This window comes from Heptranchias perlo, chromosome 22 (genome assembly GCF_035084215.1).
Source record: "Heptranchias perlo isolate sHepPer1 chromosome 22, sHepPer1.hap1, whole genome shotgun sequence".
NCBI classification, from domain to species: Eukaryota; Metazoa; Chordata; class Chondrichthyes; order Hexanchiformes; family Hexanchidae; genus Heptranchias; species Heptranchias perlo.
Genome location: NC_090346.1, coordinates 36,832,827 through 37,409,542, shown reverse-complemented (window position 1 = coordinate 37,409,542; position 576,716 = coordinate 36,832,827). Strand labels below are relative to the sequence as shown.

At 42.0% G+C, this 576,716-nt stretch overlaps 9 protein-coding genes, 2 long non-coding RNA genes and 1 pseudogene across 24 annotated transcripts in view; 5 read left to right on the top strand and 7 right to left on the bottom strand.

Annotated features, from left to right (window-relative positions):
* The first annotated feature begins 6,265 nt into the window (after nucleotides 1–6,265).
* Nucleotides 6,266–42,320, top strand: mfsd1l (major facilitator superfamily domain containing 1-like). 3 transcript variants are annotated; one of them, XM_068003290.1, is made up of 13 exons: nucleotides 6,266–6,361; nucleotides 8,607–8,707; nucleotides 14,436–14,545; nucleotides 16,001–16,056; nucleotides 20,537–20,680; nucleotides 24,807–24,965; nucleotides 27,291–27,406; nucleotides 27,620–27,720; nucleotides 28,411–28,522; nucleotides 33,380–33,517; nucleotides 34,763–34,902; nucleotides 37,235–37,346; nucleotides 38,906–42,320. In XM_068003290.1, the coding sequence occupies exons 1-13, from the start codon at nucleotides 6,340–6,342 to the stop codon at nucleotides 39,020–39,022; spliced, it is 1,428 nt and encodes a 475-aa protein (XP_067859391.1). In that variant the 5' UTR covers nucleotides 6,266–6,339; the 3' UTR covers nucleotides 39,023–42,320. The 3 variants fall into 3 exon arrangements, with proteins under 3 accessions (XP_067859391.1, XP_067859392.1, XP_067859393.1); XM_068003291.1 differs by lacking the exon at nucleotides 24,807–24,965; XM_068003292.1 differs by lacking the exons at nucleotides 37,235–37,346; nucleotides 38,906–42,320 and adding an exon at nucleotides 33,929–33,984 and having other exon boundaries at nucleotides 34,763–34,873.
* Nucleotides 20,980–38,468, bottom strand: LOC137340666 (uncharacterized). Its single transcript, XR_010966850.1, has 3 exons — nucleotides 38,411–38,468; nucleotides 29,739–29,793; nucleotides 20,980–21,694 (listed from the first exon to the last, which is right to left on the bottom strand). It is a non-coding gene; the product is annotated as an uncharacterized lncRNA (long non-coding RNA).
* Nucleotides 42,321–47,119: 4,799 nt separating the features above from the next.
* jpt2 (Jupiter microtubule associated homolog 2) lies at nucleotides 47,120–60,992 on the bottom strand. 2 transcript variants are annotated; one of them, XM_068003288.1, is made up of 5 exons: nucleotides 60,857–60,992; nucleotides 55,039–55,187; nucleotides 49,991–50,133; nucleotides 49,155–49,197; nucleotides 47,120–48,922 (listed from the first exon to the last, which is right to left on the bottom strand). In XM_068003288.1, exons 1-5 carry the CDS (start codon nucleotides 60,904–60,906, stop codon nucleotides 48,744–48,746), a joined length of 564 nt encoding a protein of 187 aa, XP_067859389.1. In that variant the 5' UTR covers nucleotides 60,907–60,992; the 3' UTR covers nucleotides 47,120–48,743. The 2 variants fall into 2 exon arrangements, with proteins under 2 accessions (XP_067859389.1, XP_067859390.1); XM_068003289.1 differs by having other exon boundaries at nucleotides 55,039–55,184.
* Nucleotides 60,993–69,916: 8,924 nt separating this feature from the next.
* Nucleotides 69,917–106,926, bottom strand: tdrd5 (tudor domain containing 5). The gene is made up of 17 exons (XM_068003736.1): nucleotides 106,695–106,926; nucleotides 105,058–105,453; nucleotides 104,471–104,631; nucleotides 98,095–98,178; nucleotides 95,516–95,572; nucleotides 94,368–94,521; nucleotides 93,005–93,129; nucleotides 88,030–88,232; nucleotides 86,814–87,026; nucleotides 86,089–86,155; nucleotides 84,682–84,882; nucleotides 83,986–84,168; nucleotides 80,552–80,722; nucleotides 78,878–79,034; nucleotides 76,859–76,924; nucleotides 71,478–71,738; nucleotides 69,917–70,113 (listed from the first exon to the last, which is right to left on the bottom strand). The coding sequence occupies exons 1-16, from the start codon at nucleotides 106,924–106,926 to the stop codon at nucleotides 71,497–71,499; spliced, it is 2,712 nt and encodes a 903-aa protein (XP_067859837.1). The 3' UTR covers nucleotides 69,917–70,113; nucleotides 71,478–71,496.
* A 5,359-nt stretch (nucleotides 106,927–112,285) lies between these two features.
* Nucleotides 112,286–121,529, bottom strand: nhp2 (NHP2 ribonucleoprotein homolog (yeast)). Its single transcript, XM_068003287.1, has 4 exons — nucleotides 121,256–121,529; nucleotides 115,361–115,430; nucleotides 114,059–114,164; nucleotides 112,286–113,552 (listed from the first exon to the last, which is right to left on the bottom strand). Exons 1-4 carry the CDS (start codon nucleotides 121,416–121,418, stop codon nucleotides 113,427–113,429), a joined length of 465 nt encoding a protein of 154 aa, XP_067859388.1. The 5' UTR covers nucleotides 121,419–121,529; the 3' UTR covers nucleotides 112,286–113,426.
* Nucleotides 121,530–121,609: 80 nt separating this feature from the next.
* LOC137340661 (uncharacterized) lies at nucleotides 121,610–138,290 on the top strand. Of its 4 annotated transcripts, none has more exons than XR_010966848.1 (7): nucleotides 121,611–121,677; nucleotides 126,661–126,764; nucleotides 132,148–132,188; nucleotides 132,427–132,618; nucleotides 134,214–134,377; nucleotides 135,833–136,035; nucleotides 136,398–138,290. It is a non-coding gene; the product is annotated as an uncharacterized lncRNA (long non-coding RNA). The 4 variants fall into 4 exon arrangements; XR_010966847.1 differs by having other exon boundaries at nucleotides 132,148–132,196; XR_010966849.1 differs by lacking the exon at nucleotides 132,148–132,188.
* LOC137340660 (bromodomain-containing protein 8-like) lies at nucleotides 131,876–218,007 on the bottom strand. 3 transcript variants are annotated; one of them, XM_068003286.1, is made up of 29 exons: nucleotides 217,974–218,007; nucleotides 211,486–211,582; nucleotides 210,237–210,306; nucleotides 209,638–209,687; nucleotides 209,417–209,539; nucleotides 207,254–207,334; nucleotides 207,025–207,089; nucleotides 205,069–205,202; nucleotides 201,609–201,839; nucleotides 201,001–201,145; nucleotides 198,692–198,868; nucleotides 192,795–193,069; nucleotides 191,498–191,842; nucleotides 189,044–189,236; nucleotides 188,009–188,055; nucleotides 186,772–186,989; nucleotides 185,974–186,066; nucleotides 182,873–182,941; nucleotides 179,734–179,911; nucleotides 178,278–178,382; nucleotides 174,250–174,294; nucleotides 162,997–163,329; nucleotides 157,561–157,657; nucleotides 156,415–156,461; nucleotides 156,157–156,314; nucleotides 153,553–153,642; nucleotides 142,672–142,740; nucleotides 135,657–135,834; nucleotides 131,876–131,964 (listed from the first exon to the last, which is right to left on the bottom strand). In XM_068003286.1, exons 1-29 carry the CDS (start codon nucleotides 217,993–217,995, stop codon nucleotides 131,911–131,913), a joined length of 3,789 nt encoding a protein of 1,262 aa, XP_067859387.1. In that variant the 5' UTR covers nucleotides 217,996–218,007; the 3' UTR covers nucleotides 131,876–131,910. The 3 variants fall into 3 exon arrangements, with proteins under 3 accessions (XP_067859387.1, XP_067859384.1, XP_067859386.1); XM_068003283.1 differs by lacking the exons at nucleotides 131,876–131,964; nucleotides 135,657–135,834; nucleotides 142,672–142,740; ... (3 more) ...; nucleotides 157,561–157,657; nucleotides 162,997–163,329 and adding exons at nucleotides 168,622–168,863; nucleotides 169,410–169,492; XM_068003285.1 differs by lacking the exons at nucleotides 131,876–131,964; nucleotides 135,657–135,834; nucleotides 142,672–142,740; ... (3 more) ...; nucleotides 157,561–157,657; nucleotides 162,997–163,329 and adding exons at nucleotides 168,622–168,863; nucleotides 169,410–169,492 and having other exon boundaries at nucleotides 205,093–205,202.
* A 5,165-nt stretch (nucleotides 218,008–223,172) lies between these two features.
* Nucleotides 223,173–334,752, top strand: cfap70 (cilia and flagella associated protein 70). The gene is made up of 28 exons (XM_068003735.1): nucleotides 223,173–223,224; nucleotides 226,573–226,691; nucleotides 227,378–227,561; nucleotides 239,738–239,836; nucleotides 239,920–240,002; nucleotides 241,667–241,843; nucleotides 246,143–246,325; nucleotides 259,062–259,156; nucleotides 262,893–262,998; nucleotides 266,064–266,198; nucleotides 266,984–267,115; nucleotides 274,763–274,843; nucleotides 279,698–279,789; nucleotides 282,973–283,033; nucleotides 284,703–284,897; nucleotides 286,653–286,784; nucleotides 296,574–296,699; nucleotides 298,547–298,680; nucleotides 301,409–301,524; nucleotides 303,073–303,216; nucleotides 310,560–310,709; nucleotides 318,441–318,610; nucleotides 319,986–320,138; nucleotides 327,706–327,876; nucleotides 329,708–329,797; nucleotides 331,545–331,646; nucleotides 333,311–333,358; nucleotides 334,483–334,752. The coding sequence occupies exons 1-28, from the start codon at nucleotides 223,194–223,196 to the stop codon at nucleotides 334,561–334,563; spliced, it is 3,390 nt and encodes a 1,129-aa protein (XP_067859836.1). The 5' UTR covers nucleotides 223,173–223,193; the 3' UTR covers nucleotides 334,564–334,752.
* A 3,673-nt stretch (nucleotides 334,753–338,425) lies between these two features.
* Nucleotides 338,426–419,207, top strand: wdr90 (WD repeat domain 90). Of its 3 annotated transcripts, none has more exons than XM_068003281.1 (44): nucleotides 338,437–338,600; nucleotides 340,090–340,225; nucleotides 341,607–341,704; nucleotides 343,063–343,239; nucleotides 345,911–346,049; nucleotides 348,469–348,639; nucleotides 351,874–351,997; nucleotides 354,698–354,768; nucleotides 355,294–355,403; nucleotides 358,034–358,279; nucleotides 359,011–359,073; nucleotides 363,044–363,112; nucleotides 364,855–364,965; nucleotides 368,252–368,397; nucleotides 369,410–369,467; nucleotides 372,831–372,949; nucleotides 373,287–373,448; nucleotides 375,705–375,835; nucleotides 377,360–377,476; nucleotides 378,825–379,060; nucleotides 379,651–379,790; nucleotides 379,958–380,088; nucleotides 380,774–380,904; nucleotides 384,823–384,984; nucleotides 386,445–386,573; nucleotides 388,484–388,611; nucleotides 388,917–388,954; nucleotides 390,492–390,620; nucleotides 394,926–395,105; nucleotides 396,264–396,361; nucleotides 398,137–398,236; nucleotides 399,231–399,352; nucleotides 402,361–402,517; nucleotides 406,495–406,685; nucleotides 407,955–408,123; nucleotides 408,203–408,314; nucleotides 408,578–408,749; nucleotides 409,469–409,591; nucleotides 409,907–410,087; nucleotides 410,285–410,415; nucleotides 410,588–410,731; nucleotides 412,522–412,647; nucleotides 415,171–415,255; nucleotides 418,629–419,207. In XM_068003281.1, exons 2-44 carry the CDS (start codon nucleotides 340,132–340,134, stop codon nucleotides 418,814–418,816), a joined length of 5,709 nt encoding a protein of 1,902 aa, XP_067859382.1. In that variant the 5' UTR covers nucleotides 338,437–338,600; nucleotides 340,090–340,131; the 3' UTR covers nucleotides 418,817–419,207. The 3 variants fall into 3 exon arrangements, with proteins under 3 accessions (XP_067859383.1, XP_067859382.1, XP_067859381.1); XM_068003280.1 differs by having other exon boundaries at nucleotides 388,914–388,954; XM_068003282.1 differs by lacking the exons at nucleotides 409,907–410,087; nucleotides 410,285–410,415; nucleotides 410,588–410,731; ... (1 more) ...; nucleotides 415,171–415,255; nucleotides 418,629–419,207 and having other exon boundaries at nucleotides 338,426–338,600; nucleotides 388,914–388,954; nucleotides 408,578–408,618; nucleotides 409,469–409,549.
* Nucleotides 419,208–425,251: 6,044 nt separating this feature from the next.
* LOC137340545 (melanin-concentrating hormone receptor 1-like) lies at nucleotides 425,252–428,316 on the bottom strand (annotated as a pseudogene).
* A 1,133-nt stretch (nucleotides 428,317–429,449) lies between these two features.
* LOC137340658 (lipid droplet assembly factor 1-like) lies at nucleotides 429,450–446,589 on the bottom strand. Of its 4 annotated transcripts, none has more exons than XM_068003278.1 (6): nucleotides 446,383–446,589; nucleotides 443,843–443,904; nucleotides 439,943–440,097; nucleotides 436,231–436,399; nucleotides 433,085–433,223; nucleotides 429,450–431,779 (listed from the first exon to the last, which is right to left on the bottom strand). In XM_068003278.1, the coding sequence occupies exons 3-6, from the start codon at nucleotides 440,048–440,050 to the stop codon at nucleotides 431,689–431,691; spliced, it is 507 nt and encodes a 168-aa protein (XP_067859379.1). In that variant the 5' UTR covers nucleotides 440,051–440,097; nucleotides 443,843–443,904; nucleotides 446,383–446,589; the 3' UTR covers nucleotides 429,450–431,688. The 4 variants fall into 4 exon arrangements, with proteins under 4 accessions (XP_067859379.1, XP_067859378.1, XP_067859376.1 ...); XM_068003277.1 differs by lacking the exon at nucleotides 446,383–446,589 and adding an exon at nucleotides 446,158–446,353; XM_068003275.1 differs by lacking the exon at nucleotides 443,843–443,904.
* An 8,012-nt stretch (nucleotides 446,590–454,601) lies between these two features.
* The window catches only part of dnah3 (dynein axonemal heavy chain 3), a 170,403-nt gene continuing 48,288 nt past the window's right edge, over nucleotides 454,602–576,716 (top strand). Inside the window, exons 1-42 of the mRNA XM_068003063.1 lie at nucleotides 454,602–454,829; nucleotides 471,482–471,704; nucleotides 473,014–473,074; nucleotides 476,461–476,623; nucleotides 485,401–485,590; nucleotides 486,043–486,238; nucleotides 488,836–488,961; nucleotides 490,085–490,280; nucleotides 490,654–490,833; nucleotides 495,081–495,217; nucleotides 496,163–496,268; nucleotides 498,153–498,331; nucleotides 501,699–501,883; nucleotides 506,795–506,918; nucleotides 509,837–509,990; nucleotides 511,029–511,173; nucleotides 514,495–514,706; nucleotides 515,354–515,445; nucleotides 518,518–518,632; nucleotides 522,662–522,778; nucleotides 523,288–523,467; nucleotides 525,175–525,311; nucleotides 528,515–528,716; nucleotides 530,959–531,051; nucleotides 535,454–535,564; nucleotides 536,954–537,068; nucleotides 541,450–541,648; nucleotides 542,914–543,022; nucleotides 547,855–547,968; nucleotides 551,414–551,590; nucleotides 552,197–552,288; nucleotides 554,226–554,445; nucleotides 554,923–555,057; nucleotides 558,287–558,398; nucleotides 560,601–560,842; nucleotides 564,986–565,086; nucleotides 565,180–565,285; nucleotides 567,575–567,704; nucleotides 571,624–571,860; nucleotides 571,963–572,063; nucleotides 572,783–573,077; nucleotides 574,524–574,703. Of these exons, the coding sequence (XP_067859164.1) occupies nucleotides 454,602–454,829; nucleotides 471,482–471,704; nucleotides 473,014–473,074; nucleotides 476,461–476,623; nucleotides 485,401–485,590; nucleotides 486,043–486,238; nucleotides 488,836–488,961; nucleotides 490,085–490,280; nucleotides 490,654–490,833; nucleotides 495,081–495,217; nucleotides 496,163–496,268; nucleotides 498,153–498,331; nucleotides 501,699–501,883; nucleotides 506,795–506,918; nucleotides 509,837–509,990; nucleotides 511,029–511,173; nucleotides 514,495–514,706; nucleotides 515,354–515,445; nucleotides 518,518–518,632; nucleotides 522,662–522,778; nucleotides 523,288–523,467; nucleotides 525,175–525,311; nucleotides 528,515–528,716; nucleotides 530,959–531,051; nucleotides 535,454–535,564; nucleotides 536,954–537,068; nucleotides 541,450–541,648; nucleotides 542,914–543,022; nucleotides 547,855–547,968; nucleotides 551,414–551,590; nucleotides 552,197–552,288; nucleotides 554,226–554,445; nucleotides 554,923–555,057; nucleotides 558,287–558,398; nucleotides 560,601–560,842; nucleotides 564,986–565,086; nucleotides 565,180–565,285; nucleotides 567,575–567,704; nucleotides 571,624–571,860; nucleotides 571,963–572,063; nucleotides 572,783–573,077; nucleotides 574,524–574,703 (6,517 nt within the window). The remainder of the gene's footprint in view (nucleotides 454,830–471,481; nucleotides 471,705–473,013; nucleotides 473,075–476,460; nucleotides 476,624–485,400; nucleotides 485,591–486,042; nucleotides 486,239–488,835; nucleotides 488,962–490,084; nucleotides 490,281–490,653; nucleotides 490,834–495,080; nucleotides 495,218–496,162; nucleotides 496,269–498,152; nucleotides 498,332–501,698; nucleotides 501,884–506,794; nucleotides 506,919–509,836; nucleotides 509,991–511,028; nucleotides 511,174–514,494; nucleotides 514,707–515,353; nucleotides 515,446–518,517; nucleotides 518,633–522,661; nucleotides 522,779–523,287; nucleotides 523,468–525,174; nucleotides 525,312–528,514; nucleotides 528,717–530,958; nucleotides 531,052–535,453; nucleotides 535,565–536,953; nucleotides 537,069–541,449; nucleotides 541,649–542,913; nucleotides 543,023–547,854; nucleotides 547,969–551,413; nucleotides 551,591–552,196; nucleotides 552,289–554,225; nucleotides 554,446–554,922; nucleotides 555,058–558,286; nucleotides 558,399–560,600; nucleotides 560,843–564,985; nucleotides 565,087–565,179; nucleotides 565,286–567,574; nucleotides 567,705–571,623; nucleotides 571,861–571,962; nucleotides 572,064–572,782; nucleotides 573,078–574,523; nucleotides 574,704–576,716) is intronic.

Below are 576,716 nucleotides of genomic sequence, written 5' to 3'. Positions count from 1 at the left end.
CATGTATGAAATATCAATGAATTTTTAAAAATCCATAAATTGCTATTATTATGCCTAAACATGTTGTCCACAATTTTGCATTTTCTGTACAACATTCAGAAAATTTTCACCATGAAATCATCTCTAATTAACCACATGTACTAGTAATTTTTTGCTTTGTGCTGGAAAACATTTAACAAAGCAATTGATTTGAAAGCTTAACAAACTATTTCCAGTCATTGTATTCCTCCTCTTAATCCATTGAGTTTCTGTCCCAGTTAGTGGAACAAATGCAGCAACAATGGATTCAGGAATGGGTTCCATCAGAAAAAAACACTCTCCACTGACAAAGGATTCTATTGGAGTGACCCATTGTATCAATAACAACAACAATAATTTGCATTTATATAGCACCTTTAATGTAGTAAAATGTCCCAAGGAACTTCACAGGAGTGTTATCAAACAAAATTTGACACCGAGCCACATAAGGAGATATTAAGACAGGTGACCAAAAGCTTGGTCAAAGAGGTAGGTTTTAAGGAGCATCTTAAAGGAGGAGGGAGAGTTGGAGAAACAGAGAGGTTTAGGGTGGGAATTCCAGAGCTTAGGCCTAGGCAGCTGAAGACACGGCCGCCAATGGTGGAGCGATTAAAATCGGGGATGCGCAAGAGGCCAGAATTGGAGGAGCGCAGAGACCTTGGAGGGTTGTAGGGCTGGAGGAAGTTACAGAGATAGGGAGGGGTGAGGCCATGGAGGGATTTGAGAACAAGGATGAGAATTTTAAAATAGAGGCGTAGCCAGACTGGGAGCCAATGTAGGTCAGTGAGCACAGAGGTGATGGGTGAACAGGACTTGGTGCGAGTTAGGATACTGGCAGCAGTTTTGGATGAGCTCAAATCTGCAAATCTATAATTCATTTATTCATTGGATTCATTGCTACTATAAATAGGTATTAAAACATTTCACAAACACATATTGTGATTATATAGTGTCTGTGACACATTCCATCTACAAGTTAGTGAGGTGAATGGATATTACTGAACCCAAAGGTGAGTTATCACAGATTGGAGGTAAGGGCCAGTTCAACCAGATACAGGGTCATAAAGATAAGGAGACAATTGCTGAGGGAAACAAGAAAATAGGGATGTTCGATGGATTCAGGTAGAAAGAAATCCAGAAGAGGAAAGGAAATTGGAGAGTCTACTCTGAAAGTTACAACAATGAACAGATACCAGGTACAACTTTCACCTAAATGGCACCTTCCGTGGAGATAAATATTCCAAGATACTTCACAAAGGGAATAATTGCACATTAAGCAGGAATTGGGAGAAGTGAGTAAAGGGGCGGTTGAAGATATAGGTTTTGAGGAGGGGTGAGATGTGGGAAAGCAGAAGCATTTACAACGACAACGTAAATTCACAGACAGACTTACATTTATATAGTGCCTTTCACGACCTCAGGACGTCCCAAAGCGCTTTACAGCCAATTAAGTCGTTTTTGAAGTGTAGTCACTGATGTAGGAAATGCGGCAATCAATTTGCGCACAGCAAGGTCCCACAAACAGCACTGTGACAACGTTTTTTTAGTGATGTTGGTTCCTATCGTGTTCATTATATACAAAGGGATGTCTCAGAGCACTTTACATTAAAAATAAATGCCTCAACTTAAAATTGTAATGGCAGCAGAGAACCAAAAGGAACATCAAAGATGGTAACAAATACAACATACAGAGATGTTGAGTGAAAGAAAGACTTACTTGCATTTAAATAGTACCTACCACTATGACAAAAGCGGAGTCAATAGGGACAGTTTCTGAATTTTATGTTATACAATTTTGCTAGCCCATCCTATAGTTATTTAAGAATCTTTGGATGAGTCCCATCTGCCACCGAACGTATTCAGCTACCATCTACTAATGTTAAAGTTAAAGTTATAACGTCAATTGGGAGAACCCCCAAGGAAATTCTCAATGTCTATTTTCAGACTTTGTGTATTCACATGTAAACACTACAGTCCTGACCCATTCATACTCAGTAACATTTTCCTGACCAACATCTCTCCTTCAACCAACACTTCCAAAAATAGATTAACCAGTTTTGGGAGGGGAGGAATGGGGGGACGGGGAAAAATGGGGAAATGGAGGGGTGAAATAAGAGAGATGAGAGGGTACGATGGGGGAGAGGGAGATGGGGACAGGACGGTCAGAACAGGGGGAGAAAAGGAACAGAATGGAGGAGGAGAGGGAAAGAAGAGAGAGGAAAGGAGTGTGGGAGAGGAGTGGAGGAATAGGGGAGGAATGGGGGAACGAAGTGAGAGGAGAGCTGGTGTGAAAGAGAAGGGGGTGGGATGGGGGAGAGGAGCAGAGAAACAAGCGGGGGAACGGAGTTAGAAGCAGGGCGGAACAGGGGAGAGGAGAAAGGGAAAAAAGGAGGGGGAGGGGAACAAGGCAGCAGGAGGGTAGAGCAGAGGGGCATAGGCAAGGAGAGGTGGGAGTAGAGGGGGGAAGTGGAGAGGTTGAAGGGGGAAGAGACGTGGAAGGGAAATGAGAAGTGAGGGAGAGGACAGGGGAGATGTTACAGATGCAAAGCAATTTTAAAATGCTGGGTGCTTAAGAGCTGCAATCTGAAAGCATACTCCAATCTGCAAATCTCCCTTACCACAGAACAATTAAACTCTGAGCAGTGTTTACTTAGCATTTAGACTTTGTGATCTTAAAGGGACAGAGTACGTTTTAGGAGAATAACGCACTGTACATGACATAGTACTACACTACTATCATTGAAAATGACCGTACCATCGAATTTTTGAATTTGTGTAAGAATATGGTGTAAGACAAGCATGGTCAAGTATTCCATCTTGCATTTCATTTTAGCAAGAGGGTGGATGCTGGTGGGGTGGAGTTCTGTCTCTGTGAGAAGGACAACTTACAGAACAACCAAGAAATCATCGAAAGAATGCTGAGGCATTAGGATGATGAAAACAACTAAAGTCAGGAGATGGTCCGTACCTGATACAGGAGGTGGTTGGTAAAGACCACATACCTAAGACCCGATAACATTGAAAGGCTACCTAAACAGTAGACATGGCAGAGCCATGCAAGGCTGTGATTGGGTCTACACTCAGATAAAGGGGTCCTATGCATGAAAGGAACAAAGTGTCTATGCAACAGGGATAAGGGATGAGGTAGCCAAGCTATCATGGCATGGCTCATCTCTGGTTGTTTAACACAGCTTGGGAACATAGGAACACGAGTAGGCCATTTACCCCTGCGAGTCTGTTCCACCATTCAGTGAGATCATGGCTGATCTGTGACTTAACTCCATATACCCACCTTAGCCCCCTATCCTTTCATACCTTTAGTTAACAAAAATCTATCAATCTCAGACTTAAAATTAACAACTGAGGTAGCATTAACTGCCATTTGCGGAAGAGTTCCAAACTTCTACCATCCTTTGCATGTAGAAGTGTTTCTTAACTTCACTCCTGAAAGTCCTGGCTCTAATTTTTAGGCTATGTCCCCTAGTCCTAGACTCCCCAACCAATGGAAATAGTTTCTCTCTATCTACCTTATCAATTCCCCTTAATATCTTGAAAACTTCAATCAAATCACCCCTTAATCTTCTAAATTCCAGGGAATACAACCTTAGTTTGTGTAATTTCTCCTCGTAATTTAATGCCTGGAGTTCAGGTATCATTCTAGTAAATCTACGCTACCTTCCCTCCAAGACAATATATCCTTCCTGAGGTGCGGTGCCCAGAACTGAACACAGTACTCCAGATATAGTCTAACCAGGGTTTTATATAGCTGTAGCATAACTTCTACCTCCTTGTATTCTAATCTTCTAGATATAAAGGCCAGCATTCTATTGGCCATTTTGATTATTTTCTGTATATGTCCATGACATTTTAATGATCTTTGTACATGGACCCCTAAATCTCTTTGGACCTCCACTGTTTCGAGCTTTTCACCATTTAGAAAATACTCTGATCTATTCTTTTTAGGTCCAAAGTAGATGACATCACTCTTGCCCACATTGAAATCCATTTGCCACAGTTTCGCCCATTCACTTAATGAGATCATGGCTGATCTGTATCCTTACTCCTTAGCATTATAGTTATAATACAACTGTCTTCAGGTTACATTAAATGGATCCCGGACTCAAGATTGATCAGATCTGACCTCCATAGGCTGCCTGTGGCTATGGACTTCCAACTGTCCTCTCGAGAGTTCTAGCTTTTTGGAGGGACCATGCGCTATTTGGCTGCTTTGTTCTGCACTTAAGCATCGCTGTCTTTATCTCTTAGTTGTTAATAGTCAATTTATTAAAGCTTGTTGTTTATTAACCACTCCTGCCCGAAGCACGCGAAAGTTATTGTTGAAGGATTAACAACTCTTTTGTTGCATCAGTAACGGGAACAATCCACTTACAGTCTGCTATTTTTTGCAAAAACACAACACCCTTAGGACACATTAGAGTACATTATGGAGCACATGCCACTCTTGTAAAGCAACCTATTATTTTCAGTAATAGCAATTTTTGTCAAATAAAGCACTTTGTTTTGGAGTATCATTGCAAAATTAATATTCATTATTTAAATGTTTGCAATAGTCTGATATTGCTTTTCTCATTATCTGATCTTAGCAACTGTGGGAATTATTGCAAAAAGGTAATTAAATGAAAATAACTTATTGAATAAAAAGAGAATATCTTGAACTAATACTTTGAAGAATGCAGTGGCATGTCTCCACTCATTTAAAAAACTGCCAATATGGATGCCTGATGGCATACTGTACCACAGCTGTGTAATGAAGATTGATGAGTGCAGCCCCCTGCCATCCTCATGGAGCCTGAGCAAAAGTGAAGCACATTCAAAAGCAGAGGAAAAATAAATAATCTTCATTCACTTCATAAGCATCGATGAAGCTCTAGAACCTATTCAATCTTTCACTGAAGAATGGCATGTAGAAGGCTGTTATGGGATCAACTATAAAGATAAAAACAAAAAGAATTAATATAGAATTAAATCAGTTTGCAACTCACTGTTTTTCTTTATTCAAATACCATCACAAGTTAGACATTTGTATAATTTATCTCTCTATCTGGCAATGCAAGGTAATAATTATACCCACTGCAAGGTGGAAATATTGTATGGATTATTGAAGCATGAAACCCCTTGAAGTAAAATTGTTTTAGAAACAAATAATCGCTAATAGTACAGAAAGTGTTTTAAAAATAATCTTCGACTACTCTGTCCCTAAACCAACGATAAGGATGTAACTTAACATCCTGTAAACTTGCCACTTATCGTACATGGGTGACACTCAAACCAGCGCTCGCGACCGCAACAATAAAATCACGCGGCCTAGATGAGTCCGTGTTTCATTTATTCACAGGGTGTAGGAGGCTGCAGCTCCTGTTCCAGGGGGCTGCTCCTCAAGTTTTGGCTGCCTTTCAGTCCCACTCTCCTGATCTTTGGCCACCCGGTGAGGAGGGGGGCGGGCAGGTCGGGAGCAGTCCTCATGGGCCTGCTCCTGGGCCTGTCCAAGGTGGTATCCACAGGTCCAGGTTAGACGCGGCCCGTGGGGGCGGTTGCTCTGACTGTCTGCGTCTCTTCCACGGCATTCTCCGTGCCCAGGTGGCCCTGGAGAGGGAGCACACGGTGTCTGCCGGTACGCTTGAGGCTTTCCGCGACCGGTGGGCACCGCAGGGACTGGAGTGCATCCCGGATCGATGTAATAAAATTATTATTTGACACTTACATTGGTTTTATTTGCTGCACATAAAAACACACCCTAAACCCCCCCTTCTTATAAAAGGGGGACCTAAAACACAAAATAAAAGTCCCACTCTCCTGATCTTTAGCCACCCGGTGAGGAGGGGGGGGCGGGCAGGTCGGGGGGATATCCTCATGGGCCTGCTCCTGGGCCTGTCCAAGTTGGCTATCCACAGGTCCGGGTTAGAAACGGCCCGTGGGGGGGCGGTCGCTCCGACTGTCTGCGTCTCTTCCGCGGCATTCTCCGCGCCCAGGTGGCCCTGGAGAGGGAGCACACGATGTCTGCTGGTACGCTCGAGGCTTTCCGCGACCGGTGGGCACCGCAGGGGCTGGATTGCATCCTGGATCCTCATAATAAAATTATTATTTGACACGTATTTTGTTTTTTTTTGATTTGCCGCGCAAAAGAAAGAAACAAAACAAAATCACGTGAGCACAATCAGGTGATGTTATCTGCACAGAGTGTAGCAAGCTGAAAGTCAGCGACACAAGTACGCGTGCGTGTGAGATATTGGAAGGACCCAGCTAGTTGGGGAGTGAAGTCCGTCACCCGAGCTGTGTCTGGGGAGAAGCCGATACTCCAATATGACCCAGCCAGCAGAAAGAGGTAATAATTAAAGGGCAAATGGGATTTTATATGTATTTGTGACGGCTGGAGATTTTGTAGCTTCGAAGTACACAGCACTTTGATCGAAGTTCTTTTTTTAAATAAACCCGGTCGGAGACACAAGGGTTGCCCCAGTTTCATCAGAAAAAGAAGAAATCTTAACAGAATTTTTTTTAGAGGCACGTAAACAATAAACACCCAAAGGAAACTTATTAAATTAAATCACAGTGTTGTCTTCTCTTACTTTTTAATTTGTTGCAGATTTTGAAGATATGGGGGCAGGGTGGGAAGCCGAATGGCCTGTTTCTGTGCTGTAGATTTTATGTAAAAGTATATAAAACGTGCAACAAAGTTGTGTTCATACAATAGTCTTTTCGTGTGTGTGTGCGCGCGCGCGGGTTATGACGATCTCGGGCTCATTGATGTCAGTCGCTCCCTTAAGCAGTCTGAGCACCGACTTTTTGATGGAAGTTGCGACCCATTGACCTATATCTATCTACTTGTGTGGTGGTGGTGGGATCTAGGAGTGTAACAGTGAAACTCCCTTGTTATCTGGAGTGGATTTCTGTGTCTTGCACGCAGGCACTCCTTCAATCTGTCCGAGGTAATACTGGGTAAGGTAAAGTTTGGTTTGAATTGTAAACTGCTTTATTACACAGTGGGTAAAATACACAGAACAGTGAGATTGATTAGTTGTTTGCTACAATTGGTACAACTACAGGAGCGCTAACCCACTCCATTGGGTCATCTAACTCAATTTGAAAGCATAATCTCCCTGTACTTTGTCCTAGTGCCAGAGCAACTGTTCAGTCCCTTTGCAGACTTCTGCTTGACTTATGTATGTAGAATATACAGCACAGAAACAGGCCATTTGGCCCAACTGGTGTATGCTGGTATTTATGCTTCACATGAGCCTCTGCCTTTCCCTCTTCATCTTACTCTATCAGCATAACCTTCTATTCCTTTTTCCCTCATGTGTTTATCTAGCTTTCCCTTAAATGCATCTGTGCTATTCACCTAAACTACTCCTTGTGGTAGTGGGTTCCATATTCTAACCTCATTGCTCTGATTCTTAAAAGCCCCTCTCAGCTTCCATAGAATTAAATAAAAACTAACAACAAGGTGCAAAATGTCCTGAATAACCAGACATGGCTAGCAAATTGTCCATTGTTTTGGTTTGCAACAAGTTCCTTCCTTCCATTGTAAATACCATTTATCTGCCTGCTGATCACCAACTCAGCATGGGACAGTCTTGGGAAGCTAACCTCTTCAGGCAAACTTTTGGTTTTAAAAAAAATACAATTTAACATAGATCATGTCCAAATCCTTTCTGTGATTAAAATGGCCAAAGAATTGCAAATGACAATAACCCTCTACCAATCAACAAAATAGTGCCTTTAATGTAACATATGTCAAACTGCTTAACACTTGGAAGTTAGACCTAAGCATGAGTATGAATAGGTGGAAGATGGTGAGGGAGCTATTGAAGAAGTAGGTTTTTGAATTTGATGAGAAGTCTCTGAAGGTGGAGGGGCTTAGACCAGAATTGGAAGAATGGAGGGACATGGGGCTGGAGGAAGACGAAGAAGTGAAGACGTGGAGGAATTTGAATGTGAGGATCTTGAAATTGCTGCGCATAAGGAATAAGGAGCTGATGGAGATTGGCAAGAATAGGGAAGGTAGGTGAGTAGAATTTTGTACCGGGTAGGATAGTGGTGGTGGTCTGAATGAATTGGAGTCAATGTAGAATGGAGCTTGGGAGGCCAGTTTTGGAAAAGTCAAGTCTGGAGGCGATTGAAAAGCATGGGTGAGGTTTTTGCCAGCAGTGGGGTAAGGTAGGGATGGAGATAGGTGGAAATAAGCAGTCTTGATGGATTTGAAGTGACGTTCAGTGTCAAACAGAACACTGATATTATGCACTGTAGGATTGAGTTTAAAGGCAGCATGGGACTGGGGTTATGACGCAGAGTTTCAGGTAAGGGCCAAAGAGAATGGCTTCAGCTTTGCCACTGTTGAACTTCAGTACATTTTGGCACATCCACAGCTTGATGTCGGTCGCACAGTATTGTAAAATCATTTCTAAAATCTTAAATGCTCTTTACATATCGTGATAAAATTGCTTGCAATTGCTCTACTGCTCAGCAGTGATGTGGTGTTTGATTAGTCTTTACCTTATTTTACTGTATATGAATTGATTCATTGTTTCTCTCTCAGTTCATACTGTTTATTTTTTCCTTCTTTGTAGCCTACTACAGGTTTGTGGTGCTGTTTTTCAACTGTCTACTGACTTTTGGCCCCTATTTCTGCTTTGACATTCCCAGTGTGCTTCAGGAGCAGCTCCAGGGGGTAAGTACAGAATTGCCCAGGGGAAGAAAATGTTGTCTGTTCAGTCCCAAGGTTATGTAAGTAATCTGGCAATATTAGACTCTGACCTTCAGCCCAAGGAACACCAGTCTATTGTACTGTGGCAGTAGTATTCTGGATATATACAGTGTGCTTGGTCAGCATTTCATAGACTTGCTCAATTTAAAAATCTCTACCTTTTTTGAACTTGTTCTTTGTGCAGCAATGAATTCCTCCTCTATTCCCTCCTCAGGTCAAACATCATCATTAGCTGAGCAAGTGGATAGATGATGCGGCTTTTGAGCTAACTGGGATGCATGACAGCCATCTAAGGACAATTTCTGCACTATTTCTCTCCCCACAGCCAGTGGATTGAATATGATCCTCTATTGGCATGGTGCTATGGGTTGATGGTTCTCAATTATCCAAATTAATTCTTCAGTCAGCCAGGAAAGTAGGATCAGTGGATATAAATAGTGAAAAGCAAACAAAACCTTTTGGGGAAGAACTTCTTCATTCAGAGTGATAAGGTAGTAACCTCTGGATTATCATAGAATCATAGAATCATAGAAGTTACAACATGGAAACAGGCCCTTCGGCCCAACATGTCCATGTCGCCCAGTTTATACCACTAAGCTAGTCCCAATTGCCTGCACTTGGCCCATATCCCTCTATACCCATCTTACCCATGTAACTGTCCAAATGCTTTTTAAAAGACAAAATTGTACCCGCCTCTACTACTGCCTCTGGCAGCTCGTTCCAGACACTCACCACCCTTTGAGTGAAAAAATTGCCCCTCTGGACCCTTTTGTATCTCTCCCCTCTCACCTTAAATCTATGCCCCCTCGTTATAGACTCCCCTACCTTTGGGAAAAGATTTTGACTATCGACCTTATCTATGCCCCTCGTTATTTTATAGACTTCTATAAGATCACCCCTTAACCTCCTACTCTCCAGGGAAAAAAGTCCCAGTCTGTCTAACCTCTCCCTGTAAGTCAAACCATCAAGTCCCGGTAGCATCCTAGTAAATCTTTTCTGCACTCTTTCTAGTTTAATAATATCCTTTCTATAATAGGGTGACCAGAACTGTACACAGTACTCCAAGTGTGGCCTCACCAATGCCCTGTACAACTTCAACAAGACATCCCAACTCCTGCATTCAATGTTCTGACCAATGAAACCAAGCATGCCGAATGCCTTCTTCACCACCCTATCCACCTGTGACTCCACTTTCAAGGAGCTATGAACCTGTACTCCTAGATCTCTTTGTTCTATAACTCTCCCCAACGCCCTACCATTAACGGAGTAGGTCCTGGCCCGATTCGATCTCCCAAAATGCATCACCTCACATTTATCTAAATTAAACTCCATCTGCCATTCATCGGCCCACTGGCCCAATTTATCAAGATCCCGTTGCAATCCTAGATAACCTTCTTCACTGTCCACAATGCCACCAATCTTGGTGTCATCTGCAAACTTACTAACCATGCCTCCTAAATTCTCATCCAAATCATTAATATAAATAACAAATAACAGCGGACCCAGCACCGATCCCTGAGGCACACCGCTGGACACAGGCATCCAGTTTGAAAAACAACCCTCTACAACCACCCTCTGTCTTCTGTCGTCAAGCCAATTTTGTATCCAATTGGCTACCTCACCTTGGATCCCATGAGATTTAACCTTATGTAACAACCTACCATGCGGTACCTTGTCAAATGCTTTGCTGAAGTCCATGTAGACCACGTCTACTGCACAGCCCTCATCTTTCTTCTTGGTTACCCCTTCAAAAAACTCAATCAGCCACGCGCTAGTGAGTATAGAAATAGGAGGATAGAGCAGATGAATGCGTGGCTGGAGAGATGGTGCGCGAGTGAGGGCTTTAGATTGCTAGAGCATTGGGACTGTTGTACCTCAACAGAGCTGGGACCAATGTCCTTGCGGGAAGGTTAACTAGTGCTGTGGGGGACGGTTTAAACTAAATTGGCAGGGGGATGGGCACCAGGATGTAGCATTGGAAAAGAGAAACAAGGTGCACAAAGGATTGGGAGAGACAGATAGCACTGGAGTAAGAAATAGTATGGTATTAGGTGGGATCAGACTAAGAGGGAATACAAGAAGGTCTAAGATGGGTTGACAGTGCATGCGTGTAAACGCACAAAGCTTGGTAAATAAGGTTGGTGAGCTGCAGGCGCAAAAGCCACGTGGGAATTTGATGTTGTGGCAATAATGGAGACCTGACTCAAAAAAGGGCAGGACTGGGTACTAAATATTCCTGGAAAGATAGGGAAGGAAAGAAAGGAGGAGGAGGGTGGGGGTGGTGGCAGTATTGATTAAGGAGAATATTGCAGTGCTGGAGAGGATGTTCTGGAGGGGTCAAGCACAGAATCTGTTAGAGTTAAGAAACAATAGAGGTGCCATTACACTACTGGGTGTATTCTATAGGCTACCAACTAGTGGGAAGGATACAGAGGAGCAAATTTGCAGTGAAATTAGAGAAGTGCAAGAGCCATAGAGCAGTGATAATGAGGGACTTCAATTATCCTAATATAGACTGGGATAGTAATAGTGTAAAAGGCAGAGAAGGGGAAGAATTTCTGAAGTGTGTTCAGGAGAACTTTCTTGATCAGTACGTTTCCGGCCCAACGAGGAAGGAGGCATTGCTGGATCTAGTTCTGGGGAATGAGTTGGGTCAAATGGAGCAAGTGTCAGTAGGGGAACATTTAGGGAACAGTGATCATAGTATCATAAAGTTTAGATTAGCTATGGAAAAGGACAAGGAGCACTCTAGAGTAAAAATACTTAATTGGAGTAGGGTCATTTTCGGTGGGTTGAGAACGGATCTGGCCCGGGTAAATTGGAATCAAAGATTGTCAGGCAAAACTGTAAATGAACAATGGGCGGCCTTTAAAGAGGAGATGGGTCGGATACAGTCTAAGTACATTCCAACGAGAGGGAAAGGTAGGGCAACTAAAACCAGAGCTTCCTGGATGACTGAAGAGATAAAGAGTGAAATGAAGCAGAAAAAGGGGGCGTATGACAGATGTCAGGTTAATAATACAAGTGAGAACCAGGCTGAATATAGAAAGTTCAGAGGGGAAGTGAAAAGGAAATAAGAGGGGCAAAGAGAGAGTATGAGAATAGACTGGCAACTAAAATAAAAGGGAACCCAAAAGTCTTCTATAGGCATGTAAATGGGCAGTAAGAGGAGGGGTGGGACCGATTTAGGGATGAAAAAGGAGATCTGTGCATGAAGGCAGAGGGCATGGCTGAGGCACGAAATGAGTACTTTGCATCTGTCTTTACCAAGGAAGAAGATGCTGCCAAAGACACAGGGAAAGAGGAGGTAGTTGAAATACTGGATGGGCTAAAAAATTGATAGAGATACTAGAAAGGCTGGCTGTACATAAAGTAGATAAGTCACCCGGTCCGGATGGGATGCATCCTAGGTTGCTGAGGGAAGAAAAGGTGGAAATTGTGGAGGTACTGCCCATAATCTTCCAATCATCCTTAGATACAGGGGTGGTGCCAGAGGACTGGAGAATTGCAAATGTTACACCCTTGTTCAAAAAATGGTGTAAGGATAAACCCAGCAACTACAGGCCAGTCAGTTCAACCTCAGTGGTGGGGAAACTTTTAGAAATGATAATCTGGTACAAAGTTAACAGTCACTTGGACAACTGTGGATTAATTAAGGAAAGCCAGCACAGATTTATTAAAGGCAAATCTGTTTAACTAACTTGATTGAGTTTTTGATGAGGTAACAGAGAGGGTTGATGAGGGCAGTGCGGTTGATGTGTTGTATATGGACTTCCAAAAGACGTTTGATAAAGTGCCGCATAATAGGCTTGTCAGCAAAGTTGAAGCGCATGGAATAAAGGGGGCAGTGGCAGCATGGATACGAAATTGGCTCAGTGACAGGAAATAGAGAGTAGTGAACGGTTGTTTTTCGGACTGGAGGAAGATATACAGAGGTGTTCCTCGGGTCAGTACTACGACCACTGCTTTTCTTGATATATATTAATGACTTGGACTTGGGTGTACAGGGCACAATTTCAAAATTTGCAAATGGCACAAAACTTGGAAGTGTAGTGAACAGTGAAGAGGATAGTGATAGACTTCAGGAGGACATGGACAGGCTGGTGGAATGGGTGGAGATGTGGCAGATGAAATTTAATGCAGAGAAGTGCAAAGTGATACATTTCGGTAGGAAGAACGAGAGGCAATATAAACTAAAGGGTACAATTCTATAGGGGGCGCAGGAACAGAGACCCCTAGGGGTATATGTGCACAGGTTGTTGAAGGTGGCAGGTTGAGAAAGCAGTTAAAAAAGCATATGGGATCCTGGCCTTTATAAATAGATGTAAGGAATCTTACCACACCAGGTTATAGTCCAACAATTTTATTTTAAAATAACAAGCTTTCGGAGATTATCCCCTTCGTCAGGTGCCTTACCAGCTAGGCATTCAGGGAGCTTTGGATTTCCTACAACTAGATCTCCAAATCTCCTCCGTGACTGGCATGACTCTGCCCCGGTGGTGAAATTCATGACTGCCGTAAACATCTATGTCACTGACTTCTTTCAGGCTGACACCAGTCAGATTAACCAGTGTGCAGTTCACTGCTGCTTACGTCAAGTCAATGATGCATTGTTTACCCCTTCACCTGACGAAGGGGATAATCTCCGAAAGCTTGTGATTTTAAAATAAAATTGTTGGACTATAACCTGGTGTTGTAAGATTCCTTACATTTGTCCACCCCAGTCCATCACTGGCATCTCCACATCATTTATAAATAGAGGCATAGAGTACAAAAGCAAGGAGGTTATGATGAACCTTTATAAAACACTGGTTCGGCCACAACTCGAGTAATGTGTCCAATTCTGGGCACCGCACTTTAGAAAGGATGTGAAGGCCTTAGAGAAGGTGCAGAAAAGATTTACTAGAATGGTTCCAGGGATGAAGGACTTTAGTTATGTGCATAGATTGGAGAAGCTGGGGTTGTACTTGAAGGCAAAAAATTTGCAGGGCTACGGGGAAAGGGTGGGGGAGTGGGACTCTCTTGCAGAGAGCCAGCACGGACTCGACAGGCCGAATGGCCTCCTTTTGTGCTATAACCATTCTATGATTCGATAAATATTAGGAATGACCTACTGGGTAGGATGGTAGACACAAAAGTATTGGGGTTATTCAAGATGCAGTGCATGCTGTTTTTGGAGTTGGGTATGAGCTATTCCCAAATTACTATGCTGCAATGTTGCATCTTATTTGGTTAGAGTGCACTGACTAGAGTTGTAGAAACCAGTCTATACAACTTCATGCACATTTGATGTTGCCCATTAGCCTTTCGTATCAGTGAGTTTCTTACAGGAATGTTATTAATTTTCACTGATTTCAAGTGACTATTAAAACAAAACAGTTATGTAGTAGACAATATCCACTATTTCAAATATCTTTCCCTCTCCCCTCCCTGTAAATTTAATGAGTTATTTTTTTGGATATTTAGAAGATTTTCAAAATTTCAGTTGTTGCTGGGATGGTTGCTGGGAAATTACTATTGATGCGAGGTGAATTAAGCCTGTCCCAATGGGGATTAGATGACTTTTTGGGGAGGATGGTTTGACATCCTGACTAGTTACAATGCCAGCGGTTAAGCAGCTAAGCTATGAAAAAATTGATGTAGTGCCTCCTGTTGTCTCTGCATAACAGTCTTATGGCCTCTGTCTTTCCAGAATCTCACTTGTCCCAATTCTACTGTGACCAATGGGACAACAGATTGTGTGGAGGGACTGGGGATGACCCCACAGCAGTATAACCTTCTCTACGCTATCTATGCATGGACGTGAGTAACCTCTACTAACATACACACTGTAAAACTGTCCTTTATCTTGTAATTTTTCTCTACAGTTCAAGCTGACGCCACTAAGTGGATTCCACTAAAGTAGTCCATTCCCAGCCACTCCTAGTCATAAAATTCAGTAAATGTGTCCAAACTAACTTTTAGTCTTGTCAAGCCAGAAATATGTTTATCAAGCTTATAGTAAATACTGTAGTGAGTTCTGTCCAGCTGAGCTAGTAGACTTAATACAGCAGCCTTGTCTAAGGAATTTCTTGTGACCACAACTTCCTCAGCCTTAAAGCAAATTCCCTTTCTTCTCATTGATCTTCCCTGAAGCATCTATTTGTACTAAGCTAATGAATTTGTGTGGACTATTAACTGGGTGCCCAATGACTTGATATTCCTTTTCTTTCTGATGCTTTATTAAACTTTCTTTACCTTCTTTCTCCCTTCTTCCATCGTCAAGGGATAATGTTCTATGGGCATTTGTTGCCCTTTGGTACTTTGCTCATTCTTCATGTATGAGCCCAGACAGTGAATATTGGTAGGCTGTTCAACCATGTGGGCATCATAGTTGACTCCAATCCGCCCTCACCTAAGCTGCATGTTCTCCCATGCACTTGCAATTTCCAGCGGTGGTTATTAGTTGGCAATTAGGAATGGGAACCTAGGCAGTGTTTTTTTTTCCTTTTCCCCCTAGCTCAAGGACTCTGTTGTCTTTCCCCTAATGTCACCCTCTGTGCAATTAGCGAAGTTAGTGGAGAATAGGAATCGAACCTGGGACTGTTTGGTCTTAATGGCTTAGTTACACATTGTCTTTTCCAACTGAGGCATCCTTTCTGGATTGATAAAGAACATGCTTTGTAAAATTAATGCTGTATGTGACCTTCTGGCTGAGGAAGTTGTGGTCACAAGAAATTCCATAGACAAGGCTGCTGTATTAAGTCTTCCAAGACTCAACTTTCATTGTTGCCATTAGTAGTTTTCATGCTGGTTTTAGGTGATTCTGATTACATACAGTAAGTTTACCTGAGTATCAGAATGGCACCCAATATTCTACTGGAACAGAAACACTAAACTCATTAACTACCATTTGCTTTGGCCTGTTGGACTGAGTAGAAAACAGGGGCTGAGTCTGAAGGCAGAGTCATCTTGGGCTGAGTCTGAAGGCAGTCATCCAACAGGGATTTGACATTGGTCCACCTTAACACCCCAATTGCTGGCCATGGGACCTCATTGGCAGAGACCGTAACGGTTGGCTTCTCTTCTCGGCTGCCCAGGTATAGTGGGATGCCGTAAAGATGGTGGGGATGAAATTGGTCTTCAACAGTCTAACTAAGTGCCAAGGAGAGGAGTGTGAAGGAAAGTTCCATTCCAGCATTAATGCCTTGAAGCGCACAAAATTCTTGGAAATGGTTTTTTGCACTTTATTTCTTATTTGTATTTTCTCTCCTGTAGCAATGCTGTGGTGGTGATACTGGCTGGTTTCCTCATAGACAAGCTGGGAAATGGCGGTGAGTCTGAAGAACAGCATGAACGTGGGAGTATAACCTGGAACACCTCAGCCTGGTAGAAGAGGATATTATGGATCCAAACTGGTGCTTCTCATTGTGAGGCTAATGTGTTCCAGATACGCATTGAATTCTTTATCAACCCCTGCAAATAGAAGATTGTAGCAGACTTTAAAGACAGAATTTCCACTCCCATGCAGTGGCAAACAAAATGAGGGGTCGGGGAAACCTGGGGCAGAATTTTACCTAACCGCTCAGTGTCCAGGGGCTGTAGGAGATTTGTGCTCTCCAGTCTCAACAGAGGCCTTAACTTATCCATTTGTGGCTTTTGAGCCTTGTAAATCTCGTCATTCACCCCAATAGCGCTACCTCATTGCTGGTCTCTCTCACCCAACACTTCCCATTCTTTGTAAAGTTGTGCTGGCTAACTTATTTGTATAACTTTTCTGACCTTGTGTTTTGGTCATTGTTGGGTTACTTGCATTGCATTACTCTGGTTGCCTGTTTTTCTTGCGTTACATTTTAATGTATCCTTTTATTTTTGTTTCTTTTCACCACCTACTATTTAAAGAAGTTTTACTGAGATTGCTAACAGTACGCTTTGCATTATATCGGCATTCCGTTGGGAATTTCTCTTCTCCTTGGAGTTGGAGGATGAGAAGTTCTACAGCCCTTATCAGAAGCCGGCGCGCCTGTGTCAGAAGAGAGCCCAGTAGGCACATACCTACCCAAGGAGTTACATGTATAGACTGCGCCACAGTTACTTGGACATGTCTGGAGGAGCTGTGTGTTTGCCACTTGTGCCTTACCAGCTAGGCATTCAGGGAGCTTTGGATTTCCTACAACTAGATCTCCAAATCTCCTCCGTGACTGGCATGACTCTGCCCCGGTGGTGAAATTCATGACTGCCGTAAACATCTATGTCACTGACTTCTTTCAGGCTGACACCAGTCAGATTAACCAGTGTGCAGTTCAATGCTGCTTGCATCAAGTCAATGATGCATTGTTTACCAGAGCCAAGAACTTTAAGGATGCTGACCATCAAAACAAAAGGACTCTTCACTTTTTCCAGAGTAGCTGGGTTCCAAACGTGCCAGAACTCGTTAATGGAACTCTTGTGTCTATATGGCTCCTTTCACCAATACACTGGCATTTATGAACAGTGTTAGATCAACTGAGTAGATTGATCTAAGTTATATAGGTTCAGATGCTGGAGACTTGTTGGTTTTATTAATATCAACAGAAAGTACAGGCAAGTCTATATACTTACAAGTAGGATCATCAAACTATTAATCGATCCAGGTGACTTTGTAGCATGGAATATCAAAGAATTACTAGAGCACTGAATGGTGGTGGAGAAAATGACACTGTATTGTGTGAAGTGAATGGGGCCTCAGGCTCTGCGTGGTCCAGTTGCTCATCAGCTTTCCATATGGAACTACAGTGGGAAGAAGCATATTTGAAATCTGTACGGCACTTTTTGCAACCCATTTCAGCATGATGAAATGCAATTTACCTGGTACTACATCCAGGGTGCCCCAGTGATCAATTCCTTGAGGGAAAAGACAATGCAAGAATGGCTACTGACCTGCAGTTACAGGTTGCCCCTCTCCACTAGGCTTCAGTTCTTCCAGGTGACTTAATGTTTCAGATTGGGTGGGTCCTCTCCAGCCACCAGCCTCTCACTTCTGTTGTGGGCCTCCTTTTCCCAAAATCATGAAGGGATTGGTGAAGTGCAGATTATTTAATGAGCACTGCCATAGCTATACAATTGGCCACTGTGCTTCCCAAAACAAGAGCACAAGAACATGCAACACGCAATTGGGTATTGGGAGAGTCTATAATGGCCCTTGCTGCCATCAGTGAAAGTTTTTTCTGGGAATGTGAAAGATCTAACGTGCATGAACCATGTGCCAGTGTTAGAGCAAAAGAGCCTGTAACCGACTGAAGCACTGAACTTGCATTCACCTCCTCCCATGCCGCCTTCCCATCACGGCCATTATTTTAATATTTCTAAGAATTCTGTGTTCTTCAAGATGAATGTTAATGCCGGAACGGAACTTTTTTTTCCCCCCCGTACACTTTTGGCACCCAGTGCCAGTGTGTAGCTGTCCCAAATCAGGTGTAATACAGCTTAAATGCAGGGTAACTTTCTGTCCCAGCAAAGTTCCTCCGTTCCAGCATCTACCTCAAAGGAAACTGGTATGTATGTATGTATGCATCCATCCCTCCCTCCCTCCCGGTCTATGCTGGTGTTAATGCTCCACATGAACCTCCTCACACTTTGCTTCAACGTATCCTTCTATTCCGTTCTCTCTCGTGTACTTATCTAGCTTCCCCTGAAATGCATCTGTGCTAATCGCCTCAACCACTCCATGTGATAGCGAGTTCGGCTTTGTCACCACTCTGTGTAAAGAAGTTTCTTCTGAATTATGGCCCCTACTTTTACACTCCCTTCACAGTGGAAACATCTTGTCTATGTCTACCCTATCGAACCTGTTCATAATTTTCAAGACCTCTATTAGGTCACCCATCAGTCTTTTTCCTAGGGAAATGAGTGGATAATTCCTTATGACGTTGACTCCTAGGGATAGGTTTTGACTTTATACGATAGTGTAAAACGGGTGATAGTGAATCAGCTGTCCATTTTATGTGTTTGAAGTCCATGGAAATAAGTCATGAGAGATGTAAAACGGATTGCCGATTCGCTATCACCCGTTTTACACTATCGCACAAAATTAAAATCTACCCTCTAGTGTGTAGTGTCTCCAAACCAGCTGCACTATATTGTTATATCTAAATAAAATGTAATTTTCTCTTAATATTTTGAGGTTTTTGGTATTACTCTTGCTCTGAATCAGTATAAAAACACAGGGTGTAATTTAAACTTTTGGCAAGAGCGTAAAATGGGCAATATCGGATTGGCGGGGCAGTTATACCCCTCTCCCAATTTCCTTTCTATTGACCTCAAGGAGAGGCGTATAATGTCCATTTTACACTATTGCCAAAAGTTAAAATTACCCTCAGAGTCCGGCTCGTTACCTTTCAGTTGAGCCACCTGTCCTACCAGACCCTTTCCCTAGTTTATCCATTAACTCTAAGAAATGCAGATTTTTAAACTGCTACACAAGTATTTGACCGTTTTCTCCCCTCAGAACCTCTCCTGTCCCGAAGGTGTCCTTGCAGGGTCACTGGTCCCTGGACCTTGAATGTTTGAAGATACTGTTCTCCAGGCACAGATCACTCTCTGGTACCTTAGTCAGTGTATTCATGTGTAGCAGGCTATTTAAATCATTGGGAATCGCAGACTAGCACAATCCTTTCTAGCCACCTGATATTTACATATGCAAACTTCGAGTAGAGATCTGGATCGGGATCAGAAGCTGAAGTCCTGGGGAGGTGTTGAGTGGAATCCTTTTATAATTTACATTTAGTGATCTGGTTATCATGGCTAAATGCAAGTTTATCAAATTTGTTGACTAGATTAAAGTGTTGGGGATATTTTTAACTTTTTTATTGCTGGGTGAAAAGCGGCGATAGTGAATCAGCTGCCCAATTTACATCCCGCCCGATTTTTTTTTTCTTTTCCAGTGAATTCAATTGAAAAGAATAAAATGGATGGCCAGTTTGCTATCGCCGGTTTTGCGTCCGTCAATAAAAGTTAACATCGCTCCTCTTGAGTGCAGTGGATGCAGCAAAAGAATTACAGAACAGTTCAGAAAGACTAAAAAATCAAGTAGATAAATGGCAGATGAAGTTCAACTCTGATAAATGCGATGTATTGACTAGTGGTCAATAGGATGTGTATCATAAGTGTACGATGAAGGGAATTGAAAAGCAAAGCGCCTGGGCGATGCGGCAAAGCAGTTTAAAAACAACAAACAGAATGCTGGAATGTATAACTCAAACAGACACAGTCTCCAGAGGTTACGTTGGGGCTGTGCAATTCACTGGCAAGTTTGTGTTAAATTCTAGTCACCACACCACAAAACGTGTAAGCATTGAGGGGGAATGTAGAGAAGAGCAACAAGATTGAGCGGATGAGTAAAAGGGATGAGCCATGAGAAAAGATTAGAGAAGCTTAAACCTCTACAGTCTAGAAAAAAGGAGGTTAAATCGAGATATACACAATATTGACTAGTATAGATAAGAAAAACTAGAATATTATTTCAAATTAAGCCAGGAAATCAAGACCATGGGAGAGAAATTTTAAATTACAAGAAGCCAGTTTAAGAAATGTTTTAGGAAAGGCTTTTTCACTCAGTGATATATGTTTGGAATAATCTCCCAGGTGGGGTGGTGGAAGCAAAAGTATTACAGACATTCAAAATGAAGCTGGTTGCTAAGATTGGAGAGTTAGGCTACAATAGGTATGAACGTCGATGGGCTGAATGGCCTTTTTGTCCTTGATTTTAATCATGATCTAAATGTTTTAAGTTTTTCTCTTGTCAAAACTGTTTCATGTTTATTTTTTCCCCTGTAGTTGGGATCTTCTTGTTCTCTATCCTTGTTGTGCTGGGCTCAGCTACTTTTGCTTTAGGATCTCACTTCAAGGGAACAAGTTACCTACTGCCACTGATGCTTATTGGCCGGCTTCTCTTTGGCTCAAGCAATGGGTCACTCATCAGTAAGTACCATTTTTGACCTGACTGTGTAATAGACTGGGAAATAAATGGGCAGGAGCTTAGTATTGATTTTTTTTATATATAGTCAAAATAGTTCAATGTTCACTCTCCAGGATAATCTTGCATTTTAATTGCTTTTTCTAGCCAATTTTCATCCCTTCTGAAGGATTGAGTGAGTGTGTACATTAGTGTGTGTGAAAATGCGAACTTGGATTTTGAAAAGTTGTGCACAAATATGTAGCATTTAGTAGAGTTGTGACTATAATTGTGGAGTTATTTATTTTTACATCATTGTTCATATAGTAAACTTTAGCATGTCTTGTGCTTGGCAAGCTTAAAAAAAAAATCTAGGCAATATACAGTATCTGTAAAGGTAAAAGACAGGTTAATATTTTGAGTTTAACCCATTGTCAGAGTTACGTGCGAAATACATTAACATTCTTTGCATTGTTTAGTAGCAAGTGGAAAGACTTCATGGTTTTAATGGGTGGAAGGTGCGCTTTTACAAGTTTGAGAGCCCCATACTAGAAACTTGTTGATCAATTGGAAAAGCCCTGATCTTTTTAACAAATTCAAGTATTTAAAAATGTTTCTTTAATAGGATTAAGCATCCTAATCTGGGACTGAGTCCCCCTAATACAGTTTTAAATCTAAATCCTTGGGAAGACTACACTTGATGTGCATGGATTCCAAGGATAATGTTGCTTTGCGGTGATGCAGCCAGTACAACTTCTGTATCTGTGTGGGACATGCTTGGTGCATTTACTTCAGTAGCACTGCTGAAGTCAGCCCCTAGTTCAGTGGGCAGGACTGTTGGGCAAATGAGTTGGCATAGCTGCTTTCAGCACCTCGAGAGGTACCAGCAATGGAAACACTGCTTCTGGTGAAGCTGGCTGCAGGTGGACTCATGACTAGCCCTACAGGGCAAGAAGGAAAAAAAACTTGGTGTTTAAAATCTGGAACACATCTCCCCCTCCGCAGAAAATGCTGGAAATACACAGTGGGTCAGTCACCATCTGTAAAAAGAAAAGATAAGTTAATATTTTGCATGTAATTCTAAAAGCTTTGCCAAAGGTTAAATAACCTGTCTTTTCTCTTTACAGATACTGTGTATTGTCTGGATTTTGTTTGTTGTCTGTTGTGGAGGTTATATAGAAATGGGAATAGGCCATTCAGCCCTTCAATAATGTAATTTCCAGATCACTAGACTATGCGCACTTTTCCCAGATATGGACAGCATAGAAAATAGTAGCAGGAGTAGGCCATTCGACCCTTTGAGCCTGCTCTGCCATTCAATACGATCATGGCTGATCCTCTATAATACCATATTCCCGCTCTCTCCCCGTACCCCTTGATGCCTTTTGTGTCTAGAAATCTATCTACCTCCTTCTTAAATATATTCAGTGACTTGGCCTCCACAGCCTTCTGTGGTAGAGAATTCCACAGGCTCACCACCCTCTGAGTGAAGAAATTTCTCCTCATCTCAGTCCTAAATGTCCTACCCCGTATCCTGAGACTGTGACCCCTCGTTCTGGACCCCCCCCCAGCCAGGGGAAACATCTTCTCTGCATCCAGTCTGTCTAGCCCTATCAGAATTTTATATGTTTTAATGAGATCTCCTCTCATTCTTCTAAACTCGAGTGAATACAGGCCGAGTCGACCCAATCTCTTCTCATATGACAGTCCTGCCATCCCAGGAATCAATCTGGTGAACCTTCGCTGCACTCCCTCTATGGAAAGTATATCCTTTCTTGGGTAAGGAGACCAAAACTGCACACAATACTCCAGGTGTGGTCTCACCAAGGCCCTGTATAACTGCAGTAAGACATCCTTGCTCCTATACTCAAATCCTCTTGCAGTGAAGGCCAACATACCATTTGCCTTCCTAACTGCTTGCTGTACCTCCATGTTTGCTTTCAGTGACTGGTGTACAAGGACACCCAGGTCCCTTTGTACATCAACATTCCCCAATCTATCACCATTTAAATAATACTCTGCCTTTCTGTTTTTCCTTCCGAAGTGGATAACTTCACATTTATCCACATTATACTGCATCTGCCATGTATTTGCCCACTCACTCAACTTGTCTAAATCGCCTTGAAGCATTTTTGCATCTTCCTCACAACTCACGATCCCACCTAGTTTTGTGTTGTCAGCAAACTTGGAAATATTACATTTGGTTCCCTCATCCAAATCATTGATATATATTGTGGAAAACTGGGGCCCAAGCACATCCCACTAGTCACTGCCTACCACTCCGAAAAAGACCCATTTATTCCTACTCTCTGAAAATTGGTTAACAGACAGGAAACAATCGATGCCAGTATATTACCACCAATCCCATGTGCTTTAATTTTGCACACCAACCTCTTATGTGGGACTTTATCAAAGGCCTTCTGAAAATCCAAATAAACCACATCCACTGGTTCTCCCTTATCTATTCTACCAGTTACACCCTCAAAAAACCCCAGTAGGTTTGTCAAACATGATTTCCCTTTCATAAATCCATGTTGACTTGGTCTAATCCCGTTGATATTTTCTAAGTGTCCTGTTCTCACATCCTTTATAATAGACTCAAGCATTTTCCCTACTACTGATGGTAGGCTAACTGGTCTGTAGTTCCCTGTTTTCTCTCTCCCTTTTTTAAATAGTGGGGTTACATTTGCCACCTTCCAATCTGCAGGAACTATTCCATAATCTATAGAATTTTGGAAGATGACAAATAATACATCCACTATTTCCATGGCGCTCTCTTTTAGTAGACTGGGATGCAGATTATCAGGTCCTGGGGATTTATCGGCTTTCAGTCCCATTAATTTCTCCAGCACTTTTTTTTACTAATACTAATTTCCTTTAATTCCTCTTTCTCACTAATCCCTTGGTTCCCTAGCATTTCTGGGAAGTTATTTGTGTCCTCTTCCGTGAAGACAGAACCAAAGTATTTGTTTAATTGCTCTGCCATTTCCCTGCTCCCCATTATAAATTCTCCTGTTTCTGACTGTAAGGGACCTACATTTGTCTTTACTAATCTTTTTCTTTTTACATACTTCCTTGCAAGTTTACTTTCATATCTATTTTTCCCCTCTTAATCAATCTCTTGGTCCTTTTTTGCTGAATTCTAAACTGCTCCCAATCCTCAGGCTTGCTACTTTTTCTGGCAACTTTATATGACTCCTCTTTGGATCTAATACTGTTCTTAATTTATTTTGTTAGCCATGTGTTGGGCCGCTTTTCCTTTTGTGTTTTTGTGCCAGAAAGGAATGTATAATTGTTGCAATTCCTGCATTCGCTCCTTATACCTTAGCCATTGCCTATCCACCGTCATGCCTTTTAATGAATCTTCCCAATCTATCATAGCCAACTCACTCCTCATACCTTCGTAGATTCCTTAGATTTAGAACCCTAGTTTTGGAGGATTAATCTCCCATCTGATTCCTTTCTTACACAGCTATCTGTCTGTATTGGGATTCTTCCTAAAGGACATGCTTTGGGAGATTTAGAACCACACAAGTTACAGCACAGAAGGAGGCCATATTACCCATTCTGTTTGTACCAGCTCTTTGCTAAGGCAATCAAAACTAATCTCCCTGCCCTCCTCTTGCCGCGTGGCTTTGTATTGTTCCCTGCTTCAAATATTTCTCCAATTTTCCCTTCAAAGAATTAATGGTCGCTGCCTCAACCATTCGTTTTGGGGTATGTTTCCAGAGTTGCTGACAATCCTCCAGAACCTCATCCAAGTGACCATTCTTCATGTGTCAGTTGGATATTGAGGGTCAGGACACTATTCAACTAGGGAGTTGGGCAATGGTGGCAGTACAGCTGAGTCTTACCAGTCTGTGCCTGACCATCACATAGGCAGACCTTTATGGCAGGAGTCCTTAAACGGAAACCTTGGCTGATTTGATTTTCTTTGCTTCCCCCCACCCCCCCTCCTCAATGCCTGCAGCTCCTGATGTCAATTGTTATGCCCCATCTCTGCCCAGGCTGAGCAGAGCTAACAAAATACAGACCAAGGATTGAACCTGGAATCTTATTTCTCAGTTCCGCACTGGGTAGTGCATTTGAAGGTTGTGATTTATTTTTTAGAAGGCAGCATCACTCAGATTCTATTTTCCTCCTTCCGCCCAGTTGTTCAGAATCGTATTACTGCTTTCTGGTTCAAAGATAAGGAGCTGTCACTGGCTTTTGGGCTGACGATGGCCGCCTCCCGTCTGGGCAGTGTCCTCAACTTCTTCTTAACTCAGTCCTTTAAGGCAAGTTTTGGGATTCAGTGGACACTTTGGGGAGGTAAGAATTTTTTTTTTGGGGTGGGTGGTAGGCAGAGAGAGAAAGGAATTTTGAAATTTTTGGTGAGAGCAGGGAGAATGAAGAACTATCTTTTCCTGTGTAGGAGGAAGGTCAAATTGATCTTGTGTTGATTAATGGACTATCATGTGAGTAAATGTAAATATTAGACTCTGGTTAGAGATGCTAAGTCAGTGTGATGCATTAATGTCGTAATGCATGAATTGGTTTTATCTAAATTACATTCTTCAGCTAATGTTTGTATCAATTAGTCAGTAACTTAAACAACACTAAAAGGACAGACTCAAATAGATGTCTGCAGTACGGCAATACACTGATTAATTTGATAGTATGATAAATTGATAACTAGTTTGGATATTAGTGCAAGTCCTGTTCTGATGCCTTTTAGAAACAGACTAACCGAATTGAACTGTGCTTCGTAGTGTTGAGGAGCTTAGATGACTTCCTGATCTACAGCAAAACTCAAACTGTTGCAAAACTGACACCTTCTACCCTCCTCCCACAAACAATTCTTCAGCTTGGTATTGGTGATTTTGTCGTGCCGTTCTTGAGCTGTCTACTATGGCGTATGGAAGAACATCCCAGGATTGCTCTTTCCTCTGGTTTTGCCTTGTCCTCTCCTCTCCTGCCTTGGCAACTCTTGCTCAGGGATTTGGTGGCACAAACTCCACTCCCACTCCTTGCATGAGAGTGCCAATGCAATTTTCCAATGTCATAGGTTAATTTCTACTGAATAGCCTTAATAGTTGGTTTTCTCGGATGTACAGCTGCTTACTGACCTTGAATGAAGTGTGCGTTTAGTTTATATGCAGTCTTCAGATGTTATCAGTGTTTTTGGTCTGGCTGTTGTCAATCCCACAGTATAGCACTATTCAAAGAAGAGCAGGGGAGTTTTTTCGGTCTCCTGGCCAACATTTGTCCCTCAACCAACACTGAGAACAGATGAGCTGGTCATTGATTTAATTGGTGTTTGTGGGACCTTGCTGTCCTACATTACAACAGGGACTACATTTTTAAAAGTATTTCATTGACTGTAGAGCGCTTTGGGACATTCTGAGGTTGTGAAGGACACTATTTAAATGCTAGTAAGTAGCAACAACAACAACTTGCATTTATATAGTGCCTTTAACATTGTAAAACGTTCCAAGGTGCTTCACAGGAGCGTTAGCAAACAAAATTTGACACCGAGCCACATGAGATATTAGGACAGGTCACCAACAGCTTGGTCAAAGAGGTAGGTTTTAAGGAGCGTCTTAAATGAGGGCAGAAAGGTTAAGGGAGTGAATTCCAGAGCTTAGCGTTAATTGTATCCATATGATTTATCAGTGTTAATTGGATTCAGGTGGTGTGTATCAATTGGGAACTTTTTTTTGTATCCATTTATAAAAGAGCTTATCTAGGGTGTGGATTGTGTTGATCTGTGAATAAAGTCTTGGAAGCAACTGAAGACCAGGCTCTAGTATTTGATCTTTCACCATCGGATTATCCAATTTATAACACTTAGTGCCTAGACTGCTGAAGGCATGGTTGTTAATGTTGGCGTGATTAAAATCAGGGATGCGTAAGAGGCCAGAATTGGAGGAGCGCGGAGATCTCGGAGGGTTGCAGGGCTGGAGGAGGTTACAGAGATAGGGAGTGGCGAAGCTAATGGAGGGATTTGAGGGAGTGATGGATTTCAACAGCGTTGAAGACTGGAATAAGTGAAACCTAATGCTTAGTTCACCAAGAAACTCACTTGTACTAATTCTGCCTCTAACATTAGAAAGGAGAAAAATGGGTGTCAGGACAGTTATTACCTTTTGCCTTACCCCTTTCCCAATATTTTCATTAATTTAAATCCCTTCGTGGCCGCCTCACTTCTCCCTATCGTAACCTCCTCCAGCCCTACAATCTCTTTCTCTTCGCCCCCTTCCCCCCCCCCCCCTACCCCCGTGAACTTTCCGTTTCTCTAACTCTGGCTTCTCGTGTGTCTCCCTGCCATGGCTTCAGCTACCTTGGTCCCATGCTCTGGAATTCCCTCTCTAAATTCCTCATCTCCTTCTCTTCCTTTAAGACATTCCTTAAAACCCGCCCCCAAGACCAAGCTTTTGGCCACCCTGCTTGTTATCTCCTCCTTTGGCTCAGTGTCCATATTTTGATTATGCCTCTATGAAGGACTTTGGGGCGTTTTCTACAGTAAAGGTGTGATATAATTGCAAGAAGCTGCAGCAGGTCTGACCGCCACTGGTGCGATCATCTGGAGCTTTGTGTCTGTTGCAGTGTAGTTTCTGCTTGTAACGCAATCTTTCCTGTGGTTAATTTTCTCAGGTACGTTGTTGTGTGTTCTTAGCTTTGTGTCAGCCGTCATTGTTAGCATCTTGGATAAAGTTGGCACAAAACAACTCGGGCTGGACGATGTCCTTCAGCAAGAATCCAAGAAAATGGTGCGTAGATTCAGGGCCCTGAGGATTCGCTCTTTTGTAAAATAAGCTGGTATTTGACTCGGAATTAAGTATCTGTTAATAACCAGGTGGAATGCAGTGAAATCCCTCATCGCTGGAAGTAGGGAGTGGTAAGGTTGTTTTATAGTATGCTGCCTGAATGAGCTCTAGCCCCCATCCCCGGCAGTGACCCTGTTGTCCATTCTTTTTTCTCAGCGGTTCCAGGATATTCGTTATCTGTCGCTCCGCTACTGGCTGCTAGTTTTTACCATCATGTTCTTCTATAATGGAATCTTTCCTTTTGTTGCTGATGCTAGGTAAGAAGTGTTCATTCTATTATCCAAAGTGATTGCACCATTCTCCTAGTGATCCCCATTGGTATTTCTGTGGGATGGAACTATTGTGTGTTTTATCCTTTTTCTTCTTATCCTTCCTTCTCTCCTTGCCTCAAAAATGGAATGCTCCATAATGGTACAAGAGTGCAGCCTTTGGCAGATACATTTCTCTAAGAGAAAAAGCTGAAATATGAACATTTTGCCTCCTAGGGAGTGTTTTTAAAATAAATTTTGTCCCTTGTATTTTCCTAACCGCTCCTCTCCTGAAGGTAGCCGTTCCTGCTGGCTTATGGTTCAATGGGTACCAGCAGCCTTCTGGTACCTTGGCCAAGTGTCCGTTCTTCATTTATGAACCTAGCTCGTGAATATTGGCAGAATATTTGACTGGGGTATTGAGTAGAGTGAAAATGGTGCTGGCAGATGGCCTCAAAAGTAGTATCTCAAACAGTCTGATTCTGCTGTTAGTATGTGGGTGGAGCTTTGGTTTGTGTATTGAGATCCTCAGACCGATTTCATTACTTTATTGTTTTGAAACTTGGTTAACTATTTGTTATGGTCCCCAGGACTATTCTTAAAAATATGAAATGTGGAAACCAAATAGTTTGCTGAAATTGTGCCAGTTCTCTTACATCTTGGACCTAAATGTGATACGGACATTTGTTTGTTTTTCAGCAAGTTTATTCAAGATAAATATTCTGGGTACAGTCAGCAGGAAGCCTCCTACATCGCTGGTGCTGTCTACGACAGCTCACTGGTGCTATTTGCTATAGCTGGAATCCTCATTGTGAGTACAGTCTGGTTTGTGCCACCTCGCAGCAGTTTGTGATCACTAGACTCATGATACACCTTTGTACTTTCCTATACTACTATCTCCTGTTATAGATGTAAATGCAGCTGGACAGACCTTGGAGTGAACTTTGATATAAAATGTGGCTTCGGTAAAAGGTGAAAGAAATGAACAATCTTTGACTAGTTTTACATTTCTGAGGATCAAAAGAGAAATCTGAATCACACTTTATCAGTGATGGGATTCCCTCTTCGTGTATTAAAATACAATCGTGGTTATTTATTTGCAGTGTTTAATAAGAATCTTTTAATAAATTGTACTGACAATTTTACGTATTTATTAGTTGCAATTTTATGTGGGATTGCTGGTGAGGGCTTACTGACTTCAAGAATAAATTTCAGCCGAGTTGCAATCTCCTGTTTTAAAATTCCCAATTCTGGCGCATTGTTGCAGGTGTTGAACTAACTTTTGAGATGGTTCCAATCAGAGAATCAGTTTTGTTATGTTGTTTTAATCAGTTAATGTTATTTTGAAAATTAACTTTTTAACCGTGAGGTTTGAATAACTTGCCCTAAACAGAGAGTCTTAAATATTGGCAAATGGGAAAAGATGAAATATATCAAATCAAAATACACTTGGGTGGAGCAGTGATCTGTTGCCCCTGATGATTGTAGACTTGGAATATTAATGACATGAGCTGTTGTCCAATTCTTCTGACTACATACTATTTCAACCCTGAATATCAGCAGATGTGTTCAGCAGTATAACCTTAGCAATTGCCATCTGTAGTTGGAGTCTGTGATTATTGTTTAGAAAATGATATGTGTATATACGTATGTAGGTATATGTGTATATATGATCTCTATTATCATTGCTTGGTAATAAGTACAGGCTGCTTTAAATTCTCGTGGAGTGTTAGTATCTTACTACATCCTCGAATACCATGAGCATCAGCTGTTGGACCTGATCTAATTCATAAATTTGGTTGTGAAACGCAGGGATGATCATAAGAAGCCAATGGGTGCATCCCCTGGATATTGTAAACTCCAGTCCATGAAACTCTTGGTGACTTTACTATTGAGCTGTATTGTTCAGCTTTGACCTTCTGTTCTTTGGCTATTGCTATTGCACAATGAAATCATTGCTATTCAGTATACTGACTGAAATTAAAGAAAATAAATTTTAAAACCATATAAAGCACACAAAAACTCACATGGTTGCATTTTGGCAGTTCTTGGCTTGGCCAACAGATGGAGCTCTCTTCTGCCCTTAAAGTAGAATATTTTGTATCAGTAAAAACATCAGGACTAGTGTTGGGTAGATATACACCTCCTATTGGAAATTTGAGCCTTGATTTTCCATGATTTTAATGCCTTGCTAATCAAATTAAAATGAGTTGTTTAATGCTGGCATTAAACAATCTGCGTTCTCAACCTCCGCCAGCCTCATTCAGAGTTTCTCCAATGAAATATCTTCCCTTAGCATCATCCTCGGTGACTTCAATCTCCATCTCAGCTCCCTGTGTGCGTTCTCCTCTGATTTCACTGTCCTCCCTAACCTCGCCCTCCATTTAAACTCTCGTACCCATATTCACGGCCATCCCTCAACTTTGGCTTCTCGTGGCCTCTCTACTCTCATGGTCTCGATTACAGACGAAGCCATCTCCAACCACTTCCCTCTATATCCTTCCAACCCCATTTCCTTCTGCGTCTGCTCTTGGAACAAACACTTGCCCCAAGTCATTTACAATTGCACTTTCTGCCAACAGCCTAGACTTTGGCTCTCCATTCGCCATGATGCTTCTGCAGCTGTCAAACTGTTCAACTACTCCCTTGCCTCCACCTTTTGATATCCTTGTCCCCTGTAAAACCTTTACCTTTACTCTCTCCATCCAGGTTGTAATCCCCACCCCCCCCCCCCCACAAGTCCAAAGGGCACAAACTTGAATGTATCCAGCGCACATCTGGCTGAACCTTCCCCCAGACTCCTCCCTGCTCTAGTCCTGAACCCATGTTGTTTCTCTCCTATCTCCCCTCATGCCCACTCCAAGCTCATCATGTCCTTGAGACCACCTCCTGCTCTCTCTTAAACTGCTGACCACCCAACTTCCTTCCTGGTCCCCATGCTAGCTGATATTGTAAATGGTTCCCTCTCTTCAGGCACTGTTCCCTCTCTTTAAAAACTATTGTCATCACCCTTTCCTCAAAACCCCACACTCAATCCGTCTGTCCTTACAAACTGTCACCTCATCTCCAACCTCCCTTTCCTCTTCAAAGATCTTAAACATGTTGATGCCTCCCAAATCCATATCTTTCCCACAATTCTATTTGAATCTCCCCAATCAGGTTTCCGTCCCTACCACAGCACTGAAACTGCCTTAATCAAAGTCACAAATAACAACCTCTGTGACCATGGTGCATTTTCCTTCCTCATCATCTCCAACAATGACTTCTCTTCCCGCCCTCCACTGTTACCTCTGGGGTCTCCCAAGGATCCATCCTTGGTCCCCTCATCTACATGCTGCGCCTTGGTGACATCATCTGTAGACATAGGGTCAGCTTCCACATGTATGCTGATGACCCCCAATTCTACCTCCCCACCACCTCCCTTGACCCCTCCACTGTCTTTGTCCTGCCAGACTGCTTGTCTGACATCTAACCTTGGAAGAGCTGCAACGTCCTTCATTTAAACATTGGGGAAACCAAAGCCATCGTATTCAGCCCTTACCATCCAATCCATCCTTCTTCTCCCTCCCTGAACCAGACTCATTGCAACCTTATGAACTGGAGCTAAGCTTCCGACCTCGTATTCTCTCCATCATAAAGACTGCCCACTTTCACCTCCATAACATCGCCTGTCTCGGCCCCTGCTGAAAGCTCAGCCATGCCTTTGTCACTTGCAGACTTGACTATTCTAATACTTTCCTCTCTGAAGTTTACAGAGCATGGAAGCCCAGTTTTTAAAAATTTGTCCATGGGATGTGGGCGTCGCTGGCGAGGCCAACATTTATTGCCCATCCCTAATTGGCCTTGAGAAGGTGGTGGTGAGCCGCCGCCTTGAACTGCTGCAGTCCGTGTGGTGAAGGTTCTCCCACAGTGCTATTAGGTAGGAAGTTCCAGGATTTTGACCCAGCGATGATGAAGGAATGGCGATATATTTCCAAGTCTGGATGGTGTGTGACTTGGAGGGGAACGTGCAGGTGGTGTTCCCATGTGCCTGCTGCCCTTGTCCTTCGAGGTGGTAGAGGTCGCGGGTTTGGGAGTTGCTGTGGAAGAAGCCTTGGCGAGTTGCTGCAGTGCATCCTGTGGATGGTACACACTGCAGCCACAGTGCGCCGGTGGTGAAGAGAGTGAATGATTTAGGGAAGGTCATTGATGAAGCAGCTGAAGATGGTTGGGCCTAGGACACTGCCCTGAGGAACTCCTGCAGCAATGTCCTGGGGCTGAGATGATTGGCCTCCAACAACCACTACCATCTTCCCTTCTGCTAGGTATGACTCCAGCCACTGGAGAGTTTTCCCCCTGATTCCCATTGACTTCAATTTTACTAGGGCTCCTTGGTGCCACACTCGGTCAAATGCTGCCTTGATGTCAAGGGCAGTCACTCTCACCTCATCTCTGGAATTCAGCTCTTTTGTCTGTAATGAGGTCTGGAGCCGAGTGGTCCTGGCGGAACCCAAACTGAGCATCGGTGAGCAGGTTATTGGTGAGTAAGTGCCACTTGATAGCACTGTCGACGACACTTTCCATCACTTTGCTGATGATTGAAAGTGGACTGATGGGGTGGTAATTGGCCGGATTGGATTTGTCCTGCTTTTTGTGGACATACCTGGGCAATTTTCCACATTGTCGGGTAATGCCAGTGTTGCAGCTGCACTGGAACAGTTTGGCTCGAGGCGCGGCTAGTTCTGGAGCACAAGTCTTCAGTACTACAGCCGGGATGTTGTCGGGGCCCATAGTCTTTGCTGTATCCAGTGCACTCACCCGTTTCTTGATATCACGTGGAGTGAATCGAAAACACTGCTACCCATATCCTATCCTACATGAAATTCTACTCCCCTATCATTCCTGTTCTTGCTGACTTACATTGGCTTCTGGTCCTCCAAAGTCTCCAATTTAAGATTCGCATCCTCCTGTTTTAAATCCCTTCATGGCCTTGTTCCTCCCTATCTCTGTAACCTCCTCCAGCCCCACAATCCTCACCAGAACTCACCATTCCTTCGACTCTTGCCTCTTGAACAACCCATACTCCATTTGCCCCACTGTTGATGGCCATACCTTCGGCCATCTAGGCCCCACTCTGGAATTCCCTGCCTAAGCCACTCTGTATCTCCACCTCCTCCTTTTCCTTTAAGAGCCTTCTTAAAACCCAACTTTTGGTCACCCTAATATCTCCTTTCACTCAGCGTCCTTTTATTTTTGTCTGATTATGCCTCTGTGAAGCGTGTTGGGATTTTTTTTTCTCATTTAAAGATCCTGTATAAATGAAAATTGTTAAAATAATGGCAATTTGAAAATGAAGGTGTTGGAATGGCTATGTAGTAGTTAACGTCCTAGTTGGTCATGTGCTTTCAGAAAAAAAGAGGAAATGTAAGCAGAGACCTAAGATGGGAACAATTGTAAAGACTAAAAATTGAAAGGATACAAAGTGTGCTTTCTATAGACCAAGACTAATTTAAATCAATTTTTTTTAAAAAAGTAAATACTGTAAGAAGGAACAAGGAATTAGATCAGGTGCCTTGTCATGCAATCTAACCCAGGGCACTCCCAATAGCTAGCACTCATCTCAGTTACTGCGAAGTTCTCTTTAATTTATGTACGTATCCATTAAATGTTCTATTGATCTTTTTTTCAGGATTATGTGGGTCTCAGAGGAATATTTGCCATGGCATGTGCTGTGCTGACGCTCCCAGTTTTCGCACTGCTGGCGTTCACCTTCGTCTCACCATTGGTTTCCACGATATGGTTGGGAGTCACCTACTCATTTGCTGCTGTAAGGTGTTGATTTTTTTTTTCTTTCTCTGCTGATGAGCAATTGATTTCCTTTCCTCCTGACTTTCTCTCCTTTCCCCGCCCCCCCCCCCCCAATCCTATCCCACCTAAAGCATCCATTTTAATGAAGGAGTTTGTCATCAGGCCCCCCTCTTTTATATTTAAAAAAAACACTTCCAAAGAATTCTGATAGTTTATGCAATGAGTGCTAATGGCATAGAAGGTACTGGCTTCAAGAAATTGCTATTGTGAAGGAGGTATTTTTAGTATAGTGTCATCAACCCAAAAGTGAGCATCGACTGCATGTTAATTTAGCTCCCTTAGAAGGTCAGCATCAATAAAACTTTGAAGGCAGTACCAGTAGTGATTTTAAAGGGATACTGTTGGTGAAACTTGCTTTAATTTCTTGTAGAACTGTCTTGTGGGTACCTGTGCAAATGGTGTCTGGAAATTTTTTAGAAAGCTCTGGTGAGTTACTCGTCTGGTTTTTAAAAATGTGTAAAGCTGGATTGTTTTTCTCATGATATAACTGGGAACAAATAGCTTTGGTTCAATTTAATTTCTTCGCTTGTATAAGATTTGTATATATTAGTGGAAACTCCATGGCATTACACATGTAGTCGTCGGGTGATAATTGGAGCAAGATTTGTCGATGTAATTTGGTGTCCATTTTAAAGACATGTGCTCCTTATTATTTCTATTGTAAATTCCTGCATCCACATATACAATGGAAAGTGCCTATGTAAACTGATCACGCTGCAATTACACCCCCTTGCTAGTGGTGCCACTGCAGCAACTCGGGAGGAGAGTTGTAATTCCATTGTGACAAGTTTACATAGGCAGTTTCTATTATAAATGTGGATGTGGACATGGGAATTTATAATGGAAAAGTTGATGAAGTGCATGCAGAGGTGTGTGTGTGTCTATATAGATAGAAAACCCTAACAAAATAACCGGCAATTGCTGGACTACAAGAGAATAACTCAGAAGCCAGATTTTCTTTCTTTTGTAGTTTTGAAGTCTTGTTCTGGTGAAATGCACTAGTTCTGAGATGAGCTAACTATTATCAGATGATCTGCAGGTTACATCTTGTATGGTTGTTAAATATTTTTTGGGTTAAATGGAGGACTGTGGGAAGAGAGGGAATATTATGCGGGTTCACAGTAATAAAAACCAAGGTATCATTTACTGATTGAGGTACTACATTGTCATTATTTTCAAAGGCAAATTATGCTTATTTCTACAGGCAAGTCTGTGGCCATCAATCCCACTAGTAGTTCCTCAAGCAAATTTTGGAACAGCTATGGGGCTTGCAACCTCGGTGCAGATGATTGGTATTGGTCTTTGCAACTTGATAGTTGGGCAGATCCTTGGAAACAAGTCCAGGTAAGGGGTCTTATTTTGTACTGTCTGCAGTAAAATATAAGATGTATTGTAGCCTGCCATCTGAAATGCGGTGCTTTTACTTTTTACTTGAACTTTTGTCTCTGTTTCCATTATCTGTATCTCTCTTACCACCTGTGCAAGTTTGAAAGTCTGCTCCATACTGATAGAAGCAGTTTACCTATACTGCTTAGTGAAAGTGAAACTGCTCTATAATCAATATAGGACCAATATACTTGATGCGCCTAGTAACAATGCAATATGAAGCATAAATTGAAAACACGATTGTTAAGAGTGATAGAATGCTCAACTGGGTTGATTTAGTATATGACTTTATAAAGGGGAACATATATTGGCAGAAATGACTTAATCCACAATTTGCATCCGTTAAACTAGACTTAAAAATATTAGATATCTCAAATAATAGAGCAGAACCCTGGTTGGATGAGTATTTATGCTTACAGATCTCACAAGGAGACTATCTTAACATGGGACTAGGAGTAGGCCATTCAATTAGATCTTGGCTACACTATCACCAACAGCAAGAGGGTTCTGGACAGAGGCTGTATGCCTCCCCATAGAAGAAAGGAAAATAAATCAGTAGCTGGGTCTCATCTGCCCACACTGACAGAATTTCTAATAGTTGTTTACAGAGTGTTGGCCAGGGGATGCAGAAACTACTGAGTTTATTCCGAACTGCTGACACACAGGCAAAAGCAACTTTTGAACTGAAGTAACCTGAGTTCAGTCGCTGGCCTGAGCTGGCTGGAACCGTTTTGAATTAGCTAAGTTTTGTGAAAGACAAAGGAGATGTGATAAGACACAAGTCCTTATTTAGAAAAGGAGTAATGAGGTAATGCTACCTAAGTCCTTGGGACAGAGCCAATGAGGAGAAGACACAGACTAGGCGAACAAGCCTAAACCAAATGGAGAGAGAGACAGCACAGCTTGAAGAGATAAGATTCGGAATAAGAATGAAGAATCTGGGGCGTGGAGCCAGAGCGAAGACTCCGGAGACCAACCATCGCGGAAGTGGAAGAACCTATGTCAGGGATGTAGAGACCACGTCGAAAGAGAGAACGGAACGTCTGGCCAGCGTCAGCTGTCCTTTTTGGGTTATTAGCCTTTATATTCTGTGACCACTCGGGGAGTGTCAGAGAAGCCTAGTGGGTGTGCGTTTAGATCCTAGTTTGGGTATAAAACTGTATAACCTGGTGCAAACTGCATGTCTATATCTAACCAGACGTATAAGCTATGATCTAACGACGTGAATAAAGCGAATTGAGAGTTAAGAGATAATTGACTCTTCTCCTCTTTGTACTAAGCCAATAACTGTAACCGGTGACCTCCGGTCAACAAGAGCAGCATTTGAAAAAGTGTGAAGTTGGTTGTCTGCACCTTTTTAGCCAGAGAATGGCAGGTGGTTCAAGGAGAAATGTGTAAACTTAATGCTAAATCTGCAGTTTGTACATGAACAGCATTCTTTCCATCTTAAGTGTCCATGAAGTCAGTTGACAAAAGTGTGAAGTGCTCAACATTTGTCACATTGACTTGACCCACTTAAATCCCATTGGAGAAAAATACAGCTCAGCCGTACACAAGATTTCGTGTTGCCAATACATGCACATCCACTGAATGTAAACTCACCATAGGAACCTGTTTTTATTTCCTTGTCAACTTTCTTGGCTCCTTTCTGAAGCATCATTCCATGGGTGGTGTTCACCCTCTGATTCCCCTGTCCGTGTATTATTCTTCCTGTAGGAAACATTTTAATTGTGTCTTTCCAAGATATGTCTGAGTAAATAACCTGAACGAAGGGCAATATTTGGCAGTAGTTATTGGTGTGTGTAATGGTCAGTTGGTGATGCTGTTGGGGGCCTTTTGGAAAAATTACTGTAAACTATTGCTATGAGACTCCATAGTTTGTGTGGCTGAACGGCATATATCTGGGTTAAGATGTGTGAGAGGAGCACCATGGTCTATTTAACCAACTACTGGAGTTGCTTTCTTTAGTAAAATGGTACTAGTGTGGGGCTGCACCATGGGGTGACGAGGGATGATGTCGGGGGGGTGGTAACAGAGTTTGTGCCTCTGAATCCCACATGTTGAGATCTGTTCATGGCCATACTGCTATCAAGGGGAGAAAAATACTTACACATGATGCAGCTAATCATCCTGACTGCTGTTTGGCATCTCCTACACCTGGAGTCTGGGGCCTGGGAGTACATTCCTAATTACCCTCTTGGCCAGAGGAAACCAAAAAGGAAGAGAGAAAATGTTTTTTTTAAGAAACCCCAACAACTTGCTATTAACACATTTGGTGTTTGACATGCAGTGACTTGAAGATCCCAGTGTGGCGCTGGCAGCAGATGATGATCTTCATGCTGGCAAATACCATCAGCTGCATCATCACCTCCATCATTCTCAATATAGTGGACAAACGACAGGTAAGGGTTTCACCAATAAAGTAAAAAAAAAATTGGCTGGAGTGAAAAGTTCACAGGATTATGCATATTATTCTTCGTTAAATGCTGCTTGGGATAGGCTGCTAAATGGAGTCCTTCACTTGGTGTTATTTCATATCCTGGGAGGGGGCTTCTGCTCATACTGTTAATGCATCTGTCCTTGGAACTGGGTGGTGCAGTGATTCAGATGCTGGCCTTTTAACTCTGGGACCTGGGTTCAAATCTAGCCGAGACAGATGGAATGAAAGTCTTCCTTGTCTGCTGGCTATAAAGGTCCTATGTGAAATAAATTTGGGCAGTCTCAATTTAGTTCCTAGTGGGCATGGGCCTAATTCATACCAGTTGGCAGCCTCACTCAGACAAGTGTAAGGATGATTGTGGTAAATGGGGGGAAAAGTGCTACACTGGTGCAGTCAGGCTGGTCTTCTGTGGTTGGGGTTGAAGTGCAGGGGGGCAGAGTGGAGGGAGCTTTACTCTGCATCTGGCTGTCCTGTGTCTGACCTGGAAGCACTGGGTGCATGAAATGGACTCTGTTTCACTCCTACGCATTTTGTTTCTTTCCCTCATATTCTGTCTCTTGCTGTTGCTCATCTTTTCAACCAAGCTTTTAGTCACCTTTCCTAACTCACTCGATATTCATTTTATTTTGTTGCTTGAACTTTTTTTCCCCTCCTTGAAGGTGTTGATTCTCTTGTAGGGAGTACAGTTACCCTCTGGTACTTGCGCAACTGGCAATTATTGAGTGAGTGCTGGCAGACTGTTATCCACACGCGAATTTACAGCAAGGGTTGGACAGCGATAATGAGTAGGAACATTTCTTTTTCCCTTCCCTGGTTCCCTAACTTGGGACACGACGGCCAACTGTAGAACTGCTATCACTGACTCAGATGAGATCAATTAACTTGACGCACATTGTGGATTGAACCTGGCATTATCCTGGTTTGTACAACTTTGCGACAATTGCTTTGTTTCTAAGCCGTTGGAGAAGCCCTTGGTGACTTTTGTTTTTTTTTAAAAAGTAATATTCACATCTACTGGCCACTTACTTGCACAGCATGATGAGATCTCTGTGGTTTGTGAAGACCAACATAAGCACCCATAGATAAGTGTCTTCAAATTCCAGACAAAACTCTAAACACAATACAGAAGAGTGTATTTAATAATAAATGGTACTAATGATACAAGTCAGCAACTAACCAGCACTTCACCTTTTGCCTCTCTCCTCCCCCTCCAAACAGAATCTTCTCTGTTTTCCCTTCGCTATCTGATTTTTCCCTCCGCTTCCCCAGAGACAGGAGGAGCTGCAATTCCACCTTCCCAGAACCCAGCCCCTGACAGGTTTCAGGATCTAGCAGTTTTATTGCATAGTTAGGAGGTTATACCTGTGGCAGTCCTGATCAAAGTTCCCTTTCCTCCTCTCATCCCTCCATTAAGCATGTGTTATCTGTGTTCTCTGATCAATTGGCTAATTTTTTTTTAATAGCAGCAACCATCTTTGTTCCATGAGTTAAAGTGATATTTCATTCTTTTTCTGCTCTCAGGGTAGCACATTGAACAGAACCACTAAGCATTCAAAAGCTGTGAAAGAGGAAAATCAAGAACCATCTGAAACATCCCCTTTGCTAAGGGAGAGGAGTGATCAGAACACGATTAACTGAGTGATAAATGGGAGAACAATTTACCTCTCTTGGGTTAAGAAAGAAAAATAGACTATTCTCCAGGATAATAGCTGAGGTCTTAATTTTTAAATTGAAGTTATGCATCTACCAGTGTGATCTATTGTTGTCAAAAATATCAACATCCTCGATCATCCATGATCTCATTGGACAGCGGAACAGGCTCGAGGGGCTAAATGGCCTACTCCTGTTCCTATGTAATCACATTAAGGCAGTAACGATTTTGTAGTTGAACTAGAGAAATTTTTATTAAATATAATAATATCTGCTGTCCCATATGAGCCTTCAGTAAATACTGTAACCTGTTGGCTCGTGTTTCTTACCTACTGCAATTCCTGCTGTTATTAACTTTTACTGGGAACTGGAAGTGTGGTGGTAAGGGGAGGTTAGCCTTCTACTATTGAGGTACATTGTCGGTATAGGGGAGCAGTTCTGGTTTTCTGCTGCTCTGTACCAAACCTAATCTTTGGGGTGGGTGCTTTACGTTACATAAGATTGCAAAAGGAAACATTTTAATTTTTCATAGGTTTGTCAAATGAAAGAGAAGACCTTTTCTTTTATATAGCACCTTTTATGTCATCAGGACACCAAAAGTGCTAGGCATCCAATTAATTACTCTTCGAAGTATATTCGCTATTATGTAGGTCACAAGATGTGACTGAGCACCTCATGATCAAATTTTTTAAAAAAGAGGTGCGTGCAAGAAACTGCTCACCTAAGGTGAGATAGAGTGGTCCTGTGTAAGCCAGTAGGAAAGAATTGTGTGACTTGAGTGTAAAGAAGTGCATTTGTGTTGTGTATTTATTTTTCATTGTAAGAATGAGTGAACCACATTTCATGAGTTAAACACTATTCTGCTGGGAGCTTGTAGCAGTCCTGTAAACATTTTATGACGATCATTCTGCAAGGCATGTCTTGGCACGACATGTTTGCACTTGATCAGCATGATTGTATGGAGTTTTCAATTGATGATTCATTGGAATCCTCTATATAATTTTGATGTTTTGTTTGGCTGAAAATCATAATCTTCAACTTCTGAACCATCAGTTTACACTTTCACATTCATTCCTGGATCACGCAGTGTTCCAGATTGGCTGTCGGTGCCTGCAGGGATACTAAGTAGCACAGATAAACTAAAGCTGCTGGTGTGGCTTGTGTTTGGAAACAAGGGCTTTAACTGCTCCTGTCATTGAAACAAACTGGAACAGAGCGTTCCCTGCAAATACTGATTACATGGCATTGTTTGTATTGCTAGGCTGAATATTTTCTGCCAAAATCTAAAGCAAAGTTACGGGCAAAAATCAGATGACTGACACAAGTGCTTTCTTAATTTTTTTTAGGAAGCAGAAAGTGACCCCACTGAGGGTTGGAGGATGTCAATTAATATCTAAACTTCACTCTTAACTCCAATGTTAATAATAAATCAATTAAGTGAGGGAATTTCTAATTTCCAGATATAGTAATCATATTGGTAAATGCCTGTACAGGGTAAGATCATTATTTGCCAAATATAGCTTGTTGAAAGTTGCAGTCAGCTAAAAATGACTACTCTGAATACAGCCCCTTAACTCAACAGCTGATGGGTGGGAATAAGTCACATCTATCATCTGAAAAGCTAATTTCTCAAACTGGAAATGGCATTTTGCCACTACAAATGGTGCCAGAACAACCATGTGCAACTGTTAATTAGGTTCTGATTTGAATGGAATATTCTGAATTGCAAAAGTTAAAATGACTAACCTAATTCATGCCAGAACAGTTCCATTGAGACTAATTACTAAAGTCATTTAATGTATCTGGTTAGGCCCCAGGTGGGGTATTGTGTCCAATTCTGGGCACCACACTTTAGGAAGGATGTCTAGGCTTTAGAGAGGGTATAGGACAAATTTACTAGAATGGTACCAGAGATGAGGGACTTCAGTTACGTGGAGAAACTGGGGTTGTTCTTAGAGCAGATTTGATAGTGATGTTCAAAATCATGAAGGCTTTTGATTGATTAAATGAGAAACTTTTCAGGCAGAATGGTCGGTAACCAGAGGACTCAGATTTAAGGTAATTGGTAAAAGAACCAGAAATGACATTACTTTTTTTTAATGTAGGGAGTTATGATCTGGAATGCACTGCCTGAAAGGGTGGTGGAAGCAAATTCAATAGCAACTTTCAAAAGGGAATGGGATAAATACTTGAAGGGGAAAATTTTACAGGGCTATGGGGGAAAAAAGCTCTTCCAAATATCATTCTATGATCTGTAGTCAACTTTGCCTGTTGTAGAAATCTAGTTTGAATATCTAGAATCTGTGCCTCTCGCACTCCAAATAGTAATTTCCAAATACCAATTTCAATGCAAAAGAAAATCGAGTGCAGTGTAAAAGGGGCTGTTAATTTGCTATTTTTGCGCTACTCGTTGTTGATCAGTTTCACCCCCAATGTGTTTTAAGTGAGTCTATGTTGTTTACATAAGTAGTGTAAGAAAGTAAACTTCCCTAGATACAGTCTGGTTCGATTCCATTTCTGTTATCTATCCAGACTACGTATCAGCCCCATATGTGGTCACCCCCCCCCCCCCCCCCCCCCCCCCATCCTTAGGCTGATCTCAGCCCATGTGCACTAATTGTTCCACTCCAGCTTGAGGTTTCTTAAAAAAAAAACTGATGCTAATTCAGAAATCCTCTGGCAAAAAAATACTCTCTGTGGGTGTGAGGTTGTGAATGGCACTAAATAAAAGCTGGTTCTGTATGTATGCGATTTTAAAAAGTGCAATCTAGATGCTTTTAAGATTCAAGCTCATGAAATTTCTGGAAATTTGACAGGTATATAATTAGGATATACAACGTGAGCATAAAAATGTTATTGCTCAATACCTAATGCACTCATGGTCACAGTCACCAAGGCTGGCATTTGTAACTCTGGTTAGGGCCATTTCAGTAGTGGAACCCAGCTTAGAGATTCAGAGAGTTGAGAAAGGTGGACATGGATTTGGGAGGAAACATATTTAAGGATTGGAGAGGCAAGGCTGGTGCTGGAGTAGTAGTTTACAAAGACAAATGGGTTGATAGTGGTAGTTTTGATAGCAGGCAGGGAGGGGGTGCGGGGGAAGAGAAGACCCATTTACAATGTCAGCTAGAGTGGGGGGGTCAAGGAACAAGAGATGGGTCGTGTGGACAATATAAGCTCAGAGAGGGCATTTGGGGAGAAAGTTCAGGGCTAGTGGAGAGTGGGAAGCGAGAAAGAAAATTAAGTAGGATCAAGGATTTGTACCACATTGCCTCGCTACAGCTTTCTATCTTGGAATGGAAACCAAATAACTTGAATATGCACTTTAATAATCATTATGCTGTTTTGCAGCAGTACCTCCCCATAACAGCCAGAAAGGATAATCACCATTTCATCTGCACCTCCATCTTTAGGGCGACCAATCATCCCGCACCCCCCCCGCCCCCCCCCCAAGTTCTCGGTCGACAATGCAGCAGTGCGCTGCATGGATTTTTGCAATCTTTGTGACAGGTCACTGAGCTTCTCACAGTTGTAGTTACTGATATAAACTTCTGCCCACCAGCATTGGTTGGATTTTGCTCCTAGCAGCATTTGCTGCTGAGGGTTATGACAGTCCTCCATTTTTTTCATTCAGTGGTACTTCCCAATAGCATTGGTGTTTCAATTGCAGCAACAACCAAGTGGTAAGGATGGAAATTCCTTTGTGGATTCTGATAGCATTACATTGTACAATTTTTATGGAAGTGTTCACAAGTGGACAACTGGTGTGTGTGTATATATAATACTTGGTTATGTCTATACTAAGTTTCATGTCATCATATCAAGTTGCCTTTATTTTTGCCTGGTACTTCTAGTTCCTTCCTGCCCCTCTCCCCAACCTTGGCAAAGGCTGACAATATGAAACTACAAAGTTACTTTTTAAATAAAGGTGGAAACTATTTTCCTGCATATACAGCCATTTACCTTTAAGTGTACACTGATTAAGTATGGATAGTGCTGCTATCTCAAATTATCTACCACATTCAAATTTTGGTCTTATCCACAACCATCAGTATGATTTTTCAGTATGGCTTTTCCAGGATACAGTGCCAGAACTCTTGCTCCTTGTCAAACAAAAATTGTCCACTATGGTGCTCATCTACAAAATCTTTCAATATTAAGCACTATGCACTTCTGAAGGATCAGTTGGCTTCTCACCAAAGCTAGAGTTGTTCCTAATTTCTATCAAAATGCTGTTGATGGTTCATCTTCCAATTCTTTTTCTATTAATTCAAGGGATTCCACAGGACTGTTTTCTTCTGTTCTTCCATAGTATCAAATGACCTCCAATCATCATCCAACCTCACCCACTACTTTCCTGATGATTCCACTCTACATTCAGATCATATGCCTTCAGTGCACACAACTGCTATTGTTCTTAGTATTACAGCTGAACCAGAACTGCCACAGCTTTCAGTGCTATGCACCTTCAACACTTGATGTAATCACATATAACCAACAGCTACCACCTTTCACTTTTGATCATTCCCATCAATAGTCTTTTATCCATCAACATTTCTTTCAATCTAAAAACCAAACTCAAATTTGCTCCACTGCTAAAACAGACTCCAAAAAGCTTGATGTCCTCTTTCATGCTGAACACTTAATCACCCTCGACTGCAGTTAGACAGGGCCTTGGTGAGACCACATCTGGAGTATTGAGTGCAGTTTTGGTCTCCTTATCTGAGGAAGGATGTCCTGGTCATAGAGGAAGTGCAACAAAGGTTTACCAGCCTGATTCCTGGAATGACAGGACTGACGTATAAGAAGATATTGGGTTGACTAGGCCTATATTCACGAGTTTAGAAGAATGAGAGGTGATCTCATTGAAACATAAAATTCTAACAGGACTAGACAGATTAGATGCAGGGAGGATGTTCCTGATGGCTGGAGAGTCCAGAACCAGTACTCAAATGCTCTTGCAATGAAGGTCAACAAACCATTTGCCTTCCTAACTGCTTGCTGCACCTGAATGCTTGCTTTCAGTGGTGCACAAGGACACCCAGGTCTTGTTGCACCTCCCCTTTTCTCAATCCATCACCATTCAGATAATAATCTGCCTTTCCTGTTTTTAACAACCAAAGTGGATAACCTCACATTTAGCCACATTATACTGCATCTGCCGTGTTCTTGCCCACTCACCCAACTTGTCTAAATCACATTGGTGCCTCTGCATCCTCCTCACAGCTTACATTCCACCCCAGCTTTGTCATCTGCAAACTTGGAAATGTTACATTTAGTTCCCTCATCCAAATCATTGATCTATATTGTGAATAGTTGGGGCCCAAGCACTTTTAGTAAAGTTCCCCAATCTATCAGACAACTCGCACCTCATAATTTCCATTATTTGGATTTAGGACCCTAGTTTCAGATTCAACTATTTCACTCTCCATCTTAATGAGGAATTCTATCAATCATGTTATGGTTGCTCGTCCCTAAGGGACCCCGCACAATAAGATTATTAATTAATCCTTTCTCATTGCACAACAGCCAGTCTAGGATCACCTGTTCTCTAGTTGGTTCCTCAACATATTGGTCTAGAAAACCCACTCCAGGAAATGTACACACTCCAGGAATTTGTCCCCCACAGTATTATTGCTAATTTGGTTTGACCTGTATGTAGATAGAAATCACCCATGATTATAGTTGTACCCTTGCATGCATCTCTAATTTCCTGTTCAATACTCTCCTAGTGTTCGGGGGCCTATAGACAACCCCCACCATTGTTTTATGCCCCACCCCCTCCAGAATGACCTGCAGCCACTGACATCTTTGACCCTAGTACTTTGCATCTGTCTTTACTAAGGAAGAAGATGCTGCCAAAGTTACAGTAAAAGGGGAGGCAGTCAAGGTGGCAGATGGGGTGAAAACAAAGAGGTTCTAGAAAGGCTGGCTATGCTCAAGGTAGTCAGTCACCCAGTCCGGATAGATTGCTGAGGGAAGTAAGGGTGGAAATTGCAGAGGTACTAGCCATAATCTTCCAATCCTCCTGCGATAAAAGTGGTGGTGCCAGAGGACTGGAGAATTGCAAATGTTACACTTGTTCAAAAAAAAGTGTAAGGATAAACCAGCAATTACAGGCCAGTCAGTTTAACTTCTGAGGTGGGGAAGCTTTTAGAAACAATAATCCAGGACAAAATTAGTCACTTGGACAAGTGTGGATTAATAATGGAAAGCTAGCACAGATTTGTTAAAGACAAATAGTGTTTAACAAGTTTTTTTGATGAGCTAATGGAGGGTTGATGAGGGCAATACAGTTGATGTGCTTATGGTCTTTCAAAAAGGTGCTGAATAAGTGCCACATAATAGGATGATCAAAACTGAAGCCCATGGAATAAGAGGGGCAATTAGCTAAGTGACAGGAAACAGTAGTGGTGAATTTTTTTTGGGACTGGAGGAAGGTATACAGTGGTATTCCCTAGGGGTTGATACTAGGACCACTGCTTTTTTTGATCTTTATTAAAAGACTGATATACAGGGCACTATTTCAAAATTTACAGATGATGCAAAACTTGAAAATGTGAACAGTGAGGAGGATAATGAGACTTTAAGAGGCCATAGACAGGCTTGTGGTATAGATGGACACATGGCAGATGAAATTTAATGCTGAGAAGTACAAAGTGATCATTTTAGCAAGGAAGAACAAGGAGAGGCAATATAAACTAAATGGTACAATTCTAAAGGGGGTGCATACGCACATCTTTGAAGGTGGTAGGACAGGTTGAGAAAGCCTTTTTAAAAAAGCATATGGGATCCTGGGCTTTATAAATAGACATGATGTGGAGATGCCGGTGATGGACTGGGGTTGACAATTGTAAACAATTTTACAACACCAAGTTATAGTCCAGCAATTTTATTTTAAATTCACAAGCTTTCGGAGATTTCCTCCTTCCTCAGGCCTGAGGAAGGAGGAAATCTCCGAAAGCTTGTGAATTTAAAATAAAATTGCTGGACTATAACTTGGTGTTGTAAAATTGTTTACAATTTATAAATAGAAGCAGAGAGTACAAAAACAAGGAGGTTATAAAACACTGGTTGGGCCACAACTGGAGTATGTGTCCAATTCTGGGTGCTGCACTTTAGGATGTGAAGGCCTTAGAGGGTGCAGAAATGATTTACTAGAATGGTTCTAGGCATGAGGGACTTCAGTTACATGGATTGATGGAGAAACTGGGGTTGTTCTTCTTAGGAGTAGAGAAGGTTAAGAGGAGATTTGTTGGGTGTTCAAAATCATGATGGGTTTAGATAAGTAAAAAGAAACTGTTCCCATTGGCAGAAGGGTCAAGAACTAGAGGACAAAGATAGATGATTGACAAAAGAGCCAAAAGGAAACACAAGGAAAAACATTTTTTAAAAAGTTATGATCTGGAATGCATTGCCTGAAAGGGTGGTGGATGCAGAGTCAATCATGGCTTTCAAAAAGGAATTGGATAAATATTTGAAGGGAAAAAATTTGCAGGGCCACAGGGAAATGGAACTAATTGGGTTGCTCTTATAAATAGCCAGCACAAGCTTGATGGGTTGAATGGTCACCTTCTGTGCTGTAATGATTTATGCATTAGCTAGCTGATCAGGGTAGTTGTATGTTGTGATGAAATTGGCCTCAGGTAATCCTGGGCTGAGGGAGGGGGTGGGTACATGAAGGAAAATAGGGGAATCCTTCATTTTTACTCCTCACTGCTATTCAGTCATTTCTGATGAAGATATTCATCCTTAGATAGGATTTAGTTTTTAAACCTTTAATTTCACATGGGGATGTTTGTGGGACATTTAGTGCAGCATATCAGTCAGAGGAAATACAGGCTAATTCACACCTGGGCTGAACTCTAGCTCAGACCCTGGAGGTGAAAGCAGTACTACAAAATCTAATTGAGAAGCAGAAAGCAGACCTCTGATCTAGATATGCATTAAACAGATAAGATTAAGTGCATGAGGGATATGGGTCAGAAGCTCATCTTTTCACCTCAAAAAGTTTACAACTTAGTTTGCACCTGCTATTCCCAATTTATACTTACTGATTTACAAACCAGTCAGTCAGACATTAACTAGAAAATACAGAAATTTTTATTGAGGTAAATCTTATTTTTGGCTATTGCCATCCAGTTATCTGCATCCAAACAAGATGGTTGCACAAGAGGTACAGCTTCCTCACTGGTAATAATTGACATACCTGTGTGCATGATCTTCAAGTCCCTTGAACTAAAGTAAAACAATGTGTGTCAGTGAGGATAGAGTTAACTACCCTGGACACTGCTGCAGAAGCTAGAGTCCATGACAGCTAATAGAAATGCACCCTGGGAGCATGAGTAAAATTGAGCATTGGGTACAATTATGCTACCAAATTACATTTCTTTTAACAAAGTTGTACCATCAAAACTGCCAATAATTAACTTATTTCAGAAGAGGATCACATACAGCAATCTCAGTCCAATGTAAAAGTGGTAATTAACCCATTTGTATAGATGAGAATTATAATGCAATGACTATGTCTAGTTATAAATACTTCCAACAAGTTATCAGCAAAATTAAAACTTGCAATGGTCTTGTAGGTTTTAAAGTTTGCATAGAAAAGTCTAAAATGGTTTTAAATCTTCAAATGGAACCCTGATGTAAATATCAATGGGGGAAGATCCTCAGTGCACTATGTCTAGCTATTCAGAAACCAGATTAAAAATAGGTTTTTGATTATAAACATACAAAAAGAAACCTTTACCCAATGTTTCAGGAAAATAAAGTATAACATTTCAAAACAAAAACACCTTTCGGTTTCAAGTTTAAATGTTATCATTTGCCCATTTACAGTTACAATTAACAATGTTCATTATATACTGCACATGCTGACCAAGCTTTATTCAGGGTACAATCAAAATAAGGAGATGAGCTGAAGAGTCTGACAGTTGCCCATAATGTACAGTTACAAATATATTAAGGGTTCTTTGGCATGAGTAACAGCAAATCCTTAGATTTCACAACTGTACATTCATGGTGAACTAACAGCTACATGATTTTCAAGCAACTGATTAAACAAAATTCTGATCAAACTCATCCCATCACCATATATTAAAAAAAAATCCATTACAGCCCCCAAACAGATAGATGCTAGTCCCAGGTCACTTTCCCCAGGGTGCAGAAAAACCCCACATTCAAATGCACAATGCTAAATTGAAATATTATGGATTGTCTAGTCCACAGCAGGAAAACAAGGCAGGCTTTAGGAGAAACAGACAGCTTAAAATGCCTGATGGAGTCAGATATGATCTGCAGCAGAGGACACTAATGTATATAACAATGAAACAGCTGACTTTCAATGCCTAGGTTCTTGCACTTGTCCAAATTGATCTGCCCATTTTGTTTTACAATGCATGTTTCATACCATATTTTACAATTATTTCCACATTTACCAATTGGTATAAAAAAAGTCTGTTTATTTTAAATAGAATACTTCACCAAAACTTTGGGCCAGCAAATCGTTGTTGAAATGAACAGCTGCTTTTTTAAAAAAATGAACTGTCTGTCACAGATGAACTTTCAAAGAACAAAGCAATGTTAAATATTCAGATACTGTTCAGAAAAGGTTCTAGTGACAACTCAGTTTAACAGCATATACAAGTTAACCCACTATTCCAGGCAGACTTTTGGAAGAGAAAACTGGAGTCGAACAGAACAGAGCTCAGAACAATGAAAGAGTGGATCTGCCACCAGGAGGTTGAGTGACCTTGTTATGGGATCGTGGACGTGGACCTAGATGAGGTTCATGATCATCCACTGTAGGTTCCTTTGGCTTTTCTTTCACATGTGCTTGACTTTCTTCTTTTCTCTCTTCACTCTCTTGTTCTCCATGCTCTGCAGCTATACCGTGAGAAAATATAATTAACATTGCAAGCACAACTGGCTAATTGTTTTAATTCCTTCCCAAAAAACTAACATTTACTTCTAATATTTCATCTCTACTTAAAGTGAAGACCTTATGGTTACTTAATGCTCAGATTTCCCTATTATATTTGGACATTAATTTTATGCACATCACATGCCAATTGCACCAAGTAAATTTCCCATAATGATCAGCTGGCTCCAGCCTCACCTTTCAATTCCTCATTTGTATCACCGGAGAATAAGTCTGCATCCTGTTTAAGAAAAATTAAAAATTCATTACCATGCAATGAAACTAAGTTATTAATTCAAATCAAGCTATATGCACAAAGAGTATTAAAGAAATAGCACCTAATACTGCTTTGGGTACACTTTATGCAGACACTTAATTTAATCTGAGCCAAAATCAGTCAGGGGTAGACCTGATCAAATCCCATTTCAAATTCAGGACTAACTACCAGCCCCATTGATTGTGCAGTGACTCAAGGTATTAATTTGCAGATGAAATGGTTCCTAACACTCCAATCTTCACCTTAGACTCACTGCAAAAAAGCAGGGCATCCTATAACAAGATATTTATAATGTAATCTATACTTCAAATACCAATTGCTCATTTTAACACTTATAATGTGCAATGAAGTGTCAAGACTAAGCTATCATGGATGCCATTCAGCTTGCTTGAAGACAACACTGGATGGTCATGGATTCCATTCTATTAGATTGTAGCCACAACTTCAAGTTACAATGTTTATGGGATAGCTATCAATATGGTATTTTTCCTCCACAACCCTCAATCATATCCCAGAAACTACTCTACATTTGTGCCCATGAGATGCACTAAGGTGACCCCTCTTCCTCTGCATAGTACATGAATTAATACAAGAGCTCAGCATGAAATCTCTGCAACAGTTAAAGTTACTGACATGCAACCATGATGCAAAAGTTCAAGCAGGGCAGGATGCCACAAAAGCTAGACAGCCATATAGGGTTAATACTGGTCCTTGTATCAACTCAACATTGAATTTAGGGTATGTTTATGAACTGTACCTTTGGTTTATTTGGATGTGTGCGAACTACAGTTGAAGTAACTGGCTCCCCAAAGATATCACTGTTCTTTCCAACAGCTGGAACAGGATGTGGTTGTGAAGAAAGAGGATCTGATTCGCTGAAAATTCCACTGCTCTTTCCACCTAAAAAGATTTGGCAGGTAGAAAGATGAAGAATCTGCAGTTTAGTTCATTACTAAAGATTCATAAAAGAAAGAGCCCTTCCCACAAAGTATGCTGAATAATGCACAACGGCAATGCAGTGTAATGGTGTATAGGTAGGACAAAGCTTCCTGTCCTTGATTGGGTTTGCAAAAAAAAGCCAGTCCTTAAAAAGTGAAGAATGGCACTCCTCTGCAACATTACAGATGTGGCAGTGAATGGCTGTTTTTCATACTGGAGGGACATGTACAGTGATATCCCCAGGGGTTGTATTAGACCATTTCTCTTTTTGATGTGTATTAATGACCTGGCTGTGGGTATACAGGGCATAATTTCAAAGTTTTGCAGATTAAAAAGATAATTGACAAAAGAGCCAGAGATGAGATTTTTAAAAAAAAAACACAGCAAGTGGTTATGATCTGGACTGCATTGCCTGAAAGGGTGGTGGAAGCAGATTCAACAACTTTCAAAAGGGAACTGGATACATACTTAGAGGAAAAATTTACAGGACAATAGGGAAATGGCAGGAGATTGGGACTAATTGGATAGCTGTCAAAGGGCCAGCACAGGCAGTGGGACAAATGGCCACCTTCTGTGCTGTACCATCCGATTACCTAGAAAGGAGGGGAGGCATGGCATGTGCAAAAGCCAAATAATTCAATGCATCCCAATGCCAAACAGAAATGCTACAACAGTAGCAAATGAATTCCAATATAGGTAAGTGTGAGGTGGTAAGTTTTGGTAGGAAGAATAAGTAGGCCGAATACTCTCTGGAAAATAAGAGTAAATGGGATAGAGGAGCAGAGGGATCTGGGGGTGCAGATACACAAATCACAGTAGCAATGCAGGTTAATAAGGCCATAAAAAAAGCAAACAAAGCATCAGTGTTCATTTCTAGAGGGACAGAATTGAAAAGCAGGGGAGTTATGTTAAACTTGTGTAGAACCTCGATTATACCACACTTGAGTACAGTGAACAGTTCTGGTCTCCAGATTATAAAAAGGATAGAGGGATTCTATCCTTTAGAAAAGGTTCAAAAAAAGATTAGGATGATACCAGAACTGAAGTTATACCTATCAGGAAAGATTGAACAGGCTGAGGCTTTTTAGAAAAAGACAGATAAGTGACTTGATAGAAGTCATTATTATAAAGGGTTTGATAGGATAGATGTAGGGAAGATGTTTCCACTTGCAGGAGAGACCAGAACTAGGGGCCATAAATATAGTCATTACTAAATCCAATAGGGAATTCAGGAGAAACTTCTTTACCCAGAATGGTTAGAATGTGGAACTCACTACCACAGTGAGGAAACTAGCATAGCTGCATTTTAAGGGGAAGCTAGATAAACATATGGGAGAAAGGTATATAAGGATATGTTGATGGGGATAGATGAAGGGTGGGAGGAGGCTCTTGGGGAGCATTAACACCAGCATGGACCTGTTGAACTGAATGGCCTGTTTCTGTTTTGTACATTCTACGAGTCTTGAAAAGTAGAAAGGGGGAATTCAGTTCCTCAAGAGTTAAAGAAACCCTAAGTCTCACCCCTGATATTACTGTATTTGTAAACATGCCAAATCTTCATTTATGAACCACTATGGTACAGAGTAATTGATTCCCCCCCCCCCACAGAGGGAGGCGTAGTAAAGAAGTGGGAAGGGAGGAGAATATTTCTACTTGACACTTAATGATTGGTATCCACAAATTACATCAGTTGATTTCCCCCCCCCCCTTGACAGCACCTTTTCAGCAATGCAGTTCACCATTTTGAAATTTTACTTCTGTCCTCATGCTTGCCAACACCAATTGCCAGCTTCAAGTTTGATCTCATTACAGTCATATCCCCAGAGGTTCCATTACTTCTAAATTGAGAATCCTATCCTAATTTCATGCAAGCAGCAAGTCCAGATCTCCACCCAAAATGTGATCGTGACACTGGAGTAGATTAACAATTGGACAGTTGTCAGGCAGGGCAGATTTGCCCACCTACAAACATGCTATCTTGCCTGATTGTAAATGAAGCTGATGCTCAGTGTGGGCAAGCTCCCAGCTATTCTGGATATAGGATTGAGAGCTCAGAGGAAAGGAGGATTAGCAATCAGCTTTAAGGGCTGATTAAAAAGGAATGGCTGATAAATTCAAAGAGTGCAGCCAATTAAAAAGCTAAGTGGCAGACAAAAGATTAGTAGCCTTTACAAATATTTTTAGCACACATTTCAGCCTTTACAAAGTTGTTTGGCAAATCTCAATGGCTGGCACCAATAAATGCAGTGGCAGGAAGTAGTCTGGTCAACTGTTAATACTCCCAATTTTGTTTCAGGACTAGCAAAGTGGTGGGGTTAGCAAATAGGGTGGCTCCCAATTGCCTCAAGACAGCATTACAGTGTTCCTGGAATGAGGCAGAGGAAGAGAACTGACATTATAACAGACTGTTACTGCCACTGGTAGAACCCAATGGTGCACAACAGCTACAGTGCCCTTGCAAGAGATCTCTCTGCTGACTGCTTGTTGACCTGCAGCCTATGTAACCAGTTCTGTATGGTCATTGCCAGATCAGTGAGCCCATTGTAAGTGTTGATTTAGTGCGGCCTGTCATCCATTGCTGCTCCTCCAAAAAAAATACAAGATTCCCATTGCCTCAGTGTAGTGAGTAAATCAGTGACTGCCAGAACACTTGGCACAAAACCTCCTGACCAACTATATGGAACCAAGAAAAAAAAAGTCAGTGTTTGCATAAATCTGGGACTAAATACACTTTTGCAAACAGCATATTCTATCAACCATGGACACTTATTTTATATTGTCAGGAAAATGATTGGTGCTATACTGAAAATCCAGGAAATTGTGTGGGCATTCAAGAGTAGTAGTCAGTGCCTACTGCAAATTGGTGGGTGCTTTTGGTTGGAAAAGAAAAAATCTGGCATAACTGATCTGTCCATTTACTCTCTCCAAACCCCCTCCCCCCAGCCAAAAAAACAGTACAAAGCAGTCTAAACCAAATTTTTGTTATCACCACACTTGGGATGTCCAGATTATATTGGAGTGGTTGAAGCCACTTGTATTAACTGTACAAACCCTTCTAATCTAGGTGATATGGTACTGTCATCTTTCTTTTCTTGTCAGAGTGCCTTTAGTAGACCCAGATTGTTAACTCAACCCTTGACTGGTTAGTTCAAGATTCAGTCACCCTCCCTTCCCAAAATATGGTTTCAACTTTTCATATTCAGATTATCCTGTACTAACAATCCTTCCTAAACAGCCTACATATTGAATTCACTCCCATCTTCTGGAGTGATTCATGTTTCCACATTCCCTATAACATTTTCTTTCCGCCATATGCAGAATTGTGAGTATGGATTGGGAAGCATTTATTCCTCATGCCTCTGGGATTCAGGCAAAGTTACTAAAAAATTCCTGTTTCCCCTCCAAATTCTGCTTTTCCATAGTTACAATCTAGTACCCTCTTCCATGGAGTTAGAGCCTCAAATCCATCCTCCATGTTGGCTAATCTCATTTCTACCCTGTTTACAAACAATGTGGCTGTAGTCTCATGTTAGTATCAGCACATTTCTCTGCTGGGACTATTATTTGGACAGTGTAACTGCAGGAGTGATGCACTCTAGCTCAACTGCCCTGAACTCAAACAGCTTTATCAGTCTTTCCATACAGAGTTGTGGTCGAGGTTAATTGTAAACTAATTAATGTTGAACTTTATTTTTTCTCTATCATTCTCTTCTGAAGCTGTTGACTGTGTGCAAGGGTATGATGCAATTGCAAGGCACACTCCAGTACCACCTGACTGACCATTAGATGTGTGAATGTGGGTATACTGTTCTATTTGGTGGGGTTAGCAAACCCCTGGCTGATGGCCACACCTTCCTGTAGCGGTCACTGGATAGTGATCAATTTATTCTCCCCCATCCTAACCCAGTAGTACTAAGGCCAGTTGTACTGCCACTAACAGCTGCCCTGGCTGAGCTCCAAATTTCTACTAGCATGTTTGAAAATGTGCTACCTAATTTCACTCCTGAATGGACTAGCTCTAATTTTAAGATTATGTCTCCTTGTTCTTGATTCCCCCAAAAGGAAATAGTTTTTGTTACTACCCTATCTAATTCTTTTAACATTTTAAAAACATATCTGATCACCCTGATCTCCTGTACTCATGGGAATACAAATCAAGTTTATGCAATATTACCTCAATTTAACCCTTTAAGCCCTGGTATCATTCAGGTGAATCTGCAAGCACCCCCTCTAAGGCCTCCTTCCTGAGGTGCAGTGCCCAACACTACTCCAGGTGGGGTCTGACCAAGGCTTTACAGCTGAAGCATAACTTCCTCCCCTTTGTATTCCAGCCCCTGAGATAAATGCCAACATGCCATTAGCCTTTTTGTTTGCTTTTTGTACCAGTCTACCAGCTTTTAATGATTTGTGCACTTGATTCCCAAATCTCTGCTCCTCTACAGTCCTAGTTTCTCACCATTTATAATACTCATTTATCTTTCTGGGTCCAAAATGGATGACCTCATTTGTACACATTGAACTCCCATTTGCCATAGTTTTGCTCACAAATCGGTTTGTCCCTTTGCAACATCCTGCTCCCATCTGCACTACTTACTGTCCCTCCTAACGGTCATCAGCAAACTTGGATATACAACTAGCATGGGTGCACCACATTTGCATTAATATAAATTACCAATAGGACCTCAATCAGCAGTATTGACTCTGGTTTTCCAGTCAGCCACTAAAGACACCTACAAACCATAGCAGGTTTTGACAGTTTATGTGCCATCCTGTAGATATCTACATACATTATAGATCTGTACATCCAATATCACTAGTGATCATTGGTCAGGGCTTGGAAAGATTAGGTTCTTTGGTCTTCCTTACCTGGAGGATTGGATCTCTTTGGCAATAATGAAGTTTCTTCTGGTGGTCCAAAAATGTTGGATGCCATTCTGTGAGGTTTGCTGGACAGCACATCTTCAGGGGCACCAAATATGTTACTGGAACTGCCACCAGGTGGTCTGAGCACTCTACTAATGAGGAATAGGAGAGTCAAGAGATTTAATAACACATTATGCTCCATTTTAGTCAGTTATCCACTTCTTTTCTACCTCCTCCCAGTACTGCAAGATACTATAAAATCCCAGAGAACCTCATTTACTAACTTAAGAGCCTGCAAAAGCTGCAGAAAGTCCTTAGCACTATTTACCAAGTGACAGATGATCAGATATTACAGCCCAATTTAATGTTCTAATAGCTGCTGCATCATGTGCTGCATTTTTATAATAGGAATTTAAAAACAAATTCCTATCAGTATTGAGGAAAAGTACACATCTAGTGTCAATATTAAGTACTCTTGTTATAGCATGTTGAAGAGAACTGAATTTTTATTCTGCATCAAGAGCATCAATCCACTGCATCTAGTATGGTAGTTTCTCCACTCAGTCACCTTTCTGGCAAGAATAAAATTGTCAATTTTGTGTTGCACCTACACCCAGTAGGAAATAGGATTAAGACAGCACAAATTCATTGTACAGAATCTTCCCTGTGTTAACTTTCAGCCCATCAGTCTGGGCTGAATTCAAACAAAGGTTGTTTTTTTTTTAAAAAAAAGTCATTCTTGGGATGTCAGCTTTGCTGTCCAAGCAGGCATTTATTGCCCATCCATCAGGAGGAGGTAGAGAAGGATCATCCACTCAGCATTTCTGGTTGAAGGTGGTAGCAAATGTTTCAGTCACATCATTTGCACTTGTCCTAGGCTCTGCCATTGTTAAAAAATGAGGATGTACATAGAGCCTCCTCCTCCTTAGTTACTTAATTGTCCACAACCACTCAACTGGATGCAGCAGGGCTGCAGAGCTTTGACCTGATCCATTAACTCCATCTATTAGGCATGCATGTGGCAGCTATGTCCTTCAGGACTCAGCCAGAGGTGGCACTACCAAACCACCCAGATTCCACTCGAAGCAGGTTACAATCTGGCATCTTGTTATCCCTTGTTTTACGTCTGACCTAAATGAACTACCTTGACAGCCATATTGCAGTAGATATCCTCAAGTATTTCTACATAGCTGCTGGACTGAAAGCATAATATAATTTGGGGGGGGGGGGGGGGGGTGGGGGAAGGAATAGGGAAAGTGGATTAGAACATAAGAAATGGGAGCAGGAGTAGGCCAATCGGCCCCTCGAGCCTGCTCTGCCATTCAATAAGATCATGGCTGATCTGATCCTAACCTCAAATCTAAATTCATGTCCAATTTCCTGCCCGCTCCCCGTAACCCCTATTAAATCCATGATCATGCTGTCTATCTGTGCTAGCTACTAAAGTGTTTGTTGTCTAACAGTTCCTCATTGTATTGTCCTGACTTCTGCTTGGATGTATAACACTCAAACATTAACCTGTTTCTGTAGTGTGCATCCCGATCACTAGTATGCAACTGATTGACTGACATTGTCAGAAAGCTCAGAATTGGTGGGGTGGTTATACTGAAAAAGGCACTTATGGCATTTCTGCCATATTGCAAGAAACTGATATATAAAACTTGCAGAACCACAAAGCCAGTACCTGACCAATCATTGTTCTAATAGAAAGTGGCCTTGTATGATATTGTCTAGACTGGTGGACTGTAGTGAGCTAATATCAGAGAAACAAATTGTGACATGTTAATACGTGTCCTATTCTCCAAATGAAGCAATGTCTTGCAGCAGTACCTTTTTCTTCCTTGCTCCTCCACTTTCTCAAATAAGTGAAAACCCAGAGTCTGTGTAATGGATTAATTTTTTACCTTTGGGGGTACAGTAGCATAGTGGTTATATAACTGATACTCATCTAAACTGCCCAGCTTATAAATTTAACAAATTGGACCCATACATGGTCTGATATCTAATTGTGATGGCTAAGCTATGCCAGTTCTCTTACTGTTTCCATATGGCTTTGAAGCAGGGACTTTTTTTGCATACTAGTGATCGGGATGCACACTACAGAAACAGGTTAATGTTTGAGTGTTACACATCCAAGCAGAAGTCAGGACAATACAATGAGCAACTGTTAGAAAACAAACACTTTAGTAGCTAGCACAGATAGGCAGCATGATCATGGATTTAATGAGAATATAAAGTTATATAGTTTGTGTGTGAATAAAATCTAAGTAGTAAGCAAGCTCAAGCAGAGGGAACAAAAATGCATTCCACACTACTGCTCAGGGTTGCAAGCACTCTTACTTCCTGTTCACTACCCTTTCAATACTGTCACAGTATAAACCATTGTATTAGTGCTGTAAATGCACTTTTCACTAAGTGATGTCATCCTGAAACAACAGAAGCCCATAGTCCACAGTAAAAACATGATAAAGACTGGCTACTCAAATTTAGTTCTATAATAAAGTTTACCCACACACAAATTAGATACACCCAGTCACCACTTTAAAAAGCATACTTAAATGAATAGATGAATAAATCCAAAATGATAGAGCTGCAACTAATCTCCAGCAAATCTACCCATTAATTCTGGCATTAGCAACTAAGGGCTTTGATAAACAAATCCTTTGAACATTTTAAGTATTCACTCAACAGGCTCACAGGATTGTGTCAGGAACAATCCAAGAGGTCCAGCAAACCAAGTGTTTGCTCACTAGTTGGGAGTCACTATGCAATCCCACCCTTTATGCAAAGGCTCTACAATGAACATGACCACTTAAAGCATTAGTTGTGAATTTCAGTGATGGAGGGATGAAAACATACATAATTTTTCTAGCACCTCAATAGGGCAACAAATATTTAGCAGACATTCCAGCAATGTGCCACACATAGCAATGAAATGATCAGTTACTTTTTTTCTTGGTAGGACTGCTTGAAGAGGAATATTGGGCAGGATAGCAAAAGAACTCTGCTTGGGATCTTTCAACATCCGCTTGGGATCTTTCAACATCCACTTGAACAGATAGGATTTTATGTTTCAGCTGAAGGATAACCCCTGCAACAATGCAGCACTCATTCTTGCACTGGACTGTCAGCCTAGTACTTGCACTCAAGCATGAATCCACAACCTTCAACTCTGGAGAGAAATCAAGCAAAAGAAAAAACAGAACAGGCCACTGCTGGCATCTCCTAATAACTGGCTCATGGGAGAATTGTTAAAGGCCTGGAATTAATATTTCACCCCTACTTCATATGGTGCATGGAGTGCACTAGAAGGGAAAATGTTAAAAATAAGTAACATTTTCATCAAGATCAAACCAGATGGCAAAAAACCTAAAGTAGGTGCATGTTTAGCCTTTTATTAACAGAAAATACACAAGTCAAACCATCCATAAAGAAAAAAGACAGGCTACCAGTTTCAAGTCTGCCTTAGATATTCTGTTGGGTACCAGGGGACCAATCATGTAAGTTACAGGTGCGTTTATTCAGGGGTATGCCTGTATTGCCCAATATCTAGTTATATATTACCATAATGCAGGGAGGCAACAAAAGGAACCCTATATAATCTGAAATGGAGAGAGAGTGTCTTTCATACATGCACTTCTCCAATCATTGACACCAGACTGAGAAACACTTAGCAAAGAGGCCATATGAATTGTTAAACTGTATAATTTCAGATGGCAAGTGAAAGTAGAGCAATAGTCAAAGCAAATTCTACTTTACTCAAAGCTCATTTCTCCTCAAAGAAAAATGGGAAATGTAATAAGGACATGCCCTTCTGTGGGGTTGATTGTTTTGGCATTACATTTCTATTTAGTTACATCCAACTGCAAAAATTGACATCCTGCATTTTAGCACCCAGGTCAACAGCCTCAGTCTCTTGTTTAGAACTTTGACTACCTAACAAGATTCCCCCCTCCCTTTTGTTAATTCTGATCACACAAAACAGAAGGGCAGTTGCTACATGAACAGAATCATCCTTATCACAACTGGTGGCCACCCAAGACAGGATAATGAATTGTTCAATAATGTCCTCAGTTATCCTGGCTTATGGACTGGGGTGAGAACAAACCCTCACTTCATGAGCTGTTGTAAACAATTTTACAACACCAAGTTATAGTCCAGCCATGGGATCTTTTACATTATCTGATCTGACAGACACAGCCTCAGTTTAACCTTTCATCTGAAAAAAGTGGTAGATCCAATAACAAAGCACCCTCGGTACTGCAATTAAGTATCAGCCTCCATTATATACTCAAATCCTGCAGTGGGCTTGAACTCATGACCTGACTCAGGAATGTGCCACCGTTGAGCCAAGACTGACACTTCTCAGGCATAAAAAGACAAGCTTCTTGATGCAAAAGCAGTGAACAGGCACTAGTGTTTTTTTCTGATTTATCTAGATACCTACAATAACAGTATACACCAACAGGAGTCTAGCAGAAAATATCTTGAGGCCTGAGGAAAGTCATCAAGTGGTCAATAATGATGAGAACATGCTTGTTGTCCCCAAAGCCAAGTCCCACATAAGATGGTGCATTTACCCACTGAGGCATTCAAATCAAAGTGGTCTTAGCCACCAGCCCAATCTGAGTTACTCTGTGTTGGTAAATTACAAGGGTATGCTTCAATGCTTCCAGGCTAGTGAGAGCTCTTGAGTGATTCTTGCTGGAAAGTGGCTGGCTAAGATGAAACTAAGCTGCAATGTCCCCATTGGAATTCCGAATTCCTCCCCAAAGGCCAAAATCTTGGCATTCCCATCGCACAGGAAATACCAATTCATGAAGGCCATTCAGCTCACCGAGAACCATGTCAGTCGCCTTGAAGTAAACACAGAACAAGGGCGAAACTGTTCTTGACTTAAAGACTACACACAAAAATGGTAGGCGTGATAAAATGAAACGCATTATATCAGGATTCAGTGCAATACAAAAAAAACTCGCTCCTAATCTTGCAGTCTTTCTCCCACCTGTCAAAGGAACACAATCGCTTACCAAATGCCAACGATTTCAAAAATGAATGTCCAACGATCACATATACAAAGCAACAGAAAAGGCGAAAGCAGATAGCGCGAACCGTGACAAAGCACAAAAAAAGGACCTCGCAACGATACTGCCTTATCATTTGTCACATCTTAGAGAGAGAGACCATGGGAGATGCAATATTGTGTAAAAATATCACAAAAAGATGACGAAGCATCAATTCTACAGACTGAGGAATGACTCATACTGATTCAAAGTGAAACTTAGCCTCGGCTCGTCACACCGAGTGTAGGCTTGGCGATAAGAGCGCAACCTTCACAATGTTAGCTTACTTTAGGGGGGGGGGACGGGGGGGGGGGGACACCGGGCTCCGATAGCAGGTTACTAAGGCACCGTCCACGGCAAGCTTCAGCCGAGGAGAGAAAGGATCAGCCCAGCGCCGAAGCGAAGCCGGATCCCAACGCGCTCAATACTGTGCGCACAACAGGAAGTTCGTTCGGTATCGCACTAGTTAGAAAACTTTTCCAGAAACTTCTCTTCCGACTTCAGACGGCAATTAAATCAGAATACCCAGCGGTAACTATGGGAACAAGGCCTCGGTGCACGATTCCCGGCTGTAAACCCACGGGGACAGTCCCGGCGCCAATCCCCGAGGACAACCCACGGGGGGGGCGAAATGTGGCCTCAGGACACTCGTACCATCCCAACAGGCACCAACTGCGGGGCCGGCCGCTGCCCGCGTCCTGTGTCTAACCGCCGCTGGTCCAGCTACCCACACCGGCCGCCACAGCTACTCCTCTCACCTGGAATTGGGCTTGTCCTCCAGTCCCTGAAACGTACTAGTCGAAGTCATCCCGCTCTGACTCTCTCTCTCTCTCTCTCTCTTCCCTAACAGCCACTGCTCTACTTCTACCAACCGCCTCAAAGAGACAGGCCCGCCACCAATCATCATTTAAAGTGACAGCACAGCCCCTTGTCATTGGCTCATCGACACATCAATCAAAGCTTGTCCCCTTCACTCGGATACCCGCTTTTCGATTGGTTGTGTTCCCAAGATAGGCGGGTCTGGGCTGGGAGCGATCAGCGGGAAGCCCCGCCCATTATGCGAATCCTGCTTTCTGATTCGATGGCGTTCACGTCAATTAATCCAGAACGCTAGCCAATCAGAACATCGGGTCGACACTTTAACGTCATTTAACCCCACCCACCCAGCGGACTGTGCATCCTGATTGGGTAAATTCAAATTCCTGTCTAGTTACTTTGGGAGAACACAACGAACACGAGACATTGATAAGGGAGTAACGTCAAGCAAATCTTAGTGCCTAATTTATACAGGGCTGTCTCGTGCCAAATAATGTAAATATCAACACTACAAAAGCCTCCAGACTCCTTTTCCATCACAGCTATAATTTGATATTAACCTTTTTTTTAAACCGTGGGCCCTTCACAATACAAAAGAACCGCCCGCGTGGTTTTGTAATCCGCGCCAAAATGTACAAGAACTAAGAACCAACCGACCTTTCTTGGAGAACAGGACCAAAGTTCACCAAAGTAAATGTAAAGATTGTAGTACTAGTTTTTGCGTCAGAATGAAACGGATAAATTATCTTACATGAGATGAAATGATAATAGAGGGGATTAGAGGGATGGGGACAGGGTGGGAAGAGATCATTAGAGTGGGAGGAGGGTCGTGTGTAGTTTTAACACCGACATAGACCAATTGGGCTGAATGGTCTGTTTCTGTGTTCTACGTTCTATTTACTTCTATGTTATTAAGAACATGCTGAGTTTTAGCGTTCAGATGGTTTTTTCCTGATACATATGGTAAATTCCCACATTTGTCTTTAGTAATAGTATCCGTTTTTATCATTTAAAAAAAATCACATTGAAGTGATGGCTAAATTGAGGTGGGAATTGAGAGTAACAGAATGAAGTGACGTACAGAGGAAGGAATTTGTTTAAAAAGTACTTTTGTGAAATAACTCTTAGTAGTTATGCTACTTTTACAATGTCAATTTTGCTCAGTAGGTAGCTGCCTCCGTGTTGAGTCAGAAGGTTGTTGATGGTTATGGGTGAGGAAGGCCATTTGGTCATTTACCCAGAAACAAATAACAATTTGGACGCCAAGCTAGAGAAGGAGTTATTAGGATGGGTGACCAAAAGCTTGGTCAAAGAGGTGGGTTTTAAGGAGGGTCTTGAGGGAAGTGAAGGGGTTTAGGAAGGGAATTCCAGATGAGATATGGGCAACTTAAAGCACAGCTGTCAATAGTGAGGCAAAGGGCGGGGGGATGCACAAGAAGCTGGTGTCAGAGGAATGGAGGGTTCAGGAGGTGGGGGGTTGTAGCCCCAGGGGAGGTTACAGAGATGGGCAGTGGTGAGGCCATGCAGGAATATAAACACAAGAATGACCATTTTAAATTTGAGTCGCTGAGGGAACGGGAACCAATGTAGGTCTGCAAATTTGACCAAGTTGCATTGGGTTTCTGAATCCAAATCATTTATGTAAATTAGAAATGGTCGTATTCCCAACACCAAGCCCCGGGGCACCCCACTCAATACTCCCCCCCCCCCTCCCCCCCAACACTGATAAAACCCCTCTTACGAGTACTTATTGGTTCCTGCCCATGAGCCAATATCTTAGCCATTCTCAAGGTTTACCCTGGATCCCTACAACATTTGAGTTTAACTAATAGTCCTTCATAGGGAATTTTGTCAAATACCTTTTGGAATTCCAGGTGTACCATGTCCTATGGTTTTATGCAGTCCACTTGGGTTGTCACTTCCTCAAAGAAATTGAGAAGATTGATCAGGCAGGATCTTCTCCTTCTGAATCCATGCTAACTGTTGTTCACTAGGTTATTATTGTAAAGATAATCAAGTTTTATTACCTTTACAATAATAAAGATTATTATTATAACTGCATTATTTTACATGGAAAGGAAGTAAGACTTATAGGTCTGTAGTTTCCTGTGTCTGTTTTGTCCCCCCAACCCTACTGAATACAGACACCACCTTAGCCTGTTTCCAATCTACTGGTACCTGTCCAGTGACTGTGTAATGATTATTGATGCCTAACAAATCCCCTCCCTAGTCTCTCTCAGCACTTTGGGACAAATACCATCTATCCCCAGGGATTTATTTGTTTTGAGTACCTGTAACTTTGGTTATTTTTGTTTGGGGAGGGCATGTTGTTCATTTCTTCCCTTGTGAATACTTGGAGGAGGTAATCATTCAGGAAATATAATAATAAATGCTCATCCTCAGTCTTGAATCCGTTTGCATCTTTTAGGGTTTTCACATGTCTTCTTAGTGTTGTAGTACTGACATTTTTTTTACTGTTGTTTTGCATTTGCTACTTTGCTTATTTTTTAGGTTTCTCTTTGCCCCTCTGATCATCTTTTTAATGCATTTCGGTATTTTTGTACATTCACCCCAGTGCAGCATTTGTAAAGATTGTTTATCCTTGTTATTTCACTTTTAATTTATTAAATGATTTAGGATCACATTTGTTTAGTTTGAGCTTGATGGTTTTGGGCATGTATTATTCAAGGGTGTTGTACTTTCCCTCTACTGACATGTTGTTGACCAACCTACCCCAATACATTTTCTTGAGTTGTTCCCTCATTTGTTTGAATTTAGCCCTCTTAAAGTTATAGACATGACTCCTGATCCTTGGTACTTCTGACACTCAGATCATATTGAACTTGATCATTCTGTGGTTACTATGACTTCCATTTCTTGTATATTGTCTGAGTAATTAACAAATAGCAGGCCAACATGAGCTTGTCTCATGTGGCTTCCTTGACGCACTGGATCAGGAAGTAATCATGCTGTACATTTAAAACCAATTGGGTTTCCCAGTTTATATTTATTTCATCTGGGATTTGATTTGCTCCCTGCCCTTCTTTCCCCCCTGTGTAGTTTACATTTTTGATTGCTGACTATAATTGAGGATAGAGTGATTAACACCTTGAAAATGTTCAGATCAAAGAAAGCCAGCAGATTATAAAGGGTAGGTCATGCCTGACAAACCTGATTGAATTTTTTGAAGAGGTGACTAAAGTAGTGGTCAGGGGAATGTCGACAGATGTTGTTTATATGGACTTCCAGAAGGCATTCAATAAAGTCCTTCATAAGAGAATGTTAGCTAAAGTTGAAGCTCATGGAACTGAGGGCAAATTATTGACCTGGTTAGGAAATTGGCTGAGCAGTAGGAGTGTAGGGATAATGGGCAAGATGTGACTAGTGGTGTCCCACAGGGATCTGTGTTGGGGCCTCAACTATTCACTGTATTTGTTAACAACTTAGCCGACGGGATAGAGAACCACATATCCAAGTTTGCCGATGACACAAAGATAGGCAGCATTGTAAACAGTGCAGATGGAAGCATAAAATTAGAGAGAGATATTAATAGATTAAGTGAATGGGCAAAACTGTGGCAAATGGATTTCAATGTTAGCAAGTGTGAGGTCATCTACTTTGGACCTAAAAAGGATAGATCATAGTATTTCCTAAATGGTGAAAAGCTCAAAACTTTCTCTCCCCAAAGAGATTTAGGGGTCCATGTACATAGATCATTAAAATGTCATGGACAGGTACAGAAAATAATCAAAAAAGCTAATGGAATGTTGGCCTTTAAATCTAGAGGACTAGAATACAAGGGGGTAGAAGTTATGCTACAGCTGTACAAAGCCCTGGTTAGACCACACCTGGAGTTCTGTGTTCAGTTCTGGGCACCACACCTTAGGAAGGATATATTGGCCTTGGAGGGAGTGCAACCTAGATTTACTAGAATGATACCTGGACTCCAAGGGTTAAATTACAAAGCAAGATAGAAAGAGAGAAACTATTTCCGCTGGGTGGGGAGTCTAGGACTAGAGTACATAGCCTAAAAATTAAAGTCAGGACTTTCAGGAGTTAGGAAACACTTTTACATGCAAAGGGTGATAGAAGTTTGGAACTCTCTTCCCCAAATGGCAATTGATGCTAGTTCAATTGTTAATTTTAAATCTGAGATTGATAAATTTTTGTTAACCAAAGGTATGAAAGGATATGGGGCTAAGGCGGGTATATGGAGTTAGGTCACAGATCAGCTGTGATCTCATTGAATGGCAGAACAGACACAAGGGGCTAAATGGCCTACTCCTGTTCTTATCTTCCTATGCCTAAATGTTCTTTGCAAGTGTCTTTGTGCTTTCTTGGTTGGACAAAGCCAGTCATTCCCATACCAGTCCTCCTTATTCTGAAAGTATTCCCAACTATTTATGAAGGTAGCAGTTTTTTTTCACACCATATTAGCAGCCACTGTTTTTTTGGGAACTGTCCTCCTTTCCCAAACAATAGGTTCAAGCACCACTGCAGAATCTGAGTGTATAATATAATTTTCAATGAAATAGTGAGTGATTGCTGTAGGATCTGATGAGATGTTAAGTCAAAGCAGTTGTATGCCTATTCCAATGATTTGGGTGGATGTTAAAGATCCCATGGCACTGTTTGAACAGCATAGGTTTCTACTGGTCACCATTCCTTTCATCTGCTACCACCACCACCAAGACAGATTGCTGGTTGTGCAATCATGCTGTGCATAAAATGAAGATTGCGTTTGCCTACACCATGCATTCAAAGTAATTTATTGTATATAGTGTTTTGTCTTCCATATTTACAGACTGAAGCAAGATAATTAGGAACAATGGTAACTATGATTAATGTGTTATATCGTAAAGTAGGTCACAGCCATGATCTCCCCTACACTAAGTTACTAAATTCAATTATGGTTCTATGAGATGGTGTCAAATGAGTGGAGCCCTGTGATTCCTAAGAAGGAAAAATTGAAGTCTTATACCACACTGTTAGCACAAACCCAATGATAGGTTTCAGAGGGATACTGGTGGATATTGGCAACTCATTCTCCTTCCCAACCTCTTGGCTAGGTCTGGTGTGAGGAAACAACTTACATTTATATAGTGCCTTTAATGTTGAGTATCCCAAGGTACTTCAGCTGGGGGGTTGGGGCAAAGTTGAATAGAAAAATAAACAGTCTAAGCCTTGGAGGGAGAAATTAGATGGGGTTTTACAGTTTTTCAAGGCAGAGAGAGAAGTGGAGAGGTGGAGTAGTTTAGAGAGGGAGGGCTGAAGCAACTGAAAGCTCTGCTACCAACAGCAAAGCAAGAGGGGGTGTACAAAAGACCAGAGTCAGAGGACCGTTGTAAGGTTGAAGGAAGTTGCAGATTTGGGATAGGGTATGGCTGTGGAAGTATTTGAAGACAAGGATATAAATGTAATGCTTTGGGGGGTAGGGAGCCAGTGTAGGCTAGTGAGGACAGGCTGATGGATGATAGACTTGCTACAGGTGGAAAAATCTTGGACATTAGATGCCAGCAAGGACGATATTGGAGAAATCAAATAACAGATGACAAAAGCGTGGACGAGGTATTTGGTCGCAGGTGGAAATAAGCAGTCTTGGTGATAGATAGCATATGGGACTTGAGGTTCAGCTCTGGATCAAACAAGATACCCAAGGTTTCAAATGGTCTGGTGTAACTGGGGTTGTGGATGCAGTCAATGACAAGGGAGCAGAGTTTATAGTAGGGGCTAAAAACAGTGGCTTCGGCCTTTTCTGTTGGCAGTAGTGGGGGAGGAAATATACCTTAAGTGTTGCACAAAAATAAAGATAATGAAGAACAAAGACGTAGATAATCTTTGCCTAATTGACTAGAATGAGCACCCCACTTATAAGTCTCACACAATGATTTTCTAAAAATTCATTCATGGGATGTGGGCGTTGCTGACAAGGCCAGCATTTATTGCCCATCCCTAATTGGCCTAGAGAAGGTGGTGGTGAGCCACCTTCTTGAACCACTGTAGTCCGTGTGGTGAAGGTACCCCCACAGTGCTGTTAGGTAGGGAGTTGCAGGATTTTGACCCAGCGACGATGAAGGAACGGCAATATATTTCCAAGTCAGGATGGTGTGTGACTTGGAGGGGAACGTGCTGGTGGTGGTGTTCCCATGATAGGTGGTAGAGGTCGCGGGTTTGGGAGATTTACAACAGCGAAGATTTTGATGTCATTATATTTAAAGTATGTACTACTCGCCTCACAAATATGGAAAGACTAAGTTATTGATACAGAATGAAGGTCAAAGGCTGACCAAATTGTCCACGATAAGCATAAAATTAAAGTATCGGAACAATGTTAAAAAAACAGGAACAATCAACAGAATGTTCTCTGTGTAACTAAACAGAAAGCAGAAATCAACATAAGAATAAAAATGATATATTGCTTTGGAGCTTAAGGTCTGTCTCTTTTCTACCTTCTTACTCTAGATTCTTTTTGGCTTCTGTGTTTTGGGTCACTCTCAAAGGTAAGTCCCAACCCCATATAATTTCCAAGTGTCTTCAGCAATCTTGCTACTAAGTAATCTTTCAGTAACATGCCCCAGGATAATGAACAGAAAAACCTTTCCATTAAATATTTTTAGCTACTGGAATTTTTCTCTGCCTTCATAGAATCTCTCCCCTTTGCTAAACAAATATGGCATCACATCTTCATAAATTCATTTTAAGTATAAAACTGTTAAGCAAATTAATTTAACAGAAAACAAGCAAATAAGTTATACATTTACAGTAGAAATCCTTCCACATAACTCAGACAAAAAAAAGGATCGCAACTCCAAATGCAGTCTGCTCCTAAGAATTGCCATATTTTTGCTAAGAAATTGAATTGTCCAATAATTTTATTTAAGCAATTTAAAATGTGAGATTTCGTGCTTAAGAATTAATTCAGATAATCTGAATTAAGAGGAGTACACTATTGAACTAACCTTTTGTAGAAATGCTTTCTCAGTTTAATGTCGAATCTGAAAAACAGCACCTGAGAATATAGCACTCCTTTGGTACAGCGCTGTAGTATCAACCTAAATTATATGAAGTCCCAGAGCCCTTGGTTGGAGTGTGGGGGGAGGGGTGGGTGGAATTGAAGGAGAGACGAGGTTCTAGGCTCCTTTTGGAAAGTGGACGTGAATGGATGTCAGTAAAGGACAAGATTGGGCTCGGCTTGGATATGATGTCTGATAGGATTTAATCACCTGCTGGCATTCACTATCTAGGTTCACATATAAATAATGTCATTTGTTTGAGATACCAGAGTGTTACTGGCACCTGTAGAACTGCACCCTAGCATGGAATGAATACCTTAGGCAGGAGAAAGGGGTAAGGAGAGAAGGGAGTTTTGCAGGAAAAGAAACATACACACAGCAACATCTCTGCAAGACTGAAGATTTATTTGGAATAATTTTGTTTCTGCACACATTTCCCAATTGTCAGCCATCAATTATTTTACAGAACAAATGTAAGAATAATGATAGAATCCTAGTTCTTCATTTATATATAACTGAACCAAAGGACCCTAAAGAATATCATATTCCTGGCCAATTACATCTCCAATAGGTCTTACCACCAGTAACTCAAAACAAAAATGTCTCAAAATCAATAAAAAATGTTGGGGAAATACTTTCAATATAAAGTAACCCTCCAATTTAGTCAACAGAACATTTTTCTTTTCACCTTGGAGGAGCAATTTGATTTTTTTTGATGACTTTTTTGTGTGAATAGTAAGTGATATTAGTACTCCTAGTATCAGCATCAAGAACTTCTAGTTTAGGTACATCAATCACAGTTCAATGCAAAGCAAAGTTCCCTCTTCTCAACAATATGCCTCAGCCTCTACCCTAGAAGAAAACAGTATGTCACAGTGTGTCAATTTTCATTTCCCAAACCAGCCATCTTGTCCTGAGTAGGTATAGATTCAGTGTCAATTGGTGCTGACCTAGGGATATTTTATGTACTGTGGGCCTATTGGAACTGGATTGAGACCAAAGTAATTTCACATAGGAAATCACTGTGAAAGTTAGTTCATGTCTAACCTACTGTACCATAAAGTTCCCCTATAACTTAAGTCTTTAGCTGAACAACTTCCTGGTTACTTTAAATGGGAACCTAAAATAACACTTCAGCCTTAAAAAGGTAGTAACTTAAAAACAATCTTCCTCAGTAACTAGGCAGGGGAAAAGGACTACTTTACATTGTAAACATATGTCCTTCAACTTGTATCATTTAAAAAAACTGCTTTGTGGAACATTTTGTTTACAGTGAATGGGAAGGTAACAAGAGTCAGCACACTGCAATTCAATTCAGCCAGGATAATAGGATGCTTTGTGTAAGGAAATGCACTTAGGTAGCCTTAATCCAGTTGCTAGGTGTTGTATGCCAATAATTGCCAATCTTATTCAGAGGAGCCATAGGAATGGGTGGTATGAAAATGGAAATGCCACGCTGGTAATTAGAGGGTACTTTTGAGTTGAAGCTAGGGTATATTGGTGGGGAGGAGTAGAGGGTTCTTTACTCTACAGCTCATTGTGTTGTATTTGACCTGGGAGTGGTCGATCTGGACAGTGGCTGCCTGAAAGGGGAAAATGTTTCACCTTCATCAGCAAAAACAAAAAAAACTGTAAACATATTACATCAACAGGAGAACTGGATGTGAAGGTTTACTGAGCATGACAAGCAATAGAGCTTTCCACTCCATTGTACATCAATGTAAAGCGAGATTGTTGTTTCAACTCTGTGTGTTAATTCAGCTCTATCACTTAGACATGTTGGTTCTTTCAATAAGGTCAACATTCACCAGTAAAATGTTACTTTCTCAAAAAAAAAATCAAAATCTTAATTCTCTGAAGCCAATCTTCTGGATGGTAACTCACTAAACAACTTTACCAAAATGAGTAAAATACAGAACAAAAATTGAGATTATATCCATCTTATACAATGTTTCCTTTGTTCAAGCATGTAAAATATGAAAACTGATGGCACAGGAAAAAAAAGATTAACCTCAAATTCTATGAAGTATTTTGAAATTTGTGTTTTGCCAGTTTGATGTTCAATCTTTTGAAAACAAGCTTTCGAAACCATTGAGATTTTATAATGCAGGCCGGAGCATCAATAGGTGTCCTTTTAATGAAGTCATGGTGGCCAAGTAGTGTTCCAGCTAATGCAGGCTGTTTTCCTGAAGTTGTAAATAATTTCAAAACATTCAATTAAAATAAAGAATATGGGCTACCTGGGCATGATTAAAAGCAGTAATCTAGTGAAATATTGAATAACGAGTATCTGAAAATTAGAAGGTTAATCTGACAGAAAGCACAGCCATTTATAAACAAGTCATCTGAACCCCTGAACCTTAAAATCATTCCAGGATATTTCAATCCCCACAACTCCCAAGTTTTTCCCCTCTCCTTAAGGGGACATTAATGCAGGGTACACTCCCACCTCACCCACAGGGCTACTTTTCAATGCGTGAATCCAGACAACAAAAGACAGCCAGCAATTTGACAGTGCAGAGAATCATAGCTGAGCCTCATCCAACATCCACATAGGCAGGCAGATTTTCTAGCAGCAGTCATTAGACAGTAATTAGTAACTGGAACTCTGGCTGATCTGCTGTCCATAACCTGGTAATAAGTCTAATTGTAGTGCCCCTAATGGTAACCTGACAGAGATCGACTGACTCAGCATAATAGGAATGGAAACAGATACCTTCCTGGTTTATGTGGCTTAGTTGTATAGTGTACAGTGAAATATCCTTTTTGGCAGCAAGGGTATCATATGTCAAACCATAACTATGAACAGATCCTACTTCAGCTTTTTATTACTTGAGAAGAGAAACAATCTGAACATAGCCTAATGAGATCATCAGTCTTGTCCAGGTATGCATTTAAAGTTACTTTAGAATGGTGATGCACAACCTGTAGCCCTTGGAGAACAGGTAATTTGGCCATCAAAGCCCAGGCAAATCAGTCCCATTTGCACTTACATTTATTTGCTGATTTGGATTTTGTGGACCTGGTGATTTGGAAAAGACTGTTTTTTAGCACTGTTTCCTCACTGGTGAATAAATTCTGAATCAGAACATGAGATCTGTATCAGCAATAAAATAAATGGAAATTAATGGAACATGGACTTAAGTTTCATGTGGCCAAGGACACACACCTATGTAGCCAAAGAAGACAAAAGCTTGAGCACTCCTGCTTCAGAGAACATTATCATTTCCTTGGAGCGCCTTTCACGACCTCAGGACGTTCCAAAGCACTTCACAGTCAATGAAGTACTTTTGAAGTGTAGTCACAGTTTTAATGTAGGATATGTGGCAGCCAATTTGTGCAAGCAGCAATGAAATAAATGACCAGATCATCTGTTTTAGGTGTTGGTTGAGGGATAAATGTTAGCCAGGCCATCACAATGCTGCGGGATCTTTTACATCCAACTGAGGGGGCAGACGGTGCCTCGGTTTAACATCTCATCGATGCTTTGCACTAACAGTATTTCTCTTCTCTTCCCCACCCCATGCAGCAATAGTCTCTTAATGTTTACCTATCTGGAATTGTGAGGTTCACACCTTTTTGTTCATTATCGACAACCATGTTAAGTGATGAAGTGCTCCTGCCATGCGTGCAGAGGGGCCCAGTGCTGCAGATGGAGAGCTCAGTGGTACATGAAATTTACTCTGCCCAGATGCTGCAGCAGATAACACAGGTGAGATCAGGGCAGACTCTTTCTGGACGTTGTTGAACAAAGACACTGTAGTAGCCAGAATGGATTCCTTTTGCAGGGTTTCACAAGTGTAGCGGGAAACTATATAAAAAAAAAGAGTATTTTATTAATTGATACATGATACTATCCAGCAACCAGCACAGAGAAATATGTTGGAACCATCTCCATCCTGTGCTGGGTACATTCTTGTTCACTCTAAATTGTGCTGTGCTCAGTTAAACAGTGGGTAGATTTGTGTAGTTTATCCAAACTTTGACTTCTATCAAACCAGAGTGATTCAATTACCTTGGTCTTCCAGCTTTGATGTTTTAATTTCCAGATTATTTGTTGGCAAGTCTGCATTTTCTTCTAAACTATTTATACTGATGTCATTTTCATTTTCTTGCTTTTTGTTACTTCCTCTTTCTCCACTTTTAGCCACTTCCCCCTTCCTCCATATCTATAAGTGCTATTTTTCTTGGCCAGGAAGGACAGTTTAACACACAAACATCCCCAGAGGGTGGGGAAAATGACACTTTGTTTAAGGGATAGGAGGCACATTTGATTGGCACAAGAAGGGACCTTCCTTGGGTTATTTTTCCCCTTCTCCAAAAAACACTAATCGCAAACTTACCTTCAAAGGAAAGCCCAAGTCAGCATGTCTGCTGAGACTAACGTATCAACTTGCACTTATGTTTGGACAAACAGGAGTTTTTTTCACTCTTATATCCACATTTATTTATTATAACCACTGACTGCAATTTGTAATCATTTAGTTGCCTAAGTAAAAATTGCCAATGACTGGAGCACAGTTCACTGAAAATTGGACTGTAAAGTAGAAAGCCAGCCTCCCTTGTCCTAAAAAGGCATGTTCACTGTGGGTCACAAAACAAATTCATTATTTTTCAGGGTGAGTTGCTCTAGAAAATTTATATATTTTCTCCTCTTCCTATGCCTCCACATAACTTGCATCATCTACAGCTAAGATGGCAGATATATAAAAGGCATTTGCCAATCCCACTCTGAAACCTGATGAGAAGTACACAAAAGTAGTGCTATGGTCCTTTCAGATTTTTCCTCCCTCCCTGTACAGCAGCACTTAACCTGAGCAACTCAACAGAGGAAGTCATAGCAGATCAGCGTTATGAAATCACTGTGCGCGCTGATTGTTTTCTCTTTCCATGAAAATACCAGCGTGGCCGCTATATTTGCAGTGTGTGGATCGGCTACTGCTTTCTTCACTGAGGCGTAGTAAACAGCACCCTTCAATTGAAAGTTATACTTCCTATTTCATGGGTGAGATGATATGTAAGCATGCAAATCAGGGTAATTGCAAGATAATTACGGATGAGGAAGGCCATTTGGCCCATTTTAATCATCCATTCAGAATGACTCCGTTTTCCGAATGCAGCATCTAATTGGTTCTTAAATGAATCCAGGGTTTTTCACCTCCACCACTCTATTCAGGAGTCCATTCCATGTGTTGATCTGTGTGTGTGTGTGTGTGTGTGTGTGTGTGTGTGTGTGTGTGTGTATAAAAACTTCCTGATATCAATCCTACATTTGCCTTTTACTTGTTTGAACCTGTGGCCGTTGTCCTACTTTCAAAATTTAATTTGAAGTAAATTTGCAAATTTACCTTTTCTGTTTACAACCTTATAAGATCACCTCTTAGCTGCCTCCTTTCAAGAATAAAACACGTAAGTTTCTCCAGTCTTTCCTCATAACTCAGATCTGCAAGACTGGAGATTAGCATGTGGCTCTTCTTTGCACTGCCAACAACACCTAAATGTCTCACTTGTGTCTCAGTGAACATAACTGGATTCAGTACTCAAAGTATGGCCTGACCAGAACACTGTACAGTTTGATCGTGACTTCATCTAACTTGTATTGGCTATATAGTTAAAACATTTTATTGGCTTTGTTGATTGCTGCTCTGCCTTGGCTGGCTATGCTGAACATCAAGTCTTTGACTCCTAGGTCTTTTCAACTTAATCCTTAACTATCTGAACAGCATTCGTGGAGTATGTGTGCTTTTTATAAATTTGTTCTTGGGACATGAGCAACAGTGGCAAGGCCTCATTTATTGCCCATTCCTAGTTGCCCTGAAGTGGTAATGGCAGACTTTCTCCTTGAACCATTGCAGTCCTTTTGGTGTTGCCTATTTTTGCTACCTATACACGTATCTTACATCTGTTAAATTTCAGTTTTCATTGTTTTCCCCACTTACATCTGTTTCTTTAAGAGGATTGAACTAAAACTTACATGATCTCCCCTTATTTCAGGTAGAAGACCAACCCTTCAGTTTTTTCAATCAAGCAACATCTTACCAAATGGTTCAGAAGAGCCAATTTATATCCATTTCCTTTAGGAAATAGGGAAGATAAAACCTTCTTGTTACGTGGGTGAAAAATCTACAACAAAGATAAAAAGCTTCTAATAAAACAGTCTCACTGTTAAAGCAGTACCAGCAAGCCAAAAACCTTGAAAATTAGTCATTTAAATAATAAGCAATTTGAAATATAAGTTATGTTTATATAGATTAGTATCCTACAGAAATTTCATACATGTGAAGCACATGTGAGCTAAAACATCAATAATCCACAGCCAGTCTGTACAGGAATGTGCGTAAATTGTGATAGAGTCATAGAGAGTCATAGAGTTATACAGCACGGATAGAGGCCCTTCGGCCCATCGTGTCCGCGCCGGCCATCAAGCCCTGTCTACTCTAATCCCATATTCCAGCATTTGGTCCGTAGCCTTGTATGCTATGGCATTTCAAGTGCTCATCCAAATGCTTCTTGAATGTTGTGAGGGTTCCTGCCTCCACAACCCTTTCAGGCAGTGAGTTCCAGACTCCAACCACCCTCTGGGTGAAAAAGTTCTTTCTCAAATCCCCTCTAAACCTCCCGCCTTTTACCTTGAATCTATGTCCCCTTGTTATAGAAACCTCAACAAAGGGAAAAAGCTCCTTAGTATCCATCCTATCTGTGCCCCTCATAATTTTGTACACCTCAATCATGTCCCCCCTCAGCCTCCTCTGCTCCAAGGAAAACAAACCCAATCTTCCCAGTCTCTCTTCATAGCTGAAGCGCTCCAGCCCTGGTAACATCCTGGTGAATCTCCTCTGCACCCTCTCTAAAGCGATCACATCCTTCCTGTAGTGTGGCGACCAGAACTGCACACAGTACTCCAGCTGTGGCCTAACCAGTGTTTTATACAGCTCCATCATAACCTCCTTGCTCTTATATTCTATGCCTCAGCTAATAAAGGCAAGTATCCCATATGCCTTCTTTACCACCTTATCTACCTGTTCCGCCACCTTCAGGGATCTGTGAACTTGCACACCAAGATCCCTCTGACCCTCTGTCTTGCCTAGGGTCCTCCCATTCATTGTGTATTCCCTTGCCTTGTTAGTCCCTCCAAAGTGCATCACCTCGCACTTTTCCGGGTTAAATTCCATTTGCCACTGTTCCGCCCATCTGACCAACCCATCTATATCGTCCTGCAGACTGAGGCTATCCTCCTCGCTATTTACCACCCTACCAATTTTTGTATCATCAGCGAACTTACTGATCATACCTTTTACATTCATATCCAAGTCATTAATGTAGACCACAAACAGCAAGGGACCCAGCACCGATCCCTGTGGTACCCCACTGGCCACAGGCTTCCAGTCACAAAAACAACCTTCGACCATCACCCTCTGCCTTCTGCCACTAAGCCAGTTTTGTATCCAAAGTGCCACGGCACCCTGGATTCCATGGGCTCGTACCTTCTTGACCAGTCTCCTGTGGGGGACTTTATCGAAGGCCTTACTGAAATCCATGTATACCACATCCACTGCGTTACCCTCATCCACACGCCTAGTCACCCCCTCAAAAAATTCAATCAAATTAGTCAGACATGATCTTCCCTTGACAAAGCCATGTTGACTATCCCTGATTAATCCTTGCTTCTCCAAGTGGAGACTAATTTTGTCCTTCAGAATTTTTTCCAATAATTTTCCTACCACTGATGTTAGGCTCACTGGCCTGTAGTTCCCCGGTTTTTCCCTACTCCCCTTCTTGAATAATGGTACTACATTAGCGGTTCTCCAGTCCTCTGGCACATCCCCTGTGGCCAGAGAGGTTCTGAATATATGTGTCAGAGCCCCCGCAATCTCCTCCTTTGCCTCACACAGTAGCCTGGGATACATTTCGTCCGGGCCTGGGGATTTATCCATTTTTAGGCCTGCTAAAACCGCCAATACCTCCTCCCGCTCGATGTTAATATGTTCGAGTATATCACAGTCCCCCTGCCGTATTTCTATGTCTACATCGTCCTTCTCCATAGTGATATACAAGATAGAATCTACATTTGACCAATGACAACAACAAAGCTAATGCGTCTTTATTTGGCGATGATGTACGTACTACAGGCAACTGTCCTACAGCAATACCTCATAGGGAACACTTATCTGCCTGAACCTGAGCTGGTCAACTGTCTTTCTTAGTAGTTAAGTCCATGTACTGGTGTTTGGTTAAGGTGCATGGATTATTCCAAGTAGTGGCTTTATATTGTGTGACTGTTTCAGCAGTGATTTGCAAGAACAAATGTCATTTTAAAATGGCTCATCCCATGTTTGCAGCTCTAATATGCTGTTGTATCACACAGCAGAAGGATTTGCGTTCATTTTGTGTCAGCTTGGCTCACTTAGTTGTCACTCATCTTTCAGGTGAGATGTTAAACCAAGGTCCTGTCTGCCTGCTCAGGTTTTCCAGCCAGGGAGTGACAGGCAGATGCAAAAGATTCCATGGCACTATTCAAAGAACAGGGAGTTCTGGCTAGCATTCCTTCCTCAAGCACCACCACACAAATTGACTGGTCATTCATCACATTTGTTGCTGCACTTGCCTATGTAACAGTAACTAAACTTCAAAAATAATTTATAGAACATGTCCGGAGGATGTAATAAATATAAATCCACGTTTATTCTTTATTATTTTCCCTCATGTTCCCAGTCGCAGCCTTATCAAGGGAGACAACTCAACAAACAGCATGTCCTCCACACCACTCTCTTGCACCATCAAGTGTCTCATTCAAGACGACTATATGGAAGGGAAAGCAGTCTCAGAAGAGTGGTGTACAAAGAATACCAAAGGAGAATTAGATTGAATCATTCAATCCAAAGCGAAAGCACAGTTAAACAAACAGGTGTGTCCAACATTTCTAATGCTTACCTTTCTTGCTATCTGCTTTTACAGAGGGCTGCACCTTCTCTGACTTGAAAATCTCACCTGAAATATCTATATTCAATAACAAATGAAGTATTAGCTAAGACTATTAAAATAAGGCAGAATCATCATATCCAAATGTTTTGCAACTTAAAAAAACATTCTAATTTGCATACAAGAGCTGTCCACAAGGCAAATCTCCAGTTCTTCCTTCCTTTTAAGGGATATTACCCCATCCTATTTGGACAAAAGGAAAAACTTTTATTGACACAGTAGTGTTTGTCCACCAGTAGATGGGTGTGTACAAACTGGACTGAAATCTCAACCATAATTGAAAGGACCTCCAGTGGACAACAGCAATTGGTGGATAATCGAGTGTCTCGAATTAAATGTGCAACGATGATTGATCTGCCTCAGTCCTCTCTACCAGGACTCGCCAACATTACTCCTGCTGACGCTGTGATAGTTTATCACATCAGTTCATCTGGTGGTATTGCAGCGCATATAAACAGCAGCCTTTGTATTTGATTTTAAGATTGCTGCACTCTTGTCAGCACAACTGTCAAAGTCCACTGATGGGGATCATGGAGACAAGCGCATACTGCTTTTAGCATTCACCTCTGTAGCTGGCAGTATTGTAGTTGGTTTTGATTCAGTAGCTGCAGTCACAGCAGGTGTGAGATGATGGGGTTGGTGGGGGGGCGGAGGAAACTGTAAGCCAGTTCAATTAATTAGCTGTTGCAATGCCAACTGATTTTGCCAGCAGAAGGACGAAGCACAAACAGATTTTTAAAAATGGCAGCCTCAACTCCCACTGGTCATCCAAATATTTTACTAAATAAATCAAAGATGCACATAATTCAGATATCTACTGCACAAGTCAATTGTGCAGTTGTTTTACACAGAATGCCAGTACCACAACTGCATCCTTAAAAAGCAAATCAAAATTTGGTTTGTCCCCTGTACTACAAGCAAAGTAATTCTACAAACTTCTCTAACATAGGCTATATTACATATTTTAAAAAGACTGAAATCAGAACTTGAAGTAATTTGAAAGGTAACAATCATAACTTTCATTTTTAGCTCCAAAGCTAGATCAGGAATACCAAGAGCCTACCAGAGGAGTTTTATTACTTAACAATGGAATATGCAGATTACACAGCTAAATGCAAATCTAGCCCATCTACTCTTGGGACAAGTAGCAGCATCTTAAGTGGAACAGACATAAATTTAAAAAATACTGGCACCATTACTATTTTTAAAAAAAAGAAAATTGACACTATTGTTTTCTCCCTTCTCTCCTAAAAGCACTGGGTGTGCTTCAGTACCCAACCTAAGTGGCCATTCTTCACATGCAAGTCTAGATAGTGAGTGTTTGCAGGGTGTGCGCACGTGGTCATCATGGCCAAGCCCGATCCTGATCTTATCCAACATTTAAGTGCACTTTCCGAGGAGTCAATGCATAGCTGTCAGAAGCAGGATCCAGGGCTGATTTTCCCCCTCTGTAGTTCAATGGCATGAATCGAGCTCTAGCATCACCACTGCAATTCCAGCTAAGATCAGCTAACTCAGCACAGACGAGAAATAGAACATGCACCTTTCTGGTCTGTATGGTTCAGTTCTATACTTACCAGTATCTTTACCAACTATGCCCTTTACAAAAAGAATTAGTAAAAGGTTTTAATTTATCTTGCATGACCTGAATTGATAGGAAGGGGGCAGGAATTTAACTTGGGAGAGTTACAAAGCCCATTGTGAAAGTGCTGAAAGTTCATTAAAACAAATATAATTGCAGAACATCCTACAGTAATGATTTTATCTTGCTGACGTTAATTCCGTTCTCTCCCTCACACTGTTGGGCTCAGTTATCATTCTAAACAGCTCCTCCAAATCATACATTCATTGTTAAAACAAAAATATTTTGAAGAATCTAAAAATAAACACCTCAAATAAAAGGCACCTGCACAGTTCAGAAAATGTTAGCCTTTCCATCCTCCAATTTCAATGGTACACAACTGTACTCACCAGTCTGGACATACACACTTGGAATCTCCGTACTGCATGGCTCTGCAGAATGCTTAGAATCAATTATTGAGATATAGAACTCATCTTGTGACTTTAACTTTTCCTCTGAGCTTTGGAGGTAATCCATAGTGTTTAATGATCCACAGCACAGGTCCTGCTATAATTATATACACAGTAAATGGGAAACTCACAAATATTCTTGTTGAAAGAGTGATTGAATTATTTCCACTAACCTAAAATAGTCAAATGCAATTAAAAGTTTAAGTACACTAATTTAACCAGTGCTCAGACCAGAAATGTTCAGAATTACAGACAGGTGCATCATCCCATTTTATGTGCAGAAATCATTCTTCAATTTAAAGTATAATGCATAAGAAATATCACAGGGTCACCTGAACCTTTGAGAATTTGTAGCTAGAAGGCACATGGCCTTCCCTTTCTCTGTCCTCTAAGGCTGCCTAATCTTAGCATCTTCAATTCATCCAATCAGAAGCATCATCTCAGCAGAACACTAAGTGACTCAATGCCACCCATTTCTCTTACGATATTTATATATGGGAAGTGCAAAGCAAAGCAAAGCTCCTCTCAAACCTTAGAAGTAGTAAAATACAATGATAATCTACTTCTTATTACTGAGTTTCAGATTATATGGTAGACCTTTTGCTTGTTTGCTAGTATAATAAATTGCTCACTTTGTTCAGCATCACTTGGGAGATGGAACATTAGAAATTGATAGATGTTGTGCTGTTCAATTTGGAGGGACAATTTGTTAAAAGTATAACTTCTCTTTGTTATGGTCTCTTTAACTCAGATTTGGTGGGATATTTACAAGGCTGACAGGAAGCTGACAACATTGTCTCCTGTCTGAATTTCTTAAATTACTGACAAAGGTCTCTCAATACAACTGCTTTGCATTGGCACATTGAAGTGTGCTCATTAACCCCTTCGAGAATAATGAGGCCCAAAGCCATAATAAGACTATTGTTGGAGCTTATATCCCTGCTGGCAAATATTGGTTGTTTTTTTGGATTTCGAATAGTTATGATAGCAATTACTAATCGAAATCCAAATAGAGCTTCCTCCACCTTATCTCCAGAGTTTCTTACCAACAAAAGCCAGATTAGCCATCAAATCTGAATGCATATCCAAAGCCTGATTTGTTGCTATAATCCAATAATGAGCATCAGAGGGGTATGGTGGAAACATCCAGTGAGATGCATGACACCTTTCATGCAGTTTGAAGTAGCAGCCGCAACATGGTGAATGGGAGTGGAGTTGGGAGAGCAGCAACTAGCAAAGCGGTGAGAGACCTGGGGACTTCATTCTGGGTAAATAGTGAATGATTATTTCCACTGACACGAACTGTCTTTCACAATTTTTAAGATTTCCAACTCTACATGCATCACTTGTAAAAGCTCTTCACAGCTATGGGATCTGGGGTTTGATTTCCAAGGGTGTGTAATGTATCTTATGGCAAACAGAACTACCACCCACAACCGAAACAGATGGTACTGATACCAGTTATCCCAATAATGGTGCAGCTAGAGATGGTACCAGTTATCCCTACCGGCACACAAAACAGAGCTATTATTAAATATATAGTAATATTGTGCAAAGGTTTGTTACTAGTTACCAAGTTTCTAGTAGTCAATTCTAATAGCTGATAACACAGACCTGCTTTTCCTCCTCCACCACCTCAAGTGCTGGGAGCTCATTATATTCAGTTTCTTCATACACTCCAAGTACAGACATCTTCAAAGATTTAGGATTATCTTCAACTGAAGTAACAGAGCAAAATGGATAAGGTTCCAGATACGGCAAATCTGATGATAGGGATTCAAAATCCTGTAAAAGAATCGGTATCTCTCAACAGGTTGCTGGTGATAGAATCCTACATTGATTGCGATAGGTGGCAGTTCAATGTGCACTAATTCGGGCTTTGGGGTGAATGGCCAGCTTCATAATATAGTGGCACAGTATTAGAATTGGAGGGGAAGAATGGATAAAATAACTCCATATGACCACAATTAGGATGGAGAGGCTGATTAATTAGCACTACATGCATAGTGATTACGATAGGAATTAATTGTTTACCTCTATGTTTAAAGTAAAACAGAGCCAAGGAGGGTGATGCATTGGCTCCATATATTTAGTGATTCGGAAGAATCATCTGTGTTTACTAATACTTCCCATTCCTAAACCATAATCCTTCAAGGGGCGTCATTTATTTTTCTAGCTACATACCTTTATGTCAGTGGTTAGAAAAATAAGTTTTGTATACCAGTTGACTCCTCCTCATTGGAATATTATAGGTCAGGATTGGGAAGTATGATCCTAAAGCAGAAAGCAGTAGCCAAGTTGTTACATTCTTCTGTCATAGTATAAAAGTTACCTATTATACTTGCCCCCTAATGAATCCACCCAGTTCCGAGTCAAAGGCAGGTTGGGGTGTTCTCCACAGCACCACCCGTCTCAGGCTTAGTAATAGTGGACTGTTAACTGTTGCCCAATGGTTCTCCCCACCCTCTAAGCCTTTGAAGTGGCCTTTACCACTCACGATTATTGCTCCTTCCGACTGCAAGTGTGTTCCCAGCTGCAAGCAGGAACTGTTTTAAGTTGCTATGGACTTTTTGCATGTTTACTATAGCATACAGGATAAACACTGAGCTTTAAATGCCAGAGGCTTCCTCAGCAAAATTGTGGGCAAGCCTTTTACTTGTTTAAACTTTTTAGGGATGGTAAGGGAGAAAACTGTAGGCTTACCACTTTCATTCTGCTTCATCCCTAAGATAGTAAAAGCACAGGAAGAGGTTTGAAGGACTTGTATTCAGTTCTCCAGTCTCAGCCACAAATGCAGCTATACCACTACCCCACAACCTCCCTCACTGTTCCCACCTACCAGGATCCACCTCCTAAAACTCCCTCAACCTTTCTCCAATGCTCCCACAACCTGCCACCATCATGCCAGTATTCCTCAAGAACACCCTGCCACCACTTCCAGACACTAAGATCACCTCTCCAGTGGAAAATATCAACATAGATACAATAATGATGCAAAGAGAGCTAGATTTCAATTCAAATGGAACACCTCTGGACGTAACTTCACTCAAACTCAAAACCCTATTTTTGGCCTTAGCAGACAAAGCAAGGTCCTTCTTTTGACCTTCTTGCCCACAATGGATGGGCAGGAGAAGAAACAACCTTAAGAGTGTGACAAGGAGAAAACTTATTCATGAGTACCTATCCAACTGTGTGTTACTGTCTGGATTCATAGCATTAAATTTCTTTCCTGCTTTTTCAGATACTGTAGGCATCATGGAGGTAGAAAGCCAGAGAAATGGGTAAGAGTGCAATGTGATAATCTATTCTATATTAAAAAGTGAGTGGTCCCAGGAATCCAATTGATTACAATGGGACAGCACCTAATGTTACATGACGGCCTCAAATAGCATCCCCAATAATGTCCAGATATGTATTCCGACCAAAAATTGCCATTTATTTTGAGGAAACGGCCGGACAAACACATCCCAAGACATATAAATCTCAGCGATCATAAACTGTGATAACTGAAATGGCAGTGTTTATTCAGCTGCTGTAGGCATGGTCAGATTTATAGAAGCCAGTTTAGGAAGAGTGCTAAAAATCTTAGTACAAAGTAATATTGTAACTGAAATGTGGACAAGAAAAACCAATTGAATAACATACGTTAGTGGCAAAACTTCTGAAGGAGCATTTCTTGAAATGCTGCTACACAGTCATTGAGCACAAGATAGCAATGGACTTGCCAATCAAACATTGCGGCAGCACACAGACTGATGGTCAAGGCAGCAGCTTCCCGAGATTCAGCAGAAAGCAGTAAAACTGAACCGTTAATGGGACAGAACTCCACAAGTCAGGGAGAATGACCTTCACCCAATCCCCCAACTACGGTCTCAGAGTGCCCTCCCTCCCAATAAACGTATTTGGAACAACCACATGTAGGACTAAATGGAGAACGTAACCATCCAGCCGCCTCACCCCAGCTATGGATTAAAGATGGGCCCCAGCACTAAGAATTTCTGGATAAGCCATTAAATTCCAGCCATTGGAACTCAAGACAACCCCATTCACTCTTAAGTAGAAATCATCCCCTCCACCACTGAGCTTTGTTCTGGACAAACCCTTGTCCCACTAAGCATATTCCCCACATCCCTCAGTAGGCAACTTTGTGGCAAACTATCCCCCCCATCCCCTAGTAACTAGAAAATGAACCACCCCCCAGCCCCCCTCATGAGTACAGTTCAGAACTCCCACTCTCCCTTTCTGCACCTCTCCCCCCACCCCGCACAATGTACAAATCTCCACTCGCCCTCCAACCTCGAGCTAAAGCTGGATTCCCCAATCAGCGCTTAGAACAAATTCAGGCCTACTCGACTCCCCCGTGAGCAGTAACTCACCTCTCACTCATTGAAAAGCAAATTGCCCCCACCCAGACAGCTCGTTCCCTTTCCAGCCCTCACCCAAAAGCAAGTCAGCACCATCCCCATCCTGTGCTGAAAGCCAATCCTTTGCAATGTACAGCCCCCACCCCCAAGAAAATTACTCCTCTGTTCTCCTCCCCCCCTAAAGAGGTGGAATTGGGCCCTGACCCAGTGCAGCTCCCTCCTCACACTGAGGAATATAGTACCACCCAACCCTTCCCTATCTCCTCCATTCCGTCTCCCTAGTCTTCCTCTCCTCACCCCGTCTCCTCATCCACCCCACTGTCAAGAAATGGCCCCAGGCCCACATGCTATGCACCTTTTCATTGTTGCTCCCTCACCTCCAACCTCTCCTCCTGCTTCCCCCCACCCCCCACCCATCTATCTAACCCATCTGAAAATCCTCCTCTCTCCATCCAACACTCCCCCCCCCCCCCCCCCCCCCGATTCCCTCCCACTCCCCTCCCCTCTCCCCCCCCCCCCCCCCTTCCTAGTTATCCCACTGCCTTCTAACGTGCTTGAGATGAATAATGGATATAGTTTTGACTCACCGTGCAACGCCACAGGGGATTGATTTGTTATTTTAAAACATAACTAAACATTACCATATTGCCACATTCCACAGCTAAACAATGAAGATTAACTCACCCGTTCACTGTTCCCTCCATGTGCTGGAATGTCTGATTTTTTGTAGTCCTCTTCTGCTATGGAGGATTTAGGTTTCCTGTCAAGTGGGGTTGTTGCAGACTCCTTAATTTTTGATGGCACCTCCTTTACAGAAATTGGTTTTGGTTTCAAATACAGGGCAGCTGGGTTAAACAGCCCAAATCCCTACAGCCAAAACCAGAAAGGAGTTATAACCAAAGCTCAAAAAACTATTTTGCGGGTTACTGGAGCTGGACCAACATACGCCGAAAGCCAGTAACAAGGACTCTCTTGTTCCTTACCAATTTGAGAGTTAATTTATCTCTTTCTTTTTACTCATTTTAACATCAGTATATAAGTCTCTCACTTGGTGTTCCAATGTACACTCTCCTTAATCAAAGTAGCAAGTGGGTTTGTTCTCCCCAGCCATCTGTTTTCCCAACATCAGCCATGCTGAGACAAAGGTACCATGCACAAGCCAGAATGCTCTCACATCCTATGCTATTTTGCGAAACCTCCCAGCATTAGGCTGAAGAGCAGCATTTGGGCAAAGGATCAACAGGTGCCCTGCTCACTATCTTGGACAAAGAATGGCATGTGGGTCAGTGGGATTAAAAGGGCCCTTTAGAACACATGGCGTACTTTTAAGAAACGGAATTACAATTCCAATCTGCCTGCTACAATTGGCACTGACTGTACCTTAGTGGCGTTGTCTGTAAGACAGGGCACAGCATGACCTGCTTTCTTAAGAACATCATTAATGTAAATATCCTTGTCTGTAGAGGTATCACAAAGGAACAAGTGCAGCACATCCTCAATGTATCCACAAATCAGGGCCACCAGTGGTTGTTTCCCACAAAATCTCAGGAACTGATTTTTAGCAGCTGTGCTCCAATCATCCTGCCAAAAGGAAAATTAAATCTGTATTAAGTGTTGCATCTGGAGAGGCACCACACCTCACGGACATCGTGTCTGTAGGACAAAAATTAGTGATTGAACAAATAAGTCCTCATTTTGACCAAATAATATTTGATTGTCTAAACCTGAATCAAAACCAGTTCGAGAAATCAAATTTCTATTTCTGAATACAAATCATCAATTTATGTAGAAAGAACTTTCACTTATATAACACCTTATAAGTTGCAAAGTGATTCACATACAATTACTTTGAAGTACAGTCACTATTGTTATGTTGAAGAGGTAGCCATTTATCCACACATTATGAATTGACTAAACTGTTAAACTACTTTTTTGGTGATAGTGTTGAAGGAGCACTGGGAGCTTGAATTATTGGGTTGGGCTTTGTTGTCCATTTTATATGCAAATGCTTTGACACTTTTGTTTGGCTTATCTCCAAACACAGCAAGTCCCTCCCCTCTTTTTGAGTCCACCATATTCTCTGCTCAAGTTCCAACACCCGATCTTCTCCCCATGATCCATTCAGCTCGCATGCAGTCAGTCACAGCATCGTAAGCACAGTTAGTGAAAGGGAACAGGAGGTAAAGGAGAAAAAGTCAGAGAAAGCAAGAAATGATGCAGAAATAGCAAGCAACAGATAAAAGTAGAAAGGGGGATGAGAAGAGGAAAATATGTGCACACAACCAGAATTGGCAGAAGAGAAGGATAGACAGAAGTGCAAGAGGGCGGCAAGATAGAGCGAGCAGTACAGAAGGTAAGCATAAAGACTGGGGGAAGACAGCAGAAAGAAAGTGGTGGGAAGAGAATTGCACCCTCCTGCCACCTTAGTTTTGCATCTGGACTTTCCAAATTGCTGCAAGTTTTGTAATTTAACTATAAATGATAATACAAAAATCAAAGTATTATGTAGAAAAAAAAGACAATGAATGATTTTAAAACGGGGTCTGAATTATAGCTGCGTGCCCTGGTAGAATTATACCCTGCCCTCTAACCCTGCTTCACCTGAACAGCACATTTTGTTCTTCACTCCTTATGTGGAATACCATGGGAGGTCAACTAGTAATTTTTAAATTGGGAAACTCTGCTTTAAATAAGGCCCACCACAACTGGACCAAAAGTAATTGCAGTGGGTTTTACTTTTAAAACATCTGCAAAATTGATTCAAACCACATTTATCTTCTGCCCTACCTCAATTGGTTGTAGCCACATAAGCTTTGATGGAATTCCTTGGGCAGGTAGCTTTGAATGACAACATCTAAGGAAGACAAAGCAATTTTAGGATTGGAGATAGCAGGGTTCATTTAATCTTTGTAGGTATTTGGTTGGCAAGATCTAGTTTCAAAAAACATTTCAGATCATAAAATACCATCCGTGTTTGTCTGTTCTGTAAGGGTGATTACAATTGACAGGTGCACTTTGTCTATTTGATATAAATTCACCGATAAAACATTATTTCAGTCCATTGTAACTAGAGGATACCACACACTGACCCGAAGTTCAATCAAAACTACACCTACTCGAAGCACATTGACATTTAGCTTTAAGGCCTAAAACTTTCTTCACACAAGGATTTATATTTTTGTTTTGAATTTCATAAATGTTTTCATCGATATTGTTCCTAACAATCATTATTCCCCCAACCCATCGTGTACATTCTATTAGGTCGTTTTTGACTGACAATGGCTTCTTTCAGGATATTCAACATCGAACTCATTCCTAGGCCAATAGCAAAAAATGATTGCTATGGAGTGAGATGACCCATTTGAAATTACATATGCAATGTTCTTCCTAATGAAGGCAAGAATTCTCAAATTACCCAGATGATGAATATAGCCTCAAACAACTGGAAATAAGCAGACCTAAACAGAAGTAGCATAGACTTTTACAACCCATGTAAAAGAAGTTGTTCATACTTAAGGAATCTTAGTCTGGATCTTTCCACAGAAGAAATGTCTCCAAAGTCAACATAGTACACTTCCACTTGTTTTTCATCTAGCACCCGATGGACGATGACACGGTACCACCACACATCACCAGGATTCCGCACACAACACACTTGTCCTGATCGGATAAATGAATCTGGCATCGCATAGCGTTCTGAGACCTCTTCATAGGAATAGCATCGTCTGAAAAGTAAAACAAAATTAACACCTAGTGCAATGCCTGTTCAGAATGACCATTTCTGGAACTGGCTGCCAGTCATACCTATAGCATATGGCTAGGCTTTGTTTGTAAATGCATCTACAAATTTATTTAGATCTACTTACCCAAGGACTGTTTTTAAAAAAAAGGCTCGAGTCTATTCTGCTATGGGTAGAGTACAGTTGAGCTCTCCTCCCAGTTTCCCTGAAGGTAACAATGGAAGCAAGTGCTCGGAAAACTATTGTACGAAATGTAAAGGAGTGTTCCATTAGGTTCACCCACCATCTGGCCCTCTACCACGATGGAGCGGCAGTCCTGTCTTAGGATGGATGACTCGACTTTAAAGCGTATGTTTTTGCAGGTCAGGAATGGCACACTTTTGCTTTGATAAGACAGCCAGGGTCACAAATTCAGAATTGTACTATCATCTCAGTCCATCACCATTCACCTTCTAATTAACTTTCCTCAACAGAGACTAAAAGCACAACGAAAAATCTTAGTCTTGGGTTGGACCCAGTGTCTCCTAGGCTAGGTCACCCAACAGAAACAAACATCATATTAGGTCCAGACAAGAGCTACCAGAAGGCAACTACTTAATGTAGTACTCCACTGCAGCAGCTCTGATGTAGAATATTCAATTGGGGACTCCTGTTGAAAGTGTTCAACAATATCTTTCGATGACACACCCAGGATCAAGATCAAAAATCATCATCTCCCCACATCATATTGCCCTTGTTCGGTACCCAACTAAGCACAATAGTTGACTCTTACATTTTAATTGTGGTTCAGGCGAGGTGTCAGAAAGTCAATGTCAAACCTTTTCATCAAAATGGGAGTTTATTGTATAATTTACTCCCAGTTATTCTGTTTCTATTTTAAATTAAAATCTTATTAAGAACAAGAACATATCTTACATTTAAATGTTTTACTTGTTAGGGGAAAGAGACAAAAAAATGACAATAACAAGTCACTGCTAAAAGCCTGTACCTCATCTCAATCATCAGATCCTCCAGCATCACAGAGGTGCAATCCCCATAGAAACGCACATGAAATTGACTGGGCGAACTCACGCTTTCTACAAACACACAGACAAAGGAGTTTTCCTCCAGCTCTGGTAGCTTGTAGAGATTTCCATCCTGTATAGCATCTGGTGGAATCTCAAATTCTGGTGAATACTGGGTCTCCTTAACCTGTATAAAAGACAACAAATTGTAAAGTAAGGTCCACTATCTTTCATTTCATAAAACTTATTTTTGTACATTATCCCCTACCCACCTCCAATATTCTTCCTCAGTTGGAAGAGTTCAGTTTATAGAAATCTCCACAAATGTCATTAATTTAATTGCTTGGTTTGACCAGAAGGTTCCTTGGTCTGCTTGGATGATGCAAGAAGAAAACCTGTCCAAGTTTGTCTAAAAAGGGGATGACAATCAAGACTGGTAAACGCTTTGAGTGGCCTTTTAGGCAAGGCCTCCAAGACACTAACCTACAGTTACCAGGCTCTCTGATTGGGAGTTTAATACTTCACCCTAGTTACTTGAACCTTTTGGCTGTAGGTCCAGCCTATTTCCTCCATGACTACTGGGATCTGGCTGAGAGATAAACAACATGCATTTATACAGCAACTTTCACGTAGTAAAATGTCCCAAGGTTTACGAACAAAATTTGACACTGAGCCACATAAGGAGACATTAGGCCAGGTGACCAAAACCTTGGTCAAAGAGGTAGGTTTTAAGAAGCAACTTAAAAGGAGAGAGGTGGAGAGGTTTAGGGAGGGAACTCCAGAGCTTAGGGCCTAGGCAGTTGGAGGCAAGGCCGCCAATGGTGGAATGATTAAAATCGGGGATGCGCAAGAGGCAAGAATTGGAGGAGCACAGAGATCTCGGAGGGTTGAAGGGCTGGAGGAGGTTACAGAGATAGGGAAGGGTGAGGCCATGGAGGGATTTGAAAACAAGGATGAGAATTCTAAAGATCGGGGCGTTACTGGACCAGGAGCCAGTGTAGGTCGGTGAGCACAGGGATGATGGGTGAACGGCATTTGTTGCGAATTAGGATACAGGCAGCAGAATTTTGGATGAGCGCAAGTTTATGGAAGGTGGAAGATGAGAGGCCAGCCAAGAGAGCATTGAAATGGTCAAATCTAGAGGTAACAAAAGGTATGGATGAGAGTTTCAGCAGCAGATGAGCTAAGGCAGGGATGGAGACGGGCAATGTTACGGAAGTGGAAGTTGGTGGTCTTGGTGATGGAGCGGATATGTTGTCGGAAGCTCATCTCAAGGTCAAATAGGACGCCAAGGTTGCGAACGGTCTGGTTCAGCCTTAGACAGTGGCCAAGGAGAGAGATGAAGACGGTGGCTAGGGAACGGAGTTTGCAGTGGGGACCAAAGGCAATGGCTTCAATACCCAATATTTAGTTGGAGGAAATTTTTGCTCATCCAGTACTGGATGTTGGACAAGCAGTGTGACAAATGAGAGAGACAGTGGAGGCGTCGAGAGAGGTGGTGGTGAGGTAGAGCATACATGTGGAATCTGAGGTTATATTTTTGGATGATGTCGCCAAGGGGCGGCATGTAGATGAGAAATAGGAGGGGGCCAAGGATAGCTCCTTGGGGGACTCCGGGGTAACGGCATGGGAACGGAAAGAGAAGACATTGCAGGTGATTCTCTGGCTACGAATGGATAGATGAGAATGGAACCAAGCGAGTGCAGTCCCATCCAGCTGGACGACGGAGGAGGCATTGGAGGAGGAGGGTGTGGTCAACAGTGTCAATGGCTGCAGACAGGTAGAGAAGGATGAGGAGGGATAGTTTACCATAGTCACAGTCACATAGGATGTTATTTGTGACTTTGAGAAGAGCCGTTTCAGTACTGTGGCGGGGCGGAAATCTGATTGGAGGGATTCAAACATGGAGTTACGGGAAAGATGGGCACGGGATTTGGGAGGCGACAACACATTCAGGGACTTGAGAAGAAAGGGAGGTTGGAAATGGGGTGATAGTTTGCAAGGACAGAAGGGCTAAGGGTGGGTTTTTTTTTTGAGGGGGGTGACCACAGCAGATTTGATGGGGAGGGGGACAGTACTTGAGGAGAGGGAACTGTTAACAATATCAACCAACATGGGGGCCTGGAAGGGAAGTTGGGTGGTCAGCAGTTTGGTGGGAAAAGGGTCGAGGGAGCAGGATGTGGGTCTCATTGTCAAGATGAGCTCGGAGAGGGCCCAAGGGGAGATAGGGGAGAAACTAGAGAAAGATACAAGATCACGGCAAGAGGAATCCTTAGGGGAGGTTTGGCTTGGTGGGTTAGGGGTAGGGAGGGAAGCGGCAGAGGCAGCAAATTGGACGGTCTCAATCTTAGTGACAAAGAAGTCCATGAGCTTCTCGCACTTCGCATTGCAGGTGGTGCAAGGGCAGGGGAAGAGAGGTTTAAGAATACGGTTTGTTGTGAAGAGAAACCAGGGGTTACCTTTGCATTCCAGGATGATCTTGAAATAGTGACCAATTTTGACAGAGGAGAGCAGGACCCGATAGTGCTTTATGTGATCCAGCCAGATCTGGCGACGATTGGCTAAACCAGTTGTCTGCCATAAACGTTCAAGTCTGCGTCCTTGGACTTAAAGGAGTGGAGATGAGGGTGAGAGAGAGAGAGATTAATGGTTTTAATGGGGACAAGGGCATCAACGGTGGAGGTGAGGGAGTGGTTGAGCAGATCAATAGCTGCAGAAATGTCATGGTAAATGGAGGGCCAAAGGCTAGACAGTTGGGAATTTAAAAGTGCCGTTGTAAATGACATGAGGTAAGAGTTTTTTTCCCCAGGGGCGGACACAGAAGGAAGTGGGGTTGGGAGGGGGAAGTGGGGTTGGGAGGGGGATGGGGGATGTGGGTGGAGAGGGATACAAGGGAGTGGTCAGAGATGGCCTTATCCGTGATTGACACGATGGGAGTAGAGAGGCCACGTCAGATGGCAAGATCGAGGGGGTGACCGTTAACATGGGTTGGGGAGTTTATATGGAGGGAGAGATTAAGGGAGGGTAGGAGGGCAGTGAACTCAGAGGAGAGAGCATGATGAGTTGAGATAGAGGTTGAAATCACCGAGGATGAAACAATGTATCCCTAGAATTATTGGACCATCTGACTAGGAGTCAAATGCCACGATCACTGGAATTACCAAGGGCCCCAAATCTAATTAGTTTGGATTATTGAAAACAGATCCAACAATTTCACAATTATTCATATATTCTGAAATATCCATTGATCCCAGGGCTTATAAAATGAGGCAACAATGGAGTGAATAATATAGCAGAATTGCAGATTATTAAGGTTCAGGTCCCTGGACTGTTGATCAGAAACTGTTAATAACATTCTGAATTACTTCAGAGCTGGGAGACCCCACTGCAACCAAGCAGCTTACAATGAGCGAGGTAAAATTTACACAGCTTTAAGAGTGGCCTCTGTCAGTTGCATACAACACTGCCACCAGAAATCACATTCAAGTTCAGAGTTAGCTGCCGGCCCTCCAAGCCGGAAATGGTTGTGGGCCTGGAATTTCCTACCTATTTGTGCCGAAAGACACGCACATTCAGGGTGCAAATCAAATATGAGCATAATTATAATACGCCCATATCTTGATCTTTTACGATCCCTCCACCCGAACACATCTGCGCTCATAATGGCTCGGCCCCCCAATTTACAGAACCTTGTATGAGAGTTTCCTGCAATTGTGCTTGCGCAGAGGCTCTCTTCAAATTACAACCAGACTTTCAGGCACCCAGAGACACCCAAAGCAGACGCAATCAGCTGCTTCAAGAAGCTCTGAAGCCATTCTTATCCTGTTAATGCAGACAGCCATTTTCCAGAAAAATAGCTTTTTTGCTGGCTCCAGGCCTGCCTGCTATTGTAATGTAGAGGGACAGGAGGCCCTGAGAGTGAAGCACCACCAGCGGAGGCAGCAGCCCAAACACAAGTACCCAGCTCAAAGAATGTATAGGCCTCGACTGACATTCCAGGAGATGTCTGCATCCCATGAGGGAGATCCTGAGCTGCCTCTTGCAGCCTGCCTGTGTACAGGTTGCACCGTGCCTGCTGTTGGAAGGTCTGAGCCCAGGTTGGCAGCAGCAGCCACTTGATCCACACCAGCCACCCTTCTGCCGCAGTCTTCTTCTGCATCCCCAGTCATCAGCCTGATGGCTGGCATCAGATCCCGCATGACCTCAGTAAGAGACTGGAAGCCATGATCCATCACACCCTCCAGTCAGTCACCAAAAGCCTCAAGGGCCGGGATCTGAGCTTCCATCAAGGTGGAATCTCCAACTCCTCTCTCGTGGTCCTCTGCTGGCGGAGTTGCTGGATGTCCCAATGCAGCAGCCACCTATGCAACATGGGTGCTGAGCATTGCAGCAGACTCAGAGACCATACCCGCAAGAAGCTCCATGCTACTGCTAATGGATGCCAGAGTCCTCATGCCTCTTTGATGCTCCACCAGCAGACACTTCTTCAGGCTCCACTAACTCAGCAGTCCGTGGTCACCTTCACACTCCACCTCCTCAAAGTCTCCCCATTCCCTCTTCCTAGCGGCCTTCTCCTGAAAAGCAGTCAACAGTGAGGAGGGAAAGATTTGAGACAATGGAGACTCTCTTCGGAGCAATTTAAATTAATTATTTAAATATCTTTATGACAGGGAGCTGTGTGCTACTTACTTTGCAGTCCCTAGCCTCACTCTGAAGGAAACTCCCCACCCCCCAAAACATTTATAGTCCTCCACCTTAATACCTTGAGGCCCCATTGGTTATGTTCCAATTACATTCAAACCACGCTGACTATTTACGCTCATTTTATGTTCGGACGTACGTTAATGAGATTGGCAAGAGATTTGAGCGTAACTTCAGGCCTTGGAGTGATAATAGTATATGAGGCGTTGAGGAATAACAAGAGATCAAATTTAAATGGGAGAAGATTTTAATCTTTACCGTTTCCACCTTAATTGTTTTAATATTAAGGTTCTTTTCAGGCTTCCTAATGTCTGCAATAATTGCATTTTTCCAGTCTGCAGATGGCAGTGCATTGATTTTGTTGAGTTCTGATTCCTCATGCTCTAGAAAAGGAGAACACAAAAAAATTTGATTGTGGTATTGAAGTATTTGTATTGGAGAAAATTAAAAAGATTTACCAATACTAATCTACTATGGTACATCTTTTATTTTATAATAAAATAATCCACCCCCACCTGGAGTACAGTGTGCGATTCTGGTCGCCATACTGTAGTGCGTACATCCTGGCATTAGAGGACACAGTGAAGGGAAATTAAATTAATACCTTGGATTAGGTACCCGAGATTGAGGAGAGGTTCCAGAAACTAGGAGTGTTTACACTAGAGAAAAGGCAGCTCAGGAGTGATTGACATATTCAAGCTTCAAATAGGGTATAGATAAATTGAACCCTAATTATACAATTGACAATCACAAATTCTACAGGGAGCACTAACAAGCTCAAAAGAAGGAAGGTGAACAGACAGCTTAGATTTAGCCTCACAGAAAGTTGTTACTGTATGAAACAGACTGCCTGAAGAGACAATGGCAGTGGATAGTGTTGGTAAGTTCAGGAGAAAATAAGATAGATATTTGGCAGAAAAAGGGATTAAGGGGGATGAGAGATAGGATACAGTAATTTTAGAACTGTGGGATCAGCCTAATAGACTGCAATGGTCTATTCTGGTCTTGCACATTACCTCCACTCATTTCCATTAGTATGCCTGAACCCCAATTTAAGATTAGCACCCATTATTTCATCAAGGTGAACTTTTCCTTTCCCACACATTTAGAGCTTCTGCATGAGATTCCTAATTTAGTGTTAGTTTGTGCCACAGGCCCAAACCCATTAGGAACTAGATTAAGATTGCCCAGGCTCATTTTATTTTGGAGCCATACAGCTGGTAGAGTGACAATTATCCCTTTATCAACACTGCCACTGTAAGAAGGCACTGAACAAAACGTCAGGCATTTTCCACAAGTATGAGAGGGACAGAGGAAAGGAAATATTATGGCCAGTCACATTGTAATGTTCTCACAAGCCTGTTACCAGCCACTTACAGAGTATACCATCTTGAAGGCCTCAAGGTTATCTTCTAAAAGGTCTGTGTTAAGGGAGATATAGAGAACAATGGGGAAAAGCAAATTTATTTAATTGAAAAAACACACACCAAGACCGTAGGAACCTAAATCATAATGACTGTGACTTCAGGAATCCTCAGGGAATTTATGGGATTTAGTTTCACCTGAAGATGAACATCCTACAACTAAACAGAAAACAAACGGTGCTTGATTAGCCCTTTACTTTGAAGCGACTTGCAGTGTCTGATGTCAAAGACTAGCCAATCCTGATTTACAGAGTCACGTTCCACGTAGAAGATATCACTTATGGCACCAACAAGTTCAGTCACACTATAGAAACCCAGCTCCTTTAATGGAAGTTCCATTCCAAAAATTTTCTGAAATTCAAGAAAAACACATTTTTCAGATTAAGACATTCACCTACTGTTATTTGGAAGTAGTCTGTTCAATGGATGTCTAACAGGACACTGAAACTACACTGAGGATCCCTAAGAAATATTAGATTTGCCACCATAGGTGTCTCTTTCCTCCCCCCTCCAAAAAAAAGGCAAAATTCAATCTATACATACAAGCAGGATTTGCCATTGTCTGCGGATGGGGGAGGAAGGCTAAAACAAAGATTTATTTCAGTTTTAAATTTGGAGATCTGTATCAAACAGTTGGTTCAAGAAAAGGTCAGTTAGAACAGGAGAAAAGTGTAAAAAGCAGTTGACATTGCAGACATGGTGATTTGTGCAATTTCATCCAACATCAGAGACCTTTCTATGCATTGCTTATTCAACGCTGGTAATTCTCATTAAAAGAATTCAGTTGGTTCACACCTATGGGTGTGGTGCCCAGACAAGTTTCAGATTAGAGACTGGCTATCAGAAGAATTTCTTCCCTGCTCCAAAACTGCCAACATAAGCAAATCAATTCTAGTCCACAGTAGGAAATTAAGAGAAAATACTGTAAAATGCAGAGGCCAAATCCTTTGGATAGCATTCAAAAAAAATCATAATATACTTTAAAAATACAATTCAGTATTCAATATTTCTTAACTGAGTGTTAGAATCCATTGCAAAAATGTCAAGGATGGAAAGTTGCTATGAAAACAGATCTAAAGGGCACTTTCCAGAGATCTCAGCAGCTCATTAAAAACATCCGTGTAAAACAGCAGTTCTAATTTGTTAGGAATGTCGTCACAATTTAGCAAATATACTTCAGTAAATTGTAGAGAATGTTTGTCATAAACAGCCATCCTTTCAACCAATTTTCATTTTAAAAATTCTGTTTACATGCTACATTAATAGGCTAACCCATCCTAATCGTTTTATCTCTATTGTACACGTGTGCACGTTTTGTTCACACATTTTTGACTCCTGGAGTTACCTTGAATTCCATAGGGAGTTTGGATGCCAGTAATCCATCAGGTCTTTGTGCTACTGTCTAAATTAGAGACAGAATAGATCCATCAGAAACCACATGCAGGACTGAACTAACAACATTTTTTTAAGCTTTCTATTCCCTAGGTCATGGCTAAACTAAGAAAATAAACTAATCTGAAGTCAGTTAAGCTTGTAGCTAAAGGTCTCCATTTAATAAGAATGGCATAGCATTCAAAACTTCATATCAATTATAAATCAATTTTTAAAAATCTGCTAAGGGAAGAGAAGGGTTTCAAAACCAGAAAATGGCACAGAGGAGAAGAGACCAGGAAACATTTGAACTGTATCAGAAACTACACTAAATCTTTCACTATAATAAATTTTCTACCCCCCCCCCCAAAATGGGTGCTGCATATTATATACAGGAACCAAAATTTATTGAATTACTTGAAGTGCAACATATGAATTAAACTGTAACAAGCAATGGCAAAGATAGTGGATATATAAAAAAAATTAACTTTTTTTTTTAAGAAACTCTAAAATTTATAACCATCAGATTCAAAGAGTAGGCAAGTTGAAACTAAGTCAAGCCCACTGTCCACGTAGCAACCATCATTTTGCACCTGGTCAAATCATCTTCACTTCCATCCATCCAGCAATTCCTGAAGCCATTCACAATCATCTGTGGACCCTGCACACACATCTACTTCATGGTTTCTTCCAGCAGTGAAAATGAGTGAGCCAGTCATCCAATTATTTTACTTTAGAAGGAGAGTATCTTTCATCGGTTTGCTCACCGCTGTGTTCAGCGGTTCTAACACACAGCGTCATTCCTGGGAGTACTTTTCTTGTAGCTATTTCTTAACAGAAGTTATTCAGTAGCATATGAATAAATCCAGGGCAAATCATAGGAAAAGACCATTTAAATCCAGCTGGGTATTCTGAACAGTTCAAAATTAGCATACACAATCCACGATTTTTATTCCTCAATTAATTTGCTTACCAAATGTTTGTCCAACTCTCTTACAATTACTAATGTTCTCAGCCTCAATCACTTCCCTGGGCAGTCCATTCCAAACATTCATCATCCTCTGTGAAATAGCTTTCTGATCTGTCCATCCACCTTTCCTCTCGTGCCTCCTCGCTGTGATTCTTGGTACCATGGTAAACAGTTTATCAGGGTTCAACTTGTTAATAACCCTTTAGGATCTTTAATACCTCAGCCTTTTCTTCTCTGGGGCAAGTAAACTCAGCTTTTGTAGTCTCACTCTATAACTCAGGTGTCTGATGCCAGGTATCAGCTGTTTAGTCCTTTGCTGCAGCTTTTCCAGTACCATGATATCCTTCCTGTAATATGCAGAAATGCACACAGCACTCCAGATGGTACCATACTAAGACCCACTATAGGCTCAGTATCGCAGCCTGTGATTTGTGTTCTAGTCCAACGCCATATACAACCCAATGTTCAGTAAGTGGAAATGGTATGTTCTTGGGGCATGTCAAATAAGAGCATACTCTGATCAGATTTTCTAATACAGGACATTTTGAAAGTGTATTTTTTGCACTCCTCCAATATAAATATTTCAATGAGTTAGTTTCCTTTCCAAGTCAACGGGAAGTTTCTATCCAACGCTTGTGTGTCAGCTAATAGGCCACCCTGCTGTAGTTATCTGTCCTTCCTCCCCCCCAAAACCTTGGATGTATTAAATGAGATGCCTTTCTATTTATGCAGAAATATAGCTTTAATTCAGAGCTTGGTCATGGGGATCCCAACTTCGTCTTGCCGTTTCTCTCTGACCCATATCAGCAAGCTTCCCTTCAAATCAAGAAAAGCTGCTCAAGCATAACTTTCCCCACAGAATGCACTGGGGGACTTTTAGCCCCCATCTTGCTCAAGAAACATTGGTGGCATCTTGAAAAACAAAAAGAGGAAAGTGAGCCAAAAACCTCTAGTGAAAACAAAATATTAGTTACAGGAACCAGAATGTCATTGACTGCAGCACCAAGTGGGTCAAGGGAGACAGAAACCAGATGGTACAGTGGCAAAACAGACAAGACCCATCTCTTCAATAATCAAAGTTTTATTTTTTTTTTACAAGAGATGCTCTAGAATACTTCTATCCAAGCTTTCCTCACCTCCCTGAAGAGGAGCAAAAAATGACAGCCAGCCTATTGCATCTGTTCCATGGGCAGTCTCTGAAACTATGTTGGAGCTGCAAGCTTAATATTTTTATTTTGTTCCATAGGGTTTTATATTTGACTGCATTTTTAATATAAAAGTAACTGTGAATGAGTCCCCACTTAAAAAACTTACCAGACAAAACACAAATGTGGTGTTTTCATGTCTTTTGCTGCACTTTGCTTCTAACAGTACAAATGGAAAACACAAAGGAAGATGTTTCTCTGTAGCTTTAATTTTTTTTTTTAAGATCAAGCATTCCCAGTCACGGCCATTTAAAAAATATTTACGATTCAAACTGACTACCACATGGTTTAACATAAATTAATACACTCCTCCTTGCTCCCCATCCGCCGCCCCCCCTCCAAAAAAAGTTAGTGAAACAATGTTCAATTTCTACTTACAAACCGAATTTTCTCCTTCACTTTTGAATCAATGGTTCCTCCGACCCCTTTATCTACAAGTACTGTCCTCAGGTCTTCTACAAGCTTGAACAAAAAGGCAAGGGTTGACAAAATGTTATCTCAAAGTATCAATTCAAGAATAGAGGTGAAGCCATTGAATGAAACTGCTATTAGTTTCTAGCCTATTCACTTGCCTCTTCCCAGTTATACAAAGACACCAAATCAGCACATTCATGACAGGCAGCCCAATACTTTCCCATTTTAGTCATTTATGGTTGGCAACTGGTCAGCCTACTTTCAGCAGAAGCAATTAAACCTTTCACTTGCCATCACCCGTTTAGTTAGATTACATAGCCCTGGTAAATTCTTTTAACGCAGCTTTCTCTTCATTTCCCAAGAAACTGGCCATTATTCAATTGTGAGGGGGGGGGGGGGGGGGAATTAGAGACAAGGTCGCCTGCAATTCTTTAACATGCTCCCTAAAAACATATTTTTTCACTGTAGCAGATTTTTTAAGAGCCTCATCTGGAGGTCTGATGGGATAGCTGAACTCCAGTGTTATGTTGAGCAACATTTCTGTTCAGTTGCCCACGCTCTCAGATAGCAACAGCAGACTGTTAGAACCATAGAAAAGATAAAGCACAGAAGGGGGCCATTCGGCCCATCGTGTCCACGCCAGCTCGAAGAACAACCAGGTGCCCATTCTAATCCCACCTTCCAGCACCCGGTCCGTAGCCCTGCAGCTTACAGCACTTTAGCTGCAGGTCCAAGTACTTTTTAAAAAAGAGTTGAGGGTCCCTGCCTCTACCACCAATTCGGGAAGCGAATTCCATACACCCACCACCCTCTGGGTAAAAAGGTTTTTCCTTATGTCCCCTCTAATCCTTCCACCAATCAGCTTAAATCTATGTCCTCTAGTTCTTGAACTCTCCGCTAGGGGAAACAGGTACTTCCTATCTAGGCCCCTCATAATTTTGTACACCTCAATCAAGTCTCCCCTCAGCCTCCTCTGCTCCAAGGAAAACAACCCCAGCCTATCCAATCTCTCCTCGTAGCTGCAATTTTCAAGCCCTGGCAACATTCTTCTAAATCTTCTCTGCAGTCTCTCCAGAGCAATTACATCCTTCCTATAGTGTGGTGACCAGAACTGTGCACAATACTCCAGCTGTGGCCTTACCAGCGTTTTATACAGTTCCATCATTACATCTCTGCTTTTGTATTCTATACCTCGGCTAATAATGGAGAGCATTCCGTATGCCTTCTTCACAACCTTATTTACCTGTACTGCCACCTTCAGAGACCTGTGCACATGCACTCCGAGGTCTCTCACTTCCTCTACCCCTCTCAATCTATTCCCGTTAAGTGCATTATCTTACATTTCTCCGGATTGAACTCCACTTGCCACTTTTCCGCCCACTCCACCAACCCATTGATATCTTCTTGGAGTCTACAGCTATCCTCTTCACTATCAACTACACGGCCAATTTTTGTGTCGTCTGCACATTTGCCAATCATGCCCCCTACATTCAAGTCGAAATCATTAATATATACCACAAACAGCAAGGGACCCAACACCGAGCCCTGTGGCATATCACTGGAAACGGATTTCCATTCGCAAAGACATCCGTCGGCTTTTACCCTTTGTTTCCTGTTACTGAGCCAATTTTGGATCCAATTCGCCACATTTCCCTGTATCCCATGGGCTTTTACCCTTCTGACCAGTCTGCCATGTGGGACCTTGTCAAATGCCTTACTAAAATCCATGTAGACAACATCCACTGCACTACCCTCATCAATCCTCCTTGTCACTTCCTCAAAGAATTCAATCAGATTTGTAAGGCATGACCTTCCCTGAACAAATCCATGCTGACTATCCCGGATTAAACCATGCCTTCCAAGTGACAGTTTATCCTATCTCTCAGTATTGATTCTAATAGTTTGCCCACCACAGAGGTAAGACTGACCGGCCTATAATTGTTCGGCTTTTCCCTCGTACCCTTTTTAAACAATGGTACTATGTTTGCAGTCTTCCAGTCCTCCGGTACCTCCCCTGTATCGAGTGAGGATTAGAAAATGATCCTCAGAGCATCCACTATTTCCTCCCTGGCTTCCTTCAATAGCCTAGGAAGCAATCCATCCAGCCGTGGTGACTTATCAACTTTCAAGGATTCCAGTCTCTCTCGTACTTCCTCTCTCATTATGTTTACCGTATCCAATATTTCACACCTCTCCTCTTTAACTACTACGTCCGGATCATCCCTTTCCTTTGTGAATACAGAGACAAAATATTCATTTAAAACCCTACCCACATCCTCTGCTTCTACACACAAGTTACCCTCATCATCCCTGATGGGTCCCACCTTTTCCTTAGCTATCCTCTTGTTCTTAATGTTGAAGTAACTTTGCAAATTATTATTCAATGTACCTGAAATGCAGCTATCTTCATCTGAATAATGTAGGTAAATACTTACAGGCCAGTTATACTACCACTGCTCAATTGATACAAAGCAGTTTTGGGAGAGCATCAACATATATATTAAAAATGCTGACTGGGTCACAACATTCCATCTCAAAATACATTTAAAACTCCTATGTCACGCTTTATCAATGTGAAAAACCATTTTAAAAGTGTCAATATTTACCTGTAGAACCGGTTATGCCCATGAGTCGTGCTGTGATAGTTTAACATTTAAAATTGCCTGTCAGGTAACATTAGCCGAAAGAACAGAAGTTCCCACTATGCAGTCTTGATGTGAGTTAGCATGAAGTCTCCCACCATCCCCACCAGATGTTCTTCCAGGAATGTGTTTTCCTCACGTTACAATGAGGCTGGATTTAAGACAGCTTTTAAGTTAAAAGTGAATAGATTCTAGGTAAGTGGTATATGAAGAGAAAGCTTGAATAGCCAGTTAAGCCATCCCTTAGACTTGAATTATATGCTCACTGCAGCTGAACTGAGTAACACACTTCAATCTCCCCTACTGTCCTTGCAGACATGCAGCCCCAGGTCTATTATCTCTGGCAATGTGCACGACAGGGTAGTGTGGCATAGCTACTAGTGCCGTATCCGAAACCTTAAGTGCATGAGCATGCTGACAACAGCTGGATCCCATTAATCATTACGTAATTCCATCTGCTTGCAGACCTTCCTGTCTCGGCCCTTGGAATTGGCTGGATTTAGTCCTCATCTGCTGAGTTTTAAGGTTTGAGAATGACCAAAGAGAGACGGTATTGGCAGGTTTCACGTCCGCGAGTGGTTGAAGAGAGGAGACTTGAGTGGAGTAATACAAGAGGCCCATAAGCGAATGCAAGAGAATTTCTGTGGCCCAAATGGGAGAATTTGCTGTCTTTGGCGTGGCCCCTTCTCTCTCCTGCTGAGAAAGTTGCCTGGCTCCCCCCACTGAGATTGTTCCCTGTCCCCGTCCCCCTACTTTCGCCTGTTGCCTTCCACTCAGATTTCCAATCACTTCCCCATTTGCCCCTTTCCTCCACTCCTTGCCCTGTTCCCATTCTTGCCTCCTCTGGCACTCAGTCAGTATGCACTGCAAGGCGATCCCCACCCCATTCTCTGCTGAAAGAGGTCATGCCCCTCCCCCACTAAGAGACTGTTACGAACCACCAGATCCCACCCCTCTGCTGAGGAAGTTAGCCTCCTCCCTGCTGAATGTGTCTCTCTCTATCATATCCCTCCCGATCTCGCTCTTTGTGCCCACAATTCTGTCTATCTTCCTGCTGCCTACCCCAGTCTCAATCTGTCTACACTGAGAATGAAAGAAACAAGAGAAAAAAGACAGAGAATCAGCAAAACAAAGACAGACAGGTAAGACCAGCACAAGAAATCAAACAGTGATAAATTAAAATCCTTGAGTTGGTCATGTGCCCGATACATTTAAATCAATGGGTAATGCTGGAACAGTAATATCTGTTATTCTTACTTGCTCCACAGATGACGCTATAGCCTTTTAATCTGGTGCAACAAACGTAACTAAAAAAAGACAGAAAATGCTGGAAATACTTACCAGGTCAGTCAGCATCTGCAAAGTGAAAAGACAGAATATGATGCTTCAGGTGTGTATCCTCAGTCAGAAAGGTACACACCCAAAATGGAATGCTGTGTATTTCTAGCATTTTCTTTTTTGTAAAATTTAGATTTGCAGTATCTATTTTCTTTTTATAGTTTACAAACTCATTTACTCAGAATGTGAGGTTCACTATATAAGTTTGCTTGCAACCGTGCACACTTCCAGTTAGCACACTTATTTACTTCCCATCTCATAATTTTAAATCATAGGAATAGGGCTAAGCCATTCAGCCCTTCAACCATGTTCCACTATTCAATTAGATCATGGCTAATCTGTACCACCATTTACCTGCCTTTGCTCCATATCCCTTAATGCTTTTACCTAACAAAAATCTATCGATCTATGTATTAGAAATGTCAATTACCTAGCATCCACAGCCCTTTTTGGGGGGAGGGGGGGGGAAATGTGTCAGAGTTTTAGATTTCAGCTCCCCTTTGTGTGAAAAAGCAGTTTCTGATTTCACTCCTAAGTGGCCTAGTTTTAATTTTATTATGCGGTGCAAGTCACCCAGGTTTGTCCATTTTAATTTTAATTTTTTTTAAATCCATTTCTTTTAATCTTTTTAATCCTGTATAACATACATAACAGCAACTACACTTTCAAAAGTAATTAATTGGCTGGAAACGCTTTGGGATATTCTGAGTCATGAAAAGCATTATAAAAAAAATCACGTTCTTTATATCTTTAAGTCTCTTGCTGCTGTCTCATGCCCTGCAGCGCACCCATCCGGTGCCCTACTGTGCCCTGTAGCCTCTTTTGATCTTCCTCCACTGCTCCTACGCTACTCCACAGCCTGTTGTCTCCAGGACCTCTGCCTGCTGTGCCACACGTGCTCTCTCTCGTGGCCTTTCTTCTGCCTGGCTCTGCTAGCCCACTTTCTCAGTCACCCTTCTCGCACTGCTCCTATCCTGCTCTCATGCATTCTCTGCTGGCCTTCACCTAATGTTGCTGCAGCTCTGCTCTCCCGCCACACTGTCTCCACACCCTCTGCCTCTTCCGGTACCCCGCCTCCTCCACTGGCCACTATTTCTACCTGACCGCTACTTTGCCATCCCACACTCTTCTGATCCTCTACCACTCTTGATGCTTCCTCCCAGCCTTTGCTTCTACACCCCTGCTGCTTCTGTCTGTCTTTTTGCCATCTTGGGCCCTGCCTCCCTCCCCTCCAGTGCCGTTCATGCTGCCGAAATCAGCTACACCCCATATACTGAAATGTTCCCCATCTGCCCCTCTATCTTTTCCCTGGCCCTGCAAGGGCCATACTGACCATTTGAATTTTACTTCCCCTGTCACATCCTCTACCTTTCAGCCTAACTCCTGCTGGCATCCTGGTCATTTCATTACATTTACACCCTTTCGGGTCTGCCCATCCCAAGACAAGAAAGATCCAATGATGGGATAAGAGATTGGTGAGGGGAAACAGCACAGAGAAAAATCAGTGGCAGAGTGGGACATTTGGTTTCAAAGACAGAAAATTGTGAGATCTGAGACACAGGGAACAGATAGATAAACCAAGACATGCAACAAAGATCAAAAGGAGACAAAAAAAAGCATAAAACATCAGTGACGAGAGAAAATACTGCAAAGAAAACCAAACATTACAAAGAAAGCTATATCACAGAGATGCCAGAGAGAGGGGCAATGATAGATAGCAAAGATGTCCCAGAGAGATCACCAGAAAGACAAACGGGGAGAACAAATTACAGTGAGAGACACAGACACCAAGATCATGACAAAGAAACAGCAATCGTGGACACAAATATAAACCAATCATCATGGAGGGAAAAACATTGTGCAAACCACCTTCTCCAGGGCAATAAATGCTGGCCTTGCCAGCGACGCCCACATCCCATGAACAAATAAAAAAAACTTCATGGAACAGAAAGAAACATCAGGGGAGGGAGCGACGAAGAGGGACATGAGTGAGAGAGAGAGAGACACACAAACATATTCTTTATGATCTTTAAAACAAAAATGTTGCCTTCACAAAATTGTGTTACACAACTCATTTATTTTAGTCCATCTTATTCTGCTCCTCATTGGTTTTTTTTGCACCATTTCCAGGTTATAAGGATAGGCAAACATCCTACTGGCAATGATAGTATGAAGTTCATAATGGCAATCTGGGGAAAACACCCAATCTCTGTTCTGCAACTTCTCTAGTGGCACAACTAGATGGATAAGTAACTAACCACGAGGAACTGCTTCCCTCTGTGGGACAGCACATTGAAGCTCAACACACAAAAATATAAATGATAATATCCAATATTCTTATAGACCAAATAGATGCAGACCTTTTTCAAACCTCTATCAAAGTACTCTGGGTCTGGTACATTTCCTGGTCTCAAAGGTGGCGAAATCCGTTTTTCTGTGGGCACTTTGGTGGGGCTCGATAGCACTGTTATCACCTTTGACTGGACTTGATTGTTCTGAATGGACTGGTTGGGCTGTTTACCTAAATCAATATAAAATATAATTAGATGGTGAAATTTGCATCAACATCTGGAAGAGTTAACTACTGCTCTTCAGCTCTGAATGCATCAGTGTAGGTGTCCATCCTCTTGCCAAGTGGTAGACAATTTCTACAATTGTTGAGGTTACTTAGTGATTCTTTGACAGGAAGTTTGATTTCAACAAGCTGAACCAAGAGAAAAGGCCTGGTTTCCAAGTAGCATTCCAGACAATCCACTATTTATTAATGCTTTGGCAGGTCAGCTAAGAAGCAGCGTTAACATCTATGAACTCCATCATTTATCCTCCAGAATGTATGAACATTTGAAAGGGAGGACTAACAAATTGGCAAAAATTAAGAATTCTTTAAAGCTTTAAAGAAAGCAAAATAAATCAAATTAAAAAGAAATGTACTGTATTAAAAACCCACCTTGCTTAAGCAGACTTTCTCTATTTCTGTTTCTCAGCAATAGCAGGGAACCCCGGCGTGTCTGTTGGATTTCAAGATCATCTGCAGCTGCTCTGAGAACTTCTTGTAAGGAGTAAAAGCCGTACCTTGTGTACTGAAATGGTCGTCCGTACTTTTTCACAAATGACTTGTCAAAATCAGACAGCAGGACACCGCCAGGGAAGGATGCCACCAGTTCTCTAAGTTCACATTTCACTAATGCGGGTAGAATTGGGGTGGTGTTGCACCGCCTGGGCAGGAATGCCTGCTTCTGCGTGAGTTCAAACCTAGTTTTTCTCAAGTTACGTTTAGTCTTAGAGGAGACCTTTGCTTTTGCCACCAGCTCTTCAATTCCTTTTGTGGTTTCATTCCCAACCCCTGGAAAAAAATTATTCAAAAAACAGATTAACCAAAAGTGTAATAGCTATCATTATTTTAATTTATTTATCCTCTATGCAAACATGAGAACGATCCAAAAACAGAAAATCTCACACGACCGATGTAAGATCACTTCTACCCAACATATTACCTTTCCACACCATGTGCAACAATATAATGCCATCTATAAATTTTGTTTCATCTGATGGTGGCAAGTTATGCTAAAATCACCAAGTTAATAAACCTATCAAAAAAGACTCATTGTGATGGTGCCCCATGGTTACTCTATAAAAATGTTAAGCTATTTTCAGTTATAAGCATTTGGCTCTTTAGCATACATACAAACAAATGAAAAGGGTGACAAAAAACAATCACGCCCATCCAAATAACGGTGCAACCACATACACTGTTCACCCAGCCTCTTAATGCTACCTCCTGCAAGAGGTTAAAAAGGAAAAAGAGAAAATCAGCAGCCAACTCAGGAATATTTCTGGGAAATTCCTGTCCAACATCCCAGGGCAATCTCCAGGGGATTGTGGTAGCCCATGTTCATCATAATCACAATTAATTAGCATCACACTCCCTGTAACTGGAAATGTCCTCTTCTCAGAAACTTAAGATCCCATTTAAAGGACTATAGCAACTTCTTACCACGTCCTGGCAGGGCGATGACTCTGCAAAAAGAAATACTTCCTGGCATCAAACCTAACCTAATCTTAAAATCATGACTGCTAGTCCTCCTATCCTTATCCATTTTAATTAGCCTATCTAACTTGTTTGAATCCAGTTTCATCAGCAGTTTGAAAACTTCAATCTTTGAAATTTTCTTTAAACATATAAATGAAGTGGTAAGAGAGAACATGTGCTGAGGAAACATGGGGCATAGTGGTTGATAATCAACATACTGTGGCACATATAGTGTAATGTGGGTGTACCCTTGCAATTTCTCACTTGGTGAATTTCCAATTTCAACAGGAAATTCAGGGGAAATTGTCACAAACAGTCCAGATGCCTCTCCCACAGAGAAGGAAGGACCACAACATGAGACACCCAGCTATACAGCAGTATTGATAAAGGGATTGGAGCAAGTCTCCAGTCTTGCTTTTCAGTCAGAGATGACACTTAACATTAAATGACTCTGTAGGTTTGAGAGGGTAGAGAAAGAAAAAAACTTTCTAAATCAATTAGTGCTAAAAAAAATCAGTTATTTTTTGTGTATTAAACAGAAGATTCCTGCTTACCTTTCAGAAGGATGCTGCCATCTCCACATGTGTGAATTTTGATAGTATCTGGTATGTTGGAGGCAAGCTCCAGAACAGACCTATAGCCTAAAGCATACAGAGGCAGCCGCTTTCCCATCAAGCTGTAGTAATCCCTTTCTAACTCCACAGGCGTCAGACAATTTTTGGCAGATATCAGCAGAGACCGCAGCTCCTTCTTTAGAACCTCCAGCAACTCCTCCTGATCTGACATTCTAGCACACTACAATAATCATTAAAAAAAATAAAAATGTACACAGTACAGGCTCACTTCACTTTAGTAAATCAGCTATTTAGGAGAAATTAGAAATGTCACGGTTAAGAACTGGAATCTGATCAGTCCACTGAGTTTTTAAAAAGGGTTTTAAGTTTTATTTGTCCAGCTAACGAATCACCTGTGATGAGTTGGAGGAAGTGATGTCTTTAAAAGCAGGAATATGAACATTGAAGATAATCTACTTTTATTTTTCTATATCTAGCAAAAAGAATCAACAAGAATGCCAGTATATACCATTGCTACAGTGGTAACTAGACTAATAAGAAACAATTGTAAGAACTGCATGGGTGTCTATAAAAATCTAAACATGTTGGTTGCTAGCAGAATTGAGCTTATGATTTTTGGGGGCTCCCCTAACCTACCTGGCCCATCCAAACTGCCACTGATTTTTTTTTGGGGGGAGGGAGGGGGTTTAAAGATTTGGATATACTTATTTACCTAGAATACAATTACATGTACAAAATATATTAGCATAGATGTAATTTCAATAGAGGTATTAAAGGCTTTTACAGTCACTAAATCAGTATAAAGGCTAGTGTACATCTGCCTATTAGAACAAAATGTTAACTTCACAATCAAAATAAGATGGGATGACAGATATAACAGCAATAAGTCATAATGGTTCATTGTGTATGAGGTTACATGATCTATAAACTAGTAAAAAGTGTTATAAAAAATGTTTTTGTAAGGAAATTTTAAAAATTAGTTGGGGTTACTGTTCATTTTTATAGGAGAGGTTATTTTTGGGCATTAATATTAAAAATCCATGCTTGTGGTCAAGATCAACTATGAGGGACAGAACATTACTCCTTCAACATCTAAAGTGATATGACATCCAAATGGAGATCTGCTGCTTTTTCAGCGTATATCTTTGACATTTGGTTTCTTTTGCAGCCTTTCCACCCCCACTTCAGACGGCCTGTTAATCTCACCTCCCAGCTCCGCCTTGAGCTAGTGGTATTGCCGCTCTCTCTCCAAGCAAGAGGTCCATCAGCAGTGAATATATCCTAGTCTACTTAGTGTTACTGTCGCTGGTCAATAATTAGAGTTTCTGGTGCTTATTTTAGCTACTTTTCATTTTAAGTAATCTCAAGTTTATCTATACTTCCAACTCTCTTTCATTTAATGAAAAATTAAAATCACAATTAAAAAAGGGAAATGCAGAAAAGGAAATGTCAGGATCAACCTCTTGTCCCCTTAACTGTGAGATTGTGCATCAGCTTAAATTCAAAATCTGATTGCCCGGCCAATTATTACCTGCACTTAGTGGCAACTCAGCCAAAGATGAGAGTGTATATCTCCATTTCTTTACTTTTCCCTTGTATTTTTTTTAAATCACTGAATGCTTTTCCTCTCTTCAGTAGTGCTATATTGATTACGGCCAAAACCCGGAAACTTTGTCCATACTCTGTAGTGGTTATAGAATCGTCGTCTTAGTGTTGAGGACACTGTAAGCCCGACACTCTTAATGACATTCCCCAACTCACTCCACGGGAAAGCAATAAGGGAGCAGGAGTGGCACTCATTTAAATCGGGGAGGGGCGAGACAGATCCAACGCAGATACTTGAGGTGAATAAGAGTATTTGCAAAAGGGAAAACAAAAAGTTTTTAGAACGTGACAGCATCAGGCTACAGCAAAACTCAGACAGAACATCTAGCCGCTTTGGGAATCTCCAATCCCTTCTTGTGTTCCAGTTTTACACTGTAAAAAAAAAGTGCAAATAATTCCGCACCAGCTCTTTTCACCACCACCCCCCAATACTTTTGTACGTTTTATGCTAATTAATGTAAAACACACAAAAACAAAGAGCTACCAATTTTACTTCGGCCCATTTAACGAAATACTCGAAAATTCGTTCTTCGAGCAGAGAAATGGCGATGGGCATGATCCACCCGCCTCAAGGATCCCAACACCCCACTCCCAGGCCTGCTCGAGTTAACATTACTGGTTAGGCCCCAACACGCACACAGCCCCTGATTTTTTTTTTGTTTATTTTATTAATTGTCGCCTGTGACGAGGGGAAAAATTCACTCACTCACCGTTTGGGACACGCACCGGCACCAAAGAAACGAACAGCACTGTTGTGATATTTCAAAGGCCGCCCTCGTCGACGGTCATGGTATTTATCAGATTTGTTGTGTTTTACTGGGATTGGTTTATTCGCCGTCTCCTCACACCCGCTCCCGCCGAACTTCCCGCTCCTTTTCTCCTCCGGCCGCACGTGAAGCCTCTCGCACCGCGTCACACAGCTAAACACTTCCGCCTGCGCATCAAGTCCGCGTTCCGCTGCCAAACCACACCCCAGAAAGTAGCTGTGGCGCAATGAAGAACACACGTAGGACTGGTTCAGACTATGTCTGCACCAATATTATTCAAAACTCCAGCAAACCTCGGTAGTTTAAAACCATATCTAATTTTTAATTAGTACCAATAAAGGCTAGGATACTTTACACTTTAAAAATAATGGTAGACATGATAAAGGAGGGAATTTTTGAGGGGGAAATTCCTCTTTTAAGTAATGGGTTTCCATGCCCGGGTCTGCCATTATTGACCATAATGGCAGCCAAGCAACAGCTCAACATTCTCAACTGATGCTGCTTGAAGGTGCAGGACAGCTTAAAATTATGATTTTCCTTCACACCCTACAGTGTCAGAGCTAAAGTGGAAGGATGGGTAGGGATGCAGGGGTTTGAAGTCCAGATTTGAATGATTTAGCACAGCACAGGCACAACAAGAACATCCTCCAATGCTGTGATGCCGTTTGCATAAGGCTCAAAATAGCAACATGATCGGGAATTTAAAAGTTGTGACTAAATTATTCGCAGTCAGTTTTTCCCGTGTGCTGACGCACAAAATTGTTTGACCTCTCATTAATTGTGGGGGAGGGGGGTTGTCTTGACCCCCTCACTGGCTCCGCGACTTGCCATCTCTCTATTTCAATCTACTCAATCACGGACAAGACCATCTATGATCATTTTCTTGTATCCCTCACCACTCATGCCCCCCTTCTAATCCCACTTCCTTCTGCATCTGGCCCTGCAAAAATCTCTCCCCCAAGTCACTTACAATGACACTTTGAACTCCCAACTGACTACCCCTTTTCCCTCCATTCACCACGATACTTCTGGAGCTACCGATCTGCTCACTTCCACCTTTGATGCCCTTGTCCCCAGTAAGACCTTTACTCTCTCCTACCCTGTTCGTTCCCCTTGCTTTGATCCTATCTTCACTCCCTCAAGGCCAAGGAATGTTTATGCTGCACAACTGGTTGAGCCATTCATCGCCACATCTGGATGGACCACATCAGGCACTATCAGGCCTTGCTTTTCTCTGCCAAAAGTGCTCAATACTCCAGGATCATCCTGCAATGCAAAGAAAACCCCAGGCTTCTCTTCACTACCAACAGTTTCCTTAAACCCCTCTTCCATGCTCCCTCCGACAAGTGCAAGGAGTTCATGGACGTCTTTGTCACAAAGATTGTGACTATCCATTCAGCTACCTCTGCCGCATTACTCTTCCCCTTGCCCACCAAGCTAAGCTTCCCCTCAGCCCTAGCCCTGAACTCTCAGCTTCCTCCATTATCTCTCCTCAAGCCCGTTCCAAGCTCATCATCTCCATTACAGCCACCTCCTACTCTCTAAACTTCCTTTCCTAGCCCCCATGCTAGCTGATATAGTAAATGGTTCCCTCTCCTCAGGTAGTCCCCCTCCCTTCTCAAAAAAATCACCCTTAACCTGTCTGTGCTTGCAAACTACCATCCCATCTCCAACCTCCCTTTCCTCTCCAAAGTCCTTGAACATATTTGTTGCCTCCCAAAACGGTGCCCAGCTTTCCCGCAATTCCATGCTTGAATCTCTCCAATCAAGTTTCCACCCCTGCCACAGCAATGAAACAGCCCTAATCAAAGTCACAAATGGCATTCTCTGTGACTATCCCTCATCCTTCTCAACCTGTCTGCAGTCTGACATGATTGACCACACCATCCTCCTCCAACACCTCACCTCCATTGTCCAGCTGAGTGGAACTGCCCTTGCTTGGTTCCACTCTTACCTATCCAGTCGTAACCAAAGAATCTCCTGCAATGACTTCTCTTCCCGCCCCCATACCGTTATTTCTGGAGTCCCTCCGGATCTATCTTTCACCCTGTCTACTTCTCATATACATGCTGTCCCTCGGCGACATAATCCAAAGACACATCAGGTTCCACATGTACGCTGACAACACCCAGCTCTTCCTCACCACCACCTCTTGACCTCTCGACTGCCTCTGTTGTCATGCTGCTTGTCCGACATCCAGTCCTGGATGAGCTGAAATTCCCTCCAATAAACACCGGGAAGACCGAAACCAATGTTTTTGGCCCCGCCACAAACTCCGTTCCCTAGCCACCGATTCCTCCACCTCCCTAATCACAGCTGCAGGCTGAACCAGATTGTTTGTAACCTTGGTGTGCTATTTGACCGAGCTGAACTTCCGACCCCATATCCTCCCCATCACAAAGACCGCCTACTTCCATCTCTGCAATATCACCTATCTCCCCCTGCCTCAGCCCATCTGCTGCTGAAATCCTCACTCATGCTTCTGTTACCTCCAGACTAAACTGTTTCAATGCGCCCCAGGCTAGCCGCTCATTCTTCAAAAATGTGAGCTCATTCAAAACTCTGCTCTCCATATCTTATCCTGCACCAAGTCCTGCTTGCACAACACCCCTGTCCTCGCATGTTAGCTCCCAATCTGCCTGCCTAAAAATTTTAAATTCGCACCCACGTGTTTAACTATCTTTATAGCCTCACCCTACCTACCACTAACCACCTCCGTCCCTATAAATCAACAAACTCTGTTCCTCTGACTTTGGCCTCTTGTGCATCCCTGCGCGCTCTCTCTCTCTCCCCTCCACCCCACCGCCGATTGGCAGCTGCCTGGGCCCAACACTCTGGAGTTCTCTACCTAAACCCTTCAGTCTCTCGAGTTCTGTCTCTAAGACCCTCTTATGTATACCTCTGACCAAGCTTTAAATCTTTCTTCTTAATATCTCCTTTGGTTCAGTGTCCTTTTTGAAAAAAATGCCTGTGAAAAGCTTTGGGATGTTTCTATGTTACACGTGCTTTATAAATGTAAGTTGTTGCTGTAACACTCCCCACACATATCACCAAGCACAAAAAGTTTATCTGAAATCATTCTATGGAATAAAAGGTACTCCTTACAGAAATGTAGTTTATCCCCTAAATGAAAGAGACAAATTGGGCCATTTGTTGACACACACAAATATTGTCTGGAAAAGAGAATAAATATTAAAATTTTCTGTTATATTTCTTTATAGAAATTTATTTTCTTTTATTAAAGACTTTTGCAAATTTTATACAAAAGATAAAGAATATGCAACGGCTTCAGTAATATGGTAAATATCGCCACAAGTGAGGTTCTTCAGCTAACTTGTACAAGAGAAACTTCCAAGTGGATTTTATATAACCTGACAAATGGAACATTTCAACTGAAAATATTTGATTCTTGCTATGCACAAGGCCATGACATTTTATAATACCTGCAGTAGTTTTAAAGTGAGCATTTTGATCGTAATGGTTTTTTTTGTTATTTCACAAAAGTCACTTAAAATCTCCTTTGTGATAAACCATTGAGAAACAGTGGGCGGGGGTCCTAGGCCATTTGTTGAACTCCAATGCAATTTTCAAGTACCAAAGAGCGGAGCACGCGCTGTGCTTTCTCCACTCAGTGGTACTGGGTATAGAGTAGCCTCACAATTGATCCTTAAAGGCACCACTGCAGGCTGCTCTGAGAACAGCAACAAAAAAAAAGCAGTGCCACTGGGTTGGGGGGAAGGAGAAGCCTGAATCCTCCCACCTGCTGCTGGTTGTTCAGAGGATTGCACACTCCCCCCCCCCGCTTAATGGAATACTTCTGGCTTGGCTCTCCAGAGGAGCCGCCAGATTTCCTGGCCCCCCTCCCCTGGGTTGGTGAGCTGCAGATTAACCTCGTTTAGCACTGGCGGCTCATCAAAATTACTAGAGGAGACCATATCGTTAAAATGGTTTGTGGCTCCTGCTGGTGCCAACAGGCGGGTGGCACAATCACTTCACCCACCCAACCCAAAAATCGGCTCCAGGATTTTTAGTTTCACTGACATTGTCCTAAGCTAAGCAAACAAGGTTAGGAACTCAAAAAAAAAACAGGCACCAATTTCTTTGCTGCAATTTACAATTTAAGTCAGAAGAATTCAAAAACCAGGACAAACCAATTAATATCTGTACATTTTTCAAATATAAAAAACTTAAGCATTGAAAATAACTAATCCTGCAACTGGCACTAGTGGAAGAAACTAAACATTTCACAAATATAATTCTTCCAATGCATCATATTGTGACAACACATTCAACGTCCATTGCGGATGGTTAAGACGACAGGAGTTTGTCGAAATCTTATTTATATTGGAAGGGGTAGCGATCGCACCTCATCTAAGCACTCAGTGTAGCCTTGCATATACTCTTCATGAGGTTTGATCATTATCACACACGTTGGCCGTTTGGATCCTGCAGCAGCTCCCAGATCCTTCACAAAAAAAAATACAAATATTACCATTTAAACTCTTCATATGTTTGTGCACAAACATAACAGCAAATCAGCGACTACACTATCTGATAATCAGAATACCCCAATATGTGCACCGACTGTAGACTGAAAAAATATATAATTCGTGATTTCCAAAAATATTTTGTCAACTCAATGTATCCTTTAATAGTTTTTAATTTAGTAAAATTCTTAAGCATATTTTGTTTAACCAATGTACTTGTGTCCACTGGAAGTGAGTAGAAAACTGCCACACTAATTTCTCTTATAACACTGAGCAGCTCCATCCAATCTATTTTTTTTGTTTCAGATTTGCAGCATTTGCATTTTTTCCCATTTTTTATTAGCTTCATCCCACCTGTCTGGGCTGGAATTGGTTTTCCAACCCCATTCACCAAAGTTATCTGGAAAATTTTGTCTATGGTATCTTGTAGAAACAGGTATCAGGATTTTCTTTTTTTAAAAAACAAAACCAACTAAAGCCATACCATTTTGGAAGGAATGTAGGCATAGGGAAGGCTATTATCTTCACACAAGATTGGCAGGTGGCTGTAAACATCAATTGGCAGAGTATCACCAGCCAATACGACTATCCTGCAACCAGAGAAATACAACATTAGCACAATACCAAACTATAAAGAATCTGAATGAGATCTCACAATTTTCTGCTTTTTTCTTTCCGCTCCATAACTATATTTTTTGTCTTGCTACAATCCATCAAGTTATCAGTGGATTTTTGAGTCATGCACTTTATAAAATCAATTCTTAGCTACTGCCAGCTGCAGTGTGCATCATATGCATCACCAATGCAACATATGCAAGAGGATTTTGCTTAGTTTGCTAGGAATCAGCAAGACAGACAAGGACACAGAGGTGCAGAGGTAGTAGAAACGACAAGGGAAGACGCATTAAAAAATTCTTGTTCTGGTGGATATCCAGATGTGGCACAAAGTAAGGTGCTGTGGGTGGAGGAACTGGTAAGGAAGATGGTAGGATACAGTAGGAGAATTCAGGGCCAAAGATAACATACTGATCAAATATGGAAAATGGGGGTCTGATCCAGTAATTACCAGGAATTGTGTGTCCAAGAGCAGTGTAAATTTACAAACAGTATTCTACAAATGGAAGTCGGTTGTAAAAGTTTTATCACCTTCATAATGGATATGATGGAGTGAAACATTTAAATCTGTGAACAGAGTGTCACCTACTTACTCATGATTCCTTTTCCCCATGCAGCTCCCAGGTCTAAATGACAGGTCGATGTCTGAGACAACTAACAAGCCATGCAAGCATCACCCCAATTGAACTCCTGCACATTCCCTCCCTGTGGGGAGTGGGTGATCGTCACTTGCCAAAACAACACGGCTAAAGCAAGCAACTCAACCTGCGGAGGATTGTGGGCACAAATCCACAAGTGATATTTTGTAGGTCTGCACGCTAGGGTTCCAACAGACTGCATTTACTTTTTAATAATGTATATTTTTCCTGGGTTCCTTTGTCAAGTAGCAAGTTCAAAGGCGCCTAAAGTATTTTAACAGTTAACGAGATTAAATGTGGTCTCGAGTAACACCATTTACATCTACACAATAGGAAGTCAATTGCTAGGCAAGTACGTGTCTCGACTTGTCTTTGGTTGGGTGGCTGTTCAACCCTATCAGTCTTCACTGTTTCTCATTCCCTCATTCATGTCTCAACAATAAAACAAACTGTTTCCAAGAATTACAATTAAATATTATTGCTAATAACTGTGTTGTATCGGAGAACATACAAAGATTCAATTTCACACTCACCCTTTCTCCCCCTTGTTGATGAATTTCTGAACTTCCTTCACTCCTCGACGTATCTGCTTCAGTTTTGCAGCTGCAGATGAAAATGGAAATTAATGGAAATAGATGTGGTTAAAGATTCTGAAGTGTCCAAGCAATGTACAACAATCCTATTCTCTCCCACATTTACCTTTGCTTTGGAGCAAAGCTTCACGTACAAATCATTACCTCAGTGAGATCAGAAGCTGCTTTTTATTAAACTTAAGTACAAATAATGAACAGTTGTGACTTTTCAGAATGAACTTCACAACATCTGTGAGTTCTTCAAAGCAATGTAAAGAAACCCCTCCCAGCACCACAAATGGTAATTGTTTGTTTCTGTATAGCCAAATGGGAGAGATTACTAATCAGACTAACTATACTAAATCAATCTCAATAGTTTGGTATACCTTCCTTCATTTTAATTAGTTGTAACGAGAGGTATCTCATGCTAGTCCCGATGTAGTCTGGAACACATTTATGATCTTTATTACTAAAATGGAGTGGTGTTTAACCAAGCCTTATATCAATCCCTGAATTACTCCCCCTGTTTAATCTAGCTCACCCTGCACCACTCTCCATTAGTGTCTGGATTGGGAATACGGAGACCCATTTTCTGCGCGTTCATACTTAGATCTGTTTCAAATCGGACTATTTGCATTGGCCAGCTTCGATGTCGACATGATGTGATGGGCACAAAACTGGATCCACTTCACAAAACGGATAAAAAGGTGGGATTCCACTGCTGCCGTAATTAGGAGTGCAGCCAAATATTAGGAGTACCCACATTTGCCACTTGATGCACTTTGTAACACAGAAGAGCTGCATGTCAACTTTGGTGCGGTTGTGCTGATTACTTAAGTTGTATGTCAGAAGGATCAGCTGTGGCGAACTGAAAGAATTAGCTTATTGAACTCACTTTAGCAGATCTTCCTGGAGTACGACAACTGATCTCAAATCCCAAACCAAATCCATTGTTGTTAACTGTCTTATTAAAGAAGGCATCAGCATTTGTTGTGAGCAATAGGTTTACAACGTAACTCTGGTTTGATCTGGGATTTAAGATTTTGGAAGTGATTGGCTCCTAGTCCCACAATGTCTCCAATTTTAAATTCTCATGTTTAAATCCCTTCATGGCCGTGCCCCTCCCTATCTTTGTAACTTCCTCCAGCCGTACATCCCACCTCACATACTCTATGTTCCTCTGACTCTGGCCTCATGAATCCATTCCATCCCATCGGCGCCGTGCCTTCAGCTGCCTAGGCTCCAAGACCTGGAATTACCTTTGTAACTCCCCCTACCTCCACCACCAAGCTTTTGGTCATCCCAGTTAATGTCTCCTTCTTTGACATTTTTCCCCCTTGTGCCTCTGAAGTGCCCTGCGATGATTTTTCAACGTTAAAAGCGCTATATAAATGCACGTATTGTCATCGTCATCCACTAGATCCAGGTCCAATATAACTAGAGTGGCAGGGGGATGGGAACCTGAGCCGGGAGTCAGAAGGGAATAAAGTTGAGAGCAGCAAGAGAGGGGAAGACCCAGGGGAAATCTACAATACAAATAGCACAAACAGTTGTTCAAGAACAAGTGAAAAGGAAAAGCGTAGAGCAGCGGAAAGAAAGTGTACTTTAGGCACGACAGATAAAATAAAAACTAGAAGGCGTAAGGCGATTAACCCAGCATCAAAGCTGTGGCAGGGGGTTGGGAACCTGAGCAGGGAGACAGAGGAAAGCGTGTCAGGAAGGGACAGAAGGTATGGAGTAAAAGGTAAAGTGTTAAAAAAGGAAAAAGCAGGAACTAAGTGTCACAAAACATATTTGAAAGTTCTTTATCTGAATGCACGTAGCATTCATAACAAAATGGACGAGTTAACGGCACAAATAACTATGTATGGGTATGATCTTGTGGCCATTACAGAAACATGGCTGCAGGGTGACAACGACTGGGAATTAAATATGCCAGGGTATTTAACAATCAGGAAGGACAGGCAGGAAGGAAGGGGAGGTGGGGTGGCTATGTTAATAAAGGAAGGAATCACTGTAATACAGAGAAATGATATTGGGACAAAGGATCAGGATAATGAAACAGGAATAATAAGGGGAAAAAAACACTAGTGGGCGTAGTATATAGGCCTCCGAATAGTTGCAACTCTGCTGGAAGAAGTATTAATCAGGAAATAGTCAGGGCATGTAATAAGGGAACAGCTATAATTATGGGGGATTTTAACTATCATATTAACTGGACAAATCAAATTGGGCAGGGCAGCCTTGAGGAAGAGTTTATTGAGTGTATTAGGGATGGATTTCTTGAGCAGTATGTAACTGATCCTACAAGGGGGCAAACAACCTTGGACCTGGTCCTGTGTAATGAGCCAGGATTAATTAATAATGTCCTAGTTAAGGATCCCCTTGGGATGAGTGACCATAACATGGTTAAATTCCATATCCAATTAGAGGGCGAGAAGGTTGGTTCTCAAAAAAGCATACTGAGCTTGAATAAAGGAGACTATGATGGTATGAGAGCGGAATTGATTAAAGTGGACTGGGAAAATAGATTAAAGGGTAAGACGGTACATGAGCAGTGGTGTTCATTGAAGGAGTTATTTTACAACTTTCAAAAAATATATATTCCACTGAGGGAAAAAGGGTGTAAAAGAAATGACAGCCATCCGTGGCTAAGTAAAGAAATTAAGGATAGTATCCGACTAAAAACAAGGACATATAAGGTAGCCAAACTTAGTGGGAGGATAGAAGATTGGGAAGTCTTCAAAAGACAGCAAAAAGTAACTAAAGGATTGATTAAGAAAGGGAAGATAGATTATGAAAATAAATTAGCAAAAAATATAAAAACAGATAACAAGAGTTTCTATAGTTATATAAAAAGAAAAAGGGTGGCTAAGGCAAACGTAGGTCCCCTAGAGGATGAGACCGGGAAATTAATGGTGGGAAACATGGAGATGGCAAAAATGCTGAACAAATATTTTGTTTCAGTCTTTACGGTAGAGGACACTAAGAATATCCCAACACTGGACAAACAGGGGGCTCTGGGGGTGGGAGGAGCTAAATACGATTAAAATCACTAAGGAATTGGTACTCAGTAAATTAATGGGACGCAAGGCGGATAAATCCCCTGGACCTGATGGCTTACATCCTAGGGTCTTGAGGGAAGTGGCAGTAGGGATTGTGGATGCTTTGGTAATAATTTTCCAAAATTCTCTGGACTCAGCAAAGGTCCCGGCAGATTGGAAAACTGCTAATGTAACACCCTTATTTAAAAAGGGTAGTAGGCAGAAGGCTGGAAATTATAGACCAGTTAGCCTAACATCTGTGGTGGGTAAAATTTTGGAGTCTATTATTAAGGAGACAGTAGCAGAACATTTGGATAAACATAATTTAATAGGACAAAGTCAACATGGCTTTATGAAGGGGAAGTCATGTCTGACAAATTTGCTTGAGTTCTTTGAGGACATAACGTACAGGGTGGATAAAGGGGAACCAGTGGATGTAGTGTATTTAGACTTCCAGAAGGCATTCGACAAGGCGCCACATAAAAGATTATTGCTCAAGATAAAGAATCACTGGATTGGGGGTAATATTCTGGCATGGGTGGAGGATTGGTTATCTAACAGGAAGCAGAGAGTTGGGATAAATGGTTCATTCTCGGACTGGCAACCAGTAGCCAGTGGTGTTCCGCAGGGGTCGGTGCTGGGTCTCCAACTCTTTACAATCTATATTAATGATTTGGAGGAGGGGACCGAGTGTAACATATCAAAGTTTGCAGATGATACAAAGATGGGAGGGAAAGTGGAGAGTGAGGAGGACATAAAAAACCTACAAGGGGATATAGACAGGCTGGGCGAGTGGGCAGAGATTTGGCAGATGCAATACAATATTGGAAAACGTGAGGTTATGCACTTTGGCAGGAGAAATCAGAGAGCAAGTTATTATCTTAATGACGAGAAACTGGAAAGTACTGCAGTACAAAGGGATCTGGGGGTCCTAGTGCAAGAAAATCAAAAAGTTAGTATGCAGGTGCAGCAGGTGATCAAGAAGGCCAATGGAATGTTGGCTTTTATTGCTAGGGGGATAGAATATAAAAACAGGGAGGTATTGCTGCAGTTATATAAGGTATTGGTGAGACCGCACCTGGAATACTGCATACAGTTTTGGTGTCCATACTTAAGAAAAGACATACTTGCTCTCGAGGCAGTACAAAGAAGGTTCACTCGGTTAATCCCGGGGATGAGGGGGTGGACATATGAGGAGAGGTTGAGTAGATTGGGACTCTACTCATTGGAGTTCAGAAGAATGAGAGGCGATCTTATTGAAACATATAAGATTGTGAAGGGGCTTGATCGGGTGGATGCGGTAAGGATGTTCCCAAGGATGGGTGAAACTAGAACGAGGGGGCATAATCTTAGAATAAGGGGCTGCTCTTTCAAAACTGAGATGAGGAGAAACTTCTTCACTCAGAGGGTAGTAGGTCTGTGGAATTTGCTGCCCCAGGAAGCTGTGGAAGCTACATCATTAAATAAATTTAAAACAGAAATAGACAGTTTCCTAGAAGTAAAGGGAATTAGGGGTTACGGGGAGCGGGCAGGAAATTGGACATGCATTTAGATTTGAGGTTAGGATCAGATCAGCCATGATCTTATTGAGTGGCGGAGCAGACTCGAGGGGCCGATTGGCCTACTCCTGCTCCTATTTTTTATGTTCTTATAACAGGACTACATTCTATTGAAGTTGTTTAAATCCAGTTAAACCTTTTCGCAAAGGATTTGCATGCTTTTCAGATTGCAAAATTGCAACATATGAATTGGGGAGGAATGGTGCCCCCCCCCTCGACCCTAACTCTCCAAATTTTAAGTTATGTGACAATATTGCCGTAGGCAGCAAGAACAGAGGCCCCAACCCAACGCCAAAGCTAAATAGCTTCCAAAGACACTTTCTTGGTTATGGTCACAGGCTAATCAATCAACCCAACCATAATGACCAGCGATGCTGGTCTATATGGAGCTTCCTTGAAATTGGGGCTCACCAAGTTACAGAAGCTATTCCATAATAATGACAAAGCTCTAGTAAGTGGCGTCCCCGAATAGAAGCACTTGAGGCCGACCTGCCACTGTCCATGACTGAATCAGAAACTCACCACATGGTACACCAGACACAAACCAGCAATGTACCAAATGGTTACTCAGTTGAGACAAACCGGCTCTGCAATGGATTACCCCCAAACATCAACTCTCTCACCCCACTGCCCATTACCCCCAAACATCAACTCTCTCACCCCACTGCCCTTCATCCCCCCCCAATCACCTCACTCATCCCCCCCCCCCAATCACCTCACTCATCCCCCCCCCCCAATCACCTCACTCATCCCCCCCCCCAATCACCTCACTCATCCCCCCCCCCAATCACCTCACTCATCCCCCCCCCCAATCACCTCACTCATCCCCCCCCCCAATCACCTCACTCATCCCCCCCCCAATCACCTCACTCATCCCCCCCCCAATCACCTCACTCACCCCCCCCCAATCACCTCACTCACCCCCCCCCAATCACCTCACTCATCCCCCCCCCCAATCACCTCACTCATTCCCCCCCCCAATCACCTCACTCATTCCCCCCCCCAATCACCTCACTCATTCCCCCCCCCCATTAACCTCACTCATCCCCCCCAATCACCTCACTCATCCCCCACCAATCACCTCACTCATTCCCCCCCCAAAATCACCTCACTCATTCCCCCCCCAAAATCACCTCACTCATCCCCCCCACCCTCATTCTTTCTCCCACAACTCACCCTCCCCGCCAATCCTCACCCTTTCCCCCAAATCTCTCTCCCCCAATCCTCACCCATCCCCCCGCCAAATCCTTTACCTTTCTTGACGCATTTGTACAGCTTTTTGCTCAGTTTCCTCGAGGCCAGCGGCTGCGCAATCGCGTTCACACTGGCCACCAACTCCTCGTAGGTTTTCTCAGATGGGGCCTCCGACTCCTCTTTCTCGTCTCTCTTCTCCTTCTTTACCTTCGGTGACTTCATTCCGGTTGGTTGGTTCTCTCTCTCTCTCACTCACTCTAATTACTGCCGCTCCGCCGGCACCAACTTCAGCCGCCGCATGCCAATCGCGGAAAGGGGCGGGAGCATCCGGGCTACCCCACGTCAATCAGAGAAAAGGCCGCGCACTTCCGGGAAATGACGTTGGGACAACAAGCGGACTGGACCAGGCATATGCGTCAATCAAACGAAGTGGCGGGGAGAGCGCACCATGGCAACGCGTTCGGGAGCGACAGTTGAGACGGTAAGGAACCGTAGCATCGAAGAGATTACATTTTTAATCACTTGTAAACAATTTTACAACACCAAGTTATAGTCCAGCAATTTTATTTTAAATTCACAAGCTTTCGGAGATTTTCTCCTTCCTCAGGCAAATGTTTCAAGAGCTCCTTGAAGCCTACGCATTTATACATATTGAACAATACATGGTGTTTACAGACTGCCCCTGCAACTGCCCGTTGCCAAGGCAATCACCGTGTTCAGACAGAGAGGTGTCACCTGCAGAACCCCCGAATACACATTCAACAAAAAAACAAACAGGGAAAAAAAAGAGAAAAAAAACACAGAGAGGCAGAAACATCCGGAAGGCAGAGAGAGCCAGCAAATGACCCATTATATTAAAAACAGATAACATTTGTTCGCTGGTGGGGTAACGTGTAGCGTGACATGAACCCAAGATCCCGGTTGAGGCCGTCCTCATGGGTGCGGAACTTGGCTATCAATTTCTGCTCGACGATTTTGCGTTGTCGTGTGTCTCGAAGGCCGCCTTGGAGTACGCTTACCCGAAGGTCGGTGGATGAATGTCCATGACTGCTGAAGTGTTCCCCGACTGGGAGGGAACCCTCCTGTTTGGCGATTGTTGCGCGGTGTCCGTTCATCCGTTGTCGCAGCGTCTGCATGGTCTCGCCAATGTACCATGCTCTGGGGCATCCTTTCCTGCAACGTATGAGGTAGACAACGTTGGCCGAGTCACAGGAGTATGAACCATGCACCTGGTGGGTGGTGTCATCTCGTGTGATGGTGGTATCTGTGTCGATGATCTGGCATGTCTTGCAGAGGTTACCGTGGCAGGGTTGTGTGGCGTCGTGGACGCTGTTCTCTTGAAAGCTAGGTAGTTTGCTGCGAACGATGGTCTGTTTGAGGTTGGGTGGCTGTTTAAAGGCGAGTAGTGGAGGTGTGGGGATGGCCATAGCGAGGTGTTTGTCCTCATTGATGACATGTTGAAGGCTGCGGAGAACATGGCGTAGTTTCTCCGCTCCGGGGAAGTACTGGACGACAAAGGGTACTCTGTTGGTTGCGTCCCGTGTTAGTCTCCTGAGGAGGTCTATGCGATTTTTTGCTGTGGCCCGTCGGAACTGTCGATCGATGAGTCGAGCGTCATATCCCGTTCTTACTAGGGCGTCTTTCAGCGTCTGTAGGTGTCCATCGCGTTCCTCCTCGTCTGAGCAGACCCTGTGTATTCGCAGGGCCTGTCCATAGGGGATGGCCTCTTTGACGTGGTTAGGGTGGAAGCTGGAAAAGTGGAGCATCGTGAGGTTGTCCGTGGGCTTGCGGTAGAGTGAGGTGCTGAGGTGCCCGTCTTTGATGGAGATTCGTGTGTCCAAGAAAGAAACTGATTCTGAGGAGTAGTCCATGGTGAGCTTGATGGTGGGATGGAACTTGTTGATGTTATCGTGTAGTCTCTTTAGTGATTCCTTGCCGTGGGTCCATAGAAAGAAAATGTCGTCGATGTATCTGGTGTATAGTGTTGGTTGGAGGTCTTGTGCAGTGAAGAAGTCCTGCTCGAACTTGTGCATGAAAATGTTGGCGTATTGGGGTGCGAATTTGGTCCCCATGGCTGTTCCGTGTGTTTGGGTAAAGAACTGGTTATCGAAGGTGAAGACATTGTGATCCAGGATGAAGCGGATGAGTTGTAGGATGGCTTCCGGAGATTGGCTGTTGTTGGTGTTGAGTATTGATGCTGTCGCAGCGATGCCGTCATCGTGGGGGATACTGGTGTATAGTGCCGAGACGTCCATCGTGGTGAGAAGTGTTCCTGGTTCAACTGGTCCGTGGGTACTGAGTTTTTGTAGGAAGTCTGTAGTGTCACGACAGAAGCTGGGGGTTCCCTGTACGATGGGTTTCAGGATGCCCTCGATGTATCCAGAGAGGTTCTCACACAGGGTTCCGTTGCCTGATACGATGGGACGTCCGGGTGTGTTGGCTTTGTGTATCTTTGGGAGGCAGTAGAAGTCTCCCACGCGGGGATTACGTGGGATGAGAATGCGTAGGATGCTTTGAAGGTCTGGATCGAAGGTCTTGATCAGTTTGTTGAGCTGGTGGGTGTGTTCTTTGGTCGGATCTGCGGGTAACCGTCTGTAGTGTTCCTGGTTGTCCAGTTGTCGGTATGCTTCTTTGCAATAGTCTGTTCTGTTCTGTATGACTATGGCTCCTCCTTTGTCCGCTGGTTTGATGACGATGTTGCGGTTGGTCTTGAGAGCGTTGATGGCGTTGCGTTGTGCTCGGGTGACATTCTGGACTGTCTTCTGAGTGCGGCTGATGAATCTGGCATTGACGCATTTCCTGACAGCTTGAGCATACATGTCCAGCTGAGGGCAGCGACCCTCCGGAGGAGTCCAGTTTGACTCTTTCCTCTTCGGTTGCTGTACCGCGGATCCCTCTGTCTGCTGTTCCGGATCGTCGATTGTCTCATTGGGTTCGCTGCTGAAATCTTGGGGTTTGTGGTAGAATTCCCGGAGCCTCATTCTCCTGATGAATTCCTCTGTGTCCGCCGCGAGACTAGTGGGGTCCATTTTGGTAGTGGGGCAGAAATTGAGCCCTCGGCTGAGAACTTCGATTTCGTCTGGTTGAAGGGTGTGGTCGGATAAATTGACAATAGACTTCCCTGTGGTTGCAACCGTGGTACCAGGGGAAGCTTGGTCGTTGCTGGTGGTGATGCCAAGTTTCTCAAGCTTCCTGCTCTTGGTTTTCATGTAGGCAGCGTAGTTCCGTTGCCTCGTCTGTTTGGCGGTATAACGTAGCTGGTCTGCTGTGTCCTGAGTACAGGTTGAGAGTATGGACTCTATCTTGGTTTCGAGGTTGTGGCGTCTGCTGTAGAGTTGGTGTATGAGATGGTTGCGGAGTGTGCGAGAGGTACGGCGGCAGAGTCTCTCAGCGTAATCCGAGTTGTATGTGGACTTGAGTGGGTTCGTGATCTGGAGTCCTTTCGGGATCTTGTCTGCTTTCTTGCAGCTCTGTAAAAACTTGATGTCTGTGTCTAAATGCGCGATCTTCTTGGATATCCTTTCCACTGTGAGCCGGCAGTTTGTGGTGTCGATGGTAGTCATGATGTGGAGATGCCGGTGATGGACTGGGGTTGACAATTGTAAACAATTTTACAACACCAAGTTATAGTCCAGCAATTTTATTTTAAATTCACAAGCTTTCGGAGATTTTCTCCTTCCTCAGGCAAATGTTTCAAGAGCTCCTTGAAGCCTACGCATTTATACATATTGAACAATACATGGTGTTTACAGACTGCCCCTGCAACTGCCCGTTGCCAAGGCAATCACCGTGTTCAGACAGATGAACGGATGAACGGACACCGCGCAACAATCGCCAAACAGGAGGGTTCCCTCCCAGTCGGGGAACACTTCAGCAGTCATGGACATTCATCCACCGACCTTCGGGTAAGCGTACTCCAAGGCGGCCTTCGAGACACACGACAACGCAAAATCGTCGAGCAGAAATTGATAGCCAAGTTCCGCACCCATGAGGACGGCCTCAACCGGGATCTTGGGTTCATGTCACGCTACACGTTACCCCACCAGCGAACAAATGTTATCTGTTTTTAATATAATGGGTCATTTGCTGGCTCTCTCTGCCTTCCGGATGTTTCTGCCTCTCTCTGTGTTTTTTTTCTCTGTTTTTTTTCCCTGTTTGTTTTTTTGTTGAATGTGTATTCGGGGGTTCTGCAGGTGACACCTCTCTGTCTGAACACGGTGATTGCCTTGGCAACGGGCAGTTGCAGGGGCAGTCTGTAAACACCATGTATTGTTCAATATGTATAAATGCGTAGGCTTCAAGGAGCTCTTGAAACATTTGCCTGAGGAAGGAGAAAATCTCCGAAAGCTTGTGAATTTAAAATAAAATTGCTGGACTATAACTTGGTGTTGTAAAATTGTTTACAATTGTCAACCCCAGTCCATCACCGGCATCTCCACATCATTTTTAATCACCACTTTGTAGAGGAAACAGAGAAAGCGAGCCTGAAGAGGGGGCGTACTGAATAACGTGGACTCCTCTTCCTCCTTTAATAAACTCCTTAAAATCTACCTCTTTGACTAAGCTTTTGGTCACCTGCCCTAATGGCACCTTATGTAGCTCGGTGTCAAATTTTGCTTGAAAATCGTTCCCAGTGAAGCGACTTGGGACGTTTTACTACTTCAGAGGCACTATACAAATGCAAGTTGTTGTTGACTAAACCCCCGTAACTGCACATTAGGGTTGACAACCCGTCAGGATTGCCCTGGAGTCTCCAAAAATTAAAGACTAATCTCCCTGACACTGCTGCCAGCAACCTAGGAGAAAAATCAGAGGGGCAATAAAAAAAAATTCTTTGTACACTTTTGATTGCTAGTTATTAAAATGTTGGGGGTGGGGGGGGGGGAAGGCTGTTTGACTGACAGTCAAGAATCATCCAATCTAGTCAAGGAGAGTCTTATTTGCTTTCCGATTGGCTGGGAAGATGGACATGTTGGGCGACCAACGGCAGGAGTGTGGGGCAGTTGGCGGCAAGAGGTGATGTGATGACACCTCCAGGAATATATCGAAGCGAGGTTTGGCAACCCTGCTGCACATTCACACTCAGCTAGAGAAAACACCTGTAACAGAGAAACAGCGACCAATGATTGTGAACTCAAGTACATGGTCCCCCTGGTTACAAATAGTTCTACATTTAGATTTTTTTTAAGTGCTCGTTAAGATGAGGCGTTCATGCCTAGGAATAAAATCCTATTACATTATTTAAATTATTAATAAATTATATCTTAGTTATTAGTGTCACTGTAGGGTTGCCAAGTCGAGTTGGACATATTCCTGGAGGTTTCATCACATGACCTCCCACCTCCAACCACCCTGCCCAGTCAAGCAAATTTCCTCCCCATTGCCAATATTTTTATAACTAATAAATGCAAGTATTAAAAGAAAATGAAAATATTTTTTTTAATGCTCATGATTTTTTTTGTAGGTTACTTGCAGGCTGTGTCCAGAAGATTAATCTTTAATTCCTGGTGAATCAAGCACAGTCCTGGAGGGTTGCCAACCTTAGGATTCAGTAGCAAGTCCTCCCAGGTCAGGTGTAGTATAGGTAGATGCGGATTAAACCTCTACTCTGTACCTACAATGTGCCTCATCCTCAACCTAAAGACAGCACCCTGCACCGCACTAGTGTGATATCTTCCCAAAGCTGCTATTTTATGGGCTGAATGACATTACCACTTTAGCAAACTTAGGGATAGATTTGTGCTGTTAGCCCATGCCTACCAGGAACTGATTTTATGCTGCCCAGATTCATTTGATGTAGGACCCTTACGGCCAGCAGATAAAGAAAGCTTTCATCCCATTAGTATGGGCTGGATTTAAACCAAGCTCCCAGCAGTAAAAGGCTAGTGTGTAACCAACTGCATCTCCAAATTAGTTATCTTTAATGTTGATGACTCCTGCTTTTGGGTGAGAGATCAAAGTAAATTAATATTGTCTAGGCATAAAATTCAAATTGGATTGAGGAAAAGGAGAATTTCAGAAGGGATCACTCCCCCACCCCTCCGAATTATGCAGCTGCAGCACCTGATGCAGCGTTGATGGTCACACCATCCAAACATTGTAATGCTTATCACTCGGTCCCATCTTCACCTTTCCCCTTACTGCTCTTGCAGACTTCCTTATTTGAGTACCTCACTTTTATCCACTTCATATTCCTGGTCACCTACCACCCCTTAAGCCCCGTGGCAACTTCCTCACTGTGATCTCCTCCCTAAGCCTTTACACTGAGCAACTCCTCATCCTTAGTAATTTTAATTTACACCTAAATTCCCCTAGCCCCTCTTCTCAAATTCTCTGTCCTCACTCAACCTCACCCTTCACATAAACACTCATGGCCACCCCTTCACCATTACCATCCGACACTGCTTCATCATTGTCAAGGTCTCGATCACTGATAAGGCTATCCTCAGACCATATACTCTTCTCCCTGTTTATCTTCAACCCCACTACCTCACCTTCTACTCCTTGTAATCCCTCCCCTTCTGCTGTTTCCTCACAAACTCACTTCCTTTTCTTGCCTCCCCACCACCCATCATATTAATACTGCCTTTATTGGCATGTTCCACAGCTCTCCCACTTCCATCTTTGATGCCTTCATCCCTACCAAATAACTCACCGTTTCCCACATCTGTTGCTTCCTGGTAAAGCTCCCACCTTTGCACCCTAAATTTTGAGGGCTGCAGACTTAAGCACACTTGGTGCATGAGTGGTCTTGTCATCCACTGCCACTACCTTGTCTCCCTCTCCAAGACCAGATCCCCCTCCTACTGGGGATCATCCTGCAAAGTAAGAACCAGCCACTATTTGTTTTCTCCATGACAAACCACCTCCTCAAACCTCTTCCCCTGCAACCTCAGTCCTCAATTCAAACACCAAGATTGGGGAGATTACCGATTTCTTTTGACCCTGAGATCAAGACCATCTGCACAGCTGTCTCAGTTGCCAGATTCCCCATCTCTACTCTCCCCCTCTGACCACTTCAACACTCACTGACCCAGCAGTCTACACTTTCTTCCCAGCATAGCCAACTCATCTCTTCCAAGAGACCCACCTCCTCCCTCAATTCCTTTTCTGGCCCGAATGCTTACTGACATCGTAAAAGGCTCCCTTTGCTCAGGTACTGTCCCTCCTTTTCAAAGCTGCTATCATCCCCCTCCTCAAAAAACTTGTTTATCCTCTCCAACTACCGCCCCACCTCTAACCTGTAAATCTCATATGAAGGTGGGTTTTTTTGGTACAGTGCTCTAAATACTTCAGTTAGTCCTAGTCACTTCAATATTTACAAGTCAAATTATTTTTAAATAGCATTATGTAAAATAACCTCCTATTTAAAGTCCTTGAATGTGTTGTCGCTGCCCTGCTCAATGTCCACCTTTGTTCGAATCCCTTCAATCTGGCTTCCACTCTGTTTGAGAACGTCCTCGTCAAAGTCACCAACCATATCCTCTGAGACTATAGTGCATTAACCCTCTTTGACATCTTTGTGGCATTCAACCCAATTGACCATGCCATCCACTTCCACCTCTCAATGGGACTGCCCTTGTTTGGTTTTATTCCTACCTGTCTTAGCACAGTCAGTGCATCTCCAGCAAAGGCTTTGTCATCCCCGGCCCTGCAAAAACACCTCTGGTGTTTCCTCAGGATCTATCATTAGCTCCCTCCTCTTTCTTCTCCTTGCCCTTTTTGGTGGTAGTTGTTGTGTGGCTGGGAGTGCTGTTGAAATGAGTTTGTTAAGTTGAGCCCAGTTCTCTACCCTTATCAAACTGACAACTAGGAGGAGTACCAGAGCAACCTGATGAAGACTTACTCTCCCTGAATATGGGGAAGCATCAACTGGCATTCAGTACCTCCCCATGAAAACAGCTGATGCTGGTAATTTAGCATGTACGGATTTGGCCTCCATCCCCTCTCAAATGGTACTCATGCTCTGTTTCTTTCTTTTTCCTTTACTTTTTCTACATTTTGCCTACTCATTCAGTTTTTCAATACATTTCACAGAAATCTCCTCACACAAAAGGATTGGCTACTTGCAAACAGATCCACAATCAGTTTGCTGCAACCTTGATTTACAGTTTTAGAAAAGTTTGTATAAATAGATTGGGATGCTAACTGTAGACTCTTTGGAGGTTTGGGTTTGGCTTAGGCTTAATATCGATTAAAAGTTTCATTTTTTTTTGTAAATGTTTTCATAAAATAGCTTATTTGTAGCGGTTTCTAACAGATTCAGAAAAAGGAACAACCCCTTGTGTAACAGAATGAGTGTACAAATGTAACAATTTTGTTCTATTTATTGACAAATTGTGATAATGAAGTACAAACAACTGTGAGATGGTCAGTCAGTAAACTTTAGGAAATTGAACCAAACACAGTAACTACAAAAACCTTAATTGACAAAAAAAATCAAAGAACTTATTTTCCTCTTGGTGGTGAGGAATATACCCCACAGATTAACAGCAGTCTGCATTCCTGCGGCACTTCTGCAACTTGTAACAACTTGTATACGGTGATTACTGTCCCTTCTCCCACGTTATTTACCATTTAATGTAACTATCATATTACTACAGCTACAAAGATTATAACTAAATTCAAAAACACTGCATTAATGCTGCAATGAGAAACAAAAGACAAAAACATTCATTTTCAATTATCTCCTCCAACAGCAGAAATACTGTAAATAAAAAAAAGTTTACATTAGTTTTTAAAAAAAATATCTGATCCGAAATATTTTCATTGGGATTATTTTGCTACAAATGAGATGTTTTTGGTATTAACTCTTCAACAACTGTGCAGGTTTACAACACTACTGTAGTATAATAATTTAGAGGTGCAAATATCATTGTCAGCATAGAGAAAAACAAGATACCAGCAGAAGTCATATATTAATGTGTGCACACAGATCCAGAAACAAAATTGTAGGCCCACATTGTTTGGTTAGTACACAAAAAGTCAGAAAGCTGCTAAAAGCTATGTTATTATCCTCAGAATAATTATCATTTTTTTCCCAAATGAAGGTTATACTCCACATATCATGAATGATGCAAGTCTTTAACCTCACCCATGGCATGTGCAGCATAAACATTTGACTGTTTGCAAGTGGATACTAAAGCCCAATAAAAGTGTGCCGAAAGGATACCCGAAATCGACCATACCACAGCCTGTAAGCTTGATGGGTGTTATGAATTTTGCATCTGCCTTAGATACTCTCTCGGGTGCTGGTCACTCTCATAAGTGGGCCAAGCATCCTACATTTAGTAGTGTGCCTGTACTGCCCACACCAGTTAGACAATATCATATAGTTCAGATCTAGGTTATATCATATCTTTTGCACATGCCCTCGTGTACTTCCTCAATCTCTCCGTAGGCAGACTGAGAAATACTAGTTGGATGAGGCCTAATACGAATCATTAAGCTGCGTTATTTTACAGACAGCAAGTAAACATACCAAGTAACAGTCAAAACGAAACCCACTTCCTTCACTCAATCCTACTTTTCTCCTTGAAAAATGAGAAAAATAAACGACGTACTCTATTCCCTGTTGTGGACTTGTTTTTTGGCATTACCTTTCTTTCTAGGCAAATTCTAACTGCAAAAATTGATCTCCTTCATTTTAGCTTCCAGCTCCAGCCTTAGGCCTATCTTGTTTCTAACCTGACTAACTGCCCAAGTGTCTCTCTTCTTCCATATTCTCTCAATATTCACAGGATATGAAATGGTGAGGCTTCCAACTCCTTCTCCTTTCAGGGATTCACCAATAGGCCGGTCAACCAAACTGACTATCCCCTTTCCTCTTCTCAGCAGACACCTCATGGTGGGCTCAAATGAATAGAAATATCCATCATGTGGTCGTTTTGTTAAGTCTTCGGAGACAACATTCATTCATTCTCGGGACGTAGGCTCAAGTCTGGCATTTATTGTCCATCCCTAGTTGCCCTGAGAAGATGAAACCTTCTTATCGAACTGGTGCACTTCAGCGAGTCAACCATGTTGGTGTGGGACTGGAGTCACATAAAGGCCAGACCGGGTAAGGTTTCCTTCCCTAAAGGACAATAGTGAACTAGTTGGGTCACTTTACTGACACCAGCTTCTGATTTCCAGGTTTCTTTTCAAAACTGAATTCAAATTTTTAAACTGCCATGGTGGAATTTGAACTCACGTTCTCTGGATTACTAGCCCAGTAATATAACCACTACACTTTCGTTCCCCACATATAATGGATTGCTTAATACCTCTGGTCATTGTAGACACTTTTTTTGAAGCCCTTAAACAAAACTAATTTCCAAATCCTCTGAAAAAAAAATCAAAAATCCAAAGTATGACAATGGTCCTGATGGCCTTTTTTCACTTACTGCATATTCTTTTCGTAAGGTTCTTCTGGTACTTGTAAAGTTCCACCACATTTTTATTTGGCTCATTGAAGGAATCTCATGATTTTTAGCCTGGAGGTCTACAAGGAGACCTGACACGAAAAGCCAAGGAGGAATTTGGAGCTATATAGCCTGAGCAGAAAACACAGATCTAAGGAATGCACTAGCCTCTGCTGCAGTAAAACAGTCCATGGGAATTCCTCCACATGTACTAAAATAGGAGGAGTAGATAAACAAATAATTTTAAAAATAATTTGATACTAAACTGCAGCCAAAGTGCATTACCTTGTTTTTCCATTAGATGCAAGCTTTTACCCAATGAGGCTCTTGCTATAGTCACCCAATTCCACTGCTTCCAGTATATCCTACGTAGGTAAAAGTGACAAATTAATATCGCAGCTCAATAAAATCAACACAGCTTCTTTATGATCATAGGAGTCCCAGCACAGGCTGAAACTCAGATCTGCACAGGGATTAGGCAAACTCCAGGGTATGTGCTTGTCAATTTTGTGCCTGATTCCTAAATTCAACATCTCTCTTCCTTTTAGGCCCATTTGTGCCATTCAACTTTCACAGACCAAGAACAAAGGTAGTTTTGTAAGTGACTGGGATAACTCACTCTCCTATTTATGTTCCTTTTGGCTCTAGCACTCCAGGTCAGAGTGCTGTGTTCAGAAATGTCTCATTTTTAAGAAATGTGTCACATTAAGAGAGGGAAAGTGTGTTTCTGCAAACATGTCTTTTGCCAGTTGAATAAGGAGTGGTGTAGCTGTCTCTTCTCGCAAACCTGTCATCTGATTGTTGAATTGTCTGTCCCCAAAACACAGCTGTTGTTTAAGGAGGATGGATTCATTTAGTTCTGAATGTTTACAAACATGGCTTCTGTTCGTTGAGAATGAATTGGTTCACCGTGGAAATTGGATTACCATGGAAATTTCCACAGAAGTTCATGAACAACTGTCCAGCGAGAGGTTGATGTCGAGGAACAGCCAAAGAGGGAAAACACGTTGGGGAAAAAGGTAAAACAATGCACAGAAACATTTTATTTATATGTGATTTATATCAGCAATACTTTTTCACCTATTCTACACGACTGGTGCATCAGGCAAGAAGGGTGCAGATTTCTTATGTACTGCCTCTATTCCAGCTATAGCATAAGTAAGCAGGATAAAGATTCCCTACATCCTATCTCCGTTCCAGCAAGGAAGTGTGATGCAGTTTCCTCATATCCTATCTGAATAGGATTTTAGGGAATTAAATAGTACTAGTTGATCTCCTGTGACATTGACTTAAGTCAAGAAGGAGTAAAAGGTGGAGAATAATTGGACCAGGGATGAGGTAAAATTGCAAAGATAGGAGGCAAGAATGAGGCTATGGGGAAAGATACGCAGGCAGGATAAGTGAAGTGGGAGGAGGTAGTACAGGGTGGGGCAGGGTAGAGGCTGGCAGGGTGGGGAAAGAAGACAGTAAGGCAGAGTTAGAGGTTAGTGGAGGGGGAGAGTAAAGTATGGCGAGAGGATAACAGAGGAGAGTCAGAGGTCTGTGGGGGAGGAGGGAAGAGGATTGAAGGTCACCTGAGGTGGTCCACCAATGCCTCGATTTTAAAATTCTCAAACTCATGTTCAAATCCCTCCAGGGCCTCACCCCTCCCTACCTCTGTAACCTCCTCCAACCCTACAACTCTCTGAGAACTCTGCATTCCTCTAACTCCCTTTGCATCACCATTGGCAGCTGTGCCTACAGCTGCCTAGGCCCTAAGCTCTGGATTCACTCCCTAAACCTCTCCGCCTCTTCTCCTTTAAGATGCTCTTTAAAACTTGCCTCTTTGATCAAGATTTTAGTCACCCATCCTAAAATCTCCTTCTTTGGCTCAGTGTTAATTTTTGTCTGATTATGCTCCTGTGAAGCACCTTGAAACATTTTACTATGTTAAAGGTGCTATTGTTGTTGTTGTTGTTCACCAGGGAAAATTAATTAAAGATTGGGGCTTCGCCAAGGAAAATTAAATAAAGAATTGGTCCATCACTGGTGACAATTACTTAAATACAAGGCTGTGGAGAGGCCGATCAATAGGGATGGAGAGAAGCAGCAAAGACCATAATTTTATTCTCACTGGCCACCACAGCGCTATCAGGGGCAGGGCCAGCGAGAGACAGGGCTGCAGTATTGCAAGACCAGTGAGGTGGGCAGGTAAGCAGCCAGCAGTGGCAGGTAGAATGGCTCAGCTTCTGAGGCTGCCATTCAAAAAATGCCAGGGGAAAGAGAGGCACAGCAGCAATAGCAATACTGCCACTAAACAGAAGGGGCTGGCAAATGGAGCTGAACCCACACTACTCAACAAAAAAGGGGGTGAGGGGAAACACAGAAACACCAATTTCTGTGTGGCACCGACCTGAGTATAATAGACTTGGTTTAGCAAGAATTCTGCTGTTCTTGGGGAATTACACTACTACAGCGCCACTCTGTGGTGAATTGTAAGTACTGCAGTTACAATTGCCATAATGCTACACTCACAGCACCACCTACTGGTACAATACCACTAGAATGTTGAAACCCGTCACCGTTTTTAATATATATTAGGTAGTATCTTCCAACATTGTCCTTTTACCTCTAGGTCTTGGTTTTGAATACAACCTAAACTGATCAGTCTCTCTCTGCTGGCTATATAAAATTATATTGGTAGTCTCAAGCCAGAGGCCGTGGCACTAACCGACATAATCATGATCAGAGTGTGAACGGGAAATGCAACACTACTGAGGGAAGACTTACCTTTCTGAGGTAGGGGTTAAGGCATTGTACATTGCTGATGTGATATTGAAGAATTTCATCCTGCATCTTAACCCTTGATGTACCCAACCTGGGAGTGCTTGGATTTTGGACAGTTGGAAAAGAAAGTGAGAAAATGACCCATTCACTAGCACCACTACTGGCACGGTCATCATTTACTATGATTGATTCGTAGAAAATTAAATGTAAAAATGGAGGCATATTTAATCATGGCCTTCAAAAGGGAACTGGATAAGTACTTGAAAAGAAAAAGATTGCAGGGCTACGGGGATAGGGTGGATGAGTGGGACTAGCTGGATTGCTCTTGCGTAGAGCCAGCACAGACTTGATGGGCCAAATGGCCTCCTACCGTGCTGTAACATTTCTATGATTCTATAACATTTTTAAATCATTAATTTAGCATAAACAGATGGTCAATGCCATTAAGTACATCAGGCAGTTCAAGCAGATGACCTTTCAAATCCTGAACAAATGGTCACAAATTTGATACCTTGAGCACACTCGAATTTGCATACTTACACTTCAGCAAGGTTAAGAGTAAGAGTGCACTCAGACATAACATACGGGAAGTTGGAAGACTGTGATGCGGAGTTGAAAATTGACTGTCCAGCTGATCACATCTGAGCCACACCAAGTGCTGGCACATCACCATAGCTTTGATGGTAGTTATGGACAAGCCAAGAATCAGACATGTCTTCTTGCTCTTCCAACCTGAGAAGGATATGTGACTGTGGTTACACTCTCCCTGGTCATCTCACTTAAAGAGACTATAGGGTGGAAATGAACCAAAGTTACACTGGTGCAGTTAGGGATGTTCTTCTAAGGTTGGAATTCAGGTACATTGATGGGGCAAAGTAGAGAGAGCTTTACTTTGCACCTAATGTACTATGCTTGACCTGGACATGCTTGATGCTGACACCGTGTACCCTAAATGGAAAATATTCTACTTCCTGGGACTAACATCCCTCATTAGAAGTACAAAAACTTCACACACAGTCATTAAATAAAATGAGCTGATAGCAATCACAAGTTCTGCATCTTTCACATCATAAAACAATCACTGTAATGTACTATTTTCAGACAGATATGCCATAAGTCTGTCCACTGTGTTAATGGTTTCATACAACTTACCCACAATAACCAACAGGGAAAAGTTGTTCTTTCTAGTTGGCCGATCGTATTACACTTGAATTTATTTGAATTTTATTCTAAAGACAGTAAAACCCAGACAAAGGGTACAGTTTATCTGAGAAGGACCCATATGTCATACCTGGATCTGTTCCAAGACATCTCGCTGCATTTCCACAGTTTTGTGATAAACATCATGGTCAGAGCTGTTGTACATTACCGCATTCTGGAACATCAGCATGATATCCCGCTGGAATTCTGCTGTTGTGTGAATCAGCCCTTTTCTGATGTTTCTCTTTATATTGGATAAATCCATAGGTCTGTAATAAACAAATGCAACAATAATTGGCTGCAAGATAGACAACTGAAGGTCACAGGTGATGACTTAAGTAGAACAATTGTTGGCTGCAAACATTATTTTGTGATGGTGCACAGAGACTTCCTTATCCTAAACCAGAAGGATATTAACTGAAGAGTGCTAGTTTGTGGGAAAGTTTCAAGAAATCACTCTCAACAGAAAGGTAAATAACTATTGTATACTGCCATAACATAACATTTTATTTTAAGTTAACTTCGTTGGCGACTTGTGTGCTTGAAATTGTTTATTCAAATGATGTCCCTGGTTGAAAGAGTACAATCAAAGCTCCTCTGCTGACCAAGAGTATCCTTCAAATTCAGGAAACAGTACCCTGATTGTTAAGCAACAATTAAAGATGAATGTACAAAGCTGCTCATGCTTGCCTTCCAGCCACATTGTGTTAATGATGCCCACTATAAAGGTAGCGTTGAGTGTGTATATGCTGGTTTACAATATATTAAAAATATAATCAAAGTTCTGATGAAAGGTTACACTAAAATGTTAACTTATATGTTCTCTCCACAGGTGCTGATTGATTTGCTGAGTGTTTCCAGCATTTTTGCTTTTGAATATATCGAGAGGTTCATATGATAACAAAAACCTCGAAACAGAAACTGAAGCATTTTGCAGTCATCTAAATCCTAACATAGCAAATGGTTTTACATTACATGGAGAATGGCTTCAAAATTAACCTAGTGTTAAGTGCAGTCTTAAATCACAACCTAATATCCTGTGAGGTCTTACCAAGTAATGATGCTCATTCATCAATGCTCTAATCATCAACATCAAAAAAGTTGACAAAAAGAAAATTTACTTTCTACAACACACACTTAGCACATGTATTAACTCTAGTACAAAGTATTTTGACTCCCTAACAGTAGTACAGATGTGATGTATTTTCAAGAAAGAATCTGGCTTCAATAGTGCTACTTAGAGCAGGGGTATGCAAGATTTAGATATTCTATGGAGCCTTTGGGGCCACACAAAGTTTCATTCGTGTTTCCATTAATTTGCAATTCTACTGCTACCCTAGACAACGTGTACCAATGCAACAAAGCCACATCAACCTCACCAATAACGCCGTAGGTGAAATGTGGTATCTCCTGGAACCAGACCTTTAACCAAGAAGCAATCAGCACCAAACTGCCGGTAGTGGAAAAGTGATGATGGTACTCATTTTTTTTGCCAAATGATTGTTCCAGACAATGAGACTTGGGAAGGATCAATCTTTTTTGCAATGTAGTGCTGCATTATCCAGGTTACAGATGCCTTGTTTTGACATGCTAGAGAATACATCAATATCAATGTCGACCTGCAGCAGCAGTACCAGAAGAGGCAGATAGGGTTTTTTCCCAAAATTTGGGATTCTCAGGGAATAGATGCCATTCATTGAACCCATTTTGCCATTCAAGTTTCTGTGCAACATCTGTTTTTTTATTGATATGGGGCTAATCAACAGAAAAAGATACCACTCAAACGTCCAAAAGGTGCATGTGTGAATGCATAATTTCCAGAGTGCAGACAATGCCCATATCTTCGGATATCACATATTCTCCACTAATTCCAGGGTGCAGGCAAGGGTTGGCTCCTCAGAAATATGGATCACCTGCTCAGCATGTAAGTCATGACGCTGCTACCCAACCCCTGGACCTGCCCTAGCAGTCAGCATATGACACACATTTGAGAGGGTGCGACGTGAATGAGTAGATATTTTGGCAAGGTGAAACAAAAGTTCCAATGTTTGGACCCTCACCATGGTTACACTACAACATGAGCCAGAAAGAGACATATATGTGTTTGTGGAAGATGAACAGCAACAAGGATGAGATGAAAAGAGGAACTGCAAAAGTTCAGAACCACTCAGAAAACAACAATCTGATTGAACCACTCTTTAGGGGTTATCTTCATTGGATTTTCTTTTAAATAAACAACCATTCCTCAGAAGTTTTGTATGTGAAAGCTTTCAAGCCCAAAGTAAATAATAACTAAAGTTTACGGTGATGTGTTGTATTTTTATTGAAAAGAATAGTGAAGGTGTGTGTTTAACACGATGTGCCACTGTGCTTACTTCTTGTGGTATGTAAATTAGTGCAATATGTTATTTCTTCTCAGCTTGGCTTAGTTGGTAGCTCTCTTGCCTCTGAGCCAAAAGGTTATGGGTTGAAGTGCCACTCCAGAACTGAACACATAATCTAGGCTGACACTTCAGCGTAGTACTGAGGGAGTGCGCTACATTGTTGAAGGTGCCATCCTTTGGGTGAAATGTTAAACCAAGGCCTTTCTGCCTGTTCTATTTGTTCAAGTGGGTATAAAAAATTCTATGATACTATTTCCAGAAGGACAGGGAGCTCTCCCAATGTCCTGGTCAATATTCCAACCTCAACCAACATCAAATAAATAAATTGGTCATTCATCTCATTTGCTGTATATGGGATATTGTGTGAAAATTTGTTGTCGCATGCGCCCACATAACAATAGTAATTTCATTTCAAATAATAATTCACTGGATGTGAATTGCCTTAAGATGTCCTAAGAGATATAAGGTGCTACATAGATACAAGTTCTTTCTTGCTATTCCTACATGATGTGTTACTGTAAGGAGTACAAGTGGAGGCTTTCTGAGAGATCTGCTGTGGACCTGCCTGTGATTCAGCCGGTCACTTATTTTGATGTGTGGTAGGCCCAGATAGTCCTGCCTCAAATAGTTTGTCCTCTTCCAGCTGTGTGGGCTTGCTTGTTTTCCAAAGGGTTGTCCTATCACTTGTCTAGAGGCAATTACATACTAGTGATGACTTGAAAGCCACCTGCCTGTTCCTATACATCTAGCTGCACGTTTCAGCTAGAGGCTGAATCTTCAGGTAGGCCATTGCTTTGTTTTGGGTACAAAGTATTGTGCTGCCATGAGGCCTCTGAATTCCTCATTCATGGTTCTCTTGAGTCTGTTGCTAAGTATGTTGAAGCTGGCCATTATCATGTAATGGAGTGCATACTTCAGCATCATTAGTGAGTGCATGCTGCAACTGTGCTTGCTACTAATGTACCTGACGTCTCCCCTTCACTGATACTGCTCAACACTCTGCTGAGCCCTTGCTGCACAATATTGTCCAACTGTGTACTAATTGCTTCTTAATGAAATTCAAGGAGATAAGTGACCAGTGCAACTCTTCATGCTCCATAGCTGTCTGCATGAAGTCTGAATCATGAAGTGACTCAATAGGGCCTATGGCAATGCTGTGCTTCTACTCAGCAACAGCCAATACTACTTCAGCCATGACCCGCTGAAACATATTTGGTCTGCAAGAAGATAAATTATACATTGAATAAGTACTGTGTATTTTAGCTTTATGCATAACTTATCAGAATCTATAGTACTTTGCCCATAGGTTTGTGAGAATGTTTGAGAGCTGAGTGAATGCACTGCAATTGTCAGCTGTATGTGTAAATGATGATAGTCAGTCTTCATTCTTTCTCTGGTATGCTAATTCTCAACCATATTCCTTACTTCCCCTTTGTTGTATTTGCAACAGGTGCTGGATCAATTCAGGTTAAGTATACTAAGATACTCAAGCAAACTTATCTGCCACTTGTAATTTACTCTTTTGGCACTAGTAGTTTCCTACATACATAGGAGCCTCCTTCTACGGCAAGATATATTTATTCACATTCTTTTTCATTTCTCACCTTGGCACCTTCTTCTGTATAGCTGTCTCCTGGTATGTAACCCCATATTAAACTCCTATGTGACAGCCTCTCACCTTTCGTCACTCTCTGGGTACTGGTGGCTTGACCATCCACTTTCTAGCGAGCACTTTGCCAGGCCCTCATATCATCTTAAATGATCTGCGGATCCTCACCTGTATATTTTGCTTTACACCTTTTTTGCTGTCCCTCCATTTTTCACAAAATTGCACATTCCACAGTTGGATCGGCCGACAGTAAACTGTTTATGCTGGTAAAGTGGCCTTTTAGCTAGTTGAGTAGCATTCTTGTCAGTGCTTTCCAACTGGTTACGCAGTTGTTCGTTAATTTTGGCTCACTTTTAGTTAGTATACATGAGCTTCCAGAAAGTGCACAGAGTAAAGTTATACATTCCTGTGAATGTATTAAAGGTGAAAATTGTAGTTCCCACTTAAAGCACTGCATGTATACCTAGAATAATTTCACTCCCATGCAGATTGTTTCTTCCACTAATACAGTACTGGCAAGTTTTTCTTTTGGCTTTGTTCTGCTACTCCTACTTTGCTGTTTAGGTCTGTTTGCCATATTAATGGTCACGGTCACAACAATGTTTAGTGATGTGCAAACTGTGTGCTTTATTCTACCCCGAGACTAGTGATGACTCAGTGCATTTGCAGTGTGCTGCTAAATATGTCAGCAATGGTGGAAATGCCAGTGGAGAGCCTACGTGCCAGGTTGGTACAATGGGTCTCAGTTGGAGAAGTAAAGATTTTGTGTTGGGAGAAAGAAATATGCATACTGGGCAAAAGCTCATGATGCAACCATCGGATGGAGTAGACACTGAGGCTGCTCAGGTTAGCAATCTGACCTGTTAAGATTTTTATACTGCCCAAAACAGCAAGAAACCATTGCTTTAATGCAGAGGGTGCGAGGATGACAGCTAGATAAACCAGTAAGGAACTTCTCAATCAAAGGCAAGCTTGGTGCCCATACCTCAGCTGAACAAGGTGGTACAAAGATAGCTTTGGCCCTATCTCTAGTATCAGTTTTGTCCCAAGACCAATTACAATCCCTTCTGGACCAACTACACGATTCTCTCTGCATCGCTTGTGCTTTGTCTTGGATTTGTGCTGAGAATCTCACGCCTGGTAAGTGGAAGGTGTGCCTTGAGCAAAGTCATCTCTCCCAAGAATAGTCTTGCAACATTTAAATCGTCATTGTCCTTTTTTTTTTTGAGAGGTTGTGACAGCCTTTGCAATTCTCAAAGTTATGCCTGACGGGAAGGCAACCAAGGTACAAGTTGTGACAGTATGGAAAAATGCCCTGCAACACAATGCACAGAGCTTGAAATCTAGTGAGGGCATTGGCCAATGAAGAAACCTGGTCACAACTGAAACCTTAAAAAAAGTACCCGAGTAATAAAACTACAACAATGAGGAGGCAGTGTCAAAGCAAGTCAAACATTGAGGAAGAATTGCGTTTTATATCATTAATACTCTAGAACTTACCATGCATTTGGCAGCGTCTACCGACATTCCAAAACTGATCTAAGCTATTGGCTGTGTTGCTAAGAATTCCCAGCTTGTTTCTACACTTGCAAAGTTACTGAATATTTTAGGCTTTAATGCTATTGTGATTAAAAAAAAAAATTGGATTCTCCAATCAACATGGGCCATCTCAATAACCTCCTCCTTTTAGCTCACTGTCTTTCCTGGCTCTGGTACACCAGCTAGGCTTGCCTTCCCAATCAGCGTGGATTGAGAGGTTTTGGATATTAGCTCAGTCTGAGAGCATCATGTGTTATTACAGAATACATTTTTAAAGATTGGCCCCCTTTTTGATTTATTGTATTCATTCTGTAACAGTAAGTGCTCAGGTGGCTTCATGCCCGTCACATGGTTTAGTTGTGTTTAGATGAGACACAAAAGACTGATGACTTCTTTGTTGGAAGGGGTCAGCAGTTCTAGAACAGCTGTTAAGCTTCTTTTTGCTTCTTTCTTACTGTTACAGTTGTTGTTTCTGTGCCAGCCTCAGTATTTATGGTTTATAGTGTACAGTTTTGCTCCTTGAACTCCATTTCTCATTATCATTTATGCCTAGGCTCATGTTTATAGTCCATAACTTATAGCAAGCTGTTCCCTGCTCTGGTATCTTTCATCCATTGATATGGGCTAGATATCTAGTGTATATGTTTTCTCATACCCAGGCATGTGCACAGACTCTGGCCATCCTTCTGCGATGATCCACTTCTCAGTTTTAAGACATTGCTGGATTGAGAGGATTTATGACCCAAACCTTGTTCTGCTTTTAGGTTTTGTGTAAACTACATATCTAGCCTTTTAAGAGTTCATTTATCACAACAACTCATTTGTAGTTGTTGACCAGACTGTTTCTTGCTCCCCCCTCCCACCTCTGTTTAAGAATTTTTTAAATAGCCAAAATTAAACAATTGAGAAAAGATCTGAATAAATATCTAGTTTGGAAAAACAACTCTTTCAGAATGGGATTGATGGCTATGGGGATAAATAAAGAGTGATGTAATCATAATATTTCACGAAGAGTTGTCATTTGTGGAGGGAAGTTGTCCAGGTTTGAATGGTAGATATTTGGGGGTGGACAGGCATTCTGGAGATCTGTTTGTTTATTTTTGGGGATCAGGCAGTATTTATGAAGAATTTTTCCCTCTGGAGATTAAACAGGTGGCATATAGCCCATAATAGGGTAGATTATGCATAGTCTGTGGAAGCAATAGTCTTGATAGACTAAATTAAGGGTTACATGTATGTGTACAGACAAGGATGATCAAATACTTTTGGAATACATTGTTCTGCGCTGTTGGACCATGCAAATCCTATTCATGGAAAGCAATTGGCCAGCTTGAATAATGGAGGTGAGAAGCTAGAAAGGTACTGGTTGACTTTCTTTGGAAATTGAAGTTAAAACTTTCCCTTAGGTGATTAAATAAATGGGCATAGAAACCATAATAGGTTGGACTGGGTCTGTCAAATGAGCACATTTGCTGAACCAAGGAAAGCTTTTCCCATTCTGTACTATTTATTTTCTTAATCTAGAGTTTACCTGTGCACTCAGGTGTATTACCCTGTATTCCTGACTCTCTTACCTGTGCACTCGGCTGTGATATCCAGGAACTCGTTCTTCAGTTACTGGGTTCAGAAACAGACTAGCAAATCTGCAATTCCAGAGATGATCAGCATAATAAATATATTGGCACAAAAATATCTGTTTTCATCTGCTTTAAACTTGGAAAAACAAGCATAGAAGTCCATTCAAGATCTAACATTACTAGCAGATCTCTCATGTAAGTCAGAGAATATACTGCTCTATAAGTGCAGGAGTGTTACACCAAGAAACCCATAATATGTAATACTGTTGATCTCCCTTCCTGTATGTCTCTCACTCATTCTAATTTCTCTCTTTATCTCTACTCTTACTCTCTGTAAAGGCAATTTTCCAAATTCACGCATGAGGCGGAGGTGAGCCTCACCTGCGTGGAACATGCCAGAAGTTGCAAGCAGTGAATGATTTTCTGGCTATTATGTTAAAGGTGCCTGAGTTTCCAATATATGCTCCTGTTGGCAAGGCTCCTGTCAGGAGCACAAGGTTGGAAAATTATTCCTTAAAGGTCTTTCCTTCTCTGGTTCTTTCAATACGTCTGTCCTTTTCTCTTTTTTTCTGTATGTTTCATACTGTCCTGATATGGAGACTTGGAGCCAAACTATCTGGGCTTCAAACTTCTGATAGCTGTAGAAATTGACTCGTCTCCCTCTGGGAGTGGAGTCTGGGCAATGTGTCATCTGGTCATATTTGCACGAGGAAGCTCAGGGCCAGGTCTGGGTTTGGAGGGAGCAGAAGGCTGCAACCTGGAGTTTGATAGTGAGGGAATGGGAACAAAGCCTGGGGATGCATTTCTGGATGTATTAAATAATTGCTTTGTACTGTTTATATGTATTATTACTGGGCTGCAGTTTTGGCTAGATATACAAAAATAGATATGTGTCGATATCCCTTGGCATTGCACATAAAGTCAAGATCATGTGTAGTCTTCAGGTGAAGGGAGTTTAGAGGGCAGGGCGTACAAATGTAATTTCGTTGCCATTTTAAAGTCATACATTCTGTCCTTATTTTCATATTTCCGTTATATGCGCCTATGTCCACATTTATGTAAACTTGCATGCTGTAATTATACCCTCCCGCCAGTGATGGCACTGCAGCAGCTCCACTGGCAGGAGGGCGTAATTACAGTGTAATAAGTTTATAATAGGCAGATTCTCCTTACAATTGGGGACATAGGAGTTTATAATGAGAAAAGTTGACAGGAAGTGCACGAAGATGTAAGATTTTTAATAAAATATATTTGATTTCTCTGCAGTTTTGTAGCCAGGAAGTGTGCACAGATGTAATACATCATCCTCTAAATCCTGATGTCCTTTTTACCATATTTGCACAATTAGATCTTAAAGGGTCAGGCCAGCTTACACACAGCACCCACTTACAAACAAAATAATACATTCTTTGTTACATGCTATAATTCTCATCCCTTTAAAACAGAATATCCTCCAACTTATCAAGAGCAACACAATGGGAGATCCACTACTATCTACCAACATACACACACAAACATATATATAAACTTTGATATGTCCGGTCATCTGTCAACATTCGATATGGAGATTCCCATGTTAATTGTGTTCGCTTCCGGTTACATTTGTAATGGCCTGTGATACCTGTAGGTGATGCTGTAATAGGATTTCCCCATTTATAGCACCAAGTCCTTTGTCACAGGTTTCAGTCACACATGCCTGTGATGTTGTGCAATTTCCTATTGAAAAGCATGGGGCTCCAATGACGTTATCTGACGGCCCCACTATACTAACCATTAACTCCCCAGCATAGCAACTGATTGCATCACATTGGTCTATGTTAAAACTATCACCTTGGCATGAATGTTGTGTGCTCTACTCCCCAAACTACAATGTTAATGTTTTGAATTTAAACGCTCTAATTCTTATTGTCTATGGTGCATTCGTTTCTAGATTCTTAATTGCTGCCTGTTACTTCGGTGCATGATATTACTGAATCTCCGGGGGACACAAGATAAGCAGTGAAATAGACATGGCTTCCCACCGAGCTTCAAAACAGTCATTGGCCACCATCTCCCCCCCACTGCTGAGCAACAAAATGGCTTCACCAACCCTTCCCCTCGTGAGCAGTGAAACAGCTAACTCTCCACATGGAGCACCAAACTGGCTAGTGCCAACACCCCCTCCCAAATGAATAGCTAAATGACCACTGCAACTCCTCCACTGAGCTGCAGAACCACCATTGTTTCCTTCTCCCCCACTTTGTGCATTTTTCATGTCCTTATTTTATAGATACTATGAACATTTCTTTCTTGTTCCTTCTAAGCTTCTACATTCCATTCTACAGCTCTTCTGCCTCCCTACATATCCACTGTGATGAATCATAGAAAGGTTACAGCATGGAAGGAGCCCATTCGGACCATCGAATCCATGCCAGCTCTATGCAAGAGCAATCCAGCTCGTCCTACTCCCCCGTCTTATCCCTGTAACCCTACAATTTTTTTCCTTTTAAGTACTTATCCAGTTCCCTTTAGAAGGCCATGATTGGATCTGCCTCCACCAGCCCCTCGGGCAGTGCATTCCAGATCCTAACCACTGGCTGTGTAAAAAAGTTTTCCCTCATGTCACCTTTGATTCTTTTACCAATCACCTTAAATCTCTGTCCTCTGGTTCTTGACCATTCCGCCAATGGGAATAGTTTCTCTCTATCTACTCTGTCTAGATCCTTCATGATTTTGAATACCTCTATCAAATCTCCTCGCAACTGTCTCTGTTCCAAGGAGAACAATGAAGATTCGTTACACAGTCTCCTTTTCTAATTCAATCTCTCATCATCTCAAACTGTGGAACAACTTACGCCACTCCTTACGATTTTTAGATGTTTCTACATTCTTTTGTTTGTGTGTCTGCGTGTACGGATGGATAGACTGCCTATGTGAGCGGACACAACATATGTGTACATCTTGATTACTGGGCTGATTTTGCATCCTGACAAAGTTGAGCTGGGAATGGATGCTGTGCAAAACTAGTCACGAGTACACCGAACTAACTGCCTGCAATTTCCACAGGGAAGCTTATTTGATTAACTAGCATGAACTCCCAGTGCAGCTTTGGCCTTGTGCCAGGAGTTAGCTTAATGGTGAATATAGAAAATCTGCCAGCAGCTCAAATTTAAAAGGATATGCCTACTTAATGGTAAGTAACCATATATGGGGGCAAATATTGCTTCAGCTTTTATAAAAAGGCTCAAAATGGATTTTAAATATTTGTCAGGCTGGGAAGAGGGAGTGGAAGAAATGCCAAGCAAAAACAAAGTGAATGGAACCCAAATTGGAGGCATGAAATAGTCTGTAAGTGAGTGACAGAGTGGGGCAGCAGCTGACAAAGGGCTGGCGAAGTGGAAATTCTGCTGCATGAGATAGGTGTGAGGAGGGTTGGCAGCCCACAGCACACTTCCTAGAGGACAGTAATGCATCATACCCTTGGGAACAGAAGGACTTGGGAACAGAAGCGGGAGAAAATGGTATGCTTTAAGGATGTGGCAAATTAAGACCACCATAATTTACCACGGGCTTCACTCAGTGCAACACAACTTAGCTGCATGATCATTAAATGACAAAGATTTGGGCATATGTCTGCCACTTCATAAGTGCTTTTTCAAGTTGAATCTCAAGAATACTTTTCTGCATGAATGTCAAAATGACACAAAATTCAAGGAAACAGATCCCAATAGAAGGCTCATAAATCATGGCCCTTAGACACCCTTGGAGAAAGTAGCCCTAGACATCCTGGCATATTAGAGCATGGAGGAAACAAGGAAAGATGAAGCAGCAGGTCTCCCTCATCATCCTCCCTCACTCACCACCACACTTTTATATCTTGCCGACATTCTCACTCTTTTCCAAACAGGTAGCCACAAAATCACACAAACAGCATCTTCCAATGCATACTTTGGCAGAATGTGACGAATGGTTCTCCCCAGGGATCTGAACTGGAGTCTCAGCTTTTCCCCATTTATATCAAGGAATTGGATGAAGGAATAGAGGGTTGTATATCCAAGTTTGCAAATGACACTAAATTAGGAGGCACAGTAAATTGTGCAGATGGGAGCAGGAAGCTACAAAAGTACACAGACAAATTAAATGAGTGGGAAAAACTGTGGCAGGTGGAGTTCAATGAAGGAAAGTATGAGGTAATTCCCTTTGGATCCAAGAATGACAAATCAGAATATTTTCTTAATCATGAGAGACTAGAAACTGTGGAGGAACAAAGGAATTGTGGTGTCCAGGTACACAAATTGCTAAAAGCTAGTGCACCAATACAAAAAGTAAGCAAAGAGGCTAACAGAATGTTGGCCTTTATCTCAAGGGGGTTAGAATACAAAGAGGAGGAAGTTATGCTTCAGTTATACAGAGCCTTGGTCAGATCCCATCTTGAGTGCTGTGTTCAGTTTTGGGCACCACATCTCAGGAAGGATATATCGGCCTTGGAGGGAATACGACACAGATTCACCAGAATAATACCGGGCCTTGAAGGGTTAAGTTATGAGAAGTTGCACAAACTTGACTTGTATTCCCTTGAGGTTAGAAGGTTGAGAGATGATCTAATTGTCTTGTTTAAAATGATAAAATGATTCGGTAGAGTAGATACAGAGAAACTATTTCTTCTGGTGGGGGAATCCAGAACAAGGGTCACATTCTTAAAATTAGAGCTTGACCATTTAATAGTGAAATCAGGAAGCACTTTCACACAAAGGATGCGGAAATGTGCAATTTACCCCCCCAAAAGGCTGTGGATGCTGGGTCAATTGAAATTTTTGAGACTGAGATAGACAGATTTTTATTAGATGAAGGTATCAAGGGCTATGGATTAAAGGCGGGTAAATGGAGTTGAGGTGCAGATCAGCCATGATCTAATTAAATGGTGGAACAGGCTCGAGGGGATGAATAGCCCACTCCTGTTACTTTGTTCCCACTAACAGCAGTGAAATAAATAACCAGATCATCCGTTTTCGCTGCTGGTTGAGGGATAAATGTTGGCCAGGACACCGGGAGAACTCACCTGCTGTTAGGGAACCAACATTCTAAAATGTGTCCCTTGTCTATCATCGTAGGGCTGGAAGAGCAGCCTATCAGTGCTGCCAGTGGCAGCACCCCATAATCCTGCATGCTTTTCACTACAGTTTGTGAGGCGCAAGCAATGGTATAATTGACCACTCCAATCTGAAGTCCTCCACTAAGGCTCTGGAGATGAGAATTATACCAGGGGTTTGGTGGGGACTTGGAAGGGATAAAAGCATTGAAGGTAGAGGCAAAGAGTTGTTGAGCAGGTCTAGCACTACAGATGTGTCAAGGTGGGTGGAAGGTTAGAGGATATGGAGTTGAGAGTTAGAGAGGGTGTTGGAAAGGGAGATGGGGGAATAATTTTTTGCAAGAGTGTGATTGTGGTGAGGTTTGAAGCAGGGCGATACAAGTGTTATGGGGAAAGGAAAGTAATCAAAGGTGGCTTTGTTAGAGATGACATCTAAGAGGTGGCAAAATCTCTCAAAATGATAAGGTCAAGGGAGTGGTTGTGGCTGGTTGCATGAGGATAGGAGTGGACAGGAGAGGGGGCAAGAGGAATTTAGGTGAAGGCTGAAATCACTGAGGATGAGAAGTCATTCGGTGCAGAGGTAAGTGAAAAGATTTCAGCCAGGAAAAACTTGGGAGAATGATAGACAAGAATGTATTAGAATGAGAAATGGAAATGATGGTAGAGGGTGAAGGATTCCAAGGAGGAGAAAATGCCAGAGGAATAAGATGACAAATCGAGATGATACTGGCAATGAGAACCACACCATCACCATGAAGATTATGGCAAGTGGAATGAATAGCCAGATGAAGCATACTGCCCCTTGCAAACAAGGCTTCTTACTTACTACATCTGTGCCCGGTTGACTTGGCATACATTGCCAATGGTGTCTTGGAAGGATTTCGTTGCATAAATGTTTAATGCAACACTGATCTTCACACCCATAGGAGAATGTGGTGGAAGTTATGGCAGGTTGGGCTCCAGGAGATGGCATAGCTGTATGACAACCCCCCTTGAGAAGTTGAGATGTTGAAGACAGGTCTCCTTGACATCCCCAGGAAGGACTGTTTGCACTAATAAATATGGGTCTTGCGAGACCATAAGACCATAAGAGATAGGAGTAGGCCATTCGGCCCCTGCTCCGCCAGTCAATGAGATCATGGCTGATCTGATTTTTACTGCAACCCCACTTTCCCGCCCTTTCCGCACATCCTTTGACTCCCTTGCTGATCAAAAATTTGTCTAACTCAGCCTTGAATGTATTCAATGACTCAGCCTCCACAGCTTTTTGGGGTAAAGAATTCCAAAGATTCACGACCCTCTGGGAGAAGAAATTCCTCCTCATTTCCATCTTAAACGGGTGACCCCTTATTCTGAGACTATGCCCCCTAGTTTTAGATTCCCCCATGAGGGGTAACATCCTCTCAGCATCTACCCTATTGAGTCCCCACAGAATCTTGTATGTTTCAATAATATCTCCTCTCATTCTTCTAAACTCCAATGAGTATAGACCCAAGCTGTTCAATCTTTCCTCATAAGACAACCCCTCCATACCCGGAATCAACCTAGTGAACCTTCTCTGAACTGCCTCCAATGCAAGTATGTCCTTCCTTAAATAAGGGCACCAGAACTGTACGCAGTACTCCAGGTGTGGTCTCACTAGCACCCTGTACAGTTGTAGCATGACTTCCCTGCTTTTATACTCCATCCCCCTAAAAATAAAGGCCAATATTCCGTTTGCCTTCCGGATTACCTGCTGCACCTGTATGTTGACTTTTTGTGTTTCATGTACGAGGACACCCAGATCCCTCTGTACCGCAGCATTTTGTAATATTTCTCCATTCAAATAATATTTTGCTTTTTTATTTTTATACTCCATCCCCCTAAAAATAAAGGCCAACATTCCGTTTGCCTTCCGGATTACCTGCTGCACCTGTATGTTGACTTTTTGTGTTTCATGTACGAGGACACCCAGATCCCTCTGTACCGCAGCATTTTGTAATATTTCTCCATTCAAATAATATTTTGCTTTTTTATTTTTACTTCCAAAGTGGATGACTTCACATTTTCCCACATTATATTCCATCTGCCAAATTTTTGCCCATTCGCTTAACCTGTCAATATCCCTTTGCAGACACTTTGTGTCCTCATCACAACTTGCTTTTCCACCTATCTTTGTATCATCAGCAAATCTGGCCACAAGACAGACTGTTCCTTCATCTAAGTCATTGATATATATTGTAAATAGTTGAGGCCCCAGCACTGAGCCCTGCGGTACCTCAATAGTTACAGATTGCCATTTTGAAAATGATCCTTTTATCCTGACTCTTTGTTTTCTGTTAGTTAGCCAATCCTTTATCCATGCCAGTATATTACCCCCAACACCATGAGCTCTTATCTTGTGCAGTAATCTTTTATGCGGCACCTTATCGAATGCCTTTTGGAAATCCAAATATACTGCATCCATTAGTTCCCCTTTATCCAGCCTGCCCGTTACTTCCTCAAAGAACTCTAATAAATTTGTCAGACATGATTTCCCCTTCATTAAACCATGTTGACTCTCCTTGATTGTATTATGAATCTCCAAATGTCCTGCTACTACTTCCTTAATAATGGATTCTAGCATTTTCCCAATGACAGATGTTAGGCTAACTGGTCTATAGTTACCTGCTTTCTGTCTCACTCCCTTCTTGAATAGGGGTGTTACGTTTGCGGTTTTCCAATCCGCTGGGACCTTTCCAGAATCTAGTGAATTCTGGACGATTACAACCAATGCATCCACTGTCTCTGAAGCCATTTCCTTTAAGACCCTCAGATGCAAGCCATCAGGTCCAGGGAACTTGTCAGCCTTTAGACCCATTAGTCTACCTAGTACTTTTTCTTTAGTGATAGTGATTGTTTTTAGTTCCTCCCTCCCCTTTGCCCCTTGATTTTCTACTATTATTGGTATATTATTAGTGTCTTCTACTGTGAAGACAGATACAAAATATCTGTTCAATTCCTCTGCCATTTCCTTGTTTTCCATTATTATTTCCCCAGTCTCATCCTCTAAGGGACCAATGTTTACTTTAGCTACCCTCTTCCTTTTTATATACTTGTAGAAGCTTTTACTGTCAGTTTTTATATTTCTTGCTAGTTTACTCCATAATTTATTTTCTCCCTCTATTATTATTTTAGTCATCCTTCACTGGTTTTTAAAGTTTTCCCAATCTTTGGGCTTACCAGTAATCTTTGCCATGTTGTATGCTTTTTCTTTTAACCTGATACCATCCTTTACTTCCTTAGATAGCCATGGTTGGTTCACCCTTTTTGTGGAGTCTTTCCTCCTCACAGGGATATATTTTTGTTGGGAGTCATAAAATATCTTTTTAAATGTTTGCCACTGCGTATCCACCATCATACCATCTAATCTATTTATCCAGTCCACTTTAGCCAATTCCGCCCTCATTCCTTTATAATTGCCCTTATTTAAGTTTAATCCAATAGTTTCAGACCCAAGATCCTCGCTATCAAACTGGATGTGAAATTCTATCATGTTATGATCACTGCTTCCCAAGGGATCCTTTACTTTGAGATCATTAATCAATCCTGTTTCGTCACCCATTACCAGATCCAAAATGGCCTGTTTCCTTGTTGGTTCCCCGATGTATTGGTCTAAGAACCAGTCCCTAATACACTCTATGAAGTCCTCCTCATTGCTATTTTTGCCAATTTGATTTGTCCATTCTATGTGAAAGTTAAAATCACCCATGATTATTGCATTACTTTTTTTTTAACAAGCCCCCCTTATTTCCTGATTAATATGTTGCCCTACAGTGTAGCAACTGTTTGGGGGCCTATATACTACTCCCACCAGTGATTTCTTTCCCTTGCTATTTCTTACCTCCACCCAAATTGATTCAATATCTTGATCATCTGATCCAAGATCATTACTCACTATCATACCAATTTCATCCTTTATTAACAGAGCTACCCCACCACCATTACCATTTTTCCTATCTTTCCGAAATGTTAAATAATCCTGAATATTTAGCTCCCAACCTTGGTCACCTCGCAACCATGTCTCTGTAATGGCCACGAGATCATACCCATTTGCTTCTATTTGTGCCGTCAATTCATCTATCTTATTATGAATGCTGCGCGCATTCAGATAAAGAACCTTTAATTTCGTCGTCCCTTCCTGACACATTCTGTTTATTATTACCCCCATCACTTTCCTGTACTACTTCCTTGTCTTTTCTCTTTATCAATCTAAACTTCGCCCCACCTGAGCCCTCCCCCCCCCTCTATTTAGTTTAAAGCCTTCTCTACCGCCCTAGTAATTCAGTTTGCCAGAACACTGGTCCCAGCATGGTTCAGGTGAAGCCCATCCCAACAGAACAGCTCCCTCTTTCCCAGTACTGGCTCCAGTGCCCCATGAATCAAAACCCACTTCTCTCACACCAATCTCTGAGCCACGCATTCATCTCTCTGACCTGATTTATCCTGTGCCAATTTGCTCATGGCTCAGGTAATAATCCGGAGATTATCACCTTTGTGGTTCTGCTTTTTAATTTAGTCCCTGGCTGCTCAAACTCCCTCAGCAGAAACTCTTTCTTAGTCCTACCTATGTCATTGGTACCTACGTGGACCACGACAACTGGATCCTCCTCCTCCCACTCCAAGTTTCTCTCCAGCCCTGAGGAGATGTCCTTAACCCTGGCATCGGGTAGGCAACATAGCCTTTGGGACTCTTGCTTTTGGCTGCAGAGAACAGTATCTATCCCTCTAACTATACTGTCGCCTACTACAACCACATTCCTTTTTACTCCCCCCACTTGAATGGCCCCTGAACCACGGTGCCATGGCCAGTTTACTCATCCTCCCTGCACTCGTCCACAGGGGCTGCAAGAAAGACATGAGCGTACTGGGCTGTACTTACACCTGCCTTTCTTGTTCTCTGAAGAACTACTGTTTCTCCTCCAAAGCTAGTGTGCCACTGGAACACCCAAAAGGATTTCAATTCTGATCACTTTGCATGCTGCAAATGAGATAGCAGTTGAAAGCAAGACTGTTGTAGGAAAAGGAGTTGTAAATAATAGTCTTGTAATGCAGACAAGTCAGATTCTAACAGCAGCATAAAGTAATACACCACAAAATTGCAGATAAAGCAGTTATAATCCAAAAAAAAAGCCTTTCAAACCAACTCTGAAAAGTGCACACCTTTAAGAAGCCAACTCTTATAGGTCAAGCTATCCAGATGATCATGTGCCACTTTTACAGGGGTGAGTTTGCTATGAGGGGATACCCAGAAAAGAATATAAAATCCAGCATGGGTCAACTTACACAGGATTAACAGGTATAATGAGACTCACATTGCAGCACAGCAGAACCTAAAAAAATGTACATGTTTTGTATTGTGAAATGCTGTGCTCTGTGAATCGGGTACTCAGACCCACATGCTTAACCAGCAATGCACTGGCTGGATGTGAAATTTCATAAAATCTGTCCTCTCATGTCCCTGTACAAAGTTTCTCATTTATGACGTAATATAGGCCAATTGTTCTGTTGATGTTATTTTGCAATAATTTGAAAATGTTTTCTTGAATGACATTCTATTTTAAATCAAGTGTGTCCATCCTCATTGAAAGCCTCTCAATTATAGTGTTCCTTCTATTATACTGTTCTAAAGTACTTTTTCAGGTTATATTTCATGCCATTAAGGGATATTTACTACAGCGCATACTATCATCGTGATGAGAAAAACATACATCCCAGTGATCACGTTCTAATGAGGTTATGGTGTAACATACTCTGATTTAATATTTTGCTGTTTTGTATCTGATTCTGACCTGTGGCTGGCTATCTCCTTCCACATGAGCAGCACTGTCCTTTTCCAATTCCTCTGAGCTGAAATCTGATCCTGTTCGGTACTTGTAGATCTGATGAACAGACTAGAACAGTAACTATACTGAAAAAGCATTCAATACAATGTGAATGGGCATACTTGTGCTATGTCTTATTTGAGTTGTTTCATCTTTTTCAACAGATTCTCAGTTACTTTTCTCCATTAAGGGCTTTATGTATCACGTATCACTGGTATCTCAAGGTTCTGTAAAGCTACTGTAAACTGATTGGCTAGGTCTGCACAAGAGCAATGAGTTTTCTCACCATCAACTTTCTCTTCTGTGCTCCCTCCTGTGAATAACTTTTGGTTTGCCTTATCTTGAACTTTCCATCCCTCCATCTTCCCACCAGTGACCCAAGCTGAGATTGGAAAGTTAGTATCTTGAAAATCACAGATCCAAACCAAAGTTGCATTTGTGTGTGTGTGTGTGTGTGTGTGTGTGTGTGTGTGTGTGTACATTACCCCAAGTTATTTTCTCCTCCCACTTTTATTCATCTTCCCAGGGAATGTACCAACTGCAGCTAAGATGGCAGGTGAGCAGGCTTCAACCTTCTCTTCTCTTGAGTTTGGCATGAATAGGTGCATGGAGCAGTCTATTGGTGTATCTGCCTATGAAATTCCATCCTCCTTGTAGGGAAACATCTGGCCTGCCCTCTGCATCTCTCATAGCACCTTGGCTGAGCCATTAAGTCAGCAATTCAGTGAGTCACAGGCATGAACATACATCCCTCTCAATGTGCCATCATTCTACCATCGTTTTTCTTTTCTTCATAATATTAAAGAACTTTTTTAAAAAAACAAGATAATACATGGGATGTATTTCAATAGTATGTTTCAGAAGATACAGTGATACAGATACAATATCTATAACATCAGACCAAAAAAACCCCCCAAAAACTGCAGATTCTGGAAATCTGAAACAAAAACAGAAATTGCTGAGTTCTAATGAAGAGCCCATATCTGAAACATCAACTTGTCCATTCTCGCCACAAATTCTGCCTGATCTGCTGAGTGTTTCCAGCATCTTCTGTTTTTGTTTCAATATCAAAAGAGTTCAGTGCAACCTATTTGCATTATTTTTATGGTTGTACTTGCAGGTACTAGACACCACCCACCAACAGCATACCTGGTCAATATGTTGGATTTGTCATGGGTATCCTTCTCCAATTTTTCTGCTTGCTGTTCCAAACTTTCAAAATATTCCACCACTGATGCCCATATCCTATCAAATTTACTCAATTATTTTGGTTATCTAGAAAATCAGTCTTTCACCTGCAGTTGTATCCAGCACCAGCAAGAGCCATTCTTTAACAGAGAGGGGGATTTGAGTCTAATCTCTGCCTTAATATAACTTTCTTAATCATGGGTCACAAAATCAATCATTTTCTTTAATTGGTTCTTGAGCTGTGGGGGACACTGGTAAGGCAATATTTATTGCCCGTCCCTCATTTCCCTGAGGACATTAAGAGTGTGGGACTAGAGACACATGTAGGCCAGCCTGGGTAGGGGTGATCAGTTCTGTACCTGAAGGTCACTTGTGAATTAATTGCATTTTTACAACAATCTTGCAGTTGTCATGGTCGTTTTTTCTGTTGCCAGCACACAAATTATAAGACATTAAATTCAATTTCATAATATGCCATTGTTGGATTTGAATTTATAATCTTTGGGTTGCTAGTCCAGTATCATAACCACTCAGCTCCTGTATCCTTAACAGCTGAGCTTTTTTCTCTGTCCTTTTTTTAATCCCCATTGTTGTTTTCTGATCTCTCCGTGGTTTGCCCTAACCTACCTAATGATTTTTGATTTTCTCCAGGCATATGTTCCTGCTCACATCTTCCACTCTTCTGACTCCAGATTACTACTTATTCCCTGCTCCCTCAAAAAGCCTGCCCCTCTGGATTTCTCTCCCTAAATCACTTTGCCTTGCTATCTCCCTTTCTGTTTTCAAAAGCTTCCTAAAACCCATCTCTTTGAGTGTGCGTTAAGTCTCTCTCCCCCGCACCCCACCCCCCCAATTTCATCCTTTCTCCTGCTTAGTATCTATCTCAATGCCTTGGGAAATGTTCTGAGACATTGTTTTATATGGGAAGTGATATATGAATGTAAGTTGTTGTTAGTAGTGGGAATGGGTTTCTCAAAACTATTAGTGTGTCAGTCTGTATCCAAATCCACTATTTCAGATATTATTGTAAGATACTCTTTTCAGAATGTTTACACTTGAGGGCACACAGAAGGTATAGGGGTAAGTGTCCCAAAATTTCTCTTGCAGTGCGAACAGTCCAAGCATATCATCATTGCTTTTTTTAAAAATATAAGGGCTGATGTCTAGTAGTTCTATGCAGTTTCTTATATATTGGATGAATTTAATTGGCTGGGTTGTTTTACACATCCCCATAAATAGACCCATGGGATCAGAAACCCTTATATAAGATTTCTTATTGATATCTCACATGTGTTTTAAGGTTAAGAGTTACATGATTGGTTCTATTAGACTCACTACCACACCATGTGGTACATTTCTAATACATATTTTTAGGTCACTTACAGCTGGGAGGATGTGTGACTACTTGCTGCTGACTCATCCAAGACCAAGAACTGCTGGGAACTGAAGCTAACATCACTCTCGGAGACAGAGAGCTCTATGCCAAATTCTGAAAGGTCAACCTCACAAAATTCTTCTTCACTGGTCGTATCCTCCTGAAACTTAAGTTAAAAAGTCACAGAAAGTATTTTATCAGGACTTCTTGCATAAATGATGAACTTCATAATGTTCTATTTTCTAAAATTCATGTGGTGATCATACCTCTAGTAGACTGTCTCTCATTGTGTTGTATTCTACTCTAGACAATTCTGAAATATGAACATAATAATGAATTTAACTAACTATGTCAACATTCTTAAGTGGAACATATCCTGGTCCAAGTATATTTTTTAAAATCACACTGATCACCCTGACGGCCTAGTGCGTTAAGCCCAGATTCAATTCCCAGTCTATGCTGAGTTCAGCAGGAATAGTATAATTGGCTCAGCACCCATGGGTTAAGGAGGGGAAAAATAGCAGCTAGAGTTCTCACTCCTGATTGCTATCCACTGACTTATGCTGGAAAATGCGATTATGTAGATATCACAAGAACAGGATAAGGCTATAGGCCTGACTCATTAGAAACTGGATTGAGATTTCTCAAATATATTTCATTCAGAACCTTTACAGCTACCATAAAGAAATTAGTATTATTCCATCAGCATAGGTGGATTGAAACCTAGGCCATAGACAAAGGACAGTTTGTGAAACCACTGTATGTCTCAGTTGCTCATACTTTTAAATTGCCTGCTGAAATTAAATACAAGAAAGCACGCAATGAGCAATAGTCATTCAAGTTATCAAAGTCTGCTCCTTTCACAGATTATGTACAGTTTATGACATCATGAACTCTATTCGTCCATTTAAACTCGAAGTAAAGTTCTAATCTGCAAAAGTAACTGAGTGATACTTCAGAATGTCCATCCATCCCCACATCATCTCTATTCATCTCAGAGTACAGCATCTAATATAAAATAATATATTTAGCTTCAAATCATAGTAGTTGAGATAAAAGAAACTTATGGCTTTGGGAAGCTAGATATTTGGACTGTAGTAAAGGGAAATCCCAAAGTGTCAATATTAATCATTATGTTTAGATAATTACTGATGACTTAATTTTTAAAAAAAATCTGTATGTTCAGTAGATTGAGTCACCCCCAAATTGGGGGCTGATAGTAATACTATTATTGAGCAACTTCTGCTAAGAATAGAAAGGGGTATGAAGGTCAAGGATAGAGATATAGATGATGCATTAGAGGATGTAATTTCTCCCATCTGAAAAATATTTTTGCATTATTGACATTGTAGAAAATAACATGAAAATTGAAGAAATATCTTGTACAAGCCATAATTACAGCTGCCGCTCACCTATTTGTTCATCCCCCATAATGCCATGCTGTGCATCTACTAGAAGTGGCTTAGTCCTCGTATAAAATGCGAGATACTTGCAGCCGCCTCCCAAGCACTAGAGAAACAAGAAATAGAACACCATGGCATCAATCAATATGACAAATGTTTGCTATACATAGACTTAGAATTGTTTTGATTACATATACAAATATATTAATTTCTTAATAAGTAATTGAAATGATTACATTTTAATTTAACTTAATTCACTTTTGATCAAGCAGATGTCTGACATGTGCAGGAACCCAGCACCATGCTTAAGGGTTTTCCAAAATACCGAGAAATTCACGCAGGTAGAGTTTCTGCTTGCCCGATATGGAGTGCATACTTTCTGCTCTTCGGGGCACACCCCACTTACCTAAATTCAGAGAGTTTAACACACAAGGGTACTAATTGAATTTAACCAGCGTCGCTTATCTGCAATGAACACTTATAACCTCCCACTTGGCATCCAACCCCTCGTAGGGTTATCTGGAGCTGAATAAAAAGAATCATAACCACCAGAAGTCTACAGCTCCAGGTGTCAATAATCAGTCAGACTGACTGGTCAATCATAAACAGCCCCCTGCAGTACTGATCACCTGGGTATCAAATTACTGAGTCTTGCCTCGGTTCCAATCTTCCATTGCCAGGTTTGTCATCTTGGAGCCACCTCGGCTCCAAAAAGACCCTACTTAGTTCCCCCACAAAAAAATAATAGCCACTAGTTAGTCATTAGACAACTAACAAGTCTGAGCTCTTGCTGTATAAACAGCAAATACCAGTAGCTCCTCATTGTGAGTTAAAGAACTCACCAAAAAATTTCTGAGTCCATTTTCACTATCCTTCTGAATATGTTCCATGGAACATTGGTTTTACCAGTTGGAGGTTATTAAGCTTTAGCAGCAATTGCCTGCCTCACTGCAACCAAATCACAGTAGGCACTAACTCCTGTTTATATAAGATTTGGTCTCATACCCTGCCTCCACGAAATGTTTCTTAGAAGCTGTCGTAAAAGTCTCAGAGTTTCCTAATCAGCCACATGATGGCTATGTGCCATCAGCGTGGTTGAAGATTCTCTTCAAAACAATTAAATTAAAAACAGTCACCAAATATCTAAATATTATTAAAAATCTTGCATATAGAGTGCACTTCCTGTACAAACACCTTAATTCCTGTTGTCATGATTTTGTGTCAACATTAACCACTGTAAATTGCTCTATCATATCCTGTTAAATTTTGCTATGTCAATTTTCACTATGTAGTTACAGGCTCAGGCCATTTGGGAGCACCGTGGAGTGAGTTTCTGAAGTCTCTCTCCCGACTTGTGTTTAATAAAACATACATTCATCAGACTGTGGGCAATGCCACAGGCAGTTTACTTGTATACAGTGCTGGGAGACTATAGAACAGAAAAAGATAGAAGAAAATTTCTCCTCTTTTCATAACCATCAGGGTCAATTATGCAAGATGTGGATCCTTGTTACTAGTGCCCTTTGATACCTTTACCTAATAAAAATCTGTCAATTTCAGAATTGAAAATTTCAATTGTCCACAGCCTTTTTTTGGGGGGGGGGGGGGGGGAGGAAAGAGAATTCCACATTTCCTCTCTCCTTTGTGTGAAAAAGTGCTTCCAGATTTCATTCCTGAATGGCTTAGCTCTAATTCTAAGATTGTGCCCCCTTATTCTGGATTTCCCCCACCAGAGGAAATCTGTATCTACTCTATCAAATCCTTTAACCATTTTAAACACCTCAATTAGATCATCACTCAACCTTCAGAACTCAAGGGAATACAAGTTTCTGCAATCAATCCTCAGAATTTAACCCTTTAAGCTCTGGTATTTTTCTGGTGGATCTGCACTGTACCCTCCACCAATGCCAATATAAATCTTCCTGAGGTATGGTGCCCAAAACTGAACGCAGTACCCCGGATGGGGTCTGACCAACGCTCTGTACATCTGAAGCATAACTCTCCCCCATTGCATTTCAAGCCCCTTGAGATAAAGACCAACATTCCATTAGCCTTTTTGATTACTTTTTGTACCTGTGCACTAGGTTTTAGTGATGTGTACCTGGACACTAAAATTCCTACACAGTTCCTAGCCTTTGTTAGAGGTTACAATAAGACAAATTAGAAGCTATAATAAGACAAATAAAAAAATATTCTGATTTGTCTTTCTTGGGATCCAAAGTGGATGACCTCATATTTCTCCACATTGAACTCCATCTGTCACAGTTTTGCCTACTCACTTAATCTATGTCCCCTTGTAACTTCCTGCTGCCATCTACACAACTTATGTGCCTCCAAATTTAGTGTGGTCTGCAAACTTGGATATACAACTCTTTTTTTCTTCATCCAGGTAATTGGCATATATGGTATACACCTGCTCCCCTGCTCTTCTTTGAAATAGTGCCACGGGATCTTTTGCTTCCAACTGAGGGGGCAGACGGGGCCTCGGATTAATATCTCAACTGAAAGATGGTACTTCCTACAGTGCAGCGATACCTCATTATCACCCTACTGACATTAGACACTACAGGGACTTGAACCCACAACCTTTTGAGGCGGGAGTACTACCACTGAGCCACGGCCACCACCCACTGGTTCAGCACTCATCAGTAACATTAATGACTTATTTGTTGATTTCAGTCTTGTTTTTCATAGAACATTGCTTTGCAGGTATATTGGTTCGAAAAAAATTGTATTACAAAATAAATCTGGTTGAATTAATACAAATGGTGATTTAACCTACCAAATTTAAAAAAAAATTAAAATCCAATTTTGTTTTGCAGATAAAGGTACATCATTTACAAGTGTTCAGAGCTATGCAGTTTGTAGCAGTGTCATGATTTATGCTTTGTAGACTTATGATTGTCAGTTGTTGGAAGAAGATGCTGTTAAATTTCCACTGCAGGTAGGTTATTAGTTACTCTCTGGCAATATTCCACTTCTGTGTAGGATTAATATGAACACTGAACACATTCTGGAATACATATAGTAGAGAAGCAATTCTGTCTTAAATTCTGTAAATTTTATTTTGAGAAATTGTTTACAAAGTAAATCATACAACTATGTTTCTCAAAGTTTCTGTTGAATTGCTAGTGTTTGTAACAATGTAATATACAATGGTCAGAGAATTTCCCACTCATCACTACATAATATTTGTTTATTCGCCTGTAATGATGATATTACAGAGGTTTAATTTTTTCTGTGTAAGCCATTTTTCACTACTTTCATCTGTCTGCTCGCCCAACTTTTTTTTTAAAAAGGCGCCTCACCTAGAAATAGTAAGAATTATGAACTCACTTTTTTTAAAAAAACCTTATATATTTAAAAAAAATGTATAGCTAGAATCAAATCTTAAGACTGTTCCTTTGGTTTGATATCCTCAGAATCAAATCACAGTGCACATGCAAAAAACAGTGGAAAAGTCTGTGATCCATTATGAAATTGCTAACTGTCCCAAAAATTAGCTCTACATTTCTGATATTTTAAAAATGAATTTGCCTAGCCGATGTTTTCATTACTGAAAGTACCCACCTGCCCAATGTTTCCATCTCTGACTCTTCTCCCCGCTCCCTCCATTCACTAGCACCACTCTTTCTCAACTTTACTAATGCAAATTCTAACTCAGTATCAGGCACTGATTAAGTAGCAGGTGCCCAGGCACTGTTTGGCACCGATAGCAGGTGTCACCAAGATTTTTGAGTGATCACTGGATGACCCTGATGCATTTTTTCAAACTTTGCTAGTTAATGCAGCATGTGATTTGGCTAGTGTTTTAGACAAAGACCACAATCTACGCAGGTTTGAAGTTCCACTCTTGATTCTCTATCTGACCTGCAATGTTTGTTCTCCTTCTGTTTCATAGAAGCGCTGGATTCCGAGGTCTCGTTGGTGCATGGAGGATCAAGCAAGACCGCCCTTGTTACCATTGTCACTTTCCAGCATTTTAAAAGATTCATGGTAAGATCTGTTGAAGAATCTGTAAAAAGGTTTCCAAAAGCACTTTGGAAAGTAATGCTACATCAATCATGGGCACTCACTGCCAGAAAAATATACCTACACTAGGATGTGCATGTGCTGAATCCAGTTGCTTGCATTGGCCAATAGCAAGTTGCCAGTAGACAATTTTGTCTAAGAAATTACACCAACAGATTCAAATCCTGACCAAAATCCCTAATTTTCAAAAATAACAAAAATTTGCTCCAAAACCAGAAGTCACTAACAATGACTGCAAAAAAGCAGAAAACATACAAACATTTACAACAAAATTCACTAAAACTTTGCAAAAGGATTACAAACCACTTAATCATGACTGAACCATGAAGAAATAAAACTGGATAGTGCTGAAGAACTGTTTCCCCTGGTGTTTAACAACAGAATATAACTGCTGCCAGTAACAGGATAAAAGAAATTAAGGTGCAATACCAAAACCTGGCTTTATCTGCTGTGGGGGTATTCACATGCTTGAATGGCTGCTGTGAGACATCAAATTCTTAAGGCAAAATGTCAAATGGTTTTTTTCCCTTTTTGGATGATAGCCTACTCATTTTTGGGGTAGAAAACAAACAAATAAGAATAAAAGTTTTGCAAACTTGTATTAGTGGGTTAATGTGTATGATGCCTTTGGCGGAAAAAAACCTTAACAGAAAAAGTATACAAACGCTATTTCGTTATATGTTTATTTTTAATATTTTCAATGTTGTTGGTAATTAAGTCTCAGCTGATCAAAATTCAGAATAGTTTCACACGTGTTAAATATTAAACTACCATTTGTGCAACATCTTTTGTATTAGCAGGTCAAAATAGATTGCATATGCAAAAAGGATTAGTAAAACCCTTAAAGTTAATCATTGTTTAATGTTATAACAAAGTATAAGTGATGCATATGCACAGAATAAAAAGAAAAACTCACTGGTAAAGTAACAATTATGGGTGATCTTTCCCCTTCTTTAGATTCTCCATCCCCATGCCACGCACTTTCCAACATGGTGTGCAGGGACCTACTCCCAGGCCTCATTTTTTTTTAAAAACTGACTGTTTGGAGGTTTGTGAAAAGCATATGAGTTTTACCTCCTGAAAAGATAATCTGCCGTTGCCCTGAACCTCCTAAAGTAGCCCAGCTAAGAAAAGGAATTCATCATATGGAGTTTTATAGGTGATGAATCCCCATTTTGTCATTCGACGGCAAACTTGTTGGTGCACCAAAGATGGTGATTTCTAATTTATGTAAAAGATCTATGGTGCTCATGGTGCTTGCGAAGGACATTCATTTGTCGGTCCATCACGATATTGTAAATATGTAGTTGGAAATAAACACACAAAGTACCAGAAAGAAAAGTGACACATCAAGTGATTTGTTACTTTCAAATCCAAACATTTCATGAAGTTTTTTCAACATTAATATCTTACCTCAGCTAGATTTAAATACTCTTTCTCTGAATCTTTTTTTCTTGGTTCCACCTGCTCTTTGGAATGCTCTGTATTTCCAGAATATATTGTGTGTTCAGCCTCCTCCTGCCCTGACTTTGACTGTTCCAGATGCTCTTTCTTTTTCTCATTTTTTTCTGGCAGGCCATTTTTAATGTCATTATTTCCTCTGTCCTCAACTACTGATCCATCCAATTCTTGTTTTTCCTCCTGGCACTTAGACTCCATTTGCAGTGTCTGTTGCTGAATTTCTTCTTTGTATATTTCCCTTTCTTGTTCCTCTTCACTAGCAATTTCAGCCTCCACCTCCACAGCCTATGGAATAAAGTATGCGCTAAATACAATAAATTAAAAGGGACTGAAATCCACAGCAATAATCAGTTTTACTTTCCTGAATACCTGAAAAGTGAATATTTTGTAAGTGAACAGAAAATGAAAATCATTTTCTACATAGAAACCATTATATTCACTTCTGATCTCTGAATAACTTAATCTGGAAGTTTCTCATAGGTCAGTTTTCATTGTTGAATATTTGTGCACCTTAATACAAGGGATTGTGGTGGATGAGCAATGGAAACTTTTCCAGTTCATGCATCTAGTATCAGCATCAAGCTTTCCCAGGTTAGGAATAGCAGCCAGCTGCAGAATAAGGCTCCCTCTTAAACTGAGTGCCTTACCACATATTACACCCTACCACACCACTATGACATTCCCACACTAGCTACTCCTGTGACCTCTGAATGACGGTCAATTTAGCCAAATTAGAAACAGTATTGTGCTGTGGAACACATCCACCAAGAACTGGGTTGAGACTACCCATATTAGTTTCAACTGGCAGAGAGACTGTCTCTGAGCTTAGGTTCCAGAGGTGAAATGATGAGTTTGCCATCAAAAAAAAACATTTTATTATATTTAAATTACCAGCTCAGATTATACTGCCACTTGCTATGTAATATGTTGCATGCCTTATTTCTATCAAACTAGTTAAACAGAATCACAATATGAAAGTTTATATTTTATAAAGTATTCAAGAAATTAGATAGCGGAAAATCCTTCATATTTAACTAAATCTGTGACAAGGATAGGTTACCTATTCTAACACTTTTTTGTTGATTTTCTTAAAGCGTTATCTTCTACATGCAGTTGAAATGTCCACCATTAAAGGAAAATTAAGTTTTTTAAAAAAAATTGTTACATATTCACAAGAGGCTTTCTCCCAATGTTTATAACTGTACTCTTGGACTACTCCCTCAGTTCTTCCACCCAGAGTTAGGGAAACTTGATATAAATCAAATCACTCAAAATTTTGAAAGGCAATTACTTAAAATTACAGAAGCACTGATTCCCACAGCATCTATTAAGTACAGGTGGTATGATTTGGTAATTAAAGGATAACATTATCCAAAGAATTAGGAAGAATCTACCGAGATAGATAATCCACCTTTCTTTTCATTTGTTGTTCTCCAACAAAGTGAGAAGTTGAGTGCATATTATGCCGTTTTCTGCCTCTTTAATTTGGCAAATTGCAGATCTCTTTTTGTCATTATAACTGGACAATAATTGTTTAGTAAACACATGAGGCTAGCCCCACTTAGCAGCTTTACAAATACCTTTAAGAGCAACCTTTTTGAAAAAGAGGTCTCACAAAGTAGCTACCATCCCAGTAGAATGATACTTGAGATTTGCTAAGAGTTCACTCCTTACTAGGCTATGAATACACTTAAAAAGCCATTAAACTAACCTTTGATAATAGGGTTCTGTTATTAGAAAGCCAAAAAATATTCATACCAGTCTTGACCTTCTGGTGTCCTTGGTGTAATCTACATAGTATGAATTAATTATTCAAAATTCACACAACAGAATCTATGTTCCATTTTCCATTAGAATAGGGAACAATAGGGGAGAATGGTAGACTTATCCAAGGGATGTCTGAAAGCATGTCCAAAAGGACATCAGATCTTAAGTAACTTAAGATTTCTTCCATTTCACTAGTTAATTCATTTGTGGAATAATGTCAGCCTTGTTGGATCCCATGCAGGAACTCAAGATGAGTCAAATTATCTAATCTTAAAGACTATTTTTGCTGATGTTACTCCGTAGAGAAATATATTCAGTTTAAAATGTTTTCTTTGAACTTGGAACTTTTCAGTACCTGTGCCAGTGATCCAGTAAATTTTGTAAAATCATCACATTGATAGATCCTTAAGAGTGTACCTCCTTGCTCCATAAATCCAAAAGTTTGGATTTCTTTTAAGGAGAGACAGAAACTTGCCAAGCATGAGCAACTTCCCATTGATAGCCTGTATTTGGAACACATATATATTCGTTACTGGAGAAGAAAAGATGTTCTCCAGAGTGGAATAAGTAACTCTATAAAGCTTATCCACCTTTGGTGGTACAGTGATCATTTGTCTGGAGCCTCTTTTGGTACTTAAGTTGCGCACTGAATGCATCAGGAACCAAGAACCTAGGAAAGGCCAATGTTACGAGCTTGATAGTACCCGTTCCAAGTAGGATCCTGGAAAACGAATTGTAAAAGAGAAGTGATCTTCTAATACCATAATTTGTCATTGACTTTAATTAAAAATGACATTTGATAATTTGTTTTTAAAATGTGAGAAATTAAACTCTTTTATGGAGTCACAAGGAAACTGCTGTTAGAATAGTTATTGTATTATAAAAAAACGATATTGCACAATTATAAAATATCAAACATTCCCTCATGGGGTAGGTTAATCAAACCATCTAATGCCTTCGTGATCTTGGTGCTGAATTGGTCAAAGGAGAGTGATCAGGTTCTGATAACAGAGGACCTGAACTATCTAATTCCTCAACCTTCTCATCCAACCTCTTAATGGAGGTGGCAAACCAGAAGGAAGATCAAGATCAAAATACTCATCAGCTGGGAAGTAAAAATCAGCTTCCTTAAGCAGTGTGGCCTCTTGCTTTTGACATGTACGCTCAGAGACAGGGAGGAGGAACCATGGGTAACAAGAATATTGGGGATCCAGGTAGGTTGATACAATTCACTAATTCCATAATAGCGTTTTGCAGCCAAAACACCTGTCTGCAATGTTTGAGGAAGGAGACAGTGCGAAAGAATTGCCTATATGCAAGAAGTTCATTAGCAGTCTTAGAAGAATCACACTGTGCTATAGTCATGGCAAGAAACCAGTGTAAAGTGAATTGCTTGAAAGCTGAATGGCTTTCACATGGAGAATAGGGTTCCTTTCACCAATTAACTTTGTATGAAGCCAATAAGTTACAACAACAATGTGAAAGACCTCGGAACTTAACTTACCCACTTTGATTGGAACACTGTGGATACAAGGTACCCAGTAATACAAGGATGAGAGTTCAAGAATTTAAGATCTTCCAAGTGTTCTACCTGACTTACCATTAAGATTAGTCACATAATCACCAGTGCTGGGAGTGATAAATTATCCTGCATTTTGTGGCATTACCCAAGATCTTTTCCTCCAATACTGGACCCCAAACGTGTCTTAAGAAATCTTTTATTGAAATCATTTAACATTATGTAGACAATGATGCTATGAGCAATTATAGTGCGCATTGTGCTGGTATGGAAAGCTGGTGCCCCCATCTAAGTCACACTGGTAACATATCCTTCTAGTTAACATAAAGTTGAAAGAAAAGAAAAAAAAAGATTTGGATTTATATAGCGCCTTTCACAACCTCAAAACGTCCCAAAGCGCTTTGCAGTCAACAAAATACGAGAGAACTCTGCTGCTCTTGTTTGAATAGTGGGATTTTTTACATCCACCTGAGGTTTAATGTCTCATCCATTAAAGACAGCACACCTCCAACAGTGCAGCACTCCCTCAGTACTGTGTCAGCCTGGATTATGTGAAGACTCAAGTGGGACTTGAATCCACAACCTTCTGACTCAGAGGCGGGAGTGCTACCAACTGAGCCATTGCTGACACTAGTATTCAATAAGCACAAACTTTTCAATTGGATATGAGGAGGAAGAGAGATTAAGCGTTATTCAAGGGAAGTCAAGCCTTAGGGTGTAACCTGTGCAACACCATCAGTGAACAGCAATGTGGGGAAAGGGTATAGCAGAAAATATAGAATATGCTGCATTTATTTTTTCCCTTTGGGGAATTAGTTGAATGGCTCATTGCCGTGGAATGTTATACCACCAGTTGTCGCCACATCTGACAAAAGCCACATCATTATATGTATTGTACTCACTGCATTACACTTAAAAATGTAATATAAATAATTCAAGATTTCAGATAAAACTGCTGACACCCATTATATTTACCTTTTAATTCCTGCACTCAAACATTGAAAAAGACAAAAAATAAAATATTTGTATTTGCAAAATTTTCGCCCCTTCATTTTTATTTAGATTTTCTTTTGCTGGGATTTGTTCAATATACAAGGGGAAACCTGCTACTTGGGAAGGGAAGCCAGTGATGGAATACTGGACATTTCTGCTATGCACGTTAGATTCTGCATTATCTATTTTCTTAATTTGCTGTAAAATTGTCCCAAGTCTTAAGACAGGGACCAGTTCAAAGTTCCATATGTTCATACACATTATATAAATCAGGCATCAAATTTATCTAAGTTTAAAAAGAATCTAATTTAACAGCAAATGTATTTTAATACACTTTGTGAATGAAGCAGCCATAAGGAGATAAAATTAATGGTCATACATGATAGTGACAGGCTTATATGTTATAATCATGCATACACACATTATAGACATACAATGCAGTGAAAATGACACAACATCCTAGGGGAAGGGGGGAACTCAAATTCTGCTAGTAACTTTTCTTTTGGTGATTTTATGTTCACCAAGATGAGGGACATAAATGCTGCATAATGAAACATTTTGGCATCCAGTGTCAGCATCAAGAACTCTCAAATCAACTATAACATAGGCCAAAAGCAGAACAAAGCTTCCTCAATGCGCCTCGATCCCAATTTCAGAAGTGTGCTTACTACTGCACCAATCTGACACACCAACCATCCCTCTGAGATTATCAATTTGAGTAGTATTGTATGGAATTTAGTATTATGTACCAGATCCTCACAGTTTACGTTGGATCTTTATAGCTTAATCTCACTAGCCTGGGTTGAATTCATGCCTAAATCCCAGAGGCTGAAGAACAGTGTACTAAACAGACTACACCACTCAGTCTCTATGTGAGTTCATATTTGAGCTGTTTTCTGGATTTGCCATGCAACCTTAGAAGAAATTAATCAAGTAGTCGTAATAGTCCCTTTACTCGCAAACTTAAAAGAGAAAAATCTGCAAATTTATCAAAACAGGTGTCGTTGAATCTAGTGTGTGCTCTCATGATAGCAGATACTTACCCAAAGACCACTGCAGGGGCAATTCAACAAAAAAATCTTACATTTGAAAAATAACTGGAGGCCAAAAGCTCCTCTAGGATTACCCAAAAAATATACAGAACTTAAAATGCTTAAGCAATGCGCACACAAAGGTGATGTCCTATGTTGTGCATCCAGAGAAATACTGAGTTCAAGACTTGCATACTTACTAATGCTAGTTAAAATTGTCCTATCTTCCACGAACATTAACTGAAATTCTCTGAAGCCATGAAGTCGTTCAGGTTGTCAAAATAATTTTATTAATCACATACTATACATTGTTCTCAGAACAAAATCTGTACACTAGAAACAAGGCTGTACAATACAGTTAATTCTCATCAATATTGACGAAGGCAGTACAGCTTCATTGATCTTTACAGTGCTAAACATTTCACACGATCAGGTCCTATCGGAGCTGGTCATTTCTTCATTTTCATATCTGCTTCAATGGCACAGCGACGTCCTCTTGTACCACCATCCTAATGGAAAAAACAATTACTCTTTTTCACTGCCTATTGGGGAATCATTAAGCATTTATAGTCACAGAAGATTTTCTGTTAAATTTCAGAACACTTCATTTTGAGGGAGAACGCACATGCATTGGTAAAAGAAAAAAAACTGGCACCAAACAAAAAAGAAATTGGTCCAAAATAGATCCCATCAAGCTATTTTTGCAATACTTAGCACACAGAAGCAAAAAGGTATGCTGTATTTATAAATGCAGAAAACAATATTTCATGCAGAATATTAGGGTAACAATTTTGTAAAGAATAATGGAAATGAAGACCAGATTTAAATAAAAGTAATATAAGACAGACAATCCTGATAGATACCAGGCTATTTAACAACTTTAGCAGGATAAACACTACACAAAAAATATTGAGCGACTGTGGATGAAAATTTGATATCACATAAAGGAGCAACATCCTTAACGTACAAAACACTCCTGCAATTTCTAATGCCTAGCACCAATACATTCCATCTTCATTTGAAAAAAAGTTTCAAACTGAATGCATTCCACTTACCTGGTAGCAGCAATTAACTGCTTTGCGGAGATCGTTAACAGTATTTTGTCATCAGATGATGTCACAGTGCTTGCAGTTGCTGGCTGAAATACATGGGGAAACTAGAAATGTCAACACAGGACAGCTTTTAAAAATAAATTTCATTTAAATTTTAAAAAAAACATTTTTTTAAACCAATGATTGAATAGAATAGAAGTTTCTGTGTGTTAAATTACCATCATGCAGTCACTGAAATAAAAATAAATTTAGAACACACAAAACTCCTAGATTTCCATGTATTTCAGCCAGCACTGTGACATCATCAGCTGATGACAAAAACCTGCTAACGACCTCTCCAAAGTAGTTAATTGCTGCAACCAGGTAAGAGGAAAACACCCACTCTGAAACTTCTGTGTAGACGAAATGATAAAAATGAATTAGTGCTAGGAACTAAATGTTGGAGGAGTGTTCTATGCATTTAATAGAAATTATGTTTAACCCAGAATTTTTATTTGACATTTAATCTCTGACAGTTAAAATCTAGAAAAAGGGAACTATGTGGTTGTACATATCACTCGTATTAGTAATAATCTTAACGTGGGTAATTAATTTGGTGTCCCCTCCCCACTGAAACATTTACTCTACAGATACGCACATGGGTCATTAGTTGTAAAAATGGGTTGGATGTGTGGGATTGAAATACAGTCACAAATACATTCGGAAAATGTGAATCATTTTGGAGAATGACTGGAAAAATCCAGGAATACAAGTCACACTGTTTAAGCCAGTCCCCTATATTTAGAAACACAGACAATACATAACAATATGACTCGTACTTGGATTTTAACATAGCTGGAGCTTAACCACAAAATAGGGCTAGTGGATCTAATGCTATATGCCATTCGTATGAACTGTTAGTAAAGCAGCTGTTTGAATGGAGAGCGAGAGGCCTTTGGATAGTCAATGTCTTTGTGTGGTACAGAGCATTGAAATTGATTTAAAGATCTTTCAATGACCTTTCTCTTGTGAAAGAGAGTGGCTGTAAAATTGAAGTGTCTCACTGCTACTTGAGGACAGATTTCCCCACACTCCCAAGCAATCCCTAAACACTGTAGCTGGCTCATACCATGAGTATCTAATGTTTTAAAACCGTACGGGGTTAATTTCTTTTACTTTAGCCTGAAAATCTCCCAGCAAGATATTTTATGAACACTTAACACATTTGATTCAAATCCTCTTGTTTTAAAGACGGCATTAACTTACTTTGAAAGCATTAACACCTCCATTAAAATAATGGACAAAAGAACTTCATACAAATGTATCATTTCCAGACTTAAATCACCACTTAGCCCCAACCTTTTTTCCTGGCTGCCTGACTCAGAATGCAATACAGCAGTGAGCAAACTATAAGGAACACATTCATATTGAAATTCCAAGAGGGAAATAAAAATCATTAAATTTAAATATAACTGTTATATTTCCACCTTTCTCCACCAAAATATATTACATTAAAACTCCCTTCCAAAAAAAATGGCACTTTGACAGACAACGTTCTATATTTAATCTACTTTATTAAATCATTTTAATTAGGTCTGCTCTCTTAAAAATCTGAATATAAAGCACTGATCAAAGCACTCAGCAGTAAAGTCAATTACAACCTGGAGCTGTCATTTCAAAAATATATTTCCTCTCCTGAACACAATGACTCCTGGCTGCTTTCTGATACCTCATTCAAGTGGCCATTATTCATGTGTAAGTAGCCTATTCTATGGCAGGGATCATCACAGCTGAGCCTGAACCTGTCCTCAACTAACATCCACAGGGGTTGCTGAGTAAAAAATAGGTGTGTGAACCCGAGCCCTTTTTCCCCTCCCTAACCCAAGGGCACTGAAGCCAATTATAGCAGCACTATTGCTGCCTTCAGTTGAAATCAGCAAATTCAGAAGAGTGAAGACTGAACCTGTGATCTTCACAGGATAAACTCTCTAAGCCATGGGTGGAGGGTGTGTTAGATTCAAAAAGTTCAAGTTAGTCCTTATATCCTAAACTGTGGCCCCCTTGAGGACCCTAATTATTAGTGAAATCTGTCCTCAAACTACACTACATTCTTTAAATAGTAACTGGAAATTAAAATAAATTACTTCTATATTTTAAAATTTATGATTGGAGGATAAAACTTTGTAAAGTATAAAAATCAAACAATTGATGTGACACTGTTATATTTTGGCATATTCGACGCATCAAATTAGAGCTTTGATGTTAGGCTAAGAACTGCCCTTCCCCCTACATTAGAAAGCTGTTCAACACATGTATGCAAATAATGTTTAAATATTGGATGTTCTGAATAGAAGAGCTAAAATGGATTGAATGGCCTTCTCGTCTGTACCTATCTTGTGATTTTTATGAACTTTTTTTTAATGGGATTATCCAGATTTAAAAAACACAGGCTGGATGGGTCCAGTTAGTGCTCATTAGATCAGAAATTAAATTTACAAAGAAAATGATTAACCAGGATAAAAACTCAATGTTTACCTTGCTCAAACTTCCTGACACCATAGCATTCACATGGCAAATTATTTTATGATTTTCAGACTGGTGCTTGACTCAACTCCCTCAGCGTAATATGAATATACAAGAAATGTTTAAGATTCTCGGGTAATGCTACTGTCATCCAATATAATTGTGATAGCCATGTGAATGAGGCTTATCACCACCTTTTCTCTAACTGTCTATTTGGAGCATTGTTTTAGGACTTGACCTTTCTGAATTTTAAATATTATTGCTTAAAACCCGTATACTAATTAGGTTGAGTGGAATCATCAGAACTCAAAGCAGTGAAGTACAGTCTTCAGCTTACGTCTGTGTGCTTGTTGTTTATGTGGTATTTGCAATCAATATTTTAAAGGAAAAAAAATCGCTTTTGTAATCATTATACAATGGGGCAGTAATATGAAGGTGGCATGATGCAGGGAACTGGAGATTAAGATGCAAAATCTTACAGTATATGGCATGGTAGTTAATGTAGTATTAAGAGATTTTATTTGACAGAGAAAAGCTAAATAAGCTATTCAGTGCCTGCTTATAACGACTAGCTAAGTTGCTTGATTCAAAAAGCGTAAGACTACTCACAATACAAGTAACAGAAATCACTCAAGAATACTGAAGTATATTTGTTAAGATGGAATTACTGCTTTAAAAATTCCTTATATGGCAAATAGGAGCTGATTACCAATTAGTCCTATATAAACTTAATTAGAAAATAGAAAGAATAAGAACTGAAGATCACATGTAGCTATGTTTTATATATTAAGGGACTTGAAGAACTGGAGGAACAGATGCATAACCAGCCATCACCACTGTTTGTTTGCTGGGTGAAACCTCAGCCAAACATTGATCCAGGGTTTTAAACTACAGCCATGATACAGGACCAAAAGGAACTGGTCGTGTTTGCTCACTAGCTAGCAGAAACTATATAATCATTTTCACCTCTGGATTTTTGAGTTTCAATGCGGGTGCCATTGTCTCTTTAGTAACATATTATGTTGTCGTTCTTTTATTTCATCAAAATCCCATTTCATTAACCGGCCAGCTGACTGATGCACTAAAGTAGCCTGACTAACCCAATGAACACAATTCAGTTTACATAGTATAAGACTGGAATTTCCTAGTTGAAGGGGATGTTGATCCTATTTTTTTTTAAAAATGGAACAGCACAATAGTTATAACACAGAAACAAAATATGGACCATGGATTGCTGTGTTGTGGAAAGATCCAGCTTGTAACACTGGATTATTCAGTGATTTGCCATTACTTCTTCCTGTAGTGAACTCTGTGTAAGATGGTAACACTCAAGATTAACCTGTGCTCCAAAGATAGCTTTCCAAAAATGTTATTAATATTTTGCAAAATTCTACAGAATATGATACAGCACAACAAAAAGGAACAAAGGTGCTAGAATGATCCCATCCTACCAAGAAATCACCACAGGTGAAGGAATTGCCATAGTTAGATGATATGTAGCAAGCTAGGCTTTTCCATAAAACAGCAGTATGTGGTTTAAAACACCACCTGAATTATTCATAAATATCAATAAATCCTGTCAGTTCCCTCAAGTGAAAGGTGGGACCTGCAGTAACGCTGTTCAGAATTCATTGAACAGCATCCTACAGTTTGGGAAACATCACCTACCTGTCCTGTTGTAGAGCCCTATCAGAGTGAAGGCAGGCTGCATGCCGCTGCTCCTATCGCTGGGTCCTGAGCATTTAGATCACGTGCAATTCTAGCAGTAGAACACGTAAATGCCTTAAACTGTCCTTCACTAGATCTAGAAGCTTTCTTCCATTGGTTTACATCTCTCTGGCTTCTTGAAAATTCTGGCAGACAGCATTACGAAGGCCTATTCCCCATTTTTTTTATATAAACAGAAAGATGCTGTTTTGGTTGAAGTTTCTCTTTATGTTGTTTGATTCCATATCTAAACTGAATGATCTTCCTCCAGAGAGCACCTAACTGATCATCAGCTCATTAGACACAACCAGCTACGAACTGGCACTGACTTCACAGCAGTCACATGGCAGCTGGTGTAGCTGATCAACAGACAATACCACATTTTAATATGGCGTTTACGGAGCGATGAAATATCGGATATTATTGAACCTAATGAAATAAACTGGAACAATCTCATCAAAACAAACTTTCACAGAAAACACAGTTAAGATTTTGACCAGCTATGAACCACAGTATTTACCACAGATTGAGCATAATAATCTGGGTTAACATTCAGTGCAGAACATTCACTTCCAGACTCTGACATCTCCTACAAGTGAGTTGTTATTATCTACATACTGCATTGAATACTTACAAAGAGAGAGAGAAGGAAGGCAGGAGAGCCCATGGGGACACTGTCCTGTTAAAGGACAAACAAAAAAAAACACCAAATCAGATTCAACCTGAGCAAACACAGAAACAAACCAGCTACACACCCTCTGGAGACATCAGCTTGGATTTTCCATTCAATGCTATTTTAATGTTGGCAGTACCCATTTATTTGAATGGTTTATCACCGGGTTACAACATCAATCAGGAAGTCCAAGCTATTATTAGATCACTAACAAAGGATAAGGGATTCCAAGCACATCTTAAACTGTCAAGTGGGAGTTAAACACTTTTACATACATGACTAAAAAGGGATTATATTTGCTTGACCATATTAACTGATTTTACAGCAACACTTCTATCCATGGTTATACCTCTGGGCTAGGATTCTAGACTTTTCCTACTGACATCATAGTTTTAGGATTACTGTACACAGATGGCCAGCTGTACTGAGGATACCTATACCTGCAAACTGCAAATCAGAACTACAAGCAAAGTGTAATGCTATTATGCTTTCATAGAAGCCTTAGACTAGATTAGGCATCCGGCATTATAAATTTGGAAATAACTCGTTATACAAACATTCATCATGCTTGGGATGGGATTTATAAAAATCCTGTTCCAAGGGGTCAAACAAGTTAGTGCTTTATTGTGCTCAAAGTCAACAGCTGAGCACATTATATTGCATATTCAAGGCCACTACAGTGGCTCAGGTGGCAGAATTTAAATACTGCAACTATTTTAACAATGAGAGAAAAGGAGTCAGCATCTTGTATGGATGCAATCACTTACCAGCACTTCAATAACAGTCAATTCAGTGAATACCTGAACAACCTATTGTCTTCACCGTGACATGAGAAGCCAAAGGTGGCTCCACTAGGTTATTTCCCAAAGGCCAACAGTTTTGTATTCTTCAACCTTTGCTGTCACTTTGAGGACTACAGTGTTTCTCTAAAGACAGTGAGAACATTTCATGTCAAGTGACAATATTTTCATCAATTAGATTTGGGATTGAAATCCAGTGATAATGTAACTACGAGGACAGGTCAGGTTATGAGCCAAAATCTACAACTCTCTCAACATCAATCCCTCAAAGAGATCACTCAAAATGGAAGTATGGATGAAAACGTTTTATGCTAGTATTTTACTGTGGTAGTAGTTTAAATTGGCAAGTCTATTTTTTTTAAGGGCACTGGAGTGGTATAGACCAGGGAAATATAAAAGGACCTCGATAAAGGAATTAGCTTCTTTTAAAATCTTTTCAGTTTTGTCTGATTAAAGTTTATATTTGTCACCATTACTTCCTCTTATCCCCTGTGAAAATTCAAACTTTTAATCTACAATGTTAATTATTTGTATTTTACAACATTCAAGTGCTTTTCCAGTTTTTACTTTCATTTAAATTGTTCTTTGATCTTATTTTGTCCAATATATGTTATCATCCTGTTTCTTCCCTAAAACGTTCTGCTAGTTTTTCTCACCTTCGCTTTCGTACTCTGCTCCAATGCTGCATTGTGATTTCATAAATGGTCCCTTGCCCAGGTGGCAAAACGTCATGTATCAGCCTGGGCAGGGAGTGCTAGCAAGCACTTTGACAGCAGGGTCATCACAGCTGAACCGGACGCTATCCTCACCTCACACCTACATGTTTTCAGCATGATCACCTGAAGGTGATTGGACAACAGGCCCATTTCCCCCCTTCCTTAGCTCAGGTACAGCAAGACCAATTGTAGCACCCCAGTGTAATCCTAGCCGACATGGTCTAACTTAAAAACAGACCATAGACTGAACCTGGCAACTTTCTGATCTGTATAGCTCAGTGCCACGCCATATAGCACGTGGGGAGGAAAAAGGATAAACTTATGTTAGATCCTAAAAGTTATTTGGCTAAATACATCAGGCTAAGAGCTGACTACCTTATCTAGCTGGCTAACAACCTTTTGTTCCAGCTCATACAAACTGCAGCCTATCAAAAAATTAGCCATTGTCTTCTAACGAGGAAGCAAGTTAACAGATATTAGCAGAACTGAGAACGCTGCAAGGACGACTTAATCTCGTTAACCTCATGGCAGACAGCTGCCTTGCGAAAAGGGCATTCGTGATACCTTCGGCAACTAAGATATAAAAGGGTCAGCAAAGCTATGGGTAGAAGGACATCTCTGAGCTACCAGCACACTCACCAGGAATACCCAAGAGTCCTGGGTCTGATCAACGCACGATCTGGGATAGAAGCGCCAGGGTGTATATCTGCTTGCTAACTAAAATATAACTGCTTGATAATCTGTACCATACTGTAATGCACAATTGATTACTGATTTGCGCCATGTTGATGTATCAATAAACTCTCATACCCCAAAAGGAAACTCGTTGGCCGAATCTGTAAATTGGCTACATTATTTCTCAAACTTTCCTCCTCCTTTCTATTCTCATACCAAAGTATTTATCTCAATTATTGTTAGTCTAGTAACCCTGCAGCAAACTCACCATTACCAACCACCTATTTCTACACCCACTAACCTGTAAATGAAGAAAGTGCAATTTTTGGTGTTGATTTTCTAAATTAAATCATAATAGTGAAATTACATTTTTAAAAATTAAGCTCCAATCACACTTGTATATGTAATTAACAGCACATGCAATGTGGACAACGGTTTAGGGCATTTCTGACACCAGTCCCATTTGGCCAACTTCAGTATTTAATAAAACCAGATACTAACACTGCAAGATCAACCCTTCGACCATAGCAGATAGGCTTACTCATTCGGGTGTCGCTGGGCTTTACTGAACTGTCACCAAACGCACTCCTGCATTACTTCTCTGCCTGATTATAACTTTAAAATATTTCAAAAGTGACCAGGTCAATTTGAAAATTCTGGACTTTCAATTACTGGAAAACTGGCCTTTAAAACCAGTATTCAGCTAATGAAAACCCAACTGTCTAAACTTGTTCCCAAAGCAGCTAAGTTGAAGATTTTAAACTTCATTTTTTTTTAAGGGGAAAAAGATTAGGAAAGATAAGCTGGTTAGATTAGATAGAAACAAGTAAAATGGAAGTAAAAAAAGAGAAAGGAGAAAATAGGAGGAAAACAGTGACAAGAGGGCTAGCAGAAATAACATTTATTAAAACTATTTCTAGTGTTTATTTTAGTATTGGATTAATATTACAGTAATAAAGCTATTCTTGATATTTAAGTAGCTCTAAGATTGTAATATTAGTATTATATTCCGTGTCACATTTCACAAGCTGAAAACAAGCGAAATCAGTTAACTCAGGGAGATAGGAATTTCTCTGGAAGTGTTGGCAATTTATAGATTAAAATATCACCTTTCAATTACAAGTTATACATGCTACATTTATCCACTATGTACTGAACCGCATGATAAAAATGTAGTTTGGGACATTACCTATCTGTGAACTATCAGAGGTGGCATGTTACTCAGAGAACACATGGATCCACAGTCATTTGTTGTGCTTGTGCAGCAGCAATAAAAATCAGAGTTTAAGAATGTGCAAGATCCAAGTTTTCTAAGATTTAATATTTGATCATTTTGTAAGCTACAACATCAGAATGCTACATGTGGGAACTAATTCAATGTTAGGGGATGTGTTTTGATAGGGAATGCGTTTTGATAGAGAATGCCAAGTTCATTCCAATATAGTACTGAATCCAGAAGTCAAAACAGTGTTGGATAATTGTAAAATAGTTCACTGGAGCAGTAAGTTATAGTTGATAAACATTATATATGGGGGAGAAATCAGATAAAGGACAATATGACGGTGTAAGAGCAAGTTTTAATTCCAAACCAGGGTTACCTTTACAAGTTGATCAGTATACAGCTTGTGATTGACGTCAGAGGGTTTCCTAATACAGGCTCAAATCTAAATAATTAAATTATTGCAATGTCTGACATTTAATAGTCAATTTTTACAGGTTTCACTGTTAGCAAACCAAACTAATAGAAGTCATGGTTCTGGCTTTCCATAAAATAGTTGTTTTACAGATATGCACTGACCTTCTCTGCAGCATCCTGTTTTCGTGTTGACTCGCGCCCACGCAGGCTCTTAGCACTGATTCCAGACTCCGAAGTTTGCATTATTAACTGCGTGGCTAGGAATTGCTAAAATAGCAGGGAAAAAAAAAAAATCAGAGGAAGATAAAACTAGTCCTAAACCAAAGCAACAGCAATATTACAACAGGTTCATGAAGCATGTGTCGTACTTCTCTCAGCATTTGGGGCTATTTTCCCAAGTCAGAGGAGGGTAACTTTAAAAGGATTTTTGGACTTCTTGCCCTCCCTCTCTAATCCACAATCAGACAAAAAGGGATTATTTGGGAGTTAAACCAAAAGTATAGATTTTCCACCTAAATAGTTAAATAGGGATAGAAGTGGAGATTAGAGTATGTAGCAGAGGATTTAGATAGGTTATGAAATTGACTAAACAAATACATTTTAACACTGATATAAATGTCAAGTATTGCATTGTGGTCAAAAATGTACATCACAGGTGTAAACTGAATCAGACTGAACTGGCAGAGGGAGACTCAAAGAGATCTTGGAGTGAAATTTGACATTACTTTTACAGTAGTGAAGCAACTAAAACAGCAAATAGGCTGCTGAGGTGTATAGCTCAGTGTTGTCCAATAGAAATTGCTGACTAGCCACAGGTCTGGCTACGGTAATACCATTTTAGCAACATGCACTAATTTTAGTAGAAAATGCCTTACGTACACTCACACTACACACGTAAATGTAGTTCACGTGTATATTTACTTAATATCTACTACCATTCAGTAACCAAGGAAGTAAAGCACTCACAATGATCAAAAGACACTCGCACACTATGCTTTTCATCTTACCGTTTTACCAACAAACGCACAAAAAGGTTAAAGTACATTTACGTAAGCCATGCGACTATATGTATTGAGATCACATACTCAACAATGGTGTCTATTACTCATTTTTTATTCACTAAACAGGAATGCAATTAGCCACATCTAGCTTTTGGCTAAGGTGTTGGACACCACTGGTATAGCTACACCACAGGATTACAAGTGTCCTGCAGATTATAAGGAGGGTCTACAATGCACTGCTGAGACCACACTTAAAGAATGGTGTTTAGTTCTGGTCGCATCATCAAAAACATATCCAACCAATGCAGAGGGTGGAAAACGCAACCGGACTAATCCCAATTGTAAAGAGGATGAACTATGACATTATTATCATAGAAACTTAACTCACATTTCTAAACTGTGCAGCTTAAGACTTGGCCCTAACTGAGGTTACAAAATAAAGTGAGAGTCCATATATTCCCCCCTCCCGCCATCCCCCCGTTTATAACTTGACAATTTCATTACAACAAGAAGGATTTTTTTTTTATATAAGGGTTAGTCCAGACACTATCTGAATGAACTTACATATCCTGATCATTTACATGTTCATGAAATATTAAAAGTTGTGGATGTTCTACCTGGATTTGTTCCAAGACATCTCGCTGCATTTCTAATGCCATGTGATACACATCATGGTCGGAGCTATTATACATCACTGCATTCTGGAACATCAGCATTATGTCACGCTGAAACTCCGCTGTTGTACGAATTAGACCAGTCTCAATATTTTTCTTTATTGTAGATAAATCCATCGGTCTGAAAAGATGATGAAACACAGTAGTCAGTACAAGTACCTTTCTCCTCTACCATTACCACTCTCCCTTGTAATAATTTCCTGGTGATATATTATTTAATGGGCATTTTTCCACTACAATCAACAAAAACATCACTGTACATGTTACTTGTAATGTATGTAACCTTGAACTTTCTAATAATTCTGATCTCTATATTCTGTCGGAAGGTGCAGATTATTTTCCCTGTAATTCTGTGGATACTGCAGACATTCATTATTACGACGCACCTTGATGTTACATTCTCATGGTTCTTGATTATCACCATTTTATGTACCCTCACATACTAGGTAGAACATCACTGTAATGGAAATTTCAGTAACACTGTCATATTGTTCGAAAAAAAAACTTACTCAACAGCATTTGAGGGGTCCAGGCTCATAAAAGTGGTCACTGGCTAAAATCTGCCTTCTCTTTCTCCATATGGTTCCTGTGGTCTCTGCATAGTACCAGCCTCCTTATCAACCCCCCAAAATACCTACATGCATAAATTTTAAGTGCTGAACCATATCATACCAATTCAGTACACAGTATTTTGTTATTTACGGAGATGTCAAATGGCATGGGGTTGATAATCAATCCCACTGACACTCATTTTAATGATTTTTTTAAATGAATTTTTAAGCTCACCAAGGTAAGGGATGCAAATGCTGGCAAACAGAACACTTTCTACTTTTTATAATACCAGTGTTGGCATTAAGCAGTTTTAGGAGACACATGAAGCACTGTCAATTTGATGCAGTGAAAACTTTTTCCAATTTTACATCAAATTATGGGAGTTCTGTGCTGTAAATTGGGTTGAGGCTAGCAAAGGTAATTTCACATAGGACCTTTCAGATCAGGAAAGAGACAACTTTTATCCAATCAGACTGGGCTGAATTCAACAAAAAAAGATAGTATGCTAACCCACTGCATCAGTTAATCCCCAACTAGCAGTCATCATAATTGAGGACAAAGAAGATGGAAAAGCAGTTCTTGTCTCAAAGAATGCTGAACATAAAAGTGATTTTCAGAACCCAGAGCTCAAAACTAAAAAAAAAGCACAACTATTACCTGGATTTCTATTTGTTCGTAGCACTCATTATTCCTTGCGTGGTAAGTTTCCAACTATAGTCATATCAAGTGATGGCAACAAGGTACATCTTCACAGAATGAAAGGAAGCATTAACCTGAGCTGCTTCAGGTACATTACTGCATCAAGAATGGAATTCGCAGAGATCGCCTGAGCATATCATTTGCATCTCCAAGCTTCCATTCAGCACTTCCTCAGAGCAACACAGCGAAGACTGGGAACTCAGCAGTCTAGGGTTGTTCAAATGAACTTGTATCCTAAAACTCAGCAGTGTTGTATACTGGTGCTCCAATATGTTGCATCACCATATACATCATTATTCTAAAAGGACTGGTATATTTATGTTTGTACAGTGCAAATTTCTATGCTCATACATATATACATGTACGTGTTTTTCTGATGCCTCTGTAACCTAGGCATTATTGTGCACTCGTGCAGGTTAAATGCCTGGGGCTATATTTTTTCAAATAAATTAATAGCAATGACCAAACCATTATCCTTCATGGAATCTTGATAAATACGTTGTAGTGAAAGTTTTTTAAAAATTCGTTCATGGGATGTGGGTGTCACTGGCAAAGCCAGCATTTATTGCCCATCCCTAATTGCCCTTGAGAAGGTGGTGGTGAGCCGCCTTCTTGAACCGCTACAGTCCGTGTGGTGAAGGTTCTCCCACAGTGCTGTTAGGAAGGGAGTTCCAGGATTTTGACCCAGCGACGATGAAGGAACGGCGATATATTTCCAAGTCGGGATGGTGTGTGACTTGGAGGGAAACGTGCAGGTGGTGTTGTTCCCATGTGCCTGCTGCCCTTGTCCTTCTAGGTGGTAGAGGTCGCGGGTTTGGGAGGTGCTGTCGAAGAAGCCTTGCGAGTTGCTGCAGTGCATCCTGTGGATGGTACACACTGCAGCCACAGTGCGCCAGTGGTGAAGGAAGTGAATGTTTAGGGTGGTGGATGGGGTGCTAATCAAGCGGGCTGCTTTGTCCTGGATGGTGTCGAGTTTCTTGAGTGTTGTTGGAGCTGCACGCATCCAGGCAAGTGGAGAGTATTCCGTCACACTCCTGACTAGTGCCTTGTAGATAGTGGAAAGGCTTTGGGGAGTTAGGAGGTGAGTCACTCGCCGGAGAATTCCCAGCCTCTTGCTCTTGTAGCCACAGTATTTATATGGCTGGTCCAGTTACATTTCTGGTCAATGTGGCCCCCAGGATGTTGATGGTGGGGGATTCGGCGATGGTGATGCCGTTGAATGTCAATGGGAGGTGGTTAGACTCTCTCTTGTTGGAAATGGTCATTACCTGGCACTTGTCTGGTGCGAATGTTACTTGCCACTTATCAGCCCAAGCTAACAAATATGCTTACAAGACTGGATTTATTTTACACAAAATGCTAGAGCAATTTTAGAGAGATTTTTCATCACAGCGTAACTTTTTGGGTGATAACATTGCAATCAAGATCCCTTTTATAAATCAATAACTACAAATACACCTTTCTTTGAGTATACTTTTGAAAAGGATGGTGAATAAAATGAGTATTAATTATCATTAGGCCAATAAGCTAAAAAGAGCTATAGCAATAAAGAGCTGCAGTTTCATCAGTAGACGTACCACAAATAACTCTGAGTTCAGGTATTTTCACATTACAGAAATTAAGGTTTACACTCAGGCTTAGTATCTCTTCTAAACCAGCTCTTCTAGCATCATCATCAATATTAACTCTAAATAAGAATGTTACACAAAACATGAAAAATGTATTAAACTAAATAATTCTTTGAATTTTGAAGGAAGTCCTGCTGGCAAAATTCCCTCTCTAAATCCTGCAGAACTGTTAAGAATTTGCATTGCTTGTCCAAAAAACTGACCTGTGTACAATGCTATGATATCCTGGGGCAATATCATCCGTTACTGGCTGAAGGAATACATTAGCATATCTGAAAAAGGAAGAATACATTTTAGAAACAGTGACATATACAGTAAATGTTGCAAAAACATCAATATTGTTCTGTGCTCAGCATTCATCTATTAAGTGTACTGTCGGGCATAACCAGTACAAAAATAACCACCAAAAATGTCTCATCCAAAACATAGCAGGTAGTTCAAAATTGTAATCTACAGTAATGGAAGAATTTAGATTACAGTTATAAATTACAAGAAAATTTTTTTAACAGCAGTTGGCTACCTGATACCTAGCAAGAGCAAATCAGAGTCTAATCTCTAGTTAAAAACTATTTAGAAAAAGTGATCATAATCAATTATGTTAAAAGTCGTGAATCTAGAGCAAACTTCCTGTTTGCCACACCAAGTTCCCGTTTTCACACTTTCACCGTGACTCTTTCCTGAGTGGCTCAAAGTAAAACAGCAGCAAATCAGAACAAGAGAGATGGGGAACTTAAAGATCAAAGGCAAAGAAAGTAGCTGTAAAAGCAGCCAATGAAAAACTAGTAAGGACTTATGAAAACAGCCAGTCCTGAAGAGTCAGGAAAACTACCAATATAAAAAAGAAAAAAAAGTGAATCAATTAAACTACTCAAAATGCTTTTTTGTAAAAACAAATTCATCCATTTTTTTCAGTAACTGACATTTCTAATGTCCAAAATAAGGATTTAAACAAAACATAGTAACAGCAGTAGGCCATCCAGCCCTTCAAGTCTGTTCCACCATTCAATTAGATCATGGCTAACCTGTATCTTAACTCCATCTACCCACCTTGGTTCCGTAACCCTTAATACCCTTTCCTATCAAAAATCTATCAATGTCAGTTTTGACATTTTCATTTGACCTAGCCTCAACAGCTTTTTGGGGGAGAGCATTACAGGTTTCCAATACCATTTATGTGAAGAAGTGCTTTCTGACATCAGCCCTGACCACTTTAATTTTGAGGAATTTCAAAAATTCATTCATGGGATGTGGGCGTCACTGGCAAGGCCAGCATTTATTGCCCATTCCTAATTGCCGTTGAACCGCAGCAGTCCATGTGGTGAGGATCCTCTCACGGTGCTGTTAGGTAGGTAGTTCCAGGATTTTGACCCAGCGACGATGAAGGAACGGCAATATAGTTCAAAGTCATGATGGTGTGCGACTTGGAGGGGAACAAGCAGGTGGTGATGTTCCCATGCACCTGCTGCCCTTGTCCTTCTAGGTAGTAGAGGTCGCGGGTTTGGGAGGTGCTGTCGAAGATGCCTTGGCGAGTTGCTGCAGTGCACCTTATAGATGGTACACACAGCAGCCACGGTTATGCCCCATTGTTATTGTTCTGGACTGCCCCAGCAGAGGAAATAGTTTTTCTCTATCAATTTCTTTGATCGTCTTAAAGACCACAATTAGATCGCCCCATAATCTTCCATACTCAAGGCAATACAAGCTTAGTTTATGTAACCTGTCCTCATAATTTAACCCTTTTAGCCTCAGTATCATTCTGGTGAATCTGCAGTGCACCCCCTCCAAGGTCAATATATCCTTCCTGAGGTGCAGTGCCCAGAACTGAATGTAGTACTCCAGATGGGGTTTAACCAGAGCTCTGTACAGCTGTAACATAATTTCCACCCCTTTATATTTCAGCCCTCGAGATGAAGGCCAACATTCCATTAGCCGTTTTAATTATTTTTTGAACCTAATTCACAATAACATGATTAAATTTACCCAATGAATTGTCTTTTGTGTCTTTTAATACCATCATTGACATTTTTACTTGATGGTCAAAGCCTTTCCCAAAAACCTGGGCTTGGACTTGATATTTTTGTCCAGAGCTGTGACTGTCAGTTGAACAGAGATCCTGCAGTTTCAGCATCTGCATTATGCACAATTTCCCTGGGTGCATCATTAGCATTTAGTTAGTCAGAATGATGCAATACTTATCTAACAACATCTGTTAAGTTGTTTTACAAAATTATTGAAGAAAAGATAAAGGACAAATTTCAAAAGCTTTATTCAGGTAAGCTTATGAGTGTTTTTCTGAAAGAAAAGTGTGTTAGTGAGAGAAAAGAAAGAGCCCTACTTCAAACATAGTGTGCAGGTTACACATCTGTTACAGCTTTTATTTATGTTCTAACTATAACTACTTTATTCTTTATTTTTCTTGATGGAAAAGTCAAATTGTGCATTTGTGTATAACAGTATTTGAATGGCGATTCTGTAATTTCAACAGTATTTCAGTTTGTGAATTTGAAATAACTTGAACACAAACTGAAAAATGAATTTGAGCTGGTTTTTAACTCAAATTTTCAGTAAAACCTGTTCATTTTTATTTTAGAAAGTGTATCAAGCAATGTATGTGTGAGAGAGGGAAAGGAGACATGTTGTGTTCAGCCTGAACTTAATTTGAGTTATTTTTCTTTCTCTGAAATAGAAAACAAATTAATTGATTTGAAAACTTCTCAGGCAATCAGAAAACCTGATTACCATCCCCCGCATTTTATTGAGTTATATAAAAAAAATTGAATTAGTGACAGCTGTGAGAGTGTGTATGAGAACAAGAAAGAAAGAGGGAAGAGAGACAGACAGGCACACACTCAGGAACCATTAACAAAAGTGAACTCAATGTTTGTAGATATCTCTTAGAAACTTTCAAACCACTCCTCCCTTTGCTGCTGAAAAGACCACAAGAATCCATCAGTGAGTCAAACCACACATTCCACCCAAATTCCAAGACTCACACCCCAGTGTGGCTCCCCTTACTCAACATGCCTTAATCTTAACCTCAGGTGGTCACCCACTAATGCACTGCAGAGCAACCTCCATTATCCCTACCAGTCATCCTCTATGGAAAACTACAAAATGAATGAATGCCAGTTGTGCCTGAATCGTTTTACTACATTAAAGACACCATATAAACATAAAGTGTTGTTGTTGTTAGCCTTCTTCGTTAACAGTTTTTAATTGCAGTGGTAATGTTACTGCTTTTAAGTATTGGCAAATGGACTAGCCCCCTCCCTCTAAAGACAAGTTATTGTAGAATGGCACTAACCTGTGATTGGCAGCTGCCCTCCATACCAGCATAATGGCTTTCTTCCAGATTTTTTGAGCTTGAATGGCTTCCTGGTCTTCACTACAAACTGAACTGAAGAAAACAACATGGGGAAATTAAATTAGGCTACCAAATTAGGTGTAATAATGCAACAAGACACACACAGATATCAATGGTAATATACCCTTTATGTGTGTGTACCTGCACAGAAGATTACAGAGACATTATATGTGCTCTATTCAAAATTATTTTATTTTATTTTTATCAGTTATTTTTATAAGCAGTAGTATTATATTAATATGCAGTCAAAGAGATATGAAAATAAACTATATTTTTGATTTAGTTTTTCAGTTCCACCATAAACATTAAAAAAAATACTGTAAGCAACACAGCACTTTTTCCAGCCAAAACGTTTATGTTTTCCCTACAATACTGTATGTGCAAGTGTTTTAAATTCTTTTCCCTAACAATAAAATCATTTGTTAATGAACCCTAGCTTATTAGATATAGCAAAGTGCAAAAATGGATGAAAGTCAGCTGTTTCTATAAAAACAGGTGACTAATTGGAAAACAATTAGCATTTTTACAAGGCAATTGGTGCTATCAAAGAACATCTATGCCATGCCTGGGCAATGATTAAAACTGTGTCGGTGTACACTGAATGAAGTACAGGGGGATGGGTTGTGCCCAGAGTTCTACGGTGCAGGGCTAAGTTAATATTGGTGTGATCACATTAAGCTACATGAATATCATATGATTCCCTCTCCTAAGAGTTGAAACAACAGCTTGCAAACTTACAACTGAGAGGAAGCAGGGCTGCTAGGTATTGAATCAGCATGGACTGAAGACTGCAAATGTGCATTGTGGATGCTGAATCCATCATCACTTTCACTGACAGGTGGCTCGTTGTCAGTTTCTGACATATAGACCTCATTTGGTTCCTCCTCCCTGGCTTCATCCATACTGGCAGCTTCACTAGCTCCATCCTCCTCCTTGGGAACAAGCACCTCTTGCAGCTGTAAACCAATCATACCCATCATTATATTATACAGGTCACATACTTGTTTTGTTAACACAATACTCATTATTACTACAACAGAGTCTAAGTGCATCCCACACGCACTTCCTCTGTACACTATTTTAGCACTATTTTAGCACAAATATTATGCCATTTGTTTTAAATGGGTTCATGCTTCTGTCAAAAAAAGACAGAAGAATGTTATATGAATGTGTTAAGCCCTCATCCACTGATATCAAAGCAGATTAAAAATGGCTTCTCAGTTAGGCCTGAAAAAGACTGACTGCAATAGTGCTTGCTGCGGGTGTTGGTGGACAAAACAAGCGGTGTTTAGGTCTCTGCTAATACTGCTCTTAAACTGGCCAAAATGAAGTGCATATGAGCTAAATAGTTGACTGACCCCCCTAATATTTTCTGCCTCTGATGCAAGTGATTAATTTCTGTTTATCACTCTTCTCGAGGCTGACGAATAACATCGGGAACTCTCATGGGCGAATTCAAATCCTTTCATTCCATAATGCAGTACATTAATGCCCCATACGCCGTATCACTATGATGGTTTTTTATGTTTAAAAAGAGAAATTCTCCAAACCATAATCAAATTGTCCTCTCTTTAGATCAATAGGTAGGTATTCTTATAATGAAGCACTGGGTACTCAACCTTATTAAAAATCATTACTGTCTCTTTCTTGCACATTTTTCTGAACTGATCAGTTTTATTTTGTTACTGTTTGTATTATTCAGATGTTATTAAACGTTCCTTTAAAGTAAACTAAAACAATAATCCTGTCCATCTGTGAAACTTGGTGTACATTATGCCAGCAGAGGAACAAAAAGAATCTAGTTCAAATATCAGAAATGGCACACAAGATTAGCAATGTTATAAGATCATTTTATGAAGACAGACTCTAGTACACAATAGCTTCAAGCCTTACTAAACTGGCAATATACAGGCTCATTGACTCATTCACAGCCCCAATCATAGTAATGACTGAAGCAATCTCAGATGTACAGTACCTTGATTTGGCCCTTTACAACTACCCCAGTCTCTTCCTTTGAGGCTTCTGAAGGTTGAAAACAAAAAAGGAGTCTGGCATTAATTTTAATGTTATTGCTGAATTATTATTCATATACAGTATATATAAAATTAGTGTCTGAACATCTTTCATCAGGCAGAAAGGTTATCACAATCTGGCTCAGTAAAAAATGTAATCACACAGCAAAATAGCACAACTACGACTCTTCCCCATCCCATTTAAAAATCCTCCAGCCCAAAAGCAGCAAAAAATTACTTATAAAAACCATTGAAAATCAATACAAAATATATTTGCTATAGTAAATTTTGCAAATTATTTGGGTGGTTCTTTGGTAGAATGAGGTTGGTTTTCCAACATACAATGCCACAGAAATGAAGAACACTGGCTTGCACCTGAACATACTCACTGGTTGATTCCCAATTTCGTCAGGCAGTAGTAGAGGCCAAATGCCTTCCCATACAGGGGAAAAAAAGTCAGATAGAGCGTCACCGATCCATTCTCTTGAATGGTGAATGAGTGACACAAGTGAGCACAAAAAGATATAGCTGGGCTGAGGACTTGAAACGTACAGATCAAGATTGAATCTATTCTGATTTAGCGCTACATCAGGAAAAATTCCTTCTCCTAATTGTTATCCAGTGACCCCTGATGGAAGTGTGTCTGTTCGAGAGTTGGTTGAGGACAGATTCAAACTTGGCTGTGATGCTCCTGTGGTCGAACAGGCTCTATTCTAGGTGCACACAAAGAATAGTCACTTGCACAAAGGACTAGAGGGAGACAGGCGCTCTGGAATCATATGCTAATGATAAATCAATGACTCAGGAGAGGAGGAAGGGGAGCAAATGAAAGAAAAAGAATGGGGAAAGAAAAAGAAAATTCAACAAAAATTTTCAAGAATTTATTAAATAAATATCTTTAAAACTGGGAAAGAAATCTGAATGTACTAAATCATGTTGGTGTTTCACTTGCCATCTTCAATTACAAGTGATTCCCACTCACTTCCCATTCCACTGACCTACAATTTCAGGTTGTCCCACTTCATCAGAGGTACTTTTGCTCTGTGTTGTGGTCCTGGGAGACAGTTGTCCAATTTCCTCAGATGTACTTTTGCTTCGTGCAGTGCTCCGGGGCAAGGGATGTGCTGCTTCCTCAGATGTGCTTTTACTTCTCATGGTGCTCCGAGGCAAAGAATGTTCCACTCCAAATGCCTACAAATTGAGTAACAAAAATTTACAAAATGGATCAATGACAGCAGGGTACCTTTTTTTCTGACTGTATTTTTAAAGGTAAGCTCAACCACATCTCTGGCACTTTCTCTTTCTCAAAACTATTAGTTTTCATTGAGTGTCTACTAAAAGACTCAACAGAAATTTTTAATGATAAAAGATTATACAATAGAATTTGAGAAATGCACAAAACATTAATGTATAGCATTCTCAGAATAAACATAACAAAATCTGCAATATGGCTATATTTCAGATTTTGATACCAAAGTGGTACTGGAATCTTCAACTGTTCTCTTACCTATATTTAAAAAAGATATAAAATTTAGTAATTTTGTTAGCAAAGAAACTCTGCCTCTAATTCTTCAAATAAAATACTTGCAACGTTCCCTTCTTTCCCTACAGGGGCAGTGACATTTTTCTTCCCTACTGTCTTCATCATCCCAGGTTTCCCAATTAAAATGGTCCCAGGCAGGGTACATTTTTCAAAGTACAATATTTTTAAACTTGGTGCTCCGGATAAATAATAACTGGATTTATTCATCCCCTCCCCCCTCCCCCTCCAACCAAGATGTAAGTTTGTCCACAATAAAGTTAGCAGGCAGGAAAAAGAAATGCAAGATATCACTACTTAAATGGCAATGTTAGAAATGAGAATTAACAACCAGCCAAAACAAAACACTGTGCAAGACATTCTCTTTCTGGGTAAAGCACTAAAATTAATTTGCATATTGTGGAGCAAAATTCACCCATAAACGACGATTGCCAGAGAAGAGGTGAGAGTAGCTGCCTTCAATATCATGGGAGCATTTCATCGAGTATGGCATCAAGGAGCCTTAGGAAAATGGAGGTCAAGAGAAGAACTGCCACTGTTTGAGCCACACCTGACACAAAGGAAGATGGTCGTTGTTCTTAGAGGCTAATCATTGCAGTCCCTTGACATTGCTGAAGTTTCTCAGGGGAGTGTCCTCGGCCCAACCATCTTCAGCTGCTTTATCAATGACATTCTCTCTGTCATTAGGCCCGGGTGTGGCTGTTTGCTGACGATTCTAGTGTTCAGCTTCATCCACAACACCTCCAATAATGAAGCAACCCATCCCAGCCTACAGTAGGACCTAGACAAAATCCAGGCTTGAGCTAACAAGTGGAAGCCAACACTCATGCCACATAAGTGGCAGGTAATAACCATATGCAACAAGAAAATACCAGCCACCTCTCCCTGACCCTGGCCAATTCCCCATCAGTATCCTGGGGTTCACCACTGACAAGAATCTTAACTGAACCAACCATATCAACTCCGTGGCTACAAGAGCAAGACACTCTTGTGATGAATGGTTCACCTCTTGAGCTTTCAAAAGTCCTTCAGCAATCACGAAGCTCGTCAGGAATGTGATGGAACACTCGCCACTCACCTGGATAGGTGCCGTTGCAACAATATGCAAGAAGCTCAACACCATCCTGGATAGAGCACTTTGCCTGATTGGCACCCCTGCCACTTGACTCAGTATCCATCCCATCCACCACCGGTGGACTATAGCTGCAGTATGTACTATCTACAGGATGCATTGCAGCAACTCAACAAGCTTATTTTGACAGCACTTCCCAGCCCCACGATATCAGCACGGAGAACAAGAACAGCAAGATCATGGGAATACCATCAGCCTTTAAGTCACGCATTATATTGACTTGGACATATACCACTGTTTTCATTGTTGTTGGATTAATATCCTGGAATTCCACAACTAACACCATCACCACAAGGATTGCAGTGGTTCAAGAAGGCCCATCAACAGCTTCTCAGGACAACAAAAATGCAATTTTCCAGTGTTGCCCACATTCGAAGAACAAACACTGAATCAGTATGTTTTGAGAGAGAGAGAGGGGGAAAAAAGATAGGGGTAATTTTTTTTTCTTTAAAAAGTGAGGCTTGATGACACTTCGAAACTACCTTAGTTCACCTTTCTGGACAGCAATAGTGATGGATGTTTCAGATTTGAGATAGAAATAGGGCAAACTCACATTGTTTCATATCATTCGAATTTTTCCTTGATACTTAAAAATGCCATTTTTAAAAATTTCTTCTTTTTCTTTTTAAATATCCAGCAAAGTAGGCTCTACTGCAAATGTAAATTTACTCTAGGTGTGGGTCCAGTACTTAATTCATTTTATATACCGATTATTAAACCCTTGCCATTTATATGCCCAAAGTCCTATAATTTGTGTTCACTTTTCTCCACTGTTCTTACCTCAGTTTTTAGTCCTCTGTCTGGGGAATTTGCTGTTTTTCCAGTACTCCCCATTTGTTGCACATGTCCTGAATTTGACTCCTCCTCCTGCTCTTCCTTCACTTTCTCTGGCAACTCTTGTTTAATTGCTTTGATAATCAATTTCTCCTCAGTTCCCAATCCAACTAACATTTGAGTTTCATCACTGGATCGGTGCTCTAATTTATGAGACTGCTGCTGGACTTCTTCAGCTTCATCCTTTATCATATGCTCTGCTCGAAACAGGGAGGTAACATTTCCCTCAGTGGCAGCTAGTTGCTCTTCAACATCAGTGGGAAGATCCATTAGCTCTGGCGTTTCCTCCACCTACAAAACAGTAGAAGATGGCCTATCAGCTGAATTGTTTAATTTAATCCTGCAGATTCCAGGTACCAACTGCTGACTTTCCATTGCTCTCCCAAATATTCCACAGCACATGATTTAATATAATTGAATTTGCAATTCTTGAAGCAGGCAACAGCTGACAGCACATAGGAACAGGAGTAGGTCATTCAGCCCTTCAAGCCTGTTCTGCCATTCAATTAGATCATGGCTGATCTTAACTCCATCTACTCACCTTGGTTCCATAACCCTTAATACCTCTGCTTAGCACAAACCTATCGATCTCAGTTTTAAAATTTTCCAATTGACCTAGCCTCAACAGTTTTTTGGGGGAAGAGAATTACAGATTTCAACTACCCTTTGTGTGAAGAAGTGCTTCCTGACATCACCCTGAATAGCCTAGCTCCAACATTAAGGTTATGCCCCCTTGTTCTGGACTCCCACACCAGAGGAAATAGGGTGGATAGAGAGAAACTATCATCTTAAACACCTCAATCAGATCACCTCTTAACCTTCTATACTCAAGGGAATACAAGCCTAGTCTATGCAACCTGTCGTCATAATTTAACCCTTTTAGCCCCGGTATCATTCTGGTGAATCTGCGTTACAACTCCTCCAAGGCCAATCTCTCCTTCCTGAGGTGCGGTGCCCAGGACTGAACGCAGCATACAGCAACATATCCGGCAGCAGACATATCATTTTGTAAAACACTCTCAGGCACCCTTGCTGTAACATATAATGGTAGAAGGTGGACTTCCGTTCTTGATTCCTTGATCTCGGATGGGGTCAGTCCAATGCTCTGATAGATCCCAGCAGCCAGCTCAAGTGCAACACAAGCAGAGACCTACCTATCCTCTAAAGGAATGGTGTATTGAATGAGGAGGTGCCTAAAATGAGGGAAAAAAATAACTTGTTATGGAGGATGAAAACTGTTTACCTTCTCTTCAATGATTGCTAGGATGTCTGCAGGGTTCCCCAAGGGCAGTACATCTGTACTATAATCAGATACATCAGTGTCTACATTGTCTTCAAGTTGCTTTGACCGGTGCTGATCTGCAATGCTCTCTCTTGTAATCTGCAGAGTGCCAGCTGGCAGGCACTTGGTTTCTCCAGAGTCAATTAACACAGAGAAGCTGCCAAGATCTCCGGATACAGACAGTGATGGCTGCTCAACACAGTTCTCTACCTGAACACAAATGGTGGCTTCTTCAACTACAAGAACAAAGACCAGAAAAATCAATTATTCTCTAAAAGTGAATACATTTTCTGCAACTCTAACCAGACATCCTGTAGAATAGATATTTTATAATATGATTTAATGATATAATTAATAGTTTCAAATTTGAGTAAAATACATTGGTAACATAATAGTTTGGAAACTCTAGTAAAAATGCAATGTAACTTTGAATAATCGGGGCAAACGAGCTCAAATATCTTGAGTTTGGATTTCAAAGTTATGAAAGGGATCATAAATGATACATTAATATGACAACCATGAAGAAATCTTTCTCTTGGTATGTTAGTAGCAGAAAAATTGCTGCAGATGATAGGAGAAAACAACTGAGATATCCTCCTAGAAAAAAATCCTGTGTACAAAATAAGGTGGAGAAGGACTAAATAATCAGTATAACTCCTGCACGACACCAAACCTTTGAGGTACAACGTCCCAGTAATTCCTGCTTCACCCTTGGTTCAGTCATTTGTCTGTGGAGGTCGATAAATCTCCAAAACTATTCAGGAGAATCCTTGTACTGGATCCTGATGTTGCAAGCAAACCACTCAGATACACTGGTCCATTGCCCTGTCTGGATCATTGCTGGCTTGCAATTTACTTGCAACATTGAAAGTATCCACATTTGATCAGAGATCCTCCCAGATGGTTTGTATGGTATAAAATAATTGAGAGTATTTACCTCACATAAAATTCCCCATTACATATGAATTAAAGCACAGTCAATAGTTCTTTAAATGTCCCCCCAAAAAAATTAAATACTAGAAAATGGACATATGCTCAGTGTTACTCATTGACTTACTTTATTTCAGTAGAGTATTACCAAGACAAAGTCTATAGATTATTTTTTCCTAAGTTATTTTCTTGAATTCCTGATACTGTCCTGCACAGTTCACATCTCCAGCTGAGACAACATTCTGAAGACCTGCCCCCAGGTCTCTGCCATTGTCACTTGAACAGTCCAGGGTAGTTCTCTCTCCAATTCTTCCCCTTTCTCTATGGAGAGATGCTTGGTATTCAATCAGCTGCCCTCTTGTGGAGAACAACTGAGATTAGGAGACAACTATCTCAGAAACTGAAGGAATTAATTCATGTCCTATCACTCTGTGGCACAGTACGTTGAAGATTCAACATGCAATGCCATTATGCCTCAGTATGTGGTTATTTTAAAATAATAGTAACACAAAGACATTAAGATTTTTTTTTTTAAAGTGGCAACTATTAAAATACAATTACCTTAAAAGTAAAAGAATTGCTGATGGTGATTTTGCATCTAGTCCACATTCTCTCTAAGCAGTTAAAGATTGTCCCAAAAAGCAAAGGTGGATCAAGAAATGCCCAAAGTATAAAAATCCCAGATCATCGTACTTATATGCATCATGCTTAAATAAAGGAGGGATCATGGAAATACTCTAGGCCGCATCTGTGAATACTATTTTAAACAGCTGATATGTGGATTGTAAGAATTGTAATCAGAATAGAATTTTAGCTATTAAAATGTGTGATAGGGTTGGTTTGATTTTACTCTACTGATAGTAGTTTCTTTCGGTGTGCAGGAATTCAAGTTACAGCCCTTTCAAACTCAGAACAATGCTGATGCAGGGTTGTAAAATCCAGTGTATATGATGCACCTTCATACATGATTTTATGTCCTATGATTATAGGGAGGGTATTGGTATAATTGTGAAACTTAGAATGTTTACCATTGAGCCTCTCCTACTATCATGGGCAATTCCCTCTCTAGGCTATTTTCCTGATCTCTATTCCTTGTTGGTTTTCTTGAACTACAGCCAAGATGGCATATGGCCTGTTCTCAAGCCTTCACCAATATCATTCTGAAACTAGCCACTGCCCATGAAACTCTTCCCCAACAGTATCACCTGTTAAAAAATTTAACTTCAGAGCTAATGATCACTTAGTTAGTCAGCATTGTTGGAGCATGCATCAGGCTACTGGTAAATATTCCCCACTAGTACCACATTACAATTTCTCCAGTATCTGTTCCCAGCAACCATTAAAGTCAAATGGTTGAGACTTCATCTGATTATTCCCAGAAATTACAGCACAGAATGAGGCCATCCAAACCACTGCACCTATGCTGCTACCATCTCTTCAACTAGAGCTGTTTATTCTTATCCAATTTGCCTGCTCTTTCCACATAACCTTTTATTTTTTTCTTTGCAAATACTTATTTAATTCCCTTTTAAATAATGTAGTATCTGCCTCAGTAGCCACTTGTGGTAATTCATTCAATGCTTTAATAACCCTGTGAGGTGAAAAAAATCTAGCTTTTATCTATGTTCTGAAAATTAGTATGTCTTGTCTTCTTTCCATTCAAGAGGCATATGGCACTAGTACCTATGACGTTTTCAATGTTAATTGTGTCCACATTCGGTGGCTCCGTTGTCACATTTTTAATAGGTTTTCCCATTAATTTGATAGCCGGCGATGCTTCTTGTCCCACTTCACAAGACAACAGTTGTTCTTGACTCCCCGTGCGCAGTGCCATGAGAAATTGATTAGTTTCTTCTAATTTCCTCCTTCTATTGATAATCCTGAGTCTATACCCCCTTGTAACTGATTTGCCAACTAGTAGAAACAATCTTCCACTATTTACACTCTCAAAACCCAATAATTTTGAAAACTTCCAATAGATCGTAACCGACTCTACTCCACTGAGATCGGCTCAATTTTTCAAGCCTTTCTTCATAACTAACTTCTCATTCTTGCTATGATTCTAGTGAATTTTCTGCATACCCTTTTCATGGCTGTGATATCTTCCTATAATGAGGTGCCCAGAACTGTAAGCAATACTCTATCTATGGTCTAACTAATATCTTGTACAAATTCAACATCCATTTCCTTGCTTTTTTATTCAATGTTTCTATATATAAAACACAGAATTCCATTTGTCTTTTAATGTATCTGCAGCCCTAGTTCTTCCAATAATTCTTACTAACATACAAGAAAAAATATCTGGTACTAGACTCCCACAAAGAACAAAGCCTCATACTACAGGAACTGAATAGAATCATACTGCACAGAAGGAGGCTATTCAGCCCATCATGCCTGTGCCAGCTCTTTGAAAGTGCTATCCAATTAGCCCTACTCCCCTGCTCTTTCCCCATAGCCATGCAAAATCTTTCCATTTCAAGTATATATCCAATTCCCTTTTGAAAGTTACTACTGAATCTGCGCCATCACCCTTTCAGGCAGTGCATTCCAGGTCATAACAACTCACTGTGTAAAAAAAAATTCTCATCTCCCCTTTGGTTCTTTTGCCAATTACCATAAATCTGTTTCCTCCGGTTAGCGACCCTCCTGCCAGTGGAAACAGTTTCTCCCTATCTAGTCTATCAAAACCCTTCATAATTCTGAACACCTCTATTAAATCTCCCCGTAACCTTCTCTGCTCTAAGGAAAACAATCCCAGCTTCTCTAGTCTCTCCACATAACTGAAGTCCCTCTCCCTGGTACCATTCGAGTAAATCTCCTCGCATCGTCTCCAAGACCTTGACATCCTTCCTCCAACTCAGTGAGCTATGTCACTGGAGAGTCTGCTAGTATTTTGTAAACTTGCAATGTGGATTATTATAAATAGTGTAGTATTATGAACATTACGAACACACGCTCAAGAACATTGTTTGAGCCATGGTATCTTATGATGGTGCACAAGCGTTACAGTAGTCAGTGTCCAACCTAAGAGTGTTGCCAAAGAAGCAAACTGATCCCAACTCAGAAATTCAGTTATTATTTCCTGCCCCTCCAATGAAACTTCCTGCTCTTAGATTATCTTCACCTTTTTCATTTTTGCACAAAGCAGCTTCCACCCAAATGCTGGACACTTAGCATACTAATAATTTACAGGTATGAATCCATGTTTGCTTCCCCCTCCTTTTTTTGTTCTTCAGTGCTTAATAGTTTGAATGATTTAATAGTTTGAATGATTTATTTAATAGCTTGAATGATTTAATAGTTCTTCCACTGGGACACTGGACTAATTAAACTACGTCCCTGGTTACTAATTGTGATTTCAGGAAATTTGAGAATTTCCATCATTACCAAAAGAAAGGAACAACTCCCTTTTGAAAATTCATACAGAACCAATATAAGATGATTCTTTATTGGCAATCACACTCCCCTGCCTCCCTTTAAGTCTCCACATGCCTGGCCAAGTGCCTCCCTGCTCCAAGAACAGAAATTTATGGGAGTCACTGCCAAGAAGTTCATCAGGATTTGCACTAAAACTACAGATCAACTCATATACAGTCTCAATGAACACAAAGTAAATCAGAAGACTCTGCTCTAGTCCTACTTGAAAGTAAATCTAAGAACTCTGTTTTTGGCACCACAGATCCATGTCTTTTTTTTACTTTATTTAAAATGTTATTTACGCCTGTACTACATCCATTGCAGCATTGGGCATTTACTTTTTCTGAAACAGTAATATTTTGATATTTGTATAGAAAGTGTCACACCTCTATTACACAGTGTAATAGTCTCTGCATAACCCCATTACATTCTGGTCTAAAATCAATATTGTAAATTACCCACTTTTCCTATTACACAGGATTGAAAGGAAAAGATCGACAACTGAAATTGTAGAGTTAGTGGTGTTATGACAAGATGAACCAGAAAGATAGATGTTTGTTAATGTGCTGAAGAATGCAAGTTTTGTGGACTGGATAACTGTGCAAAACTGTTTTAGTTTTATTATGGTTTATGATACTAAAGCCTCAAGAGTGTATTACATATTCCCAGCCACCATATATAATGTCAATGATACACATGGCTTGCATTTTATTCTCTCTAGAATATACACTATCCCACTCTCCATAACCTTAAGTATTTTTTTGTATAAAGCTTTTATTTTCGCCTGCAATGCCACACTATAACTAGTCATAACAATGGATGGAAGAGTGCCCAGGGATTACTCTCCCTCCAATTTTCCTTTTTCCGGGAAGGTGCTCGGCCTCTGCTCAGCTTCTCTCTAACAGCAGAACTCATTCAAATCCACCTTGCATGGAAATCAGTCACTGTTCTAATACTTTGCATCAAACCATATTGAATCTCCAAAGTGAAGCATCAACATACACCCCTTGCATTTCTCATTTATATTATTTCAGTATTTCTCTGAATCTCTCCAATTGGGATAATTCATTGTGCAGATGCTTTTTTTAAAATCATATGTGAAAATTTAGAGTGAGGATGGGAAGTTTTAACTGGACGTGGCACCAAAAATCTTTTATATAATAACTAGACAAATATTAGATAAATATTAAAAAGACATCAACTAAGTAAAAGCTCCACTCTGGAGATTGGATATTTGTATTGTTTGTTTGAGATATGAATTTTAGAGCTGACTTATGGTGCCACTGGTTCTCATCCTACCCGAGTGTCATGTGGTGCCATTGGACCAAAAGGCATTTGTCCTTGGGTATTATTATTAAAACGTTAGTTTGAAATCCCACTAGTTTGCCTGGAATATTTCTTCTATATCCAGATCTAGAAGTTTGGGACAATCTTTAAAAGGAACAGGATATTAGGTTACTGCATGTTTGCTGAGATCTGGCAGCGATAGGTTAGACTGCCTTGTGACAGACCTGTCCCGCTGCTCTCCTGCGTCACTGCTGCGGTGGCGGCTGAACACACCTGGTCAGCTAGATTTTGCATAGGTTTAACTGGAGGTAGTGCCTCATTGCTGATAGTAGAGAAGGGAACGAAAGGTGGCGTGAAGTGCGAGAGGCCGGCCTCCAAAAGCCTGGACAGAGTAGGGGCTCCTAACACAAAGTGCACAAAGAAACACACAAGGCTAATGCAGACAGGCAACAGGAACCATTTTCAACACACACGTTCTTTATTTAGTTAAAGGACAACTGAACCCACTGAGAACTGAACTTTCTAAATGTATTTTATGCGTAAGCATGTATTAAAGATTCCAATGAAAACACAGTACAGTACAGCACAGAACGATGACATCAACCAAACCTAACATAAGGAATAGGAGCAGGAGTAGGCCATTCGGCCCCTCGAGCCTGCTCCGCTATTCAATAAGATCATGGCTGATCTTTGACCTCAACTTCACTTTCCCGTCCTATCCCCATATCCCTTGATTCCCCTCGAGTCCAAAAATCTATCTATATCAGCCTTGACTATACTCAACGACTGAGCATCCACAGCCCCCTGGGGTAGAGAATTCCAAAGACTCACAACCCTCTGAGTGAAGAAATTCCTCCTCATCTCAGTCCTAAATGGCCGACCCCTTATCCTGAGGCTATGCCCCCTAGTTCCAGACTCTCCAACCAAGGGGAACAGCCTCTCTGTATCTACCCTGTCAAGCCCTCTCAGAATTTTATATGTTTCAGTGAGATCACCTTTCATTCTTCTAAACTCCAGAGAGTATAGGCCCATTCTACTCAATATCCCTAACTATACTATGTACACGAGAGCAACTAGGTCTGTCCTTTCCTGCAGTACTGTATACAATACATGGAACCAATTTGGTTTCTGCTTTTGGTATTATACAAAATGACAGTAGAATTCTCTTGCCAGTGCTACCATATGGAATGACAGTGACTTGATCTATCCCTATCTGTGGTACTATTCACAAAGACAGTGATTAGCTATATCCCTATCTACGGTACTAAACACAAGAGTAATCATGTGCATCCATTTATGGCCCCACACAAAGTAAGGGACTGGACCTATTTTTGGAACCACATAGAATTAAAGTGAACAAATGTATAATTCTGTCCATGACAGGTAACAGAAAATTTTAATTCTTGACTACCTTAGAACATGGAGCTAACTGCAATGATTACAGGATTAAGGGAATAGGAAAAGAAATGATAAAGTTCACAGGCTGCTATTGCCCACTTTCTAGTTATCGATTCCTAGAAGTTGGGTATGCATTTGCCTGTCCAACCAGAAGGCTATGAGTACCTACATCAACATTATTCACTAGCTTCAGAACAGGAGGCGAGAAATGGGGGTAGAGGACAACTTTTTCAAAATAATCAGAAAAATGTTACCTAAAGCCTGTTTTCAATTGGATAACATTCAAGCACATACTGAAAACCAGTAATTGTTCAACATTCAGATACTAGAATGCAAGGTAGGGAATTCCAAGCGACGATGAAAGAAAGACGGTATATATATCCAAGTCAGAATAGTGCTAGTCCAGTACCTAAATCGATAAGCTACTGTACCCTGCATCAATGTAATGACACAGCAGAACACATGAACTATAAGTCATAATGAACTTGGATATATAAGCACCAGTACAAATGCCAAAGACAAACAGACACCAAAAAAAGAAAAGCGAACAAATCCTGGTTAATAAACTTTTGTTCGTGCCAGCAAGACCTTTTTTTAATATAATATTTATATATGGAGGGGGATTGGGGGGGGGGGGGAGGGGGAGAAAGAGAGGGGTAGAGGTAGAAGGGGAAAGAGAGAGAGAAAAAGAAAAAGCATCAAATGTTACTAATAGTTTAATTTAAAAAGTTACCTTCCATTTAGATCAGTAGTTCTCATTTCATAGTGCAATCTTAAAAAGTCTGCTTATTTCACATTTTCTCCCATTACATGCAGAGATATCTAAAGTAAGGCTAAGTAGTGGGTATTATTGGAAAACAATCACTTTTAATACTAATTTACATAAAAGGGACTGCCTGCCAATGTAAATCAGCTCAAATCTCACCTTTGGCTAAAGCTATATGCAGTGGGTATCAGTTAATAAGACAACATTAAATTAATTCCGGCTACAAATACAATGACTCAACCACAAAATGTTGTTCCTTTGCGTAAACAAAATCAGATGAAACAAGTTGCTGCAAAGCAGAAATAACAAACCTGTCAAGTTTCTATTGTAAATGGCACTGAACTGGACATGAATAACAGTATGTGTTACCTGTCGGTGCTGGGGATACTGGGACACTGGTACAAGTTGGCTGTAGCTCTGGAACATGCAGGGTTGACACACCTGTTCCTATTTCAACATGGACATTAGGACTAGCAATATGGCTGGAATTCACCTGGAGCTCAGCTTCACTGACCTAAAACAGGGAGTGAGGCAAAAGACAGACACTGTCTGTTATGATGTGATAGGCAACACATACATTATAACAATCAACGTAGAAAAGACACTTCTGCAAGGCTGACTGTGAAAGCATGTTATGGTTTCTAGATTTGAGAGTGAGCCATAATCAATATGCGTTATAGTATTTGTTCTCTGGTAATGAAAGGGCCAAAAAACAATGTGTGTTCCATCACAGGACACAGTACATCAAGTAGGTTATAGCAGTGAGAGATTATACTTGCCACACAATTCATTTTCTCCTGGAAACAGTGCAACTCCTTACCTCCCTCAAACCTTTTCAATCTACAGGCTTTTAAACCCATTACTACTTGATTTATCTAATCCTGTTTTCCTCCTCTTTTCAATATTGGTGGCATTCTGCACTATGGGCCTTTGCCCTTCACTTAAGTTTCTTAAAAAATTCCCTGCTGATTACTTACAAGCCTAGGACTCGTAGGCAGGAGACTCCCTTTTTTCAGGAGCTCAGATAGCAGTGGAGAGGGTGGAGGCGTGGCCTTCTGCCCCAGTAACTTTTTCTGGGGCGAGTCCTCCAGAACTGGAGTCAGAGGAGTTTCAAGGTTAGTGGAGGTAACAGCAGGTCCAGAAGTCTCAGGGGCTGAGATCACTGGAATAGTCGGAGTCGGAGTACTTCCAATGTTCATTGACACCAGCTGTACAAGGAAAAGACAAACTCTTACATACCCTTCTAAATAAGCAACAAGCCTATACACATACCTGTCCAAGACGTACTTTCAGACAGGACGAGCACATTTCATTTGATTAAATTGTAAAAAGGAAATCTAGTGCAGAGGAACATACAAGGAAGAGGTTTCTCGTTAGTATCAGATTACCTACCTAGGCCTTCCTTATTCTGTGAATGCTGTTCTTCAACCTCCACATACAAATAAGTCATTTTCCAAATGTGTTTGTGTGAGAATGGAGAACAATGGGAGTCTGGCACTACACAGGGGCCATGAGGATTACCCCCCAGTTTCCACTGCATAGTACACTTCAAGTCTTTTACAATGTAGCAGCAGCAGAGAGACCATATTGTTAATACAAGGATCTATACACACACACACAAATGGAAAGGTGTAAGTGTACCAGGGCAGAAAGAAGCTTGAGGAATTTAGTATTCAAAGGTTGAACAATATTCAAAGAATAAAGAGAAGTAAACCTACAACAGATAATTTAACATGCTTCACTTGTGAAACCGCCACATGGTAGGTACAGCACAGGAGGAAGCCATTTGGCCCATTATGCCTGTGCCGGCTCTTTGAAAGAGCTATCCAATAAGTCCCATTCCCCTGCTCTTTCCCAATAGCCCTGTAAATTTTTTACCTTCAAGTGTTTATCCAATTCCCTTTTGAAAGTTACTACTGAATCTGCTTCCATCATCCTTTCACGCAGTGCATTCCAGATCGTTACAACTCGCTGCGTAAAAATGTTTCCTTATGTCGCCTCTGGCTCTTTTGCCGATCACCCTAAACCTGTGCCCCCTGGTTGCTGACCCTTCTGCCACTGGAAACAGTTTCTCCTTGTTTACTCTGTCAAAACCATTCACATAAAGTGCTGCAGTAATCAGGTCAAGTGCATAGCATTGAGGGGTGAGTATATTGTTTTGCACTGGTTAATATCTGGGCCATCTGAGGCCAAGATTTCGTGTTTTTGTAATTTTTTTTAACTTGCAATGCTATTTCACTGCTTGCTTTTGTTTCTACTGTCAGGTGTTCTGGTGGTGGGTCCATCTTATATTTGGCTTTCAGATACGGATGAAGAGTTTATACCTAAAACTGTAACTGAGTTTTCAGCTGTCTTGGGAAATGACTAGGCCAGTCTGTTTATCTCCCCTAATGCCCACCCACAGCTCACTCCTGACCACTCAACTACCTTGCCTGCCCCCCCTGCTAGCTGCTTTTTGTCAATAGCTTCTTTTCCTAAGGCACCATCCTGCTTCGTTTTAAAACTGGTAACATCACTCCCCTCAAAAAAAAATTACCCTCAAACTAACCGTCCTTTCCAACTACTGCCCCATCTCTAACCTTTCTTCTCCAAGGTCCTCAAACATGTTGCTACCTCCCAGCTCCTGTCCCACCTCTCCTAAAACTGCCTGTTTGAGTCTCTTCACTCTGTACCTTCTTGACAAGACCATACAACTCTCAATCTACAAACTTGAAAAGTGAGGGACTTGGGTCAAAAACTAGGGGTAAATGTTTCCAACATGCAATGCCATTAATATTCAAACAACCCAATGGCAGTAATGCCTGTCAGGAAACTGACAGAATCGGATCAGCCACCCGGTTTACAGCCCATCCGATTTTACTTTCCACTGACAAATGGAAAGTAAAATCAGGAGGGTGTGAAAAGGGAGGCTGATCCTGTCAGTTTCCTGCCAGATGGGTTAGGTTAAAATTACCCCCAATATTTTCATTTTATAGTATTGTTTATGTGCTTCAAATCCAAATGATTTCTGCAAATTACTGTTTCCATAAGCACAAAAATCTGGGGATTGTGCTTCAGGATGTGCTTAATTTGCTTTTTTCTCCCCCCACAATGCTAAAAACTATTAAATACTCAATAAATAGCCTTTTCAAAAACAACTGGCACAATAAATGGAATGAACAGATGTCAAGTGCCAGTGACATTAGAATATTACAAGACACTAAGAATATGAAATTTCTTTTCAGGTATCAGTCAACATTAGCAAAGTCTGAAATATTGTAATATCCCATTTACAATACGTTGGTGCCAGTAAAGAACTGAACAGTCTCATATAGGTGGAGAAACAGTTAATTGAAATGTAATATTTGATTTATTTTGATAATTATATCTAGTGTCAAAAGAACTCAAATTTTGAAATTTAGGGTTTTCTATACTTACCAAAGGGCACATCAATCAGAAGTATTAAGCCAGCCAATCACAATATTAGATTTTAATTGAGCAGTGCACCAAGTGTTCTAATAAATATGTCAGCATATTCAGTGCTGATGTGGATAACAGAGCAACTGGCCTTTAAACCTCTAAGTCCAAACTTTCTGTTTATCACACTTTCATCATCACTGTCGATTGGTTCGAAGTAAAACAGCAGCAAATTAAAACTGAAGTAGTAGGGAACACAAATCAACAGCAAAAAAAAGTGACTGGTAAACTACCAATTAGAAACTAAAAAAGACTAATGAAAACAACCAATTCTGAATCAGTAGCCAGGTGAACCTACCAATAAGGTAAAGAAAGGCAAACCAATCAAATCACTGAAAATGCTTATAAAAAATATTTTTATGTGACATTTCACTCACAATGATTTCTAAATCAAAATAAGGATTTAAACAAAAGTATCAAAACATTTCACATTTCACAATGGCATGATTACATTTACTCAACAAATTGTCTTTTGTGTATTTCAATACATTCATTAATATTTTTACTTCAAGGCCTCAGCATCTGCCAAAAGCCTGGGTTTGGACTTGACATCTTGCTTAGAGTTGTGACTGTCAGCTGAAGGTAAATCCTGAAGTGTGAGCACATGTAATGTGCACATTTTCTCAGGATGCAACAGTAACATTTAGTCAGCCCAACTGTTCCAATGTTTCTCTTCAGCTTCCAGCAATATCTACTTTGGGTGTTTATTAGAACCAGTAGAAGAAGGGACAAAAGCAAGCACCAATAATAGCAGTTGATGAACCCACATGGTTTTGATCTAAACGCCTAAGAATACATTTTTTAATTGTGTATGTATGCTTCTTCATTAACTACAGCTCTTTAGACTATTATAGTCTCTCTTTTTATGTGAATTAATTTCATAAAACTGAATTTAAACATCCGAAGAACAAAATACATTTGGGTCACAGCACAGAGGCAAACTGAACAAGCATCGCAAAGGGAAGATAGTCTCATACATACACTAGTGTGGCTCTCCTCACTCGCCTGTGGTGTATCTGTCACAGAGTAGTCTATTCCAGGAGAACTTGACTCCAGTGGGGACCGGATGGTCAGGCTGATCAGTCTTTTAGGAGCATTTTTTGCGGCTTGACGGGCTGCAACAAACAAAACAGTTTGATGATTTTCTTTAAACAAGTAAATTCATTAGTAAGCTTTTTAAAAAACAGTAGCTATATTATCATTTGTCTACTTTTCGATTGTCTTCGTACTTACACCATACTCCATTGAGTGGAAACTACAACAGCCACATGATGTACCCACATTAATTTTAAGGCGTCAATTTAATTGGTGAGAAAGGGTAGATCGACATGCAGAATGAGCACAGATATAAATAACATTGCCACAACTGTGAAATATCAATTCAGAAAGGGATAAGCATCAACTGTACAGATTATTAAAACTCAAAAGCATGCATCAGTTGCTAATTGTACCACATAATGAGCCAGTGAGTTATACAGACCAGGAATGTCCTAGGTTTGATCCCTGGTCTGTGCTAACTTAGCTGATCTCAGCTGAACTAGTGCAAATATGACTCAATGTGGTGAAATGCTGGGGTTCCACTCAATGTGGTGAAATGCTGGGGTTCCACTCCTGATGTCTACCCAATAATCTATGCATCTGATGGGGTGACTCTGTTTCGACTCAATGGCCGAGTGCAAACCTGAAGAATGGAACTTGGGGCAGGTATCAGAAAAAAGCTACCACTATCAAAACAAATCTCAAAGAAAATCACTATCAAACTCCAAAAATCTCAGTTACGCCAATATCAGGTGACTTTGGGCCAAGTAAAGGAGCCCACTCTACTGTATCGGGAGTGTTTTTCAGCTCACCTCTGGTTCTCAAAGCTCAGTTCAAAATGAATCGAAATAAAAATTGTAATGCAACTTATGATTCTGCAACGTGAGTTTCAGGACTATAATACATTTATATCCTGTAACCACTGCGTCCTCCTTGCACCCCCAATAACTTCGTCACGTGCCTGCCCGCCCACCACACTCCCCCCACCCCGCCCCCGGTTTGGGAACCTGTTTTAACTAAAGCCTCTCTTCCCGATTGCGTTCTGATACTGTTGGCGCTCGTTCTTTGGATCCTCCACTTTTACTGAAGCACAGGAAGCAACTCAACCATCTATTATGAAATGTTTAACCAGGACATCAGGAGAACTCCCAGCTTTTCTTCAAATAGAACTATGAGATTTTTTTTTTACATCCAGCTGAATGGGCATATAGGACCTCAGTTTAATGTTTCACCTGGAAGTCAGCACCTCTGACAAAATGCAGCACTCCTTCAGTGCTGCACTGACATGTCAGCCTAGATTATGTGTCCAAATCCTGGAGTGGGGCTTGAATGCTCCTCTTAACCGTCTTTGTTCCAATGTGAAGAGACCCAGTTTCTCTAGCCTCTCCTCAAAACTAAAGCCTCGCATGCCTGGTATCATCTTAGTGAATTTCAAGTAAAAACGTAATTAAGGCATTAAAAAACATAAAATTTTCGACTGATAAACATTCTATGGATAAATTTAATCATGCTATTGTGAAATATATCATTTGCCATTTTTAATTTTGGTTACACCCTTATTTTGGACATTAGAAGTTTCAATTACTGAGGGGAAAAACACAGATGAAAAAAAATTCAAAGCATTGAGAGAATTTTGGAAATTCAGTGATCAGATTGCACAAAATGATGCGTTTACATAGGTGTTTTCCATTACAAATATGGATACAGGAATTTATGATAGAAAAACTTTACATAAAAAGTGTGACAAAAATTAGACAAAAGTCAAATGGTGCAGACAAGAAGTCAAATGGTGCAGATACACATGATTTTTAATATTTCTATATGACACACCTGTGATAGATAATTGATACCTGAGCAATAAATCTATCATGAAAATTTGAATTCATAAGTGGTTCATACCTTGATAAGCACTTTCTGTTGCACGTCTCTTCATGTCAGCCTCCTCTTCCTCTTGTTTCTTCTTTCTATAAAAAAGGGCAAAAAGCTAAGATCCCAGTTTTATAAAATAACTATAATTCACATGGGGGATCTCCATGCAGGAAATGCAAATATTCTGACTTTGACTGCTAGATCATAAAATTAATACTTGCTCATTGTTTCATTTTAAAAAAATATTTTCCATACTTACACAGTGATATCATTCCAAGTTTCCTGAAGTTTACCATCTACATGACCAGCCTGGATCAGCTCTGCTTCTCTCTTCACCTTTCTAAGGAATCCAAATTTAAACATGAATTAAAAGTCTGTTGCAAGTTTGAAGCTGATTAGTGTTTAGTACTGACACTTTCAACCACTTAACGATGCAGGACTATTAGTTATTAACTCTCATCATTGCTCACAATGCACAGCTGCAGGAATCCAAACAACCAGAAAACATAAACTTTGCTACAATCGTGTGGGACAGGCTGGATGGACCAGTAGCTCTTTTCCTGCCTGTCATTTTCGTATGCACTAGCATGCCACTCAACACATTTAATACCAACAGCCAATAGAGGGTCAGCTAATCTGGGTACTTAATGAGCATCTCAAAATATTAATATAATTGAGAAAATACTTGTATTTCGCATGTTCCTCACAGAAACATTTTCCACATTTGTGGTCGTGTAATTTCTTGCCATTTATGACTTAAACAGATCCTACAATCTCTTCCAATATGTGGAATTAAAAGAAAAAATTTCATCAAAATTTATTTTCTTTCACCTTCTTAGTTCTTTCCTTACCAATCACTTCTCCTGCTTTTAACTTTTTTTCATGGTTCACAATCAGTTGAATGAAAAATCTTCTTCCACCCAACTATCCAAACAAAACTGAGCAGTTAGTTGATGACAGTCTTTAATTACCCAGATTTGTGGATACCCTGGATTCTATCTCGCTTCTGAGTCAGAAGGCTGCATGTTCAAGTTCCACTTCTGAACTTCAGCATATAAATTAGACCGGTGCTCTAATACAGTACTGAGGGAATTTTGCATGCTATAGATGCCATACTTCAGATGAGGACTGCAGGTTTCATCTGCCTGTTCCAGTGGTTCAGGTGGATGTTACAGATCGATGGTACTATTCAAAGAAAAGTGCCCTCCCCATGTCCTGGCCAAAATTGTTCCCTCAGTCAACGTCACCAAAACATATTAACTCGTCATTCATCTCTTTGCTGTTTGCGAGATCTTTCTGTGTGCAAAATGGCTGCCTACAAAATAATAGTCACTGCATTTCAGAGCAATTCTTATATGTAAAGTGCTTTGAAACATTTCTGAATAGTGTGATAGCAGCTATATAAATATAACTTTTTGTTTATTTATCTGTAGAGAAAGAGTATACTAAAGGCCTACAAACAAAACAACATATTATTTCTAATAGAATAGCTCCTGTTGGTAGGTAATACATCAGCATTGTGATTTAGAGGCATGTAAAACTCATTTTAGGTGTGAAACATAATCCACAGCAAGGTGTACAGATCTTGAGTCTCTGCATCAGCAGCAGCTGAAGGTAACCCGATGAACGATATGTCCAACTAACACATTGACACCATGGGACTCTTATCTTAAAATACCAAAACAACATATACCCACATAAATATCTTCCAATTATCTGCACAAGTTAAAATGCAATAAATAGTGTGTACGAGTTTAAAAACAAGGGTTTTAAAATATTTTACAATGGGTTTTTCAAATATTTAAAATGGTAAGCCTCTTACTTATTCTTGAGGTGTTTTTCTTTATTCCAGGTGAATAACTATTTGTTGACTAAATGTTTTGTCTATTTAGATAAATAGTCAATAGTAACAAGAAAACGTGAAGCAAACCCAAGAAATTCCAGGAATAAGAAGGAAGATGCAAAAAAAAGAAAAAAAATTAAACAAGAATCAAAGGTCAAGAAAGAACTGTTGAAATGGGGAATAAAAGGGAAACAAAGCATTTAAAAAGAAAAATGCTGTTTTTACAGGGAAAGGAATATATAGTCAAAGGGTAATGTTTCAAAAAAGAAAAGAACTCAAAATAGACCCTTCCCCAAGCCCCACTCCTGTGTGGTTACCAGGCAAACAGTGGCCATCTAGATGGAGATTGACTCTTTCTGTACTGACAAAAAAAATGAAGTATTAATGACATATGAAAAATAACTGAGGTAGCTTCTAGAACAAGGCTCAATATCTACGATTAGAGTGCTGAAGGACCACATGACGAACTGTGGTAAAAGCACCAAAATCGCAAATGCTTTTTCCCCTTTTGAATAGAGGCGGATTTGTTTATATCCAGAATTGAACGAATTATGAATAAGTAACTTGTGAAGTCCAGACCTGTATTTCTCCTGAGTCTCTTTAATAAGTTTCTTTAGCTCATCAATTCGCTCAGCAGTGAGCTTGCGAACAATTACATCCTCCACAGTTTCCACAACTTCTCCTTTCTCACCACGCTTCCGTCTGCAAAGAGATTGATGGGGTCATTGCAATTAGGAATCATTATTTTTCAGCAAGTCTTCGTTTACAGATACACATACAGATCTGGATTAAATACTTACTTGGGAGTCTCTGTTGTCTCCAACAGTTCTGAATATTGTGATGCACAATGCTATATAAAAAAAGATCAAAATCATCATCAGCATATAAACAAGTACAAGATCTGAAATAAATATAATGTACACTATGGAAATCTAGACACAGTACATGGATGAGTGTCTCAGTGACAGATAGGCTGAGGCAGGGGTGGAGGTAGGCAATGTTACGGAGGTGGAAGTAGTCGGTCTGTGATGGAGAGTGCACGGGATCATAAACTCAACTTGGGGTCGAATAGGATTCCAAGACGGCAAAGTCCGTTTCAGTTTGAGAAGATGGCCGGGGAGAGGGATGAAATCAGTGGAGATAAAATTATTTTTTTTTAAAAACTGTAGAGTGAATTGTCATTTTTTGCAATCTGATTGGATATTTTCTACTTTGGTGAGAAAATCAATCACAATCAAAAGGCAGAAAAGCACAAACCCGCAGAAATTTAACCAATCAACATAGAAATCACAGTCACAACACAGAGACACAAAAGTAAAAAACTAAATAAACTTTTCCAAATGTTACGTTTATTAAAAGATTTCTTCCTTCATTAAGCTGGCAGAAAATGAACTCTTGCCTTTTGTGAAAACCAGTCTGGTGGGCGTCCAGGTTCTGCAAAAGGTTTGATTGCCCTGCTAACCGATACCCTGCGAGAGCAGACAGACAAATCATTGTAGGCTCCACATCAATAACCTGCAGCAGAACTAACAACACTTTCAAATTACCCATCCATAAACCTTGCAATTGCTTTTCAAAAAATGTTGGTGCTCAAAGTAGGAATGTTATTGATTTGATCAGGCAACCGACATCAGAACCAAGAAATTCTTGATCAAGTATAGTACAGATTAAATAAAAAGTAAAGGTTCTTTACTGTTGTTCCAATAGTGTGCTATACATGCAACTTCAGTACAGCATCCCCTATTGTATCATTGTGTAGTACGCCACACAATTTTCTTGACTTCTCAAAGTGAGTTTACCAATTTAGTGGGCCATGTCCATTACAAGCTGGTCTGAAACTGCCTAAGCTCATTCCTGCAAGAGCCTTACAACTGGCACAGAGGTGTCTTTCATCTCATCAGTCTGGGACAGATTCAAAACCAGGTAACCAAGTAGAAAGGACAGTTTGCCAACTCCCCAACCAATCTTCACAATTGTTTGCTGAAAGGATGCACAGCAGCCTGCTTTAAGGTTTCTATTCTAATGGTCAAGTACATTCTCTGATTTTTTGATCTTATTCACTGAGGAAGCACCTGCCTCCACTCCTCATTTGTACACAAAATGTCTATTCTCAGTCTGCTTCTAATAAACATGGCACGAAAAAGTGTCAGTACAATTGTCTCCCTTTATATAATTAAAATTATTGGGTAATGCAGACGATGACTGTGATGACCCTTAAAACAAATTTTTTTGTGCCCTCCCCCTATTTGAACTCTACTTTCTAAACCCAATTTTACTACAGGCCTGTTTGTTTCATCTCATTTTTCTTCTCTACAATATAATCTCAATGTATAATGAAAATATATTGCGATTAAAATGCCGCAACATTCTTTTCATATAAACTCAAATGGCCGATTAACAGAGCTTTGATACACTGAAGCTGGCTCTTTCAAGTTTCAAAGATTCAATATACCTCATATACCTACAATGCTGACTGTAACATCTCGTGTTCACCTGCCTTCTGAATTTCTTAATGAATCTTCAGGACAAAATCTTAGTTGTGTTTATATATATATATAAAATTTTTCATCAGATTGAAATGTGAAGCAGTTAAGCAAAACCTACACCATTAAAAGTTGTCCACAGTTGCACTCAGTATTGTCACTTACCAGTTTTGGTCTCCACTCCGCATCACTGAAGATGCCAAACATAGCTTCTCGCGGATAGACCATGGTTCAGTAGGGCCAGTACTCAGCAATTTGTGCTCTTTGAAAGAAAAAGAGAAAGAGAGTCCAAAATTATCAGCCGTCAGGAGAGATAAGACAGGATAAAACTGAGGTAGTACTGCTTCCAAATTCATAGCAATTACTAATCACATTCTGGTACCTCAACAGTTTCGATATTTTGACATTATAGCTTAGGCTTAAATTATCCAGTACAGATGCAAGTACAAATCAACACAATAAGAAAACATAATGGACCTGATAGCGCTTTTCGTTAGACTTGCACTTGCCCATAGACTTTCCATGGGGTTTTGCACAGCAAGTTGTTGTCAGCGGGAGATCCAAACAGCGCGGCATCCTCTATGGAGCAAACAACTGTGTGTCTCCTTAACCAATCAGATTGAAGAATTGTTAATGAACAGCGCAGAGTCTGAACCAGGAAGTGTAAGTTAGAATAGTGAATTCAATGTCAAATCAGGAACAGAAAGTGAAATAAAGAGAGGGAAAGAAAGATTGGATTGAGAGAGATAAGAGACAGAAAGAAAAAGTTTTTAAAAATTATTTAAATTTTAAAAAAAATCTCCAAGAATTAAAAAAAGTTAACTTTCAGTGCCAGAGAGGTTGTTTGGCAGTATTTAAGACTTATCACACGTTAGAAGGGTGCTTCGACTGGAATGGACACGCCCTAACTTTTGGTGGCGAGTTTAGACTGTATGTATGATGTCTATGTATGATGTCAGTACAGGAACTTCACGCCATTCAATACATTTGAATGGGAAGCCAGACGGTAAGATGCCATTTTCGCGCAGCTTACGGAGGAGCAGCGCAACTCGGTCAGCACCTTCCGAATTTTTGCGTTTAACTGCGCATCTCCGCTCGCCGGAAGTTGCTGTTCGATTTGCGCCTAAATAACAGTGAGCGCTATTAGCCTCACCATTATTTTCACAGCAAAATCTGGGCCATTGGGTGGGAAATATAGCCACCATTACAACTAGCACATTCAGCATATACAACAGTACTGCAGGTGGCCTGAGAAGAAAGTTTAAAAATGTTGCAAGACCAGATTTATATTTAACAATGAAGAGAAACTGCAGAAGTTATGAACAATTTCAACGTCCACATTTGCCACAATAGCAATAAGATCACTCAAACTTTTGCCCCAAATATCACTTATAAAACTTTGCTAATTGATTTCCTTTGATGTTACTCACAGACTTGAGTAGAAACAAAATGTTGTCACTGCTTATCTTCCACTCTCTAATTCTTTCTCTTTCTGCCTTTCCCTTTCAGAGTTTATCATCATCTTTCTCTACCTGTTTACATGACTCTTGCTTTCTCTCATTGTTATCTCTATGCATGATTCTCTGTTTGGCACATGTTCCCTACCTCGCTCTGTATTATGTGCGCTTCCCTTCCTCTCCCTAGTTCCCTCTCCCTTTAATCCCATGGACTTCAATTCTGCAGACAAGTCTATTATGTTAAACAAATTATTAGAGGTGACTGACAAGGCCAAAGAGCAGCAAAAATAATTTTATATGTACTTACATAGTAGAAAAGTCACCCGGTCCGGATGGGATACATCCGAGGTTGTCGAGGGAAGGATGGAAATGGAGGGAGGCTCTGGCCACAATCTTACAATCCTCCTTAGATATGCGAGTGCTGCCAGAGGACTGGAGGATTGCAAATGTTACACCTCTGTTCAAAAGAGGAGGGGGATAAACTCAGCAACTACAGGCCAGTTAGCCTAACGTTGATGGTGGGGAAACTTTTAGAGACAATAATCCAGGACAAAATTAATTGGCACTTGGTAAAATATGGGTCAATAAATGAAAGCCAGCAGGGATTCGTTAGAGGCAAAACGTGTTTGACTAACTTGATTGAGTTCTTTGATGAAGTAACGGAGAGGGTTGATGAGGGTAGTACGGTTGATGCTGTGTATATGGACTTTCAAAAGGCGTTTGATAAAGTACCACATAATAGACTTGTTAGCAAAATTGAAGCCCACGGGATTAAAGGGCCAGTGGCAGCGTGGATACGAAATTGGCTAACGGACAGAAAGCAGATAGTGGTGCATGGTTGTTTTTCAGACTGGAGGGAAGTGTGCAGTATTGTCCCCCAGGGGTTGGTGTTGGGACCACTGCTCTGTTTGATATTTATCAATGACCTGGATATACAGGACATAATTTCAAAGTTTGCAGCTAATACGAAACTCAGAAATATAGTAAACAGTGGCGAGGATAGTAACAGACTTCAGGAGGACAGACAGACTGGGCAGAGACGTGGCAGATGAAATTTAACGCAGAGAACTGTGAAGTGATTCATTTTGGTAGGAAGAATGAGGAGAGGCCACACGGACTGCAGCAGTTCAAGAAGGCGGCTCATCACCATCTTCTCAAAGGCAATTAGGGATAGGCAATAAATGCTTGCTTTGCCCGCGACGCCCACATCTCATGGATGAATAAAAGGCAATATAAACTAAATGGTACAATTTTAAAATCGATGCAGGAACAGAGACCTGAGGGTGTACGTATATAAGTCTTTATACGGAACAAGTTGAGAAGGTTGTTAAAAAGGCATATGGGATCCTTGGCTTTATAAATAGAGGATGAGAGTACAAAAGCAAGGAAGTTATGCTAAACCTTTATAAAACACTGGTTAGGCCCCTGTTGGGAGTATTGTGGCCAATTCCAGGCACCACTCTTTAGAAAGAATGTTAAGGCCTTAGAGAGGATGCAGAGAAGATTTACCACAATGAAATGAAATGGATGAAAGACTTGTTATGTGGAGAGACTAGAGAAATTGGGGTTGTTCTCCTTTAGAGCAGAGAAGGTTAAGGGGAGATTTGACAGTGGTGTTCAAATTCATGAAGGGTTTTGATAGAGTGAATAAGGAGAAACTGTTTCCAGTGGTAGAAGGGTCAGTAACCAGAGGACACAGATTTAATCTAATTGGCAAAAGAACTAGAGGCAACATGAGGAAAAAAAATTTTAGGCAGTGAGTTATGATAAACTGGAATGCACTGCCTGAAAGGATGGTGAAAGCAGATTCAATAATATCTTTCAAAAGGGAATTGGATAAATACTTGAAGGGGAGAAAATAGCAGAGCGATGGGGAAAGAGCAGGGGAGTAGGACTAATTGGATAGCGCTGTCAAAGAGCCGGCATAGGCACAACAGGCCAAATGGCCTCCTTCTGTGCTGTATCATTCCGTAATGATGGAAAAAACTGTTGCTGCTAATCTGCAAGAATTGGCATTAAAAAAAAATTCAATGGTAATTAAAAATAAGTATCTCCAATAAAATTGCTCATGAATCAAAGTATATAAAAATAGTGCTCCTCACTTAAATCTGTTGGGTCTCAATTACTTTATAATATATGATGCCCCATTACTCAGAGGTTTTATAAGAACACAGGTGTTATGCCAAGTATTATTACCAGGGTCAATGATTTATCAGCATTGGGGGTGGGCCTGCGATTTGAGGGGAGTGGAAAGGGGGCCACCGGACCAGATGACATGTCTACTTTGAGTGCTGTCAACCTCTTTATCTATTTTTAATGCTACCCATTTCTCGACTACTTCCTCCTTGACAGTGACATTGGCAGCAACCTCTTCTTTTGTGAAGACAGATGCAAAATACTCACTCAGTACCTCAGCTATGCCCTTTGCCTCCACAAGATGATCGCCTTTTGGGTCCCTAATCAGCCCCACCCTTTTGACTATCCTTTTACTTTTTATATGTTCATAACCGACTTTCGTGTTCCCTTTTAGGATACCCACTAATCTATTCTCATATACTGTCTTTACCCCTCCTTATTTCCTTTTTCAGTTCTCTTTTGCACTTTCTGGATTTAGCTTGGTTCTCGACTGCATTATGAACTTGACATTTATCATAAGCCTTCTTTGTCTGTTTCATCACAGCAAGAGGGAGCTTTACTCTGTATCTGTCTATAATATAGCTGGCCTGGGACCAGCTATTGCATACATGTGATTTTTTTAAAATTCGTTCATGAGATGTGGGCGTCGCTGGCGAGGCCGGCATTCATTGCCCATCCCTAATTGCCCTTGAGTAGGTGGTGGTGAGCTGCCTTCTTGAACCGCTGCAGTCCGTGTGGTGACGGTTCTCCCACAGTGCTGTTAGGAAGGGAGTTCCAGGATTTTGACCCGCGACGATAAAGGAATGGCGATATATTTCCAAGTCAGGATGGCGTGTGACTTGGAGGGGAACGTGCAGGTGGTGTTGTTCCCATGTACCTGCTGCTCTTGTCCTTCTAGGTGGTAGAGGTCGCGGGTTTGGGAGGTGCTGTCGAAGAAGCCTTGGCGAGTTGCTGCAGTGCATCGTGTGGATGGTATACACTGCAGCCACTGTGCGCCGGTGGTGAAGGGAGTGAATGTTTAGGGTGGTGGATGGGGTGCCAATCAAGCGGGCTGCTTTGTCCTGGATGGTGTCGAGCTTCTTAAGTGTTGTTGGAGCTGCATTCATCCAGGCAAGTGGAGAGTATTCCATCACACTCCTGACTTGTGCCTTGTAGATGGTGGAAAGGCTTTGGGGAGTTAGGAAGTGAGTCACTCGCCACAGAATACCCAGCCTCTGACCTGCTCTTGTAGCCACAGTTTTTATATGGCTGGTCCAGTTAAGTTTCTGGTCAGTGGTGACCCCCAGGATGTTGATGGTGGGGTTTCAGCGATGATAATTCCGTTGAATGTCAACGGGATGTGGTTAGACTCTCTCTTGTTGGAGATGGCCATTGCCTGGCACTTGTCTGGCGCAAATGTTACTTGCCACTTATGAGCCCAAGCCTGGATGTTGTCCAGGTCTTGCTGCAAGCGGGCTCTGACTGCTTCATTATCTGAGGGGTTGTGAATGGAACTGAACACTGTGCAATCATCAGCGAACATCCCCATTTCTGACCTTATGATGGAGGGAAGGTCATTGATGAAGCAGCTGAAGATGGTTGGGGCTAGGACACTGCCCTAAGGAACTCCTGCAGCAATGTCCTGGGGCTGAGATGATTGGCCTCCAACAACCACTACCATCTTCCTTTGTGCTAGGTATGGCTCCAGCCACTGGAATTTCCCCCAATTCCCATTGACTTCAATTTTACCAGGGCTCCTTGGTGCCACACTCTGTCAAATGCTGCCTTGATGCCAAGGGCAGTCACTTTCACCTCACCTCTGGAATTCAGCTCTTTTGTCCATGTTTGGACCAAGGCTGTAATGAGGTCTGGAGCCGAGTGGTCCTGACGGAACCCAAACTGAGCATCGGTGAGCAGGTTATTGGTGAGTAAGTGCCGCTTGATAGAAGGTGTCATTGACAGTGCTATCACTTTGCTAATAATTGAGAGTAGACTGATGGGGCAGTAATTGGCCGGATTAGATTTGTCCTGCTTTTTGTGGACAGGACATACCTGGGCAATTTTCCACATTGTCGGGTAGATGCCAGTGTTGTAGCCATACTGGAACAGTTTGGCTAGAGGCGCGGCTAGATTGAGAGTAGGACTTGAAGGACTGCAACAACTTTAAAGGTTGACAGCATATAATTCGGATGCACTACGGTAGTGTAAGTGTTGTTACTGGGCTTGAATTCCAGAGGCAGGGACTAATAATTCAGAGATCGCGAGTTCAAATCCCACCATAGCAGCTTAAGAAGCTGAATTCAGTTTTAAAATTCTAGAAATAAAAAGCTGTTATCAGTAAAAGTGACCATTGGATTGTCACAAAAACCCAACTGGTTCAAGGAAGGAAAGCTGCCATCCTTACTCTGTTTGGCCTATATGTAAACAATTTTACAACACCAAGTTATAGTCCAGCAATTTTATTGAATTTAAAATAAAATTGCTGGACTATAACTTGGTGTTGTAAAATTGTTTACAATTGTCAACCCCAGTCCATCACCGGCATCTCCACATCATGGCCTATATGTGACTAGCAAGCCACTCAGTTGTATCAAACCACTACAGAAAAAAAATTTGCAACGGTTCACGAAGGCGGCGCACGAAAACCTTCTCAGGGTAACAATGGATGGGCAATAAACGCGGCCTTGCAGCAACGCCCACATCACAAGAATGAATGTTTTAAAAATTAAAATTTATTTCAGCTTGGCTCTTGCTGTTTAACCAGTATCTGAATTGCTACGCGACCATTATCTTATCTATCGGTGCAGATTCAAAACAATCTTGCGGTGAACATCTATAAGCGAAGGGCGAACCACACGGGCATTGTGATCAATAGAAAGAGACTGCGCCAGTCGAGGGTTCATTACTGATCCGCGCTGATCTTCTCCCTTTTGCACGGTCCCAGCTCTTCTTCGGCTCGCCCTTCCCTTAGACCCTCAACCAACCCTCACACTCTTTTTCACATATTAATTCCCATTCCCCTCTCCCCACCCCAATCATCCAACCTCCAAAATAAAACCTTTCTATATCCCCACTACTCACTTCCAGTCCCCGTCGCCATCATCCCAGCAACCACTGCGCGCTACGACCTCTGACCCCCCAGGAAGATTACGAGCTGTTTCCCAAATTTCATAAACTTAAAGCACTGTGCGTTAGGATTCCCCCAGTTAAGAATTTATATAATTTACTGAGGTTTTCCTTTTTTAAAAAATTATTTACACGGAAAGTATAGGCCCTCTGGTATCATATTGCAGCGCACTCAATGAGCTGCACGGAGTTACCAGGCAACAGCCCCGGAACATGGATGAGAAATAACTGGAAGCATTTTTTTTTGCACTGGAGGATGATGGTGGTTCCCAGTACAATACTCATTAAAATTTACACGTTGTATTAAGATTTGACGATGCGTTAAATATTTTGTTAGGTTTCAGTGGCCTATGCATTGGGTGCTCCAACAGTGACTGGCAAATAAGAGCTGTGAATTATAAACTGGTTACTTCCCCACAAGTGCATACATTGTTTACTGTTAAGTACATAATATAACAAGATATTCATATGGGGCCAGATTTTGCCGGGAAAAAAACAGCATCTGAATGAAGCACTTTGTTATTAATGCGCAAATCGGCAAGCAACTTGTACCAAGGAAGAGAAAGCCAGTGAATTGCGAATCGCCGCAAGTTGCTGGCTGATGTGCGCCGCTCCACCGTTAGCTTCGAGAAAACGCCATCTCACGCAGAACCACCCCGTGATTTTCATGAAGTTGCAGCATTTGCACATTAATTGTTGTTGTGCTGAAGACTTGTGCTCCAGAACTAGCCGCGCCTCTAGCCAGACTGTTCTAGTACAGCTACAACACTGGCATCTACCTGACAATGTGGAAAATTGCCCAGGTATGTCCTATTCACAAAAAGCAGGACAAATCTAATCTGACCAATTATCACCCCATCAGTCTACTCTCAATTATCAGCAAAGTGATGGAAGGTGTCTTCGACAGTGCTATCAAGCAGCACTTACTCACCAATAACCTGCTCACCGATGCTCAGTTTGGGTTCTGTCAGGACCACTTGGCTCCAGACCTCATTACAGCCTTGGTCCAAACATGGACAAAAGAGCTGAATTCCAGAGGTGAGGTGAGAGTAACTGTACTTGACATCAAGGCAGCATTTGACGGAGTGTGGCACCAAGGAGCCCTAGTAAAATTGAAGTCAATGGGAATCAGGGGGAAAACTCTCCAGTGGCTGGAGTCATACCTCGCACAAAGGAAGATGGTAGTGGTTGTTGGAGGCCAATCATCTCAACCCCAGGACGTTGCTGCAGGAGTTCCTCAGGGCAGTGTCCTGGGCCCAACCATCTTCAGCTGCTTCATCAATGACCTTCCCTCCATCATAAGGTCAGAAATGGGGAAGTTCGCTGAAGGTCGCACAGTGTTCAGTTCCATTCGCAACCCCTCAGATAATGAAGCAGTCAGAGCCCGCATGCAGCAAGACCTGGACAACATCCAGGCTTGGGCTGATAAGTCGCAAGTAACATTCGCACCAGACAAGTGCCAGGCAATGACAATCTCCAACAAGAGAGAATCTAACCACCTCCCCTTGACATTCAACTGCATTACTATTGCTGAATCCTCCACCATCAACATCCTGGGGGTCACCATTGACCAGAAACTTAACTGGACCAGCCACATAAATAAGAGCAGGTCAGAGGCGAGTGACTTACCTCCTGACTCCCCAAAGCCAGGAGTGTGATGGAATACTCTCCACTTGCCTGGATGAGTGCAGCTCCAACAACACTCAAGAAGCTCAACACCATCCAGGACAAGGCAGCCCGCTTGATTGGCACCCCATCCACCACCCTAAACATTCACCCTCTCCACCACTGGCGCACAGTGGCTGCAATGTGCACCATCCACAGGATGCACTGCAGCAACTCACCAAGGCTTCTTTGACAGCACCTCCCAAACCCACGACCTCTACAACCTAGAAGGGCAAGGGCAGCAGGCACATGGGAACAACACCACCTGCATGTTTCCCTCCAAGTCACACACCATCCCGACTTGGAAATATATCGCTGTTCCTTCATCGTTGCTGGGTCAAAATCCTGGAACTCCGTACCTAACAGCACTTCACCACACGGACTGCAGCGGTTCAAGAAGGCGGCTCACCACCACCTTCTCAAGGGCAATTAGGGATGGGCATATAATGCTGGCCTCGCCAGCGACGCCCACATCCCATGAACAAATGTAAAAAACTTGCCACAGAAAGTTAAGTCCAGTGATTAACAATGTAAATACCCTTTTAATGACAAGATAATTGTTAATGATTGTCAATCAAGGTCTTGCCCAGAAAGTAAATAATTATAAGTGTGGAGTCTCATGCCTTCAGGTAGTGAATTGTTTTAGGAGATTTTAAAAACTTCAAATTTTAATTTTTTTTCTTTCTGTCACTTTTCTCTCTCTTTCTTAATCCAATCTTTCTTTCCCTCACTTTATTTCTCTTTCCGTACCTAATTTGACATTGAATTCACCCACTCTATTTCACCCTTGTTCTCAGCCCTTCCTCTGTTTACTTCTCAATCCTTAAAACTCATTAGTAAAGGAGATACTCTGTTTGTCCCGTTGTTCACCAAGGTCCCAGATGCCCTGACTGCGCTGCTATCAGCTTGCACTTTCAGCAGCTTTGTTGGGCAAAAAATTTTAAAATGTAAATGTACACACATTCAAGTCTAACAAATAGGGCACGCCGTGAGATGCCCCGCTCCAGCAAAATCTGGGCCATCATGGGAATTTGGTGAACAATCAGACAAATAATGTATCTCCTTAACCGAAGAGATTACAGGATTGAGAAAGAAACAGAGGAAGGATTGAGAAGGAGGGTGAATTAGAGTGGGTGAATTCAATGTCAAATCAGGTACAGAAAGAGAAATAAAGAGAGGGAAAGAAAAATTCAATTAAGAGAGAGAAAAAAGACAGAAAGGAAAAGGAAAAGGAAAAAAATGCAAAACTTTAAAATTTGACATTTAAAACATCTCCAACAACAATTTCCAACCTGAAGGAATAAGATGCCACACTTAGAATTGTTTACTTTCTGGGCAATTATCATGTCATTAAAAGGGTACTTACACTGCTAATTACTAGACTTAACTTTCTGTGGCAAGTTTAATGGGCAATTAATGTGCAAATGCAGCAACTTCATGAAAATCACAGGGTGGTTCAGGGTGAGTTACTGTTTTCGGGAAGCTAATGGTGGAGCGGTGCACATCAGTCAGCAACTTGTCGAGGTTCGGAATACAGGAGGTGTCTCCTCCTCGCTGCAAGTTGCTGGTCGATTTGCACATTAATAAGGGCGTGCATCATTCAGACGCCATTATTTTTTCAGCAAAAATCTGGGCCAATAACTTTATATAATGCAAACATTTTAAACACGGTCTCACTATGCTGAATCCATGGTGTCTTTTAATAAGTTATGCTTTCCTTTGTGTCCATTGACTAGATCTCTCAAATTGTTATGCTTGGTTACACTATGGTGGCACTAGTCTGACACTGGTTGCTGCAAAATGTGATTTGCAGGCAGTAAGGCCCCTGTTACATTCTTGTCACCATAAGATAGCTTTGCACAGGCACCTTTACACACAGGCAAAGCTCCGCTCCCAGCCTGTAGATTTTTAATTTGTTGAAAGCGTAGGTGGGAATATCTACTTTCTGAAAGTAATAAAAAAATTTGCTTAAGTTCATAATGTGCTTAGGAAATCACATGGATTCCCTGAATACTTTTTTTAAACACAGCTTTACATCACACTGGAGTTATACACCTAATAATCCAACTTGTATAAGATGGCCCTGATCAAGGGGTTTCACACCATCCCTTTCTGTAGTCACATTACAACATGGCTCTGGTGTTATATTGCTGCAAAACAGAAACCGCTTTGCAATGATGCAACAGTGGCAATAAAACTGCATCCACAACTGGTAAACCTATTGGTTTACAGTTTGCAAGTATGCTTTTTGTAATAAAACCCATAGACACTGGGTTGCCCCAGTGTCAAAAACAAGCAAAAGTGCCCCCTTTTAAAGGGGCACAACTAATTGAAAATTAATCATAAAAAGCAAAAGAAACTTATCAAATTAAATAATAATACTGCCACCCGTGTCCAATATGCCCTCCAGTCCCTGCGGTACCGACCAGTCATGGAAAGCCTCGAGCGTACCGCCGGACACCGCGTGCTCCTTCATCCAGGGCCACCGAGGCACGGACGGGGCCGGCAGCAGCCAGAGCGACCACCCACATGGGCCTGGTCCAACCTGGGCCTGTGGACAGCCACATTAGCCGGGCACAGAAGCAGACCCACGAGGAGGTGACTCTTGTCCTTCTATTTTCCTTGATGTTGACAACTCTGCATCACTCAGTGGATTAAATTTTTTTTGCTTCTGGTTGCTTATTGCGTCAATTCTAAAAGCAAAATACTGTGGTTTTACAATGAAAGCTGTTCAGTAATTATGGTAAAGTAATGGGCAGAGCATCAAGTTGGCTCTGTCACACTAAACATTTTCTGAATGCGAATAGTCTGTGAGGAATGGGTTCCCTGATTGTATCAGTGTAGAATACAAATGTTAATGATGTGGAGATGCCGGTGATGGACTGGGGTTGACAAATGTAAGGAATCTTACAACACCAGGTTACAGTCCAACAGTTTTATTTGAAAATCACAAGCTTTCGGAGGCTTTCTCCTTCGAAAGCTTGTGATTTTCAAATAAAACTGTTGGACTATAACCTGATGTGGAGATGCCGGTGATGGACTGGGGTTGACAATTGTAAACAATTTTACCACACCAAGTTATAGTCCAGCAATTTTATTTTAAATTCACAAGCTTTCGGAGGCTTCCTCCTTCCTCAGGTGAACGTTGTTGGACTATAACCTGGTGTTGTAAGATTCCTTACAAATGTTAATGGCATCTTAGAAAATCTGTATTCTAAGGTGAAAGGTTTAAACTAGAAGAGTACAATACGCTATTCTGCTGGTAATGCGTGCAATTGCGAGCGCTGTGGAAGTTGTAAAGCTGCTTGTGCTGAAATTAGAATTCAATTTTGCTTCCCTTAGGACTGTTACTTTTGGGGAGGACGGAAGAGGAACAATCAGCGGCTGCTCACGTCACTCCCGCTCCCTGTGCGGTAGCGCGCAGTCCGTTTGGCGTCCCCGCGCAGCAGCACGTCACGGCACAGCTCGTTCTGTCACCCATGGCAACAACGGCACGCTGAGTCCCGAACGATGCTTTCAGACGAAGGGGACAAGGACGGAGGTGAGAGGCAGACATGAAACGTGCTTCGTAAATCGGGCAACGATCGGATGGCGGAGCGGGCGGATGGAAAGAGGGGAGAGAGTTAGAGTGAGGTGGTAGAGGAACCAATGGAGAAACCGCGAAATGGATTGTAATGGTGCATTAATTGAGCTGTGGAGAGTGACGGCCTGGAATTTAGGGTCAGGGGTTGGGATAAGCTGTGGGGATGGGGTCAGATTGAGAGTGGTGGGGGGACATGGGGAGGGGAGCAGTGAAATATGGTTGTGATTCAGTTCCTGGACAAACACTGACTTGAAAACTTTAGCAAAATTCATTTTATATAAATTACTTTTTAGCAGCATGTATTTACCAGGGACATCAAGCAACGATTCCTGGCCAGTCCAGCAGAACCATGACCATCTTCATCAAGTCCACAGTACAGAAACAGGCCATTTGGCCCAACAGGTGTATGGTGGCATTTATGCTCCACACAAGCTTCCTCCCTCCCTACTTCATCTAACCCTATCAGCATATCCTTTTATTCCTTTCTCCTTCCTACTTTCTAGCTTCCCTTTAAATATATCTATGCTATTTCCCTCAACTACTACTTGTGGTAGTGTGTTCCACATTCTTACCACTTTTTGGGTAAAGAAGTTTCTCCTGAATTCCCTATTGGATGTATTTGTGACCATCTTACATTTATGACCTCTAGTTTTGGGCACCCCCACAAGTGGAAACATATTCTCTACATCTACCCTATCAAACCCTATCATTATTTTAAAGACCTCGATCAGGTCATCCCTCAGCTTTCTCTTTTCTAGAGAAAAGAGCACCAGCCTGTTCAGCCTTTCCTAACAAGTATATCCTCTCAGTTCTGGTATTATCCTTGTGAATCTTTTTTGCATCTTCTCCAATGCCTCTATATCCTTTTTATAATATGGAGACCAGAACTGTGCACAGTACTCCAAGTGTGGTCTAACCAAGGTTCTATACAAGTTTAATATAACTTCTCTGCTTTTCAATTCTATCCCTCTAGAAATGAACCCCAGTGCTTGGTTTGCCTTTTTTATGGCCTTATTGACCTGCATTGTTACTTTTAGTGAGTTGTGTATCTGTACCCCAAGATCCCTTTGCTCCTCAACCCCATTTAGACTTATTATCCAAGCAGTATGTGGCCTCCTTATTCTTCCTATCAAAACCCACCACCTCACATTTATATTGAAATTCATTTGCTAATTACATGCCCATTCTGCAAGTTTATTAATGTCTCCTTGCATTTTGATGCATTCTTTGTATTAACTATACGCCCCAATTTGGTGTCGTCCGCACATTTTGAAATTGTACTTCCGATTCCTGAGTCCAAATCATTAATGTAAATTGTGAACAACAGTGGTCCCAGCACCGATCCCTGTGGAACACCACCTTTGCCAGTCTGAGTAGCTACCCTTAACCCCTACTCTCTGTTTTCTGTTTTGTAGCCAGCTTGCTATCCATTCTGCTTCCTGTCCCCTGACTCCACATGCTCTGACCTTAGTCATGAGTCTACAATGCGGTACCTTATCGAAGGCCTTTTGAAAATCCAAATATATCGCATCTATTGCATTTACCCTTGTCTACTCTTTCTTCAAAGAATTCAATAAGGTTGGTCAAGCATGACTTTCCCTTCGAAATCCGTGCTGACTACTCTATTATATTTTTGTTTTCTAGATGTTTTTCTATTACATCTTTGAGTAAAGATTCCATTATCTTTCCTACCACTGACTGGTATGTGCCTTAAGCTAACTGGTCTATAGTTCCCTAGACTTGTTCTGTCTCCCTTTTTAAATATAGGAATAACATTAGCTGTCCGCCAGTCCTCTGGCACTTCCCTTTTCTAATGAATTTTTATATTAATGTTATAGTGCCTCTGCTATCTCTTCCCTAACTTAATTTGTCTGGATGCAACTTTTATCCCCTTTACGTTTGATTAGTTTATCTATTATCTTCCTCTCCCCTTTCTATCTTAAATGCCTATGTATCTTTTTTGATTTCTTCTTCTCATGTCACGCCCACCGTGTTAAGTTTTGTTTGATAATGCACCTGTGAAGCGCCTTGGGATATTTTACTACATTAAAGGCGCTATATAAATGCAAGTTGTTGTTGTTGTTGTTGTTAGTTTCCCTGATAAATACTGAGGCAAAGTAACCGTTCAATATTTCTACCATTCACAGTCATTACCTGTGAGTTTATCTTGTGCATCCCTTAGTGGCCCTATCCCTATCCTGATTTTTCTTTTGTTATTTATGTGTCTGTAGCATACTTTACTATTTCTTTTTATATTCCTTGATAAGGAATAAGGAACAGAGAAATGCAGCTAGGAGTTGGGTCAGAGTGAGGATCAAATGTTGCCTTGAAAAAGAGTGAGAAATTTAACATAGAAAATCATCTTAATATGTTTGTGCAGTTGTTTATTTTCCCTTATTTAAAAATAAAGAAAGGAAAAAATAGAGGGCTAGTCAGCTAGGACTGTTCTTGTACTGTTCCTGCTAGCTGGCTATTGAGTTGGGTTGTTGGAGATCTGGGAATGTCTACATTCTGTAGTTTGGGCCAAGGACAGTGGATAGCATGGATAGAATATGAGAAGGAAAAAGGGGGAAAACTACATTACAAAAAACCCACCAAATTCCTCTCCTGTTTAGGACCCATTTTTTATGCAGCTTTCCTAATGGAATAGGCAGACAATTTTCTCCTAGACCTCTGACAAAGCCATTTTATTAGTGGTCACTGGGATGGGCTGCAAAAGTAGACTAGGTTGACTAGTGTAGTGATCATATTGCTTTATATTTGCTAAGGTGAAGCATGTCAGTGCTAGAGAGTCAAACACCTTTGCATTTTTAGCACTTAGTGTCAGCACTGAACACTAAAAGATGAGGCAAAGCATGGTCTGTTGAATAAATCTCTCTCTACCCTGCCCCAAGTACCTTAATACCCAGTCTTACAACAATACCCTCAATTGCACCACACCAATAACTTTTATGGATTCTATTGAACCACACAAGTAACCTTTACAGCTTCTTTGAGTCAACTTAATGTCAAATTCTGGTATGGACTCAGGACCACTAGGAACTAGATCGAGACTGTTTAAGCTGATGTTATGTAGGACCTCAGAGCTCTTGGAGAGATGACATTAATTTCAACAGTTATTTAGGGCTAGATCCAAACTTGGATCCCAGGGGTGGAAGGACAGTACGCTAACCTATTGTGCAATAGTGTCCAATCTTTTCATTGTAAGTATATTCATTGTGAAGTATTGTGTACATTTTAGTTCTAATGTCTGTCATTTGATGCTCTGTTTTCTTTCTTTTTCTGAAAACAATTTCCACACTACAGCAAAAGAAACCCCTGATATAGTCCCACAGGCACGTGTACACATGGAGAACCCTGAGGTCGAGGTCAAGGCACGAAGTCCAGTACCTGTGCAGATCACAGTGCTGAGGGGCAGGCTCTTGGTATGTATCTTCACTCTTCCTGGTAGTTCATTCCAGGCAAATCACTGCTTTTATAATTTGGACATTTTAAGGCACCTTTACATTTAGTGCTTCTGCAGTTTAAACAGAGGGAGGCTGTATTTGTGCGCTGATTCCCCATACTTACATTGCTAAAACCATTCCCTTATTTCAACAGCGGGATAGCGAACTCACGTAAATGCTGGTAATAAGTATGTTAGAATAGTCCAAGGATGACTGTATGCTTGTCCCCTGCTTGTCGCATCTGTACAGTGGCATGGCTGAGAGCAGGATCTTACTGCGTGTGGAATTATTGGATGTAATTCCAGGTTCCCTCGTTCATGGCACAACGAATTGGCACTCCAATACATTTTTTTGGTACTGCAGCATCACCCCACCTTTTAACTCCTCTGTTAATCATTTATTTTGTTAACTAGTGTTATAGTGCTAAGTGTGGTGGCATGATGTAGATTAATGGGTAATAAAGTCAGAAGTGTACAGGGGTGTGCTAAAACCAGCTGCTATCATTAATTTTAACTTGACTTTGCAATTGCTGCAGGACCCTGCAGTTATCACTTAAATGCCATGTTGCTTCCAGAGCTTTTGTGATCAGGGACTCAATTTAAAAAAAAATTGGATGGGTCAAATAGTCTTTCCATCTCATGTCGTCTGTTCTATCCTTCTTGCAGAAAGGGAGTAAAGGCGACAACCCAGTGACCTATGTCCGAGCAGAGTATAATAACTTCCAGCTTGGAGACTCTGGGAAATTGCAGGTGACAGAAGGGGAAATAGAGTACAACTTCACAACCAGCTTCGACTGCCCATTCGATGGGATTAGTGGATTGGACAACCTAGTGCACAAACCTGTGATTTGTGAGTTTCTGCCTTATTGAGCCATTAAACCACAAGCACCCATATATAGTTCTTTCTTTACCTTCATGTACATGAAAAATAGTGGTCCATGCTAGAACTGAACTCTGGCTCGGGGCCAGGATATGTTATCAATGGTACTCAAGGTAACTAAGTCTAAATCCTTAAACACAATTATGCCATGGAACTGAATCCGGGAATGTTAAATACTTAAATACAGTATTGGACCATATGACAGACATTTAGCCACATCAATACCTTAGCCTGTAATTGACACTTCTGATTATTACAGACATGGTCAGGTATAAACAGTCCTGTTTTGTGTGAGAGAAAGTTCACACAATGTCTCCCATAACTTCAGAGCTGGCTTTATTTTACTCTGAACACGAAAAGAATGCTGCATCTTGGTCAGCTATTCATGTTACCTATCTTATCATTTATTTATTATATTTTAAAAATGAGTGGTCACAACATTCCAAAGATATTGCGATTGTAGGTGGCGCTGAGAGTTGTATGTAACGTAAAAGGAAAAATTGGAAACCCAACTTTGGAATCAAACGGAAAAAAATGGAAAGGTTCATTAAAAAAAAAATAAAGTACACTTAAAATGTATGAAGAATGTGTTAAGATTGAAAAAGATAAATAAAATTAATAATAGGAGCGAGGTGAAAGGAACCCTTGGCCAGCCATGGCTAAACGTGGCCTTATAAAAGACAGTGACAGTATCTCCTCATGTGAATGAGGAAATTAAGAAGCAATCCCCAAAAAATATAGTTGTTCTTGAAGTCCACTGCACCTGCCGATAAAACTGAAAATGAACAAAACTGAGTAAAAGAAAAAGCTCAAGGTCTGCGGCCAATATTGCTGAGCACGAAAGAAAGCGAGGCAATCATAAAACTTAGTAAGTCAAATCTTAGGCAAAGAAGAATGAAATTCTGGCACCTGTTAAAACTAGGAAGTGGACAATGACACAATCCAGCTACTGGCATGTACCCTTCAGCCTGATGGGACTTAATTCGATGGCTGCCGTATTTCCGCTCCCCCCCGCAATGAGACTCAATTCGGTGGCAGCATGTTCCCAAACTGACTGCTTCCCCCTCTCCTGCCCTGCGAAATCCAAAATCTGCCCCCTGCTCAGGCACGAAAAAGAAGCCAGTAGCCGGTTTGTGCCATTGTCCACTTCCAGTTTGAACAGGTGCTAGGACTTCATTCTTCTTTGCCTAAGATTTGACTTCCTAAATTTTATGATTGCCTCCCTCCTCTCTGCCCCCACACACGCCTCTCTCCTCTTCCTTCTTTCTTGTCCACCCCTCTTCTTCCTCTGTTCCTCTTTTCTCTCTCTCCTCTCCATGCTCCTCTCCCCACTCCACCCTCCTCTTCTCTCCCCCTCCTCTGCCTCTTGTCTTTCTCTCCTCTCCTATCCTTCTCTTCTCCCATCTCCCTTTTCCTCTCTTGAAAAATGCTGTTGGCCTTGACTCCCCATGTGCAATGCCACGGGAGATCGACTAGTAATATATTAAAAATAGTGAGTGATCGCAACATTCTTATGCTATTGTGCCTGTAGGTGGTGCAATGGGGGTTACATTATGTGACTCAATGGGGCAGAAATTGCTCCCGAAATAACGGAGGAGCTCAAAAGTGCTCTCCATTTTTAACGGCGAATCGAAGGAGCAAGTTCCCGCATTTGCACACGCGCACGAAAACACGGAAATTGTGAACTTGCTCCTATTGGTTTGCTGGCGATTTGACAACTGCGGATTAAAGTGCCATCGCACCCTACAATAATTGAAATCACTGAAAAATCGCAAACTTGCTCATCTGCCCAGCTGGAACGTAACTAATTACGTCACCAAAAGGTATGCTTAAAAATACCAGGTCTAAGCTAAGTTTTAAAAGCACGATAACTCTTTATGACTGCTAAACAAAGCTTAGCAAGGCTTTTGACGAGGTCCATTTATTCCCTTGCCTTGTTTGCCCTCCCCATATGCATTACCTCACATTTCTCTGGGTTGAATTCCATTTGACACTTTTCTGCCCACCTGATCAGTCCATTGGTATCGTCCTGCAGTCTACAGCTTTCCTCCTCACTATCAACCACACGGCCAATTTTTGTATCATTTGCAAACTTCTTAATCATGCCCCCTACATTTAAGTCCAAATCGTTAATATACACCACAAAAGGCAAGGGACCTGGTACTGAAACTTGTGGAACCCCGCTGGAAACATCCTTCCAGTCACAAAAACACCCGTCGACCATTACCCTTTGCTACCTGCCACTGAGCCAATTTTGGATCCAACTTGCCACTTTCCCTTGGATCCCATGGGCTTGTACTTTTTTGACCAGTCTGCCATGCGGGACCTTGTCAAAAGCCTTGCTAAAATCCATGTAGACTATATCAAATGCACTACCCTCATCTACCCTCCTTGTTACCTCCTCAAAAAATTCAATCAAGTTAGTCAGACGCAACCTTCCCTTAACAAATCCATGCTGACTGTCCTTGATTACTCTGTGCCTTTCTAAGTGACGGTTTATCCTGTCTCTCAGAATTGATTCCAATAATTTGCCCACCACCGATGTTAGACTGACTGGCCTGTAATTTGTCGGTCTATCCCTTGCTCCCTTTTTAAACAACGGTACAACGTTACCAGTCCTCCAATCCCCCGGCACCACGCTTGTATCCAGTGACGATTGGAAAATGATGGTCAGAGCCTCCGCTATTTCCTCCCTTGTTTCTTTTAACAGCCTGGGATACATTTCATCCAGCCATGGTGATTTTCAAAGATGCTAATCCCCTTAATACGTCCTCTCTCACTATGTTTATCCCATCCAATATTTCACACTCCTCCTCCTTAATTACAAGTCTGCATCGTCCCTCTCTTTTGTGAACAGACACAAAATATTCATTAAGAACCATACCAACATCTTCCGCCTCCACACATAGGTTACCTTTTTGGTCTCTAATAGGCCCGACTCTTTCCTTAGTTATCCTCGTGCTCTTAATGTATTTATAAAACATCTTTGGGTTTTCCTTGATTTTACTTGCCAATATTTTTTCATGCTCTCTCTTTGCTTTCCTAATTTCCTTTTTAATTTCATTCTTGGACTTTCTATACTCCTCTAGGTTTTCTGCAGTATTTAGTTCTCGGTGTCTGACATAAGCTTTCCTTTTCTGCCTTATCTTACCCTGTATGCTCCTTGACATCCAGGGGGCTCTAGAATTGGCAGTCCCACCCTTTTTCTTTGTGGGAACATGCTTACTCTGAACTCATTGAATCTCCCCCTTGAACGCCTCCCACTGCTCTGACATTGATTTACCTTCAAGTGCTACTATTGCTACTCCTTCCACCTGCCCAGCTTCATTTCCTAAAACTAAATCCAGAACTGCCCCCTCTCTTGTTGGGCTTGCTATGTACTGGCTAAAAAAGTTCTCCTGAATGCAATTTAAGAATTGTGTGCCCTCTATGCCTTTCACACTGTTTGTATCCCAGTTAAGATTAGGGTAGTTTTTTTTTATTCGTTCACGGGATGTGGGCGTCGCTGGCAAGGCCGGCATTTATTGCCCATCCCTAATTGCCCTCGAGAAGGTGGTGGTGAGCCGCCTTCTTGAACCGCTGCAGTCCGTGTGGTGACGGTTCTCCCACAGTGCTGTTAGGAAGGGAGTTCCAGGATTTTGACCCAGCGACAATGAAGGAACGGCGATATATTTCCAAGTCGGGATGGTGTGTGACTTGGAGGGGAATGTGCAGGTGGTGTTGTTCCCATGTACCTGCTGCTCTTGTCCTTCTAGGTGGTAGAGGTCGCGGGTTTGGGAGGTGCTGTCGAAGAAGCCTTGGCGAGTTGGTGCAGTGCATCCTGTGGATGGTACACACTGCAGCCACAGTGCGCCGGTGGTGAAGGGAGTGAATGTTTAGGGTGGTGGATGGGGTGCCAATCAAGCGGGCTGCTTTATCTTGGATGGTGTCGAGCTTCTTGAGTGTTGTTGGAGCTGCACTCATCCAGGCAAGTGGAGAGTATTCCATCACACTCCTGACTTGTGCCTTGTAGATGGTGGAAAGGCTTTGGGGAGTCAGGAGGTGAGTCACTCGCCACAGAATACCCAGCCTCTGACCTGCTCTTGTAGCCACAGTATTTATATGGCTGGTCCAGTTAAGTTTCTGGTCAATGGTGACCCCCAGGATGTTGATGGTGGGGGATTCGGCGATGGTAATGCCGTTGAATGTCAAGGGGAGGTGGTTAGACTCTCTCTTGTTGGAGATGATCATTGCCTGGCACTTGTCTGGCGCAAATGTTACTTGCCACTTATGAGCCCAAGCCTGGATGTTGTCCAGGTCTTGCTGCATGCAGGCTCGGACTGCTTCATTATCTGAGGGGTTGCGAGTGGAACTGAACACTGTGCAGTCATCAGCGAACATCCCCATTTCTGACCTTATGATGGAGAGAAGGTCATTGATGAAGCAGCTGAAGATGGTTGGGCCTTGGACACTGCCCTGAGGAACTCCTGCAGCAATGCCCAGGGGCTGAGATGATTGGTCTCCAACAACCACTACCATCTTCCTTTGTGCTAGGTATGACTCCAGCCACTGGAGAGTTTTCCCCCTGATTCCCATTGACTTCAATTTTACTAGGGCTCCTTGGTGCCACACTCGGTCAAATGCTGCCTTCATGTCAAGGGCAGTCACTCTCACCTCACCTCTGGAATTCAGCTCTTTTGTCCATGTTTGGACCAAGGCTGTAATGAGGTCTGGAGCCGAGTGGTCCTGGCGGAACCCAAACTGAGCATCGGTGAGCAGGTTATTGGTGAGTAAGTGCCGCTTGATAGCACTGTCGACGACACCTTCCATCACTTTGCTGATGATTGAGAGTAGACTGATGGGGCGGTAATTGGCCAGATTGGATTTGTCCTGTTTCTTGTGGACAGGACATACCTGGGCAATTTTCCACATTGTCGGGTAGATGCCAGTGTTGTAGCTGTACTGGAACAACTTGGCTAGAGGCGCAGCTAGTTCTGGAGCACAAGTCTTCAGCACTACAGCTGGGATGTTGTCGGGGCCCATAGCCTTTGCTGTATCCAGTGCACTCAGCCGTTTCTTGATATCACGTGGAGTGAATCGAATTGGCCGAAGACTGGCTTCCGTGATGGTGGGGATATCGGGAGGAGGCTGAGATGGATCATCCACTCGGCACTTCTGGCTGAAGATGGTTGCAAATGCTTCAGCCTTGTCTTTTGCACTCACGTGCTGGACTCCGCCATCATTGAGGATGGGGATGTTTGCAGAGCCTCCTCCTCCCGTTAGTTGTTTAATTGTCCACCACCATTCACGACTGGATGTGGCAGGACTGCAGAGCTTTGATCTGATCCGTTGGTTGTGGAATCGCTTAGCTCTGTCTATAGCATGTTGCTTCCGCTGTTTAGCATGCATGTAGTCCTGAGTTGTAGCTTCACCAGGTTGGCACCTCATTTTTAGGTACGCCTGGTGCTGCTCCTGGCATGCTCTTCTGCACTCCTCATCGAACCAGGGTTGATCCCCTAGGCTTGTTGGTAATGGTAGAGAGAGGAATATGCCGGGCCATGAGGTTACAGATTGTGCTGGAATACAATTCTGCTGCTGCTGATGGCCCACAGCGCCCATGGATGCCCAATATTTGAGCTGCTAGATCCGTTCTGAATCTATCCCATTTAGCACGGTGGTAGTGCCACAACACGTTGGATCGTGTCCTCAGTGCGAAGACGGGACTTCAGCTCCACGAGGACTGTGCGGTGGTCACTCCTACCAATACTGTCATGGACAGATGCATTTGCGACAGGTAGATTGGTGAGAGACGAGGTCAAGTAAGTTTTTCCCTCGTGTTGGTTTGCTCACCACCTGCCGCAGGCCCAGGACTCGGCCAGTAGTGGTGCTACCGAGCCACTCTTGGTGATGGACATTGAAGTCCCCCACCCAGAGTACATTTTGTGCCCTTGCTACCCTCTAGTGCTTCCTCCAAGTGGTGCTCAACATGGAGGAGGACTGATTCATCAGCTGAGGGAGGACGGTAGGTGGTGATCAGCAGGAGGTTTCCTTGCCCATGTTTGACCTGATGCCATGAGATTTCATGGGGTCCAGAGTCAATGTTGAGGACTCCCAGGGCCACTCCCTCCTGACTGTATATCACTGTACCGCCACCTCTGGTGGGTCTGTCCTGCCGGTGGGACAGGACATACCCAGGGATGGTGATGGAAGAGTCTGGGACGTTGGCTGAAAGGTATGATTCTGTGCGTATGGCTATGTCAGGCTGTTGCTTGACTAGTCTGTGGGACAGCTCTCCCAATTTTGGCACAAGTTCCCAGATGTTAGTAAGGAGGACCTTGCAGGGTCGACTGGGCTGGGTGTTTTTTTGCCGTTGTCGTGTCCGGTGCCTAGTGGTCCGATGCCGGGTGGTCCATCCGGTTTTATTCTTATTATGACTTTTCGTAGCGAGATTTTACAACTGAGTGGCTTGCTAGGCCATTTCAGAGGGCAATTAAGAATCAACCACATTGCTGTGGGTCTGGAGTCACATATAGGCCAGACCGGGTAAGGGCGGCAGGCTTCCTTCCCTAAAGGACATTAGTGAACCAGATGGGTTTTTACGACAATCCGGTAGTTTCATGGCCATCATTCCTGATACTAGTATTTTAATTCCAGATTTTTTATTTAATTAATTGAATTTTTAATTAATTAATTGAATTTAAATTCACCAGCTGCCATGGCGGGATTTGAACTCATGACTCTGGATTTTAATCCAGGCCTCTGGATTACTAGCCCAGTAACATAACCACTATGCTACCGTACCCGATGAAATCCCCTACTATTACTGCCCTATTATTTTTGCACTTCTCAGAAATTTGCCTACATATTTGCTCTTCTATCGCCCTCTGACTGTTTGGGGGTCTATAGTACACTCCCGTAGTGTGACTGCCCCTTTTTTGTTCTTTAGCTTAACCCATATGGCCTCATTTGATGATCCTTCTAACATATCATCCCTCCTCACAGCTGTGATTGTTTCTTTTACCAAAATTGCCACCCTCCCTCATTTTTTATTCCTCTCTCTATCTGAAAACCCTGTAACCAGGAACGTTGAGCTGTCATTACTGCCCCTCTTTAAGCCATGTTTCTGTAATAGCTAAGATATCGTACTGCCACGTGTCTATCTGTGCCCTCAGCTCATCTGCCTTATTCACTATACTCCTTACATTGAGGTATATATCTTTAAGCACTGCCAGACTTCTTTGTTGTTTATTTTCTAACCTTTGTTTCCTCTGCCTTCCAATCTCACTTACTAATTTTCTGCCTTCCATCTCCAGTTGTGATTCTGACCCATCTGGATCTACACTCAGGTTCCCATCCCCCTGACAAGCTAGTTTAAACCTTCCCCAACAGCACTAGCAAACCTCCCCGCAAGGATATTGGTCCCGGTCCTGTTGAGGAGCAACCCGTCCGGCTTGTACAGGTCCCACCTCCCCTAGAACCGGTCCCAATGCCCCAGGAATCTAAAGCCCTCCCTCCTGCACCATCGCTCCACCCACACATTTATCTGCTCTCTCTTCCTATTTCTATACTCACTAGCGCGTGGCACTGGGAGTAATCTGGAGATTACTACTTTTGAGGTCCTGCTTGTTAATCTCTTTCCTAACTCCTTAAAATCTGCCTGCAGGACCTCATCCCTCTTTCTACCTATGTCATTGGTACCGATATGGACCACGACCTCTGGCTGTTCACCTTCCCCTTCCGGAATGTTCTGCCGCCACTCGGTGACATCCTTGACCCTGGCACCAGGGAGGCAACATACTGTTGACCGGAGGTCACCGGTTACGGTTACTGGCTTAGTACAAAGAGGAGAAGAGTCAATTATCTCTTAACTCTCAATTCGCTTTATTCACGCCGTTAGATCATATACATATAGCTTATATGTCTGGTTAGATATAGACATGCAGTTTGCACCAGGTTATACAGTTTTATACCCAAACTAGGACCTAAACGCTATACGTCTGGTTAGATATAGACATGCAGTTTGTACCAGGTTATACAGTTTTATACCCAAACTAGGATCTAAACGCACACCCACTATATTTCTCTGACACTCCCTGAGTGGTCACAGAATATAAAGGATAATACCCGAAAAGGAGAGCTGACACTGGCCACGCGTTCTGTTCTCGCTCTCTCTCTACGTCGTCTCTACGTCCCTGATGTAGGTTCTTCCACTTCCGTGATGGTTGGTCTCTGGAGTCTTCGCTCTGGCTCCACGCCCCAGATTCTTCATTTTTATTCTGAATCTTATCTCTTCAAGCTGTGTTGTCTCTCTCTCCCGTTGGTTTAGGCTTGCTCGCCTAGTCTGTGTCTTCTCCTCATTGGCTCTGTCCCAAGGACTTAGGTAGCATTACCTCCTTTCCTAAATAAGGACTTGTGTCTTATCACATCTCCTTTGTCTTTCACAAAACTTAGCTAATTCAAACCGGTTCCAGCCAGCTCAGGCCAGCGACTGAACTCAGGTTACTTCAGTTCAAAAGTTGCTCTTGCCTGTGTGTCAGCAGCTGGGAATCTCAGGTTACTGCATCCCCTGGCCAACAATACCATCCTGGAATCTCATCTGCAGCCGCAGAAATGCCTGTCTGCTCCCCTAGCTATAGAATCCCCTATCACTATTGCTCTCCTGACCTTTCTCCTTTCCCTCTGTACAGCTGAGTCACCCACGGTGCTATGGTCTTGGCTCTGGCTGCACTCCCCAGAGGAACCCTCTCCCCCACAAATACTGGTTAAAGAGCGAGATGCCCTCAGGGGACTGCCTGGTCCTTCTTGTCTGTCTGGCGGTCACCCAGTTCCTCTCTGCCTGCACTCTCTTAAGCTGCGGGGTGACCACCTCCTGACACGTGCTATCCACAAAACTCTCAGCCTCGCAGATGCACTGCAGTGATGCCAGCTGTTGCTGAAGCACCGAAATCCGGAGCTCGAGCTCTTCCAGCTGATGACACTTCCTGCATCTGTGGTTGTCCAGGACACGGGAAGCATCCTGGAGTTCCCACATGGCACAGGATGTGCATTCGATGGGTCTGAGCTGCCCTGCCATGCCTCGATTTATTAGATTAACTAAACTTAACTGAAAATAGACTGAAGACTTAAAAAAAAGACACTCACCAGAAAAAGAAACACTCACCAGCTACCAGCCAATCAGCTCCTTCTCTTCTGCTGACGTCACTTGATTTTCTTACCTCTCTCCCTGAAGCCCCTTGGGAGGATACTGAAAGGTGTAGAGGAAGTGAGGGACCTTAGAGTGCGTGTCCACAGATCCCTGAAGGTAGCAGGACAGGTAGATAAGGTGGTTAAGAAGGCATATGGAATACTTTCCTTTATTAGCTGAGGCAGAGAATATAAGAGCAGGGAGGTTATGTTAGAACTGTATAAAACACTAGTTAGGCCACAGCTGAGTACTGCGTACAGTTCTGGTCACCACATTACAGGAAAGGTGCGATTGAACTAGAGAGGGTACAGAGGAGATTTACGAGGATGTTGCCAGGACTGGAGAATTTTAATTGAGGAAAGATTGGGGTTGTTTTGCTTGGAATAGAAGAGGCTGAGGGGAGATTTAATTGAGGTGTACAAAATTATGAGGGGCCTAGATAGAGTGGACAGGAAGGACCTATTTCCCTTAGCAGTGAGGTCAATAACCAGGGGGCAAAGATTTAAAGTGATAGAGGCAGAAACCCTCAACTCATTTAAAAAGTACCTGGATGTGCACCTGAAGTGCCGTGACCTTCAAGGCTACGGACCAAGTGCTGGAAAGTGGGATTAGGCTGGGTGGCTCATTTTCGGCCGCCGCAGACACAATGGGCCTAATGGCCTTCTTCTGTGCTGTAAATTTTCTATGATTCTAAAAATTAAATTTTAAAAATGTGGAGTCTTGTGTTACTCCTTATTTTAATAGTTTTTGGTCATTAAAAATTTTTTTTAAATAATAAAATACCATTTTTTTTACTTTTCCCTTCAATCTCTTTAGTTTAATTCAATTATTTCTTTGGCTTTTTATAAAACAAAATTTAAATTTTTGTTTATAATGACTTCCAGAATACTAACTTTAAATGAATGAAGTCTGTTTGCCTGCTTGTGGGCGTGACTTCTCTTCCTGACAGATTATGTGGGCGTGTCTTCCATTCCCACAGACTGTTCCATGCGAATCATCTTACATTACTGAGAGGTTGAATTGATAGCGCACAATTTCACAAAACTTCAAAATCAAGCAAGTCGATGCCGCAGAGCCCACAGAACTTGCAGTCGTTGTTTTAATTCGCAGGAGCTGTGGAGAGCTTTGCTACACTGCACAGTGCGATTTCTGGCCCATTAGCTAATGTAGATCTCCGCCTCATGTTGCGTGACAGATTACTGTGGTCTCCCTGTACCATCCAGACATTGGATAGTGACATTTATCCTGTTTATTTTCACTAACTCTTTAAAAATGACTTCTGTAGCCCATCCTTCAGCTTAAATTTTGTCTAACTGTCAAAATATGAAACCCCAAAAATCCCATAAGGCACAAACATCCCCTCACCAAATGACCAGTAGAAAAGGCAGGATAGCAATTGCAGTCAGAAAGCACGGAAAACGGTCAGATGCTGATGCACATCAAAGTCAGGGAAACTGGTAAGCGTAATGATGATCTGCCTCGCTTCCAGAAGGGGCAGTTAATGGAAATAAAAATCAGGAGGTATGTAAAACGGGCTGCCGATTTGCTACCAGCCGATTCACACAATCGCACAAAGTCAAAATCTACCCCACTGCGTCCGATTCACAGTGCTCCCCATTTTCCAGCCACTGATTTTAACGGCCAGAAAATCAGGAGCATCATGAATTAGGTGCACCACCTCCTGTGCCTGATTCTCAAATCTGAGTCCAGTCAAGGTAGACTCTATCTCAGGAGCAAATTCTTACATTTTTGGCACTTAGGTATCTAATATCTTAGTAAAATCTTATCTAGGGCACAAACTTCCTGTCTACAAACCTTACCTGCTTTTGTCACATTTTTTGATCACACATTTATGCCAACTTTTCTAATTGTAAATATTTATGTCAATATTTCCCATTCAATATTGTTATGCCAACTTTCACCATCCTGGTTTGTTAATGTTCTAATCAAATCACTTAAAATGCTTTCTCAAAAGATTTTCAACTGCCATTATTTTCTCAATAATTGAAATTTATAATTCCCAAAATAAGAATTTAAGCAAAATAAAAAAAATACATATTTCACAATAACAGGATTAAATGTACCCATTTAATTGTCTTTTGTATCTTTTAATACTTTCAATAAGGTTTTTACTTTAAGGCCTTAGCTTGCCTCAAAAGCTTGGGCTTTGACTGGATATTTTTTGCAAGGAAAATCCAGACAATCTACACTTAATGATGTAATCATTATATTAAGATAGGGACCTCTGAACAGAATTGTGCGGGATTTATACATCCATATTTCATTACTGCACTGTAACAAACTGTGTCCTATGGTGTGATATTTAATATAGTTCTGGGAAATATTTTGATGAAAACGGTAGTTGTTTACCTCAATTAAAGAATACCGCTATTAATTATAGCCAAATTTTTATTACATTGGGCCAGAAATTAAAGACTTGCTGACTGCAATTGTTTGTGAATGAGATTTTTCCTGGATCTTATTTAATAAACCATGTTGTGTAAGGTTATTCCAAGTGAACATAATTGTTTACTTGATACTTATGTAATTGTACTGCAATATCCCTACTCCAGACTGTACAAAGCTTAGTGGGCCTGGAGAATGTGCAGACTAGTAGCGTAGAGAGTTTGAAATCACTGTGGATTTAAGGTGGAGGTTATACAATAAAGACACTCTACTTTTTATACCCTGTAGTGTAGACATTCTTTTCCTTTATGGACCTCCTGAATCGAACATTTTGCAGTAAATTATTAAACAACAACTTGTATTTATATAGTGCCTGTAAAGTAGGACATGTTCCAAGGTGCTTCACAGAAGCGTAATCAGACAAAAATTGATCCAGAGCCAAGAAAAAGAAATTAGAGATTGAAGTTACTTTTGCCATATCAGAACTTTTATCTTTGGCTGTTGTATTTTGGAAGTGTACCCAGAGAATTGTTAATGCCTTATTTTGAAATACTTCTCCCTTTCTATGAAATTGTAGTGACAATAATTGAGGTATTACCCAAAGAGAAGAAAAAAAAAGATGAGAAGACTGTTGTTCTGGGCCAAGCCACAATGGACCTGCTGCCTCTGGTTCAAGGTGGGTGCCATCTGCAGAAATGTATGTGACATCACTTATCAGAGGCACAGAAGAGCTGATGATAAAAATTCTCTTATCTTTAGGAGAATGTACATTCACAAAGACCATTACAGTCCACCCTTTAGGAGGATCTCCTTTGGAGCAAACTGCACCGGATGGAACAAAGGTAATCACGAGTATAGACCTATGTTTGTGATAACATTAATATGATTTGTCGTTCTACTCATCGTTACATTTTCAAGTTTGGCTGTAGTGTAGATTCCTTCCTGGATTGAACTTGCCACAACATGTCAGATGTGGCTGAGAAATATTGTTGATTTTCAACCTCTTCTGCTGCTGCATAGTAATTTCCCTCGTGACCAAGTCAAAGACTAATATAACTCGTTGTTTGTGACTGTCAGCTGTAAGTAAACTTGAGACATCAAACCTGTGTTCCTGGGTTGTGAGATGAATGCACTTATCCTTGTGCTGATGAGCTGTTGGCAAACCTCAATCTTTATTTACTTCGTAATTTATTTTCAGTTTTCCTTGACGCAAACTCTTGCCTTCACACAATGAGGTAGTTCTGGACTTTGTGCAATAGTGTAAAACGGATGATTTTACATCTCACGCGATTTTTGTTTCTATTGAAGTCAATGGAAATAAAAATCAGGAGAGATGTAAAATGGGCTGCCGACTTGCTATTACCCGTTTTACACTATCACAAAGTCAAGATCTACCCAACGTCTGTTTGTTCTTATTCATTCTCGGGGTGTGGGTGTCGCTCAAAAGTCCAGCAAATCGCCTATCCCCAGTTGCCCTTGTACAACTGACTAGCTAGCTAGGTCAGTTCAGAGGGCAGTTAAGAGTATACCATGTTGGTGTGGGATTGGAATCACATATGGACAAGATCAGGTAAGAAAGGCAAGCTTCCTTAAGGTATTAGTGAACTAGTTGGGTTTATACAACAATCTGTCAGCTTCATGGTCACGTGTTACTGGAACCAGCTTTTTAAAAACTGAAATCAAATTCTCAAGATGTCACGATGGGATTTGAACTCACATTCTCTGCAGTATTAGTGCAGGCCTCTGGGTTACTACTCCAGTAACATAATCGCTAAACTTTGGGATGGGAAGGTATGTTTGGTTTGGTCAGGCTGTATGTTTCTTCGCAGTCACTGTCAATGCTGCTTTGTGAACAGAAGGCTTGCTTGTAGTTAGGTCTGTCTGATGGTGCCATTTCCCTTCTTTGCCCAACATAACAAATTTCTTAAATGGGTAAGGTATGAAATGATACACTCTCATGAGGTGCCCTACTTAGCAACAGTGCTCAGAATTAACAAAACACATCCAAATGGTGCTTCAGTGTGTCAATGTATTATTAACATGCTGCATCACAAAGTTGTAGGATGTAGGTGCTCCTTTAGGATTCTGACAAAGTTCCTTATGTTAGCCTCGGGGAAAAGGTTGAGCCATTCTACAGGGAGTGAGGTAATTGCCCAGAGGAAAGAAGAAATAAAATCTGAGGGCATGTCAATCTATGCAATTTCTATGTACCCCATAGTGTTATCAGATATCGGCAGAGGATTGATAACAGATTGCCTGCCCATCTCAGTTGAAGAATAGTGCATGGGGCAAACCCAAGAGTTGAAGAGAATAATGGAAAAAAAATCTGTCCCACCTGTGAGCAATAAGCTAAACCACCATCATCTTCCTTAGAAGCCAGGTTATTGGAATCTATAGAGCTGTTTATTAATATTAATTTGTTAAATATGTAAAACTAAAATTAGTATGATTGGCAGCATAACTTTGTATTATCTGTGCTTTGCAAATGCTCATGTTTTGTATGCAGCCTCTACTGGATATTGCTGTGTCTGTCCCAGAACCTTTGCTTTCTGAGGCCCAGTTAGAAGAGACTAATCTGCTGAGGATCACTGTAGAGTCTGCCTATTCAGTCCCTGAGAGCTGGAACCCCACTGGGACACAATTTAACTATATAGTTGCTCTGTATGTGCCAACATCTACTCATGTAAGTAAAGAAACCCATTTTGCAAGAATGTACCGGCTATATCAAGCTTCCCTTACATAGAATTTTACACCACAAAAACAGGCCGTTCGGCCCAACAGGTCTAAGTCGGTGTTTATCCTCCACATGAGCGTCTTCCCACCTTATTTCATCCCACCTTATGAACATATCCTTCTATTCCTTTCTCCTCCGTGTACTTATCTAGCTTCCTCTTAAATGCATCTATGCTATTCGCCTCAACTGTTACATGTCGGAGTGCATTCTACATTCTCACCACTCTCTGAGTAAAGAAGTTTCTTCTGAATTCCTTATTGAATTTATTAGTGACTATCTTATATTCATGGCCCCTAGTTTTGGACTCCCCCACAAGTGGACAAACCTTCTCTACGTCTACACTATCGAAACCCTTCATAATTTTAAAAACCTCGTTCAGGTTTTCTTCTTGTGAAGGCAGGGGGCATGGCTGAGGCACTAAATGAATACTTTGCATCCGTCATCACTAGAGAAGAGGATGCGGCCGTTGTAGCAGTAAAGGAGGAGGTAGTAGTGATACTGGATAGGATAAAAATAGATAAAGAGGAGGTACTTAAAAGATTTACAGTACTCAAAGTAGAAAAGTCACTCAGTTCAGATGGGATGCATCCTAGGTTACTGAGGGAAGTAAGGGTGGAAATTGCAGAGGCTCTGGCCACAGTCTTCCAATCCTCCTTAGATATGGGATCGGTGCTGGAGGACTGGAGGATTGCAAATGTTACACCCCGTTCAAAAAAGGGGAGAGGGATAAACCCAGCAATTATAGGCCAGTCAGCCTAACGTCGGTGGTGGGGAAACTTTTAGAGCCAACAATCTGGGACAAAATTAATTGGCATTTGGAAAGTATGGGTTAATAAATGAAAGCCAGCACGGGTTTGTTAAAGGCATATCATATTTGTCTAACTTGATTGAGCTCTTTGATGAAGTAACGGAGAGGGTTGATGAGGGTAGTGTGGTTGATGTGTATCTGGACTTTCAAAAGGCATTTGATAAAGTACCACATAATAGACATGTTAGCAAAATTGAAGCCCATGGGATTAAAGGGATAGTGGCAGCGTGGATACAAAATTGGCTAAGGGACAGAAAGCAGAAAGTAATGGTGAATGGTTGTTTTTCAGACTAGAGGGAAGTATACAGTGGTGTTCCCCAGGGGTCAATATTAGGACCACTGCTCTTTTTGATATATATTAATGACCTGGACTTGGATATCGAGGGTATAATTTCAAAGTTTGCAGATGACACGAAACTCAACTCTAATAAACAATGTGGAGGATAGTAATGGACTTCAGGAGGACATAGACAGACTGGTGAAATGGGCAGACGCATGGCAGATGAAATTTAATGCAGACAAGTGTGAAGTGATGCATTTTGGTAGGAAGAATGAGGAGAAGCAATATAAACTAAATGGTCTAATTTTAAAGGGGGTGTAGAAACAGAGAGACCCGGGAGTGCACGTACACAAATCTTTGAAGGTGGCAGGACAAGTTGAGAAGGCTGTTAAAAAAAAAGTATATGGAGTTCTGGACTTTATTAATAGAGGCATAGAATGCAAGGACATTTTGCTAAACCTTTATAAAACACTGGTAAGGCCTCAGCAGACATATTGGGGGAGTTTTTAACATTTTCTGGCTTTGCATTCCCAGTGGGAAGCCTGTACTTTTACACGCCTACGTTAAACCCGCGGTCGCGACCCAAAAAACAACTATTTTCCACTCCCACCTGCCCCCAATCTTGAGGGTTAAAATCACCCCCATTGTGTTTGATTCTGGGCACCACACTTTAGGATGGATGTCAAGACCTTAGAGAGGATGCAGAAAATATTTACTAGACTAGTACCAGGGAAGAGGGACTTCAGTTATGTGGAGAGACTGGAGAAGTTGGGGTTGTTCTCTTTAGAACAGAGAAGGTTGAGGGGAGATTTGATAGAGGTGTTCAAAATTTTGAATAGTTTTGATAGAGTAAATTAGGAGAAACTGTTTCCAACCGCAGAAGGGTCGGTAACCAGAGGACACAGATTGAGGGAATGGGACTAATTGGATAGCATTATCAAAGAGCCGGCAGAGGCATGATGGGCCGAACAGCCCCATCCTGTGTCGTACCTACTATGATACTATGATAGGTCACCTCTCAGTCTTCTCTTTTCGAGAATAAAGGGAGCCCGAGCCTGTTCAGTCTTTTCTGACAGTTGTACCCTCTCACTGTTCTGGTATCATCCTTGTAAATCTTTTTTGCACTTTCGCCAGTGTTTCTATATCCTTTTTGTATCATAGAGACCAGAACTGTGCTCATTACTCTTAAGTGTGATCTGACCAAGGTTCTATATAAGTTTAAAGTAACTTCTCTGCTTTTGAATTCTAATCCTCTAGAAATGAACCCCAATACTTTGTTTGCACTTTTTATGGCTTTGTTAACCTGCATTACTACTTTTAATGATTTGGGTATCTGTACCCCTAGATCCCTTTGTGCCTCTACCCCATTTAGACTCTTATTTTCCAAGGAGTAGGTGGCCTCCTTATTCCTCCTACTAAAATGCACCACCTCATACTTATCTATATTGAAATTCATTTGCTATTTACACGCCCATTCTGCAAGTTTGTTAATGTCTTGTATTTTGTCGCAGTTTTCCTCAGTATTAACTATATACTTGTAAGTCCCTTCTAGATAGACTCCATTTAAAACAAGTTGGAAGTCTTCATATTTGACTTCTTACAAGTCAACCAATATGAAGGTTTTAAAAATGTCACTTCTGAAATAATAGGACTCTTTTGTGGGGGACTAATTTCCTGCGCTTCCTCTTGCAAAGTTTCCTGCTTGGGCCATGGGAAGTAGGGAGTGCCTCAGAAAGTATGCTATATACTGGTAAGAAAACAAAATAGAAATAAGGAAACAAATCATTCTGTTGCGTCAAGCAGTTTCCGTGAAGAAAGTGATGACACTTTACGCAAAGTTTTTATCACAGTCTAACCCGCATTAAGATCACACAAGGTCACAAGATAGAATTGAGTGAAGAAGGCTCTTCAGCTTATTTGATTTCATCTTTCTGGAATAACAAGCAATCCTGCCGTCTTCCAATTACAGCATGTAGCTTTTTCTCAACCACCATTTCTAGCCACCCTTTTCCAGCTGAGGGTCATTCTGCAAAAAATATTCCTTTTACCTGTAACAATATATTGTAACGATTCACAAACAACACTGGATAATATAGTTTTCAACTTCATCTAGACTTCAGACACCGTTATGTATAGAACAGTGTATTTAATAATAAACAATATCTATGTTACAAGTCAGCAACACAACACCACATAGCCTTTCATTTTTCTCTCATTTTTCTCTCAGAACCTTCTGGGTCTTGCTTTAAATACCCACTTTACCATAGGTAGCCTTTCTTTTTATATAACCAACTTCCCTAGGAGTTTGAGGAGCCACAACTCTACTGCCCAGTTCCTCAGCATTGTTACAGTATCATAACAACACAGGCTGCTTTTAAAAGTCCTTCCCTTTTTATGACAACTTTTCTGAGACTCCAGTTTAATGGTAGTCAGTCAGCAGGGAACCTGAGCAGCTCTGTAGGCTAGATGCTGGAAGAGGCCTAGGTGGACATAATACATAGTAGAGGGTGGTTCCTAACATCAGACAACTGTGAAGCTGTCACCTCTCCTACTACCCTCCAATCCTCCCTGTTCGAAACTGTGTTGCTCAAAATCACAAACACCATCCTTTGCAATTGTAACTGTGGCATATTGTTTCTCCTGGTCCTCTCTGTTCCCTTTAACACTGTTAACCACTCCATCCTTCTCCAAAGTTGCTCTTTTGTAGTCCACTGGTGGCATTGCTCTCTTCTGGTTCCATTCATACCTAAAGCAGCTACCTGCCTCTGGTCTTGACTCCATCAGCCTTCCCGGCTGCCACCTCAGGCTAAATTTGGAGATAAAGTGGAACCTTAGTCTACTGCTTGACCCCAAGGTTAGCTTCCTTCCCATATCTGCATTCTTGCCTCTGTAGCATCATCCGCCGCCATTCCTTACTGTTCTCTACTGCTGCAAAACATTATAATATGACGTCTTATGGAGATTTTATTCTGTATTTGGTCTGCTTTTTGCCAGTGGTGGTTTTCAGTAAAACCTAAAATACTCCTTTGCATTGATTTTAGTACCCTGGTCGATGCAATCATGTTAAACTCCTGCATGCACTAATTTAACAAAGTAGTTAACCAGTTTAAAATAGCCCAAATCACATTGTTTGGTGAATCTTAACTGGATTGTATTTCAGAAAGAGAATCGTGTGGTGTTTCCTAATGGGATTTTAAAGGCTGCAGGAGAAAAGGAGCCCAGTATCAGACCGAAGAGATGGCCAATAAGCAACATCACTGCATTCGGGGCTCAGAACATCTCAGATTCCTTCATTGAGATTTGTCCTTATGAAGATGAGGATGGGGAACTAAATCGTAGAGAGGTAGGATATACATAAAATTGGTTAGTGTACTGGACAAAGGTTTTGCATAAATGTACTGGATTTTAAACTACAAATACACTAAAGTAACATGAAGATAGATTACCTGGATCCATTCATTGGAATACGTCAAAAACTAAAATAGTTTAATTTCATATATAATGTTAATTGAGAAGAGCGTACTGTAACAGGTTAACCTGGCAATCTGGGTGCTGCTATTTAAAAGTTCTTAATTATGTCTTTAATCTATGACCAATCGCTCTAAAGAGTCAATTAGATATTATAAAGAGATACTTTATCTAAGATTAAAATAGTTCTATACATGTTCCATTGAATTGCACCTTAAATGTAGATATCAGGGTAAAATTTTTATTTCTAGTAATCCTGGTGCATAGCTTTGCATGTTGAGAGCAGATATTGGCCCCTGACGACTTTCTGTCCATTCATTTTAGAGCTAAAGACAAATATTTACCCCATTATTTTTTCTCTAAAGGTATAAGGACCTTCTGTTTTATCATGAGCTCTGCACTGGTAACTGCCAAATGGGCAGATGAACAAGCTGTTCTTCGATCTCCACAGTTTGAGTTAAATGCTAGGAGGTGTTTAAGAATGCCCTGTAAACCACTCAGTAGCACAATTGAGATTGGGAATGCAAAGGGTTAGGGGATAAAACCCATATCCTACTGCTGTGTGGCACCATGTGCTAGTGCATTAATGTACCATGGCATAACACTGCGAGAAATCAACATAGTTTCTCCCTTCTTATCAGATTTCTGCCCAACATGATCCATTCCTTGGCTTCAGGGTAGGCAGGTGACCTTGTTTGGTACAGGATGGTAACTGTCCAGGGTGTACCTGTAATCACACAGTTTACATTTGAGGACAGCTGTATTAAGCAGGTCACCAACATCCTCCGCCAAGCCTCAGCAGTTTATCACCTTCCCCATTGACCTCACCAGTCAATAGGAAAGCTTGGGGATTTGCAGCAGTGGCTGGCTACCCCTGCGTGCAGGGTGTCATTGACTGCACACATGTTGACATCAGGGCACCACACCATCAGCCAGTACCACTAATGTAAAGCTAGTGGCTGATCACAGAAACATGATCATGCAAGTGTCTGCAAGTTACCTAAGTAGCTGTCATGACGCTTTTACACTCACTCAACTATCTCCCAGTGTTTGAGCCTCACAGGAACGTAGCAGGCTAGCTGTTGGGGGACAAGGGATATTCCCTACTGATGTGGCTCATAACATCCATCCGCAACCCCATCATCCCCAAGCAACACAGATATAATAGAAGCCATGGGACCACTAGTATTACCATTGAGCACACCATTGGGATGCTGAAGATGAGGTTCAGGTGTCTCGACAGGTCTGGGGGTCCCTAATATATGGTCCATGAAAAGTCGACCGAATAGTTGTTGCATGCTGCAAACTTCACAACTTTGCCTTGCAGAGAGGTCTGCCTTGCAGCAACAGATGTGAGGGCCAGTTCATAGCTCAGCAATTCTGGTGGTCTGCTTATTGACCATGCCCCTCTGCTCAGCAAACCTTGATACCTCCTTCAGCACAACCTTAATCCTGCATTAAAGGACATTCAAATTATTCAGACAACTCTTACATCTATGATATACTGAGAATGTGGACTCAGAAGCTGCTATGAAACCACACTATAGACCATAGTGCCAAATGTAATCACAGTGATGAATTTAATTTCAAACATAGTCATTGCCTCAATTTGATCTCTTACATAAGTGCTTTTCTTATTAGAAAGTTTCTACTAACCCTACGAGGTGCTCCACTAGTGGCCTCAACATCGTGGTGGAAAGCTGATGTTCCTTCCACAATGCTGTTCATGTTGGGACCTTTGAGAGGCTCGTGGCCGGTGACTTCTGAGTGCTCAAGCCCGGCTGCAGACTGCTGCATCTTGGCTACTACCAGGATAGTCTGGCCCCGCTGACTTATTGGCACCATGACTGGTATTGGTCGGCGGAGGGGGGTTGGGTGGGGTGGGTGGGGTAGGAGCAGACGTGCTGACATCCTGCTGTTCCCATCACGATACTGCCACTCCAATGGGGCTGAGGCTCAATACTTCCACTGATCGGTGGAAGATGAGTGACTGCTTCAAAGCCCCTATCAATTTGGTCTGCCAATCTCTCCGTGGTGGAGCCCAAAGCCTGCATGGCAGCAGATTGAGCTTCCACTAACACATCCATGCACGTGACCATGGACTCCTGTTGTGTGGGTCTGGCTTCAGCATCCTTGGAGGTGGCCACACTCTCCAGGATATACTGCAAAGTGCCGATGCCATGCGAGATGTCTCCACACAGGAAGAGGACACCTCCACACACTCAGCCATAGAGGTGAAACTCCTTAGCAGGCCTTCTAACACCTCATACAACTGCTTGTGCAATGCCTGCAATTTTCTCCTTATTGCCAGGCCCCTGAAGTCTGCATCTCTGTCCTCCTCAACAGAGCTGGGAGAGGACCTCTCTCCTACGCTGTCTCTTCCAGCAGTACCTACTGCTGCCCACATCCTGCTCGGTGTTTCACCACATGAAGACCCCTCTAACTCACTACCTAAGCCACGTGCCGTTTCCATGTCTGAGCTGGTGTCTGGGAGGGATGGATCGCTTGATGGTGCACCCTCAGGAGGATTGCCCTCCTCCGAGGTGACTTCTGGTACAGGAGCCTATTGCTGCTGAGAAGGACCTAGATGAAACAGAAAAGGAACAAGAGTTAGAATGAAAATTAGAAGCTGGACATTTACGAATGTACAAAATTGACGGGCAGGAAAAGACCAATTGATCCATCAAGCCTGCCCCACGTCATGATGGCCGGACCATCATGGCTAAATACTTCATCACTCCCCTGACCTCCCCCCCTCACACCCACCCTTGCAGCCATGTAATCTCCTGGAAGAGGCAAAAAAAGAGAAAAAACCCAAGGTCAATAAGGGAAAAAATACTCTGGAAAATTCCTTGACCCCCTCAGGTGATCGAATCCAGCCCAGGAGATCACATGGACCAATGGATCAAATGTTACCTATAAAGACACTTACCTTCTATATGATGTGATCTTTGCCCAGTCAAGAACCGATCCAGCTCCCTCTTGAAGGCATACAGAGAGTCAGCATCCATCACACCAGCCGGCAGTGTATTCCAGATGCTCAATATTCTCAGGCAAAAGGAGAACCACCTAACATGCATCTACTCCTTCTCTTACATAGTTTAAACTCGTGTCCCCTGGTCCTCCCAATCTATTAAACTGGATTAATCTATCAATCTATCCAGCCCTTTAATTATTTTATAGACCTACAGCAAGCTCTCTACGAGGCTGTCTCTTCCAGCAGTACCTACTCCTGCCCACTCCTGCTCAGTGTTTCACCACATGCAGACCCCTCCAACTCATTATCTAAGCCACATGTAGTTTCCATATCTGAGCTGGTGTCTCGGGGGGATGGATCGCTTGATGGTGCACCCTCAGGAGGATTGCCCTCCTTCAAGGTGACTTCTGATACAGGAGCCTATTGTAGCTGAGAAGGACCTAGATGAAACAGGTCACCTTTAAATCTTCGCTGCTCTAAAGTAAATAGACCAAGATCTTTCAGCCTGTCTGAGCAGCTGAGGTTCTTTAAGCTAGCAATCATTCGTGTAACTCTCTTCTGGACCTTTTCCAAGGCCGTTATATCACCCACCATATGGGGGGACCAAAACTGGGCACAGTACTCGAGATATGGTCTGACCAGCAATCTGTATAGTGTCAAAATGGTGTCCATTGATTTATACTGAATGGCTCTATTAATAAAACCCAATACCCTGTTAGCTTTAGCTACAGTTTATCTACATTTGCAGGTGTTGAGAATACAGCTTGAAGTTATGCAGCTGTTTGCTGAGATGAGTGAAGGCTTTGAAGTAATATGCAGGCACCCTGCTGTGGTATGCCACCAGCATTTCCTTCTCTGATTGTGCTGTCTCGGCCTGAGCCACTGGTCTCCAGGGCTTCCTGCTCTGGCTGTGTGAAGGCTATAATATTGGGGACTCCTCCACTTGTATGGTCCTCTCCCATGTATTATGCGTGATCTTGTTCTGCACAAAAAGAGGGTGAGAGTTAGTGAGCGTGTGTTGAGAAAGTAGGTGACGATGTGTTGAGAGGTGGAGAAGGAGCAAGATGGAATGAAGATGCGGAAGTGATGAATGTAAAGGGAAGTGTATACAATATGAAGTGAGTAAGGAGTTGTTAGCTAGCTAGCTTCAGGTGAGTTCATTCAATGGTGTTAAGACAACACATACACAAGAAAATTTTTCTTTTATTCAAAGTTTAGTCCATCAAATGTGGTAAAATACTTACATCATCAAGTGAACCTGATTCTGGGAAACGAGGTCCATTGAGTATACAGCACTTGAGCTCAAACATCCTGGGTCTAATCTAAAGCCCTGTTACAATTCGCCACTTTTTATCCCTTTCTGAGTTGCAAATCACTAATCTAAATGTCCTTATAAGGCATGAAACTATCTCTCCAAACTTATATATATATATATTTTTATCCATCAATATAAGTTATACTATTAATTGACATTGACGAGATGACTTCATCTCATAATGCTATTTCCCTTCACTTTTGCATACATCTTATCTTCCTCATTTGAGGTCATGGACCCACTTCATTTAAGACCCTCACAGTATCATGTATGGGCTTTTTCATACTGGACATGATGAACATGCAGGTGCTTATCTTGTCTTGAAGCTTGGTGTGCAATCCAGTAGAGACAGAACAAGCATGAGATTCTGTTGTTCAACCTCTGCTGCTGTTCTTAAAATACATTTAACCTTTTTCCTGCCCATGTCTCCTAGCAGAGCGGTGAGAGCAGTTGGTGGTTGTGTAAGTGGTAGTGTGTGAAAAGAAAATGGTGTCAATATGTGATGTGGAGAGGAAAAGAGAGGTGAGTCTGCTTGTAATGAGAAAGAGAGGTGTTGCAGTGTGGCCTTAAGAACATAAGAAATAGGAGCAAGAGTAGGCCATACGGCCTCTCAAGCCTGCTCCGCTATTCAGTAAGATCATGGCTGATCTTCGACCTCAACTCCACTTTCCTGCCCAATCACCATATCTCTTGATTCCCTTAAAATCCAAACATCTATCGATCTCAGCCTTGAATATACTCAACGACTGAGCATCCACAGCCCTCTGGGGTAGAGAATTCCAAAAGTTCACAACCCTCTGAGTGAAGAAATTTTTCCTCATCTCAGTCCTAAAGGGCCGACACCATATCCTGAGACTATGCCCCCTAGTTCCAGACTGTTCAGCTGGGGAAACAGCCTCTTTTTTTTTATTCGTTCATGGGATGTGGGCGTCGCTGGCGAGGCCGGCATTTATGGCCATCCCTAATTGCCCTTGAGAAGGTGGTGGTGAGCCGCCTTCTTGAACCGCTGCAGTCCGTGTGGTGAAGGTTCTCCCACAGTGCTGTTAGGAAGGGAGTTCCAGGATTTTGACCCAGCGACGATGGAGGAACGGCAATATATTTCCAAGTCGGGATGGTGTGTGACTTGGAGGGGAACGTGCAGGTGGTGTTGTTCCCATGTGCCTGCTGCTCTTGTCCTTCTAGGTGGTAGAGGTCGCGGGTTTGGAAGGTGCTGTCGAAGAAGCCTTGGCGAGTTGGTGCAGTGCATCCTGTGGATGGTACACACTGCAGCCACTGTGCGCCGGTGGTGAAGGGAGTGAATGTTTAGGGAGGTGGATGGGGTGCCAATCAAGCGGGCTGCTTTGTCCCGGATGGTGTCGAGCTTCTTGAGTTTTGTTGGAGCTGCACTCATCAGGCAAGTGGAGAGTATTCCATCACACTCCTGACTTGTGCCTTGTCGATGGTGGAAAGGCTTTGGGGAGTCAGGAGGTGAGTCACTCACCGCAGAATACCCAGCCTCTGACTTGCTCTTGTAGCCACAGTATTTATATGGCTGGTCCAGTTACGTTTCTGGTCAATGGTGACCCCCAGGATGTTGATGGTGGGGGATTCGGCGATGGTAATGCAGTTGAATGTCAAGGGGAGGTGGTTAGACTCTCTCTTGTTGGAGATGGTCATTGCCTGGCACTTGTCTGGCGCAAATGTTACTTGCCACTTATGAGCCCAAGCCTGGATGTTGTCCAGGTCTTGCTGCATGCGGGCTTGGACTGCTTCATTATCTGAGGGGTTGCGAGTGGAACTGAACACTGTGCAATCATCAGCGAACATCCCCATTTCTGACCTTATGATGGAGGGAAGGTCATTGATGAAGCAGCTGAAGATGGTTGGGCCTAGGACACTGCCCTTAGGAACTCCTGCAGCAATGCCCAGGGGCTGAGATGATTGGCCTCCAACAAACACCACCATCTTCCTGTGTGCTAGGTATGACTCCAGCCACTGGAGAGTTTTCCCCCTGATTCCCATTGACTTCAATTTTACTAGGGCTCCTTGGTGCCACACTCGGTCAAATGCTGCCTTGATGTCAAGGGCAGTCACTCTCACCTCACCTCTGGAATTCAGCTCTTTTGTCCATGTTTGGACCAAGGCTCTAATGAGGTCAGGCACCGAGTGGTCCTGGCGGAACCCAAACTGAGCATCGGCGAGCAGGTTATTGGTGAGTAAGTGCCGCTTGAAAGCATTGTCGACGACACCTTCTATCACTTTGCTGATGATTGAGAGTGGACTGATTGGGCGGTAATTGGCCGGATTGGATTTGTCCTGCTTTTTGTGGACAGGACATACCTGGGCAATTTTCCACATTGTCGGGTAGATGCCAGTGTTGTAGCTGTACTGGAACAGCTTGGCTAGAGGCGCAGCTAGTTCTGGAGCCCAAGTCTTCAGCACTACAGCTGGGATGTTGTCGGGGCCCATAGCCTTTGCTGTATCCAGTGCACTCAGCCGTTTCTTGATATCACGTGGAGTGAATCAAATTGGCTGAAGACTGGCTTCTGTGATGGTGGGGATATCGGGAGGAGGCCGAGATGGATAATCCACTCGGCACTTCTGGCTGAAGATGGTTGCAAACGCTTCAGCCTTGTCTTTTGTACTTACGTGCTGGACTCCGCCATTATTGAGGATGGGGATGTTTGCAGAGCCTCCTCCTCCCCTGGACCTGGAGTCAGTGTCTCTGTGCAGACCGGCAGTCAGCGGCTGTGGATGCTCAGTCGTTGAGTATATTCAAGGCTGAGATCAATAGATGTTTGGATTTTAAGGGAATCAAGAGATATGGTGATTGGGCGAGAAAGTGGAGTTGAGGTCGAAGATCAGCCATGATCTTACTGAATAGTGGAGCAGGCTTGAGAGGCTGTATGGCCTACTCTTGCTCCTATTTCTTATGTTCTTAAGGCCACACTGCAACACCTCTCTCATTAATTGTCCACTACCATTCACGACTGGATGTGGCAGGACTGCAGAGCTTTGATCTGATCCGTTGGTTGTGGAATCGCTTAGCTCTGTCTATAGCATGTTGCTTCCGCTGTTTAGCATGCATGTAGTCCTGAGTTGTCGCTTCACCAGGTTGGCATCTCATTTTTAGGTACGCCTGGTTCTGCTCCTGGCATGCTCTTCTACACTCCTCATTGAACCAGGGTTGATCCCCTGGCTTGTTGGTAATGGTAGAGTGGGGAATATGCCGCGCCATGAGGTTACAGATTGTGCTGGAATACAATTCTGCTGCTGCTGATGGCCCACAGCGCCTCATGGATGCCCAGTTTTGAGCTGCTAGATCTGTTCTGAATCTATCCCATTTAGCATGGTGATAGTGCCACACAACACATTGGATGGTGTCCTCAGTGCGAAGACGGGACTTCATCTGCACGAGGACTGTGCGGTGGTCACTCCTACCAATACTGTCATGGACAGATGCATTTGCAACAGGTAGATTGGTGAGGATGAGGTCAAGTAAGTTTTTCCCTCGTGTTGGTTCGCTCACCACCTGCCGCAGGCCCAGTCTGGCAGCTATGTCCTTCAGGACTCGGCCAGCTCGGTCGGTAGTGGTGCTACCGAGCCACTCTTGGTGATGGACATTGAAGTCCCCCACCCAGAGTACACTCTGTGCCCTTGCTACCCTCAGTGCTTCCTCGAAGTGGTGTTCAACATGGAGGAGGACTGATTCATCAGCTGAGGGAGTGCGGTGGGTGGCAATCAGCAGGAGGTTTCCTTGCCCATGTTTGACCTGATGCCATGAGATTTCATGGGGTCCAGAGTCAATGTTGAGGACTCCCAGGGCCACTCCCTCCTGACTGTATATCACTGTACCGCCACCTCTGGTCGGTCTGTCCTGCCAGTGGGACAGGACATACCCAGGGATGGTGATGGAAGAGTTTGGGACGTTGGCTGAAAGATATGATTCTGTGAGTATGGCTATGTCAGGCTGTTACTTGACTAGTCTGTGGGACAACCCTCCCAATTTTGGCACAAGTCTCCAGATGTTCGTGAAGAGGACTTTGCAGGGTCGACTGGGCTTGGTTTGCCTTTGTCGTGTCCGGTGCCTCGTGGTCCGATGCCGGGTGTTCCGTCCAGTTTTATTCTTATTGTGACTTTTTTTGTTAAGCGAGATTTTACAACTGAGTGGCTTGCTAGGCCATTTCAGAGGGCAATTAAGAATCAACCACATTGCTGTGGGTCTGGAGTCACATATACGCCAGACAGGGTAAGGATGGCAGGTTTCCTTCCCTAAAAGACATTCGTGAACCAAATGGGTTTTTACGACAATCCGGTAGTTTCATGGCCACCATTACTGATACTAGTATTTTAATTCCAGATTTTATTTAATTAATTGAATTTAAATTCTTAGCATCTAAGCCAGGGGAAACAGCCTCTCAGCATCTAAGCTAGGGGAATCAGCCTCTCAGCCTTGTGCTGGAGGAGAAGGAATTGTTGAGAGTGGTGGAGGAGGGATGAATAGAGTTCTCTGTGGTGGTGTTGAGAGAGGTAGAGCAATGAAGCTCTATGAGGTCATGAAACCTCTTCCTGCAGTGAAGCCAAGCCTTGAGGATGATGATGGAGCCAGTGACCATTTCAGCCAATTTTATGGCAGCCTTCTTGCTCATTTTGGCTGAAATGGAACAATTTCCAGCAATTTACAACAGTTTGAAGCACTTCCTACCATATTTGAACAATGCAGGCACAGCTAATGAAAGTAGGGAATGCAGCTCACTGGGGTTTCCCTCTTGTACTGCAGACTGGCCATCCCGAATATACCCCAAGTTAAAATCAGGTCTCGGATCATGCAGGTTTCTGCAAAATTCCCAGACAGCTGTCACAATGCATTTATCCTGCGACAGTCTACCATCCCCCAAATATTTATCCCTCCCAGGAACAAGGCAGGGTGTTTGTCGGGGAGGCAGGGGAAACCCCCAATACACATGGCTCATGACACCCCTCGTCGGATGAGGAAAAGGTGCAGAGGAAGGTCACTAGACTAATTCCCAGTTTAAAGCATCTTGGTTATCAAGATAGGCTAAAAGACCTGGGACTCTACACTTTAGAGAAGCCGAGACTGAGGGGTGATCTGATTGAGGTTTATAAGATGATGAAGGGAATAGATTGTGTTCGAGTTGACAATTTGTTCCAGTTAAATATGTTAGGGAGGATCAGGCGTCTCAATTTTAAGTTGTATAAGGCCGGATCTAGGTTCGATGTCAGGAGGTGGTTCTTTTCGCAGAGAATAGTGGACCTTTGGTACTGGTTATCAGCTCGTGCGGTGGACGCCGATTCGCTGATGTCCTTCAACCAAGAGCTGGACTTGTTTCTCGCTGGGGCAGAGATCACCTTTTACAAAAGGTATGAGGCCAGAGTGATCTCCTGGACTTGTTTTGATTGCGTAGGTGGGTCGGAGAGGAATTTCACAGATTTTTTTCCCCTAAATTGGCCTGGGTTTTTAATCTGGTTTCTCGCCTCTCCCGGAAGATCACATGGTTTTGGTGGAGTGGAGACTATATACATTGTGAAAGTATCACAATTGTGTGGGACAGGTTGGATGGACCAGAGGGTCTTTTCCTGTCCGTTATTGTTAGTCTGTTCACACCAGGGGGAAGGCGAGGAAGCAGCACAAGAAGTCGGGCCACCTCAACGGCTTGCAGCAAGAGATGTGAGAGGCCAGCTAATTGCTCAGCAATTCCTCTGACCTACTCATTCCCCTGCCCTGAAAACCTGCACAGTATCTCTCTGTTTAACAGTCCTTGATACATCCTTCACCAGTCCCTTCATCCTGCATTAAAGAACATTCAAACCATTCAGACAACTTCTATATCAATGACATATTGACAATGCAGACTCATAAGCTGCTGTTAAACCACGCTGCAGACCAAAGTGCCAAATGTGATAAAGATGAACAATGGCAAACATAATAATTGCTTCCTGTTCATTTCTCACCCAAATGATCAACCTATAGTGCTTTTCTTTGAAGAAGGTTTACTATTTCTGCTACTCTCCTAGTGGCCTCAGCAAAACTGGTGGAAAGCTGCTGTTGTGCATGCAGGGATCTTTGAGGTTACTTCGGAGTGCTCAAGTCTGCGAAGGTCTGGCTGTGGACTGCTGCCGCTTGGCTGCTGCCGGGGCAGTCTGGTACCACCTTGGTTATTGGTTGAGGGTGTGGCGAATGAGCTGATGTGCTGCCATCCTGAGAGAGGGCAACACATACCTCGCCCATCGTGCCACTGTCACTCCTACAGGGCTGTGCTCATCACTTCCACTAATCTGCACACTGCAGAAGATGAGTGAGTATCTGCTCCTGCTCACTCATGGTGAGTATTTCACTACATGCAGACCCCTCTGGCTCACTGTCTAACTCATGCAGAGTGCCAGTTGGCTGGGAGCATGTGGCAGTGCATCCTCAGGAGGATTGCCTCCTCTGATGTGTCTTCTGCAGTAACCTCTTGATGCCAAGAAGTATCTAGAAGAAGGAAAAAAGGGACAAGAGTTAGGATGGTAGAGAGAAGCTAGATATTTGCAGGTGATAGTCTTGAGAATACAGCTTGAAGTTGTGAAGGTTTCTGCATATTTGCTGAGGTGAACAAAGGGATACAAGTAATGATACCCTGTTGAGGTAAGTCGCCAGCCTTTGCTTCCCCAATATTCATGGGTCTGCCTGGGGCTTTGATCCCCAGGGCTTCTTGCACTGCTTGGGTGAGGGTGATGATATTGGCAACTCCTCCACCGGTCTTGGTCCTCTCCTTGGCATTATGTGCTGTCTTGTCCTGCAGAAAGAGAGGGTGAGTTGGTGAGTGACGGTCGAAAAGATCAGTGGTGATATGTGGGGCTTGTGCATGTATTGAGAGGTAAAGAAGAAGTACTGAGGATGGGGAGGTGAAGAATGTAAAGTCAACTGTGTGTAATGTGAAATGAGGAAGGAGTGCTGAGAGGAGTTGGTGATTGTGCATGTGTTAGGATGTGAGTGGATGTATTAATGCGTGCTGTGAAGAGAGCAAAGGAAGATGTGAATGTGCTTAGAATGCGATAGAGAGGTCTTGCAGTGTGCCCTTGTTATAGTATGTTGAAGGATATGATGGACGGGAGGGAATAGTTGAGAGTGGCGGGGGGAGGAGATAAAAGGAGTGTTGTCTGGTGCTGTTGAATGGTGAAGAGTTGGACTTTCTCTTGCTGCTCTTGTGAGGTCATTGAACCCAGTACTTCTCCTGGCCCCACAAGGACGCCTTGGATCTTCCCTATCCTGGGCTTACCCCCCTTCACTGACCATGAATGTTCTCCACCCCCCCATCTTCCTGACTTACCATTTCCCTTGATTCCCAGCGGCTGCCTGTCCTCCCATGATTTTTCACTCCCACTGCCGGCCTCCACATCATTCCTGCCAGCTTCAAGCAGGAGTCAGCCTTTGCATATGTAAATGGGGCCAGGGAGTTTTGGGGGGCTGGAAGGTTCATCGCATTCCTTGGCTCCCACGCCCCCAATCCTCGTCCTGAGTTAAAATCGACTCCTAAGTTTTACCGTGTGACCACATAAAAGTGTGACCAAAAATCATGACAACAGGAAGTAAGATTTGTAGACAGGAAGTGCATACCACAAAGATTTTTATTAATGCAGTCCCCACTGCTTATAGAGGGCACGTTGCTGTCAACGCAATTTGCATATTCGCTATATGTGGTGGCTGGTGTAACATCATTTTTTTTAAAAGCACGGAGGGAATTTTCATTCTTCGTCTTTCCACTTCCCGCTCTTTCTAAATCCCCCAGTGCTGTTACTCACACCGCAATAATGATCCAAACAGGAGCTGACCGAAAATCAGCACTTTTAAGGATCTGTCCATATTGATCTTTTCACAACTCACCGTCAGCACTTCCTCAGCAACTTTGATTGGAGATTAAAGCCCTGGAACCATTTAAGAGGTGGTCAGACTGTGACGGAAGCAGACAGAAGGTATTTGTAGGAGGCTGAGTTAAACAGGCTGAGTTCGCTCTCTTAACTTTATCACTTGTTTGTAAACAGCAGTCGGAGGAGTTCTAGGATGGGGGTGATTCAAGGCAGCGGAGCTTCCTGAAAGGACTTAATCACAGGTAATCGTACTTTAACAAGGTACAAACAGCTGCTTGAACTGCCCGAAAGCGGCGCCTTTATAATTGATGCCTCTGGTAATGGCTAATGGTTAGTGCCGTTTGCCTGATATAAGCATGGACAGTGTAAGTGGTGGGACTGTATATAGATATATTAGAAGATAGATAGATTTACTCTATGTAGAACAAGAGATAAATCTGAGATTATTACTTTTTCTCAATTATTATCCAGGACTGGGCATTTAGAACAGAGGCAGAAAATGAGAAGAAGCGTGTCACATGGAACATGGAGAGACGCTGCTTTATGGAGCCAGAGGCTTTGTTGAGGTAACTGCTGTATCTCGTAATGTTAATTTAAATTCAATCAAGAATTGGGTCGAGAAGTTGTTGACAGTGTTTTTTCACCTCTGGACACTGGAATTGAATCCAGCCCAAACTGATAGGGTTGAAAGCCTCTGCTGTCTGTTGGCCATAAGATCCTGTGTCAAATTAGTTTATGGAATCTTACCTCAGTTCACAGAACGAAACTGGTTTTAACTTGTCACTCAGAGAGGCCACAGAAATGACTATTGTAGGAAATGGAAATGTTATAGTGTTGCAGTAGGGTGTACTTTTCTGAGGGTGGGACATAAGAATTTTACAAAAACGTGTTTTTTCAAAAAAAAAGTTACATGTAATTACTGAAATTGTGACATCCAAACTGCTCTTTTGGAAGTGTTTGACAACATCCATGGAAGACTAGCTTTCAAATTGTTGTTTAAAATTGTGCTTTGACATGCTCTTTTCCTATGGAGAGAAAAAGTTTAGCATCTACTTGCTGTCTGACATCAACAGTGGTCTGAGTTCAGTTGTTGGAGATCTGGGATTTGAGTCCTGTCTAGATGACTATATCATTTCTCTTTAGCCAAGTTGCAGGCTTTGGAACCCATTCTCCCTTCCATAACTGGTATTTCAGGAGTTGGGAGACTTAATTCTGTTGGAGCAAAATCTTGAAGCTGTGCAGCAAAAATACATTTTATTTTTATATTTTAAGCCCATGTTTCCTTGTAGCTTGCTAAGAATTTACATATGCAAAAACAATAGTTTTCAAACCTTCTAATGATCGACTCCACTAATAAAACTCTTAGCCTTTTACATCTCTGTAACTAAGGATATGGATACTTCTAAGTCTGGGGTAAAAGATTCTCTCCTTCCCTTCTGTGTATGTCTTTCTCCTTCTTCTTCCCTTCTATATTTCTCTTCTCCTTCCCTTCACCTTTCATTCTTTATCTCTCTCATTTTTCTTGTGTGTTTCCCTTTATTTTGTCCCTTCTATCTCTCAGCTTCTGAAAAGGGCAAAGACGGGGAGGAATTCCTGAAATGTGTACAAGAGAACTTTCTTGATCAGTATGTTTCCAGTCCAATGAGGAAAGAAGCAGTGCTGGATCTAGTTCTGGGAATGAAGTGGGGCAAGTGGAGCATGTTTCAGTGGGGGAACATTTGGGAAACAGTGATCACAATATTATTAGGTTTAAAGTAGTCATGGAAAAGGACAAGGAAAAATCAAATGTGAAAATACTCATCTGGAATAGGACTAATTTCAGTGAGTTGAAAAGGGATCTGGCCCAGGTGGATTGGAATCAAAGATTGGCAGGTAAAACAGTAAATGATCAATGGGAGGCCTTTGAAGAGGAGATAGTTCGGGTACAGAATAGACACATTCCCATGAGGAGGAAAGGAAGGGCATCCAAAGCTAGAGCTCCCTGAATGACTAAAGATATAGAGATTAAAGTGAAACAAAAAAAGGAGGCTTATGATAAATGTCAGGTTCATAATTCAGTAGAGAACCAAGCTAAATACAAAAAGTACAGGGGAGAATTGAAAAAGGAAAAAGGAGGGGCAAAGAGAGTGTATGAGATTAGATTAGTGGGTAACATAAAAGGGAACCCAAAAGTCTTTTATAAACATATAAATAGTAAAAGGGTAGTCAAAGGAAGAGTGGGGCTGATTAGGGACCAAAAATGAGATTTTCTTGTGGAGGGAAAGGGCATGGCTGAGGTACTGAATGACTATTTTGCATCTATCTTCACTAAAGAAGAGGATGCTGCCAATATTACAGTAAAGGAGGAAGTAACAAAGAAATTGGATAGGATAAAAATAGATGAAGAGAAGGTACTAAAAAGGTTGGCAGCATTCAAAATAGAAAAGTCACCCAGTCCGGATGGGATGCATTCTAGGTTGCTGAGGAAAGTTAAGGGTTGAAATTGTGGAGGCTCTGGCCACAAATGCAAATGTTACACCCCTGTTCAAAAAAGGGGAGAGGGTTAAACCCAACAACTATATGCCAAACAGCTTAACGTCGGTGGTGGGGAAACTTTTACAGACATTAATCTGGGACAAAATTAATATCACTTGGAAAAATATGGGTTAATAAATGAAAGCCGGCATGGATTTGTTAAAGGCAAATTGTGTTTGACTAACTTGATTGAGTTCTTTGATGAAGTAACGGAGACGGTTGATGAGGGTAGTGCGGTTGATGTTGCGTACATGGACTTTCAAAAGGCATTTGATAAAGTACCACATAATAGATTTGTTAGCATAATTGAAGCCCATGGGATTGAAGGAGCAGTTGCCGTGTGGATACAAAATTGGCTAAGGGACAAAAAGCAGAGAATGGTGGTGAATGGTTGCTTTTCAGACTGGAGGGAAGTGTGCAGTGTTGCCCCCCAGAAGTCAATATTAGGACCACTGCTCGTTTTGATATATATTAATGATCTGGACTTGGGTATACAGGGCATAATTTCAAAGTTTGCAGTTGACACGAAACTCTGAAATGTAGTAAACAACATGGAGGATAGTAACAGACTTCAGGAGGACATAGACAAAATGGTGAAATGGGCAGAGACATGGCAGATGAAATTTAACACAGAGAAGTGTGAAGTGATTCATTTTGGCAGGAAGAATGAGGAGAGGCAATATAAACTAAATGGTACAATTCTAAAGGGAGTGCAGGACAGAGAGTCCTGGGGGTATATGTGCACAAATCTTTGAAGGTGGCAGGACAGATTGAGAAAGTGGTTAAAAAAACATACGCGATCCAGGGCTTTATAAATAGATGCATGGAGTACAAAAGCAAGGAAGTTATGTTGAACCTTTATAAAACACTGGTTCAGCCACAACTGGAGTATTGTGTCCAATTCTGGGCACCGCACTTTAAGAATGTCAAGGCCTTGGAGAGGGTGCAGGGGAGATTTACTAGAATGGCACTGTGGATGAGGGACTTTAGTTACATGGAGAGATTAGAGAAGCTGGGATTGATCTCCTTAGAGCAAAGAGGTTAAGGGAGGTTTAATAGAAGTGTTCAAAATCATGACTGTTTTAGATAAAGAAATAAAGAGAAACTGTTCCCATTGGCGGAAGGGCCAAGAACCATAGGACACAGATTTAAGGTGATTGGCAAAAGAACCAAAGGCGACGTGAGGATAAACTTTTTTACGCAGCGAGTAGTTATAATCTGGAATGCATTGCCTGAAAGGGTGGTGGATGCAGATTCAATCGTAGCTTTCAAAAAGGAATTGGATAAATATTTGAAGGGAAAGATTTTGCAGGGCTACGGGGAAAAAGCGGGGGAATGAGACTAACTGGATTGCTTTTGCAAAGGGCCGGCACAGGGTCGATGGGCTGAATGGCCTCCTTCTGTGCTGTAACAATTCTATGATTCTATGTTTCTATGATGTTGGAAAGACCTGTCATTTTATTTTAGAGAAGTATTTATTTTTAAAAAATTATTATTGCTGAGGTTGAATATTAAAAACATTGGACAAAAATATTGTTCCGTCAACTGGAAGCTCTCAATCGAAAGCCTTTGGCTGGTATTTGGGAAAAAATATTTGGAGCTATGTTGCTAAAATGGAGAAGGTGCAGTTCTGTTCACATGCTCTGGAGCTGGCTGTTCACAGGGTATACCGGCAGTTGAAAAAGGAAAGAGAAGAAGGAAGGAAAATGAAGAAAGATGGAAAAATAGAATATCTAAGAACAATGTATTTGATTACTTCAGTTTGTATAAATAAAATATCTTTTCCAGGATGCAGAGACATATAGCAGAGTCCACTTACTTCCCTGTGGAGGTCAAGCGTGCACCATTTCCTGCTGCAGTCAAGGCAGGAGGAAAAAGCAGCAAAATAGACAAGGTCAGTTAATTATTTCTAAAATCTTGTTTATAAAAGAGGAAGGAAAGCAAAGGGAGAGTCTTTTTTGTTATACACACTACTTATAAAAGAAAATGATGGCCTTCCTGGATACTTCTTTAAAAATTACCACATTAATTGCTGGCATGTATGGTCACCTTTCCTATTCCAGCAACATCAAGAACATCCCCATGCATACTGGAGTGGCTCAACTACAAAAACAGGGGCATGACTTCAAACTGGTCTGCGAGTGCTCCAGTGCCACCTAGCCTGGGAAATCAACCTATAGATCGCAAAATCTGCATTCCCAGTCTAGCATGGTTTCAGGAATTGGGCTGCTATAGAGTGACACTCAGGGCAGCCTGACTCTGCACAAGGCTCATTAAGAACCCAAGAAAAGTTTAAATGAGGGGTTGCCCCATAATGTGACTGGAATTGCTCCAGTGTCGAACAGGCACTATGGTGAGGTGCTAATCTACTAAAAGAAATTCCTCTGCCTGGCCTTTCCCTGTATCCCGCTTGCAGTTCCTGCCCAGCTGTCCCCGTGCTCCCCTCCTCTCTCCTGAAAATGTTGCCAGCATTCGACAGGCAGCCAATAACCCAGATTGACTGCTGGCATCCAAAATTCCATCTCTTGGCGTTCGCTGTGCATTATCTGATATGTACTGGGAGCTCCATAAATCTGTGTTAATGAGCAGACCTTGCACGATGGAGTGAATGTGGCCAGGATTGCATATGCAGGCTTGCATAATTGGAATCAGAAAATACTGGAAATGCACAGCAAGTCAGTCAACATCTGTGGAGAAATCAGATAGGCTCATGTTCAGGTGCAGACCCTCCTTGTAATTTATTATAAGCACATGAGAAGTAGGAGTAGGCCATTAGGCCCCTTGAGCCTGCTCTGCATTCAATAAGATCATGGCTGATCTTCTACCTCAACTGCACTTTCCAGTCCTATCCCCATATCCCTTGATTCCCTTAGAGTCCAAAAATCTATCGATCTCAGTCTTGAATATACTCAATGACTGAGCATCCACAGGCCTCTGGGGTAGAGAATTCCAAAGATTCACAACCCTCTGAGTGAAGAAATTTTTCCTCATCTCAGTCCTAAATGGCTGACCACTTGTCTTGAGACTATAACCCCTAGTTCTAGACTCTCCAGCCAGGAGAAACAGCTTCTCAGCATCTACCCTGTCAAGCCCTCTAAGAATTTTTACATTTCAATGAGATCACCTCACATTCTTCTAAATTCCAGAGAATATAGCCCATTCTACTCATAGGACAACACTATCATCCAGGAATCAATCTAGTGAACCTTGGTTGCACCCCCTCTAAGGCAAGTATATCCTTCCTTAGGTAAGGAGACCAAAACTGCACACAGTACTCTAGGTGTGGTCTCACCAATGCCCTATATAATTGCAGCAGGACCTCCTTACTCTTATACTCCAACCCCCTTGCAACAAAGGCGAACGTATCATTTGCCTTCCTAATTGCTTGCTGTACCTGCATGTTAGCTTTCTGTGATTTGTGTACAAGGCCACCCAAATCACAGCTTACTTTCCCACTTAGCTTTATATCGTCAGCAAACTTGGATACATTACACTCGGTCCCCTCATCTAAGTCATTGATATGTATTGTAAAGAGCTGAAGCCCAAGCACTGATCCTTGTGACACCCCACTAGGTACAACCTGCCAACTCGAAAATGACCCTTTTATCCCTACTCTCTATTTTCTGTCTGTTAACCAATCCTCAATCTATGCTAATAAATTACCCCCAATCCCGCAAGCCCTAATCTTGTGTAACATAACATTGTGTTGCACAATTGGCCTCATTGCATCAAAAGGTCATTTGTACCACATTCATTAATTCTAATTTTATTGCTCCTCTTTCATTTTAGTGTTCCCATTGATAGAAGTCACCCATTATTACAATAATATTTTCCATACATACCTTCTTAACTCACCATATAATATCCTGTCATAATTTTTATCATCCACAGGATGTATGTAGCAGACTCCTATTGCTGACTTTACCCTTTACTTAATTATTAACACATGCCAGACTTTTTCATTTTTGTGTTCTCATGAAATATCATTTCAGTTTCTTTAATTTCCTAATTAAGAAAGAATGTAGACCTGCTCACTACTGGCAATTTTCTCCAGACTTGGTTATCTCTTCTGGAGTATTGCCAGTAGAATTGAAAGAAAGCACAAAGCATTGAACATTTTGGTTCTCAGTTAATTTTATTTTTGCATTTTTATTTCACAAAATGATGTTTCCTACTGCCCTGCCTCTCAGCTTATTGCTGCTCACGTCAGGATACCGAACTGGGTTGAAATATGCAAATGATAAGCAGATAGGAATGAACCTGCAGAATAAACATTGGTTAAATGTTGTAAGTACACACTGGTGACAAAGCACCTCACTGCCAGCATATATTCAGAAAATTTAGGCTATTATCCAAAAATAGTGATTAATACAGATAAATCATGAAGTTGATTACATTTACCAGTGAAATAATAGAATAATTAGACATTTTTGATTAAATCAGAGATGCAGTAGTTTGATTACAAATAACTAACTCTGTGGACAAGGAAAGTTCATGTAGGTTTGAGTATGAATGTATTTTAAAGTGAATTGTATCAAGCATATGAATAGTAACAGTTCTATTTTAAATCATTACCTTTTTAAATAACGACTGTCCCCTATAAATTTTCTTCCCAAAACCAGAGCACCTTCCCTTAGATGGATTTCTTTGCCATCTCACGCACTCTTCGCCTGTTTCTTTACTTAGAAACGTGAAGTACTCTAATTATGTCATTCGCAGCCCAGAATGGACACTGAAAATGAAAAACCTTCTGTTATCATAGATCAGCCAGTGAAAGGGGCAAGGGTGACATGAAGATGAATACTGCTCCAATTTCTCTAAGAAACCTTTGTAGTAATCTGTTAATTTATATTTCTCAGTCAGTATTTAGGTTGACATATCCCATGCCAGTCACAAGTACAGTGAAGTTAAGTTCCAATTATTATCTGAATCACCATTTTGTCTTCTCATTATCTGCAGACAGAGGAAGAGGGACCTATCTCATTCCATGGAGTAGCGTACATAAATATGGCTCCTTTATTGTATCCAGGTGTAAAGCATATTCGAGGAGCATACCCAATAGTCCCTTTCAGTGAGGCTGATATATATGAAAAGGTAACACTGATGTAGTAATATAATATGCATTGCTTTGGAAAAGAATGTCAAGGTAAGCCATGGGTTTACAATTCCTTATACAATAAGCTCCCAGTCTCTGTTATGCCAGCTGGGAACATTACAGAATGAATGCCAGGTCCTTAGATAAAGGATGGAAGATAAAATTGCACACTCCTGGCATTGGGAGTCTCCAGCCCTGTTGCACAGAGACTTCATTAATTCATTAGTTTTCCGTGCTTACCATCCTTTCTCGTGTGTTTGTGTACTACCCATTTCCTGAAATGCTGGCTTCACTCCCATGATTGACAGAAATAATAATTTGGCTCACATTTTAAAGTTTACATCATAAGCCATCAAAACATAGTGGCCTAGAAATTGGCCCGCGTAGTCTCTGGCGCTGCTCGGATTACTAACGCCTCAATATGGCGGGTAGGACGTGTGCACACACTTCCGCCTCCCATATTGGGTAAGGACAAACAAGAGGTGGCCTTTACTCATGGCTGAAATGGGCGTGAGGGCCTTTGCATATGCAAATAAGGGGCCAAGCACCTGCTTGAGGCCCCCTTCATGTAAGATTGATTTGTCCTGAGGCATATGGGGAGAAAATTAAATAGTATCACCTCTAATTTAAATCCAGTAGCAAAATTCTGCTGACCCCTTTGGCAATCCTCCAGAAAGCGCTCAAGTTCTAGAAAAGAACATCTGCTCTGTGCGTTACATCGTGATTTTATACTTTTTTAACAGACTTGAGCTCTGTTGTTAATGTGTTATTGTGTATGATTCAGACAAAGCGTAAGAGGAGCTTGAACCGGGAAACTTCTGGCGTTACGGGTGGAGCGAAGGGTCAGTCTCCACATTCCAAATCAGCCTTTGGTAAGGTTAAGGATGATAGGGGAACAAAGGAAGTCTTTAAGAAGGTAGGATTCCTCATATCACCAAAACTTGTATTGGCCTCACAAGCCAGTGTTTCATTAGAGCTTTATAGTGTTTTCCTTGTCACTATGCTATCAAAGATGTTTATTGTCCTCACTTAGTGTCCCATTAAAGCTGTTTATTATCCTCACTGTTAGTACCCTGATAGACCTGCATAATTCCTTCACGGTCAGTGCAATGTTACAGTTATTTATTGTCTTCACTATAAGTACCTTGAAAGGGAGTTAGAGCTGCTTATTGCTCTCAATGTCAGCACTCTTTTAAAAGATTGCGGCTGGTGTCATGTGCAAAGACGCATTATAATCTTTTTTATAACTGAAACTGTCCATTACTATTAGTATTTTTTGGACACTTCCATTCCGAGAGTATGATCACATTGGAAAAGAGTGCTAGTTAAAGACTGATGTGGGTTATTTCATAAGCAGAAGTGCCATTTTTGATTTCCACACTTTGTGAATTACTGAAATAATGAACAATGAAACTACTAACACAACCACAGAATAGAATTCTCTATACAATTCCAATTCATTTTAAAGGTAATTTGGGTATGCATTTCCATGCATAGAACCTTGGAATTTCATGTTTTGAAGGGACTTTCCTACCTAGTGTCTTTTAGGGGTTGATTTTAATGGAGAGCTGGGATTGGTGCGGCTGGGATCCGAGGCAGCCAGAAAGCCATCCGGCCCTCTGCAGAATGAGGCCCAGGGAATTTTAACTTCCAATCCCCATCTGCAAGATTTTCATAAGTCTCCTGCCCAAACCCGGCAGGAAGCACTAGCTGGCCGGTGGGCAGGAGTGCGATTTCAAGCGGCAGGAGGCCACCACCGACTGAATGGTCCCTGGCAATAAAGTAAGTGGTTGAGAGGGGGAGGGGAATCAGACGGTCGAAGGTGGAGTGAAACTTGGGGCAGGGTAGCCCCATGGTTTCCTTGTGGGGCCCAGAGGAGCATTACTGCTCGAGGGCTTCCCTGCACAGGTATGGGGTTCAGATTGCAGTATGGCCCCAATGATGTCTTTGGAGCCTGATCTGCATATTTCATAAAATCATAGAATCTTACAGCACAGAAGGAGGCCATTCAGCCCATTGTGCCTGTGCCAGCTCTTTCAAAGAGTTATCCAATTAGTCCCACACCCCTGCTCTTTCCCCATAGCCCTGCAAATTTTTCCTTTTCAAGTATTTATCCAATACCCTTTTGAAAGTTGCTATTGAATCTGCTTCCACCACCCTTTCAGGCAGTGCATTCCAGCTCATAACAACTTGCTGTGTGAAAAAATATCTCCTCATCTCACCTCTGGCTCTTTTGCCAAGTACCTTAAATCTGTGTCCTCTGGTTATCGACCCATCTGCCAGTGGAAACAGTTTCTCCTTATTTAGTCTATCAAAGCCCTTCATGATTTTGAACGCTTCTATTAAATCTCCCTTAACCTTCTCTACTCTAAGGATATCAATCCCAGCTTCTCTGGTCTCTCCATGTAACTGAAATCCCTCATCCCTAGTACCATTCTAGTAAATCTCCTGTGCACCCTCTCCAAGGCCTTGACATCCTTCTTAAAATGTGGTACCCAGAATTGGACACAATACTCCAGCTGAGGCCTAACCAGTGATTTATAAAGGTTTAGCATAACTTTCTTGTTTTTGTATTCTATGCCTCTATTTATAAAGCCAAGGATCCTGTATGCTTTTTTAACAGCCATATCAACTTGTCCTGCCACCTTCAAATATTTGTGTACGTAAACCCCCAGATCTTTCTGCTCCTGTACCCCCTTTAAAATTGTACCATTTAGTTTACATTGCCACTACTTACTCTTCCTTCCAAAATGTATCACTTCACACTTCCCTGCGTTAAATTTCATCTGCCATGTGTCTGCCCATTTCACCAGTCTGTCTAAGTCCTCCAGAAGTCTGCTACTACCCTCCTCACTGTTTACTACCTTTCTGAATTTCGTGTCATCTGCAAACTTTTAATTATGCCCTGCATACCCAAGTCCAGGTCATTAATATATATCAAAAAGAGCAATGGTCCCAACACCAACCCCTGGGGGACAACACCGCACACTTCCCTCCAGTCTGAATAATAACTGTGCACCACTACTTTCTGCTTTCTGTCCGTTAGCCAATTTTGTATCCACGCAGCCACTGCCCCTTTAACCCCATGGGCTTCAATTTTGCTGACAAGTCTATTATGTGGTACATTATCAAAAGTTTAAAGTAGGACCCTGCTGCTTTCCGGGAGGTGTCCAGCTAACCTACTAAAAAGAGCAGGTTGATATCAGGACCCGTGGGTCGGAGGGGGTAAGTCAAAAACAGTGCATTTTAACTGCCCGTTTGCCTGGTTTCTGCCGGGCGGGAAGGGGGTTCAAATTCACCCCCTTGGTTTTTAGGATGGGAAACAACAAAGTAGATGTCCTTGAAAGAGAGAAATCCAGAAAGGTTGAATGTTCACTCAGTGGAGTGAATATGAGTATCATGCTGTCTTTAGGTTTATATGTCTATGGACAGTCCAATAAGCCAGGTTGGGTAGATTTTCCAGTCCCAGCACTGAGGCAGCAGCACCAGAGAAGTGAGAGCTTTTTGTTTGCACAAATTGGGAACAACTGACTTCACCGAATGTTGCAGGGTTGACCCTCATATATTAGTCAAAGTGATCACCTGACCTGAATTGGGCTTGATCGGGAAGACTGGTTTGGCAGTGGGTGCACAAAATCCATTGCGATATCAAAAGTGCTGCAGGCCACATTTAAAGGGATGCCATTTAAAAGTAAATGGCTGCATGTGGGTTAAAAAAAATGTCCAGCCTTTCCAAAGGCTATAAGAGGTTTTGAAATAGTTTACAGCTATATAAATGCTTTAAGGGTTCTTAAAAAGTTGTTAGTCTTTCCAAAGAAGTGGCTGGCACATATCAGTGGATGGAAAAACCAAAGTAGAAACAAAAAATAGAGTCTGTGGTCAAGTAATATAGCAATTCAGCACTCGAACCCCTGTTTGATGGCTGAGTAAATGAAGATGCTGCTGCATGAAGTGGGTCTGAGGAGGTTTGCCCTGTTTGGCATCACAGGGCTCTCTCTTCAGAGGACAGCAGAGCAGCATGTTTGCAGGAGTTGGAAGCTAGGGGTCAATGCTCTGTACACTACTTACAGGACTTAGGAATTGATGTGGAAAAGATGGCACACATTAAGGGAGCTCTTGAGATAAGAATACCCATTTACCAGGTATATGGCCAAAGTAGTTTGCCTTCTACCATCTTAGTACTCGCATAATACAACAATAGTCAAGTTGTTGACTAATCATGGCAATCGATCTCTATCAATTAGACCCAGACATGAGGCAAGGAATCCCCAGTGGTGGAAAGCTTAGGGAACTATAGATCCAATGTCACCTGTTCCTTCTAAACAGGCCACACTTACCACGTGTCAGGTCTCAAATTACCCATATACTGTATCCCAAAATCTTATTTTTTGAAAAAAATCTATCTAATTTGTATTTGAACAAATCAATATTATCTACTTCCACCATCTCCCTAAGGAGCTTGATCCATAGATTTACCACTCCCTCACTGAAATAATGTTTCCACAGACTAGTTTTGAATTTGTCTCCCTTCAAGCTGTGTCTTCTGGTTCTACTTCTACAAGGTGAAGCAGCTTGTCATGGTCTACGTTATCTAGTCCCTTTAGAATCCTAGAAACAACAATCATATCACCTCAACCTTCTCTTTTCCAGTGAGAACATGCCCAATTTACATAACCACTCCTCAAAAATCCAATCCCTCTATCTCCTCAATCTTTCTGGTTGCTTTCTTCTGTATCCTTTCAATAGCTGCAATATGCTTTTTGTACTGTGGTGACCAGAGCTGTACACAGTATTTTAAGTGTGGTCACACCAATGATTTATAAAGTGGTATGAATACCATACTATTTCAGCTCCATATTGACCTTTTAGCACATCCCAACATCTGATTTGCTTTACTCACTGCTACCGAGCATTATTGCAATAGCTTCCCCCAGATCTCTTTCATTTTTCATGCACATTATTTTCTTTCCATTTAAGCAATAGGCCCTTCCTGGATTTTTTTGTCCCCGTGTGAAGCACTTTGCATTTCTCCACATTGAATTTCATCACCTGTGTGTCCATTTCACACATAAAATCATTGTAACACAACCTAGCTGCATGACACATGGTCATTTACTGACATGTAGCGGTTGATTTTCATCTTCACCGTCTGGGCAGTAATCCTGATGAGTGGATCACCTGCCCTTTATAAAACTTGCACGATTTTCATTCCAATGAAAATCAGGTGGGTTCTATAAAGAGCAGGCAATCTGCTTTGGCCGATTACCATCCAGGTGGTGAAAATGAGGATGAGCTGCCGGTTGGACACATGTCTGTCATTGTGTATGTGTTCCTTCAACTTACAACATGTCACGACTGGTTCTTTGCTTGCATGACAAAGTGGCACATAATACAAGAGAACTGCAGGAGGGCCCAGAAATTAAGAGTCCTTAACTCCCTTGAAGGAGGCCAGCTTGGACATTATTGCATATAAGAACATGGAAGGACTAGGAAAAGATGAAGCTGCAGGCCTCACGCAAGCTCAGGGGTAGTACCATTCTGCGATTATGCTTTGTCCCCTTCTCACTCACTGCCACGCAGGCTTACACACAAACATCACAGCAGTATCTTGCAATAGGAGCTCTGTTTGAAGGTGTATCTTCAAGTCAGCATTCTGACCATTTCTGTCATTGTAAGTCTAGGAGAGCAGCCTGCCAACACTGCCAGTGGCCCAGAACAAGACAGTACCTCACAGTACCCTGCCCTCAAAAACCCACAGGGGAGTACATCTTGCCATTAGTGCTGGGATGCACCCGCCTGTGTCCTCTGCTGCTAACTACACCAAAGTTTGCAGGCCCACAGGAGGGGCCATGAGTAGTGGGCCTATGGCACATTGAAGGTCCATCTGGGGTGCCTCCACACTGAAGTGGCCAGAAATCCTGGCAAAGTCTGCTGGCCAGGGGTTGACAGTTCAATTCCACCCCTGGAAAGAAATTCTTAGGCTGCTTATTAAAAAAAACCAACAAAGTGATTATTGATTCCTCATCTTCAGAGTTCCAGGTACCTATCCTAGCCTGAATCCCCAGGTGGTCCCCATGTCTGTCTCTGGTTGAGACCAGGAGTACTTTCACTGATCCATCTGGAGGTCTCGACAGAGAGCTGGGTCATGGGAACTCCCGACTGTGTGGCTGGCCGAAGAATTCCCATCAAACTTACGGCATGAATCCACCGGAACAGTTGCAGATTTTTGCCGCCTCATTTCTCTTGTTTCCAATGTTTGCAAGTACCAGCACACATCCTGAAGGATGCAGTTAGTGAACTTGAGGAGGTAGCACTAGGTAAATCACAGTGCACAGATGAGGAGGAACAAGAGGTGGCGACAGAAGAGGAGCAAGAACCTGATGCCTGGATGGCCGCATAGTTGCCATCAGTGACTCCCCCTCCTGGGGGTGGGGCGTGCTTTGGGAATGTAGCAATATTATGGCATTGGGCAGCCTTGTCATATTCCTGTTACCATTCAGTGATAAAGGAGCTCAAATTGCTAGCCATGCTGATTGATGCATCAATTGCCTGTTTGATGCCCATGTCGCCAGCACATTGGCTGCTACTGCAGATGATCTCTATGCAGAGAAAAGCTAAGGGCATTGGTGGCTTTAATTACAACTGGCAGTCATTTCCCAATGTTGCAGGTGGCTGCAGGTGCCTTTGCAGTAAATGGCATAATGCTGCAACTGGCTCCCTGCTGACCAAATGCTTCTGGAGGCAGTTGCCCTCGGTCATTGACAGATAGATGTGCTACATCCTGTAGATATGGTTGATGGCATAATGGTCGGCCTTGGTGCCTTAACATAACATAAGCAATAGGAGCAGGAGAAGGCCATATGGCCCCCCTAGCCTGCTCTGCCATTCAATAAGATCATGGCTGATCTTCTACCTTAACTCAACTTTCCTGCCCTATCCCCATATCCTTTGATTCCCTTAGAGTCCAAAAATTTATCGATCTCAGTCTTGAATATACTCAACGACTGAGCATCCACAGCCCTCTAGACTCTCCAGCCAGTGCCTGCTGATCTCTCTGGTATGCTTTCGTTCATTTTGTTACACTTCAACCATATGAGTACGGTAATGTAATGTTTATGTTATCGGACTAGTAATTCAGAGGCCTGGACTAATAATCCCGATAGTATGAGTTCAAATCCCACCATGGCAGTTTGAGAATTTGAATTCAATTTCAAAAATCTGGAAATATCCAACTGGTATCTGTTAAAAACTGACCATGAAGCTGTCCGATTGTCGTAAAAACCCAACTGGTTCACTAAAATCCTGTAGGGAAGGAAACCAGTCATCTTTATCTGGTCTGGCTTATCTGTAACTCCTGTCCCATAATTTGCTTGACTCTTAACTGCCCTCTGAAGTGGCATAGCAAGTCACTCAGTTGTATCAAACTGCTACTAGTGGTTCAAGAAGAAGGCCCACTGCCAGCAATAAATGCCAGGGATGCCCACATTCTGAGAATTAATTAAAAAAAGGTCTATATTTGGGGTGATTTAAAGTTAACTTGATTTGCCAGAGGCCACAGGACTCTGTGGTTTTCCTTGTTGCTTCCTGAGCTGCAGTGAAAATTTGTATTTTAGGAGTCCCTTTTCATGTCCCCTTTTTTTAAGTTCATCCTGTTCTGTAAATGCTTCAATTACAGTTGGCTTTCCATTGATTTTGCATCCAGTATTTGGCTATTTTTGTTTCTACATAAATATCCCCTACATGTTCTGATAACAAAAAAATACAAACAAAAATCAGAGAAAAAATGAGAACAAGACAAAAGATATCAAAAGCCAGCACTAAAAAGGCACTAAAAATGTTAAAATGAAAAGAAAAACAAAACGCGCCTGCACCATTAAGACCTTCATCGCAAATCGAGCTTCCCTTTACACTCAGAAAGATGAAGCGATTGCACTTCACAAATCTTTCCTAAATGGATGGGAAATCATGCTAACCTACATTTACATCTATTTGATTGAATTTCAGGATTAAAATGAAGCTATTACACTTCAGTCTGACCTAAAAGGCCTAAAAGTTTGACATTCCACACCAGCAGGACAGACCCTGCTTTCTGGAAGGTATATCATAAAAGCTCCAGGAATTTTATCTTTATCTATAAGTTGGGGCTTTGGATCAAAAGCTTCTGACAATACAACCTGCAGAGAGCCAAACTAATAAAGAAAATCTTGTTTGGATTTGAATTCAGTTTCAAATATCATCCCAATTACATTGGAAGGTGAAGCTAAATCTGAATTTCATCAAAGGTTATCCCTAGGACAAGATTTAGATTTGGACTTGCCCAGCGTATGTCAGATTTATTTGGACAAAACATTTTAGAGAATGAAGATTCTAGTCTGATTTTTCTGATGCAGCGGCCAATACTAGAAACAAGATCCTGCTGTTCTTTTAGAGGATGAAAAGTAATTCTTGGCTCTGATAAACTAAGTGTGCTAGTTCTGCTTCTTTCTGGGATGTTTTATTCTGATCCAAAAGACTGTATTTCACTGCCCGTGTAATGTTTAAGTATTTTCTTGTCTTTCTGTAGAACTCAGTAAATGTGAAGTCATTTATAATGGATCATTCATCAGAGCAAGAATCACCAGCTCCAGTGAATGTTGAAGGAGAGGTACGAGAAATAGTGCAACCTGTATTGAGAGACAGCTATGCACATTATTAGTGTCTCAAAATGAAGATATGGGTAGATATGCTAGGGTTAACCCCTAGGAAGGGTGGGAGAGGGGTGGGAGGGGGAGGGTCAAACTTTCAAAAATCAGAAACCCGACCTCAACATAATGTCCCCACTTCCAGTATTAACGGAGGCGGGTTGAGGAGTGGGCAACTAACCTGGTCTCCAGAGGCGAGTCCGTAATTTAAATATTTGAATGAATCTGCCTGCCTCAAATTTTAGAAGGCTTTTAGATTTAATGACTGCGGGCCGTGTTTCCCAGGGCTCAGGAAACCCAGCAGCTGAAGGGAGGTGAGAACGGCCAGATCCAGCACTGCTTTTGGGCCAGGAGGAGTAGGAGTGCTTACCCCCAGCCCACCAAGCAAACCTCCTCCCACCGCTATCTGCCGGGTACCACCCCTTGCGATCCAATCCCCCCTCCCCTCCCCACCGACCCACAATCTCTCCCCCAGCCTTTCCAACCCCCCCCCCCCCCCCCCCGCCTCTACTATCTCCACCCCCCCCATCCCAACCTCCACGATCTCCCCCTGCCTTTCCAATTTCCTCTGCCCCTCTTGGCCTTTCTGATCTCCTCAAGGCCTTTCCGACCTTCCCCCCGATTTCCAATCTCACCCCCGATTTCTGGTTGGCCGCCAGCTGGGAAATGGAGAAAAGCAATGTAAATGAGGTCCTGCCATTAAATTCAGCAGGACCTCCGCATTTCCGGGTTTCCTGGCTGCTACGACCCCTCCGCTCCCTCTCCGCCTCCCTGTAAATATCGGGGCCTTTGCCTCTGAAACAGGGGGCTTTCTTCGCACGCATCTTCCTCTTCCAGCCATCCCACCACTTACTTAAAATCATTGTCTACTACCATCCAAGCCCCATGCCGATTTACTCACTGAGATCTCCTCCCTTCTCTTGTTCCTTAACCTCTGCATGGAGAGATTCCTCATATAAATGCACTGGTTGAAACACTAGAGGAGTTTACAGAGATAGGGGTGGTCATGCAGGTATTTAAACAAAAGGGTAAGAAGTTTAAGTATGGGGAGTTAAGGGACTGGGAGTCAGTGTAGGTTAATGAGGATGAGTGTGATGTGAGTGGGATGGTTCAGGATAGGATAAAGCCAGCAGAATTTTGGATGAGCTGAAGATTATGGAGGGTGGAAGACAGAAGGACGGCCAGGAGAGTATTGGAGTAATTGATTCTGGAGATGACAAAGACAAGAATGAAGATTTTAGTGGCATTTGGGCTGAGGTAGGAACGGAGGCAAATTATGTTACAACGGTGGAAGTAGGCAGTCTTTGTGATGGAGATGATATGGGGTTGTAAACTCAGCTCAGGGTTCAACAGGAACCCAAGAGTGCAGCCTGTGTTAGTGGCCAGGAGGGGAATGGAGTCAGTGGCGAGAGTACAGAGTTTGTGCCAGGTGTTGAGGGCAATAGCTTTGTTCTTCCCAAAGTTAGTTGGCGGAAATTACAGCTCATCTGAGACTGGATGTTGGATAAGTAATCTGTGCCATTAAGGCAGTAAAGGGGTAGAGCTGAGTGTCAACAGTCTACAAGTGGATGTTTGAGAATGATGTCACCAACGGCCGGGATGCAGATGAGGAAGAGGAGGGTGCCAAGGATGGATCCTTGGAGGATTCCAGAATGACAGTGGTGTGGGGGTAGGAAAAGAAGCCATTGCTTGAAATGCTTTGCTTATAATCGGATATGTAAGAGTGAAACCAATTGAGGGCATGCCCATGGATCTGCTGAGAAGAGGCATTGGAAGAGGATGGTGTGATTAACCATGTGAAAGGTTGCAGAAAGGTTGAGGAGAATGATGAGTGATAATGCACCATGGTCACAGTTATAGGGCATGTCATTCGTGACCTTGTTTAGGGCTGTTTCAGTGCAATGCGAGGGCTGAAAACCTGATTGGAGGGCGTCACTGGAGAGATGGCACGGACCTGGGAGACGACAGCACCTTCAAGGACCTTGCACAGAAAAGGGAGGTTGGAGATGGGTTGGTAGTTGGCAAAGATAAAGGGCTGGAGGGTGAGTTTTGAGAAAGGAGGTGATGATGACAGTTTTGAAATAAAGGGAGCCAGTGAGAGGGGCTGGTGTAAGGAAACAACAATTTACATTTATATAGTGCCTTTAATGTTGAAAGTGTCCCATGGTGCTTCAGCTGGAGTGGGGGGGGGGCAAATATAAAAACAAAATGAACAGAGTCTGAATCTTTCATAGAATTCATAGAATCATACTTTTGGAGGCCATCCGGCCCATCGTGCCTGTGCCAGCTCTCTGAAAAAGCTATCCAATTAGTCCCGCTCCCCTGCTCTTTCCCATAGCCCTGCAAGTTTTTCCTTTTTAAGTCGTGATCCAATTCCCCTTTAGAAAGTTACTGTTGAATCTGCATCCACCACCCTTTCAGGCAGTGTATTCCAAATCATAACAACTTGTTGCATCAAAAAACTTCTCCTCGTCTCCTCCCTGGCTTTTTTGCCAATTATTTTAAATCTGTGTCCTCTGGTTACTGATACTCCTGCCAGTGGAAACAGTTTCTCCCTTTCAAAACCCCTCATAATTTTAAGATTAAAAAAAATTCCACCCAAATACATGTGCCCATTTCTGGTGCCTCTACTTGGGCCCTTGCTCACGATTGAACAGTCTGCTGACACTCACTGTCCACTCAGGGATAGTGGTCAGTTAATCAAGGTACGGCAGCCAACCAGCGCCCGTGGAACCTGCCACCCTAGCATAAGGGAGCTGAAGAGTGGAGAGAGGGAAGAGAGAGGAAGAAGAAAGCTTTCACGTGCAGACAAAGTGCCTTAGAGGGAGAAATTAGAAGGGGTGACCAGAAGCTTGGTTGAATAAATGGGTTTTAAGGTTTTTAAAGGCAGAGAGAAATGGAGAGGTGGAGTAGTTTAGAGAGGGAGGTGCAGCGTTGGGCTGAGGCAACTGAAAGCTCTGTCACCAAAGGTGAGGGAAAATGGAGGGGTGCACAAAAGGCCAGAGTCAGAGGACCAATGTAAGGTTGAAGGAGGTCACAGAGTTGGGGTGAGGTGAGGCCGTAGAAAGTATTTGAAGATGAGGATGTAAATGTAATGCTTTGGGAGCTAGGGACCCAGTGTAGGCTAGTGAGGACACGTTGATGGGTAACTGAGACTTAGTGCAGGATAGGATACAGGTGGAGGAGTTTTGGGCTAGTTGGAAAAATCAAATCTAGAGGCGACAAAAGCATGGACAAGGGTAGGAAAGTGCACATGCATGTAGATGTTGGATACATAAGAACATAAGAACATAAGAAATAGGAGCAGGAGTAGGCCAATCGGCCCCTCGAGCCTGCTCCGCCATTCAATAAGATCATGGCTGATCTGGTCCTAACCTCAAATCTAAAATCATGTCCAATTTCCTGCCCGCTCCCCGTAACCCCTAATTCCCTTTACTTCTAGGAAACTGTCTATTTCTGTTTTAAATTTATTTAATGATGTAGCTTCCACAGCTTCCTGGGGCAGCAAATTCCACAGACCTACCACCCTCTGAGTGAAGAAGTTTCTCCTCATCTCAGTTTTGAAAGAGCAGCCCCTTATTCTAAGATTATGCCCCCTCGTTCTAGTTTCACCCATCCTTGGGAACATCCTTACCGCATCCACCCGATCAAGCCCCTTCACAATCTTATATGTTTCAATAAGATCGCCTCTCATTCTTCTGAACTCCAATGAGTAGAGTCCCAATCTACTCAACCTCTCCTCATATGTCCACCCCCTCATCCCCGGGATTAACCGAGTGAACCTTCTTTGTACTGCCTCGAGAGCAAGTATGTCTTTTCTTAAGTATGGACACCAAAACTGTATGCAGTATTCCAGGTGCGGTCTCACTAATACCTTATATAACTGCAGCAATACCTCCCTGTTTTTATATTCTATCCCCCTAGCAATAAAAGCCAACATTCCGTTGGCCTTCTTGATCACCTGCTGCACCTGCATATTAATCTTTTGATTTTCTTGCACTAGGACCCCCAGATCCCTTTGTACTGCAGTACTTTCCAGTTTCTCGCCATTGAGATAATAACTTGCTTTCTGATTTTTCCTGCCAAAGTGCATAACCTCACATTTTCCAACATTGTACTGCATCTGCCAAATCTCCGCCCACTCACCCAGCCTGTCTATATCCCCTTGTAGGTTTTTTATGTCCTCCTCACTCTCTACTTTCCCTCCCATCTTTGTATCATCTGCAAACTTTGATATGTTATAATATGATACAATCGAGATCCATTTGAAGAAGTAGCCATTGCAGGCCTTCTGAAAGATGGGCAGCAAAGTAACGTGGCTGTATAACAGGAGAGGGCCACACTGGACCAAAATTTTGAATTATTGAAGCAGGTTTCTCTTGAAGTGTCTGTTGAAAATAGATGCTCAGCTGCTGGAGTGCTGCTCAGGTTCTCAAGATGTATTATGGGAAATGCTTTAACTTACATCTTAGTTGGGGCCTTAATAAGCCGTGCACACATTTTGTGCACAGGCTCCCGGTGTACTACATGCTGGTCTGTTATACTGTCAAGCACTGAATGCATTGAATGCATTGCGCCTGATAATAGGGGAGTCCAAAGCATTACAGTACTTCGGGTGTCACAGGCTGCATTATCGACTCCCAAATGTGGTATCGACTTCCAAATGTGGTTCATTAATTGTGGGTATCAGATTTGTTTTGATGTTGCTGCTCTTCCTTTAATTCAATAATTCATTTATCTTTAATCGTCAAGAATGAGTTTGCAAACTTGGAAATTATTGAAAAGAAAATCTTTCACTGTTACATTGAACCTTTCAGCAATATGTAGATGGAAGGTCATACATCATTCTGGAGTTTACTCTGGCCAAACCTCTGGTGCAGAAGCGCCTCCGTGAGGAACTGGTTCAAAGGTACATTCACAATTCTTTCAGATGTGTAAATTATTATCTTGTTGATGATGATCTTCTGATAATATATAAAATAATATTTTTTATTCATTCCACATCATTCACATACTGTAGGAGTACATCTTAGCTTGATAGGTTCTGAGGAATACCATCATGCACTGAGCATGCACATAACAATGATGTCATGACATTGCAGATAGGCAGTGTTGCATGTAATCTCCTACTCCTATGTCAGGACATGTAGCATTGTATCAGTTTGTTTTCCCCAACTAAAGATTATTTCCTGCTCACATCAGACCTCTTGTCTGGGGCAAAGTCACCAGCCTCTCTACAGGAGTAGGTTATATTAGTCAGATGTAGGATTATTAAATAGTTTGTTAATTTATTCAGTGTCTAGTGACTTTGTGTTTTTTCCTAGCTTTCATCGGAGATTAAGATGTTGACAAAGGTTGGTACTGGACACTGAGCCTCCAGCAAATATCATAATAATTATCATATTCAGGACAAGCATCCAAAAAAAAATCTGTGCTTTTTAGGTCCTATGGTAAGACCAGCAATCTCTCTACGTGGCCATTTAAAAAGCAAATAAAGCAGGAAAACAAGGGAGTAAATATAAATTTGAACTTTACTGTCTACACTGAGTAGGCCTAGATTGGTTGTCATATAGTAAAGACCATGGAGGGTTCTAAAGGGCACAGGGAACTTGGTGATGGCTGTGCAGGCTTCTTGCAGAAGAGGACTTCAGCCAGCAGGATTCTGGATTTGCTGAAGTTTGTGAGAAGTGGAGATTCGGAGGCTAGCAAGGAGAGTATTTGAGAAATTGATCCTCAAGGTGATATAGGCATGGATGAAGGGTTCAGTAGTGGTGAGAATGAAGGTAGGAGCATCATCAAACAAAGCTCTGGAGTTGGAACAGATGCGGATTTGAAAGCTCAGATTAGAGTCAAACAGAATGCCGAAGTTGCACACCACTTAGAGGGCAGCTACAGTGATTGATGGACTCAGAGCAGGAATAATGGAGACGCTGGCTAGAGCCAATCTGGATTGCTTCAGTCTTGTCATTGGTATACATGACTTTTGCATTCTGCCTCAATTTGTTGTGACCAGAACTCCTGTAAACACTGAAACAAAATACTTAAGTATCCCCGCCAATTTCCGCTTTCCTTTACTAACTCACTATCCTCTTCGCTCAGGGGTCCCACTTCAAATTTAATAATTCTCTTTTTACTGATATATGTGGAAAGGTATGGCTCAGAGCATGTGGAATCAGGGGACAAGTAGTAAAGTGGATAGCAAGCTGGCTACAAAACAGAAAACAGACAGTAAGGGTTAAAAGTAATCACTCAAACTGGCAAAAGGTGGGAAGTGGTGTTCCACAAGGATCGGTGCTGAGATCACTGTTGTTAACCATATACGTAAGCGAATTGGACTCTGGAATCGGAAGTACAATTTCAAAATTTGCGATGACTCCAAATTGGGGATATAATTAGTACTGAGGAGGACTGCGACAAAATACAGGAAGACATTAATAAACTTGCAGAATGGACATGTAATTCTCAAATGAATTTCAATATAAATAAGTGTGAGGTGGTACATTTTGGTAGGAATAATAAGGAGGCCACATACTCCTTGGAAAATAAGAGTCTATACGGGATAGAGGAGCAGAGGGATTTCGGGGTACAGATACACAAGTCACTAAAAGAAGCGATGCAGGTTAAGAAGGCCATAAAAAAGCAAATCAAGCACTGGAATTCATTTCTAGAGGGATAGAATTGAAAAGCAGAGAAGTTATGACAAGCTTGTATAGAACCTTGGTTAGACCACACGAATACTGCAAACAGTTCTAGTTTCCACATTATAAAAAGGATATAGAGGCACTGGAGAAGGTACACAAAAGGTTTACTAGGATAATACCAGAAATGAGAGATTATACCTATCAGGAAAGATTGAATAGGCTGGGGCTCTTTTCTCTAGAAAAGAGAAGACTGAGGGGTGCCCTAATAGAGGTCTTTAAGATTATGAAAGGGTTTGATAGGGTAGATGTAGAGAAGATGTTTGCACTTGTGGGGGAGATGAGAACTAGGGGCCATAAATATAAGATAGTCACTAACAAATGCAACAGGGAATTCAGGAGAAACTTCTTCATCCAGAGAGTGGTAAGACTGTGGAACTCGCTACCGCGAGGAGTAGTTGAGGCGACTAGCATAGATGCATTTAAGGGAAAGCTAGATAAACACATGAGCAAGAAGGGAATAGAAGGATATGTTGGTAAGGTTAGATGAAGAAGGGTGGGAGGAGGCTCACATGGAACATAGAGAACATAAGAAATAGGAGCAGGCCATATGGCCCCTCGAGCCTGCTCCACCATTCAATAAGATCATGGCCGATCTTGACCTCATCTCCACTTTCCCGCCCGATCCATATCCCTTGATTCCCCATGAGTCCAAAAATCTATCTATCTCAGCCTCAATGACTGAGCATCCACAGCCCTATGGGGTAGAGATTTCCAAAGATTCACAACCCTCTGAGTGAAGAAATTCCTTCTCATCTCAGTCTTAAATGGCCGACCCCTTATCCTGAGACTATGCCCCCTCGTTCTAGACTCTCCGGCTAGGGGAAACAACCTCTCAGCGTCTATCCTGTCAAGACCTCTCAGAATTTTATATGTTTCAATGAGATAAACATTGGCACGGACCCGTTGGGCTGAATTGCCTGTTGCTGTGCTGTACATTCTTTGTAATTCCTGATCTGTACTGAGTTAGCTGAACTAAGCTGGGTGCCAGAAGGTGCAGTACAATTGGGTTCAATGTCCGTGGGCAACAGAAGGGAGAATCAGTAAGGGTTCCCGGTTCTAGCAGATGTCATTGGATAGCGATCAGAAGTGTGCGTTTGTGGATATTGGTTGAGGACAGGATTGAGCTTACCTGTGACACCTCCCAGTGTTAAATAGCCTGCCAATCACTTTCTCAGCTCACACATGGCCACTACGGCAAGGTACTAGAAGGCACCTGGTGATCATGGAACTATACTACAGCGGAAGTCAACACTATTTAGGAAAGAAGGGGAGATAAGTGGCAAAAATGTGGATAGCTGTTTGTATTTGAGTTATGCCACTAAGCCCAATGTTAACTTTCTTTAGTGCATTGTATATAAGTCCCTCATTAATTATTTGTCTCTCTCACACAGGATTGCAGAGTTAATTCCTCCTCGGCCACTATTCCCTCGTAGAACAAGCGGAGCAGATAAGGTGTGTGGAGGAACTGGCTCTAAGAAGTAACGTAACATTTATCGGATGGGTCAGAACAATATAGTAATTTATATGTTTTAATTCATAGCATGCTGGATTTATTATCCACCCCTGTATGAAGTCTCTTCATTTGTCTCCCTAAGCAATGTGCATTGTATGGTTAAGACAACAAATGAGTGACGTGCTTCCTGGTCTTTGCCAATCTTGCCTAGTGATAACAGTCCAAAAAATATTGTTGCTTGGATTTTTCCTTCCTCCCATAGAGAAGCAGCTGGCCCCTAGTTGTTCTTCCCTACAGCAGCATTGCTGAGTTTAAAAATGCAACATGGGAGAATCAAACCTACAAACCCATGCTGCTGTAGTTCAGTTCATCTGTTCAGTGTTCCAACATGGTGCGCCAGCAAGAATATTATTATTAAAGGGAAAGCAATTAGTGATTTTTTTTATTCGTTCATGGGATGTGGGCGTCGCTGGCGAGGCCGGCATTTATTGCCCATCCCTAATTGCCCTTGAGAAGGTGGTGGTGAGCCGCCTTCTTGAACTGCTGCAGTCCGTGTGGTGAAGGTCCTCCCACAGTGCTGTTTGGAAGGGAGTTCCAGGATTTTGACCCAGCGACGATGAAGGAACGGTGATATATTTCCAAGTCGGGATGGTGTGTGACTTGGAGGGGAACGTGCAGGTGGTGTTGTTCCCATGCGCCTGCTGCCCTTGTCCTTCTAGGTGGTAGAGGTCGCGGGTTTGGGAGGTGCTGTCGAAGAAGCCTTGGCGAGCTGCTGCAGTGCATCCTGTGGATGGTACACACTGCAGCCATAGTGCGCCGGTGGTGAAGGGAGTGAATGTTTGGGGGGGGTGGATGGGGCGCTAATCAAGCGGGCTGCTTTGTCCTGGATGGTGTTGAGCTTCTTGAGTGTTGTTGGAGCTGCACTCATCCAGGCAAGTGGAGAGTATTCCATCACACTCCTGACTTGTGCCTTGACCAAAACACATGTTCTTTTTACGTAATCAGCTTCTTTTTTCGCACATTATTCCTGGCAATGTTTTACCTTTTAAAATGTTTCAGTCAGTGCTTGAATTTTTTTTTAAAGTTACTGTTTTGGGAATAGGGCGTGCTCTCGTACTAATTTTTCACTCATTAAGAAAACTGTAACTTGAAATTTAACCAAAGGAACTTATCCTGAAAAGGAATTTAAAAAATTTAGTTAACATGGAGGTAGTCAGTTGGTAGGTCACAGAGGGGGGTAATTATGACTTTGGACAATAGTGTAAAACGGGTGATATAAGATCAACAGCCCATATAACAGGCAGCTGATCTGATATCGCCCGTTTTACACTATCGGCCAAAGTCAAAATTACCCCCAGAGGATCAGGTGCAACAAGAAAGCTGAGAAGGTAATGAAAGACTGAAGATGAATCATTCTCTAGGATTGCTTTTCTCATGCTTCCTACCAAGGATTTCAGAGCAAATTTGACAGCTTTTAGAAATTATTTTTGAAATTATAGCATGAATCAATCATCACAGAAACCCATTTGACACCAAGTGGGTCCAGATGACAAATCTGAAGGAGGCCGTTGCATGCTTAGAGACTGGCATTCTATTCAGAAAATAGGGTATTGAGGTAACTTTATTCCAATAAATGTTTATTATGTGGATGATTTCTGTATGTGACAGGCTGTTGCAGACTACCACAATCAGATAGTCAGTGTGGCTAGAGTCATCATGGATGAATACCAGGATATGTTTGGACGGAAACTAGCTGAAGGCAAACTCTCACAAAAATACCAGGATCAGGAGGAGCGCAAACATAAACTTGTATTTGAGCTGAATACCTCAGGAAAATATTTTGCCTTCAAGGAACAGCTTAAGGTAAAACCTGATTGTGTATCTAGCTTTTAGTATTAGCATGTGGCATTGCTGAAAATGGAGTTTTGACAGCTACATTTAGGATATACTGCATTTGTCCATTATCTATATTAATAGCAGGAATGGATCATTCATTGGATTTCCCATTCTTAATGCGATAGAAACACTGGTTGTAAAGAATGCTGGTGCATTTCTGGTGTCAAACTGGAAGACCAGCAGGATATTATTGAATGGTTTGGAGGGTTATCTGTGAAACTAGTCTAAAACTGATAGAAATTGCAAAATGCATTTTGGCACCATTCTACAACTGGATTTTTATTATTATTAAATCTGAGTAATCATTGGGCTTTTGGATTAGTATTATATTTAGCTTTCAATTATTGTGCTGACAGTGTTCTGGAGTTTCAAGCCTCTTTTTGCTTAGCTGAGCATATTTTAAATGTGGAAAACAATCATTTGGCAGTTAGAATAGTAGTTGGGCCTTGGTGATGTTGTTGAGTCTGAAATTTGGGTCAAATTGTAAGTGATCCCAGTTCCCCAGTCACTACAACTACCTTCTCTGATGGCCTTACCTGACCAAGATCAGGAACTTACTGAAGCCAATAACGCAGGTCATACCCAATAAAATAAGGTTAATCCATTCTCATTATTTTCTGGTGTTCCAGGCACGTCTCATAATCCATTGCGAATGCCAGAGTCACATTGTCAGGTGCTAGGGCCAGTGAATGCTGGCTGCCCATTGTGTACTAGGCACTTTCCTGGCATGGAGAGAGGGGCAAGCAACATTGGACAGAGGGGCAACAGGCAAGTGGGGCATTGCTGCTAGAGAAGCTTTGGCCAGCGGTGGGTGGCAGTTTTGTTTTAAAAGACAATGTGGTCTCATTGAGTGCTGATCAGGTACATAAGGCACATCATGGGGTGGCCGCCTTATTTACATTTAAGTCGAGGACCTAAAGAACCTAGCCCAAGCTTCCAGCCCCAGGAGCAACCTTTTTTTTGGGGTACAACCTGCGTTATTGGCCTCAGCAAGTTCCTGATCTTGGTCAGGTAAGGCTTCCAGCCCCATTTGCACTCTTCTCTCACATTGCCTTGGGCATGCTGTAGGGCTCAGCCCTTTGTATCTGATTTTATGAGGAGCCTGTCATCTTATTCTCAGTCCCATTAGGTTGGGATTAGTGTGCACAAACCTGGGCCAAAGTGGAACTTCAGTATTGGCATGATTGTGATTGGATACTTGTAAAGAATCACTAAGATGATCATACATTTTATAATATTGGAGTACCAATGCACTTCACAAATACACTGTTCTATGACCATTCAGTCTTTCATGAAAGATTGCATACAGATGGTATCAACAGGATAGTTGCTGGAGTGCTAGAGTTGTGGATTTTTGGTTAGGATCTAAGTTTGAATCCCAAACTTGACTGAGTATGGGATTTGGGCTACAACTAGAAGTTGATTTTTGCAAGTCTCAACCAGGTTGTCTTTATAAGACAGGGGAAACTGGTCAGTGGGAGGACCCATCTCAAGCCAGACAAAGATTCCTCTTGAAGGCCAATCAAGGAGCAACTCTTATAACGTTAATGAAATGGAACATCCCATTTTCCAGCCAATAAGGATATTAGTGGAATATAAATTGATTTTCCCAAATCTTCTGAAATCTGACAGTTGAAAAGTTAGAATTATTCTATGCATTAATGACAAATTTTCTGGAGATGATTTCATGTAAAATTGCTAACTTCTAATTTCCCATTCCAGCATGCGGTTGTGAAAATTGTGCGGGAAAAGTACTTGAAGACAGTAGCCTTTGAGGATAGAGAACAGCTTCAGACTTTCCTTAGTGAGTTGTACATTTACTTGGTGGATCAGATGCACTATTGCCTGCACAAGGTAAGGAACAGCTGGAGTGGGTAAAGCTCTGTACTTTTTCATGCATGATGAAAATGTTACAGTTCTTAACTTGCAAAGAATGGTTAAGATCATTGAGCTCATCAAATACGTTGTCCAAATAGCCCAGTAAAACCTGGAAGCGCTGGTTGACGAAATAATGGTGAAGTGGTGATTCAGAGTCAATCAAAAACCTGTGGCACTCCACTCCGAGTTTGTGGATTCTTGCCAAGACTTTACCACAAGACAGCCATCGAACTTCCGTATGAAACAGATGTTGCTGTTGCAATGATCCCAACTCTTTACATAGCACCGAGTAGAGGCATGAGTCTAGTGGTCGAGTTTTTATGTGGTTCACAACCTTGATGACAGCAGTCAGTACATCCGACAACTCTTTTGGCATCACTTTTCCGACTAGCGCCTTGCTTTACTTCGGTAGATTGACAATCAAAAGTCTGAAAGTGGAAGTTGGACCAATGAGAACTGCTTGTGGTGCATAGTAACAGATTACTATGCACCATTAGCAACTCTGATTGGCCCAACTTCCGCTTCTAGAAATCAGCAGGAATTCAAGGATCCCATGCTGTGCTGAGATCACCCTATACGAGGCTTAGGTTTATACCTTATCTTTGAATTTAAACTTAGATTTGCTCTGTTTCTTTACAATTTCAAGAAATTCAGGCTTTTGATGTACCTTCTCTGGCTATTTGAAGTTGCACTAGTGGCTCTCCTTCCCAGCAAGCCTGTCCTCCTCGCTACCCCCCTCCCCCATATCCTTGTCGTGTCCATCTCTCTTCCCTCCACCTCCCCCCACTCCATTCTGGGAACCTCTGCTCTATAAGATGTCTTTTCAGGTGCCTCCTTTCCAGGCTGAAAAGCCCAAGTCTCGCCAGTATTTCCTCATAACTTAAATCCCTAGAACTATGGATGAGTCTCATGGCTTGTTTCTGTACTGCCTCCAGTATTTGAATGTCTCCCTTGTGTCTCGGTGACCAGAACTGGATGCAGTAAAGGCAAGGTCTGACCAGAGCACTGTATAGTTTAATGGCAATTTCCTCTAACTTGTTTTCTATTATTTTGATTACTCTGTTCAACATTCTTTTGGCTTTGTTGATTGCTGTTCTGCATTGGTTGGACATGTTGAGTGTTGAGTCTATAAAGACTCCTGGGCCTCTTTCAACCTCATTGTTAGCTATTTCAATACCATTCATGAAGTGCATGTGTTGCCCATTTTCACTTCCTATGTACAATACTTTACACTTGTTTGCATTAAATTTCATCAGCCATTGTTTGGCCCACTCACACATTTTGATTTGCTCATTCTGTAATTCCTAGCTTTCCTCCTTTTGATTCCATTGCCCCTCCTAGTTTGGTATCATCTGCAGATTTGACCAATTTTTATGGTGTTTCTGATTCCAAATAATTAATGTAAATTAGAAATAGCAGTGTTCCCAATAGTGAACCCTGAAGCACCCTGTACCTTCCACTACCCCGACATTACCCCTCTAAGCAGTACCTATTATTTTCTACCCTTCAGCTAATTTCTCATCCATACTCAAGTTTTGTTCTGAATCACCACAAGTTTGAGCTTAATCTGTAACCTTTTGTGTGGAACTTTATCAAATGCCTTTTGGAAAACTAAATGCACAATGTTGTAGGGTTTATCACAATCAACTTGGGTTGTCACTTTGTTAAAGAAATCAAGGAGGTTGGTCAGGCAGAATCTTCCCTGTCTAAAGCCATGTTGACTGCTGTTTACCAGGTTGCAAAAACACAGATAATCCTGTAGTTTACTCCTGATAATCAATTTTATTATTCTACACAAAATTAAAATAAGACTAATGAGTCTGTAGTTGTCTGTGTCTGCTTTGTCACCTTTTTTGAATATGGTTGAACATCAGTTTCTGGGGATTTACTTGTTTTAAGCCCTTTAAGCTTGTCTATGACTTCCATCTCGTTTATGTCAGAAGTACTGAATTTTGCCTTTGTTAACGAAGGCATATTATTCATGTCTTTCCTTGTGAACATTTGGGGGAATTAATTGGTCAGATAATATTTACTACCTTGTGTTCATCCTCAATTTCAAGCCCATATGCATAATTTAATACTGTCACCTTTTTTTTGGCAGACCTCCTGCTGTTGTAGTATTGAAAGAATTTTTTACTGTTATATTTTGCCTCTGCAGTTACTTTTTCCTAGGTCTCTTTTTGTCTCTCTAATCACCATTTTAACTTGTTGTGTGATCTTATATTCACCCTAGTGAGCCTTTTCTTTTTTCTCCCAGCAGGATTTGTAGAGTTTATTTTGGCCTCTTTATTTCACTTTTAATTTGTTTGTTAATCCATTTAGGATCACATTTGTTTAGCCTGAGCTTGCTGTATTTAGGTATGTACCTATTGTCTTGCATGCTCAGCATTATTCTTTTAAGTGTGATCCATTTCTCTTCTACTGAAGTGTCATTAAACATACTTCTCTAATACCTTTGTTTTAAATCTTACCTGGTCTCTTTGAATTTAGCCCTCTTAAAGTTATAAAACTTGCTCATGGTCATAGGTTCAACTTGGTCCTAGTTCATGTTAAATTTGATCATTTTGTGGTCACTATCCACCAGGGGTGCTACGACTTCTATTTCCTATACATTGTCTGAGTCAGTTATGAACACCAGGTAAAGAAGAGTACTGTCTCTCGTGGCTCCCCTTGTGCACTGAGTCTCAAAGTAGCCATGCATTACTTTTACCAATTTTGACTCTATATCACTTGGGTTTTACCAATTTATATGAAATCACCCATTAAAATAACTTTCTTTTCTCTTTGAGGAGCAAACTGTCCTATTTCTTGTGCTGATTTGGTGGTCTGCAGCAAACCACTGATGTTGGCTTGTACTTTTTCACATTAAAAATTTCTACCCATATTAGTTCTTTCTACAATAAAAACGGAAAATGCTGGAAATACTCAGCAAGTCAGGCAGCATCTGTGGATAAAGAAACAGAGTTAACGTTTCAGGTTGATGACCTTTCGTTTCTTTTTCCACAGATGCTGCCTGACTTTTTGAGTATTTCTAGCATTTTCTGTTTTTATTTCAAATTTCTCGCTTCCGCAGTATTTTGCTTTTGATGTAGTTCTTTCTGCATCTTACCTGCTCCCTCAAAATCAAGTTTATTTACCACCCAGTTGTCCATGACTAATATGGCAATATCAACTTTTATTCTGTCTTTTCTGGCCTTTCTGAACAGTCTACACCCCTGAATATTAGATTATTTTCCATCCTCTGGTTTTTGTGTTTAGGCACAATGGCTCAAGCTATCATTCAAATTGATGCGAACTGTACAATAAGGGACTGGATGACTGCAAAAAATTCAGCTAAGCAATGAGTGGTGGTTGGTTATAAGGGAGCGCTTATGATGGGCAGTAGGGGAAGTGAACTAAAACCTGCTGCTAAAACCTGTGAATGGCAAATGGAATAATCATTAAGTAGGAAAGAAGAGTATGGAGAAAGGCACAAATATTGCTCTTCTAAATTACTTTGTGAACAGCACTGGCATGGTGGAGGTGGGCTGAATAATGTATTTTAAATGGGAAAGATTTCTGGTGAGTTGACAACAGCTTCAAGAGCGAAGAGGGGGTAATTCAAAGTAAGTACAGTGGGGCTGTCACATAACATCAGTTGGGCCCCACAATACTTAATGGGTTACATAACATGACCATCACATCGTCACCTAAAGGTGCAATACCTATGGAATGTTGCAGCCACTCGCCATTTTTATTACATAATAAATGTGCATCATTCTCCTCCGTCATCCAGCTGAGTGGGACTGCCCTCGCCTGGTTCCATTCTTATTTATCCAGTTGTAGCCAGACAATCATCTGCAATGGCTTCTCTTCCCATTCCTGCACCATTATCTCTGGAGTCCCCCAAGGATCTATCCTTGGCCCCCTCCTATTTCTCAACTGCATGCTGCCCCTTGGCGACATCATCCGAAAACACAACGTCAGGGTCCACATGTAGGCTGACGACACCCGGTTCTACCTCACCACCACCTCTCCACTGTCTCTGATTTGTTACGCTGCTTGTCCTGGATGAGCAGAAATTTCCTCCAACTAAATATCGAGAAGACCGAAGCCATTGTCTTTGGTCCCTGCCACAAACTCCATTCCCTAGCCACTGACTCCATCCCTCTTCCTGGCCACTGTCTGAGGCTGAACCAGACCATTTGCAACCTTGTCGTCCTATCTGACCCTGAGACCATAAGACCATACGAGATAGGAGCAGGAGTAGGCCATTTGGCCCCTTGAGCTTGCTGCGCCATTTAATGAGATCATGGCTGATCTGATTTTTACCTCAACTCCATTTTCCCAACCTTTCCCCCTTGACTCCCTTGCTGATCAAAAATTTGTTTAACTCAGCCTTGAATGTATTCAATGACTCAGCCTCCACAGCTTTTTGGGGTAAAGAATTCCAAAGATTCACGACCCTCTGGGAGAAGAAATTCCTCCTCATTTCCGTCTTAAACGGACGACCCCTTATTCTGAGACTATGCCCCCTAGTTTTAGATTCCCCCATGAGGGGTAACATCCTCTCAGCATCTACCCTATCGAGTCCCCTCAGAATCTTGTTTCAATAAGATCTCCTCTCATTCTTCTAAACTCCAATGAGTATAGACCCAAGCTGTTCAATCTTTCCTCATAAGACAACCCTTCCATACCCAGAATCAACCTAGTGAACCTTCTGTGAACTACCTCCAATGCAAGTATGTCCTTCCTTAAATAAGGGCACCAGAACTGTATGCAGTACTCCAGGTGTGGTCTCACCAGCACCCTGTACAGTTGTAGCATGACTTCCCTGCTTTTATACTCCATCCCTCTAGAAATAAAGGCCAATATTCCGTTTGCCTTCCGGATTACCTGCTGCACCTGTATGTTGACTTTTTGTGTTTCATGTACGAGGACGCCCAGATCCCTCTGTACCGCAGCATTTTGTAGTATTTCTCCATTCAAGCAATATTTTGCTTTTTTATTTTTCCTCCCAAAGTGAGTGACTTCACATTTTCCCACATTGTATTCCATCTGCCAAATTTTTGCCCATTCGCTTAACCTGTCAATATCCCTTTGCAGACACTTTGCGTCCTCATCACAACTTGCTTTTCCACCTATCTTTGTATCATCAGCAAATTTGGCCACAAGACAGACTGTTCCTTCATCCAAGTCATTGATATATATTGTAAATAGTTGAGGCCCCAGCACTGAGCCCTGCGGCACCCCACTACTTACAGATTGCCATTTTGAAAATGACCCTTTTATCCAGACTCTTTGTTTTCTGTTAGTTAGTCAATCCTCTATCCATGCCAGTATTACCCCCAATACCATGCGCTCTTATCTTGTGCGGTAATCTTTTATGTGGCACCTTATCGAATGCCTTTTGGAAATCCAAATATACTGCATCCATTGGTTCCCCTATATCCAGCCTGCCCGTTACTTCCTCAAAGAACTCTAATAAATTTATCAGACATGATTTCTCCTTCATAAAACGATGTTGACTCTCCTTGATTGTATTATGAGTCTCCAAATGTCCTGCTACTACTTCCTTAATAATGGATTCTAGCATTTTCCCAATGACAGATGTTAGGCTAACTGGTCTATAGTTACCTGCTTTCTGTCTCACTCCCTTCTTGAATAGGGGTGTTACGTTTGCGGTTTTCCAATCCGCTGGGACCTTTCCAGAATCTAGTAAATTCTGGAAGATTACAACCAATGCATCCACTATCTCTGTAGCGACTTCCTTTAAGACCCTCGGATGCAAGCCATCAGGTCCAGGGAACTTGTCAGCCTTTAGACCCATTAGTTTACCTAGTACTTTTTCTTTAGTGATAGTGATTGTTTTTAGTTCCTCCCTCCCCTTTGCCCCTTGATTTTCTACTATTATTGGTATATTATTAGTGTCTTCTACTGTGAAGACAGATACAAAATATCTGTTCAATTCCTCTGCCATTTCCTTGTTTTCCATTATTATTTCCCCAGTCTCGTCCTCTAAGGGACCAATGTTTACTTTAGCTACCCTCTTCCTTTTTATATACTTGTAGAAGCTTTTACTGTCAGTTTTTATATTTCTTGCTAGTTTACTCTCATAATTTATTTTCTCCCTCTTTATTATTCTTTTAGTCATCCTTTGCTGGTTTTTAAAGTTTTCCTAATCTTCGGGCTTACCAGTAATCTTTGCCATGTTGTATGCTTTTTCTTTTAACCTGATACCATCCTTTACTTCCTTAGATAGCCATGGTTGGTTCACCCTTTTTGTGGAGTCTTTCCTCCTCACAGGGATATATTTTTGTTGGGAGTCATAAAATATCTTTTTAAATGTTTGCCATTGCTTATCCACCATCATATCATCTAATTTGTTCACCCAGTCCACTTTAGCCAATTCCGCCCTCATTCCTTAATAATTGCCCTTATTTAAGTTTAATCCAGTAGTTTCAGACCCAAGATCCTCGCTCTCAAACTGGATGTGAAATTCTATCATGTTATGATCACTGCTTCCCAAGGGATCCTTTACTTTGAGATCATTAATCAATCCTGTTTCGTCACCCATTACCAGATCCAAAATGGCCTGTTCCCTGGTTGGTTCCCCGACGTATTGGTCTAAGAAACAGTCCCTAATACACTCTTTGAACTCCTCCTCAGGGCTATTTTTGCCAATTTGATTTGTCCAATCAATGTGAAAGTTAAAATCGCCCATGATTATCGCATTATCTTTTTTACAAGCCCCCCTTATTTCCTGATTAATATTTTGCCCTACAGTGTAGCTACTGTTAGGGGGCCTATATACTACTCTCACCAGTGATTTCTTTCCCTTGCTATTTCTTACCTCCACCCAAATTGCTTCGACATCTTGATCTTCTGATCCAAGATCATTTCTCACTATTATACCAATTTCATCCTTTATTAACAGAGCTATCCCACCACCTTTATTTTTTTTCCTATCCTTCCGAAATGTTAAATAACCCTGAATATTTAGCTCCCAACCTTGGTCACCTTGCAACCACGTCTCTGTAATGGCCACGAGATCATACCCATTTGTTTCTATTTGTGATGTCAATTCATCTATCCTATTACGAATGCTGCGCGCATTCAGATAAAGAACCTTTAATTTTGTCTTTTTACCATTCTTTCCTACCCCGGCCCCATTTGCAAGTGCACTCTTATGTTTGTACGCTCTGTCCCTTCCTGACACACTCTGTTTATCATTACCCCCATCACTTTCCTGTACTTTTTCCTTGTCTTTTCTCTTTATCAATCTAAACTTCGCCCCACCTGAGCCCTCCCTCCCTCTATTTTGTTTAAAGTCTTCTCTACCGCCCCAGTTATTCGGTTTGCCAGAACACTGGTCCCAGCATGGTTCTGGTGAAGCCCATCCCAACGGAACAGCTCCCTCTTTCCCCAGTAATGGTGCCAGTGCCCCATGAATCGAAACCCACTCCTCCCACACCAATCGCGTTCATTCTCTCTGATCTGATTTACCCTGTGCCAATTTGCTCGTGGCTCAGGTAATAATCCGGAGGTTATCACTTTGTGGTTCTGCTTTTTAATTTAGTCCCTGGCTGCTCAAACTCCCTCAGCAGAACCTCTTTCTTCGTCCTACCTATGTCGTTGGTACCTATGTGGACCATGACAACTAGATCCTCCCCCTCCCACTCCAGCCCTGAGGAGATGTCCTTAACCCTGGCACTGGGTAAGCAACACAGCCCTCGGGATTCTCGCTCTTGGCTGCAGAGAACAGTGTCTATCCCTCTAACTATACTGTTGCCTATGACAATCACATTCCTTTTTACTCCCCCCCCCCCCCCCCCCCACTTGAATGGCCCCTTGAACCACGGTGCCGTGGCCAGTTTGCTCATCCTCCCTGCAGTCCCTGCACTCGTCCACAAGGGCTGCAAGAATCTCGTATCTATTGGACAAGTGCAGAGGCTGAGGCTCCTGCAATGCTACCTCTTGGATCCCCGTACCTGCCTCACTCGCAGTCACACCCTCTTGTCCTTGACCACTTGCCAATTCTACAGTATTTAGTCTAAGGTGATGAGCTTCCGACCATATATCCACTCCATCACCAAGCCCGCCTACTTCCACCTTCGCAACATCAACCGTCTCCGCCCCTACCTCAGCTCATCTGCTGCTGAAACCCTCATCCATGGCTTTGTTACCTCTAGACTTGACTATTCCATTGCTCCCCTGGCCGGCCTCCCATCTTCCACCCTCCATAAACTTGAGCTCATCCGAAACTCTGTTGCCCTTATCCTAACTCGCACCAAGTCCCATTCACCCATCGCCCCTGTACTCTTTGACCTCGATTTGCTCCCGGTCTGGCAATGCCTCGATTTTAAAATTCTCATCCTTTTTTCCAAATCTCTCCATGGCCTTGCCCATCTTTATCCCTGTAACCTCCTCCAGCTCTACAACCTCTGAGATCTCTGCACTCCTCCAATTCTGGCCTCATGCGCATCCCCTATTTTAATTGTTCCACCATTGGTGGCTGTGTCTTCAGCTGCCTAGGCCCTATGCTCTGGAATTCCCTTCCAATAACCTCTCTGCCTCTCTTCCTTTAAGATGCTCCATAAAACCTACCTCTTTGACCAAGCTTTTGGTTATTTGTCCTAATATCTCCTTATGTGACTTGGTGTCAAATTTTGTTTGTAACACTCCTGTGAAGTGGCTTAGGACATTTTACTACGTTAAAGGCGCTATATGAATTCAAGTTGTTGTTGTTGCATGTTAAGTTCTGGTTCTAATGAACTCATGAGACATCAGTTCAACATATTACTTTATTAGTCAAATGTACATGTGGACTTAATTAGACAATACATTAATAGACAGTTAACAAGAGTCTATCAGACCTATTCTAATACAATCCGTAATTAAGCAGTTGACTGCATACTCACGCTTGGGACATTTGGCTGAGTTCGGATGCTGTCTCCTGTTCTTCCGACGTGATGAATAGCAAGAGCTTTTCCCCCTCTTTATAGCCTTTTCATTGCCCATGTATGATCACATTTGAGACTTTTACCATTCACTTAAGTCATCAAGTTTTAACTTGTGACCCTTAGGTCATTGAGTTTAACTTCGTTGGGCATCTTATAATCCTTAGGTCATCGAACAAATTGTTGAACACGCATCCTTATCCAACCGTGTTCCAGTGTCTAAAATTATCATCCTTTTAGACAGTGGTCAACTATCTTTCATTGCACATGTCTCTGCCAAAATACCTTCCTGCGCAGCTGGTAAAGTAAGATATTTAAAATGTTAAACTTATAGAGTCATAGAAATTTACGGCACAGAAGGAGGCCATTCGGCTCATCGTGTCTGTGCCAGCCGAAAAAGAGCTATCATGTCTAATCTCACTTTCCAGCACTTGGTCCGTAGCCTGGTAGGTTATGGCACTTCTGCTTCCTGTATGGTTTGCTCAAGATTTTTTATCCCGAGTTTTGGGGTTTCAGAGAAGCTACATGCAGATGCACACAGTGCTTTATTAGGTTAACTATCTTTACCCATATTACCCACTTTATCCTACCCATAATTCTTGCATTAGCCATTCTGCCTTAGTTTTAGTAAAAAAAACTGCAAAGGCGAATATATAATCTCCAACAGTGCATGTACAGTTCAGAAACTAGACAGTTGTTTAATTCTTGCCACTTGTGAGATTGTCAGAAGCAATGATCTTTAAATTCTCCATTTTATCTACATTGTCTGGAGAACTTTGAATATTTTATGATTCAGGTCTAACTCATTGTCCTTTTCTCCACCTAGATGCTGCACGTGGATCCTCCAGATCCTATTCCACAATCATTTCTTGGTTCTGCTCAGTTAAAACACTTTGCTAAAGAAGCTGAAATGAACAAGGACTTTGAACTAGCAACTAAATACCACCAAGAGGTGAGAGTTTGTGTAGATAGGGCGATAATCCAGAGAATCCATAGGCCAATATTCCTCTCTCAATGTTGTTTGAGAGCAATTTGGTCATAGCACACTGGTCACATCCTCGGCAGCCAATCCTCCCGTTGAGCCTAATTTGCATTCCTCAGGCATGCACTTAGTGCACACGGGGGCACTCTACAGGGTGCAGGAAGCAACTAAGAGGATGTCCTTGTGCTGCCAAGGCCATAAAGGCAGCAGCAACTATAAAGAGGCAGGCAAAATGGAAGGTCCCATGGGAGAACCAGAAGATCTTTGAATTCTATAGGTAATGAGAGCAGAATATTCCTGTGAACCGCTTCTTAAATCCATTTCTGCCTGTTAGAAGCTCTGATCCGTAAGTCAGTGGTCTTCACATTTATTTAATGGTGGTGTCCCTTGTGAACGAATCTGTGCTGCTGTGCCTTAGCTGGAATGGCTGCGGCATCCTAAGCAAGAGTCTAGGAACTTCCTGCAGTCTGCCTTGGAGGGAGTTGTTAAAAAAGCAATATGGTTGTGCCAAATAGTAGATTTACTAACAGGAAATACAAGTATGGGATTGAGTAGTTGTATTGTCAGGGGAGGCTGTATTGTTGTTTTGTAGTAGGGAAAGAATTATTAGTGGCATGGTAGAGGGTCTGATGAATAACTTGAGCAGCTGTCAAAGAGGCTTTTGGTTGGTTCCCCTCATTCGCCTCCAAATGAGCCGTACTGTAAAAAGGTGGGCGGCACAGTACTAAACACTGCCTCCATCACTAAGTTCAAAGACTGACAGTACTGAAGCAGCAAAACTATTTTTATTGGGAAGTAGTAGCTCCAGGCTTTTATGGGGGCAGTCTTCCCCTAATCTGCATCCAGCCCAATAGAGGAAATAAGTGTGCAGAGCCATCTGACATTAATTTGCATTTAATTTACATGCTGTACCCTCTTCAGGCCCAGTCAGATGTGTCCATCAGAAAGGTCTCGAGGAAGTTTGGGTACTGCTATTCGGGAACAGATTGAGGGTAAAGGATTAGCACCCATTTCCCCATTGCTCTGTTGTTATTTGGCACCAGGGCAGAGGAAAATTTATCCTCATTTGTCTTGGAAGGGGGTTTCTGCTGCATTTGTGTTGACACAATTTGAGATATTTCAAAGTTTTACAAAAGAATACAAATGACATGGAATGTATGGTAATCTAATTTTTTCCTCTTTTCAGTCTTGGTGGTATCCTGCACTATGGGTTTTGGCCCCTCATTTTATTTTCAATAAAAAACTGAAGACAAATATTATGGGCAATACTAAATGCTATTTATGGAGTGATAAAACAGGCACGTCCGAAGCCCACTTGCTATTTTAAGTCTGACGAGCTGCAGACGGCCACCAGTCAGCTTGCTGGTGAAGTGGTGGTCAATTTCGGGCATTACTGTAGTCAAGAGAAGCACTCCTGCTCCTCCTGGCTCCACGTTAAGGTAAGTTTAAAAAAGTTTTAAAAAAACAGAAACTTACCTGGCCTCCAGCGGTCCCTTTAAGAGCTGCTGGTTAGGCTGCTGTAGCACTGGAAAAACATTACAATTTCAGAAATGGATCATAAAACGGGCATTAGGCTCCTTATTAGCATATGCAAGGGGCCTAATGTCTGTTAGAGGCTGACACCAGGGTCGCCTCTAGAGCACCAGAACCAAAATGGCATTGGATGTGTTTCAGGCGCGGAAGGTTGGCCCATAAAATGGGGGTCCATTTTCCCCCATTGTCTTAAGTAGTGCGATGCTGAAGAAGTTCAACTGTATCACATTGGGAATGGATTACTGATTTAACTCTCAGGATTAAAAAATACCTTTTCTTTATAGAGATTGGCACGTGACAACAGCAGTGCTGACCACTGGTTTGACTATGGTACTTTTAACCTCCTGTTAAATGACTATGCCAAAGCGGAGGAGTGCTTCTGTGAGGCTGTTGCTGTAAACCAGGAACATATACACAGGTCAGAGTCATGCATTTTAATCACTTTACACTGCTTAAGTAGGCCTGAACCACACTCACTAACAATGTTTTAGACTGCCTAATAGTATTGTTGCGCTCTAAAAATGCAGTTTCATGGGCCCTGATTTTGGTTTGGAGCGCTTTTAGGGTGGGTAGCGGGTGGAACGATCGCACCGCTTGTCCAATGATGTCTTTGGAATGCCAGAACCATTTTGATGATCGGGGCTCATTTCAATTTGACAGGTGAAATGCCAGAATTTTGCTGCTCCTTATGACGATTTGGGCCCCGCATTCGCGCAGATAATGGGTGGTGGGTGGGTTGGTGGGGGTGGGGGATAATCACTCTCCCGAAGATCCACTGTCAGTCGTTCAGACCTTCCCAAGCACCAGCACAGAGATTCGCATATTAGGTGGTTTGGGTGGTGAGTTAGAGGGCTCTGCACAGGGTGATTCACTCAGCATCAGTGTGTCGGGGCAGATACAAATGGGAAGGACAGACCAGGAAAAGGCTTGCCGAAGGACAAGCTCGGTTCCTAGCTAAGCTGAAGACAGAGATGCAGACTTTAGGGGCCCAGCCTTCAAAAAAAAATTATTCATGAGCACTAACAATTGCTCAATGTATTGGACCACCTGTGTGGGAGCTACCGCACCATGTCAGAGAGTGTGGATCAGTTCTCTATCCACTTGTGTGGGGTTTGGGTGCATGGCATTAACATTCTGCATTCAAGCGTGGAGCATGTGATAACCTCAATGGATGCGGCAACTGGCCATTCTTTGCAGGAGCCTCTGGCTCCAGTAGTATCATCTCAGGCTCTGGGCTCCACCATCTCATCCGCCTTGGACAGACTGGGTCTTCACTTGTGTCGCAGATGTCCCACATTCTGCTCTCCTGTCGATCAGTGAGAGTGCAGAGCAGCAGCCCCATAGCAGGGGCAGTGGTGCAAATGGGAGTGGAACATATTGCCCTCTCCCAGGATGACTGCACCTTCACCACCCCCTCAACCAATACCTGCCCTGGTGTCAGGAAGCTAGCTCCACCAGACTGCCCTGGCAGCCACCTAGATGCTGCACTCTTAGGCCTAAGCTTCTAGAGGTCACCCACTGCGAGCATCTCAAGAGCTCTTGGCGAGCCACAGCAGCCTTTCACCTCCCATGCTGAAGCCATGAGCAACACACATGAGCATTAAAGTGGGAAAGAGACCACTTAAGTAGGGACGATGTGCTAACTCCTGGATGATAATTAGTTTTATGCATTTGTGTAAGCCATTAAAATGATAAACCATTTTTAAATCTTTGTTTGCAGTGTTCCTGTAGTAGCTGTTGATCCTGCAACGTTAGACGTGTATAAATGTTGGTCTTTGGGTGGAAGTAGCTTATTGGAGGGTGGAATGACTCGGAGGGATGTTGGACAGGACTGTTAATTTGGGGGGTAAGAAGGCAGGGATTGTTCAGCTGAAATGCTGTTCAGTGAACTGCTGCTGAAGATGTCTGGCTGCAGGCTGGTGTTGGTGCCCTCCCGCTTCTTCACCATCTTCAATGTCATCTGTGGAAAGTCTTAATCCAGTGGTGGCTCCTGTGTTGTGCCCATTGCAGAGCAAAGTTGTGCAGCAAGCAGCAAACCACAGTGATACAGGACACTCTGGGCTATATTAGAAGAAGCCACCAGAGCCGTCCATGCAGTGGAAGCGTTATTTGAGTGCCCAATTGCCCGGCCGCTGTAATTTTAATAACACCGAATATTTATTTTAAGCTATAATGTCCCTTTTACAGTTTTGCAATTTTTGTCAGTTTCACTGGAATTTTTTAATTAAAAAAAATCACACGGTTTCCAGCTTACTAACGGCATTATTTTTGAGTCTAAGTGGCAGCATTGTGAAAACTGGTGTTAATCCAGGAAACTTATGCAGAGCATAAGTAAGTAATGGCGTAAGTCACTTACTCCATAATTTCCTCTTTCACTTGCGCCATTCAAGGGTCCCCATGTCATAGGGACATTACAATAGCCCAACCCCAGGAAAATCTGGCTTGATTCATGTTTCGAATTTGGCTCAAGGATAAGGGAGGAGCGACAAGTGAAGGGTGCGCTGTAAATTCATTTGGCTATGCACCCAAAAGCTTCACAGTGCAAAGATAGGGCAGTTCAGAGACCGTAAAGTGGTGCTGTCATGTAAGGTTAGCCATAGCCCACTGTACTTAAAGGGTCACATAATGTTACCCTCATTGTACCACCTGCAGCCACAATACCAGTAGAATGTTGCAACCACACACCATTTTTAATAGTACATAGATTTGCATCAATTATAATAATATATTGATGTACCCTGGCTCAATGATCTCTGGGATCCTGCTGATTTTGTCAGTCTTAATTATGATGGACCCAACAACAGCCACCAATTTCTTTGCATAGAATTCTGCACAGCAAGTCAAAAAAACAAACATTTTCAAATATATATAGTGCATATTAGAAGTCCTGATTCAATGCCCTGGTGGTGCAACAGATTTGTGTTCCAACATATTGTGTGACAGATGAAGGACTGAAGGCATAAAACAATTTATCTGTGATTTCACAGTAAGTGAAAGTGAGGATACACTGTCATTTGACTTAACTGTAACCTTGATTCAAAACTTATACAGAATTTGATTAATAAAGTTGATATTATGTCTGAATAGATTGTACAGTGTTTATTATGATTTCTGTGTTTGACTGAATCTGGTTATTTCATTTCCAGCCTTATTCTGTGTGGTATTCTAGCATGTTTGAATGAGCATTATGAAGATGCTGACAATTTCTTTGAGAGTGCCAGGTGCTTCGAACCGGACAACCTGTTAGCTTGGACAGTGCAGGGTAATGCTCAATTCAGAATCTAATTCACTATCATTTCTCTTAAAGTAGTGTATGTGTAAGACTTAGCATTAGAAACCATCAGATTCCTAACATTGATACAGCCCCATCTTTTTCCTTATGATTTCTTATTACTGCTATGATTTAGTTTGTATACTAAAAAGATTCTCCAGTGTGTATTTACACTACATTTAACACTGAAGATTGAATTTTAAATAAAAGATGTCTGGTCAATTTCCTGCTACATCTCCCATGCTTTCAATGTAGTGTGAGAAACCATTTATATTTAAAACAGATTTATACTGTTTTTTTAGTGTGCTTCATAAGATAGTTTGTGACTAACCATTATGATAACTTACCCCTCATTTAGTGTGTCCTGTACGAAATTGCTAAAGCTAGATATAATTCATATAATTTCTTCAGTTTGTTCATAAGACGTGCAGTTAGATATCACATATTCACTCATATATGCACTCAGTGGCATACAAAGTCGTACATACACATCTGTACATGTGTGCACACACCAGACATGAATTTCGAAGCAGTGTCCAAATTGGAATGTCAACTAATAGGGTCAGTTTGGGTTCATTGTATTCGGGTGAACTGCTCCAGATCAATTATGTTTGTGCTTCCTGTATTGAATAAGTGGAGCCATAGGTTTTTGATTGTAAATGTTTACCGCTCAAGACCTTCTAAATTGTATTGGTAAATGATAATTATGGGAAACATTCTAAATCTAAAGTTTGGATCAGATTTTAAATTTGGTCTTAAGTTCTCCCAACTCAATTGCATGCATTTACATACATATGTTCAAATATGCAAGTGGCATTTACATCACCTTATAGATAATTATACACAGCCACATTATTCACTTACTTTCCCTTTTAGAGATACAGGAGTTCAAATGTAAGTAACATGTGTTTTATTTATTTTCCCTTTTTTGGTGACTCAGTTTCGCCTCCCATTGCAATACTTCAGATGGGGGGTGGGGAAGAGTCCTTCCCAAGGCAGAATTTGCTATCTTCAGCAATCAATCCAGTATTTCATCCAAGAACTGCCAATATGTACTCAATGAAGATATTTGTCTTTGAATTCCAAGCTCTATCAGTCTCACCATTGACTGGTAAAATTCTCTGAGAGAGAGCAGGTTCGTGAGAATGCCAGGCTCCACCAGTCCTGCTAAGAATATGAAAAATCAAACAAGGAAAACAGCTAGGTTCCCAGCACCTTGCCAGCTAAAAATTGCCAACACTCATTCAATGAGAACCGATAGATTTGAATAGCAAGTACTGCCTGGCAGTACAACACTTGAGCTAGTGACTTGCCTTGTAGCAAGTGTTTAAAAGCAGTTGACGTACAAGTGAATTTTCTTTTAATGAATAGGGCAGACGGAATCTGAAACTTGCTAAATGAAGGGGGGAAGATCAGAATTTAATTCTGATGGGAGTTTGATCAGATCTACAAACTATCCCCATGTTTTCATCATGAAAAGTGTTAATAACACATAACTTAATCTGGTTCTAGTTTTTAATGAAACCATTGTGTATTCAGGGCTGTACTATGAAAGTCAGGATCGTACGATTCTGTCCGAAATGGCCTTCGCAGAGGCAAAAAAGCTTCAACTAGCATCTGAAACACTGAAAAGGTCTCTGGAGGAAGTGATTGCTGACAGGACAACGGGAACCGAGATTCCAGGTAGGTGAACTTGAGGACAATAAAATAGGTGAAAGGACACATATATATCACTGTCATGAAATTTATTGTTTTCTCCAAGGTGTCTGTGGCACCATCCTCCTTATAAAGGAGCAGTATTGCCTGTAATCTTGCACATAGCTGTGGAGGAAGGAGAATGGTACTCTTTCCAAAAAGTGATATTAACTATATCTTCAAATGTAGGCTATATGGTACAGCTTCTTTACCAGGCGTACAACGTGGACTGGGGAGGTCTAACTTTTTGAATATGAAAATTGAAGTATAGAGAAAAGTGAACTAGAAAATGAACATTTTATACTTTTGAAGTATAGTGTGTCATATAACTTTGTTCTGCACTGTCATATGGCATCAAAGCAGTCACACTGTATCCATACCTGTCATAGGGCTGCCAAGTTTGCGTATTTTGCATTCGGCAGAAAAGCAGCTTCTGCCATTCTTGTCACATTTTAATCACGTCTCAATGGACACCAATGTGAATTAGTATATTTTGGGAAAAAGAACAGTGAAAGGAAGTAAAAGGAAAAAAAAGAAAGACTTGCATTTATATAGTGCCTTTCACAATCTCAGGACGTCCCAAAGCATTTTACAATCAATGAAGTACTTTTGAAGTGTAGTCACTGTTGTAATGTAGCCAATCTTCGCACAGCAAGGTCCCACAAAAAGCAATGTGATAATGACCAGACAATCTGTTTCAATAAGGTTGTTGAGCGATAAATATTGGCCAGGACACTGGGGTGAACTCCCCTGCTCAAGTAGATCCTAAACAGTAAAATTCATAACTGTGCTTGGTTTCATTGGTCAGAACATTGAATACAGGAGTTGGGATGTCTTGTTGAAGTTGTACAAGACATTAGTAAGGCCACACTTGGAATACTGTGTACAGTTCTGGTCACCCTATTATAGAAAGGATATTATTAAACTAGAAAGAGTGCAGAAAATATTTACTAGGATGCTACTGGGACTTGATGGTTTGACTTATAGGGAGAGGTTGGATAAACTGAGACTTTTTTCCCTGGAGAGTAGGAGGTTTAAGGGTGATCTTATAGAAGTCTATAAAATAATGAGGGGCATAGATAAGGTAGATAGTCAAAATCTTTTCCCAAAGGTAGGGGAGTCTATAACGAGGGGCATAGATTTAGGATGAGAGGGGAGAGATACAAAAGGATCCAGAGGGGCAATTTTTTCACTCAAAGGGTGGTGAGTGTCTGGAACGAGCTGCCAGGAGGAACATAGATCTCGGAATGCAGATACTTTAAGCCTTTATAGGTGAGCATACAAGTAGAAAAGACCCTTTTAAAAAAAAAAGCAAGTGGGAGTCTGGGTTTTGTTTATTCGGGTATTCTATTGCACACAGAATTTGCACAACACGTTGGTTAGACCATAGTTGGAATGCTATGTGCAGTTTTGAGCTCCTCATTATAGAATCATAGAATCATAGAAGTTTATAACATGGAAACAGGCCCTTCAGCCCAACATGTCCATGTCGCCCAGTTTATACCACTAAGCTAGTCCCAATTGCCAGCACTTGGCCCATATCCCTCTATACCCATCTTACCCATGTAACTGTCCAAATGCTTTTTAAAAGACAAAATTGTACCCGCCTCTACTACTGCCTCTGGCAGCTCGTTCCAGACACTCACCACCCTTTGAGTGAAAAAATTGCCCCTCTGGACCCTTTTGTATCTCTCCCCTCTCACCTTAAATCTATGCCCCCTCGTTATAGACTCCCCTACCTTTGGGAAAAGATTTTGACTATCTACCTTATCTATGCCCCTCATTATTTTATAGACTTCTATAAGATCACCCCTAAACCTCCTACTCTCCAGGGAAAAAAGTCTCAGTCTATCCAACCTCTCCCTATAAGTCAAACCATCAAGTCCCGGTAGCATCCTAGTAAATCTTTTCTGCACTCTTTCTAGTCTAATAATATCCTTTCTATAATAGGGTGACCAGAACTGTACATAGTATTCCAAGTGTGGCCTTACTAATGTCTTGCACAACTTCAACAAGACATCCTAACTCCTGTATTCAATGTTCTGACCAATGAAACCAAGCATGCTGAATGCCTTCTTCACCACCCTATCCACCTGTGACTCCACTTTCAAGGAGCTATGAACCTGTACTCCTAGATCTCTTTGTTCTATAACTCTCCCCAACGCCCTACCATTAACGGAGTAGGTCCTGGCCCGATTCGATCTACCAAAATGCATCACCTCAAATTTATCTAAATTAAACTCCATCTCCATAGGAAAGATAGTAAAGTCATGGAAATGCTACTGTAAAGATTCACTAGAATAATACCAGGAATGAAAGGTTATAGTTAGGAAGAAAGGTTTGAAAAAATTGGGATTGTTCACTGGGACAGGGAAGGTTTTGGGGGATTTAATGGAGGTTTCCAATTTTTTTTCATTTTATGATATTGTTATGAAGTTAGATTCAGCTTATGAAGGGTTAACTCGCAAAGATACATAAGCCATTTAGAATGTTGTTAAGGCTCATTCCCAGGATGAGATGTCAGCCAGCCAGCCAGCATATCACGTGAATTGAATTGGATGACGAGTGGCTCCTGTGATGGTGGGGATCTCGGGAGGAGGCTGAGAAGGATCATCCACTCGGCACTTCTGGCTGAAGATGGTTGCAAATGCTTCAGCTTTGTCTTTGTCACTCACGTGCTGAGTTCTGCCATCATTGAGGATGGGTATATTCATGGAGCCTTCTCCTCCTGTTAGTTGTTTAATTGTCCATCACCACTCGTGACTGGATGTGGCAAGGCTGCAGAGCTTTGATCTGATCTGTTGGTTGTGGGATTGCTTAGCTCTGTTTATAGCATGCTGCTTCTGCTGTTTAGCATGCATGTAGTCCTGTGTTGTAGCTTCACCAGGTTGGCACCTCATTTTTAGGTATGCCTGATGCTGCTCCTGGCATGCATCTTCTACATCCTTTTTGAACCAGAGTTGATCCCCTGGCTTGTTGGTAATGGTAGAGCGAGGGATATGCTGGGCCATGAGGTTACAGATTTTTGTGGTGGAACATAATTCTGCTGCTGCTGGTGTCCCACAGCAACTCATGGATGCTCAGTTTTGAGCTGCTAGATCTGTTCTGAATCTATCCCATTTAGCACGGTGATAGTTCCACACAACACGACGGATGGTATCCTCAGTGTGAAGCTGGAACTTCGTCTCCACAAGGACTGTGCAGTGGTCACTCCTACCAATACTGTCATGGACAGATGCATTTGCGACAGGTAGATTGGTGCGGACGAGGTCAAGTGGGTTTTTCCCTCATGTTGGTTCTCTCACCACCTGCCGCAGGCCCAGTCTGGCAGCTATGTCCTTCAGGACTCTGCCATCTCTGTCAGTAGTGGTGCTACCGAGCCACTCTTGGTGATAGACACTGAAGTCCCCCACCCAGAGTACATTCTGTGCCCTTGCTACCCTCAGTGCTTCCTCCAAGTGGTGCTCAACGTGGAGGAGTACTGATTCATCAACTGAGGGAGGGTGGTAGGTGGTAATCAGCCGGAGGTTTCCTTGTCCATGTTTGACCTGATGCCATGAGACTTCATGGGGTCCAGAGTTGAGGACTCCCAGGGCCACTTCCTCCTGACTGTATACCACTGTGCTACCACCTCTGGTGGATCTGTCCTGCCGGTGGGACAGGACATACCCAGGGATGGTGATGGAGGAGCCTGGGACATTGGCTGAAAGGTATGATTTTGTGGGTATGGCTATGTCAGGCTGTTGTTTGACTAGTCTGTGAGACAGCTCTCCCAATTTTGGCACAAGTTCCCAGATGTTAGTGAGGAAGACTTTGCAGAGTCAACTGGGCTTGGTTTGCCTTTGCCTTTGCCATGCCTGGTGTCTAGTGATTCGATGCCGGCTGGTCCATCCGGTTTTATTTTTATGACTTTTTTTGTAGTGGGATTGTACAACTGAGTAGCTTGCTAGGCCATTTCAGAGGACAGTTAAGAATCAACCACATTGCTGTCGGTCTGGAGTCACATATAGGCTGGACCGGGTAAGGACGGCAGGTTTCCTTCCCTAAAAAGGGCACTAGTGAACCAGATGGGGTTTTACGACAATACGGTAGTTTCATGGGCACCATTACTGATACTAGCTTTTATTCCAGATTTTTTATTTAATTAACTGAATTTAAATTCCCCAGCTGCTATGGCGGTGATTTGACATCAGGTCGCCGGATTATTAGTCTCGGCCTCTGGATTACTAGCCCAGTAACATAACCACTATACTACCGATCCCATATAATTTAATGATTGAATGGTATTCATTCATTGCACCTGGAAGCTGGTTTAACTGGATACACCTTTCCAGTACTTTAAGATTTCACAGTAAGGAAGGGGCTCATTCAAGGTGGTAACTTTGATTGGCTGCTCAGTGGGCCAATCCCTGACACCAACAGGTGAGGGAAGAGTCAGAGGACAGTCTTTGTTTTCTCTCTCTTCCTCTAGTAGAATGAATGATACAGTTTGATCTCACTTTCTAGTTAGTCACAAAGGCTGAAAGACTCTGGAACTAGGTATGAACATGTACAGATTTTAACAGGCAGTCAGGTATTGTTTAGTTCAGGGACAGCTAACATGTAAGTGAGTTTAGCCTATAAAGTGGCAAAATTGTTAGGTTTGTTATATGTTACAAGGATCGTTAGAGAATTGATTGAGTTTCATCATGAAAACTGTATTCTGTTCATTTATATATTTAATGTAAAATAAACCAATTGGTTGGTTTACGATTGGATTTGAAGAGATCACAAAGTTGGTGGAAGATGGTAGCCCTGCAGATATTGTGCATCTTGATTTTTCAAAGAACCTTCAATAAGGCAGTGCCCTGTGGGATTGGCGGTCAAATTTGTAAGCAGGATTGTGAGTTGGCTGCAATTGCATAGACAGAGGGTATTTATTAATGGTAGCAGTTCTGCATGGGGCCTGATCAGTAGTGGAGTCCCACAGCGACCCATGTCAGGACCACTGCTCACTCTGTCCATCTGGTCTATTTGTCTGTCTGTCTGTCTGTCTATCTGTCTATGTACGTATGTATGAATGATTGAGCCTCAAGACTAAGACGTGTCCACATTTTTGGATCACAGGTCGACCACATCACTTCAATTACTTTTTCATCCGTAGTAATGCCATATAAATTACAAATGGTCACATAGTCACGGTGGTACATAAAAACAGATCCTCCATCCTTTAGCGGAGAAATATCTTGTTCGATCACCTGGAGATCCTTGATGGCAGGAGTTAGGTAGTAGCAGGTACCTCTCCCCAACCGTGAGGCAATCTCGTTCCTTCCTCAGATGACTTATCATGTTCCCATCCTGACCACAATTCCCTTCTAACTGCTGAATCCTCAACTGTAATCCCTGTACCTCATGCTCAATTTTGGATTTTACCTGGGTGACCTGACCAGTGAAGGATCCTTCTGCTCCCTACTGTTTTTTTTCCATTGTTTACACTCTCCCTTTAATATCTCGACAAGACCCACCAAGGAACCGAGAGTCTGGTTTAATTCATGTTTTAGATCATCATTTATTTCTGTATCCTTGGTATTTATGTTTGCTTGTTGCCAAACAATCTCCTTTTGTAACTCCTCCTTTGTAGAACACAATTCTAACGTGTCAATATGCTTTTATTAGTAAATTTAGAAGATAGATTATTTGTACCTTATAGTTCTTATTTTTGTTCTCAGTTGTCCCTGTGATTATCGAGAAGCCTATGTTTTTTTTAATTTGTTGGAGCCCTTATCCACATGTGTATTCAAAGAGACTTGGATCATCATCTCTGTACCAAGTCAATCAATAAAAAGCTGAGTTATGATTCTGTCTTGATTAGTCCGTTCCTTTATATGAATTGGATTTAGCCTTTGCCATGGTATTTGTTTTGGTCCGGCCCCAACGCTAATTGGACATAATAAAAAGCACCTTTTATTTTAGGAAGGTTCTCTTGGGCTTCCACTAATTTTACGTCCTTAAGTACCTGGTTTCTGTTATTTTATCCAGTGAATCAGCAAGATTCTTTTGGAAGTTCACTAATTTGAAATCCTTAAAAGCTGGTTCCTATTATTTTTGTTTTTCTTTTTTTATTCTTTTTATCTAGTGACTCCTTGTTGTGGGTCCTATCTGGCAGTTTCGATTATAAATGTGAACATAGGAATTTACAATGGCAATATAAAAATAAGGTCAGTAGTATAATTTTTAAAGTGGGGACTACACACCCTAGTACAATTATCCGCCACCCTCTAACCCTGATTGCCTGAAGACTACACTTGGCCTTGGCTCCCCATGTACAATGCCATGGGTAATAGGCTAGTAATAGATTAAAAATCTTATGGCTGTGTGAACTTCCTGTCAGCGATTTCCGTTATAATTCTTGTGTTCATTTTTGTAATAGAAACTTCCTATGCAAACCTGTCATGCTGTAATTATACCCTCCCCCAGTGAAGGTACTGTAGGGCCACCACTGGCAGGAAGGTGTAATTGCGCATGACAAGTTTACGTAGGCCGTTTCCATTATAAATGTGGACATAGAAATTATAATGAAATTATAAAAATAAGGACAGAATGAATGAGTTTAAAATAGTGACTCAATTCATCTGCGTGGCCTGGTCCAATTGTCCACTGCCCTCTAATCCTGCTTTACTTGAAGACTAAACTTGGTCTTGACTTTTTGGGGTTGATCGTCACTGCCTTTGCCCGGCGTTAACGGGGTGGTAATGGCCTCAAAATAACACCGACAATGCGGACGGCTCCATTTTGAAAGGGACCTACCACCAGGTGTCCAAATTGGCCGCTTGTTCCAGGAGTTAGATCCCTTTAAAATGGAAATCGGGGTCCTATAATGTAAAGGCTCCCAGCAGTTCCACGGGAAATGGAGAGGCCCACCAAAGGTAAGTGTCAAATTATTTTTGTTGGTTCCGGAGGAGCAGGATTGCTCCTCCAGGGCCCACAAAATAATCTGGGCCACTGCCGTCCCAGATCCTCACCCTCTGCAATCGCGCCCACTCCTGTAACTTACCTTGCCAGTGGCCGCCCCGACCTAATCTTGAGACCTCAATCCGTCCAACTGCATCGGGATGCCAGCCAAATTTAAATGAGGACGGGGCCTCAAAATCACTGCCCTCTGCCGATTGATCGCCCAAAAGTCAAAATCGACTCCCCGCCCCTCCCTCCCATGTGCAACGCCATAGGAGATCTATTGGTCTTAGTTAAAAATGTAAAGGTCAACTCTTTTAACATGTCAATTGTGTAATGCAATGATGTATTATGCAGTTTGTAACACAATATGAACGCAATCTTGTTTGCTTCTCCTTTAGATCATCAAGCTGCCAAGACTGCAACTGAACCTGGGCCCAATGAGACCTCTAGTACGCAGTCTGTTGCAGCCTCTGTCGGATGGGCTACAGAAGTGGTTCCAAATGAAGAATCAGCAGGCAACAATAAAAAGCGGAAGGCTTCCGTAAAAGGTCAGCCAACATTTTAATTTTTGTGGGTGAAGCAATAGTGGAAGGCAGAGAAAACAAGGGCGAAAAACAAATAGGGCCATAGTGCAAAATAAAACTAAGATGACTAGCAATCTTAAAAAGACAAGTCTAAAGGCATTGTGTCTTAATGCGTGGAGTATTTGCAATAAGCTAGATGAATTAACAGCGCAGATAGATATTAACGGTTATAATATAGTTGCGATTACGGAGACATGGCTGCAGGGTGACCAAGGATGGGAACTGAACGTCCAGGGGTATTCAATATTTAGGAAGGACAGGCAAAAACGGAAAGGAGGTGGGGTAGCGTTGTTAGGAAAGGAGGAAATCAATGCAATAGTGGGGAAGGATATTGGCTCGGAAAATCACGATGTGGAATCTGTATGGGTGGAGCTAAGAAACACCAAGGGGCGGAAAACGTTGGTGGGGGTTGTCTATAGGCCCCCAATCAGTAGTGGAGAGGTAGGGGAGGGCATTAAACAGGAAATTAGAGACGCATGCAAGACGGGTACAACTATAATCATGGTTGACTTTAATCTACATATAGATTGGTCAAACCAAATTAGCAATAATACAGTGGGGGAGGAATTCTTGGAGTGTGAACACGATGGTTTTCTAGACCAATACGTTGAGGAACCAACTAGAGAACAGGCGATCCTAGACTGGGTATTGTGCAATGAGGAAGGATTTATTGACAATCTTGTTGTGCGGGGTCCCTTAGGGAAGAGCGACCATAACATGATAGAATTCCTCATTAAGATGGAGAGTGAAGTAGTTGAATCCAAAACTAGGGTCCTGAATCTAAATTAAGGAAATTACGTAAGTATGAGGTGTGAGTTGGCTATGATAGATTGGGGAACTTTACTAAAAGGGATGACGGCAATGGCTAATATTCAAAGAACGTGTGCAGGAATTACAACAATTATTCATTCCTGTCTGGCGTAAAAATAAAACAGGAAAGGTGACTCAACCGTGGCTTACAAAAGAAATTAGAGATAGTATTAGATCCAAAGAGGAGTCATATAAAATTTCCAGAAAAAGCGGCAAACATGAGGATTGGGAGCAGTTCAGAATTCAGCAAAGGAGGACAAAGAGATTGATTAAGAAGAGAAAAATAGAGTGTGAGAGTAAACTAGCAGGGAACATAAAAACTGACTGTAAAAGCTTTTATAAATATGTCAAGAGAAAAAGATTAGTGAAAACAAATGTAGGTCCCTTACAGTCAGAAATGGGGGAAATTATAATGGGGAACAAAGAAATGGCAGAACAATTAAACACATACTTTGGTTCTGTCTTCACAAAGGAGGACACAAATAACCTCCCAGAAATGTTAGAGAACCAAGGGTCTAGTGAGAGGGAGGAACTGAAGGAAACCAGTATTAGTAAAAAAAATAGTGTTAGGGAAATTAATGGGGCTAAAGGCTGACAAATCCCCAGGGCCTGATAATCTACATCCTAGAGTACTAAAGGAAGTGGCCCTGGAAATAGTGGATGCATTGGTGATCATCTTCCAAAATTCTATAGACTCTGGAACAGTTCCTACAGATTGGAGGGTGGCAAATGTAACCCCACTATTTAAAAAAGGAGGGAGAAAAAAAACAGGGAATTACAGACCAGTTGGCCTAACATCAGTAGTAGGGAAAATGCTAGAGTCTATTATAAAAGATGTAATAACAGAACACTTGGAGGGCATTAACGGGATTGGACAAAGTCAGCGTGGGTTTATGAAAGGGAAATCATGCTTAACAAATCTACTGGAGTTTTTTGAGGATGTAACTAGTAGAATAGATAGGGGAGAACCAGTGGATGTGGTGTATTTGGATTTTCAGAAGGCTTTTGATAAGGTTCCACACAAGAGGTTAGTGTGCAAAATTAAAGCACATGGGATTGGGGGGAATATACTGGCATGGATTGAGAATTGGTTGACAGACAGGAAAGAGAGAGTAGGAATAAATGGGTCTTTTTCTGGGTGGCAGGCAGTGATTAGTGGGGTACTGCAGGGATCAGTGCTTGGGCCCCAGCTATTCACAATATATATCAATGATTTGAGTGAGGGAACTAAATGTAACATTTCCAAGTTTGCGGACGACACTAAGCTTGGGTGGAATGTGAGCAGTGAGGAGGATGCAAAGAGGCTCCAATGTGATTTAGACAAGTTGGGTGAGTGGGCAAGAACATGGCAGATGCAGTATAATGTGGATAAATGTGAGGTTATCCACTTTGGTTGTAAAAAACAGAAAGGCAGATTATTATCTGAATGATGATAGGTTGGGAAAAGGGAAGATGCAACGAGACCTGGGTGTCCTTGTACACCAGTCACTGAAAACGAGCATTCAGGTGCAGCAAGCAGTTAGGAAGGCGAACGGTATGTTGGCCTTCATTGCAAGAGGATTTGAGTACAGGAGCAGGGATGTCTTACTGCAGTTATACAGGGCCTTGGTGAGACCACATCTGGAGTATTGTGTGCAGTTTTGGTCTCCTTATCCGAGGAAGAGTGTCCTTGCCTTGGAGGGAGTGCAACAAAAGTTTACCAGACTGATTCCTGGGAGGGCAGGACTGACGTATGAGGAGAGATTGGGTCGACTAGGCCTATTCACTAGAGTTTAGAAGAATGAGAGGTGATCTCATCGAAACATATAAAATTCTAACAGATCTAGACAGACTATATGCAGGGAGGATGTTCCCAATGGCTAGGGAGTCCAGAACCAGGCGTCACAATCTCAGGATACGGGGTATGCCATTTAGGACTGAGATGAGGAGAAATTTCTTCACTCAGAGGGTGGTGAACCTGTGGAATTCTCTACCATAGAAGGCAGTGGAGGCCAAGTCATTATTCAAGAAGGAGATAGATATATTTCTTAATGCAAAAGGGATCAAGGGATATGGGGAAAAAGCAGGATCAGGGTACTGAGTTAGACGATCAGCCATGATAATTTTGAATGGCGGAGCAGGCCCAAAGGGCCGAATGGCCTACTCTTGCTCCTATTTTCTATGTTTATGTTAATTTCTCTTTCTTTTAGTTCCTTCCCTGTTTCACAACATTTCTCACCTTTATATCTTGCCCTTTGGGGGAGAAGAATTGTGGCCTTTTTAAGAATTGCATTCAGCACTCATTCTGAATTCATCCCTCTTCTATTATACATCACAACAGCATACTACATCCTGGATACAACAACTCGCTGGCAGGGAGTTTGGTGAGAGGAAGAATGTGACTGTGATTAGTGGTTGCAGTCATTTCCATCAGTTTTCCACCCTAGAATTGATACCCCGAATTCCTTTGTGTTTTTTGGGCTTTCACGTGATCTGTCCGCTGAGTCCCAAGTCATCACATTCACATATTATTATGAGGTGTTTGCCCAGTGGCTACAGCTGCGGAGGTGGAAGGCTTCTGAGTTTCCATTGAGGACACCAGATGGCCATGGAGAACAACCTCGAGCAGATCTGGACCTAGAGGACCCGGATGCAGACTGTAGCAACTCGGCGTAGGCTGGAGCAGTCTGCCCCGGCTGGCTGTGTGGTACTAGCAAAGGCACTGGCGGAGTGGCTGGCAGGGGAGCAGGCATGCTGTCGTCCTGAGAGAAGACAGCGGGTGCCTCTCCCTTGGAGCCACGGCCACTCTCCTGAGTCAGCGCCTCAGCATCCCTACAGTTCTGCACGAGAACAGAGTGCAGGACTGCTTTGACGCTTTAGAGGTCTCTGTCGACATTGGCCCCCAGACCCAAGATGGCAACCATCGAGATTGCATGGCAGCAGTATGAGCTGCCATAGTAACTATCTGAGCTTCCATGGCAGATGCAGTTGTTTCTCCTATCGCATGGAGCCTCAGTGACACTGATACATGGGAGATGTTGCTGATATTATCTGTTGCAGCCTGAAAAGAGCCCATGGCATAAAAGTTGAGGGCCACGGTGACCTTGACAGTGACAGGCAGTGCTATCCATGCACTGGTGCGAGGCTTGAGTTGTGGCTGCAGCAACTGAATTATCTCGATGACTGCCTCGTGAAGCGAAGGCATCTGAGATATTGCTCCTGAGTAAAGTTAATGTGGGAGAAGTGTTCCCTGAATATCCACTGTGGATATGGCTTCCTGCACAGTGCCCTCCTCTTCCTCCCTCTTTTGGCAGCTGCTCCTGCTCACTGGTGTCTTCCTTGCTGCTCTCCCTCATCTTCCAGCCCCAAACGCGGTCTTACCAGACCGCTCATAGCTGCAGCCAAACTATCTGTGAGGCAGCCAACAAAAGTGCTCTATTAATCTTGCTCTATTTAGACAGTGAACTTTCCAGAGTGAAAAAAATGTCCAGGTTAACCAGTAGCCTGAAATGAGAAACCAGCAACTAACCTGTAAGTTCCCACCACCTGGAGGAAGGTGAGAAGTGGTGTTCCACAGGGATCGGCATTGGGACCACTGTTGTTCACCATTCACATTAATGGTTTAGACAAGAGAATCGGAAGTACAATATCAAAATTTGCGGATGACACCAAATTGGGGGGTATAATTAATACTGAGCAAGACTGCGATAAAATACAAGAAGACATTAACAAACTTGTTGAATGGGTGCGAATGAATTTCAATATAGATAAGTGTGAGGTGGTGCATTTTGATAGGAGGAATAAGGAGGTCACCTACTTCTTGGAAAATGAGAGTAAATGGGGTAGAGGCGCAAAAGGATCTAGGGCTACAGATTCACAAATCACTAAAAATCGCAGGTTAACAAAGCCATAAAAAGTGCAAACAAAGCACTGGGGTTAATTTCTGGAAGAATAGAATTCAAAAGCAGAGAAATTATGTTAAACTTATATTGAACCTTTCCTTCTAATGTTCAATTCTTCAGAGAAATTGTGTCAGAGAAATTGTGGATGGGCAATAAATGGGGCTTTGGCTTCTTGCTTTGTACAACAGGTTGATCACAATGTAGACTAAATGTAAACCACACTTAGAATACTGTGCACAGTTCTCCATATTACAAAAAGGAGATAGAAGCACTGGGAAAAGTGCAATATTGATTTACAAGGACAATACCAGAACTGAGAGGGTGCAGCTATCAGGAAAGACTGAACGGGCTGGGGCTTTTTTCTTTAGAAAAGAGAAGACTGAGAGGTGACCTGATAGAGGTCTTTAAAATTATGAAGGGGTTCGATAGGGTAGACGTAGATAAGATGTTGCCACTGTTGCGGAGTTCAAAACTAGGGCCATAAATGTAAGATAGTCACTAATAAATCCAATAAGGAATTCAGGAGAAACTTCTTTACCCAGGGAGTGGTTAGAATGTGAAACTTGCTACTACATGGAGTAGTTGTGGCGACTGGCATAGATACATTTAAGGGGAAGCTAGGTAAGTACATGAAGGAGAAAAGAATTGAAGGATATGTTGATAGGGTGAGAAGAAGTAAATAGAGTGGGAGGAGACTTGTGTGGAGCATAAACCTGTTGGGACGAACGGCTGTTTCTGTGCTGTAAAATTCCATGCATAAACCATTTAAGTATCACTGGTGAGGGGGCCTTCCTGCCAGTTAGTGCCATGTCATGCTGTGCAAGTTCAGCATATGGCGAGTGAAGCACTGGGGCATTCGAAAATTGAAAACAGGACCTGCAAGAAGCACAGGACCCTAATTTAAATGAAATATTCAGCCTTTTAAATAATTCTGACATGTGCTGCTGACATCAGCGCATGTACCTTATCCAATATAGCGGGCAGCGCACTTCCAACTGGAAATGTGTGTGTTCTTCCTGCCTGCCATATTGCTGCTTTAGTAGGCCGGTTAGCACCCGAGTAATGGGCACTGCATGGCCAAATTTCTAGGCTAGTGGGTCTTGATGGGTATACTCGTCTGTATATTCCTATATGATTAAAAATTTTGTTTATGGCACATCATGCACTAAAGCTGTAGGTGGCACATTAAATTTGTCCTTGGCAGAAAAAAATCAAGCTTCTCTCATTGGCTCAAATATGCAAATTAAGCATATTCACTGAAAATTAGATCATCAAAGCTCTGATGGAATCCCATCGAAAAGTAATGATTTCAACAGTTGCAATTTCAACCAATCATGTCGCTGCATTTATTTTTCTGCATGGTTCCAGCCGCCATTTTCATTCTGACCCAGCTGAAAATATAGCTGTAGAAATAACATTCATAAAATAACCATGTAAAAAATTATAATTCTAGAATAAAAAAAATTAAACTTACCCACAAAATCAGCTATTGTAAGAATGCCTCCCAAGAACTTTCTTTCACACAGGCCTGATCCTGTCCCTAGAATTAGAATTTTGCTGCATTTTTCAGGCCTCTGAGGGTAGAGCCTCATACCAAGTAGCAGACTTCTCTGTGCATCAGTGTTACCCCGTCATGTCATGCCAGTGAGCTATAACTCCCAGAATGCAGCTTAATTCTGCCATGTTTTTCTTATTCTAATACAATACTGGACAAGTAGGGTGGAGCTTACAAGTATAAAGTTGTGGCACACTCTGGTAATAGCCGGTCATGCTATCAATCAGAGAAGAACCTGTGGTGCTTTAAAGACACATTCCAATTTTCTGATTGGACAATCAAATACACTGATACACAAGAATGATTTCAAGTCTGCAACTCATATCGATAAGGATGGTGGATATGAATCCACTCAAGGTTTTAAAGTAGTGTTTGTGACTTTTGAACAACTCTGAATTCTTGTGTATGCCCTGTTCTTCCCGCATCTGCCCTACAGTATAAATGAGCCAACCTACGGCTGTTTCAATGTCTGAAGCACTTTGTACAGTTACCAATATAGATTTTCAGTCACCGTAACTAAAATTGGAACGGTCAGTGTCAATGAAATGTCACTTGTATACGATCTAATTGTTTTAATTCAGAGTCTATTTTTGTGCTACAAATATGAATTATCAAGTCATTCAAAATAACTTAAAACTTAAGGGTTTTTTAGGACAAACATTTAAATTATCCAGTCATTAAGTAACCAATTAACCAGAGTAGATTGTGGGGCCAATTTTCCTTTCTGGGCCCCTGCTAGATGCCTGACAAGTACAGCATACATGAGCCGCTTTGCACCTATAAAGAGATAGGTACCCACAATTGTCCTATGCCCGGGCCATTTTAATGGCCCAGCATAGACCTGCACCCTGGCAGGCTTTGCGCTGGGATCGGGAATAACAGCAGGAGTGGAGCTGCAGGCCTAAGAGTCGTGCCAGTATGGTCCAGGCTGCCGGCATTGAGGCCTCTGGCTGCTGGGGAATAAAGACTTACCTGCGACCACCATTGGTATCATTAAAGTTCTTTTGCTGAGTCTGTGCCTACTCCAGACACAGACACAGCCTCGGTGATGTGAGTTTGGGTTCCCCCAGGAAATCCTGGGGCAATGTAGTGGGGTCAGAAATCTGGCATAATGGATATCAGCCCTCATTTCCTCTTTGTGCAAACACTCAATGGCTAAGCTCACACACACCATTCACTAGCATGAGTCAGTACCTGCAGGAGGGGAGGAGAGAAAATTCTGGGAAAAAAAGGAGCGATAGAGATCGAGAATTGTGGAGGTCCAGCATTTCACTCCCAGAATCTAATGGAATGTTTAGAGCCAATGCTTGCAAAAGCACATGGCATTGATAGATGTTTTGTGAAGTCTAACTGATGTTGAGTTTAACTGAAGTTGCTCTGGATTCAAATCAAACATGTTATGCAAAACTGTAGAGTATCAGACAATTAAAAATGTTCTGCCTATTGTAGAAACAACAAAAATCACTGATGGCCTTGAGAGTACCTCAACACTCACGCAACAGGATGAGCCAGTACCCATTTCTGCTAATGAACAGCCACCAAAAGAGCCCATTCCTCCATTTACAAGAAGTATCTACATGCAAGCAGCAAGGTTTCTATTGGAGGTTAATGCTCTGCAGGTCAGTTATAATCCTTACTTAAAGAAAGAAAAACTTATATTTATATAACGCCTTATCACATCTTGGAAAGAGGAGGAGGTTAACTTCCCACTCTCGTGGAGAGGAAATGATATGTGGCATGGAGACAATCAAAACAATGAAAACTTGTACTCAAAAGAGGAGAGCATGCTCTGTGCAATCCCCCGTGGCTGCTAAGTTTTTTTTACAGTACTTATTTTTATTCATCCGGAGACACTACAATTGTTAGCCCTGTTTCACTGATCAAACTTTCAGTATGGCATTCTTAATTCCCAGAATACAGACTGGGCACTGTGCCACATCACTGTCAGCATCAAGACTCAGAGAAACTCCTTAAACTATCTGAAATGTTAATAAGCAGAAACAAACCCACATTTAATAATTATGTAAAGTTGAAATGACCACATAGTAGGTTAAGTAAGAATGAGGTGGGATCATGAGAAGCTGTTGATTCTCATACTAGATGATGAACAATTTCTGTTCTCCTAAGGTGAAAGTTCAGTTTAGTTTACGTTATGATCCACTTATGCACAGAATATATACCTAACTGTAAGTACATTATATACACACATACAAGGATACTGGAATAATTACTTAGTGGTATTCACCTTTAAAATTAGATAATTACTTGGCAATACTGAGCATTAAGAACAAATAATCCATATATTGGGAATTGTGATTCATCTTGTCATTTTTTTCACACTGCAAATGTGGGGCAGAAATTCCATGGATCTCCCACCGTAACACCTTTTCCTGGGGGTTCCACAGCGAGAGACTGATGGAGCCCTGTGGAAATTCAGCCCAGTGTATTTTTTCATTATTCATCCATTTGTCCAGAGAGTATCTCTTAACCATTCCCTTTTTCATTTTTCAATTATTGCACCTTCATTTTCTTTCTCAGTTTTTAGTTATTTTCTGCCCAACTTCAGTCATAGTCTGTCCTCTGTGGCAAGTAATAAGCTACTGTTTGGCCTCTTCCAATGCTTCCCTATAACTGAAGGCTGAGAAATACATGAGAAAGTTTGAGGGGATCTAAACTTCAATCACCCTCCATTTTTCCTCCCTGACTGTAGGAAAGTCCTGGTTTATGTGCAGGGAAATGTGGCTTGCAAGCCTGTGACTCAGCACAACATGTTATTGCACCAACAAGGTGGTTTGCACAGCCTGTGAATTTCTAATAATTACTGCAGTTTTTTTTCAATTAATTTATTTAAATCTCTCTCGCTCTCTCTATTTCTCGCTCTCTCTATTTCCCACTGTCTCTCTCTATAACAAGCCGACCAAATTGTGGTATTTCACCACAGTGACTGGCCATTGTCAACTCAGTAAAACTCTGTTTTCTTTTTCTTGCTATTAGTTTGTATCAAGAGCCTTGGCACATGAGCTGCTTTGCTCTGAAAGTGGTCTAAGCTGTGAGTATCATGTGGTTCTGGCTCGGCTTCACCTAAAGCAGGAGGAGTTTGGAAAAGCAGAGGAATGTCTTGCGGAAGCAGCACGAATCAACCATCAGGTAAGAGAAGAGGCAGCCTAGATTAGTTGTTAGGTAAAAAAGAGTACACGGTGTAGTCCAGATCAGTTGTCAGATAAATGACCCATGGGCCCGGAATTTCCTCAATCCCATTTAAGCCAAAACAATGCTGAAATTTATGCCAGTTTCTGCGCCAATCTTGCTGAAGGGATCTTACGCCCAAATTTTTCGCAGAAGTTTGCCTTAGCCATAACGTAAAAACTGGTGTCAAATAAGCGCAAATGCAGTGCTCCCATTGGGATAATAGCGAGTGGGCTGGTGTCTTCTGTCATGGCACCTGTCTCTCAGAGCATATTGTTTCTTCTGCTCCTCGTCCTCTTCCGTTATTATGCAGAACAGGAGTATGCCCATTGGGAGGCCATTTCTGCTGCTGAGTTCTTCTGAAGGCAGGGGGAAGGCGGGGTCCGAAAAAATTTGAGACTGGTAGCACTTTGATTAAGTATATTGCAGGATTCCATAAGAAATTTCATTTTAAATTGCAAAAAAAATCGCTATCAAACTGCAAAAATCTCAGTTATGCTGATATCAGGTGAAATCTTTTTCTTCCTACCCTCTGTCATGGAGCCCTTACCATGGGGCTCATAATGGTTGTTCCCTTAAATGTCTTTATGGAATGCAGAGCATGAGTAGGAGGCAGAGGAAATGAGAGAGGCACAAAGGATGAGGCTACACCCAAGGAGAAAAAGACCAACTTGGAGGTACGCTCCCTCCAGAGTCTATAGACCACTGTACTCCTTGGGAATGTATCAGAAGAGATCTACTTAAAGAGGTGACATTTCATTGAAGAGGCATTGAAGGAACTCTGTGTCCTGTTGCAAACTGACCTCCAAGCATCCTCTCAAACACAAAAAACAAATGAAGAACAGACAACTTTGAAATACTAGACTTCATATCATAAAGTAGTTTTACTGCACACATATATATTCACAACAGGTGCTTCTTTTTATCACCCTGCCTACCCCTAGTGCCTCTTTGTGCTGTTCTTAAAGTTGACCTGGTGTTCCACTGAGGTAATATCTGAGGGCTAAGGATGCCAGTGGTGCTTGGCTTTATTGTAGCACCTTGAACCTCTTGGCACTGAGGTTGTCTTCGCCTGAGGGCTTGAGTCCTGAGTGGACTATTCAGCTGGCTGCATTGCCACTCAGGTGTGTGGGCAACCTGGCCCTGTATCCTGCCACCAACATAAGCAGGCATCTGAGGGGACTGGCTGGAAAAGTCACAAGCTGTCATCAGAAGAGAGGATGACCCTATGAAGGCTGAATCTAGCTGCACCACTTGTGCTGGGCCCTGGAGCTGAATGCACATTCATCAGCCGGAGGGCAGACCTAATGGTGTCAGTTAGATCATGCAGACCCTGAAAGATGCCAGCCTGAATCTCTCGCAAACAGGTTGCCATAGTTCTCTCTAGACAGTTCCCCAATGCCTAAAGGCCAGAAGTCAATGCATCCACATTGGATGCACTCTGTCAGGGGGATGGATGCAGATGTTCGCTCCAGGTATTATGTCAAATCCTTCTTAGATACTGGCAGTGAGGACGGCATTGGATTCCCTCCACCATCGGCGCACCGTGGCTGCAGTGTATGCTACCAACAGGATACACTGTAGCAAGTCACCAAGGCTTTTTCGGCAGCACCCCCCCGCCCCCCCAAACCTGGGACCTCCACCACCTACAAGGACATGGGTAGCATGGGAAAACCATCACCTCCAAGTCGCACACCATCCCGACTTGGACATATATTACCGTTGCTTCATCGTCGCTGGTCAAAATCCAGAAACTCCCTACCTAACAGCATTGCAGAAGTACTTTGACCACATGGGCTGCAGCAGTTCAAGAAAAGGGCTCACCACCAGCTACTCGAGGGCAACTAGGGATGGGCAATTAAATGCTAGCCTTGGCAGCAATGCCCACATCCTGAGAGTGAATACAAAAACTTCTGCTGTTATCACTGCCAGCTGTTTCAGGTCCTCCAAGATGGTCATCAATGACTTCACCTGAGTGTAATTTTCATTTAGTATCCGTTTTCGAGCAGGACCCCAGAGAATTGAGTCTGCTGACTCGGGAGTCAAGGGCTGACCTCTGCAGAGCTTCCATTGCCCACTGTCATATTTCACTTTCACCTCTGACTGCTCTGGTACCGTCATGTATTGTGTGTCACCCATTGAAAAATTCTCACTGGAACTATATACATCACTCTGAGTGGATTTCTCTGGGCTGGTGAGTGAGTGATGACATGGGTGAGGAAATGGTTGGTTGCACAGAGGTGGAAGACCGCTCACCTTTCTTCCTCCTCCCTGCTTTGGGTTATAGAGTCATAGAGTTATACAGCATGGATAGAGGCCCTTCGGCCCATCGTGTCCGCGCCAGCCATCAAGCCCTGTCTACTCTAATCCCATATTCCAGCATTTGGTCCGTAGCCTTGTATGCTATGGCATTTCAAGTGCTCATCCAAATGCTTCTTGAATGTTGTGAGGGTTCCTGCCTCCACAACCCTTTCAGGCAGTGAGTTCCAGACTCCAACCACCCTCTGGGTGAAAAAGTTCTTTCTCAAATCCCCTCTAAACCTCCCGCCTTTTACCTTGAATCTATGTCCCCTTGTTATAGAACCCTCAACGAAGGGAAAAAGCTCCTTAGTATCCATCCTATCTGTGCCCCTCATAATTTTGTACACCTCAATCATGTCCCCCCTCAGCCTCCTCTGCTCCAAGGAAAACAAACCCAATCTTCCCAGTCTCTCTTCATAGCTGAAGCGCTCCAGCCCTGGTAACATCCTGGTGAATCTCCTCTGCACCCTCTCCAAAGCGATCACATCCTTCCTGTAGTGTGGCGACCAGAACTGCACACAGTACTCCAGCTGTGGCCTAACCAGTGTTTTATACAGCTCCATCATAACCTCCTTGCTCTTATATTCTATGCCTCGGCTAATAAAGGCAAGTATCCCATATGCCTTCTTTACCACCTTATCTACCTGTTCCGCCGCCTTCAGGGATCTGTGAACTTGCACACCAAGATCCCTCTGACCCTCTGTCTTGCCTAGGGTCCTCCCATTCATTGTGTATTCCCTTGCCTTGTTAGTCCCTCTAAAGTGCATCACCTCGCACTTTTCCGGGTTAAATTCCATTTGCCACTGTTCCGCCCATCTGACCAACCCATCTATATCGTCCTGCAGACTGAGGCTATCCTCCTCGCTATTTACCACCCTACCAATTTTTGTATCATCAGCGAACTTACTGATCATACCTTTTACATTCATATCCAAGTCATTAATGTAGACCACAAACAGCAAGGGACCCAGCACCGATCCCTGTGGTACCCCACTGGCCACAGGCTTCCAGTCACAAAAACAACCTTCGACCATCACCCTCTGCCTTCTGCCACTAAGCCAGTTTTGTATCCAAAGTGCCAAGGCACCCTGGATTCCATGGGCTCGTACCTTCTTGACCAGTCTCCTGTGGGGGACTTTATCGAAGGCCTTACTGAAATCCATGTATACCACATCCACTGCGTTACCCTCATCCACACGCCTAGTCACCCCCTCAAAAAATTCAATCAAATTAGTCAGACATGATCTTCCCTTGACAAAGCCATGTTGACTATCCCTGATTAATCCTTGCTTCTCCAAGTGGAGACTAATTTTGTCCTTCAGAATTTTTTCCAATAATTTTCCTACCACTGATGTTAGGCTCACTGGCCTGTAGTTCCCCGGTTTTTCCCTACTCCCCTTCTTGAATAATGGTACTACATTAGCGGTTCTCCAGTCCTCTGGCACATCCCCTGTGGCCAGAGAGGTTCTGAATATATGTGTCAGAGCCCCCGCAATCTCCTCCTTTGCCTCACACAGTAGCCTGGGATACATTTCGTCCGGGCCTGGGGATTTATCCATTTTTAGGCCTGCTAAAACCGCCAATACCTCCTCCCGCTCGATGTTAATATGTTCGAGTATATCACAGTCCCCCTGCCGTATTTCTATGTCGGCATCGTCCTTTTCCATAGTGAAAACAGATGCAAAAAATTCATTTAGAACCCCTCCGACATCTGCCGGCTCCACACACAGATTGCCATTTTTGTCCCTAATGGGCCCTATTTTTTCCCTAGTCATCCTCTTACCCTTAATATACTTATAAAACATCTTAGGATTTTCCTTTATTTTGCTCGCCAGTGTTATTTCATGGCCCCTCCTTGATCTCCTAATTTCTTTTTTAAGTATCCCCCTGCACTTTTTGTACTCCTCTAGGGCTTCCTCCGTCTTTAGCCTTTTGTATCTGCCAAAAGCCCTCCTTTTTTTCCTAATCCATTCTCGTATATCCCCTGACATCCAAGGTTCCCTGGAGTTCTTGGAACCACCCTTGACCTTTACGGGAACATGTTGCCATTGTATGGTCTCAATCTCCCTTCTGAAAGACTCCCATTGCTCCGATGCGGATTTTCCTACAAGCAGCTGATCCCAGTCCATTTTGGCCAGATCCTGCCTTATCCTATTAAAATCGGCAGTCCCCCAATTTAGAACCTTTATTTCCGGCCCCTCCCTGTCCTTTTCCATGACCACCTTAAATCTCACCGAATTATGGTCACTGTCACCAAAGTGCTCACCTACTAGCACTTCTTCCACTTGGCCGGCCACATTCCCTAGAATTAGGTCCAGTACCGCCCCCTCTCTTGTAGGACTTTCTACATGCTGGCTCAAAAAGCTCTCCTGGATGCACGTTAAGAATTTTGTACCCTCTAAGCCTTTTACACTCTGAGTATCCCAGTTAATATTGGGGAAGTTGAAATCCCCCACTATTATTACCCTATTATTTGCACAATTTTCTGAGATTTGCCTACATATCTGTTCCTCTATCTCCCCCTGACTGTTTGGGGGTCTATAGTACACTCCCATCAAAGTGCTTGCCCCCTTTTTGTTTTTAAGCTCCACCCATATGGCCTCATTAGAGGAACCTGCTAATATATCATCCCTCCTTATGGCAGTAATTGATTCTTTAATTAATATTGCGACCCCCCCTCCTCTTATACCTCCCCCTCTGTCTCGCCTGAAGATTCTGTACCCCGGAATATTGAGCTGCCAGTCTTGCCCCTCCCTCAACCATGTCTCTGTGACAGCAACAATATCATACTCCCATGTGTTTATCAACACCTTCAGTTCATCCACCTTATTCGCAAGACTCCTTGCATTAAAATAGATGCCATCCAGCCTTGCCCTCACATATTTGCCCTGTCTTCCAAGCTGACTTGTTTTTTTCTCTATATTTGGCTGCACATCACCCCCTATTGTAGCTCCACACTGTATCCCATCCCCCTGCCAAGTTAGTTTAAACCCCCCCCAACAGTGCTAGCAAACCTCCCCGCAAGGATATTTGTCCCGCTCTGGTTCAGGTGCAACCCGTCCGACTTGTACAAGTCCCACCTTCCCCAGAAGCAGGCCCAGTGATCCAGGAAACTGAAACCCTCCCTCCTGCACCAACTCTTTAGCCACGCATTCATCTGTTCTATCCTCCTATTTCTATACTCACTAGCCCGTGGCACTGGGAGTAATCCAGAGATTACAACCTTTGAGGTCCTGCTCTTTAATCTGCTACCTAGCTCCCTAAATTCTTGATGCAGGACCTCATCTCCCTTCCTACCTATGTCGTTGGTCCCAATGTGGACCACAACGTCTGCCTGCTCACCCTCCCCCTTGAGAATGCCCTGTAGCCGCTCAGTGACATCCATGACCCTGGCACCAGGGAGGCAACAAACCATCCTGGAGTCATGTTTACGGCCACAGAAACGCCTGTCTGTTCCCCTTACGATAGAATCCCCTACCACTATAGCTCTTCCACTCTTTTTCCTCCCAGCCTGTGCAGCAGAGCTACCCCTGGTGCCAGGAAGTTGGCTGCTGCTGCCTTCCCCTGATAAGTCATCCCCCTCAACAATATCCAAAGCGGTATATTTGTTTGAGAGGGGGACGGCCACAGGGGACCCCTGCACTGCCTGCCTGCTCCTCTTACTCTGCCTGGTGGTCACCCAATTACTTCCTGCCTGTACAACCTTTACCTGCGGTGTGACCATCTCACTAAACGTGCTATCCACGACGTTCTCAGCATCGCGAATGCCCCTTAATGAATCCATCTGCAGCTCCAGTGCCGCAATGCGGTTTGTCAGTAGCTGCAGCTGGATACATTTCCCGCACACATGGTCGTCAGGGACACCGGAAGGGTCCCTGATTTCCCACATAGAGCAGGAAGAGCATAACACTAGAAGAAAAGAAAATGAAGAGATGTTACAGTTATGCTGATACTGTGGTGATTCCTCTGTAGCTATTGAAGGTGCCCAGTCATGTTTCTTGCTGGTGTATTTGTGCTCTTAAACCATTATACAGCAAGCTGCAGATGTTCCAGACAAATCTACAGCTGCCACTTGCCCTCCTACCTCTCCATCCCAGTGGTACAATGGTGCCATTGGAATTTTAGGGCCTTTGTGTTTAGGCTGAAGTTGCCAATAGTCTGGATCTACTCCATTCATATGTGGAGTATAAGGTAATTTCAAAGAATGAGGAAATCCACAACACAAGTAGGTAATCTAACTTATTCATGTTGTGCAAAACTGAGTGAAGTGAAGCCCTTTGGAGCTCACCTCTGATTTTCTGCTGAGACCTTTGTCATCCATTTTCTTCCTTATAAGCACAGAAAATAAAGCTCAGGGGACAGAATGCTAACCATCTACATTATTACTTGTGTTCCTTGTGTGTTCATACTAGCTTTGTTGCAATTGAAAATGCCCTAGACATTCCAGACTATTTCAGTAACAAAGTAAGCAGCACATGGGATTATCCTTGGTTTTTAGGGTCAGTATTTTCAAATATTATATGCAAACATTTTTATCCCAGTTTTGCCTGTAAGGTCAATTTCTGGTTAAATCATTTGCTTGTTAGAAAGTGAATTTTATTTTATTAAAGTTTCCTCTACATGTGTGCTTTGAGCACCAATGGTTTGTTTGCAGTGTATATTTCAACCTTATAGGATTTCTCTGATGTAACACGACCTCTGAGGAACAGGAGGTCAACAGCATCATCTGAGACCAAATTGATTGAGTTAGTAAGGACAGATTAGTAATTATTTCAGTTTCACAGAGAATATAGATGAGTGAGAATCATTAAAAGAAAATCATCTCACTGAAGGGTTCAAATCACATCATTTTTATTGTTTATTTTCCCATATTATTGTCATTCGAACCCATGGATGAAATTATTTTCATCTTAGTCACTCCCACACAGCTTTTCTTCTGATATATATAGCAGTATTAAAAGTAACACTTATTTTAATTCTTTGTTAATTAGAAATTGTGGTATAAATCAAATAAAGTTAGATAAAAAAACTTGTGAGCAGAAGAGTGAGCAGAAACTATGATACTGGTAAATAACTTGCAAGTCTGTATTTCCTAATATTTCTTAATGGTTTATTTTATAGAAAACCAACCATTTTTCTCGTTAATTATCTTCTGTTCTCTTGCATTGTGTTGGCTAACAATTGGAAGCTGAAGTCTGAATTCCCTGACTTAACTCTGTTGTTTCAGAATCCAGATCTATGGGCTTTGCTGGGACATCTAAGCTATATGAATGAAAACTACACCCAGGCTAAGGAATATTATGAACGTACCATTTGTTATGTGAATGATGCATTTGACATGCACTCCATCTGCCTGAGACTAGGCTCCATCTATCTGCAGGAAGGCAAGATTGAGTCAGTAAGAACAGATTAGTAATTATTTCAGTTTCACAGAAAATATAGATGAGTGGGAATCATTGAAAGGAAATCATCTCACTGAAGGGTTCAGATGACAATCATTTTTATTATTTATCTTCCCATATTATTGTCATTTGAACCCATGGTTGAAATTATTTTCATCTTAGTCACTCCCACAGCCTTTCTTCTGATATATATAGCAGGATTAAAAGTAACACTTACTTTAATTCTTTGTTCATTAGAAAAGAATTAAAAATAAAATTTATCTTACTTACGGCATCATTGAAGGATTAAATTTGTGATGCAGTAGGTTTACAAGAATTTAATCTGCAGTAGATTACTGAAAGGTAACACAACTATGTATCTATTACATATTAAAATTGTAAACAATTTTACAACACCAAGTTATAGTCCAGCAATTTTATTTTAAATTCACAAGCTTTCGGAGGCTACCTCCTTCCTCAGGTGAACGATGTGGAAATCCTTCCTCAGGTGAACGATGTGGAAATGATTAAAATTGATGGGTGGGTCGCAACATTACAATTCAAAATGCATTGAGAACACCTGCATCAGGCAATGTTTATCGGAAATTCCATTTTAAAAGAGTCCACATGTGCTTGCAGTATCAGATATGCCTGCACATCACATAATGTTAGTTCCAACAATGAGTGCTGGTACAGTATTCTGGCCTTTTTGGGCAGTTTTTATTGGGTGGTTGTGTACCACAATTCTTCCATGTAGACATAATGTTCAAGATTTTTCATAAGTTATGTAAGAGTAACAGTAAGTATCTACATGCAAGTAAATAATTTATTTTGATTTTTTTTAATTGGAACCCATAAGCGTTCGCCAGATGAAAAATGTAAAGCACTCACTGATCTTTCTGTGAGGCCTCCAATATGTTCCCCTCCACCCCTCCGATTGGCGGCCCACCAAAGAATTTTGATTGATGGTTAATAAAAAAATTATTGTATTGGATCCAATTCTGCACCGACAATGCATATACATATTCCTGAGTGCTACCGATTTTCCTCCCGCGGAATATATTGAATGTCCCACCACCATTGTGTGTGAAGGTTTAGAGCGCATTACTCCAACCTTCCCGAACCATAGCCAGTTGTACCGCCTCCTTGGAGCCCCAGTGTGAGTGCCTTCTCCTTCTGATGTGCATTGTCAGTTTTTGTCTGCTCCCTCTTTGTGTGTGCCACTTTCATGCATTTGTTTCAGTATGAAGACCAAGCGCTCTTACAGCATCACTCACAACTTCCCCTCTGCCCTTGATCCAAGTTCTCACTCATGCTACATTTACCTTGTCCCTCACTGCAAACAGTTTTCTGTCCACCCCAAGAATCTTTTCAGATTTGTCCCCACCCATATGGTACATTTTTCAGCCCTCTCCCATCTGTTATTAACCAGTTTGCAGGCTCCAGCCCTGTGCCTTGCTTGTTTCTTTGAATGGATTTGTTTGGGAAAAGCTTGAAGTATTCACAGTTGTGAAAGGAACTTAGAAAATTTGAGTACCCCTTAAATCTCAATCCAGTGGTTAAATTGAAATTTGTTAAGAACGAGTATTTACCTCTAATGTTACGTATCCTTTGATTCTGCCTCTGTAACCTGTGACCACTCTGACACTACCTCGTCAACATGTGAGATTCAGTACCATATTAAATACTTTCACTACAGTAAATTACACAATCAGTGGTCTACACAAAAAAGAAAAAACCCTAATTACACCAGATATATTGGAAACCAGGCACTATCAGTGTAACAGAGGGGCTTTATTTACAGGCTGTTATACCATCTGATTGTTGTTTCTAATGTGTTTTTTCCAGTATAAATCGGCCAAATCTACCTACCTCTTTGCCTCCCAGAGAGCACCATCCTGTTTGTCCTGGCTAGGAGTTGGCATAGCCTGCTATAGGGTAAGAGTACTTGTTAGAGGAATTATTTTGGAGTGGGGGGAAATACTCAGTGGGGTACCCCTGGGCTCAGTGTTGGGATCACTACTATTTCTAATTTACATCAATGAATTGGATTCAGAAACTCAATGAAAATTGGTCAAATTTGCAAATGATACCGAAATAGGAGGGGCAGTAGTATCAAAGGAGGCAACACAAAAATTTACAGAGTTAGTTGGACAAAATAAGTATGTGAACAGATGAATGGCAGATGAAATTTATGCAGACAAGTGCAAAGTACTGCACACAGGATGGAAAATAAGCAATAAATGTACTCCATGAATGATGTTGAAATAGCTATGGATGAAATGGAAAGAGATCTGGAAGTCTTGGTAGAACCAATACTAAACATATCCAGCTAATGCAGACAGCAATTAACAAAGCCAATAGAATGTTAAAGTATATGGCCAGAACAGATTACTATAAATAATAGGAAGTTGTGATCAAACTGTACAGTGCTCTGGTCAGACCACACCTTGAGTACTGCATCCAGTTTTGGTTGTTGAGACACAAGGGAGACATTCAAGCACCCCTTTGAAGGCCAATATACATTTCCTGAGGTTCGGTGCCCAAAACTGAATGCAGTATTCCAAATGGGGTCTGTCCAGGGCTCTGTACAACTGAAGCATCACTTTCTCACTTTTGCATTCCAACCTCCTTGATAAACGTTAACATTCCATTAGCCTTTTTGATTACTTTTTGTATCTATGCACTAGGTCTTAGTGATTTTTGTGCAGGGACACCTAAATCCCTTTGCTCCTCCACAGCTCCTAATCTCACTATTAAGTAAATATTCCAAATTGTCTTTTCCAGATCCAAAGCGGATGACTTCACGCTTTCCCACATTGAATTCTATAATTTTGCCCACTCACTTAGTCTGCCTGTGTACCTTCAAAGCTGAATAGTCTTCCTCATCTGTAATTATCTTGTGAACAGTTAAACTTTTTAATTAAGCAAATTACAGAAATAGAAGAACAAGTTCACAGTATAAAGATACCTCAGTTTTTCCATGAAGGCTCAAGGAAGGATAGTGAAAATGAAATTAAACTTTTTTCTGAGATTGGCAGAGGCACTAAATGTATCGTTATATCACGCATAATCATTTTAAATTAAATGTCCACCTAACCATTAGGTTGTTACAGTAACAACAACAACTTGCATTTATATGGTGCCTTTAACATAGAAATACATCCCAGAGGCATAATCAGACAAAAATGGACCCTGAGCCAAAGAAGGAGATATTAGGAGGGGTGACCAACAGCTTGGTGAAAGAGATAGGTTTTAAGGAGGGTCTTAAAAGAGGAGAGGAAGGTGGAGGGGATTATGGAGTGAATGCCAGAGTGTGGAGCCGAGATGGCTATTTCTTGGACCTTATTGTGTGCCAATGGGCTGCTGCATTTGTGTACAAAACAACAGTGACTTAAAAAAATTCAGTCAGAAATAGCATAGTATGAAATTGTGTTTGAGCTTCCTCACACAGTGATGAATTGTGCAGGGAGTCTTAAATATTGGAAGGAAAATTAATAAAAATAAATGGGCAAATAACTTTTAAAAAGAATTATGAAAGTACTTAGCACCTCTAAAATACACATGTTCTGGGAGATGCTAAGCACAATTGAGGCCGATTATCTTTGATCTTTAATAGGTTCTTTTGTAATACCTTGATCAGAACTCAGAGATTAACACCATGTTCTTTCCTATACATACTCAGCTTAACGAATTGAAAGATGCTGAAGATGGTCTCTGTGAAGCAAATATCCTGTGTAACAGTAATGCAGAGGTCTGGGGCTATCTCACAATGGTGTGCTTAAAGGTACTGAAAATCTTCTTTGTTATGAGCGGAAATAATTTCATAATATGCCAGATATAATAAATTATAAGTTATCTTGCTCATCACATGTCACTGATTAATCCACTTAAATCTTCAAATCTCACTCTCCAAAGAATTAATAGGTAAAGGCACTGGTTGATTTAGTACTGAGCCTTAAGACCAAGAAGATCACAGGCTCAACCTCTGGTCTGTGCTAAACGGGCTGATTTAATCTGGGGAGGTAATAAGGTTGCTACAACTTAGTGTCAGTTTGAGTCAGTGGTAGCATTTTGCCTCTGGGTAAGAAGGTTGTGGGTTCAAGCCACCATTCCAGAAATTTAGCACTTAGTTTAGGCTGACACATCAGTGCTGTACCGAGGCTGTGCTGCCTTTTTATGGTGCCTTTTTTCTGATGCAATATTAAACCAAGATACTGCCAGTTAAGTTGGATGTAAATGATCCCATGGCACCACCAAAATAGATCACTGGTCATTTTACTCATTTGCTGTTTCTTGGACTTTGCTGTACGCAAATTGGCTGCCACGTTTGCCTACCAAACAACAGTGAAGTGCTGTAGTTCATCCTGAGGACATGAGGATGTGAAAGTTGTTATACAAATAATTCTTATTTGGCCTGAGCACCCCTGAGCTAGGGAAAGGAAAATGCTTCTATTCCTCATTATCTTCTGGTGGTCCCTTGTCAGAAAGTGCACTTGTGAACATTAGGTAAAGTTGGCTTGTGCCTCCTATGGCAGAATAGCCTGCCAACGCATATCAGCCAGGCGTACATAAAAATGGTCACTTAGCTTAAGGTATCAGAAGGCACCCAACATCCTTGGAACTGTATCTTACCATATATCAGCACCTTTAGGAGAGTAAGGGAGAAAATAGGAGAGAGATTTTTTTAAATTCTCATATCTGACTCAGCATTTATACAGCAAGTAAAATCTAAAACATATTTTAAATTAAAATGTTCTTGGTTTGATACCTTTCTCTAATCTATTTTCTAATGTTCAAGAAACATGCTGTTTAAGAAAAAAAATATATTCTAATATACTCCAGATTTCCGATTCCTTTAATTCTGCTTTAACAATGTTATAATTCATTTTTAGCACAGAGTAGTTCTATTTCTCAGCAATCCACTGAAGATAAATTCTGATACTCTTGAAATTGTTATGCCATAAATGTAATCTTCCATTGAAGTTAATGGAAATGAAAATTGGGTGGGTCCTATAATGAGCAGTTTACTACCCAAGCGGTGAAGATGAAAATTACCCCCATTACGTCATATGTCCTCAGATTGTTACTGCCTTATACTGTTATAGGAATAATTCAAGTCTTAAGAGCTTTTCTCTAGAGCAATGAGTAGACATAGCTGTTTAAGAATAGGCAAGTGGATGGATATATGTTTTGTTGTAAGTGTATATTACCGATGATCTTCAATCTACTGTTGTAGCATTTTACATCTGATAAAAGACAGGACATGATTATAATTTGTTATAGTCAGAAAAATTATCTTATATTTTATCTGATGCTCCTGGTTTTGTATTTTATCTGCTTTTTTTGGAAACATTGCAATGAAAACATGCAACTCCAATTCAAATTGCCACCTACTGTGTCCTTCCTCAGCACGATTAAATGAATTTGATTTATTTTTCGTTGTTTCAGACGGGGAGAAAACTAGAAGCGGAGCAAACCTATAAATATGCAATAAAGGTTTGTTTCAAGACTGATCTTGTTTTGTTTTACCTCCTACACTAACAGCTTATTATAGAGGTCGGAACAGATAGTAACAAAGGTGCAAACTTTTCAGGCTCTAACAGCATTCTCAGTTGACAGCCCTATAATAGGATGGTGATTGGGCATTTCACAGATTCAGTGGTAGTTTCAATAATAAGAAAAGTAATTGTGACTGCATGGAGTTGATAATGTAACCTGAACACAGTGTTGCCAGTATGTGTACATTTATAGCTGTAATGTAAATCTAGCTTGAATGCCTTCTTTTAAAGACCAGAGACACAGTGAGTTGGCTTACAATCATATGAACCTTAGATTTGTATGACAAATTTTCTGCTCATGATTCTCCACACGATAAGTTGCTTTTCTTAGCATTTGTGGAGAGTCACCAAATGTAGTCGAAGCACATCTTCAAAGTGGAAACATTTGACTTAACTCAGCCTCTCCTTGCTCAAAGCTTTTTCAGAGGTCCAAAGTTACTTGGTTGCCCAGCCCCACACCATTCTGTGCCAGGGAATGTTGCATGGTTTGGAAGGAAAACAAAAAAACTGTGTGATGGCGAGGGGAAAGGGGTTGGTTGACACAAGCAGAAGGAAGGCCATACGCTGAAGGACTTCCAAGTTAGAACACAAAAATTCTTGTTGCTTTCTGTAAACTCAGTTTTCAATCAGCCACACCAGATTTTAGAATGGCACATTTCTGAAGAGTTTAACAGTATATTTTTGATATGAAAGGTTTTGGTTAAGCATCAAACTATGAAAACACTTCCAAGATACCATTAGACTCTCAGTCCATCCCTATCTTGGAACTTAATAATCTGTTATAGTGGCTTAGGCTGTTTTAAGATATTACTGTTAAAAGTAGTGCTTCTATCTCCAAATGGGGTAGCAATAGCGGAATTAATTAGGCTAAACTGACTGACACAGCAACACATGCATATAAATATCCAGTTTAATGAGAAATGTAGTTTTAGAATTATCATACATTGAACTGAGGAATAAGTGTAAATCAATGCATGTGATTCAGGCAGACAATGGTAGACTGTCAACTGGAGAAAAATATTATTATTAATGCTAATGTGTAATATGTTTTGTTTTACATAGTTAAACCTTCAAAATAAGCAGCTTCTTGATGAGATTCATCAGCTACAGAAAACACTTGGCTTTGGAAACCCTGCACTTTGAATCCATTGCAATCCATTGGATCTTATATTGGGTCTGTCGTTCAATACCATTAGACAGTCTACAATTTTTTTTGGTTCTGATTACCTGTATCATACAGGTTTAAAAGATGTGATTTTGACTAATATAAAACTTACCTTACATACAGATACTAAAGTGTACCCCAAGATGCTAATGATTCCATGATGTAACAAAAACTGAATAAAATGGATTTTGAAAACTTTGTCTGTTTTCTGGTGGTTATGATAGAAACATAGAAAGGTTACAGCACGGAAGGCCATTCGGCCCATCGAGTCCACGCCGGCTCTATGCAAGAGCAATCCAGCTAGTCCCACTTCCCTGCCCTGTCCCCTTAGCCCTGCAATTTTTTTCCTTTCAGGCACTTATCCAGTTCCCTTTTGAAGGCCATGATTGAATCTGCCTCCACCATCCCCTTGGGCAGTGCATTCCAGAGCCTAACCACTCGCTGTGTAAAAAAGTTTTTCCTCATGTCACCTTTGGTTCTTTTGTCAATCACCTTAAATCTATATCCTCTGGGCCTCGACCCTTCGGCCAATGGGAACAGTTTTTCTGTACTCTGTCTAGACCCTTCATGATTTTGAATACCTTTATCAAATCTTCCTGCAACCGTCTCTGTTCCAAGGAGAATAAACCCAGCTTCTCCAGTCTATCCGCGTAACTAAAGTCCCTCATCACTGGAATCATTCTAGTAAATCTCTTCTGCACCCTTTCTAAGGCCTACACATCTTTCCTGAAGCGCGGTGCCCAGATCTGGACACAAAACTCCAGTTGTGGCCGAACCAGTGTTTTATAAAGGTTCATCATGATTTCCATACTTTTGTACTCTATGCCTCAATTTATAAAGCCCAGGATCCCGTATGCTTTTTTAACCACTTTCTCAACCTACCCTGCCATCTTCAACAATTTGTGCAATAAACCCACGGTGTCTCTCTGATCCTGTGGTTTTAGAGTTGTGCCCTCTAGTTTATATTGCCTCTCCTCATTCTTCCTACTGAAATGTATCACATTGCATTTTTCTGCGTTAAATTTCATCTGCCACGTGTCCGCCCATGCCACCAGCCTTTCTATATCCTCCTGAAGTCTATCACTATCCTCACTGTTTACTACCCTTCCAAGTTTTGTGTCATCTGCAAATTTTGAAATTGTGCCCTGTACATCCAAGTCCAAGTCATTAATATATATCAAGAAAAGCAGTGGTCCCAGCACTGACCCCTGGGGATCACTACTGAACACCTCCCTCCAGTCCGAAAAAAAAACGTTCACCACTACTCTATGTTTCCTGTCCCTTAGCCAATTCTATATCCATGTGCTGCTGCCCCCTTTATTCCATGGGCCGCAATCTTGATGATAAGCCTACCGTGCGGAACTTTATCAAATGCCTTTTGAAAGTCTATATACACCACATCAACTGCATTGCCCTCATCTACCCTCTCTGTTACCTCATCAAAAAACTCTATCAGGTTAGTTCAACACGATTTGCCTTTAACAAATCCATGCTGGCTTTCCCTAATCAATCCAGCTTCATCCAAGTGACTGTTAATTCTGTCCCGGATTATCATTTCCAGAAATTTCCCCACCACTGAGGCTAAACTGACTGGCCTATAGTTGCTGGGTTTATCCTTACACCCTTTTTTTGCACCACCCTCATATCTACAGATATTTGGAAGATTATGGCCAGTACCTCCACAATTTCCATCCTTACTTCCCTCAGCAACCTCGGATGCATCCCATCCGGACCGGGTCTGGATGGTGGTGTAAATCCTGTTACCTCCTCCCCTTCCTTCTGCCATTTTTTCTACGTCCTATTAATTGGCACATATATGTTGCTACTTGAAATAAAACTCCTGTTACATGTGTTTCTATAATGCTTCAGTCTCACCATCTACATCCCAATGTTGAAATGCAAGGGTAGAATAGCAACTCGTCATAGTGATAAATTAAGGGGCCAGCTCTTCAGTGACATTTTATAAATTTATTTTCACCACTGACAAAATTACATTTCCTTATCTGTGACATACACATTTCTCCTTTATACATTGAAGCACCAACATTTGGCACCATGGAGTTGTGGGAGGTGGGTTCCTGCCTGTAATGCCAAAACTACAGAATAACCAACCTCAACTACATACAGCAAAGGCTTCCAAAAGATGAGGAAAAATAAGACAGTGTATCACCTCAGGTGTCTTTTTAGTACTTCCTTAATGATGGTTTCATAGGTATTGGTAGAGGCAGGCATCAGGTCAACCATCTGCCCTCTTTGTTTACTTAAAAAGGAAGTGCTGTCTTCAATAAAACATTGGAATGCTGTCGTCATTATGCTATCAACATGGTGTTTTTATTAGTGCCTTTAAGATGATGCCTGTGTGATACTGATTTTCACATTGAATACCATTGCCATATTGTATTATTAATATTCTGTGCTACCCTTAATGGCATGGAATTTTATTTGCCTGTGCTCCAGAAGAGAAAGATTTCTAAATTAATTCCAGTTGAATAAAATGCAGGATTCACCTCGATTTCAAAATTCTCATCCTCGTGTTCAAATCCCTTCATTGCCTCACCCCTCCCTATCTCTGTAACCTCCTCCAGCCCCACAACTTTCCAAGAATGATTCATTCCTCCAGTTCTGGCCTCTTGTGCATCCCCCATTTCTTTCACCCCACCATTGGCGGTGGTACCTTCAGCCACCTATGCTCTATGCTCTGGAATTCCCTCCGTAAACCTCTCTGCCTCTTTACCTCTCCTCCTTTAAGATACTAGTTAAAACCTACCTCTTTGACCAAGCTTTTAGTCACCTGTCCTAATGTCTTCTTTGGCTCGGTATCAATTTTTGTTTATGCTCCTGTTAAGTGCTTTGGGTTGTTTTACTACGTAAATGGAAGTTGTTATTAGGTGGTCTTCATTTGAAGTCGATGATGTGGTGCCTGGTAATAAGCTACTATTTAGTGGTTGATGAGAAGCGTACATAGCAATGGTGACACTACAGTACAATTAATGGGTAACAGTGAGTACCACACAAGGTTACTGTGAGAGTACGGCTGACATGTTAATGGAGATAAAAAAATTAATAATGCATGTTAATGATAACATGGCAGTGGATAATATTTTGTAATAATATATTGTAATGGCAGTGTGGTAATGATAACAAGATAAAGGTAAGACCCTCAGTAATGGATAGCAGTGATAGGCAGCATACAGATTAGTGCCCAACACGTGACAATAAGAAGCAAATAGTTGGCACCAGTAAGGTTTCAGGTTTGATCTTTGTTCTGTGTTCAGTTAGTAATAGTGATCGGGGCCTTAAAATTTGCCCCCAAAGAGTATGTCAGGAGTAAGTCAGAGTAAACTTCGAACTCGTTTGTTAGAAGCACTAAAGTTTTTTTTACTATATATAAGATTGCAACCGGATGCAACTATTAGCAGGGTAGGTGTTGTGGAAAATTAACACCGGTGGTTTAAAGAGAGGGCGGTCCTTTGATCACCATATCTTCTAAACGCTGTTCCTCCCCTCTGGCACATGGTCGCACTTTGGACAGAACGAAACGCCCGTTCAGCTTTAAAATGGTAAAAATATTTATAGACAATACACAATAAAACAAAAATACGGAAATCGCTAAAACGGAATCCGTCTGCATATCTATTACTTATATTTCCGTGCTTATGTTTTGCTTTATTGCATATTTAATATTCAGTCCCGGTGCTCCCAAACCTGCAAATGCCCAACTCAACTTAACGCATGCGCAGTCACTCCAAAGACGGAGGCGCCGCGGGAACTTCCAGCTGGAGAGGCGGGGCTCCGTGAAGCTGCGGCGACGTGATGACGTTTTACGTGAACGTATCGAGGCGCGAATTGTTTTGTCTGTTAGCTGGAGTGCTGCGAGCGGCAACAGGAGCGGGATTGGTTGGCGTCCGTGTAACCAGGGAGCGGGTGAGGATAGTGACAGGGCCTCTGGGTCACGGAGCGCACGGAGGAGCGGTGAGGTACCAGGGGAATGGATGCAAAGACGGGAGAGGAGGAGGTAAGGGGCAGCGCAATTGGCTGACTGACTGACTAGAGGATCAGGTACTCAAAGTGGGACAGGTAGAGCCAGGGGCCATGAAAGGGTTGGCGGGGACCAGCAGTGAAAGGTATTGGGCCAGATTTTGCTGTCAAAATAACAGCGATTTATTTATGCCTAAATGGTACAGCAACTTAAGGCGTGGGGCAGGTGCACAGTTAAATGCGAATATCGAAAAGTTGCTGTTCGAGTTGCTGGGTTAGCTTAGCGAAAATGGCATTTTGCTGTCTGCCTCACCATTGACATGCATTGAATGGCGTGAAGTTGCTGTATTTGCGCTCTAGCTGAGAACTAAACCTGCTACAGATATTTATGGCTAGTAATTACAAGCGTAAGTACCCTTTTTTTCAAAAAATATACTTTATACATAAAATTTGCAACGCTACAGTTGTCATATCACATTCCAAACGTACACAATACATATTATACAATTTGCAGGTTACATCAAGTACAGTTCAATGAACACATTGGACAGAATTACAGTTCATGACACTCTAGGGTGCCTCACTGCATCATAATCAATACAGGTGATTCATTACAGATTCATTACAGGTACATTACATTTCATTACATCAGTTTGAATTTTACATTCTGCCTGAGGGGTTTTTCCCTGATTTCAACCCCTACTATACAGTGTGGGTAGGCAAGTACCCTTTTAACAACCTACTAAATGTTAATGACTGCCAATCAACCCATCTGGCACTAAAAATTAACTGTTATAAGTGTGGAGTCTCATTCCTTCAGGTTGTGAATTGTTTTAGATTTTAAAATTGTCATTTAATTTTTTTTCTCTCTCAATCCAATCTTTCTTTCCCTCTTTATTTCTCTTTCTGCTTTGACATTGAATTCACTCCCTTTAAATAACCCTCCTTCTCATTCCTTCTGATGTTTATTTCCCAATCCTTAAATCTCATTGGCTAAGTATATACCCTGTTCACTCAGGTCCCAGGTGCCCTGTTTCCCTCGCTGTGCCGTTATCAGCTCGCACTTTTAGCAATATGGTGGGCCAAATTTTTTTGAGCTGAAGGGTGCAGGGGCAAGTCTAACTAACGGCAGATGCCGTTAGATGCCCTGCTGCAGCAAAATCTGGCCCATTGTGACTGACATTATAAGCAAAATACCGTAGATGTGGAAAATCAGAAAGAACAGCAAAAAATGCTGTCTGCACTTGGCATCTGTGAAAAGGACAGATAAGCTTTGATGAAGGGTCCATACCTCAAACATCAACTTGTCTGTTCTCTCCACAGATGCTGCCTGACTGACCGAGTGTTTCCAGCATTTTCCGTTTTTGACTAAGACTGACAGTTGGGCTACTGGTAAGGCATCCTGTTAGGTTAGCAGAAACAAAGGGGCTGAAGGCAAATTATTGGACTGACAGAGAGGTGCCACTTTAGATTTGTTTTGGTTCTTGGATTTTTCTTGCAGTAGCCCAATGCAATTTTTCTTTCAGACCATCTCTCTGCCGAAATGATCTCTTGTATTGAAAGGTTTGATGCCCACATTAAGTAAGATTGATCTACTGGGACCACAGGTACAAGAACATTTGTCAAGGGGAGCTTTGACCAGCATGGATAAGGCAAAAACAGGTGAGAAAAGAAATGGGCACTATCACTGTGAGTGCCGTTGAGTCTGCATAACCTAATCAAAATCTCTGTATGCAGGACTCCTGTTTGACAGTTAGTCTATTGCATAGGACATCATAATTTATTGTTAAGGATAACTGTTCCTGATACATCCATATATGCTAGTTGTTTTTAAAAAAAAAAAAAATTATTATGGTGTTTTCTCCCCCAGGTTTCCAGAAGCTGATCATGTGGCTAGTATTGCTCCATTCATTTTTTTTCATGGTGTCTACCTGCTATTCGGTACCACAGTTATGTTGTATACAACTAACTGCTAGCATTTTTACCCCTTCTTGAAATCAATTCCTCTTTTATTGTGTTTCAGTTTTAGTAGATGTGCTGCCAGGGAACTTCATACCTTATCTCAATGGAACATTGTCCCATCCAATTCCCAATAACTCCAGGCGGTATTTTTAAATCTCCATTTTTTTTTCTGAAAGTTGGGTCTTTTAAAAAGTTTGATATGCTCATTGAGACTTTTCAAATCCCCTCTGTCTCCGAGTCATACAAACTAAAAAGGTCCCACCGTCAACCCCTGGTCCATGTTGAGTTAATTGATCTCAACCAGGCAGCAGGAGGGATGCTAAAGTTGACCACAGCACCCCTGATTTAGGAAAGGGGAAATCATCTAGGCATCCTCATCCTGATATAGCAAAACAAAAAGAGTTGAGGTAGTATCCTTGGCTGCCATAGCAAAGAAAATCTGTGACATTCAGATCTTTTATTTGACGTGTGCTTGACCTAACTTGTGTTTCATAGTTAATGCAAGTAGCAGACTAGATTTGGTTTTGTCGCCAAGCTCCAGAGTACTCAGTGACCGAGACTCGTCATACAACATAAATAGCTAATTAAATTTTTAAAAATTATATATCTGTAATTTAACAGAACTAGGAATGAGCGCATTTGACTGTAGGTGAGTATCTGAAATTTAACCAAGAATACTAAAAAGTTGTGACTGGAGTGTGAGAAACTTGCAGCAGTCTTGATTCCTTCTCTTTCCCCTTACTCTCTAGAAACACAATTTTTAAAAAGTTTTTATTCTTTTTCATACCTTCACCAGTGGTGCTTTATTCCCTCCTTTGACCTGTTGGGAAAATGATTGCTTTGATTGGCACCTCACAGATGTACCCTGCCAGTGGCCAAGAACTTCTCTGTAGGAAAATCACTGAAGCTTGTAGCTAAAATAAAAAATTGTTTTAACTTGCAGTTACCTCCTTTTTTGCCATATGTTCAAGTGAAATACGTTGGCAGCTTAATACATCTAAAGTGTGTCTACTTTCCTTTTGGTTTTATTTTGTTGCGTTGTGCTTAAGCTTTTGCATCTTTTATCTTGAATCTGTTTCAGAGTCTGTGTGGCAGCGTCCATATGTGAACATCTTCAAACATTTCAAATTGGAAGAATGGAAGAAATCAACAAAAGAAGGCGATGTCACAGCCGTTATGGTACTGTTTGTTTTCCTTTTCAAAACATTTTGCCTCCTCCTAAAGGTAACCACTTTTACTGGGGCATAGTTCCACAGATACCAGTAGTCCTGTGGTACTTTTACCAAGTGGCTGTTTTTTATGTGTGAACTGAGACGGTAAGGTCACGATTTTAAAGGCGGGGGAAGGCGGGTATGGTGTGCACAAGCCTCGAAGCGGGTGTCACACCCGGGGAGTCTGGGGACGTGGAGGTCCGATTGATCTTAACAACTAAGCCTCATTTGAATAAATTTTCTCTGACTCCCGCCTGAACCCGGCCAGATCCACTACCTGGCCAGCGGGTGACAGTTGGAATTCTGCTGCAAGAGGCCGCAGCCGGGGCAAGTGGGACCAGTCCCTGGCACAGTTGAGGTGGGGGGGGTGGGGGTGAGCCCGTGGCAAAAGAGGTACAAGGCTTCCTTGTGGGAACTGGTGGAGCAATCCTGGCCCACAAGTAAACCTAAAATAAAATATTTCACATTTACCTGCTGGGCCTCTTCTGGCTCTCGATCCGTCTCCCATCAGGTATGGCCTGATGGGGAAGCCGTCACTGCTCCCTCACTTAGGCCTCAGACTTAAATTGCAGATCGGGTCACATTGACTCAACAAGCCCCAATTTGCATATTTAACGAAGGACCCGCTGCCTTTCTGCGGGTTTTCCCATTCGCCTGGTCAAAAGCCCAAATCAGAGGGCGTAAGTGACTCCCCTCATTTTAATGATTCCCTGTGCCTGGTTTCTACCAGGCAGGGGCAGTTAAAATCAGGGCCTAAATGTCAGCAGGCCATTCATTCGTGGAGAGCATTGCAGCCAGGCTCGGTTAAGTTCTCACCAGGCATTCACGCGCACTTGTACTTTACAGCAGGAGTTATTGGATGGAGATCAGGAGTGGGAGTTTTGGCTGACTTTTTCCCTTCCCCTGCTTAGATCTCTATAAACCATCCTCTGCCTGTAGGAATGTGCAGGTGATCAATGTGTAACTCACTGCTATCGGGTGTACAGAGATATTCTGTTGCACCATGCTCACCAATTTTTGTTTCTTTGAAGGTGAAATATTTGGGTTTCATCTGCCACCTCTACCACTTGTTCATTTATTTTATTTGTTGGACAACACAGAGAACAAAGCCATTGTTCCATAAAAGAGTCTCATTCCCTATCTCTAATGGATAGTGCATCTCTTGATCAATTTTCAATGTGCTTAAATTGAGGAACAGTTAATAAATTCTGTGTAAGGTAGCAGAGAGATGATTGCGACAGCAATTGCAGGTAGTTTAAGGAGCTAATCTGGAGCTTGCTGAGTTAATTGATGGATGTTTATTCTGGATTCTTTTATGTTTGTAAGGATAAAACCCTGAAGTGCACAGTGCATCGTATCCGAGGCTCCATCCCTGCTGGTAACTACATTCAGTTGCCAAAAACTAGTACCCAGTCCCTTGGACTAGTTGGCCGCTACCTCTACCTCCTCTTCAAACCAATTGTATCCAAGTACTTTGTGGTTCACTTTGATGCAGTCACTGAGGTATGTGATGATTTTTGCCCTCTGGATATTGTAAATTCGTTGACATGACAAGCAAACTGGGCATCTAGACCTGGTGGAAAACCATTTCCTTATTAATGCTCAGTATTGATTGGAGCCATGTATGGTAGCTGTAGATTTGCCTAGAAATACTAACAGAAATTCCCAAATCCTGTCAACTACTGTAATACCCTTATCAAATCAGGCAGCTTTAAATGCTTTTGAAGATTGGCTATGTTTCCTATGAGTTATTCAAAACTTTTTTTTACATCCAATTCTCTCTCCTTATTCTTCCTCTTCTGAAGATGCTGACATATGCTGTGGTTTCATGGTTGGTTGTGTTGACCTTTTGATAACAGTCTTACGTGGGCATTCTCCAAGTGTGAGCCCGTATACTGAGTTTTAAGAGGCCAATTATATGAGGGGACCATCACTGCTGAGCCAATTCTGTTCACAACTGTTCTCCATATACACTTTCCGGCAGTGGTCACTGGATAACAATTAAGATCAGGAATTCTGGCAGGCATTCCCATCATGTAAATTGAGTTTGACACCCCTGATCTAGAAAGAGCTGAGGTTGTTGGGGGATCCTAGCATGGCTTCTTGAAAAGGAGGTTCTGTGTCTCCTACATGATGGAATTTTTGAAGAGGTTACAAAGTTGGTGAATGATTGAAATCCAGAAATTGAAATTAATGAACAAAAACCAAGCAAGTTCTATAAAGGATGGACAGTTCGCTCTGCCAAGTTAACCCCCAGCCAGTGAAGTTGAAAATTACCCTGTGTATCTTGATTTTCAAAAAGGCTTTGATAAAGTGCTGTACAAAAGGCTGCTAAGTAAGATTGTGGAATTGGGCACGTGTTAGGATTGATAGTGAATTGGTTGCATTCACTTTGACAGGGTTGTTCTTAATAGTAGCAGCTCCATGTGGGGGCCAGTCAGTGATCAGTATGTTGCCCTTCACTGTCTTTATTAATCTGAACAAAGGCATCAAGAGAAGAGTCCACAAGTTTGCTGATGACACAAGGATATGTGGAAGAATTAGTACCTTAGTCTGCAGATGGATGTAAATGCATTGGGGGAATTGGCCCATGTGTCTTTCAGTATAGATAAGTGCAGCATGTTGGAATATGCTGGGGCAATTCCAGACATTTATACACCATGCAGGGTTGCCTGCTCAAGGTTGCTGAGCAAGAGAAGGACCTTGGAAATTGTAGCTAATGAATCATTGAAGGTATGATCACTTAGAAGGAGCAGAAGTTGTAGGGAATTCTTGCATGGCTTCTGGAAAAGAAGGTCCTGCCTCACCTCGGTGATAACATTTTTGAAAAGATTACAAAGTTGATGAATGATTGCAATCCGGTAGATATTGAAATTAATGGAACAAAAATCGGGCTTATAGTTTCCTGGTTCTGACTTACTGCCCTTTTTAAATATAGGTATCAAATGGGTCTCTCTCCAGTCCATGGGAAGGTCCGTAACCAGTGATGTGAGGCTGTTGCAAAGCGATTGGGGTACAATTCTTGCCATGTACAAGGCTTTGGTTCAGCTGCATCTAGAATATTGTTTTGGTCTCTTCGCATGGCTGGGGATATTAGGGCCCTGGAAAAGGCCCAGAGGAGGGGCATACAATTGATACCTCATTTCAGGGCACTTAGTTATCAGGATAGCCTTAGGAAACTGGAGCTATACTCTAGAAAAGTGTAAACTTTGAAGGGTTATGATTGAGGTCTTTAAAATAATGAAGGAATTAGAATCTGTTCAAATGGACAAGTTATCTGAGTTAGATAGGCAGAGGAAGACTAAGGAGCATCAGTACAAGGTTATGAAAGCTTAGAGTCAGCTTCTGGAGTAGGTTGACAGTACGTGCAGTAAGTGTGGACTTTCTGTAGGCCCTCATAAAGGAGGTGGAGAAGTTCTTGCAAGTAGAAGACATTTTGAGGTTTCAAGGCTAGGTGGGTTATCTAGGACTGGTGATATCAATTACTGCAGTCTCTTAGAGCTTGTTTGTTTCTTAAATTGGTCTAAATTCTTTTCTCTTTTACTTTATTTGTCTCTCCCAGGAGATTGCATTACTTGGAGGGAGTTGATGATGTGTGTAGGATGCATCTTGTTAGGATGCGACAGGCTTTGCAGACCAGTTGGTCTTTTCCTGTTTTTCATCTGTTTGGAGCAATCCAAATGACAGACACATTGGGGAGGGAAGGGTAGAAACAATGAAAAACACTCTTTTTTCCTTTAGATTATTGATGATGAGTTTGAAAGAGTGGACTTGGAGAAATGTAAAGATGATTTTTCTTTTTTTAAAATATATTTATGCTGCTTCCCACTTATCTTATTGCCTTTCTGCTCCATGTGTGATTCCTCAACTAAGAGACTGGGCAATCAAACTGCTTCCGTGCCTGAATGAAGATGTGTGTAAGCGCAGAGAAGAGTTTGATCTCTGTTCACAAACACAGTTTTGGAGTTCCTGATATAGGACTCGTAGGCAGTAACTTGCATTTTATAGCTGTGTGGCACAAGAACATTTACATTCTTGGCATAAGCTAATTAGTTGAATTTTGATCTTGGTCTCTAATTCTAAGTGAAGTCTCTATCTGGGGGAGGGGGGAGAGGCCGATTGGACTGTACTACTTTCTGCTCTTCTGTGAATTGTTAAATCGATTTCTCCCCAGGATAGTCAAGTGATCCGTATTTCGTTCTCCAACCTCTTCAAAGAGTTCAAATCCACAGCCACGTGGCTTCAGTTCCCCTTTGTTTGTGGTGCAGTGAAAGGTTCAGTGTATAATGCCACTGCGAAGACTGCAAAGCAAGGTAAGCATACTGGACACTCTTCCCAGCATACAAGTTATTATACAAGTCCCTCAACCGCTCATCTTTGGGTAAAAAACAGTACCACTTTATCTGTGGTTTCCTGTGAACAAACTGCCAGAACGTTGTGTCACTTGTATTTTTATTTTGATTTCACATTTTATTGATTTCACATTTTATTTTATAGCTACGATACACCAAGGCACAGTACTAGAACAGTCCTATGTCCAAGATCTTCTCGTGACTGTGTCTCTATAAAAATGTTAGTACTAGTACATGTAGAAACAGAAGTGTCTAGAATTCAAAATCTTCCATCGCAAACATTGGTTCCAATTAAATAAATCTGAAGTGCCCATGAGCACCTGTGTTGATTACATAGAATGTGCAGCACAGACACAAGCCATTCGGCCCAACTGGTCCATGCTAGTATTTATGCTCCACACAAGCCTCCTCCCACCCCTCTTCATCTAACCCTATCTGCATAACCTTCTTCTATTCCTTTCTCCCTCATCTGTTTATCTAGTTTTCCTATAAATGCCTTTTGCTATTTGCCTCAACTACTCCTTGTGGTAGCAAGTTCCACATTCTAACCACTGGGTAAAAAAAAAAGTTTCTCCTGAATTCTTTATTGGATTTATTAGTGACTACCTTATATTTATGACCCCTAGTTTTGGTCTCACTCACAAGTGGAAACATCTTCTCTACGTCTACTCTATCAAGCCCCTCCATTGTCTTAACAATCTCTATCAGGTCGCTCTTCAGCCTTCTCCTTTCTAGAGAAAAGAGCCCTAGCCTATTCAATCGTTCCCTTCAGGTATAACCTCTCTGTTTTATTTTGTTATTTTCTTATTCATATTAAAATAGATTTTATTTAGTAGGCTATGGGTTATGTTGTGACATGGTTTTTCCACACTTGCTTTTTCATATCTCTTGCGCATGACATTCTTCAGCTTATTTTCAGATCTGTCACTTGAGCTGCATGAGAGCATCTAGAGTGGGCCGCTGTTGTGTGTTTATTCCCCTTTTCTTTGTCCTTGTGGGAAAGCACCTGGCCTGCATTTTGCATCTTATCCTGCTGGCACAGCCAAGGTCCCAGCATGCTATTGCTGAGCTTGTTGGTACTCACAATTCTGCTGCCTTGTGGCTGCATTGATTTGATTGAGCAAGATGCTACTTTTTATTATTTTGTTCTATTTCCATGTTTTATGTTAGTTTATTTCAATTTTTGCTTTGCTACATTGTGTAGACAAAGCAGAGTAATTGGTGCTGCCCTGATTTGTTCGATGTGCCTAATGTCTGGATGCTTCTAATCACCTCTTTTTTGGAAAACTGCTGAAAGGATAGATTTTTTTTTTCTAGTACAATCATCATGATTCCTTTATGATGTTTACATGTTGAATGATTACATTCATTTTTTGCTTCTTTCTAATAACTTGGATAACATTAAACGTTCATATTAATTTTGCAGCATCCATTTGACATTCCTGAACCACAGTGAGTAAATTTACAGAGACTCATGTGTTTTGGTGCTACATCCCTGGAGAAACACTAGGCCATGGCCAATCTTACTGAATTCTGTCCCGGACACCTGCTGAATCCATGTTATTCTCAGTGGTCTCAGCATGCAGGCAAATTTTGAGTAACTGAGGAGGTGGCGGTAGGGCTTCAGAGTAACGCTCAACAAACAACACCCACATTACTTTTAATGCTTTTGGTATTGTAGTGTAGTGGTTTTGGTACTGGACTAACTGCCCAGATTGTGAGTTCAAATCTGGCGATGGCATATTTTGAAATTAAATCCAATAAACCTAGTAATTCATGGGCTGGCACCAAAAAAAATCACCAGGGAAGTTGTCTGGATTTTTGTTGTAAAAATCCAATTGGTTCACCAAGATCTTTCTGGGAAGGGGGACCTGCTATTCCTACCCAGTCTGGCCTACATGTGACTCTTAATGCTCCTGAAGTGGCCTAGTAAGTCACTCAGTTGCACAAACAATCGCCCAAGAAGGGTAAATAGGGATGGAGAATAAATAAGGCTTTGCCAGCATTGCCCACTTCCTGAAAATAAATTTTTAAAAATGTGTTTAATTTGAGCAGACGCAATTCGTCTGGTGTATCTGGTTGTGTCGTTAAAATTATCCACTATAAATGTACTGTGCTGTTTCAGAAGATGGTGAGGTTCTGAGCTATCAATGTTCCTGTTTTGTTTTCTTTATAAAAGTAACTTTCTTCTCCTCTTTACCTGAATCCTTTTTAACTTTATTTATTTATAACTATTCTTTTGATGATTGTAAATTACAGTTATTTTAAAGGATAAGTAGTGTCTACAGTTACTACTGGGTACACATTTTATCAGGTCGGTGCATTGATCTAATTGCCTGAGGGTAATGCATGTAATCTTTTCCTTTACTTTGGTATATAGACCTGGTGGGCCTTGCCCCTGCTGGTGTGAAATGGACATGTCTGATGATGGACCTTCATCATGTTCTGTCATTTTATCTGAACCGACACTACAGCCACCTGAAAAGCATTAAACTCTGCTCCAATATGTTTGTTAAGAATATCTTCACCAGTGATCTGGTATTTGAGCCAAGTAAGTGATCATATTGATATCAGGGACTAAGTGAGTTAGACATGGATCTTGGTGTGATTTAACATTTATAGAATGAGTAGACCTAACTGCATGATATGTGTGGAAACAGTCAGTATTTGCTCAGGCTCGCAAGTTGTACAAAAGGAAATTGGGATAAATGAAGAAAAAAATAAAAAATTGAGAATAATCACAAGATTATGAGATAATTACTGATGAAGAAGGTCATTTGACTCACCTAAGTTTACCCATCCAAAAAGATCCTAAAATCCCCCCATTTCAGTATCCAATTGTTTCTTAAATGATTCCAGGGTTTTTGCCTTCTCTACTCTTCCTGGATGTATATTCATATGTTGGGAGGGGTGGGGGATGGTGTAAGTGTGTGTAAGTGTGAAAACAAAAATTTCCTGACATCAGTCCTAAATGTACCATTTACCAGTTTGGATCTGTGTCCACTTGTCCTGTACTTGCTATTTAACTTAAAGTAATATTCCAGATCATCCTTTTTCATTCCTTTAAATACCTTGTATACCTCTATAGGATCACCTCTCAGATGCCTCCTTTTTGGGTTGAAAAGCCCAAGTTTCTCCAATCTTTCCACATAACTCATACCTTTTGAGGATAAGCCTCATGGTGGTCTTTGCACCAATCTTTGATTGAATGTCTGCCTTGTGCCTTAGCATCCAGAACTGAACATGGTACTCAAGGTGCGGTCTAACTAGAGCACTATATAGTTTGGTCACAACTTCCTCTGTCTTCTGTTCTATTGTTTTGGCTATGTAGTTCAACCTAGTGTTGGTTTTGTTGATTGCTACTTTCCATTGCTTGGACATCGTTTCTTTAAGCTTCACCCTTTGCTATTTTAACACCATTCATGGAGTTTGTGTATGTGCAGTGCTTTACTTTTGTTTGCAATAAATTTCATCTCCTATTTTTCTGCCCACTCACATTTTATCCAACTCATTCCGTAGTTTCTGAGCCTAATCCTCCAATTCCATTGACCCTCCTAGTTTGGTATCATCTGCAAATTTGAACACTTTTGCATTTCTGAATCCAAGTAATTTATGTAAATTAGAAACAGATTGTGTTTTGTAGTTCATATTTTTTCCTTTTCTTGCATAATGCAGAAATAAATATACAGAATTACTTATAAATACATTTTCGTAGAAAATTACGCACTAAATTGTAGTTGTTTTAAAAGCAAAATAAATGAATACTGTCTTCCTCCACCGCCTCTCTTTCTTGGTTCATCCAAATGGCATTGCCCCCTTATTGTTTCAAAATAGCCAGCACATCATCTGCAGTGGCTTCTCCTCCAGTTCCTGCATGATTACCTCTGGCATGCCCTAAGACTCCATGTTGGGCCGCTTTCTTTTCCTTGACCTTCAGTGCAATTCTTAGTAAGCATACAGTCAACTGTATGTTTGTGATGACGCCCAGCTTTACCTCTCTGCCATCTTCCTCAATCTATGACTGCTATCCAACTGTTTGTCTGACAGAGTTGTGGATGAGCCAAAGCTTTCTACAGCTTAACATCGGTAAGACAGAAACCATCTTTTTTGTCTCCTGACAGAAACCATCCTATCTATTGATATGTCGCTTATGTTGAACCCAATGGTGCGTAACATCAGTGTCCTGTTTTACCCTGAGCTACGCATCAACCCCACATCCCATGCATCACCAAGACTGCCTAGTTCCACTTCTAGGTTGCCCACATCCATTCCTACCTCGTCTCCACTGCTGCTGAAACTTTCTTCCATGCCTTTGACGCCTCCAGGCTTAACCTCCAATGATCTCTTTACTTGTATCCTGAGCTTCACCACACAAAAATCCCAACTTGTCCAAAATTCTGTCACCTACGTCCTATCCCAAACTAACTACTGATCACCTGTCACCCCTCTCCTCACCAACCTTCACAGCTTCCTCTCCCTAAATGCATTGATTTCAAATTTCAGCATGATCTTGGTTTATCTTGCCTCTGTGGCCTCCTCCAGGACTACTACTCAGCTTTCACACTTTCTCCTTTGCATTCCTTCTCCTCCTCTACTATCAATGGCTGAGTTTTCACCCATCATGGTCCTGCAACCTGGAATTTTCTTTCTAAACTCATCTGTTATGCTAAATTTGTCCCTACCTTCAAAAATTTCTTCAAAAACCTATCTCTTCAATCACCTCTTCCATAAACTTGCTTCACTGTTCAAAATTCTGCTTGGCGTTCTCCGCATTATGAAGCCAGATTGGTAAATGTAAAGTGAATTGACCTGAATCACAAGTGTTTTCTTTCTCTCCAAGTCCAAGTCCTAGTTTAGTATATTAAGCTTAGAAGTTACAATCTTGCCTTCTTCAATAAAATTTGAGTCATATATTGATGATTTGGAGTCTGCTAAGTAGTCATGTGGGGTTGCACTGAAAAATTGATGAAGATCTCTTCTAAATCTTAATTATCTGTGGTCATCGCTGCCCTCCCAGTGGACTCTTTCTTATTCAAAATATTTGACTCTATAACAAGGACCCTGTTGTAAAGTGGTGGAAAACCATGTTAAATAACTCTTCTCCTTTAAGATCTACCTCTTTGACCAAGCTTCTCAAGGGCAATTAGGGATGGGCAATAAATGCTGGCTTTGCCAGCGATGCCCACATCCTATGAACGAATAAAAAAAATCTCCTTTATATGGCTTAGTGACAGATTTTGTTTAATAACGTTCCTGTGAAGCACTGTGGAAAGTTTTACTACATTAACGGCGCTATATAAATGCGAGTTGTTGTTATTTTTTAGCACAGCTAGCATGAAAACGTGAGAGTTATGTATCTCACCACCTTGAATGAATTCAAAGACGCAGTGTTCACTCAAGTGCTGTGAGAATGTTGTAGGTTTTAGTGCCTGATATCTCCAGATTCGACACCTCATCCACTATTGCACCTTCCTTATTGCATGATTAACTTTAAGTTTGTGCATTCCGCATACTTACTTAGATTATGCAGTCCATCCTTCTTTGTTCTTTGCTTTTCCTAATTATGACACCAAACACTATTTATTGGAGAGATAAGAAAAGAGAAGGTTGAACAGATTAGAGATCACTGATATGATTGGATGACTTGTTGAAATCAGTTGATCTGGGTCCTTGTTTTATAGTTTCTGAAATAAAAGGCCTATGGAATATGTGTTGAACGCTAGAGCAAACCTGGACCTGGTCAATGTGCCATCTCTATGCATGAATCTTTATCTGCATTTTTCAGGTGTGACCGTCTTTAAGGCCAATCGGGCAGGACTGGTGCTGCACGATGTTTCCCCAATGCCACGAGAAATGGCTTTCCTTGTGCCCAAAGGAGAAAACTGGCATGATATTTACGATTATATCAGGTGGGCTTCACTGTGCATCGAGAGAATACTCCAGTGATTGCTGGTGATACCGTATTTAAAGAAATTTAAATTTGTAAAGCACCTTATCAGATCCTTGGGACATCCCAAAACACTTTATAACCAGTTGATTATCTCTGAAGTACAGTCACTGTTACGTAGGAAAACATGTCACCAATTTGTTCACAGCAAGGTCCCACAACAGTGAATGAAAGACTGGAAAATCTGCTTTTTGGTTATGTTGGTTGAGGGAGGAATGTTGGCAAAACACCAGGAGAACTCCCCTGCTTCTCTTCGAATAGTGCTATGCGATCATTGATGTCCATCTGAGCAGGGAGGAGAGGGTTTGGTTTAATGTTTGATCCTAAAGTCAGTGCCTCTGACAATGTAGCACTCCCTCAGCACTGCACGAATGTCTCAGCTTAAATTTTGGCTCTGAAATCCCACACACTGAAATTGCATCCCCACCATGAAAACAACAACTTGCTTTTATGGAGCCTTTAATGTAGAAGAATGTCCCAAGGTGCTTCACATAAGCATATTTGGACAAAAATGGACTCTGAGCTAGAGGAGTTATTAGGAGGGGTGACCAAAAGCTTGGTTAAAGAAGTGAGTTTTAAGAAGGGTATTAAAGGAGTAGAGGGAGGTGCAGATGCGTTTATGGGGGGAATTCCAGAGCTTGGGCCCAAGGTAGCTAAAAGCACTGCCACCAATGGTAGGCGCAGGGAGGAGTGGATAGCACGAGGTCAGAGTCGGAGAAACAGAGAATTCTGGAGGGGTTGCAGGGCTGAAGGAGGTTACAGAGATATAGAGAGAGGTAAGCCCCATTAAGTGATTTAAGCACAAGGATGAAAATTTTAAATTGTAGGTGTTGGTTGGTCGGTCAGCAAGGACAGGACTCATGGGTGAGTGGGACTTGTGCAGGATAGGATATAGCAGCAGAGTTTTGGATGAGCTGAGGTTTACAGAGCACGTAGGATGCCAGGCCGACCAGGAGAGTGTTGGAATAGTGGTCTGGAGATGACAAAGCCATGGGTGAGAGTTTCAGCAGTACATGGACTTGACACAGGCGGAGGTGGGCGATTTTATGGAGGCAGGAATCGGCAAGCTTTGTGATGGCGAGGATATGGGGTCAGAAGCTCAACTCTGTAGAATAGGCCGCCACGGTTGTTAACCTTTCTGGTTCAATCTGAGACAGTGGCTGAGGAAGGGAATAGAATTGATTGCGAAAGTACGGAGTTTGTGACGAAAGAATTAATATAGTTAGCGTCTTTCATGTCCTCAGGATGCCCCAAAATGCTTTATAGCTAATTAATTATTTTTCTTGTAATCACTTTTTATTTTGTGGGTAGATGTGGCAGCCAGTTTGCACACAGCAAGGTCTCACACAGCAATGAGATAAATAACCAGTTAATCTGTTTTGGTGGTGTTAGTTGAGGGGTAAACGTTAGCCAGGACACTGGGAAAACTCCTTTGAATAGTGCCATGGGGACCGTTTATATCTATCTGAGCAGGCAAATGGGGCCCCTCTTTAATATCTCATTTGAAAGATGGCACCTCCAACCATATAATATTCCTTCAGTACTGGGCTGAAGAGTCATCCTAGACTGTGCTGAAGTCCATAATGGGGCTTGAACCTACAGCTTTTTGATTCAATGGGGAGCGCCTTACCAATTGAACCATTATACAAGGAATGAACATGGTCCCTATACCGTATAAAACTCTTAATTATAATATTGTCTCCATTATAAATGTAAGACTCTGTTTTTATATATAGCTAATGCATAGGAGTTTGTTTATAAGGTAGTCACCCTTTGAGGGAATCAGAAAACCTCATAAACCATGACAGCAAAACTTGATCAGTTTATCACTTCCAATGAACACTGAAATTCTGTATAACATACACAGATGAAGATGGGAGAAGAGGGATGATTTTTTTCTTCAGCAAAACTGGTGATGTGGGTTTTATTGCACTGCATGTTATAGAGAAATAATGTATCCTGAATCTATTCGAAATACTGTCTTTTTCAATACGTCCTTTCCTCATTATAAGCTTACGAGTTCTATTACTGTCTTGTATTGCATTGTCATTTGGCTTTGTTACACCTACATTCATACAGTACCACTGGACTGTTTGAGGGAAATGTTTGTATATAATTTGAATCTGAATCCTTCTGTTGAAATTCTTGTACTGTGCTGCTAGAATTAACAGACCATTATCAGGAAAATGGCTGTTAAAGTATGCTGGTTGTTTTCACTGTATCGTATTTAAACAGTGAATGTCTACCTTTGCTAAACTAGTTGCTAAAGATAGGCAAGTCAATTTCAAACATGTAGCTGTGGGAGGATTCCTTCCATTGTTGTTGTCCTCAGTTCATCTACACTTTACAGGAAGAGACTGTTATTTTCTGTTTATTCATGGCTTCAACCATTTTTTGAGTCACTTTTTTTTCACTGGATTACATTTTTGTCCATCTTTTAAAAGGGACCAGCAAAATGCATCTGAAACTGGCTTTGAATAACTGTCAAAGCTGGCATTGATAGCTGAGCTTTCCAAATGGGAATCCTACAATCTGCCACAAAATCTGCTGCCCTATCTTAATGCATTCAAAAATAGAACTGATTGTAGCTTCTTTAGCTCCATTACATCTTGCTTTGTGTTGCTTCATCTGGATTTAATCTGATCCATATGCTTGTCTTCAGGTTTCCTTCAGATGGAGTTAAGATGCCATTCGACTCCATTCAAAGGGGACAGTCCAGCCCACTTAAAACAGGTTAGAAATGCAGTTAACTTGAAATGATACAAGTGTGAAGGCCTTGAACAGTGTTTATTATGCAGTATATTTTTAGTTTTTTACTGTCAACATCATTTCAGAGATGCAGTATTGCCAACTGAAGGTCTGTGTACAACTTGTGGCAGTGCGAAGGACGGAAGGTTGATTCTTGCAGATCCTGCTTTGGGCTGGCATAGGTTGCTTCATTATACATTTATGAATGTTGTCCATAATTGTTAGATTTTTTAAATTTGACAGTTTACTATTTCATTCTGAGCTGCAAGAATCATTAATAAACTTACCATTTCTCAATGATATCTCTGACTTTACAAATCAATCTTAACTGATGCATTTATATAAACCAACCCACCTCTGCACACACAACCAATCCCAACCTTCAATCCTTTGCTGCCTTTGACCCAATCAAAAATATTTAACAATTTGCCCTTCAAAACAAATCTGTATCTCTTTCTGCCACAATTTCATCTATCATGTATTTTCTTGTTTTTCATTTGCCATATCTAGATCATCCAACACATTACAGTCCAGTTAGAGCAAATCCGCGCACGGTGACTGTCAGTAAGGCAGTCCAAGACAGAGTTTCCCTCATCCAGCAAATTACCAGTCCAGAGACAGTGAGTACCAGCCAAAAATTGGCACACTACTGACCCAATACTTTAAAGAGCTTGAATATGTGCAGTGTATTATCTTGTCCTCAGGATACCTGAGTGCCTAGCGCTTTCAGTTGATTACTTTTGAAGTGTAGTCACTGTTGTTATGTAAGAACTTGCATTTATATAGCGCAATTCATGACGTCAAGACATCCCAAAGCACTTCACAGCCAATGTCGAGCTTTTGAAATGTAGTTATTGTTGTAATGTAGAGACGTGCAGCAGCCAATTTGCGTAGAGCAAGGTCTCACAAACAGCAAGGAGATAAAGGACCAATTAAGCGGTTTCAGTGATTGTTGTTTGAGGGATAAATGTTGGCCAGGACAAAGGGGAGGGAAATTCCCAGCTCTTTGAATAGTGCCTTGGGATCTTTTACGCCCACCTGAAAGGGCAGATGGGACCTCAGTTTAATGTCTCTTCTGAAAGACAGCATCTTCAACAGTGCAGCACCGGAGAGGCAGGAACATTTAAAAGGAGGCAGAAGAGCCCTGAAGAGCCAGGAGTGACTGGGCTGAAGCTTAAAAAGGTAACGGTCCGAGGTCTGAAGGGAGTGAGAGGTGTCCACTATTGGGGCCTTTTCCCTCCAAAAGGGGCATCAAGCGGGCCTTCAGCCGCTACTGCCACCTCTCTCTTGCCAGTTCTTGGGATCAACGGTAATACCAGTGCCAGGCAGGGAAATGGGATGGCTTATTATGCTTCGTCATAATTGACATGCAACAAGTGGGGATGGGGTGGCCTGAGGGTCTCCTGGTGGGGGCAGGGAAGGAGAGAAATTAAGGCTGGGCAGGAAAGTGGCAGTAGGCCTCAATACCCAATGTTTCGTCACTATCCCATGCGGGATAGCAGAGAAAAATCCAGTCCACTATGTATAAACTACACTCTTGCATTTTAATTAACATGATGTTGAGAAAACTACCAATGACTAGCTGAGTATCTATTCCATTATTTCTCAATGCACTAATTTTGTGTTCCATGGCGAATCTAAATCCTCCAGGTTGTATGCCAGACAGTATTGTTGTGCAACTCAAAAGCGAGTCACAGAGTTCATTAGCTTGCAATGGTACTTATTAGTGTGAATTTACAAATCTTGCATGCTTGTCGGCTCATCAATTTAATGCTGATATCCAATATATTATCTAAGCTGGCACTTCAGTGAGGGAGTGCTGCATTGTTGGAGCTTGTATCTTTTGGGTACCTTTGGGTAAACGGAGGGAGTCTGTCTGTTCAGGGAGGTGTAAAAGATTGTATAACACTATTCAAAGAGCAGCAAGTTTTCTCAGTGTACTGGTTAACATTCCTCCCTCAACCAAACAGCACCAAAAACAGATCAACGGGTCATTCATTTCATTTGTTGTTTGTGGTAACTTGCTGGGCATAAATTGGCTGGCATGTTTGTCTGCAGTAGGTGTCAGCCTTGGCTCAAAGGTAGCACCCTCGCCCGAGTCAGAAAGTCGCGGGTTCAAGCCCCACTCAAGAACTTCAACACATAATCCCGGCTGACACTTCTGTGCAGTACAGGCAGTAGTGGCTGAAGGCCTGCTTGATGCCCCTTTTGGAGGGAAAAGGCCCCAGTAGTGTGCACCCTTCACTCCCTTCAGACCTCAGACCCTTACCTTTTTAGGCTTCAGCCCAGTCACTTCTGGCTCTTCAGGGCTCTTCTGCCCTCTTTTAAATGTTCCTGCCTCCTCAGTTGCTGCAGCGGTGGCCCCACTGCAGTACCTCCTTAATTTTTCCTCACGGCAACGGCTAGCTCCCTGTTGGTAGCACGGATCCTGCCAGGCGCTCACCTTGCATACTTGATGAACCCCGATGCAGGCAGGGTCAAAGTGGTGGCCAGAAGTCCGTGCTCCTGCTGCAATCCATCCAAATCCCAAGTAATATTGTTGAAGGTTAGGCAGTTTTTTTTTCTTCACTCCATTCCCTTGGGACTGATCAGGGATTCTCTGTTGCAGCTGGGTATTCTCAGAATTAAAGGGCACAAGCATACATTGTACAGCAAACAGAAGATTTTGAATTATTATTGAACATTTGCACATACATTTTAAATGGTGTCAGGCAGATATAGAATTGGAGAATTGTACATCAACACTAGTGGGTTTCATTTCCTCTGCAGTACCTTTAGTGCACCAGTTGATGTTAAATTTCTGTCCGTGCTATTTTAATGTGGTGGTTAATCCATTTTATTTTAAACAGGGGAATGACCATGTTAAAATAGAGCAGAGAGGAATTTATGCAAATGTTGACTGGTATGCTTAAAAAAATAGCATAAAGGAAATAAACCTAGAAGCGTTTCCTGATTTAAGCATATAATAATGTTTAGTACTCTGGAGAATCTAGATAATTTCAGGTTTTCCTTAATTTCAGTTATGGTTGCAGTAGTTTTAGAACTGTGCTGGATATTCGTTAATCGTTATAAATTGCGGATTTCATGGGAGCATGCTATTCTCAAATCTTCTGAAATAACTGTACTCCAAAAACGAAACAAAACTTTTAAAAATAATTTCTTGAAATTTAGAGCTCTTCAAATAAACTAAACAGTTATGCCCTTTTGTTGTTTGCTTACTATTTTCCTCAAGAGTTGCTTCCTCTTCCAGGCACCATGTAGACATCGGAGATCCTCTCAGATTATTAAGAACATCCCAGAAATACACTTGGATACCACTGTATCACCCCATCGTGACAAAGATAACAGAGAATGGGAGGATGAAAACCGAAAAGGAGCCCCAACAAAAAGTGATGAATGTACGAAAGTGATTCCAGCAGATGATGGTGGAATTCATGTTTTTGCGGGTCGAAGTGGTAGAGTTGTAGCCCACAAGTGCAGCGGTGATACAGAGGAGGTGAGCCATAAAACACAGAAAAACAGATTGTATTTTTATTACTATTTCATTTTGATTAACTATTTGAATTTTCATTTAAGTCCAGAGCATAATTTGTGAATTTTTGTGGTCACAGCAAACAAACCTGCACAGAAATATGGCCCAGTGTGTCTGTGCTATCCATCTTCACAGCCAACAACTTGGGGAGAAGGGGGGACTGGTTCCTTCTCCTCCTTTGCCACTGAGACTTTGAATCTGGGTGCTAGGAATTATGAAGGAGCACCCTGAGATGAATGTCCTTCAATTTTTCCCCTCTCTGTGGGAATCCCTTGGATTCTGCACCACAGCATCCTACCGCAGCACAGCTGTGGTTCGGCGCTTCGCCTGTGCTGCATTACGGGCAGTTTTTAAATGCTGTCGTTTTCTTGTATATCTCCTGAGCAGCATCGTTTGCCGTCCTGGACTAGCCGTCAGAAGACGTGCTACAATGATGCAGTTTGTCTTCTCTTGGAACGGGGAAGCTACTTCTCCGAATGAGGTTAGAACCTCTGTGTGGAGAATCACAATGAACCTCTTGATTTATTCTGTAACAGAGCATTCTTGCGTCCCTCATGTTTTTTATATACATAATGCACTCATGCAGAGCACCATGAACTACAGAATCACTGGGTTTCCTTATTAAGAATATAAAGCCCTCCACCCCCAGTTTTGTGTTAAATAATACATAAGGCCATATTGCCTTTGTTTTTCAGGCTATATGCACTAAGGTTTCTACACCTACCAGGCTTCCTGGTCAGAAGATCAAAGACCCTAAGGTAGGTCGTATGACCTGAAGACTTTCTTCAGCCATCAGGGGTTCTGCTGAGGCAGTTTGAGGAGCTAGGGTCTAAATTAATAAGCAGAACCTCAAAGGTAATAATCTCTGGATTACTAGCTGAGCCATGTGCAAATTGGCATAGGGACAAACCGATCAGAGAGTTAAATGCATGGCTCAGAGTGGTGTGGGAGACAGGGATTTCAATTCATGGGCCATTGGCACCAGTACTGGGGAAAGAGGGAGCTGTTCTGTTAGGACAGGCTCTACTTAAACCGGGCTGGGACCAGCATCCTGGCGAATCGAATAACTAGGGCTATAGATAGGACTTTAAACTAAAAGGGGAGGAGGGGTCAGGTAAGGGGAAGTTTAGAAATGTAATGAGAAAAGTCAAGGCCACAGAGCAATGTAGTAATTTGGGTAAAGATAAGCAGAGTCTGGCAGGAAGGGATAGAGAGTTTACCAATAATAGAGAATCAACAAGTAAGGTCAAAGCAGGAAAAAATGGTAGAAAGTCAAAATTAAAGGCTCTTTATCTGAATGCACGGAGCATTCATAACAAGATGGATGAATTAGTTGCACAAATAGAGATAAATGGGCTTGATCTAATAGCTATTACAGAGACATGGTTGCAAAGTGACTAAGATTGGGAACTAAATATTCCAGGGTACGTGACGTTTAGAAAAGACAGGCAGAATGGAAAGGAAGGGAGTGTAGCCCTAATAATAAAGGATGACATAAGGACAGTGGTGAGAAAGGATCTTGGCTCGGAAGATCAGGAAGTAGAATCAGTATGGGTGGGAATAAGAAATAACAACGTGCAGAAAACATTGGTGGGATTAGTTTATAGGCCCTCTAATAGTAGCTATAATGTTGTACAGAGTATTAATCATGAAATAATAGGAGCTTGTAACAAAGGTAATGCAGTAATCATGGAGTTTAATCTTCACATAGACTGGGCAAATCAAATTGGCAAAGTTAGTTTGGAGGACGAGTTCATGGAATGCATTTGTGACGGTTTCCTAGAGCAATACATCATGGAACCAACCAAGGAACAGGCTATTTTAGGTCTTGTATTGTGTAATGAGACAGGGATAATTAGCAATCTCATAGTAAAGGATCCTTTGGGGAAGAATGATCATAATATGATATAATTTCACATTGAGTTTGAGAGTGACATACTTAAGTCCGAAAGTAGAGTCCTAAGTTTAAATAAAGCCAATTACATATGTATGAGGGGCGAGTTGGCTAAGGTAGATTGGGAAATTAAATTAAAGGTATGACATTTGAAAAGCAATGGCAAACATTTAAAGAAATATTTCAATATTCTGAACAAATATACATTCTATTGAGAAATAAAAACTCCACGAGAAAAGTGATCTCCCACCCTGTGGCTAACTAAAGAAGTTAAGGATAGTATTAGATTAAAAGAAGAGGCCTATAATGCTGCCAAGAAGAGTAGTAAGCCTGGGGATTGGGAGAGTTTTAGAAACCAGCAAAGGACAACCAAAAAATTAATAAACAGGGAGAAAATAGAATATGAAAGTAAACTGACAAGAAATATAAAAATGGATTGTAAGAGCTTCTACAAGTATGTAAAAAGGAAGAGAGTAGCAAAAGTAAACATTGGTCCCCTAGAGGCTGAGACAGGAGAAATTACAATGGGGAATCAGGAAATGGCAGATGTGTTAAACAAATATTTTGTATCTGTCTTCACAGTATAAGATACAAAAAGCATACCAGAAATAGTGGGGAACCAAGGGGCTAATGAGAATGAGGAACTTAGTAATTATCTGTAGAGAAAAAATACTTGAGAAACTAATGGGACTAAAAGCCAATAAATTCCCTAGATCTGATGGCCTACATCCGAGGGTTCTAAAAGAGGTGGCTACAGAGATGGTGGATGCATTGGTGATGATCTTCCAAAATTCCCTAGATTTCTAGAACAGTCCCAGTGGATTGGAAGGTAGCAAATGTAACCCCGCTATTCAGGATAGGAGGGAGAGAGAAAACACGGACCTTCAGGCCAGTTAGCCTGACATCAGTCATCGGGAAAATGCTGGAATCTTTTATTAAGGAAGTGGTAATAGGCACTTAGAACATCATAATGTGATTAGGCAGAGTCAACACGGTTTTATGAAAGGTGAAATCATGTTTGACAAATTTATTAATTTTTTGAGGATGTAACAAGCAGGGTAGATAAAGGGGAACCAGTGGATGCAGTATATTTGGATTTTCAAAAGGCATTCGATAAGGTGCCACATAAAAGGTTGTTACACAAGATAAGGGCTCATGGGGTTGGGGGTGACATGTTAGCATGGATGGAGGATTGGTTAACGGACAGAAAACAGAGAGTTGGGATAAACGGGTCATTTTTAGGTTGGCAGGCTGCAACTAGTGGGATACCTCAAGGATCGGTGCTTGGGCCTCAGCTATTTACAATCTATTTTAATGACTTGGATGAAGGGACCGAATGTAATGTATCCAAGTTTGCTGATGACACAAAGCTAGGTGGGAAAGTAAGCAGTGAGGAGGACACAAAGAGTCTGCACAGGGATATAGACAGGTTAAGTGAGTGGGCAAGCAGGTGGCAGATGGAGTATAATGTGGGGCAATGTGAGGTTATTCACTTTGGTAGGAAAAATAGAAAAACAGAATATTTTTTAAATGGTGAGAAACTATTAAATGTTGGTGTCCTGGTACAAGAAACACAAAAAGTTAGCATGCATGTACAGCAGATAATTAGGAAAGCAAATGGCATGTTGGCCTTTATTGCAAGGGGGTTGGAGTACAAGAATAAGGAAGTCTTACTACAATTGTACAGGGCTTTGGTGAGACCTCACCTGGAGTACTGTGTACAGTTTTGGTCTCCTTATCGAAGGAAAAATATACTTGCCTTAGAGGCAGTGCACCGGAGGTTCACTAGATTAATTCCTGGGATGAGAGGGTTGTCCTATGAGGCGAGGTTGAGTAGAATGGGCCTACACGCTCTGGAATTTAGAAGAATGAGAGCTGATCTCATTGCAACATATAAGATTCTAAGGGGACTTGACAGGGTAGATGCTGAGAGGTTGTTTCTCCTGGCTGGAGAGTCTAGAACTAGAAGATATAGTCGCAGGATATGGGGTCGGCCCTTTAAGACTGACATGAGGAGGAATTTCTTCACTCAGAGGGTTGTGAATCTTTGGAATTTTCTACCCCAGAGGGCTGTGAATGCTGAGTCATTGAATATATTCAAGGCTGAGATAGATAGATTTTTGGACTCTAGGGGAATCAAGGGATATGGGGATCGGGCAGGAAAGTGGAGTTGAGGTCGAAGATCAGCCATGGCCTGATTGAATGGCGGAGCAGGCTCAAGGGGCCATATGGCCTACTCCTGCTCCTATTTCTTATGTTCTAGGCCAGATAGTCTGTCTGAAATATTTTAATTTTAAAGACTTTTACAGGGGATGGGAAAAGCAAACAACATTGTGTTAAGCAATATCCTAAGGAACACTGCACATTCAAGATGAATAATCTAGGGGAGCTCTTAAAACTAGTTTGTGACCATGAGCAATATCTCTTCACTGCTTAATTTTATAATTTGCCTTTGATTAACATGACTGTTTTCCAATGGCAACCCTCCATGCCCCAAAATATGCCACTGTTTCCTTCACTGCCACAGTTTTTGGACCTATTTGAGTGTGCCCTTGCTCCTTCTCTTCTGTATTATGCCTTTTCCTGTTACATGTGGGATCACACCCTAAACAATATTTATCTTTGTGAACATTTCCCACTTTCCCAAGACCCTACGGTAAATGAGGTGTGGCTCTTCATTGAATTGTCTTGTTAGAAATGATCTAAATTGATCATTTCTTTGCTCTGAAGAAGCTCAGGAGTTGAAAGCTAGAGAATTTTCTACTTAAACTACTCTTGTATGTTTGAACTTTAATTTAAATGTATACGTTCCATTCAATTATTGTTCTTTTCAGGGACTGCAACCAGACCCAATACTAAAATTAAAGAAGATTATTGGATTTGGAGGGTGCACTGTGAAATGTGTAAGTGTGTTCTGAACCTAAAGCTGTACTGCAAAGTGGTGATAATGGCTTTTTGTCGTGTTTTCTGTCTTTTCTCCTTTTCATCTTGATCTCGTTTTTTCAACACAAGTAAAGTCAAATGTTGTGGTGAGGTTGCTAGCTGCCTTTTGCCACAGATAATGCCTTGCAGCTGCTGGCTGATGGTTTACAGAAAAACTAGAAATAGGACCTTTTTAAATTGGGAAGCTACATATAGAATGTTTTTTGCTAGTGATTAAAGCAGAATTTTTGTGTTAACAGCTCTCCTCTGCTTCAGAGAAAAAACAACTTAAAATACACAGGTGCGTTTTTTTCTAGATTGCTGCGCAATTACAGCCAGACTTAGTGATATGGTGAAAAAGGATTAACAATGCTTTTTCAAGAACAACTGTGGCAATTCTTAGTAAATCGGAAATGTCCATTTTGAGATGAGTTTACTGTTTAAGTGAAATAGCACAAGTGATTCCATGAAATGGACATGGGAGAAACCTCTTTTGCATTAAGTATAAGATTTTGGAGCTCATAAGAGTTTTCTTTTTGAGACACAGTCAGATAAGGCAATGAAAATGGGTAGCTGTTGGTTGCTTTTGTAAAGAATGTTGCTTCTAGCATTATTTGGAAATTGAGTTATAGGGTCTACACCAGAAGCTGTGAAGTAGGTCTCACAAAATAGATGGCAGTTTAAAAAAGCATAGTTCTTTGAATCTATGTTCATGATGCTATATCACTAAACATTTTAGGAGGTTTGTGACAAGTATGATGTCAAATGAATACAAGAAAATTTTTAATTTTTTTAAATCACCTAAAGCATTAAAATTTAACTGCATTAAACTGACAGGTGCAGAGATTGGTTTATCTTTGACAGATATAAAACGATTAGCATTGATTCCTGTTTACTTAATAGAGTTTTAACATCCTTTAATGGAACTTTGTACTTTACTTGATTCAAAAACTGGGAACAGTATTCGTGTTTGCACAGCAGTAATGTCCATGATTCAGCTGTAGAACTGGGACAGTTCTGATTTCTCTTATTGTAATGCCTCCACATCTTCCCATATTCCAGAAGATATGATAAGTAATTTGGAGGAGAGCTCTTGGCTCTGAGTTTGTACCATCTAGTGACAAAACAATATCCCTTCCCTACCTGAATACAGAAACCTTACTACCTTTCCAGCTTCACCAGAATCATTAAACTAAATCACCAAATTGGAGACCATTGGACCGTAGAGATTGTTTTGATTTATTTTTTAAAGGAATTATTTTATCCCTTTTCCTTTCTGATGTTCTTCTATACCATGGACCTACCTTGCTTAGAGGCAGACAGGCAACCTGCTGTAAGAGCAACACATAAAGAATCCTATCACTGGCTACCAAGAAGTGGTAAAAGCAGTCTAGAGTGCACCTTTTTCCCACATATGTGGAGAAGAGCTTGGCTTTGCTTATTGACTTCTAACAGTGACTTGAATGCGATGCTTGAACCTGCAACTCTTGACACATTATCTTGGACATTTGTCTCTTATTGATCACTGTTACCAAATGACAAAAGTTTGCTCAGTGTATAATTTTTTAAAATTTTGGATTTTTAAAAATAAATGTTGATATTGTTGAGTGATCATGCTTACAGTTAGATTGCCTGTGGTCACATATGACCCACAGACAGTGTTAAGCAATTCTTTTGGTAACATTTGTAAAGTATATTTATAATGTTTATTTTAATTTTTTAGGCTGCATGGACTAAATCTGGATCAGCTGTAGTCTACCCCTGTCATGCCACAATTGTGGTGATGGAAGTTGATACAGGACAGCAGAGATTTTTCATTGGGCACACAGACAAGGTACAGGAGATGCATTTGGTATTTTACAGTTCCTGCATTGCTGTTTTCAGGAAGGTTTTGAAGTGTATTCATTGGATCTGTGCTTTGTCCAAGAGGATTACGACCTGCTCCCAAACCTCTGCTACTCTTGATTGACCAATGACTGGTTTGTGAGAGCAGCTGGACTTGATTTTCTTTGTTCCTGTCCCTATCCCTCTCCATCTCATTTTTGTTCAGTTCCATTCGCAATCCCTCAGATAATGTAGCAGTCCGAGCCCGCATTCAGCAAGACCTGGACAACATCCAGGCTTGGGCTGATAAGTGGCAAGTAACATTCGCGTCAGACAAGTGCCAGGCAATGACCATCTCCAACAAGAGAGAGTCTAACCACCTCCCCTTGACATTCAACGACATTACCATCGCCGAATCCCCCACCATCAACATCCTGGGGGTCACCATTGACCAGAAACGTAACTGGACCAGCCATATAAATACTGTGGCTACAAGAGCAGGTCAGAGGCTGGGTATTCTGCGGCGAGTGACTCACCTCCTGACTCCCCAAAGTCTTTCCACCATCTACAAGGCACAAGTCAGGAGTGCGATGGAATACTCTCCACTTGCCTGGATGAGTGCAGCTCCAACAACACTCAAGAAGCTCGACACCATCCAGGACAAAGCAGCCGGCTTGATTGGCACCCCATCCACCACCCTAAACATTCACTCCCTTCACCACCGGCGCACAGTGGCTGCAGTGTGTACCATCCACAGGATGCACTGCAGCAACTCGCCAAGGCTTCTTCGACAGCACCTCCCAAACCCGCGACCTCTACCACCTAGAAGGACAGGAGCAGCAGGCACATGGGGACAACATCACCTGCACGTTCCCCTCCAAGTCACACACCGTCCCGACTTGGAAATATATCGCCGTTCCTTCATTGTCGCTGGGTCAAAATCTTGGAATTCCCTTCCTAACAGCACTGTGGGAGAACCTTCACCACACGGACTGCAGCGGTTCAAGAAGGCGGCTCACCACCACCTTCTCAAGGGCAATTAGGGATGGGCAATAAATGCAGGCCTCACCAGCGACGCCCACATCCCATGAACGAATATTAAAAAAAACTTACTAACTGCTTCACCATGGGTGCAGATCTAAGTCCTACTGAACAGTGTAGCACACAGTAGGCCAATGTGGTACCTGATCAGACTGCCATATATAACATATAAATTTTAATACATTTAGCTTTCCTGCCCAAACCCTCTGGGCTCTATTTTAGCACCCGTGATTGGGTGTGTTCCTGGCGGGGGGGCTACGAAAATCGGGGATTCCCGGGACGGGTCTGGAGCCCGGCTCCAACCCGCCCCATTTCTGGGTTCCCCATTGACGCGCTGACATGTGCGCGCAGCCCCCGCATGTGGGACTCCCGCCGGCAATTAAAGCCGGCGGGGTGCCACTTAAGGTATTTATTTTGGTATTTCAGGTAGTTTACAGACCTGATTAACGTGATATTTTAGGAGGGTTGGGATTTTACAAACAACTGGGACTGTTTCCCATACTGGGGGAAACACTCCCAGTTCAAATGGGCGTGTTGCAGCTGTCAGCCTATGGCAGCTGCAAAGGTCCATTTGACAGGTGGCGGTGGGGGAGACCTTCCCTCATTGCAGGAGGCCACTCTGTCACTTTGGACAAAGTTTGGCCTCCACCACCCTTCTAACAACAAAATTCACCAACTTGCACACTTACCCTGGTGTCCAGACACATGTACCGACCTTGCGGACCCCCTCAGATGCACATCTTCCAGATGGGGGCCACCGTAGCTGCAGTCATGACCTCCTCGGAGGGCGAACAGCATCACCAGCCTCGCCGGCCACGCCGTCTACCTCTGACACGTGGAGCTCCACAACACAGTGCTGTGACACATCCACCTGCACAGCAGGAGGGAGGGCAACGGCAGAGAGAGATGCGTCGCAGGGGCACTACCCTCGCCACAGGGTCCACAGACCGAGGCTCAGCTTCCTGGACCTCTCTGAGCAGCAGTGCACACGGAGGCTCAGAGTCACTCGACATGTAGTCGTGGACATCTGCAGCCTCCTTCATGCCGAGCTGCTCCCGGCTGGCCCGAGCACCATCTTCTTACCTGTCGCTGTCAAAGTCACCACTGCCCTCAACAACTTCTCCTCCGCATCCTTCCAGGGTGCCACCGGGGACATCGCCGACGTCTCTCAGTCGTCTGCACAAAAGAGCCCTGCAAATACACCTACACCCACTCTGCATTGACACAATGGGTCGCATCAGGTGTGGGTCTTCATTGTGATCCTCAGGAAAGGGCATTATTGCACAAACCAGACAAGATTCGCAAAGACGTGACAGTAGTGGTGCCAATATAATATGTAATGTGAGTTGCTCAGAAATTAAATATAAGTAAAAACCGTGACAAACCCTCAAACACCCTTGTGCATCCCCTTCATGCTCACAACACGTTTGCCTTACGCTTCCTACTGCACATATGTGATGCATACCCTGTGGCTGCAGCACAGGTAGTGGCAGGTTGAGTGAGGCTGACTGTGAAAGAGATGCATGAGAGGGTGAGTATGAGATAGAGCCATGAGGTTGTATGAGGATTGGGTTGAGTGGCAGTGGCGGGATGAGTACTGGCGAGGTGAGTAAGTGCAGGTAAGATGAGGATGAGGTTTGAGTGGGTGTGAGGGGTGATGTGACAGAGTAGTGTTGGCAATGCAGAAGGAGATGTGGGGTGGGGGCGGTGATGTGGAAGACGGAGTGTAGGGGAATGAGTAAGTGTACTCACTTTGGCTGACCTACTTAGGTGATTGCAGCACCTCCTGCACTGTATGCAGGTGCGCGATATGTTGGTGGTGCTGGTGACTTCCTCTGCCACCTCGAGCCAGGCCGCTTCCTCCCGCCCGCCGGGGGTGGGGAAGACCTCTGTCCTCCCCCTCCTCCTCACCCCATCCAATAAGAGCTGGAATGAGGCATCATTAACCTGGGAGCAGCCTTCCCCCGGGGCTGCTCCAAGCTGTAATTTTTCCTATTTCTTGCAGCATCAGTCAGTGGAGGACTGCCCCTTTAAATAGAGCTCCTCCAGCTGACAGACCTTACTGCGCATGCGCAGCCCGCCCGCCGCGCAGCTCAGCAGCGGGGATCCCGGAACAAGAGGTAAGTGGATCCAATCAGCCTGCGATTGTGTTCGGGGCAGACTAATTTCACCGGGCGCGTTACCCACGCGCCCAATCGCCCCGCCGCCATGGTAATATCGGGCCCTCTGTTTCTCTTTTGTCTGTTTTCTGGCAGGTTTCTGCTTTGTCCTTTAATGGCAACACAACACTACTCGCATCAGCACAGACTGGGAATGTGGGTCTGGTCAGAGTTTGGAACTTCAATAAAGGGAGCTGTCTGGCAATGTTTAAAACCCACGTGCATTCAGTGTCATCCCTCAGGTAAGATGGCATGCAGGATTGCTGTTGTATGTTCCTCCTTGCTTTATTGGTTATAAGTAAATTGAATGAAATGATCAAAGGGACTTTTATTATTCCTCAAATTCCTTGTACTCAATAAATCCAAATAGCCAATATGATGTATTACATATACTAAACTATAGTGCTTTCTCAGATTAATCATTGAAGATCTAGTCAGAACATTTGTTGCGCTAAATATTACGATAGTCAATATATTTAATAAAGAGACATTTAATACACTGAAATAACATATAATCCTAAATAGTATGAAGGAAGTTATTTGTACATTTTCAGTTATCCCTTTTGTTGTATTTCAAATCATTTACATCCCACCATTTCCATTCATGATGTTACACTGGGAGGTGCTCTGGACAAAATGTTTCTCAGTCTGCCTCCAACCATCAATTTTAAAGCATATAAGTTAGAGACAACAATAACTACAGACGAGATAGGAATTTTCGGCACCTAAGGAGATCATTGGCTATAATGATACCTGTGCTGCTGCCAGCTCCACAGTGGAACTATCTACCCTAAACCCATTTTCCTATTTAATACTTATTCAAATGTTTGATTCCCTTGTAAATGTGATCTCCTTTTATTACTCTATAAACCTATGACCAATGTGTATCTGCAGAATCTGGATGCTTTATGTTGCATAAGCCACACAAAACTCTTCTAATGGTTCTGTTGTATTTTTGTATTGATCAGGACCCGAAGACCAATGTAGTTGCAGAGTTAACAGCGTTCCTAAAAGAAATAAAGATTACAATTGCTGCGGCTTTGATGTGACTCTTGAAGCAATTTTATACTCAAATGTTTGAATAGTTCATGGGAGTTTATAGTTAGAATGTTTGTTGTTTGATTCTGACTAATGCTTGAGTGATGGTTCAGAGTAAGTCTTGATGTGTTGGTACAATTAAAGGCAATGCTCCTGGATTGTTAGGATTGGTCCAAATGACGGGAAAGTTTTAAAAAATGTTTTTCTTTTCTTCAGTTTTTCGTTCAATGGGGGAGTTCTCTGCGGTGTAGGAAAGGACAGTCATGGTAAAACAGTAAGTACTTTCAGTATAGACACCCTCAATCAAATCTGTCTAGCAATAACCTAAATCATTGCATTGTGGGTGGTGCAGGTCAACATATTGCTTTATAATTTAGATTTCTCTTAATTCTAATATTAGTAGAATAATATCACCAAACATTGACACACAGAGAACCAGGTACACCTGAAAAGCTCAATAGCACAAGTGCAAGCCAGTAAATCCAAACAGCCTAGAGCCTGGAGAGAAATGCGGTAATCTGCCACATTATACTTGCTTTGTAAGTGCAGTGTGTAAAGATGGAGTCTTAATGCTTTCCAGACTTCTGTCAAGAAGAGAATTTTGTCATTTGGACCTTTTAAAATGATTGCAAGTAACTTTCTTTAATATCCTTTGTATCTTTGTTTCTCTCGATTTTAAATTTTGTTTGAATACTTTTTGTTAAAACAAATAATGATGATGTTAACTCAGTTGAAATGTTAAAATTGTTGAAGCACGACTGTTTGAATTAATACTGGGTCCTTCACACTGTCAGGCCTAGTAACCTTTCTCAGCCATTTGCCCGATATTCTCATTGGCACTTACTGTTTAAATAGAGGTATTCAAACAGGATCAATAGAAATGGAAAATACAAAGAATGTTAATTGTAATTCTTCAACAATTATTTTTATTCCATAAGTTTATTTCAAGCAAAGACCAGGATCACATAGAAAATTGAGGTTAACATGAGGTGTGGGAAGATCTAACTACCTGGGCAAAATGTAAACGCCTAAAAAGAAGGTACTACCAAGTTCAGTTGGAATAGTGCTGCTCTGTCAATGAAGTGTTTCAGGAATGAGAGTGCAATGCAGCAGTCCTCCCAGTACAGTACCAAGAGTTTTGCTGATGCTGACACAAAGGCCTCACAAATCCACAGGCCTACTGCACGGGCAGAAGCGCGGTGGAGCAGGCTTCAGTGACCTCCACTCCTGACCCCGATGGAGTATCTAAGATTGGGTCAGAGCATCTCATTAGAATACTTGTGGTCAGCATTGTGTCACTATGGGTGTGTCTTGGGCATTCACCAAAAGGAGAGGGTGGGAACAGTGGATCCTTCACAGTGAAGAATTTAGGGATTCAGGCCTGGACCCTTCCCCAGGTGGACTCACTTTCATACAGTTTTCTGTCCCTTCCACAGAACCCCTAGCCGACTTCTGTACAGTTGAGCCTATGGAAATTCAGGGCTAAAGACTGTTGATGTTTGCTGCTTAAGCAGACTGACTAAATGTACTGGTGTGACTAGCACACCAAGTGCAGGAAATTTTGGGAATTGGATTTCATGCCTTACCTGGAATTTTCCTGATAGGAATAAATGGTGGGTGAGTAACATTAAGCTAGATCTGTTTAATTCCTAGATCAAGAGGCTGAGCCAGCATGACTGCCTGTCTGGAGCCTTAGCTGTGAAGGATGCATGATGTATTTTGATCTGATGGTATTGTGGTGGCTGCCCCTGTAAGACTCAGTCGTTGTACAAGAGAGATTAACAGTCAAGGTTGTGTACCTATGTGTCCCAAATCAATGTTGTGAGGGTTTTTGTGGTCTCCCTGGTAACAGACTTGAGGGAACCTGACACATTTTTAAATATAAAGGGGGTGATTTTAAAACGGAGCCAGGAGGGGGTGGTGGGGTCAAATTGAGGTCGGGAAACCCATTGTTACGGGTTTCCTGGACGTCCTTACGATTTTAACGTAAGGATGTCTTTTATATTTTTTTGTCAGTTTCCCGTCTGACTGAGCGGCCTGATGGATAGGCTGGTCTCAGACGGACGGGAGACCAGACAGGGAGAGGACTTCTTCAGGTAAGTCTGCAGGTAAGTCTTTGTATGGATGGGGTGGGTGGGTGGGCATAGGTTGGCACGGGGGTCGCAAGTCATGGGGGATGGGATCGGGGGTCAGTCACGGCGGGGGGGTGTCGGGATCGGGGGGTTGCGATCGTCGTGGGGGGGGGGGGAAGGATGATCGGAGTGGGAGGGAGGATCGGGGGTTAGAGGGGGAGGGTCGGGAATTGGGGGTCTGCAATTGGGGGTGGGGGTCCACCATCGGGGGAGGGGGGCCTGATTGTTGGGGGGTCGGTGCAGGCAGGCTTGTTGGAATCCCGGCCTCCTGGGTTTGAAATTGGGAATTGGTGAAAAATGGAGGCCTGAAGCCTTCTTGAAAGGTTTTAAGGGCCGACCCACCTCCTGGGAGTGGGTTGGTCGCCCACCCCTCGTCCCGCCCCAGTGAAAACCGGAAATGGTGGGGGGGGGAGTCTGAAATGATGGCAATTTTCAATGCCCCTCAGCCCACCCGTTTTTTAATTTGAAAATTGAGCCCATAGTCTTTGTGATTGGTTCAGTTTGTATTTGACTGGCTGTTTGTTTCTGAATTTGAGTGGCACATTATTCAAAATCTCGGATATCCCGATAACCCTTCCTGGGATATAACTGGTATTTTCGTTTGACCAAAGGGCAACTGGAGAACCTCACTAAGAAACAGTTAAAAATATTAGAAGAAGAAACCTATGACCGTTTGTATTTTTATTCAACCAGATATTCCAGTGTGTTTTTAACGACCATTTATAATAGATTAGATTCACTCTCGGAGTTGCATTTTGTCTATTCAAAGATTGCCTACTGTAAATGTACAGCTATTATTTAACTGTTAGATTATTCTTTTCATTATGTAATAAATTAGCTTCTTTTTAAACTCTGAAAATAAGCACTCGTAATTTCCATGGGGGAATCGAAAAATCTCATGCCATAACTTTGGCGAAATCCTGTTCACACCTTTTCTCCGGGGTTCCCGCCGAACTTGTAGCGGGAGATCGGGGGAACCCCAGTGGAAATTCTACCCCAAGCTCTACTGTGGTGCTCCATGTATTGAAATCTTAGGGAGGCATAAGATAGTCCAGTACCTAATAGCAAATACTGTTTGGTAATTGCTGTTCATTTCCCGGGCACATTACCAAAACCTTTCCATGGTTGGACAGACAGAGGTTTGGGGAATTGCGACACATCCACAAAAGTGATCTGAGATGAGAGTCAGAATAATCTAGGCTAAGGAGGTCTAAAAAGACCCAAAAATACTATAGTAGTGGCAGCAGAATTCAAATCCATGGCATCAAAATGACTGGAGCCTTAAAGGGGCAGCCACCACCACAACAACAGCAGACAAAAACAATGCAAAATAAGTTGATGAGGAAAAGAAAACATGATGTAAATGCGAGGAGCAGATATAAAAACTGTGCAAATATAGGCAATTGTAGACTGATTTCATTTAGGTTAATAAAATGGAGGATGGAGGGGGGTGGGTGTTGAAGTTGTCCTTGAAGTTATAGGAATAGTAACCTTTCTCTGTGCAGATGATTGTGGTTTGGAACACAGCAAAGGTGAATCGGGATGGTGAAGTAGTAGTGTTAGCAAAAGCTCACACTGAAGTCGACATTCAGGTGATGAAAATAGCTTCCTTTGATGACACCAGGTAAGACATTCAATGTTTTTACATTGACCTTTCTCTGTAAAATGATGATGTTATTCCCTCCTCCCCCTTTCCCTGTAAGGTGGCAATTAATGTTCTCTCCCACATTATGTTAGTGGTGTGTTTTCTCCCTCCTCTGCCGTAGATGAATCCAGTTGTTTTTCCCGATTTCCAATTCAATTCAGTGTTGGATTAAATGTTGGCTCGTTCATTGGAAAAAGCTTGTAAACGTGAAAGATTATTGTAAACCTAGTTGGAGCACTTGATACAACCTATTTGACACACTTATTATTTTTGTGTGACTGTACAGTGTTTGTTTGACTCGTTGTTTGTCTGACAGGATGGTGTCATGTGGAAGGGATAATATCCGCCTGTGGCGAGTTCGAAGTGGGGCACTGCGGTCTTGCCCAGTAAACCTGGGTGAATATCATTGTTCGGAATTTACTGATGTAGCGTTTGAAGAGGGGCATCTGGCTGACAAAGACCCTGCGGACAGAACACTGTAAGGGCAAAAGCAAACAAAACAAAAGAAAGGGAAGCTTGCGAAGACCAGTTCCATGTGATCTAATTCATGTAATGCTTTGAACTAATTTGATCAACCCTGCCAGTGTGTGTTGCATATTATGCATCCTCTATCTATTGCATGAAAACCCATTTATTTGAACAGGGATAGGCTGTATGCAGAGAATGAGTATATGACCTATCCATTTCTTTAGCAGCATATCGAGAGGTAGTAAGAAAGAGCTTCCTTCTTAATTTCTAGCAGTGGCCTGCATAATGTTGAGACTTTGAATTTTATTGGTTCCATTGTTCACTCTAAAATCCCAATATTTAAAACAAATCTGCGGGTTATCCAGATTACACTGAATATATAGATTAAGGTGTTAAAGCCAATAAAAGATGCAAGGAATGCATGTGAGAGACTAATGATTGCACTGGACCATTTAAATACGGCTACATTTTGAGGATCACAGCAGTTTAGAACCAAGATTAAGATTTTTAATGTTTATTGTGTTACAGAAATATACCAGTTATGTTGAAGTTTAGGAACAAAAGTAACGGGGTGGATACTTGTCTTCACCGCCTGGGAGCCGATAATCGGCCCTTCATAAAACCCGCCTGATGTTTATTCCATTGATTTTAATGGAATCGGGTGGGTCCTACAACAGGTGGCCGATCCACCCCTCCAGATTACCACCCAGGTGGTGAAGATGGAAGTCTACCCCAACAGATTTTTCTGTCTCCTGCTTGTTAAGTCACACTTGTTAAGTCACACTTTTTTTCTCCAATAACAATAGCTATTTTTTCTGGGGGAAAATGTGCAACTTTATTTTGTGGATCTCGCTATTAAAAGAACCCTGGGCAATTTTCCCCTCCTTAACCCCTGCCACACACCAGCTGAGATTGACTAATTCAGTACAGGCCAGTGGTCAAACATGAGACCTTCCTGTTCTCTATGGTTCAACTACAAGATAAACTTGTTGACCCATCACGGGAGCCTGGAATAATTGACGTTTTTCTTGAAAAGGAGACTGAATGAATTAAAGTAGTACTGGAAACAATTGATACTTCAAATGTATGACTTTGAAGGCTATAGTGAGGGGATTTAATTTAAGAGATACATATTCTTGAATCAGGAATGACACCTATGAAGTCACCACTTCAGACTCTCGGAGCCTGTCAATTTAGGCAGTAAATGGTGTCCCAAGTGAACATTATTCTGATTTTTATTTTAAACTTATGATTTTGACTTAGAGGTCAAATAATGGGCCAGAATTTGCTGTCAAAATAACGGTGAGGGTAACAGCGCTCACCATTATTTATGCATTATTCGTACAGCAACTTCAGACGAGGAGGAGATGCGCGGTTAAATGTGAATATCCAAAAGTTACTATCCACGTTATGCCGCTCTGCTGTTAGTTTTGCGAAAACGTCATTTCGCTATTTGCCTCACCCTTGACGTGCATTGAATGTCATGAAGTTGCTGGATTTGCATGGTAGATATGAACTAAACCCACCACAGATATTTAGGGCTAGTAATTAGTGGCATAAGTACCCTTTTAATGATGTGATAATTGTTAATTACTGCAAGTAACCTCTCTGGCACTGAAAATTAACTATTACATGTGTGGAGCCTCATTCCTTGAGGTTTTGAATTTTTCAGGAAGATTTTAAAAATATCAAGTTTTTAATTTTAGAACATTTTTTCTTTTCCTTTCTGTCCCTTTTTTTCTCTCTTAATCCAATCTTTCATTCCCTCTCTTTATTTATCTTTCTGTACCTGATTTGACATTGAATTCACCCACTCTAATTCACCCTCCTTCTCAGTCCTTCCGCTGTTTATTTCCCAATCCTTAAATCTCATTGGTTATGGAGATACCCTGTTGCTTGTCCTGTTCACTCAGATCCCAGATACCCTGTTTCCCTCGCTGCACCGTTATCAGCTCACAATTTCAGCAACTTTGTGGGCAAAAATATTTTGAGCTGAAGGGTGCAGGGGCAAGTTTAACTAACAGCAGGGGCCGTTAAGTACAAATACAAAATTGGTTTAATGAGGCATTCTTTTGCATGTGCACCTGGGATGCTTTGACAATCAAGTCTTTTCAGCTATTGATGTTAAGTTAGCTTGCTGATACTGTTGTGCTTGGTGACTGTGCCAAAGTCATGAACGCTCCTCATTTAATCAAGCTGGGATATTGGATATGATCAATCGGAGTACAAACTGTGTATTTATTTCTATTATCTTGTACAATTGCAGCTTTGCATGCAGCAAAAGTGGACACATCATCGAAATCGATTATAAAAATGTTGTGATTAAGAATGCGCGTCGTTTGTTCCCTTCACAGCAAAAGCACTCGCACCGACGGGAAATGGTGGCATTCAATTCAGGTAAGAGGCTACGTTTCTTTGCAAGGTTAATAATTTATCTTGTAGCTTTGTGTGTGGAAAATACAATTAAATGAAACTTTACAAAAGAAAAGTGAATTGATACATTGAAATGATTGGAAAATTAGTTCATTGTTGTAATATAGCTGCTGTTTGAAATTCAATTATTTGACACCTTCACAGTATATAATCCAAAGTCTATTCCACTGAAGGACTAAAATGTGTTTCGTTAGCTAATGACATGGAGTAAAGGGGATAGAGGTTTGATTTCTCCCTCACTACTTGAGGAGAGGTGGTGACTCCTACTATTAGAGGACGGAATTATGACTATGGACTAGCTTAAAAAAAAACTTAAATTCTTCAGCTTGAAAGGAGGTGAATGTGAGGGAAACTCAAAGCTACTAAGCAGAATCGAAGATATGAATCTGGAACACTATTTTAAATTAAATCTTAACGCATGACAAGGCGATGTAGGAATAAACTGGTCAGCCAGGTTTCTGACACACAAATTCATCATCATTTCTCCAAATGAAGTCACTGAGAAACCTACACACAATGTAGTTTCCGTTTTGTCTTGGTAAAAGGCTGATGTCAGGAAGCACTTCACACAAAGAGTGATCAGTATTTGAATAATTGTCCAGATAGGGTAGTGGAGACAAGAACTTTGGAATAGTTCAAAATGCAATTGGACTCTGTGAAGAGGGGGGGACCATAGGTTTCTAGCATGAACTACATAGGCCAAATGGTCTCCTTCATCTGTGATTTTTCTTTTGAATGTGTGTTCAGCCTGTTAAAGATAATTGAAAACAGGGAGAGTTGATCATAGTAATGTATCTTGATATCCAGCAGGTGGTGCTCTGCTGCATTTAAAAAGATTCTTTAAATGGAACAGGGCATTGTTACACTAATAAAACCAAGATGATTTTTCTCAGTGTATTTCAGATATATGATATATAATTTAAAATAAAATCTGTCTGTAAAGCTTCAGAAAGTAAGTTAATACCTGATGATCTGAAAAGTGGAATGGAAATGTTTAGCCACAGATTGCATGTCAATAATGCACAAGATCCGATGCGTTTTCTGTTATCTGTTATGCGACTGTCCTCCATTGTAAAAAAAAAAACACCTTTCAGAAATATTTCAGATTTAGTGTACATTCATTTATGAATTCCTCATTTAAAATCTGGTTGTGTGATTCATTCTCTAAATAGTACAGCTGTGTTAGTTCTCTAGGTAGTCTAGGTTTCTGGTATAAGTCTCACATTGGTTATGACCTAACAGAGGTCGGGCTGTCCGCAAAGTAACTATCAAACCATGGCATTTGGTTCCTTTGCTGCCTAAATGTACGTTGTAGCAACATGCAGGAACTAGGCCTGATGGTGCAAGAGAAGTTATGAGGAAGCATGCGTATGGGTTTAAGAATGTCTTGATCGGTCTCAGGGTTTGCAGTTTTGAACTCAAGTTTTTGTATGATCATCTTTCAGACACCTAGAATTAATATGCTAAATATATTCTTTTACGTTTCAGGTGCCGGTATTGCCATCAATAGCATCAGTGTTTCCGCTGCTTTCTGTGCCACAGGATCTGATGATGGTTACTTGCGTCTCTGGCCCCTGGATTTCTCCACTGTCTTTCTTGAAGCAGGTAATTGTATTGATATCTATCTCTACTTCATCTAGTAGGTTTGTTGTGGTTTTGTGTAAGTTAGTATAAACACGCATTGTTTTGTCCTTTTTTTAAAAATACAGTCCTTCCTCCCCTGCCCACCCACCTCCTTACTGTGCATTGTAGTCAGATTAGGCAGGCAACTTGCTTCCAGGCCTCTGCCTGGCCATTTTTGAGCCAACTGTGTTGTTTAGAGTGTTCCCAAGTTTAGATTTCATGATGCAAGCTAAGCTATCCTGTGTAGGTTCCTCCTCCCTGGTGAAGGGAATATCTATATAATTGATGAGATAACTGATATGGGACAACAGCTATTGGAAGGCATTACCTAGAGGCTGGGTATGAAAGCACGCATTCATGTATTCAGGGCTCACTATTTGGTTGCAGAAAGGTGAGCAGCTTCTGCTGGAACTCTGCATCTCCTGGAACCATTGTTAAATGGGGTTTGGTGTGTGTCTATGCCGTGATCAGAAAGATGGTGGCAATTCACTTGCACGTCTCGTGGTGAGTTGTGTTGTTTAACGTGCCACTCGTTAGGAGTTCCCATGACCTGCTGTTCATCTAGGAAGGGTTAAAAGTCACACTTGTCAGCTGCCTAATGACCAAGTAGTGACTCTCCTCCTTGGCAGTGGAAAAATAAGTGGGTTCTGAAAGACTCCGTAATCAAATACCTGAACTAGATAGGTTTGCACATTTCAGGGCCTATTGATGTTCGCCAGTGGAACATGGAGAGGTAGATCTGTCACTTAGGGGTGGCGTTGTTGAAATTCTTCCCATTTAGCTCCATAGAATCCTACGAGTCAATGTCCCAATAAATAGTGTGGTCCTTGTTGGGTAAGCTGTGGGAAGCATACAATGTACTGTACTAGTAAGCTGTGGGGTTTTGGCTGGGAAAAACCTCAATAGGACCCTGCACACATTTGGGTCAGGGGGTGGGGTCTCTAAATCTTGGTTCTGCCAGTCTGTGCTTAAGCTCTTTGGACTTGGGTAAGTGGGAAGTGTTCCTATGGAGCGAGAGAGTGTGAACTCTGTATCAGACAAACAGAGAAACTCTACAGGTGTAGATTTCTCAGTAGCTTGTTTTAGAGATGATGATGGGCTTCTGCTCATCTGACCAAAAAAGAAGTAGGTACAATAATTGGCTTCTGATATATTTTGTTCTTGACACTGATGGTAAAATGCCTTTTATGCTCTCTGTGGTAGACAAAGCATTGTTTAGGTAGCTGTACATTAAAAAAAAATTAAATAAATTTTGAAATTGCAGAATTTCATAAATTAGTAAATAAATGGCTGACCTTACAGAATTACTAACTTCTGTATCCGTCTATAGAACACGAAGGTGGTGTCAGCTTTGTAAGCATTGATCCCACTGGACTGAAAGTCCTAGCAGCAACCACTACAGGTAACCTAGGATACCTGGATATACCCAGCAGGGGCTACACCACATTAATGAGGTCACATACAGACAGAGTTCTGGCTTTCTCAGTGGATGGAATAAGGAGACATCTTGTTTCTGTATCTGAGGATGGCACCATCCGTGTGTGGGACCTAGATTCTATGCAACAGGTGCGTATGCCCGGATTAGAGGGTTAAGGATTTTATCTTCAAAAGCATTGAGGGTCTGTGTGTGTATATTTGGAGGGTTTTTTATTGAGGAAAAACACCAGCCTTTTCTAAAAGAACTAATCATTGCTTTCGCTTGTCGTAAATGGTCTCTTACGTTTTTAAATCTAATAAAAGCATATAATTGTTGTAATTCCCTTACACGGGTGCATGGTCAACGAAATAGTATTGCTGTTGTATATTGCTCCATGGTTGGTTCTCTGAGGTGTATTTCTCAGAATACACTTGGCAGACTCTTTATATACCTCTTTTTCTCTCTCTCTCTTCTCACTTTGTCTCGCTTGCTCTCTTTCTCTGACTCTTTCACTCTCTCTGCCTCCCCCTGTCAAAAATAATCTACTCTCAACCCCCTCCAAAAAAAGGATTGTACTCTGCACAAGAGATTTCATGTTGCTCTGGTTCTTCATATGTCTGATTTGTATAGAATGGGTTAAGAAGGAGAGAATTTGTTTAAATTCATAGAAATGTGTTGATTTACAAGTCAGGTTAATAGAGTTTGCTTAGAACTGAATACATGTTTTTATGACTATCAGTTATATGACTTTGTGAGTGCTGAAGAGACTCCGTGTGCTGTGACGTTTCACCCTACGCAGCAGATTTTTGCTTGTGGATTCAGCAGTGGAGTAGTGCGAATTTTTAATGTGGGGAATTCCAGCCTCCTGGCTGAACAGCGGTGAGTACTCCATTCCATAGTGGTATGTTTTGGATTATGAACATTTATTATTTCAAAACTTGTTTTATACATCCAGTAGCAAAATGTGTTTGCATACTTTACTATGGAGTGGATGCTTGAGGTTTCAGTCCAAAGTCTGGTTGATATTTTGTGTGTGTGATCTCCAGGCAGCACAGAGGACAGGTGATTGGACTTATCTTTTCCCCTAATGGAGAGTATATGTACAGCGCTGGGTCTCTGGGTTCATTGGCTCTGTACAATGCCACTGAGGAGGATCACCATGTTATCAGGATCCTGGGTAAGTTGTACAGTTTAAATGCAGAGATTAGCCCAGCCTTCCTGTGGCCATTGTCCAAATCTTGGGGTTAACTGATATTTGATCCGGGCTGTTTGTGAGGGGAGACGAGAGGTTTGGAGAGAAGTCCAGGAAAGGGTTGAATGGATGTGGGTCTCACAAATAACTGAGTACACTGTGTTACTTGAGGCCAAAATGGCTGCCACCCCAAAACTGCAGCCAATGTTCTTCTTTTACTATTGGACTTTAAATTTACTTAAACATAGTTCAGGGAGCAGGAATTAATGGGATGGAGACTGAAAGAAATTCATATTCTAAAACCAGACAAGGGAACAGATTTTCCTTTAGCATTTAGGCATAAACATAAAGCATTGACTGGACGGAATGCATACAGAAAATTGGGTCGGGAAGATCACATCTCTAACGAAGGTCCCCAATTTTCTGTCCATTAGTTAATTGGACAAAAAATCAGGAGTTGGGTACTCTCCACTTGATTTTTTTTTATGCACTCTGTCCAGACAAAGCTTTACACCTAAAGTGCTGAAGAAAAATCTGCCCTAATGTATTCATATAGAGAAAAAGGTGAAAGTTTTCTGACCTCACTGTGCAATGAAAGCTAAATGTGCTAAATGATGCTTTAATCTTGATCTGAAGTGTATTGATTACTATGTTTACACTGTTCTTCCAGGTAATGTTGTGGCAAGAGGCAGTTATCATGGTCCAGATGCCCTTACAGTGAGCAGCGATAGCCGTTACTTGGCTTTTGTGGGCCCATCTGAATACATAGTCACTGTGATGGATGCTCGCTCACTAGATGAGGTAATCTGCTATAGTTCATCAGAAGCAAGTTTATCCTCATAACAAACATATTAAAGGTCTGCTGAGTGAATGTATTTGTTGAGGGGAAGACTCTTGTGTTTTATATGTTTTCCTTGTGCTACAAGCCATTTGTAGCTAAGAGAATGGGTAGGAAGTCTGTCTCTGCTTCTGCCAATGTCACTCTGAAACTGACCTCTAGGTGCACAAAAGCAGTCTTTTTTTTGATAATGCTTCATAAATTTTCTCCCTTCCTGTGGGACAGCGTTTACTCTCTTCTTGATGCTTCTAAGCAGCAGCAAGGCTAAGAACATAAATTCAGCTTGTGAGAGATCAAGGCTGTGAAATCCTATGTGACCATTCCATGCACAGTGTGTTTCATTTTGTTCCGGGCTGTGGGTGAGGCTGGCAAGGCCACGCCCATTCTTAGTTGTCCTGAGAAGTTGGTGGCCCTTCTCCTTGAACCACTGCAGTCCTTGTGATGATACTACCACAATAGTGTTAAATAAGGAATTCCAAGAAATTAACCCAGCAGCGATGAAGGAACAGCAATATATGGCGCAAGTGATGTTGTTGAGTGATTTGAAGGGGAACTTAGAAATAATGGTGTTTCCATAGCAGTGCTGTTTTATCCTTCTCAGTGGTTGGGGTCACAAGGGAGAGGGGTGCTGTCAAAGTAAACTTGGTGAGTTGCTACAATGCATCCTGTAGATAGTACATACTGTAGCCACAGTGTGCCAGTGGTAGAGATGGTGGATATTGAGTTCAGTGGCAGGAGCACTGATCAAGTGAACTACTCTGTCCTGGATGGTGTCGAGCATCTTGTGTGTTGTTGTGGCTTCACTCGTCCAGGCAAGTGGTGAGTATTCCACATCTCTTCTGACTTGAGTCTTGTAGGTGGTGGACAGGCTTTGAGAAGTCAGCAGGTGAGCCACTTGTCGCAGAATACCCTGCCTCTTCCCTGCTTTTGTAGCCATATTGTTGATACGATTGGTCCAGTTCAGCTTCTAATCAGTAGTGACCCCCCCCCCCCTCCTCCCCCCCAGGATGTTGATAGTTGGGAGTTGAGAATGGTGATTCAATTGAAGGCCATGGGCAGATGACTGGGCTTTCTCTTGTTGGAGATGGTCATTACTTGGTACTTATATGCCATGAATGGACTTGTCAGCCCAAGTTGGATATTATCTTGGTCCGAGTGTAGGCTGGCATGGGCTGCTTCATTAATGGAGGAGTTGTGAATATGTCTGAACACTGGAATCATCAATGAACAGTCCTATTCGTGACCTCATGACTGAGGGATGATCATCAATGAAGGAGCTGAAGATGGTTGAGCTGAGAAATCATCTCTGAGGAGCTCCAGCAGTGATGTCCTGGGACTATGATGGCTGGCCTCTGACAACCACAACCATCTTCCTTTGCGTGAGGGATGACACCAACGCATTTTCTCTTTGACTCTATTAACCAGTTTTGCTAGGTCTCTGGTGCCTTCATTGGTTGAATGCTGCGTTCATACAGAGGGCAGCTGTTTTCCTGTGACATTCAGCTCTTGCATCCATGTCTGGATCATGGCTGTGATGGGGTCTGGAGTCAAGTGGTTCTAGCAGAACCCAAACTGTGCACCCGTGAGCAGGGTATCGTTGAGTAGGTGTCACTTGATGACACCGTTAATGACTCGATCACCTTACTGATGATTAGAAGGAGGCTGATAGGGCAGCGATTGGCAGGTTAGATTTATCCTTTTTTTGTGGATAGGACATAACTGGGCAACCTTCCACGTTGTCAGGTAAATGCCAGCATCACTGGACAGCTGTACTGGAGCAGCTTGGCTAGGGGAGCAGCTAGCTGTGGTGTACAGGTCTTCATTACTACAGCTAGGATATTGTCAGGACCCATTACCTACATGTGTCCAGTGCACTTGACCTCTTACTGTCATATAGAGTGAACTGAATTGACCAGACACTGGCATCTGTGATGGTTGGCACATCAGGATGAGCCAGAGTAGGATCAGCCACTTGGCTGAAGACACGGAAACACTTCAACCTTGTCTCTTGCATTCGTGTGCTGGGCTCCATCGTGGATGGAGATGTTCATGGAGCCGCCTCTGCCTGTTAGTTGTCCGATTGTCCACCACCATTATCAACAGGATGTGGTAGGGCTACAGAGCTTTGCTGTGATCAGTTGGTTGTGGGTCTGCACAGCTCTGTCTCATGCCTGCTGCTTTTAGTATTAGCTACCGTACAGGTAGCCCTGAATAGTAGCTTAACTACATTAATAACTTATTCTAAGGTATGCCTGGTGCTGCTTCTAGCATGTCCTTCTATGTTTCGCATTGTGCTGGTGTTGATCTCCTGCTGATCAAGGACTGAGGGATTTTCTGAGCCATGAGATTACAGATTGTGGTGATGGCCCACAGTGCCTCACGGATGCCCAGTTTATGTGCTGCTAGATATGTTTTTAGAGTGCCCACTTAGCACAATAGTAGTATCAATCTACACGATGGAGGATGTCCTCTTGGTGGAGACGAGACTTTGTCTTCACAAGCTCATTTCTACCAACGCTCTTGAGAACAGATGTGTCTGTGACAGATATGTTATTGAAGACTAGGTCAAATAGGTTACCTCCTTGCATTGTATCCCTCATAACCTCACTCAGGCCCAGTCTTGTAGGACTCAGCCAGCAGTCAGTGGTGGTACTACCAAGCCACTTTTGGTGGTGAACTTCCTTATCAAGAGCACATTATATGCCCTTGTTTTCCACAGAGTTTCCTCCAAGTGATTTTCAATATGGAGGAGTACTGATTGTCAGGTGGTGGGGGTGAGGGTGGTACGTGGTGATCAACAGGAGGTTTCCGTGACCTTGTTTGACCTGAAGCTGAGAGACTGTGCCCCTTCCTCTGATGGGTCTATCCTGCCAGTAGGACAACGACATACCTAGGGATGTTGACAAAGGAATTTAGGATGTTGGCTGATAGATATGATTCTTGCTTGGCTAGTCCGTGTGACAACTCTCCCAACTTGGGCACTAGCCCCCCAGATGTTAGTGTCAGCTCAGGCCACTGCTTAATTGAATTTATAACTCTGGAAGGAAAGTTGAAAGATCATTGGCTGCTTTCGATGAAGCTGCTTTCTTACTGGAAGAGACGTGCAAGGGATGCATTAACAGATCAGTGTGATCCTTTCTGTCCCAGTGGGTCACGCCAGTGATTCCAGATATTTAATTTACCCCTTCGGAGTTGAACGTTGACCAGTACCAGTGATATTTTCCTCAAAAAATAGTGGCATAACAATAGATAGAAAATTCACTGCAGGAACTTTCAGTATTGGAATTGTCTCCCCACATAAATTGAAATAAAGGCTGCTAGCCTTTTCTTCAGTTATATGTTCACTTATTATTGTACGCAGTGTTTGGAAACCTGCTTTAAGTTGTCTTCATGTTACATGGTTAGAAATTTCATTAGAGAACGAGTACAAAGTTTTGTTCTATTGGGGCCTGTAATGTTTCAATCAACCTATTATTCTGCAAAGTGGTTGCATACAAAAATCTGTTAGCGTATGGTGATGATTGTTGCATGCATCTAAATTTTGATTCAACAAGTGTGACGGAGCTATCACAGTTAGTGCTTGCAACAGGGGAGAAAAGCAGCTTCTGTCCGCATCGGCATCATACAGTAAAAGAAAACAGCATGCAATCAGTGATAATAAAAATAATTGACCCCTTTTGAATGTGTGCATGATTCAGGTTTTATTGGCAACCTGAAACTTTTCTGCTTTAGATCAGTAATTGAGCTTTGCTACCGGGTTGTTGGGTAGTTTCTGGATGGCACTCACTCCCAGGGTGTGATGACTACAATAGAAGCTTATCTGTATTAGTCACATTGCACTAGCATCAAGAGTCTGTTTTTTATCTATATCCTTTTTTTAGATAATACGTGTAGATGTCAGTATCCTAGATCTGGAGACAACCACCCTTGACACGGCTCTCAAAGTCTGCTATCCTTCTGCTGCAATCAGCCAGCTGCTAGTGACTACGTCCTCTAATAAGATACTGTGGCTGAACGCAAGGACCGGGAGATTGATTCGACAGGTCTGATGATGAGGCCATTTCTTAGTCAAACACACAAGGTTAGGCGGTAGTAGGGCCAATTACAGTTGTAGCACTGCATTAAGGGAATACTGCAGTGTATGACATAACAAAGACCTTATTGTCAAATATATTTGTTTGCAAAATGCAGTCCTGTATTTCAAATTATTAATGATTTGTTTATAGCTCCCTGGTGGCTCAGCTGGTTAAGGCAGTGAGTAATTGTCCCACACAGACCAGCAAGATTCTGGATTCAGTCCCTGAACTGTGCTACATTTGCTGATCTCAGCCAGGACAGCGGTTGGGGTGCTGCAATTGGCCTTAGCGCCAGTTTAGATTTATTTTAAATTAAAATGTTGGGTTATGATTTTGCTAAGTTGGCAATTTAAATGTCTGCTCATAACACGTTTTAATGTGTTGATCAAAGCCTGTATTTTTTTGATTTATTTCAGTCAGCTCACCCTCTACTTTGGTCGGTGCCAATACCTAGTTTAACATTCTGCAAATTTTGTCATGGATTCTCCCCAGTGACAACCCGCAAAGAGTGCTTGTGTTGCCTTACTAATATGTGATTTCAAAGAAACACAGGCTTGTTCCAAGCTGAGCAACTGAAGCTGTCATCAGTGTTGAATTCGCTCAAGGAATTCCAGTCTTGAGTCAAATGGAAAAAGTCAAGGCCATTCCCAGGAACAGCCCAAAACATTAGCACCAGTTCAATCACATTCACCATAGACTCAGCAGGTTGAGGCAAAGTTGTCATATCCTTAAGGATTATTTCCATCTCCTTTAGCTCTAAGACTACTCAATCCCATCATTTTAAGACTTTATTAAGACTTGTCTGCACCACATGCATCAGTCAATGTGTTACTGGCACTAATCAATATGAATTAGCAGATTCTTGGCTGTTGATGGCTCCTGTCAGCACTGTTTCTCCAAATATTGGGACAAGTTGTTGTGTGAAAACCTATTAATTCAAAGTCTGTGTTTCAATTCCATCTCTTAAACCTGTGCACTAATGAAGGTTGTGTTGATCTAAGTGGCATGCTGTCTAGTCTGCCAGTATTGTATTAAATATGTTCCATCTAGTTATAAATTCTTTAGTTAATCAAAAGCAAGTGGCACAAATCCCAAATATGGACGTATGTACTCTGGCTTCTGCTATACTGATTTGGTCAGGGTAAACATCAGGGTTTCATAAGGAATGGAACAAGCATCAGAGTAAACATATTTCTTATATTGTAGGTCCCTTTCATATTCATATGGATGTGCCAACATGCTGCATCATCACGGTGCCTGAAAAAATGCATGTGGGAGTGGGAAGTGGTGTTTGATACTGGTTGAATTATTACAGGTTCTAAACCAGAGCCAGAGTGGAGTATAGACGACTTGCTTGTTCTGTTTGAGGAGTTTTACAGCAAATACGCTCTTTGCTTTGTAGTAATTGGACTGAATTGTTCCCATAGGTTTGTAACGTACACAAGACGGTCTCCTCATCTTTAGCTGTGAGTGAGGACATTCGGTACCTACTGACCACTGGGGAGAAGGTCATTAAAATCTGGGATTATCATATGAAACAGGACATTAATTTCCAGGTATGGAATTCCAGGGTTAATGTTTTTTTGAATAGGTTAGACTGACATACTATTTCAGTACTAACACACAAGTGAAATCTGGATTCAGTTTAACATCTCATATTCATATTGATACATTAAAGGAGAAAAAAAAGTTAAGATGGAAGTGTTTTTTTAAAATTCAGTTTCTCCCTTTTTCACCATGAAATCTCCTCCCTTATGTTATCCAAAGCTAAGAGGATAGGCCAGAGTCCTGCTTTTGGGCATTCATTGGTTCTACTTTGTGAGTCAATAAGGGCTACAACTTCTTCTAACCTTGTGTAAATCATTGGTGAGGTTACATTTGGAATTTTGTATGCTGTTTCAAAGACATTAAGGTATTGGAGAGGGGTCAGAGATTAGCAACAATGATGATAGCGGAACTTGGGGCTCTAATTTATTAAGAGAAATTTGCAGAGCTGAACTTGTTTTCATTAGAGAAAAGACAATTGTGAGGAAACATGATCCATGAATGGATGGTGTAAGTTATAGGTTATTTACCTTGGACTGTAAGTGCACAACTAGAGGATGTGAATATAGTAATAATGAGCCTCAAAAAGACGAGATTAGAATGATTTATTACTGTCTCTTCCCCAACCACCCCCCACCCTCCCCACCAAAGTAGTGAATATGTGGATTAGATTTCCAACTGAATCAGTTAATGGTGTCAGTTGGAATTTTAAAAATGAATCTGATTGCATACCTGGTTGGAAATTGGATTGAAGATTATAAGAATTAGTACAGATAAAAATGATTGAATGTTGTGCGGAACGGAATGGTTCCTGAATGGCTGAGGCTGTGAAGAGATGCACCTGTGATGTAAAGAGATGGCAGTAGAGTAAAAGAGATGGCCATCACATAGCTACCAAAGAGAGAAAGATAAATAAAAATTGGCGTACTGGAGATTAATGAGGGAAAGTACTGTAGGTGGTATCTTCAGGTGCAGTAGAAAAAGACGATTTTGGGAATGTGCAGCTTGTCAAATCAGTCAATTCCAAGTGAAAAATCAGTGAAATCTCAAAATGTCCCTTGATGGTGCATAAATGCACTTAATGCTATAATTCAAGCCTTGTAAACCACTAAGGTTCTCAGTTCACTCTCCAGTCTGTGTTAAGTTGGCTCATATCAGCCCAGTCAGTACAGTTGGACTTAATTTTTTTTTTTAACCATCCTGACCCAATGAAACTGTCAGGATTCCCATTCCCTGATGTTTGTCCGGTATCCACCGCTGGAAAATGTATGTGCGCACTTGATGGCAGGATTGTTTCGTTGTGGTGCTTCGCACAGTTGAATAGTCTGCCGGCACTCTGTCCAGGCCCACATGAGAAGAACAGGCACTTGGGCTGGGTAAGTGGGCTTCCAGCATCTGGAACTTTACCACAGCAAGAGTCACTGCTTTAGGAGAGGAAGGGACAAACCGGAATGAAATTAAAAACAGACTAAAAATGAAGAACCTTATTCATAACATTTAGCCACAATCCCATTGTATGAATAGTCATATAAAACTGAAAGTCTCACATCTGATATTGTATGCCTCAATCCCAACTCTTGTACTGTATACTAGAAATTGTGTATGTTCATCATAATACAGCAGCTGATACTGCACAGCAGAATGGCTGTTTACAGGAGGAATTGTCTTATTTCTAGCTGGTTGGATGGATAATATTCTGTGCAAATAGGTTTTGGTTCCCATGTTTCCAGCTTTTGTACTTGCATGTGGGTTCCAATATTAAAGCACGTCTGTCTTGTCAGTTTAGTTTTACCAGATTGTCTGGGTAACTGATTGCTCAGCTCCTCTAGTCTGCAGTTTTGTTGCATGTTGTTTACACTTCTCAGCAGGTACTCTTCAGGATAGTGTCCACTCCTGTTTTGTTTATGTTCTTTCTTACCAGGTGTTCATTGGTCATTCTGAAACAATTCAACAAGCTATATTCACTCCAGACCAACTAAGTGTAATCAGTGTTGGAGATGCCATATTTGTCTGGGATTTTCTTGCTGTTGCAGGAGACCAGGACACCAGGTAAGTAAAATGGGTATTGGTACTTTATACACTGAGAAATTCCTTGACCCCCTTGCTGGGATTATGGCTTAACTTCAAGGGTTTTGTGGACCTCTAGCTAGAATTTATTTTGGTAAGATTTGAATGTTTTGGTCTATAAATGGACGATTATTTGATTAGCTTTTGTTCTCTGGAGTGACATAAAATAAAGGCCAGTTGGTAAGTAATGCAGACAGTCAGCACCCTGTTTTAGAAGGGTGTTTAAATGGTTGTGGTGTATTGTTCATTGTGGCTTATTAATTATTTCTATTTTTCTTTCTCAGCAGCCTTCCCTCAAGTCAGCCATTTGCCCTTCATAGAGCCGGTGAGTTTTCAGTCCTTAAAAAGTATTGATTTCAATCTGAGTAATAATCTTGAACTTTGTGGAATTGCTGAGTAAATGGACGTATTTTAAAAATTATATTGTAATTATATAACATATGTATATATACAGAAAACGGGCAGGAGTTCTGTCCCTCTGGAACTGCGCTCACTTTGCGCCACAGTGAAGCTTTTCTGGAGCAGCGCTGTGGTAAGTGCCCATTTTAGAAACAGAAGGGCACTTTATTAGGAGGCAGGCTCCTGCACACCACTTCCCGATTGTTTGGGTGTTGCAGGATTTCTAATCTAAAGGATCCCCATTTGAATGGGTGCCCAGGGTTGCTGGGAAATCAGCTGTGGCAGTAGCTGATTAATGGGTCTAGGTAAGTAACTTCATTCCTTAATATTTCGGTACTTTATTACTGCTTTTTTGTTGACTGTTTTCATTAATTTTTTTCCTACTCACTCTTGGGTTCTCATGAGTCTCTGTGCCAGTTCTTCATTTTTTTTCTTTCCTGCCAATGCCATTACTGGTTTCCCAATGGGAATCCTCCTATCCTGAGGTGTTTGGAAACAGTAAAGACATACAGAGGAATGCCAGGCAGTTCAAGCTGCTTGAGAACTGCTCTGGGACCACTCGCTGTGACCATTCCCTTCATAACTGCAGGGAGAGGTGACCTGACCTCACTTGCAATTAATGCTTACAGAGGCCCCTCTCCCCAAAGGAAGCTGGGACAGTAGATCCACTGGCACAACTAAGATGTGTGAATGTCTGACTCATCATAATGTTAACTGCTTCCTCAGAAGCACCCCAAACACATGTACGTCATGCTTTCGGTGATACTGCAAGAAGGCTTGCTGAAATGATCAACAGTCAATGCATTCTGATTGGCCACACCCGTTAAGATGCCACTAATTAAGTATGCAGGCTGTTGCACACCTACCGGTCAATGACTATGAAGAACTGTCTTCAGAGGGTCCAGGTTAGCAGTGAACCAGATATAGGCCATGCCATCTTTTGCAAGGACACCTGCAGCTACCATGCACTATAGAGCTGGCACATCCAGTGACATTAATGGTCAACTGCGGCCTGAAATTTGGCTCCACCTCCTTTTCAGTTGAATTGCAGATGTAGATGGTGCATGGATGTGGTAGAGAAGGCAACCTTCCTCATAACCATTTCATGCACAACCACTTCTCATTTGATGGCTGCTGAAGTGGGTCAAGTGCTGGCTGCTCCATCACTTGCCTGCAGACTCATGCCTGCACCCTGGGTTTCCTTTTCCTTAATTTTTGCCTGTCACTTGGCACCCTCCTATCTGCAGGGGAAATGCCTGACCTCCGCTCTTTATCTCCCCACTGAGGCATGGCTTGTTATGTGGAGGACTGCAGATGCAAACCTGTATCCCATGCTTCATGGCAAAATATATTTGCGGTTTAGAGCAATGTATCACCCCATCTGGGTTGTAGTCATGACCAGCAGCATTTATATTGAAATAAAAACTTTAAACTGTGAATCTGATTCTTGTATTTTGTTTTAGAAACTCCCTCAATCGCAGATGGAGGTGAGCTGTTCCAAAACAGTGGGATGCCTCGCCAGTCAGTACCAGTTCCCAGCTCCTCCCCACCACAGCTCGATGTCAGTGCTATTGAAAGAAATGAACAGGATGGTGAGTACTACAAGGGGCAGATTAGGATTCCCATCCAGTTACTGTACACGCACTAAGCATATACAGGACCACAGTCAGCATGGGAAATTTATACCTCCTATATTTCTGTTTTTGCTAACTGAGATGTTAGATACTAACAGCAGCTCCTGTACCAACTCACTCACAGTCAACCTGTGAATTTTGGGCTTAAGGTGAAGGGATGGATTGCTATTTACCATACACCATATAACCACTGGCTACACTCTCCTGCCCCAAGGATATTTGCTGAGAGAGACATCCGCTTGCAGCCTGTACTCTTTGATGGGTGACAAGGCAGCTTTTACCCTGGCCTCTATTGAAATGCTTAGCTGTTTATGTACTTAAAGAAGAAAGAAAGACTTGCATTTATATAGTGCTTGTCACGACCTTGGGACTTCCCAAATGCTTTACAGCCAATGAAGTACTTTTGAAGTGTAGTCACTGTTGTAATGTAGACAAACGTGGCAGCCAACTTGTGCACAAGGTCCCACAAACAGCAGTGAGATAACTAATCAGTTACTCTGTTTTGGTGATGTTGGTTGAAAGATAAATTTTGGCCAGGACACCAAGAGAACTCGCCTACTCTTCAAATAATGCCATGGGAACTTCTACATCCATCTGAAAATGCAGAGGGGGCCTAGTTTTAACATCTCATCTGAAAGATGGCACCTCCAAGATTGTGTTTAAGGTTATGGAGTGGTATGTGAACCCACAATTGTTTATCTATAAAGACAACTGATTGAACTGAGAAACGCCACCCTCAAAGCATAATTACTCAATGCTCCAGAAACTTAGTAGGAAATGACTACATTTATGACTTAATTTATAGATTTTAAAATAATTTATATTTTAAAATTACATACAATAAACTGTTAGCAAAGAATCTGCAAACAGATGTTGGATTATCCATGCAAAATCATTCTGTAACTACTGTAGCTCATTGGTTCTTTACAAATTTAGAACATGTTATTTTTTTAAGAATGCAAATGTTTCAAACACAATACTGTGTGCGTATGTATATAGGTTTGTGTCTGCAAGCATTTCCCGTTCTGTAACACTTTCACAGTTACTCTTTCACCATCAATTGGCTGAAAATAAAACAGCAGCAAATCTGATCTGAAGAGATAGGAAACATATGAATCAAAAGTGAGGGACATGGCAAGAAAAATGTTAATGAGAGCCTACAAAGGAGTTATGAAAACAATAAATACTTTATTGATGTTCCACATCAAAATATTTTTATTATAAACTGCTTATTTTTTACTTCACTGATCAACATCACCTGTGATTAACCACACATATAGGGCCCGATGTTACCAGGGCTGCGGGTTCTCGGCAGGCGGGCTATCCGCGCCCGGTGAAATGAGTCAGCCACCTGCGCGATCGTAGCCCAATTGGATCCACTTACCTGCTCCTCTGGGTTCCCCACTGCTGATCTGCACGTCGGGCGGGCTGCGCATGCGCAGTGAGATCTGTCAGCTGGAGGAGCTCTATTTAAAGGGGCAGTCCTTCACTGACAGATGCTGCAACAAACAGAAAAAATCACAGCATGGAGCAGCCCAGGGGGAAGGCTGCTCCCAGTTTAATGATACCTCACTCCAGGTATCAATACATGGGGTGAGGAGGAGGGGGAGGAAAGAGATCTTCCCCCCGGCGGGCGGGAGGAAGCGGCCTGCTTCTGCCACCAGGAAGGCCTGGCTCGAGGTGGCAGAGGAGGTCACCTGCACCACCAACATATCGCGCACCTGCATACAGTGCAGGAGGCGCTGCAATGACCTCAGTAGGTCAGCCAAAGTGAGTACACTTACTCTTTCCCCTACACTCCGTCTGCCACATCACCGCCCCCACCCCACATCTCCTTCTGCACTGCCAACATTACTCTGTCACATCACCCCTCATACCCACTCAAACCTCATCCTCATCGTACCTGTACCTACTCACCTCGCCAGTACTTATCCCGCCACTACGACTCAACCCAATCCTCATACAATCTCATGGCTCTATCCCATACTCACCCTCTCGTGCATCTCTTTCACGGCCAGCCTCACTCAACCTGCCACCACCTGTGCTGCAGCCACAGGGCATGCATCACATATGTGCAGTAGGCAGCGTAAGGCAAACGTGTCGTGAGCATGAAGGGGATGCACAAGGGTGTTTGAGGGTTTGTCATGGTTGTTACTTATATTGAATTTCTGAGCAACTCACATTACATATTATATTGGCACCACTACTGCCACATCTTCGCGAATCTTGTCTGGTCTGTGCAATAATGCCCTTTCCTGAAGATCACAATGAAGACCCACAACTGATGCCACCCATTGTGTCACTGCAGAGTGGGTGGAGGTGTATTTGCAGGGCTCTTTTGTGCAGACGGCTGAGAAACGGCGGTGATGTCCCCGGTTGCACCCTGGAGGAGAGGTTGTTGAGGGCAGTGGTGACTTTGACAGCGACAGGTAAGAAGATGGTGCTCGGGCCAGCCAGGAGCAGCTTGGCATGAAGGAGGCTGCAGATGTCCACGACTACATGTCGAGTGACTCTGAGCCTCCGTGTGCACTGCTGCTCAGAGAGGTCCAGGAAGCTGAGCCTCGGTCTGTGGACCCTGTGGTGAGGGTAGTGCCCTCTGCGACGCATCTCTCTCTGCGGTAGCCCTCCCTCCTGCTGTGCAGGTGGATGTGTCACAGCACTGTGTTGTAGAGCTCCACGTGTCAGAGGTGGACGGCGTGGATGGTGAGGCTGGTGATGCTGTTTGCCCTCCGAGGAGGTCATGACTGCAGCTACGGCGGCCCCCACCTGGAAGATGTACATCTGAGTGGGTCCGCAAGGTAGGTACATGTCTCTGGACCCCGGGGTAAGTGTGCAAGTTGGTGACTTTGATTGTCAGGAGGAGGGTGGTGGAGGCCAAACTTTGTCCCAAGTGACAGAGTGGCCTCCTGCAATGAGTGAGGGTCTCCTCCCGCCCCCCCCCCCCCTGTCAAATGGACCTTTGCAGCTGCCACAGGCTGACAGCTGCAACAGGTCCATTTGAACTGGGAGTGTTTCCCCCAGTGTGGGAAACAGTCCCAGTTTGCTCTAAAATCCCACCCCTCCTCACATAATCCCTTAATCAGGTCAGTTAATGACCTGAACAAGCCAAATAAATAGCTTCAAGTGGCATCCCGCTGGCTTTAATTGCCTGCGGGATTCCCACCAGCGGGGGCTGCGCGCGCACGCCGGCGCGTCAGCGGGGAACCCGGAAGTGCGCGGGTTCGAGGCGGGCTCTGGTCCCGCTCTGGGATTTCCCGATTTTCGGGGCCCCCCCGCCGGGAACGCACCCTATAGCGGGTGCTAAAATGCTGCCCATAGTTTCTACTCTTGACATTTAGAAAGCAAATCAAAGATTGTTTCTTGAAGATTTTTTTTTAGTTTAAAAGTTAGAGGATTTCAGTTTGTTTTTCCAACTGACTTAAACTTAGCTGGAAGATGAAGTTGAATTATGTGGTTCCTCCTGATTGGTTGCTGTGCATGTCAGTCACAACAAGCCACTCCTTGAATTTTGGCTCCAAATTCAGTTTTAAAAAGAAGTTCTTTTCTGCGAAGGACAGAACAATTTTTGTTGATTAAAGATGAATTTATTTTTGTATAAAACCTTGGAAATGTGTAATCTATGAATTTTTTAAGATAATTTTTGTTTTTACATGAAATTTATGCTTATTAAAACCCAGTTGAGTCAGCAAGCGAACTAATTGCTTTAAGGCTGATGATAGGGGAGGGGGCAGCGGTGCCCATTAGCCAAAAAGGGGCCTTGATTAGGTTTGGGGGAAGGAGGCCAGTTTACAGGAGTGCTGTGGGGAAGGGCCTGATGGTCCAAAAAGAGCTACGGCTAGTTTGAGCTCAACGTCCTGGGTTCCCCTCCACCTTGACATAGCCAGACCCTGCAAATCCCTCCCCCCAAAACTGCCAGACCCTGGCAACTCTCTGTTATCACCAGACCCTGGCCCTGCAATGCCGCTGGAAAAGTTGAAGAGGATTTCAGTTTATTTCCAACCATTTTCAACCTAGTTGGAAGATAAATTTGAAATATGAGGTTCCTCCTGAGTGGCTACTGTCAGGAAAAAAATACCATAGTCTGCTCTAACTAATCAGCTATTTGGCTATCATAGTTACCGTTTATTTTTTTATCTTATTTACAGTTTAATATGTGATTTTTGACTACAAATGTCAGGTGATGCTTTGCACAGATTTGACATTTTCCGTCCACTGATTTGGTTGATACTAATAGTTTCTGTGGGATTTTATTTTTTCCTCAAGAGTTTTTGTCTGATGTTGAGGATAAAGATGACCACAATCAGAGAGATGGCTCAATCACAGTTAAAAGAACTGGAGACTCATTCCTGCAAGTCCATGAAAATGTTCGTTGTGGAGCAGATGTGTCATCTTTCTTGAGGCCTATTTCTTGTCAGGAGCACCAGGAAGAGCTGGAAGAACCAGGTAGCTCAGTAGATGAAAGTCATCCAATTCCTTTCCCCCCTGACCCCCCTCCCACACCCCTCCCGCCCCCCCCCCCTCCCCAGTCAAGACCATGTCCTACACATATGTAATTAGCCAATGCAGCAATCAGGATAAATTGCAGTGATGGTGTACATAAATCCCACTCTTTTAGATACTTGGTTCTTTATCTGCTATCTGCCTGTGACTTATGTACATAAGTCAGTTTATAGTTTGATCACTAAGCTAACCGATCACAAGTTATTTTATCAAATGTTATAAAACTTAATTTGTTTGTTCATTTAAAAAAAATCTCACATTTTATAGATCGTCGGGCAATAGCTATTCATACTGAAAGTTGCTGCAATTGGGAGGATTCTATTACAGTAAGTGCTACATAAATTGAACTGACAAGGTTAATTCTATGGCTGTTGGGAAACTCAGTGACTGATGTAGACTTGCTCTGGGTGCCACCAAAAGCAGTTGCACCACTGCTCGAGAGCTTTGGTTTTTAAATTTTAAATCAAGTATACAGTGAAAACAGACATCAGTGTAAGATATCATCTCCCCATTGGCAATTAATGTTGCCTAATGTACACAGGAAAGGTGAGAGGTAGAGGAGTTTGTGCTGTTGTTTTCCCTCTATGTTTAAGTTCATATTAGTTTGTATCTGATGACCATAGCAGTATTAACATCATAACACCTTGGCTCAGAGTTGAAGAAACTCATCCCACATTATTAATATATGAATTGGAGTGGCATTAGATTTTCACAATTTTATATATATATATATATATATATAGGTTTTTCAGTAGAGGGTCTAAAACTTGTTCATCTTCCCATCAAGTGATCAAATGGGTTTTGCCTTTCTGCTTTTATTTTCATCAAATAATCCTGTACTTTCTTTAAAGTTGCACTGAACACATTCCATAGATTATGATGATTTAGTGCAGTCGCATTTATCTGCATATCTAACATTGATGTATTTAGAATAACCTCTGCACATTCATATGACCAAGTGCATCTTTCAAATATTTTATTTTGTCGTAGCTCTGTCCATTGCGGTCTATTGATCTCAAAAATACAGCACCCTGTCTCATGAAGGAATTGCAGACCTTTACTTGAATACATTTTGATTTTTAATGCATTCTGCTTTCATAGCATCCATAGTTGGAGATGGAGATTTTCCACATAGTTGTACACGGCCAGATTCATACAAACATTTCATTGCTCGATTCAAAACCTCGTCTGTCTCTCAGGTACGTTTAATGCCCTTAATTCCTATGGATTTTATAAGTGAAGCAATACTGTAAGAAGATCCAGAGCTAGTTTAATTGTATAGTATTTTGTGTTGCTTTGCCCATTTTCTCACTCTGTATCCAATTCAATCCAAGTACTAAAAGAACTTGGACTAACGGGTGCCATAACAGATGAGAACCTTGCCCGCCTTCTCTGGTACTGCGGTTCCAGGCTTGACCAGACCTGAGGGTGTCTTCAGTCTGGTAGGGAACAGTATTTGCTTGGAGTTGACAATGCACCTCCCACTGCCAGTCAGCCACATAGAACTGAAGCCTTTTTTTTTCCATCTTTGAAGTCTTATCCCTTCACATTACTGTGGAATACGGAGATGGAGACTGTAGAATAGCTTTGCACGTGTACATTTTGTTTTCAAAAAGACAGGAACATCTGACTCTGAATTTGGCTATATTTGAGTGAGAACATCAAATTCCCACTTGCTAAGCTGCAAGTTGCTTGAAACAAAATAAGTGATGTGCCTCTTTTTTTTCATCCTCTCCACTAAATAGGGACAGTTGCTCTGCCTCCAGGTTGGAGGTGCTTGGGAGAGCAGCATACAGTTGCTTGCTTGATCGATTGCTTTTTATATTTTTCCTCTCCTCCTTGAAAAATGGCTAAGACCAGGCCTATTTCTGTGATGCTGTGTTTGATTCTCCTACCAGGCTATCAGACTTGTATTCTTAATTAACCTTTCAAGTATTATAGTAGAGTTTGTCTTTGTGTTTGGGTTAGGGAGGGGAAAAATTAGCCAGGACTCATGGTCCGATTACTATCCCATGATCCCTTCTTGAAGTGCATGTGTCTGGAGATCTGGTGAGGATGGGATCGGGCTCAGGTGTGATGCTCTCTGCACCCCATATTGGAATAACCTGATAGTACTCACTGTTCAGGCTCAAACTTAAATATTGGCTATTTGACTGAGTTATGAAAAGGTAGCGAATGGCTTTGGAATTGTGCACCAGATGAAGCCACCAACTTCAGGAGAAGGAAGGAAAGGAAGAGAAAGTCATCCAGAACAAAAAAAGAAAATACATTTTGTGAATATGATGAAAAGGATATCTTTCTAAGTGAAAGAAAGTAAAATTTGCACTTATATAGTACTTGATCACATCTCTAAGAAATGTCCCAAGGTTCTCATGTAAATTACTTTGAAGTAAATTCGCTACTGTTATGTAGACAAAACATTGCAGCTATTTTGCCCACAGTGGGATCCTCCAAACAGCAATGAGATGAAGCTGGGGTTTTTTGGTGGTGGTGGTGAGTAAGGGAGATGTTTTGGCCAACAAACCAGAAGAACTCCATGCTCTTCTTTGAAATAATGCTATGGGATCTTTAACATCTATCTGAACATGGCTTTGGTTTAAAATTTGATCCGAAGAACGCTGCCTGTGGCAATGGAGTACTCAGATCTGTTATCCTGAACCATACAAGGGGCAGCTAGATGGGCTGATTGCAGGCCAACATTGATTCACAAATGCAACCAATTTGACATCTGCAACAGTGATGTATGTATTCAAAGATTTTGCCTGTCAGCTGGGGTAGGGAGTTCAGATTAGGACGGTATTAGTATGATAACTGAAGTGTGAAAAGGACACCTCAAATTTCTATGCCTTTGCAATGTGTTGTCTGATAGCATCTGCATGACTTACTTCACTTTGCAGTTTACTCCTCACTCACTTTGCTCTAGCATGCATGTGATGATAATGTCATCAACTCGTAATGTGAATCTGCCTCATAGGGTGCAGTCCTCCCTGATGGGAAGGAGGATCTCAAGCTGAAAGTAGTCATTGGATACAATGGAAATGGAAGAGGAAATATGGTCTGGAATCCTGATACAGGTAATTGTTGGAACATGACCTTAAAATGAGGATGTAGTAAATCAGTACAAAAAAGAATATTGATTACCTACATTCTGATTCTAATCAATTGATATGGGAAATATGTATGATCTGGAAAGGAAACACCCATTATGTAGCAGCCGTCTTGCTACGTGTATGGTTGCTGTACCTATTGAAATGCGTGCCAAATTAATACCTTTGTTTGCATGTACAGTGGCTTTCCTGTTTAATGTAACTTTTCCATCTGCTGTGGAGGGCATTAAGCTTATATTTACTGTAACTAGGTATGAAATGAGTGACTTGTCACTTTTTACTCTGTATGCTTTACATGTACACTGAGTCATAGACTAGCTGTACACTGCAAATTGTGTTAAAAGTTATTTTTACCCAGTGTACAGGATCCGGAGTGCAGGAGTTTAACACTGAAAACAATAGCAGATGTAAATGAATCTGCCTTTATGCACTGTGCACTACGTTCCAAAAATGCTGACACTAAATCTGATTTGGTGTTATTTTTAAAAACATAATTCTATGAAAATTGCATTTTAGATCTGATGACACCTTCTGCTTCTGAACCTTACAGACCAGGATGGTCCGAGACTTAATCCCTGGCCAAGGTAGTGGAAGGTTGTCGGTCCTTATTGAACTGTACTCATCCCTTTCAGTAGGAAATTAGACAAAAAAAATTATTTTAGTTTGTAATTCAAAATGAAGGCTTGATGGAAACCAGCCGGATAACATTTTCTTTACTTAAAATAGTTCGTGTAGAGATGGGTTGGTTTATAAATTAATGTCAAATGCTGTTTCACATGCTCAATTCAAATACCAAACCTAAAACACCCACTGAAATACAGCTTTTCAACATCAGGTTATAACCTGCATCTGTTTGATCAATTTGTTGCATTCTAATTACTAGTGACCTAATAAGTTTTCAAGTTTGGACAGTGTTTCTGCCATTGTTTTGATTGCCTCGCTGTGTATTTGTCTCTTCCAGCTCTGTTTGCATATTCCTGTGGCTGCTTGGTGGTGGTTGAGGACTTGCATTCTGGATCTCAGAGACACTTAACTGGCCATACGGAGGAGATCTCCACTCTTGCAGTTAGCCATGATGCGCAGGTATGCTTGGGCTGGATTTAGTTGAAATTTGATCATGTCACTGATGAGTGACATAGGGATACCCCTACATACCTCAGTTAGTTTTGTCCCATTTGATCAACTTCTATACTAATTTATAGAATAGTCTTCAACACTGATTGGAAGGCTGTGCTTCCTCAATTATTAAGTGATAAAAGGTCACACGTTGGAGTTCTTTCTAGTTCTTTCTAGTTGGCACTGAAGTAGTAGTCTTGCTTTTGATCTATGGATGTAAAAATACTTAATTGGAAGAGGGCCAATTTCAGTGGGTTGAGAACGGATCTGGCCCAGGTAAATTGGAATCAAAGTTTGGCAAGCAAAACTGTAATCGAGCAATGGACGGCCTTTAAAGAGGAGATGGTTTTGGGTACAGTCTAGATACATTCCCATGAGGGGGGAAGGTAGAGCAACCAAAGCCAGAGCTCCCTGGATGGCTAAAGAGATAGAAAGTAAGATGAAGAAGAGAAAGGGGGCGTATGATAGATGTCAGGTTGATAATACAAATGAGAACCAGGCTGAATATAGAAAGTACAGAGAAGTGAAAAAGGAAATAAGAGGGGCAAAGAGAGACTATGAGAATAGACTGCCAGCTAACATAAAAGGGAATTCAAAAGTCTTCTATAGTAAACGGGTAGAAAGAGGAGGTGGGGCCGATTAGGGACCAAAAAGGAGATCTATGCACAGAGGCAGAGGGCATGCCTGAGGTACTAAATGAGTACTTTGCATCTGTCATTACCAAGGAAGAGGATATTACCAAAGTCACAGTAAAAGAGGAGGTAGTTGAGATAATGGATGAGCTAAAATTTGATAGAGAGGAGGTACTAGAAAGGCTGGCTGTACTTAAAGTAGATAAGTCATCCAGTCCGGATGGGATGCATCCTAGGTTGCTGAGGGAAGTAAGGGTAGAAATTGCAGAGGTGCTGGCCATAATCTTCCAATCCTCCTTGGATATGGGGGTGGTGCTAGAGGACTGGAGAATTGCAAATGTTATATCCTTGTTCAAAAAAAGGGTGTAAGGATAAACCTGGCAACTACAGACCAGTCAGTTTAACCTCGGTGATGGGGAAGCTTTTAGAAACGATAATCCGGGCCAAATTAGTCACTTGGACAAGTGTGGATTAATAAAGGAAAGCCAGCACAGATTTGTTAAAGGCAAGTCGTGTTTAACTAACGTGATTGAGTTTTTTGATGAGGTAACAGAGAGGGTTGATGAGCGCAATGTGGTTGACGTTGTGTATATGGACTTTCAAAAGGCGTTTGATAACGTGCCGCATAATAGCTGATTGAAGCCCACGGAATAAAAAGGGCAATGGTAGCATGGAATCAAAATTGGCTAAGTGACAGGAAACAGAGAGTAGTGGTGAACGGTTGTTTTTCGGACTGGAGGTAGGTATACAGTGGTATTGCCCAGGGGTCGGTACTAGGACCACTGCTTTTTTTTTTAATATAGATAATGACTTGAACTTGGGTGTACAGGGCACAATTTCAAAATTTGCAGATGACACAAGACTTGGAAGGGTAGTGAACAGTGAGGAGGATAGTAATAGACTTCAAGAGAACAGATGAAATTTAACGCAGAGAAGTGAGGAGTGATACATTTTGGCAGGAAGAATGAGAAGAGGCAATATAAACAAAATGGTACAATTCTAAAGGGAGTGCAGGAACAGAGACACCTGGGGGTATATGTGCACAAATCTTTGAAGATGGCAGGACAGGTTGAGAAAGCGGTTTAAAAACGCCTAGGGGATCCAGGGCTTTATAAATAGAGGCAGAGAGTACAAATGCAAGGAAGTCATGTTGAACCTTTATAAAACACTGGTTCAGCCACAACTGGAGTATTGTATCCAATTCTGGGCACTGCACTTTAGGAAGGATGTGAAGGCCTTAGAGAGGGTGCAGAAAAGATTTACTAGAATCGTCCAGGGATGAGGGACTTCAGTTATGTGGATAGACTGGAGAAACTGGGGTTGTTCTTCTTAGAACAGAGAAGGTTGAGAGGAGATTTGATAGAAATGTTCAAAATCATGAGTTTATATAAAGTAAATAAATAAAAACTGTTCCCATTGGCGGAAGGGTCGAGAACCAGAGGACACAGATTTAAAATGATTGGCAAACGAACCAAAGGCGACATGAGGAAAAACTTTTTTACGTAGCGAGTAGTTATGACCTGGAATGCGCTGCCTGAAAGTGGATGCAGATTCAATCGTGGCTTTCAAAAAGGAATTGGATAAATACTTGATGGGAAAAAATTTGCAGGGCTACAGGGAAAGAGCTGGCATGGGCCAAATGGCCTCCTGTGCTGTAATCATTCTATGATTCTATGTATATAATGTGTAAAATCCTCTGTTCCCAGCTAAGTTTTTTGGGGGGATAGGGGGGAAGAAAAGGGAGTATGTTCCTTTCCATTTCTTAAAATTCATTTAATAATGTCTTGTAATATTCAGCAATATGCATAATTTCATAGTGTCCTTTTATAAACGTTGACTTAAAAAAAAATGTACACTCACAATCTGTTATAACTGGTCAGTTCTTTTAGGGCATAGTGCACCTAAGGCCAACATGATGTCTTGGATAGAAACAATTAATTTCATCAGATGTTGTGTATGGAAGGTTGTGACCCTTTGAAAACTTGGTCTTAATAAGGATAGGTTATAGAGCCTATGCCATGCTCTTTCCGTTATCTCTTCAACCTTGAGGGGGGAAGCAAAGAAACATATTAGGAGATGTGCCTGGAGGAAGAGCAATAGGCAAAGGAAGGTTAACTCTCTTTCGCAACCGCCCCCCCCCCCCCAACCAAACGCCGAGGGGGGTGAGCTTTTGCAGAGGTGTGCACCATTTTGTTCACCTCTCCTCAGTTTTGAGTTCAGCCAAGTTTCCTTGGAGTGGAACCTGTATGAGATTTGTGGATTCCTTCAATTACTGGTTTCATCCCTTAACAAAAACAGGAGGATTTGCCTGATAATTATTGCTCTCTTTGTTCTGTCTGGAAGGATCTCGCCTCAGCTTCAGGAGGTCCGGATAAGACTGGCTGTTGTATCTTTATTTGGGATGTGACAGGTGGCTGTTGTAAGAAGGTACTTTCTCAACACACGACTGAGGTACAAGCTATGGCCTACTCCAGGGACGACAGGTTCCTGATGTCTGCTGGTAGGTTCAGAAACACTATTTTGTTCAATGTGAGTAGATCATTGGGCATTGCTTGATGGGGATAATCTGATATTGGGACAGTTTTGTTTCCGATATTGTACCTTTTCAGGATTTAATCAAATTATAGAAGGGGAGAGATTTACGTTGTGGCTATATCTGATGAAATAAATGGTCATGACTATAACACAAAATGCTTTTCAGCAGCCTTGATCTCTCTTGGGAAGTGTCTTCTCCCACCCCGGCACTAGATAGTTGAATTTTATTTTTGAAAATGGGCATCATTTGAACCAACTCTGCCATTTGCATGTGCAACAAGGGATAGATTTGTTCAACAAATTAAAAATACATTTGTTAATGATACAGCTCATTGGTGATCCAACAGTCTGTGCCATAAAAGTTTTAGGACAGAAATTATACATTCATTATTTCAGCAGTATAGTTGGGAAGAATCAGCTAGCATAGGCCATGCTCTTTCCAGCTCACCTTCATGCACCTCCTAATGGCCAGATCAGGGCTAAGTGCATTTGGATTTTTACCATACTTGGGAAGTGATTTTTTTTTCAATCCTTTTGAAAATGAAGATGATTAGAGACCATCCAAACATAAGTTCTGTTCCCTCTTCTTTCATAGTATTTACCCATTTAGTGGACCTATAATTCTGCAGTCAGCTTAAGGGATCTGGTGAACAGACATCACTTTCCCATGATCCAACTGCAAAGGTTCTAAATATAAAAGAACCTTTATAAACAGCTAGATGCTACAATGGGGTGGAGTTAGTATTCTGGAAGAATGAGATCAAATGGGCTAAAGTATTGTCTTGTTCTAACCTATCTTTGTAAACATTTGCACAGTACATTCATTTGTACTCAGCTGCCCTCATTTGATAAAAGATCAAGCTAGATGGCATTTCATTTCAAATAAAATTGGCTGTACTGAAATTAAAATTAGTCACACCTTTTACAGCTTTCCGCTGCTCCCATTATGTTTTATCTCTGCCCTGATCATAAAGATTTTGGGCCACTCCTCTGAATCGGAATTATTTGTAATTATCCCTACTCTATTGTCAGAAAAGGAAAAAGAAATCAGTTACAATAAACAAAGCTCGTGACTGGTATACCTTCTCCTAGAAAGTCTTTTTCCAAAAGAAAAATATCAAAATAACACAAGCAGAAGCAAGCTCTGGATCAGCTCTTTGGGATCAGTCTAACCTAATTTCCTTCAGAGTGGCGCTTCTGCTGAATGAGTCAGAGTATATGCTGTTTCCATTGCTAACAGAGACATGCATGAACAAAAGCAAAATACTGTCGATGCTGGAAATCTAAAATAAAAACAAAGTGCTGGTAATACAGTGGGCCAGGCAGCATCTGTGGAGAGAGAAGCAGAGTTAATGGGCCTGTTTAGCAGGCCTGCGGGTTTCCGGCGGGTTGGGTTTCGGGTGCGTGGCCTCCGCGCCCGGTGAAATTAGTGGGTTGCCCGCGCGATCGTAGCAGGCAATGCACTAATTGGAATCACTTACCTGCTCCTCCGGGCTCCGCGCTGCTGGTCTGCGCGTCGGGCGGGCTGCGCATGCGCCGTACGATCTGTCAGCTGGAGGCTCTCTACTTAAAGGGGCAGTCCTCCACTGACAGATGCTGCAACCAATGGAACAAATTACAGCATGGAGCAGCCCAGGGGGAAGGCGGCTCCCAGTTTAATGATGCCTCACCCCAGGTATCATCAGATGGGGTGAGGAGGAGGGGGAGGACAGAGATCTTCCACCCGGCGGGCGGGAGGAAGCGGCCTGCCTCTGCCACCAAGAAGGCCTGGCTCGAGGTGGCAGAGGGGGTCACCTGCACCACCAACATATCGCCCACCTGCATACAGTGCAGGAGGCGCTCCAATGACCTCAGTAGGTCAGCCACAATGAGAACACGTAGTCTTTCCCCTACACTCCGTCTGCCACAACACTGCCCCCACCCCACATCTCCTTCGGCACCGCCAACACTACTCTGTCACATCACCCCTCATACCCACTGAAACCCCATCCTCATCTTACCTGCACCTACTCACCTCGCCAGTACTCACCCGCCACTAACACGCAACCCAATCCTCATACAATCTCATGGCTCTATCCCATACTCACCCTCTCGTGCATCTCTCTCATGGCCAGCCTCACTCAACCTGCCACCACCTGTGCTGCAGCCACAGGACATGCATCGCATATGTGCAGTAGGCAGCGTAAGGCAAACGTGTCATGAGCATGAAGGGGATGCACAAGGGTGTCTGAGGGTTTGCCATGGGTGTTACCTATATTGAATTTCAGAGCAACAAACATCACACATTATATTGGCACCACCACTGCCATGTCTCCGCGAATCCTGTCTGTTGTGTCCAATAATGCCCGCTCCTGGGTATCACTATGAGGACCCACCACTGATGCCACCCATTGTGTTACTGCAGAGTAGGTGCAGGTGTATTTGCAGGGCTCTTCCGCGCAGACGACTGAGACACATCGGCGGTGTACCCGGCTGCACCCTGGAATGATGCGGAGGAGAAGTTGTGGAGGGCAGTGGTGACTTTGGCAGCGACAGGTAAGCAGATGGTGCTGGGGCCAGCCAGGAGCAGCTCGGCATGAAAGAGCCTGCAGATCTCCACGACTACATGTCGAGTGAATCTGCGCCTCCGTGTGCACTGCTGCTCCGAGAGGTCCGGGGAGCTGCGCCTCGGTCTGTGGACCCTGTGCGGAGGGTAGTGCCCTCTGCGACGCGTCTCTCTCTGCGGTAGCCCTCCCTCCTGCTGTACAGGTGGATGTGTCACAGCACTCTGTTGTGGAGCTCCACGTGTCAGAGGTGGACGGCGTGGACTGTGAGGCTGCTGGGGCTGGTCATGCTGTTCGTCCTCCGAGGATGTCAACGCACCACCCATCTGGCAGGTGTTGGTCTGAGGGGTTGTGCAGGGTAGGTAGGTGGTTCCTCGCACTGGGGCTGAGGTTTCACGTCGGTCTGTCCTCTGGCTTGGCGGGGGGTGGTGGAGGGCAGGGGTTGCCCTACGTGACGCGGTGGCCTCCTGCGTGGGTGAGGGCTCTCCCACCCGCTGTGGAGTGCACCTTGGCAGCTGCCACAGGCTGCTGGCTGGAACACGACCGGTTGAAGGGAGACTGTTTCCCCCAGTGTGTGAAACTCACTGCCTTGAAGCTAAAATCCCACACTTCCTGTTTTGACAGCTGCTTCAGCTCATTTAATGACCTCAACAAGCAAGGTAAGTACACTCAAGTGGAACCCCGCTGGCTTTAATTGCCTGCGGGATTCCCACCAGCGGGGCCTGCGCACGCAGCCCCGCACGTCAGCGTGGCACCCGGAAGTGGCCGGGATCTCGGCGCGATCCGGTCACGTGACTGGATAGCGGGATTTTCGGGGGCCCCCCGCAGGAAACCCGCCGGTAAAATCGAGCCCAATGTTTCAGGTCGATGAACGTTCATTTTTAAAGTTGCTGAAAATAAAGTAAAAGAGATTAAACAAGATGAGACATTAGATTTTTAAAAAATGAATGGCGAGCAGGAGCAAACAGTTGAAGCATTTTTTTGCAGTACTAAATCATGAGTTGTATGGTATTTTATACAATGCTCCACTTGATACCATACTGAGTAGCATTATGTAACGGCAGAGCTGTAAACCAAGTGATTATGCTGTTGTAATAACAAGACTGCGCTGTGCTTCCACTTCATATTGCTTATGATAAAACACACAATCGTTGTTTTATTCCTTTTACATTCAGTAGCTAACTCTTATTTTTTTTACAGTGAGACAAATTAAAATCAATTTGAATTTGTCCTACAATTAACCTAAAAGATAGTTCTGATATTTCTGTTGTAACTTGTTTTGATTTGTTTTGGATACAGAAATGCCACTGCATTCTTCAAAGTTTATATTAGGTGTATGTGTTACAGGATATGACCCCCAAAGCTTATTGATGCTGATTGATGCTCTAATTCTTTCCAGGAGATTACAGGGATCTCACAATTGCTTTATGGAATACCAGGAATTATGAGCTGTTGGCAACAACAAGAGTATTCGATCCTGTCCATGATTTAGCATTTGACCCAACTGCTGTCAGTGAGTTTGCCTGTGTGGGTGTAGGAGCTGTGCATTTCTGGCTGGTAGAACAGGCTGGTAATGAAGTACAACTCAAGGTCAGTTTTTGCATGCTAGAATGCATTTCTTAAAAGTCAAGTGTTTACTATTGGGCTTTTCCTTATTTTAAGTGTATTTTGAACACCCTCTTTAAATTACCTCATGCCACATGACTTCCATTGACTGGGAGGACATCTAATTTCAGGCTTTGTTGGTTCTGCTTTGTAATCTTGATGTATGTTTAAGACCAGCACAAGGTAACTAACCTGCCAAAAAGCCCTCCATCTGTTTCTTTAATTATGGCCCAGGAGAAATCAGAAACTACACGTGGAGTTAAACCCCCAGTCTGCTGATTTGTCCCACAATCAACCTAAAAAATATATCTGTTGTAACGTATCTTCCCACCCCCCCTCTTCCCCATTCTTCTGCTAAAGACAGTGACTTTGCTCGGGCGTGGTTCCATTGGGGCTAGCATATTTCCTGTTACCTAGGCCATTCTTCTGAACCTAGACAGCAAGCTAGTCAGAAGGCTATTGAACAATGGATGCATCACAGCTAAACCCAGTCCTGACCTGGATGCGAGACGCACATGCACTCTCTCATACTTGAATATAAAAGTAATAATTGATGCAGAAATTAACAGTTTTGCTCAAAAAATAAGCATGCAAACTGTATTTACACAGAAGTCTGAATATTAGGCCTTTTATGTGCAACCATAAAGTTTGAACATTAAGCCTTTAAAGTTTATTATATACTAATATAATTTAATAATTCCTGGTTTCCCTGTGAAAAATAAAGTGCTCTTTGTGTGAGATCCCAGTGTCTGCGATCCCATTAATTTTTAACCTCAACACGGGGAGATTCAGCAATATTTGCTGGCTTCTTGCAGTGCTTGGTTTAATTTATTCAGTTCAGCAACTCTATAGTGTATTAGAACAAGATGATTAACTGGTCAAATATTGATCTTACTGCAGTGTTAGGAGGACATGGAATATTTTGCCAGGTGATGTGCTGCTGATCAGAGATCAGTATAGGAAAATTGAATTTATTTCTCAGATGAGGCAATTATTTTTTAACTTAGTATTATGAACTATATGTTTCTAAGAAAAAAGGCAGACATCTGACTTGCACTTAATGCTGTTTTGTAACCAGCTTCTAGAAGATCTTGAGTTGAGCCTGGTAACTTGAGTCAATAGCTCGCTGCTAGTTTACGTCCTGTTAAACGTAGCTACCCATTCTATGTCCCACACTTACCCATCAGTTCCTTTGAGTAAAATAAGTTCTGATCTTGCCAATAATTCTGAATGTTCTATGTGATTTTGTTGTAGGTTCACAGAGTCTCAATCCCGGATGAGGTGGGTGCTGGGGAGCTCACTGCACTGTGCTATAACAGTGATTCTGTTCTTTATACTGCTACCAACACAGGGAAGATCTGTGCATGGGACACCCAGCACAATAGGTGTTTCATGACTTGGGATGCAGATGAGGGAGAGATTGGTAAGTATAAATACAATTTGGCACAGCATCTTATACAGTGCAATATAGTGTTATTTACTGTACAATTCTACTGTCACAGGAATTGTGCAATGTCGAGGATATCGACTGATGAGTGGCAGTAACACAAAGAAAATCCGGCTATGGGCGGTTGCTGCAGTGCAGGAGATGAGACTTGAGGGCACAGGAGCAAGGTGATGCTGCTATAATGGGGCTTCGTCACTGCGTTGCTGGGTGTGCTGGGCTGAGGCTCTTTGTCTAAGTTATAACTGTATGGAAATTGCTTAATTATTATTAGGAAAGATTAAGCCTTGTACATTTCAGAAGACTGGGTTTATATGAAGTAAGATGTGTCCGTTTAGGGTACATAATGTGATACCTTGTCTAGATGTGTTTGTGTCTGCGGTATATAACTTATCCAACGCATCTATATTGACAGTTCTGATTTTCCTTTCAGGTCGAGTTCGGTGCTCCTGGAACATGAAATGATTCTGGACGGTACAGTAGTTAGTGCAGTCTTTGATGATATCATGGACATGGGTATTGTGGGAACTACAGCGGGGACACTATGGTATATAAACTGGGCTGAAAATACCAGCATCCGTCTGATCAGCGGCCACAGAAACAAGGTTAGGTAACTTCCAGACTCTTTAAAGGGTGAGATTAGTCAGCATTAACACTCAATCATGGAGCAAAGGGCCAATGAAGATTCAGTGAGTGCCCTACTTATTTCCTGTCCGGAGCTGCATTGAGTGGAAACTGTGAGCCCCCCCTACAACGGGAGAGTGAAATCGGAGGGGTTGTTTTGTTGAGTGTCCGAGCAGACCTATTCTCTGGGCAACGGAAGGTGAAGCATAATTTGCTAGAATTAGTGCATAAATAAAAAATATTTTAAAAAATAATATCTTTAGATTGTGTGAAAGAAAGGATGAAAGATAACCCTTAGTGGAGGGAAATTCAAAGGGAAAGTTAACCTCAGAATAGTTTTGTGCACTTGCTGGCTGACTCAGCATTGCCAGAGCCATGGAGCAGAGAAGGGATTTCATACACTTCTAAATAAATAAAGGAACATATGCTAAAATTACTTCTTAAAAATAAATGCATAATGTCCTTTTTAGTGTGAAAATTAATTCCACGCTCTATTGTTTGTAATATATCATGGTGTTTGTGTCCAATGCAATGTCTCCTGTGCCCTAGCACTTCGGAATCTCTCATTTGAGACGAATGCAAACAAGGAATTTCTGTATCTGGCTCACAGTAGAATTTGGGAGTTGCCCTCAGAGTCCTCATAAGTGTAAATAAGCCAGAGATTGTTGAGCATTTCAACCACTTTTTTTCCTTCCTTCAGGTTAACCAGGTGATTTTTAGCCCAGATGAAAGTCACTTTGCCACATGTGCAGAGGATGGCAGCCTAAGGGTGTGGGTCATGCACAGCACTGAGCTGGTTGTTCAGTTTCATGTTCTTAATCAGGTATGTTACCAAAAGGGAAATGCACCACAAATTGGTTGAGGGATAGTTTGTCTTACAATAGATGATGAAGGGAGTTTTCATCAGCAATATAAAGTAAAGTGATGTTACTAAGTTATGAAACAATATAACATTTATTGAGCATAGTAATGTTTTTCTTCATTCTACTAGCAGATATTTAATGCATATGTGAATAGTGTACAGCGGTTGTTTCATTGGAACTTATCACTAGTTTCTAGAGAGGTTACGGTAGATAGAAAAACTGACATTGTTTGGGAAGGCATTCACACTTTGATAACTTCCTCTGTTTTGTCCCAGAGCTGCTTGTGCATGGCATGGAGCCCAACACTTAACTCAAGGGAGTGTGCTGATAAACAGCAAATAGTGGCAGGATACAGTGATGGCACAATACGTCTCTTTGGAGTGTTGAAAACTGAGATGGAATTGAAGATTCATCCTCACCCTGTGGCAGTCAGTGCTATTGCGTACTCCATGGATGGTATGTTCCACTGACTACTAATATAGAGCACACATGTTCCTTGTTACACACATTAGAATGCTGATCATAAGCATACAGCACTAATGCATGGGTTCTGCCCAGAATGCACACCCACTGTCCTGCCATTACTACTGCATGAGTAGTCCTGATCTATTGCGTGTGATTCACATTGACAGATATTTTGCATTTGTCCCCAGGTGAGGTCATCATTTCAGGAGGTAAAGATGGCCTGATGGCTGTCAGCAGCCCTCGGACAGGAATCACCGTCCGTGTTATTAGTGATCATAAAGGTTCTCCTATTACTACAATCGAATGTACACGGAAAAAAGTAAGTTCAGTATTAATTAAAAATGATGGCATAAAATTGCAATTAGCTACAACACTCCACTGAGCATCTTAAGATGCTTTCCATGCTGTTTTCAACTAACATGGGTAACAAATTGACACAGGCTTTAGAATCTAAATTTAGAGCACTGGATTATTTTGCATTTCTTTTCCAGTATGACGAATTTGGACTTGAAGGATGTGAAATGTGGTTGGCTGTCAGTTCAGATCGACGTGTTAGTGTTTGGGCTGCTGATTGGCATAAAGACAAATGTGAGCTCATTGATTGGTTGACGTTCCCAGCACCTGTTAAACCTGAGGTGAGGCTAATTTCTGTTTTATTTGGGAGTGGGTAAAGGACCAGAGTGTCTATTGACACCACTGTTTCAGCCAATGAGTTGGAGATGGGGCGGGACTTATGGCAGGACTTGCAGCAAACAGACAATTTAAACAGAGTCTGTAGGAACTACAGCAAACAGAACTCACGACCGAAACTACAGCAACATCTCCCAATAAAAGCAGGATTATTTCTCCAGCAAAATACAGCGAGTGGAGGATAGTTACATAATACAAATTATGTGCGTAAAATCAATTCCAGTCACTTACAGCAGTGCGGTCTCCAGGTGTGATTGACGGGGAAATTACCCAATCGTTTCTGTTACGGCCGGAAATATGGTATCAACATATGCAGCCGTAAAGGACAGGATGGGATCTGTTTGCCAAACATGTAAAACCAGGTTCTGTTATATTTCTCATCTATGGGGCAATTGGGACTAGCTTAGTGGTATAAACTGGGCGACATGGACATGTTGGGCCGAAGGGCCTGTTTCCATGTTGTAAACTTCTATGATTCTATAATGTTGTGGTTTAAGAGTTAGACACTATGTGGGATGATAAGATAGTTGGAATCTGTGTATTTGTGAATACAGAAGGTAACTGGTGGTCCTGGCTTTGTGGGTGTGTAAGCGTTTTGTAGAGTCAGCCGTGTGGCAGGGTAAAGTAGAACAACTCTCTGCGTGCATGTGTGAAGGAGGGTTGCATAGATTGGTGTGGCTGGTTTAGAGCCAGCATTGTGTGTTGGAAGCATGAGGAGAAAGAAAGAATCTTTCATATCCTCAGGATGTCCCAAAACACTTCACAGCCAACTAAGTACTTTTAAAGTGTCGTTACTATTGTAATGTAGGCAGATGTGGCAGCCAATTTGCGCACAGCAAAATCCTTCAAGCAGCAATGAAATAAATGACCGGATAATCTGTTTTAGTGGTGTTGGTTGAGGGATCCGTATTGGCCAGAACACCGTGAAAACTCCTGTAGATCCTTTACATCCATCTTGACCGGCAGATGGGATCTCTGTTTAACGTCTCATTGAAAAGGTAGCACTTCAAACAGCACTACACTGAAGTGTCAAACAAGATTATATGCTCAAGTCTCTGGAGTGGGGCTTGAACCCACAAAGGAAAGTGTATGGCCATATTATGCTTGTGCTTTTTTCTGTGTTAAGAATAAAGAAAAAACAAGCTTTCTGTATACTAAATAAAGGTCACAATAGTCACCAGAAGATGTTTCTATGATCTTGTGATGTTTCATGTTAGGAACAGCATAGGAGGAGTCCATTCAGCCCATCGTGCCTGTGCTGGTTCATTGAAAGAGCTATCCAATTAATCCCATTCCCCTGCTCTTTCCCCAAAGCCCTGTAATTTTTTTCCCTTCAAGTATTTATCTAATTCCCTTTTGAAAGTTACTATTGAATCTGCTTCCACCACCCTTTCAAGCAGTGTATTCCAGATCATTACAACTCACTGCGTAAAAAATGTTTCTTCATGTTGCCTCTGGCTCTTTTGACAATCACCTTAAGTCTGTATCCTCTGGTTACCGACCCTTCTGCACTGGAAACAGTTTCTCATTTACTGTATCAAAACTGTTCATGATTTTGAACACCTCAATCAAATCTCCCCTTAATCTTCTCTGTTCTAAGGAGAACAACCCCAGCTTCTCCAATCTCTCCACGTAACTGATGTCCCTCATCCCTGCTACCTTTCTAGTAAATCTCTTCTGCACCCTCTCTAAGGACTTACGTTGTGTGATTTCAAATATTTTTTATTTCTCTCAGGTATATGACCAGAGTAGCCTGCCACCAAGCCTGGCCGCCTTTTCACCCAGTCAGAGTGGCGTAGTGGTATATGTGGGATTTGGAGTGAAGCCAGAGATTACCTTGTACAGTCTCTGTGGAAAACAGGTATATGCCAGCAACTATCTAAACTTTTTTTTAAAACTTGTGGTGTCACTTGTGGGACAGCATATTTGTACACTGATAGTCTGCACCAAGGAAATGGCAAATGTAAACCAGCATCTTCTGTTCTTCACACAATGAGTTTCTGATCTCCAACTTAGGGCCGAGAATCAATCTATAATACAGTCCAGCGGTCGGTTGCAATGTGGAATTGCAGATGCTTGGGAACAGGTCATTTGGAGAGTGATGCCTGGCATAACTGAACCAACCCCCAGAAAAAAGTAAAAATGGGGAGGGGGAAAACCTACAGAAACAAAGGCCCCAATAATAATAGGGAGGTAAGCTTAGTGGGCCCGGGGGAAGCACTCCTGCTCCTCCTGGCCCACAAGCAGTGATGTAAAGGCACTTACTTACCTGATGGATCCAGCTCTTCACACCTCCCTTCAACTGCCTGGTTTCCTGAAGCCCAGGAAACCCGACCTTATGGCGTTAAAACTAAAAGTTAAGGTAAATCGGAGGCACGCAGCCTTCTTAAAATATTTTAGTGACCAACCCACCTTCTGAGAGCGGGTTGGTCACCCGCCCACCAACCCGCCTCCGTTAAAATCGGAAATGGTCTGGTTGGGGTCGGGTTGCCTATTTTAAAATTTTTAACCCCCCCCCACCACCTCTTTCCCCCCCACCCCCCAAACTCACCCTGGGAGGTTAAAATTACCCCCAAAGATCATGTGTCCAGAAATTGTTTAACCTATCTTAACTGTATAACATGTGTCCATCCACTGACCTAAGAGATCCTATAGGCCCCGAATACCAGTTAAATAAATGGCCAAGTTCTAAATTTACATGGAATTTGTCAAGTCACCGCTTTAATATGGGTGTTTTGGCAGAATTCTGGATGATAGTGTGCTTTATAATGAATAGCCTGCTGAGACTCACTGTCAAAGTCCAGACCTGAATGAAGATAAGCTACTGGAGTAGGTCCAGTTTCCATGGAACTGTACTATTGCAAGGAAGGAGAAAATTGGTGAGGGGGGGAAAGAAACACTTTGTTTTCACTTCTGGGACTAATTGGCAATCTCAGTCAGAGATAATGGCTGATGTGGGAAATGGAAATTTTAATTGTCCAGTATGGATGTTTTTCTATGGTTTGGGAATGGCTACATTGTTTAAGCAGACTAGAGGGAGCTTTACTATTAATTTTTTCCGTACCTAGTTCCATTCTTATCTGTCCAGACGTAGCCAGAGAATCACCTGCAATGACTTCTCTTCCAGCTCCCGTACCATTACCTGTGGAGATCCCCAAGGATCTATCCTTGGCCCCCTCCTATTTCTCATCTACATGCTACCCCTCTGCGACATCATCCGAAAACACAACGTACGCTGATGATACCCAGCTCTACCTCACTGCCACCTCCCTCGAACCCTCCACTGTCTCTGATTTGTCACACTGCTTTTCCAACATCCAGTACTGAATGAGCAGAAATTTCCTGCAACTAAATATTGGGAAGACTGAAGCCATTGTCTTCAGTCCCCGCCACAAACTGTTCGCTAGCCACCGACTCCACCCCTCTCCCTGGCCACTGTCTGGAGAATCAGACCATTCGCAACCTTGCTGTCCTATTTGACCCTAAGATGAGCTTCCGACAACATATCCGCTCCATCACCAAGACTGCCTACTTCCACCTCTGTAACCGCCCATCTTCGTCCCTGTCTCAACACATCTGCTGGTGAAACCCTCATCCACACCTTTGTTACCTCCAGACTTGACTATTCCAATGCTCTCCTGGCCAGCCTCCCATCTTCCACCCTCCATAAACTTGAGCTCATCCAAAACTCTGCTGCCCAGATCCTAACTCGCACCAAGTCCCGCTCTCCCATCACCACTGCGCTTGCTGACCTACATTGGCTCCCGGTCCGGCAATGCCTTGATTTTAAAATTCTCATCCTTGTTTTCAAATCTCTCCGTGGCCTCGCCCCTCCCTATCTCTGTGATCTCTTCCAGCCCTCCAACCCTCTGAGATTGCTGTGCTCCTCCAATTCTGGCCCCTTACGCATCGCTGATTTTAATCACTCCACCATTGGCAGCCGTGCCTTCAGCAGCCTAGGCCCTAAGCTCTGGAATTCCCTCCCTTAGCTCTCCGCCTCGCTACCTCTCACTCTTCTTTTAAGACACTCCTTAAAACCTACCTCTTTGACCAAGTTTTTGGTCACCTGTCCTACTATCTCCTTATGTGGCTCAGTGTCAAATTTTGTTTGATAGCACTCCTGTGAAGCGCCTTGGGACGTTTTACTACGTTAAAGGCGCTATATAAATGCAAGTTGTTGTTGCTGTTGCGGCTGCTGCGGCCGCCGCTATACATTACCTGGAGATCCCTGACGCTCCACTGGGTGCCAAAAGGTATTTCTGCCCCAGCTTTGATGAGCACAGAAAATATTAACTCACTTGAGAAACAAAATGATATTTGGAGCCCTTATGTTTGTAGTATCACCCTTTGTATAACCCAAACACTTTTTTGTGTATGTTTGCAGACAATTAAGAAGATAGCTTTGCCTCACTGGGCTACAAGTTTGAGCCTCTCTCCAGGAGGACAGCTTATTGCTGTTGGGACCAATGGTAAGAGTGAGTTTTGTTCATACACAAACAGAAAAGACATGTGCAATCACATGACCTCATCACAAAATATTATTTTATTTTTATTCTCAAAGATTACATGTATAAAATGGATAAATAACTTGCACTGAGCGAGGTACAGGAAAAATAAACCCACTTAGTGACGTCAGGGTGGTATTGGTTGGAATGGGATTTGAACCAGTGGCTACTGAGAAATGCTGTTATGGATCAGAGTTATTCTACTGCACTTCCCATCAGCTGGTTTTAGAATGATATTTTTTTTTTATTCGTTCACGGGATGTGGGCGTCGCTGGCAAGGCCGGCATTTATTGCCCATCCCTAATTGCCCTTGAGAAGGTGGTGGTGAGCCGCCTTCTTGAACCGCTGCAGTCCGTGTGGTGACGGTTCTCCCACAGTGCTGTTAGGAAGGGAGTTCCAGGATTTTGACCCAGCGACAATGAAGGAACGGCGATATATTTCCAAGTCGGGATGGTGTGTGACTTGGAGGGGAACGTGCAGGTGGTGTTGTTCCCATGTGCCTGCTGCCCTTGTCCTTCTAGGTGGTAGAGGTCGCGGGTTTGGGAGGTGCTGTCGAAGAAGCCTTGGCGAGTTGCTGCAGTGCATCCTGTGGATGGTGCACACTGCAGCCACAGTGCGCCGGTGGTGAAGGGAGTGAATGTTTAGGGTGGTGGATGGGGTGCCAATCAAGCGGGCTGCTTTATCTTGGATGGTGTCGAGCTTCTTGAGTGTTGTTGGAGCTGCACTCATCCAGGCAAGTGGAGAGTATTCCATCACACTCCTGACTTGTGCCTTGTCGATGGTGGAAAGGCTTTGGGGAGTCAGGAGGTGAGTCACTCGCCGCAGAATACCCAGCCTCTGACCTGCTCTCGTAGCCACAGTATTTATATGGCTGGTCCAGTTAAATTTCTGGTCAATGGTGACCCCCAGGATGTTGATGGTGGGGGATTCGGCGATGGTAATGCCGTTGAATGTCAAGGGGAGGTGGTTAGACTCTCTCTTGTTGGAGATGGTCATTGCCTGGCACTTATCTGGCGCGAATGTTACTTGCCACTTATGAGCCCAAGCCTGGATGTTGTCCAGGTCTTGCTGCATGCAGGCTCGGACTGCTTCATTATCTGAGGGGTTGCGAATGGAACTGAACACTGTGCAGTCATCAGCGAACATCCCCATTTCTGACCTTATGATGGAGGGAAGGTCATTGATGAAGCAGCTGAAGATGGTTGGGCCTAGGACACTGCCCTGAGGAACTCCTGCAGCAATGCCCTGGGGCTGAGATGATTGGCCTCCAACAACCACTACCATCTTCCTTTGTGCTAGGTATGACTCCAGCCACTGGAGAGTTTTCCCCCTGATTCCCATTGACTTCAATTTTACTAGGGCTCCTTGGTGCCACACTCGGTCAAATGCTGCCTTGATGTCAAGGGCAGTCACTCTCACCTCACCTCTGGAATTCAGCTCTTTTGTCCATGTTTGGACCAAGACTGTAATGAGGTCTGGAGCCGAGTGGTCCTGGCGGAACCCAAACTGAGCATCGGTGAGCAGGTTATTGGTGAGTAAGTGCCGCTTGATAGCACTGTCGACGACACCTTCCATCACTTTGCTGATGATTGAGAGTAGACTGATGGGGCGGTAATTGGCCGGATTGGATTTGTCCTGCTTTTTGTGGACAGGACATACCTGGGCAATTTTCCACATTGTCGGGTTGATGCCAGTGTTGTAGCTGAACTGGAACAGCTTGGCTAGAGGCGCAGCTAGTTCTGGAGCACAAGTCTTCAGCACTACAGCTGGGATGTTGTCGGGGCCCATAGCCTTTGCTGTATCCAGTGCACTCAGCCGTTTCTTGATATCACGTGGAGTGAATCGACGTGACAGACTCAGGTTTGGTTACATGATTCATGGCACAGGGAGACTAGAAAGAAGTAGGAAGAAAAATATTCTACAGACTAGGGAGACTCGCCCTCATCAGAAAATAACTACTCCGTAATGGAAGTAATGACAAAGTGGTGAAGGATCCAAGTATTTTTGAACTAGCAACAGCCAACTCCTGTACTCAGTTGAGAAAGAGTCATTTGAGTTGATTGTCAGCATGTGTAATAAATTTTGGTAGTCCCATTAGTAACATAGTGATCCTGTGTAGATAACATTTACAATGCAGTGGTAAAGTTTTTTATAGACTTTATTGCTGTCTAGATTACAGAAACATAACTGATGGCTTTAACATGATTGATGGTATATGGCCTAGATACCCGCATGGGATAGTTGTGACATATAGAGCACTTTCCTATCAGACCAGCCTACAGTTTTCCATGCATCTGTCTCTGCTTCTACACAGCCCTCATGTGTTGGATCCAGGTTGCTTTAAACACTTTTCCATTTTTCCACTGTTCTAATGCTAGCCCTAAACATGGATGATGGATATCTTTAAGGTTTAAAGTTAAACCTTAAAGATTTAGCACAAAACCCCCTCAAGTTCCTTAAGGAGCAAAAAAGTTAATTAACATGGGGTCTGTGCATAAACATGCATGACACTGTTTACCAAGTTGATTCATTAGCATGAACAAATAAAATTACTACAACTTAATGCCCATGTGGAGCGTGTGCTACCTCTAATGATCTAATTTCTCCTAACCCCCCACCCCTGGCTGCCCAGTTTGGCTATACAGTCACAACATAATGTGCTCATTTCCAGTTTCTGGTTTGGGGTGTAAATGATTGCAGCTCTGCCATTAACTGCCTCAAGAAACAGAAGCGCGACCCCACAAGGAGCATGTACTGCATTTCCATTTTAAACGCTAACAAATTCCCAGTAATTAGGAATGGGAACCCTCGCTGATATTTTTTTTTCTTTTGCCCCCTCCCAGACTGGGCCTCCTGCACCACCTTGGCTGAATCAGCTAATTCAGCAGAGACCCAAGATCAATCCTGATCCTTTCTGTTCTGTATGGTACTGAACTCCCCTCTAACTTTTAATTGGTATGAGGGGCCATTTAAACCTAAGTAGAACTTCTTGTGGCACTAAGATTGATCCAAGATCTGTTGCATTTTTTTTGTTTCGGTGGAGAGTGACATGGCAGTACCAGCAGAAAATTGCTGTAAAATATTTCTACTCAGTAAGTGGAACACTTTGAAATTTATTTTTTCTGTGTGGATTAAATGAAAAATGATTGCTGGGAAGGTAACACTGGAGTCTTGGGTGCATCAAATTTTGTGTGTTAAATAGAAGTTAATGGGAGACTGGACTTTGCCTTTAACACATTCTGTAGCAATATTGGCAAGCTGTTCAAACTCCAGTTTAAAGTATTGCTTCACAACCAAGACTTTGTAAGTTATCCTTAATGTTTCTGGTTTTGCGCAGGGAGACTTCTGAAGCTAATTCACTACCCATGTGGAAAATTCCAGGATTTCACCAGACATAATGATGCCGTTCACTTCATTCGATTCACACCATCTGGTAAATTCCTCCTATCTGCCGCATACAATGAGGTGCTGGTCTGGGAGGTCCAGAAACTGCAAAGCAACCTCACCAATGTGCAATATCTCTAAGCTCCCTCAGCAAACGTGAAGAGTATGAGCTGTGTCACTGCTTTCATAAATACAGACCCCCTTTCTAAAGCTCTCTGAGATCACATATTTTGTATGGCTCTTTTCACTGTGGAGATCTCATAAAATAGCTAATTTCTAACACAATTTTACAGTTCTCAAGATTGCTTTGTAAAGGGCATCTGCTATTACAGGAGGAAAAGTTAAGTAATGTAAAATACTGATATTAATGTTGAAATCATTAAATGATGTAGTTGATGGTGCACTGCACACATAGTGGAGTTTTTAATGAATAGTTGCACTGAGATTTTTAAAATTAATTTTGGCTAGGTAAGGTTTTATTGCAAGATTCTACTTGTGGAGTAATACTGATCATTCAATATTTTTTATTATACAAGTGATTTTTGTACTTTTCCATAAATAAAAATTTCTTACTGATCTCCAATATGAGTGTTGATTCGATGTTTGTGATGGACAGTTCTGCTTAATTGGATTCCATCAAAGCATTGCTCAAAAATTTAAAAGATAAAATGTATGTGTATTTTCTGTTTTTACAGTTCTGTCCAGAAATATTACCCAGCCTACAGGACAGGGCATTTTTACTGTGCAGTTCACTGGGGTAAAGCCTAAAGATCCTGCTCAATTTATGAAACATAAAGTTTTAAAAAAATCATTGATCTGTCCAAAATAGTGAGAATTCCTTTACAGTGAGAATTCCTTTCTAGTGAGAGAGTGTATAATTTTCTTTCACGAGTGATTTTAAAAGCAAATGGGACACAAGTGTAGAGAAGGTATCTGAAAATTAATCTGGAAGTCAAATCCACACCTCCAATTCCCCCCTCCTCTTTCCCTCCCCCACCCCCAACACGCACACACAGTATTGAAGAATTTTCAGAATTTCTTCACTGACATTTGGATGATTTTTGTCTGGTTACCAACCTGATTTTCAGCGTGAAGAGGGGGTAGCAGAATTTTCCACTGAATTCTTGCCCAAGGCCCATCCGACTTGATTTTCGAGCGGCCTCAAAATGGCGAGCCAGTGCTACCACCTGAAACAGTAAGACCCCAACATAGTTTTCGGGTACCAATAGGCAGAGCATGTGCACACTCTTGCCCAGTGGTACTGGACATGGAGTGACCTAACCAGCAGTCCATAAAAGGGACCGCTGCAGGCCGCTCCAAAAGCGGGGCAGAAACCCCAGTGACACCAATTGTGAGTGCTAATGGCTTGCCAATCTAATTCAAACGAGGCCTGATCACGAAAATGGTTTGGGCCTCTTGCTGGTGCGATTGCTCCATCTACTTGCCCGCCAGATGTGCGTGTCAATTGAAAATTGGCCACTATATGTCCTAGTGATTGATCTTAGGGCAAGTGTTAATTTGACATCTGACTGCTACCTAGAAAGATACAATATTAATGTTACTAACCTACAGTGTAGGACTGACAGCTATATTACAAAACCATTCATTGAAATTCTGGTCACATTTTGTTTTTTTGCTTCTTCTTGCTCCACAGCAAAATTGTTTGCCACTGCTGGCCCGCACTCGCCCCCCTCTTGTTTTCTTCCCTCCACCGGCAAGCTGCTTGGGGCTGCCTGATTGGCGCCCGCAGCTCGTCGCGATTATTACGGTGAGGCCCGAAAACCAATCTCGCGTGATCCTTGGGCCTCTTTTGTTCCCTGCAACCATTTGGCACCTGATAACTGATAAACCAATTTCTAACCCAAGTTGTATCAAAGATTAGATCTGTAGCCTAATACCAAGGTAGCACTCTTTTTTTATGTCTGTATATATTATTGAAATTATCCGGTGATATTCAACATTAATTCATAGTCAGACAGTGCTCAAGTAGTCACAAACTTTACCTGCTGTGATGATAAATATTACTATTTAAATTTATAATTTTTACAAATGGGATTTTCAGGATAATGTATGGTGCTTTAACTGTATATTTTGTTTAGGAGAATTGAGTTCAGCTTTGACAATTTTTAAAAAAGTTTTCAACTAAGTTGAACTGACTTGCATTTGGTTATAGGAGAATACATATTTTGCCAAGATATTTTGGAAGTGGAACAAATTTTGTTGATGAAAATCAAAGCCCAAATCCAACAAAATAATAATGCAGTAGAATTTCTACTAGAGACTTCAGGTTGAAATTAATTAACATCCAATTTTAATCTTAATGATTTTTGAATGAAATGAATTAAAGGCAGTTGAATAAATATTTGTTGCACAAAAAAATGGAAATAAACAAAACCTGAAATGACTAAAAGTAATCATTTAAATTGCTATATTTAAAAAATATATAATAATTAAATACAGACATCCACAATTTTTCTGGATCACACATTTCTTTTTCATATCATTAATGTACTGTGTTGATGCTCCCTTTAGGAAAACAACAAAATATGTGTTTGCTAAATTTAACTTTTGACATAAGGCTTTATTTTGTTGGGTATTGGGGATTTAGTTATTTTGTCCTAAAGTCAAAATTTAAGGTCAAAACTTGACATTTCCATGTGCAAAGCAATTTCCATTCTTTACAGTTATGATCAAAATATCCTTACATGTCCTGGCACTCAGATGCTACCTGGATTGCTTGGGACACGTGATCAGTCAACAGTGTGGGCATGATTTTCACATGGAGGTAGGAAGGGAGTTGGGGCACGATAATTGGACGCGAAACCCAGGAATAAAGTTGGCGAGTCGCAATCTGCAATCGTGACCTTAATGAGGGCAATAAATTTTACTTCCGGGATTCGCCTGATTGACAGGCTGGCTGGCTGTTGGGCGGGAATCGAAGAGGAGGGAGGGAAAGATCGTGGGCCATGGATGACGTGGAGGGGGTGGTGTGGAGGACATGGTGGGCCGGAAGGTGATCAGGTCGCCAGATGATCGGAGGACGTTGTGGAGAAGATAATATCCCTGCTTTCTCTTCTTTCACTTTTGCTATATCGGATCCTGGTAATTTTGTTATTGAGAGGAGATAGATCTATCCTGGGCTTCTTTTGAGGTCTGAGATCAATCCATTATGATTGAGAGGCAGGGAAGGTTATCAAACATTAGAAAGGGAGGTAATGGGCACCAGAAGCATTGAGTGAAGTAGGAGAGTAGAGGCAGAATCTTTTGGAGAGGGTGGGAAGAGATCAGAAACATGGAATGTGGGAGAAGATAATAAAACTGAGTCAATACGTTATTTTTCCCAACCATTAAATCCCAGGGTACAAATGCTGTTTCCTGAAGTAGGGTCCTTGTATGATTAAATTTAAATAAAATCACAACGGCAATGGTTCAGTTCCAAAAATAATTATTTATGCTCATGAGCATCAGCAGCCTGGTTCCCCCAAAAGTATGTTAAAAATGAACAAATACTTGGTTCAATATTAAAACAAAATTCTTTAATAGTGAACAGATTTAGTTTAAAGTTGATCATTCTTTTGTAGATGAGAAGTATTACAATTATGGTGGAGAGTCCCTGATTATATCCTTTATATCACCTTTCTTATGGCAAAGCACACATAGAAATTGTGGTGGAAACTAAGTCTTAAATCTGCTTAAATACTAGCAAATACTTTCAGCAGAGTACTCTGAAATTGGTATGAGTGCGTTCGTTTTTATGACTCCATGCAATAGTGGAAAATCACTTAGAAATTATCTGGTCACTATATAAAAGCAAATGCTGTTCTTGCTGTTTGTTACTTATAACCTGCTGTAGGTATGCTGTACCATAAATCAGCAGAAGTTCTGGAAGGGGAAATAGTTTTGATCATATTGGCTGATAAATTTTATATCACACTAAAGCGCCTGTTATATAAATTATTGTGGGGTTACTTTTTCATTCCATAATTTTAATTGCTATTTCAAATTATTATGCACATGCACTGTTATGCTGGTTTTTAATGTAATTTTTCTTGTTTAAGTGAATACAGCCATGATTAACCTGATTTAGCCTCCAAATTGCATGCATATTTCTGCTGGTAAGAGTAGTAATCTTTTATGTACACTTCACCCCCTAGGAATTAACTACAGTTTTTGTTACATAGCTTAACTAAAGATTACTACTCCTGCCAACAGCAATTTACAACGTGGTTTGAAGGCTAAATCAGGTTCTGTAAGTGTCGCCTAACTAAAAGCAATATTTATAGACAAATGACTTTTACTTCAAAGAACATTGCTGCTGTGTTCATACAAAATAAGACAAATTCCATTAGGGGATTAAATAGTAATTATTGTGGAATTGCTAAGAAGGTTTTGCTCCCTAGGATTTAACAATGGTCTTTGTTGCATGCTTAATTTATTATGTGTAAAACCATTGCATAATACAATATTTGAAACTTTCAGCTATAAACAACTACCCATGCATAATGAAGATAATAGACATGTTTTATTAGAAACATGATTTGCATGGATACTAAGCACAGATAAGCCTTTGGTCAAAAGTAAGCATATATTAAAGTGTCAAGAGGATTAAAGTGGATAAATAATTGCTGTCACCAAAGACCACTAATAGGCTGTACTTTTGTGCTACTAATGATGAACATGTCACCGTCTCATAGGACTACTTGTTCCAGTGTTATATTATAAGAATTATAATTATAATTTCCAACCTAAACCCTCATTAACCTGGTTGATTTGCTATTATAGTTCAGTTGAACAGATTTTTATTTAAGGACCCATCTTTGCTCTCAAGTCCAGACTTGAAAATGTCTGGCAGACAACTGGTTTAGCCATCCATCATCAGATCTGGTTGGAACACATCAAGCACTATCGGGTCTCACTCTCCTCTACCAAAACCACACACTACTCCAGAATCATCCTGGAGAGCAAAGATAACCCCTGGCTTCATTTCTCTGTTATCAACCATCTCTTTAAACCCCTCTTGCCTGCCCCCTTCACCATCACCTCTAACAACAAGTGCAAGGAACTCACTAAGATTGAAACCATCTGTTTAGCTGCCTCTCTTGCTCTCCTCTAGCTCACCAAGCCAAACCTTCCCACCAAACCGAACTGAGCAGATTATTAGTGAGTAGGCATTGCTTGATTGAAATATTGATAACTGTTTCCATCACTTTACCGATGATTGGAGGAGGCTGATAGGATGGTAATTGGCCAGGTGTTAGATTTGTCCTGCTTTTTGTGGACGGACATACCTGGGAGTCTTGAACATTATCTAGTTGTCTGGTAGTTGCAGTGACTTTATCAATTAACTCTGCTGTTCTATAGGAGTATCATTAAGTACATGTATGGTAGCTCCAGATCACTTTTTTTATACTGGACAAGAAATGGTGTAGGAGAAAGGCCCTAAGAATTGCCTTAAATGTGTCCTAAAAATGGAGTCAGTAGTCAGACCCTGAATGCTAGGAAAGAAAACGGCTAATGCTAATTAAACCATAAAGGCTTATACAAACAAAACATTTCTTAGCGGGGATGGAAAACAAGCCATTAATCACAGATGCCTCATTAAGGGGGAACCTATGTGCGACCCCTTTGTTGGCAAAGACATGAGAAGCTAGGGAGTAAATAAGAACCTTGGTAAGTCTAAGTGCAGGTGCTTCACTGATTTGGAGGTAATCAAGGGTATCAATGGGAGTGAGGTGATTGACACTAGAAGGGCTGCACTCTTCTAACATGTTTCACTCAAATTGGTCAAGAAAATTGAGGTTTCTTTAGAAATTCAGGATATAGTGCTTTGACACTAAAGTTCAATCTTCAGTCTATCATTCTTACTTTAGTTCTAGCTCTTTTAATAGTTCTTGTAAGATTTTTTGGTAGAAAGTGCAGGAGTTATTAGTCTAGTATATGTAGAAGGGTATCTCTAAAATCAGAAAGTGCATTTCTGACAGAGATAGAGGAAAGTTACAATTGTATGATTATACCCAGCTAGATACAGGCAGATACAAGTCTGTCATTTAGATGTACAAGTTTTCCTGAGATCAAGGGAGATGAGATTTAAGCCTGCTAGTCGAGATACAGCTACAGTGCAGCAGGTGAATTTACCCAGGAGCAGACAGATGGAAATCAGTTCTACAGATGGAGGTTCATGACTCGAACATCTCAGAAGGTGAACACAATCTCCCAGAGGAAGGAGAGGCAACTGTTCATCCACACCAGCTCATAAGGACGAGGTCATATAAGTTCTGGTAACATTGCATATTGACTTAGGAATAAAGAACTAGGGCATAAAATGGATGGTAAACCCCAGATGATTCCTTGACGAGGAGTTAAAGTGAAGGGTTTAGAATTGGTGCCCTTGATGAATATTCTTATCAGAGTATTAATCCTGGTGTTCTTACAATGGGCTACATTAGAAGTAGCTTAAATAATGTACTACAGCAAAGGGGAAAATTCCTGGGTCCGGTGGTGGTGCTGTCGCTGTCTGTGGTGCTGATCCTGTTGGTGCTCTCTCTCCTTTCCAATCCGACACACCATGGTGCTGATCTACTGCTGTTTGTTGCTGGACCACACCGAGATGATAAAGCTTTTTCTAAAAGTATCACATAGGGTAAAGTAATGAAAGGATTGTGGCAGCTGCTGGCGTGGCCCAGGCAGATCAATACGTTATAGGCATAATAAAACAGCCAGTTGGGCTGATCCTCGACCATAAAAAGGAGCCCAGCAGACGAAGAAAGCCAGGCAGATTGCGATTCTAGTCACACTTTTAGTCCGCCAGGAAGAACTGGTAAAGGGTTTACCAATAGATATCAGTCGTTGGGTTGGGAAGGCGGATCCCGCAGCCTAACTGCCCCCCCCCCCGCACCCCTGCCCCATAAGCCTGGCGTACATCCGGACCCGGGTGATGCCCAGGAAGGCTAATATCCAGAGAAAGCAGATGGTCTGTGTGGCAATGGCGGGCTTCCTGAATCAGGCTGATGAGTGGGTAGACGATGGCTAAGTAACTGTCAATGGTCATAGCAGTGAGGGTGTTAGTACTGGTGAACTGGCTGTTGGTGTCCATGGCTGTGATGGTGCACATAGTCTCGCCGAAGTGCCAGATTCCATTCCCCAACAGAAACAGCAGGTCCACCACTGACCAGTTGATGATAAAACTATCAGGGACCCAGCTGCTACTGGATTTGAACTTAAGGTTTTTTAATAACAGTGAAAAATAACAATACTGTTACCGATGATCCGGAACAGATTATACCAAAAATCACTGGCATGATGATGCTGGTATAAGCAACATAATTCATATCATCTGAAATAAAATGGAAATCCATTAAAATCTAGAGTTTGATACAATAATTAGAACGATTTGTGGACTGCAGTCAGTGTTTGTCATTGAGATTAGCAAACCCTTCTGTTTTATGCAGTATCGATATGTTTTCTTTCCAATATGCCTTCCTTAAAAATCCACAGCTACCCGAACGAACTTATAGCACATCGCCCTGTAACCTTCAAAGATTTGTCATTTGCAAATTCAACAATAGAAAGCTATTCCTTAAAAAAAGCATGCAGAATAATATTCTCTGTAAGAGAATCAAGTTTACTTCAGATATTCAAATGTAGTGATAATTTTCAAAGTACTGTACAAGTAAATCCACCACTGGGAAAATGTCAAAATGCATAAAGAGCTTGAAATTGTAATGTCTGATACCCCCGGTCTACACTAAAGCATAACGAGCTTTGAATTATGTCTCATCATTTCATGAGAGATATGTGTTGAAGAATAATTCCTTACCTGGAGATGTTAAGTTGTTGAACAAAGTATTTGAACGATTGTATGTAGTTATTCCATTATAGCGAGCTTTCCAACTCGCTAAGTTCCATACAGCGCTGGTACTGTCCAGAAACACAACTCGCTTATATAGAGCCTGTTGCCCTCTGTAACAGATCTCACTTAAAGCCAAGAGATACCGATCGCTGTAGACTACTTGAGTAAATTGATCGATCACTTGTGTTGCACTTTAAGCGAGATATTGCACCCAAATAATTGTACTTTAATAATTAGTGCGTGCAGTGTCCAAACTGTAGCCAGCGAGCAGTCTGGGCGATATGGGAAGCACCATTGATTCACCCTGCTGTAGTCTGCTCCATTTCTATTTGTACTTGTATTTCTTACATGACTGGGTTTGGCTGTTTGAATTTGGCAAGCTTTTTTTATTATTCGTTCATGGGATGTGGGCGTCACTGGCGAGGCCAGCATTTATTGCCCATCCCTAATTGCCCTTGAGAAGGTGGTGGTGAGCTGCCTTCTTGAACCGCTGCAGTCCGTGTGGTGAAGGTTCTCCCACAGTGCTGTTAGGAAGGGAGTTCCAGGATTTTGACCCAGCGACGATGAAGGAACGGCGATATATTTCCAAGTCAGGATGGTGTGTGACTTGGAGGGGAACGTGCAGGTGGTGTTGATCCCATGTGCCTGCTGCTCTTGTCCTTCTAGGTGGTAGAGGTCGCGGGTTTGGGAGGTGCTGTCGAAGAAGCCTTGGCGAGTTGCTGTGTGCATCCTGTGGATAGTACACACTGCAGCCACTGTGCGCCGGTGATGAAGGGAGTGAATGTTTAGGGTGCTTAAAGATACTATATAAATGCAAGTCGCGGTTTAAACTTTTACAGTTTACTCCTTTTAATTCAAATTACTAAATAATTCAAATTACACTTACTGTGCCACTTTAAAACAACTTCAAATTATCAGGAATAGACTATATTTACCACTGGGACAAACCGGAGGTACTTTTGTCTCGTTTTAATTAATCTCTTTCCCTTTAAATGCAGTTATTGCAAACAGCAGTTTAAAAAAAGTTTAGATTCCTCTACCAAGTTTATTTTAAGACAACGTCACAAGTTTTGTCAGTTTTAGGCTGGCAAAAGAAATCATTCAAACGCAAACAATGTTGTGTGATTCATTATGTTTGTATTTGACTGACAAGATTATTACTTAAGATAAAAAATCACGGGATTGGGGGTAATATTCTGGCATGGGTGGAGGATTGGTTATCAAACAGGAAGCAGAGAGTTGGGATAAATGGTTCATTTTCGGACTGGCAACCAGTAACCAGTGGTGTTCCACAGGGGTCGGTGCTGGGTCCCCAACTCTTTACAATCTATATTAACGATTTGGAGGAGGGGACCGAGTGCAACATATCAAAATTTGCAGATGATACAAAGATGGGAGGGAAAGTAGAGAGTGAGGAGGACATAAAAAACCTGCAAGGGGATATAGACAGGCTGGGTGAGTGGGCGGAGATTTGGCAGATGCAATATAATATTGGAAAATGTGAGGTTATGCACTTTGGCAGGAAAAATCAGAGAGCAAGTTATTTTCTTAATGGCGAGAGACTGGAAAGTACTGCAGTACAAAGGGATCTGGGGGTCCTAGTGCAAGAAAATCAAAAAGTTGGTATGCAGGTGCAGCAGGTGATCAAGAAAGCCAACGGAATGTTGGCTTTTATTGCTAGGGGGATAGAATATAAAAACAAGGAGGTATTGCTGCAGTTATATAAGGTATTGGTGAGACCGCACCTGGAATACTGCATACAGTTTTGGTGTCCATACTTAAGAAAAGACATACTTGCTCTCGAGGCCGTACAAAGAAGGTTCACTCGGTTAATCCCGGGGATGAGGGGGCGGACATATGAGGAGAGGTTGAGTAGATTGGGACTCTACTCATTGGAGTTCAGAAGAATGAGAGGCGATCTTATTGAAACATATAAGATTGTGAAGGGTCTTGATCGGGTGGATGCAGTAAGGATGTTCCCAAAGATGGGTGAAACTAGAACTAGGGGGCATAATCTTAGAATAAGGGGCTGCTCTTTCAAAACTGAGATGAGGAGAAACTTCTTCACTCAGAGGGTGGTAGGTCTGTGGAATTTGCTGCCCCAGGAAGCTGTGGAAGCTACATCATTAGATAAATTTAAAACAGAAATAGACAGTTTCCTAGAAGTAAAGGGAATTAGGGGTTATGGGGAGCGGGCAGGAAATTGGACATGAAGCTGAGTTCGGATCGGTCAATGCCCTGTGGGTGGCGGAGAGGGCCCAGGGGCTATGTGGCCGGGTCCTGCTCCGACTTGTGTTCTTTAGATTTGTGGTTGGGATCAGATCAGCCATGATCTTATTGAATGGCGGAGCAGGCTCGAGGGGCCGATTGGCCTACTCCTGCTCCAATTTCTTATGTTCTTATGTTCTTATGTTCTTTGTTTGAATTTGAAAGGTCAGATATTCAAAATCTAGGCCATCCTGGTGACCCTTTTTTCCAGGGTATTAAAAAAGAGGTAGTTTGAAATCTCAGAAGCAGCCAGTCATTACTATTCAGTTTGGTATTCCCAAAAGAGTTCTTGAGTTATATTCTTTATTATTTTTGTCTACTTGAGGAGTTAGGTGGAAGGTGGTTGTTGTTAAGATACAATTATAGAATAGTTATAATTATGTGCTTGTTCATCTTTTGTAATATAAAGTTATTTGATATTTTAAACTTAACATGAGGTCTGATGTGATATTCTATCACTTTCCAAGACCAGAGTGAGATCTTATGAAAGCCTAAGATAAATCCAGGAGATAAAAGAGATTATGAGGCAGGGTCTGCTGTCAGTTTCCCGTGTGCTTTACTGAAAGCTTACCTAGATCTCAAAGCAAGGATAGACACTCTTGAAGGTATGGAGAGTAATCCAAGATATAAGAGCTGAAATAATCTAGGACAAGAAGGTTAGCAAAATGTAAGAATCATCAAGATCTAAATGCCAGTTGGCCATCCAGTAGCCATTGCACATCTTTTATCAGTACAGGGAAAAATCACCTCAAATGATGGATCAGATACATAGGTTGATAACAACTGTAATTTAGTCACCATAGAAAATTTTCTGTGTAGGAATTGTTTCTTCACAAGATGAAGCTGGTTCAGCTTGTACATCCCAAACATATTTACAAACAATGGGGTCAAGTTTCTGCTTGTTACCGCCAGTAATATCAGCACAATCCAGGCAGAAGAAAAAACAATTACATTCTATTACGCTGCCCGATTGCGCTGGTTCATGGAAGATTTTACGTTTGTGATTATGCAAATACATTTTAGCAGAACCTTGAACTGTAACCTAACCAACGCAATTTCGAGCGCATTTTAGGTGCAATTTCCTCAATGTGTGCAATTTCCTCATTGCGGCCAAAGCGGAAACTTTACCCCACTGTGTTTATAATTTTGCAATTCTTTACACACAAGAAAATAGACTTAGTTTGCCCAGTACACCTGATAAGTTAGAAATGCAAGCTGGCATTATGCCCTCTGATATTTTATGCACCACTTAAGACTTTTTGTAGAGTTGTAGAGTTACAGAAACTGCAGAAATGCTCTCCTACAAGTGCTGGGTTGTACACAAACTCTACTAAGTGAAAAGCTATTGGAATTAGTCGCAGGAACTTGGGACAACTAGTTGACCTATGCAGGGACCAAGGACTCGAAGGCAGATGGATGACCACTAAAACAAGCCTTCAGTAACCGTTAATAGTTTACTATAGTTGCCCATGGAAACATTAAATTTGATCTGATGAGTGCTGCTCTCTGCTACTATTGTATTAACAAAGTCCTTTTCATCTGGCTCCAAACTTAGCAACGGTGTGGCTCAACTCATCTAGGATACTCCACTGGCAGTAGTTCCAATGCCTTGTTATTGTGTTCACCTGTGTCAACACAGTTTCAGACCTATGACTGGAATATGCCAGGGGATTGGACTTTAGACACCATCACTGACAACAAGAATGAACCTTTTGCAGTTTACATGCAGGGTCTTCCAAGTTAAATTAGTTAGGCTCTATCATTTGGGCATGGTCAACAACAACCACCTGTTTAAATACACTGGCATCGCAACAATCGTATCATCTCACTCTCCGTGCAGGATGGGACTCCTTATCAGTACCATCATAAGTACAATTGAACTCTCTCGTTACTATATCCTTCTCTCCATAGAATAGGATAAATTTCTATTGAATTGGAGTTGAACACTGCAGTCATGGCACAAATTAAATTTATAGATGGCTTCTGCTACATAATGTAATAATAGACATGTAAGAGACTGAAAATAATAGATTTGGTTTCCATTGCATTATTAACAAACTGGTGAATTATGAATGCCAATGTAAAAAAGCAGGGCTTGTGTGAATTTTGTTCTCCACCAAGGAGAGGGATTACAAAGCTGGGAATTGGAACGTGTTTCCCATTAGATCGAGTAATGATGTGAGATTAGATAAGTATAAATTCCAATAGGTCTTATTTGTATGCATTAGTCCCAAATCTCAGCATCCCCCCCACCCCACCGAACTTTAGGTTTCTCATACCATCTATCGTTTACAGCCTCTTCAAACTGCTATGCCAGACAGCAGAAACTATCATTCTGTCCAGCCTAGATTTCAGAAGTTTTAACTCAATGTCCCACTTTGTCCTATTAAGTGCAATCTAACTTGTTAATATTTATTTTAAAAATGCATTTTTACAAGTCTGGTGTTACAAAATGTATGAAAGTAAGCTGCTGTGGATCAAATGCTATTACATTGCTTTGAGTATTTGTTATATTAATTAACAGATCAAAAGTATTACTATCACACAGCAGTTAGAACACATAGCTTGGTCATCGTTGGTGCAGTACAACGTATGGTATAGTGTGCCCAATCACTATACTTCCATGTTATAAGATAATTATATTAAAATATTTTAGTTTAATTATCGTCTTGTTATAATACCAAAAAAGTTTAATGTGTACAAAAGTTCTCATTCATAAATGGCAGTATACAAACTAAAACTCCCAACAAATTTTGAGGCCAACATCTGCTGTTAATAAAAATGCAATGCTATTCAAAGGCAAAACAGAGCTCTTCTCATGAAAGAAAAATAGTAAAAATAAAATAGTTTTACATAAATACAACTTAATGCAGAAATTAAAGGGGTACTTTGATATCTATTCCTTCTTCTTGGTGGATTTGGATTCAGTGTCATCCGGATAGGAATTTGCAGAGTAGCTGATGGTTTCTTCTTTCTTTCTTGGAGTGCTTAGGAAAAGGTAAGAATATTTTTAACAGTGGTCTGAATTATCTAATCCAAATACATTTGCTGTGTTGGTCAATGCAACTAAAATTATAATTGAGGCAAGAAAGAATTTTGTGCTTCAAGCAAGAAATATAGAGCAACAGCATATTTCCTACATTGCAAACATAGGAGAATTTAGCCCTAACAACAAAAAGCAAAATACTGCAGATGCTGGAAATATGAAATAAAAACAAAAAATGCTAGAAACACTCAGTAGGTCAGGCAGCATCTGTGGAGAGAGGCAGGTAGGATCAACGCCATCAACCTGAGCTGTTAAACCAACCTCCCTCCTTCCACGGATGCTGCTTGACCTGCTGAGTGTTTCTGTTTTCATATTAGCCCTATAACTATACAGTTTATGGAAGCTGTGGAATAAACTGAAATACTGGAATGCCTGCTTTCTGTTGCTTGACAGACCATTACATTTTACTGAGGTCCTCCATTGCTGGTGGCTTCACAGCAATAGATTAACTTTTTTGTAAAATGCCTAAAGGACACCACAATTTTTTGGTATGGTCCGATTCTGCACTAAAGCTTCCACAATTTTTTTCCATCCTCTGTTTTAGGAGTTTCCATTCAAGATAGTGGAACAGTGTGGCTGATCCTAACTTATTGTATATTCTGAGAATCAGGAACGCTAGAAAGGCAAATGTGCAGGAGTTTATATTTTAAAATGTAAATAATAGGGTCAAATTAAGTATCTTACAAGTTTGATCCCTTTATCTGCCATATGCTTCATTGACTCAGGTTTACCTGTACTTTCCAGAATATTTTGTTTGTCTGTAACTACTGAAGTTCATAACAGTTAAATACAACTGGAACTCTGTTAATACAGAAGTAGTATTTGGTCCAAACCATTCCACCCAGTGCATTGGACTCCGATTCCCTATGCTTTTAAACTTTAATTTTCTATGACTCCCCAGACCTTGACAGAAGAGAAGTTGCCTAAGCTTCTTGGGGATGAAATTGGTCTTGGGGCAGTTGTACCAAATTGGATGATAGTGCAATGGCAGTCCGTTTTTCACCCCACTCGATTTTCTTTCCCATTGAAGTCTTATTTCTTCAGTGGCCAGAAAAGCAGGTTAATTTGGCACCTACAATTTAGCACCTATTAAAAATACATTTTTTCAAATATCTTTAAATGCAGGTTTTAATATATTTTATTGTACATATCTGAAATTGAAGTAGCACAAAATTTTAATAGTTCATATATAAAATTCCCTAATGGAAATTAAATAGAATTTAAAATATTAATGAAATATCCTTACCTGGAATTGTGATAATAATTCATTGCAGTGGAAAGGGCAAAATAGCAGATAGCCAGAAGTGAAGAGATGGCCAATGAAAGGAGAATCAGCCCACACAAAAAACAAAGAAGGACTACTCCACCTATTGACAGCATCAAACCTGGTAGATAAGTGGAGAAAAAAAGCTAAATCATACAGGAAACTAAAGGTTTTAATGTCAATCTAGGAGGCATGATAATTAAACTTTTGTCTAGTTTTTCACTTCTTGTAGATATTGTGAACCCACAATTTTGATTTCTTTTTTGCTAAAATGGTTATTTTCACCATGTGTCAGTCAGGGAAATGTACATTTTTTTTCAATAAGAAAAATCTTGATAAAGGCAAAACTGTAAATTACTTACATTATCTAGAACTCTATAAATTCAGCAACTAATTAACAGAAAATGAAAATAATTTACAATGTGTGGAAAGCTGCTCTGATGTTTGTGTGGTCAGAATATGAATATGTCACACCAGAAGTTTTAACTAGTTTTACATTATGTGCAGTAAGTATTGGGGATAATACATGGATTGAGGATTGGTTAACAGACCTGGACAACATCCAGGCTTGGGCTGATAAGTGGCAAGTAACATTCGCGCCAGACAAGTGCCGGGCAATGACCAGCTCCAACAAGAGAGAGTCTAACCACCTCCCCTTGACATTCAACGGCATTACCATTGCCGAATCCCCCACCATCAACATCCTAGGGATCACCATTGAAACTTAACTGGACCAGCCACATAAATACTGTGGCTACGAGAGCAGGTCAGAGGCTGGGTATTCTGCGGCGAGTGACTCACTTCCCGACTCCCCAAAGCCTTTCCACCATCTACAAGGCACAAGTCAGGAGTGTGTGGAATACTCTCCACTTGCCTGGATGAGTGCAGCTCCAACAACACTCAAGAAACTCGACACCATCCAGGACAAAACAGCCCACTTGATTGGCATCCCATCCACCACCCGAAACATTCACTCCCTTCACCACCAGCACACTGGCTGCAGTGTGTACCATCTATAGGATGCACTGCAGCAACTCACCAAGGCTTCTTCAACAGCACCTCCCAAACCCATGACCTCTACCACCTAGAAGGACAAGGGCAGCAGGCGCATGGGAACAACACCATCTGTACGTTCTCCTCCAAGTCACACACCATCCCGACTTAGAAATATATCGCCGTTTCTTCATTGTCGCTGGGTCAAAATCCTGGAGCTCCCTACCTAACAACACTGTAGGAGAACCTTCACCACACAGACTGCAGCAGTTCAAGAAGGCAGCTCACCACCACCTTCTCAAGGGAAATTAGGAATGGGCAATAAATGCTGGCCTTGCCAGCGACATCCACATCCCATGAATGAATAAAAAAAGAGACAGAACACAGAAAGAAGGAATAAATGGGTAATTTTCAGGTTGGCAGGTTGTAACTAGTGGGGTGCTGCAAGGATTGGTGCTTGGGCCTCAGCTGTTTACAATCTGTATCAATGACTTAGATGAAGGGAAGCGACCAAGTGTAACGTATCCAAGTTTGCTGACGATACAAAGCTAGGTGGGAAAGTAAGCAGTGAGGAGGACGCAAAGAGTCTGCAAATGGATGTAGACAGATTAAGTAAGTGGGCAAGAAGGTGGCAGATGGAGTATAATGTAGGGAAATGTGAGGTTATTGACTTTGGTAGGAAAAATAGAAAAACAGGAGTATTTTTTAAATGGTGAGAAAATATTAAATATTGGTGTTCAGAGGGATTTGGGTATCCTTGTACACAAAACACAGAAAGTTAACATGTGGGTACAACAAGCAATTAGGACGGCAACTAGTATGTTGGCCTTTATTGCAAGGGAGTTGGAGTACAAGAGTAAGGAAGTCTTGCTGTAATTGTACCGGGTTTGGTGAGACCACACCTGGACAGTTTTGGTCTCCTTAGCTAAGGAAGGATATACTTGCCTTAGAGGCGGTGCAATGAAGGTTCACTAAATTGATTCCTGGGATGAGGGTTGTCCAATGAAGAGAGATTGAGTAGAATGGGCCTATACTCTCTAGAGTTTAGAAGAATGAGAGGTGATCTCATTGAAACATAAAAGATTCTAAGAGGGATTGACAGGGTAGATGCTGAGAGGATGTTTCCCCTGGCTGGAGAGTCTAGAACTACGGGGCATAGTCTCAGGATAAATGGTCGAACACTTAGGACTGAGATGAGGAGGAATTTCTTCACTCAGAGGGTCGTGAATATTTGGAATTCTCTACCCAAGAGTGTTGTGCATACTTAGTCGTTGAGTACATTCAAGACTGAGATCGATAGATTTTTGGACTCTAAGGGAATCAAGAGATATGGGGATCGGGTGGAAAAGTGGAGTTGAGGTCGAAGATCAGCCATAATCTTATTGAATGGCGGAGAAGGCTCAAAGGGCCATATGGCCTACTCTAGCTCCTATTTCTTATGTTCTTAAGTATAGGCTACAATTTACAATTCATGGCTATGGGCTTTACTTAAGTCTTGAAAATAAATTAATAAATACATATTATCTTGGGCTTTCTGCCACTCCAATTAAAACATTTCAATATTATTCTTTTTTGTGTCCAAAATGAATTTGATCACTGAAACCTTCCTTCATATGCATTTCAGAGCAATGGATATCAAAATGCATGTGAATTAGTTGTCTAGATGTCAATCCCTGGGATTCTCTAGTGAGTCACTCTCTGGTGTTCACACAACTGAAACAGAACAATCAGAATGAAGACCTCTCCTCATTTTTTAGTAGGAATTTTTTTTAGTATTATTCAGATGGTTGAAAATACCTCTTCCCTGGCCCCTGACAACATACACGGCCACACACAATATTCTCCTCATTAAATGAAATTGCAAATCAGATGAATCTATTGTTTTTTCATTTTTTGGTTAATTAAGTAATTCTGACCAGAAATTCAATTGAAGGGAATTAAAAACAGGTGGGCCTAGAAATTTGTGCATGCCCATTTTTGCATTTGAAAATGTCATTAACTTATATGTACAGTAACTTATGAACAGCATGCATGATCTCTCCATTTAACAATAAATAGAATTTTCTCAGAGATGGAAAGTTTTAATGCTACAGGCTAAAGAGTTACCTAAAAAATATTCTTGAAGCTTTCCGTACCTTCCATCACAATGAAACCAATGCAGGCCAAAAGGGATGTAATCACTGCGAAAATCAAGAATAAACCAACTGGCACGGCTGACATTATGGTAAAAACTAGAAGTAATAAAGCAAGGAAAGGATGGTCATCCAGGTACTGACCCACAGAGGAGCTCATGAAGGCTGCAACCTACAAATCAAACACAGCAGGGCAGAGATTAGGACCAAAAAGTGTGAAATCATTCTTTGTACAGTTGAGCCATATAATTTCAGTTTACCAAAGAAAAAAATTGCATGAAAATAGTTTCCAATTTAATTTGGACTTTTTCTAAAAGCACTTGTTAGCACCAATGTACTTTATAAAGTATAGAAATAAGAAATGATAGTAAAAGGACAGAAGAACAAAGAATTATGGAATGAGAAAACGTCATTTGTCCCATCGTGTTTGCTCCTTCTAGGAGTATGTGTGCTATCTCCAATATAGAAGGCTAGCCCCAACTAATTTTACATATCCCTCTTTTCCTCACTTCAAAAATCTTCTCCCTGAGCATGTACCAACTGTGGCTGGAAGGGCACATGAACAGCTTGCTTCCAGTTCTCTGCAATGCTACTTTTGAGTGAACCATGAAGTGATGCACAAAAGCAGCTCAGCAACAACTCATTTACCCTGTTGGGACGTGTCAGGCCTCCAATCAACAACTGCACAAACAGTATCACTGAGAAGCAGAACTCATTGACGTGGAGGACCATGAGTATGAAACCACATCCCACTACTCCATACTGAAGCTCCAACTTGCTATTTCATTATGGCATCCTCTTCCTAAGTAACTTAACAGCTGAGGGATGCAAATTACCAAGCAAAAACTATGAAATTGCCTCCTTGATCCTTAAGACATCGGAGCAAAACAATTTCAGCATATAAATCTAACAATGCTACCAGAGAAACAGTGGTGGGATCAAAATCCATAATAGCTTTTAAAAGGGAATTGGTTAAATATTTGAAAAAGAAAAAAAAAGTATGAGGAAAGGGCAGGGGAATTGGACTAAGTGGATCATTCTTTCAGAGATCCAGCAAAAGCAGGATGGGCTGAAAGGGCTTCTTCTGTACTGCGAGATTTTAATCTGACTTAACAGTATGGAAGTCACGTACTGAATAGAATATTCAATTCCTATATTTATTTCAGTAACTTCCAATCCTTTTCATAACCAGTCCAGTTCCTTTTCAAAAGCAATAACTAGCTTCATTAAATGACTGTTGCTTACATCTACTATTCTGTGGAGGGAAAGATTCTTTTTATATATAGTATTACTTGAAACGTCCCAATTTTATACTCGTATCCATTACCTGACTGTTCGTAACCTCAACATACTATTTGATCCAGAGCGGAGCAACAGACCACATATCCTCTTCATCACAAAGACCGCCTACTTCCACCTCCGTGACATCGCCCCGTCTCCGCCCCATCTCAGCCCATCTGCAGCCAAAAACCTCATCCATGCCTTTGTCACCTCCAGACTTGACTATTCCAATGCTCTCCTGGCCGGCCTTCCATCTTCCACACTCCATAAACTTTAGCTCATCCAAAACTCTACTGCCTATATCCTATCCTGCACCAAGTCCCTCTCACCCCTGTGCCCACTGTCCTATATTGGCACCCAGTCCACCCATTTAAAATTATCATCCTCATGTTCAAACTCCTCCATGGCCTTGTCCCTCCCTATCTCTATAACCTTCTCCAGCCCTACAAACTTCCAACAGCTCTGTGTTCCTTTAACTTACGCATCCTGAAATCCCTTCGCCCCACTATTGGTGTTCATGCCTTCAGCCGTCTAGGCCCTAAAGTTCTGAAATTCCCCCCCAAACCACACCACCTCCCTCTCCTCCTTTGAGACCCTTCTTAAAACCTACCTCTGACCAAGCTTTTAGTCACCCTTCCTAATGGCTCAGTGCCAATTTTTGTCCAATTATGCTTCTGTGAAGAGCCTTGAGAATTTTTTTCTACGTTAACGGTGCTATTTAATCCAAGTTGTTGTGGTTAAATTGTCTGTTTCAACCTTTAATAAAATATTCTTCAGGTACATTTCAGAAGTTACTTTCATTTAATAATCAAATCACATCAAAATTTTTAATCTTTTTCATCAATATTCTGAGGTTATATGTAATAAAAATGAAATTTCACATATTGAGTCACTGCTAATCAGTATCTTCACTATATGTCTCAGTTCACGAACCAGGCAGTTCAATGGAACATTTTTGTCGTGGCAGAAGTACTCCTGATTTATATAGTACAAATGTGAGTACTGACCTTTCATTGTTTAGCTTGTGTGGAACAATGGAATGTGCATCACAGATCAATGAATTTTAGTGTGTATATTCTGTCTGTACACTTAATTATATTTTTCTAAAGCACTCATTCAAGTTTGGCTTAAAAAAAATTATTTCAATCACAGTTTCAGTTCAGGGTTCTAACACATTACAGCATTAGATTGAATGAGCATCTTTCAGTCCTTGGTCAATCTAGGTTGAGAACCCAACAATTTCAAGTTAGGCTGATTTGAAATTGAACTTGATGCTTTCTCTATCTTAATCAAAGTTCAAAGGCTATAACAAATCAGCTAGCTTTTGACAGTGAAACTCCCAGAACAGCAAAATATTTTTATGTCAAACAAGAGTTCCATGTTTCTCAGTTCAAACATTTTTTTCAATCCAAACTGCTGTCCTATTCTTTTCACAGAATGTGTACCTCTTGAGATTGCTTTTAAAATGTTTAACATACTCTGATGCTGTAAACATCTAAACAAAAGTTAGTCATAATCTGAAAGAAACACCAAGCAACAGGAATATACCTACGCTGGAAGCAACCCAGAATTGTTTAGTTAATTGATTCGGCTCCATGGGATTTCGATTTTGTATCAAATATATTAAATTACAGCTAATAGTGAACAAAATAGTAGATTTTGATTGAATTATCCATCTCATGATGCTGTACAGTCAGATTTTTCAACTTTGTCCATTTAGGGCAAGTTGGTACAGAACTTAAAGGTTCACAGTTTCACAGTCCATACACATAGTTTACTTTAATCACTCACAATATAGATACACAATAGCAAATTGAATACCATTTAATATCATGTTTCTGAATTATATAAGCACATCAGTGCCATGTCAGACATTACAAAAAGAATTTAGTGCAATTTGTCAACCAAAGATTAATCATTTATTTGAGCCAGACCTCTTTCAGAATGACATGTTACTATGCAAGACTGACCACATACAGTAGTTACCCAGGAAATGGCAGGTTTTGTTCAAAATACATTTTCAGTCACAGCATACCTAGTTACTCAACTATAATAAACTAAGGTCCTTTAGGGCACGGTGCAGTTTTTCTCGTATGTCATAATTCAGTCAGTTTCTAGTTAATAAAACATGAATCGCCAAGTAAAATTCTGGAATTAATGAATAACACTTGTTAAATCTACACAGCTCTAAAAATAGCAATCTATTTTCCCTATGAATAGGGAATGTCTTTACAGCTAATGTATTGTTGATGCCATTTACTAAAAGGCAATACTAAAATCTTATTTTATCTTTATTCAGTTAGCTACTCAATGCCATAAAATATGACATAGCATAATGCTCTTAATATTTAGACACGACTCCTGCATCACCCAGTGCTTAAATGTTCAGCTTTTAGTCCAGAAATGATGATAACATACATGAAGGACATCATACCTTTGAGTTGCTGTTGATTTTGTGCATCATTGTATTAAATCGATTTTGCAGGTCTTGCATTTCTCTTGATAACGGTAATCCTTCAGAGTCTGACATTTTACCCTGCATTTCATTTATTTCTAGCAGGATGGATCCTCAGCGATACGAAATATGGTCTGCATAGAAGAAAGGAATTTTTTTTAAAAAAAGCAATGCATACATCCCAAGAGCTGAAAATGCAATAAAACTGAGTGAGATTACATGTGGCTTGAAATGCACAGCTGTATCTTCTTCTGAAACTTTAGTACCAGAGCAAACACACAAATAGCTATCACAAACTAACATTGTAAAATACGGTTAAATGGGAATTTCAAAGAATTACATTTTTCTAATGCCTAACAACAATAAAATTGTGAAGCTTTAAAAAAATAAAGTTTATAGGCATGCCCATGAGGTCAGGGCCGTTTTTTAACCATCCAAAAGTCTCATTCACTTCCCATCTCCCTAAAACAAAATCTAGTTAGACGCTCGCAAAGATTTTCCCATTAATATTGTGGTATTTTTCCTGGTCATGCGGGAACCTGGGGTTCAACTTCCTGAAGGAAAAATAAGATGCTTTTAACAGTAACGATAAAATAAAGTCAGCAACTGAACCAACCTGTTTCTTTCACATTTAGGAAAGAGACACAAAGTTTTGTCTAGACCCAGTGGCTTAACCCACTGGCCTCCTAAGCCAGGGACATGGGTGAAGCAAAGGTGTTTGGATTTTTCATCAGAAAACTGACCGACTCGATTATTTGGATCAACTCGGCTCAGTTGGTCGTCTCTGGGTTTGAGCTCACATCAGCACTTGAGCGCATAAACTAGGCTGACACTCCAGTGCAGTACTGAAGGAGTGTAGCACTGTCAGGAAATGCCAGAATTCAGACATGACCTTAAACAAAGGTCATGTCTGACTATGCAGGTGAGGTTAAAAGTTGTCACGGGAAGACTGTAGGGTTGGTATTCTAAAAGAAAGATATTAAATGGACGAAGGGCCTTCATCCAGGTCAGAAAAGTGGCAAATGGAATTCAATCCGGAGAAGTGTGAGGTAATGCATTTGGGGAGGGCAACAAGGCAAGGGAATACACAATAAATGGGAGGATACTGAGAAGTGTAGAAGAACTGAGGGACCTCGGAGTGCATGTCCACAGATCCCCAAAGGTAGCAGGACAGGTAGACAAGGTGGTTAAGGCAGCATACGGAATACTTTCCTTTATTAGCTGAGGCACAGAATATAAGAGCAGGGAGGTTATGCTAGAACTGTATAAAACACTAGTTAGACCACAGCTTGAGTACTGCGCACAGTTCTGGTCACCACATTACAGGAAGGATGTAATTGTAGTAGACAGGGTACAGAGGAGATTTACGAGGATGTTGCCAGGACTGGAGAATTTTAGCTATGGGGAATGATTGGATAGACTGGGGTTGTTTTCTTTGGAACACAGGAGGCTGAGGGGTGATTTAATTGAGGTGTACAAAATTATGAGGGGCCTAGATAGAATGGATAGGAAGGACCTATTTCCCTTAGCAGAGAGGTCAATAACCAGGGGGCAAAGATTTAAAGTGATTGGTAGAAGAAATAGAGGGGAGCGGAGGAAAAAGATTTTCACCCAGAGGGTGGTGGGGATCTGGAACTCACTGCCTGAAAGGGTAGTAGAGGCAGAAACCCTCATCACATTTAAAAAGTACCTGGATATGCATCTGAAGTGCCATAACCTACAAGGCTATGGGCCAAGTGCTGGAAAGTGGGATTAGGCTGGGTGGCTCATTTTCGTCCGGCGCGGACACGACAAGACGAATGGCTTCCTTCTGAGCTGTAAATTTTCTACGATTCATCCAAAGCTATCTTGTGACAAGTACAATCCAGCTGATTCACATTTTAACTGATAAAGACTCAACTGTTACCATATTTATAGTACTTTAACTGGCCAGGGTTCTGATCTGTACTCTGGTAATAAAAACACACATAACAATTTCACTTTGTAGGCTTTGACATTTAAAAAGCGGAGACAGAGCTACAATTCTGTAGTGCCAATTCTCTGACCTGTGTTCCCTGCTGGGGGTGTACGATCAATGATTTTACACTTTAGAGAATAAAAACAGTTTAGTTATTTCGCCCAAAAGCAGCATTAAATTTTATAATAGCAAGCTTTGAGATTTTAAGTAGACTATTAACATAATGAGAATTTGGACTAGTTGCAGCTGCATTCTAAATCCCTAATGATCCTTTTCATACTTTATCCTTCCTATTCCTACTGTGATTACCCAGCTGTATCATTCTGGATCTTTAGACGCCTCGAAATAAAGCTGATTCCCTGCATCAGTGTCCTTTGATACAGTGCATGTGCCCAGCACTGAATAATAAGCCAGACTCTCAGTTTAACCTGTCTCTACATACAGTTTGCTGACAGTACAAAGCTAGGTAGGAAAGTAAGCAGTGAGGAGGACACAAAGAGATATAGACAGGTTAAGTGAGTAGGCAAGAAGGTGGCAGATGGAGTATAATGTGGGGAAATGTGAGGTTATTCACTGTGGTAGAAAGAATAGAAAAACAGAATATTTTTTAAATGGTGAGAAACTATTAAATGAGACTTGGGTGTCCTGGTACAAGAAACACAAAAAGTTAGCATGCAGGTACAGCAAGCAATTAGGAAGGCAAATGGCATGTTGGTCTTTATTGCAAGGGCGTTGGAGTACAAAAGTAAGGAATATACTGCCTGAATCACCACAGGTAACTATGCACCACACATTGTCTCGTAAGCAATGTCTTTATTTCTTTCGCACTAATGCTTTTCAAATTTTAAGATTACTTTGCCACTTGCAATTCAAACTAGAATCAACACGCAAACGACTTTATTTCCTGTGTGTTTTATGGCTGTGCCCAATCATTGTTTAAATTTTATACCACGATTCATGTGTTATTCTGTTTTATACATTATGGAAATCAATAGTTGGATTAGTGACCCAAAGCTGTAATATAATCTCAGTTCAGATCACTTCATAATAAGCAATTGAGTTTTGCTTTTAGGTTCAGGGTGTTCTCAGAATTGTAATTATGCTGCACACATGCCAGACCTTCTATCCTATTATACAACTAATAATTGTTGGGTAACTATCTGACATTAGAACCCTTCTGTTCGGTATTGCAGCAATTATAGAACATGGATAATATGAGTAACTGTGTGCTTCATTATTAATAATTACCACAAAAACTGTTTATTTCCTTCCATAAAATAGAGTACTGTTCATGCTATCTCCTCCTGTCAGGTCTACCAGTTTCAATGTGGGTTATTGGGCTGATGGAATTGCCACTGTGCATTTCAGCCTTACTGCAGCGGGACTCAAATTCCCAAGTAGTGTCTGGTAGATAGTCTAAAACTGAAAAGGTATCAAAGAGATTCAGGATCAGTACCCCATCAAACTGGTGTCCAACATTTTCGAGCAGTAGGCTGAATCAATATGCCACAACTATCAAGTGGGCTGCTTAGCAACAAATCACTTTTGCGTCAGGCAGAATCACAGTTAAAAATCAAGACCCACTCACTGTTGCCTGTCTCTTGAGAGTCATGGACTGTGCCATTTCTACCAGGTAACACAATTGTTTTTTTAAAAAGTGCAGCTACAGGATACTCTGGGCATTAGTAATGTACAAACTCACGTTCTTGGAAATAATTTGCAGTAGCCTGTCCACTCAAAAGTCACCGATTGAAAGAGGAGTCACAGCTGTTAAGACTGCAGTTTACAGCTGCTAGCTCCACCACAATGAACCACAAAACCTCTTTGCAGCCAGCAGACAAGTCAATACGCAATTCATAACACTTTCTATTTTGGAATACAGAATACAGAAATATCACATGGAAACATTCTTAACTCCTTACCTTCCATTATAACATGCAAAGCAAGTGCTGAACCTGGTGACTTTTTTGGGAACCATAAATGCCTTTGTGATAATAAAAAGATTGTGGTCTGTTTCCAATGTAAGAAAGCATTAATCAGCAGATATTCCTTGTTAATTCATTCCATTTCTACACTAGTCACAGTCACTGCAGAATCTGCAGCTTGCTAACTGCATGCATCATGTTGATAAGAGGTGTATTGCCTTAAATCCTTGAGCTGCTTTGGAGCCCTCTTCACCTCCCTATGATCCCATCTGCTAACACTCAGCAGCAAACTTCTATGCCTGGGACTATAATTTGGTCATAGTAAATTGTTGGGGAAATTATTAAGTCATGATAAAAATGTCAGAAGTGTTGGAAATCATAGTAAAGATCATGAAAAGTCAAGGGAAGAGTTTTTTGTTAATAAAATTGTCTTTATTTTTAAAATATTTTTCCTCTCACTCCAATTCTGCTTCTCTTTTTTTCCCCCTTTCTCTTTATTTCACTTCTGTTTCTCTATCCACTTCTTAAAAAAACGTTCTCTTCCTTACGTCTCTAAAGGGAAGTTAAGCATACATAACAATATGAGCTCAAAGTTTATGCTAGGTCACAGAACCAAAGGACAGGCTAGGAAGGAGCTTTAAGGTGGGTGGGTTAGAGCAGCAGCATCAGCAATCAGGTAGGTTAGTGCCATCACAATCTGGAATCAGGCAGGCAGGTGAGTTGGAGCCTGCAACCTCAGGAATTAGGTGAATGGGGTGGAGCAAGCAGGTGGGCAAGTGGGTTGCAGTCTGCAGCATCAGGAATCGGGTAGGTTTCAGCCAGCAGTGTCAGGAATCGCGTGACTATCATCTTCAAATATTTATTTGAAGAGGAACCCCACCAAATATTGAAACACTACTGGGTACCCTCTTTCCTTATTTCCAAATGTTGATGCTGCCACTCAAAAAAAACTGTCCTATAACGCCAAGAAATATTTATTAAGATACAGCAATAAAGGATAGGCTACTAAGTCCGCAAACAAAAATCTGAGGATACATGGACAGAAAAGTGACCACCTCATGGACTCCCTGGGATTCGTTTGTGGATCCCCTAGGGTCAGCAATCCCAGTACAAAGATATAAAACTTATGACACAAAAATCATTTAACTGAATTTGTGCCAATATAACAGCTTGCATTTTAACAGCATCTTTAATGTACAAAATGTCCCAGAAATATCACAACATAGTACAAGAGTTTTATACTGCTCAAATTTTGTTTGATAATGCTCCTGTGCAGCGCTTTGGGACATAGTACTAAGTTAAAGGCATTATAGTAATGCAAGTTGTTGTAGTTATAATAACTGTCATACCAGGGAGAGTGAGTTTAGGAAGGTGGCTGAAGGCTTTGACAAAAAAAAATGGAATTTGAGAATGTTTTTAAAGGAGAGAAAAGTTGAAAGGTGGAGGGGTATAGGGAAGGAGCAAGTACTAAATGCTGCATAGTCCCTCCCTAAACACTTCCACCTCACTACACAAGAAGCTGCACTCCCAGCAAGCTGAAACTCCAATGCAGTTTGCTCACAGATCATTGTGTAATTTCAAGATTCTCTGACCTGAAAGGTGAAGTGTTATTCTAAAATCTTTAATTTCCTGAAATCCATTCAATATGGATTCCAGTCACTTCCTGTAAGAAATACTTGGTTCAATGCCATACTGCAAAATCTGGAAGGTCACTGTATATTATCACTGGGAGTTAGCTGTCAAAGATTTAATCATTTATCCAGTCGGTCCTTGAATGTGATACAGACTTGCTGTTTTCATTAGAACAGAGGAGATTTGGGGGTGATTTGACAGAAGTATTCAAAATTATGAAAGGATGCAACAGAGTAGATAGAAACTGACTGTTTCCAGTGATTCATGGATCTAGAAAGAGAGCACATAGATACAAGATCAAATATAAGAAATTTAGATCAGAGAGCAGGAGATTTTTTTTAAAAAAAAGACACAGGGTTGGTTGCGAGGCTGCAGAATGCTCTACCAGAGTGAGTGATTGAAGCAGAGACCACGTCAATATTTAAGAATAAAAGTTGGGTAGGTGGTTGAAGGGCAGGGATGTGGGAAAAGAGCAGGTCCATAAGATTAGACTACTGCTTGTGCGAAGGATAAACAGGGACCGGTTGGATCTAACGCCTGTTATAATTTCTATATAATCCGGTTCCTTTCTTCAGGCCCTTCCCTGGACGCGGCATAGCAACGGGTGCGGAGCCTCCTCCTCCTCCTCCTCCTCCAAGCCCGGCGTAACATCGAACGCATCTCCCGCACTCCGGCCTCACCTAGCAACCGGGTTCACGGCCTGGTCCTCTCCTGGAGTCGGAGGCTCGGTGACAGTTCACAGCCGAACCGGACCCCCGTGTGAGTGGTGGGGCTACCAGCGAGGGCCCCAGCTTCACCGCCGGACACCCGCTTAAATTTCTGCTCACCCCGATTGGGGGGGGGGGGGGGGGGGAGAGGAGAGCCAGACAGCACTCGCCCTGCCCCGACATCCGGCAAGAACCAACCTGCAGGATGCTGCTTCGGCCAAACACCCGCGCCCAGTGCTCCCGGCGGGCTTCCCGTGAAGGGCACGGGGCCGTTCGATTAATTCCGCCACGGATGCCCCTCTGCTGAGTTTTTTTCCGCACAGTTTGCGCCCGAAAATGCAGAATGCATCGAGTCCCGGAAGCTATGAGTTCAACTGTTCCGGAATCTTAAGGGACGTGCTAAACACTTGGAGAGACATCACTGTGCACATGATCTCGGGGCTAAATTTTAATTGGAGTTGATGACAAGTGTCTCAATTTTCTCAATGCAGTTTGTGAGGGGGGTGGGCGGCATATGACTCTTGCAAGAAGTGTTTGAACCAACATGTGTTTTATTATTAGAACAAAAGCAAAAAAAAAAACTGCGGATGCTGGAAATCTGAAATACCCTGTGCAGAAAGTTAAGATTTGTAAACAATTTTACAACACCAAGTTATAGTCCAGCAATTTTATTTTAAATTCACAAGCTTTCGGAGATTTTCTCCTTCCTCAGGCAAATGTTTTGCCTGAGGAAGGAGAAAATCTCCGAAAGCTTGTGAATTTAAAATAAAATTGCTGGACTATAACTTGGTGTTGTAAAATTGTTTACAATTGTCAACCCCAGTCCATCACCGGCATCTCCACATCAGAAAGTTAAGACCCTGTGCAGAAAGTTAAGACCCTGTGCAGAAAGTTGAGACAATGTGCAGAAAGTTGAAATGTAATAGTAATTGTCACTAACTGTAGATAAATTGTTTTAATGGTTAATAAGAAATGTAATAGTAACTGTTAACTGTAAATATACTGTTAATATTAAAAAGGGAAATAAAAACAGACGCCGCAGGGACTGGAGTGCATAGTAGACACTGAAAATAAACTTTGCAAAGTTAGCTTTTGTCACCTGTCACCCCCCTCCCCCTTTTAAGAGGCATAACTAAAAAAAAATAGAAACCGAAAATGCTGGAAATACTCAAGCAGATCAGGCTGCGTATATGGAGTGATGCATCTCTCTCCACAGATGCTGCCTGACCTGCCGAGTGTTCCCAGAATTTTCTGTTTTTATTTATGTCTTTATTATTTGCTGTTTACTTCAAATTGCCACACTCACAAATCAAACTTAAGGTTTTTGGAACGTAGTCACTTTTACTCAGATCGTTGACCCCTTGAGATAGATTTCAGACAAGTTTGTAGAACTAGGACCTACTGCAGCAATTGGGTTGAATTTATGTTCTACAGTATTTTATGAGGATACTCACTCTAATTTTCCTCAATTTCCTCCCATTTATAGCCTCATAAAAGGTCTTGAAGGTACCTCCTCGGCACTTCATATCGGAACACAACTGAAATTAGCTCAGTGGAATAAGGATCAAGTCTTTGAAAGACTTGTATTTATATAGAACCTTATCTCGTCTCTCAAACACGTCTCACGGTACTTCACATATAATTAATTACTTTCAAGTCAATGATTACCTTGACGCTTAGATTAGTACTGCCACTGCCATTTTATACAAATTAAAGCTGCATAACTTTAAAATAGTAAGAAATGCAGTGTATTTATGGATATAATTTCACAGATTTTCTCTCGCTCCCCTTTTAAAATGGACATTGTCCCCTTATTCTTTCTTGGCCTGAAGACCAAAAATCATGGCCCTGTTGGGTATTGGAATTGCTCCAACTCAATAAGGATCTACTTTATAACCTTAGTTACTATTGGATAGATATTGCTGTAAATTCAGCTGATTTGCATTTCCTAGCTTGGACACCTCCTGATCCGCATTCAAGACAGGTCAAAGTCTGTTCATTGGATTCTTTACGGAGCCATGTGCTCACATTCCTGACAGCAACAGAGAGCTGTTTGATGTGAGGAGAGACCCAAATTGACCATGGACTAACAATCTTGATTAGATCGGCATTTCATCTAATTGATTGGAAATTTTGAAACTACTTTTCTTATATGGGGGAAGAACCTCGAACTTAAAGTACCCCCTCTACACCTTCTCTGATAATAGGCAGGAGTTGTGTAAACCCTATAGGAACATTAGTAGGACATTCAGCCCATCAAGCTTGCTTCTCCATTTGAAGAAAAATGAATTTGAAAACAAGTAATACCACCCAGTCCAGTTAGAATACAGCATCAGGCAGAACATTTGGGGTCACTTCATCCTTGCATAACAATGGAGAGAATCTTGGAAATAATTGCCTATAACATTTATCAGGTTACCAAATTAGAATCAGATACAAAATAATATAATCAGACACTGAAATCACTTGACAGAGCTGGGGTTCATTCTGTATCTCTGAATGATGTACACTGAAGCAGACTTGCTATACCATATACCAGCAATGTATGAGTATGTTTTGTAACTAAGAATAATTCCAATGAAAAAAGAGAATTATCAAAGAAAAACCGTCTAAACTCATACCCCACAATACATGTAATTAGCACCCCTACTGCCTTCAGCTGCACTGAAACCAAACCACAAAGGAATATAGTGAACTATTAAGTACAACTTTTTTACTTCTTTACCTAATTAATTTTAATATAGTGTGCACTGCATACATGATGAAAACATTCACACTTTTTATCTCACTCGCTGTGGCAGCTTAACTTATGGGATGTAAATCATATACTATAGGTCTTCATGACATTATTATGTGCAATTAAAGTATGGAAGCTGTGCAAACAGTAGCCAAACATCCAGATGAAAAAAAGATAGAATAGAGCAGTCATGCACATTTTATGTTGCTGCAGTTTGATTTTGGCTTCACAGAGACACAAAGTGAGCAGTATAACTGCAGCCAAACCAGCACCACATCAGACTTCAGCTTAGAATGGAAGAACAACTTGAGGAAGCAGTCTCACACCATTTCAGTTTCATACTAACTGCATTATGACTACAAAATGCAAAGCAATTTTTTTGAATTTGTGGTTTCCAAGTATTGGCTGGATTGCCTTTGTATTTCTAATGTTATACAAAAAAGGAGTAATAGAACAATCCACTCATTCACTGGCATTCAACTGGTGGCTAGCAGAGTTTTGCAATTTTAAGGATGTTCTCACCTCATCAGAGCAGTGCTAATAGACTTTGGTAATGCCAGCTGACACTGCTCTCAAATGGTGCCTGCAGTATACCTGCAGCATGAATGAACATTTTCTTGGAATTGTAGCATCTAATTATTTCTTAAATGATTCCAGGTTTTTTGCCTCTACTGATCCATCTGGAAGTCTATTCCACAGTTTGGGAAGTAGGAGACAGAGAGTAGGGATAAAGGGTTTGTTCTCTGGTTGGCGGAATGTGGCAAGTGGTGTTCCCCAGGGATCTGTACTGGGGCCCCAGCTTTTCACCATATATATTAATGACTTGAATGAAGGAATATAGAGTTGTTTAGTTTGCAGATGACATCAAGTTAGGTGGCACAGTAAGTTGTGTGGATGGGACCATCAACATCAAGTTACAAAGGGACATAGACAGACTAAGTGAGTGGGCAAAACTATGGCAGATGGAGTTCAATGTGGGAAAGTGTGAGGTCATCCACTTTGGATCTGAGAAAGACAAATTGGATTGTTTGCCAGTCTTTCCTTATAACTCAGAGCTCTGACACTAGGGACCAGCATTGTGGGTCTTCCCTGCATTGTCTCCAATCTTGAATGTCCCTCTTATTATCTTTTCTATTTAGGAAGTCTATTCCACAGTTTGGGTATATGTGATTCAATTGTGAAATCATAAATATGATCTATTTTATTTTGCACTTATTACATTGTATATTTTTTCAAAACTTGCTAGTTAGCACACCTGCACTATCGTATGTCGCATCTTTTATGCATAGTATAACCACATCGTTTTATTTTATTAGAACGAGAACCATGCTCCTAATAAAGCAATACATTAATTGGCTGCATCCCAGTGGGGGCGTGGAGGTGTGCGCTGTATTTTTTTCGGACAAGCGTGGCTTTGACTGATCCAAGCTCTTTAAAGCAAGGACAGGGGCATTAATGTGCCAACATCCTCGGGATCCTAGCAACAGGAACGCAGCAGCACATAGCAACAGTGTGCCCGGATGTTATACATTTCGCCGCCATTTAGTACAGGGCTGGGATGCCGATACAGATGGAAGCTGGGGGACGGACCACAACTTCATAAAGCACACAAAAGTTTTCACTTATAAATGTTTTTTTTGATCAGAAAGTTAGTTCAGTTACATAAAACTTACTAAACGATCCAGTTCGAGCAGGTAATCTGATGAAATTTTAGCGTTTAGAACGTTTGATAGAAGAGACATTTGGGAAAAGTTGCGACCCAGCTGTATTCAAAGTTGCAGCGTGTGGAGACACATCCGTCAGCAAGACGCACAGTTACAGCTTTCTGTGACGGAACAGAACGGCGACTGTTCCTTAGGAGATTTCCACGTATTAATGACCCAATATTGTTGAAGACTTTTTTTCCAGGGACTGAGAGAAGTTTTGATCGAAGAAATTGCATTTTCAATTGGTGCTCCCAAAGATGGAAGATGAGGAGGTACGAACCAAAACCCTATGTGCGCGAGTTCATTTGCCTTTTGTGTATCTCACGTTGAATATTTCTTCTATTTAATATGAGTTTTATTTTTGAATGAGTAAAATATAACTTTGCGCTTTCTAATAGCGACATTGAAATCTAATAGGATCTACCCAAAATGTATTAATGCACATGCAAAATTTAGTGTATAACGCGTCTCCATGTATAATTAATAATTAAACAAATTCAAAAATTCCGAAACGGCATTGGAAATGTTTTCTAAACGGGACAACAGAAAACAAAATGCGAGTGGAATTTTACTGGCGAATAATGTGCGTTTTTCTGTAAACTACGCTCAAATTTGTAAATCAGAATTTGTTACCTAGTCATATTTTGTATCTTTTTATATTGTAATGTCAGGTAACGTACCTAGCATTTTGATGTATCTATACCAGTAATCATACAGGTAATTAGTAACAGGCAAGTTGCCTGGCACCAGTGGGCAAAAGTGGCCAAGCAGGTCAATGCGAGAAGCATTGCACCTAGGATCTGGTTGCACTGTTGCAAGAAGTTTAATGATCTGAACAGGGCTGCAAAGATAAGAATCCATCTCTCTTACTTTTAGTCCTGCACTACCTGTAGTCCCAGCACCTACAAACCTTCTCTTCTCTGCTTCCTTACACTTTCCTGCAATCACAGCAACACACTTCATTGAACCTTCTGCTGCTACAGGCACACTCTGCACCTGCTACTGCCTTCACAATTACTTCCCTCCACCTGTGCCATTTTTCTAGCACGATTGACACACACATCCTCACAAATTTGCACCAGGCACAAACTAACACACTCCCTTTCTTCTTACAAGAGAAGTTGGCGCACAATATAAAGGAGCCATCATCCATCTATACCCTGTCCCCATTACCAGAGGCGATCATGGAAATAGAGGGCATGGGGCATGGTTTTTTTTATTCGTTTGTGGGATGTGGGCATCGCTGGCAAGGCCGGCATTTATTGCCCATCCCTAATTGCCCTTGAGAAGGTGGTGGTGAGCCGCCTTCTTGAACCGCTGCAGTCCGTGTGGTGACGGTTCTCCCACAGTGCTGTAAGGAAGGGAATTCTAGGATTTTGACCCAGCGACGATGAAGGAACGGCGATATATTTCCAAGGCGGGCTGGTGTGTGACTTGGAGCATTGCGACTGGCATCTCCTTAAAGTAGTGGATAAAGAGACTTGCTAAATGTTTTACTATGTTTTAAACAAAGTGGCTCCGACGATGTGATTGGCGATAGAAAATATGTTTGTTTTGGGTTTAATGAAAGATAAGATGAACCTGAAAACTGCATTGCAGGCACTTATGCTGTAGCAGATACAACACCTGCTACAGTTCAACTTGACATGACAACCAGTATGGAGGTACTGTAGCCAACCTTTGGGGCAGACTGTTCCTTCCTGTACTAGGAAATGAGCCCTCTGAAAGCTCAAATACAGCAGCATGGCTTTTTTAAGTGTGTGCCTGTTAAAAATTTATTGCTTCCAAGGCTATAATCCATCTCTATTTCATTTCTTTGTCAGCCTGTTCTATTATTTAGAGAACTAATATCTGGGAACAATAACGTGGCAGTGCAGATTCAAATAACAAACTGAGAGTGAAGCTGAAGTGATTTATGATAGTAATTTGAATTGGGAGATAAGATTACAACCTTGAAATCATTCCCACTTATCACTTATTTGAATATTTTATTTCATGGGATTTTCTGATAAACGATGTCATGGTGAACACCATCAGGATTAATGATTATGATATCCTTGCAGATATATTGAGTGACAGTTCAATTGATTGCTGGGAAATAACATCACAATCTTTTCTCCCCCCACCACTATTTAATGGCAACAATGATTGTAAAAACTGATGGGAGAACTAGAAGATAATCTGGAAGTACTGGTCGGTTTCAGCTCGACGACCATTTAAAAAAATCTTTTTGTTTAAAAAGAGTGACTAGTTAAGGGAAATTTAATTCTTTACTTGTTAACGTCAATTAAGGTCTTGTAAATTACCTGTAAGTAGGAAATTGTGTTTTCTGCTAGTCGTTATGAAGAAGATGGTTTGCATTGCACTTACCTGCTGAGCTGGTGTTATGTAAATGAACAAGCTGCTAAACTATGTGGACATTACTGTTAGTTCACTGACAGTATCGCTGAAAGAGGCTGTCCACGAGTGCAAGCTCCATTGCAGAATAACCACCTGCTCCACCAACAATCATCATAGCTTTTAGACTTTTTACTCAATGCACTCAGGGACTTTAAACAGGTGGACAGTAAAATGTTTAATAATGTTAATTATGCTTAGCTGTATATTTAATTTTCCCTTATCGGAAATCAAGAATTTCAAGGTTAGTTTGTTTAAATAAATCATTGTAAGTACAAAGCAATGGCAGAAATAATCAAGACGTTCATTGAAGTATAATTTTCATTACAAACTATGCAAGCAAATAGTTTTTCAAACTTGAATTTAGTATAACTTGTTTCTGATTTCAAGACTCAAAGGTTGGTTATACACATAACAGTAAATATGGAAGCAGCAGTGTCAGTGAACTGGGCTGTGCACTTTTGTTGCTCCGCTTAATTTCCTACAGTTTCTAACTTTTCAGAACTGGATTAACACTGTTACTAGATGTCTGTTATGACAGTTGTGAGGCGCAAAAGAAGCATTACAACGGGCCAGTTCTGAGGGGCTATGTTTCTGGTGCAAGGGCTGTTGACTGAAACCACCCAGCAGAAAATGGAAGTAACTAGGAATTCCATTTGTTACCATTTAAAATTTTAAAGAAATAGTGAGATTACCATTCCTGTTTCTATAAGCAGAAAGTATTAAGTGTAAATTGCTGGAATTTTCAGTTACACATGGCAATGGATGGATTTGTTACAGCATCACATTTATAACATACATATATGCATATTCTTGTGAAGATAACGAATATCATTCCCAGTCGACTATACTGGTTATACTTTGCCTTTAGAACTACGTTGACTAGCACATGTTGGAATAACAATGAGAACCAAATGGCAAGAATATCATCTCTTTCTTTGCTTGGAAGAAATGGTGACTATTTGAAATGTTGTACTTATACATACAATGGAAGTCAGTTCTTCAAAGCTTCTCCCACCAGCTGCTAAAAGCAGATTTTTATTTTGAGCCCTTGCATGTTCCCAGAAGCTGCAATCTTTCTGGTTCTTAGTCAATTACTTCTGCGTCACTGCTGAACTGAACCTGGAAGCTTTAAATGTCAGGTTGTCTCTTCTAGTGAATGCATTCCAAGTGTGATGACATCATCACACAAATGTAATAATGTTGCAATGTTTACAGCCCTCCTAAGCATATGCGGTCACTCCATCTTACTCTTGCAGGCACCAGCTCAGAAATTGGCAATCCATGTAGTTTACGGGGTCAGTTAGAGGGGTCTGCACTGGGAGAGGCACCGTGCAAATGTGCAGGTGCTGGGGCAGGGGGATAGGATGGCCCAGGAACCAGCTCACAGCTAGGGCACAGATGCTGATTTTAAGGGCCAAGCCTATAGAAGAAGACTGATGGCTGTGCACCATCAACTGCTCAGTTCATTGGACAGCCTGCCAGGGAGCCCATGCACAATGTCAGAGAGTATGGAGGAGTCCAGCACCAACTTCTGTGGGGTATTTGCGCATGGCATGGAAACAATTCAGTTAAGCATGGTCAGCTCTGCAGCGGGGCCCTCCGTTATGGAGCTTCTGGTGGCAGCTCTGACAGCTTCGATGGAAGCTCAGACTGCTGCTGTTTTGGCCCTGGGTTCTAACATCTTCTCTGGCTTTCAAAGCATGAAGGAGAGCTTGGGTAGGGGCTTCCAAAATGTCACCACTCCTGCACTCTGTTCTTATGTGGACCTGCATGCTGCATTTCCTATTGTCACACACTACCCTGTACGTTGAGTGAGTGGAAGCCCTTTCTGTTTAGGACTAGTTCGGTGTCTTCATATGGAGCATGCAAGGCTACATGTGATGATCAATCAATGATGGCCCGTACCTGTGGGAAGCTATTTTTTGTTTTGCTTCTCCCATGAGGAAATTAATTAATTCATTGCTCTTTGTGAGGAGCGCATCCATCACCTGCTAGATGCAGCAATGCACTGCAAATTGACTGACGTTGCTAATGTCATCTGTTGCAGCCTGGAATGGCCAGGAGGTGTAGAAATTCAGGGCGAAAGGCACCTTTGGAGCTGCAGGCAATGATCTGTGTGACCTGGTCATGGGCTGCAGTTGGTGTTGCAACAGATGACATAGCTCTGTCAGAGCCTCCCTGGTGAAGGGATTGCAAAATTGAAAAATCTACCCAGACGGTGGAGTAGTGTTCAAGTCTTGGACGGACTTGAGCTTTATAAAGAGTTAAGAATTCTTGAGGGGAAAGTGTTCGGCATGAAAGAGAAAACTAAACTAACTCCCTGGAGGCCGCTTCAGCATGGAGATGTGGGATTTTCCATCTGAAATCAGAGAAGCCGGTAAGACCAAAAACACAGTGGATGAAGAAGGATGAAGGACAGATCCATCAAAAATGAGGTGGTTGCTGTTGGTTATGCTTACAAGAGGCATGAAAGAACTGTCTGAGGAATATAGAGGAGCAAATTTGCAGGAAAATTGCAGAGAGGTGCAAAAGCCAGAGCGTGGTGATAACGGGGGATTTCAACTATCTGAATATAGACTGGGATAACAATAACATAAGGGGCAAAGAAGGGGAGGAATTTTTGAAATGTGTTCAGGAAAGCTTTCTCGACCAGTATGTTTCCGGCCTAACAAGGAAGGAGGCATTGCTGGACTTGGTTCTAGGGAATGAGATGGGCCAAGTGGAGCAAGTGTCAGTGGGGGAGCATTTAGGGAGCAGCGATCATAGTATCATAAGGTTTAGAATAGCTATGGAAAAGGACTCTGACCACTCTAAAGTAAAAATACTCAATTGGAGGGGGGCCAATTTCAGTGGGATGAGAACAGATCTGGCCTGGGTAAATTGGAATCAAATATTGGCAGGCAAAACTATAATTGAACAGCGGGTGGCCTTTAAAGTGGAGATGATTCAGGTACAGACAAGGTACATTCCAACGAGGGAGAAAGGTAGGGCAACTAAAGCCAGAGCTCGCTGGTTGACAAAGGAGATAAAGAGTAAGATGAAGCGGAAAAAAGCGGTGTATGACAGGTGTCAGGTTGATAATACAAGTGAGAACCAGGCAGAATACAGAAAGTTCAGAGGGGAAGTGAAAAAGGAAATAAGAGGGGCTAAGAGAGTGTATGAGAATAGACTAGCGGACAACATAAAAGGGAATCCAAAAGTCTTCTATGGACATGTTAACAGTAAACAGGTAGTAAAAGGGGGGGGTGGGGCCGATTAGGGACCATAAAGGAGATCTACTTATGGAGGCAGTGGGCATGGCTGTGGTATTAAATGAGTACTTTGCATCAGTCTTTATCAAGGAAGAAGATGCTGCCAGAGTCTCGGCAAAGGAAGATATAGTTAAGATACTGGATGGGCTAAAAATTGAGAAAGAAGGGGTACTAGAAAGGCTAGATGTATTTAAATAGATACGTTACCTGGTCCGGATTGGATGCATCCTAGGATGCTGAGGGAAGTAAGGGGGGAAATTACGGAGATACTGGCCATAATCTTCCAGACATCCTTAGATACGGGAGTGGTGCCAGAGGACTGGAGAATTGCAAATGTTACACCCTTGTTCAAAAAAGTGTGTAAAGATAAACCCAGCAACTATAGGCCAGTCAGTTTAATCTCGGTGGTGGGGAAACTTTTAGAAACGATAATCTGGGACAGAATTAACAGTCACTTGGACAAGTGTGGAATGATTAGGGAAAGCCAGCACAGATTTGTTAAAGGCAAATCATGTTTAACCAATGTGATAGAATTTTTTGATGAGGTAACAGAGAGGGTAGATGAGGGCAATGCAGTTGATGTGGTGTATATGGATTTTAACGCGGAAAAATGTGTGGTGATGCATTTCGGTAGGAGAAATGAGGAGAGGCAATATAAACTAGAGGGCACAACTCTAAAAGGGGTAGAAGAGTAGAGGGATCTGAGGTTATATGTGCACAAATCGTTGAAGGTGGCATGGCAGGCAGGTTGAGAAAGTGGTTAAAAAAGCATACGGGGTCCTGGGCTTTATAAATAGAGACATAGAGTACAAAAGCAAGGAAGTGCCACATGGTAGGCTTGCTATTAAGATTGCAGCCCATGGAATAAAGGGGGCAATAGCAACATGGATACAGAATTGGCTAAATGACAGGAAACAGAGAATAGTGGCGGGCTGGAGGGAGGTGTGCGGTGGTGTTCCCCAGGGGTCAGTGCTGGGACCACTGCTTTTCTTGATATATATCAATGAGTTGGACTTGGGAATATAGGGCACAATTTCGAAACTTGCAGATAACACAAAATATGGAAGGGTAGTGAACAGTGAGGAGGATAGTGATAGACTTCAAGAGGATATAGAAAGGCTGGTGGCATGGGCGGACACGTGGCAGATGAAGTTTAACGCGGAAAAATGTGAGGTGATGCATTTCGGTAGGAAAAATTAGGAGAGGCAATATAAACTAGAGGGCACAATTCTAAAAGGGGTAGAGGAACAGAGGGATCTGGGGTTATATGCGCACAAATCGTTGTAGGTGGCAGGGCAGGCAGGTTGAGAAAGTGGTTAAAAAAGCATACGGGGTCCTGAGCTTTATAAATAGAGGCATAGAGTACAAAAGCAAGGAAGTCATGACGAACCTTTATAAAACACTGGTTCAACCACAACTGGAGTATTGTGTCCAGTTTTGGGCACCGCACTTTAGGAAGGATGTGAAGGCCTTAGAGCAAGTGCAGAAGAGATTTACTAGAATGATTCCAGTGATGAGGGACTTAAATTACGTGGATAGACTGGAGAAGCTGGGATTGTTCTCCTTGGAACAGAGAAGGTTGAGAGGAAATTTGATAGAAGTACTCAAAATCATGAAGAGTGTAGATAGAGTAGATAGAGAGAAACTGTTCCCATTGGCGGAAGGTTCAAGAACCAGAGGGCATAGATTTAAGGTGATTGGTAAAGAACCAAAGGTGACATGAAGAAAAACATTTTTACGCAGCAAGTGGTTGGGATCGGGAATGCACTGCCTGAGGGAGTGGTGGAGGCAGATTCATTCATAGCCTTCAAAAGGGAACTGGATAAGTACTTGAAACGAAAAAATGTGCAGGGCTACGGGGATAGGCCAGGGGAGTGGGATTTGCTGGATTGCTCGTGCATAGAGCCAGCGAGGACTCGATGGGCCGAATGGCCTCCTTCCGTGCTGTCACCTTTCTATGATTCTATGATGTGAAGGAAACAAAATTCCATTGCTCTTTTGAAAGAAATAGAGGAAATCAAGATATAGTTCAGTCAACCATAGCATTGCAAGAGGCATGAAGGTTGTGCTCACTGAGGATATATGATTGGAAGAGAGTGAAATGATCAGCAAAAGAGTGGGTAGAGTTGGATGATGAGCGGAGATGGTCGTTGATGTGAAGAAGGAATATAGTGGGAGAGAGGAGAACAAGTCAGAAGATGAGTCATCAAGTGAAGCAATTTGAGAGGAAACTGTAGCCTTGGGCATATCTTTGGTGGAAGACCAAATGGTGGTAACTTGTTTAGACGTATACTGCGCCAGACTGTGTGAGGTTTTGGAGGCATCCAAGGGAAAAACAGGTAATTCATCAAAATGTTCAACAGCACAGTTTTAGAGTTGTGCATCATAGGCACAAGATCAGCGGAATTTCAAACATAAAACAAATTTAGATTTATTATGTAGTCCTTTTCTTTTTTATATATAAAATAAGTACAAGGCTGTATTCTACAGTCAGTTAGTCAGGGAGAAGGGTATTTGTAAGTCCTTTCCTTTGTCTATTTATCTTCTACCAAATCAATTTTTTAAAACTAAAGTTTATAAGAAAACATTGATACCATATATTTTCAAACTGACTAGTTTGTCACAGGTTAATGTAAAACTGAAAAATGTATGTTCAGGGGCAAGTTTCATAAAACACCTTACTGCAATGCCTTCATTTTTGGCCACTGAAATATATAAATTTAGAACTACAGAAAACTAAGGCTCTAAAGATCAGCTTCTGTACCAAAAATTTTGTTTTATTAACCCCTCAATGCAATTTTACTAGAGTAGATTTATTAGTGAAAATTCCTGTTACACTGAATTGTTGAGAAGCAAGTAACCCTATGTTGTTGACTTTAGTCACAGGATGATCCTATACTTCCCAGTAGTTATACAAGAGGGTTGCCTGGGTTACCACCTCTGCCTCCTGACTGCTGTAGAGGAGCTTCAGAATTGTATCAGGTAAACTAATTTTTGTAGTGAGAAAAATATAATTAAAATATCAAGTACAGCTTTATTATCATAGGTGCAGATCAGTTAAGGTCAATTTGCAGAAAGTAATTTTCAATAATTTGCAAGGGAATTGTGGAGTAATGTGTTTTATGCTTAATTTTTAAAAATGTAATCTAAAATTTAATATATGAAAATAGCATCAAAATGCTAGTGCTGCTACTGACAGTGATGTCTCAGCAATATTTTCAGGTAGGCTGATTTGGAATTCAGCCCTCCTGGCATTCCACATTGTTCATTCTTTCCCTGTCACATTCCTGAATTTCCTGATCATTTTTCCAGAGAAAGGATTTGGAAATGAGTTGCTTTTAATGCTGGGGTCTTTAAAAGTTTGTGTATTCCCACAAATTTAAAAAAGAGGCACCCAGATGAAAGGTGGTTAATATACTAAACAGGAAATTGTTTCTTCCAGAGCCCGAACAACAAGCGATTCATTAGTTTTTCCTGATTTTCAGAAAGACACCTTGCACCATGATGTTGGAGAACACTTTGTGTTGGTCTGTAAGAAAGACTTTTAAAAATCAGAACAAAAAGACAAAAAAGTCTGTCTGGTTTTGGAAACAGGCAGTCAGACCGACAGCAAAAGGCTGTGAAAGGAGAGTAGTTTCACCAGGGGGCCCGTAGGACAGAATGCAGAGAAGTTATTCTGTTTGAGCTAAGTAAGATGACCCACTGAAATGGGATAGCATTAAAATGTTCTTTATTTTATATCGTTACATGAACGTACGTTGTACCAATTGAACTACCCAACTTTAGTCATAAGCTATTACTCTGTATGTTTCTCGTTACTGTGGAATGAAAAATGAACTGCACCAAATTTCTCCTCATCCTGTGTGAACTTGAACTGCTTTTGGAGAGATTGAAGATGTATAGACATTGAAATCAGGTCCAAATCACAACGGAGTTTAATTGTTGCACTCCTCGGCCCCGCTTTTGTACAAGTAGATATAGGCAATTTGAGTCAATTCCCATAAAAGTAAGGTGTTCAAACCGCTTATGGGTGTGACTGATGCAACTGAACTTGAGAAAGTATCTGTAGCAAACCTGCATTCGTAACATAAGCATTGCGCCGTTTTTTGGATTAAATAGGAACATCTATCCCAAAGGTGAATAGACTGATGCATCAAATGAGGACACTTGTGTTCCAATCCCTTGACAGAACAGAGGGAACATGTTAATCAAAGGTATCTCTTTTAGTCTTCTGAGGAAATGCATTTCAACTATTGCTTTTTTTCATATGTGCCGCCAGGATGCAAATTGTACCTGAATTTAAATTGCAATTTACTAGAAACTGGTCTCCAAGATAAAGCTTGATAACTGCTCGTGATCTGGCAACCTTTTTTAGACTGCCATGATTGAATGTTGTTGATGATTGCTTCTTAATCGATTTTAACCCCAGCAGTTTTTGGGCGAGCGGGGATGGAGGTGTGCAAAACGCACTCGCTGGCCTAAGTTTGAAGTCTCGGGTATTTTAACACCTGAGCCTCATCTGTATATAGCCGGATAGCTGCCTGCCCAAAATGAGCGGCAGGCGGAGAGGAAATTTGGAACTGGTGGCTGGAACCAAAGGAAGGCTTGCCGGCAACCAGGTAAATTGTGGATGGGGGGGGGTTTCAGCAGGGTCTTCGCGGGAGGGAAGTGGGGAGTCAGGGACAGGGAGGCCGCAACTTTCCTTGTGGGACCGGGCTCCTCTTCGCCCCACAAAAGGAAAGTTATTCACTTACCTCGGAGGGCCTCTTTGTCCTTTCCGACAGCTGCCAACCTGCTTTCACTTGGGGGAATAGCCGTGGCGATTTCCTTGCTCAGGCCCAGGTTAAAATACAATCAGGGGCTTATTGATGTGCAAGAACTCCAATTTGCATAAATTCACAAGATCCCCACCCGCTTTAGGCGGATGCCTCAGCCCCCTACAAACCCTGCAGATTAAGATCGTAGGTCAAGTTTTCAGCGGTAACTAACCAGCTCAGTTTTAACTGCCTACCCGCCCGATTTCCACTGGGCTGGTAGGGTTAAAATCGACCCCCATATGATCTTTTCCATTTTTAGAGGTTTTCTGCCTGACATTACGGTAATCAAGTGGAAGACTGATTACCGTGTACAATCTAATAGTTATCCAGATGCATTGGAAATTAGCCAGAGCTTTTTTACCAAAGCATAGTGTATCTGTTGCAATCTACTTATTTAACCGCTACCTGATTATTTTTTCCTTTCTTCATGCTGTGGAAAGTCAAGTCATTTTTTCCTATGAAAATTTAATTGGATATTTCTGATGCGAGGATTTGAGGTAGAAATTGTATTAGTCAGAGAATCAATACTGTAGAAGGTGCAGTCAAATCTTCTAAGTTCCAGCCATGAGCATTTTTTGTCCTGTTATTTTTTCCCCCCTCAAACATGTTACGTCTTTTCTGATCATTTGTGCTTTGTTCTGAATGACAAAATCCTCCTGTTCAAATTTTGAAATCCTATTATAAAATATTAACCCCCCTCTTAGCTTATAAATGATACCATGGGTTAAACAGTTCATAGACCATTCAACATTATAGCTCAAGTCTTGTGAGAACAGCCTAAGGGTGACACTCTCCTGAATTTATTTTTAAATCATGCCTCTGGTCTCCCTGTAAACCAACAGTAAAGGGGAAATACGCGTGCAGAATTGCCCATGACAAAGTGGCTACTTTGCGTATGCGATGCAATTGTATCCTGATGTCATTGACTAGTCACACCACAATAAGCAAAAATCTATGCAAGTCGGTGGCTTATATGTGATTGTCATGATATATTATGTGTCATCATAGGGTTGTGCCTAGATTGTGCTGTTGTCGGCAGGCTTTTACTAGGCACGGTTAAACTGGCAGCATGTGTGAAGGTCTAGGGAAAAATGGTTGCCAGGCGAACAGTATCTGACAGTTTTAGCTTCATCTGGCTGTGGAAGACCCAGAGAACTGGGGCCAGTGACCAAAGAACAACATAAAAGCTGCTAATGAGATTCAGCCCAAGTCATCAGACTGAGGAGAACAAACAGGCCTTTGTTCAAGATTTGTAATCGTTGAACATTATAATTTATTAAAAATTAATTAATTGTCATTTACATTAGGGATTTAGTGGAGCAAACTTTTAAGGACTTACTTCTTATTCTGTATGATTTTCCTCATTCATTTGTTTGTGATAATCTTACACCACTTCGGTTACATCTTATACTGATTAAAGTGAGGGATCCTGCAGAATTAAAAATATTTTCACTTTCCGCATCCAGTGTCAACATCAAGCACTCTTTCTCTAGTATAGCACAAGGTACAATGCAGAATAAAGCTTTATTTACTCTGCTCCAAGAACTTGTCCGATCCCTAACCTCAAATCTTGTTCTGTTGGGAATCATGGATGTGAACCTGTGTCGTGCTGCCATACTATTTGTGAAGCCACTTTCCTAATCTGAAAATTTACGTTAAACCAGAAGAAACATTTTGTTGTGCTGAAGGGTTATACTTGAAACATTAACTTGTCTTTTCTCTTTACAGATTCTGACTGACCTGCTGTGTATTTTCAGCACCTTCTGTTTTATGGTCCCGATTATAAAGGGTGGAAGTGGGGGGGCGGGTGCGGTGAACATGAGCCCCGAAGCGGGCGGCATACTCGGGGAGTCCGGCCGATCTTAAGGGCCGGGCCTCATCTGAATAAATTTTCTCCAACACCCGCCCGAACCTGGTCAGATCCACTGCCTGGCCGGTGGGCAGGAGCGGGAATTTGGCTGCAGGAGACCACAGCCGGGGAGCCGTGGGAATTGTCTCCGGCAGTCAGTTGGTGGGGGAGGGGGCGGGGGGGCTTCTGGAGCCGATCGAGGGAGAGTGGCTCTGGAAGCGATCGGGTTTGGGGAGGGGGGAAGGGGGAGCCCAGGGCAAGGGAGACCTAAGGCTTCCGTGTGAGGTCTGGAGGAGGTCCCGATGACATCGTCAGACCCGATCTACATATTTAAAGAAGGACCCCGCTGCCTTTCTTGCAGGTGTCCCGCTTGCCTGCTCAAAAGAGCAGGTTAAGATCGGGACACGGTGGGAAGGCAGCGGGATCAGTGTGGGTAAGTGACTGGTCTCATTTTAACTGCTTCCTGCCCAGGTGGGGGCAGTTAAAATCGGGGCCTATCCTTCAGAAATATTTTGTCTGTTCCCTGATGGGATAATCATAACCCAAGACCGTCATGGCTAAAGTGCAAAACAATGCCCGCTATTTGTTTTAATGTTGAGAAAGTTGGGTAACAGTCAACAAAAGTTACATTTTCTGGAAAAATGTTGGGATTGTTACTGAATAATTTTGTGATTGTAGGTTATTGCTAAAGAGCAATATGTTATGATCTACCGTGCTTGGAATCAATTGCTAACAGCAGAACAAAAATTCCTAAAAAAATTGCTTGAGTGAGTCTTTGTTGGAAAAGTTTATTGGTTCTTAAAAGGAATCTGATACATTATGGATTGGTGGTAAGCACTTGAAGACTAAAGGCTTTCGTGCCATTGAAATGTGATCCTCCAGCATTTCAACTGCCTGTTATTATGCTTAAGGATATGACTATCTTTTGATTGCTGGATTTCTAGGACTCCAGATATGTATGGCTTACGAATAGAGGATTTGTGCAGACCTTCAGTGCTTTGAGCCTTTAGAACAGAGGAACATACAATAAGTAAACAGCTTTTCTGTAAAGCCTTTTGTTATGCTACTGCTGTGAGCTAGCTGATGAGAGGAACAATGAGTATCTTGACTTGACATATGTTTCATTCATATTTTATACAACACCATCCTGACCAGAAGTACTTTCAGTCTTTGTGATCTCCACTATATTTTGTAGAAAACAATTTGCCTTTCAAAATCTTTACTTCCATTCTCAGTGTCTCCTCTGGTGACCTGGCCCACTTTACCATGTTTCCACGTAGGGAATTTTCAGCCCAAACTTGCATTGCATTTCCCCATGGCATGGTGTATGGATTGTACCCGTCCAATGCACCATCAAGCCATCTCATTTTGGTTGAGGTTCATACATTTAACGTCCAATCCTCCAGTGCACTCTGTTTCCTCAGGCTCGTGCAGACGTTAGCAGTCAAATATAAATAGCTTATTAAAGAAAAATGCAAAAGCTAAAATAGTTACTGAAAATCCATCAGAAGGCCGAGTACCTTTATGAATTCCAGTGGAGGCCTCAGTGAGACTCACATAAGAAATGTTACAATTTTAAAGTGGTCATTGGCCAGTTAGTGTCAAAAGGAATATTGTTTAGATAACACAATGTAGGTTTATTTTGTTCTTGTGTTTGAATGTTTTCATACCAGTCATGGTTCAATATTGGGAGGGGGGGGTTTCCTGACAGGAAACCCCGAAGTACGGGGTCGGGAGTCATCACGGGGTCGGTTATCGGGGGTTCGGGAGCCATCGGGGGGGTTGGAGTTTGTGGGGTCGGAGATCGTGGGAGGGATGTTCGGAGGTCGTTGCAGGTAGGCTTGTTGGACCTGGGGGTAGCACTCCTGCTCCTCAGGGCCCACAAGCAGTGTGATAAAGGCACTTACCTGCTGTTTCGGGCCTTCTCACCTCCTCCCACGTGGTGTGAAGCAGAAGGCCCAGCAATTCCAGCGCCTAGGAGTTAAAAATAAAAAAGCTGTAAAAATGGAGGCCTATAGCCTCCTTGAAAGCTTTCACCGACTGTCCCGCCTCCGTTAAAACCGGAAGTGGATGGCTTGGAGGCGAGTTGGGGTTTAGTTTTTTACAATTTGTACCTTCCCACCCCCCAACCCATCCATTCATGGGGTTAAAATTTAGGCCAAGGTATCTATTCCAGTTTCATGTCATTTTAAATAATTTTAAGGGTTAGAATTTTATGGGATGTTTCTTTTTCCTTGTGTGAAATGGAGTACTGTACAGTAAAATAGTTTTGAGGTTGCCATGGCATGACTGGATGCTGAAGGTTACTAACAGCTAGCGTTCATGGTAATTGACTGTCACACAGTATCCACTATGTAGCACCAATGTGCTTTGTTTGCAGTACTGATAGTGCAGTTAGCTCAGTCGCATTATTTGGTGCAAGTTTCTATGGCACAGCCACTGCTCACTGCTGCTGAGAGTCAGTGCACAGGTTGCTAGTGGCACACGAGAAAGTAGTTTGGCCAGGTTGTTACCTCATACAGAGGAAACAACAATTTATCAAATCTTGTTGGCCACACATTCACTGCATAAAAGATTTACTAGGATGCTACCGGGACTTGATGGTTTGACTTATCGGGAGAGGTTAGATAGACTGGGACTTTTTTCCCTGGAGAGTAGGAGGTTTAGGGGTGATCTTATAGAAGTCTATAAAATAATGAGGGGCATAGATAAGGTAGATAGTCAAAATCTTTTCCCAAAGGTAGGGGAGTCTATAATGAGGGGGCATAGATTTAAGGTGAGAGGGGAGAGATACAAAAGGGTCCAGAGGGGCAATTTTTTCACTCAAAGGGTGGTGAGTGTCTGGTACGAGCTGCCAGAGGCAGTAGTAGAGGCGGGTACAATTTTGTCTTTTAAAAAGCATTTGGACAGTTACATGGGTAAGATGGGTATAGAGGGATATGGGCCAAGTGCAGGCAATTGGGACTAGCTTAGTGGTATAAACTGGGCGACATGGACATGTTGGGCCGAAGGGCCTGTTTCCATGTTGTAACTTCTATGATTCTATGATTCTATGATACCTATTGCATGAGAACAAGTCAGAATTTTATTTGCAACAGTTGTTGTGTTTCTGTTTTTAATTTTTGCAACACTGTTGTGTGTTACGTTGTGCTGTTCTTTTTAAAAGCCAGGGAACAGGATCAAACCATTTGGAGCATCACTGCTGCTACAGCACACATGGTATTACTTGTAAAGAAATCTGAGAGCACGTATGCAGACTTCTCTAGTTGATCCTGCAGACAAGTAGGCTGTTTCTCATCCGATTGCTTCTCCTTGTGATTAACCTGCGTTGGAAAATATTTAATTACTGAAACACGCGAGGGCCTCATTAAGCTCCTGCATCACAATTTAATCACCTGGCGCAAGCATATCTTGTATTTTTCACCGAGAATGTGCATATTGGCTCCAGTAGCTGGGAGGACATATTCTTCAGCCTTACAGCTTGTGCTTTCAAAGATGATTGGCAGTATTTGCTGCTGAACTATCGATTATTGGAGTTCTGATTTTTAGATTTGTTTTTTCTGTAGTTTTTCCCTTGCATTAGTTGCTGTTTTTGGGTCTTTGCCCTATGTTACGAGTTCTTGTGTGCAAAATAATGTAGCATAATGGGTGAAGAATAAAGCTGTTTTTTTTTGTGGATTACACATATGGAGGGGGTGTAGTGGAAATTCTGTCACTTCAGAAGACTAAACTACCAAAAGGTTTATTAATTGTTTGAGCAACAGACAGTCGTTAAAGTCAGTTCAATTAACAGCAGCTTTGAACCAGTTTATGAAGGTATTAAACAGACAATCCAATCAGCTGAGTTCTCATCATTTCCCCATGGAAAGCTGCCAGCAGCATGAGAGGACCCTGCGCTTCTCCGTGCGGCAGGTTTATGCAGAGTGAAGGGCATTGTAAATGGTACACATGGCCACCCAGGCCCCTACCATCAATTATATGACCTCCATGAACAGAAAGATGTTCCATTCCCCAAATGTGCAGACGGCCTGAGGCCTTGTGTATGAAATTACATAGGTAGTGCCCAATCACACAATCACATCTTCAATTTACAGCAGTCCACCACGCTGCGGGGCAGGGAGACTGGATGGATGGACTTTGTGTGATCCAGGAAACCCTCTCCAGTCCGGGTTTATTTCTCCTTTGAGATACACAAACAGGAGAGGAATGATAAATATAATGAGGTAAATGCATCCACCAGGATCATATTGAAAGATCCCATCACTATGTTGAAACAGAGGATCAAATGCTTTGACGAGATCTTTGCCGTCTGGGCCCACCAAGGTCTGAAAGATCATAGTAATATATTGCACAAATTTGCTGTACAGAGAAGCATTACCATGATACAGGTGGAAGAGAAGGCCCAGTTGCAATCAGTGGCAGAGGAGGCACTGAGACCAAGCCGAAGGAATGCCTGATGAACCCTAGTTGCAGGCAGGAAGAGATTTACAGCAAGCTCTGATTGACAAGATCTTCAATTAAGTGCCTGATCTGCCGATTGTAGGAACAGTTTTGTCTACGTGTGCAGTGCTTTGGCGTAATACAAGCAGTCCTTTGCTCTACCTCCGCTACTAGCGGTGACAATTCATTACCTTTAATCTGTCCCATTGTAAGTGAATTCTCTGGACACAATTAAAATAAAATGTATACATTTTACATTCCCTATTGGTGAGATGTGCTTAGGGGTTCAGTGCTTCTCTTTCATAACCGTGTATGGTGCACATCTGTTAGAACCTGTTCTACTTCTCCTAAGTGCCTCCTCAGTGAGAGGGGTAAGTGTTGCGGCTGGCTGCTGAGTGTCAGTCTGTGCCTATACTTCTATGTGCTGGGTTATGAGATGACCCTAGAATTCTGGAGCCATGTCTGATGCTGTGGTGGCTGCTATGTGCTGTGGTGCTGCACTATATATGGCACATCTGGCGTCATTTCAGTAGGATAGCTGGGTGGGATGGATATGGCATTGCCGTGCGAGACAATTCCTCATCTGTGCCATCTTCTGCCACTTTCCCGCTGCTGGACACTTGCTCAGCATTCCTCGTCGTTTGCATGGGAGCAGACTGCTGGGCAACAAGCCATCCCTCAAGGTTCTCTTCATCTGATCCCTCAGTGCATTGAATCTGGACATGAGAGAATCCTGTACATTGAAGCCTAAAGTCTCTATAGCCCCAGTTGGAGCATTCACGAGAGAAAATCCAGGTGAGTTTAGGGACTCTGATAGTAGGAGCTCTGCTGTCGGTGGCCCTGGGTTTGCTGCATGCTCCATTTTTGATTGCAGTTCCAGTATGTGGTCTTACACCACACCACTGCACAGACGTGGGTACTGGACTCTTTGACAGATTTTGTGCGCTTAGCATAATCTTGAATGTGTTTCCAGCTCTGTAAGATTCCATTCCCTGGCCTCCACAGCTGACTGAGCACTTAAGTGGGCCCTTCAGTCAGCAACTTCGCATTCCTCCACTTCCTCCTCTTTTCACATGCTCAGTAATTCACTAGTGTTGGTTGATCCATCACAAACAACTTCTTGAAGTAGATCTATCTGTGTTGGTGCTTGTTACTGTTGGTGAGTCATGCAGGTTGCTGTGAGGTGATTGGAAAGTGATGGACTTTGCCCTCTTAAGGCGGATTCTCCTCCTAATAGGCCCTATTTGAACAGATGAGGAATATGTGTTAGAGTGCTGGCAATGAGACACCCTTTCAATAAGAGCTTACACGGCAAGATATTGTATGCTGTGCTGTGCTGCTGCAGTGCAGTGTGTGCTTGTATATGAATAAGTGAGTTAGTAGGGGGTGAAAGAATATTAAGCAAAGGATGCTTTGGTACTAGCCTCTGACTTTTCCTCCTCCTCCACTCTCTCTTCATGGACAATCTCTTCATGGTGAGTCAATGGACGATAGTTAGAAGGGCCCTCTCCAGTCTGTTGCTGTTGTGTGCAGAAAATTAAGATGTTGAAATTTGGAAGAGGAAAACTGCATAAGTCAGGTGCCTGAACTGCCCTGTTTAAGCCTATGAGCATGCAGTATGCGATTAGCTTCAGTTGCAGCATGATTAGTGGTCCCAGCTTGCAAGGTTCATGTGTGACATTAGAAACATATTTCATTGTCCTCACCGAAGTCAGCTCTGCAGCTGAATAGGCAGGCATGTGCATGTGTGAAATAGGTGAAACTTTTCCTGATGTTTCCGCAAAGCTGCATCAGATTGAGTGAAAAATCATTGTGGCATGCATCCTGTGGCCATATACTTGCAGAAGGTGAAATCTGAGTACTCTCACTGTGTTAATCTTCCTGAGTGCTTTTTTCCCACATTTTCTCCCAAATCCTATGACTGGGAGACTGCACTCCCTCATGTTCACCTCCACCCAGGCATTTCTAATAGGAGGGTCTGCCTTAGCTCAAAAGGGCACCGTCCTCCTTTGCTGCACCCACGGAAACAATTACCCGAGAGCAGCAGCATCAAATATGGCTTTCCTACTCCTTTCACTTCTGCCCTCTATTTTTCTATTACTTAAATCCTGTTTTCCAGGCTGGATTTCCCTCCCACTCATGGAGCGCGTTCCCTGTGTCTGGGCTAACGTGTGCAGGGAGCACTTAGAATTATAATAATAAGCCAACCTTGTAAAATTGTGCAAGGCCATTTGGGCTAGCATAGCGTGTACTCTGTAATCCAGCTTTTGTGTTGAGACTGCATAATCGTCCATCTGATTTTTTTTATTTGGACAATTTAGGAGTGGCAGTGGTGTAACTCAAACATTTACACAGAAAATGGTTAAAGGAATGGAGACACTTCTCTTAAAGGTCAATAGAGATTTGATGATTTTTTTTAACCTTTGTTCCCATTGCTTATGTGCATTATTCATCGTAAAACTTTGACCTTCTCTTTTACTTAAGCCTCTGTGTACTGAAGCAGAATTTCTGTGCCTAAGTAAAAATGTTAAACCTTTAACAAGTTTCTAGACCATTCCTAGAATATGTCAAATTACAAATGTTCTAGAATTCTTTCATTTCTTTAATCTGTTTTCTGACATTTGGGATTAGAAAATTCCACTTTTCTGCAGAAATTCTGTTTCAGAAAACTGATGTGCTACTGATGGTGTCAACATTGAATGGGCTAGTACCATTACTGTGAAGGAATAGAGGGCAAACTGTTTTGACTTGGATTTCTCATGAGAGAGCAATCACTTCATTTTATTTTTTAACTATGAGTTGATTGTTTCCCCTTTATAAAAGGGGAAACAATAAAAGTTTTCTTTTCAAAGGTCACCTTTAATGAGAAAGGAGTGCCGGCTGAAACCCCCCAAGTACCAACACAAAACTCTTCTGTACATACAGCCTGTGGATTGAAATATGTGTTTATTTGCAAGATACTAATAATCCCCATTAGCCGAGTGTAACTCCTAGTTTTCTGGCAGTGCAACATTTTAATGTGCAATTAATTGCATTCTATTTTAATTTTTGAGGGTTATAATGCTCTTAAGATTTTCTCAGCTGTTCCTTCTTGGTCTCCTTGTGCCACACACCATTTTGACTGAGGGAACAGAGGCAGCCATTACCGGTGATCCATTAATGCTGCTTTGAAGCTATCCATCAGGGGCCGAGCTATGGTTGAAGGATTGCAGGGAGATGGGATGGTTGAAGTCCAGGTTTGGCCAACTTGGCTAGCGCAGACACAACGACGTGCTTCAATGGGTGTGCTGCCATTTTCACCTGACTCAAAACCACAATGCAATCACGATTGGGAATTTAAAAGTTAAAGTGAGTAAGTTATTTGGAGTCAGTTTTAGCTGAGTCCTGACATACAAATTTGGTTGACCTCAAAGTGATGGGGTGGTCATGACCCTACCCCCACTATTCATTAGGATTGAGTTTAATATATCTTAAACTAAGTAACAGACACTACTACAGTAATTAGAAGTGACCATTGCCACTGCTTGAAATTAGATTGTTACCTTAGCAGTCTTAGCATGGGAACATTTCACTAAAGTTGGTCTCTTTCTCCTTTGCCAGTCAACAATGCCTGCAATAAAGGTTAATAAAAATGACCTCCTTGATATCTGGCACTGAGGTGATTAGTTAGTCACCTGATACATGTTGACTAAAGACAGATAAGAAAGTCAGCTAAACTGTCATTTAGCCAGTTCTTAAGAATTCTGAAGGATTCAGAAATTGCTGCATAGGTATAGGATCTTATCAAATTAGTAAAAGTTCAATATGATTTGGAGTTTATTATAAAAGATCCTGAATCCCCTCTTAATAGTCTGGTAGATATCTGGAGGATCCTTAAATGGATATTGATGTAATCACTGACTGTTATTTTTAATAATAACTGGATAGCAGTGATGCTTTCTGAATAGACTTTCATATTTGCACAAAATCATATACAGTATAACAGAATGAACCAGTGCTTAGTCCATAATATTTGTTTTTGTAGGATGTATTTGAAAATTTTGATGACATGCAGTTTTATTGATGGTTCTGTAATCTATAACCTATTTGCTTTTCAGACTGTACTGCATCATAGCCATCATCCTCCCATAATGCAAGGCACATCATGGCCTTTGGCAATTCCATTCAAAGAGCAACGCTACTATAGAAGTCCAAGTGAATCAATAGGCAATAATTATACACCAACAGCAAGCAACCTGAAAATGAAAGATTTGAAGAAAGGGTGTCGAACTCAAAAGCTGACTACACCAATGCCATCCTGCGCACTGAGATATTATCCTTGTATCTTTTCAATGAAGGAAGTGTGAAATAATACAAAAAATGTTAGGTTTGAAGATACATTTTCTTTATTCCTGGGGAGAGAAATCAGCCACTCATCATTTTTGTCATGACAGAGTCAAATAAAAGGGCAAAAGGATGTTTCTGTGGCAAAATGGTATGTTTTTATGCAACTTGTGTCATAATTGTGTCACAGTGTTTGATCATGAAAACGATTTGCTAAGCACTTCTTCTTAAAGACACTATACAGGCATTTTTTTAATGTGATGTATTTATAATCTATGAAAGCTTCCCAAGCCTCTGTGAAATGACAATGGTAAATAATTTAATTTCTTCTTTAGATATATTCAGTATTCCATGGGTTAGGTAGGAGCAGCCACCAAGATCATCATTCAAAAAGATGATTGTCCCTTTAATGGACTTATCAACTGAAAGCCATGTAATGTTCCCACACTTTGTCCTCTTCAGGTGTTAACTTCAAGTTTATTTTTCCCTCTTGTTGGTCACAATATGATTTTTTCCACTGTGTGAGAAAAGTAAGCATTGAAAAAAACTGCATCTTGTTTATTTGTTTAGAACACTTTTGCAAAGTTTCTCAGGGCTTGGGGAGCTGTTTATTCATAGATTCATTCCATTTTCTGTCTTTAAATTCAACTTAACTTCCAGAAAACTTTTCCTTTCAAACGGCCCTCACCACAATTAAGTGGTATGTAAAATTTGCCACGGTTTTCAGGAAAGTACATTCCCTTCTAATTCATCTTTTACTGCTTGGCGACTTTCCTCCTCCGTGAAGTGCGTCAGGACATTTTGTTACATGAAAAGCACGATGTAAATGTTAAGTTGTTGCCGTACTAGAACTTATGTGAGTCACATGAAATTTGCACAACAGCTGACCCCACCATCAGCAGTGGATCGAGTCCTTTGGATGTAACAATGGTGTCAACCTGAAGCTGCTTTTTGATGAGGGAAACTAAAGATGCAGATAAGAAAAGGTACTGATATAAAGGGGGTGAATTTCCTCAGGTTCTTCCAATCAGTTGCCATTAGCTTGGAAGATCAGTGGAAACCCCAATAAGGCGCATACACGGGAAATCCGCTGATCTTCTGCCGAAGTTACAGCGGCCAATTGGGAGAACCCCTGAGAAAATTCTTGGCTAAAGTCTTTTCAACTGGCCGAGGCTCTATTGTTTTTCATGGTTCCTTCAAACATTACCCATAATTTCTGAAGCACAAGCTTAATTGAAAGAATAATGACCACTGTCGTAACCTACTTTGCTTGGTTAACCTTAACTGGTGTGTTCAACTCCAAAAGCATCTCCACCTGCCGAGAAAAGGCGGAAACTTTCTTTCAGAAGCAAGTCTATCAGCGAAAGGTAATTTGTACTTTCATATCTCTTCCAATTGATAGTCCCTAAAATGTCAATTATTTGCTTTATTAATTATTTGAGAACTACAGATGATTTCTTCTACTTATAAAACAACGTGACCATGGCAGCAGGGATCGAGCTTACAGCATTGTAGCCCTGAATTTCCAACTTGTGTTCCCCAACACTCCATGTTGGGAGCAGAACCCCTTATAAGTAAACATGTTCCACTGTTCAGCTCTAAATAAAGATAACCTGCAGTTTCCATTGGATGCTAAAAAGTTATTCAGTTCACAACAGGTTAAGGACAGATATTTTTGTCTCGTATCAAAATTAGGAATTCAAATGGCTATTGAAGAAAACATGCCATATTTGATTTTGATCATCCTTTGCTGATGCTTCCTCTTCCATTATTAAAACCTGCACGGCCCTAGGGAAAAATTCAGATAAAATGCTGAAAATTGTGACCTTAAGGGATTTTTATCTTTTAGGATTAGACTTCACTGTTAAGATAACAATTTTAAAATTAGAAGGAATGCAGTTACCACAAGTTTCAGCATAATTTCCAAAGTGAAAGAGTTTCAAATTACATGCCTGGTTGACAAGGTTGGGATATAAATGTAAAGAAAGAAAGACTTGCATTTATATAGTGCTTTTCATGACCTCGGGACATCCCTAGCACTTTACAGCCAATGCAGTATTTTTCAAGTGTAGACACTGTTGTAATGTAAGAAATGCGGCAGCCAATTTGCCCACAGCAAGCTCCCACAAACAGCAATTTGATAATGTGTTTTAGTGATGTTGGTTGAGGGATAACCTTTGGCCAGGACACCGGGGATAACTCTCCGACTCTTCTTCAAAGGAATTAAAGGAAATTAGTATTAGCAAAAAAAATAGTGCTGGAGAAATTAATGGGACTGAAAGCCGATAAATCCCTAGGGCCTGATAATCTGCATCCCAGAGTCCTAAAAGAGGTAACCATGGAAATAGTGGATGCATTAGTTGTCATTTTCCAAAATTCTATAGATTATGGAACAGTTCCTGCAGATTGAAGGGTGGCAAATGTAACCCCACTATTTAGAAAAGGAGGGAGAGAGAAAACGGGGAACTATAGACCGGTTAGCCTAACATCAGTAGTAGGGAAAATGCTAGAGTCTATTATAAAGGATGTGATAACAGGACACTTAGAAAATATCAATGGGATTAGACAAAGTCAACATGGATTAATGAAAGGGAAATTGTGTTTGACAAATCTACTGGAGTTTTTTGAGGATGTAACTGGTAGAATAGATAAGGGTGAACCAGTGGATGTGGTTTATTTGGATTTTCAAAAGGTCTTTGATAAAGTCCCACATAAGAGGTTAGTGTGCAAAATTAAAGCAGATGGGATTGGTGGTAATATACTGGCATCGATTGAAAATTGGTTAAGAGACAGGAAACAGAGAGTAGGAATAAATGGTTCTTTTTCGGGGTGGCAGGCAGTGACTAGTGGGGTACCACAGGGATCAGTGCTTAGGCCCCAGCTATTCACAATGTATATGAATGATTCGGATGAGGGAACCAAATGTAATATTTCCAAGTTTGCTGACGACACAAAACTAGGTGGGATTGTGAGTTGTGAAGAGGATGCAAAGAGGCTTCAAGGAGATTTAGACAAGTTGAGTGAGTGGGCAAATACATGGCAAATGCAGTATAATGTGGATAAATGTGAAGTTATCCACTTGGGAAGGAAAAACAGAAAGGCCAGGTATTATTTAAATGGTGATAGATTGGGGAATGTTGATGTACAAAGGGACCTGGGTGTCCTTGTACACCAGTCACTGAAAGCAAACATGCAGGTGCAGCAAGCAGTTAGGAAGGCAAATGGTATGTTGGCCTTCATTGCAAGAGGATTTGAGTACAAGAGCAAGGATGTCTTACTGCAGTCATACAGGGCCTTGGTGAGACCACACCAGTTTTGGTCTCCTTACCTAAGAAAGGATATACTTGCCATAGAGGGAGTGCAGCGAAGGTTCACCAGACTGATTCTTGGAAGGCAGGACTGTCGTATGAGGAGAGATTGGGTCAACTCGGCCCGTATTCACTTGAGTTTAAAAGAATGAGAGGAGATCTCATTGAAACATATAAAATTCTGATAGGGCTAGACAGACTAGATGCAGGGAGGATGTTTCCCCCGGCTGGGGGGGTCCAGAACGAGGGGTCACAGTCTCAGGATACGGGGTAGAACATTTAGGACTGAGATGAGGAGAAATTTCTTCACTCAGATGGTGGTGAACCTGTGGAATTCTCTATCACAGCAGGCTGTGGAGTCCAAGTCACTGAATATATTTAAGAAGGAGCTAGATAGATTTCTTGACACAAAAGGCATCAGGGGGTATAGGGAGAAAGCGGGAATATAGTATTGAGATAGAGGATCAGCCATGGTCATATTGAATGGCGGAGCAGGCTCGAAGGGCCGAATGGCCTACTCCTGCTCCTATTTTCTATGTTTCTATGAAATAGTGCCACAGGATCTTTTACGTCTATCTGAAAGGGCAAATGGGATCTCGGTTTAACATCTCATCCAAAAGATGGCACCTCCAACAATGCAGCACTCTCTCAGCACTGCACTGGAATGTCAGCCCAGATTTTGTGCTCAAGTCTCTGGGGTGGGACTTGAACCTATGACCTGCTGACTCGGAAGCGAGAGTGCTACCAACTGAGCCACAGCTGGTACAAACCAAAATGAAATAAAAGTCTCCTTTTTCTGATAGCCAGTTAGGACCCTATAAAATGAATTTCGGTCAGCTCACTCTAAGTTCCAGTAAGTATAAATTAACAAATGAGCACAAAATTCTTTATAATTCAATACATGTGGCCAAAATCTGCAGTCTTCTGTCATTGTCTGCCAAATGATCAGATTGCTATTTAAAAGTGACTTTAACACTAAAAATAAAAAGGAAAACAATCCTGAGGTGTGTGAGACAAACTCAAGCTCAGCCCTTAACTCGATGTAGCAGGATATTGTAGTCATACATTACACGTCAGTTTAATAAATAGGTGGAGCTCACTTGGCATTACTTTAATCAGATAATACTTATGCAGATGATTTGACAGCCATTTTATAATTATTAACCTTTGAAAATCTATACCACATGGACGTGGTAGACCTACGCTAGTTTTATAACTAGTTTCACTGTTTCTGAAAATGTAAAAACTTATAAAACAATTCTTTCCTGTAATACCATAAGCTGAACTATAAGCTCAGTGTAAATTTATGATCAAGATTGACTTCATATCATGCTCTCTTTGGTCAAAAATGCTTGTATTTTTTTTAATGAAGAAATTTCTCTTGCACGTACTCTACAAGAACAATCCACAATATGACAGGAGTATAAAACTGTTGTTCGTTTCAGCGATTCGACAAGTCAGCCTGGAACCCATGATCGTACACCTGTAAACAGATGGGACTTTCCTGGAAGCCGACCTATGACCCCAGTGGAACAAATTAATTTAATTCTTGAACAAGAGGAAGAGATTGCTGAGCAAGAAGGAGAGCCTTCTCATAGAGATTATGAGGTTTTATATTATATACTCACTTTTTAAGAGGGATTTGTATTCTTTTACTGCACCAGCAATTGAATTAAATTGGAAAGCACCACCACATAATTCATACTGAGACAAGTGCACAGATGGGAAAAATGACCCATGGAAAATTGCTCATTATTCAACAAGAGGTCAAATCAGTTTGTTCAGATCATTTGAAAACTTGAGTCATATTTCTTCAATAGTCTAAAAACAATGAAAAATTAGACTTTGAACCTAACAGTGTAAGAAAAATCAGATATGAGAAAAGGCCATTCAGCCTACGAAAACTCATCCATCTAGTACATGCTCTCTCACCACAGCACTTAATTGTATTTTGTAAAAATGTCTTGCATCTATTACCTTACTTGGTAATTACCATTACTTGGCCTGAAAGGGAGCCCAGGGTATCCTTGGGAAGCCTGTGTGCTGCTGCGGGACATGAGATTTAAAGAAATGCAAAATACGGCCGATGCTGGAAATCTGAAATAAAAAACAGAAAATGCTGGAGAAGCTCAGCAAGTCAGGCAGCGTCTGTGGAGAAAGAAACAGAGTTAACGTTTCAGGTCGAAGACCTTTCGCAGAACTGGCAGATGTTAAGAGTTAAACTCTTTTAATATCTTCCAGTTCTGATAAAAGGTCTTCGACCTGAAACCTTAACTCTGTTTCTTTCTCCACAGATGCTGCCTGACTTGCTGAGCTTCTCCAGCATTTTCTGTTTTCATTTTGAGATTTAAAGAGCTGCATCGTGACGCCATGATCATGGAATATGATGTAGATCTTATAATTGATGACTGTGAACTGGCAGCAAATGAAAGGCTCACATAATACAAGGTATAGTTTGATGTTGGTATGCCTGCATCTGGTGCAGGCCAGTCAGTTTCTAGAAGGCATGAGTGTCTGAATTTATGGTATTATGGAGACAGAAGATGTACCCTAGCCTAATGTGTGGCAAGAGTGTCTCATTTGGGCAAATAGGAATTTTAATGCCGCTCGCTAAGAGTACATTGCAGAAAATCACAAGTGCACAACCCATGATAGTTCACTCATTGGAATTAATTGACAGAAAATCATAGACTGTGCCTGAGAGTTCCCAGAAGGCGCTCCTCTCCACAATGCGTGTCATTGCAGTATGATGCGTAGATGGGGAGATGGCATAAATGAAAATTTATTGGGATCCTTTGGAGTTTAAAGGCCAGGCTGAAATGGAATTGAACAAGAATTGATACATCTGTCTGCAGTGGTCAGTGGCACCATTGTGAACCATAAAGTCATTTTATCCCGAGGACATGTTAGTGGCTCAGCAGAGATGCTCCATGCTAAATGAAAATAGGTCAACATCCCTACTTTGTCCATGACAAGGTAATCTTATGTGTCTTGTCTGCTCGAGAATAGAATGCAGCGGTTACGTAATCAATGTGTTAGCTGCGAGCAGAGAAAGTTCACTGGTGATGGAAGTTGCTCCAGTTAAATGGCAATTGCACATGCAGACAACACGCTGCAGAAGCACTGTCATGGGCAGACTTGGCCCTGCACGGCAGATTGTCTATAGGTTAGAGATTGGCAGCATGGCGACAGTCAAGCAGCGGCTGTAACCTGATACCTTATAGGGTGCGAGACCACAAGACGAATGAAGTGCAGGAGGTGATAGTTGCAAGGGGGAAATACACCTGATGGCAAAGCCTCCATGCATCCCCTAGAGAGCTTTAACTGCAAAGACTTGTTCACATTTGTTCAGGTGATCTCTCCTAATCGGATAATGGACAGGTTGTTGCAAGTGCTACATAAGTGGCAGCAGCAAATAACCATCTTCTCAATGGGGTTGGGGTTGAGGAGAAATGCTGCAACAAAATAGGTCACATACAGTTCTCAAATAGCTAGAGTTAAAATGGAAGCTGTCAATTTTGAAATGGAGGCTTGGAGACAAAGGCTGCAAAATTCCTGGGGCCAGAGAGAATTTCCGTCCAGTGGGTGCCAGGAATTTGGGGCAGAACTCGGTTCTACCAGGATTCCACCCTGTTTAAAGTGGTCCTTTAAATTCCAGTGATGGAGGCAGTGGATGGATGTTCTGCCCCCTATGTCAAGGGTACATGTCGGGGGAGTTCCCAGCCTTCCCTGGAAAATTCTGTCCGTTACATCTTAAGGGCCCCATTTTTAAAAGAACAATGATTAGAGAGCATCAATCTCGCATGGCAGGCAGTGGAGACAGCCTATTTCATGTGCTATAGGCAGTGGATATGTTGGAGGAGTCAGCGTCCTGATCTGCAACACATTGCAGGGAGTTTCTCATGACCTGCACAACACCCTGGCATTGTGACAGTCCAGCAGATTTCTGTGGCAACAAGGCACCAGAAAGATCCTCTGAGTTCATTGTTGGCTTCTGGAGTGGAAGCTAACACTGCTGCAATAGATGTGTTCAGGTGGAACCTTAAAGCAACATTTTTACAGGGATTCCAAAGCCTGGTTGGGACAGTTTGGTCTATAATGGTACTACGCTCTAAGCCTCACCAATGCTTAGCAATTCTTCCATCACAATACCAAGTACCCCACAGATTTATTTCTTTGTCCCCCTCAGCAGTTATTGGCTCCAGGGAGTTTATTAGTCTTAAGTTTTCCTAATGTATCAATAACCTCTGCCATGCTGACTTCAAGATGCTTTGGGATACTGAGTGTACTACAAAAATTGGATAGCAAATTAGTAGTATACTCTCTGCTGAGGACTTACAGAAAATATTATTTTTATCCTTTTGCTTGATCTTGACCCGACTTTCACGTGTGGTGACCCCGTGCCCCAATTGCTGGCTCCTCTGCTGTTGTGACCCTGCTCGTTTTACCTTTGAGTTCTAACATCCTCTCTAACTGCCCTTTTACTGTTATGATACTGGAGGAACATTTTAGTTTTACACTTAACGACCTAGAGATTCGATCGTGCTGAAAAAGGGACCATGTGAAATTGGTGCTGCCAGCTCTTTATCATGACTCAGGCATGCAGCCAGCCCTACCTGTGCTATTCATCGGCTGCATGCTTGTTTGGGGGGTGGGGGGGGGGGCTGGAAATTGAGCACCTCTGATGCCATTTAAAAGCAGCCAGCACCTCTTAAAGGGGAGGTGCACTCTGGCTGCAGACAGGAAGGAAGGCGTATGAAGAAAGAAATGACTGCAAGACCTTCAGATCAGGACCCCAGATTTTCTGACGTTGTTTTGGAGGCCCTGGTCCAGGTGTTGGACAGGAGGAGGGAGACCCTGTTTCCCCCTTCCCCCACCCAGAAGGCAGAAAGCCCTCCAGGCAACACCTTCACTGCCAGTGGAGGTTAATGCCAGGAACTTAGCTCCCAGGAAATGGCTGCAATGTTGCAAAAGGTTCAATGGCCTCACCAGAGTTGTGAAGGTAAAAATACTGCTCTCTTACTCTCTGCTCACACCTCCACCACCATCAGCCACATTACTCACAATACTCCCCTCCCCGATCCCCTTCACTCTCCTACAATGCTGCACCACACTGCAATTCACCTCCCACACCTCACTCACACACTCAGCACAATTGCAATCTCCACTTCCCCATACTAGATTTAGCAATGAGTAATGAGCCAGACTTAGATAAATGTTCCCTTACTGTTAGATTATTAACTAACAGTGATCATAATATGATCAAATTCATTAGCAATAATAAAGACGATAGCAAACTGTTCGAAACTGTTATCGGGGAAAACTACAGGTGAACAATAGGAGGTGTTCAAAATAGAATTTAGCTTGTTACAGGCCCAATATATACCCCAAAGGGGCAAGAGCTCTACTTACCAAATAAAACAGCCATGGTCGACAAAAGAGGTGAGAGATAACATAAAACTAAAGGAAAGAGCATACAAAAGTGCAAAGAATAGTGTAGATCCAGGGGACTGGGAGAGATATAAAGAACAGCAAAGGAAGACCAAAAAGATAGTAAGAGCTATAAAAACGGAAAATGAAAAGAAACTTGCGAGGGATATCAAAATTAACACAAAATGTTTTTACAGTTATATTAGAAGAAAAAGAGTAGTCAAGGGTAATTTGGGCCCTTTAAAAACAGAAGTGGGTAATATTGCAAATGAAAATATGGAAATGGCAGACTTGTTGAATAATTACTTTGCATCAGTCTTCACAGTAGAGGAAGAGGACAATATACCTGACAGTCCAAGGAAACTAATAATGAATCAACAACTGGAACTAACTAAAGTTAAAGAACACAGGGGGAAAATTTGGATAGGACCTGTTTTTGGGCTGGGGTAGCCGCGATCTGCTATTACCCTGTGCCCAGTGGCCCCTGCACAGGCAGGATGAGACTTTCATCAGGCCTGAGGACTTACCTGCAATCTGCATTGGAAATCAGCGTTGAACGAGGAATCCATGCAATTTGCACTTTCCACTAGCAGGGGGAGCCCCAATCTCTTAAAGGCAGGCTGTCTGTTAGAAATCTCTTAAAGGTAGCTGGTACCTGTTATTTGCTGAAAATAACAGTCTGCTGCCTGCACAGAGTCTGAACGGAGATCAGACATCGCACACGTAAAACACAGATGCAGTTTCTGTCCCTATGTTTACACACTGATCAGTTATGTTAAAACAGTGAATAAAGGTTGCGCACTACTAAATCCCACATCCTCCAATCCGCACGCCAGACCTCACCAAACTGCCGATCTGAATTTGTACCAGGCCTGCAAGAGTGCGTGCACCAAGGTTCTCTGATGATGCATTAGAGGCCTTGGCGCAAGAGGTGGACAGAAGGAGGGACAGTGACAGGGGGCGGAGGGGACAAGAGGCCCCCCAGATATATACCCAAAAGGCAGTGGGGGACGAAGTCAATGCTAGGCGCACAGCATCATGAACATGGATGCAGTACAGGAAGAAGTTCAGTGCTTTGACATGAGTGGTCAAGGTGAGTGAGGTCAACTGTCAAGTGGCGTCTCCCACCAACTGCACCACTAGCCGCATCCACTGCTCCATGCACTACACCCCCCATCACCAACATACCAACAAACCATTTCAATCAGCACTCAACTCTTCCAATCAGGTGCTTCCTCTCACCCTCACACATTACCACTGTTGCAAGCCACACACCCACAACTCACAGGTCACAGACACTGGCAGCTATTCAACCATGACGGGGGATAACCCAGATACACGTCTGCTTTCTTGCAGGAGAAAGTGGCGCATATCAGGAGGCAGCAAATAGCAGTGACATTTAGCCCCTCGAGCCTGTTCCGCCATTCAACGAGATCATGGTTGATCTGTGACCTAACTCCATAGACCTGCCTTAGCCCCATATCCCTTAATACCCTTGCTTCACAGAAATCTATCAATCTCAGATTTGGAATCCACAATTGAGCTAGCATCAACTGCCATTTGCAGAAGAGCGTTCCAAACTTCTACCACCCTTTACGTGTAGGAGCATTTCCTAACTTCACTCCTGCATGTCCTGGCTCTAAGTGTCGGGCTATGTCCCAGCATCCTAGTATTCAAGTATAGGAGAACTCCAAAAACAGTTACAAATGTCTCGGCAGCTAGAAGCAATAATCCAGCCACTAACCTATAAATCCTGCATGGTCCCTTTAAATAGCGCTGGTTGGGGTCCTCCAGGCACTCTAGGACACGTTCAGATGGTCAGGGTTAGGACTGCGTTGTGTTGAGTGTTAAGTCCCAAAATGGTGTCTATCACTTTAAATCAGTGTTGCACACTGATTGTATCCATTTTCTCCTTACTTTACATGCTTCCGGCGTTCGTTATCTGCGCCTGCGCTAACTCTTATACCAAGATGGCGTCCGGCGCACGTCACGCTGGCAACGTGCGTGCGCAGCCAAGATGGGAGGCCGTGTAGCACTGAAACAACAGGCGCTACACGGCCCAATTTAGCGCCCATAGTATTAGAAAAAATAATGGCACTAAAGACTGACAAATCCCCAGGACCTGATAGTTTCCACCCCAGTGTATTATAGGAAGTAGGTGAGGAAATTGCAGGTGCTTTAGCCATAATCTTCCAAAACTCTCTTAATTCAGGAATTGTCCCTTTAGATTGGAAAATTGCAAATGTGATTCCATTTTTAAGAAAGGTGAGAGAGAGAAACCAGAAAATTATAGCCCTGTCAGTCTAACATCTGTTGTGGGGAAGTTATTGGAATCTATAATTAAGGACAGTGTGACTGAGCACGTAGAGAAATTTTGAGCTGATTAGAGAGAGCCAACATGGATTTGTAAAGTGTAGATCATGTTTAATGAACCTAATTGAATTTTTTGAGGAAGTAACTTAAGTAGTATAGAGGGGAATGTCTATGGATGTAGTTTTTATGGACTTCCGGAAGGCATTCAAAAAGGTTCCACATAAGAGACTGTTAGCTAAAATTAAAGCTCATGGAATTGAAGGCAAATTATTGACCTGGTTAGATTGGTTAGGTGGTAGAAGACAGAGTAGGGATAATGGGTAGATACTCTAATTGGAAGGGTGACTAGTGGTGTCCCTCAAGGATCTGTGCTGGGACCTCAACTGTTCACTTTATTTATTAATGACTTAGATAAGACAATAGAAAGCCATATACCCAAGTTTGCCAATGATACAAAGATTGGTGGCACAGTAAGTAGTGTAGATGGGAGCATAAAATTACAAAGAGACATTGATAAATTAAGTGAGTGGGCAAAACTGTAGCTGATGGATTTCAACCCAGGTAAGTGTGAAGTCATCCATTTTGGACCAAAAAAGGATCGATCTGAGTATTTTTTAAATGGTGAAAAGCTAGGAGCAGTGGAGGTCCAAAGAGATTTAGGGATCCATGTACACAGACCACTAAAATGTAGTGGTCAGGTACAAAAAATAATCAAAAAGGCTAACGGGATGTTAGCCTTTATACCTAGAGGACTAGAGTACAAAGGGAAGGAAGTTTTGCTACAGCTATACAAAGCTCTGGTTAGACCACATCTGGAGTATTGTGTACAGTTCTGGGCACTGCACCTTAGGAGGATATATTGGCCTTGGAAGGAGTGCAGCGCAGATTCACCAGAATGTTACCAGGGCTCTAAGGGTTAAATTATGAGGCAATTACATAAACTAGGCTGTGTTCCCTAGAATACAGAAGGTTAAGGGGTGACTTGATTAAGGAGTTTAGGATTTTGACAGGAATTAATAGGGTAGATAGAAACTTTTTCCACTGGTGGGGAAGTCTAGGACAAGAAGACATAACTTTAAAATCAGAGCCAGGCCATTCTGGAGAGAAGTATGGAAACATTTCTTCACGTAAAGGGTGGTAGAAGTCTCTCCCACAAAAAGCAGTAGATGCTAGTTCAATTAATGATTTTAAATTTGAGATCGATAGATCTTTGCTAGCCAAGGGTGTTAAGTGATATGGAGCCAAGGCGGGAAATGGAGTTAGGATACAGATCAACCATGATCTCATTGAATGGCGGAACAGGCTCGAGGACTGAATGGCCTACTCCTGTTCCTGTGTTCCTATGTTCTCACACCTCTCACATCTTGCACACTGCATACCAACTATTTGACCATGGCAGGCACATTCTCTGAACACCTCGCAAGACTGTCACTAACACACTCCTTTCTTGCAGGAGAAGGTTGTGCACAACTTGTGCCAGCAGGCTAGCATCAGAGGAGGCTGAGCCCACCCTCACACCCTCTTCCCCAGGTTAGCATGCTGGCCAACACGGGCAGGAAGAGAGTCATGGCCGTGGCAAGTGGCAACACTGGAGGAGACGTCACCTAAATAATGGACACAGCGCCATCGAATTTCTAGGCTAACATATTTTGCTATCCCGTGTCATCTTTGCACCTCTAATATCCCTTTTAACTTTTTTTTTAGCAAATTCCTACATTCCTTCCAGAGTTCACCCCCCCTCTCCTTTTTGTCTGAGGTTTTTTACAGCTTGTTTTTCTTTTTTATTTCCATTTTATTGACTTATTCTACCATTTAGCATAACCATTTTTGTATAAACTGATCTTGTATACTCATTGCTTTAAAAATGTTCTTTTTTTCCCCCACTTCCTTTAATGTATGCATAGAGGATAACAGATTAATATTGGTGTATTATCAGGAGATCATTTGAAAGAATCACTAAGAAACACCAAAGTTATAATGTTCAGGATTGGTTTGTACTTTATACCAGAAGTGCAGATTATGTTTATGGTAGACAGAATTTTGTTTATGTAATACATATACTTTACAAAAATTAATTCAAACCTTGCACACTGTTTCTTTGGAGGTGTAATAACATCCGGCACAATGTTGTGCCCAGAGAGGTGGCATGTTGCAGTGGCACATTGCTATGGTTGTGTAACCCATGAACCATCATGGTTGTGGGGCTACTTTCAATAAAGTTGTAAAGACAAACAAATCACATATGTTCTGCACTTGGGTTTCATTATATTTTGTAATCGTCATCAATGTGCAATATTTTCTGAAGTAGCATTTTGTAAAAGCACAATGAAAAATGCTTGCTTCTAGTTCCTTTACTCATAGGGATAAAATCTACATAATTCATCCTTTTTTTAAAGAAGGGTCCATTTATAGTTTTAAAAGAAACCAAATTAAAATGTTACTTTATATAAAAAAATCAAAATTGTACTGAAATATAAACAATAGAAAAAAACTATATGAGCTTGATGAAAGAGTTAGCAACACCCTTAACTAATGGTATATATAGTTTTACAAAGTATTTTTATTTTGCATTACATTTGTTTACCACTGAAACACGATGGATATATGAATGTTAGAGTCAGTTTTCTTCGATATTTTCACAGAGATATGTCTATTACATTGATAATGGCATCCAACGTGAGATGATTGAACCACAAAAGCCTGAACAGATAAACCGAATAGAACAACTGTTGCCAAGGGAGCTTAAAAATGTTCCTGATTTGCAGCCACTGCGCTTTGAATTGCTTGAGGAGATTCACAGTGACTATGATAGCAGTCTTAGGAAAGCCATTGGTAAGATAACAATCTTAATTTACTGATAGTGGATAAAATGCTAAAAGGAAGCACTGTGTATTTCCCCTTTCTAGGTTTCCCACTTTCCCTCTTTGCGGGAAAGTGATGCAGAAACTCCACTTACTGCTTTCCTCAATGGTCTGGTTTGGCCACGATCGGGGGCGGGGGGAAGGGGAAACACTGGCCATGATCAGGAGGAGGGGGGAGGCATTGGCTGCGATCAGGGGGAGAGGGGTGGCAGTGGCTACGATCGGGAGGAGAGGGGAGGCAGTGGCTGCGATGGGGGGAGAGGGGCAGCAGTGGCTGCGATCAGGGAGAAAGGGGAAACTGGCTTTGATTGGGGGGGAGAGGGGAGGCAGTGGCTATGATCGGTGGGAAGGAAGGGTAATTAAACTCACAAATTTTACATGTTTGTGAAGTTAATTCAATGTTTTACTGCAATTTTTTTTCAGTTAACTACATCTTGAAGGATCCTTTTGAAAGGATGCGGCTTTTTGTTTCTTCTGTGCCTCGGCCCTTCCCTCATAGAGTAATTCGTGCTCCAGTTCCTTGGCACAATGCGTACAGTAAAGCTAAGGCTTGGAACGAATCTCATCTTTTCGTTGTCAATCCAATGATGATTGAACTACAGGAGTTCTGGTACACAAAGTAAGAGAATTAACTCGTAAGCTGACTTTGAGTTTGATTACGCAACCTCTTTTTGCTTGTCTTTTATAGAAATTACTTTACGTACAGCGCATGACTAGGCAGTTATACCAGTAAAACGGTTGCCTAAACCATTCTATTTTATTCAAGTTGTATATCTTCATTTGAGTCAACCCAAAGTCCTTATTGTTAAAGTATTTTAGATGACCTACAAGTAATCAGAGTTCACAATTTTAGTTGCAAGCATGGTTATGATGCCCCCTGTAATTGAATAGCTTTTACTCATTGGCCCAGCTTACACATGAATAATAGTGAGGTATCAGAGGGTGCCCATGTCCATAGACCTGTATCCAGCAAGGATCATTGCCCTCGACCCCTCCACTGTCTCTCATTTGTCATGTTGCTTGTCCGACAGCAAAAATTTCCTCCAGTTAAATATTGGGAACACCGAAGCCATTGTCTTTGGTCTCCGCCGCAAACTCCGTTCCCTATCCACCGACTCCATCCCTCTCCCTGGCCACCGTCTGAGGCTGAACCAGACTGTTTGCAACCTTGGTGTCCTATTTGACGCTGAGATGAGCTTCCAACCACATATCCGCTCCATCACCAAGACCGCCTACTTCCACCTCCTTAACATCGCCCGTCTCCACCCCTGCCTCAGCTCATCTGCTGCTGAAACCCTCATCCATGCCTTTGTTACCTCCAGACTGGACTATTCCAATGCTCTCCTGGCTGCTCTCCCATCTTCCACCCTCCATAAACTTGAGCTCATCCAAGACTCTGCTGTCTGTATCCCAATTCGCACCAAATCCCATTCTCCCATCACCCCTGTGCTAGCCGACCTACATGTCTGGGAATGCCTCGATTTTACAATTCTCATCCTTGTTTTCAAATCCCTCCATGGCCTAACCCCTCCCTATCTCTGTAACCCCCTCCAGCCCTACAACCCTCCAAGATCTCTGCACTCCTCCAATTCTTGCCTCTTGTGCATCCCTGATTTTAATTGCTCCCCCATTGGCGGCTGTGCCTTCAGCTGCCTAGCTCTGGAATTCCCTCCCTAAACCTCCCTGCTTCTCCACCTCTCCTCCTTTAAGACACTCCTTAAAACCTACCTCTTTGTCCAAGCTTTTGGTCACTTGTCCTTAGGTGGCTCCGAGTCAAATTTTGTTTGATCATGCTCCTGTGAAGCGCCTTGGGCGTTTTACTACGTTAAAAGCACTATATAAATGCAAGTAGTTGTTGTTGTTCAGGAGAGGAAAGGAGAACTTGTGAAAGCGCACATTGAAAAGAGGATTTTACAAATTCGTGCTAACAGCAGGGAGCTTCACGCGATGGCTGCGTATTAATTTTAATGAACTGAAAATCACAGGCAACACTCTCGCAATTTCCCAGTGTGTGTGACCGGTAGCCGAGGCTTCTTGCCCATACTGTACATTCGGATTATCGACCACTGTGGGTCTGGCCTATTAAACTATACTTGATTCTTTTTTATGTGTAAAACAAAAAGGCCATTTTAACAACATTATAGAAATAAATGAGAGGTGGCTGGGCATTTGAACGGAATTAAAACAACAAATTCAGCGCCTATGAGGTCATAATAATTCATTGTATGGGTTCACCAATCTTGCGATCTTTCCGTTTCCTTGATCATAGAATAGAATCATGCAGTACAGAAGGAGGCCATTCTGGCCCCTCGTGCCTGTGCCAGTTCTTTGAAAGAGTTATCCAATTAGTATCATTTAGTTTTTATTGCCTCTCCTAATTTTTCCTTCCAAAATGCATCAATTAGTCTGAAACATAGAAATCTTCCAATGTAGACCTACATGAAATATCCTTTATATATACTTGAATTGGATGTACCCTTGATCCAGAGTAAAACTGGTGTGTACCTTCAAATATAGCCTGATTATAATTATGTTAGATTGTAAGATTTGTGCAATACGAATGCATTTTAGATTTACGAGGAAGTTGAATTTAGTATTAGACATGGCCAAAATAGTATTAATAAAATCACCTGTTAAACTTCCCTTTGAAAGCTGCAGTAGAATGGCTTTTTGCTTCTCATCCATTTTCATTTGTCTGCTGTTGCTGATGAATTAATCTAATACTGTAAAATCAATTAATTTAATGCTTTTGTACTGGGTGATGCTATCTTATGCTAACGCAAACTCTTGAAATTAAGTAGATTTTGAGAGTTAGCTTTTAGTCCTTTTTTTGAAAAGTAAAATTTATGTCCTGTTCAAACTGGGTAATAAAAATACGATAATACATATTTATTCTTCACAAACCCTTTCAATGATATCCTAGCCCTGTTGGCAGTTTCCTGCTAAGAAATCCCAAGAGCCAACTTTAACTCCTCAGAAATGTCTAAATTTGAAGACCTACATTTGGTGCTGAGATCAAATTGCAGCTGCTGTAATATCCACCACAGGAAATGCCCCTGTAATTGAAATCAAGGAAGTAAATGTGCGTAGAATATTGTTTTATGTTTTTTGACGCTCAACATGACAATCAAGCGATTAGACTTAAATGGAAACAGGAGGGTGCAATTCAATCTGCAGGTGTACTGATTTAATAACTCAACCATCTGCTTCATTCAGGTTCGGTGATTTCCGATTTGTTCGACTGAAGGAAGTAAAAATAGAAGACCTTCCTCTGCTCCCTCAGGAGTTTGAAGATCTGGTCAGGAAGCACTGTTCAGAGGCTCGTTATATCCTTGAAAACATGTCAGTATGGTATATTTTATGTAGATGAAAACATGTAGAAGCACTATGATCATTTATACACTACAATCTTTTTGCATCATTGATTAATTTTGGGGCTTTTTAAGGTGAGGGGTGCCACTGAAAGAAAAAAAAATGTAACTGTATGCATCCAGCAGCATCTTCAAGCAGTCATAGTGAAATGCGTTATAAGTTAAAGTTCCTTCCACTTTGTCTGCGAATATGCTGTTACCCTAAATTCAAAAGCAAGCCCTTACTGGAAACTTGTGATCTTTCTGTTTCCTATAGCACTTATCTCCTTACTGAAGTTACACCCGCTAGGAAATGAGATGAGACTGATCAACTCATGGCATGGAGAGCTTTGCAGCCAACAGTTGGAGGAGACTTTCATCCCATCAGACTGGGCTAGATGTGAATCTTGGTGTTGGGGTGTATTTTAAAATTGGCTCCGAATGTAAAACAAAGATAGTTTGCATAGTTATTGGGGCTGATTTTGGTCTCAGTACCTTCCTGTTTTTTGGTGGGAGCAGGGTAGTTGTGAGACCAAAATCACAGTGAAGGACTTGCTACTCTGTTGCTGCCAAAGTCTGGACTGCCGTAATTTTAGAGTGGGCCTGGAAGCAGGCATCCAAAAGGCTCGCTCTGGAAATGGACAGGAGACTCATTCATTTATGCTAATCGTACATAGAACTCTGAAGCACTTTTGATGCTGGAACATGCAGAGCCCACGCTGAGCACGGCCTGCTAGTGGCACTGTATGTAGAGCGGCTAAACTATTGGTCATCAAAGAACCACTGGAGGCCACTTTTTGTGGGGCCAGGAGGAGCCCTAAAAAAATCTTTCAGCCAGCTGCCGGACCTTGCGCGGCTCTCATCTCTTCCACCCCTCCTCTTTGAGATTAAACTGACAGTTCATCTTCACGGAGTAGCCACTGGATTCCACTGTCTAATCAGCGAGCTGCCTGTCAAAGCTCACCGATATTTTAATGATGCTCGACCATGAAATTGACTTGGGCCTCTGATGAAACCTTATCAGACAGGTGGTGAGCTTGGTCTCTCTTGGCTTTTTAGAAGAGTAGTATTTTTTTCCTTGAAACTTAAATTAACCTGTTAATTTGTGCTTGCAGATGGATTCCAACCTGTGCAACTCTCTTCCTTACTCACAAAGAGAAGTGGATGCATCTGGTGCCACAAAATGATTGTGATTCCACTCAGCGAGTTAAAGAATTCTTTGCGTGTGCTGCCTCTGTCATGTCTCTGCAACTAAGGGAGGCTGTTGCCAACTCTTTGGAGGATCTCCTCTCATTTTTTACAGTACACAAGGTACTATAGAAATGTTTCATTAAATAATTAGTGAGGTATGCATGAATCAAAGGGCATTAAAAATACACATTTTATTGAACAAATATTAGGGATGTTTTTGTTTAGCTGGGTAGACAGACAAAATGCTGTTGTCATGTTTATCTTTTTATGTCACGTTATGTAAACTGTATAATTTTAATAAATACTATGCTGTTAAGCTTTGATAGTCTGGTAGAACTCTACACTGCAAATAAGAAGTTTCTTTGTGAACTCATTTCTTTGATTATTTAAACAAAAATTTATTTTCCCTAGATGTGATGGTGGTAATATCAACCACATTTATGCACATGCTTGAAAGGGCCTTTGGTAATATTTACTGCTATTGATTGAACAGGATGGAAATGATTTTGGAGAAGAATTCCATGAGATGAGATATGTTAGGCCTCAAATCATGATCCTCAAACTGAAAGTGGAAGAACCTAAAATCATTTTTGAACCAAGTCTGGATGAGTGCTGGGATCTACTTAATCGATGCTACATGGAAATTCTAAACAGCGCTGATGGAATTCTTAAGGTATCTAACAATCTTAGACTTTTGTTTTGTCCAAAGAAGCTAATAATGCACTTGTTTCTATTAGTGGTTCCTACTTCTTAGATATACAGCTTTAGCAGCTGGTAAACAGACATGGGGGCTGAAAATCTACCGGGACTGCATCCCGGTGTAAATGCTGGGATGCGCCTGCCCTGAACCTCTGGCACTTACCCTGCCCAAGTATGTGGGGTTAGCAGTAGATCCTTTAATTTACATAGCCCCAATGGTCACCCATGCCACTAGTGGTGCATCTTGGCTGCCCACCTGCTCCAGGGGGCTAGGTTGCCTGAGCAATCCCCCCCCTCCAAATAACCTTTAAACTTCTAATCAGCCTCCTTTGTAAGGGGGCCGAAGTAATCTTAAAAATGTTTTAAATTTTCAGAGGACTAGGCTGCATATTTTTGGCCTAATGTTTTCCAGTATTGTAGCTGAACAGATATGGACCTTGTGATTTCTCCATCTCTCCCTCTGGTTTTAATGTGCTATTTCTGCGAACACTTCCATAGATAGATGGAGGGAAACAAGGCAACTCAAATCTCTCATTCACCTCCGAGTGCCAGTATAAGAATGTTACTGACATGGGAACAAGTTGCCTTCCTGCTTGGTCTCTGCTGAGCAATGATAAGAGATGCAGAAAAACATAGCAAGAAAGGAGAAAAAAATACATGAAATGGGGGAGCAAAGGAAGTTAGTAGAAAATTAATTCATTATAGTGAAATACAAGGATCATAAATTTAATTGAATAAATTGAAAGGACTGCAAGGAAGATTGGCCAATCTGTCAAATTGGATTATGTGGGTAGGTCATGTGACATAAAAACGAAAGTACTTGGAAACCCATTAATTATTCCAAGCTTGTTGAGGGAACATTTTATAATTAATAGAATGGTTTAAAATTATGCATTTTCAAATTTATTGTAAGAGTTTGTATTTTACTATGAATACCCACCAGAACATATTTTGATAAATTTGTTTTTGATTTTTATTTCCCCACTGATTTCCAACTCTCCAAGCTATTGCTACAGTTACTCACTGTTTCTGGGTTAAGGACACTAAATTTCAACTTTGGAGGGGGCTTAAAACGGATGATCTGATCAGAGGAAAATCAGGCGGGGTCTATAACGGGCAGCCAATTGATCTGGCCTCATTAACGGCCCCCACTGAAGTTGAAAGTTCCATCCCATGTTGTGCAGTTAATTAAACAAAAGCCGTAATAAATCATGACGAACAAAATTATGGTGATAAAACAATACCTATCACGTCAGACTACACAAGAAGTTGAAATTAAGGGAAGACTCAGGACATCAAATGTTGTTGTACTGATGACTGTTTGTGTGTTTGCGTTAAAGCATGCGTTTAATTGTCCTAAATTACTTGTTCAGGGCGAGATGTTGCTTTGAATGTTTTAGGGGAGAAAAGTTGATTAGAATATAAAAGCAACAATATAAATTGTTATTCCTTTCAACTGAATTTCAACAGGAATAAAAAAAGCACTGCAAAGACCAAAAACATCGTAACTGAAAAATGCAAGTTTTATCTATATTGCATGGCAATAGCAGTAACTTCTAAAAGTAAATCCATCATCTAAATGAACAAAGAAGGAGGGTTCAGTGTCAGGTCCCGCATCACTTCTGATTTGCATTGCTCTAGAGTAAGATATTGACTAGCACTAGCCTAACCTCCACCTTATTCTCAACCGAGGATTCCCCTCTACTGTAGTTGACGGGGCCCTCGACCGTGTCCGTCCTATTTCCCGCACTTCTGCCCTCACCCCTTTCCTTCCCTCCCAGAACCAGGATAATGTCCCCTTTGTCTTCACCTTCCACCCCCCCCAGTCTCCATATTCAACGTATCATCATCCACCACCTCCAATGCGATCCCACCACCAAACACATCTTCCCCTCCCCTCCCCTCCCCTTTCAGCATTCCGAAGGGACCGCTCCCTCCGCGACACCTTGGTCCGCTCTTCAACCACCCCCAACACCCGCTCTCCTCCCCACGGCACCTTCCCATGCGAGTACAGGAGATGCAACACCTGCCCTTTCACCTCCTTTCTTCCCACTGTCCAGGGCCCCAAACACTCCTTCCAGGTGAAACAGCGATTTACTTGTACTTCTTTTAATTTAGTATACTGTATTCGCTGCTCACAATGTGGTCTCCTCTACATTGGGGGACCAAACGCAGATTGGGTGATCGCTTTGCTGAATGCCTCCGCTCTGTCCGCAAGCATGACTCTGACCTGCCGGTTGCTTGCCATTTTAATTCTCCGTCCCACTCCCACTCTGACCTCTCTGTCCCCTCAGCCTCTTACACTGTTCCAATGAAGCTTAACGTAAGCTCGAGGAACAGCACCTCATCTTTCGTTTAGGCACTTTACAACCTTCCGGACTCAACATTGATTTCAATAACTTCAGATCATAACCACAGCTCCCATTTTTTCAGACAGCAAGTGTTGGTAATGGTTCCGCTGTTGCCATTTACAACTACTTTAGACTGATCTTTTGTTTCTTAACTTGTCCCATTACCACCCTCCTTGCCTTGCACCTTTTTGTCATTTAATCACCCTTATCCTCTCCCCTATCACAGACCTTCTCTTTTGTTCTTTCCTCCCTCCCCTCCTCTCCCTGGCTCTGTACTTGCTTAAAACCTTTAACATCTTCCAATTCTGACGAAAGATCTTCGACCTGAAACGTTAACTCTGTTTCTTTCTCCACTTGCTGAGCTTTTCCAGCATTTTCTGTTTTTATTTCAGATTTCCAGCACCCGCAGGGGTTTGCAGGGGATAATACCAGTTTTACACCCATTTAAGTCCCACCCCCCTAAATTCTGCTGAAAATAAAGGAAGGTAGAAAATGCACCTGTTTTAGCTACGGTGCAGCCATGCAAGTAATGGGTTTAGGCCAGGTTGACATAAGTCCTAATTTCCAAAGTTTGTGCCCTAGGAGCAATCAATCTAACTCATCCCACAATGATATATTGGTAACTTAGAACAGCAGCTGTTGAAGATGAATTGCTGTGTTTCATTATGCTATTAGATGCTCATAACTTTACTTTGGATTGGTCTTTTGTCAACATTTTTTGCTCTTTATTTTGGAGGCTTCTAGCTTCATTTGGAAGTTTCCCTTGAGCTGTTTCCTGTTTGGAGAATTTCCATAAAAATGAAGGGGAAGGCTGCAAAATGTTTTTCCCCTATAGGCATTACCATCATTATGATTTATTTGTTGGAGGAGAATAAGGAGGAGGAATAGCAGGCAACACAGGAAGCCAGGCTCATAAGGCAGCACTGCAGGCAATCTAGACCTGTCTACAAGTACCCAACTACCACAGTGTATAGCCCCAGAAGATTGATATCTCTCCTCGATATATCAATGGAATTACATGCCTGGCGGCCTCTGTGCCCTGTGGGACGTGTGCAGAAGTTCTTTGAGCTGCCACTCGCTCCAGGGTGCTCTGCATTGCAGAGAAACCCTCACGATAACGTCGCAAAGAATGGCATTGCACTCTGTCGCTCTCTGTCACATATCTTCAGGGAGTTTTTGCAGCGCCCTCAGATAATTCTGATGCACTTCAAGAATTTGTCTTTTCATGACGGGTCTCGGAGATCGTCGCCTCAATGCTCAACAGCCGGAGTCCGTCTCCTAAGCCTCCATTCAGGTACATCATGCTGCACCTCCAATACCTCATCCTCTGGCTCCATTTGTGAGTTGCGAATCACTCCATCAATTTCTCCTCTAAACCTTTACACTGGATAAATTGCCTGAATCGCACTAGAAATTAGATAGAAACGGCCTCCGTTTTATAAACTAGGAATGCTTTCCCTCCTCTGCTTGTCCCTTGTACTGTGCACTTGTCACGTTGGTGGTTCTTAGAAATTTCTACATAACACGTGATGAGGTGGCTGGAGGATAGAGGGATTGAATGTTTTTATTTATTTCTTCTGTTCCTTTTTGTTTTAGTCTTTCCAGCCTTTGAGTTCTCTCACCACACCAGATTCCACTTTCTGGCAGAGAGAAGAGGCAGATGATCTGTTCCTAGGCCAATGTCAAACTGCTCTGTAATCAGCTGCGGGGAGATTTGTTGATTTAAAAAAAATACTTTCCCCTTTCTGCAGACAACTTCTCATCGGGAAGAAGGGTTATTTTAAGGTTCACCGTTCTAATCATGGTAGAGAATGCTTACATCCTCAGAGGGTTACTAAGTTATGGTACATTATTTTTGTTTCTTTAACAGGTGGAGTGTGAACTCTTTCCAGATGTTAAAGACAAAAGTCTCATCCTTCGTACAGTAAAAGCAGAAGAATTCCTGGTCAATGAAGTTATCAGCAAAGCCTTAGAAATTTTTAGTGCAAATATCATCGGGCCTCAAAGGTAAATCTGCATGTAGTTGTTGTAAATTTGAAAACCTCAATACCATTTATCTCTTTTTTGATCCATATCCCTTGATAGCCTTACCTAATAAAAATCTGTTGATCACAATCTTGAAAATTTCAATCGTCCCAGCATCCACAACTATCTTGGGGAGAGAATTCCACTACCTTTTGTGTGAAAAAGTGCTTCCTGATTTCACTCCTGAAAGGCCTAGCTCTTATTTTCACATTGTGCCCCTTGTTCTGGATTCCCTCACCAGAGGAAATAGCTTCTCTGTATCTACTCTATCGAATCCTTTTATTATTTTAAACACCTTATTTAGATCACCCCTCAAACTTCAAAACTCAAGGGAATATAACCCATAATTTATGCAACCTCATAATTTAACCTTATAAGCTCCGGTATCATTTTGGTAAATCCCCATCAAGGCCAGTATATCCTTTTTGAGATGCGGTGCCCAGATCTGACCAAGGCTCTGTACAGCTGAAGCATAATTTCCTCCCCTTTGTATTCCAACTCTCGTCAACTGAACTTGCTTTTAGCATGCACTCTGGCCAAGAAGCTAAATCCCTAGAGGTGAGCACTATCAGGGTTGTGGAGTACAATTCAGCAGTTTAATCTTTGAAAGGTCCAACTTGGGAAAAGAGGGTCACTGGGATCCTCACTTACTGCAGCAACACTGGTGCCTTTATAGGCAGTGACGGTGCAATCAATGGAGTGCCTAACCAAATACTGTACTACTTGAAATACTTTCTGAGTTTGACATTCTTAAGCACAAGTACCTTAAACAGAGATAAAATCAAACCTGCACTTTTCCATTCTGTGGTATTGTGGTTTGTTCCATTATCCCATGTAAAAATACAAGTTTACTTCACTACATTTAATTCTTCAAAACAGAATAACTTTTATTATGTGCACTAAATATGTTATTTTCTCTTCGTTTAGCTACCTAAATGTGTATAAAATATACAGTGATCTTATGAACAACAAAGCAGAACAAGATGTTGCAACTTTTCTGTCGGCGAAACATTCAATAGAAGCATTCATAACGGTAAATATACTGCTACCTATTTTAAACCTCTGCTTTTTGCACTGTAGAAAGGTTACGGCTCATAGTTTATTACAGAAACACAGCCAATAAAAATGTTCTAGTTCTACAATTTTCTGAAGTTCTGTTTCAGAACAATCTTTTGAAGTTTTGCAGGACTTGGCTAGATATTGGTCCTTGTTCTACTATACATTTTGCACCTAATACATTTTGCACCTAACTTATGCATAAATTGATCAGGAACATTTGAATCTCTCTGATTTGACTGGATTGCCACCACTGTAGATATATAAAGATGTGGTTTGATGGTAATGCAGCACTTTGTCAGTTTCAGTCTAACAATTAGGGTAAATGCAACAGAACCCAATATACTTCATTGTGTGACAGTGTCATGACATGTACCAACACTGGCCTGTATCTAGCTATTAGCATGAATCAAATCCTTAGAAGGCTGGTATGCCTGCACCAGTGAATAGGTCAAATACATGTGGCTGGGTTAAACTGCACACACTAGATTCTCTGGTCCCCTCTGAAATTCAGAGAAATATTATACAGGCAATTATGCAGAACCATACAATCATAGAATGATTGCAGCGCAGAAGGAGGTCATTTGGCCCATCGAGCCTGTGCCGGCTCTTTGTAACAGCAATCCAGTTAATCCCAGTCCCCTGCTCTTTCCCTGAAGCCCAAGTATTTATCCAATTCCCTTTTGAAAGCCATGATTGAATCTGCTTCCACCACCCTTTCAGGCAGCGCATTCCAGATCATAACTACTCGCTGCGTAAAAAAGTTTTTCCTCATGTTGCCTTTGGTTCTTTAGCAAATCACCTTTAATCTGTGTCCTCTGGTTCTCGACCCTTCCACCAATGGGAACAGTTTCTCTTTATTTACTTTATCTAAACCCGTCATGATTTTGAACACTTCTATCAAATCTCCTCTTAAACCTTCTCTGCTCTAAGGAGAACAACCCCAGCTTCTCCAGTCTATCCACGTAACTGAAGTCCCTCATCCCTGGAACCATTCTAGTAAATCTTTCCTGAACCCTCTCTGAGACCTTCACATCCTTCCTAAAGTGCGGTGCCCAGAATTGGACACAATACTCTAGTTGTGGCCGAACCAGTGTTTTATAAAGGTTCAACATAACTTCCTTGCTGTGATGCAAGTGCATTGTGTCTCTCCACATTTTAGAAGAAAGAGGAGCAGAGTGTAATTTGGTTACTGTTATTTAATGGATCTCCCTTGAGCCAGCATAACAACATTAGAACGTTTAAGGTATCGAGAACTTTGCGATCCCAGGAAGTTATCTATTTACAATCTCTTAAGTACCTGTGTGGGCAGTTATCATGTTTCAGGATTTCTGACTATGCCACCATGGGAGGATCTTGGTGTAATTGATGTTAAAAATTCTACTGTTAAACCAAACGTGGCTCTCAAGTGGTTAAACTTAGAATTTAATGCTATTAGTTTGCACCAATGAAAAGTTTACATTGTTTGATATTACAGTATTTCTTTCATAACGAGACTTTATTTTTAATTTCTTTTAACTTGGTAAATCAAGCTGAGGAATTTACTATGTTGGCTGGGCCATTGGGGGTGGAGGTAGGGTGGGGGGGGGGTGCGCAAATGGAAACCAAATGCTTTTCCACCGGGGAAAGGAGGGGGAAAGTCAGTGGTTGAGTCTCCCAAACAACTTGTGTGCACCTCCTGATGGGCTGTTATTGGAGGTGGTCTGGGAGCAGCTCATCTGCCAAACAAGTCTGTGGTGCAGGAAAATTGGAATCTCAGTATGTTTTATTGGGGAATGTTGCATGGGAAGGGATTAAACATCAAATTATTGTGTTTGCTGAATTCTGTCCATTTTTGCTAACTACTGCCTCTTACTGCCAGAAAATAAACAGTTTGCAGAAACTGTGGAATGAAATAGCTTCTCTGCACGTCACTGTCCCACTTGCTATGTTTTGCCTTGATGCTGTCAGCCTGAACGCAGAGCTCTGTGCTCGCACTGCGAAACTAAAGGAGACTTTGATTGAGTCTGTGGTACAGGAAAATCGGAATCTCAATATGAGGTATGTTAAAAGTTTTGGCACTTTCGTGCTTGATAAGAAATAAAAGGGTCCCTTGCTGTTTGTGGTATATAATAATGATTTGGACTTGAATGTAGGGGGCATGATTGGCAAATTTGCAGACGACACAAAAATTGGCCGTGTAGTTGATAGTGAAGAGGATAGCTGTAGACTCCAAGAAGATATGAATGGGTTGGTGGAGTGGGCGGAAAAGTGGCAAATGGAGTTCAACCCAGAGAAGTGTGAGGTAATGCACTGAGGGAGGGCAAACAGTAAAAGAGAATATGCAGTAAACAGGAATATATTGAGAGGGGTAGAGGAAGTGAGAGACCTTGGAGTGCATGTGCACAGGTCCCTGAAGGTGGCAGTACAGGTAGATAAGGTTGTGAAGAAGGCATACGGAATGCTCTCCATTATTAGCCGAGGTATAGAATACAAAAGCAGGGATGTAATGATGGAACTGTATAAAGCGCTGGTAAGGCCACAGCTGGAGTATTGTGCGCAGTTCTGGTCACCACATTACAGGAAGGACGTAATTGCTCTGGAGAGAGTGCAGAGAAGATTTACAAGAATGTTGCCAGGGCTTGAAAATTGCAGCTACGAGGAGAGATTGGATAGGCTGGGGTTGTTTTCCTTTGAGCAGAGGTGGCTGAGGGGAGAATTGATTGAGGTGTACAAAATTATGAGGGGCCTAGATAGAGTAGACAGGAAGTACCTGTTTCCCCTAGCGGAGAGTCCAAGAACTAGAGGACATAGATTTAAGCTGATTGGCGGAAGGATTAGAGGGGACATGAGGAAAAACTTTTTTACCCAGAGGGTGGTGGGTGTATGGAATTCGCTGCCCGAATTGGTGGTAGAGGCAGGGACCCTCAATTCTTTTAAAAAGTACCTGGACCTGCACCTAAAGTGCTGTAAGCTGCAGGGCTACGGACCGGGTGCTGGAAGGTGGGATTAGAATGGGCACCTGGTTGTTCTTCGAGCCGGCGCGGACACGATGGGCCAAATGGCCCTCTTCTGTGCTGTATCTTTTCTATGGTTCTATAGTGCACTTTGTCTTTTAAGGATGGCCTAATATTTTCAAGAAGGGTTCAGGTGACTTGTAATAAGTTTCTTGTACTTGTAGTAAGGCTATTTGAATAAAAAATAGTTTGCTGGCTCAGTACTTGTTACCAAACGCTGAAAGTCCTTTAGATTTGATGGACACCTATTCAGTACTTTACCACCGCTCCCCCCCCCCCCCCACCCCCATTTGCGATGTGGCTTATTTGGAAGCAGACCAGGGGAAACAACCACAAGCCCCTTGACATCTGCTGAAGTCATTTACCTGGGCCTCTAACAATTGTCTCTTTACCACGGAGGAGTAATCCTAACTCTAACCCTAACCCTTCCCCGGACCGTACAACTGGAATGAAACAAGGAGCATCACAGTCAAAGCAGTACGTCCTCCTATTCTCGCAGCATCATTCTTCATATGATTCTTTGTCTCCATGGACTGCTTGACACAATGGTTCTTCCCTCTTACCAATTCTCTGCAAGGCAAACTGCAGAGGTGCCCGATTGCTGCTTTGGGTTATTCTGTCATTACAGCCATGGCACAGCAGCACAAACATTCACAGGGAACAGACCTCTAACTCAACATGAAGACCACCGACATATGAATAGCAACTTCTGGCACACATAAATTAGAAACTTACTACAAGTCACCTGAAGGTGTCCAATTAAAAATCCTGGTCCATTACCCAAACAAAACCAAAGATCTCTGGCTCTCCTTTGGGGCTTTAACTGTACCTTCCCCATTAATACTGCTGCAGCCTTCATAGCTCGCGCCCAATTTGCGTGCCCGGTTGCGGGCGGCACACTCAGTGGAGTTTGGCGTCGTGGAGACCCTGCTGATCTTAACGGCAGGACCCCATTAAAAAAAAGTTCCCGGAGCCCCACCCTACACTCGGTCAGCTTCACTACCTGACCAGCGGGTAGGAGTGGGAATTTGGCGGCAGGAGACCGTAGCCGGGAACCCATGGGAATGGTCCCCGGCATTCAGTAGGAGTAGGGGATTTCCTATGCAATCGGTGGGATGCCGAGGCTGGAGTTTTCCTTTCTAATCGAAGGGAGGCCAGGGTTGGATAGGCTTAAGGACTCCTTGCGGGGCTTAGGAGAGAACCCTCCTGCTCCTCCTGGCCCACAAGGAGTTCGAACAGAAGGAAATTTCTAAGACTTACTTTGGCATCCTCTGGTCAGTCAGCTCGTCCCGTCGTTGTGCTGCTGCTGGGCAGCAGAGAGTCCAGGCTCCCCCTGGCTTGACGTTAATATTATGTCGCGACACTGATGACATCATCGGGCCATGGGTTTTGCATCTTGAGTAGGCCCCCGCCTGCTTTTAGCCAGAGCCTCATCAAAGGCAGTGCTTACCATCCACAGGATGCACTGCAGCAACTCCCCAAACCCGCGACCTCTACCACCTAGAAGGACAAGAGCAGCAGGTACATGGGAACAACACCACCTGCACGTTCCCCTCCAAGTCACACACCATCCCGACTTGGAAATATATCGCCGTTCCTTCATCGTCGCTGGGTCAAAATCCTGGAACTCCCTTCCCAACAGCACTGTGGGAGAACCTTCACCACACGGACTGCAGCGGTTCAAGAAGGCGGCTCACCACCACCTTCTCAAGGGCAATTAGGGATGGGCAATAAATGCCGGCCTCACCAGCGACGCCCACATCCCATGAACAAATTTTAAAAAATTGCCGCCGTTAATATTACAGTGGTCAGGGAACGCGGTGGGTTGGAGGCGGGATTTTGATTTTCAAGACTTTAACCCATCACCCGACCTTTTCTTGCCCGTCCAGTGGGGCTGTTAAAATCGAGGCCATAGAGTCTGCTGCTGGGCTACAGAAAATGGGTTTATCAGCATAAACATGGATCCCCAGAATCCAAATTAAAAGAACCATACAAAAGTTGTTTTAGAAGGGTGCTAGTGCTGACGGTTCCTGACTCGTGGGTCTTGCACTACTAGCAACAACACCAATATAAATTTGCCAGATTCACCAAATCCAACTTTTTTTAAACTAGGTCTTTCCAGCAGCAGATTTAGTGAATCCAGCAAATTTACATTGGAGTTGCTGCTGGCTCTGCCAGACCCTTGCTCCAGGATCACTATTCTAAGGCCCATACATTGCCGGTAGCAGGAGGACTGTATGCCCGCTGTTGACGATGCCCTCTTAATTCAAAGTGCCTACAGTGACACAGAAATATGACACCCGCAGCTATGTGCGCAAAGGCTACAGCTCTGGTCTTAAAGGCAAAAGAAATGTACAGAATGAAACGTGCGGTGGCTTTCTTTTTTTTAACTGCTGTTCTCCCCTCTCTAGTATTGTTCAGCGCTATGAGGAGATATCTGATCGAATCAGTGAAATACCTGAGACCACAGAAGAGCTGGTAGATCTGGACAATTTCATGAAAAAATCCAATGATGTCACTATTATTAAACTAAAAGAAGAAATATTTGAAGCAGCAGACAGATTGGATTTTTTGTTAGACTATGCCACACTACCAGGTAAGCAACATGTATCGTATAATTTAGAGGATGATTTGAGCATTTAAATTTTTTTTTTAACACATCCATGTAGTATTAGCATAAACTGTTCTGATTTCCTTAATTACTACCTTTTCGAATTTAAACGCAAGTAGCAAAGGCACATCAGAAGGTACACTAGCAAAGGTAACAAGGGGGGAGATTTTCACCGGCTCCACTGGGAATCGCGGGGAAAACTTACCGCCTCATTCCCACTCCCGATCCATTCGACGCCATCCTGAAAGTGGTCTATTGCTCGGCGGCTGGAGTGCACACCTGTTTTAGGTCGTAGGCCCTTTTAACATGCAAATCAGGCTTCCATAATGGATCCCGATTGCCATTTTAGAAGACAACTGGTCGTTGTGTGGGCCGGTTTGCCCAGTTTTACCCGGCAGCAGAGCCGAACAGCACCAAAAACAGTAAGTTTCAAATTGCCGAGGTCAGGTGGGTTTGGCATTGGCTTGCCCCTACTGCCCCACCCACACGATTCCCACTCCGGGTTAAAATCGGGGCTTATATTTTTCTCCTACAGAATATATAAGTTAACCGAATACTCTTTAGCAGTAGGTTTTACGTTCAATCACGTTGTCACGTTTCAGATTTCTGATCATCTTTCCACAGAAAGAAATTTGGTATGATTTATATTAAAAATGTTAACCTTTAAGTTAAATCCAGCTCTCAAGGAATTAAAGTTACCACAGCAGGCAAGGCTTTGCGGGGACAAGTGTGTTTTAAAGCTGGACGGACCAATTTGTGGAATGTTGCTACGTATGTATCAATTCGAACTTTTAGCTAGCTAGTTTTCGGTGAGTTTATTCCATGACAGTTGGACAAATCGCACACGAGCAAAGTTTCGCTTATTCAAAGTTTGATCCTTCCAATAAGGTAAAATACTTACAAAATCAAGCAATCCTGATTCTGCAAAACGAGGTCCATTGAGTATATAGCACTTCAAACTTCCTGGGTCGAATCTAAAGTCCCGTTACAATTTTGCCACTTTTTATACCGTTCTCAGCTACAAATTACTAATCTAAATGTCCTTATAAGGCATGAAACTACCTCTCTAAACTACACGATGTGTATATATGACCATTGGATAAAGTTATACTATTGATTGACATGGGCGAGATGTTATTTCCCATCACTTTCCCATAAATATTATCTTCCTCATTCGAGGTCACTGGACCCACAATATTTAAGTCTCACCTAGTACCATGTATGGGCCCTTTCATGCTGGATAAGGTAAGCGTGCAGGTGTTTATTTTATCCTGAGGCTTGGCTTTTGCATTCCTGTGGGGAAAGTAGAAGCATGAGATTCTGTGTCCAACCTCGGCTGTTCTTTTAAAAATTACATATTAACCCTTATCCTGCCCATGTCTTCAAACAGTCCCCTTATTGCTGACTTCAAAATATTGTCGGCCAGCATGATGCATTATTTCATCAACATCCTGTACCTGTCTGTCTAATCTGTAGCATAGATCATTACCAATTTGTCTCATTGAATATATCATTAGAAATATTATGAATATCATTATACATTGTATAGCAAGTAGAGTTTTAAAACCTACTTCCCCTCATGTATCCATATATCAAAAAGTCGTCAGCTAGACTTAAAAGATCCTCCAGTACCCTCTTAATGTTATACATATTGCAGATAATTTTAATGTCAGTTTGGAGGGGAAATCACCCTGAATTTGGACTTGCCAATTCTATGTCCTTCTCTACTTTTAACTTCAATAACTCTGATAGATACCAGTGTTTTTAACCCCGTCCTTGTTGTTTAATTAATTTGTGTGCAGAAGGTTGGTTTCTTTATGGAGCATGTGTCAGAGCCTTGAATAAAAGTTTTAAATTAGTAGTGATGCAATATATGTTCTCACTCGCCTGAGCCACAGTAACCATTTTATGTGGTGGTATCAGCACGACTGAACATGTCAGGGACCTGTTATTCAGTGCATCTTCATCCTGCATTCCGCATACTGGTTGCTTTGTGTGCAACACATCACTTCTGCACACACAGCGATATCCCAAGGTCATGCAGCACGAGCACGAGACATGCGGTACAAATTATTCCTGCCCCTCCGGACTATCTGTCAAAAGATCGGGAGGAGGGTCTGGAGGTGTTTGATTAGAATCTTCCCCTGCATGGTCCCAATGTTTCAGGTACTGGCCAAGCTATAAAATACATTAGACCCCAGTTGGTGGGGCAATTTTCCTGCTTCTACCTTAAACAACTTCTTTGTGCGCAATTAAGTTACATGTCCCCATAATATTAACTTTTCATCTCGATCATGAGCTCTGGAGGAACCTTACCATCCAATAAGCTAATACTGCATTCTCTGTCATAATTTCTTCCACAGTCTGGTCCAATGCATTACTGATACTTTTGTGTATTTTATTAAACCCTTCTCGGACAGCTTAAACGGGGGCCCTTTTGTAAACAAGCTACGTTCAAACTGAGTGGATTGACAGCAGAGACAGGAGTGCTGGCAGTTTCCTTCGGAGGTAGTCACTTTGACTTCCTCCCATTGAGCACTTTGCTTCAGAAGCTGAGAAAGGACACTGTATAGGTTAAAACTGGGTCTTTGAGAGACTAAACTTCACTCCGCCTTGTGACCCTGCTGTGAATAAGAGGCATAGATGTTCCATGGTATCTCTGTGGAAACAAGCAAATTGTCAGCTTAAAACAAAACTTGAGGTCAACTTGAGTCCTGAAACTTAAAAATAATTCTAATAAAGCACTTAGCACTGCAGCTTGGCAAAATTTTTGCTTAGTGAAATATTCAAGCAGAGCTGAAGATCTAATACTAGAAAAAAAATGTCATGCTGCCTACGGGAGTAAAGAGTTTAACTTCTATGCAGCACTGACTGTGAAGTGTGCGGAGCCAGCTGCAGCACAAAGAACACCAGATTGGCACAGGTTTTGAATAAATTTAAAGAAACTTTACCAAATTGAAAAGACAACAATCGATTTATATCTGAGATCTCAGGCATAAAATAGGACATTATCCCGTAACTAACTTTGTAATTTGCCAAACTCCCTTTACTCTTTTATTTTTACACCTTGTGCATTTGATGGTGGAATAATGCTTCCTGTGGATTTATAAAACCAAGAGTGGTTAGAATGTGGAACTTGCTACCACATGGAGCAGTTTAGGTGAAGGCATAGATGCATTTAAGGAGAAACCAGATAAGTACACGAGGGAGAAAGGCATAGAAGGATATGCAGGTGGGTTAGATGAAATGGGATGGGAGGAGGCCTGTGTGGAGCATTAACACCGGCATAGATCTGTTGGGCCAAATGGCCTGTTTCTGTGCTGTAAATTCTATGTAATGTAAAATAAACTTGCACAATGCTCATGATAGCCTAAAGTTGCAGGTATGATATGCCCAATCGTGCATATGAATTCTGCCAAATAAATTTCAACCTAAATAGATCTAGGATACTCATCTTTAATTTTTAATGTACGGCCAATTTCTAAACACTGTTAGCGAAAGCACAAAAGTTCCCTCAATTTCTAATATTGCTACCTTGCATCGTCACCACAGGGTAAATGTATAACTAAATAAGTAGCTGGGTTGCAAAATGGAAGAACTTGCATCTTTAGGAAATGCAAATCTGATAAAACTAACAGAAACCATTAGCTGATTGACTACATTATCACTACCGTCACCCTTCATATTTCTGTAAAACTGCGTAGCACAATCCTGTTGGGGAAGACAGAATTTTAGTTTGTTCATCTTATTTAAAATGAAAAGTACTGTTTTATAACCTTGTCTCTTGCACACAAAAGGATATATCTATAAATGTTTCAGATTAAGTCCCAATTTTTGTTAAATCATTCATCCCCATTTTACAGTTGAGAGGTAATCAATAACTCTTCAGGATCCCCCTAGTTTTATTGATTCTTTTGTCCACGTTTTGTCCAGATCATCAGGACTAGTGGAGGCAGCTGAGGCGATTTCCAAAACTCCCCCGCTCTCTGAGTGGAGGAATGCGGGAGGTAATCAGCATAGTGATTGTCTGATTTGTCAGATCCAGAGGTTCTGGAATATAGAATAGTCCTCTACCTCTTCAATCTCCATAAAATAGACCAAAATGAATGAGACAAGGCAGGAGAATCCCAGCAATATTCTACTGCTCTGGCTATGTGTTCTATTGGCTTTGTTGTTTTCTGCTCTGCATTGTTTGTTTATGTTTAGTATCAATTCTATTAATACTCCATCCGTAGCTATTTCAACATCATTCATGAAGTATGTGTGTCACCTATTTTTCCTTCCTCTGTGCAGTACTTTATACTTCTCTGCAATATATTTTATTTGCCGTTTTGCCCACTTACACATTAGAGGAGATTTTGGGTGCAATGGATGGAATACTGAAAATTTGAGTCGATTCCTTTACTGGCATGTGCTCCAACCTCCCAGATTTTCCATTTTTTGTTGCACCCAGGAAATTCGGTCTGCCATAAAAATCAGACGACCCATAAAAATCTATTCTATTTTGTTCAACTCATTTTGTCATTTCTGAGCTGCCTCTTTCAATTCTACTGCCCCTTCTGGTTGGGTGTCATTATCCAAATTTGACTACTTGTTAAACTAAAGCTCCACCTGCCTGCTCAGGTGGATGATAATGATCCGCTGCCACTATTTGAAGAAGAGCAGTCAGTCTTCCTTTATACTTGGAAATATCCCTCCCTTAAACATTGCATCTGTGGAATGACGCTGGTGCAGAGTGGCTGCCATTTGTCACTACACTCCAAAAGCAGTTTTGAGATGTTGAAACAGTTCAACCTGATATGCTATATAAATACAAGTGTTTCATTGTGATTGCTAAGAAATTCTGTGGCTTGGATGATCCTTTTCTGACTGTTAGGTTTTCCCTGTATATTAAAGATGACGATATAAAGCTGAACAGTCAGGTCTTCAACTGGCCAGAACAAATTGTAGTGTTGCTTGATTTACATCGGGACCGGTTGCTGAACAGGAGAGACGATGTAGAAGATGAGCTGAGGAAACGGTCTGTATCTGAAAACATTTCTTACTTACACCTGGGAAATAGAGTGGAAGTAGAGCAGTTCTTTGTGAAATGACTTTGTAGCAAGGCAACAGGGAATAATGCCAATAAAACCTAGGGGCATTCTTGACAGATTAAAGTTTGTAAATGTACAGAATGGGCTTTAAGTGGGCATGTCCTCTATAATGTCTCCCTGCCTGTACACATTTTACCAAACAGCAGGTTTTGCTTTTATTTCAGAATGTCTCCCTTTTAATGTACAGGTAACTTGCTCAGGGAACACATGTTAAACATGAAGTTGGTTGGCTTTTCCTTCTATGGAAATTAATCCTTTAATTTCTAAAGCGCTTCATATCTTGCTACATAGCAACTAATCTGTAACTTAGCAAAGACTTTTGTGTCTATCAAATACCATTGTTGTGTACCATTTTAAAACAATACAAGGCCTTTAATTCCTGTGCTGTTGCTGTAGAGGGTTGTAAGAACCTCGCTTGTTTTGGAATGATTTATTATTTTTATCAGATATTCATCACTTGCTTTGCATTGCTGATAATGGATATTTTGTATTCATACCTGTTGTCACTATTTAAGAATTGTCAATGTTTTTTCTCTTTTATTGTTCTAGTTTAAATGGTTTCAGATTTATTTTGAGTGTTATAGAAGTCTTTAGAATTTTTTGATAGCAATGTGATGATTGATAGACTTTAAAAAAATCAACCTTTGCAGACATTTATTATCCAAAGCCATTGAACTGAGAAAAAACTTGTGTTGTGAGAGCACTTGCATCGTGTATGTGCCTAGCAACACACCCTAATGTCAACAGCCCACGATGTTTTTTGGTAATCCAAGTGTAAGAACCTTTTCAACAGCAGCTGATTAACCTTTATCAAAAACAATTCCCTATTAAATATAAGACAGTATAAAAAATCAAGAAATTATGTTTATTACTCTCCCACATTACTTCTAGCCATTAGAGCTAAACTGAGTCACAATAAACTCTTTTATTAGAAACCTTCAATTCTAACACACGGAAGAATAGATGTCTGGCGACAAATTATGAGGCAGTGATTCATCGAGTGTTTCTGACATTGTAAATCATGCTAGTCGTGCTTCAGTGATTCCTGATGTCAATGGAACCTATTAATGAATTCCTGGCTTAAACCTGCTGCCAGATAATTGTACTCCTTTATAAAGTATAGTTGATTTTTTTAAAGTAAATTTCTGATATTATCATTATGCACTGAGATGAAGTGGTGCAAAACAGATAAGAGAGTAGTGAAGAAGGTAGCAATGTAGGACCTGAAAGTACAGTGCATCTCATGACTGGTACTGTAATATTAGTTTAGTATCTTTTCAAAATGCATTTTGTTGGGACATAAGATGAACACCATGCATTCTAAACACCTGGCCCTCAAGCCTCATTACACAGTGTAGAGAGGGTTGAAGTTAAATCAACTTCACTGGTAATTATGTAAACGCTAAAGTGGAAACAGTTCTAAAACGTACTTATAAGTTATGCCAAACTCCTGCAACCATGTTGCATTCCTCTGCTCTGAGCCCATTCACTTTTTTATGAGAAGTGTTTTTTTAAAAAAGAGCTTTTAACAGCCTTTTTTTTTCTTTTTCTAATATAATTTATTTGTGTTCATCAAAAATTCAGCGCTGGGCATCCAGTACAGCATCAAGCACTTCTACGTCCACTATGGTATAGACCTATACAAAGTAAAGTCCCCTTTACTCTACCATGGCATCAACCTCAGAAGAGCAACCTCCATTGCACCAGTGTGAATTTTTCCAATTCTCTCGCCAAACCATTCTCATGTTCCTTTTGAGAGAGATGCCCAGTTTAGGGCCAATTTGTGCTGAATTAGGGAATGTTTTGTGGTGGGGGGGTTATTGCTCGCAGGGAATTGAGTTGGAACTGCCCACGCTCATTTTGCATAGAACCTTTGGAGCCAGCATAATGTGAATTTTTACCCTGTCCTTCCGGGCTGGATTTGAACCCAGAAATGAAAGGGTAATGCTCTAACCCTTTGTGCCACATTTTTCTTTCATTTTTATCTTTAGAACTTAGTTTATTTCTTCCTTACTGTTGCAACCTATCTACACAGCCCAGTGAAAAATGTCAATGTTACTTTATATACATGATAAAAGGACAAGGGAGGTCTATTATATATGTTGATTTCATTAATGGTTGCTTTTCATTTTTCTTCCCCTGTCTCCTTCACTTTTCTCTTGGCCTCTTTTTCTTTTCTGTTGGTGTCTACTTTTCCCTGAAGATTTACTTTAATTTTGAAAGATTGTTTGTATCCTGTGCTTTTTCACTCACCCTGCCCCCACCCCCTCCATGGAAGACACCATTCCCCATCCAGGAGGATACTCTAGAGACCTATTCCCAGCCCTGAGATGCTCTTCTCATTAGTGATGCTCTGGAAATAGCTCCTGGGATATGGGTGAAAGCGGCTCATGATGACTCAGCCTCTTATTTTGTTGTTACGTCCTGCTTGTCCCTTCTCTGTGGTGACTTTGACTGAGACTGGTAATCTTACCCGGAGGGAATTGCATGTCAAAAACCCACATTGTACCGTTACCTGGTGCAGTGCACGGAAGCTGTACCACCATTCTGCCCTTTTTCCTTTTTTTAAAAAAAACATCTCTTCAGTCTTTCAATCATCTTATTCAATTTTTTCCATTTATTGTCACATTTTTCTTTTTCTTTGCACTTTCATAGTGCAACAGTACCTTCTAACTTCATAACAGAATGCTGGTGAAAGTTACAACACTACGAGATATTTTTATTTTGAACAGAAAACAATTGAATGAATCCTCTACCTCATTTCTCTAAATACCTCATTTTTCTAGAATTTCAACTGACATTTTATTTAAATGGTTGCCAATGATACAATTTATTGTGCATTTAGAATAAAAGAATTTCAGAAGAAAGTGGTGGCATACGGCAAAGAAGTAGATAGTTTCAAGAGAAAAGAAATTATAACTACTGACGAAATGAGGAATAATGTGGAAAAGCTCAGTGAATTGACTAAGAATCTGGATGCAGCTTTGGATGAGCTAGAGGTTGGTAACCTTTTGGTGTAGCAAATTACAAATTACTCTGGCCGTGTTCTCTGTTCAGGAGCATATTTTCCATCCCGCTTTGACATGGAGAGGCTTTTGGAACAAGCTCCCAAAACCAGAGCGTTCAGTTCCCATGGCTTCTGTCCTTCGTGTACTCTGGGTTGATTTATTTATAACCCCCAAAGGCATTTAGCTTGCAGTTCTAGGTTTCCTTTCATGAGAGCTGTCCAATACCAGGCATTCTTACGCTGCCTCTACCAGACTGCTAATTTAGTTCCAAATTATGAGAGTGTAAGTGTATTGACGATCATGTATTTCATGGGAACTATTGTATTAACTGTTCTAGATCATGCATAATAATCTTGGGGTATGAGACCATTTATGCGGAACTTTCCCTTTGGAGGTTTAATCAGTTAGGTGGAGTCCATGATACGGTGTATTGCGTTCTTACATTCTTATAATTTTTTTAATTGTGTATTCACACTCAATGCCCAAACTCATTTCGTTAGGAACCTTGCAGCCAGCAGATAAAGGGGACTCCATCTTATTGATTGTTTTTACATTGGTGATCGTTCAATTTATGTTGCAGGAGAATCGAACTGGCTGGCTTATTTCAGATTTTCTGTGGGTCTAGAATTCCATCACCAGGATAAGGAAGCCGGTTCTATCAGTATGAGCACAGGGAACAGTTGCACAGTTGCCGCTCTCACATGATCCAAACTAAACATGTGGTAATATAAAAACACCTAATGTTATCGGTTGAAAATCAGATCTCTGAGATGAAAGTACTATTCCAAGCTACCCTGTGACCTGGATCCATTTCCTTCTTTTCTTGCACCATATGCAGTGTGTTCCATCGCATTACCAGTTATTCTTTTGGAAGCTGACAGTTTCCCCTGTAACTCTATTATTCAGTAGAGCATTATTACATTTATAAACCAGTGTAATCCAGAGACCAGAACCTAACAATCATTGTGCCTCTTCTAAGATCCGATGCAAAGCCATATCCATCATGAACTTCACTTTCTGTTTTTAAAGACTATAAATAAAGAAGAGGAGTTGTTGGAGCATCGGGTGACCCAGTTCCCTCAATTACTGACCACAATAGCACAGAAGCATCCTTACGATCAGCTGTGGAACACAGCATACAATTTTTATACCAAATCAGAAATGTGGATGAATGGTGAGTTTCAAAAGATAATTGAATGAGAAACAAAGGGAATCCTTAAATGAGAATTGGTTAAAACATGTGTTAGTGGATGGAATAATCTCCCTTTCTAGTGCATTACCAACAAAAGACAAAACCCCGTCATCTAAAAGTTTCCGTGAAAAACCATGACGTTTTTTTTTATTCAAACAAATTTTTTATTAAAAGAAAATCCTTTGTTGAAGCCTATCCAATTTTAAAATGATTTGAAGTCAAATGCACAAAATTCTACTTGTGTTTGAGTAAAGTGGCTTTAAAAATTCTAAGGGCCCGATATTAGGAGGGCGGTGGGTTCTCAGCGGGGGGTCGACTGGGCGCGTGCGTAACACGCCCAGTGAAATCGGGGTGCTCCGCACGAAATTGCAGGCTAATTGGAGCCACTTACCTGTGCTTCCAGGTTTCGCGCTGGAAAGCTGTGCAGCGGGCGGACTGCGCATGCACAGCATAGGCTGTCAGCTGGAGGAGCCCTGTTTAAAGGGGCAGTCCTCCACTGACTGATGCTACAGGAAATAGAAAAAATTACAGCATGGAGCAGCCCAGGGGGAAGGCTGCTCCCAGGTTTAATGATGCCTCACTCCAGGAATTATTGGATGGGGTGAGGAGGAGGGGGAGGACAGAGATCTTCTCCCCCCCCCCCCCCCCCCACGGCGGGCAGGAGGAAGCGGCCTGCCTCTGCCACCAAGAAAGCCTGGCTCGAGGTGGCAGAGGAGGTCACCTGCACCACCAACATATCGCGCACCTGCATACAGTGCAGGAGGCGCTTCAATGACCTAAGTAGGTCAGCCGAAGTGAGTACACTTACTCATTCCTCTACACTCCGTCTGCCACATCACTGCCCCCACCCCACATCTCCTTCTGCACTGCCAACACTACTCTATCACATCACTCCCCACACCCCACTCAAAGCTCATCCTCATTTTACCTGCACTTAATCACCTTGCCAGTACTCATCCCGCCACTACCACTCAACCCAATCCTCATACAATCTCATGGCTCTATCTCATACTCACCCTCTCATGCATCTCTTCCACGGTCAGCCTCACTCAACCTGCCACGACCTGTGCTGCAGCCACAGGGCATGCATCATATATGTGCAGTAGGAAGCGTAAGGCAAACGTGTCATGAGCATGAAGGGGATGCACAAGGGTGTTTGAGGGTTTGTCATGGTTGTTACTTGTATTTAATTTCTGATCAACTCACATATCATATTATATTGGCACCACTACTGCCACGTCTTTGAGAACCTTGTCTGGTTTGTGCAATAATGCCCTTTCCTGAGGATCACTATGAGGACCCACAACTGATGCCACACATTGTGTCACTGCAGAGTGGGTGTAGGTGTATTTGCAGGGCTCTTTTGTGCAGACGACTGAGAGACGCGGCGATGTCCCCGGTGGCACCCTGGAAGGATGTGGAGGTGAAGTTGTTGAGGGCAGTGGTGACTTTGACAGCGACAGGTAAGAAGATGGTGCTCGGGCCAGCTGGGAGCAGCTCGGCATGAAGGAGGCTGCAGATGTCCCCACGACTACATGTCGAGTGACTCTGAGCATCCGTGTGCACTGCTGCTCAGAGAGGTCCAGGAAGCTGAATCTCGGTCTGTAGACCCTGTGGCGAGGGTAGTGCCTTCTGCGATGCATCTCTCTCTGCGGTTGTCCTCCCTCCTGCTGTGTAGGTGGATGTGTCACAGCACTGTGTTGTAGAGCTCCACGTGTCAGAGGTAGACGGCGTGGCCGACGAGGCTGGTGATGCTGTTCGCCCTACGAGGAGGTCATGATTGCAGCTACGGCGGCCCCCATCCGGAAGATGTACATTTGAGGGGGTCCGCAAGGTAGGTAAATGTGTCTGGACACCGGGGTAAGTGTGCAAGTTTGTGAATTTTATTGTTAGGAGGAGGGTGGTGGAGGCCAAACTTTGTCCAAAGTGTCAGAGTGGCCTCCTGCGATGAGTGAGGGTCTCTCCCCCACCCCCACCTGTCAAATGGACCTTTGCAGCTGCCACTGGCTGATGGCTGCAACACGCCCATTTCAACTGGGAGTGTTTCCCCCAGTATGGGAAACTGTCCCAGTTGTTTGGAAAATCCCACCCCTCCTAAAATATCATGTTAATCAGGTCTCTAAATGACCTGAAGTACCTAAATGATTACCTTAAGTGGCACCCCGCTGGTTTTAATTACCAGCGGGTGTCCCACATGCGGGAGCTGCGCGCGCATGTCAGCGCGACACTGGGGAACCTGGAACTGGGCGGGTTGGAGCCAGGCTCCAGACCCGGGAATCCCCGATTTTCGCAGCCCCCCCGCCATGAACGCACCCACTCGGGTGCGAAAATCGAGCCCTAAGTGTTTGAAAAATATTTTACTCTGCGTGCATGTTCTGTATGCACAATTTGACTCCCTGTCGTCATGTTTTTTGCCACACTTTTTGTGCCAATTTTTCCCATTATAAATTCCTATGTCCTCATTTACACTAGGTTTTCCCTATGTGCACTCGTTACTGTGCAATCTGGCCACCAGGTTTTCACATATCGTACAAACTGTATCTGCTGTTTTTTTCCTGGTAATTGAAAATTCTAATGCCCAAAATAACTTAAAATAAAGTTTTAAACAAAATTAAAAATTTTTAAAATACACATTTCACAATTACATGATTAAATTTATCTATTGTATCATCTTTTGTGTCTTTCACTGCCTTCATTAAAGTTTTTACTTGAAGGCTTCAACCTCTTCCAGAAGCCTGGATTTGGACTTGATATTTCTGTCCAGAGTTGTGACTTTGTGAGCTGAATTTTGATTGTGCAGTCTGAGCATGTGCAGTGTACCTTATTTCCCAGGTTACGAATCTAACACCTATAAGACAAAGGGTTGAGAGTGGGAAATTGAGAGGGAGATTGAGAGACGACAGAGGGGGGAGGTTTGAAATGGAGGGAAAAGGGGGTTGAGAAAGAGAGGGCACATTGAGACAGACGATAGTGTCACGCTTCAGGATTCGTTGGCTATTTTTACACAATAAAACTTGGACGTGGCCTATTAAGTTTTGTTTTTTAAGTCGGGGTGGAGGTGGGCAATGTTACAGAGATGTAAGTGGACGGTTTTTGTGACTACACATAGTTTTCACTCCATTTATGCAACTCCACGGGAGATCGATTAGTGTTATGTACCTTTGTTTTGTACATAACATGCTGGAAAGGTCTCAATTATGAGATGAATTTGAATGTTTGTAATCTGTCTTTGGATTATGACTGGAAAAGTTTTGATCATTCCAATAATTTTTTGCTGGGATTTCTGTCCCCATCGTTTTGTAGGACCCTTCCAAGGCCTAGATGCTGAAGAGATTACTAATGATGTTGGCAATATGTGGCGAACAATGTATAAACTGACGAAGATTTTTGCAGACATCTCTGGGCCTAAACGTGTAGCAGAAAATGCAAAACTTAAAATTGAGAAATTTAAACCTCACCTACCAATTATCACAACCATTTGCAATCCTGGCATCAAGGAGAGACACTGGAAAGAGGTAATACTCTTTAAATTGACATACCATAGGAATACATAACAAGATGAATGTATGGTTGCTTGGTGTTGTTACCTACACGTTGTGCCACTGACTGGTAGAACACAACTGCAATTTATCACATGCTGGGGGGTAATTTCAAACTTTCGTCAATAGCGCAAAATGAAGTCAATGGAAAGGAAGCCCAGGCATGATGTATAATGGGTGGCCATTCTGTTATCGCCTGTTTTATGCTATTGTTGAAAATTAAAATTACCCTGACTGAGTGCCTATTGAATAATGGTTGGGCTATTAAGTCAGGCACTGATGCAAAGTACTTCCCCATAGAGACTTTAGAAAAAAAGTAATTGCAGCTGGCTCAAGAGTGATATAGGCAAAGGTTTAAAGAAGAAAGAAGTTGCATTCATATTATGACTCTCGGGACGTCTAAAGCACTTTATAACCAATGCATTACTTTTGAAGTGCAGTCACAGTTATTTAAAACATATACTCTTGGAGCAAATACCCCCAGCTGCTCTCCTCGGCAGGTTATAGGGGATCTAATGAAGGATAAATGAAAAGATCTACAAAATTAACCGATTTTTCTCAGTTTTTTAAAAATGCAGGTTTTTGTGACTTTTTGACTGTGCTGATTGATGTTTTATTTTCAGATCAGTGCAATTGTTGGATTTGAAGTGAAACCAGATGAAAACACCACATTGCTGGAAATGCTAGAATTTGGACTTGCAAATTTCAATGATCAGTAAGCGGTTAATACAGTTACCTGTTTGTTTTTTTCAGGATTTGACTCCCTTTCTTTTTAAGCTATTTTCTCACCCCATTTACAGCACCCCTAAAGAGGGTCCCTAGGAGTATCCAAGTGTGGCCCAGGGTGGCCCTCCCCCCAAATATGTAGAGTGACTAACTGTTTAATCTGCATCAGTGCCCCCCTATGATGGTGTTGCTTGAATAAGGAACTCGCCATGTGGACAGAGGGCATGAGCCTCATCCTATCACTGCAAGATGCAGTGTACTGGACTTCTGACATCCTACATTACTGAACTTATTTCACATTTTTATATTTTCTGGATGAAAGTTATAAAATTTCTTTTCATACTTGTTGATCTCCCATGGGCTTGTTCATGGACAAGTTTATATTTAATATATGTATTAGATGTACTGTATGCTACATATTTATATATTTACTGCTATTCCATTGCATACTGTACTACATATCTCTGTTAATTTTATAATAAATAGGAAAAACACTGTTGAACTTTCCCCTCAATTTATTTTCCATCTATTAGCCTGATAACATATTTTTTGGGGGAATTTTTACATCCCAAGAAAAATCAGTTTATCAGCGTCATGCAATTCCTTTAACAAGGTTCTGCACAAAAGACTGCTCCTGCTCAAATTGTTTAGGGGTCAGATTTCTGAATGGAATGCCCCAGGGATTAGTATCGAGACTCATACTGTATCTAATTTACATTGATGACTTGGATTTAGAAACTCATTGCAAACTGAACAAACTTGCAAACTGCGCCAAACTGGATGAGAGGAAGGGACAGTTGAATCTTAGGAGGTAGCCAGGGACCGACAAAATGTGTTAGATAAAGTATGTAAATTGGCAAAACGATGACATGTAGCCCAGAATTAGCTTTGTGAAAACGGCATCTCGCTGTCTGCCTCACTATTGAAATGCATTAAATGGCGTGAAGTTGCTGTATTTGTGTCATTTCAAGTGTAAGTACCGTTTTAACGACGTGATAAGTGTTAATTACTACCAATCAACCTCTCTGGTGCTGAAAATTAACTATTACAAGTGTGGAGTCTCATTCCTTCAGGTATTAATTGTTATTGGACATTTTCAAAATGTCAAATTTTAAATTTTTTAATTTCTTTTTTACTTTTCCTTTCTGACTATTTTTTCTTTCTCTCTTAATCCAATCTTTCTTTCTCTCTCTTTATTTCTCTTTCTGTACCTGATTTGACATTGAATTCACCCACTCTGATTTAGTCCTTGCGCTGTTTATTTCACAGTCCTTCAATCTGATTGGTTAAGGAGATGCACAGATGGCTGCCCTGTTCACTCAGGTCCAAGATGCCCTGTTTCCCTCCCTGCGATATTATCAGCTCGCTCTTCCAGCAACTTTCCAGGCAAAAAATTTGTGTGAACACAAGAATCCTCAGTCTCAAGAAAGAAATCTCAGTCTAAACATAAAGAACTCCAACCCAAACATTTGTCTGAGAGAACTGAGTGCCCAGCTGCAATACCTCACCTTTCATTGAGATGTGTCAATCACTGGTTTAAAGGGCCAAAAGAGCTTCGGCTGCAACTCGCCTCCGTTTATATGGCGTGTTTCAGAAGCCATGGGAGACACGTTCAGTAGAAGTTAAATTCGGTTATGTTGCAAAAAGTTAATCACCTTAAGTCTTTCAAGTACCTAAATTGGCCCTTTAAATATCGGCCTGCCGGCTTTAAGTGCCGGAGGGACCTCCGGGTATCTGTTGCACGCACTGATCCTAAAGCACTTGGGTCAAACCTGGAAGTGGACGTGTTGGAGCCGGGATGCGGTCCCGTTCCAAAAATCTGCTATTTTTACTGCCCACCTGCCCCCAACCCACCCGTTCTTGGGGGTTAAAATTACCCCCCTTGTGTCAGAGACATTGGGCCAGATTTTGCTGCGGAAATAACAATGTGCCTAACAGCGCTTACCGTTATTTCAGTGCAAACGGTACAGCAATTTCTGGCGACCCGCACATGCGCAGCTCAACGCGGAAATCCGGAAGTTGCTCTACCAGATGCCCTGCTACTCCGTAAGCTTCACATGAATGGAATGGTGTGAAGTTCCTGCACTGACCTGATGGATACGAACTAATCTCACCAAAAAAAGGTATGTCAATCCATTTAAGTCTAAGCACCATTTTAACGGTGTGGTAAGTGTTAATGACTGCCAAACAACCTCACTGGCACTGAAAATTAACTTTTACAAGTGTGGAGTCTCATTCCTTCAGATTTTAATTGTTGTTGGACATTTTTATTTTTTTACTTTTCTTTCTGACTCTTTTATCTCTGTCTCTTAATTCATTATTTCTTACTGCCTCTTTATTGCGCTTTCTGTACCTGATCTGACATTGAATTCACTATTCTAACTTACACTTCCTGATTCTGACTCTTCGTTGCTCATCAAATGCATTAATCTGATTGGTTAAGAGGATAGACAATTGCTTGCCCCGTTCACACAGGTCCCAGATGCCCTGTAGAGGGCGCTGCTTTGGATTCAGTGACCCCATGAGAGGAACTTGCCGTGAAAAACACCAAGAAATGTTTATGGGCAAGTACAAGTCTAACTAGCGGCGGGCGTCGTTTGTTCGCCGCTCAGAGGATAATCCGGGCCACTGTTGTGCCTTCCTCAGGTCAGTTAGTGATTGCTACCTCTTAGCCGATTCTCAGGTCAATTAGAAGTCAGATTGGCTACCTTTTTGAAAGTGTTGCAGAGAAATTTGTGTTTGTGATAAGAGTACACATGAAGTGTGAAGCATGTTTCAAAATTTTTTATATACCGGTAGATAAATTAGATTTAATTACATTATTAATGTACTTAATAGATAATGGTAATGAGTTCCATAACTATGAAGTTCATTTTCTACTATTCACTGGGCTAAAAGGAAAAGATTTCAGAAAGAGAGAAATTGTGTATGTGTGTGTCTCTCTTTTACCTTGGTAAATTTTGTGCATTAAAACAATAGTGCAAAGTCAAGAAATGACTAAAAAGTCATGAGTTCTACCATTGATAAGTAATAAAATGAATTGTGAACAACTTCTGTCTAGACTGGAAGAGATTGGAGCATCGGCTAGCAAAGAGTATTCACTGGAGAAAGCTCTTGGTAAGATGAAGGCAGAATGGGTAGATTGCAACTTCAGCTTTACAAAGTACAGGGACACGGTGAGTATATTTCAAACCAAGAGAATTGAGGTAATTATTCTCTTCACTGTGTACCATGCAACTATTTAAGTTTGGGTCAATTTCCCCAAACACCAAATTGTGCCTGAACCTTGGCAACTATATTGGTCTCGATTTTCACACCCGTTGGTGGCGGGGGAGCTGCGAAAATCGGGGATTCCCGGGGCGTGTCGGGAGCCCGGCTCCAACCCACCCATTTCTGGGTTTCCCAATGACACGCTCACATGCGCGCGCAGCCCCCGCATATGGGATTCCCGCCGGCAATTAAAGCCGGTGGAGTGCCACTTAAGGTATTTATTTAGGTATTTCAGGTCGTTTAGAGACCTGATTAACATGATATTTTAGGAGGGGTGGGATTTTGCAAACAACTGGGACTGTTTCACGTACTGGGGGAAACACTCCCAGTTGAAATGGACGTGTTGCAGCCATCAGCCTGTGGCAGCTGCAAAGGTCCATTTGACAGGTGGGGGGGCGGGGAAGACCTTCACTCATTGCAGGAGGCCACTCTGTCGCTTTGGACAAAGTTTGGCCTCCACCTCCCTCCTCCTAACAATACAATTCACCAACTTGCACACTTACCCTGGTGTCCAGAGACATGTACCTACCTTGCGGACCCCCTCAGGTGTACATCTTCCGGATGGGGGCCGCCGTAGCTGCAGTCATGACCTCCTCGTAGGGCGAACAGCATCACCAGCCTCGCCGGCCACGCTGTCTACCTCTGACACGTGGAGCTCCACAACACGGTGCTGTGACGCATCCACCTGCACAGCAGGAGGGAGGGCAACGGCAGAGAGAGATGCGTCGCAGAAGGCACTACCCTCGCCACAGGGTCCACAGACCGAGGCTCAGCTTCCTGGACCTCTCTAAGCAGCAGTGCACACGGAGGCTCAGAGTTACTCGACATGTAGTCGTGGACATCTGCAGCCTCCTTCATGCCGTGCTGCTCCCGGCTGGCCCGAGCACCATCTTCTTACCAGTCGCTGTCAAAGTCACCACTGCCCTCAACAACTTCTCCTCCGCATCCTTCCAGGGTGCCACCGGGGACATCGCCGACGTCTCTCAGTCGTCTGCACAAAAGAGCCCTGCAAATACACCTACACCCAGTCTGCAGTGACTCAATGGGTGGCATCATATGTGGGTCTTCATTGTGATCCTCAGGAAAGGGCATTATTGCACAAACCAGACAAGGTTCGCAAAGACGTGGCAGTAGTGGTGCCAATATAATATGTAATGTGAGTTGATCAGAAATTAAATATAAGTAAAAACCATGACAAACCCTCAAACACTCTTGTGCATCCCCTTCATGCTCACAACACGTTTGCCTTACGCTTCCTACTGCACATATATGATGCATGCCCTATTGCTGCAGCACAGGTCGTGGCAGGTTGAGTGAGGCTGACTGTGAAAGAGATGCATGAGATACCCTCAGGTAAGATGAGGATGAGGTTTGAGTGGGTCTGAGGAGTGATGTGACAGAGTAGTGTTGGCTGTGCAGAAGGAGATGTGGGGTGGGGGCAGTGATGTGGTAGACGGAATGTAGGGGAATGAGTAAGTGTACTCACTTTGGCTGACCTACTTAGGTGATTGCAGCGCCTCCTGCACTGTATGCAGGTGCGCGATATGTTGGTGGTGCAGGTGACCTCCTCTGCCACCTCGAGCCAGGCCTTCTTGGTGGCAGAGGCAGGCCGCTTCCTCCCGCCCACCGGGGGGGAAGATCTCTGTCCTCCCCCTCCTCCTCACCCCATCCAATAATACCTGGAGTGAGGCATCATTAACCTGGGAGCAGCCTTCCCCCTGGGCTGCTCCATGCTGTAATTTTTCCTATTTCTTGCAGCATCAGTCAGTGGAGGACTGCCCCTTTAAATAGAGCTCCTCCAGCTGACAGATCTTACTGCGCATACTTAGCAGCGGGGAACCCGGAAGAACAGGTAAGTGGATCCAATTAGCCTGCGATTGCGCGCGGAGCAGACTGATTTCACCGGGCGCGTTACCCACGCGCCCAATCGACCCTCCGCCGCGAACCCGCCGCCATTGTAATATCGGGCCCGTTGAGTCTAGTCAAGAAGTTTCAACTATCCAGTCAATACTCACTTTTATGATGTCTTGGCTACGCTGAATTAGCTGATCTCAGCCTCGGTAGCAGTAATGGTACTACTACTGACAGTAGCATGCCTGGGCTGGGGTAGGGAAAACTCAACCAGGATTCACACTCTGCATTGCTATCCAGTAACTCCTATTGGAAAGTACCAGGGGCCGATTTGCATCGGTAAGGGCTTAAAAATGGGGTCGGTAGCCGTTAACTCCAACAGTCGTCCCGCTGTAACTTTCATTGGGTGGCCGAATCGCCTGCCTGAAACAAGCGGTTCGCCTCTTTCCCGGTCCTAATGACGTCGTCAGGACCCCGATTGCAATTTTAAGGGACAAATGGGCAGAGCTTGCGACCTGACCATGTGTACTGATGTTCCATCCAGAAGGAGCAGGAATGCTCCTAGCTCCACAAAAATATTGCGGGCCGCTGCCAGCCCACCTCGATATCGTGTCCTTCGCCCCCCCACCCCAAGCACCTGCCTTTGCTGACATCCTAGTCGGTCAACATTCCTGAGGCCAAAGTGCGGCAAGCTGCACCAGGACCGCTGCTTGGCATCTGCAGCTTGCCTGCCAAATTCAAATGAGGCCTCAAAATCGGTGTGGCCCCTTCGCCCTCGAAACGGGTGGTCGACTGCTTGAAAGTTAAAATTGACCCCTCTGTGTGTGGACATCAGGTGAGAACGGGGTTGGGATATTGATAGCCTGCCGATTCTCAATGTGAAATTTTCCACTGCCTTATGCCACCGGTGGTGCCTTAAAAGCAGTGGGCATATTATCGTAAAATCACCAGATGCAATTGCCTGTGATTTTCCTCCTATTAATGTCAATGAATGGAAAATTGTGGGAAAAGCACCCAGTATTTTCCAATCAGTCACCTGGGCTGTGCTGGTGCCATGGGTCCTCAGAAAATTCCATCCTCGCTGTCTCGGCTCACAATTAAAGAATTACCATTCAGCTAAGACACTTAGGGGAAGTTTGGGCCTTGTGGAACTTCATATCAGCAAGGGTTAGGCATTCAGAAGAAGTGGAAAGACAGCTGCAGGGAAAATACCTTCCAATTTATACATATTGCCTAATCTAATGGCATTTTTATTTTCAAAGTTTCAAACTGTAAACTAATCTGAGAATACTAAGCAGTTCCAGGAATCATAGCAGCTAATTGGGCCTGAAACAAGGCAGTACTTTTAACAAGATAACACATTTCAATTATTATCTAATGACATCCATGCATCCTGAAAGCTTATTTATTACAGATAGGACATCAGGGCAATTGAATGAATTCAACATCTGTATTCATAAAATCATCCAATTCATACTTAAATATATATCTTTTGTGGGTGATTTTATGTATTTATCTGCTGCTCCAGCATGGAACCTGGTTTCCATTTTTGCATCCAGTGTCACACCAAGCACTCCCAGGTCAGGAAGAGCACAGGCTGGATAGAGTAAACCTCTCCGCTAAGCCACAATGACATGCCTTAACCTCAACCAAAGAAGAGCCCATCTTACTTGTACCAGATTGCATTTTTAAAATTCACGCGTAGCCATTTATTTGGTCTTTTTGAATGAGATTACCAATTTCTGCCAAATTGTGGGCTTTTTTTGTGCAGTTCATTCATTACTACTTGAAACTGCATAAACTAATTTCCTGGTGGTGAAAGTACAGTACATATTTTTTGTGGTTGTATCTCTATACATTTTAAAACCAGAACATTTCTTTTGAAAACTAAGGGATTTCATGACATTGCTATAAACAAAGGGTTTAAATTATTCTGAAAAATTGCAGGAATAATAATGTAATTTGATGTAGTACCTGCAGCTCAGAAGCTTTTGCCCTCGAGTGAAGGTCATGGAGCGGATAAACTGCACTGAATCCTGTCATTTATTGATAAGATGCTGTGACGTAACTTCCTGTGTTTTCAGAATGTAAGTATTCTGTCCGCAGTGGATGATATTCAGGTGCTGCTGGATGATCATGTCGTTAAAGCACAGACCATGCGTGGGTCTCCATTTATCAAACCTGTTGAAACTGAATGTAAGGTAGGAGCAAATGGATAGGGGAGAATGGGGCCACGTGAAATACGCAAACCCTAAACCTTTAGCTCTGAACTTTTATTTATCTCTGCACTAAAACCTTTCCTTCCCAATGTAATGCATATACATTTTTTTAAAAGCAAGAATACACCTTCAAATGATCTTAAATTCAGATTTGGATTTGCAGTGCGATTGTAAATAATTGGGTTAGGAAGATATATTTACCACTTAAATAAATAAAGCTATTAAAAGTAAAAATGTTAATTTTGGGTCCATATTTTGCTTTTTGTTTTCTGCATTTTATAACAAACTACAGCTTAAAGCTTTTTAAAATAGTTTGCCTCGATAGCAGCAATAACTCATGAGTTGCACTTTATTGTTAAATATGTTCTTTAAAAAAAATTCTAATTCCTACAAGCTCGGTAGATGAGACAGAGTCTTGTTTGTTACTTAATTGTTAAACTAAGTAGTTGTAATGATGATTTTTATGTTGTGTGTCATTTTCAATACTCTAGCTCTGGGAGGAGAAGCTGGTCCTGATGCAGAATATTTTAGATGCCTGGTTAAAATGCCAGGCCACCTGGCTGTACCTAGAGCCTATCTTTAGCTCAGAGGATATCATTGCTCAAATGCCGGAAGAAGGTCGGAAATTTGGTATTGTAGACGGTTACTGGAAAGACATTATGATGGAAGCAGTAAGTAAATTGGCTATTCAATTTAGGAACTTAATTTTCTTCATTTCAAAACTTAACACTGAATTCAGGACAGGCTAATAAGTAAATGTTAGGGATCTCCTTTCTCATCCATGGAGGCCTAAACCTTGGATAATGTGGGAAACATTGGAAGCATGTGGATTTGGCATTCCAATTTTTTTTTGCACTTTCCCTACAAACTAACACTGAGGTGCAGTGAGGGGGTGAGTTGCCAATTATAATCAAAATATTTTAACTTTTTCTTGTGTTTACTTTTCTGTTTCCCAATTTGTATGTTATTTTCTGTTTTCCTCCCATTCATTTTTAGTCCCACATCCGTTTGCATGTCTTTTGTCAATCAATGCCAATCCAATGCCAATGCCAATCAATGCCAATGCCAATGCGCACCCATGAGGACGGCCTCAACCGGGATCTTGGGTTCATGTCACGCTACACGTTACCCCACCAGCGAACAAATGTTATCTGTTTTTAATATAACGGGTCAGTTGCTGTCTTTTCTATGTTTCTACCTCTCTATCTCTGTTTTTTTTTGTTTGTTGTTTTTTTTGGTGATTTGTATATTCTGAGAACTTGCAGGTAACACCTGTCTGTCTGCACACTGATTGCCTTGGCAACGGGCAGTTGAAAAAACTATCTGTAATCACCAAGCATTGTTCTGTGAATTATAAATGCGATTTCATTTCGAGGACTTCATTTCGACATCATTCACCTGAGGAAGGAGGAAGCCTCCGAAAGCTTGTGAATTTAAAATAAAATTGCTGTACTATAACTTGGTGTTGTAAAATTGTTTACAATCCTGAACTGGGCAGTGGAGGATGTAAAGAAAGGAGAGAGCACCAGTCCACTTGCCCTCCGATTTCTTTCTCCCTCCACTTTTCCAGGAAATACCCTCTTTCACTTGGTGCGGTAGAAATTGGGACCAACCATCAAAGGTGGGGGCGCCTCCAGCGCATAACCATAGACCACTTTCAAAATGTTGCCACCCTCTTTGTTGGTGTTTACGGGGCGATAAGGCTATTGACCCCATTTTGATGCTGTTATCACCCCGATAACGGCAGGTGATAGAAGTGAAAATTGACCTTATAGAGCCAACAAGTGCAATGGAAACTGAGCTTCATCGTTCATCGAATAGGAGACTTGGTATGTTTATGGAACCTGCTGAGGGGATAGAGGGAGAGAGGAGGGTATGAGTGGGAGAAGGGGGAGTTGGAAAGGAGGGGAGAGAGAATGTAGGAGGGAAGAGAGAGGGGAGGGGGAGAAAATTTCATATTTAATTAAAAACTAAAATCTTACCTGCCTTTATTTATCTATACCAAAATGGCTTCTGTCTCAAAAACTTGAGCTGCTCTACAGTGACATTCAGCGGCCAGAGCCTGCAACTGAATGCAGCTTCAACTAATTTTTTTGTTGTTATCTCTCAATATACCACAAGGGTAGCATGGCCGCTATCACATAACATTAGGTGACACTCATTGTTTTCAATTTGTTACATAACATTACATGTTCAGAGTCACCTACTGGTGCAGTACCATTGCAATCTTGAGACTTTTTTAATATATAACGGATGGTATTAACTGGATTATAGTGCAAGATTGAATTTATGTTCTGGAATAATCTTTAATCTGTTGTCAAGAAGGCATAATTAAGAGCCGTGTTTTTTTACACTATGTTTGATTGTTTTGTTGCAAGGTAAAAAATACCCACGTTTTGGTAGCTACAGCTCAGCCAAATATGCTAGAAAGGCTGCTTGAGGCAAATGTCCTTTTAGAGGACATTCAGAAAGGACTTAATTTATACCTGGAGAAGAAAAGACTCTATTTCCCAAGGTAACGGATCCCTTTTAAAATATTCTGCAGATATCTCTTTTGAGTCAAATATAAAAGAAGTGGTAGTATTTTAGATATAGAGGAAATTCTTATTGAAATATTTCAAATATATATATTAAATCATTTTTTTGCAATAATCTGTAATCTTGTGTTTGTTTCTCAACATTTAAGTTGTAAAAATAAACTTGCTTACTCAGAAGAGACTGTTGATGCATTTAGATGCAGTTACTGAGACTCAGCCAGGCAGGTTTTCAACCTAAAAGTACCCTGTTTACATTGTCTCACTTAAACTTCAAATCTGTTGCCAACAAAAGAACTCTATTAAGAAGCATGTGCAAATCTGCTCTCCCAACACTTCAGAACCCAAAATTCTAGGGGACCCGCTCTGCCGACAAAAGTACAGCAGAAAGGGACTTCCATACACCATTACCTATTGCCGTAGACCCCGTCCCCAATCGTGGGAATGGGGTAATTTAGATACTCAGAGGCTGTAAGACAGCTTCAGAGGCACCTGCCCCATTCTGCAGCAGGAGTTGGAACAGCACACCAACTGCTCTGCTACAGGGGTTCCTGAGACCCGGGAGGGTTGAAGAACAAACTAATTTTACTAAAACAAAAATTTGATTGCCCTTGATTATACGTCCCCCCATCCCACTTCCTGTAAGGACTCTATTTCATTCTCCCAGCTTCTCCGTCTCCGTCGCATCTGTTACGATGATGCCACCTTCTGCACCACAGCTTCCGAAATGGCTTCCTTTTTCCTGAACCGAGGATTCCCCTTCACTGTGGTTGACAGGGCCATCAATCGCGTCTGTCCTATTTCCCGCACTTCCTGCCTCCCAGAACCACAATCGGGTCCCTCTTGTCCTCACCTTCCACCCCAATAGCCTCCGCATTCAACGGATCATCCTCCGTCATTTCCGCCACCTCCAGCCCGATGCCACCACAAAATACATCTTCCCCTTTCAGCATTACGAAGGGACCATTCCCTCCGTGATACCCTGGTCCACTCTTCCATCACCCCCAACACCTGCTTCCCTTTCCCCGGCACATCCCCATGCAAGCGCAGGAGATGCAATACATGCCCTCTCACCTCCTCTCTGCCCATCGTCCAGGCCCCCAAACACTCTATCCAGGTGAAACAGCGATTTACTTCTACTTCTTCCAACTTAATAAACTGTATTCACTGCCCACGATGCAATCTCCGCTACATTGGGGAGACCAACTGCAAATTGGGTGATCGCTTTAATGATCGCCTCCGTTCAGTCCACAAGTGTGACCCTGAGCTTCCAGTCATTTGCCACTTTAATTCTCCGTCTCATTCCCACTCTGATCTCTGTCCTCGGCCTTCTACGTTGTTCCATCGAAGCTCAACGCAAGCTTGAGGAACAGCACCTCGTCTTTATACTAGGCACTCTACAGCCTTCCGGCCTTAACATTGAGTTTAGGAACTTTAGATCTTAACCACCATTCCTGTTTCCTCTCGGACGGCAGGTGCTGGTAATGGAGGATGGCTGCACCAGAGCCACTGGTAGTGGAGGAGGTGCGGGCTGGTGCTTGGGGCAGGGATCCCCTATCGGTACACGGCCAGTGGGGAGGTCCGCACCCCTGGGGTCTACCTGCCTATTTTCCGTCAAACTCCCTGGCCACAGGAGCCTTATTATCTTTGCCAGATTTTTCATGCTTCCCTCTTCCTCTGCTGTAAGCATTTAAACCTCCTCTGGACCCATGTTTTGTTTCTTTACCTGTCTTATTATCACCTCATTTTGCCTTGCACCATCATCACCTTTGTCATTTAATACCCTTCACAGACCTATCCCTTTTGTTCTTTCCCTATCTCCCTCACCCTTTTCCCTGGCTCTGTAATTGCTCTGTATTTGCTTAAAAGCTGTTCTTTTCTAATACCTTCCAGTTAGAATTATAGAATCATAGAAAGGATACAGCACGGAAGGAGGCCATTCGGCCCATCGAGTCCGCGCCGGCTCTATGCAAGAGCAATCCAGCTGGTCCCACTCCCCCCCAGTTCTGATGAAAAGTCATTGACCTTAAACGTTAACTCTGTTTCTCTCTCCGCAGATGCTGCCTGAGCTGCTGAACATTTCCAGCATTTTCTGTTTTTATTAAACTAATTTTACTAACGCTCCTAAGTGAGCAAAATGTCATATCATTAAATGTAATCCCTCCCCCCTCCCTCCCCCCTCCCCCACTCCACCAGATAAATTACTATTGACTTAGGCAGTCCTGGAGTCTTCAGTGAAATTCACCATATGTTCTCAGCTGGTGAGCGTTATGTTGGGCCCAATGAGGATATTATGAGCTGAATTCCTGCAGTAGACTGGAAACTTTCATGTTAAAATTGGATAGCCATGTGGTGAAGGATAGAATACTAGAGCCTGGTCTTTCGTTGTTTCCAAGTCTTTATTCACGGAGATTCCCCTTACACACACCGCACACCCTAGCTAAACTCTCCTATAAAAAGAATACGAGAGTCCCCAAATGATACCCACCACCTGAATACAATTAACACTAATTGCTATAAATCATACAATTAACGTTCCATACACACCCCAAGAAGTAGGAGGCACAGGCAGAAAAGACTCAATGGTTCAACCTCCACCCTCCCCCCCCCCCCCCCACCCACCATGAAATTTGAGCCGGAATTTAAATGGGACAGAAATCTGGCTGATCTGGGTTCCACCCCAAATTCTGGTTGTTCAGCGGACCATCTGGCCGCTCTCCACCCTCACTGACCTCAGGAATTTTAGGACCTTAAATTTGATGTTCTTAGTCCATGCAGATCGCAGCATCTGCATTTTTTAAAAAACATTTGAATTAATTGCGGTTTGACCCCGCTTCTCAGGACTCTCGGGAGTCGTTAGGTCCTGACTCTGTGTTTACACTATGACAACAGCATTAAAGTGTAAATGTACCCTGGCCGGACTGTGGCAGATTTGTATCTGCCCTCAAAAGATTATCATGGGAGACGCAGACCAGCATTCTCTCTGAAAATATTGCATGAACTGGAACCCTTCTTTTAAAAACACTGGTCTTGGGTCAAAAAAGGGGGAGTTGGGCAGAGTGGAAGAATTCAAAAGTAAAAATGGACGGGCGGGGTCACCTTTTAATTAAATTATCAGATTGAACTAAAATACTGCCTTTATTTGCTTGTACTCTCTGTCTTGAGCTCATGCTTTTCACTCCAGGTTCTTTTTCTTGTCCAATGATGAGCTGCTTGAGATTCTCTCAGAAACCAAAGACCCGCTTAGAGTCCAGCCGCATCTGAAGAAGTGCTTTGAAGGGATAGCAAAACTTGAGTTCACCGATCAGCTTCAAATAACAGGAATGATCAGCTCTGAAGATGAAATTGTTCCATTTGTTAAAATGATCTACCCAGCAAAAGCAAAGGTACACATTAATTGCTCCTCAATGGTCGTGGAATAATCCAAAATATAGACCAAGGTCGCTAATTTTTTACAAAGTACAGGAAGACTAATGGTTAATGTTTATTAACGATAACCTTTTTTTAAACAATAACTAAATCACTTCTCAAAGATGACTTCATTTTCCTCAAAGAAAATAATTGTCTGATACTTATTCAATTGAACTTTTATTTTTGACAAATTCCATATATCTTTGTTTTCTCTGATGTCTGTCTAAAACAGGATTATTTGTTTAAATTGCATTGTTAAAGGTTAGTGTGCAGTTTCAGAGCTCCACAAACTGTTGTATCGTGAATATTTAGAAAATGCAAGAGTGAGTAAGGATGCGGGAGCCTAATTCATTTGAAAATATTGTAATTTTAATTTAATATATGATGCAGAATGGTTTAGGATACAAAGAAATTTTAGTTGTATAGTGTTGTAGAAGCCAGCCTTGCATTGAGCAGACACATGGGGCCACAAATTACTCACCCGAGGACAGCGGCTTCTCTGACCGCTGGCGAATCGATGGAGTAAGTTCGCGAATGCGCACGTGCAGAGTAAAACCCCAAAATCGCGAGCTTGCTCCCATTGGTTCGCCGGCGGTATGACAGTTACGAATTAAAGGGCCACCTGCGCTACAATCAATAAAATCAGGAAACATTCGTAAACTTACCCATCTGCCCAGCTGGATCGAAGATACTTACGCTACCAAAAGGTACGCTGGAAAATACCAACCCTACATTACTTTTTGAAAGCGCGGTGACTGTTAATGACTGCGAAACAACAAAAAATTAAATTAAAAAAAATGGAATGTCAAATTACTCTTATTTGAATATTTTTTGAACATTAAAAAAAATTTAAATTTTTTTTTTACAATCTTCTGTAAGTTTCTTTGGATTAAATCATTTCCTTGGCTTTTTATAAGGTATGTTAACGTTTTATTTACTCTTACATAGAGAGGTTTATTTTAAATGAATGAGTTTTACTTGCCCGCTTGTGGGTGGGGCTTCCATTCTCACAGCTATTTCCCATGCGCATCAGCCCACGCTGTTCAAGGCTGGGCTGATCTCGCAATTTCTTTCCAGCTTTTTAATTCCAGCAATTCTACGCCATGGATCCGAAGTAAGTTAATTTGTTCATTTTATTCTTGGGGATTGCTGCAGAATTTGCCACACGATGTGAGCAATTTCCGGCCCAATGTCAGCAGGAACTAGTCAAGGTCTCCACCTGACCAGTGTCAGATGAGCTGTTTGTGCCATTTATATTTAAGATAGAAATTTATGCTCATTTTTACGCCTATCTACTCAACGGCAACTTACACCAAAACTTCCTGAGAATCTTAGTAGCATACGCCGGAAACGTAAAAACCAGTTCAAAACAAGTGGCAATCAGCATAAACAGTCGGGGCCCGAGGAAAGTGCAGCACATACACCATCTTCCTTCTTAAAAGTACCTCTTTATCATATTGATGTTATGAAAATTCAAGTTTGAAACCATCAAATCATCATGTTTAAGAAAATTCAATTGTGGAAACTTTTGTCTTTTTAATGTAACAGATTGTGATGCATTAAAGAAGCATTGGGATAGAGTTCCGTTCTAATCTCTAAGCGAGACTGCCAATTGGTGCAAAAATGCATTCATTTTAAACTGTGGATCTGTGCCCACTAGAAAGTGGGTTGAGACTGCCAAACTAATTTGACCTGGGGCCCTTAAAGCCAAAGGGAGAGTGGAGCCCTTTATCCCATGGAGGTGGATTTAAAATGAAGTTATGTGCTAACCCACTATGCGCCCAGGCAGTGTTTTTTTAAAAAATGTAAATATTCAGAGCTATGTGAAGGATTGCTTTGAGTTGCATGACACCACTTCTGAAATAGACCTGACCCTCAATTACATATAAAAACCACATCAGATCTATCACAACATTGCAGGAACTGTAGTGGCTGGTTATCACCTGATTTTAACAGCAATTATTAGCTCGGGATCAGCCCATTGACTGTAAAGGGCCAAAAAATCGACGGGCCAATTTCACAAGATTGTGTTTCCAGCAGAGAACCTCACCTGCTGGAAACGGGTATTGGGAAATTGCAGGTGTCCCCCCATTAATTGTAATCGACAGAAAATTGTGGGGAGCGCCTCCATGATTGCCTGATGTGCATTCCTGATTTGGATCAGTTTTCTATCTTTTTTTTAAAAATGAAGTATTTTTTGTGGTTTCTCCATTACAGGGTATGGTGGAGAAATGGCTTTTGCAAGTTGAAGGGATGATGCTTGACAGCGTGAAGTATGTCATTAAGGAAGGTATTGACAACTATGTTGAGGTAATAAGACTTAACTGTCAACCACAATTAGTCCATTTTGTTTGTACTATTTTATAAAATTAAGGCACTAATTCTTGCAAATTTATTGTTTAGTGGTATGTTAATGTCAGCATTAATATGACAACCACCTGTCTTGACTTTGGCTTTGCCTTTTATTAATTCTATGAAATTTTAACAATTTGTTTATCCTCAGTTTATTTTTTGATTATTAATGCCCTAATTATACTAGGGTATTCAAGATACACTTATGTTTAAGCAAAGCAAACCGAGCACAACAATCCCAGTATAGAACTGCAAAATCAAAAACAACAGAATTAGCTCCACCAGGACCTATCAAACCCGACAATCCATTGGAGGAATAATGTTGCTTGCTTCCATGCCTCTGCGTACCCCATGCTTGAGTTAGCTGCAAGGTATAAGAGCATAGTCTTGAGGTGAATCACCAATTACATTTCCCTACTACCGGCAGGGAAACACCACAGATCCTTTACTGCATCTTCACAGCATTGTGGCTGAAATCAGGAGCTGGCTAAAAGATTTAATGGACTGAATTCCAGCCTGAGTTAACAATTGTTTTTTGTTTTGCCCAGACAATCATTGATCTTACCAAGAACAAGGCAAAGTGTTGAGCCAATGGACTTTCAAACTTGAATTACACATCAGCATTCTGTACTGATTGGTCACAATGTAGCATTGATGGAACACTCCTCTCCGTTGTAGCTCAGAATGTGTGTGTGTGTGTGTGTGTTAGGTAATCCCCACCCCAAAACAATTCTCATCCTTTTTGGGTTCTTCTTACAAACAAGAGGGTGAGCAGATAACCTGCATTCAGGCCTGGGCCCATACATAACCAGCTATTAGCAAGCGTACACCTTTTGATTTTCTCTCTCATCTGTGGGCAACCACCTCATACATGTTTGACTTCTCTCCATGACACATAGGCTAAAGTCAGAATCAGGGGCATAAACCTGGATCCTACATTTCCAAGGCACCATGTGCCTGTATACTGAACATACCATGGCACCAGTCTGGCTAAAATAATTTATATTTTCCTTTTTTTTATGAGCAAGTTATTGCTACCAAGTGTTTCTTTCTTACCCTTTCCTAGTTTCTTCCCTCCCCACCTCTACTGAAGGCTTTGAATTCTTGCTGAGGTATATCCCCATGGACACTGGGTGTCGGAGGCTTGATGTTGAGTGCGGACAGCCTATTTATTCATAGGAGCATCACAGTTGATCCTATCCTCAGGATGCACATTTCCGGCAGGATGCACTGGAGCGTAATCAAGAATAAAAACACTGACCAATTTTTGCCCCCATAACCCAGAGCACTGAGGCCAATTGTAATACCCTACTGCTGTCTTGACTGAGATTCACTAACTCAGCACAGAATCTGGAACCTCCCTGCTGTGTGTAGTTGGATTACACACCAGATAAACTTATTGAACTATCCATAGAGCTAACTTTTTTGTTTTTAAAAATAAAATGATGTTGACATAATGCAAACAAAAATAGAAGCTTTATGATGAAATGGTCCAGATGATACCTTAACTTCTGAAGATCCAAATTCTGTTGATAATGGCTACTAAGGACTTAAACGAACAATATTCTGATGTTCTTATTTAAAATTATGAAGAGTGAGCACTTGCTTTATTAACCTGCCAGTGAGAGTGCAGTGCACTCAGCAATGGCTTACCAGTTATACACATAACTGGGGGATGCTGGCTTTCTCTGAAACTCTGTGCCACTTTGCTCATGTGGGTTTGTAATGCTTCATCATGCATTTCTCACATGTCTGTGCCTGCACAATGATGGTCTGAGATTTTGAGAATCCTGGAGCGCACAATGGGGGTAATTCTAACCGCCAAGAATGAGTGGGTTTGGGGTGGAAGGGAGGAAAAATAATAGCTTTGCGGAGCGGGACCGCATCTGGTTCCAATGTGCCCACTTCGGTTGAACCGCCCCTCCCCCCACCCCGATCTCCAATGGTGGCTGACCCCCGCCCCCCCCCCCCCCCATCCCTGATGTTGGCTGCACCCCTCCAATGTCGTCCGCGTCCCCCCACCCCTCCTCCGATTTTTTGCAGTGCTGATGATCTCGCTATCCCTCTTGCCCCCCTCTCTGATTTGTAACTCCTTTCACTGTCGACAGGCAGCCAGCCTGTCAATCTGGCTGCCTGGTGTGTGGGAAACTCAGAAGCTCAAATAAATTCTCACCTTCAGTTGAGCTGCGGTCGCAGATTGTGACGCATTCAATTCACTTCCAGGTTCCCCACGTGAATATCTGCGGACACGTGGGGTACCCGGCTCCGAGTGAAAATCATGCCCAATGTGCGTGATAAGTTGATGTGCATCATACCTACTGCCTGCAGCATTCCACTGGGTTTCAGTGACATGGGGGACGATCAGGAGAGTTTTTTTTACACAGCGAGTTATTATGATCTGGAATGTACTGCCTGAAAGAATGGCGGAAGCAGTTTCAATTGTAACTTTAAAAAAGGAATTTGATATATACTTGAAAAGAAAAAAAATGCAAGGCAATGGGGAAAGAGCAGGGGAGTGGAACTAATTGGATAGGAACACAGGAACAGGAGTAGCCCATTCAGCCCCTCATGCCTACTCTGTCATTCAGTTAGATCATGGCTGATCTGTATCTTAACTCCATCTACCCGCCTTGGTTCCGTAACCCTTAATACCCTTGCCTAACAAAAATCTTATCAATCTCAGTTTTGAAATTTTCAATTGACCTAGCCTCAACATCTTTCTGGGGGAGAGAGTTCCAGATTTCCACTACCCTTTGTGTGAAGAAGTACTTCCTGACATCACCTCTGATTGGCCTAGCTCTAATTTTAAGGTTATACCCCCTTGTTCTGGACTACCCCACCAAAGGAAATAGTTTCTCTCTATTTACCCTATCAACTCCTTTAATCATCTTAAGTACCTCAATTCGATCACCTCTTAATCTTCTATACTCAAGGGAATACAAGCCTAGTCTATGCAACCTGTTTTCATAATTTAATCCTTTTAGATGGTGATGGCTTCTACACTATTCACTGTGCCACCTAACTTGGTGTTGTCAGCAAACTTAGATATATGGCTCTCTATTCCTTCATAAATATAGTGAAAAGCTGATGCTCCAGTATTGATCCCTGTGGGACACCACTAGTCACACCCTGCCAATTGGAGTACTTACCCTTTATCCCTACCCTCTGTCTCCTACCTTTTTAAAATTTATTTTTTATTCATTCATGGGATGTGGGCATTGCTGGCTAAGCCAGCATTTATTGCCCATCTCTAATTGCCCTTGAGAAGTTGGTGGTGAGCCGCCTTCTTGAACCACTGCAGTCCGTGTGGTGAAGGTTCTCCCACAGTGCTGTTAGGAAGGGAGTTCCAGTATTTTGACCCAGCGACAATGAAGGAACGACGATATATTTCCAAGTCAGGATGTTGTGTGACTTGGAGGGGATCGTGCAGGTGGTGGTGTTCCCATGTGCCTGCTGCCCTTGTCCTTCTAGGTGGTAGAGGTCGTGGGTTTGGGAGGTGCTGTCGAAGAAGCCTTGGCGAGTTGATGCAGTGCATTTTGTAGAAGGTACACACTGCAGCTACTGTGCGTCGGTGATGAAGGGAGTGAATGTTTAAGGTGGTGGATGGTGTGCCAATCAAGCGGGCTGCTTTGTCCTGGATGGTGTTGAGCTTCTTGATTGTTGTTGGAGCTGCACTCATCTAGGCAAGTGGAGAGTATTCCATCACACTCCTGACATGTGCCTTGTAGATGGTGGAAAGGCTTTGGGGAGTCAGGAGGTGAGTCACTCACCACAGAATACCCAGCCTCTGACCTGCTCTTGTAGCTATGGTATTTATGTGGCTGCTCCAGTTAAGTTTCTAGTCAATGGTGACCCCCCCAGGATGTTGATGGTGGGGGATTTGGCAATGGTAATACCGTTGAATGACTCACCCTTCTTTCTCCCAAACCTAATATCGAATTCAATCATGTTATGGTCACTGTTAGCTAGGTGTTCCCTTACCGTTAGATTATTGACTAACTCAGGCTCAAAGAGCCGGCACAAGCACAATGGCCTCCCTCTGAACTGTATGATTCTACGATACTTCAGTAAATGAGTATAAATGGCAGCATCTCCAATACTGGTCATGACATTGTAATATGCCAATGCAGACTAGATTATGGAATGTTATGGTAGCTCCAACTGGCTCAGCGTGGTTCTTATGAGAGGTAAGTAGAAAACATTGGAGTATAGGAAGTATATTACTTTGAGTTGTTTATATCTGAGAAAATGAATTTTGTCAAGACATTGGTTTTGAAAAGTATTCTGTGCACTACAAACATAAATAACTTTTCTCATTTGTGATTGAAAATAATTTGTGTGTTATTCTTTGGATTTGAAGCTTCCTCGTAGAAAATGGGTTCTTCAGTGGACTGGACAGGTGGTGATAAGCGTATCCACAATCTACTGGACCAGTGAGGTCTCTGATGCAATTAGAGATGGGACTTTACCAGTAAGCTGAAACACCCACTTGTTTCCTATATGTATACACTCTTGTAGTTTTCTAAGGCGCAATTTATAATAGATTGTAGTACAATCACATTATCATAACGTACTAGGTGTAGGTTACTAGATGGCAAAAGGCATCCACTGAAAATACACCGCCTGTTACGTTACTTTTTTAAATAGTCACAGTGACGCAGGAAGATAACAGGCACTGTAGGTGGGTGTGACTGGTGTTGTGCACAAGTGTTGCAGGCTGAATTGTACTCTGACCAGTGAACCACAGGGGCTTGGATAGATCCAGGTTACTGATTTTTAAATGGTGAAATTTTCAGTCCAGATTCATGGGAATTCATGGGACCCTTTTATGTGGTGCAGGTACACATACTCATGAGAAAAGCAAGATAACCCAGTAACAAACAGCAGGTTTGCCCCCTGGACCATTACAGCTATAATAATGGGCTGGGGTTGCAGTTGGAGATGTACATAGTTTTCTTATTTTTCAAATAATCATTCAACAAAATTGCACGTAACTTTATAAAAAAATCCTATTTATGACACAAACAGAATTACCCCCATTGTTCCCTCATGTCTGTCCACTAGCTGAAGAAAAACAGTTGTTGGAATAGGTATACTAATTTTCAAGTGAAAAACTTACAATGATTTTGCCACAAAGGTTTGCAAATTACTTTGTAAAGAACAGGACAATGATACATTTATTGTGAAACAGTGAAGCTGAGAATGAGTGAGATGAGGAGAACTTGGGAATGTACCCTGACAAAATAGTATACCAGATGTCCTCAATAAAGCAGCCACCTGCGAATTATGGCCACAATAAACAGGTTCTACTGTGTCTGTAACAAAGTTATCAGAAAATCAATAAAACTTGTCGTTAAGGTACATTCACACTACAATTGTACTGTTGATGCAAAGTAATTACAATATAAATGTAGTAATGATGTAAATACAGCATCAATCTGCAGTCAGGACCTAGCCTGACACCGGAACAAAATGGATTGAAACTCCCTGGCGGAAGGCATTTTGCTCCTCTTCACTTTGAGGCCAATTCAGGCTTTAACACCTGAGCCCCAATACATAGATTTAGCATTGATGCAAAGCTGAAATCGCATCACACCAGCTTTTTAAACATGTAGTGTAAATGCACCCTTAAGTAATTGAGTCTCTGAGGCACTTCTGGTTGCAATAATGTACTACAGCTAATGGGTTATTTGTGAATTTGGAGAAATCCGGGAGTAGGTGGCTTGACCAAATTGCCCTGTTTAGGGAGTGAGGGGAAACCTAAAGAGGGGGAATAAAATAATTTAAATTTTGAGTAATTTTTTTAAGAATTGCATCAATTATTATATCAGTACTTCACACTTTTACTATTACTTTGCAGGACTATCTAACGAAAAGCAATGAACAGATCAGTGAAATAGTGGAACTAGTGCGAGGAAAGCTATCTAGTGGAGCACGCATGACTCTTGGAGCACTCACCGTCATTGATGTACACGGTAAATAATTGCTTACGGCCTCTCATGTTAATGAGGAAATAACACTAAGTGCTTGTTTCAACTACGTCACATTATTTTAAACAAAAAAAATTGTCCTCAGGATGTGGACAATACTGGTAAAGCCACATTTATTGCCTAACCTTAGTTGCCTTGACAACTGAGGGTATTAAGATAAAAGCAAAATAATGTGGATGCTAGAAATCTGAAATAAAAACAGAAAATACTGGAAATACTCAGTAGATCAGGCAGCATCTGTGGAGAAAGAAACAGAGTTACTGTTTCAGGTTGTTGACCTTTCGTCAGAACTGGAAAAAGTTTGTGATTTAACAGTTTTTAAGCAAGTACAGAAAGCGGGGTGGGGGGGAGAGGGAGGGGAGGTAAGAACAAAAGGGAAGGTCTGTGATAGGTTGGAGGGCAGGAGAGATTAAATGACAAAAGGGATGATGGTGCAAGGCAAGTCATAGAGTCATAGAGTCATAGAGTTATACAGCACGGATTCCATGGGCTCGTACCTTCTTGACCAGTCTCCTGTGGGGGACTTTATCGAAGGCCTTACTGAAATCCATGTATACCACATCCACTGCGTTACCCTCATCCACACGCCTAGTCACCCCCTCAAAAAATTCAATCAAATTAGTCAGACATGATCTTCCCTTGACAAAGCTATGTTGACTATCCCTGATTAATCCTTGCTTCTCCAAGTGGAGACTAATTTTGTCCTTCAGAATTTTTTCCAATAATTTTCCTACCACTGATGTTAGGCTCACTGGCCTGTAGTTCCCTGTTTTTTCCCTACTCCCCTTCTTGAATAATGGTATTACATTAGCGGTTCTCCAGTCCTCTGGCACATCCCCTGTGGCCAGAGAGGTTCTGAATATATGTGTCAGAGCCCCCGCAATCTCCTCCTTTGCCTCACACAGTAGCCTGGGATACATTTCGTCCGGGCCTGGGGATTTATCCATTTTTAGGCCTGCTAAAACCGCCAATACCTCCTCCTGCTCGATGTTAATATGTTCGAGTATATCACAGTCCCCCTGCCGTATTTCTATGTCTAAATCGTCCTTCTCCATAGTGAAAACAGATGCAAAAAATTCATTTAGAACCCCTCCTACATCTGCCGGCTCCACACACAGATTGCCATTTTTGTCCCTAATGGGCCCTATTTTTTCCCTAGTCATCCTCTTACCCTTAATATACTTATAAAACATCTTAGGATTTTCCTTTATTTTGCTCGCCAGTGTTATTTCATGGCCCCTCCTTGATCTCCTAATTTCTTTTTTAAGTATCCCCCTGCACTTTTTGTACTCCTCTAGGGCTTCCTCCGTCTTTAGCCTTTTGTATCTGCCAAAAGCCCTCCTTTTTTTCCTAATCCATTCTCGTATATCCCCTGACATCCAAGGTTCCCTGGAGTTCTTGGAACCACCCTTGACCTTTACGGGAACATGTTGCCATTGTATGGTCTCAATCTCCCTTCTGAAAGACTCCCATTGCTCCGATGCGGATTTTCCTACAAGCAGCTGATCCCAGTTCATTTTGGCCAGATCCTGCCTTATCCTATTAAAATCGGCCTTCCCCCAATTTAGAACCTTTATTTCCGGCCCCTCCCTGTCCTTTTCCATGACCAAGGAGGGTGGTAATGGGACAAGTAAAGAAACAAAAGAGGGGTCTAGAGGAGCTGTAAATGGCAACAGCAGAACCATTACCAGCACCAGCTGTCCGAAAAAATGGGAGCAGTGGTTATGATCTGAAGTTATTGAAACCAGTGCTGAGTCCGGAAGGTTGTAATGTGCCTAATGGAAAGATGAGGTGCTGTTCCTCAAGATTCTGTTGAGCTTCATTGGAACAGTGTAAGAGAGCGAGGACAGAGAGGTCAGAGTGGGAGTGGGACAGAGAATTTAAATGGCAAGTGACCAGAAGCTCAGGGTCACACTTGCGGACTGAACGGAGGTGTTCATCAAACATCAATCTGAGTTTGGTCTCCCCACTGTAGAGGAGGCTGCATCGTGAGCAGCGAATACACTATATTAAATTGAAAGAAGTACAAGTAAATCACTGCTTCACCTGGATGGAGTGTTTGGAACCCTGCTGGGAAGGGAGGAGGTGAAAGGGCAGGTGTAACATCTCCTCCGCTTGCACGGGAACGTGCAGTGGGAAGGAGAGTGGGTGTTGGGGGTAATGAAAGAGTGGACCAGGATGTCATGGAGGAACGGTCCCTTTTTAATGCTGAAAGGGGACGGGAGGGGAAGATGTGTTTAATGGTGGCATCGCGCTGAAGGTGGTAGAAACGGCAGAGAATTGAATGCATTGAATCCATTGAATGTGGAGGCTGGTGGGGTGCAAGGTGAGGACAAGGTGGACCCTATCGTAGTTCTGGGAGGGAGGGGAAGGGGTGAGGGTAGAAGTGCGGGAGATGGGATGGACACACGATCGAGGGCCCCATCAACCACAGTGGAGGGGAATCCTCGGTTGAGGAAAAAGGAAGACATATCGGAAGCACTGGTGCGGAAGGTGGCATCGTCAGATCAGATGCGATGGAGACGGAGAAACTGGGAGAATGGAATAGAGTCTTTACAGGAAGCGAGGTGAAAGGTAACTGTGGGAGTTGGTGGCTTATAGTAGATATTGGTTGACAGCCTATCCCCAGAAATGGAGATAGAGAAGTCGAGAAAGGGAAGGGAAGAGTTGGAGAATAACCATGTGAAGGCGAGGGAAGGGTGGAAATTGGAAGCCAAGTTGATGAAATTTTCCGGTTCGTGGCGAGAGCAGGAAGTGGAACTGATACAGTCATCAATGTACCGGAAAAAGAGGTGACGGAAGGGACCTGAGTAGGACTGGAACAAGGAATGTTCCATGTATCCCATAAAAAGGCAGGTATAGCTAGGACCCATACGGGTCCCATAGCAACACCTTTTATTTTGAGTGGAGTCAAAGGAGAAGTTGTTCAACGTAAGAACAAGTTCAGCCTGGCGGAGGAGGGTGTTGGGGGATGGGGACTGGTTGGGTCAGCCACGTAGTGTGGACATGGCAGGTTCCCTTGTTTGAAGGGAATTACTGAACCAGTTTCATTGTCATTTTTTATGATTTGAACTCATAACCTCTGGGCTGATCCCTGGGGTTAAATTTTAACCCCTAAGAACTGGTGGGTTGAGGGCAGGTGGGGAGTAAACATACTCTGTTTTCAGAGCGGGACCGCATCCCGGCTCCAAACCGCCTACCTCTGGGTTTAACCCAGGCAGGTTTGTCTGTGTGTGGAGAACAGACACCAGGAAGTCCCGCCCCCACTTAAAGCCAGCGGGCCGATACTTAAAAGGACAATGTACCTCATTGAGATACTGGAGGTACTTAATATTTTGTGTATTGGAATAATAAAATAAATTTAACCTTACCTGTTCGGGTTTCCCATCGTTTCCCATTCACTTCAGGTGAAAGCAGGCAGGAAGGGCCGGATCATGAGGTGAGTGCCTTTATTGCACTGCTCATGGGCCTGGAGGAGCAAGAATGCTTCACTGGGCCCAACAAGCTCACCTGGCCGACAGGACCCCTGCGATTGGCCAACCCCCCCCAACTCCCTACCCCATGGTGGACCCCCATCTACCTCCAACTCTTCACCCGAACTCCAGCAGCCTCCGATCTTCTTCCCGGCCCCCCGATCTGTTCCTCAGCCCCCTGATCTTTTCCTCAGCCCCCCGATTTCTTCCTCAGCCCTCCCTGAACCTCCCCACCTCCCCCCTGAACTTCTCCTTGACCCCCCCCCCCACACCGATCTCTCCGGCCTATGATCCCTCCCTCCCTCCCTTTGATCCCCAGCTGCAGCCTCCTGCAGCAGGCCTTCCTGCCGGACAGCCAAGCCAGCCCGCTAGGCGTGAAACCCGGAATTTCAATTGATGGGCCTCATTAAGGTCGTAGTCCACTTACCTTCCAGGTTTTGCACCCGGAAATCTCCCCCCTCGCTCCCTTTCTGGCTGGAAGTTAAAATTTGCCCCCTGGTCTCCACTAGATCATCAAGGGCAGCGATAGGAGCACAGTAATTGGCCACAGTGCCTTGGATAAGGGAAATGAAAATTGGCCTTGATTCCTGCCCGTGAATGCCTTACAGCAACTCCTCCTGGTAGTGTGCACGTGTGGTTGCCAGGTGAGGACAAGATTGGACAGGTGATGTCCTCCATAATTAAGTATCCTGCAGACACTCGCGGTTGAGGCTCACACATAAATAATGGCCATCGGAGTGACCTACTGGGGTGCGAGCACATCTATATAACTGTACCCCCGTGAGGGAATCAGTGCCTTCAGGAGAGGAAGGGAAGGGAGAAAATTAGAGGAAAATAATTACAGAAAGAAAGAGATATTTTAATGGTTCATGGTGTGTGTTCTGTTCTTGCAGCACGTGATGTGGTTGCTGAACTGGCACAAGCTCAAGTATCAAGCCTCAATGATTTCATATGGATTTCCCAGCTGAGATACTACTGGGAAGAGAATAATGTTATTGTGCGTATGATCACTACAGTTCTGACATATGGTTATGAATATCTGGGTAACTCTGCACGACTCGTCATAACGCCCCTCACTGATCGATGCTACAGGTACAATAAAGCACAGATTATTCTTCTGAAGGAAACTGAATCTTACATTTTCAAGGAAGTGATTGCTGCACAGGCATTTTGGGCTCCTTACATGGCAACTGTTGCAGGGAAGATTAATAAATTTCACAAGATAATGTATTATGTCTTCACAAAGTCTGTCATTGCATGAAGATTTCCATCATATGTTGGCTTGTAGGCTGCAATTTGGCTCATATTACCTGTCAGTACACATCTGTCCTTCTACAAAAAAAAAGTAGATCTCGCTTTCCTCTGGTTTAAACTTAAGTTTGAAACTGTTGAAGAAAATGAGACCCACCTTTCAGAAGTCCCAAATCCTTCCAAAGTTCATGTAGTTTCATAAATGTGTAGAATGGATTCAATTAAATGTTTTATTTTGTGGCTATAATTGGAAACCAAACAGGTGTTAGGATGTTTTCTTTGAACGCACTCAACACTGATCTTTCATCTGAGAATTTTGATCAATTTAAGCTCAGACACGGAACATAGGTCTTCTCCTGTTCTGACCAGCTAACAGGTGGTAATTGAAGTAAGTTGGGAAGTCCCAATTCAGTTCCAGTGAGCAACAAATCCATGGTACAAAGTTGTCAGTATTTGGCAATATTTCAGCAGTGGTTGCAAGTGTTCTGTGAGGCTAAGGGCGAAGCAGATGGACAGAATAACATGAAATCTGTTTTTCAGTGCATCTGTACCCAGAGATACGTTATGCTGTCACTAATGTTCCTTTTTATACTGAGGGGTTGCTTCCACTGGCAAGAGTTCCTCCGCTTTTGCCATCTGAGGCAGCAAAAGCCTCCTGGAATAGGATTGTCCCTCACTGTCTCCAACCAAGAATACAGCAAATGATGGCAAAGATAAACAGTGCACATGATCAGCATGTAGGTGGAGCCTGCCATTTGGGGCTTGAATGTAGGTGGCATAATCTTCTGCATGTGCAGTTGATGCAAAGTAACAAACACAGTATAAACAGAGCAGATTCAGCGTCAATGGGAACCAATTCAATTAGGGAAGCAGCACAGTTAAATGATTGTATAAATATAATAGAAGAGCATTTTTTCTGTAACGAGCTTAACAACCTCTTCTTTTTAAGACCATGCAGATTGAGGCATACTAAGTGTAAATCTCATTAAAAAAGCAGTTACAGTAAATATTAAGTGTAGGGAATTTAGAGAATGCATCAGATTCACATATAAAGTTACTTTAGTCGCCTGCTTATCCTTACCGTATTCTTCTTACGATGCACCTAGGACATTGATGGGGGCCTTAAAATTACATCTTGGTGGTGCCCCAGAAGGGCCGGCAGGCACTGGCAAAACAGAAACAACAAAAGATTTAGCAAAAGCTGTAGCTAAACAGGTAACTATTACTATGGGATGCTATGTATGTGCTTGCTGCTTTATGTTTTTATATTAATCTCATTTTTTTATTTGTATGTATCAGTTTCCCCATCTATTTTCATTTGTTTACACATTAAACCCCCCCACCGCCCCAAAACCTCATTTTCCATTTTATTGACTTCACTTTCCTTCCATTTTTGCCATTCAGAGCCTTACTGCCGCATGCAGCCAGCATGCTTCCTCTCTCAGCTAAGACAGTGTGACCATTCAGGCTGTGGTTTCCCCACTCCCAGCATTAACATTGTTTCATGATCAGTTGATAGTGGATGCCCTCTGCCAGGACAGGTCTGGTGGTCCTGCCAATGTTTCCACCTGCTACTTGTCCTCTGCCTCACCCCCCCCTCTCCCCTCCTTCTAATGAAGCATGATGTGGAGATGCCGGTGATGGACTGGGGTTGACAATTGTAAACAGTTTTACAACACCAAGTTATAGTCCAGCAATTTTATTTTAAATTCACAAGCTTTCGGAGATTTTCTCCTTCCTCAGGCAAATGTTTCAAGATCTCCTTGAAGCCTACGCATTTATACATATTGAACAATAATACATGGTGTTTACAGACTGCCCCTGCAACTGCCCGTTGCCAAGGCAATCACCGTGTTCAGACAGAGAGGTGTTACCTGCAGAACCTCCGAATACACATTCAATAAAAAAACAAACAGGGAAAAAAAACAGAGAAAAAAAAACAGAGAGAGGCAGAAACATCCGGAAGGCAGAGAGAGCCAGCAAATGACCCATTATATTAAAAACAGATAACATTTGTTCGCTGGTGGGGTAACGTGTAGCGTGACATGAACCCAAGATCCCGGTTGAGGCCGTCCTCATGGGTGCGGAACTTGGCTATCAATTTCTGCTCGACGATTTTGCGTTGTCGTGTGTCTCGAAGGCCGCCTTGGAGTACGCTTACCCGAAGGTCGGTGGATGAATGTCCATGACTGCTGAAGTGTTCCCCGACTGGGAGGGAACCCTCCTGTTTGGCGATTGTTGCGCGGTGTCCGTTCATCCGTTGTCGCAGCGTCTGCATGGTCTCGCCAATGTACCATGCTCTGGGGCATCCTTTCCTGCAACGTATGAGGTAGACAACGTTGGCTGAGTCACAGGAGTATGAACCATGCACCTGGTGGGTGGTGTCATCTCGTGTGATGGTGGTATCTGTGTCGATGATCTGGCATGTCTTGCAGAGGTTACCGTGGCAGGGTTGTGTGGCGTCGTGGACGCTGTTCTCTTGAAAGCTAGGTAGTTTGCTGCGAACGATGGTCTGTTTGAGGTTGGGTGGCTGTTTAAAGGCGAGTAGTGGAGGTGTGGGGATGGCCATAGCGAGGTGTTTGTCCTCATTGATGACATGTTGAAGGCTGCGGAGAACATGGCGTAGTTTCTCCGCTCCGGGGAAGTACTGGACGACAAACGGTACTCTGTTGGTTGCGTCCCGTGTTAGTCTCCTGAGGAGGTCTATGCGATTTTTTGCTGTGGCCCGTCGGAACTGTCGATCGATGAGTCGAGCGTCATATCCCGTTCTTACTAGGGCGTCTTTCAGCGTCTGTAGGTGTCCATCGCGTTCCTCCTCGTCTGAGCAGACCCTGTGTATTCGCAGGGCCTGTCCATAGGGGATGGCCTCTTTGACGTGGTTAGGGTGGAAGCTGGAAAAGTGGAGCATCGTGAGGTTGTCCGTGGGCTTGCGGTAGAGTGAGGTGCTGAGGTGCCCGTCTTTGATGGAGATTCGTGTCGACGACATTTTCTTTCTATGGACCCACGGCAAGGAATCACTAAAGAGACTACACGATAACATCAACAAGTTCCATCCCACCATCAAGCTCACCATGGACTACTCCTCAGAATCAGTTTCTTTCTTGGACACACGAATCTCCATCAAAGACGGGCACCTCAGCACCTCACTCTACCGCAAGCCCACGGACAACCTCACGATGCTCCACTTTTCCAGCTTCCACCCTAACCACGTCAAAGAGGCCATCCCCTATGGACAGGCCCTGCGAATACACAGGGTCTGCTCAGACGAGGAGGAACGCGATGGACACCTACAGACGCTGAAAGACGCCCTAGTAAGAACGGGATATGACGCTCGACTCATCGATCGACAGTTCCGACGGGCCACAGCAAAAAATCGCATAGACCTCCTCAGGAGACTAACACGGGACGCAACCAACAGAGTACCCTTTGTCGTCCAGTACTTCCCCGGAGCGGAGAAACTACGCCATGTTCTCCGCAGCCTTCAACATGTCATCAATGAGGACAAACACCTCGCTATGGCCATCCCCACACCTCCACTACTCGCCTTTAAACAGCCACCCAACCTCAAACAGACCATCGTTCGCAGCAAACTACCTAGCTTTCAAGAGAACAGCGTCCACGACGCCACACAACCCTGCCACGGTAACCTCTGCAAGACATGCCAGATCATCGACACAGATACCACCATCACACGAGATGACACCACCCACCAGGTGCATGGTTCATACTCCTGTGACTCAGCCAACGTTGTCTACCTCATACGTTGCAGGAAAGGATGCCCCAGAGCATGGTACATTGGCGAGACCATGCAGACGCTGCGACAACGGATGAACGGACACCGCGCAACAATCGCCAAACAGGAGGGTTCCCTCCCAGTCGGGGAACACTTCAGCAGTCATGGACATTCATCCACCGACCTTCGGGTAAGCGTACTCCAAGGCGGCCTTCGAGACACACGACAACGCAAAATCGTCGAGCAGAAATTGATAGCCAAGTTCCGCACCCATGAGGACGGCCTCAACCGGGATCTTGGGTTCATGTCACGCTACACGTTACCCCACCAGCGAACAAATGTTATCTGTTTTTAATATAATGGGTCATTTGCTGGCTCTCTCTGCCTTCCGGATGTTTCTGCCTCTCTCTGTTTTTTTTTCTCTGTTTTTTTTCCCTGTTTGTTTTTTTATTGAATGTGTATTCGGAGGTTCTGCAGGTAACACCTCTCTGTCTGAACACGGTGATTGCCTTGGCAACGGGCAGTTGCAGGGGCAGTCTGTAAACACCATGTATTATTGTTCAATATGTATAAATGCGTAGGCTTCAAGGAGATCTTGAAACATTTGCCTGAGGAAGGAGAAAATCTCCGAAAGCTTGTGAATTTAAAATAAAATTGCTGGACTATAACTTGGTGTTGTAAAATTGTTTCTAATGAAGCACTTCAGTACCACTATGATCTGGCAAAACTCACCTCTTGGGAGAGGTTCAGTTCAAAGGAGCATCCAAGCTCCAGCTCTACTTAGGCCTCCTTTATGGAGCCCAGAGCTGCTTTAAAGGTCCCAGGATGCTTATGTATGAATTTTAAAGGAATAGGCTTCTTATTTGCTATTGTTGATGGAAGAATTGCTCATATTGAGAATTTGCCAAATAAAAGATATAATTTTAAAAAAACTAATTTTCAGCAGTTGTGCGAGAATGGATATTTTCAGCATGGCAGGTATAAGTGGGCAGCAATCCATCTAAATTGTGATAGTTTCAGTGTCGTCATGTCATGTCGAGGAAGATGAGACCAAGAAGGAGCAACTCTAACAAAACAAATTGTAAAAGTGCCCTGTGAAGGGACAAGGATATAATTATTCCATTTTAAAATAAAAAGCAAATCCTTAACAAACTATCCTTTGAATGGAAACTTGAGGCAGTTCCACTTCTAACACGTGACCAGTTAGATCATGTATACACTTGTGATGTGGCATCTCATTTCAAAATTAAAAGAGTAAATGCTAATCTTCACCACCTGGATGGTAATCTGGTGGAGCGGAAAGAATAAAAATCAGGCAGGTTCTACAACGGGCAGGCGATCCGTTCTGCCAGATTACTGCCCAGGCGGTGAAGACAAAAATTTACCCCATGTCTTTATCTGACCTATTATATATTGCAATACAGTAATTATTAGTATAGTACAGGCTATTGAGAATCAAATTGGTAAACATATTGGCCCAGAATTTGCTGGAGCGGGGAATCTCCTGGCATCTCCCTGTGAGTTGGATATTTTTCCCTCGCCCTTCAGCTCGCAAATTTTTTGCGCCGCAAATTGCTGAAAGTGCGAGGTGAACGGGGCATCTGGGACCTTGGTGAACGACGGGACCAAGTAATCTATCTCCTTAACCAATTAAACTTAAACATCGAGAAAGAAACAGAGGAACGACCGGAAGTAGGGTGAATTAGAGTCAGATTAGATACAGAAAGAGAAATAAAGAGAGGGAAAGAAAGTTTGGACAAAAAAGAGAGAGGAAAAGTTAGAGAAAAATTTAAATTTTAAATGTTAAAAATTTCGGTAGAAATGAGACACCACAGTTTCAATTGTTCCCTTTCTGGGCCTCTGAGGTTGAGTAGCATTGCAAGAACATAAATCTCGTCATTAAAAGTGTCCTTACGTTGTTACATATCCCAGCATGGTACCATGCCCTAGCAATTTCTTGAAGCTCACTGTCTACCTCCCCGTGAGTTTCAAGAAATTGCTGCATTTGCGCTGTTAAAACAAATTAAACGGCACAGAAAGTTAGGGCTGGTATTTAATGACCTGAGGATCCTTTTGGTGGAACGATGCAAATTGTCCAGCAATTTGTGGCGATTCGCAACTCATGGCGCATTTCTTCCTCGCCACAATAACGGTGTGCGCATTAAACTCACCGTTATTTTCCCAGGAAATTCTGGGCCATTAAATTACCATGAATAGGATATTTGTAATTATTTCAATCACAAAGGTGACCTATGTTAGATGCTGCTGTTGAGTTTGATATTCTGCTTCATTCACTTTTTCTCTGTCTTTACAGTGTGTAGTTTTCAACTGCTCCGATGGTCTGGATTATAAAGCCATGGGGAAATTTTTCAAGGGTCTCGCCCAATCTGGGGCATGGGCCTGCTTTGATGAGTTCAACAGAATAGAGGTAATTAAATGGGCTAAGAAAGATCAGGACCAAATAGTCATAGATGTTTAATTTGGATAACTTATCTTGCTTATTAGGATGCAGACAGTAGAATTCTAAATGAGTTATAATTTGCATAGGGTGGAGCTTGAGGTCTCCAGCTTCACCTGAAGAATGGAACTTGTGACAATGCAGCAGTCTCTCGGAACTTCACTGAAGCGTCAGCATTCAATTCCTGCAGTGGGGTTTGAACCTATAATCTTCTGAGCTTAAGCTCTTCTATGTATTATTTTCCCTTCCTCTCTTTTTAAAAAAACAATCCAATATTCTCCGCTTCTCTCTCCATTCACGCTCAGGTGCTGGAGCACAGTTCCATGAGTGTCAGCCACTTTCCATACCTTGACCAAGTGAGTGTTGGTAGGTTATTTTGTCATGAGTGGTTAGGTTAAAAAAAAAAGCAACAATTGAGCCTGTCCTCACCCAACATTTATACACAAACCCTTCCCAGCGGAGATCACTGGGTAGCCCTGGTTTGTGTTCTTTTCCCCCTTCATTAAATCGGGTGTGGTGAGGCCAAATTTAGTGCTCCCGCTACTGTCTGGCTAAGATCAGCACAGACCAGCAATTCTCCTGGTAATAGGAGCCTATCGATTACTTCTACTCGTTCCAGTCCAGGCAATATAATGGGCTTGGTATAGGGAACACAATCTCGAAAATTGGTGACACAAAAGTAAGACTATGAATGCTTTAAAATGACATGGACAGGTTAGTGGATTGGGCAGACAGGTGCAGATGCAATTTAATGTGAATAAATGTAAGGTAATACATTTTAGAAGGAAAAACGAGGAATGGGTATGCACCCTTAATGGAAAGGCACTGAGGGGTGCGGATGAGCAGAGATACCTAAGGTTCAAATACATAATTCCCTGAAAGTGCTATTGGCCTTCTCTATGACTTTATCAATCTGTGCGTACAGGTAGATAAAGCTATTAAAAAAAAAGGCAGTAGCATTTTGGGTTTTCTAAATAGGGACAGAGAGTACAAGGATAACAAAGTAATAATAAATTAATACAAAACATTGATTAGGCCATACTTGGATTACTGTGTGTAGTTTTGGGTGCTTCAGTATGGAAAAGATATTAGAAGCATACAACGTAGATTCACCAGGATGATGCTGAGGATGGGAAACTACAGATATAAGGAGATACTGGAGATGCCAGACCTAAATCCACTTTAGATGAGAAGGCTGAGAGGAGATTTAATGCAGATTTTTTAAATTATGAAGGATTTTGATAGGGTGAATAGGAAAAGATTATTTCCTCCGGTTGGGGAGTCAGTGACGGGGTCATCAATTTAAAATTATAACAAGAGAGTGAGGCAAGAGGTTCGAAGAAATTTCTTTACCTAGAGGACTGTAGGAGCATGGGAGCACAGGGAGCAGTTGAGACAGAGACCATTGTGTCTTTTAAGTTAATATTGGATAAATATTTGAAGCAGAGGAAGATACAGGGCTGTGGAGCAAGCATGGGGGGAGGTGGATTTGTTTTGGATTGGTCTAGTAAAGAGCAGGAACAGATATGATGGGCCAAATGGCCTCCTTATATGCTGTACGATTCTTTGACAGAGATTCGGAGCCAAGAGGAGGGAAAAAAGTGCTCCACGGTATCACCAGTGGCAAGAGCCTGCAACTGCATGCAGACCCAAAGCAGTTTTAAAGTATTATAGCATCACACACCATCATATTAATAGGAAAATCCTATTAAAAGTATTACCGGGCAGATGTCACCAGATGTAACACACGTGTGGACACAATTAACATTGAAAAGCCTATAGGAAATGTTTACAGATGACAGGATTTTGACTGATTTTAATATTTATAGATAGATGGTCAGCGAGGAGCCCACTTTTGAACGGCCAATAAAATCAAATCAATTAAAACAAAATAAAATGAGATGGGAGTGATGAGAAAAGATCAGCACCTACTACCCTAATTCTTCCCTCACAGCATCCACTTCTACTTTGAGCAACCCCAACATATTCACCTCTTTCTGGCAGTCCCTCAGGGTCAAGGATGACTTGGTGGAAGATGCCTGCATGTGGATTCTTTTAACATGGAGGTGGTTGTTGCACACCAACCACCACACAGTCCCAGCGGGGCACAGTCTTGGCCCAATGGCAGGGAAATCCAAGACAATTAGAGACCAGGCTTTGCTGTAGGACAGGGAAGCACTTCACTGGAGTGTCAGCCTAGATTTTTGTGCTCAAGTCTCTAGAATGGGACTTGAACCCACAACCTTCTGCCTCAGAGGCCAGAGTGCAACCCACTGAGCCACAGCTGACACTGCATTAGCCTCTACCATCCAATGACTAATCTGCCAGATTTGGGGTGGTTGCTGAGAACACAGATGAGTTGAAGTCCCACATGTTATCTAATTTCAGATTTATTCTATGAAACAATCCAGTTCCAGTGGCTGGTTATAATAAAGGAAACATTGTGCAGTGGAGACTTCAGCAGACTGTTGTTAGAATGTCTCTTCATCTTCTAATGACGTGACTAGAAAATTTATCTTTCATTTCCTAAAAATTAAAAAGAAATAGTGATGGACATAGTAATTATGGACCAATGGTGCAGCCTGTTGGTGATCCAACAATAAGCAAACAAAGATTCAGAATTGTGCTATTAAAGGAACACTGTTTTTGTGAATAAATGTTTGAACATCTTTATTCTCTGGCAAAGGAAAAGAGCCAGAAAAGCCATTTGCTGCTTCACTACAATCTTGTCATGTGCAAATGGGTGTGCTTTGATTTTATTTAAAGGAGTGTGTTCTGTGTTTGCAAATCAGCAGACAAGGGGAGCCGCAAGGGAGGCCCAAGGCATCTCCTCCTGGCCCACAAGGAAACCTAAAATTAAAATGTCATTTCTTATCTGCCTGGGCCTCTTCTGGCCCACGATCCACCTCCCGGCAGGTCTGACCTGATGGGGAAGCCGTCACTGTTCCTCCGCTCAGGCCTTCAACTAAAATTGCAGATCGTGTCATCGGACCCGAGCTGTGTATTTAAAGAGGACTCCGCTGCCTTCTTGCAGATGTCAAAAGAGCAGGTTAGCATCGGGACATGGCGGGAAGGCAGCGGATCAGAGGGAGTAGGTGATCTGCCGTCATTTTAACTGCTTGTATAGTACGGCATCATACTGCACTGATAAATCTGTCATTTTGTAGATATAACACACAAATTATTCTCCCTCTCCTCTTAGATTTCCAAATTACTTGCCAGTCCTTTGGGACTTTTGATGGCAGTTCGGCATCTTCCTGAACATGTCCTAATTATTCAAAACAACATCAACCTGTTATAAAACACAAACTCATTCATTTATTATCCCTTATGGTCCGCACAGAAATGAAAAAGTATTGCGGAGTTTTAAAATCTCAAGTGTTAACAGGGTTTGGGTTGTTATTTTGATCCCTAGGTTGAAGTGCTGTCTGTAGTCGCACAACAGATTCTCAGTATTCAACAAGCAATTGTACGCAATCTCTCCACATTTTACTTTGAGGGTACTGAACTTTCTCTCAACCCAACATGTTCGGTCTTTATTACTATGAATCCTGGGTACGCAGGTCGAGCTGAGCTTCCAGACAACCTTAAGGTAAATCTCAAATGTTTTTTTTTATGATGTAATAAAGTATTGAACAAATCCTGGTATTTAAATTAAGTTTGGAAATGGTAGCATATAATATATATTCAAACAAACTGAAGAGTGAGATTTAAAAGGCACTTATAAATGTTACAGTGTACAGGTTGATTTTCTAACTATATTTGTCACAAGAACATGTTCCTAACCGTTTGAGGGCTGAAGTATGTGCCCCATATTTGTAAGTTATTCTTTTCCTTCTCCCTTCCTCCCCCTAAAAGAAGAAATATTTTCCATAATATTATTTGATAGCTAGGAGCTAAAGCAGAGGTTTAATGACGAGAGCCTTTGATGAGATCGCTTTAGCTGTTTTTGGAATTAGAATTTGCAATTAACTACATAAACTCCATATCCAGGTTATGTGAGGACAATGCACAAAGGATACCACCACCCTTGTTGGGGGGTAGGGGGCTGAAGCACTACTGGTGTCATGGATTCAAATGAAGGCGAGCATCCTAATTTGGCGATTGGGTTCATTCCCTTCCCAGGGTATTAGGGGTTGGATCTTACTGTTTCCCCTTGTTGGATTTTTTAATGCACGTTTTACTCTAATTTCTCCAGGCATTATTCCGTACAGTCGCTATGATGGTTCCAGACTACGCTCTGATTGGTGAAATTTCTCTTTACTCAATGGGATTTATTGACTCACGAAGGTAAAGAGCAAATTAATTTTCAGCTATTTTATATCCTTTTAAAACTGTAACCATAAGTATTCCTTATCTTTATCTACCAGGAGACCAAAAGTCTGTGGGCTATGCCGGGATTGTGCCCGCTGGTGCCCTCCAGTGCTGACCCTGCTGGGGTTTGTGTGTCGAGTGGGAGGACACCTCATTATCATGTGACAGACAGGTGCAAGTGGCACTTCGGGCACCATCTGTTGTGCTTGCTTGCCTGTGGTGGCCAGAAACACTGGCGCATGCCTGCCTTGGAGGGATTGCTCCGCCCCCCCCCCCCACCACAGCCATGTCTTCCTTGGCGCCTTGTGTTCACGGGGTGGGGGGCGGCAAGCTCCTTCTTAAAAAAAGAAGACTGTGGAGCTTTCTTAGGGGGTGCAGACTGCTTTCCTGGGCTAGACGCAACCAATGGGGCCCACATTGTCTCGCTTCACAGGTTGTATCGTTCTCCACTGACACGCCGGGTCTAAAGGAGCGGGAACTCCCAGTGTAGAGAGCCACTTGCCCTGGCTCCACCCTCTTACTGGCATTTGTAAGTGGCGGGCAGATATTCCACCCCTTACAAGGCAAAGCGGAAATAGCCAGAAATGCCGTGATTCTGCCGTTTTCCGGCCGATTCCTCTGGTCACCTGCCAAAGTTACGGTGGAAAACCAGCAGAATCCCCGAGGACTTTTGCGCCTGTATCTATTTGATATTACATGACTCAGTCATTAAAACATCCGATCACATTAGTGAGTTTTACCTCATGAGCACCAGTAGGGATAATGCTAGTTAAATTTTAATTCATCATTATGCAACAATTAAGTATGAGTCTAGCAATCAGACATACCTGCCATTTTTTTCCTTAAAAAAATATTTTTTTCTCAAAATATTATATGACAGCTATGAGCTAAAGCAGAGTTTTAATGGCACACGTCTTTTGATGAAGTCTCATTAGCTGTTTTGGATTGTTCTTCAGCTAGAGGTTCCCGTCATCTGGTTCTCCCACAGCCAGCAGCCAGAGGAAAATAAAGCTGCTGGATCCTTTTAGATGGGTGGCCAATATGACCTGTTTTTCTCTTGGGTTTTAATGCCCGTCTCTGGCCTAATGGTGCCCAGGAAAAACACTGCATCAGCGGCACACGGTCTTCGCTATATATGAGTGCATCTCCGTGATGACGTTATGGGGCCGAAAATCCATAGCCCTTCCGGCGTACTCCCACCATAAGTCTGGCAGGAATGCAGCAGAGAGACTGCAAACTAGGCCAGGACCCAGACACACTGGGTCCAGGCGTTCCCCTGTGGTTTCCATGAGGTATTGTTTGGGATGGAGCCTCTAACTACCCAATCATGGTGCCCCTCGTCAGAGGGAGTAGCGTGGTTGGAGTGTGGTAGACTGGTACACCGAGTGGGACCAGGCATACCGGCCTGCAGTATGGCAGAAGTAGGGCCCACTTGGAGGTCCAGGCATGGGCCTTGGCCTGGACTCCTGAAGATTGAAAAATATTTTAAGGCCTTTTCTTTGTTGCACGTCCGCAGAGGGCAATTTGCCATGGCCCACCTGTGCATGCCTTTTCCCTTGGAACAGAGTATATTTCTGGTTCACGGAGAGACTGGCAATACAACTTAAAAGTAAACTTGGGAGAGTGGCACTCTTAGGCTGCTCTCCCAAAACCCAGCCTGTAATACAAAAAACCTATAGCATGGATGGTGGATCTGAAGCAATAAATCTTTAATTATGTGGTGCAGTATTATGTGGTGTAACTCTCTTGCCCAATGGATTGCCAGTTGTGTTTCTTCATGTCTTTGCTAATTCTGTACATTATTATGACTTAAAAGTAGATAAAATAAATTAAAATTTACAGGACAAGTACTTCTTTTTTTGTTAAACTCTTCTCTTTGCCATCCTCCCCCCACCCATCCAACCCCCCTCCAGTCTTTCCCAGAAGATTGTGGCTACCTACCGTCTGTGCTCTGAACAGTTATCATCACAGCATCACTACGATTATGGTATGCGTGCAGTAAAATCAGTCCTGACCGCAGCTGGAAACCTGAAGCTGAAATTCCCAGACGACGATGAGAGTGTACTGTTGTTACGAGCCCTGTTGGATGTGAACTTAGCCAAGTTTTTGTCCCAGGATGTACCTCTGTTTCAGGTACATTTTAAAAAGTAAACCTTTCAAAAAAAAATCTACTGAGAGAAATTGAGTCTGACGTGCAAAGCTTATTAATTGAGAGCAAAACTCTGTGAAAATGATAATCTGGCATGCTAAGGAAATAGTGCAGATATATGAGCCTTGCACAGCTTGAAAGTGATAAAGTACAACTTTCATGTTTAAGTAAAAAGAAAAACTCAACTGTTGGAAATATGAAACAAAAACTGAAAATGCCAATCAGCATCTGAAAAGAGAAAAATAAGTTAACATTTTGGATGAGACCCAAGGTTGAACTTAGCTTTTGATTTTAAGGTATTAATCGACTGGCTTTGCATTTCCTGCATTTTCTGTTTTTAGACCAGGTCGGGCTGTTCAAGTCAAAACATTCATAGCATCATCGGGATCGGCACGCAGAATTATAATAAAAAGCCATGTAATCCATTGTTAAAATGCAGTCTCTCTGTCCCGTTGCTCTAGGGCATTATATCTGACCTGTTCCCTGGTGTGCTGCTCCCTGAACCGGATCGTGAGGTTTTCCTTGGTGCATTAAAGAACAACATCAAGAAAATGAAGCTTCAGCCTGTTCCGTGGTTTATTGGGAAGATTATTCAGGTCACTTTAAATTGTTTCAAGCCGGTGATCAGTCCATTGGCCTTTCCTTTTCAAGAAGCATAAGTTTGTAGTACCTGCTGAATTTTAAAGACCATCATCTCCCTTTCCGGTTGTGTTATCCTCCCCAAACACTTTCAAATGGTAAAGTGACTTTTCCCTCTTTTTTTCCCCCGGGGAGTTATTAAGAGAGGCACAAACTAGGCACGATTCTTTGTTGATCCACCAATGTTTAACTTAGTGAGGCAAGCCACCGTATTATGCTGCCAAATAAATACCAATGAATTAGGGTCTTTCCAGTGAGTTTTTACACTGCCACGCCAGAACCTATTGAGGCATTCAGCAGGAAAGGGGTTCACATGACACGTTAGAAATAACACAACTGGTTGGATCAGCTAAAATTTAAAAAAATGAGTTGCTGCTACAGATGTTGAAAGCTCGTGTATAAAGTTAACAAAATAATTTGTTACCCTGAAACATCTGCATTGGACTTAAAGATAAGGACTTTGATAGGACTTTCAGGCCTCCTGAGAAATGATTAACGTCATGGTTCTGATGCTGCCGCAGTTATAGTTCACCGCACACACCTTTGTGCGCTCCTTCGTCTTCTTTATCCTCCCTCCCACACCTCTTCTATCCTTACCTCTGAGGTCATGTGTGGCAGCTCTAAGTATGAGACTATCCCTTCTGATGTCTCAATCTCCTCCTGCAATATCACTTCCTCCACCGCCAGCTTCCCTCCATTCCAGCTACCCTGTAGCTGCTCCCCTCCATGCCTCATGAGACTCACCACTTACGTCAAGACCCAACATTGCTCTCTCAACTCAGCCCCAAAGCACTCAACTAATTCCCCTCAGCCCAATGTTTGCTGACATCAACTGCTTCATTTCCTCAGACATTGGGCAGGTAAGGGCTTCACGTGGCCAAGGGAAAATAACAAGTCTAGTTGGATGAGCTAGAATTTTAAACAAAATGAATTGTTCTTAGTGCTGAAAACCTCCTATATAATTTTAAAAATGAAAAAGTAATTTGTCCCTTTGCTGTATTTGTATTGTACTTAGAGATAGCGAAGAATACATTGTGAAGACCTTTGCATTAAAACTCTCACTTGTTAAAAAGCCTGTCCACGATCCCTATAGCCTTTCCAACTACTACCCTGTCACTAACTTCCTCTTCCTCGCTAGGAACCATGAATATGTCATTGTCACCCAGTTCCACATCCACTCCCTGTTTTAATCTCTTCAGCCTGGTATCCATCCTGCCCACAGCACCAAGATTGACCTGGTCAAAGTCACCAGATATCCTTTGGGACTCTGACTATGGTGTAATATCCCTCCTTGTGCTCTTCAACTTCTAAATTGCCTATGATGCCGTTGACTACTCCATTCTCGACAACCATTTCTCCCGCACGGTCCACCTCTGTGGTATTAGACATTCATGATTCCTTTCACACCTGTCCCAATGTGGTCAGCACATCTCCAGCTATAGCTCCTCCTGTGACTTAAGAATCACCTCCACCCACCCCCCCCCCCACCCCAATCTTCATCTAGACGCTGCCTCTTAGTAACATTATCTGTAAGCATAGGGTTAGTTTCCATATATATTCAATGACACCCACCTTTACCTCTCCTCCATCAACCTCAACTCCATGAATGATGCAGTGCTATCCGTTTGCCTATTCAAGTCATGGATGAGCCAGAACTTTCCCCAAATTAACCAGATCAAAACCATTCTGTTCAGCTCCAATCAGTAACTTTTGCACTTTAGTTCCTGATAACATTTCCCTTCCCAGCTGCTCGCATAGGCTGAACCCCACAGTGCCCTGATTGACCTTGAGGTTAGCTTCAAACCCCACATCTGGTCCATTACCAAGGCTGCCTATGTTGACCTCCGTAGTTTCCCCAGCTTCTATCCACACCATGGGTGAGACCCTTATTCACACCTTTTCCGTTTCCAGGCTTGATTTCTCCAGTGGATTTCTGAGCTCCACCCTAAGCAAACGCCAACTCATTTAAAAATCAGCTGTCCGCATCCTATCTTGCACTAAGTCCCACTTACCCGTTTCCCCCCTTCCCCTGCTGTTGCTAACCTCCACTAGTTCCTCGTCCCCCAGCGCACTGATTGCAAATCTTCCTCTTATCTAGATACCCCTTCATGGCCTGGGACCAACCCTACCTCTGCAATTCCCTATAGTCTTATGTGCCAGCTCATACTGTCCACTCTTCCAATGCTAGTCTATTGTATGTCCTCCCTACCTTTCATTCCATTTTCAATGACAGAACTTACACACATTGCTGCCCCAGCACTCTGGAATTCCTAATCCCTTCTGCCTTGCTACATCTCATGCTACCTTCAAAAGCCTCAAAATCTATTTCTTCGACCATGCCTTCTGTCACCTCCCCAACTCCTTCCACAAACTCTTGCTCGATGTCCCAATTATGAAGCGTCTTGGGATGTTTCACCGTATTAAAGGTGCCTCATAGGTGCAAGTTTATGCATGATAATTGGAGAAAGAACATAACTCAGGCCCTGAAATTCCACGGGTGTTCTATCGATTTCCTACCATAACTTCAGGGAGAGACCAACGGAAGCCTCAGGGAAACGGCTTAAACAGCTGAAAACAGCAATTTTGTCTGTTTCCCAAGGGGTTCTGCCAGTCTGCGGCCAAAGTTACGGTGAGAGGTTGGTAGAACCCCTGCAGAATTTCAGGGCCTCACTGCACAATTGCATTTGTGATATATGTCATAAATGTAATTGTGTGGCCCTGCGGACATTATAAAACTTCTCATTGTGTTAACTGTGTCATCATTCTGTAATATTGTAATGTCCCGTTGATGGTAAAATTTTGTGTCTAAACATCTCTCTCGTATGCCGTGCTCCTCTCTTTGTTTGTTTGCTTTTGTCTGGTTCTCTTTTATTCACAGATATATCTGCAGCACACAACCCTAATGCTTCTGTAATTATGGGATAAGTCAACACTGTATCAGCCCATGACCGAGGAATTACTGATTATTGATAGTGTCTGAAAAGATTCCATCCCTAATTCTGACAGTGTGAGGGATAATTATCATGTTGCAAAAATATTTTTTAAGTTACCCGCTTCTTAGTGGTATATATAAGTAACATATGTCTTAGTAGTTATGTATGCATCCTTTGCTTCTGTACCAATGTAAGAAGTAGAACCTTGTGACTGAAATGAAGTATTCTGTTAATTTATGCTTTGCTCCATCAGATCTATGAGATGATGTTAGTACGTCATGGATTTATGATTGTTGGCGATCCTTTGGGTGGTAAAACCTGTGCCTTCAAAGTGTTGGCAGGAGCACTTGGTGACTTGTACGCAGGTAACAGTTTATCAGATATTTATATAGAAAATTACCTCTTGTATCTTTGCAAAATAAGATAAATATATATCCTGCTAGCTTTCAGACAATTAATATTGTGTGTTTCCTTATGTGACAATTGCTTGTAAAATGCACTTGTAAGGCCACAATTCAAGGATTCAGCCAATTGTACATGTCAGGGAATTTCCAACTCTACAGACAAAAATGAAATTATTTACATTAAAATTACAGTATGTTTAGGGTGTACTTAAAGGCAGTAAAGCAGGATTATGGTCGTGGAGCTTTAAAGCTAGAATTTGGCACACAAGATCATTTCGCTGGCACAGTGGTCTTTTTATTCTGCTGATAGGGGTGAAGAATACTAGTACCAGTCTTACAGGTTTTTCTTTGCCCAGCTCTCTCTTACAGCCAGTACTGATGGTTAGTTCTTACTAAGGAGAAGGGGTGGGTAGGGACAACGTTTTGGGCCTTTACAGATTGAAATACTTCTGTGGTATTTGTGACCCACTTCTCTATTTTGTTCCCTCCTGGCATTGCTACTTGTAAATATGACAGTGATTACATCGGCGAAGGGTTGGCTATGCATTTATTAGCAAGCAAAGTGGATGGAATAATGCAACAGCACAATGCATTGACATACAAACCTTGTGTATATAAAAATATAATGGTGATTGATACATTATTATCGGGTAACCCATATTAATCATTGATTTCTGTATAGTGTACATATTTTATGCCTTGAAATTACACCATTACTAAACGTGTTCATTCAAAGCCCTCTGCTGCAGAGGCGTTAGCCTGTTGAAATAAATGGGTTACAACTTCTGTTAAAATATTGGAAAGAGGATTTTCAGACTAATGTGTTAAGTGTTTGTGTGAGTATTCCAATGTGAAAGAGGTTAGGACATTATTTTTTTATACTGAGTATTGTCGGAGCATGGAATGCTTTTCCATGGGGAATGGTTCAGGCAGAGACAGTTGCATCTTTTAAGGGAAAATTGGATAAATATTAAAAGCAGAGGAAGACCCAGAGCTACGGGGAAAGTGCGGGAATTGGGATTAATTCTGGATCACAAAGAGGCGGCGCTGGCACGATGGGCCAGGTGTCCTCCAGTGCTGTAAACTTCCATGGTTTTATGGTGTAATTTCAAGGCTTGATGATTTTTACAAACAGAGCATGATGTTTGTGTAGACTAAAGTAGATTTGAATAAGGAAAGGTAAAGACATTTATGTGCAATTTGGCAGATGTAGAGATATGGGGGAGCAAGCAGGAAAGTAGATTAAACTCGTGACTCATGTGGAGAAAAACACCAGTGCAGACTAGATGAACCAAATGGCTTCTGTGCATTCTATGATTCATTGATCACCTATCACAATGAACTGAATTGTGTCACTGGTGTATGATAAGTTACAATTGTCAGGTGGGCCTGTAAATGCGGGGGGGGGAACAGCCTGCCTGCCTGAAACAGGTTGCTTAAATATGCAAATCGGGGTCCGATGCCGGTTCTACAACTCCGATTGCAAATTGCAACTTTCAGATATAAATGGGCTGAGCGTCCACTGCACACGCTCCATCCAGCTGTATCAGGCGTTGAGCTGGGGACTGCTGGCGGCCGCTCAAAAAAATGGCCCAGGAAGCTTTCAAGTTTGCCGGCCCATTTGAACCCTTCCCCCACCCTGGGATTGCCTTACCGCCACCCCCCCCCCCCCACCCCGGCCCAGGCTCGACCTGCTGGCTGGCTAAGCTTGAGAGCCGGCCAATTTCCTGCCCTCCCAGAACTGGCGAGCTGCGGCATGCTAATAAACGGCTCGGACCAGCATGAATGGGTGGATGGAGTGGCTGCTGACTTTGTGTCAATTTTGGGCGCTACTCAAAAATCCCCCCCACCCTTTCTCTCTCGCCAACCACAGAGTGAAAATTTCCGCAAGATCTGTTTGTGTCATTTGTTCACAACAGCTATTTTAAGTTTTATAAATAAATTGTGTCCCGGAGAGCCAGGGGTTGAATGCAATAAAGATCTGTTGGAATATTTGTTCCATTTTCAGACAAGGAGGAAAAGAATTGCAATTGGATTATTATGTCAAACTGGAAAGTACATTCCATTCTCAGTTGTGAGTGCTGAAATAGAAAAGTACAAAGTTGGTGGACTTGAGTTGTTTTGGATCCACTTCTTATGTGTTTCATTTGTTTTATTTTTAAGCTAAATTACTGGACGAGTATGCTGTTGAATATTGTATAATAAATCCTAAGGCTGTAACCATGGGCCAGCTGTACGGCTGCTTTGATCCTGTAAGCCATGAGTGGACAGATGGGATTCTCGCCACAACTTTTCGTGCACAAGCAACTTCTGTTACCAACAAGAGAAAGTGGATTGTATTTGATGGACCTGTTGATGCTGTTTGGATTGAAAATATGAACACTGTATTGGATGATAACAAGAAAGTAGGTGGACGTTTTTTTTGAAGAGTTTGAGAGATTTGTGCAGAAACGGCATTGCCAAGATTGGACTTTGGGCTTAAGTGTGATCCTGTTCAATCCCAATGCTTTCCAGTAGATCGTTAAGAGCTCTTGTCATAATATTTTCCCAAGCTTCCCGTCAAGATTTCCCACAGGGGTGAAGTCAGATGGGTCTGCCACAGCTCTGTGGAACAGCCTGCCTATGCACATTAGGTTATGCAGAGTTCTAAGAGGCAATTTTATCACCTCCTTCACATTTCCTTTCATGGAGTTGATGGTTGTCACTGTGACGCATCCCAAACTGTGCAGGTATGTAATATCAGTCCTTCCACCCCTGCCCTTTAGGCAGGAAGTAAAAGAAGCTGAATTAGTTGGGTCATTGACTTCCGTTAGCTACCACAAACCAAATGAGCATTGTCAGTCACTAAGCACAAACAGTAACCAGCATCTCATCTGGTTGCCTCAGGAAGGTGTCAGTCTATAGAGGTTGGTGACTGAGAGCCTGGAAGTATTCTCTTCCAACCTCAAGAAGCATGAGATTACATGTAATGTGGAGCCAGGAGAAATACTGCCTCTTGCTTGGGCTTTCTGCACCCCCCCCACCACCTGCACCATTTCCCTAAGACACCTAAAACAAAATAGACCTCTTTGGTTATGGGTTTCGGTGCAGCTGTTCTTTTAGGAACAGACATGTGGGCACAGCCGGTCCTCTGCTGTTATTATAGTTCAGCGGGTAGAGATAGATTAACCTTAGAACTTAGCCCATCAGTTGGACTTGACTCCCGCTTCCCAGGATTTTGATTCATTACCAGGTTGTTGAGAAAACTACTTTATTCCTTCATTGTTAAATTGAGGAGATAAAATATTCAACAGCAATCACTGTACTCTTTCAATTTCACTTGAAAGTTGTCTTCTCCAGCAAGGCTATACTATTTTGCTAAGCACCCAGCAGCACAATGTATGTAATTATTTAACAAAATCACTGTTGTTTAAGACCTGAAACCATAGCCTGTCACTGTAGCTACCTTAGGGCTCCAAACAGACTGATTTAAAAATAAAATCCATTCGGGACATAAGAAATTTACAAATTTTTCCAGGAAGAGAGAAATGGAAGATGTAATGTTTGTGAGTTGCCACAGAAGCAAAATGTCAAGCAAATTACCTGTGTGTCATAAGTCCAAAATCTAACTTCTCCAGCCAACTTGGCTCCAGACTTAGCTCCCTCAAACCTGCTCTTATTATCAGGTTGGTAAGAAAACTAATTTATTTCTTCATTCTGAAATGAGACATTGGGTCTGATTTTCTTATTGTGCTAATCAGGTGCCCTCCGCCTACCCGAAAGAATCAGTGTGACACCTTCCGGTTTCCTGCTGTAACTTTGGTAGGAGGCCAGCGGAACCCCCAGAGAAAAGACTACAAACGGCTGCTATTTCTCTGAGGATCTGCCGATCTCTTGCCAAAATTGTAGTGGGAGACTGGGAGAACCACAGTGGAATTTCGGGACCTGGATAATTTTCTGCTACTTATGCACAGTGCATCAGCTTTGAATAAGGTGCTACAAGAATGGTCAGGGACTTAGCATTTAAAGGACATACTTCTGTTTGATGCGATACGTTACTTAAATCTGTGGTATTTAGGCAACATGAGAATGCAGTACGTTGATGGTTGAATGGGGGTTCATGCGCAAAATTTCATATGCGCCACTCATCCATGTCATAAGGGGCAATCAATGAACAGTGTTTCCTCAAAGAAAAAGTGGAAAGATGAGAGGGAGAGATACCGTTGGATGCTGTTATGTATCTCCTACCAGTCAGCTCAACAGCAGCATTGGTAGAAACCTGAGATCAGGGGCTCGAATTTAGTAGGCCTGCGGGTTCCCAGCGGGTGGTCCTCCGGGAGCGTCGAAAACGCGGACGGCGAAATTAGTGGGTTGCCCACGCGATCGTAGCAGGCAACCCACTAATAGGAATCAATTACCTGCTCCTCCGGGGTCCACGGCGCTGGCCTGCGTGTCGGTCGGGCTGCGCATGCGCAGTACGATCTGTCAGCTGGAGGCTCTCTAGTTAAAGGGGCAGTCCTCCACTGACAGATGCTGCAACCAATGGGACAAATTGCAGCATGGAGCAGCCCAGGGGGAAGGCTGCTCCCAGTTTAATGATGCCTCACCCCAGGTATCATCAGATGGGGTGGGAGGAAGCGGCCTGCCTCTGCCACCAAGAAGGCCTGGCTCGAGGTGGCAGAGGGGGTCACCTGCGCCACCAACATATCGCCCACCTGCATACAGTGCAGGAGGCGCTGCATTTACCGTAGTAGGTCCGCCACAGTGAGAACACGAAGTCTTTCCCCTACACTCCGTCTGCCACAACACTGCCCCCACCCCACATCTCCTTCGGCACCGCCAACACTATTCTGTCACATCACCCTTCATACCCACTCACACCCCATCCTCATCTTACCTCCACCTACTCACCTCGCCAGTACTCATCCTGCCACTAACACGCAACCCAATCCTCATACAATCTCATGGCTCCATCCCATACTCACCCTCACGTGCATCTCCCTCACGGCCAGCCTCACTCAACCTGCCACCACCTGTGCTGCAGCCACAGGGCATGCATCACATATGTGCAGTAGGCAGCGTAAGGCAAACGTCTCGTCAGCATGAAAGGGGTGCACAAGGGTGTCTGAGGGTTTGTCATGGGTGTTACCCATATTGAATTTCAGAGCAACAAACAGCACACATTATATTGACACCACCACTGCCATGTCTCCGCGAATCCTGTCCGTTGTGTCCAATAATGCCCGCTCCTGGGTATCACTATGAGGACCCACCACTGATGCCACCCATCGTGTTACTGCAGAGTAGGTGCAGGTGTATTTGCAGGGCTCGTCCGCGCAGACGACTGAGAGACATCGGCGGTGTAGCCGGCTGCACCCTGGAAGGATGCGGAGGAGAAGGTGTGGTGGGCAGTGGTGACTTTGCCAGCGACAGGTAAGCAGTTGGTGCTGGGGCCAGCCAGGAGCAGCTCGGCATGAAAGAGGCTGCAGATCTCCACGACTACATGTCGAGCGAATCTGCGCCTCCCTGTGCACTGCTGCTGGGAGAGGTCCGGGGAGCTGCGCCTCGGTCTGTGGACCCTGTGGCGAGGGTAGTGCTCTCTGCGACGCATCTCTCTCTGCGGTAGCCCTCCCTCCTGCTGTGCAGGTGGGCGTGCAACAACACCGTGTTGGGGGGATCCACGTCTCTGAGGCGGACGGCGTGGACTGCGAGGCTGCTGGTGCTGGTCATGCTCTTCGTCCTCCGAGTGTGTCCACACACCACCCAACTGGCAGGTGTTGGTCTGAGGGGTTGTGCAGGGTAGGTGTGTGGTTCCTCGGACTGGGGCTGCGGTTTCGTGTCGGTCTGTCCTCTGGCTTGGCGGGGGGTGGTGGAGGGCAGGGGTTGCCCTATGTGACGCGGTGGCCTCCTGCGTGGGTGAGGGCTCTCCCCCGTGGAGCGCACCTTGGCACCTGCCACAGGCTGCTGGCTGCAACACGCCTGGTTGGAGGGAGACTGTTTCCCCCAGTGTGGGAAACTCACTGCCTTGAACCTAAAATCCCACACTTCGTCTTTTGACAGCTGCTTCAGCTCATTAACTGACCACAACGAGCAAGTTAAGTACTCTCAAGTGGAACCCCGCTGGCTTTAATTGCCTGCGGGATTCCCACCAGCGGGGCTTGCGTGCGCAGACCCGCACGTCAGCGCGGTACCCGGAAGTGGCCGGGATTTCGTCGCGATCCGGTCACGTGACCGGAGATCGGGATTTTCGGGGCCACCCCGCTGGGAACCCGCCGGAAACACGCTCCTAAAATCGAGCCCCAGGTCACACTCCCCACTGTGGAATGTAGTGTGATCCAGGAAGATTTGGGGAGGAGAAGAAACATTTTAGTGTTTGATTTAATCTCTTACAGTTTTGAAAGTTGTAAAACATCAGTGTTTGGGCAGCTTTCAATTCTTTCAACTGGAAGAGCAATTAAAAGATTTGCTGGAGGCTCGTTAATGATCCTGAATGTCTGAATTAGACCCATGACGAAATGCTCTCCTACACTGTGCTGTTCTCCATTGTTTATGTGCCATTTGTCTTCCAGTTGTGTTTGATGAGTGGCGAAATTATCCAGATGAATTCCAAAATGAGTTTAATATTTGAGCCAGCTGATTTAGAACAGGCTTCTCCAGCGACAGTCAGCAGGTATGATGAACTGTGAGATTATCAAAGCCTAAGCACTTGGCACAGGATGCAGCAGCTGTTGTCAAGTGCTAACTTGCTATCCTCTTTTAATAGGTGTGGTATGATTTACCTGGAGCCCCATCAACTGGGTTGGACACCGCTGAAAGATTCTTACATGGACACTCTACCACCAACTATCACCCCTGAACATAAAGAATTGGTAACTTTATATTTTGAAATGTTTAAATTTAAAATGACAAACTTCAACAAAATGTGCCCAAGTTGTTATTCAGTGTTGTTGACAGTAATCAGTGGCACCACATGTAGTAAGTGGACATGCTGAGCGTTAGGAATCTCATTCATGCCCGAGATTCTCACATAGTGAGTTTCCAGTGTCAGTTTTAATTCTCGTCTTTCTTTCACTTGTGCCAATTCTCTCACTGTGGTTCAGCACATTCACGCAATACATCTATGACCTAACCTTCAACTACAAAATTCAATACTGAAGAATGCCCTCCCCCTGTGAGCTTGGTTGTAAACTAGACAATCTACTTCAGTTAGCTGTGAAGTTGGTGCAAACTTTATGTATGAGATGCAAATATTAAATGCCTACAAGATGGTAATTAATGACAATGGATAAAAATCGAAGTCTAGTTCCCAGTTGCCAAAGGTAAATTGTTCTGGGATAGTCTTTGGTATTTTGTTTGGTGCTACTGCTAATTTGATCATAACCTACCCAGTTGCACTTACTAATTTCAAATGGGAAAAATCCTGGCCCTGACAATCATTAGGGCAGCAAATCTCTGTGTAAATGCTGAGATAAGCCTACCTAGACTTCTGCCTCTGTCCAACAGTTCCTGTACAAAGGGGACTGCCGTGAAACCCTTTAAGGAAACAATATTTTTTAAAATCTTTGAGAGTCTAGCCCCTCCTCTTCCCCCCTCCCCCCCCCCCTGCCGATGGGCCCTAAACTGACCGTACACCAGGTCCTTGAGTAGGCCCAGGATGCAGAAACTCTGATGATCAGAGTACCCCCCTGACACCACTTTAAGCCAATGGCCTTTTAAGAAGCGGCTGGAGGCCATCAGGAATCTTTGCTGCGAGGTTAGGACCTGACATAACTGGGTCCTAGACTAGTTTCTGGCCGTTCTCGTGGACCCCTGCTGAAATTATGGTGGAGTCCACCACAAGGACTACCTCAGGCAGTGTCAGGCCGTGAATAGTTACTGGTTAAGTGCATTGGAGCTCCAGTGAGTGGTGCTACAGAGTAATGGGATATAAGTTTTCTTATATTCCACTGAGCTCATGAACTCGGGCCAGTGGTGTGGAGAATCACCAAGTAGAGGTAAGAGTCCTTTGCACAGAGCAAGAGGAAATCCAAGGCAGAATCCCCAGCAAGCTGCTTTTATGCATACCTCAGCGGCTGACTCAAACAGCCATAGGAGAAAATTGGCAGCTTTCCACTGACAGGAGTTACTTCCACCCCCTCCCCCAACAAGGAGGTAAAATAAAGCAGGAAAATGAATTTTTAAAAAATATAGTCAAAAGTGTAAAAATGTTGTTGCTCTTTTTCACATGTTAAACATGCACCTTCTCAACCACTGGCTCAGATCTTACTCCACAGTAAAGCAAATAATTTTGCTTAAGTATTGAGGACAGAGAAGTGGCCAAGGTTAACTTATCTGAGAAAAGGATGATAATTACATCCATGTAGACAATTTTTTTTAATACTTGTTCTGCATTCTTTTAAAGAATTTTCTTTAAAATTAAGGAAATATTTATGCAGTGACCCCACTGAAAGATATGCATTAAAACCAGTACTGTTGTGGAAAGAAAAGTACCAAATCACTGCTGCTTGCTTCAACTAGTTGGGAAGGGAAGACCTGCAGTATATGTGGTACCCTGGTATAGCTAACGGAACACACTGCATTTGGGGATTCAACAGGATATCCTTTGGTCATCTTGTTATTTTGAGAGGTTTTTTTTCTGACCAGTTTTTTTCTCCTTCCCCCTTTCTCCTGAAAGCTCTGACTCCTTGCTGGGTACGGTTTCACAGATGTTGGGGTCCCTCTGTGTGTGTCTCTCTTTTGTCCCATCGTGTGGCCACAATTTCCAGAGTGAGGGCTTGATGGCGAGTGTTGGCAGGCTGTGCAACTGTTGGGGTGCTACAGCTGAGCCCAACCTTGTTCCCATCCAACATATGCAAGCTTCCGGGAGGGATCGCTGGTTAACGATCAAAAGTGGGAACCCGGGCTGATATCCCTGCCCTTACCAAGGGGTACTGAGGTCAATTGTAACACTCCTACTGCTGCCCTTGCTAAGACCAGCTAGTTCAGGACAGGCCAGGACTCAAATTTGGGATCTTCCTCGTGCAAATGGGTTACCGGATAAACTCCCTTAGCTACTCGATGGATAAACTCACTGAATCATTTGGGGGCTATTTTGAAGATTCTGAAAAATTGTTATGTAAATACATTTCAGGTGGACAGCTAAATTGCTTTGTTTTTAGATCAATGACATGTTCCATTGGCTGATCCAGCCCTGTTTGGAATTTACCCGAATGCAATGCAAGTTTTTCGTGCAGACCTCATCAATGCACCTGGCCTATACTATGATGAGGCTCTATTCTTGTTTAATGGGTAGGTGTTCTTATTTGAATCTGAATCTTACTGCATATACACAGCATTAATGCACCTTTGCTGGGTTACCTGACATTCAGCTTGTACAGCTATAGAACAGCTACCTGTCAAATGTTAATGTTTTAGAATAGTGCTATGTGATTGCAGTATAAGCAGTAGTGTGTTGATAATTGTGCGCAAGTACGTTGGGGATCAGTCGCTTAGTACTTAATTTTCACAAAAGGACTAATAAATTCCTGGGGTTTTGAGAACTTGGGAGGAAATCAATTTTCCATATGCATTTTTCTAAACATAGTATCTAAAAATCATGATTTGATCGATTCTATTATAGTATCATAGTATGGTACAGCACAGAAGGAGGCCATTCAGCTCATCAGGCCTGTGCTGGCTCTGTGAAAGAGCTATCCAATTAGTCCCACTCTTTCCCCATAGCCCTGTAATTTTTTTCCCTTCAAGCATTTATCCAATTTCCTTTTGAAAGTTGCTATTGATACTGTTTCCACCACCCTTTCAGGCAGTGCATTCCATATCATGACAACTCGCTGCGTTAAAAAAATGTTTCCTCATGTTGCCTCTGGTTCTTTTGCCAATCATCTTAAATCTCTGTCCTCTGGTTACCGACCCTTCTGCCACTGGAAATAGTTTCTCCTTATTTACTCTATCAAAACCCTTCATGATTTTGAAGACCTTTATCAAATCTCCTCTTGACCGTCTCCGCTCTAAGGAGAACAATCCCAGCTTCTCCAGTCTCTCCATACCACTGAAGTCCCTCATCCCTGGTACCATTCTAGTAAATCTCTTCTGCACCCTCTCTAAGGCCTTGACATCCTTCCTAAAGTGTGATGCCCAGAATTGGACACAATACTCCAGCTGAAGCCTAGCCAGTGTTTTATAAAGGTTTGGCATACCTTCCTTGCTTTTGTACTCTATACCTCTATTTATAAAGCCAAGGATCCCATATGCTTTTTTTAACAGCCTTCTCAACTTCAAAGATTTGTGTACATATACCCCAGGTCTCTCTCTATTCCTGCACTGCCTTTAAAATTGTACCATTTACTTTATATTGCCTCTCCTCGTTCTTCCTGCCAAAATGTATCACTTCACACTTCTCTGTGTTAAATTTCATCTGCCATGTGTCTGCCTATTTCAATAGTCCGTCTATGTCCTCCTGAAGTCTGTTACTATCCTCCACATTATTTACTACATTTCCGAGTTTCATGTCTTCTATAAATTTTGAAATGATACCCTGTATACCCAAATCCAGGCCACTAATATACCAAAAAGAGCAGTGGTCCTAACACCGACCACTGGGGAACAGCACTGTATACTTCCCTCCAATCTGAAAAACAACCGTTCATCATGACTCTCTGCTTTCTGTCCCCTAGCCAATTTTGTTTGCAAGCTGCCACTGTCCCTTTAATCACATGGGCTTTAATTTTGCTAACAAGTCTACTTTGTGGTACTTTATCAAATACCTTTTGAAAGTCCGTCTACACAACATATCCACCGCACTACCCTCATCAACCCTCTCCGTTCTTCAACAAAGAACCCTATCAAGTTAGTCAAACATGATTTTCCTTTAACAAATCCGTGCTGACTTTCATTTGTTAGCCCATAATTTTCCAAGTGCCAGTTAATTTTGTCCCTGATTATTGTCTCTAAAAGTTTCCTCACCATTGACGTTAGGCTGATTGGCCTGTAATTACTGGGTTTATCCCTCTCCCCTTTTTTAAACAGGGATGTAATATTTGCAATCCTCCAGTTCTCCGGCACTGCTCCCATATGTAAGGAGGATTGGAAGATTGTGGCCAGAGCCTCCGCAATTTCCACCCTTACTTCCCTCAGTAACCTAGGTTGCATCCCATCTGGATCAGGTGACTTTTCTACTTTGAGTACTGCCAACCTTTTAAGTGCCTCCTCTTTATCTATTTTTATCCTATCCAATATCACTACTACCTCCTCCTTTACTGCTACAACGGCAGCATCCTCTTCTCTAATGAAGACTGATGCGAAGTATTCATTTACCCTCTGCCTCCACAAGAAGATCTTTTTTGTCCTTAATCGGACCCACCCTTCCTTTGACTACCCTTTTACAATGTTCACGATTTTTTATTGTAGGCTGGGGGGAGGGGGGGGGGGAGCAAAAGAGAACCGTACATTTTGTAATATCGTAAAAGTCATCTTTTTGAAATTCCCTTGAACAGGTAAGTCCTGAGGTGGGGGTGAGCGTGGGCCAGCAGCTGCCTGCAGTATTGCACCCCTGCTTCTCCTCGCTCTACGCGAAGGTCAGTAAAAGTAACAAAGAACTTACCTTTTCTTCAGCGGCATCCAGTGGTCCCTTTAATGCCACTGGTTAGGCCACTGTAGACCCAGACAAACTGAGTGGAGCACGCGAGGCACGTAAACAGTCGAGCTATTGCGGAATTTGTCATCAGGATCCTGAAACAGGCATTGGGCCCCGATTAGCACATTCCAGGGACCTAACACCTGTTTTAGGTGGGAACCCCGGGCACTCAGAAGTCGCCAGCTGTCAATTTGGGAGATCACACCCGGAAATTCCCCCACTCTTATTTTTCGTCCAGAAATCCAGCACGATGGAGACCAGTTTCTCCCTCCGTATGTAATCTGATTTACAATTCATTCCATGCTCCCTGGGAGGCTAGAGGTGGAAAATACAAAATTCTGAACAAAATTAATACAAATGATTATAACTTTCAGAGAATAATCTAGGTCTTACCTGTGATCTTAGAGTACGATCATCGGGCTGGGGGGTGAGTTTTTATATCGGGACTTGAGCATCAAAAAAAAATTTAAACTATCTTGTAGCTTTTCTTCTTCACCAATCCTCTGTGCAACAAGGCTTGTTGTAACTAAACAGCTGCTGTTTAATATATCATGTCTAAATGTGGAGCATTTTATACAGACCTCCACACCTTACTCGAGTGCTGGTGCAGTTACTGGGACCAGACATGCAGATGTAAAGAAGGACCCCGCTGGCTTTGGTCGGGTGTCCTTGCCGCCTGCTCAGTAAAACAAATTAAAATTTGGAACTATGAGCTCCTGCCAGCTTTCCGGTGGGTATGTAACCTGGACGATTTCAACGGCCCAGCCATCCGGTTTCCATCAGGCAGGTAGGGTTAAGATTGCCTTCATGAATGAAAAATAAATAGCAAACAGCACACATGTTCCCCCAATTATTCTTAAAGTTTACCCGAAAAATATCAAATATTCAGTAGATTTACTGTGTTCCAATACCTACCACTCTATGAGTTATTTTATCCTCCTCGTCATCTTTTTTACATTGACCTGTTACGAAGTGCGGTACCTGTATGCCCGCAACCAATCATACAAACAGGCTCTTTTAAGAGGAGACTCTGTAAAATCAAGGAAATATACATTTTGAAAGGTGTGTCCAGTTGGAGGGAGTAGCAACCGAATTCCGAACATGTTCATTGAATGCCAGAATTTGACTCCGTTCTGGATATGTTTTCTTGCCTCGTTATTTTTGCTCTGTGTGCCTATCACATAGAATTACATGGAACGTACAGCACAGCAACTGGTCATTCAACCCAACATGTCCATACTGGTGTTAATGCTTCACACGAGGCTCCTCCCACCCTCTTCATCTAACCCCGTCAACATATCATGAGCGATGCGGAAATCTTGGCAATTTCCTTTCATATCCTTGGCCAGTTAGTGACGAATCTGAGGGGTGGTGACCCTGTGTTTCTTGGTGGTACCCTGAAACTAATGAGATTTTTAAAAAAATTACTTGCTAAAGCCAAAACTTAAAATCCTGATGAAGGATTCCTAGTGCCCAACGGGTTCTAGCAAAAGAAAAGCCATTTTCAGCGGTATTCAACGGGGTTAACAGTGAATTGCGAAGCTAATAACTGGTTTGTCTTTTTCTAATCCATAGATGAAATAGCTCAGTCAGGAAAGGAGGAGAATGAAGAAATGTCAAGTCAGCAAATTACCCTCTGGCTGCAGGGTTTATTCCTCTTTGCTATAGTGTGGGCTATCGGTGCCACAATCAACGGGGACAGCCGCAAGAAATTCGATATTTTCTTCCGTAATTTGATTTTGGGAATGGATGACAATAATCCCCGTCCGAAGAGTGTCAAACTTACAAAAAACAATATTTTTCCTGAAAGAGGTTAGAGCCCAACTGAATATAAAACTTTGAAAATACAGGAACCCTAATTAAAGTAGAATGGTTAAGAGGTTAATGTGTTTTCTTCTTATGGTTTTCACACAGGGAGCATCTACGATTACTATTTCAAAAAGCAAGCAAGTGGACAGTGGGCTGTGTGGACTGATTACATCACCAAAGAATTAGCCATCCCTGATGGAGCAAAGGTTAGACTGTCTTTTTTAGCTGGGAGTTTATACTTCTGCTGCTTGTGTTTAACTACCCATCTTTTCTAGGCTGAGATCAGCACAATACTTGATGTAGGTCTCCGTGACTATATGATGATTGCTTCTTTTCTTGCTTTTTCAGGTACTCCAGCAAATTTGCCTCTTTTATAACCAAACATCGAAGGAATATAACTTATTCCTGGTGCACTACTGCACCAATATTTGTACTTTCAATTCAAACTTTAACAAAAAAACTTTTGAACCCAAATAAAGAGTTCTTAAAGACTGAAAGTCTGGAAGAAGCTGACCCCTACTGATCATCGGTAGCTCTATATTCTTATCCTTTCAGAATTCTTATTGAAGTCATCTCTTAAAATCCCTAAAAAGGAACAACTTGGCTTTGAAAGCATTTCTCAGGAGTTGTCTTTGAGCTTGGTGTTGTAAACAGAAGAAAGGCTGGGTCATTTAGCCTGATTCATTGCCCTGCTTCTTAGGCTTTAGTCATCTAGCTAGCCAATAACAGCATTTTAAACCTCACAAATTGTCCTTTATTTATCATACTTCAAATATCAAATATAACCAGGACATAAAAAAAATAAATTAAATAGATTATTGTAATTTGGATACATGAAGAAATCCAAATGTTATAATGTCTTACCTTATAGGATACAGCTGTAACAGTCTTGATTTTCATTCCTCTAATTTACCTTGATTTCCAGGTTTCAGATCTTATTATTCCTACCATGGAAACTGCCAGGCAGACCTTTTTCTTGGACACTTATGTCTCGCACAAAACAGCGATGCTACTTGTGGGCCCCACTGGCACAGGCAAGTCTGCCATTACAAACAACTTCCTCATGCGGCTGCCTAAAGAGAAATACATTCCCAACTGCATCAGCCTTTCCGCCAGAACCTCCGCCAATCAGACGCAAGACATTATAATGTCCAAGCTGGACAGGAGGAGGAAGGGGGTCTTTGGTCCACCTGTGGGAAAGCAATCCATTGTGTTTGTAGGTGAGGGATCTAAATTTTAGTAGGTAACTTTAGTGCAATAAAAATCTTTTTTGAATGAAAAAATATTTAATGTTTCTATTTAATAGTGAAAATTCAAGATTTATTTAATTACTATTGATATCATTAATAAAGACAAATGGGCATATTGTGAATCTTCTGCAAGGTTTGGTTTATATGCCACACATTGCAGTTTGCAGCATCTTTGGGCACTCGGGTGCGCAGGGTGAATATCCTGCACCAGAATCGTGAGGTCTGAGGTGCCCCTGATATTATGCCTCTGACCTCATTGTCATAGAGTAGGCATGGCGCTACAGCCCGCCGCAGTGGCCTTCAGTTAAGTGGATCCGAGGGTCGGATCGGGGATGGGGGTCGAGACAACGTGGGGCTGTGGGTCGGGCCCGGGAGTTAAGGCCGCGGGTTGGGTCGGCAATGGGGGCGGTTGCGAGACAACGCAGGGCTTTGGTTCAGGTCGGGTCGGGGCCACGGGTCAGGTCATGGTCAGAGCTGAGGGTGCGGAGGGCGATCGGGGGCCGGGTCGAGGAGGATCGGGGGTTGGGGCCAGGGGAAGGGCGATCGGGGGCCGGTAGAGGAGGATCGGGTGTCGGGAGCGGGGGCGATAGTGGGGGGGATGGTGGGAGCAGTGATCAGGTCCTTTAACGTGGTGTCTGGAGGAGCATCCTGCTCCTCCAGGCTCCACATTCAGGTAAGTCACTTAGATTTTTTGCTGTAGGTGATCCCTAGGGCCAGTTTCTCTGAGTGCAAACCTGTGGCGCTGGCTACTTCAGGGAAAACCAGTGTTGGAGTAGGGACGCAGTCGGGCATTAGGCCCCTTATTGATGTATGCATATGCAAAAGGCCTAACGCCTGCTTCAGGCGTGGGTAAACGGGCACTACACGGCACAATTTTTAGGCCGAAGACTCTTGGGAAAGCTTCAAGGAATGAGCAACCTGCTCCAGCCCTACAACCCCCAACCCCCCCAAACCTTCCGTTCCTCTAACTCTGGCCTGTTGTGCACCACCTCTCCTTTCACTCAACGATTAGTGGTCGTACTTTCAGCCACTTGGGCCCCAAGCTCTGAAATTTCCATTAAGATCAGTAGAATTTGGATATCTCTTGTGCCCTGTCAATGGGCCTGCATTGAAGTTTCCAAGTCACCTTGTAATTAATTTTAGAGTGTCAGCTTGCCTCATTTGGTAGAACTCTTCCCTCCGACTTAAAAGGTTGTGGGTTCAAGTTCCAATCCAGGTGTGGAGTGCAAATCTGGGCTGACACATCAGTGCAGTCCTGAGGGAGTGCTGCATTGTCAGAAGTGCTGTCCTAAACCAAGGCCCATTCAGGTGGATTTTACAATTTGCTTTAGATGTGCTGAGAGATAGTATATGAATACCAGTTTTTTTTCTTTATAAAAGAGAATTTCACTCAAGTATTTCATGTGTTGATTCTAGATGATCTTAATATGCCTGCAAAAGAAATCTATGGAGCACAGCCACCTATTGAGCTCCTTCGACAATGGATAGATCATGGTCACTGGTATGATAAGAAAGACACGTCGAAGCTGACCATCATAAATGTATTGTTTATTGCGGCAATGGGGCCCCCTGGTGGAGGAAGGAATGATATAACCGGTGAGAAAGCTGTAAAGCATGCCCTATATTGGAGGACTATGGCAAATACTATTATCAGGATCATTTTGGCTTTAAACGCATTGTAGTATTAGTGCATTTAGTTCCTTGAATTTGTAATTACAAGATTCAACTACTGCATACCAGGATAATATTTTTAAAAGTGCATCCAAATTTCCTTGAACGGTTGATTTTGAGTTCAGGCAGATCCTTGTATGTTTGTCCGAATACACGTAAATAGTACATTGTTGCTGAATTGGGATATTTGCCCTGTGCATACCTGCCACAATTACGATAGCTCATCCTTATCTGTTACCTGTTAATTGAATGGGAGCTTAGAGCTAAGTCACAATTTGTGCCATTGTTTAAACTAAGGTCCTGACTAAACTAAGAACCTCCTTGTTTCATTGGCAGCAGTATGCCTAGTGAAACCAGGCTTATCAGGCCGTCAAAGGGTGCTTGTTGGCCCCACCCGGGAATCCAGGCATACATATTCCTTTCTTTTCAATCATAGTCAAAGTAAGTGAACAATGCAGATAAAGGATTGTTATGAATTCCAGTCTGCTATAGATACCTTCTGAGGCTCAATGATGTTAGTTGCTCCCGTTGGCAGTCTGTGTATCTTAACCTTTAAGCGAATTGACTCAGTCCGTGCTACACATACTTAAAGGGAAGTAATAATTGTGACCAGCACTGGATATCTGTGCCTTTCACACGCAAGTTTCTTCAATCATTTTGTAGGTGGACCAAACTAACACTGGATGACATGAAGTTTAATTGGAATTGTAAGCTGCTTTATTCCACAGTAAGGTGACACGTACAGAGTCATAGGTTTTGATTCGAGTTGGTTAGTTCAATTGGTATAACTTACATTTGCATAACGGTACAAAATAAACAAGCCGTGACATTACCCCTACTCTGTTAGTTTGTCTTACTTAACTTAAATAGAATAATCTCTCTGCAGCCTGTCTCACATCCCAGGGCAGAGCCTATCTCCCTTTAGTCTCTTTTCCTTTTTCACCTTCTTGCAACACTCTGCTGCTTTATTGGGGATGATATTAGGAGGCAAATTTGGGGGCGGGGGGGTTCCGAAAATCACGCAAATCCTGTTCGGGTTTGGAAGCTGGCTCCAACCCGCCAGCTTCCGAGTTTCCCAGGGACCCACCTGTGTGGGCGTGGGTGACCCGAACCCAGAAGTCCCACCGGCAATTAAAGCCGGCAGGATAACAGTTAAAGAGCCAAATGTACCTCATTGAGGTACTTAAGGCATTTTACCTGTGACAGAGTAAGTGATTAGAAAGATTTTTAACTTACCTGGGCGGCTTGCCCACCGCTTCTGATTCATGCCTGGTGAAACCAGGTGTGAAGGGCCAGATCAGGGAGAAAGAAACAAAATAAATTAAATAAAAAAACAGGCAATGACGTTAAAACACTAAATGCACCTACCTTTTAAACTTGCTCCGATGTCCCCCTCTTCACCCTCTCGATGTCCCCCCGATCTCCCCCACCCCCCCCCCCCCCCCCACCGGTCTTCCCCTCTCTCCCCCCCCCCCCCCCCCCTCCCCGTTCTTCCCCTCTCCTCCCGCCCCCCCCCCCCGGTCTTCCAGTCCAGCGCCGGATGACGTCTGGCTCTCTCTCTTTCCCACCCACCCCCCCCCACCCCTCGCATTGAAGTTCCTGACGGCAGCCTGCCTGTCAATCAGACTAGCTGCCTGGTGCGAAACCCGGAGAGGACGTTAACCACTTTCAATCAATGTATGATCGCATCGGAAATGGTAAGTTTGGTTCATGCGAGTTTGCCACGCGCCCAATTGCCCCCCCCCCACCCCGCCAACCCGCCTCCCCGCTAATGTCGGGGCCATTGTCTCTGCAATCTGTGTCTCTTTTTTTTAAAAGCCTGGCTGCAGCATCAGCTTTTAGACAAAACTGCGTTACCGCCCCTCCCCCCCAACTCCATCCCCCAGAGTGGAGTCCACTTGATAATGTCCTCCATGGGGTCAAATTAATAGGGTTGTC

Bases quoted from the DNA above. Each gene is read 5' to 3' on its own strand.
- mfsd1l (XM_068003290.1), top strand. From the start codon at position 6,340: ATGACCCAGCCAGCAGAAAGAG. The intron at 24,966-27,290 runs GTAAGAATTTTT...TAATTTTCTCAG, and splicing joins TCAGTGGACACTTTGGGGAG to GTACGTTGTTGTGTGTTCTT. The intron at 33,518-34,762 runs GTAAGGTGTTGA...TTATTTCTACAG, and splicing joins TCACCTACTCATTTGCTGCT to GCAAGTCTGTGGCCATCAAT.
- jpt2 (XM_068003288.1), bottom strand. From the start codon at position 60,906: ATGACTTCGACTAGTACGTTTCAGGGACTGGAGGACAAGCCCAATTCC. The intron at 50,134-55,038 runs GTAAGGAAGACC...AAATCTTTTTAG, and splicing joins AAAGAGATCCAATCCTCCAG to GTGGAAAGAGCAGTGGAATT. The intron at 48,923-49,154 runs GTGAGGCTGGAG...CTCACGGTATAG, and splicing joins TACAAATGAGGAATTGAAAG to CTGCAGAGCATGGAGAACAA.
- tdrd5 (XM_068003736.1), bottom strand. From the start codon at position 106,926: ATGTCAGATCAGGAGGAGTTGCTGGAGGTTCTAAAGAAGGAGCTGCGG. The intron at 86,156-86,813 runs GTATGAACAACT...TGTCTTCCTTAG, and splicing joins TCCAGACTAAGATTCCTTAA to ATGTTGTCATTCAAAGCTAC. The intron at 79,035-80,551 runs GTCTGTGTTATC...ATATAATTATAG, and splicing joins TGGTGGAGGAGGAAAAGCAG to CAGGACCTGTGCTGTGGATC.
- nhp2 (XM_068003287.1), bottom strand. From the start codon at position 121,418: ATGAAGTCACCGAAGGTAAAGAAGGAGAAGAGAGACGAGAAAGAGGAG. The intron at 115,431-121,255 runs GTAAAGGATTTG...TTTCATCTGCAG, and splicing joins GTACAAATGCGTCAAGAAAG to CTGCAAAACTGAAGCAGATA. The intron at 114,165-115,360 runs GTGAGTGTGAAA...CTCTGGTTGCAG, and splicing joins ATCAACAAGGGGGAGAAAGG to GATAGTCGTATTGGCTGGTG.
- LOC137340660 (XM_068003286.1), bottom strand. From the start codon at position 217,995: ATGATGGCGACGGGGACTGGAA. The intron at 201,840-205,068 runs GTATGTATGAGA...TTCCTTGTACAG, and splicing joins GTGAGGAGAGCCACACTAGT to CTGGTGTCAATGAACATTGG. The intron at 188,056-189,043 runs GTCAGTGGAATG...TTCAACCTTCAG, and splicing joins GGGACAACCTGAAATTGTAG to AAGCCTCAAAGGAAGAGACT.
- cfap70 (XM_068003735.1), top strand. From the start codon at position 223,194: ATGCTTTCAGACGAAGGGGACAAGGACGGAG. The intron at 262,999-266,063 runs GTCAGTTAATTA...CATTATCTGCAG, and splicing joins AAAGCAGCAAAATAGACAAG to ACAGAGGAAGAGGGACCTAT. The intron at 327,877-329,707 runs GTAAGAACAGAT...TGTTTTTTCCAG, and splicing joins AGGAAGGCAAGATTGAGTCA to TATAAATCGGCCAAATCTAC.
- wdr90 (XM_068003280.1), top strand. From the start codon at position 340,132: ATGCCCACATTAAGTAAGATTGATCTACTGGGACCACAGGTACAAGAA. The intron at 377,477-378,824 runs GTAATTGTATTG...ATCCGTCTATAG, and splicing joins CACTGTCTTTCTTGAAGCAG to AACACGAAGGTGGTGTCAGC. The intron at 379,061-379,650 runs GTGCGTATGCCC...TATGACTATCAG, and splicing joins ACCTAGATTCTATGCAACAG to TTATATGACTTTGTGAGTGC.
- LOC137340658 (XM_068003278.1), bottom strand. From the start codon at position 440,050: ATGCAGGGTAAAATGTCAGACTCTGAAGGATTACCGTTATCAAGAGAA. The intron at 433,224-436,230 runs GTACGGAAAGCT...CTTATCTACCAG, and splicing joins TGGTTTCATTGTGATGGAAG to GTTTGATGCTGTCAATAGGT. The intron at 431,780-433,084 runs GTAAGGATATTT...CCTTTTCCTAAG, and splicing joins AATTATTATCACAATTCCAG to CACTCCAAGAAAGAAAGAAG.